This window comes from Camelus dromedarius, chromosome 5 (genome assembly GCF_036321535.1).
Source record: "Camelus dromedarius isolate mCamDro1 chromosome 5, mCamDro1.pat, whole genome shotgun sequence".
Taxonomy (NCBI): domain Eukaryota; kingdom Metazoa; phylum Chordata; class Mammalia; order Artiodactyla; family Camelidae; genus Camelus; species Camelus dromedarius.
Window position 1 is genome coordinate 55,691,936 of NC_087440.1, and position 576,716 is coordinate 56,268,651.

Below are 576,716 nucleotides of genomic sequence, written 5' to 3' on the forward strand. Positions count from 1 at the left end.
AACCACGTCAGGCAGGAGGCCAGAGGCTTCCTGACCAAACAAGTATGAGCTTTGTTTCCTTTTGCAGTGAACCACTTCCTCCCCATCCTGGTTTATTTACGGAGCCCCTGGAACAGGTCACATCCTTCTCGGCCTATCATTTGCTCAGTGGAAGTCCGTGAATTATTGACCAGTCCTGGAGCCTTCAAACTCTGGACCGGAGGTTCTTGACTTTCTTTGGTCCATGGATGTATTTGTCAGCCTGCTGAAGCCCATAAGACAATGGGCTTCCTTGATGTTTTAAAATGCTTCTTATAAAATACGTGGGATGACAAACTGAACACGTCATATTGAAACAGTTATTAAAATTATTAAAAAGAAATGTTATAGAATGTGTACATTTTTGTTAACATTAAATACTTTTTGTGGCATGTTTAATACCTACTATCATTTTGAAGATGTAAGTGTAAACAATATTTCAAGAAGTCTGCAATCACTGAAAAATGATATGAATAGATCTGTGATCTCTCTGGGTGACAAAGGCAGAGGTACTGCTGGTGCCACTGTGGTTTGTTGCCTAGACCCTTAAAGGAGATACAAGATTTCAGCTAGAGGTTAGTGGAAATAAAGATGTGATTTTTTTTTCCTACTCAAGTTTACAGAGCCTAAACTCTGGTGTAAGAACCCTTGCTCTAGACCCATGGGTCCTCTTGCCAGCTGGACCTCTTACCCTGGTGTCCCACAGGCAACGGTATTTCAGAAAGTGACCGAACTGGTCCTCTTCCTCTCCATCCCCACCGCTCCCTCTCTCCACAGAGGAACCCCCTACCCAAGCCTGAAACCTGAGAGGACCCCGAGGCTGCTTCCTCCTCACTCTCACCTCACCTTCCTTGGCAGTCCCCACACGCTGCTCCTCTTTTCCCCTCTGTCCCTCTTTCCTTAGTTGGGTCTCCCTGGGGTGGACCTGCCTCCGCCTCCTGCCCTCCAGTCTGGCCTCCCCACAGCTGAGGGACAGACTGTTCCAGAACACCAGTGTGTGTTCACAGTCTGAATATGCATTAGCCCTTCTGTGACTGCAGGACAGACTCCAACCTTCCTTAGTGCAGCATGGAAGACCCTCTGCAATCTGGCCCCTGCCACAAGTTCATCCCTGTCACTCAAGTCCCTCACCAATACTCCAGCCCCACCTTAAGGAAAGGCTCACACCCCTCTCTCTCTCTCTCTCACCTCCCGGGTTGCTTTGCACCTCCAGGCACCCCTCCTTGAAATGCCCTTCTCCACCCTGGCCTCCTGGTCTGTGCCAACTAATCTGGGCTCATCGACCTGCAACACCCGCCACCCGGGCCTAGGTACACACACACACACACACACACACACACACACACACACACACACACACACACACACTTGACTGACTGACTATTTTCTCCTTGGTTTCTTCACCACTTCCAGCAAATACTCCCCTTAACAGCAACTGTAAGATCTTATTTAGCTCTTCTTTTTTTCATTTATCTTTTTCTGCTAGACACAGAGTACTCTAAGGGCTGGTATCATATTTTTGTTTCCTCTTTGATTCTTTAACGTTGAACATAGTATGTAGCATGTAGAATATACTTAACAAATTAAGGACTTTTAAAAAGGATAAATAACCAAAGAACAAATGAAAGAATTTGTGAAAAGAAAAAAATGCACCTGTAATTTCTTGCATTTAAATAAGTTGTCAGTTGTGGCACTGACTCCTAATAGAGAATACTGTGGGGCTGAAAACGCAGAGCCTCTGTCATCCCATCTATTCTTCAGACTTTCTATTGTGTATGTTCCTCAGAGATGAGGAACTAATGGATGGAGGCGGCCTGCTTTCTGCCTTGCGTCTGAGGTTTGGTAGAGAGAATCCAGGGCGCCGTCTTTGGTAGAACTGCCAACTTGCTATGAAATACGGAGAAGTACAGGCATTGTGGGTCCCAGGCACTCGTGTTTTTCTGCCAGTGAGCGGAAGTTCCAGTTCCCACTGGAAATAAATTCCAGGCTTGGAGGTCACTGAGTAAAAGACTCATGATATCTAACAGAACAAAACCATAATTTTGGCTTTCTGCTTTCTTAGGTCTGTGCTTTTCTGTCTTCTGGGACCAAATGCCTGACATTCTTCTTAATGACCTGGCTCTTCACTCTCAAAATCTGTATTTCTCCTTACAGCTATGTTGTTATTCCCCTTCTGCCCCATTAATTTGTAAGTAGCCATGAGACAGCACTCATCTACCCATGCAGTTACCTCCTGGGGCTGCAGAACTTCTTCCCAAATGGTGTGCAGTGGGGGTGGCATTGTGACAACTCTGGTTTTCTAGAATGGGGAAGCAAATTTGACCTTTTTGCTTTATTCAGGTCTGTGCTCATTATAGTATTATTCTATGGGTTAAAAAGAAAAGATGTTTGTGGGTTTTTATCATCGTTTTTTTTAAGGAACTGCTATCTTTGAAAACATTATTGCATTAATATCCTATGACTGGTGCCTCCGGCCAGCGGGATTCTCCTTGGCTGGAAACTGTATGTGAAATAGGTGGGCAGAAGCAGTGGCCTTCAGCTGACTCACTAAAGCATTTGACTTCCTTGTTAGGAAGACCCTCATTATCACTAACTCGAGAATCACTGCCAGCCATAGGACAAATGTGGCGGCGCTGCAGTCATTTATCACACGGAGGAAGACAGTGACCCCTGCCATCCATCAGGATGGGATGGCGAGCTTTGGCATCCGCTCAGTTAAAGTGGTGCACACGCCCACGCCAACCCCCGCAAGTCCAGACTCAGGGCACTGCTCGGAGTCAGTCTACTGAGCTTTCTGCTTCTGCACAGAGGAATCATGACATAATCCAGCCTCTAGTTCTGCAAGTCTGAAGCCCTTTGTTGTCACCTGGCATGTGAGAGACTTCTCATTCAGTGCTTTCCATACTTTTAAGGACAGGAGACAGCTTTTGCTAAATGCTGTTGGAATACACAGACGTTTAGTTGCAGCTTCTTTAAAAAAACAACAACAACAAAAAAATAACTCCCACCAGAGCTAGCTATCTTTAGCGAGGTCTTCCCTTTTTCTTTTTTTGGAAACACAAAGCACATATTTCTCCGGCTAATTAGTATTTCAAAAGAAAGCGCAGACACAAGGCGAGGAATCCAGAACATTTTTAATTTGTAGAAATGTTTTGTTTTTGATGCAGCCAAGGTGGCTTAAACAAATGCTTTATCAGAAGCAGGAAAGTAGTGGGGAAATAGATCTGGGGTCTCAAGAATTCCTGGGCAAGCAGCCTTCAAAGGGATCTATCCTGGGATGGACATGGTCTCAAGGGCTAAGGATGCTAATCCAGCAAGAGAAGTCACGGGAGGGAACCAGGTCCACCTGGCTTCCTGTACCCCCACCTTCACATTTGTCTACTTTGCTCCCCTTCTGCCAACATCCTCCCTAACACCACACAGGGCTGGTTGCCTTAGAGACAAAACTAGGACGACAAAAAGTAAATGTACCAACTGGGCCAGGGTGTTGTGTGCTCCCAAGGAAGAAAAAGGGGTGCTGGGCCAGAGCCCTGGGCTAGAGGGAGTCAGGGAGTGCCAGGTGGAGGAGGCAGAGCCCTGCATGGAGAGCTGTGCCCACAGATGCCAGGCCCAAGGAGAGAGGGAGAGAGGGGTCCCAAGTCACTAACTCCCAAGTCTGGGGATGCACAGCCTTATCCAAGAGTCTCAGAGCACAGCTCATGGGCTAAGATGAAACTGGGAGATCTTACTTTTTCTCAGCTGCACTTTGTATATGTTAAAGCAGTCAAGGGAATTCATGAGTAGAAACCAATCCTCTTCCCTGTAGCAGAAAGAAGCATCTCTCCAGTCTCCATTCAGAGCTAAGGCCTCCGTGGTATGCCAGTTCCCTGTCCCTCCATCTTCCCTTGAACCACGCTCTAAATTATTCTATCTCTGGAGTCCTCAATCTTTCTCCACTGGCTCTTTTATATCAATTTATCCGCCTATTCTAGTTTTTCCCACCCTGGGTAAAAAAAATGCTCCTCTAAATTCTGGCTTCCCCCTAAGTGACAAAGAAAGAATGAAGGGAAGGAAGGAAAAGAGGGAGAGAGGGAGGGAGGGGGAAGAGAGGGAGGGAAGAAAGAAGGAAGAAATGAAGGAAGGAAAGAAGGAAGGGAGACACCTGTGTGGTTAAGAATGCACACATTTTTTGTAAATCTGGTTTTTCAAATCCAGGAAATGATTACTACCAAGGTCAAGATGGCTTATGACCAAGATCAAGATGGAAAGGGCAAGGAAGAGAGCACACAGTAGCCTTCTGGGGAATTGATAATATTCCACGTCTTGACCTGGGCAGTGGTCATTCAGGTGTGTATTTTCTTATCATTTGTTAACTGAACACATATATTTTATGGAATTTTCTATAAGGATGTTACATTTAAAATTTTTAAGAAATTTTTAAAAATTGAAAACACAAGAGAGCAACACACTCTGTGCTTGGGGTGCTGTCCCTTCTTCATCTCTCATCCCTCCCTCCCTATGTTAGTTGATTTCCTTCTCAGACAGGTTCCACACACAGCAAGGCTGGCATGAGCACATCTCACGGTTTGCCATCCAGAATGAAAAAGGACACCCCTCCTCTGGCACCTGGATGTGGAATCTGTGGGACGGTGTTCGTTGTCCGTGTGGGTTGACACCCTCACCCAGCAGTGTGCTGGCAAGCTGACTGTGTGGGGGCAGAGGGTGGGGGCTGATTGGTAGTGTTTGCCAACTTCTGTGGTGTAAATACCTCCACCATGGCTGGCGTTAAGCTACCAAGGTGATGCCACTTGTGAGCTGGCTCATTGGTAGCGCCACATCACTGCACGATGCTGACCAAATCACTGTGGCCGGGGTGATGAGAGTCACGTCTGCTCATCTTGGGGCAGACGGCAAGCACAGTGTGGGCCGGACTCCAGGAAGTCTGCTTCATCAGAACTGCATGGAGTGGGGAAGGGTGGCTGGCTAAAGAGTACGTGAGGAACTAGCATCAGAAAAAAAGAATGAATGTTCACACTTAAAAACAGCACATGCCATGGAAGGCTGGCTTTTTCCTCTCTCCTTTCCCCTTTCCTCTTCTCTTTCTGTATATTTCCTCTGCGTGGTCTTCTCCATCCCCAGGGCATCGATGCTGCTGAAATAATGATTTCCAAAATCCACTCCTTCAGCCCTGACTTGACTTCTGAGCTCCAGCCTCAGGTTTCCTCTGCCAATTGGAAATCTCCATCCAGAAGGCCTAGCAACTGCAGACTGGGCATACCCGTAGCTGAATTCATTCTCTCTCTGGTTCACTAGTTACAAACTTCCAGATCACCTCTGACTCCCACCCACCCCTACCCCACACACAGCTGGTTGGCAAGCCCACGCCCCCTTGATTTGTGCCTCTGAAATCTCTATCAGATGGCTCCCTCCTCCCTTCCAGCATCACTGCCCTAAATCCAACCCACATTGTCTCTTAACCTTGACTTTCACAGTGACCTCCCTCTTGGTTCCAAGCCTCCTCCCATCCACCCAAATTTCAAACACCATAACCTTCTAAAAATACAAATGTGATTATGCCCTTTCTCTGGTCAAACTCATTTAAAAGCTCCCCATCCCCCTAGGACAAAGCCCAGGCTCCTTAGGGTGGGCCTTAAACCATCCGCCCAGTCTCCATCCCCTGATCACATCAGGACTTCTCACACTTCTGGGCCTTCACATACTCTTCTTTCTGCCTGGAATTCCTTCCTCACCCACCCATCTGACTGGTAAGCTCTTAATCATCTTTTAATGCCTGACATAAGCGTGTCTTCCTTCATTACCTACCCTGGCTCTGTAAGTAATACCACTTTATCTGTGCTCCCATAACCTAGGGTCCAAACCTTAATGATAATACTGTTTTATAGTTAGCTGTTTATTCATAAATGTTTTTGAGTGAATGAATGAATTCTAGGTGTATAGTGACTAGGAAAGGCATATGATCCTACCCACCATGCTCTGCAGTCCTGGTCTTTTTTTTCAGTCATCCAAACCCCTGTTCTGCCTTTAAGACAGAAAAAGTTTCATTTCAGTGTTAAAAATAATAATAATAAATCATCTAGGCAGAGTCTTGACAGTTAGGGCCATAAGCTCATCTAACAATTGGCTGAAAGATGCTGACAGTTCAAGAACATATTCTCTTTAAGAAAAGAGATCTATATTTACATCTCATGTCCAGATGAATACATTTCCTTTTATTCCATTTATAGCCACATATATTTTAATGTTAAAGAATAATTTTTGAGGCTACCTTCTGTGAGCCACATGTGTGCTGGAAGGCACAGTGCTGTATGATGTAACAATGAAGTCATCCTGTAGTAAAGCTGGGATCACCATGAATTCGGCGGCACCGGCAGCTTTTTGTGTGACTCAGTCTATTAAAGTGGAGAGGCATTAACTCTCATTATTTCTTATTTTGCCAAAAGACAAATTTAATCACAAAAAAAAGTCAAGTTTGCCTTAAAGGAAAAGAACTTGATCAGTGCATTCCTATTCCATGCTCCAGTTTCTAGGACACACTTGCCCTCTTAAAGAGGATTAAATAATTTCAAGTGGGAAATTAAGAGAACTGATTGTTAAATAAATAAGGATCTTGTTGTTATATAAGTGGGAAGACTTCAGGAGAAAAAAAACACAAAAGCAAGGCCAGACTGTGGAGCAAAAATTGAATCCACCTGGAATGCTTTTTCAAACTATCATCTGCCAGTTGTAAGTTCTTTAGGGCAATATAGTTTTAAAGTTTAAAATGTTATCATACTTACACATAATCCCCTTGCTTGATATTGGCATCCACATTTGAGTATCTGCAACATGGAAATGGAAACCATCAATAAACCTCAACTAAAGTATAAAATCAAAGACTTGAGCCTAGAATGAAGTTACTCATGGCCCAGCGTCTACTCACTGTGATAAAGATCTATGGCAGGAATAGGAAACATATGGAATTTTTGCTGGTTTCCCCCTTCCTCCCAATGTCCCATGCCCAAGGTCAATAACAACAAAGAATGACAGCACTTGTTATTGTCATCTGTCTGCCAGTCTTTGGACCACATCACTGGAGGAAGCCAACAGTCATCACTGTTGACCCACATACCGTTCAGGGACCCAGCAGGAAGTGGATGGTATACTCAGACTGGGTAACTCTAGGAGGGTTTAATATGGGGATGCTTGCTAACCTTTGCTACTTCCAGGCCTGAAGGGAAAAAGTGGTTTGAAGAATCCAGAAGGAGTGGCTGTATGGAGAGGGTATTTGACAGGAGCTGTGGCCTTTGGTGGTAAAGCAGCCAAGCCTTTGCAATCTGGCAGAGAGTGAGGACTGGAGAAATAAATACCCCTGCCTCCCTCTTCTCTCACCCACCAGTCTCCTCCCAGTGTGTTTCATCGATCAGGCCCCGTTGGTACTGCCTGTGCTGGTCGGCCCTTATTGCATGGAGTGGAACAGAGCAAGTGGGGAGTAGATCTGGATGGGATGATGGAATAGATCTGAGAACAGGCTGCAGACATGTCGCCGTTATAGTTACCTGGTTTTAGTGCCTTCCACGTGGGGGTGCAAAGACCAAACAAAACAGGGTAGCGGCTGATGCTAACATACCACTGAGCTTTCATGCCTTCCTCTTCCCGCTAGGTAGGCAGGGGTAGCCTGTAGACTTCTGAGATAGATGATGCAATCCTCCAAGTTTAACACTCTAAACCAATCGAGTCTTTGGCAAGAGAGCACCAGCTGATGTTGTTAGAAAGATGTGATAGACTACTTTGTTTCTAACATGTCTCAAGCCAAGCACCCAAAGAAAATTTCCTCCTCCTCATCTGTCTGCAGATGGGATCCTTGTTTCTCTGGAGTCATCTGCAAGTGTTACTGATCTCCCATCTGAATCCCCAGCCAGTAGAGAAGCGTGAGCTTTCAGGAGGGTTTATTCATGTTCAGTCTATATATTTTTGATTGAAACCTGATAGCTTGACTCCAGAGCCAAGTGTCTTGTGATCTGTCATCACCCAAATGCGTTTTTAAGGCGTCATCCCAATGGTGTTTTCTCCTGCTGCAAATAGGATGTTTTTGGTTTCTTTTCTGCCATGGAAAATGTTTTGTATGCCAGCTTTCAAAAATAAAATTCTAAAACTATACATGGAACATTCTAGGAGGGCTCTCAAGAGTGGAGAAGTTCTTGTCCAAGTAGTGTCTGTCTTAGCATCTGGCCTGTGTTTAAATGATCACATTAGGAAAGCAGCCTGTGGGATTTCAGCTTAATTAACTAGAACACATACTGTTAATGCAAAGGGGAACAGGGGAGAGCATGGAAAACTCATATTAAAAATGAATGTAATGTAATGTTTTGCTCCCCAGCACCTGTCTTTTGGTATAAGGGTTAAGTAAAGCAAAGAGGTTCAAATATGTATCTATATATAATTTATCACTGTTTCTCATATGGTCATTTAAAAATTTATTCAATAGACGTTTATAGTCAATGTGGACAGTGTATCTCAGTTACAAGGTTTCATCAGGAAGACTAAAGGAAAGTCTTAGGGCATATTTTCTAGCTGCATTTAAAGACATTTGTCTCACTTTAATATTTAAAGACTCCGTATGAAACAACAATATCTCTTTCTTATACTTCATGTTTGAAGACCTTCCAAATCCTTATAAATAATAAGCTTCCAAGTACTGTTGTGAAAGTTGGTTTTATTCTCCCTGGGCCATGGAAATTGCATGAGAGAAATAAAGGCCCAAAGCCGTGGGGTGGGAGCTTGGACTGCCCTCCTGTCTGCTACCTGCAGCCCTGCTTCTGGCTGACTCTCCTCGCTCCCTGTCTCCCTAAGCTCTCCTGGCCTCTCCTGGCTCAGTCTTCTCCCAGGTCCTATAACCCCCGTGTCTCCCTGGCACGTAGTTCACTTTTGTGCTTTCCTCCTTTTGATTTCTCTTTAACTTAAACTCATGATTCCTGCCTTTCCTGAGCCATCATATAACTTGGAGTCAAGTTTGGGAGGTACTTAAGGCTCTGAATATTCACCAGACCCCACTTGCCCTTCCTGTCACTTCAAATGGGTTCAGCCTACTGTGAGAAATACACTACATTCAGCGCGTCAGGGTTACAAGGAGGGTTAAAATATGGTTCCTACCCTACGGAGCTTACAGTCTACTGAGGGAGCTAGAAATATACATAGCCAACCGTAGTCCAAAGTAATAATGCATATAATAATAAGTGCAGAAATGGGAATCTTTATAAAAGAGAAGTGCCCCAAGGAAAAGCTGAATTCTGACCAAGGATGGATGAGACTGGAAGGCTTCGTGAAGGAAGTGGCATAAAGGATGGACCTTCACTAGAGGAGGGGGTGCAGGGAGACCTCCAGCCAATCAGAACAGGCATGGCCAGGGCTAGAGATTCACACGTCACCCAGGGGAGAGGGCACTGTGAGAGTGAGTCGGATCTCTGAGGCCAAGAACACAGTGGGAACAGGAAAAAGTGAAAGGCAGAAGTTTGGAGACTGCCTGTATTTAAGGAAGAGACATGGATAAGGGGGCTTAGAGAAATCCATCAGAGACTGGAGAACTGAGAGTTCAGTGGCCCAGAAGCCAAGGGATGAAAGAATTTCTAAAAGAAGGGGTGGCTAATAATAGTTATGAGGAAAATAACAACTGACGTTAGTGAACTACTCACCATGTGCCGGGAATTGTATAAAAGTTCTTGACAAAGCTAAGAAGTGACCGAGTCAGGGCTGGTACCCAGGCCTGACTGATGCCAACACCCATAACTCTACTGATGCTAAACAGAATGAAGACATAGACGGCATTAACCTGGTGACCTGGAGCCTGCTGATGATGTCCCAGTGTGAGAGATTTCAGTAGAACAGTCAGGACAGGATGCAATAAAAGGAAGTAAAGGTGTCAAGTTTAGCATTTCTTTCCAAAAGTTTAGCAGTGAAACTTTAGAAATGGGGCAGTAGCTTAAGAAAATAGAGAGAATTTTTTTTTAATGGGAGTTATTTAGACATTAGCTTGAGTACAAACTTGAAAATGTGAGAGGAGGTTCCTCAGGAGATGGGAGGAAGCGGGATCAAGGACACATCTAAAGAGATGATGGTGGAGACGATGAGGGACAGTGCTTCCTGCCTCTGAGATGTAATAAAGGACACAGTGAGCAGCAAACAGACCCTCTGCACAGGGTGGAGGAGTTGAGGATGTTGGCTGAGGATGGCCTCCATCCTCTCACGACAGATTGCTGATGGAAGGGGCTGGAAACTCTGAGAATAGAAAGTGCAGTGGCCGCTGTAGATCATGTGCTTGAAAAAGCTGGTCTGTAAAAAGTCGTAAACGTCCACTTGGAATGCCTAAGAAGTATATTTGGGACGGAGAATGCAGAGCAGGCAAACAACCCCACCATCGGGTAAGATGGAAGTTGTTTTTGAAAGTAAGGAATCCCAAAGACAAAAAAGAAAAAAAGAAAAAACAGATTCACATTCCAGTTGAGTGCCTCGACATCTTCCCCTACTGGGTTTTTGGCTAAGAAAACAGTCACCAAATAGTTTGGGCATTTATCTTCCAGAAGGACCTCTGATAAATTAAAAGTCATCTTGGCAGAAAGCAATGTTCTGAATGCCAGTGGTGAGACAAAGTGTCCTTTGTAGCATAAATGCCACAGAATGAGGGCTTGAAACAGGAGTTTCTGAATTGTCTGAAGAGCCAGCGCAGGGACAGGGCAGGAAGATCCTTTCTCAGGTACCCACAAAGCATTTACCTTTCCTAATTAATTGACTGTGGAGCAAATTATAGTGAGAAGTGCTTGGTTCTGAGCTCTGAGAGCCCGGGGCTCAAGTCTGGCTTCTCTACTTACTAGTAGTATGTGGCTTTGGGCAAGTTTCTTACTGTCTCCAAACCCCATCTATTCAACGCAGATCATAATACCTTCCACACAGAGCTGTCAGAGGGGGATGAGGTCCCCAATCCTGCTTCTGCTCCTTTCCCTACCTGCCTGGACATTGAAAATCTCACACTCCAAGTTATGGAAAAGGATGTATTTATTGCATCCGTCATAGTTCCATAGAGTCCTCTCTCAGAGATTTAAGCAGATCTTTCTTTAAAAGTGACAGAAAATATCTTATTTTTGTTCAGCAGAGAAAGAATTGATCAGGGCTAAGTCCAGTATAAACCTGGGAAAACCACAACATGCAGGCACCTGCCTAGAATTTCCCTTAGAAATAGGAGCTTCTGAATTGTCTGCGGTCTCTTTTTGGTCCACTGGCCACTACTGCTGCCTCCAAAGCGTGCTCCCCTGAACATTTGAAGAGAGGTTGGACAGAGAGGGGGAGCCTCATGGAAAAGAGACAAGGCAGGCACTCATGAAATCAAGGTAATGGAAGGTTTGGTGTCTTTTCCCCACTGGAGTGACAGAATCAGGTGTGTGAGACGCCCTTAGAACCATCTAATCTGCTTGTCAGGAATTTGTTTCTAGAAAGACAGGCCCGGACCTAGCAGAGCAGAGCCATTTTCTTCAGAGTGTGGTAAGTTCGGCACAAAACTGATCACAGCAGCACAACCCTTGTTAGGTTTCCCAGCCACAAAATTCTCGACATCGAGACCCCTGAGCTCCACAAAATCATTGAGAAGTAACCTCTTTGCTAGAAGTGCACACATTCCAGCAAGAAAATGGAAGCGGTCAGAGAAGAACTGTCACAGCTACTACCTCATACCTACCAACCCACCTGCCTTCTCTCCTGTGGCTGTGATGACGTGTCCTCATTCCTGCCGGTGACCAACGTCTCCACCTGGGCACTATCCTGTCCCTCAGTCCTACCCAAGGACTCCAGCAGTTCCCATCCCACCCCCGTCTCCTGCACCATCAGGTCTCCCATCTCTACAAGATCACTCCCGCCAGTATACAAACGGGCTGTTATGCCTGGTATCTTAAAAATAACCTCTCTGACCCCACTTCCTTTTCTAGCTCTACCCTACTTTCCTCCTTCCCTTTAGAGAAAAGCCCCCTGTAACAGACCTCTGTTCTTTCAGCCTCCCATTGCTTCTCTCTCCCTGTCCCCTGAACCCACTCAAGGCTGGTTTGAGACCCCTCTGCTCCCCAGTCATTGCTCAAGGTCACCAATGAGCTCCAGGATTGCTAAATCTAATGTAACTTCTCAGACCTCTTCTTGATTGACCTATAATCAGCCTTTGACCAAGTCAATGCTCCTTCCCTTCTGGAATCACTTTCTACTCCTAGCTTCCGGGTTCCCCTGGTGTTCCTTCTACCTCGCTGGTCAGGGTCTTCTTCATCTTTCCAAACCCCAAATGTTGGACTTCCCCAGAGCTCAGCCCTTGGGTGTTTCACTTTTTAATTACATTTACTCTCTTGGTAAATGTTTCCAATCTTATGGCTGTAAGTACCACCTCTGTGCTGATGGCTCCCCAAATTGTATCTGCACTCTAGACCTTTCCCTTAAATTCGTAAAACTGCCCACTTGATGCCTTCAGTTGGATGTCTAACTGGCATCTCCAACTTAACGTGTCCCAAACTGAGCTCCTAGCATTCCTGCTGAAACCAGCTTCTCCTGTGGTCAGTTTGTGGCTACTCCACTCTTCTGGTTGCTTCAGCCAAAAGATCTTCAGGGAATCCTTGACTCTCTCCTCTTTCTCATGCCCTGTATATGATCTGGCAGCAAATGCTGTTGGCTCTACTTTCAAAATATATATAGCATCCACAGTCTTCACATTAACCTCCTTCTGCTTTCCTGGTCCAACTCTCCACCATCTCATTATTGCAATAATCTCTATGCTTCTATCCAGGGCCCTCTGCAGCTTCTTCTTAATCCAGCCGCCAGAGATATCCTGTTAGAATATAAAATCCAATCTTGACACTTTCTGCTCAAAGCCTTCCAAGGGTTCCCCATCTCATCCAGAATAAAGGCCCAATCTACACAATGATGCTCTGTTCTCTCTTGACCCCGTTCCCTACTGACCTCTCCCTCAGTTATTCCAGTGAAGCCACAGTGGTCTCCTGGCTGTTCCTCAAACACACTTAAGACATGTTTCTACCCTAGGGCCTTTGCATTTGCTGTGCCTTCCCCCTGGATTGCTCCTCTCCTAGATATCCTTATGGACATATCCCTCACTTCCTTATTTACTCAAATATAGCCATTTTAGGAAAACCTATCCTACTTTTTCTGCTTCATTTTTCCCCTCCTTAACACTTATTTCTATATAACTATATATTTTATTTACCCTGCTTATTATTGTCTTCCCCACTGGAATGCATGTCCCACAGGATCAAAGATTTTTTCTGCTTTTTCACAACTTTTTCCCAGCACCTAGAGCATAGTGCCTGGCTCGTAGTATCTGTTAAAGGGTTGAATGGATGGATTTTATTCATTGAATGTATTTCAATAGCCAAAGAGATTGTCATCCAGTCTTTTAAAAGGTGTTTGGGGGAAAAGGTGGCAGAAATCTAGTGATCTGCAGAATTTAAATTCATGCCAGAGATATTACCCAGTAAGAACCTCACCCATCGTAATCAAGAGTGAGATTTTCAGGGGCAGCATTTTCTTAGTTACATGCTGATGTCAGGCCTGAAGCCAGAGAGCTTCCTGCTGCCAATGAAGTACCAGCTTTATGGCTCTAACATTAAGAATAAAACTATGACAGTCACGTTTACCAAGCAAGGAACCCTGGGCAGAGTGGCGTAACTCCTGAATGATTTATGATTTCAAAGCGATGGATTAGCATCTCGAGGCAGTGAGGAAAGGCGCCATGTTATGGTCTTGGTTATGGTTATGGATGTGGATGGGGAAATTTGTTCTGTCAAGAAGTGTGACCCAGTCCCATTTCTGGGGCTCAGAAACATGAATTGAATTAGATTCAATGTTTGTTTTGTATGAGTGAAACATGGCCTCTTTTTTTTTGAGGAAGGAAACTGTACTCCAAGCACCAGTACAAGAGATTTATGGATAATAAATATGATGTAGCAGCTGAAGTGAGAAAGAAATGCAAAGTTTTTTCTTCAAAATATTCATTAAATGACTAGCTGTGTGATGTTAGGTAAGTTTCTTGGCTTTTTGGAACTATAGTATCTGCATCCACAATACAGTATGATCACTAAGGTCAATTTCTACTCCTACATACTTTTGACATGACATCGTCTAACCCTTTTTCCTATAAAGTAAGACAAAATTCGTCCTATATAGTTCATAGTTTGCTTGTGAGGATCAAATGAGATAATGTTTCTGAAAGCTCCTGGTAAACTAAAACACTTCGGCCATGCAAAGCTTTTATTATTACTATTCCCTATTAGTTTGGTAAGATGTCTTTAGAATGTTATTGTCCCCAAAATATTTTCAGGAAAAGATAAAACTCTAGTGAAGAGCAAATTTGGCTATGCTAATACATGAAGTACTTGGATAATTGTCCTTTGAATTCTTTTAAAGGAAAGTAATTTTTAAAAGCTGTATCAGTTATAATTATTTTGTTTGTATGTGACAGATGACAACTCAAATCAGCCATGTGAAAATTTGAGTGAAAACTGAAGAGTCCAAGAAGACTCAGCTTCAGGTGTGGCTTGTTCAGGCTTACATGATGTCACTATAGATCGATTACTCTCCTTTTTTCACATCAGCTTCTTCCACACTAGGTCTCATCCCAAACCTTATGTAGTCATAAAGTGTCTTCCAGCAATTCCCAGGGCTCCATCCTTCTGAATGATGTTATTCAACAGGATATGATGATATTGAATTGAACAGGAAATAGCAAAGCCTTTGTATATCCAGTATTAGCATGCCTCCAGTGATTCACATACAAATGTCCTGGGCCAATTTCTATGAGCAGGAGAAGTACAGTATGTTGATTGACTTAGACTTTATAAACTCTAAGTCCAGGAGAGGAGTCCTATTTAGCCCTTCTGGACTACAAGTGAGTAGAAGTGGATCCCCCAACCAAAACTGGCCCACTGACCCAGGAAGAGAGAGCCATTGCTGAGGAGGCAAGCTGTGTGTAGATATTTCATAAGACAAAAACAGGCATCAGGTCTCACCAGTGCTGCTGTACACTCTCTCCAGCTGCCAAGAGAGCAGCGCGTCCTTTCACTGAGCCAACAAGCAGGCTGTTGGGAGACCGAGTTAACTTTTGTTAATAGAAAGCTCTGTTTGAAGAGTGAGCCAGATCTCCTAAGAGCCTGTGCGGGTCAGCTGTGTTTATCTCGTCCTTGCTTTCAGGTAAAGCTGCCTGGAATAGATCACGGGCCACTTAACAGCAACGAAAAGAGCTGTCTCTTTCACAAGCTTCGGTGTGGACACTTTCCGGGGCTCCGTAGTTAGGTGTCACCCTTCCACAGTTCAAGGGGGGAGAATTTAGTCTATCTTCCAAGAGCAAATTAAACTCAACTTTGTAGGCTTGGTGGTTAGATGCCAATGAGAAGACTGATCCCTAAATTAATAGTTCATGACAGGATGACTCCGGAGTTCTTGGCAGAAAGCAGTATTTCCAATACTAATGCTCCTTATGGCAAGAAAAGGCATCTATGCTAAGTGGCCCATGTAGTATTCGCTGGTAGTATTTGCATAAAGGATCAGCTCTATTATTCTTTTTGACACCAAGACTCCAAGTTGAAGGAGATGGTAGATACTCAAGTGTGTGGTAATAGAGCCGTGCCACTACAAGCCCTGTAAACAGCTTAACTGTGGAGGATGGACCATCAACGTGACAGGTTTTCACATGAGATTACGCTCTCCTATGAATATGAATTTCCCTCGGTGGCATAGGAGAACGGAATCTTATAATGGAAGCCCTGCTACAAGGAGATTTGGTTAAGCTGTCAGTTAAATAAAAGGTCTCTTACAATTTGTTTATACCTCTACTGAGCACATTTCAATACAGAAGAAAAATTTCGACTGCCTGAAGGGAGATAGGAAAGAAATTTCTGAGTCTGTGTTGGTGGCTGGCCTTTATCTCATTTCAGGAACTTTAGTTTTTGGAATATTGGGGAGAAAACAGTAAGAAAGCTGTCTCTAAAGGTTCTGTGGGGGGAGGGGGACTCCACATCTGTTAAAATAACTAAGTAAGCTCTTGTTAGCCAAATTAGGGTCTCACAATAATTGATACTGGAAATAGAAATCAAAGTCTGTAGTGTCAAAAAACATCTTTGTCCTTTTCCTATCTTCATTGTGCTGTCTCTTGATTTAACATAACACTAAACCATCCCCCATGTTAAGAGTATAGAACAGAAAAGGGTGAGAAATCCCAAGGTTTGATGTTCACATTATTTTCCTTGCAAACTGTTTGCCTGCCTAAAAATTTTGCTGTTTTGGGTTTGTGAGACTGCTACATTTTGTCCCAGGGTATCTGTCACCAGAACCACTAACTGGAAAGTTTGGCTAACAGTGAAGTCCTAAAAGCAACTGCTTTGGCTAATTCTGATGTTTTCAACAGTCAGAACCAGTTGCTCTCCTTAAGAGACTCATCCCTGGCCATGTCTCCAATCCTGTATACAAAACTCATGGGATGGGATTGGCTGAGGCATCCCAGTGTGGTGCTTTATTTATTTATAATGGGATTGGCAGGCACATTCAAAGAAAGCTTTTCTTTGAAAAGTTCTAGACAGTTATTCACCATTTGTCAAAGACAGGCAGTGAGTATTGTGGTTAAGTATTCAGATGCTGGAATCAGATGGATTTACCTAAGCTGTGTGATTTTATGCAAGTTACTAAATCTCTCTGATCTCCAGTTTTATCATGTCTAACTTGAGGGCAATACTAGTATCTAATATAGCATTGTCTTGAGAATTAAAGAAGGTAATAGGCATAAAGAGTTATTTATTTCTGAAATAAGGTTTTAGTTTCAGACTCATATTAAGTGCTCACTAAATGTTAACTATTATCACCCAATTTATCCTAAATATTTGCTTTTGCTCTTAAAAGTTGAAAACTATAAAGAAAGGTTTGAAGTTCGCATCATAGAATAACATTGGAAAATGCTTCTCTCCATGTTTTCAGAGATGAAGATAACCAATCTGTTCTTCTCTAAAATATAAAACATTGCGGGGGGGTTGGTATAACTCAGTGGTAGAGTGTATGCTTAGCATGCACGAGGTCCTGGGTTCAATCCCCAGTACCTCCATTAACAAAAAAAAAAATACAAAAAATAATTCAAAAATTTAAAAAAATATATAAAATATTTAACTCCAAGATGTAGTGAGGGATTTTAATTTAGGAGAAAAGACTTAGTCTAGGATTACCCTAGTGGAACACAATAGTTATTTACTTTTACTTTGAATATACTATTGCAGAAAAAACTTGAAAAGCGTTGGACACTGCTGTGAAGATAAAGCATAAAGTAAAAGTAAAAATTTCCCAATCATCACACACACACACACACACACACACACACACACACACAATATGAAGGAAAATTGGATTTTCTCTCCAGCCGGAATTACCTCTTTGTGCAACTTCTAGATTTGTTGAAATGGCCCTCTTGATGCTGGTTCATTTGAAAGGGGTTTTAAAAACATACAATTTTGTCTTCATGGACTTGACAGAGCCAGTCATATCCTGGGAATAGAGGGAGAGGCCAGGGGCCTCTGTGGCTGAGGTGACCCCTGAAGGCTCCAGTTCCTGGGGATCCATGGGGCAGTGTCTGCAGCCAATGGAGAAAGAGCAGCAGGCAGCCACGGACAGTCATATATGCACTTTTTGCTTGGCAAAGGGGTTGACCAGAAATTTTCTCCCTCAAATACTGTAAAAGAAATTACAAATACATGCACACACTCTTGAAAATTATCATGTGGGCACAGAAAAAAAAACAATGACTCCCCTTGCCCTAATGTTAAGAGAAAGATGTACTTCCTTTTTGTAAGGAAGATACATCAGTAATATTAAGTAGGGAAAACAGGTGTTGAGACAAAAAATGCTTTTATTTCTTTGGCCAATGACCTTTGAGAAATTGGAAATTGGGTGGAAGAGTTAAAATGGAAAAACAATTTAAAAACTAAAGCCCCCTCTGGCTTCCTTTGTTCCATGCGCAGCAGTTGACAGGGTGGCCAGGGCAGGATGAGATTGATAGGCGGTGATGTCTGAGTCCTGGTCTCAGGTGGTACATAGCAGGTCACCGGGGCTGTGGCCTGCAAATGGAAGGAGAAGGCCATTGAACAGTGTGGCGCGCTGCTAATTAGTGGCGAATTTGGCTGGTGTCTGCACATGAGGAAGCTTAGCTGCCTCTGGCCCCATCTGCTGTGAAAATAATGATGAACAAATTTTACGCAAAGGCTTTTCTTTCACAGTGAACTCCTATTTCTTTGGTCTTACACAGGAAAACGAACTCCGAAGATTTTTATTCTCATTGTAATTATTTTTTTGGTTTTGTTTTGATGTACAAGGGATTCCTCCATGATACTTTTATCTTGGGGCTGGTTAAAAAGCCCCCCAATTTGAGAAGAGTTCTCTGTTTTCCTTTGTTAAGCTGATTCTCCCTCAAACCCTGAACTCTGCAAAAAATATTTTAGAGAAGGAGGGTGAAGTAGCTTCCCTGTGTTCCATCCACCTCTGTTCGTCTCTTATTGCTGTTCAGAAGCCATGCCTCCAAAAGCTGATTTATGAGGGACTGACTGCTTTTGTAGAAAATGTCAGGAGACCCTCCCTCTTCTTATAGCAGTTTCTGACCTGGGAAACTCATTTCCTTTTGTTTCTATGTGTGTGTGTGTGTTTATTTTTTTCAGTCAGGCAGCAGTTGCCCATGTTTTCCTGTTCAATCACATTTACCTGCGATTAAAAAACAGAAAAAATTAAATAAACAGAAAAACAGATACAAAAGACCAAAAACAGCATGCAGCTTTTCTCAGAACCGTGTGTGGATTCCAAAAAATGAGTAAGCAAAGGTACAGATCTTTTTCTTTTTCCTTCCTTTTTCCTAAAGGACTAACTAAGCAAAGAAGTATCCAGTCCCTTTTATTTATTTGTTTATTTATGTATTTATTTATTTATTTTTGAGTGTTCTTGTGTCACCAAATCTCTTTCTGGCTTTTCTTGGAACCTTCATATAGAACCCTCATTAGCTGAATGCTCTTACTAACCCCCAGCAACTCATTTTCAGCAATATTACCAAAAAAAAAATCCAGTATGAATGCAAGAGTGTTGTACCACTTGCTGCAGATAACTATTTCTGTTAATTACGTTGTTATGATCTTATTGCCATGAGAAGGTCTTGCTTGCATATCCATCCACTCTGTGGCCCAGCATAATGAAAACTGCAAGAACCTTTGCTGATGGGGGCACCTTTGAGTTTACAAAGATGAATGAGTTTAAAATTGACTCTACAGACCACTAGTAATGAAACTGACCGTATCCAATTTTGAAAGCCCTAAGACCCAAGAGAAACTGCAGATTAACAGTGAAAAGGTAGTATGTTCCTGGAGATGTGAAGCCTGGGCTGATATTGGTCCAATGAAGTGTTGCAGATTGCGGCAAGTTAGGTTAATATTGTAGCACTAGGTCAGAGGTCACCCCGGACATGAAATACACGGGCAGCCTTAGGAGACACTCATTAGCATTTCCTAAAGCAGTGACAGGACAGTGACCATATGATCAGACTAGTTACAGTTCTTAGTTATTTCATCCTACTGGCATGAGATATGAATGGAAAGAAGGAAGTAGTTGAGGCTATTGTCTTGCTTCTCTTGAAGTAATCATAATGGTAGCCACAATGCTAGCTATTGTTTATTGAGCATTTGCTATGTTCCAGACACGAGGTTCAGCATTTAGCACACATTATTTTATTTAGTTCTCACGAGAACCTAGGGGTACATGCTGTTATTATTGTCCACTTTTTACAATTGAAGGAACTAAAATGCAGGAAGGCTAAATAACTTTCTTGGCTTCATCAGCTGTCAAGCAGTGGACAGGAGAGGTGAACCGCCACCTCTCCGATTCCACAGTAAAAGCACGTAGCTGCTGTCTCTCACTGCCTCTTGATAGGACACTGCTGCTCTGTTGTGTAGAATCCCGTGACTGGAAAGGGGTAGCCCAAGATGGCTGCTATGGCCAAAGCTTTGGTCATTTGAAGGTCTTCTAAATAACATCTCCAGCTTCTTATGAGAAACGTTCTCTTTGTTTAACAACCAACTGAAATTCCTTATGCTGCCCTTTCAAACTCTTGGCTGTCATTTCCTTCCTTCCTATGCAATTAGAAGCTCAAACAATGTGATCCTCTTCCTTCTTCGCAGAAAATAGAAGCAAAGGTAAGTTTCATAGTCTCTAGACTTCCTCAGTTGACATCTCCATGCTCCCATCCAATGGGAATGGCACCCTCTTCACTGTAGCATTTGGGCACCTTCCTGCTGAGGTGTGTAACCTGTGGTGCTCAAAAGCCCGAACTCTCAACCAAGTGACTATAAATGCTCGAGTGCAAATCCTTGGGAGCCAATGTATGTAAGAAGCAAGAAGTAAATCCCTGACTCTTCTCAGGTAAATCAATGTCCCCTTCAAATATTGCAGCATGGGATTTGTAATTCAACTTGTAATTCAAGTGTTTTCTCAAGTACAGGTTTTCCTAGTCATCATGAGTTAAAGGCAAAATGCTACGTTAAAGACTTACTTTTATGAGATCTAAACTTTTTATGCTCTCCTGTTTCTCTTCTTTTCTCTCCCTACTCTCCATCCCGTTTAGTATTTCTCAATGGCTTTATTCTCAGCAATACCACTTTTAAATTGGACGTGTGCTTTACAGTAACAAAAGCTAAAGGGTGCTGTGTGTACTGGATTGATTTTCAATTTCTTTCCAAGAAAAACTTGGCTCAAAATAAGAGTAATCAGAATAGAGCGTTCTGCCTTTTTCTCTCTCACCCCTCGGTGCTTGGTTTCAGTGCCTTATTTTTTTCCTCTTTGACTCTTAGTACCCATTTTGGACTCCAGCCTCACCTGTACTACCCTTTGGACTTAGCAGTCTTATTCTTGTCCAGTCTCCAAGTGAATTCTACTTATGCAATATAACATTAGAAAAACGAAAGTCGTTTGTCATCTCAAGCACTAGAAAATTGTGCCATGTCACTCTACTCTAACCCTCCCTCTTCAGTATTTCTCCCCCACTCCATTAAGTCTCAGGGCAGCTGGAATACTCAAGACTCAGTGGTCACTATAAATGAAGCTCCCTCAAGTCCAGAGAAAATTAAATGGAACAGACAAATGAGTTCTTTGGTCCTTACCTGACAGCTTGATCAGTTACAAGAGCCAAATGAAACTGCAGGTTCTCATTTCCATCTCATGGAAGACGGCATAATTTTTTGTATAGCCCCGTCACAGTTCATCTAAATTTGAATATGTGAGACATAAGAATCCAGAGTTAGATTTTCTGCCTTATTTCTATAGCAACTGGAGTGCAGTGCTATATACAGGGGAGCAACTCTTTAAATATGTGCCAACTTCAGCACCTCTCAGCCTCACAAAGATGCTGGAACGTTTAAGAAGTTCCAAAGAGAGGTAGGTGAGAATGATGAGCAAAAGAAGGCAAAAGTGATGGCGTGTTGCTGATATCTGAGCTGCCCGGAGCTGATGTCAGCTACTGATTGCTATGGAAAATTGAGGAGGATCTCAGTGAATCCACCGGAAAGAAAACATTTCTGAGACATACTGAAATATATAGCTGGAAGCATCATTGCCATTGAAAATTCAAGGATGAGGAACTGTGACCAAAACTTGATGATATCATTTAATTTAAAAATATGCTTAGGCACAGATGAAAATGATGGAATTAATAGCACTGCTGAAGTGTTCGTTCACAAATTAAAGAAGGGCCAGGAGGGGCTATCGTTTGAGCCCAGAAAAAGGAACATGGAAAGGGAAGTAGCAAAACCACAAAAAGTTTTGTTTTTGTATTTTATGGTACTTGAGGCGGCCTTGCTGCCTTCCTTCTTGCCTCTGAGTCAGTCACGGTGTGAAAGCTGGGACTGAAGGGTCTTGAGCTCTGGAGACAAATGGCAGAGGGAAGAAGTAGAAGGAACTAGCCAAAAGGCTTCACCAAAGATGCATCGGGACCATAGGTTCCTCTTTAAAAAGAAAACCGATGACAATCATGCCTTAGGGAAAGTGGCAGAGACAGGGAAGTAACTGAGTCCTGGCTCTGTGACCAGGGCAAGGAAGTGAAATTTTCTGAACTCCAGGTTCTTCATCTGCCAAGGTGAGATCAGACATCTACTCTGCCCTTCTTGGGAAGTCACTGAAATAAGGTACGGAAGGTTCTCCATGCTCAGCAGGCCCCTGGAACTGTGGTGGTTGGGGTGACTGTGTTGGCTCATTTCCTGGACCTGCCGTAAGACATGACCACAAACTGGGTTGCTTCAAACAACAGAAATTTATTCTCTCACAGTTCTGGAGGCTAGATACCCAAAATCAAGATGTCAGCAGGCCACAGTCCCTCTGAAGGCTCTAGGGGAGAATCCTTCCTGGCCTCTTCCAGTTTCTGGTGGCTCAGGGCATGAGGTTTGGTTGCATTGTTCCAATCTCTGCCTCTGTCCTCCCATGTCATGCTCTTTTGTGCCCCTGTCTTATTCGCTTCTTTTTTTCAAAATTTTATTTCTTTATTTAAAAAAAATTTTTTTCTTATTGAAGCGTAGTTGATTTACAATGTTATTTTCAGGTGTCCAGCAAAGCGATTCAGTTATATATACACATACATATATATTTTTTCTTTTTACATTCTTTTCCATTATATGTTATTGCAAGAAATTGAATATAGTTCTTTGTGCTATACAGTAGATCCTTGTTGTTTATCTATTTTATATATAGTGTGTATCTGTTAATCCCAAACTCCTAATTCATTCCTTCTCCCCTTCACCTTTAGTAACCATAGTTTGTTTTCTGTGTCCGTGAGTCTGTTTTTGGTTTGTAAATAAACTTTGTATCCTTTTTTTTAGATTCCACATGCAAGTGATATCATATGATATTTGTCTTTCTCTGTCTGACTTACTTCACTTAATATGATGATCTCTAGGTCTATTCATGTTGCTGCAAATGGTATTATTTCATTCTTTTTTATGGCTGAGTTGTATTCCATTATATATATATCTGTGTGTGTGTATATATATATATGGAAGTGGTATATATATATCTTCTTTATCCAATTATTTGTCAATGGACATTTAGGTTGTTTTCATGTCTTGGCTATTGTAAATTATACTGCTGTGTACATTGGGTTGCATGTGTCTTTTTGAATTAGAATTTACTCTGGATATATGCCCAGGAGTAGGATTGCTGGATCACAAAGTAAGTCTACTTTTAGTTTTTTAAAGAACCTCCATACTGTCCTCCATAGTGGCTGCACCAATTTACATTTTCACCAACAGTGTAGGAGGGTTCCTTTTTCTCCACACCCTCTCCAGCATTTACTATTTGTAGATTTTTTAATGATGGCCATTCTGACTGGTGTGAAGTGATACCTCATTTAGTTTTGACCTGCATTTCTCTAATAATTAGAGATATTGAGCATCTTTTAATGTGGCTGTTGGCTATCTGGATGTCCTCTTCTTAAAAGCACAATTATCATTTGGTTCAGGGCCCACTCAGTTAATCCAGGATGGTTCCATCCAAAGATCCTTCACTTAATTACATCTGCAAAGACCTTTTTTCCAAATAAGTTCACATGCACAGGTACTGGGGGTTAGGACTTGGGCATATCTTTTGGGGAGGCCACAATTCAAGGCACGACACTGAATTTCTAAGTCCCAAGACTTGTAGGTTGTTCATAGCTTATTGTGAACTGTCAAACCAAATAACAACTGTATATAAAGAGTGATGAGAGTGTTCAGAACTGAAGGAGAGCTGTCTTGGAGCCTGGGACATTTTGGAAGAGGAAAGACAAGAGTGGAGTTCCACCGGCGGCACTGGTAGTAGAGGTGAGACAGCTTGTCCTGGCATTGAGGGAGAGGGCACAGGAGAAGAAAGGGAGGTGGGAAGTTAAAGACAAATGTCACCCTCCTTACATTCCTTCCCAAGGCCTTTGTGTGTAGAACAGAAAGTCACATCATTGCTGCTTTGGGACAGTTGTGCCACTTGGATCGTAGGTCTAGCCTGTTGCAGAAATGTGAAGTGAAATACACTGGTCTCCCTGAAGAACAAGTGTACTTTGAATCAGATAGCCAATCCCTATGCCAGCTGGGACTGCATGTGCGCGTACATTAGTAAAAGGGCAGGAGAGTTCCTCCTTATGATGACTACTAGAAAGCAAGTGTGGCTCTGGATTCTTGAGCCTGTGGGATGATGCTCTCTGTTAGATTCCTCCGTACCTTGCCATTCTCACTGCCTAATCCTGCCGGAAGCTGCAGCTAACACGTAGCATCTCTTAAACCAGTCGTTCCTGACGCTATTCAGGGGCCTGACCTTGGCAAATTCTGTTTAGTAGGGCCTTACGTGATCTCTGGGGGTATTTTTATTGACTTTGACAGCTCTGCCTATTCCTAGCACTCCTGGAATAACTTTGAATTCCAAAGGGCAGCTTAGGAAGAGGGATCTGAACCCTAAAGCCCCTCCTTGCACTAATATCAGTATACATTTATTTATTCTAAATCATAGATAATGAGTAGTGAACATTCGGTTATATCGTAAGCAGTGTTCTAGGTGCTTATGGTGCATTATTTTTCTTTGGTTCTTACAAGAATCTTGCAAGGTAGATGTATTATTGTCTCCACTTTTAAGGTTAAGAAACTGATGACCAGAGAATTTAATTAACTTGCCTAAAGTCATATAGCTGGTAGGTGGGGGATCCAGAAATCAAGTCCAGATGTCTCTAATGGCAAAGCTCTTGCAGTAAGCCCCACAGCCCTGGGGGGTTCCTGGGGCAGCAGTTTGCACAGTACAAGGAACTGGGGAGGGGTCTAGGCAAAAAGAAATTTCTTACAAGGAGAAGGGCTCAAAGACCTAAGAAGTGAAAACAGAGAATTTTCAGACTATGTGGCAGGTTCAGTTCTGTCACTGCTCAGCACCCTGGCCTCCTGCGTCCTCCTCTGTCAGCACCAGCTGCTCGCAAACGCTGAGGGGACAGGATGGTGCCGCCTGCGAGAAGGTGATGGAAGCTGACAGTACGGAAATGTTTCAGGTCAGCTCTTAGTAGAACTTCTGGTTGCAAATCAGGATAGCCTGGAAAAAAAACAAAAACAAAACAAACAACCAAAAAAAAAAAAAAAAAACAAAAAAAAAAAACCAGGGCAGAGGACAGATGGTTTTTCTCAGGAAAACTTCCTTTGAGAAATGGGATTCCACGTCCTGATTTAACACAGTGCAAACCCCATCTCTGGGTGCCTTGGATCTCTCCCTAGCTACAAGTATTACAGCTTTTAAAATGTAAAACTGGACTCTCCACTGTAATGCTGTGAAGAATGTGGCACAGACAGCTAAGAGGAATTCAAATACAGGTATAAATGCTCGTTGACAGAGACCCTTTCACCACTTTAACAAGTCGCTGTGAATAATTCTGAATCTGAGAATACTAGCTATTTAAAATGTGCAGTGATAATTGAATACAGCTGTTTGAACATTTCTAAATAATTTCTATTTCAGAGTTAGGAAACACTAGTGAGGCTTTTGCTGCTCCAGTTACAAAAGAAAAATTCTTCTTAGGAACTCTAGTTATAGAAAAATAATTGTACACGTGTTGGAGGAGGAAAACCGTGCAAACTTTTTTGACATGGAATCTATAAACACCAGTCCCATGACCTGCCCATTACCTCATAAAAGAAAAATATAATTTAAAATGTCAATTTTTCAAGTTACTCACATAGATTATTATAAAAATGGCCATATTCTCTGTTTTTCAAAAATAATTTTTTTCACATGTTAAGTCCAGAAGAGTTTAACATAATGGACGTTTCTCCTTGAATGAAAGTGTTCCAGTGACTATTGCTGCATAATACACTATCTCAAAATATAGCAGCTTCAAATAACAGCCATTTCTCATATACTTATGGATTCTGTGGGTCAGGAATTTGAATAGGACACAAAAGGGATGCATTGATTCTGCTCCACAATGTTGGAGAGCTCAGCTAGGAAGGATTAAGACTTGAGGATGATTCCAAGGCCAAGGGCTGGAATCCTCTGGAGGCTGCATCACTCCCATAGCTGGCACATGAGCTAGGATGACTTGAAGATCAGGAATTCCAACCAGAGCACCTACAGGTAGCCAGTCCATGTGGTTTGGCTTCCTCACAACATGGCGGCCCCAGGGCTCTAAATGCAAGTGTTCCAGGAAACAAGGCAGACTGTGAATCACCTGTTATAACGCAGAGTGTCACTGCCCTCATACTCCATTGGCTAAAGCAATCCAAAGCCCGCCCACATGCAAGAGGAGGGGGACCCCGCCTGTTGATGGAGAAGGGGCAGGTCACTTTGTAGAGGAACCTGTGAGATGACAGTTATTGTTGAAGTTGTCTTTGGAAAAATACAATTTGCCACAAGAATAAAAAATGCAACATGATTCAAAATATACATTGTCCAAGACATTTGCTGAGAACCGGAGGGAAACTGAAATAAGCTCCTTAGTCGGGGAGGGTATAGCCCAAGTGGTAGAGTGCATGCTTAGCATGCATGAGGTCCTGGGATCAATCCCCAGTACTTCCTCTAAGTATAAATACATAAGTAAACCTAATTACCTCCCCCAACCAAAAAAAAAAAAAAAAAAAAAAAGCTCCTTGAAGGGATATATATTTTCTCCAGGTTGCAGATAGCAATAGTGATAATGATAGTAACTAAATTGTACAGTGTTCACTATGCACCAGACACTTTTCCAAGTGTCTATGTTAATTCAGTTCATTCTCAGTGGAAACTGGGTTATGAGGAGGTTAAGTAATGAGGTCAAAGTTACACAGCTAGCAATCAGTTAAAACAAGCTTTGAACCCTGGCAATTCAATTCCACTCGCTGTGTGCTTTAACCACTGCACTGTCTTACCTCTCCAGTCCAATGGGAGAACGGGTAAGATATAATGAAAAGCAAACTATGAGTTGGCATTTATTTCTAGGCTATACTAGGGAATGGAGACTGATCTGTATTGCTTACCCACCGCATGCCAGGTAATATGCTCTACGTGTTCCCTCTCTTAATTCTTACAATCAGCCTGTGAGGTAGGTGCCATCTCTCAAAACAGAGAATCATAGTTCAGAGGTGTTAAGGAGCTTGCTCAAAGTCACAGAGCTGGCAAATGGTGGCCCTGGGATTCAAAACCAGATTTCTCAGTTTATTTGTTCAACTTACTTGTTCTTTTCATCTTTCCATAGCTACAGTCTACCTACTCTTGAGTAAGGGCCCATTCAAAATAGTTTACTGTGGAGTCTTTTGCTCCTCAGTAGCATGGCATTCGGGGAACAGCTGAATGAGGCAGAGCAGCTAAAACCCCTTGGTTTGCTTATGGAGCTTGGGGGACTCATATTGCAACATTTGTGTTTGTCTTGGTAAATTCCTGCTGGACATGACCCGTGACTTTTATCTTAGGTAATAAGCCTGAATTCTGGCAGGATTTTTTTTCTCTCTTTCCCTAAGAAAATGACTTATTGAATACCTGACATTTTCAAGAATATATCCTTTGCCCTATCAGACCATTAAGCGAACAGTAACTTCTCTGAAAAGGTCTGTGTTTTGCTTGGTCTTCAGCTCTAATTTGATAGGCACTCAACCGTAGCATTATGATTATGGAGCACTTAGGGAGGATGATATCTGCAGGATGCTTTCTAAATATTTTCTCATCTTGTGCTTCTCTCTCTAAGTCTCCAGTTCCAGCCCTGCTGGGACCCTTAGTTGATGCTAAGAGTTCCTTCAGCTGTCATGGGAGAAAGAGGCCATTTGATTTTGGAATCCAGCGGTATCTGTACACTCTTCTTTATTCCATGAATGTGACTGACAGTGTCAGCCCTTGTGCCAGATTGCTCTTTTGACTTGTTTCCTGAGCTGACAACTGCTGTTTTTATTGGCTCACTCATGATCTGTGGATTCAGAGGGTTATACTGTTTGCCCTTTTCTTCAACAACAAAAATGGCACCAAATATATCATCGCTTAAAGACTGGCAGCCTGCTTTCCAAGGCTAGGATTCAGTGGACTTCCCTAGGCTTAATTCACAAAGCAGGTTGAGGGTTTTCAATTATTAACGCTCTTATCAAGTTGTAACAACATTATTTGGAGTCACATCTGTTCTTAATGGGATGGAATTTAAACTAATGACAGGAGATCAAGGAGAAGTCACAAAGGTCTTAAACAATTACAGAACCCACCCACATGACACTCAGGCATCAATACAAAGCGGAATCTAGTGCGTGAATGATATTTCTTATCAGGATATAAAAGCCATTTGGATGTGTTTATCTTAGTTCACTTTCCAGTACAAAAGCTCCTTGACAAAGAGCCAAGCTCTTTTCATCTTAGTGTCGGTTTGGTGCCTCGCACATGGTACATTTGAAATAGATGTTTGTTGACTTGCTGAGAATTATCTCCGAAACTTGCTCCCAGGACTTTGTTTAAACTTGGAATCCCTTGTCAGAGCAAGCAATCCCTCAAGCAAGTAAGGGCTGAATTCTGGGGGGAGGGTGGGGAGGAGGTAATTAGGGGTTATTTGTTTATTTTTTAATGGAGGTACTGAGGATTGAACTGAGGACCTTGTGCGTGCTGAGCATGCCCTCTACCACTGAGCTATACCCTCCCCTCAAGGGCTGAATTTTTAATGTGTGACCCAAATCCCCTAACTTTCCAGCCCATTGCTCTCTATTTGAAATCACCCTCGGCATTCAGTAGATGAAGGTGCATCATATAATAACTGTGATTTACTCATAGTCCCACCGGAAGCTTTATTTATAGCTCACCTAATCTCCTTGAGGGCTCCAGGGCTATTCACAGCACTTAGCACATAGAGTGGACACTCTGTAAAATTTGCTGAAGGATTGCAATGACTGACTCATCCATCTTATTAGGAAAAGCTTTTCTGTTAAGTTCCATCTCGGTCACAGACGTTACTCATCAAGGCTCATTCTGGATGAAATGGCTGTTCTTTGCAAATCCTTAAGATATGCATGCTTTACTGTGTGCCTTCAATTTTCTTCAGAGAGCACTGGATAGAGCAGAGGCCCTTCTGTCTTGTGAGGTATTCTAAATGCAGTTCATCCAGATTAAAAATATGCACACAAGAAACAGTTATCTTAATCTCATTATAAGAAAAAGAAACATACTCAAACTAGCTGAAATAAAGACGAATTTATTATAAGGGTCTGAAGAAATCCTATGAATCTAATGATACAGCTGGCGGCTTCTGGGAACTCAAACATCTTCAGGCAGATCATTTCTCTCCATCTTTCTCAGAACATTGTCTTTTCTTTTTGCATAACAGCTTCATCTTTCCTGTGGAAATCAGCTGCTTCTACAGGACTTTTAGTGTCTGCTTCCCCATAACTTCAGCTGTATCTAACTTTGCATTTAGCGTTGTTTTAAATTTGGCCATAAAGCCAATTCTATTACTAATTCTAAACACCTTATGTCTCTGGAGCCCAAAGTGTCAATTGATTCAGTCTCTATCTTTCAATTTCTAAAATTTCTAGGAGAATTTGAATGGCTAGCTTGAGTCACTTGCCCATTCTTGGTCTAATCACCAAAGGGAGCAGTCAGATGCCTTTAGGACTGTTTAGCAAAAATGTTCTCCACAAAGGTGGCATGGGCAAGAGGAAGTCATGGATATACATAGAAAAGAAGCTTAAAAAAATCTGGTTTTGGAAGAAGGGGATACTTTTGATTAGATTAATTGTCATGAGAACATATAAAATAAAAATGATGAAATTTTATTCTCAGTCTTTGTACCTAATACTACTTCATTTTTTTAATTGCTGAAGTACATCTTCATCTCTGAATCTGCTGTTTCTCTCCCACAAATTATCTTCAGAGGATAATTTTGTGAACCCTGGCCTTGTAGGCCCTAAGTGAGAAGCCAAATAACCAGGATAAATTCTTCAAACATGTCTTGTTGCTTCTGGCAGTTTCGTTTGTAATGATCAGTTGGCCTAAATTAAAGTGTGGTTGAAGATAGTGGAAATCAAACTCCAGGGAAAAGACTGAAAAAGCTGGGGATAGTTTTTTTGAAGCTTAAGAAGATGAAAGAGATTGTAAGTAGTCTTGAACCTTTCTTTGATTATTTACTCTTTTAAAAATCTGCTTTTTTCAAAAAACACATGATTTTATTGAAGAATTAACTTTGGATGATATGGATAATCTTACATCTTAAAGATGAAAACAAAGACTGACTAGAAATGAAGGTATATTTGAACATTTAAAACATCTTTAAATGGTGTTATTTTAATTTAATTTAATTATATAAAACTGATAATGTTAATACCCTGTTACCAAGAGCTTGCTTCAATTCAGGCCCAAATAGCCCATCTAGCTAGAGATGTTTACAGTACCAGCCAGCCCACGGAAGTTTCTGTGAGGCAATCTCTACTTCAAAGAGAAAGAGCCACTGGCAGCCATGTTTCTGACCGTTTGACTGGTTCTCACTCCAGCTGACTGGACCAGGAGAGACAGCCCTGCCTGAAGCTGACCCGTGACCGCCAATCTGATATTCAAAAAAAACCATGTCGAGCCAATCATAGCCCCTTTCTCAGGAATGTGAACTAAGAAACGCCAAGTGAAGGAACTCAGGAAGTATTAGGAGCAGAGGTGGAATCAGTGTAACACAGAGAGACCTGATTTCGAAGGTGCTCTGCAAAGTCAGAGGGAAGGAAATATGACTCAGCAGAGGAAACCCACCAAGAGAGAGAAAGAGAAAACAGAAACCCGTCAGGGATCCGTCATCTTCTGAGGGATGGACAGCCCCCTGGTCCCTAGAGCTGCCCCAGGTCCATTTTTAATCCACAAAAAGACTTAATGAAAAACCTCCCCTTTCTTAAAGTATCACAAGTGGCTCCTGGCTTCTTATAACTCAGATGGCCTCACTTTCACACCATCTTATCCTGGGTTCATATAAAAAGGCCAAGGACTGCCCACTTACCTTAGACAATGAGACTTGATAATGATGTTCATGAGACTGGCATTGATCCTTTCAATAATGAAATTTGAGAAGATTTGGAATTAGCAGCAAAGTAAAGGCTTTGAATGTTGGCTTGCTTTCCCAGAGCAATGAGCCTGGACCTCTTCCTCGCCCCGGCTGATGTAGGCAAACAGAGTAGCTGGCTTAGGACTCAGCCTCAGATGACACACCCACTGACAGAACGATGGCAAACTTGTGTTGCTCAGAGGTGACTGGACCATTCCGTTCCAGGGTCTATTGAGTGCAGACTGGAGGAGGAACGGATGCCTTTTCAGTCCCTGACAAGCAGGGCAGTTCTTTGGCAAGGCCATGAACTCCCGTCCTCAGTGTGAGGAGTCAGCAGGGCACTGAAGATGAAGCAAGCTTTTAAGTCACCCTATGCACAGGAGTCATGCTGGTAGCCAGGCTAGAAGTGATGGGGGTTGGCAAGGGGGCAACTGGATGTGTTAGTCCCTCCTTAAGAATGAAGAGACCCTGAGTGATGTGTGTGCATGTGTGGTGCCAAGGCAGTAGAGCAGTAAGCAAGAATGAGCCTTTAACCCCTGGCATCCCCGAGGGAAGATAGGGCCCTCTGTGTGCTCAGGGAGAACGCTGGGGGACTTGAATGGCTTCAAGAGCTCCCAGCTCTCACTGGAGGGCTGACCAGGACATGTCATTATGATTCCTCCTCATGTAGATTGTGAATAGGCATCTCTGGCCCTGTGCTTTTAGTCACTGTGGGACAAGAAGTACACCCAGTTAAATGGTCCTACATGTCAGATGTGTATCAATGTCAAAAACTGCTGCTGCTGGTAGACATGCTAAAGGACAGTCAATATTGCCATAGGTATAAGTTACAGTTTTAAACGTTTAAGAAGTTACTAAGAGGTATCATAGCATATATATGGATTCTGGACTCAGCTATTTTGGGTCTAAAGCCCAGTTCCACTGCTTACTACCTGTTTAACCTTGGTCAAAGCACTTAAATTCTCTATACCACAATTTCTTCATCTCTATAGTAGGGATGATGGTCATCGTACTCACCTCATTTGGGCATTGTGAGGATGAAATACGTTCATTTGTAGAAAGCCTGTCCGTCAGTGCCTGGCACATAATAAATGTTCAGTCAGTGTTATTGACTATTATCTACTGTGCTTCCAGGATAAGGCAGAGAGGGATAGAGACTTTATTTTATTGAAGTATAGTCAGTTACAATGTGTCAATTTCTGGTGTACAGCATAATGTTTCAGTCATACATATATATACATATATTTGTTTTCAAATTCTTTTTCATTAAAGGTTACTACAAGACATTAAATACAGTTCCCTGTGCTATACAGAAGAAATTTGTTTTCTCTTTATTTTTATATATAGTAGTTAATATTTTTCAAAGAGAGATTAGAGACAAAATATTTTAAAATTCTTTTTGAAAGACCTTAAACCATCTTAATCACAGTAATGGGTAAATTAAATACTCTAAGACTCACAAAATCAAAACTGTTAATTCATAAAACATCCACCTGCCTGATAAATTTAAGCTCCTATCAACCTTTCTCTGTGCTTATTGAAAACCACATGGTGATCAAAACAAAGTTCCTGTTTGACACTCGTTCTTTTTTATCACTAAAATAAAACCCAACTTTGCATCTCTCATGCCTCCGTGAAGGAGGTATAACATTATACATACTTCATCCTCAACTATAGGTGAAGAAAACTAAAGAATGAAAGGTGACATTTTATACTCAAGGTGATGTCCCTCTCTCATTTGCCCTTTTTTTGAAAAAAAAAAAATGTGGCTGAGCTGTTTTGATTTTGCTGTCATTCTCTCCATCATAACATGCAGGCATGGAATCCCTTGGCAGCCCTCCAGCAGCGTCTGCCCTTCAGATGCTCTAGAACCACATGGTTCAAACAATCCCCAGGCTCAGCACAGGGTCTGGCACAGAGCAGACACTCATCGTCTATTCACTTTATGTGACTGAACTTCAGTTTCTCTCCTGCTGCCATTTTGACTTCACCACCTCCCACCTCAAAATCTTCAGTAAGACTCCTCTTTTTCAAGTTTAAGTTATCCATCCTCTATTTTAAACCTTTCAGGGGTCTCACCTCTTCTGTCTCTCCTTTTATCCAGTTGGCCCCTTTCACTGTTCCCTGCTTACTTCAGTTAGTGTGTCTTCTGTGGCTCTGCTCTTCTTACTCATTTTTATGCCATGTGTAGTCCTGAGTAGAAATCCTTCTATACTTAAACATTTTGTTTACACTCAAGTTTGGCTGCTTTCTCCCCATCAGGATTATAGTTGTAGCAGACAGTTTGGAGGTGTTTTCCCAGCCCACATCCTGGCTTCTCCAAACCTTGCTCCCATAGCAACTGTGTTTGAACTTCCTGACACTGACCTGTAACCCTTAATCGCCCAAGGGTGGTTTTTGGCTTCTGTTCTAAGTCACTAAGTTCTGGGGTGTTTTGTAGTAATAGATAGCTGATACAATCGTCCTCCTCCAAAGTTGCTTAATAAAATCTCTAGTTGTGAGTTAAAAATATGCTTAGAGTTATAGTCATTTCAACTTCATAGCCATACGATTTTGTTAGAAATTGATTATAGAGTACAAGAAACTTCTCCATCGAGTGTGATGTATAGTACAAACATATGGTACATCTGTGATAAATACCAAAGAGATTATGATTTTTAAAATGCCTAGAGGAGGAGGGCGAGAGCAAGGGATTTGATTTTTCAAGATTTTTTTTTTTTTTTCTAGCTTTCAGCATCTGTTGGTCTGGTCATAGAAGAGGACACAGTTAATACAATGCTTAACATTTAATAAAATGTTTTATAATTTCAGAGAAGAAATACATTTGGTTTGCTCAGTTGAGATTCTTTACATCCCTGTCGTGTATTTATGGCTGGTTTTGGTCATCTGTCCATCTTTCTGTCTTATTGACTGCAGTCAATCACAATGCAGGGATTGAGCACAATAAGAGGGGAAAGATGCCTCATATAATTGACTGGTGAGCCAAGCACAGAGAAAGGTTGATAGGAACTTAAATTTATCAGGCAGGTGGATGTTTTATGAATTAACAATTTTGATTTTTTGAGTCTTAGAGTGTTTAATTTACCCATTACTGTGATTAAGCTGGTTTAAGATCTTTCAAAAAGAATTTTAAAATATTGTCTTATTAATTAGCTTAGGAGAGTGGCTGTAACTTCTATCTCTTATCTGGTGCTCATTCGAACTTTAATTGTTGACTGTGGGAGTCGATTCCATCTGTGCTGAGCTGTGTGTATCAGTGTGCCCTTGGATTTTTTGTATGAACTGGCACATAGTAGTAGAGATTAGGTCACTCTGCTTCGTGTGTTGGTTTTGCCGCTAAATACTCCCACTCACTGCATGTGTGCCCTTGTAATGACTGTATTTAAGAGATCATGAAAAGATAAGAATAAAACAAACGCATTCAGAATAACTTAAGGTCAAATGGACATTCATCAGCAAGTTGGAGATGGGTGAAACATTAGATCAAAATTTTAGATTTAGCTTTCTGACACCAGCTGATCTTTTAGCACTCCCTCACAATCATGCTATTGTACAGCACCTGACAGTTTAGAAAGCATTCTCATTTGGGTTCATTTCCTATTTAGATTCCAATTTTCTAGCTGCTACAACTGGAACATTTCACAACCAGCAGGAAAGCTGCAGATTGTGGGGCCTCTGCCCACCGGAGTCCTCCCCTTTCCCTCACAGCCCTCATCCTGAGGTCCGGATTTTACCTCCCCAGTGTGAGCCCGTGGGACTCTTGGCTTCCGTCTGTCTCCCCTGCTGTATCTATCATGGTGCCTTAACAGAACAGGTCCTGAGTAAATATTTATCAAGTTAACTTGGTACAGGGCTGCACGAAGCAAGTACAGGAAGCTTCCAACACATGTTTATTGATCCATTATTATTTAATATTTCCACCCCATCCCATAATACTCTTCCTGTAGTTGTATTTACAAATGACAAGACTATATATGTTTTAACATTTTGCAGTATATAACTTACTGTCACGTGTGTTATCTCGTTTGATCTTCTCAAAAACCTTGTGAGCTCCAGAGGCAGGAAATCATTATTCCTATTTCACAGATGGGATAACTAAGGAAGGCATGAAGAGATCAAGTGATGTTGCCTGTATTTGAGTATGCCTTTCTCCTGCCTCAGTTCAACCTCTTTCCTGGAGTCCCTGTCTCAGTGGTGAATGAGAGCAGGAAGGCCTTCTTCTAGGACAAGTTACAAATACCCTTCATTGTTTGCAGTAACTCTGACCTTGGGCTAAGAACATAACAATGAATTCTTTATTCCAAAATCATTAATCATGTAGTTTCTAAAATGTGTATCTTGATTTTGCATTTTGTGGTCTCATGATGTAGGTAAAATTATTAGAAGATGCTATTATTTATTGTTTCAACAACCATCCCCAGCTCTCCAGTATCAAACAGATGCAGTCATTAACTCTGATGCCCTGTACTATCTGGCTCCTACCTACCTCTCCAACTTTCTCTTATGCCCCTTTCCTGCTTATGCAGTAAGCGTCGGCAACCTGAAGTTCTTTCTGTTCCTAACATATACCAAGCTCAGTCCTACTTTAGGGCATTTGCAATTGCTGTACCTTCTGGATGGAATAGTGGTCCTTCAGATCTTGCACAGGTGACTCTGTTTTATCATTCACTCAACTGTGCAAAGGTCTCCTTGAAGAGGCCTGACCCCATCTCCTTGTTAAGCGAAAAAAGTTAGGCATTGAATAGTATGCATGGTGTGTTGCTACTTCTGTGTATGGGTTTTCTTTTTTTTTTTAATTATTCACACAAACATATGCAAAGAGTAATACTGGGAAAAGATACAGAAAAAATTGATAGCTGGTTCTACCAGGGAGGAGAACTACAGATTGACAGTGGGATTTAAACATTTTTAACTCTTTTCTATTATATGAATTGTTTACTATCTGTAGCTATTACTTTTTGAAATAATTAGAGCCTTTTTAAAAAGAATGAGAAAAAAGAACCCATTGAATTGTCTAAACCTAACGAGTTGGAAACAAATCAGGAATAAATATTTAATATTTCACCTAGATTCAGTAATTCAATTCAACAGGTCCTGGTGAGATAGAGGCTGCTTAAAAGCAGTTTATCTGACAAAAACATAAGGTTTTATTGACCACAAGCTCAATAGGACCCAACCACATGGCTATTAAAAGACTGAATGCCACCACCTCACAGCAGCAGAATACACATGCTTCTCAAGTGCACATGGAACATTCTCCATTATAGATTACATGTTAAAAAACCAAACAAGTTATAATAAATTTAAGGTGATTGAAATTATACCTAGTATCTTTTCTGACCACAGTGGACTGAAACTGGAAATCAATAGCAAAGAAAATTGGAAAGTTCACAAATATTTGGAAATGAAACAACATACTCTTGAGCATCAGTGGGTGAAAGGAATCAAGAGGGAAATTTGAAAATATCTTGAGACAAATGAAAAAAAATACAACATACCAAAACTTATGAGATGCAGCAAAAGCAGGAATAACAGGGAACTTTATGCTGATAAATGTCAACATTAAAAAAAAAAAAGAAGAAGTAGAATCTCAAATATGAAACCTATTTATATGCTTCCAGGAACTAGGAAAAGAAGACCATAAGCCCAAAGTTAGCAGAAGGAAGGCAATAAAGATTAGAGCAGAAATAAGCAAAATAGAAAATAGAAAAACAATAGAAAAAAAATCAATTAAGCTGAGTTGGTTTTTTGAAAAGACAGACAAAATTGACAAGTGTTTAACTAGACTAATTTTAAAAAAAAGAGAAAGACTCAAATAAATAAAATAAGAAGTGAAAGGGGACATTATTACCAATTCCACAGAAATAAAAAAGAAATGGAGAGTACTATGGATAATTCTACACCAACAAATTGGATAACCTAAAAGAAATGGATAAATTCCAAGAAACATATAACTTAACAAGATTGAATCATGAAGAAATAGAAAATCGGAACAGACCAATTACCAGTAAGGAGATTATATCAGTAATCAAAAAACTTCCCAACAAGGAAAATTCCAGGACAGATGTCTTCACTGGTGAATTCTACTAAACATTTAAAGATTTAATACCAGTCTTTTTCAGACTCTTTCAAAGAATCGAAGAAGAGAAAACACTTCCAAACTCATTTTATGAAGCTAGTATTACCTTGATTCCAAAGCTGGAAGAATACATACTAAGAAAAGAAAACTATAGGCCCAAACTGAAGAATATAGATGAAAAAATCCTCAACAAAATAGTAGCAAACTAAATCCAGCAGCACATTAAAAGCCTCTTATTCCATGACCAAGTGGGATTTATCCCTGGGATACAAAACAAAGGTGGTTCAACATATGAAAATCAACCAATGTGAGATAGCATATTAACAGAACAAAGGATAAAACAAACTTGTGATAATCTCAATAGATGCAGGAAAAGTTTTTGACAAACCCCAACACTCTTTCTTGATTAAAAACAACAACAACAACAACAAACTAGAATAAAAGAAAATTATCTCAAAATAATAAATGCTGTATATGAAAACCCCACAGCAAACATCATACTCAATAGTGAAAAACTGAAACAATTTCCTCTACGATCAGGAACAAGACATGGATACTCACTCTTGCCACTTCTATTCAACATAGTACTGGATGTTCAAGCCTGAGCTATTAGGCAAGAAAAAGAAATAAAATGCATTCAAATCAGAAAAGAAGTGAAATATCTGTACATTGATGACAAGATCTTATATGTTGAAAATCCTAAAAATTCTACAAAAACACCATTAGAACTAATAAATGAATTCAGTTGAAGGATACAAAATCAATATGTTTAGGAGTTTGAGATTTGCAAACATTAGCCACTATATATAAAAATAGATTAAAAAAACAAATTTCTTCTGTGTAGCACAGGGAACTATATTCAAAATCTTGGAATAACCTTTAATGAAAAAGAATTTGAAAACAAATACGTGTATGTATATGCATGCCTGGGACATTGTGCTGTAAACCAGAAACTGACACATTGTAACTGACTATACTTCAATAAGAACAAACAAAAAAATCAATATATAAAAATTGTTGTATTTCTACACACTAACAATGAACTACGAGAAAAAGAAATTAAGAAAACAGAACCATTTACAATAGCATCAAAAAGAATAAAATACTAAGGAATAAACTTAACCAAGGAGGCAAAAAGACTTGTACACTGAAAACTATAAAATATTAATAAGAGACATGAGAGAGGACACAAATAAATGGAAAGACATCCTGTGTTCATAGATTAAAGGAATTAATATTGTTAAAATGTCCATACTACCCAAAGCAATCTATAGATTCAATGCAACCTCTATCACATGCAAAAGAATGAAATTGGACCCTTATCTTACACCATACACAAAAATCAACTCAAAATGGATTAAAGACTTAAACATAAGACCTGAAACTGTAAAATTCTTAGAAGAAAGCCAAGGGGAAAGCTTTGTAATATTGATCTTGGCAATGATTTCTTGGATATGATACCAAAAAGCACCAGCAACAAAAGCAAAAATAGATGAATGGGACTACATTAAGCTAAAAAAGCTTCTCCACAATAAAGGAAGCAGGCAACCTACAGAATGGGAGAAAATATTTGCTAACCATATATCTGATAAGGGGTTATTATCCAAAATATATAAAAAGCTCATATAACTCAATAGCAAAAAACCAAATAACCCTACTTAAAAATGGGCAAGGGAACTGAACAGACATTTCCCCAAAGAAGATAAACATACAACAGATATGTGAAAAGATGCTGAACATCACTATCATCAGGGAAATGCAAAATAAAACCACAATGAGATATCACCTCATGCCTTTAGGATGTTCAATATCAAAAAACCCCAAAAAATGGCAAATGTTGACAAGAATATAGATACATTGGAACCTCTGTGCCCAGTTGATGGGGATGTAAAATGATGATGGTAAAATAGTATGGAGCTTCCTCAAAAAATTAAAAATAGAACTACCATATGATCCAGCAGTCCCACATCTGGGACTCAAAAGAATTTACTCAAAAGAATTGAAATCAGGTTCTCAAAGAGATATGCACTCCTATGTTCATTGAAGCATTATTCACAATAGTCAAGAGGTGAAAACAATGTAAATGTCTATCAATGGATGACTTGATAAAAAAAAAAAGTAGTGTATACATATGATGGGATATTATTCAGCCATAAAAAGAAGGAAATCCTGTCCTATGCTGTGTCATGGATGAAACTTGTGGACAGTTTGTTAAAAAATAAGTCAGTCACAGAAGGACAAATACTGTATGATTCTACTGATAAGAAGTATCTTAGGTTGTCAAACTCACGGCAGTAGACAGTACAACGGTGGTTGCTAGGGGCAGTGGGAAAGGAGAAATGAGTTACTGTTCAGTGGGTATACTGTTCACTAGTCTTGCAAGATGAAAAAGTTCTAGAGATCTGCTCTACAGATCTACAACATTGTGCTTATGGTAAACAATCCTGTACTGTACTCTAAACATTTTGTTGAGGGTAGATCTCACGTTACGTGTTTTCTACCACAATTTAAAAAAAAAAGTGAGTGCACCTCACAATTGTAATAAAAACATGCAAATAAAAATTATCACCTGTCACATTAGTGAGGGATTAAAAATGCTGGTGAGAGTTCCCTGAGGCAGGCTCTCTCATTATTACTAGTTGTAGTATAACTTGGCAGGCACAGTCATTTTGAAAAACGCTTAGGAAATATGCATCAAAGTGTACTGAATTTTTTATACCCCTTGATGTAATCATTTTACTTGTAGGAAACTCTTCTCATGCAGTAATGACTACTGTAAATATGTTTCTTATTTAGAAGACCCCAAATTAGGAATCTTCCCAATGTTTCATAAGAGGAGGATGGTTAGTAGATGTTGATATACATGATGAAACAACAAAAATAATTATGATGTTTTAGTGACAAGAGAGAACTGCTCACAATGTATTATTAAGAGAAAAAAGGGAGGATAACACTGTGTGAAGGGTGATTATATCACAATATGTAAAAAAATTAAAAATTAAAAAGACAAAGGAAATACATAAAAATGTTGTATAGGGTTGTTTCTGGGTAACGAGACCATGAGTGATTTAAATAAGATTTTAAAAAATCCTTTTTTTCATGTTTTCCAAACTTCTGAGAAGGAGCTCGTATTACTTTTGCAATCAAGAAAAAAATCTATATATAATTTAAAAATCAAATGTGATCTAAAGTTTCATGAAAAAAAAAAGATGTTTGTCCAAACTTTTATTTTTGAAAGTATCTTCTTACTCTTTAGTCTTTGCAAACATAAATATGTAAGGTAGAATGGAGAGTGACTGAAAATTATACTGTTTATTCTAGGGATACTGGAAGGCATTTGATTGATTTTATTTAAGGTATGGTTAAGACAAACATAAACTTCTTCATGAAATCTTTTCATTCCAGCTTAGAAGGGATAGACCTAACCTGGGGGAGATACCAAGAGAAAGCCTGACATTATTTATTGGTGAAGTTAACATATGGCCATATGTAGTCCAAGAAGCAGCATCAGCTCCCTCTGGGATGCTGTGAGTGGGTCTTCAGGAGGGTGGTTTAGGAGAGACACAAATGGAGTGGCAAGCAGGGAAGGTAGAAGGGGTCTGCCCTGGCAGCCGGGTCAGTCAAACTCACCCTGGCTTTCAGTGGGTTGGCAGATGGCATAGCCAGATTGTCCCACCAGCCTGCAGCTACTAACTAAAACAATTACATTCAAGAAGAGATAAATTCATGCTACAATCAGATTCCTAATATCAGCAGGGGACGGTGGGGGTAATGTTGTAATTGGCTTAAGTTGTGAACAGAAATCTCTAATGAGGGCTGGACAGAGAAAGGTGCAAGCTGGCTTCTACGGGAACAGCAGCCACCAACTGTCTGAGAAAATCATCTATCTATCCCCACCACTCTTCCCCCCCCCCCCAGCCCTGCCATTTGATTCCACTTGAGAAATGTTTTTGTTTTTGTTTTTTTACTTTCACTCATATATTTCCTTGAACTCAGACAAAGCAAATTGGGGGATCTTGGGCCCAATCTAGAAAACAGATATGGTTTTGGTGGGCCCACGCTGTGCTTAAAACAAAGAAAAATCTGAATGAGTTGCCTACAATTAAAAGTTGGGAGATTTGGCATAAAACTCAGGATTTGGGCTTTTTAAAAATGTTAAATTTAGCAACAGTAAGATGTTATTGTCACCTGGCAACAGTTAGCTGGAGAGGAGTGGCCAATGCCTCTCTGAGATGGCATAATCTCACCAATTTGCCACAGTCCTCACTCAGCCCTTTTGCTCATTTAGATTTCTATTCCTGACCGCTGTCTGCATTCCTGAGGCTTTCAGGTGTCAAGGTGATTCACAAAACTGGTTTGCAGCCCTGATTGCCTAGGATAAAAAAGCTTTCAATGCTACAAAAACTCATTCAAAGCAAAGCTTCCTGTAAGTAACTCTGTCTGATAAAGACAGAACTGATAAAGGACTTAAAACAAGCTCAAAGACATGCAGGGAGAGCAGAGAGAGATGGCCCTCTGGGAATCAGGGGAATCATGTGCAGACAGCTAGAATGGAGGTCCTGCGAAGATTGGGACATCCTATGGGAAACCCTCAGCCTAGAGTTTGGAACTTAGTAGGAGGTTAATAAATGTTTGTTTCCATCTTGCTAAGAGCAGATGCAGAGCACAGCAAGGAGGAAATGGAGCCAGAATAGTGTAATGCAATGCACAAAAGCACAGCATGCCAGGAGAGAAGGAGGGAGGAGGTAATTGTAGCCTAGAGAGCAATAGCAGCAACCGTATGAGCCTAGAGAAGTTAGAAGGACAGAGCCAGGTACTATAATAACTGGAGGCGTCATAACTGCGGCATGATTCTGGTAGTTCTCTGCTAGTCACACAGCTATGTGGTAAGTAGGAGCATAGAGTAGGTAGATGAAGACAACATTAAGCAAGCAGAAATTCAGACAGAAATTCATACCAAGACACTGGTGATGAGAAGGTAGTCAACCCTTTAGTGAAGGATTCTTGGTTAAAACTGTAACATATATATGTATATATACATATATTACAGAGAATATGTAAAATATGCAGAATAGCTGTGTTCAGTTGAAGTATAGAATTTTTATACTTAGGTGAAGTAAGTTAATTCTTTAAAATTCTTTTCCCTGCTTGGCTTACCAATGCTATGGCTTTAATTACTTTGAAATAATTTATTTCTAAGGCCCCAATTTAAGAAAATCAGTTACTAACAAGTAAAATTTCTTGCAGCATCATGTCACTACAGTAATAACCTGCCAGAGAATGTTAGACAAAGGGTGCTGAACAGCGATGGAAGGTTATTGATGCAATTATTTTTTCCCCTAGCCCTTTACTTAGAGTCATAGCCGATCAGCCACTGTTTATGCATAGGGTAGTTTTAGCAGTATTTATTTCTTTAAATATTTAACAGTCTTGAGAGGCTGTGACTGACAATAACATGTAGCATTTCCAGCATATTCTGAGTGCTTCATAAATGGTAAAACAATAAAATCCTGCATGATGAAAAACAGCAGTCAGTAAATCTATTATGCTGTAAAATATTTTAAAGCCATAGTAGTAACTATTTAGAAAAGCATAAGAAACAAACATAATGCATTGGCTAAACTATGATAAGAAAGGAACATTTATAGTCACTAAAAAGTTCACCTAAATAATTTCTTCTTAAGTTCCTTAGGGAATTGAGAGATGGTATGGGAAAAGTGGATAGACTATGGATTAAAAAAAACCTTTTTTTTGAACCGCGTGGAGCTCTGCTGACGACAAAGCAGGTTTCTAAATTCTGCACAATGGCAGGGTGCTCCAACTGCCTTCAAAACTCTCTAATGCAGTGCCAATTGGCAAAGCCCACCAAGTTTCTGGACGTCTTCAAGCTTTGAAGGACTTGGTTTTGTAAGAGGAGGTACCCAGGTGCGCGTGTGCGACACCTCCGGGTGTGTCCTGCGACACACTGACACCGGGAAAGCAAATGCTCTTATACCCCGAGAGCGTTTTTTATTTACAGATAACTAAAGCCGGGAAAACTAAGCTAGGCTTGGAAACCTTGACTGCTGTGCTTCCGGAATCCTGCGCAGCCTTCAGCCGCTAGGGAACTCGGCGGCCAGGGCTGAGGACCCCGCGCTGTTAAGTTTGGGGAAGGAAGCGAGGAAAAAAAATAGAGCTGCTCCTTTAAGAACTTCCTTTCCCTTTTACTCTATGTTTACATAACACGGGGGCGATCCACGGCGGGCCCGAGGCGGGCGGGGAGTGGACGCGGGCGGCCCCACGCGCCGGGGGAGGGGGCGCCGGGAGGCGAGGGGCTAGCGGCGTCTCGCGGAGGGCGGGGCGGCTCCCACCTGCCCGCACGCCGGCAGGGCAGCTCCGCGGTCCCCGCCCCTCCCCCGCTGCCCCCGCTCCTCCCTCGCTGGCTCGCTCCCTCCCTTCCTCCCTCCCCCAGGGCTTCGGCGGCAGCGGCGTCGTCGTCGGCGGCGGCGGCGGCGGCGGCGCTCGGCGCGGGTAGGTCCCCCTGCTGCCCGGTCCCATTTGTTGCGGAGTCTGGCTCGGGGCGGCCGCGGCACTCGGAGCTCCAGAAGAGCCCGACAGGGCAGCCGCGCAGCCACGACGGAGCAGCCGCGGGACTGGCCTCCCCGAGCCCCCTTCGCCGCCGTGCCCTTCCCCGGCGCGCTCACTCCCTTCTCAGGATGGGATTGTAGCGGCGGCGCGGACTCGGCGGGGATCGCGGCGGAGGCGGCGGCGGCGGCGGCCGAGCGGGGCTCCATGTTTTCCCCCGGCCAGGAGGAGCACTGCGCCCCCAATAAGGAGCCGGTGAAATACGGGGAGCTGGTGGTGCTGGGGTAAGTCCGCGGGATCCCCGACCCGGGAAGCTTGGGGGCAGGCGGCGAGCGCTTCGGTCCGCGCGCCCGCATCCCGGAGCAGGGCCAGCAGGGTGGCTCGGGGGCTCTGGGAATCTCCAGGTTGCTTTGGCCAGCGGGAGCGGCTGGGAGGGCTGGGACGGCTGGGACGGCGGGCGCGGGGTCAGGATGCCCCCATCGGCACGCGCGGGGCGCTGCGGCGGGTATCGGGATGCGCTATCCGCGCCAGGGACGGCGGCGGAGCAAGTCGCGGATCGGAGCCGAACTGCGGCGACCCCTCGCCCCGCGGGGCGTAGCGCTCGGGGACCAAGTCCTCGGCAGTACCGTGGGGACAGGGACTTGACTCCCCAGCGCGCCCCCATTGGGGGAGAGGGGATGGGGGTCGGGGCTGAGGTGCTACCGTCACAGACGCCTCTTGGTGTCGAAGGAGACCTCCGGACTTGACGAAGCTGAGAGGCCCCTGGGGGCCCTCTGTCCCCGTTTACTGGGAGCCCCCGGCCCGGAACTCCGAGCGCGGCACTGCAGCAGCTCGGGCCGCCGAGGGCAGTGGGATCCGCGCGGGGGGCGACCGCGGGCAGCGTTTTGCATATTGTTATGGTGACCGCCTAGGCAGCCTCAGCCGGAGGGCATTGAACTGGCTGTGACCCGGGCGGGCAGGCAGGCCCCTGGCTCTCCCCGCCCGGAGCGCCCAGTAGTGAGCCGGAGCGCCGCTCGCTGCGCCGGACCGGGCTCCAGGGCGCCGGACCGCATCCCCTCCATCCCTCTGTCCCGCGCTGCGGCCTCGCAGACGTCCTCCCAGCGGCGGGGAGCTCGCCAGCCGCCAGCCTCGCCTCCCTCGCCTGCCTCGGCTCCCTCTCCGCTTGTGAAAACCACATTTGGAAGACAGTAATTATCTACAATCGTTAAGCGGCAGCAATTAGAGATTTCATCTACTTCCTGAGTTTCCTTGTGACATTTCTATTGTTTACCCTTAATAAGCCAGGAGAAAGGCTTCGCTGGATTAAACAGGATAAAGTGGGCAGTGAAAGGGGAGTGGAATGGGGAGGGGGTAGTGAGGGAAACTCGGGAGGAGCAACTTGGGTTTAGTTTTGGAGGAGAAAGGCTTAGCTTTTCCTATGGATTTGTCACTCCCGGAAACCCGCGCTTTTGTCCCTCTCTGTTGCAAGACCTGTATTCTCAGCATCATGGGTGCTGAAAGGTAGGCTTAGCGCATGGAAGACGTGTGAAGAGACATGGGTATGGGAAAACTCAGGACACTCTGAAAAATGTGTTTTGATAACTGAATACCTTGAAGTAAGTGCCGACTTAAAAATAATTTTAAAGGGAAGAAATTTTTAAGACAAGCTTCCAGACACAGTACAGCTCAAAGCTGTCTGGTACTCTTTACTTTGTTGCTGCAGTGTTAGGTGGAGTATCATTGGAAATCTCATTACCTGTTGAAGCTGTTTGCCGATAAGCGTTTCTCTCACTTGCATCTAATTGCACTTAAAAGGCAGATGTCAGGGTTCACCGGAGGGAGAGTGGAATGGCAGAAAAAAAAAAGCCGGAGTTTAGCTTGTCTTATGTAATATCAGCCCAGCCTAATATTGTGCAGTTTAGTTTTGTTTGCGTGGCTGGCTTCAAAGTATGTTTAACATTGTGAACCTGACACGAAAGATTAACTGAGGCCAGAACTTTATTTCATTATTTCCTTTTGAGGAAATCAACGTTGAGATGTTTCATGAAAGCCCTGTGTGAGCGGGCCTGGAGAGGGTTTTGTGCTCAGAGCTAAAAGTGCAGGGCATTCCAAAGCCCCGAAAAGGATTTATCCCTTGGATTGTCCTCCTGTCACAGGCTTACTCTGAAGTAGGCTATGTAAATGCGTTGCCCGTTGCGTGTGCTCTGTCCTTCATGAATGCTTTTCCAGGAGACGCTTAGTATGACGTACTTGGCACTTACTTTAATATTTCGGACTGCTCAGCAGTTATTTGTGCACCTACTATGTGCCAGTGCTGTTTAGGCGTGGAGGATCCAGCATTGAACACGGAGCCCTCATTTTAGTGTGGAGTGACGGTTATAAACAAGGAGACATGTAAACAAATGAATAATAAATGGCAGTCTCAGGTGTTGTCAAGTTCTCAACAGAGGTGGGTGAATTTAGGAAATGTCTGCTTTAGGCATGTCTTGCTTTCTTTAGCTAGGAGGTCAGGGAAGGTCTCTCTGAGGAAGTGAAAGGTGAGTTGAGACTGGAACCTGAGAAGATGCTAATCTGGTTTTGGAATACTTGAGGAGAACTGTGGCCTTTTTCTATTTTCTAGAGTAGGTTTCAGACTCTAGCAATATGGGACACATTGAAGAACGCAGGGGAAATAGTGAGAAGGGTGGTAGACTTTAAAGAGACCCTTATTAATCATTATTCCACTCTCAGGACTTGAGACAGTGCCCTCCCTCTTAAAACAACAATGATGAACAAATAAAAATTGTTATCAACTTTCCATGTCTAATCCTCTAGGACATAAATAATGGTGGAGAATTTCTAGTAGATTTTCTTGCTGATAAAATTAATTTTGAGATCTAAAGATGTTCAGTATTGATATTGATAGAAGCTTTGGCCTATAAAATACAGTGCATTCTTCATTAAAAAAACTTGCATAATTGTCTTTTTGTTCTCTTCTAAACTCATAGTAAAATGTTGCTAAGAAATCCTGGAAAGCATGCTGAGGAGCAATATATGTGTATGTCAACTTCCATATACAAATACTGTGTCTTTTTATCTGTTATACAATATTAAGGGAATTGCCAGCTAGTGAGGATTTTAGTAGGGTCATCATTTTCTTGGCAGATTGGTGGAATTTAATTATTTCATGATTCCAATCCACGAATGTAGCATAGCCACAACTCTTTGTTGTGTCCATTATGTAATTGAAGGCAGAGAAAATGACTGGTCTACCTGTCAGGTCTTATTTGTTGTGAATTCTAGACCTGGCTCAAATGTTCAAGTTCAGGACGTGTGTCAGGATTTGAGAGGCAGTGCGGCATAGTTTGTGGGGAGAGGATGAACCAGCAGCCAGGAGACCCGGATTGAATTCCTGCTTTCTTGCCCACTGGCTTCATGAGAGTGGCTTAGTCCATCACCCTCTCTCTGTTTCTGTGGCAGTAATGAAACATGACTGGATTAGATAGTTACCAAGGGTCTTTCTGGACTGCACCCTGTAATATTGTTCATTGACTCAGATGTGGACAATGTATAGTTAACATCTTCCAGGTAGCCCAGCATGTGTAGATTTTGTATATTCCTAAGGTGATGGTGCTAGGATTTGAATGGGTACTGTGTTTCAACAGCAGAAAAGACTGATGTTGTGATTACTTTTTTTGAAGTGGATATGTGCAAACTAGGTGTTTTTTGAAGTTGTAATGGTGTACATATATTTGGCACATTGGTGTTAAGTTGTACATGAGGGTGTTTAAAATTTGGTAAAACTTTATGTTCCAAGTTTAAGGAAGGAAGTGATGTTTTGAAATAAAGTTTAGTCGGCTGAAATAACCAGCATAAGTAACAGATGATCCAGTGATGAAGTTTGAGAACCAAAAAGGCCCTAAAAGATACTGGTACATGTTCAGCCCTTTTATTTTACTGATGAAGAAACTGAGGCTCTGGGAAGGAAGGAGATTTGTTCAAGTTCAGAGTTGAGATGGGTCACTGCACTGCCGGGTCACTATTTTCCCCATGTCGGGGCAGATTCCAGCAAATGTTCAGTTTTGTTTGTTTTTTTTTTTTGGAACTTGCATGAGGGGAGCTGAATCTCTTTCTGGATTCAATTTGAAACATGCAGCTCTCTTGCTGACTAATGGCCCATCATGGTTTTTGGAAAAAAAATAGTGCTTACTCCTCACAGTTGAATGGATCATGCATTTCTTTTTCATTTGATGCTTCACAAAATGTATTTTTATTGGCTATCTCAACCGAAGATTTTTAACCTAGGGTCCACAGATAGAATCCAGGGAGTCCTTGAACTTGGATGGGCGGAAAATACACCTTTATTTTTACTCTACTCAAACTAAAATTTAGCATTTCATGCCATTATGCATATTGGTAACAAATAGACCTGCTGCTGGATTTGTTACTTAGTTGGTAATCCAGAAATATATCTATTATTGCATCATAACTTAGAACTATCTTGATAACTAAGTATAATTGATGTCATTTTTAATCCTTTGTGTTGTATTTTATGCATTTAAAAATATTTTTCTGAAAAAGGCTTGATAGGGTTTATCAGACTGCCAAGGGGATCCTTGGCACAAACAAAGGTTAAGAACTTCTGCAGATATGACTCAAAAAGTGAAGTATTATAGTCAAAACTGATGAAGGGCTAGAAAAGGTACCTCAGGAGGTAGCTGCCTTTTCCCCTTTGGCCTGTGCAGCATTTTATCAGGTAAGACGAAGAAGACTGTTGCTGAAAGTTGCTGGTCTTTATTTTTTTTTAAACAATCAGCCCTGGAATTTTAGATGCCCGTTTTTGTCTTAACCTTGGCACTTTGCCTTGACCCCTCCCCTTGGTAGTAATAAGAAACCTTAAAATACCCCCTAACACTTTTTCTTTTCTCATCCTCGTCTAATTTGGGCCCAAAGACATCAAACACTAGTATCCTTTATAGACTAAAAGGTCTTTGAACTTTTTTCTTTTTAAATAAAACAAAATCTTGGCTGTCACTCAGCATGTGGGGTGATCTGAAGAGCCCAGATCTGTTTGTGTGGACGGACTGTCTAATTCTGTAGGCTGTTAAGGGTCACGATGTGACTGGCTTTGGGTTGCTATATTTTCCTTTACTAACTTTAGCCTTGTTTGGAGTATGTGGCTGTCTGTGTGGTTTCTTGTCTGGCTCTCTCAGATTTATTTGTTTCTCTCTTTGACACCCCAAGCCTGAAACCTTCATTAGGACTTTTCATTTTTGGTTGTATTTCATCATGTGACCAATATTTGGGGATGCTTTGGGTAAACAAAAATAAAACCAGTGGATTCAGGTTCCAGCAACTTTACCAAAACATATTTTAGCAAAAAGATGAAACGTGTACACAGAAAAGACCAAAAAGCCAAAAACATGCCAGTTGCTATATCTGAGGGAGACCGATATTGTCACACTGAGGCAGTGGTTTTGTGTCTGCTGTACAGGGATCAGCGACGTGGCGTCCCTGGAGTAAGCATGTGGGCCACAGATTGACTTTTGAATGGAGACAGCAGCCCTTGATGGACCTCATTGGTATGGAAGAAAAGGAACTGAGAAGGAATTTCTGATATCTTCTGATTTAATTACAGGTTGCTCCTGGGGTGGGCAGAATCTATTTTATAAAAAGAAAATTGAGGGTAAGAATGATTCTGTTATTAGTTCTTACTGAGCCTATTGTCACCTGCATCTTCTGGAAGATAAAATAACAGAAGGGAAAGTGCTTCTTAGTTCTTAGCTTGGTCTAAATCAGCTGTTCTCAAGCTCTGTCTCAGCCTCCTCATATGTGATGATCAGTTTTGAGGTATGTGGCCAGTAATTTATGACCTGTAATAAAGTGTGGATCTTTCAAATGATTCCAAGATGTCCCGTTAATAATGTCATTTTACCCACTTGCATTCTGCTGTGTTTTCCCAAGTGGGAGAGAAAGAGGTGGAGTTATATCAGGCAAGCCAGGAGTTTTTTCATTCAACAAATATTTATTGGGATGGTACTCTTCCAGGCACGGGGATGCAGCAAGACAAGGCAGACTCTTGAATTGCCGTCTTCGTCTTGTTACGGCCTCTTAGGGAACAGCTCTTACACATATACAGTTTATTTATTTATTCCACAAGTATTTGTGCATCTACTCCACGTTGGGTGCTGTCCTCAGCACTAAGGGATGCAGTGGTGAACCAGACAGGTATCATCTCTGCTGCTCTAATCCTCCATAGAAAGCAATTTAGAGCATAAGCTGTGATGGGGGACACATTAGCAGGATCACCTCACCCTGTGCCAGCTGAGACAGGGACAGTCAGGCAGAGGCTGAGGGGAAAGAGTGCTCTGGGAAGAGGATCCACAGGATTTTAAGACCCAGAAGTGAGCACATATACTCCTTTGAGGAATGCAGAAAAGCCCTGAATGGCTGGAAGAGAGTGGGTGGATGAAATAATGTGAGGGATGAGGGTGGGGGGGCAGGTCCAGAAGGATTTTGGACTTTATCCTAAGGGTATGGGAGACTGTAGCAGGTTTTCAGCTCTGAAACAGGAGAGGAGAGGGCACTTCTGTGAAGAGGGCTGCAGCAGCCGGGGGTGGAGGGAGAAGCTCAGACACACAGGGAATGAACCAAAGGGGCTGAGTGTGAGCCAGCAGCTGTCTGGGCTCCAGTTTCTGGTTCCTGTCCCAGATGCACCCACTGCCCAGGAGTCCGAGTTACCGGCCATTCATTAAGTGACCCAGGCACTGGGCTGTATACAGTAGGACTGAGATAGACAGCCCTGCCTGCACAGAGCTTACCTTTCAGTGGGAGAGGTGGGCGGTGCAGGTGAACCACAGGCTGGGGGAGACAGTGTTAATTCCAGAGAGTGCCAGGAGCGGGGACGAAGTGGAGTACGGGGGAGAGAGTGCTTGGGTGGAAGGGATGGGGGACTAGCCAGATAAAGTGCTGGGGATAAGGTAGTGGGAGCCCTTGTGGACAGGGACATCAGGGAAGATTTGTCTGAGACAGTAGTCCTGTGTCCTCTGAGAGCCCCTACCTTTTTCAGTTTTTGTTTAATTTCTTCCTAAATAAGCCACCCTGAGTGGGTTCCACTCTTACAGCCAAAAGATTTCAAGTATTCTGTTAGTTAAGGAGGCGAAGTATATAAACAATTTACCAAAGGGGAAACAAGTGTAAACAAAACAAGGACATACATTTAACATCCCTAGTCACAAACAAAGTTCATTGCGCTGTGCTGCTTGCCACGTGCCCGGAGTGGAAATTGCATTCTTCTGGAGCTCATTGAAAAGCTCTGCTCTTCCCTCCAAGAAGAGGTTTGCCCCCTGGGCTCATGGACCCCCAACTCCCACCCCCTGGGAAGTGCGAGGTACACCCTCTCAGGTGCATAGTAGTTCCGAGTGTCTTGAAGGAATGGATTTCTCTGGCACACTCCAGCGCCCTGCTCAGCTCAAAGGTGTCTCTGGGGCTCCATGAGTGTCCCTCGATTTGGAAGGAGCACTGATTCTGGAGCACAGCTGCAGTTTTGTAAACAGTCCTCCCAACCTGAAGGGCCCAAGTTAAAGGCTCCCTGTGATCCTAAACATGTACTTTCCTGACATCAGATATTCCAGTTTCAACTTTTGTTTTTCTTTTTGTCAGTCACCTAACAGCCATTTTGTCACCTGCAGAAAGTCCTGCCTTGAATGGAAGCAGGCCATCTGTTCCCATTCCACCAGCTGCTCTGAGCTGCAGTGCAGCAGCCCTGGCCGTGCTGAAAGGCCGTGGTTGTTAGTGCCTGCTAACCACGGCTAGGGAGACTGGAGGACCAGGCTCTTGGATGATAAACCTAAGAAATATGCTTCAGGGGTATTTTCAGCAGAAGGTTTAGGACGATTGCAAATCATTCTTGATTGAGGTTTTATTTCCAGCCATCCACATAATGCTTCTCACTTGCATACACTTAACTTTGTTCATACCCTGCTGTTTTGCTCATGCGGAGTCTGTGTTTAGGGTAAGAATCATTATTTCAAGCTTTGTGCTTCCATTCTAATTAGCACTGGGCTAACAGAATCCAATCCAAGCAGGCAGTCGTGTGTTTGGCTTCTAGGCTGTTGGTGTAAAACAGCTGTTTACTATTACCAGGCACCTTCCAGAAGCATCTGAGGCCCTTCCTCCTTCCCAGTCCATACCTGGCCTTCTCGTGCTTCCTGCTACGTGGTTATAGAACGTTCTAATTATAATCAGAACTTGTGATGGTTGAGCAAGGAGATTTTTCTGGAGCACTTGATTGCTGGATTGATTACCTTGAGAAGAAAGGCCCTTTCTGCATGGGGACCATGGACGCAAAGTGTGCTTCTCGCCAGATCCCAGAAAATTAGAGGCTGGGTACCTGAGAATGCATTAGCGTTTGGGTGATTTTGTTATTACACTTTCTCGGGTAGAATTCAGAGTGGAATCTGTGTTTTTGCTCTATAGCTACGTATATAAGGTGTGCAGGAGAGGTACTGGAGAGTACAGATAACTGTATTGTGTTAGCAGTGTTTGCTTCTCAACATCGTTTTTACATTCTTGAGCTATTTTCATGTAATAAGCATTCAGTTGTTTGACCCTTTAAACTGCTCAATGAAAGAGTTCTATCTAAAGGCCAGGTTACTGAGGTGGACATCACCCAGCTTCCCAGTCAGACTTGCAGCCAGTTGGAGATAGGATGGGAGACCTCCGGGTTTTAACTTAGTCTTCAAGTATAGCCAGCGTGCTGGCCCTCCCCCAGCTCCGGAGCCGAATTCCCTCCCATTGAATCTGGGCTAGTTTTGCGATTTGCTTTGACCAGTCCTTGTGATGGAAGTTGCCTGAAGGGGTGCCATAGCTTCCGTTTGTGTCCTTTGTGCTAGTCTGCTGGGGCTGCTGTAACAAAACACCACCAGCTGGGCGGCTTAAACAGCAGAAGTCTATTTTCTCACCATTCTAGAGGCTGCAAGTCCCAGATCAAGGTGTCGGCAGGTTGGGTTTCCCCTGAGGCCTCTCTCCTTGGCCGGCAGGTGGACACAGTCTGTCACGGTGTCCTCGCATGGCTTTTCCTGTGCGCCCCCATCCCCGCTGGCCCTTCCTTTTCTTATAAGGACACTGGTCATATTGGATTAGGGCCCACTTATATGACCTAGTTTCACCTTAATTACCTCTTAAGACCCTGTCTCCAAATACATTCACATTCTGAAGTGTCCTGGGGGTTAGGATGTATAAATTCAGTCCTCATCTTCCTACGAGGCAGCTGCCACCTAAAGAAATCTGGCTGCCCTGCTGGAGGTGGTGGCCCTGGCAGGTGAGCGATTACAGAGGGAGAGAAGTCCTGGCCAGCCTGCAGCCATTCCAGCTGGAGCAGCCGGCCTGTGAGTGAAGCCATCTTGGGTCCCATCCTGGGGCCCATCATGCTGGCCCAGGCCACACCGCATGGAGCAGAGCTGAGCCGGATCCATGGAGCATCACCCAAGTTAAAGAATTGCGAATGCCAGTTGTCCTTTGAGGCCATTATGCTTTGGGGTGGCTTGTTACACAGCAGTGGACAACTCCAACATCACAGTGTGACATCTGCATGTGGTTCAGTTGTCAGGTCTGACAGGCTCATAGGAAATAATTCACTGAGTTTTTGTTCCCTTCAGGTTATTGATTATTGTAATAGGCATAATTTCAGCCTTTTAGATGAGTTACTCCAATCATTAAGTACTGTATGGCCTGAAAATCTTAGCTAGTGAAAGCATTTACGGAAAAATTTTTTCATGTATAAGTCATCTGTGAGTGTCTCTGCGTTCATTAATCTCCATAATCAATATTATCTCCCGAAATTCATTGAGAGCAGGCGTTGAAGAATGGCCCAGATGAGCTGAGAACCTTGCTTCTGGTAGACTCAAATGTAAGCAGCTTTAACCCAGGACAGCTAGTTCATGGCACAGATTTTCAGGCTTTTAAATGGCCACCTGAAATGAAATAGTAGCACTAACTGAGATTTGAGTAGGAGAGGTCATCTGCAGTAGCATCCTGTGAGCACAGGGTGATGAAAAGCTGACTTGTGTCGGTTGTACTGGCCTGTAAGTGTCAGCGGTAAGGAGGGAAGCACAGCTCCTGAAATACTTCCCGGGTCTTATTTACCCCAGAGAGCCAGGTTCGTGCTGGGCAGGAAGCAAGCAAAGGCAGAAAGTGGCTCTGGTGTGTCGCGGGCTGGGCCGGGCCAGTCTGCTCCCTCTAGGAGGGGACAGCGTGACCGCAGCCCAGCTGCTGACCACGTGCATGGTGCTTGGGGGGGACAGACAAAACCACAGGCGCAGACTCTCCCAGGGACTGCCTTCAGAGTGAGCACCTCTCCAGAAAAGAAGAGAAAGGAGGACTCCTGTAGTAGCTGAAGAAAATGCAATGTCTTAAAATTTTCCCTAGTTCTGGTGGAAAATTTTAGGATTTGCCATTTTTAATCAGAAGGACTGAAACATGTAAAATTAAAACTTTTGCACTCAAAATTTGTAAACTAACTGTACAAGAAACTGAAATAAGCTTCCAAATGGTGTATTTTGCAAGTTTGTAGCTTTTATAATTTTGTAGTTTTTATAACTTAAAATGACACTTAAAACCTTTGGGATACCACATATATAGGTGATACATTTTATTGCACATGTATTCTGTATGGATGTATGTGATTAAAGGTGGGATCTGCTGTACACACTAGAAATTGAGCAGTATCTAAACATAAGCACCAAACATTACCCACTCGATGAATGTGAGGTGATGTTGTAAGGATTGCAGTTTTGGTGATGCTGATGAGCTCATATTTAGGAACCTGCAGAAGGAAATGCCCTCCAGGGGCTTACGACCTAAGGGCACGACAAATAACTTAGCAACAAACCGTGCATGGTGTCGGGAGAGGGTGGATGGAGGGAGCTGTTCCTTCAGGTGTGCCGTGTACCAGATTCTTTTGTGTTTTTCTTAATTGGTCCCAGGAGTTAGATTTCATTATTTGGGAAACGAGGCTTCAGTTTTCAGGTAACCTGCCTTGTCAGTGGCAGGGCCTGATTGGAAGGTGGGTTTGTACTGCTCTGAAGCCCGAGTCTTTCCAGCAGGGTGAAGGCCAAAGGCATGTGAATTCCTGGGAGATGGGGAGGGATACCCTGGAGACACCTTCGTCTTTAAGACCAGTTTTGAAAGGTGGCTTGAATTTTTGTAGAGCAGTAATAGTAAAAGTGTGGAGTTTTAGGGACCTTGAGGGATTTGGCTGGAGGTGGAAGTGCTTGAGGAAGGAGATGAAGTTGGAGTGTCATCAGCTGGTCAGCATCCTCCTGTGCTGGGGACAGCGGGGGTGATAACAGAGTGGTCCCTGCCTTCGTGGAGTTTATCATCTATCAGGAGAGAGGGACTTGAAACAGATTAAACCTGCCAAGAGATACAGGGTTTTATGAGGCTGTCCTTAGGGGACAAACTTGTTTTTGTAAAGAGGGAAGGATGGCATTTAAGCTGAGATGGAAAGGGTGAGGAGGAATTAGCTAAGGGTCACTAGGGAGAGAGCAGTGTGTGCAGAAGCTGAGTTTCTGGGAGACATCCAGGGAGTTTGGAAACTACAGGGTTGGAGGGCCAGTGTAATGAGAGAATTGAAGGAAGGGTGGCCGGGGCCCTGTGAAGACTGGGGCCTCTGGGTTTGGGAAGTATTGACCACATTTCTTGGAGTTACTCTGTACAGAGATGGCAGGCACAGTTTTAGATCTCTGAGTAGGTGAGTTAACTAATCCACAGGATGGGTCTTCTTGGAAATCTCCAAACAGGTCTATGTTTTATCTTTTGTAGTCCATTTCCCCCTTCTCTGTCTCCCTTCCCTGCCAAGGGACAGAGGCTCATGCTGGGAGGAGCCCTCTCCTGGGACATGGCCACCGCGTGGTAAAGCGATCATTCCTGTTCTCAGTAGCATATTTTGGAAACTTGTGCTGGAACCACTGAAGGGTTTGTGGGGGTGTCAACACTCACCCAGCAGAGCAGTCAGGGATCAGAAAATCTTTCCACACTCAGCCAGCTTCCTCTAGAGCCTTGCTTTGCGCAAATGCCCAAGTGATGGCATCCCGCATGCATTGTCCACCAGGCAGGGAGGACCTGCAGCCCCCACGGCCCTCCTTTCTCTGCCTCGGAGGAGGCGGAGCGTGCAGACCATCCAGGGAATTGCCCTTAGGGAGGAGTACAGGGCATGTCTCCTCTTGGCTGTTAGTGAAGCCCTGGGTCTTGGCTGTCTCTGGCTGAGCTGGACCAGCAGCAGAAGTGTGAGGACGGACTGGCATCGCACATAGAACAGCCCCTCTGCTTGCCGGGAGGGCAGAGCAGAACAGACTTACATTCTTCCACGATGTTTGCAGTAGGTACGGGGTATCTGAACACTGGCCTGCTCCCCGCTCCCTCCCATCTCAACTTCTGCCTCATCTTCAGGGCATTCCCTCCTTTTGAATTGGAGTGGAGGTCCTTGGTCAGAGTTTACAGTTTAACGTTAAGGAGGGAGCATCAGGATCTGAGCATTTTAACCTTTTTTTTTTTCTCCTGCAAAGATGAGGAAATGCCAACTAGGCTGTTGCCCCATAGCAGCAGCTGGATTCTTTCTTTAGGGGAGGCACACAGAGGACGGGGCATCTGTGGTGGTGATGGTGGTGGTGTCTCTGTATCCGGCACTGAGTGCTTACTCTTAGCCGGGTGCTGTGCAGAGTGCTGCTCATGCATGGCCTCTTTAAGTTCTAACCAAGGGGAGCTGATTCCCATCACTCATCATTTTATAGACAAGGAGCTTGAGCCACGCAGAGGGGTTAAGAAACTCTTCCAGGATCACTGGACTATTGTGTGACAGAGCTGATTCGAACCCAGGCCTTTCTGACTCCAACACCCTTGTTCTTAGGTCCTGCCTCTACTGTGTGTGTGCAGTTTTATACTTTCAAATTTATTTTCAAACCAAACCCTTTCCATACTGGGTATTCTCATTAAACATATGATACTAAACTTCACTCATTTAGGTATTTACCAGTGAGGTTGAATTTTTTTTTTAATATTTACAACTTGTATGAACTTTTTTTGGAAATTGCCTACATATGTGGTTTGTCCACTTGTGTATTGTGTTCCTAGTGTATTTTAAAAAAAATCAAATATATGATCTCTAGGGAATAAAAACACAGCCTCCTCATAATCTGCCTTCTTATTTACCTGAATATATTACAGTTAAATTAATGCTTCAAGGAAAATCTGCTTTTCTAATCCAAAATAATTCAAAGTTCATTTCTCTAGTTTCTCGTTTAAGTTATTCTTCCTCAACTCGTTAGTTGTGGCCTGCACCCCTGAAATCTTTCTTTGTTCTTTTGCCATCGTCTGAGATGACCGAGGCTCACATTTGTATTGTGTTTATAGCTTGGAAAAGGGGCTGCAGGCCCTTCTCTTCAGTGAAGGTCTGCCTCTGCCTGGATACTCAGGTCCTTGCAAGGTGATTTTTCCTTTCCTGTCTCTTGGTCTTCCTGTTAGTACTAATTCAGGGAGAAGACCTTCCCTGGTCCCTCCATGTTCTCCCTGACGGTCCTTATTACAACCTGTGTCAGCTGTGGCGCTGGTATAGCTAATCCGAAAAGCACAGGCCAACAGCAGGCCAGGAAAAGGGCCTTTTATTTGCTTATCCTGAGTGTTAACTTAGACCAGATGCCAACTATAAGGCTTTGATGAAACTGTTGACTTAGACCCTTCTGGAAGCTGGTGTAGCTTTCTGCTGTGTGGCTTTGACCTTCCTGGGAGGGCAGTTTAAGCCTTTTTGGTTACAGATGTGGTGAGGTGCACACCACCCAGGGTTTCCAAAAAACAAAAAAAGTCCTTAACAAACAGGCACCCTAAGAGATCAGACGGTAAAATGCCAAAGGACAAATACAGCCCCTTGATAAGCGATGTTAGATATTGTGTGGGGGAAGCAGAGACTTGGAAGCTCTGCAGGGAAGTAATTCAATCAGGAGATTCTGATAATGTAATAAACCACACCAGGGTGGAACTTGAGTGGTTTACACACTAGAACGCCCTTCAGTTGAATTACTGTCTTATAGCAGTTGTCAGCTCATGTACTACTGTTTTAAATATTAAAAAATAGCAGAACTCATTTTTACCCCAGATGGGAAAGAAAAGACACAAATCTTCATCACCTTAATAATTTGTGTGCCCTCCTCCTACCCGCCACCCCCATCCCCCGTGACTGTCAGAGCTCGTGTTCTGGATTTATTGGAAATCCTGTCCCGGATAATTAAGCGTACAGACTGTTGGTTAAGAAATACCACTGCCCCTCGCCTGTGCCGAGGTGGTGAGCCTGCAGGCTTCTTTTCTCCGAGGGGACCCCTTCGCCCGGCCCTCAGGGGCAGCCAGTGGTGTTGCTTCTCCTTCTCTAGGGACCTGGGGGTCTGGTCTGGTCTGTTCAGGGGCTTCTCCTTCCTGCCTTCTCCTGGCTGCTGTACTGCAGGAGGCAGTAAGAACCCGGGGTCCCTTGCCTGGTGTGAGAAGCCTGCAAGGGGGACCATGCCACATGCCAGGTGCTTGGTTTCCTCTTGCCTCAGAGGAGGTGGTGCCACCACTGCTGGAGAAGTGGGGAAGCGGAGATGCCCTGAGACTGAGTGACGCCGATGAGCCTGCTCAGTTGGTGAAGGATTTGGAAGCTCAGGAATTTGAATCCAGGTCTCAGATTCTAAGACTTATGCATATTCAACTTCTCAACGCCTATCCATCTTGTATCAGCATCAGTAGTAACTTTTGATAACCATCCGGAGTGGGGAACTCTGAATGTTTGGCATTAGGTTCTGAAGTTGTAATTATAACAATAGAAAGGCTATAGATGTTTCCCCGCTGGGCCGGCTGGGCTGGGCTACACAATGGGCCCACGGGAGCCGGCCCCTCCTCGCCACTTGATGGCTTGGCCTCTTATGCTTCCCTTTCTGTTCCTCTCCTTCAGGGCCGAGGAAAGGGTCAAAGGATGCCTGCCCCTGTTTTTCCTGTTGCCTCCATTCAGATGAGATTCAGACAATAGAACTGCACTTTCTCAGGAGAAGAGCGCTCCATGGCCCTTTACGCTCAGCTGAAATGAATCTCTCTGTGATCTAATTGGATTTTTAAATTCACCTGAATACTCACCATGTTAGTTACCATAAATCACATACTCTTCGATTTTGCTTGTGTAATTATTTCACCCCAATTTCTCCTAGGGTTAAGCCAGTTTTAAGTTGTGTGTCATAGATTCTTGTAACTTTTAGAGGTTAGCATTGATCATTAACGCTAATCACTTAGCTTTCCTCCGCTGATAAATTTGTAAGTGGAATTTTTTTTAAGGCAGACCATTTATATTTAAGTAATATGGAATTAATTTAAAAAGCTGTATGCTGAAAAGATGATAGAGAATATTAATGAAAATTTTGGAAGAAGGAAGAAAAATAACCCATGATGCTAATGTTATTTTCATTTTTTGCACACTCAATTCTAGTATTGTCAGTGCACAAAAATATTTTATATACTTCATTTTATACATCGTGTATGTGCCGCTTTTTAAAGTATTGGCTTACTGACCTTCATTTTAAGAGAATTTAATTAATGTTAGACATTTAAAATAAGCCAAATATATATTTTTCTTGATCAGAGCAGGTATGTGTTAATAGGTTATGCAACACAAGGTCTGCTTTTTTTTTTTTTGAGGTGGGTTTTCTGTATCAGAATTGCCATGTGATTTGTAGGGTCTCCATCTGTTCTAACAGGATGTGTGGGAGGAGGAGAAATACAGGGTTATTCTACTCAGTGTTTGAGAGTTTGAAAAGATCTCTGAAAGACTAGTATATACGCTAAGGTCATGACTTCAGAAAATACATTTCTTAGGTACTTAGAGAAAAAGACACCTTGAAGGATAGTAATAGTAAATTCTACACTTGGAACGCCCAGTCAAGCCCAGGATAACTTACTTCCTTGTCCTTGGGGCCTTTTTCTGGGCCCCCCAGTATGTGTCCATAGAACTTTCTCCACTTTTCTCATTTGCTCTCACATGGGTGGTCCCCTCTGCCTGCTCCATCCTGCTCACCTGATTAGATTAGCCCAGGTGTCTTCTCCAGCCTGATGCCCTTCCTGACTCCTCCCTTTCCCTCCAGCCAGGACCAATGATTTCTAGTGAGCTCCCTCTGCGTTATAAATATCCCCTCCTTAAGGCCCGCCCTCAGGGCAGGGCCTGGGCCTTCCTCCCCTGCACTCTGTTCCCTCACTTGGCTCCGACCTCCTACCGGCACTTGGTGGACCGTCAAGGACACGGGTGAGGAATAGGAGCATTCTGATTTGGGTGCCCTCTTCTCCCTTTTCTTTGCTCCTTGCTCCCGTTTTTAAGAATGGATTATTTACTCTTCAGTGAGTATTTAGTGCATTTATATTTCTCCAGTTAGCTCCCCAAAAGTATTGTTTGCATCTCCCAAGGGAGACTGCACAGTTCTTCAGTACATAAATGTGGTGAGCACTCATTGACAATTGACTGTTTGTCCCTGAAATGAGATGGGGGTGAATTAAAAACTTTCCTTTTAAAACGTAAAGAGGTTACACTGGAAGAGTACAGGGATGTAGTCCGAAGCTGACAGTAATTTCAGCTTTCAGTTTTAAATGCAGTATTAAACATCTCCCTAGAAAAGTCAACAAACCCAAACACATTTTGACAGTGATAAATCTTTATTTTTACTCAAAATTGGTTGCTCCGGTTTCTTATCTTTCCACTCTGAAGTCACAGATAAATATTCTTTCCATTATTTTTTTTTACTGATGTTTATCACGGCTGACTTGTGTGTTTTACGCTGGCTGAGTTTGTGTGTTTTCTCACTCTGCATCTTCTACTTCCCAACTCCTTTCCTTTGATTTTGAGGGAGCTTTATACTTATAATGTGTATATGATGCTTGCTGTTCAGCCAATTTCGCTGTGTTCTTTTTTCATGTCCCTACAAACATCTTTGCTGTTTGTTGACTTTCCCTCCACTCTACCATGTTGAGTACAGCTCATTAAGCATTTGATGCAAGACGGCTGGGGCGCTCTGGAAGCCAACTTGAGTTTATTTTTTCATTCCTTTCTTTATTTTTTTAAAAATTCATTATCACGAGGAACCAGAAATCTTGTCATGAAACTTTTTTTTTTTTTTTTTTTTTTTTATGGAGAGAGTTGTGGACTGCAGGAGAATATAAGCCATTTTTCTTCCCTGGTTTTCTTTTATTCTGCATTCCCCCTCCTCCCAATCCAATTTCCCACCCTGCCTTCAGTTTAGAAGTTAGAATTCTCCCATTAATATTTGTCTCCTTTCTCCGTTCCATCTCCAGTTCTTACAGGCACCATAATAGATAATGAAGTGTCTACAATTCAGGTTATTTATGGGATTTATAACAAATAGAAAGGGAAATGTGGTATTTAAAAAAAATTACCGCATATTGGAGAGCAGTGTGGCGGTATCCATTATTCTGAATTAAGGTCCTTGTTCTTTGTGGCATCTCCGCAACCCCAAAGCTGTATTCTAAGGATCAAACATACACAAACTTGGTCTTGTGAACACATGTGCTGACTTGGGACTTGCCCACAAGGAGAAAGGGAATGGTCTGCTTCTCAGAGTGTGCATGAATCTTTGGGAGTAAGCTGAAGTCCATATGACTTGTGAATTGTGGTCTTATAAACTGGATTATAATAAGAGTCTGTATTGTATATAGCCGATTATTTTTGCCTTGTAACTTTTCTTTTTGGTGTATTATTGGGCACCTGCTCTCAATAAAAAAAAATCTAGAATTTGCAGATATTTTCTAAAAATGAGAAATAATATTTGTGGATGGTAGCCCAGAGATTTTGCTGGAATATTGGTGGTTGATAAGTCAATTTATTACTGAAGATCTGTCTAAAGTGAGATTTCTCCAAAAGCTGACATTTTTGGCTTTCTGTTATAAATGTATTCACTACACATGGTGACTATTGAAAACAGCATTAATTTTTTTGATGTACTGTATTTCAAAAGCTGGAACTCTTGTCTCTTCTGTACCAGAGGTAACTGGGTAAAAAAAAAAAAAAAAGACTGATATGCTCCATTTTCTGCTTATTAAGAAAATTTAGCCACTAAGTTAACAACCCCAGCTTTTTACAGTATAGAGCTCAGTGAAACAGAATGCTTCTGGAGTCGCATACTTATGGACCATTGAAGTTTTAGGTTAACTGATGATTAAGCAGAAATCTCTGTAGAGGACTTTTTAAAAGTGAGATATAATTGACATAACATTAGTTTCAGCTGTACAACACAATGATTTGATATTTGTGTATATTGAGAAATGATCGTTGGAGTATATATCTAGTTAACATACATCATTATACATAGTTACATTTTTTTTCCCTTGTGGTGAGGACTTTGAAGATTTGTAGAGGATTTCCTCCAAAAGACTAAAAATAGACTCACCATATGATCCAGCAATCTCACTCCTGGGCATATATCCAAAGGGAGCTTTAATTCAAAGAGATATATGCACCCCAATGTCTATAGCAGCACTATTTACAATAGCCAAGACATGGAAGCAACCTAAATGTCCATTGGCAGATGACTGGATAAAGAAGTTGTGGTGTTTATATACAATGGAATACAACTCAGCCATAAGAAAGAATAAAATAATGCCATTTGCAGCAACATGGATGGACCTGGAGATTGTCATTCTAAGTAAGCCAGAAAGAGAAAGAAAAATACCATATGATACACTTATATGGGGAATCTAAAAAAAAAAAAAAAAAAGCCAAATGAACTTATTTACAAAACAGAAAGAGACTCACAGACATAGAAAACAAACTTATGGTTACCAGGGAGGGAAGGGGGAAGGAAGAGATAAATTGGGAGTTCGAGATTTGCAGTTACTAACTACTATATATACAATAGATAAGCAATAAGTTTATACTGTACAGCACAGGGAACTATATTCAATATCTTGTAGTAACCTATAATGAAAAAGAACATGAAAACAAATATATGTGTGTATATGTATGACTGAAACATTGTGCTGTACACCATAAATTGACACATTGTAAACTGACTATACTTCAGTTTAAAAAAAGATTTATAGAGGATTAAAAAAAATCACAGTTCATGATGATGCTTTTCCAAATACAGTATATGGGTGGGGTCTGCTTGAGCCTTTCTTTGGTGGGTTAGGCTTGCCTATTGATCCTTCTTAACATTAGCGATCATTGAATAACGCTGTCAATTTAAAAGGTTGGAAACTGGAACTCCAAGAAATCCTCGGCAACTCCTCAAAATTTTATTCCTGTAAGATTTTTAAAATAAAAATGTTAAAGGTAACTGAGCTCTAAGGGTGGATGGTAAGGAGGGCGTTTCTGTTGGTCGAGGGCTCCCTTGGTGACCTTAAATTCTGCACATGGGGGTTTTTCGGTATACCCCAGGAGGCGTGGTGGGGTGTGGAGGTCTGCAGCTTCTCCAGTCACGCCCTGAGGCTCTGCATTTAGATAGTGTGGCAACACAATAAACATATTTGCTTCTGTGGAGCATATAATTTGGAAGCATCACTGCTAACTGCCAGATTATATTTTTAACCTTTTAAACTGGTGGTTTCTGTTAGTGTGTTGGGCTGTTGAAAAGGAGATTAAATCAGGGTTTTGGCTGAGGAGGCCTGAGCCCAGAAAGGAAAGCGAGAGATGCCATGTGTGATACATCATTCTCCAGGGCTGTTCAGTTAGAGGGATGCCTTTTGTTTAAGTAAGAATAAAAATAATAATTGAGTACTCCAGCTCACTGACCTTGGTAATTGTGACATCCTGTGGTGTAATTTACTGAGTGCCAAGTGTTTTTAATCGATGGATGAAACATGGAATTTATATGGGATGCCTGCCAGTGGTCTCACTCTGAAGCTGAATGTGTGTCTTCTCTTTTTCTCCCCCCTACCTTCTCCCTCCTCTCCTCCTCCCCTGTTCTTGTAGGTGTGCAGTCTGAGATCATTCCTTTCCAGGGAGACCCTGGCAGTTTGCCTTTGGTAGCTTTCTCTGGGAGTCTTCCGCGAGGAGCCCACCAGTGTAGTTAGTCTGTGTTCCAGCTCCCCCTTGAAAAGCTGCTTCACTCTTCCCTGCCCTCCGGATGGAGGTGATGGTTTTCCGGGACTGGTCCTACGTCAGCTGGGGAGGTTTCACTGGGTAATAGCATAACAAAGTGAATTTCCCTCACCCAGTGGAAAGTAGTTTTCCTCTACCACTCAGAGCAGTAGAGGTGAGGGCGTCATGTTTACAGCCAGGAGCCTAAGATGAGGTGTGTAACATCTTCCAAAAAGTGGTTTACGGCTTTCATTCACATAAGAATCCCGCGGCGACTTTTCTTTCCTTGGGAGAGGCTGTTGGCTGTGCATAGTAAGATGATTCTCTCAGGTGAAATTTGAGAAATTTCTTTCCATCATTGGACTGGGTAATAAGAGAAAAAAGCCGTTTGAGCCATGTGACAAATAATTACTTCGTATCTGGATTAAAATGGAGGAAAAGAATGAAAACCTAAGCTGCCTAGAGCCCAGGGGGCCTTGGACCCTGTTCTCTGGCCAAGACAGCAAACTTTTTCCGGGGTCCCCTCTCAGGTCCCCCCCTCCGGTCCCTGACCCTGGTTCCTTGTTACCTCCAGAATGTTGTGCTCTGAATGTGTTGAGTTTGATTCTTTTGCTGAAGATGAGGCACATGCGTAGAGAAGGTGGTTTTGTGCTTGCCTCCCACCCTAGGGTATTTAGGACATGGTTAGTGTATGGAAAACTACCACTCATGGTCCTAACTTTATCATCAGTTGTTTAGAAAACAAGATGGTGCGATCACATTTGAAGCTGGTGACTTGAATGTAAGATCTTAAACTGTTCTGAGTTTAAGCTGCCATGGTGCTTTATTCAGGGAGTTAAACACGGATTCGTCTTTGCAGAGGAGCTCAGGAACCTGTGACAGCGATGCTTGGATGGCTCTCACATAAACGTTAAACGATTCCAGACATTCCAGTTTGAAGCGGGGACAGTGAGCTGGTCTGCTCTGGGCTGCAGTTCCTTGCCCGCCACCACTTCCTTACGTCTGCGGTTTCTGGGAGGCCCGGGGTGCGTGTTTCCGCAGGCAGACATCCGCTCTGGGAAGCTGCTGCATGTGCTCTGCTCTTGGGTTCACGTGCCCCCCGCCCCTGGGCTCCCCCTCCCCACTCCCCCACCCCCGTGTCTGTTCCGTGCTCACTAGAGCATTACAATGCTCAGAAAATTGCTTTCTCCTTGAACTGCCTGTTTTTGTTTAGAGTAGTCATTTTTCATGAGGAGGTAAAAGTAACTTCAGGAGGATTCTTTGAAAATTGCGCGTGTGGTTAGCACAGAGTGCTGAGTCCCAAAACAGATGGTGTAGTTTTTACATAGGCTTTGACACAAAGCACCTTATTATGTGCAGAGTTTTAGTCCTACCGTGGAATTAGCAAAGCATTTTTCAGGATTGGAGCATTTCCTCTCTTTGGAATCCCCCTATGACTTTTTAATCAAATCAAAGTGCAGGTGGTTCTGTGGGTTTTTGGGTTTTTTTTTTTTTTTCCTGTCTTTCAAAGACTGAAATATTCATGAATTATTCTGTAATTTCTGTATGGGAAAAACTACGAAATGGCAAGTGCTTAACAGGTATATTGTATAATAGAGTATTTATAAATTTGAATTGGTAAAGCTCTAACCTTGGAAAATTGATATAATGATCTATTTGGCACATTTAAGAAAAAGTTGGGTCTTATTGTTAGAGATGTATGAATAATGACGGAGTACTAAAATGGGAAAGATTTGATCCACCAGGTTAATAATGGCATTCATTTTGTTTCCAGCTGTACTTGATTTGTGGCACAACTAAAGATACGGTGAGCAAATTGTTTTCAGTATCTTGTCAGTCTAGTAATGTCTATTGTTCATTCATCCAACTTGTTTGAAGTCTCAATAGCGTGATTATGGGAATACTCAGTTCATGTTGAAACAGTGATTTCTCTTGTGCTGTTGGTGCTTGTTTTCTCAGGTGCCTTTTCCCAGTCTGGCTTTCACTCCTTTCCTGCTGACAAAGTTGGTGAACATGTACGGAGGCGGTGGGAAAGAATGGGGGTTAAAGTGATTCAAGCTGGTTGGGCCAATGGGAGCTGAAGGGATTTTCCTGATGTAGGCGACACAGTTGCAGGGACAGCTGGGTGGAGGGGGACTCGGTGGATAAGCTACAGAATCCTTAATTATCTGACTGCAGGCCTTGCTTCTCAGATACCCTAAATGATAGGGCATTACATACCCAATCCTTTTCGTTGGTTTAGGGCTGACGGGGGTTGGGGGTGGGGGAGTGGGGGGGTGGAGCGGAGGGAGGAAGGAGGAAGGAAAGGGAGACAGATGGGCAGGGAAGGTGGAATGAGAGGGGAGAGGCTTGTGGGGCTGCCGCACAAGTGCGATAGAAACATCCCGAGTTTTGTCTGTGTTTGGTAGTTTCAGGATTTAATTGTCTTAGACTGGTTGTGAAACTCTAATGAAAATCAGTACACCCGTATTTTGTATGCAATTCCTTACTTACTAAGCAGAGTATGGATACCCTGCAGTGTTTTGTTTATTGCTGAATTAAAGTTCATCTCCTATTGAACTTTTCTCCCTTTCCCCCCTCTCTGTTTCTCCTCTTCCCGTTTTTTACCTTTCCTTCTTTCCTCCTCGTTGGGCATCTTTATATTTTGGTTTATTTTTTAAATTTTAGATTTACTTTTGAGCCAAGGGCCTGAGGGCCTCTCTTTTTTTAAATGCTCACTGCCTTTCATGTTTCCTCTTGCCTTTCTGTTGTTGTTGTTCCGTGCTGCAAATTTTTTTTTAAGTTAAGTTTCTAAAAATATAATTCTGAGGGCTGGGGAGACTCCGCTAGCACTGATGAAAATCAGAAAAGCTCGGGTCAGAAGTCCTGACGATAATCATATCACACACACTTCCCCTGTAGCAAGCTTTCTAGTTGGTAAAAATCAGGCTCCTTTCTTTGGAAAGGGTAGTGCCAACCAACTTCCTTATTAAAAAGGTGGGGGGAGGGAGGAATAAATTAGGAGTTTAGGATTAGCAGATACCACTACTATATCTAAAATACGTGAACAAAAAGGACGTACTGTATGGCACAGGGAACTATATACAATAGCTTGTAATAACCTGTAACAGAAAAGGATTTGAAAAATAGTATGTTTGTGTGTGTATAAATAAATCACTTTGCTGTACACATGAAACTAATACAACATTATAAATCAACTATACTTCAGTTTAAAAAAAGGGCAAGGGGTTTTAGTATTTGAGGCTTGTCCTTGGTGGCCATGTCACTGCTTCTTAAATTGGCTTTCATTGGAAATAATGTTTAAAGGGGCTTTCCTCCTTTTCCTCCCTCGTGAACATCTCAGCACACAACTGAATGAAATGAAGATGCTACGCTGTTGATCTTGGCTAAATCATGCATTGTGCTCCAGTGTGTACTTCAGAGCAGGGTGTCCCCGACAACTTCAGATACAAGTTGAGTGTACTTATATTGGAGCTTGTGATTTTACAGAACTGACACATCTTTCCCGTTAATGTCCTTTAGGACTCATAAAGAATAGTTAATAACCCTTCCCCTCCAAAATGCCAACAAAAGCCTTCTTTCCATCCCATATATATATTTTAAATGATTTTAAATGGTACCAATAATTGCTTTAACTGCATTATCTGAATATATTTTTGTTAGGTACAAATTAATCTAATTTTTCAAAAATAGCAAAATCAAGAGTAAAATACAACAGTAATGTATCCTTAATTTGTATTTTACCTTTACAGTGACGTCTGAAAAGAAAAGGACATTAAGTTTAAGCAAGTTTTTGAAAATGACTCCTTTGGAAAGAAGTTACTTTTGAAAGCTTCTAGGGAAAGACTTACTGTAGAGGGTTCTGTGCAGGTGCAGCACGGTCTTCAGCAAGATACTAAGCCTTTCTAGGAGGGTCTTGGTCCACCCCTCCTTATAGAATGAGCAGGAAAAGAGAATGTTCAAGGCTTAAAACTATTTTTAGTTTTTAGCTTGATGTCATGGTCTGAGTCGTGTTTTCAGTTTGAAATTTTGGTTCAAACATGAGATGGAAAAATGGGTGGTGCAAGAACTAGAGTCAGTGGGGTCTAGTGGACAAGTGGGGGGTTGGCTTGTCATCAGGAGATGGCAGGTCTTCAGCAGGCATGGGAGGGAAGGCTGAGAGAAGGGGCCAGTGCATGGGACTTGGAAGGCTGCTGGCTAGATCATGTGGAAGTCAGCACGGCAGCTGCGTGTTTATTTATGTCCTGTTCCCCTTGTACTTTGTTTAGTTGTCCTATCACCTTTATTACTGTTAGTTCAGAAATGAAAGAATGGTCATCTTGGCTGGTTTGCTTGGAACCCAAGAGGCTGGTGGTAAAGCTTGGACCATCAGGCTGTGATGGCCGATGCACAGTCCTGAACTGTTTCCTTTTAAATGTGGAATTCCCATGAATGACATAGAAGTACAACTTGCTTTTCGTTTGTTTGGTTTTCTTTTAGTTTTACTGAAGTAGAGTTGACATGTAACAAACTTTGTATGCTTAAGGGGTACAGCAGAATCACTGGACTTACATGTATTGCAAAGTGGTTACCACAGTAAGTGTAGTGACCATCCAGCATCTCCTATAGAAGTATAACTTGTTTTAATCAGTTTAAGACAGGGCAATAATATGATTCAAAAAATTGAAATGTTGAACACTTTTCAGGTCTTATTATGTCTGCTGTGTGTATAGATCTGGAAAATTGAATGTAGAGTAGATGTCCTTAGACCAGGATCTTGCGTGAGCCTGCTGTGCCCTTGCTTAAGGGGTGAGGGTAGAGGGCTGCTGGTGTGTGAACGGCCAGTTAGGCAAATAAACACCTGTTCCTCTTTTGACTGTCCAGATTTTTCTGAGGTGGAATTTGCCTTACAGTTCCCAGGAGGTAGTTTGTTTCATGGACCGTATTCATGGATTTGAAGTATTTCATTACAAGAAAAGTGCCTTGTAGCAATTGTACAAAGGCATTGGCTTAAACAGATGCGAGGTGTATTGTGTGCAGCCATTCAGGGCAGCATCAGCGTGTTCTGATCTTTTCCAGTTCTAGAGCGTTCTTCCATGAACAGTGATCTCTAATTTACTGTGACCTGAATGTGCCCACTCCTCTTTGGTGGCCTTTGAAATCAGAGGTCACCATGGGCTCATGAGCAGAACTTCACATATTGGCTGTGGTCTCTGTTCTACCTTTAAAAATTTTTGCTTACCTTTAAACTTAAACTTTCTTCAAGTAAATACGCAGTACACAGTACTTATATTATCCATTTATAAATCCTTGGGGCAAAATTGGGCCATGCGTCATCCTGAATGCGATCAGCTCTGACAGGGACTTTGTCCTGCCCACTGCATTGAGACTCCGTGGGGCAAAGCCAGGAATCGGCTCCCTTTTACCAGTGATTGTCCTCACATGTCTCTCAGTCAGAGTTTCAGAGAGATAGGAATTTAATGCTTAGTAGTAATAGCCTCTCCACTAACTCTGAGTTTCTTGGCCAAGAGATGCTAGACTTCAGAAACTTCTGGAGTATGTTCACAAGGAGGCATTTCTTCCCAAACATGAGAGTGGAATCGTTTTCTGTTCTATCATTTCTCTGAACACCATTCTTGGAAAAAATTGTTATAATAGGAAAACTCAAAGTTACTAGAAACCTACAGACACAGCAGTGGCAAACTGGGGTACCTTCTATTTCCTTTTCACAAATAACTGCCTTTTCTTAAGGAAGCTGTAGTGCGTTTGTTGTTGAAGATGTGGAAAATATGGAAATGAACGAAGGAGGGAATAAAGCACTCACAGGTCCCAGCATGTGGAGGAGGGGCTGCTGCTCCTGCCGTGTTCCCTGACCGTCCGCAGTTGGACATGTCACGTGCCTGCTTCACCTGTTCAGTGGCTTCCGAGGACCTGGTGACCTGGCATGTGCATACATGTTCTGTTCTTTTCCCCACTCAGTCTCGGTCACTTAATAGACCATGTTTATAGACCAGTTCCTAGCTTGTTTGTATTTGATACTTGTTTACTTGTTTTTTGTCTGCCTCTCACACTGGAGCGTGAGCTCTGCGAAGCACGAGGGCCATGTCACTGTGGTATCCCTAGAGCTGCCACGTGCCTGCAGTATTGCAGGGGCTTAGAAGTTGGTAAAGCAGTGATTGAACGAATGAATCTTCCAGGCCCTTTTCTTTGGACACTTATGTACACGTAATTACATATACACTTGTCCCTTACAAAGTTCTCAGTTTGATTTTTTCCAGATTACTGTCGTTTCTTTTCATTTTAAATGAAGAGGATGAGATTATAATGGCACATTTAAAAAAAAAAGCACTGAAGATTGGTATTTATGATATTTTTAGTAAAAATAGAAGTATACAATCTTTTTATTTTAAATTAAAAAGGTTCAGGCTACTGCACTGTATTTAGAACTTCTAAAAAATTTAGGCTGGATCTAGATCTTTTTTGAGCTATCGCTCTTTGGTTTTCTTTTTCTTTTGAATAGTTTTAGTCTTAGATAAACTTTGTAAAAGTAGTACAGAGAGTTCACGCACACTCTTCACCCCACTTCCTGTAATGTCATCTTTCACAACCATAGAACAATGATCAAAACCAGAAAATAACAATGGTACAGTCCTGGAACCTAAACTACAGACCTTACTTATGTGCATGTCACCAGACTCCCCCCCTCATGTCTATTTTCTGTTCCAGGGTCCAGTTCAGGACCTCACGTTGCATTAGCTGTCATATCTCCTTCATCTCCTCCAATCTGTGATAGTTCCTTGATGTTTCACGACCATGACCGTTTGGGTGAGTGGTAGTCAGTTGTTTGCAGGTTGTCTCTCAATTTGAGTTGGTCTGTGTTCTTATGAGAGGATTGAGGCTGTTTCGCCAAGAGATCCACAGAAGAAACGTGCTCTCTCCTCAGTGTAGCCTGTCGGGAGCAGGTGAAGATGAAATATCTCGCTTGGGCCACTTGGCTAAGGTGATATCTGTGTAACTTCTGCTCTGCGCGGTTACTGTTTTCCCTTTGTAACTGATAATATCTTGGGGGAGACACTTGGAGACTAATTTTCATGTTTCTCCATAAACATCCCACGTCCACCTTGCCTGCAGCAATATTGTGATGTCTGCCTGATGGTGATTTTGTATTTTCTTTGTTCTGTCTACATTTATTAGTCAAAATTTTTCTGTGAAGAAGAGTTGTCCCTTCTCCATTTATGCATTTATTATTCATCTCAAAATGAAGTTATGGATATTTATATATTTTGTGGGTTATAATCCAGAAGTCTTGCTGTTAATTTTATTGCTCAAACTGGTCCAGCTCTGGCCACTGGAAGCTCCTTCAGGTTGTCTTCTGTGTCCTTTTGTCAGACCCCAGTGTCTGCCAAGCACTCCTTATTGTCTGGCACCACAAGACGTTTCAGACTTGTACTTTTTCTGCCCCAGCCCTTGAATCAGCCACTTTTCCAAGGATCCTCAGTTCCTTTTATTGAAGAATAAAATTTGAAACCAAAATGTTAGTGTTAAGTGAGCTCATCACTCCTGGGGTATCACTGATCCTTTGCCCTCTCAGTGGACAGGGCTGGGAAAAACACGTGTGTATACTAACCTACGCTTGCATATACGTCTATGTTTATCTCTGTATCTATCTGTATAAATATATATATTAAAAACCATCAGTCCATACTGGTCCCTCTGATTCCAGTCCAGCACTATGCAGTTTATTCTAGCCTTCCCACTTTCCTTATTCCTGACTTCTTTCTTAGGCAGTGAGAAACCTGGTTCTCATTATCTACGGTATATTTAGTTTTTTGTTCAGTCCTGTTGTATCATTGAGGTTTCAGCTAGAGAAACAGAACTAGAAGATACATTAAAAAGATTTATTGCAAGGAATTGTCTTGTGATTGTGGGGCTGCCTTGGCAAGTCCAAAATCCATGGATCAGGCTGTCAGGAAGGGCAGGCTGGCACTCTTGGGTATGAGTGAAAGCTGCTGTCCACAGGTGAAATTTCTTCTGTAGCCTTAGCTTTGCCCTTAAGTTCTTTCAACTAATTGAATGAGCCCCATGCGGATTATCTGGGATAACCTCCCTGATTATGGGCTGTAATCACATCTTGTAGATCCCACAGCAGCACTGGGATTAGTGTTTCATTGAGTAGGAGGCGACTGTTGTCTAGCCGGGTTGACACATAAAACTGACCATCACACCTTATGTATGAATGAAGGTAGGTGGAAGATTGCTACCCCATACGTCTGTGACAAGCAGGTGTGGTACTGCTGTTTGGTTTTTAAGCATTCTGCTTTCTGTGTAAAAATCATAGATACCATGTGACTATAAATAGCCCTTATCCAGTTATTCCTGTTATTTATAATCTTGTTCAGTGCTTGTCTTCCTCACTGGACCCCTGTTCATTCTTGTGCTGTATCCCCAGCACTGGGTTCAGTGCCTGGCACAGCGACTGGCTTTTGAGTGAACAAAATGAATTAGATGGTCCATCCAAATATTTCTCTATTACCGACTCTCCCCTTTCCCAGTGTTTGAGAAGGGTGAAGAGGAGGGCCCAGTTTGGAAGATGGGCTAGAAAGAGACCAAAAGCTGGTTTTGGGTAAATAAATCCTGGATTCCAAGGAAGTGTTTTACAGATGTTCTCTTTACATTGGCTTGATACTGGAATGGTTCACAGAAAGACACACATCCATTCTGTCCCTCACTCCTCTGCCCGTTCCTTCTACAATTGCTTGGTAAGTTTCTCTACCTTAGAGAAAAGAATAACTTCCGTAGTCTTAAGCTTCAAAATGGATTAGTTGAGGGCATCACCCAGCGATGGCAATTCACATTTTTGCTGTTTAGGAGGGGTCCCATTGTGCAGACTGTCATCTATACAGCCTTATGAGTGTTTCCCTTATGCCGTGCATTTGGGCAGCAGAGAGAAAAAGATATGGTCTCTGCTGTTAACACATACGTATTCTAGTGCACCGGGTTTCTAACTTCAGTAATACGTGGTTCTATTTCACAGGGAAAAAAGAATTATCAGGCAGCCCCGGTATTGACTTGCATTACGTTCATAACAGTGATACTTAGGTACGTACAACCACACAACTAGGGGTAAACACAGTATGTTTATATCTCTTTTACCGCTGTAAACCAAAGCTAATTTGCAGTGAAATATAAAACTACAGGTTCACTTAAATCCAAGTTAATTGTATTAAATTAACATGACAGATGATGTTTTGCTAAAACAAAAGCACCATTTGTGATAAAAAAAAAAATACATGGGTCAAGGTTTTTGAGTTCCGTGTGCTTCTCCTTCCTGCCAGCAGTTCCCTTTTGGAATTCCTGACGTCTTTGCTCTTGTCCAGTGCAGTGTGATTTCGTTTGGCGTCCTATTGACCCAGATGCATCATCTGCATAGTAGGCCTGCCTCTGTTGGTTTCTTGTTAGTGCTAGACAGTGAAAATGGGAATAGTTCGCACCAGCTTGATTCTAAATGCAGAACAAACTGGGACACTGAAAAAGAAGATAGAAAATACACTTCTTGATATATTATGGACCCCCAAGGATAAGTCCATGAATGCCCCTTGAAGAAACATGGTTCAGCAGAGAGAGATGGGCAAACACAGCTCCCATATGAACACAGTGCTGTACTGGCGTTAGGTATGTGGTGCACTGGGATCAGAGGAGGAGGTGTTAGTGTTGCAGGGGAAACTTGAAGGATGAGAAGGAGTTGGAGAACTGATAGAGTGCAGAAGGTCGTGGGGGCCGGGGTCACCTGGGTAGTTCAGTACTCTTGGAGTGGATGTATTGCAAAGGAGAACTTTGAAAGTGGATGGAAGCATTTTAACACACTCCTTATTTTGGAATTCTGGTGTTTACATGCTGAGAGAGAAATTTTGCTTGTGTTATAACACTCTGAGGTTATTAAAGTCTTCATTTTTTAATATATATATGTATTGAAGTGTAGTCAGTTTACAGTGTTGTCAATTTTTCTGGTGTACAGCATAATGCTTCAGTCATACATGAACATGTATTCATTTTCGTATTCCTTTTCACCATAAGTTGCTACAAGATATTGAATATAGTTCCCTGTGCTATACAATATACTCTTGTTGTTTATCAATTTTATATATATTAGTATCTGCAAATCTTGAGCTCCCAATTTATCCCTTCCCACCCCTTTTCCCCCCCAGTAATTTTAAGTTTGTTTTCTATTTCATTTTTTTCTGTTGATGAATAGTCTCTTTTTCTTTTTTACAGCTTTATTGAGTTGTAATTGATATACTATTCCATTTACCTATTTCAGCGTGCAGTTCAGTGGTTCAGTAGATTTATGTATTCATTTATAAAGTCATCACCTCAACCCAGTGTTAGAACGCTTCCGTCACCCCACAGTGCTCCCTCATGCCGCTTTGTAGTGGATTCCTGCTCCCACCCCTGGCTGTAAAGCAACACCTGATCTACTTTCTGTCCCTATAATTTTGCCTTTTCTAGGCATTTCATTGGATCATACCATATGTAGTCTTTTGAATCTGGCTTATTTCATTTAACGTAATGTTTTTGAGCTTCATCCACGTTGTAGCATGTGTCAGTACTTCAGTCCTTTTTATGACCAAATGATATTCCTTTGTCTGGATGTACCACATGTTGTTTGTCCACTCACCAGTTGATGGACGGACACTTGAATTATTTCCACATTTTGGCTGTTATGAATAATGCTGTTGAGGACATTGCTGGCAAGCCTTCATGTAGACACGTGTCTTAGTTTTTCTTTCGTAAATACTTAGGTGTGGAATTACTGGGTCTTATGATGAGTGTATGTTTAACTTTTTAAGAAACTGTCAAACTGCCTTCCCAAGGTGCTGTGCCATCTTACTGAATGTAAAGTCTTACCGGTGACACATCGTTGTGTCTCGGAAGCAGAGGTGGGGAGAAGGTGTGACAGTCACTGTGGTGGGCTGGGCTGCTGCTTCGTCTCCCACCTGATGTCCTGAATTCCCGCACCGGCACCGGATTGTGCAGGATGGCGTTCTGAGGATACTGCTTTCTTTCTGTCTGGTAGAAATAAGTTTTTCTCTTGATGAGCTCTGGTTTTATGTGAACTATTTGTCAGACACTGGAATCTGGAAAAATACCCCTGTAGTCATCTCCAGCTGGGTCACTACAACACCCCGACAACTGTCTGTATGTCGATGGAATACCCTGGCCCGGCTTTTAGGAAGTTAGGGAAGAGCCAGAAATGCGTAGGCGGGTGAGTGGATATTTTTAAGCTTGCGGTTTGGGTGAGTGTTGAGAAGGAAGGTTAATGTATGGTTATGTCATTGCCCGTGTGGGATGTTGCCCACAGCATTATTAGTGTAGCACGCTGTCTTGGAATCAGATTTGGTCCAAGACTGGATGTTCTATGTGTAAATAGCCCAGGGACAGACAGGTGGAGGTCGAAAGTTTTAAGAGCATTAGATGGAAAGTACAGATGACTTCATACCTTTGCGTTACAGTACGAAGTTCAGCACCAAGATCACTCTCTCTTCTCCCTTAAGTCGGCCTCCTTCTCCTGGATTCTCTCTCTGGGTCATTGGCACTATAAGCTATGCAGGTGAGAACGTGGGAGTCCGCCTAGGTCCTTCCCTCATCTCCCACAGCGGGTGGGTCACTAAGTTTTTAACATTTCTCTTCCTTAGATCCAGCCTGACTCCTTTTTTCTCTCCTTGTCTGTTGCCTCCTAAATTACTTCTCATCTTTTCTTCATTTCAGTTCATCCTTTACTGTGGTACTGGAGAGAACTGGAGAGATCTGTAAGCCATGGAAAGTAATTTATGTGGCCCTGTTTATTTATGTGTGGTTGATACAGGACAAAGGGTAAACTTTCACAGCCCACAGCCTCATGTTGCTGCTTGGATGTTCCTGTCTGTCTGAGGCTTCCAGCCTTTGCAGACCCTGCTCCGATGTCTGGGAGACTCTGTCCTTCCCCACCCGTGTCTCCTCTGAACACTCAAGTCCATCCTTCCAAGATTTATTGTAGGTGCCCAGGTTCCTGAAACATTCCCTCTCTTCCTCTTGACTCACAGCACGTTCACAGACCTCTCTGTGGGTGACATTGTCCCAGAGTGCAGTAACCCTGTGCTGCTCTGTCTCCCAGCGGGCTGCATGCTCCTTGGTAGCAGGGCTTTTCTTATGTTTGTGACCTTGGCATCTTGTGCAGTGCGTAGCACCAAGCGTGCACCCAGTAAGGCTTTGCAGACGTAAGAGCTGAGTAGTCTGGGCTCAGGGGTGGGTGGGAGCAGAGCTACCTGTGGGGAGTGAGAGGAGGCGGCGTCTTCGGGCCGGTTGAGACCCGCACCACCCACTGGCTGACAGAGCTTCATGAGAGATGATCCCTCCTTATATTGTTTCAGTAATCGAAGCCCTCATGCTCAGAAAAGGTAAACTTCTATTTAACCCAAGTCCTTTATACTAGGGTTTATTTATTTATTTTATTGGGGTATAGTCAGTTTACAGTGTTGTGTCAGTTTCTGATGTACAACACAGTGCTTCAGGCATACATGAATATACATATATTTGCTTTCATATTCTTTTTCACTGAAAGATACTACAGGACATTGAATATAGTTCCCTGTGCTATACAGTGTGAACTTGTTTATCTGTTTTATATATACCAGTTAGTATCTGCAAATCTCAAGCTCCCAATTTATCCCTTCCCACAAGCCTTTTTTTTTTTCCACTCTTAGTAAATATGAATACTTCTGTGAAGGTAAACAAAATGTTTAAACCAGAGTTGTAAAAAAAAAAAAAAGCAACAATAGGTGTGAAGTTAGATGCCAAATGCGTGAGCCTATTAGAGAAGCTTTAAACCATATACATTGATGAGTACTGCAAAGTGAGGTCTTTGCACACAATGTACTTTTTGCTGTTTAACTTTCCCTTTATGCACAGTTCTGCTTTATTCTGGCGAGGTGTTCTGGATGCAGCAGTGCGTTCTTTATCCTTTTTCTCCCCTACAACTTGCCCAGCATAATCACATGTGGAATTAAGCTTTATAAAGTTGTGCCTGTCTGGAGGAGCGCGGAGTCTGTGAGGACGGTGCTCTGAGGGAAGAAATGTGAGAAGAATCTCGTCACTAAGTATTTCTCTATTTGGTTCCAGTAGTTCCGGTGTCCTTGGAGACTGGAGCCCACCTTTTACTTTTTTTTTTTTTTAAACCACATCACAGTTATGAAGAACCTTTTTGTCATTCTGCTAGATTAGATTGTACCTGACTTTCAGGAGTTGTATTGCCTCAGTTCACTTCCAGATTGTATCATGTCTCATAACTTTACAGCATCTGTGAATAAGGTATTCAGATCCCTGTTTAAAATACTGTATGCTTTATATTTTTGTCCTTGGTTTCAGAGTGCAAGTATCTTTCAGGGGATAATGCAAATATTGTGTGTTTTACTTTCATCATTTTTAAAGGAAATTTAATGTCTTTCATGTACAGAACATACATTTTTCCTGCCTTCTTCCTTTTTTGGTGATGGTGGGAGACTTAGTAGCTCCTGCTTCCCTATAACTTTCTGTGCTGGCCCCAGCTACGCTGTGGACAAGATTGATGGCTTTTCTAGAAATCGACAGCACAGACATTACCAATATTGTTGAGAGGAAACTTTAATAATGTAGACCTCTATAATTATGCTTGCTGCCTTCCTTCTTAAGGCAGGTGTAAGAATAAATAAGGTTAAGTGCTTTGATCTCCTCAAAAGCAAAACAGTTTAAGAAGGAATTATTATGGGGATTATGTCCCTGGGAAAAAAGCACCATGTAACTGTCAAGTGTGTCTGGTGGTTAACATTAAGATCCAGCGTTCACTGCCAAAATGCCAACTTGAGGGAAACCATTTCCCCATGCATAGCCAAAGGAAAGAAATGCATTTTAACAGAGTTTAAGAATGAAGATGTATTTTAATGAATATCAGGCATGTGGATCGATCCAATATAATCTTATAATTGATTGCATTATCTATTACCCTTCTGTTTGTCTTTTTTTTTTTTTAACTTTTACCATTTTGGGTAAATACATTGAATAGTCACAAAGTAATTTTTTCAGGTTAGTCTGTAGATCTGACAATACTCAGTGGTGGAATATTTATTAATTAGTGAATTTTGGAAATAGGTACTTTCCATAAATAAGAATGCTTAAGTATCTGTTTACATATATTTTGAAGTATTTATGATACTTAGAAAATATCTTGCGATCTTTTATTTCTACAATTCTAAATATTTGGAAGACTGTCAGAGAAGGGAGCAGACTCGATTGTATTGCTTGAATAGATTTGACACAAACACTGGATAACATGACGAAGAAGCCAGATTTAACTTAGGGAAGACTTTTATGGGCCTCCCACAAGCTGGCCCCCAGTGGCCCTTTTCCAGCAGTGGACGGCTGGATGGCCCTCTGTCCCAGACACAGCAGACTGGGCTGTGGGTGGCAGTGGAGAGGCTGGACCACGTGATGCCCAAGGTTCCTTAAACCCCAGATCCTGAGAAGTCTGGTAGAGCTTTACAGATACGAAGACTGAAGTCTAAGGACATTACATGATTTTGCCTTTGGATGTTAAGAACTTAAGGAAATGAGAGGTTCCAGCACCTTTGTCGTGTTTACAGCTGGAGCTTAGAAAAGGTGAAATGAGATTGAGGGTTAATTGGGTGCCCACACCTACCTGTGGTGCCCTGTATCACCTTTGATTCATCTCTGGTAGCTCTGGGAGCAGTTGCAGGGCTCTAATGCCACATGGCTTTTGCTTAGAGAGTCCCTTCTGTTTTTTTCTGCCCCCTGGTGCATTTTTACTTCCCATCCAGTGCATTGCTCTGCCGCTTTCTCCTCTGTGACTTTTCTCTTGACCCCTGTGTCTCTTCAGCCCATACCTGACTGGCCTCAGATGCTCCAGCCTCATCCTTCCCTTTGTACTTTACCCAGACCCAGTTTATTTTTATTAATTTTTTTATTGAAGTATAGTCAGCTTACAATGTTGTCAATTTCTGGTGTACAGTGTAATGTTTCAGTCATATATACACATATATTCGTTTTCATATTCTTTTTCACCATAAGTTACTATAAGATATTAGCTTCCCGTGCTATACAGAAGAAACTTGTTGTTTATCTATTTTATATATAGTAGTTAGTATCTGCAAATCTCCAACTCCAGTTTACCCTTCCCACACCCCAGACCCATTTTAGAACAACACTCTGCATTACAAGTGTTGTACGTTTCTCAGGGGGCTGAGCTTGCTAACCATGTTGTGCGAACTTGATAATACCTCAGCTGCTGGCACATACCTGTTCTGCTGGGACTTAGTGTTTCAGTGTTCACCCCAGCTCCGTGGTGATGGCCAGGTGGCTTACCAGTGCCTGTTTCTCATCTATTGGATGAGGATATTAACAGCCCCGCCCCCTGCCATAGGTTTGTTAAGATTATACAAGTTCATGCATGTATTTAGAACTGTGTCAAGGAAACATTTAGTAAGTTATCGTTATTATCTGGACCAATGCTGAGAACCAAGTTATTAGGAAACAAATTACTAATAGTTTATTTAAGAAAACAAAGCAAGTTTTGGGCTAAAACAAAATGAGGTTAAGTTTCTCTTAATAAAGATACTCCAAAATATACCTACACAATATAGCTGAATAGAGACATTTCTTATCTCACGAGAAAGCCTGACATGGAGCAGTCCATGGTGGCCGTAGTGCACAGGCTCGTTCAGAAACCCTGTTTCGTTCATGCTGTCACTCTTGGGGAGCTGGTCTTGCAGAGCACACACTGTACTGTCTCCCGTCTATGTTCCAGCCCTCAGTTAAGGGAAAGGTCAGGGAAAGTGGTTTCAACTTTAAGGAGAGAAACCATAAGTTGTAGACATCATTTACGGTCCTATTCCATTGTCCCAGACAGTTGCAGGACCACACCTAGCTCCAAGGGAAACTGAGGGGGTTTCACAGAGCTGGGATGAAAACCCAGACATTCTGATGAAGTCCCAGCAGAACAGGTATGTGCCAGTGGCTGATTAGAGTCCCAGCTCTGCCACTGGATGGCTGTGAGACTTTGGAGAAGTGGCTCAACTGCTCTGTGCCTATTTTCTTGTCTTTAAAATGGGGATAATGGAAGCACCTACCTCATACATATGGTGAGGATTCCATTAAGTTAATACATGGAAAGCATCCAGGACAGTGCCAGGCACAAAGGAAGCATTATATCCGTGTCAGTGCCTGTGATTATTTTACTAAAAGGTAGAAGGGAAGATGAGTCTTGGGGGACAATGAACAGCCTCTTCCCTGGGAAGAAAACTGGAGACTGGGACTCCTGCCTGCCTCATTAGCCGAGGTTATTGGTGGCACAGCTGTGCTGTGGTCACTGTGGGTCCCAGGAACTTTCAGGCTCCTGTCTGGTGCAGGTTTTGTTGAGGCCTCACTTGGGTCAGTGTGGGGAAGGTTTGTGAGCTGTGTTGGTGGCTTTGACCTCTCAATTCTAATGTCTAGTTCCTCCTTCACTGTGGTTTGTCATTAATATACTGAGGAAGTAAATTACAGGGAACATTCTGTTTGTAACTAAATTAATTTATAATTTTAGCATACATTCTTCCTTACAGTAGATATAGTAGTCAAAAGATGACTGTAGAGTGAAGTCCATTTCCAGTTGATGTTAGTTAGAAAATATGCATAAATGGGAAAGGCAATATGCAATCCAATTGTTTCTAACTCCTGCTGTTTCCCCAAGACATTATCCCGTGTGTTTGCAGTACCAGTGGGCTGCGTGCTATATATGCACACCTACCTTGGCAGTTCCCAAACTTTACTGCTCAGAGCACTGTTCCAGGAAATGGTTGGTTCCGCGTGTGCTGTGGTCATGGGGTATTAGGCCAAGTAAAAGGGAAATATTGCATGTTTCCTCCTCCACTTGGAGAGTCACAGGGCATGTGAGCATAGTAAAAGCTGCAAGAAGGCCTGCGCAGAAAACCTGCTGTCTTTAATTCACTTGACAAACTAATTTGAAATGATACTTTTTTAAGTTTAGTGATTTGATGCTTTATTGGGAAAAATAGGGTTCCACGTGTACTGGTTCTGGCAGTATGAAAAATCCTAATCTACCTCAAAGTTTAATAGAGAGCAGGCGGCTGATTCTATGAGTTGCCTGCAGTTCCTGCTCTTCATTGTCATCAGAGTCAAGGTGTAAATATAAGGCCTAATAACCCTGTTCATCTGGAGAGAAACTTCAGAAAGACACAGAAGTTTGACATTGTCTGATGAGTGGTACTGTGAATTCTCTTCTTTTCGGAATTAATCCAGCAACAGATGTTTCAGATTTAAAATTTTCAAAAGTCTTATGTCTTTAGTCCCTAGAAACCATTTTTGTCCTCTAATGATAAATTACGTTAGAAGTTCGACTAAGATTCTCTGTAAAACAATTAAGTGTATCTGTGCCAAGAATAGCTGTAGTAGAAGTAGGAAACTCAGGGATTTATACAGATTTAAAAAGTATAAGAATGATAGATGTGAAGAGTTTTTGGTAAAGTAACAGCTTACCCAGCTGTGAAAAACCAAGTTCTCCTTGTGCGCCAGAGATAGATAATCTGTGCATAGATGGTGTTTGTGAGTTTGGTCATTTAACAGTTTATACTCAACCGAAGCCCACGGTGTGTCTATAAATTTAAGTCCTCTTCCCATCTTCAGGGTTGATTTCATTTCTGGGTCTTGTTTCAGATCTAAATTGATTTAATACTGTACTATTAGAAATTAAGACAATGAGTCCACCTTATTCAATGAAATATATGCTTTTTAAAATGTTTAATTTTGATTTTAAAAAGATACTCAACATAGATATTAGAAGATACAGGAAAAATATAAATAATTGAATCACACAATGATACTTTCTAGGAGTAATCACTGTTAATATTTTGGTGTATTTATTTGAGTTTTTCCTGTGAATATTAAATATTTAAACATATTAGAGGTGATACCATATATACATTTTGTATTCTAGGATATTCATAATTTTTCATTGCTGTGAAGAATTCATGGTAAATACAATTTCATCATGTAGAATTACATGACCTACTTAATCCTTTATTATTGAACATTTAGATTTTGGCAGTTTTTTTGCCATTATAATGACATAGTTAACATCTTTGTGCATAAAACTACTTGTATTTCAAAATTATGTCCTACAGATAGATTCTCCCAAATTAGGTCAAAGAACATGAGTTCTTTTATAAGGGTGTTGATACATGTTGCTAAATTATTTTACAGAGAGATTGTACCAGTTAACGTTCTCACCGGTGGTATGTGACTGTACTGCGTCATTTCAGCAGTTTGGTAATTTTATTGGGAAATAATGAAATCTTGCTTTAATTTGTGTTTGTTGATTACTGATAAGATTGAACACTTAAAAAATGTTCATTAGCCATTGTTTTGTCTCTGAGAACTTTCTATTCATGTTCTTTGCTTATTTTTCTATTGCATATCTATGGGGATATCTGTGTTTTTTCCTTGTGAAAACATTTACCTTTTAAAGATATTAAGCTTTTGTCATATTGTTGCAAATATTTTTCTCGTTGTGTTGAACATGAAATTTCACAATTTTTGATATGGAGAAGTTTCAGATTTTTACATATTTATGTGTACCAATCTTTTTGTAATTTTTTTAAACTACGTTTATGTTTAGAACATTATTACTGACTCAGGATACAAAAAATAACTTTGTTTTCTTCTCTAATTTTATGACTATTTTTCACATTCATCTTTGAGCATTTTAGAATTTGTTTTGTGATAGAATGTAACATGGAACTTTTCTAAGCAATTCTTTTTTTCTTTCAAAGTAGCTAGCTGGTTTCTGTACACAGTTGATTGAATCATCCAGTCTCCCATTGACTGTTGGTCCTTTCTTCATCTTATATTACTTTCTTATGTAGTTACAGGTTAATCTCTGGGGTATCTCTTCTCCATTGGTTTGTGATTTTTGTTCTCAAGTGATAACACTGTCTTAATTATTATAGCAATAATACTAGTTTTATATCTTCTTTTACCATAGTTAATAACCTTATTTCTAATACAGTGGTTTTGGTTAGACTAGGATTTTTAGAAGAATGTTTAGTAAAAATGGTAATAGTGAGCATCTTTGTTTTGTTCCTGGTTTTTAATACAGATGTGTTTATTTTACCCTTTTACCCTTTAAATAATTATGGGAAGGAAATGTTCTGTTATTCTCAGCTCTTAAAAACATTAATCTGGAATGGATGACGGCTTCTATCAAATGCCTTTTCAGTATCTGTATTAGGTCTGAGTTTAGAAATTGTTTATAAAGTGAATTTTTATAAGTGAATCACACTTTGCCAGAACTTACGTTGCAAATTCCAAAATGTATCCCTGGAGATAATGCTTCAGCCTCAAGGAACATACGTTTTTCGATAGCAGAATGTTTTTTCCCCCTCAAAAGGCAGTAGGCCCTTTTCTTAATTACCAGATAGAAAAACATCTTCAAGCAGAGAAGTGGAGTTTGAGAATGTCTTCTAGACCCTGGCAATATTCCAAGGAACTCTTTTAGAAACAGTGTCCAAAATGGGCCAAGTTCTAGAAATACTGAAGACAGAATTGAACGAGAATTCAGGCCTGTGTTCCTGACTGGCTGAGTGATCTTGAAGATGCTCTTAATTTGACTTGCTTGAAATCTATACCTGCACTATCCGGTCAAACCTTTTGTAATGCTGGAAATGTTCTATAGCTCTGCCATCCAGTATGATAGCTTCTGGCCACATGTGGCTGTTAGGCACTTGAAATGTGGCTAGTGTGAAGAACTGAATATTTGATTTTATTTAATTGTAATTAAAATTTAAATAGGCACATGTAGCTAGTAGCTACTATATTGGAAAGTGCAGATCTGTATAATGAATCAGTATGTATATCTTAAATTAAGTTCATTTGTAAGTTTCAAACTGCTTCTCTGAATATGGCTAGAAATTTCCTAAGAAACTTATTATAATTCAAGAATTTGTAAATTGGAAAAATTTGGGGGAAAACCTCTGTGTTCTGATTCTTGAATTCTTGATCAGATACTCCCTGTATTCAGATTATGTACATGGCTATTGACTGACTGCTAATATTCATTAAAAATAATGTATTATTTTTGGTAATCAACAAGTTAATGTATTTCATAGTGAATGTGAAGGTTGTTTGTGTTTTTCCTTTTGTAGGTTAATGCTCCAAACCAAAATTAACTTCTAGATGATAAGCTTCTGTAGCACTGAGCACTGATTGTTGCAAAAATCATTTACTACAGAGAGACTCAGAAGCCCTTTTGTGTAATTGACCTGATTTACCTACTACTTTGCTGTTACAAAATGAAGTTTTAGGGGGAGGGTACTAGCTCGAGGTAGAGCACATGGTTAGCATGCATGAGGTCCTGGGTTCAGTCCCCAGTACCTCCACTTAAAAAATGTAAGTAAATAAATAAACCAAATTACCCCTGCCCCAAAATAAATAAATAAAATGAAATTTTAGAGAATGCTTCCATTTTTAAAAAATTAAAGTGTAGTCAGTTATAATGTATCAATTTCTGGTATACAGCATAATGTCCCAGTCATATAAATACATACATACATTTGTTTTCATATTCTTTTTAACTGAAGGTTATTACAAGATATTGAATATAGATCCCCGTGCTATCATTTCTTGAAATAAACTTGATTTTGTACACATTTTTATTTCTAATATTTTCTAATCTTGTGTTTCAACTGTTAGTTATGTATAAGTAAGTGTTCTAGAAATAAAGCTGTCTTTAGAAAAATTATATGAAAGGGAATGAATCCATGTAGCATCAGTGTGCATGATGTAAAGCCACAAGTGGCTCTACGCTTTGTAGCTCATTAAAAAGTATTTACAGTTTATATAAAATCACCCCCCCCAATTCTGCCATGTATAATTGAATAAAGCTAATGTGTTTTATAAGAAAATTGTCTTGGAAACTCACTTGTTGCATACAATACCAATTATATATCTCCTTAGTAAGTAATTTGTGAGGGCATCGCCCAGTAATGTTCAGAAGTGGGATTTGCTTGCTCTGGCATGTCTATATGTCTAGGAATGTCTAAAAAATTCCTATGCATACTCTTTAAGTTTAAAGTAAACAAGTAAGACGTACATTAGTGTGATTCTTTTTAGGAATAGTAAAAGAGGCATGCCATGAAATTTTAAAAAAGGAGAGATTGGAAGTAATTATTTTGGTAGTTAGGAATAATTACAAGTTATGATATACTATGTATGTATGTAAGTTATGAAGAAATCCTAGTGCTAGTTTCACAAATGCTAGTGCTAGTACACAAGTATTAAAATGAGAAATTGAATTTCTTTGTGCCATCAAGTTCTTTATTTGAAATGTCCATAGCTTAGTACATGTTAAATGATAGGCCCATTAAATGCTAGTTTGAGATGCTTCTTTTTTGGGCAACCTTTGAGATGCTTACTATAATGGAAATTGTGTCTAAACAGTTTGAGAAGAATCAGTGTTTTTCCAAATAATTAGTAATTTTATCCTAATCCTTTTATGTCTAAATTTGATTTTTAGAGATTAAGACCTTTATAAATACACACTCTATAGCTTACTTGAGGCACCACAGATTTTGGTTGACATAATGCTTTACTGGAGAAAAAAGAACATACAACTTGATATTTTGCCTCTTTTGGGAGGTATACAGTTTTTTTTTTTAAACCCATTTTTATAGCCTATTTAAAAAGGAACAAACTTGGAATTGTCTCTAATTTTAGACTTTTTCCTCCAGAATAAAAAAGTATTCTTTATATTTAAAACTTTCAATGGGTATATATTTTGTATTTTATGTGTTTTTAGCTCAAAGTCTTTAGGTACTAAGGAAGCTACTTAAGTGAATTTGCTTTTGCAATTCAGAGTATCACTTAATTTTTGCTGTATAATGCTGTGTAACAAATCATCCCCACACTCACTGACTTAAAACAATCGTTAGTTCTCATGAATGTGGGTTGGTTGAAGTGGCCCTGCTTTAGGCTGTGATGGAGTGGCTTTGCTTCACACTGCATTTATGTGCTCTGGATCTCCTCCAAGTGTCACTTGTCCTCCTTGGTAGGCTGGCTGGGACATACTCTTCCTCTGGCCATGGCAGAGGTGACAGAGGGTAATGTCAACTGCCAAGCTCAGTTCATGCCCCTGCTTGTGTCCCATTTGTTAACATCTTGTTGGCTAAAGCAGGTCACATGGTCCAACCTAAAGTCCAGGGCAAGGAAGTTGACTGGAGCTATGAAGTCATGTCGAGGGCATATCTTCAGGGAGTGTGGACTGGAACCAATATTTCAGTCTGCCACATGCAATTTATGTACCTGACTGTCTCAGTTTAGGTGATGAGAGGCTAAAATAAGCAAATGTTAGAGTGATGAAAAAAGGAGTATGTGGGATTTAATTTGTTTTTCAAGATTATTAATTGGTGAACTGTGGAAAGCAGAGTGGAGTATAAGATGGTACTGATTCAAGAATAAGGTAAAAAGATGTAAGTCTTTACCTCATTGTTCTTGAATTGTACAAATCTCATACTATATCAAATCCATTTCTTGCTATGCTTTAGTTTTTTTCCTCTTTGTGTGATACTTTCTCTTTTAGGAATCAAAAATTACTGCAGGGTAATACTTAAAAAATAATTTTAACCCATAGGGTAAAAAATAGATTCTTTGACATAAAGCATGAATATTATATTAATACGTACTTAATTGGAGATATTTTGGACTGTTGGAGCCAACAGCAGAATAAAAGACGTAGTCATCAGTGTTTTAGGGGTGGCATGAATAGCCTTCCCTGTTCCTGACACTTTGCATACCTTCAGGTATCCAGTGAAAAATGGTCTGCTGCTGGCCCTCTAGCAATGCTCAAAAATCAAAGATTCAATTCGGTAAAAACTTTATCTTGTGTGATTTAGTGACAGTACCAATTTGAAATGACTTTGAAGAAGCAAATTGTTAAGTATTAGTTAATAAATACTGTTCTTGCCTTAGACATTGCTTTGTTCTTTCCTTTCCTGTGACCTGGTTGGAAGCAGCAGCAAGTAGGGGAGTGTGACCCTCCAGAGCCTTAGGGATTGAATGAATGCAGGAGAGAACAGGGTGACTGCCCTGGGGTTGGCGTAGGTGTGGGCTAGAGGCCGGGGTCAGGGCCTCAGCTGTGCAGGAGACCTGTGCCCTCATCTCCCATCACACACCGCTCCAGGGTCCAGGCTGTGGCATGTTAGGTCTTCTTTCTGTTTAATGGGGCGGGGAAGGGGGTTCTGAGTGGTGCAGGGGCTTGTGCAGATGTGGGATTACACACAGCCAGGATGCCTTCTCTGTCTCTCTCTCCCTCTCTGTGTCTCTCTCCTGCCTTCACGCTGTACCTTTCACTTCAGGGGGCTGGATGAGCATGTGGGTGTATAAATCCTGGAAGAATGGCTTAAAATCTGCTGGGGGTGGGGCAGTACTGTGTTCCTGATATAAAGAATGTTTTAATGTTTCACTTTGGGAAATAGTTTGGTACAGGGAAGACAGAAAACCTCAAGATAAGGGAAAGGCAACCAGGAAGTGTCATTTTCACACCTCACTGGCCATAAAGATTAGAGGGGCCTTTGGAACTGCAGCAGCAGATCAGAGCCAGTCCTTGAAATAACAGCATGACCTTCACCCTCCTTAGACAGGATCCTGGGATTTTAGTTGTATGAAATGCCTTCTCTGTCCATATTGGGTTGAAAGGTCTGAAAGAATTTTGGGAATCTTTTTATTTTTAATTAATTAATTGAAGTACAGTCAGTTAAAATGTGTCAATCTCTGCAGTGTCCGGGTCATACATATATATATGTGTATATTGGTTTTAATATTCTCTTTTATTAAAGGTTATTATGAGATACTGAATATAGGTCCCTGTGCTATACAGAAGAAATTTGTTTTTTGGGGGAGTCTCTTTTTAAACTTGTAACTTTGTGTTGCTATCTTTGTAGCTGAGGAACCGGACCCATCTTAGGTGAGTTCACAGCACCAGCTAGGAAAAGTGTTGGAGCTAGAGTTCCTCTGACCCCTTACGCCACTGTCATCAATGCACTAATGTGGTGGCTGTTTCATTGAGCTCCTCCCCTTTTTAAAGTACCGTGTAGAGGTGAAGAGGGGCTACACAAAGAAATAGGAAACGTCTCAAAGAGCATCCGGTCCAGACGATTTAAGATAAATGGAAGATTGTCTAGTGTCACACAGGGCTGGCGTAGAAGACTGTTAAGGTTCCGTGACTTGAATCACGCAAGACAAGACTTGTCACTGTGTTCAAAAGTTACTGTTCTGATTTTTTTCCATTGTGTTTGCTCACTCACTCTCATTAGCATGTAACAGCATTGTTTTGTATCTATCTGTTACCTGGCCTCTCTTCTCCACCTGCCTGAGTCTGGTAAGAGACACGATGCCTTTTTGTCTCCTTAGCCCCTCAGCACACAGCCCTGGGGCCTGACTCACCCCATGTACCTCACTTGATGCATTCTTGAATGATTGTATGTATTTTCATATTCAGTAGATTTAAGTAGCTACTTGGAACAAAGACCATTTCCAACGAGAAGTGGGGCATTGAGAATTTTCATTTTTAGACCACCTACGCCCAGGAAGGTTTTCTGAATGAAGTTTAAAAAGCTGCAGCAGATTATCACCAGTGGAGCGTGATGGTGCTGCCGTAGTTAGTTCTCTGGCTGGAGATGAAAGTCTCCTGTTGATTTGAAGAGACCCTACAACCTGCAGCATTTGTTGTTGTGTCCCTGGGCCGTATATATAACGTTCATTCTGGAAGCGCAGATCCAGATGCAAATGATAGCTTAAATAGCGAGGAGCTGGGACTGTCATGCTATAAAGCCGGTGTCAGACACTTACTGGTTTTCGTGTACACAACTGCAGCAGTGCGTTAGTGCGTCTCTATCGTGGTGAATTGATGTGCGCTGCCTTGAGACAGGTGCCCTGCCTTCACGTCTCTTGTCTCTGGTGTCACGGCCTATTTGTCTGCTGTGTTCAGTCTGTCTTGGCTACAGTAGTTGCTTGTGGTTTATAAGTGCAGGTGACGGAGGTGTTGCTTTCGAGGGAGCGCAGAGCCTTCAGTCTGTAATGAGAGTCTGGCTGCCTCGGGCACGTGGTCATTTGATGCTGATGCCGCCTCCCCTTCTGTAGTCCGTGCTCTCGGGCCCCCTCCCCAGGGATGCTGCTCTGTGTGTTCAGGCGACTGAAGATCAAATGTGTTGCCTCTGAAGTGTGAGTGGGGCACCTAGCATGCCCTTTCTTGCTCTTGTCTCCTATAGAAAATTCTTTCTGACAGCATTTTCAGGTGGCAGGCATCTTCTCAAGAATGTGTCTTTGTGTTGTCTACCAAGAAATGCCTTGAATTTAAAAATTGTCAGTGTTGGCTACTGGAAAGAGTATGAAATTTGGAGTTAGACAAAACCCGATGTGGTTTTGGGTCCTGTCTGTCCCTTCCTAGCTGTGTGGGTTTATGTGTGTTCCAGTCATTCCAGCCTTCTGTCTGTCTACTAGGAGACTATCTCTCAAAGTTTCTTGGCACATAGCGCACAGCAAATGCTATTTAAAAACATTAATGCATGACAAGTTTCTTCTGTATAGCACAAGGAACTATGTTCGATATCTTGTAGTGACCTATAGTGAGAAAGAGTGTGAAGACGAATATATGTATGTATATGCATGACTGAACTATTATGCTGTACACCAGAAATTGACACATTGTAAACTGACTATACTACAATAAAAACATATGAAAAAAACCGTTAATGCATGAACTCTGAATTTTAAACTAAGAAAATCCCTTTATTCTCTAGTAAGGTTTCTTACACGGGTTTTTCATTGCCCTTTGCAGCTTCTAAATACTATTAAGACAGGCTATTTACCCTGAATATATGAAGAGCTAAATTTTCATCACACATTTAGTAAATAAGTGGATTTCTTAAGTCTCCAGATTTTTTTTTTTAATGTGAAGTTTGAAAGGCAACTTGTGGGTTTGAATCACAGTACCCTTGTTCAGCAGTTGAAACAGATGTGCCAGCAGTACGTGGGAATCTTATTTCTACCAACTAGTTGGCTGCAAAGCTTGCCGGGCCAGGGAGCATCCTGTCCTTCTTTAACGGAATGGCACTTTCCGGCCTGCGTAGGCAGTGGCTCATCTGTATGTCTGGGCTCTTTGCTGTGCAGAAGGTAGGCTCTCGGTCATGTGGTGGGCTTGGCAGGTTTCAGTGCCTGCGATGTCCACACACTAAGCCAGATGCTGGAGGTGGACTTCATGTTCCCCAGGAGAAGGGACCAGAGCGGGAGGCAAGGGGAAGGTTTGGTGGCAGTGCTTGACTTGAATTAGATCAGGGGTCAAAGGAGAGGCTATGAAGCGGGGAGAGGGAGACCGTGCCAGAGGTTTGTGGCTTGTCCGGAGCGTCAGTTGTGTAACCATCTACACCAAACTTAGTGGTTTATCCACCATCTTACTTATGGCATGATTCTGTGGGCCAGGAATCTGGGCAGTGCTCAGCCAGGTAGTTCTTCTGTCCCATGTGGAATCGACTGAGGTCACTTGGTGGTGGTCAGCTGATGGACTGGTCTGGAGAGTCCATGACAGCCATAGTAGGGGGTGGGAAGGCTGGGCTCAGCTGAGACTGTTGACTGGAGTGCCTCCGGTGGCCTCCCCAGCGTGGTGGCCCCAGGTTTCTTACGTGGTAGCTCAGGACTCACAAGAGACCTGGGCAGAAGCTGCGAGGCTTTTTCAGACTTGGCTCTGGAGGTCTCAGCACGTCACTTCCTTCCCATCCTGTTGGCAAACAAGTTACGAAGGCCAGCCCAGGTGTAGGGAGAGGTTAGACTCACTCTCCCAGGGGAAGTGATGGGAATCTGTGCCGTTGTTAATGGACCACACTCACTGTGCTCCTCGATGGGAGAGCCACTGAGAGACGTGTGGGGGAGGGCGCAGAGGTTGGGTGAGGTGGTGGTAAATGACATGACCAAATGGACTTTTAAAATTGGAGGCCAAGTCAGATGATAGTGGGCTGGAGAGTCGGCAGGTGTTGGAGGTGGGACGGTGGGTGTGGAGCCTTCTTTCAAGGTTCTTGGCGGTGAGGAGATGGGAGTGGGAGAAGGGGCTCGGAGGAGGCTTAGCATTGGAGGGTTTGCTTGTTTTTATTTGCTTGTCTGCTTTGAAGATGGGTGAAGTCACTAGTGACCCGTTCTTTTCCAAAGCATGGTTGAGCGTTTCTAGTGACTGGCCTCTTAACTGATTAAACACTGCTGAAATTCTCTCCTCTCCTGTCTTTGGTGATACGACCTTGTCCTGGTCTTTCCGCCTGTGACTAAGAGGGTTTATTTCTTTAAACTGTTGTCTTTCCCAGGATCTGCCCTTGCCTTCTTTACTTCTTAATTCTGTACATTTTCTTGAGGAATCTCATTTACTCATGATTTTAACTTCCACACTCGTATGGTGAAGGCACCCAAGTTTATAACTTCTCTTGCCTTGTGCACGTCTTCCCCAGATGTCCCTAAAATTCCTATTTCTAATAGTGCCATCACCTTGGCCTTGGCCAGAAGGCTGTATGACATTGCCTTTCTCTGTCCCTAACTTCATGCAGCCAAATAGGGCACCAAGTACTATTGGTTTTTGCCTTTGAAATCAAGGTTCTCAACTGGGGCTGCAAGTAAACATCGCCCGTGGAACTTTTCAGAACTCTGTCCCCGAACTACAGAATCAGCGTCTCTTGAGATTTCAGCATGCATATTCTTACAAAGCTCTCCTTTCACAGTCCTGAACCGGCTCCTCCTTGCCTTTGTACACGTGATTGCCTTGCATTCCCCATTTAGTCGTCTTGTTCTGATTTCAGGACACTTCACTCACTGTCTTCTCCATGAAGGCTTCGCCCGTGCCTCTTCCCATGTGCCCTGTGCAACGAGTGATCTTGTCGCCTGAGTGTTTTATCACACTTGTTTTTGTGCCTTTCTCTGCTTCTAAGTGGAGAGCTCTGAGCACAGGGGGGCTGATACTCATCATTGCAGCTCTGGAACGTGGCCTTGTTCGTATTGAATGAATAAGCACGAAGCTTAGCCTAATGAGAAACTTGTCTCATCGTGACGCTTTTTCCCCACTCTTACCTTAATTATTTCTGATAGGAGAGACTGAGATTGGCATATTATTTGCTTAACCTGCAATATCTGCGCATCTCTGCTCAGGCAATATAAATGAAAATGTTTCGGCATATGTTAAGGTTGACATTTCTGGTTTTTGTGTTTCCACCTTTCTATTCGATATGGCTTTGGGGTTGCAAGTAGCAGAAACCAACCTGAGTTCACCGAAACTAAAAAGAATTTCATGAACAAGGGTCAGAGCACATCTGGGCCGGTAGAAGCCCTAGGGGGCCTCTTCTTATCTCTCTTTGTTACTTGTCTCTGTTCATCTGCTTCATTCCTCCCTCCTCTGCTGCTTCGTCACATAACAGATTGTGACACCCCCTCAGCTCCTGCCTTTCAGTTGGCAGCTCTCACCAGCTGTCCACAGACACTGGTTGTCTCTCAGTCCTGGCTTTGCGTTTTCTGGGATGAGAATGTCATTGGCCAGCTTGGGCCAGATGTCCACGTCTAGCCTTTCAGCCCTGAGGTGGCGGGGAGGGTGCTGGCCTGGCCCTTTTCATCCAGACGTGGCACAGGGACTCACCTTAGGGAGTTCAGGGCTGGATTCCCGAGAAAGGATGTCATTGTGAGCAGATCTCTTACAGAGCATCTGCCTGCCACACTCTTGACTGGGTGTGATCCCGCTGACCAGTGGTGTATGGCGTATAGATGAGGGCAGGACGCTGCAGAGCTGGGAAACCTTGCCAGGATGTGTGCCTGTTGCCTCCAGGCCACAGTGATGAAAATGTTCCTCTCACTTGTTTAGAGTCCTGGCTTTAGTTGATTCACATATGTTTCTCTTAATACAGGATGTTCATCTTGGTTTAAGTGATGTGGAAATATATTAAGACAAAGTGGGTTTGTAATGGCTGTTTACTCAGGGATGTGTTCATTATAAGAGTGATCACAAAGATGTGTAAGAAAATAATGCGCATTGTTCTGATCTTGCCTTAGAAAAAGGAGAGGAATAAGACTTGAAATCAATTATTTCTGTATTCTGGAGACATTTTTATGTAGCTGACATTCCTTTGTGATGGAAATGAAGACATTAAAAACAGCAGGAATAACTTCTGGTGATAACTTAAATCCATTGTAGATACTGAATTGTAAAACAAACACCCAACGCCCCTGGTTCCAGCTTTTGCTGTTCTTGGTGGGTCCCGCTTGCAGTGCGGGCCACCGCCCTCTTCTGGGTGTGATGGGACAGGTGGCAAAGGCAGGACTTTGAGGAGAGGGTTGTGCCACCTGATGTTCTGGCCCTGACTTCGGTGGTCAGAGGGAGCCTGGGGGCTGTCACGTTTATCCATGTAAATTTGAAACAGTTCCCTTCCCTCTTTCGGTTTTTTTTCTTAAAAAGTTGGAAAATAGTCATGGCAGTGTGACAGTGTGAGACAGCGCTCAGAACACACAGGAACCGTCGATCCAGAGTTAGAAAATACAGGTGAAAATGGGAACACTCCTGCCATCCAGCACTCGTTTTAAACACTAGTCTTAGCTTAAAGTATTAGTTCAGGAAATCTGCTTAAGGACAGTAATGTTTTCCAGGTGACTCTTAAGTTATTTGATAGTTTGTGAACGAAAGATTTTTTTTTTTTTTTTTACTTTTTATGGGCAACCTTCTTGTGGAGTCATATTTTATGTTTAATTTTTGCAGGCCAGTATAGGATTCAAACCTGATAGTATAGGATTCAAACAGAAATGGGAATGAGTGTAGAGAATTGAGAACTTTTAAGAATGCAAGTAACTAAATTTGGTCCTCTTACAAATAAAGATCCTGTAGAAAATAACATGATTTGAGAGTGAGGGATGAGGTTTAATTAGTGTGCTATTTTCTAACTAGTTCATTTAAAAATATTTCTTGAGTGTTTCTCCAGGGTCCATTAGGAGGCCCCTTGCTGAATTGAGCCAGCACTAATACGGCCTCTGCAGAATTCTCATTTGCTTGTTTATACTCTGACTCTTTCCAAAAAGATTTGAAGAGTCTGACTTTATAGAATAGGAAATCTATAATTACTTTGTACATCACTCTTAAATTAAGTTTCTGGAAGTGATTTGAATTTCATTACAGCCGAAGTCTACTTTGCAGCCCATTCCTTTTGTGGGGTGTTTAGTGGGCAATTCTTTGAACATTCCTGTCTTTCCCTTATTCCATTGAACTTTTATTCTCAGTGCATTTAAAATGTACAAGCAAATGAGCTCTTTCATCTCTGTTTATAGGTACAATGGTGCTTTACCTAATGGAGACAGAGGCCGGAGGAAAAGCAGATTTGCTCTCTACAAGCGGCCGAAGGCTAACGGAGTCAAGCCCAGCACGGTCCACGTGATATCCACACCGCAGGCGAGCAAGGTAGGTGCCTCCTTGGGAACAGGGAGGCCCGTGGTGACTCATGGTTATTCCTTGTCAGCTGCTCCTTCCTTTCAGTCTCATTTCTCTGTGGGACAGTTTCTCAACTCTTTGAGGTGGGACAGTCTTTGTTGGGAAGGGCTGTCCTGTGCATTGTATGTTTCACAGCATCGCTGGCCTCTTAGCCACTAGCTGCCATTGGTACACCAACCCCACCCCCCACCCCCTACTGCCACCACCATTAGGACAACCAAACAAGTCTCCACATTGCCACAGGCCCCCTGGGGAGTGAGGGTGAGTGGGCAAACTGCCCTCCCCTGGAAATGGACCACTGCTTTAGAATGTAGTGGAGTCAGCACGTATCAATGTAGAATAGTTGTGGCTACGAGATAGATGATGTTCTTTATCCTGAAGAGAGTTTTTGTATTAAATCTTGGTATAAACCTCGTTAAGATTTGCTGTTTTCCTTCTGTTAATTGAGTAGTGGGTGTTTTCACATAATCTGCATGTGCAGTGTGGAATTGAATTTGTGTAATTATTAGAAAGATTGGAAGTAAACAGAGGTAAGTTCTGTAAGAAGTCTATTATATGTATGTTCTTTTTGTAAGTTTGAAGTATATAAAATGTGAATTTTTAATGATTATTTCACTTGTTTTCTGATACATAAGTGGAGGGGAAACCTGAATTTCAAGTCTGGTTGATACATGTGACCTATTAGATTTATGACAGTTTTTCTTTTAATTAAGTCAATTACTTAATGTGTAATATAGTTTCCTTTCCTATAAAATAATTATATTTATCTGAAGTATTTCATATGGGGCACTGGCTGTGCACTGACAGTATATGTTTATTTTTCATAATGGGTTTGGACCATCTGGAATAAATAAGAGACTTGATTTCCAGTTTTTACTGAAAACCCATGGTTCAAAGAAAAATGACTAGCTTTGTGGAAGCACATGTGTCATTTATACTCAGTCCTGGAAACAGATCACTTCTGTTAACATTTTTATGTTGAAAGTTCCTGTTGTATCTGAGGCAGTGCCATGGAAGAAGTTTGCTAGAATATGCCAGTGAAGGTTGTCTTGTATTACTGTGGGAATGGTTAGATCAGAAAATATCAAACACCAGGCAAGCAGGCATTTTAAGCGGGCAAGCTTTTAGCTAGAAAAGGGAAAATAAAGGGAAAGTTTTCAGAAGGGAAGGACACTTGATAGGGAAAAACAAGGGAAATCAGCCTTACAAAAATTCTGAGAAGAAAAAGAAGTGAAGTAACAACAGAATCTTAGAAGGTCAATGAAGTGTGAGAAACATTTATGGTGCAAAAATATTTAGAGAAGGGTACCAAGGCAGATGTTTTTAAGCACGTGATGAGTGCCAAAAATACTCTGATATTACAGACATGGTCCTTGTCTGTGTGTTGGCATTTATCTTTCCTTTTCTGGCTCTGTACCTTTTTACATTTACTTTTTTAAAAAACTTCAGACTTTATACTAATACAGTGGCTTCAGGTATTTAAAAATTTTATAGACATCTTTGATTACTCAGGCTTGCTGTCGTGATGGAACATGAAATGTATCTTCCAGTAGCTACTATTGGAAGATCAGTGGCTCTTCCAATACCCACTGCCCACCTCCATCTGCTCCCGTTTTAGCTTTTTATGCTTTACCTTTATACCTAGATTTTACCTGAAGTTACTTAGATTATAAATATTTTGGAAGCTGTCTGTCTAAATCTGTGTTTAAAAATATCACCGTTTAAAAAATATCACTGACAGTACCGGTAGTAGGGAAAATTGGGTTTTGGTCTTACAGCCTGGGAAAAGTACATTGTCAGGGCCTTCGTTTCCTCATTTATGAAATGAATGAGTTTGCTGTGGGCAGGAGCCATGTTGAGTCAGGTGAGATACTTTGGTTATAAGCAACAGAAATGCTTCTGGATTGAAAAAAAAAAAAAGACAAACATGGAGAAATTGTTAAAGGTTAAGAATGGTTCTCAGAATTGGGGGAGGAAAGGCTGAGTAACCAGGTTGTGTGAGAGAGGAGAACCAGAGTATCAGCAGGAGGTGATGGAGATGTCCTTTCAAGGGTGTTACAAGGTGACTTGGCTCCAACTACCTTCTATCACTTTTAAAGGTTTTAAATTTTCAGGAAAGAGAATCTGATTAGGCCTACTCAGGGTCATTCAGCCATGACCAAGGGAGATGAGTAGACCAGACGTCTTTATTGTGGGCTGATCAGCTCCACCATTGCCTTGCCATTATTCATCTTGGTACCTCTGTGTGGTGGGCCTTGTACATAGTATTTCATCCTCCCTGAACCCACCACCTTAGTCACCAATCCCTCATCCTTCTGTTCCCTCTCAAACGCCAGCCCTGCTGCCACTGATCTGTGGCCCCCTAGCCCAAGTCTCTTATATATTTAACTTTTTCTTCAGATGCTCCTCCTGCTCCCTTACCTTAGCTGAATCCTGGTTTTTCATCGATACACTCTTTTTTCCATCTTTTGCAGTTCATGGAACTAGAAATGATTTCATTTTGTTTCTGTTTGGGTCTCTTCTTTTGTAATCCTGCATTATTCATTTACGCGGCCTTTTCCCCTACTTCTCCTGACCTCACTGACCTGCAGTTCAGTCTTGTGCGTATTTCGGTGACTCCGTACCTAGCTCACTCTCTGTTACTCCCCAGGCCGTGTTACACTAGCATCTGTGGAGCACAGTGCTATAACTCTCTGTATTTCACACTGTGAGTCACTTCTGCTCTACTTGTCCCACTGCCTGGTAGACCTTACCACCTGTTGTCACTTGTAAGTGACCATAGTCTCCACTTCATTCTTCTTGGGTACACACACAGTTTTGTCCCTGATTTCACCAAGGCATCCAGCCCTTTAGCTGCTCTTATTTGCCACGGTTGTCAGCCCCCGCGGCTTGTCCAGTTATAGGTTAACTTCACCCCAGATTCCTTTTCTCACCCCTCTTCCTGCGTCCCTGGCTCTGGGACCTTCCCAGGCCCTGCTGCATTATTTTTCTTGTCTCCTTTCTCGCTCACCGCCAGTTCCCATCAGAATGCCAGGGTATGTGGTGACACTTGGCAAAGGCTGTTTGACCTGAATCAGCAGTACTTTGTTCTAAAGTTTCCGATCCTGCAGTATTAGTGACAAAAAGGTCATCTCTGATTGGAGTTGTACAAGTGAGCCCTAGAAGGGCAGTAGAATTTGAGTGCTTGGCCTTTTGACTGTGTTCTCTTCCCTCTGCCCCACAGTTGGGGGCAGACCGGGGAGTACCCCTTTGCCGATGGCAGTGGCCTGCTGGAAAATGGGACCTCTTAGTCTTCCATGCATCCCGGTGTCCAAGTCAGATGAGGGTGGCCAGTATGTGCTACTGCTGTGTGTTGCTGCTTGTACAGTCACTGTTTGTGTACTCTTCACTTGTGTACATATTTGCTCTTGGAATTGTAATACTCAAAGATAATTCTCCTGTTATATAATGTATTGGTTTTTTTTTTTTTTTAATTTAAGTCCTCTTTTACTGTTGGCGGGTTTGTCACATAGACATAGGGCATTCAGCAGTTTATTCACCCACTGATACTCAGCAAATACTCATCTAGCACTTCCTGTGGCAAGGCATCAGGCTAGGTACTGCACGTACTACAGAGAATAAAACATGTCTACTTGGAGCTCTCATGAGTAGGCAAACAATGAGTAATCACATAGATACATATTTAACTACACATTTTGAAAAACATGGTAAAGAAAGAGACTGAGGTGGTGTGAAAAATGAAGGCACAGAGTTAGATGGGATAGATGGGGAGGGGTCTCTCAGGAAGTGGCCTTGAGCCTTGAGCTGAAGCATAAAGGGGAATTAGCCGGGAGAGTAGAGAGGTCTGGAGGTCCTGGTGGGAGAATTTGGATTTTTTTCCAAGGGGAAACAGTGAAGGGTGTTAAGCAGAGGGAGTGGCATAATAATGACTGAGAATTCAAGTCAGTGTATGCTTGTTCATTTACTTTTTAATGATGTGGGGCAACAACTTGGCTCTTACTTAACCTGTAAATACCAGGGTGGTGGTGATGGTGGTGGTAGTAATGGGGCCTGATAGGTACGTATTTTGCTGGCCACATGGTTTAAATTTAGCAGCATGACTGTAGAAAACTCATCAAGGTTTTTCCTTCTTAGATTGTGCTTTATTGAAATCTCCTTGTTGGGGTATTTTTACTTTTAAAAAGCAATCGAGTATCACTCTGTTCCAGTTGGCATTATTTCAGAATAAATGGAAAATATCAGTGGTCTTGGAGTGACAGTTGGGAGAAAAATTAAGGCTATTTAATGTGATTGTTACAACCAGGACGGCTCTTCAGCTGTGAGCACTGGAATGGCTCTACTGGTTGATAAGATATTAAAACTCTTCCTTATCGGTCAGTGAGCAATATAATAATAACTGTGAGAAGTGGTAAAACTAGTAATGTAAATTTCAGTGTGAACTCATTAGTTCAGGCTGATTTTCCAGGCATTAGAAGGGGGTTTAGTGGTGAGTGCTTTTTGAAGCACTACCTGTCTGTCCAGCCTGGGTCTTAGCGGCCATAGGTGGCGTATCTCCACTGCACATTCTTTGTGAAGCTGGTGCCTTCTGTGCTTCAAGAGAATCATCTGTGTGTCATGATCCTCAGGTTTTTACATTGCTACAGCTTTTAAATAGTTGAGTTTTAAGTAGTTTTTATTTTGGTTTCTTTCATTATTACTGCATTCTAATTCTTGAGTTAGGAATGTCTGATATTTTGATATAAGTTCAAAAATGAATTTTACTGTATTATAAATGAAGAGGCCAGCAAAGTTTTTTTTTAGACATCATTAACATGAATATCCTGAATCTGTCAGAGAAGGTAAAAAAGAAATAGTAGTAGTAAACTGCAGTCCAGAATATCCCTTGATACTGTACAGGAATACAAACCTAAAATGAATAATTTGTATTTCTAAGATGAAACACAACTTGATTATTTTAACTAAAAATATAAACATGAACAACCTATCTTTATTCCTCAAGGAACTATAAAAAGAACAAATTAAGCCCAAAGTTAGTAGAAGAAAGAAAATAACAAAGATAAGAGCAGAAACAAATGAAATAGAGACAAAAAAAGACAATAGAAAAGATTATGGAAAGTAAAATCTGTATTTTAAAAATATAAACAAATAGACAAATCTTTAGCTAGACCGAACAAAAAAAAAAGATGACTCAAAATTAGAAATAAATGTGACAACTGATGCCACAGAAGTAAAAGGATCACAGGGGACAACTGTGAACAATTATATACCAACAAATTGGTCAACCTAGAAGAAATAGATAAATTCCTAAAAAAAAAAAAATCAATCTACCAAGACTCAATGATGGAGTTATAAAAAATCTGAACAGACCAGTTACTAGCAAGGAGATTGAATCAGACCTCCCAACGAACAAAAGTCTAGGACCAGATGACTTCTGGTGAATTCTACCAAATGTTTAAAGAAGAATTTACACCAATATTTCACAAAGTGTTCTAAAAAATTGAAAAGGAGGGAACACTATAAAACTCATTTTATAAAGCTGACATTACCCAGCCAATATTCCTGATGAACATAATAGTAAAAATCCTCAACAGAATTTTGAGAAACCAAATTTAACAGTACATTAAAAGGATCATAAACCATGACCAAGAGAGATTTGTTCCAGGGATGCAAGGATGGTTCAACATCTGCAGATCAATTAGTATGATATACCACATTAACAATATGAAGGATAAAACCACACGTTCATCTCGGTAAGTACAAAAATAGCATTTTACCAAAAATTCAACATCCATTTGATTAAAAAAAAATAAACCTCAAAAAACTGAGTGTAGAGGAAATGTACCTCAACATAATAAAGGCCATATATGATAAGCCCACAGCTAACATCATAATCAGCAGTGCAAAACCAAAAGCTTTTTCTCTAAGATCAGGGACAAGACAAGGATGCTCACTCTGGCCACTTTTATTCAACATAGTACTGAAAGTCCTAGCCAGAGCAATTAGACAAAAAAAAAAAAAAAAAAAAAAAGTCATCCAAATTGGAAAGGAAGAAGTAAAACTGTCTTTCTCTATTTGCAGATGACATGAAATTGCATGTAGAAAACCCTAAAGACTCCACCAAAAAACTGTTAGAATAATGAATCCAATAAAGTTGTAGGGTACAAAAATCAGTATATAAAAATCAGTAATGAATTATCAGAGTAATGAAGAAAATAATCCCATTTACAGTCACATCAAAAAGAATAAAATACCTCATAGTAAATTTAACTAAGGAGGTGAAAGATCTGTACACTGAAGACAAGTCATTGATGAAAGAATTTCAAAACAGACACAAATAAAATGAAAAGATACTCTGTGCTCATGGGTTGGAAGAATTAATTCTGTTAAAATGTTCATACTGCCCAAAGCAATCTACAGATTCAGTGCAATTTCTATCAAAATTCCAATAGCATTTTTCACAGAAATAGAAAAAACTGTCATAAAATTTGTATGGAACTGCACAAGACCCGAAATAACCAAACCAACCACAAGAAAGAAGAACAAAGGTGGGGGAATCCTGCTCCCTGATTTCAGACTATATTACAAAGCTGTAGTAATCAAAACAGTATTGGTTGTAAAAATAGATACATAGATCGTGGAATGGAATAAATCCACACATATATGGTCAATTTAAAACAAAGGAGCCAAGAATACTCTGGGGTGGGGGGGGGAAGATGGCCTTGTCAATAGATGGTGTTGGAAAAATTGGACATCACATGCCAAAGAATGAAACTGGACCACATATGCAAAAATCAACTTAAAATGGATTAAAGATTTGGCTATAAGACCTGAAACCATAAAAACATCAAACTCGAAGAGGCAACTACTAGAAGGAAACATAGCTTTTTGACATTCGTCTTAGTAATGATTTCTTGGATTTGACACCAAAAGCAAAAATAAACAAGTGGATCTACATCAAACTAAAAGGCTTCTTCACAGCAAAGGAAACCATCAACCAGATGAAGAGGCAGCCTACTGAATGGAAGAAGATATTTGCAAGTCATGTATCTGATAAGGGGTTAATATCCAAAATATATAAAGAACTCATACAATTCAAGAGCAAAAGAAAAAAAAAAAAAAAGCCTGAAACAATGATTAAAAAATGGATACAGGATCTTAAAAGACATTTTTCCAAAGAAGACATCCATATGGCCAACAGGTACATGAAAAAGTGCTCAGCATCACTAATCATCAGTGAAATGCAAATCAAAACCACAGTACCCCCTTGTGCATATTAGAATGGATTTTATCATAAAGACAAGAAATAACAAGCGTTGGGGAGAGTGCAGAGAAAGGGAACCCTTGTGCACTGTTGCTGGTATTGCAAACTGGTGCAGCCACCATGGAAAACAGTATGGAGATTTCTCAAATAGCTAAAAATACAATTTCTGTATGATCCAGTAATCCAACTCTTGCATATATATCCAAAGGAAAATGAAAACAGAATCTCAAACATCTGCATTCCCATGTTCATTGCTGCATTATTCACATTTTCCAAGTTGAGGAAACAACCTAAGTGTTCCTCAACAGTTGAATGGATAAAGATGTGATTTATATGTATATACAATGGAATGTTGTTTATCCATGAAAAAGAAAGACATCTTGCCATTTGTGACAACATGGATGGACCTTGAGGACATTATGCTAAATGAAGTAAGTCAGAGAAAGACAGATTCTATATATTACCTACATGTGAAATCTAAAAAGCTGAACTAACAGAAACAGACTACAGTGGTAGTTACCAAGGGATGGGGGAAGTGGGGAGATGTTAATCAGAGTGAACAGACCTCACACTTATAATTTGAATAAGTTCTGAGCACCTATTGGATAGCATGGTGATTATAGTTAATTATACTGTTTTATATACTTGAAAACTACTAAGGGAGTGGATCTCAAATGTTCTCACTATAAAAGAGAAATGGTAGTTTTGTGACATGATGGAAATGTGCTTTAAGGATGTGGTGGTTATCATTTTACAATACATAAGTGTATCAAATCAACATGTCATATACCTTAAACTTACACTGTGTCATACATCAGATATATCTCATTAAAGCTGGAAAAAAAACAAATCAGTTGACAAAAAAATTGAGATAATAATGTCTAAAAACATTTTATCAGAGAGTCTTGCTAAAGCAAAGGAAAAAGTATTTATGAAATCCAACACAATATACTGTATAGTTTAAAGTAACTTTGTGACTTGAAGTATTTATTAAGACTTCAAAAAAATAGTTTTTATACGAATGTATCATGGCAGTTAGAGCTATGGTCCTGATTGTTGCAAAACACATCTATTGAGATGAGTGAACAACTTTTTGGAAAACTTGTAAATCAGGGCAGTAAAATTTCAGTCATTGACAAAGCTCTAGCCATTTCACATAGAAGTGGTTTAATAATTCACTTAAAATGCAGTGTTCAGGACTTTGAAGATAGGTGATGGTTTTTGTTGATTTCATGGAGCTGAAAGGAACAACATCTGAAATATATTAAACTTTATTGTCCTACTCAAGAAAAATGGCCTCAATGAGAAATATTTACATGAAAACTTTATGTATTTTGTACAGATGGTGCAAGTATGGTGCTAGGGAGAAAAAAGTCTGAAATTTTTGAAACAACTTTTGGATATTTTTATTTGATGCAGTCTTATTTGTTATTTCAGTTACCTCTGGATTGTGGCATAAAAAGATAAAGACCAAATAAACCACTTAACATTTTTTCTTGGTATTTTTGTATTTATCTTATGTTATTTAGCTCTCTGGCATTTATCTGATCTATCTAAGAGCTTGGAATTGAAATAGTGAAGTACAGTTGACCCTTGAACAAGACAGGTTTGAACTGTGCGGGTCCACTTATATACATACATTTTTTAAAGAACAATAAATACTATTTTTTTTTTTTTACTATTTTAAAAAATAATAAAAACTACGGTACTGCACAGTTCATGGTCGGTTGAACCCCCAGATACGGAGGAACCGTGTACATGGAGGGCTGACTGTAAGTTATGCTCAGATTTTCGAAGGACTGCACGAAGGACCAGTGCCCCTAACCCCTGGGTTGTTTGAGGGTCCAGTTGTATTTGCCTTTGGATGGACAGCCTGGGTGTTACTGCTACAAATTTAGTTTGGAAATCATATAAAGACTTGAATATTGACTTTAATAGAAATTGTGAGATAGCACTTGGACAATTAAATTTTTTAGAGATTTAGCTTTATTACACACTATTCTAACCATTCTAATTTCTTTAGTTTTAGAAGAAGTTTTCCAATTATTAAAATGGATAGATTTCTTTGACAAATAATAGGTGATAGAACATATAAAACCAAATACAGGAAACCGTGATAGAGAAGCGGAGATTATGAAAGAAACAAACTTGAAATAAAGTAAAATATTCCAAGAGAAAGACAATTAAATTATCTAACATATTACATGAAAACATGCTTATTCAATGACAAATTTGAAGAATATAATTAACTTTTTCACAGAGAAGAAAATGTGACAATGAATATATGTATGTTCATGTATAACTGAAAAATTATGCTCTACACTGGAATTTGATACATCATAAAATGACTATAACTCAATAGAAAAAGTTTTAAAAAAATATCATTAACTTTTAATAATATCTTTTTAAATTTATTGGTTCATAGAATTTGGCCATTTGATGTTCTCAAAGCATCATAGTTTGAAAGTGAATAAAAATTTTGTAAAATTAAGCTGGATAATTGAATATGACAGTCCAGTAAGTGATTTTCCTAGTGGTGATAGAAATAGTGACTATTATTAAGGCTAGAAAAAAACAATTTAATTGACATTAGTTCAGCAGAAGGTAATAGATTTGCCAAGAACAAGACTATGTTATGGGGAAAGTCTGTATATCAGGATCAAATTCATGCCTTGTCTTTCAGTTAAATAGGGAATGTTGTTGGAAGAGTTTGGTTTGTTATATTAAATCATAGCTCAGACATTGCTTAGCTGTAACAGATACATTAAATAAAGGATCACAGCAGTATTTTCTAACAGTTAACAAATGACTTGGAGATTATTAGCATGATTTGATGAATGTCTGCTGCTCTAACTTGCAGTTTTATACTATGTGTAGTTCATACTTGGAGAATAAATGAGAATGTTTAAAAACTTTTGGTTTATATACTTAATTTTTATCATAATTCTGATTGTTAAATATTGTCACTCCTGACATGAATAATTTTTTAATATATCTGTAACTAGGTGATTGTCTCATTTTATGTTTTACATAGTGTGAGTTTTAACATCAAGAACTGGTTATTATTAACCATCTGCTACATTTCTGTAAATTTTGGCTTAGTACTTTCATTGATGTTTTTCTAAAGTTTTTGAGTTTTGTTATTGTAAACAGTGCTAAGTGTAGCAATCTGTGAGTTGGTCTCTTCCCTTCTTATTTTTTGGTTTAGCTTTGAGTTCTGTCCACAAAGTAAGCAACAGTAGGCTTTCTTGTTTAAGTATACTTTATTTCAAACCACCTAAATAAAATGTTGAGATTTTGTACTGCTATGTTTGAGACAGCTTGACTTGTGCTGGAACTTTTACTTCACTTGTACTGAGACAGCTTAATTATCACCATTTTTCCATTCAGATTTGTGTAAGTGTCTTTAAGATAGGTTTTAAGATATTTTATTGTACTTTTAAAATTAAAGTATGAAGTGTGATTCACTGCCTACTAAGAATAATTCCATAAAGTTGAAGGGTTGATTCAGTTTATTACATTTTTCTTAGTTTCTGCAATTAATACAGTTTGACACTAACATTTTTGTTTTCTCTAACCCTTCTTCTAGCATATATAGTTCCATCATTTCAAGCCCTAATGACTGATGGGGTTTTGTGTGTATGTACAGAATAATTATGAGGTCATTACTGCCTTCTGTTCATTGATACTTAATCTAAATTGCTTTGCTGTGTGATGTGGGCAGAATTATTCATAGCTTTCTAGCAAAAGAGGCATTCTGGTCTTCTGTATTTACAATGTGGTTGGCAGAACAGCGCCCCCTCCAAAGGTGCCCACCCCTTGGTCTCTGGGACCCATGAATAAGATGCATGGCTGAAGGGACTTTGCAGATGGAATTCAGGTCATGGAATTTAAAGTAGGGAGGTTATCTTGGATTATCAGGGTGGGCCCTGTGTAGTCACAGGGGTCCTTCAAAGCTGCGGAGGGAGTTAGAAGACTCAGAGGTGAGGGGAGGAGGAGTGGGAGACTTTGAAGCCCAAGCAGGACTCAGCTTGCTGGTTCTGGATTTGAAGGTGGAGGAGAGGGGCTGTGAGTCAGGGAATGTGGGCAGCCTAGACGTGGAGAACAACCGTGGCCGGCAGCAGCCAGGAACCGGGGGTGGGGGTGGGGACTCAGTCCTGCAGTCACGTGGAACTAAGTTCTGCCAACACTCTGAATGTCCCTGGAAACAGATTTCTCCCTGGAGCCTCATGAAGGATTGCGGCCCTGCCAACCTCTTGATTCTGACCTCGTAAGACTTGGGCAGAGAAACCAGCCAAGCCTCCAGCCCGGCACATCTGTGAGATAATAAATTTGTGGTGTGTGTAGCTGCTAAGTTTTGTGGTAATTTTTTACAGCAGCAAGAGAAAACATATATGCTATTTTATGGAAAGTGAAACACAAAGTACTTAATTACTGTGCAGCTCCTACCCTTGCGTTGTGGGAAACAGAAGGATATGGGCTCCATCAGAGAATGGGGAGGCAGGGAAGGAGGTTTTTGGTTCTTTCAGATCCAGAGTGTTGGAGCAGGAAGGCTTGACTCGAGCACGCAGTAACTTAATTATCAGTGTAATTCTCTGCATTACTGTTATATAATAATTATACTATTGACGTGATTTATGTATTAGTTGGAAAAATCATACTTAATTTGCATTGTCCTTAAAGCACAATTTTATTAGAGTTGCTTTGAAAACATCAGCGTGGGAGAACACTTGTGTTTATACTTAAAATTCTGGCTTTGCTTAAACTTATTTGAATTATGACTTTGATTCGGGGACTTACACCCATCCTATCTTCTCATGGAGGAAGAGAATCTTTTACTGTAACTTTTCCTGTGTAGAAATAAAGGACATGAAAATTGGAACTGTATTCAGACTGACTCCTCATTTTACTCACGAGGGACTTAAGTTCAGAGAAGCACAGTAAGCAAGCTTAGGTTCCTCGGCTGGGTGTGTTGCCCAGGACCTGGAGTGTTGGGTTGTAGCTGCAGGTGGCGGATGGAAAGTGCTGGGACAAGCTAGGTTCTGCTCCTGAGTCTCCCACCTCCCGGGAGTGTGACCTGGAAAACCCATTTGTTTCCAAACTAGGACTGCTGTAATGATAAAATAAATGAACATGATGTTAGTCGAAATGAAAGTTACTTTGCCAGCTTAAGGATTATTAGCGCTATTAGGGTAAGCTGTCCAGTTGGAAATTGGGTGCTTTGCAGAGAGAGCTTTTTCTACAAAAGGAACATTGATGGAGACTTGAATTCAAGCAGCTGGTTTGTTTGCATGGGTAGTTAATGCACCAAGTAGTAAAACATATATCAAAATGAAATCTGTGCAGCTGAGTAGATTTTATAGCCTTCGAGGGAGGGTCACAGAGGTACCCCTGACTGACTTGAACTTGCTGCAGCCTGTTGTATTATTCTTTTGCCTTTGACATTGAAGTGCATGGTTGACCTTACCTTTTGTGAGCAAGTACTTCAGCCTCTTTCAAGTCCGGTGCTGCTGACTGATTCACAGGGATGCCTGCTTACAAGCTCTTTATTGATCACACCTATGTCATGGGCAGGGCATCGATGAGTGGCTTCAGGAACCTTTGGTTTTGTCCTACCGGAGTTAGAGTTGAGGGGAGCGCAGTGGATCCCAGGTGCAGGAGCTCTTAGGTGACTAGCTCAGGCTCCTTCTTGCTTTGCTGTTTGTCCTTATTCTGCTGTCAGATGAGCCCTGCAGGACCATCCATCCCTGTATTTGCATTTCAGCCTGATGTTCAAGTTAAATTCCCCAGGTGGCCATGTTTTCCCTCTACTCTGCACCTTCCACCTTCTCATTTCTTAAATGTGCTCCAGCCTTGTACGCCTATACTCCTACCAGCCTTTTTTTTTTTTTTAAATTAAAGTACAGTCAGTTACAGTGTGTCAATTTCTGGTGTACAGCACAATGTCCCAGTCGTGTGTGTGTGTGTGTGTGTGTGTGTGTGTGTGTGCGTGTGTGTGTATATGTAATTTGTTTCCATATTCTTTTTCATTAAAGGTTATTACAAGACATTGAACATAGTTCCCTGTGCTATACACCACCATCCTTTAAAACACAGCCCAGAGATCACTTCCCCCTAGAAACTCTCCCTGACGCTCCATACCCCAGGCTTCGTGAAAGGTTCTGTGAACTCCTGAAGGACAGACAGCGTGTGTACGTCTCCACAGACGCCCTGATGCTGCAGTAGTGTTGTCGGCTTGCAGTCCTGTTGTGCTGGGCAGCAAGCCCCTTGAAGACAGGGACTGTCTGTCCTGCCTGAGTTCCCGCTGCCCAGCCCGGTTTGTGGAGTAAGTCACCAGATGGCGTGACCTGCCTTGGGCATGTGCCGGGACAGCTGGTTGTTCTAATGGGTCAGTGACTAATGTGTTGAGACTGTGCAGACCCACGGGCAGATGCACGGGTCAGTTGATACTTAAGGCACATTTGGTAAATTAAAATCATCCTTTTCCTATTGTTTCTAAGTTTTCTCTAACAGAAACAACACTGTGATAACCAGCTTTGTATAAAAACTTGTGTGCCTCTTTTGTTCTTCTGATCTCAGGAATCACATATTTGTTATTGAGAGTTTTAAGAAGAAATAGTTAAGTTTTGTAAAATAACTGAAAATGAGAGTTGCATCCAAGTGTGGTCTTTGGAGTTCTGACTTCTGAGTTCTTAGTTCCCTCCATTTACCAGCTGTAGTCTCGTGGGCAGAAAACTTTTCTGTGCTTCACTTTCCACTTTTACAAAGCAGATTTGTTCAGTATAGGCCAGGTTATCTTGCAGTAACAGACAACTCCCAAACCTTAGAGGGTTTATAACAATATAAACAGACCCTTCATGTCCGTCATGGGGTGGGGAACATAGCATGGGGGCTGTGTTCATCATGGAAACTCAGGGACCCAGATAGAAGGTGCATTTTGACTTCTATTTCAGAGATTATGGAGGGAGATAAGAGAGAGAATATAGCTCTAAAGCTTCTACCTAGAAGTGACATAGTTGAATTTCACTGACTAAAGCAAGTGTCATGGCTAAACTGAGTTCAAAAGTTGGGGGTGCATAATCCTTTTGTAGGGAGAAACACCCACTATTTGCATATATTGCAACTATTTCAAAACTGTTTGCAGTCTGCCTCCAGATAGTGACTCCTGAAGGAAATACTTGGAACATGTCATGTGCCTAGTACACTGTAGTGATCAATTAGTAGGAGCTAATATTAGTGATTGGTTTCTCTTGAAAGTATTATCTGTTATAAGAAGTTATAAATGGGCTCAGGAAACAATGAAAACTAGTGTCCATACTTAATTATTGGCAGTTTGATTATGTAAAAAAAAACCTTTTATTTAAAATGCACTGACAGATTAAAAATTAAAACTGCAGCTTCATGATTCGAAGATAGATCTCCTCTGTCCACGTTACAATTTCAATTGATCATTTTCTTTAGGTCACAGTGGTGAAGGTTTAATAATGAATGATTTCTGAATTGTTGAACCCACTAAATTAGAATATCAGTGTATTTCCTCATTGGAGAATGTACTTACTAGTTAGAACATTTTGGTGAGACATTCTTATGTGAAAAAGCTTCTGGCCTAAATTGTTTTGGTTCCTCATGTGTTCTTCAGATTGCCAACGTTACTTTCATTCCTTGCTTTTCAAAGGAGTAGTTCTGTATTTTTTCAACATAGAGTTAAACCTCTGTTTCACATGAATAATTAGATTAAAATAACACTTTGTCTTTCCATAGTGCCTGGTTGAAACTGTTAACATGAATATCACCCCCTAGCATTTTAAGAAGTAATTTTTATTATATTACTCTGCAGTGTAGTATCAATAATCCAATAATGTAAGTTTTTAAACTTGTAAATACCACTGGTAACACAAGTTTTATGAGCTAGATAGAACTAATGTTATAAAAGATGATTCCCTTAAAATGCAGAAGAATGGGAATTCTGGTAAATTCTAGATCTTACCTAGCATTTATTTTTAAGAAGACGCTCTTTAAAGTGTACATATCAAAAGTGTAGAGTTTGATGGATTTTCATAAAGTGAAGACACCCATTTAAAAAGTACCTAGATCAAGAAACCACGTTGCCAGCACCGGAAAGACCCCTGTGCTCTCCCTGTCACCATCCCCCTACCCCAAGCAGGAACCAGGTAACCATCATCGTGACATAACACCTTAGACTTGTTGTCTCTCTTTTTGCACTTTATATAAATTGGATCTATAGAGTATGCACATTTTTATTTGATTTCTTTCATGCAGCATTATGTTTGTGAGGGCAATATCCCATGTTGGATATAATAACAGTTTGATCATTGCTATGTAGTATTCATTGTGTGAACATTCATTTTGTTATCCAATATGCTTTAAAGTTTTAATCCCACTAAAATTGCAGTTAAGTTTTTGTAAATTATTGAAGATACTATTTACAGTTAGCAGTTTTACTTTAGGGTGTGAAATCAGGTTAAACGGAAGTCAGGGACAGCTCCCAGCATTCCCACGCAGAGCCTGCAGCAATTTGAAACCTCGCTAGCTACCTGTTGCACGAGTGAGAAACGTAGTCTCACTTAGAAAACTGGTTAGCTTGCTAAAACAGTAATGATTCCACAGAATTGAATATCTGGGGGGAAAAACTCTAATTTTATACAAAACTTTGAATTTTATGTTATTTTTTTTTTCCTCTCTGAAAACTTACTACCCGCATTACAGCTGGGGGCCTGCATACCCAGTTGTCCTCACTTTTCACATTTGTGAAGTAGGGAGGCAGGAAGAACACAGACTCTGATGTAAGACGGACTTACCTGAAATCTTGGCTCTTCCTTTGCTAGCCCTGCGGCCGGGGCAGGCCACACAGTGCTCTGGGCAGAGCAGCCGCCTTCAGAGTTGCTGTGAGGGTTACACAGAATGGCCAGCACACACACCTCCCAGCTGGGCAGACTCTCGGGAATTAGTAAGTGTTCTTTTAGTTACCGAGCATGGATGTTGTAAAGCTGTGGTGGAATCATATGGTCCTTTGAAAGCCCCTCTGTACCCCTCCAGGGTGGCAATTTTTGCTCAGCATCAGCTGAACCACCAGCTTAATGTAATCAGTGGCTTGAAAAGACTTAAGAGTGATTCCCTTTTCAAGTACCATAGACGCTCATTTTCATTGTATTGTTGGATTTGACTATTTAAAAATAAAAGCTTATCTTTAATATTTAATTCCTCACTTAATTGCATACCCCCAAAATAGCATCTTCAAAACTTTATTCTGAAATTTGAATGACCATCCCCAGACTCTCCCTCCCTGTGAAATTTGTGTCCTAGAGTTGCTTCCCCACCTGGCATTAGACCTGTCCCGGGGGTTCCCTGTAGAGTGTAAGCTCTCTGAGATCAGGCCCTCCCTTTACAGGCAGAGGCCCTGGGGACAGTGTTCAGGTGCTGCTGAAATGAATGATAGTTGTCCATGATTTTTAGAATCCATAGCTTCTCATTTAATTTATGTTATTTCATTAAAGTGCCGAGGAGTTTGGTAACTTTTGCCCAGAGACAGATGAAAGCATCTCTCAGAAAATACATACGAATTTTTAGCATTCCTCATGGTCGGATTGGTTAAAGTGTTTTCTTATTTGTGGAAATTAATAGTTATCTGACACCCAAATGGAATCCTCACATGGGAAAATGAAATATGACTGTTGGTAGCAATGAGTCACGTGATGGGGTGGGGGAGCATAACAAAGGCAGGAGACCTGTTGACTGGGGTGGGCAGCGTGGAGGGGAAGGCAGCAGAAGTCCTCAGATGATGACGTCTCAGATAGGTTGTCTGCAGCCAGCTGGCAGAAGGACCTTACCTGAGGGGTGCCACTGGTACCCATGAGAAGCCCTCCTTGGCCTTGTCCCCCTTCTGTGCCTGTGAGATTAGACAGAGACAACATGAATTCCTTTAGTGGAGTCAGGACTCCATTGTAACCCTCAGAATTTGGCACCCCAAACTGTAACTTTGAGAACTCTTCTCTTTGAGCTGTGATACAGAATCAGATTTTCAAAGACGTTTTGACTCTGGTTACTACCTTTGTTTTCTTTTTTAGAATATAACCCTTTTTATTTTTTTTAATGGGAAGCTATTTTGGTTTTTTTTTTTTTTTAAATTGAACAAAGCTTTTAGCTCCAATTTACTTTCTTCTACTTAGTCTTTAAATACACTGATGAATTTGTAGTACTGTTTGCTTCTGGTTCTTCCTGATTCCCTACACTAGTGGTAAAGGAAAGAAAGATTATTAAGAAGTTGCTGAATGTTCAGTCAGGATTTCTCAGCCTCGGCACTCCTAACAGCTGGACTGGGTCGTTCTTCGTCGTGGGCTGTGCTGTACGTTGTACGGTGTTCAGTGGCATCCTTGGCCTCTAGCCCCTCGATGCCAGTAGCACCCCTTCTCCCAGTTGTGACAACCCAAGCTGTCTCCAGACATTGATGAATGTCCCCTGTGGGGCAGAATGACCCTAATTGAGGACCACTGATGAGACTGGTCTGTGTGAAATCTGGCTCAGAGTGTAGATTCTGGGGTCAGATGCCCCGGTTGAAACCCCAACTCTTCTTCAGCCAAGTGATAACCACTCTGAACCTCAGTTGGCTCATCTCTCAAGTGACAGAAAATACTAATATTACTCAACTCATAGGTTAGAATGAGTGGGTTAATACACATAAAGTTCTTAGCTTTTTGAATGGTGTCTGGCACATTAGAAATGCTCGATAAATGTTAACCAGGATGATTCTCTTTGCTTCTAAGAATATTGCATATAGTATTACCTCTTTCCTTCCTTTCGTTGATGCTTATTTTTTTCCACCATGTCACAGATTGGAGACCTAAGGCGAAGATCGTAATTGAGAAAGTGTTTCAACAAGTTAATTTTCATTTTTAGAAGCTGTGTTGCGGTGTGCTCCGGCAGATGGTGTGGCTGAGTGAATTGGTATCAGATTCTTCTTCAGTGATTGTGGGCTGCTTGGCGGAACCATTGCTCGGAATCAGGCTTTGTAGAGGGGGGTGCTTTACAAACTGGCTTTCGATATGGGGTTAATCTGTCTTTTGCCTGGATTAAGAGGGGCTTCCGGAAGGGAGTATGGGCTGGAAGGAACACTGTTTTCACTGTTATCCCAGTCAGCTGAAGCTCCCTCTTTCTTGAATTTCGCCCATTATCTGCTGTGACAAGGACAAATTCATTTTGCCAGAGCCTTAGTTATGGTACTGGTTGCTAATTTCATAAAATAAAAAAAGCAGTATTGGGGAGGGGTTGGGTGGGGCCAGGGCTTGGATGGGGGCTTGGACACCATGTATTTTATGTATAGTAGTGTGTATATGCAAATCCCAAACTCCTAATTTATCCCTCCCCCCATCCCTTTCCCCTTTGGTCACAAGTTTGTTTTCTGTGTGAATCTGTTTCTGGTTTGAATAAGTTCATATGTATCAGGTTTCTTTTTCTTTTTTTTTTAGATTCCACGTATAAGCGATATCACGCGATATTTATCTTTCTCTGTCTGACTTACTTCACTTAATATGATAATCTCTAGGTCCATCCATGTTGCTGCAAATGACATTATTTCATTCTGTTTTAAGGCTGAATATTAGTCCATTGTATATATATATATATGCCACATCTTTACCCAGTCATCTCTTGACGGACATTTAGGTTGCTTCCATGTCTTGTTATTGTAAATAGTGCTGCTATGAACATTGGGGTGTGTGTATCTTTTTAAATTAGAGTTTTTGTCTTTTCCAGATACATTCCTAGGAGTGGAATTGCTGGATCATATGGCAACTCTATTTTTAGTTTCTTAAGAAACTTCTATACTGTTTTCCATAGAAGCTACACCAATTTACATTCCCACCAACAGTGTAGGAGGGTTCCTTTTTCTCCACACCCTCTCCAGCATTTATCGTTTGTGGACTTTTTAAAGATGGCCATTCTGATTGGTGTGCGGTGATACCTCATTGTGGTTTTGATTTGCATGTCTCTCATAATTAGTGACGTTGAGTATCTTTTCATGTGCCTGTTGGCCATCTGTATGTCTTCTTATGAGAAATGTGTACTTAGGGCTTCTGCTAAGATATTTTTTATTGCACGAAATATGGAACACAGACAGTGAGTGTTCCAGTGTAATGGTGGCTCCCATATGTCTCTGCCTCCCTTCCTGCAGTACCTGGAGCAGTATCTCTGTTTTTGTTCTCGCATCTACTCCTAACCCCACCTCTCCCTTCGACTCTTCTGAACTTCCTGTCAGTGGTTATAGTCCCATCACCACCTACCTCATAGTCTAAGTGATAAGCTTGGTATCATGCTTCACCTTTCCTTTCCCCTCATAACCCAAGCACCACCCCCAACCAGTGAGCCCACTGATCCTGCAGAACCGATGTCTCCACCAACCCCAAGCTCCCCTCCTCCACATCTCCATCGCCCATCCTTGGGGTTGACATCTGCAGTGGTTTTTGAGTAGATGGATGGATGAAGCCCTAATAGTTTTCCCTTCTGCTCAAGCCCTAGTCCCTTCATGCCTACTAGGTGCTACTGAGGTGCTAATATGCTTTTAAGGTCACATGAGGCTCTCTCTTCTTCAGACCACTGTCTGCTCAGTGACATCACTTCACCCAGTTAAACCTTGAACCCTTCTCTGTCATACACAAGATAAAGCCCCACGTTCAGAGAATGGCAGGTGAAGTCTTTCACAGAATGGCCTCCTTTTCTCTCTCTCAATTCAGTCAGTGGGGAATCGTAAGGGTTTATTTCATCTAAGATCTTGCCCTTTGCATATGTGAAAATAAGAACGGAATGTTGGTCCTGTTTATTCGAGTTCCAGGCCCAGCTGTGTAAGGTCAGATCTCCCTGCACTCACTGTACAGTGATGGTGGTAGTGAATGCAGGACCATCCACTTCCCACTGATGAGAATGAAATCTAAAGCTGTAAACTGGGTGCTTATTAATTTAACATTTTTCCTTGACACACATTCCTACAGCTTTTCATAAAAGCATTTTCAGGCATTCCTGCTCATGGAAGGGTACACGTAAGCCAGAGGTAAATAGTTTAGAAAAAATATGTTTCCTCTTTGGTATTCCTTACAATCTTTCCTGTAAAAGCCTCCCCGCCTCTTCAAAAAAAGAAAAAAAAAACCCACCCATATTTCTAAAAATCTCTTGTGGCTCAGTGTTCACAGTGTTTACTTGTAGTGTTGTGTCTTTATGTTTGCTTGTTACCATCGCACCATTGCCGGGTTTTCTAGTAGAGACGTGGAGACAAACACTGCCCGTACCACCGGGGCAAAGCTGGATGTCGCCCTCCCACATGCGGCCCCTCCTGAGGTGCCCATTCTCTTTTTCAGAGGATGCTCCCGTGGCATCTTCCATTCTCACCTCGCAGCTGGTTTGAGGCTGAAGCCATTTTTGACAGCATCTGTTCACTAAGGCAGTTTTGAAGCTAGTCAGGCATTTTAATGGCCATAAAACAGAATTACTGTGTGAAAGACCTTTCAGCAATTTAGCTAAAGGCTTCAGAGGCAGTGGAGATATTTTCACTTATGAAAATTGGCACTAATGAAACATATGGGGATACCTTTCCACTAAATGCCACCACCTTCTATATTAAAATCCTGCAGACCACCCACCAGAAAAAATCTCCCTCCTTTGCTGTTTTAGTTTTTATTATTTCACCACTTCTTAAATTTTGGAGCAGTGCCACAGAGATATTTTGGTTATTTAAATGTGAATGAGACCCAAAGCAATCTACAGGTTCAGTGTAATCCCTATCAAAATTCCAATGGCATTCTCCACCGAAATAGGAAAAAAGCAGTCCTAAAATGTGGTTGGAACCACAAAAGACCCCAATAGACAAGGCAGTCTTGAGAAGGAAAAGCAAAGCTGTAGGTATCACGCTTCCTGATTTCAAACTATATTAAAAGCTATAGTAGTGAAAACAGTGTGGTGTTGGCATAAAAACAGGCGCATAGACCAATAGAACAGAATGGAGAGCCCCTACATAAACCCAGGTATGTATATGGTTAGTTAATTTACAACAGAGGAGCCAAAAATATAGGAAAGGATAGTCTCTTCAGTAAATGGTGTTGGGAAAACTGAACAGCTGCATACAAAAGAATGAAACTGGTCCCCTACCTTACACTATAACAGTGATCAACTCACAGTGTGGATTAAAGACTTGAGTGTAAGACCAGAAACTGTAAAACTCTTAGAAGAATACGTAGTGGGCGAGCTTCTTGACATCGGTCTTGACAATTTCTTGGATTTGACACCAAAAAGCCAAGGCAACAAGAGCAGAAACAAGTGGGATTGCATCAGACTACAAAGCTTCTGCACAGCCCAGGAAACCACCAATAAAATGAAGAGGCAGCCTATGGCATGGGAGAAAATACTTACAAATCATATATATTCTAAGGGATTAATGTTCAGAATATGTAAGGAACTCATACACCTCAAAAGCAAAAAAACAATTTGACTAAGAAATGGGTGGAGGAACTGCAGACATTTTTCCAAAGATGTCCAGATGGCCAACAGGTACATGAAAAAATGCTTGACATCACTAATCTTTTGGGAAATGCAAGTCAAAACCACATGATGTGTCACCTCACACCTGCTGGAATGGGTATCGTCAAAAACACAAGGGATAAATGTTGGCAAGGATGTGGGAGAAAAGGGAATTGTTATGCACTGTTGATGGAAGTGTAAACTGGTACAACCGCTGTGGAAGACGGTGTAGAGTTTTCTCAAAAACCTAAAACTAGAACTACCACATGACTCAGCAATCCCACTTCCGGGTGTATATCCACAGGAAATGAAAACATGATCTCAAAGAGGTATCTGCACTCTCATGTTCATTGTAGTAGTATTTATAATAGCCAAGACATGGAAACAACTGAAGTGTTCATCAGTGGATGAGTCAATAAAGAAGATCTGTTTGTGTGTATGTACATGAGTATTATTCAGCTAGAGAAGGATATCCTGCCATTTGCCACAACATGGATGGACCTTGAGGGCATTGTGCTAGTTGAAATAAATCGGATATATAAAGAAAGATACTGTGTATCACTTACATGGAATCTAAAAAATCTGAACTCATAGAAAAACATATAGGCATACCTTGTTTTACTGCACTTCGTTGTGCTTTGCAGGCAGTGTGGTTTTTTTAATATATAACAAATTGAAGGTTTGCAGCAACCCAGTGTCCAGCAAGTTTGTTGGCACCACTTTCCCAACAGCATTTGCTCACTTCAGATCTCTGTGTCACATTTTTATAATTCTTACAGTATTTCAAAAATTTTCATTATTACTTTATTTGTTATGGTGATCTGTGATCAGTGGTCTTTGATGTTACTACTATGACTCCCTAAAGGCTCAGATGATGGTTAGCATTTTTTAATAGTAAAGTATTTTTAAACTAAGGTATATGCATTATTTTTTTAGATGTAATACTATTTATACACTTAATAGACTATAGTGTAGTGTATACATAATTTTTATCTCCACTGGGAAACCAAGAAATTTGCGTGCCTTGCTCTATTGTGGTTCTCGCTTTATGTGGAGATCTGAAACTGAACCTGCAGTATTTCCTAGGTATGTCTGTGCTAAGAAGGGTAGTCACCAAGGGCTGGGGAGTGGGGAAAACGGGGAGGTGTTGGTCAGATGTACACGTTTTCAGTTATACATTCTGGAATCTAGTGTACACCATGGTGTTCATAGGAAATAATACTGTTTATATATATATATATATATATACACATATATATATATATTTTTTTTTACTTGAAAGTTGCTAAGAGTAAATCTTAAATTCTCTCACCACAAAAAAGAAATATAATGGCAGTGACAGTTACAGCTATGGTAATAATCATTTTTTAATGTATGTGTATCAAATCAATAGGTTGTACACCTTAAATTTATACAATGTTATATGTTAGTCCTCTCAATAATGCTGGGGAAAAAAGGTGAATCAGATGTCAAAAAGCTTAATCTGTCCAGTGGGCAGTTTTGGACACCATTCTTAGAGGCTGAGGACCATTACAAGCTGCAGTTTGCGGGTGCAGTTGTCGGGCAGAGTATAAATGGTGCTGGGACAGGAGAGCGCCGCTCCTGAGAGTATACTGCCAGTCAGCAGAATAGATCTTCTGCTTAACTCCAAAATGCCAACTTAGGGTTCCCAGGGCGGGGTAGGGGGAGATCCTGATAGAATTAGGCATTTACTCATCTTAAGAGTATCTTAAGAGATGAGTAAATTAGGATACAGAACTGCTTAAAATTTTAAGTAACTATAATTTTTAAATGTAATTTCCAATATTGTGGAGGTTATTATGAACATATAATTGATGGATACCAAGTGAATCTAAAAACTAGAGAGAAGCAAGAGATTTCTTAGTTATTTCCCTCCTTAAAATAACTTTATCTGTTTCTTTCTAAAGCCTTTTTTGGAGGGAAGGGTGCACATTGTGAATCCTGAAACTAATGTGTTTGGCTTTTATTTCTGAAGAAGGTACTTGTCAGTCTGTGTTTACTGAGGAATTCAAGCCACAGAAAAAAAAGTCAGTTCTTGATATTTTTGCTGTCTGGTGATGAGACTGTAATTATGTCACTGTCTCTGGGTTGGTAATCTTTGCTTTGGAAAATGTGTAATCTACTTCAAACAAACTCCATGTGGATTCATCACAGATGTGGCTGTAAGGAAAAAACCTACCCCCTCCCCCTGGCTTTCCCGCATTCCTTCTCTCGGAAGCTGTCTGGCCTGCTGCACTGGGACTGCACGCTCCACTTGAAAAGTGACCAGTAGAACCATTTTTAAATCATTGTGTTCAATCTTTAAAAAATATTTTCTATTTTTATTTTTTAAATGTTAATTAATTTTGCCCATCTGCTGGGTTAAGATTGGAATGTCTGCTAATTTCCTGGCATTTTTTAAATATCTGATGTTTAAATTCCTTGCCTATTTTTGAATTGCATTGTTTGACTTTTTTAAATTTTAAGACTTTTTTGATACATATGTTGTGTATATTTTAGTTGTCTTTTAACTTTGTTCATGGCATCTAATCACATATTTGAGGTTTTTTAACCTTGATATAATCATATCTGGATTATTTTTTTTTTCCAGTTAAGATTTGTAACTTTCCTGTTTTGCTTAGGAAATACTCCATCTCAAGGTTTACATACCTTCTTTTTTCAAAATACTCAACTTTTGTTTTTTATATTTAGATTTTTCTTGTTTGAACTTTTAAATTTTTAAGTGAATATTGATTGAGCATCTCCTCTGCACCAGGCTCTGGGGCCCTGCACTAATGGGGTTTAGAGCGGCAGAGGTGCACAGTAAGTAAGTAACTGCACAAGTAAATAGGTAACTTTCATCTGTGTTGTCAAGGAAACGGTGACAGAGATGACTGTGTGGTCCAGGGACACAACCTTTAGTTATGCTGAGTTATGAAGGGACACATAGACATTAGCTTTGCACATAGAGAAGGGGACGGATTCCAAGACCCTGAGGCAGATTTGAGGGTTGTTAGTGGAGAGTGGAGCTGGGTGTGAGATGAGGGTCCAGAAGTAATGGACCCTTCAGGGCTTGGTCAGGGGCCTTGGTTGAATCTGGGTGCAGTAGGAAGCTGTTGGGGGGTTAGGGAGAGATTTATAAAGGAAGAGATTTACAAAGGAAGAAAGATTTACAAAGGGAGAGATTTTCTTTGGCTTTAATATGGAGAGTAAGGATGGAAGCAAAAACAAGTTGTGAGGCTATTGTAATACATTGGACCAGAGAGGAGGTGGCTTAGACCAGAGTGATGGTCAATTGTACTTGTTAGCTTGGCTATGGGGCCCAGATATGTGGTGACACATTATTCTGGATGTTTCTTTGAGGGTGTTTTTGGATGAGATTAAAATTTAATCAGTGGACTCTTGAGGAACAGATTGCCCTCCATAATGCAGAGGGGAGCTCATCTAAATAGACTGACGGCCAGAACAGAGAAAAAAAGACTGACTCTCCAAGTAAGAGGGAACTCTGCAGCAGGCAGCCTCAGACCTGAACCATGGCATCAGCCCACCCTGCAGATACTGGACTCGCCAGTCTCTGTGATCATATGAGCCAGTTCCTTTAAAAAACAAAGAAAAAACCTCTTTACACACACACACACACACACACACACACATGTTCTGTTTCTCTGGACAGTTCTGGCTGATAACAGCAGAGGTAGTAACAGTGGAAATATAGAGAAGTGAACATATTTCGTGAGGAAGAAACAATAGGACTTGCCTTTTTTTTTTTTCTTTCTGCTTCAAATGAATGGTTTATTTCTACCTGTAACATAACAGGAGTCCAAAAACAGACTGACATACATGGATATAGTTTAAATGTAACAAAGAAAATTTTGAACTGTGTACACAGAGGAAGGGAAAGGGATTTTTCACATCAGTTTTTTTCCCCCTATTTTGCGATTTCTGAATGGTAGAAACTAAACATTTTCCCCCAATTTAAAATAGTATGAAGGAATGCAACTTGTAGGATCAACCATTTGTCCTTAGGCGTAAAATGTAAGAGATTTGGCTGCATGGTTGTCATGGCTCCTGAAGTCTGGGTATTGTTAGAACACGACAAAAGAGTTCCATGAAGCCCAGAGGAACTTAATGGCAGTGATGTCCAATCGAAGGGCAGGACACACTACACATCACGCGGATGAGAACTGATGTAATTAAATGGATGACGGTGCCATTCACTGAAGTGAAGGCAATAGAGAGGAGGCAGTATAGGGGGAAATTCAAGAGCTTGATTTTGGGACCTGTTTAGTTTGAGGTGCCAATGAGATATGAGTGGAAGGGTTGAGGGTACAAATTGGAAATGTGATTCCGGAATTCAGCAGTATAAAGACGGGTGGAAGATTTTGGACTGAGCACTGGACAACCCAGCCTTTAGTGAAAGACTGACAAGGAGTTGCCAGAAAACTAGAAAGAGAACCAAGAGAGCTTGGTGTCCTGGAAGATGAGAGAGGAGTGTCTCCAGAGCAGAAGGGAGTCGCTGACAACATCAGATGCTTCTGAGTGGTACAAGAAGATGAAGATTAAAGGAAAGCGGCTGTTAGATTTGACAGTTTGCGGGTTGGAGGTGATGCTGGCTGAAGCACAGTTGAAGGAGCGCTGGGAGCAAAGTGGAGAATGGAGTGGACTGTGGAGGGAAGATGAGAAATGAAAAGTACACCTGTGGCTGCTTGTTGGAGAAGATGTGCAGTTATGGAGAACAGCAAAACCAGGAGGCGGGTAGTTGAGGGTTTGAGGGTTGAGAGGTTTTTTTTTTTTTTTTTTTTTTTTTTTTGCTTTTTAATGATGGATGGTAGGAGGGCATGCTCATTTGCTGATGGAGTAGACGATTGATGAGGAGGGAGAGGGTGCATAACTGAAGGAACAGGTCCTTGGGAAAAGGAGAGCTGTGTCTCAGAGCACATGACCTGCCTATGGAGAGAAAGGGAGGGAAGGAAAGGGCCCTGGTGCACATAGGCATGCATGTAGGGGTGGGGATGAAGGAGCTCCCATGATGGACTTTGTCCCCACCCTTAGGAAAGGGAATAGGGTAGTGGGAAGGGAGTTTGAAAAGGCGAGAGGTATAGTGGGGACAAAAGTTAATTCAAGAAGCAGAGTTGCTAGGTGGTGTTGAGAGCCTGCCCGAGAGTTGAGGGTGATTTAAAGTGACACTAGTCTGTCTCTGTTTTTCCAGTGTAAATATTTTGCAGCTTGGCTGCAGCTGTGAAAAAGAAAGAAAACTGAGTTAGAGTCTGACAAGCAGGACGGAGAGGGAAGGGTTTTTACAGGAGAGATTAAAGTGGTGGATGGAATTTCAGTTTGTTGAAAGGGGACTAATGGATAATTGGAAATATCCAAGAACCATGGTGAAGGGATTTGATGAGAGGTTTGCTATGATATGGTGTGAGGTAAGGAGTCCCACTGTATTATTTTCAGGAGAAGCAATGGTGTCTCAGTCCTTTATTGAACAGTCCATCCTTTCTTTGCTGACTTTGCTTGCCACTGTCAGCAAACATTAAATTTCCATATACTGGCTCAAGCCCTCTTTGCCGCTGTTCTGTTTCCTGGATCTTTTTGCCTCTTGCTCTGTGGGCACACACTCTTTTACTGAAGAGAAGAGAGTTTCCTCCAGGCACATGTGTAGTAGTTTCTCCAGACCCACCATCTGGAATGGAGTTCCTTGGTAAGAGGTAAGTTCATCCTCTGTCATTAACAATTGCTAAATTGTCTGCAAGATGTTTGTAGCACTTTGCACTCCTACCAGCAATACGTAAGTTTCTGTTTCTCCACGTTCTGGCAAATATCAGACTTGCATTTTGGTGAGAGGATTTTGTTGACCTCCTCAGTCCATCCTGCTGGAAGCAGAAGTTGTAAGATTTTAGATATTAACATAGTCAGATAAATCTTTCTCCTCCCCATCTTTTTGTGGCTTGTGCTTTTGTGTGCCTTATTTAAATAATCTTTCCCAGTGCTAATGCCACAGACATGGTTTCTGATATTGTCTTTGAATATGTTTTAAAGTTTTGCTTTTCATAGTCAGGACTTTAAACCATCTGGAATTTATCTTCTGTAAGTTGTAGGCTAAGTGAAGATCCAATTTTGTTTTTCCATGTCAATAACCAATTTTCTGTGCACTTCCCCCCATTGATTTTCTCAGTCATACACTAAATTCCTTCATAAACATGTGGACCCATGGTTATAGCTCTCTGTTCTCTTCCATTGGTCTGTTTATCCCTGTACAGGCACACCTTGGCGATACTGTGCGTTCAGTTCCAGACCACCACAGTAAAGCGAATATCGAAATAAAGCGAGTCATACAATTTTTTTGGTTTCCTAGTGCCTATAAAAGTTGAGCTTACACTACACTGTAGTCTGTTAAGCATGCAGCAGCATTATGTAAAAAAAAAAACTATGTCATTTTAAAATTGTTTTATAATTTTTTATTGTTTGTAAAATGGGGTGGTGTTGATTTTTCTATATCTGTTCATATAGTTTTTGGCTCCTGTTTTCTAATTCTGTAATGAATTTTAGTAATTTTTAATTTTTGCATATCTTCCCTTCGCTCTGGATTTACTAAGTTATCCATAATATACCCGTATTTTTTTTAGTCATTCATATCTGTAATTATATCCCTTTCTATTCCTAATATTATATATTTTTATTTCATTTTTCCTCTTTTTTTTTGCTCAAGTATCTTTTATTCATATTTTCAAAGAGTTCGATTTCTACTTCACTTATATTTTCTGATACTTATTTTCTTAAATTTCATTAATTTTAGGTCATACCTTTCTCTTCTCTTCTCACAGTAATTCTATAAACAAAAACAGTTTTATTACTGTCATGTTTGAGCCAATGTTTCGGCCTTGCTATTCAAGTCCTTTCTCATGAGAATGGTCACATGGTGTTTCTGAATCATCTTTAGTGACTGTCCTGAATGTCTCCACATTCCCTTGTTTGGAAACTAAATGTCTCAGTTCTGTGTGGGCTCCAGTGGAAGCCATTTACTTCCGTTGCATTTTTGTGTTTATACTGTGTTTAGTCTGGGTCATTTCTTCTCGTATGTTGCTGCTGAGGTGGAATCCAGTTAAAGAACGAAGAACTTTCAAAACGACAGGGTTCCACTAATCATCTCATCTAAGATGGCAGATTCTCAAACTTAGTTAAAAGGCCATTTTTTATTATCAGGAATATTAAAATGGAAGATTATATTTAAAATAATACTGTAAATCCTATTGATTTCTCAGGGTGTGGTTAGCGCTGAACCAAGGTTTATAACTGGTGTGACCCATTATAAACAGTTAAGCTTAATGGTCAGTTTGACGTATTTATTCTAATTAAACCCAAATCCTACTAGCTCCATAGACAGATACATTTGTTTGCATAAATTAAAATATGTGAACATATCAGGGAAACCAAACTCTCAGCTATTTCTCCGAAGTCTGTTTGTGTGTGTACTTTGGATATACAGTGCAGCCCTGGTGTTCTGCAGGCTCTGTGCGTGGTGGTGCCACGTGTGCGGCGGTGCTCTGTCCGCCATGGTGACTTGGCATTGAAGGAGCGTACCTGCGGCTGCCTTCCCTAGAGAGCCTCCCCCAACGTGTGGCAGATCGGTATCAAGTTGAGGCGTCTTGGCAGTCAGCATTTGAGGTGATTAGTGAAGAGTTTGTACAAAGCAAGGAGCAGTGACTTAGAGCTGGACTTCAAGACCTTAAAATAAATGTTTATATTCTTTGCAATCTAGTTTATAATTCATTTCCCAAATACTTGTTGTCGTTTTTTGGTACTTGAGGAAAACAGGACATACTTCTGTTTTCTTTGCTTCCTCCATACTGCCCCACTGCAATCATACTGAGAGCTCAACAGTAGACTGCTGACTGTGTGCCTGATGCTGCTCTGTGGGCTTTTCATATATGTCCCTCTCGATGGTCGTACAAGGTAGGACCTCGTCCTCCATTTTTCAGATGAGGCGTCTGAGGCACAGAGTGCTTAAGTAACCTCCCGAGACCACACAGCTGGTGAGAAATGGAGTGGATACTCACACCTGCACTGTCATCTGATGCCCAAGGCTGCCTTCATGACCACAGCACTCTGCACTGGTACTGTAGCAGGGTACAACCCAGAGCTGGAAGTGATGGCTAGGAAGGAAGAAATCTTATTAAAAGATGGCAAAATAACCAGTATTACCACCATCCAACCAAAAATACAGTCCTATATGTTGAAATCTTGGATATTAGATTTTGGGAATGTTGATGATTGTGAGGGTACAGCCTCCAGTTCTGGCAGGGATGATGCTTAAAAAGAAAAAGTAACTGAGTTCCTGACTCAGCTTTCCTTATTAAAGTTCCTGTTGTGGATGAGTTTGTAACATCGAAGCAGGGTTTAGCAGAAGAGCTAATGGCAATTTTATTAATTATCTTAGATTTGCATTTCAAACATTCTGATTGTTCGGCTCACAGATTTCGTCCGGGCTCAAGACCGTTAGTGATCGTTGTTAAATGAAACTGTCTAAGGATCTCACAAGTACGTTTGGATTTCACAGGCCTATTTTTACATCAAAAAGTCACACATAGTCATCTTTAATATTCAAATTGTCTGATCTAGGCATAAAACACCAAATGAAAGAACATTAAGCTTCAGTCTTTAAATGTAAACCTAAGGCAGAGCCCTAGCCCGTGAATTTGGAGTCCTGGAACTTGCTCCTGCTTGGGACTCCCCATAAATGATTCACTCTCTCTGAGCCCCAGTGAGGAAGCTGTAAAGTGAAACTGTAAACAAGTCCTGTTTGCTGCAGTTCCTCACATTTTGTTACCCTATCAAAGGATGATTCTGGATTTGTTGACTGTTTTTCCATGAGAAATATAGAAATGCAGAAAACAGGGAAATGTAGAAAAAATAGAGAAATACGGAAAATAGGGCAATGTAGAAAAATAGAGAAATGTAGAAAAGAGGGAAAGATGAGCTGGAACCTCTGACAGATGTTTCCATTTTTCTGTAAGTAGGCTTGCGGGTTGCCTCCTTCCTGCTTAATGTGAGATAGTCTTTCATCCTGGGTCTTGAACGGTGGTGTGCCCAGTGGTGACAGTCACCCAGGAACGGCCTAGGGACTTTAAAAAGTCTAACAGTGACACTTTGCTTTTGAAGTTCATGTTCCCGTGTATGGTGAATTTTACATGCATTCAACCAACACTTTCTCAGGGCCTGCCATACAGACAATATTTTTAAGAAAAATGTACTCCTCCCTTTGTAATTTGGTTGAATTGTATTGTTGGACTCCACCTGAAACCGTTCGGTTCTCATAGGCTCTCATCTGTTTAGATTGCAGGGTACTGTGACATGAAGTGATGCTTCAGAGCTGCTAAATGTCACTTTGCTCTGTTTGCGGGCGGCTCAGTTGCACTGGGTTTACTGAGATGCAGTTACGTGTGTTTAACCAAGAACATGGCTAGCTAATTATTTACAGTAATCTCATGAACCCATGGTCAATCAGTACGTATTCTTTTTCTATAAAAGCAGAATTCTACTTGCTGAGTCATTTCAAGTTAAAACAGGCTTCTTAATCTTGCACTACTATTAATATTTGCCACGATCGTGAGAACGTATTGAGCGTTTATTACGTGGTAGGCATTGTTGCACACACTTGACGTGTGTTAAATCAACCTGTTCTCACAACCCAGTGAGGTGAATTCTGCCTGTTATATAGATGAAGAAACTGAGGGACAGGCATACGTGAGATAGCTTGCCAATGTCACACAGCTGGTAGGTAGCAGCCCCCGGGCTCCAAAGCCCACACTCTTAACCAACTTAAAATTACCCAATGGGGCCATGTAAGGTGTTTGCTTTTTTTTTTTTTTTAATAAATACTCTTATTGTCACCAAATAAAAATGAGGATGATTGTAAAAATGGAAGGGAAAGTAGATAGGATAGTATCCCTTTAGCAAAAAAATTATTTTAGGAGAGTTTGCCTGAATTGTAAAAATAATTCTGTAGTTAGTAATTGCCTTTTTTTTTTTTTTTTTGGCTTAGTTTTTTTGTCTTTGGTTTTTCTAGAATGAATTCGTACCTCCTCTCTTCCATAGAAGTGTAAATCTCCCCTTAGCATCCTCTGACTCATCAGTTGTCTGTCAGTTCTGTTTTTCTTAGTGGGGACAGTCCTCCGGGAACCTCCGCTTGTTGACTTCCCACAGAATCTTTGCTCTCCAGGCCCGCTCACTCTCAGCCGGCGGCCAGCTTGCTGTCTCTGCCTCTCTCACCGGAGGCTTCCCTCGGTGTGTGCTGATACCTGGTGGTCTGCTCCTACGCGAGGCTGGGTCTGGGTATGGGGAGGGCTGGGGCTCCCGTCGTGCGGAGCTGCACTGTCCTGCCGTGGGCAGGGCCGTGGCTTCTGGAGGGTGTGTCTCCTGCTGGGACGCAATGAGAAGTGTGCAGCATAGCATCTGCGACGTATTCTTGACATCTTTCACGTGAATTTGATCATTAAGAAATAGCAGGCACGTCCAGATCAGGGGGCATTTTATAAGATACCTGGCCTGGACTCTTCAAAAATGTGTATTATGGAAGACCAAAAACTTTTTTAAAATGAAGGGCAGGGGAGCTGTTCTTTATTAAAGTAGATTAAACAGGCGGGACAACCAAGTACAGTGTGAGGTCATTCCTTGGATCCTGGATTTTTAAAAAATGCTATGAAAGTGCAATTTGTAAATACTTGGGGAAGTTTGAATATGAGATGAAGTAGGTAATCATTGTATGAAAGTTAATTGCTTGGGTGTGGTGATGGTATTATGACTATGTAGGAAATTGCTAAAATATAATGTCTGCATTGCTCTGAAGTAGTTCAGCTGAAAAAAAAGATATTTGTGCATATGGACCTTTTCCTCTCTCTTCACACAAAACATGCACACACTGTATCTCTATAATAGAGATACTACACTGTCTAGAGAGGATGTGTTAATGCGAGCAGATGTGGCAAAAAAAAAGTTAATAATTTTGAATCCAAATGAAGAATATAGGGGTGTTTATCTTATGACTGTAAACTTCTCTGTAGGTTGGAATATGTCAGAAGGAAGTTGGGGTGGAGAATCAGCCTAGCATTTTATGTTGAGTCATAAGGCTCTTCCCCTCAAGGTCAGTTCTGAGATTAAAACTTTCTCTAACTTTTTGGTAAAACACATTTATGAAGAAAATCAAATCACAACTTGCTGTTAAAAATGTAGAAGAGTTATTAGAGTTTGAGGTTGGAAGACCAGATTTTACTCAAAGAAATATTTTAATAACGGTAATTAGAGTATGATTTTACATCTTAGTATTGTGTTGCAGTTTCATTAGCAGCATTTCTTTTTAATTTGCATTTCAGTGGTACATTGAGTTGTCTTACAATAAACAGTGTGTCTTATAATAAACAGTGTTACTAGATTTGGAATAGAGTATTTAGGACAGTGAATCAGGAAGACCTGATTTCTGTACATGATGGGACTTGAGGATGGGAACTGTGTATGTTTTGCTCATCTTTTAATGCTGAGTCCTGAGAGCAGTGTCTCGTGCACAGAAGATGCTCAGCAAAAGTGTTGATGAGTAAGTAAGTGAATGGCATATATTGATTTCAGATGTGCTATTTGATTTTTGCAACTGTTTACTGTAAAAAGACTGACCTCTGTTGATTAATGATGATTTGATGAATATCAGACTTAGTCCAAATTTTGTTGTGAAAACTATCACTAAGCTAGAATTGTTCACTAGACTTCATTTCTTACATCCATTTGTAATTGTTAAATTGAAACCTTTGGTATCAATTTTTGAGGTACATTTCAGTAGTTCTGCCTGGGCTCTCTAGAGTTGTGGGTCATTACAGTGAATAGATCACCTCATTTTCTGGATAATGAAATAGGGGCTAGAGGGGGTCCTAGCAACAGACTGGGGATCCAAAGAAGGGTGAGACCCCATTTTTTTCCTAATTGAGAGAAAGCAGGCCTGCTGAGTGGGCTTCAGAGTGCTGATCTTTAATGTGTGTGTATGTTTCATGTATATGTATATCTCCACATATTTATATTTGTATTTATGTCTAATGTGCATGATGTATATATGTAGATATTCTCTATGTCTGTAAACTTCTTTCTGAGAATCATTTGATTTATTATAAGAACATAAATGTTTACTTCTGAGTTGGACAACGAAGGACAAAGAAATGATTCAAAATTCAATGAAACAGTGAAAAAACGGTGTTTATGAGGTCACTTTCTTTATTATCTATTTAACAAAAATCTATTGGGCACCTGCTGAGGGAACCCGTACTGAGCCAGCTGCTTGTGGTAGGTCCAGTCCTCATCCTAGTTGACCTTGCAGTCTGGTGTAAGTGCCTCAGATTACTTCCCTTTACTTGATTTGAAACGGATTTGCTGGGATTTGTTACCAGAATTAATCAGAAAAACGGAAACAGAAAAACCATGGTTATATTGGAATGCGGGTTTGCACATCGCCCTTCGTTTCCCTTTCCAGGAAATTTTTTTTGAGAAAGTTATTCTTAGTTGACGGAAACAATTTCTCCTGCTTTGTCCTCATCTTACAACATTCTCCTCCACCAAATGGATTATCCTTCGTAAACCTTGTCGAGCTGGAAGGAAGCTCTTACGTCACTGTTCTGGTCACACCACATGCTCCAGTAAGTTGTCATCTCAGGGTTCAGTAAACGACTCCCTTCATGTGCTACGCCGGCGGGGATATTTCTGTCTCCAGAATTCCATCAAAGGCTGCTTGTTTTTCTGACTGTTCCACATTCCTAGAATACACAGAGTGGTTTCCCTTCAGATGTTTCAAAATAACACAAAAATCCTGGAATTTGCCACAAGCCCAGGCCAGAGTCTCTGCCTTTCCCATTCCTCCTTGAGTGCTTTCTTTGTTTCCTGCGGTTCACTGTTCTATTTACCTATCGAGCAGCACTTTCCCTCTCAGTGTAGGGCTCTGGTGCGCTGCCTGTTCACCTCTGATCTGGAGCTCTGTCAAGTGCTTCCTGAAATTCCAAAACCACTGCCACTCCTGTGATTACCGTAGTTGGCGCGCTCCTCTGCTGTGTGAGAGCGGCTGGCTGTGCCTGAAAGCGTGTTGCCTGTGCCTAATCACCATGTGCTCGGCTAGCTGTCACATAAGGGCCCTTGGTTCTCAATGATAACTTGGCTGTTGGATTGTGAGTCTGCAGTGAAACCCTGGGAAGACGGTGGAAATTAATAATGAGAACTACCACCCAAGACCATAGCAAACGTAGGATTTTAAGTTTCAAGAAGTGCCTCGTTCCTCATGGCCCTTAGACACATGCTAAGATGATAGGATCCTAATAAATAATATTCTTTGCACGTTGCCAGCGAGGCCAGTAGAACAAAAAGTGACTGAATGATATGAGTAAATCCTAATATTGTTGTCACTGTCACCATGTCAGAATCAGAACAGCTTCCACTGTTGGCTTCTGACCGTGTCCCAGTCACTGTGCTGAGAATTTTACATACATGATCACCTGTAATACCTCATTATATATTTTTGAGCACCTACTATATTCCAGGTACTATGGTAAATACTGGGGATTTTATACTTGCTAACCACCAGGAATTTATAGTTTAGTAAGAGGTCCTTGCAAGAAAATTAGGATGTCCCCATAGAACACAGTATGGCTGAGATGCATTAGGATCAGGGACCGATTTGCTAGCAGTTTCATTTTCCTTCACCAGACTGTATTCCATAGAAACAGTATCACACAATGTGGATAAGCTACAATCAAGCTTTAATGTCACCTGGACCCATGGGAGGAAAGGGGTGGTGGGACTGGTAGTGAAAGAGGACTGACAAGGGCCAGCATGGCATCTCTCCCGTGGGACAGCTGACAGCTGAAAAGGGGGCGCCTGTCAGGACAGTGAGGCCTTTCCAGTCTGGCCAGAGGTCCCCTAGTGCAGAGCGGCAGCCCGACCCGGAGCAGGCCGCATTGCCTTCAGGTTAGATGGCTGTCATGCTTTCTTTCTGGAAGGAGCCTGGATCCTTATCTTGATGGCAGGCACATTGGAATTGTCAGGAATTCAGGACTGGGACTCACATGGCAAACATCAAACTCTCATCTTTTTCAAACTTACAGGCTTTTCCTGCCTGACACTTCTTGGATGTCAGGCCTGGACTCAGTGCCTACATTCAAAGTGCTGTCTGTGTTATCAAGTTGCATCAGCCAGCTTTATAGGGAGAGCTTTAGTGGTTTAGGAGTCAAGTCTGGTGAGCACGGGAAGAATCACCCTTGAGTGCCTGCTGGGATGGGGGCAGGCACCAGTGGGGAGGGGATTCTCAGGGGCTCCTCCTGAGCTCCCTCACCATGGTGGGCCGGTGCTGTGAGATGCCGAGCAGGACAACCTAGCCTGTGCCAGAGGAGATGGCTCCCACGCCTGAAAAATAAACTGGGGGAGATGGGGAAGTGACTGTCATAGAGGTAGGCACAGCAAAATCTGCTCCAGGAATTAGTATTTCCATTCGACCAGAAGGTGCAGGAGACAGGAGGCTGTTAGGAAACTGTCGCATTTGCCTTTTCCTCCGTGTCGACATTTGTAGTTACAGTGCAAAGGCAGTGGTGGGTGAAACCGCTGGCACCTGAGCATGAATCAAGGCTCTGGCTCCCAACTGTAGTCATTTTCTTCATTGCCACAAAGCACCTGCAGTTTTTTTCAATGCAGCTTCACTTGTTGAAGCAGTGGGCATTATTTTTATTAAATCTCAACCCTTGAGTGCACACGTTGTCTTTGAATCATGCATGAGGAAACGAGAGGTGCAGATAAAGAACTCCTGTCACTTCTGTCACCTACCGCAGGGGAAGAGTCATCTCGGGAAGAGCACTGGTGCAGCATTGCTTTGCGTCCTGATCTAGCCACTCTAAGGGAACAGCATTTTTTACTTAAAAGAATGACATGTCCACATGGTTATTCAATTTGGGTATTTGGCACCTGTAATGTGAACAAAAGCTATTGTTGCCTATGTTAAAAATCCAAGCTTTCCATTACTGAAGAGAAAGAAAGAGGCTGGAGGAATAACTCTCTCAGACTTCAGACAATACTATAGAGCTACAGTCATCAAGACAGCATGGTATTGGTACAAAAACAGACATATAGACCAATGGAACAGAACAGAGAGCCCAGAAATGAACCCACAAACTTTTGGTCAACTAATCTTCGACAAAGGAGGCAAGAATATACAATGGAATAAAGACAGTCTCTTCAGCAAGTGGTGTTGGGAAAACTGGACAGCAGCATGTAAAACAGTGAAGCTAGAACACTCCCTTACACCATACACAAAAATAAACTCAAAATGGATCAAAGACTTAAACATAAGACAAGATACAATAAACCTCCTAGAAGAAAATATAGGCAAAACATTATCTGACATACATCTCAAAAATGTTCTCCTAGGGCAGTCTACTCAAGCAATAGATATAAAAGCAAGAATAAACAAATGGGCCCTAATGAAACTTACAAGCTTCTGCACAGCAAAGGAAACCATAAGTAAAACAAAAAGACAACCTATGGAACGGGAAAAAATTTTTGCTAATGAAACCGACAAAGGCTTGATCTCCAGAATATATAAGCAGCTCATATGACTTAAGAAACAACCAAACAACCCAATCCAAAAATGGGCAGAAAACCTAAACAAGCAATTCTCCAAGGAAGACATACAAATGATCAATAGGCACATGAAAAAATGTTCAGTATCACTAATTATCAGAGAAATGCAAGTCAAAACTACAATGAGGTATCACCAGTCAGAATGGCCATCATTCAAAAGTCCACAAATGACAAATGCTGGAGAGGCTGTGGAGAAAAGGGAACCCTCCTACACTGCTGGTGGGAATGCAGTTTGGTGCAGCCACTGTGGAAAACAGTATGGAGAGTCCTCAAAAGACTAGGAATAGACGTACCATATGACCCAAGAATCCTGCTCCTGGGCATATATCCAGAAGGAACCCTACTTCAGGATGACACCTGCACCCCAATGTTCATAGCAGCACTATTTACAATAGCCAAGACATAGAGACAGCCTAAATGTCCATCAGTGGATGACTGGATAAAGAAGAGGTGGTATATTTATACAATGGAATACTACTCAGCCATAAAAACCGACAGCATAACACCATTTGCAGCAACATGGATGCTCCTGGAGAATGTCATTCTAAGTGAAGTCAGCCAGAAAGAGAAAGAAAAATACCATATGAGATCGCTCATATGTGGAATCTAAAAAAAAAACAAACAAACAAACAAAAAAAACCAAAGCATAACTACAAAACAGAAACAGACGCATAGACATAGAATACAAACTTGTGGTTGCCAAGGGGGTGGAGGGTGGGAAGGGATAGACAGGATTTCAAAATTTTGAATAGATAAACAAGATTATACTGTATAGCACAGAGAAATATACACAAGATCTTAAGGGAGCTCACAGAGAAAAAAATGTGATAATATATATATGTTCATGTATAACTGAAAAATTGTGCTCTACACTGGAATTTGACACAATATTGTAAAATGATTATAAATCAGGAAAAAATGTTTTAAAAAATCCAAGCTTTCAAGCAAAAATTAAGATTTGAGAAAACTTGTATCTGCCACCAAGTCTTGATAGTAATCCTTAAGACTATTCTGATGAGCTTAGTGGTAATATTGATAAATGTGAATTTTTATATGTATAATGTAATGTGCCAGCATTTGAAAGATCTGCATAACTCAGTGAATGTTTCTGAAATGACCAAAGCTTGACATTACGTATGTAACTCATGTTACGTACATTACTCATATGTAGTTAAAAGATCTGTTCAGGTATAAGAGAGACTAATGGATTTTAATGTAGCCATGTAAGAAAAGCCCATTGATGTGATTTCAGATTCTGCATTGCAACAAATCTTTAAGAAATGACGAGTTGTCCAGTTTTGGTGTCGTATCACAAAAAGAGTGTGATAATAGTGTTGTGGTTATGTAGGGTCACTGTCCCTGTTTGTAAAAGCACTAGAGTAATTAGAGGTGAAATGTCACATTTCATATGGGAAGGCATAAAAAGAGACAGCACATGTGGTATAGTGGTAATCACTGGTAAATTTAGGTAAAGGGTATACATGTAGGGATACTCATTGTACTATTTTTTAAATCTTTGTTTTAAACATTGTACTGTTTTTTTTTTAAACTTTTTATGTAGTTTTGAAGTGTTTTCAGAATAAACTGTTCATGAAAAATACAATAGCCAGAATAAAATAAATCAATCAAAGGTTTGGAAAATAAAAATGTCTCCTAAAATGTAAAACAGAAAAATAAAAGTAATAGAAATTAAGGAGAAAAAAAAAAAAGAGGATCAGTCTAGTAAGTCTAATAGTCAATTAGTGTGAATCTTACAAAGCAAACTGGAAGAAAAGGAGTTATCAAAGGAATAACGGAATAAAATGGGATGAAATATCCCAGAACTGGTGACATGAATCCCCAGATTGAAAATGCACACAAAGTGCCCAACGCAGCAATGAAAGGAAAGAGCTACATCAGGTCATTCGTGGAGTCATAAGGTGATGGGGCTTTTTTGATTGGTAGGTGTGTTGAGGTGCCCCAGCATGATTGTGGTCTGTCACCTCCTGTGAAGCCTGCCCTCGAGTTGCCACGTCTCCTCCCCTGCCACCCACAGGGTTCCGTGCTCGCGTAGTACTGAGTGTGCACCTCTTACAGGGCTTCTCATGTTTGTGTTGTTTTCCAACCTAGTTAGGGGAGAGAATGCCTCTTACTGATATCTGTACCGTCAGCTCTCGTCAGCTCTAATCATAGTACTTGGCACCTGATGAAAAATACTTACTTTTTTTTGGCGGCTGGATGGGTGACTATAAATAAGATAGGCATTTGACTTATGTCAAAGTTTTAGACAAATTTCATTATAAAAGTATTAAACGTGTTATTTTTCTATTTGTTATTTCCAGCTGGTAGGGTTGCCAGATGGCTGAATTCCAAGTTGGAGGTAATGTGGGAATACTATTAAAAAGGCTCTTTAGTTTTTTTCCTTTTTGGTAGATCTAGCTAAGCCACTTCTTTTCCTTTTTTTTTAAGAGGAAAAATCCATGCTATCGAAGCTCAGAACTGATACAAATGCATACATGTCCCCTGGGAGTAGAAGTATCATTCTGTGGAACATTGAAATCAAAAATCCAAAGTCAAACAGCTGATTAGGACCTTCATTTAGTCATAGCAATGTATTAAGATTTTGCTATACACCTAAAACTAACATTATAAACCAACTACACATCAATTTAAAAAAAAAAAAGAAGAGCCTGTTGTTACATGCTAGGGGTAGCTCTGGTGGTCACTACTGGGGGCAAAAAAACCCCACAAACAAACAAAAAACCCTAACACCCAGAGAACCAGTTGTAGAGGTCGCCAAAAAAGGACATAGCAGTGAAATCAGCTGGAGGACAAACTAGGACAGAGACACAGTTTTTTTGGACATTAAACATGTGTCCAAAACAAATTGGGGGCCAGCATCTGAAATCCACAAAACAATCCACTATCTCTCATGTCTTCATGTCCTGAGCAGAACTGATTTCTCAAATGCTGCATTGCTTTGCTTTTCATATGTATTATTGCACTGTGGGTTTTTTTTTTTTTTTCCACTGAAAAAATTCCATTTCCCCAGAACTCTTGCCAGGACCGACCTTCAGTAGATCACAGACCCTGAGTCTCTGCTACTTAAGTAGCCCCCCGCCGCGTGTCCTGCGCAGGCCAGCCTGGCCCCAGGGTGTGGTTCTGTCTTGGGACCCTGACCCACACAGGCCGAGCTGAACTCCCGCAGGGGACCTGGAAGACATGATACACGAGGTGTGGAAGGTGTGCGGGTGACAGGTTTTCCTCCCTGCTGCCTTATTGATGTGCTTTTGGAGGAGGACTGACTTGTGGGGGAGGTAGGGGGGCTCTGACTTGTTAAGCAGGTGAGGTCTCCGAGGCCAGGCTCGGGCAGTCAGTGTCTGTGGCTGTTAGGAGAGCTGTAACTCTCACCATAACTCAGGCTTCCTTCAGCACCTCTTTTCTGGCAGGTGTCCAGGAGGCAGGAACAGGACAGTGACACTCACATGCCAGTGGCCAGTCTAGGCCTGTCCCCTGCAGGAGAGGGGAGGCATGAGCCCTGGCTAAGAAATCTAGCTGAGGCCAGTGGTCAGAGGCATGAGAGGTGCTGGTGGGGGAAGACGGGGGTCGGGAGGCAGAGTCAGGGGAAGAGTCTTGTCTGCATGTGCCACGTGTGACCCTTTCGGGAGCCTTGGCTCTGAAGTCAGTGTAGGGGCCTCTTCCCAGACCTGCCGCCTGCAGTCCTTGCCCTTCACAGTTCTTAGGGACTCCAAAACTAGGAAGTCACTATGCAGGCATAAAGTATTAGATGATAAAGTTCACGAGCTTTGGCCTTGGCGACATCCTTATCGCTTCTTCAGGAAGCAGAGAAACAACCTGGATATTGATATCTTTTCTCCTCCAATGTGTGCGGGTAAAGTTACAGTTTGTAGCATGAGTTCGTTCTGTATCTGTTTAGCATCCCACTTTTTCAGCCCAGGCAAAAGTTTTGCACAGTAGAGGTAGAAGGAGATCCAGAAAGGAATTAGCCTGTTGGAAATCCAGGGAGCAGCAGATTTCAAGGGCAGAAAGGGCAAGGTCAGATTTACTGGTTGGTTAGGGGAGGGCGGGGAGGGGGCCTGGGAGCTGGGAGCAGGCCCACTGGGCAGCCTAGTGCAGTTCCCAGAGAGAGGCGAAGGCAGGTTGCAGAGAGTTAGCGGGGAAAAGAGCCGGGATTGAAGCAGTGGGTGGACTTTTGTCACTGAGAGTCCAGCAGTTTGATGATGAAGGGAAGAATTGTGCTGGTGGTGGTGTTTTTAGGATGGAGGAGGCAAAAAATGAGTTTGTGGGTGGGCTTAACGAGCTAGTGGTCGGGGAGGGAGGCAGAAGTAGCAAGAGCAGGGCTCAGAATAAGCGTCGTTGATAATTGGTGGGAAGATGCCAACAAAAAGCTCAGCTTTATTTATTCTGGTGGTTTTCTCCTGAGGGATGTATCAATTTTCTGAACAACAAATATATGCCTCGTGCAGTGTTAATTTTTTTTCCTAATGAAGGTCCTGGGAAGTGAATGCAGTGGTAATTTTTAAGGGCTCATTTATCGGGCTTGTCCTAATGTCACTATGAGATAATTCAGTAAAACCCATACATCCCAAATTGGGATCCACAGGGAAGTAGAGTGTGAAATTAATTGGGATGCAGAGCCAGAAGGTTTGTCTTGCTTTCTCACCTGGGCTCAGGGTCTGGGGAAGCCAGCAGAGGCAGGTCTGCCACTGTGAGGCATGGAGCTTGGGGGTTGGGGAAGTTGGGGAGAGGGGCTGGGAGGCACTGAGCCCCTATGCTGTAACTTTGACAGGTGCTGGGGTAGGTTTGGGAAAGAAAATGATTCTAGTTTTTCCTTGAATTTGTTTTTGAATGTCAGTGGCACTTACCAGTTGGACTGTTTGGGTTTGGGAAGTATTTGCAATATCCACAGATTAACGTGCCCATGGTCATTGCTTTTGTAGAATATCCTCATTTTTTGCCTCTCTTCTGCTTCCCAGCCCTCCTCCAGAGTGTGTCCCGTGGGATGAATTTTGTCAAATGGTTTCTTCTTGGTTTCTCCTCTTGGTAGAAAGAGGATTCAGACCCACATGTCCTGGAGGGACCTGAACCTGGAGTCAGCTGCAGTTAGGCATCAGGGCTGTCCTTGGAGGAGGAGCTGGCGGACACAGCAGCTGCTGGAGTTTGGGAGATTGATGTCTACCTTTTTTTTTTTTTTTGGTGGAACATTTAGTATATATTTTGCATCTGCAAGGTGTTCAGATACTGAGGGACACAGAAACAGCATTTTGAAGTACTGTGTTTGATTAGCAGGAGAGAAGTTTGGTTGGAAGTGTAGACTTCAAGGGGAGACATTGAAAACATATTGAATGCCACACAGAGGGTGTCCTTTCGGACATCCACCCCCACCTGTGGGAGGCGGGGTTGTCAGGGGGTGGGGTGCAGTGCTGGTGGTGGATTGGCTATGACAGGTCATGCCCTCAGGGATTTCATAGCCTGCGGAGAAGTGTCCAGAGAGAGAAACAGGGCAGTGCTGTCCGGGTTCCCCACTTAGGTAGGGCAGCTCATGAATGGAATTGACTTCATGGGGTCTGTAGTCTACTTGGACAACTTTTTTTCTGATTTTGTTAAAATTTTTGAGATGCTGGAGATTTTAATTACTGTTTCTCTTAAAGCTGTATTTTGAAAAAATTGGAGTAATAATCCCACATAGTTGATCAGTAATTTGAGAAGAGGAGCTATCAGTAATTAATACCTGCCTTTTGCTTAACTTTAAGATGCCAACACATCTCATTCCTGCATCACAGCCTTGTGACCGTCTGTGGAATTGTCTCACTTGGTAATTTAGATGATGTCAAAGCAGAGCCTGATCAGTTTTATTTAAAATTCAGCAACTGAGATTGTTCTTTCTCATCCACAGAAGGGCATTTACTCAGTAGGAAATAGTTCTGTAGTGATAGACTTTCATGTGTCTTGCAGGCCAAACCTTTTTCATGGAGCCACCAAGGGGTTTCGGGAGAGGGCATTTGAGGATAGATCCCTCCCATGCTGTTGCTGTGAAAAACCAACTGAAGGGAAATGATGCTGATTGCATTGTTAGTGAGTATGCTTTAGTGTACTTTTCACACAATTTTGGGTTTCCTCAAATAGGCGGGTAGGAGGAAGCAATACTTGTTTTCTAGATTTAAGACTTATTTATAGCTTTTTAAAATCATTATTAACTCATGAATCAAGACTAAAATATTTGATCAGAAAGAAAATAAATCAGTTGTTGAAAGTTCATGTTGGGTGTTACAGTGTAATACTATTTTGAATGAAGTCTGCATTTTGGTAGCAGAACACGCGAGTTACAGAGCATTTTGTTTTAAAAATTAACTGAGTATTAAGAATCTGAGTCTTGAAATGTAGCCCAGTTTTGCAAATAAAATTTTTAACTGAATTCACAGCTGTTAATTACACCTGTCAGGTCTTGTCACTATCACCTGTGGTGTGGAACTTAGGTACCTAACGTTACTGAGCTTCAGTCAGTAGCTTAAAACATACATCGAGTGACTGCAGAGTAATGGCACTGCAGTGGTTTATAGAAATCATGCAGTTTTATTTTGTAGTCACATGTCATGTTGTTATGATGCTCTGGAATATATGTCACATTTGTGCTAATGTTATAATTTTACTTTTATATGGGAAACACATGTCAATGCTGCTCAGAAACTTCGTTAATTTGGCTTATGTTTTGCAAAGATGTCACCTCTAAACTTCCAAGGTAGCATTTAATTTTGCTTTGCTGTTTAATCGATATTATAGAATAATTAAAACAAATAAACAAAAAGAACTTGTATACAGTGGCTGATGCATTTGCATTTTATATACCCATGAAGTAATTCATCTTTTATTTGGTTCAGACTACATGCGTATGTATGGAATGGGGGTTCTTGACTGGGAGTGGGTTGGGGCTGTTGAAGGTCTTGGAGTCACACTCAGTTGCATTTGTTTGGTTGTGGTGTTATTTGTTAAGATTCTTTGCTCTTTTGTGTTCTGCTTTATAAGCCAGTTGTGGAGTTACCCTATGCTTAGTTTTCTCTCAGTTCATTTCCATGTTTATTATAACAGTATATTAAACTACTTGTTCAGCAGAGTATGAGCTAGCATAGTTGGATATTCAGGCAGGACTGTTATTTTGTAAAATACACATATGCATACCCAACAAGGCATAGGCTGTTTCATGCTGCAAAAACATAGTAGCTCCTGAAGGCAGATATTTCACATAATTTGTATCGCTTTTGTCAAATGTATAATCCTCTGTCTTGGTTGCAGTGTCTGAGTTTCCATACATTTGATGATAGTTTTTCAATGAATAATGCTAGGCAGTTATAAACCAATTGTAATTGGATTCATTTTAATCTAATTCAGAGGGAATAAAGGAACCAAACTCTGCAAGCAGGGGCCACGTTCAGAGCTCCACGGCTATCAGGATTCATGACATCAGGGCTCGGTTTTCTGGCTCCTGTGAATAAGCTAATTTAGTTTCTTGGGGCACCGACTTGCCCAGCAGACAGTTGGCTCTTTGCCATGAGCTGTTGACAGTTATTGCTTCTCCTGAGGCTGATTAGCATGCAGTGTTACAATGTCCTGAAGAATAATTTTGCTTACCTATATAATAATTTAAGGGTTTAATCATTTCCAAACATGCCCTAAGTTATTTAGTCCTTTGTCAGCATCTCATTTCAGCTCTAGAAGTTTTTTTTTTTTAAGCATCCGCTGTAGGCATAATAGCGTGTTAAATGCATTAAGAAAAGTGTTTCCGAATAGGTGGTTGTTTCTAATAATAGAATTCCTTACCTGCTTTTGCTGCTTGATAGTTTCACATACACCTCGCTTGATGTTAGTAACAGTCTGTGCAGCAGAAATGTTAGTGGTGTGTCTCCCTGTTTCACAGATGAGGAAACTGAGGCCTGGTGAGGGCAATGAGTCTGCCCAGATCCACGCAGCTTGTAGGTATTGCAGATCAGTCTGCGGTCCTTCTGTGCCCCTGAGCTGGACAGGTGAGGTGAGTGCTGAGTTGTTGTGGAGGGAGGTGGACTCCGGCTTTGAAGGGAGGGCGTCCAGCCTGGCCGGGGCTCTCCCGGCGGCTGCCACTTCTGGAGTGACAGCTGAGGCGGGGTCATTCCCTCCCTCCCTGCCTCAGGAAGCCTTACCCACATGACATTTCTGACGTTTGTATTAAAGAAAACACTTGATACTCTTTTATTCTGCTCCACACCGAAAGCTAAAGATAAATTTCTTTAAGGGGAAACAAAACAAAACAACAAGCATGTACTGGAAAAAGGCAGTTTACTTGTTTTACCACTGTGTCACCTCTGAGACTCGAACATCCCGCCCACTGACTCTCTGTTCTCCTTTGGGGTCGCTGTGTGGTCCACGGTGCAGCATTCCTCCTGGGTAGGCTCGCCTCTCCCTTTGGCTTGCCCTCGACCGGTGTGGTTCCCATTCCCACCTCCCGGTCTTTTAGGGAACCCTGGGGGCTGTTCTCAAGCCCATGATCAGCCAGCTGATAAAGAGCTCCGACATATTAAGGGCCATTTACAGGCAGGGGCTTTGCTGAGCATGTTTCACACATTGTCTCCTGTAATGCCTCCCAGCCACCCCGGTCTAGCCATCCTGCTTTTGTAGATGAACAGAGTCGGTGTAGTAAAGAAACCTGCTCAGTACCACACAGCTAATAAGTGACAAAGCTGGGATTCACCTGCTCTGTCTGATGCTGTAGCCAGTGGTCTAGTCTAATATGTGAACAGACTTGAGGCTTTCCCTGACTTTGGCAGGTTAGGTAACCGTGCTCCCTCATTATTTTCTGGGATATCTCCTTTCACAGAACATAATCTGGTGCTTTTGTTTGTTTGTTTTAATAGCTAGCTGAGTTTGTTTGCATTTTGGGGTTTTTGGTGTTGTTTTAATGGCTAGCTGATTTTGCAGTGAGAGTTTTTGTTTTTCTATTCTGAGGTCGAGTCATGCAAAATTAGTCTATCGTTTAGAAATACAAGCCAAGAATTTCATTTTCGTCTTATATATACCTTTACGGTTGTAGAGCAGAGAAGTTAACAGGTGGATCTTGTGGTAATAAAAATGCTTGGTGTTGAAACCCACACTGCTACTTCTGTAATTGTTGCCAATTTGGACATATTTGAGGACTGTGTGGAAACCTTCTGTTGTATAGAAGTTAATGTTTTGTGCCAGATTTTAAGGCTAATTTATTGCTGCCTACTCTTCTACCTCCCAGAAGTTTTCCTTTATTTTTCCCCAGAGATGGAAATGTTATTCTGCTTTGTCTCTGTGGGTAAAATGTTTAGAAAATCAGATCCAGGACTGTGTGTGTGTGTGTGTGTGTGTGTGTGTGTGTGTGTGTGTGTGTGTGTGTATGAGTGAGTGTGTGTGTGAGAAAGAGAGGAGGGGGCAGGGACAGCAAAGAAGAACAAGAGAAGACGAGGAGGGGGAGGAAGAAGGGAGGGCAAGGGTCGAGGCAGACGGAGAAGATTTGATTTTCTGAGATCACAGACTCAGCTACAAAAAGCTGTTGGTCTGAAGTTGTGTCTGTAGTGTGCAGTATGATTCATACACAGAAAATTTTGTCAAAATTAAATGTGAGTTCAGTTCTCAAAGATGATAAATAGGAAGAAGGAGGTCGTGTGAGACGGTGTGCATGTTAAAGGCAACATTCTTGTGCTGCTTTCGCCTGGGCTTTGTAAGATGCGGGGTCCTTACACTTCCTTAGACACGACCAGGTTGATTGCTCCTTCTTTCCCTTCACTTTCTTTTCTAATAGTAAACAGATGTCTTCAAACACAAGCCATTTGGGGTATCCTTGTCTCTTAATTCTTCGTAGAGTTTTTTTTTTTTTTTTTTTTTTGCATTAATGTTGACTTTGCCTAAAGTTAAAAACTGTTTTCAACTCTAGTTCAACATGCTAGTTGTTTTGAATTGTCAGGCTTCTACTCTTTTACTATCCTTTCCTCTCCCAGTAACTGCAGGATGGTTTGTTTTACCCCTTGGCACTCAGCTATGACAGCCACATCTCACCTTCCGCAGGCACCTGTCCATCAATCTGGAACAGACTGGGATAGTCAGGATCAGCAAGGAGTCACTCAGGGGGCTCTGAGCTGCCACATGCTCACAAGAGGCTCCTCAGTCCTACTCCCAGTACTTAACTTGTTGTTTTTAGGCTGTTATTCCATTTCCATTTCTGTTACTGATTTAAAAGCAGAGCGCTAGATGGGGAAAATTATACTTAGGTTGGTAAACTAAAATACTTTCATTTTATTCAGCGGGATTCACTTGTTTATTTCTGCATGTTTACACCTCGCTCCGTTCCGCAATGGGTGTGAGGCCGCTGCCGCCCCTACGGAAAACATCCTTTGTTGTGTCTTTAATGGATACAGCTTCTTAAAGAAGCTCAGGTTGAAAAACTCATGCCACAGAACAGATAACTTAAGTGTTCTGCTAACACGTTTTACTGCTCTGTTAATGCCTGTCGCGGGAATCCTATCACAAGCAGTCCAGGTAAACAGTAACACAGGCACCAAACTTTCCTATTGCACCAAACATGCTTCTTATCTGCAGGCTGCAGACATTCAGCTGTCGCGTGTTCCTTGCATCCTCTGTCTTGAGGCACTGGACGAGAGGCGCCCTTCAGACGTGTCCCAGCTGCCGCCTCCCTGTGACGCAGCACCGTCAGCAGCGCCAGGGTGACTGCAGTGGGCCGCGCCATGGGGGTGATGGTTTTACTTTCTGCAGCTGGAAAATCAGATGAATTTCATTTGTGCACAGGCCACACGGGCAGGGGAGTGTTTGAGTATTTGACACACAGATGACAGTCTGGCTGGAAGCTAGCATTTGGGGGGAAAATGGCTGAAACAAAATGATAGTTTTGAAGCAACGTAGTTATAAGACACAGCATGTATCTATCGTTTTCTCCTGAAAAAAGTGAAAATTTTCACCACAAGGAAAAAACACCCAGAAATCAAGCAGTACCCTCCCTGTGCTTTGGCATTTATGTAACAGTCTGTGCCGAAGGACAGCGCTGTATGAAGTGATTCCATACTGCTTGTTACTTTTGCCAAAATCGTGAGATGAAACTGTTAGTATGTTTGTTCTTTTGGTTTCGAAATTTTAAGAGGATGACAGTGTAAAGGAAAAAGTGGGGAGAGAGGGCAAAACCTGCCCTATGATTGAAGATGACGGCCCTTGCTCGGTGGGAGCACAGCTTGAAAATCTAGCTCTCAACACGAATAATTGGTAGAGAGCCACCACCAAGGTGAGGGGGAGCTAATGGAGGGGCATGAAGTTGGGGTAGAGGGGAAACATCCCCCAACAGTACCAGCCTCTGTGACTGAAATCCAGAATCCTGTAAGGGCTTCTGGAAAATATTTACAGCTGCATAGTTCAACTCACTCACAGTTTTCAGAAGCACATGTTCCTGTCCTTGTTAAGTGTGCAGTGACAAGGCACATGCCACCTACCTGGTGGATTAGATGGACAGTTGGGCCCTGTGTGGCTCTGCTGCACAGACAGTGGACGCAGACCCAGACAAAGGCCACCCTCACTGCTGGCCGTGCTTTCCGGGAGCTGAAGTTGTGGTTGATAGACTCCACCAGAGACTAGTGGCGTCTGTTCCTAAAAAGAACATGCACAGTGTGGGAGACTTCACTTAGGCAGCTGAAGAGGAGAGGAAAGCCTGCTTAAGGAGAATCCTGGCCCAGGCAGCGTCACTCAGCCCTGAGATTCTGAAAAGAGTGGCTCAGGTGACCAGGTTAAGGAGTGAGGAGCAGGGGGAGGTCAGGCGACCGGAGAGAGTAGCGTGGAGAATGTGGAGAGGTGGGTTCCCGGCCCTGGTTCGCCCCGGCCCCCCCGTGTTGGCAACAGTCCCTAAGGGTTTGCCTGCTAATAGTTGAAACAAAAATCAGAAACAAGCACTCTGTTTTCCAGTGTCCCAGTCTCCCACCTACCCACAATATTCAGGAATAATCATTTCATTTTATGAAACAGACTTCAGAAGACTCCTGTTGGCCAGCTTCTAAGCTGAAATTGGCACTTTCTCTAAAATGTCTCTGACTGCCAGAATTGCAAGACCTTACAGCCTTCAGTGAGACTGAAACACAAACCCAGGGGTGCCAGCAGTACTGTCGTGAAGAGTTCTTCCTCCTCTTCCTTTGTGTAGATGAGCAAAGGAAAATGTGACTAAAGAACACCTTCGGTTATTGAAACCATCAGTGATGAGTGATTCCGCATAGTTGAGTTTTATAAGTACTTGGTGGTGGAAGCACTCAATTTTATTTTAATCTTCTTTTGGGTGATTATGTTCTCCCTAAAGACATCGTTCTTATCTCCCTTTCTATGAAAGAGGGGTAACAGTGCTCAGTGAACAGAATTGTAATGCGCTCAACATGCACATTCTGCTACTGTATGGCGGCCGCAGGAGGAACTCAGTGGAGTTTAGCTCCCACCCCGTCCCTCCCGCGGAGAGCAGGCAGAGCCTGGGTGACTGCATAGCAGTTCTGGGTAACAGTTCTTTGGTGTTAGGCTGTGCTTCCTCTATGCACAACGGTCCTATGCTGCTGACTTTTTTTAGTTTTATGCTGCTTTTGAATTTTTCTGCCTCCTTTAACTCTGTAAAAAAGTTAACTGAGCTCCTGCGGCATTATGCCAGCAGCCTTTACCTTGTCACCTCGTTTAATTTTCATAGCAAGATGTCCTTTTCAGTGGTCTGCTTATGTGTGGCTTAATTAAACACATTTTGCAGCTCTGATACATTTTTCCAATTCCAGCCATCCTTTGGCCTGATACAGAGCAGAAGCAAGAGAGACTTCGTTCTCTTAATTCAGCTAAGTAGATCTCTTACATCAGTATGAGAAGTATGTGAGTTGCTAGGTAAAGCCGGCATTGAATGGCATTCTAAAAGGTGAGAGTAACCACATCTAATCTACTTAGTTGGAGCTTACCATGTGACTGTGTGCCAGGCACTGTTCAAAACCCTTTATTCATTTGTTTCAGTTAAAACAGCTCTATTTGACTCAAAGAGGAACTCTTTGTCCACGGGAAAAGACTTACTAATGAAATGTTATGCTGTAACATGAAAAATATTTTTATCAAAGATCTTCACTCAAATTCTTTTCAAATTATCTTTTTAGTTCACAGTGACGGCACAAAGGGACAGGGAGCAGAGCTAGCCTTCATCCTACAAAGGAGAAAATGGTGTCCTCTCTGGGCAGATCCTGCCCCTTGGCCACAAGGCTTGGTGAATAGATGGTGCTTTTGTGCAAAGTAGAAAAAGGCTTCCCTTTCTCAGGTGGATGCAGTCCATCACCAGGGTATGTGCCCAGGGAACTGAGCGCAGACTGGCTGCCAGCCCCATGTGCATTACATGGCTCAGCCTAACTACATGGCAGCCCTCTGTGTGTGTGTGTGTGTGTGTTTGGTGGGCAGGTTGTGGAAGAGACAGCAAAGATGTTGATGGAGAAAAGGCAGAGTGAATGTAGGAGAAGAGAAAAGGTACAGGGCAAAGTGGTACGTTGCTTATTGATTCCCAATCAAAGGACTTCCTTCAGAGTGGGGCAGGGGTGACTGGCTCAGCCCACCTCTGCTCAAGGCAGGTAAGGCAGTTTGGTCCTTGAAGTGACCTCCGATGCCATGGCCTCATTCATCTCCAGAACCTGTGGCCAAAACCCAGAGGAGGACTCTGCAAACCCCAGGGAAGTCCTGGTGCTCTTACCAACCCCTACCACAAGGGCAGTCTTTCTTTCCTCAGCCTTAACCCCTTTCCTGGGCTTAATTTCTCTAACTGCAGAGTTTAAGCACAGAGCTTTCTCCTAAGGGGGGGGCACTTATTCTTAGGCTCCCAAGGCTTTCAGCGGGCCAAGGAATTAGAGACACCGGAGGGATGGTGTAAAATGTGTGGCTCTTTGACATTCTCCCTCTTGGTCATAAGTGGGGCTCTCCAGAACACACTGATGTCCTGATACTGAATTTTCCTCAGCCCAGAGGTGGTGAGAGCTGGCCCTTGGCCTCTGAAGAACAGCCTGGTCTCTCCCCCGCATATTATCCTGTTCCCTGTGGATTGCAGCTGTTCAGAGAAAGGCCAAAATTGTGGGTTGGATGCAGTCCTAATAATAGGAAAGAAAAATACGGAAGAAGATGTGGATTGGATGCGGAGAAAGGAGAATCCAGTTGTAAAAGAGCCTGTTTATAAGAGGATACACATTTTGATTATTGGCCTTCTTTTCATACTAGAAAATATTTGAACACTTATTTTTAGCTTCATTAAGGGCCAGATGTAGATTTCAGTACCTTGTGTAGTAACTTTCTAAAGTTGCGGAAGAGTGTAGGAAATCTCAGTAGGGTTTTTATTCATCCTTCATGTTTGGAAATCATTTACTCCAATTTCACAAGAATTAATGCTGTTTGCTACAAGTCCAGAAGAAGATTAGTTTGCCAGTTTGTATCACATTATACCTGTTTTCCTCCTCCCAGCCCCCATTTTGGCAAATGGAAATGCATGAGGATGATGAGATCAACCTACTTTACAGGGTATCTTTTTCTCTTTTCTTTTTTTTATTGAGTGACAGATTTTTAAAATTCTATAATGCTTTACAATTTTCAAAAGTTTCACACACATGTGATTTCATGTAATTCCATAATAACCTTTTCCCCCACTACCCCTGTCTTGCCCTCCCCCTTCCCTCTTCCCACGGGTGCCCGCTAGTGTGTTCTTTGTATCAGTGACTCTGCTTCTTTTTTTTGTTTTATGCACTAGTTTGTTGTAATTTTTAGATTCCACATATAAGTGATATCATACAGTAGTTGTCTTTCTCTGACTTATTTCGCTTAACATAATGCCCTCCAAGTACATTCGTGTTGCTACAAATGGTAAGATTTTTTATGGCTGAGTAGTATTCCATTGTGTGTGTGTGTCTGTACACACCGCACCTTCTTTATCCATTCATTCTTTACAATGTATTTCTGAGAAAAAAATGATTTCATAGTCTGCAAAATAATGGGGCAGTATATAAATTGGTCTTATGTGAGAATATGGATGAACATGGCTTTTAAAAGGAGGAAAGAAAGAGGACTGAGGAACTGAGAAAACTGCACGTTAGAAGTTCTGGTTTAGAACTCATGACAGGTTCAGACGTATCCAGAATAATACCTGAATGGTTTAAACATTCATTTGAATGGGCTGGTTTCATGCAAAGGGCTCTGTGTTCAGTTACAGGAATGGTTCTTGCCTCCCATAAAGTGATTTAACTGCTTTCAAGTGTGGAAACTTGTGATTTAGACTCAGGGAAAAGCGGATTCTCTGCTCTGGCATCCATATACTTAATCTGTCCCAAATTCCATCTCCCACCAAGGGGTGACTATGACTTGGTGTGCTCTGCAGTTTTTATTAAGTTGGGATTTCCTGACTCGGGAAGTCCGCCACTATCTTGCCCTCTAGTGGCTTTGTAAAAACTCATTAATAGTTCACTCTGAAACTGAGCTGGTAAAATTCTTGCTCTTGAGAAAAGGGTCCTCTGTTCCAAGTTTGGTAAGGATAGAATTCCTACATAACGTGCTTAATATCCTTCTTTCCCTCTAGAAACTGAGCTCACAGTTTCACAGCTCACTAGTCCACTCACTCCAGTTTGTCAGAGTTTTGTTTTCATTATTAACCTGCTGAAGCAACTCAGAATTTCCATAATATATTTTATGTGTAATAGTTTAATTTCTATATAAGTGGAATGAGAGGGTTTTGCTCCATTTGTGCAGGGCTTGTTGTATTATATTTTAAGAAGGTAACCGTTTCTTCATTGGCCTCTGGGGACTCATGAAAATGTCAACATGTAAGGAAGGTGTCGTTGGTCCAGAATGTGAAGATGCACACCCTTGCGCTGTCTCCCTCCGCTGCCTTCCCTGGGTCCCCGTGCTCTGTACACAGTCCTGTCCCAGCAGCAGCCGCATCGGCAGTCTGCTGGAGGGGTTTCCCTCGTGTTCTGCCTGATTTGGGGGTCTCAGGACGTGCAGATACCTGTGTGTCTTCAGAGCCAACTGTAATGAGGGGTGCTTAGTACACAGGAAGTGAATAAACAGGTGTGAACACGTGTGTGATCAGCGTTTGGTAAAGATGACCAAGAGGATGGAGGCCTGGCCCTGGGCAGCGGGGAAGGGACGAGACCTGTCTGAGAACACTGAGCAGCTGTATGAACTGGGCTCTGCAGATCCAGGCTGAGTCGGGCGCTGGGCTGCTGTTTCGAAGAGAACAGTTTTGAAGCAAGGCAGAGGCACCAGCTTCTCCAGAAACCTGAGTGTCTGAGAGTGCAGCTGAGCACAGTGTGTGGAAGGAGGTAAAACGACAGGAAATGATAGTGACCCCAAGGCTATAAGGGCTAGAAGAGCAACTGGAGATGAGAAGGAGACCCTGGGTGAGGCCTGCACCATGCTGAGCCCTTCCTGGGACTCCCTGTGCGACGTGGGAGGGGGCCTGTCATTGCCGTGAACTGGCAGACTTTTTTTTCTTTTTCTGTTTTTTAAAACTTTTTAATATTTTTCTTTCTTTTTTTTTTAATTGAAGTATAGTTGATTTACAATGTTAGTTTCAGGTGTACAGCAAAGTGATTCACTTACACATATATATGTTCTTTTTCATTAGAAGTTATTAGAAGATGTGGAATATTGTTCCCTGTGCTATGCAGTACGACTTTGTTGTTTATCTGTTTTAAATGTAGTAGTGTGTACATGCTAAATAACCCCAAACTCCCAATTTATCCCTCCTCCTCCTTCCCCTCTGGTAACTAATTAAAGTTTGTTTTCTATGTCTGTGAGTCTCCTTCTGTTTTGTAAAAAAGTTCATTTGTGTCATTTTTTTAGATTCCACATATAAGTGATACCATGTGATATTTGTCTTTCTCTGTCTGGCTTGCTTTACTTAGTACGGTAATCTCTAGGTCCATCCGTGTTGCCACAAATGTTATTATTTCCTTCTGTTTTATCACGGAGTAATCATCCATTGTATATATACCACACCTTCTTTATCCGGTCAATCTGGTCATCTGTTGGTGGACATCCAGGTTGCTTCCATGTCTTGGCTGTTGTAAATACTGCAGACATACCTTTGAGTGAGGTGCTAGTTGTGGGAAATGCAGAGGCCTGGGGTGTGCCCCCACAGACACAGCAGGAGAACCATAGTGAGGGAGGAGGGGAGGGTGCTCTGGGCCCAGCTAGCAGCACGCCCTTCTCAGGAGAGCTCTGGCCAGCTTCGGGTCTTCTCTGCTCCATTTCCCTTGTCCTAGAGGAGGCAGAAGTTACCAAAGGGGAGCACTAGGGGAAACCTGGCCAGTGAAGCCTTCTGACTTGGGGCCAGCCCGAAAACCACTTCCCCAGAGCTACCTTTCCCGGTCCCCCATCTCCCCAGGGTAGGGAGGGGACTCCTTGCTCCGCTAGTCCCCATTCTGGTGTTGAGGATCCGTATGTCATGTGGAAACTGAGGCCCAGAGAGGTGATGAACCTTGCCCAAGGTCGTTTGGCAAATACATTGTGAAGCCAGGATTTGAACTCAGTCTGGCTTCAGGGTCTGTGTTCTTAATGCTGATCTTCACTCCCTCCGCCAGTGTAGGAACTGGCTGCCCTGGCCAGGGTTGCCGGGGCAGTGCCAGCACACAAGTTGAAAAGGCTGCCTCTGGCTGCAGAAGTGAGGTCAGGTGAGTGGAATTAACTCCTTCAGCCTCCAGTCCCCCCAGTTCCTCTGCAGCAGGTCTGGTGTGGTTTGACCCGCCTGTCTCATTCTTCCCTGGCCTCTCTGCCCGCGGCCTTCCTGGCCCCCGCGGACCTAGCCGGGTTCTGGCCCAGGCACGCGCTCCTGAGGCTTGTTCTCCGCTCCCTTTCTTCCCATCCTCGCTCACTTACTGCGCGGCAGCCTGGCCCGCAGCCCGTGGTGGCCGCCCTCCACCTGTGCGACTGCCCACCAGGCTCCGACTCCAGCATCGTCGGGGCAGAGAGGTGCTCTGTTCTTTCCAGATGCTGCTTTTGCTTTTTTCTAACCCACTTGGATGGATTTCAGACCAAATTTCTAAATAAATATACAGATAATGAAATAGCCCTAAAATTCTGTTGACGGCATATGTTCGCACCAAAATTACTTTATGAATTCCTCCTTTAACTCTCCCTTCCAGACGTAGAGGCACAGATCCTCAGGTTAAGATGACAGCTGTCTGTGAGCTACTATAAACTTCCTGAATGGGCCCTTTAATTCATTTTGCTGGGGGAAAAAATAGTGTATACTGGGGCTCCTGTGTTACAGTGGAATGGTGTTCTGTTTTGTTGGTTTGGACGTTAAGTTGTGAGATTCTAAGGTACATTGACTAGTGTTTAGTGAACTTTATGTCATACTTCAAGTACCAGCACTTTAAAAGACCATGCTTGGTGAAAATCGGCTTTTGTCAAAGAGACACACTAGGAGGGATTGCTCACACTGCAGAATGACTTCTTGCTGTATGAAATAATTCGCCACAGTGTTCTTTTAAGTAGAAGGCCTCTGGGGCTCTAAAGCGTGTTTCCTGAATAAAAACTTAAATATCTGTGGAAATTTTCAGGACTGTGACTATTCTACAAAATGAAAATGTACCACCTGTCATTAGATATATTTTATTTTTTAATTTTCCTGCAAAGATTTCAGACATGTATCAATCTGGCATTTTTCTTACACCAGTTCTCTTTTATATTATTACCAAGTTCTTCCTCAGCAGTTCAGCCCAGAAGCCACTAGGTGGGACCAGGCAAGGTAGCTGTGCAGGGTAGAGGGGGTGTGGACCGTGGCAGTCCACCTGGGGTGAGGAGGATGTCATCTTAGGAGGGCAGCCCAGCACAGCTGTCAGAGCCCGAGGAACTCTGTGGGTAGGGGTGGGGGGGGAGCATGGCTGTGGCCTGGTTTGGGGTGAGGAGGGCAGCCTGGTGTTGGGTATCTGGTCCCGAGGGGTGAGATGGGACCTGGGTGGTGTGGGGTGTAGCAGTATTAGCTGGACTCACGGTACTCAAGCCCAAGGAGAATGAGGAGGTACCCCACTGGGATTGGAGGCTCAGTGTCCGCAATGAGAGATGAGGTGCATATAAGGAGATTGACTGGATATGTCAGTGTATCAAGGAAAATGGGAGCCAGATTGCTCACTTCTGAGAAGGGAGTTACAATTTTGAAAAGGGAGAAAACTAGAATGAATGCCGTGGTGTCAGGTTGAAATTGGAGATACCAGTGTGAATTCATGAATTTCAGTAAATTTAGACATAAAAAACACATTGAGCTATCTCTCTCTACTAAGGTACAGTCCCCAGCTATGTTCACAGACAGTCTGGGAGCAGGAACACTCCAGTGGCAATGAGCACACCCAACAAGCAGATCTTAGCTGCTAAATGCTGTTCTTTTCTGAAAGGAACAAGGGCTCCTTGGAATGACCTAGTCCAGGGTATGGGGAGGGAAGGTCCAAGTTGAGCTTGAACGTGACGTTGTGTGAAAAATTAGGGACGTATGTGCTCAAAAATGAGAGAGACATGACAGAGGAACTCAGAAGCCAGATTGGCAGATCTGGACAGTGTGAGCATCAAATTAAGTAAGTTCCCCCAGAGGACTGCAGATGCAAACTGTGAAGTGAATCTGCCATGGCTCCGAACATAACTGAAAACTGGGGTGTTTCTCATTATTGCTTCCAGGGGTCCAAAATCATTTACCACTCCTAGTAACTATATGCAGCGTTTGAATGATTCGACCTGAATTTGAAGCCTCCCCTGTTTCTCTATCATTTAAGAAATGATAAAATGATAGAGAAAACAATAGTGTGTAATGTAGAACATTTTTTATTTCAAGTTGGTGTCTAATTTTTCTAGTTTGTGGCAGGAATAGTGTTTCATGCTTGTGAGTCATAGTGACTGATCTCAGTGTGGTCCACACTCTCCCTGTGTCAGCATCATGTAGCCTTTGTTAACTCCATTGTCGGAATCTCTGAGTAGATACACACACACGTGTGAGGACAAAGACTAATTTAAAAAAAAAAATGAAAAGTTAGGCTTCTCTTCTTTATAATCTATAAAAATCCTAGTTTTTTTTCACAAGCATGCCTAAATTCAAAATCCCTTAGTCATTTTTATTTCATTTACAGCTAATCCTGCTTTTGTAATTAAGTGACTAAAATACTCGATAACTTTATGTATTATAGGAAAATACAGAATTAAAAACTTTTGAAAAACTGAATTTAAAAATTTTAGTTTGCTAAGAGTACACTGAGTTCAGATTTAAAAAGTAAGACCTGGTCAGGCCTGGAAGCATGCTTTCCTCCAGCCGGGGAAATTGGACGGGGCGGAGAGGAAGGCACTGGAGGATGGACCTGGTTTGGGGTGTGCAGAGCATGTGAATTGAACGGGCGCCCGTCTCAGGGGACTGGTTGCGTATTGTTTGCAGAGGCCTTTCATTGCCCAGATTTGACAGTGAGGACCAGGAAAGGTGATTTTCCCAACAGAGATTAGAACATGAGTGTTTTCCTTCCCATCACTTCACTTCCTTTCCTGAGGGTGTCTTGTTTATTTCACATCTAAGAAAGTTAAGACAAGGCTTAGAGAAGCATGTCAGGAAAAAAGTGATAGTCTCTGCCTCAGTGTTGGGTTGTTAATATTCCTTTCCTGTAACCTCCTGAAGGAAAGCTGATGTGGTGATTGACATGTTACCTGCTCCAGAATTGGTTAAACAAGACCAAGACCTTAAGAAAAACTGTCATTATGTTATAGTGTCTGAGTATATCTGCCAAATATTTGGGTACTTTCATAGAGATCTTCCTTACTGCTTTCGGATTTTTTCATACAGTCATCTCCTGGGTTCTCAGAGGCCTTTTCCCAAAATAAACTATCCTATCTTAGCTGAAAGATAACATGAATATTTGCTTTCATTTCCCAGCAGTTGATAATTTTCTGCATTCACTGAATGAAATATTAGAGGGTTCTTGCAATGTTTATTCTGACCCTTCTCTCTCCTTCCTTGAATAGAACCTTCCGTATGTCACCAGTGTATCAGTCGATGATGATCTTGGTCTTTGTGATGGCCCAAAAACAGGTCAAGATTCCAAGGACAGTTGCTGTGTTGTGGTTAGGATTCTTTTGATGCCGAGAGAGACTCACTAGAGCCAGGTCAGGTGGCGTTGGCCGGGGACGCGGAGGGGTAACGTCACCACTAGGAGTTCTTGGGAGAGTTCCAGTGCAGCTGGGCCTCTCTCTCTAGTTCTTGCTGATTCTCTGTGAATCCACTTACGTCTTCTTCGTCCCTCTGTCTCTCTGCGTACGTGGGTTCTCCACTCTTGTGGCCCGTCTAGTTTTCTGGAACCCCAGTTCACCTTGTCAGCTTTCATCTTCTCTTGATGCTGAGGGGTGACTTGTTTGTGGGTCACTTCAGTGACTTTTTAGAGCTTGGCCTCGACCCCACTGGTCAGCCTGTGGACTGACTGCCCTAGACTCAGACTGCCAGCCCTGCTGTGGTCACCGTGTCCTGGGCCTGACCCTGCCAGAGTTGTGCAGCCTAAGTTTGGCCACTCAGGCAGTAGTGCTGTAAGAGGGACCTGTTCTTGGAGCGTCCTGTTCATGGCAGGTCTAAGTCCTGCAGTTTTATGAAAGGGGGGAAGATGAATGTTCTCACTTTGTTATGGCGTTTCTAATACATGAGCATCCCCCTGCGGAAGAGCGCTGTCTGCCCAGTTCTCTTGTTGGGTCATTCCCTGTCTCCTTTTAAACCTCAGAAGACACTGAAGGGATGGGCATTTCTGCATACTTTGAGGTACAAAGGCATATCCTGTCCTGGATGCTGGGGTTAGGTCTGCACTGTATGTGGTGGTGGTGGTGGTGGTGGTGGTGGTGTTGTTGTTTTAATTCAGTTTCATTAGCTTTATGATTACAGGAATCCAAATGCAGGAAATGATTTAACTCTTAGTCCTTGGAGTTTGCTTTTGCTTCTATTTTTGTGCTCTTTTCCTGCATTTTCTAGATAGTTAGTGGGATATTGGAAGAGATTGCATTAGGAGCTCTAGCTGGATAACCTTCTTAAAGCTGACTGAACAGTTTGATAGGCTTGAAGCACCAGCTTAACATTTGTTCTCAGGTGTGTTGCATCAGACAGATAGTCTAATCATCCTGCTGTATTTATCCCTCTGATTCATCACCATCAACTTGGAGTGTTGGACCATGACAAACCTTTCCAGAGGAGGAAACATATGAGGCAGTCTGAGGGTCCTGAATTTCTTGCAGCATCAGAAATCTTTTTATGAGATCGTTGAAACCAGTGGAATGAGAATGCTGCTGTCCTCGGATGATTTTGCCTAACACATGCTGTATAAAATGTGCATTAGCACCAACGTGTGGGGCTAAGGAAGGGGCATTGGATAATGGAGAGTCCACTTTAAACCTTGCCTAACCTCTCCATTTTGTAGTGAAATGTCCGTGTTTAATTCTGTTTTAGTCCCACATTCACTTAGCTGAAGACTCGGACTTGGAACCCATGTGAATAGAACCATCTCCCACCTTTTCCTCAATAGCTTTTGGCAGTGAACGTGGCAGATGGGCTTAGGGAGAGGATTACAGTTTCCAAATGGCAACATCTGCTGCAGAATTCAGGTATCACTCTAACACATTTTGTGTTGTAATTTTTTTAAATCAACTCTTTTGTGAGTTTGATAGAATTAAATTGTTAGTTTATCAATTTGACCACTTTTACCTATGCTAGTATGTTTCAGAATAAGCATACTTGGTGTTGATTTAAAACATGTGTACGCTGGCGTGTACAGACAAGAGCTTACATAGCGTTGCCCTAGCTACAGCTCTTTGTACAGAAATAAGCTGTAGTCTAGCGAATACCAGCAAGAAGTTTTAATGCTCAGATTTTAATTATGCTTTTTGTGTTGACTTTTACAGCAGCTCTAATAGTAAGATGCTTTTGAAGAGTAAATGGGATTTCAGCCTATGCAGAATCCTAGCCAACTCTTGAGTATCATGTCTGTGATGCATGTTTATACATGCCTTCTGTCTCCATTCTGTCTTTGATAAATGCAATAGCTAAAGCTTTTGTAATTCTGATTCTGTTTTTGCTGGCTGTTACTCATGGTACCTTGCTTTTGTGTGGTTTTGTTTTTGTTTTTGTTTTTGTTTTTGTTTTTGTTTTTTAGTATTTACTGTGAATTTATATTCCTTAGATTTTTATCTGTGGGATTTTTCTGCCACCAGAGTTGAGGGTGGGTTTCCCCAGAGGGGAATTGCCTTTGCTTCTCACGGATGAATGGAGTCACTCCCAGCCCCCAGAACCACTGGAAACTCACCTCTTAACTTGAGATTTTTTTGGACCTCAAGTTATTTCTGGCCACCAGCTTGTGTAAGGTCTTCCTTGTGGCTCTGAATTCTTAGAGGTGCAGGAATACCCCTCCTTCACTTAGCACCAAAGTTTGAGGCAGGCAGTTGTCTTTGCAGTCCTGAGGCGTCAGTTTAATTCTAATTCTCCAAACACTGAGGGTGTGGTCCTCTGGTAAGTCCTAATAGATGCTCCACTTTGGGAGTTCATTTTTTTTCCCTGCCTCTAGCACCACTGTGAGGCTGTGAAAACAAGTGCTGTGTAGTCCACCCAGACCAGCCAGTGCCCCCAAGGCAGAAACCACTTTGAGTCCCCTGTTTACCTCTTTCGATTTCCTGCTGTCTCTTAATCTTGGGCTTAGCCCTCCTTAACCAGCCAGGTCCGTCTAGCTGTCTATTTTTAATGCTTTATCCAACATATTTAGGTTTCACTGTGAGGATCAGTCAGAGTACCTACTTGGACAGACCCCCAGAAATTAATAGACGTTCTCAGTTCATTCTTTGTTTTTGGTTTTTTTGGGGGGTGGTAATTAGGTTTATTTATTTATTTTAATGGAGGTACTGGGGATTGAACCCTGGACCTCGTGCATGCTAAGCATACTCTCTGTCACTGAGCTGTACCCTCCCTCCCTCAGTTCATTCGTAAGACTGCTTTGAACCTTTCTCTGTTTAGCCTGTCTTCTTCCCACTGCAGGGCCTGACAACCCTGCTGCAGAATTCGTGTCAGACAGGCATCCAGACCCCACTTCAATATCCAGTGCTCGGGGGGAGGGCATAGCTCAGTGGCAAAGTGTATGCCTAGCATACGTGAGGTCCTGGGTTCAATCCCTGGTAACTCCATCAAGAAAAATGAGTAAGTAAACATAACTACACCCCATAATTTTTTTAAAAAAAATGCAGTGCTCAGTACTTGTCCAGAATCCCACTCCATTCAGACACCTGATTTTTAGATCCTCTTTTCTTACATGGAACTAAATTCTAGCTCCCTTCAATTTCTCCTGGTTGTTTAATACTGTGCTCTTTGAAGCAACACAAAAATAAATGTCTCCCTTTTCCCTGAGGCCTGATTTGAGACCTCCATCCCCAGACATCAGGATTGTTGATGACTTCTCTCTATTTGGTATCTAGTTTGTCAGCTCCTCGGGCATCACATATTCAGAACGGCATCAAATATTCCAGATATGGCCCGACCACGTCGTAGTGTGCGGACTACCTTGAAACTTACATCCGTGCTCTCCGTGGCTTTCCCTAGTAGCTGTCATGTGGTTCAGTACAGTTCACTGAGCTGATCATCGTTTTTCCCTCCTCACTCTCTACTCCTCCTGCCCCTCACCCTCATCTTTTTCCTATAAACTGTTTTAAGCCTGATCTTACTCACCCTGAAATTACTAATGATAATGAACATTTTAAGAATGTAGATGTTAGGCTGTTGCCTGGATTCCTCTTGGAATGGGCATATGAAGCCCTGATATGATTTTATTTATCTTTGCTTAAGAATAATTTCCTTGAATATAAAATAATTGAGGATCTCAAAAACTCCTCAATTGTTGGTTTAAAAGCCTAGCGCTTTGACTTGATATGTTGCCAGTCAATTCTGTCTGCAGCAGTTGATAGTTAATAATAACTACATCTATTGAGTTAATAATGTGCCTCTTGCAGTTATAGTGACTCTTAAAAGATATTTTACAGAGGAGTTTCGTTTACTGTCTTTAAGGGAAGGGATTAAAGTCCTTCAATTTCATTTTATCCAACATTTGATGTCAATTGCTATTTTATATGGACTGCATTAATTAGATTTCCTGCTGATTTCAGTCTTCTAGTACATAATATATCAAAAAACCTATTAGTTATAATTTAGACTCATGTCATAAGTATTTTTAGTAGGCTGTCCCAGCAGCGGTAGTTAGCGGGTAAAGGCGTTTTAGTGTTCTTCATCCACCTCTGCAATTATTTTGCTCATCTCAAGATAAAACCTTGGTCCCTCTTTTTCCTGTTGTGATTTCTTGACTTATGATTATGAGGCTCACTAGTTTTGTGTGGATTTACTGTGATTACATTTCTGACATGTTCTAAATTTCAGACAGTGAATTTGGTGTCTAATTAATTTATCAGTTACTAAGATGATTTATGAGGCTAATTATACAGGGACATAAAGCATGTGTCTGAAAGCCAATGAATGGCAGTTTCAGTGTCTGTGAGCATATTTGGCCTAGATGTTAACCAGGAGGATTTGTGGGTTAAAGTTATTTTAAGGTTCACATGAAAGGATTCAGTGAACTAGGGGAAAAAAATCCTTGCCTAGATATAAGATATTAGAAAAGTAACCAGTTAGAAAAGGTAGCTGAGAACTTCCTTGAAGTAATTAAAGCAACTCAAGCAATAAATTAAAAATGCCTTATTGTTAATGGTGAAAAATGTTTTTTCATTGATTTTGATTGGAAGCATAAATCTTATCACCTATTTCTCAAAGAGGACTTACACATAAACACACACACACACACACACACACACGTTGTGTCTCCATTTAACAAATGAAGAAACCAGGACTCCGCCAAGTGAAAGGCCTGACTGAGGCTGCACGCTTAGCAGGGGGCCAGACTAGAGCCCAGGGCTTCCAGCTGAGTTTCAGTGCTTCGTGTCACTCCCCACCCCAACTCTGTACCCATGGAGCGAAGCTGCCCTCCTCAGCACCTGCGATTTGGGAAGCTCTCTAGAAAAACATTAGAGCACAGCGCGCAGGGTGAGTGAGGCTGGGCGCCTGAGTAACTGGGTGATTTCGGCAAGTTCCCCAGCTCCACATTTCTTCACCTGTAGTCAACTCTTGGTCCTGTTTCTTAGTAGAAATGACAAGGAGGATGGATCATGTAGAATAGACCATAAAAGAAGTAATTCGTCAGTACAGAAAAAGGTGGGATTTAGAGATGAGGACCTGGGTTCAGACTCCGCTCCCAGTGCTGGTGAGCTGACAGTGGCGGCACGTCTCCTGACCCCTCTGCACTACCAATTTCTTACCCGTTAAGACCTTCGGGTCAGATCGTGTGGGTCTTATAAACTATATTAAGGATTTGGAAAGTAATTTCAAGGGCAGTGAGATGCCAAAGAAGTAGTTTAAGCAGGGATGTAACATGGTCAGGTTTGTGTTTTAGGAACGTCATTCAGGGTGCCGTGTGGAGGGCAAGACTGGAGTTCAGGAGATCTGTTAGAGTAATCCAGCGTGAAATGATGGAGAGAAGTGGGTGGATTCCAGAGATGGGAAGGAGGTGACACTGACCAGCTCAGTAAATGGCCAGATGTGGGGAGCCAGGGAGAGGGAAGAGACAGAGATGATGCTGAAAGTGTGGACAGGCTTGTTAGTGATGTTGGAGTTATGGGAGTGGGTGCCACATGTTAGAGAACTGATGAGTGAGAAGAGTCACGAAGCGGAGAGAGTGCAAGAAGACTGCTCTTTATGTTTGGCTTTCAAGATGTTAGGCAGTACAGAGTGAGCAGTGGAGGGAGATATGAGGAAGTCAAGAGGAAGTCTTCAGGACAGTCAATGCCAACCTAAGACGGCAGTAAAGAAGCAGAGAAGCAGCAGAAGAAGGAGTTAGAGAATAAGAGATTTTGACTTTCAGGAAAGGGAGGGTCCAGAGTTCAAGTGGAATGGCTGGCCTTGGAGAGGCTTGCATCTCTATGGCCAGTGCTTGTGGGTGGAAGCACAAGTTCTAAAATCTGGCTTCTTGGATTTGAATCCCACTCCCACCTCATTAGACCCAGTTTCCTTCTCTGTGAAATGGATTACTAACAACAGTAAGACATTTATTATTAGTAGTATTATAAATAATAATAATTTCTCATTCTTCCCTGTATTCTCCTGTTACTCAGAGGTGTAAATCAATATATATTTCTTAAAAATAACAAGAAAACAGAAACAAATGAGGATTTTTCAAAGTCACTACTAATTTAAATAAATATTTTTCAAGTCACCAATCTACGTTGTGGGACGCCACGCACATTTTCATTATTGCCCCTCGTGGTGGGGAACAGTGCCCTGAGACATCTTGTGGATGGTAATCTCACCGTGTATAACCTTGCAGCTGTCCTATGAGAGTCTTCTCAAGATTCTAACATCTTCCACTCATTAGATGGCTTTGCAGTTATTTTTTTTAAAAAACGTATAAATATACTTTAAAAAATTTTTAAAGTAATACAAAACCTATGCGTATTCTGTACCAGCAGAGAGGCCAGTGTTAAATCTTTTTTCAGGGAGGAAGCACTGATATTTGGGAGTTGAAGGTTACTGGAGAACGGTTGTTTTTAGAGTCTGGAGGGCCCTGGGGAGAAGAGGGACTAAGTCCATCCCTCGCTAGTGACCACGGCCCACTGTCAGGGTGCACTTGGGTGGTGACCAAGGCCCATAATCATGGGGCAGAGAAATAAGTCTGGCTCGAGGGCAGGCCCACATTCTCTTTCAGGAATGTTTGCTGAGAGCGGGGAAATGGTACATTATTGATGATCGGGGATCACATGAACACCCATGTGCTGAATAGTGAGATCTTCAGCTGTCTTCCCTCACTCGGCCCCTGGAACATGGGACGTGCATCAGTAACATCAGCCAGGAGATGGAGGATTCTATGAGAAACCGGCCAGGCCTAGGGAAAAAGACCTTACGGATGCCAGAGTTTGGGAATTCTGTCCCCTTCAGTGAAACCAGTGGGATTCTTGACTCTTGCAGGCCTTGAAAGAACTAAAAACTAAGTGTTTGGTAACCAGAGGTTAAAGCAGCTTTCAGTGTTAGAAAGATAAAAGTGAAAGAAGTCTCCAGAAGGTAGAGCAATGGTGAGAGTGGGGGGATATTTGAGAATCAACTCAAGAAAATAACATCTAACTGATGTGAGTTCTAGAAAAAGTGGTGGGGAGAAAAATTGCAAAGAAGGAATTCAGGAAAATGCATGTGTTTCTGTATGAAAGGGGCCCAGCAAGTGCAGGCAAGTCTTGTCCTTTCCCTCTGCCTGGACTTACTGAGCACCTGCTCTGTGACAGGCACCATGCAGTGCACCCAGGGTACGGGGAAGGCGATGGGCAGGTGGAATCTGTGCCATCACAGAGTTTGCCTTCTGTTGGAATTGCATTGAAAATTTAAAAAATGATTCCCACCAAAGCACTTCACACGGTGAAATTTCAGAACAGCAGGGGTAAAGGGGAGATAGTAAAAGTTTCCAGAGAGGAGAAAACCAGGTTATATTTAAAAGATGAGGACTAAATGAGCAATGAACTTCTCCATAACAAAGCAGCGTGCTGCTTAGGAGGGCAAGTGGGTTCTGGCTCACGGTTCTGAACCCAGCCAAACCATCAGGTGGGGGAGAAAAACTAAGACGTTTTTAGATACAAAAGGACTGAAAAATTTACCTGCTGGGGATGTGCTCCGCAGAAATGAGGGAGGAGAATTAGGAAGGAGGGCCTGTGATCCAGAAAACAAGGTCTCCAACACAAGAAGAAAGCAGAGGGAATGGGCAGGGTGGGGAGAGGGCGCACGGTCGTGTGATGGTCCCGGAGGTCAGCCTGCCCAGGTGGGTGGGTGCCTCTGGAAGCAGTGGCCCTGTGTGAGGAGGAGTGGGGTCAGGCGGAACCGCTGAGGAGTGACCTGATGGCTTTCTGTAGGGAGGAGTTCATTAGTCATGTCAACCGGTTTGGGGAAGAATTAGTGATAGGAAAATAGAAAAGGAAGCAAACACAGACCAAGTTATAATTAATTCCAGGGGACACAAAGTTACTAAGAAAGGAAATATATTCATGGTATACTGTGGACTCGGCACTAAATATTATGTAGATAGTCACAACCATGACAACAGTGAGTCTCTCTTTAATTCAAAGTGATTTTATATTAGCAAGTTTGGGGAGGGGAGTCTGCGTGAGAAAGCTCAAGTCTCCCCTTGCAAAATAGGAAATCAAAACTAACGTGTAACTCAAAGCCTAGAAAGAATAACTTGGTAGGTCATGTAACACTGAACCACCTTGCCAAGAATGTCCGTGTGATTTCCACCCCGGTGTGAGCTTTAGCCTTTGACTCCTGTAGGCGGATTCTGCCTGTGAGGGAGGTGGGCTGGCTTTACTGCAGGACGTCCCCGAAGGAGCTCTGCAGACTTCTGAGGGCGGGCTTGTGTTAGCCTCCCCTTGCTAGGAGTACCGCTGGGTTACCCAGACCGCAGCAGTGCATTTTTACCTAACATGCCCTGATCTCTGCAAGTACGTTTTCTCCTATTTGAGATGGAGCATGATGTGGGGAGAATACTGGCTCCTGAGCTGGGCTGCCTGCTCCCAAACCCTGGTTCTTTGCAACCTTGGGCAAATGAAGTCACAGCTCAGTTTCCCCACCTATCAATTGGGATAATAATACTACCTCCTTCCTAAGGTGGCTGTGAAGAGTGAATCAGTTAATGTGCACAGAATCTTTCAACCAGTGCACGGCGCAGAGTAAGCATACAGTTGCACATTATTTTATATTTTTTTATTTTGTTAACTTTTTTCATTTTTTTGCTTTTACATTTGTTGCTTTCTTTATTCAGTTCACAAAAATGGATCAGTAATTCAGAAGTGGTTCACTGAAGTGTAAAAGGAGTGACAAAAATAGGAATAAGATACTACAGCTCAAAATAACATGAACATCAGCAGAGAACAGAAGCCCAGTGTAAGTTATAGAATGTGAATCTTCATGTCCAGAGACCAGTGAATCTGCCAGGTTGATAATTTCACTCAAGTAACAGGAAAAGAAAAATTGTAAATAGAAAACACCACAATGACTGTCTGAAAATTGGATTTTGCTTGGCAGGTGATTTATTTGTCCATAGTCTCCAGTGTTTTCCCTGTTATGAAACCTTGTCAAATAGAGACATGAAACCCCCAACACGTTCGAGTCATTTGCAGGCAAAGTGCAGTGGCCTTTCTAGTAAACCAGTTGTGTCTTCCCAGATCAAGCACAAAATAATGTTTTCCAGGGTGAAACTGATGAATTCTGTCGCTCAGGGCCCGGAATAGAGCAGAACCTCCGAGGCATGGTTCAGAGTTACATTCATCCTAGCAGAGACAGGTTTTGCTGAGAAGTTTGCAACATCAGCCACAGAGCCGATAACAAACTCACTCAGAGGGGAAGAGGAACAAGCATTTGGTGAAATCCTTTTATCCAGCGCTGCTGTCGCCTGTCTGGTGGTAACGGTGGCATGCGGAATAGGAGAGCAGTCACGTGTGCAGGAGTGAATATTTTACTTTATAGTTTGTCTAAATCCCCAGTGTGCAGGGTATGAGTCAGCCCTTAGCACATGTCTGATAAGAGATATCAGGGAGAAGGGTTCTGTGACTTTTCAGTGAAAACCTTTGCTTTCAGATGGAGAAATTCTTTTTAGATGCTTATTTTGTGAGGTTTTATGTTAGCAGAAAGGTTCCTTGACGTTCCTAGTGGCAGGGCACCCACTGAGTGAGCAGCCGGGAAGGTGTCACTCTGCAAATGCTTGTCCTCACTCCACTGTCCCACCAAGGGGGTGATGAAAGCTCCATCGTTAAGTGTGTGTTTCCCACTGGGCTCGATGAAGGAATGTGCAGCAAGTAAATGACTCAGCTCTGCTCTGCTGAGTTTTGCTAGCTGTTGAGGAGCTCTTCTATGAAATAAAGCATCTGTTCCTGGTCTTGTTGTGAGTAAAAACCATTTCTGTGATGTCACTTGGCTGAGGTGGCGTATCATCTAAGTATTTTTTCTTTTCTAATTTAATCTCTCTCTTCCTGGTCAAATGACAGAAATAAGATAGAGGCTTTTTTTTTAATATGGAGGATGGTGCTGACACCTTGATCGTGAAGAATTTGACTGTTTACTCTCATAAGCTGATTTTCATCAAAAAGCAAGGATACCTTGGGCATATGTAGAAATCTGAAACAAACGAATGAAGAATCCATTCACCACCTCCTCCCAGGTTGAAGCACTCTGTCTCCCAGCTTGTAGGGCTGGCTTAGGTTCTAGTAGATGCCAAGTAATACCTGGGCTCATCCTTAACACAAGTGGCTGTGCTACCTGTTAGGACAGGACGCTGCAGCCACGCCCAGCTGTCTGTATAGCACGAGTTAGGATTTTTCTCACTTATTTAACCAAAATATATTAATCAGCTGAGTTCTGGCTCCAGACTATTGCTCAAGACTAAATACCTCATTGAACCCGGATATAAGAATGTGCTGACATGGAATGGTTATTACTAATTTTAAAACATTATGTTTCAATTGATATTCAGAAGTTATAGTGAACAAATAAAAATTTTTGATCACAGTTCACCCTCTGCATGTGTACCACTGAGTGAACTCATAGCTGGCAAAATCTGAAATATTCTGCCCTGGAGGTTGGAGAGTTATTACTCTGGCCCAGTGTCCAGTCTGTATTTTTCTATCTCTCCAGGCAGATTTTCTTTCTTTGGGAACTATTTCTTCATCTGCAAAAATGAGACTGATCAGACAGTTCCACTTCTTATATCAGCATTTCCTGAACTTTTCGAACTGAATAGCTCCTTTGAATGTCATAGATCCTATGAGTCTTAACGTAACAGGAGACTTTAAGAACATCTAGTCCGTCATTCCTTACAGACGCTCCTCTCCATTGCATCACACCTGACGCATTCTCTCTGTGAACTTTCCCACCTGGGGTGAGAAGAGGATGTGGCACTTGCTGTGACCTGAAAGGATGGCAGGTCCCGTGCTGTGCGACTCAGTTCCATTTGCAACAGCCGTTAACTCTTAGAAGGTTTATCTTTTTGTGCCTGAATCTGATTCTTCTTTTTTGTAACTTTCATATACTGGTTTTGGTTCTGTCCCTTTAAGCCAGACAGAAAAAAATCAAATTTTTCTTTTAAATTATTTAAAGTCAGCTCTTGATCCTCCACTAAGACATCAGTTCTAGGGCACATTGACCCGGTTCTTTTCCTGTCTGTTTCCCGTCTCCTTCTCCGTTTTACAGCCCTTCCATGTCTCTGCATTCAGGTGCTCTTCAGGACAGTTGTGGTCCACCTGCATTGGTTAGAATGGTTTTTGTGTTACATAAGAAGCAGTGTTTACCAAGGCAGGCCAACCATGTGCCAGGGAGTATGGGCTTGGCACCATCCCGTGTTACTTAACTCCTGTAACTTTGCAAGTAGGCTTGCTTATCAGCAGCACATTGATAAAAGACGAAGACTCAGAAGTTAGGTAAACTGCTCAGGGTAACTTACCCAGGCAGTAGCAGGAATGTGTCTCCTGTTCCCTTTGCTTATTTCACTGCACTGTGGACTCCTGTTACACAACCTTTCTCACACTTAACTGCCTCAGCCACATGCCGTTTGTTGAATTAAAGAAGTATTACATGCTTTCTGAAAACTTTATACAATAATGTATGAAGAAAATCTTCCCCACTCCAGTGAGTCTGCTGGTAGTATGAAATGTGATTATTGCCTTTTCACATTCTTGCTCTACCACTTACCTTTTGTACCTAAATAAAATGGAGATATGACTAGGTACTGTTCCATTACAGGGATAGAATGAGTTAATATATATAAAGGACATGTAGAATGGTGTCTGGAACATAGCAAGAGCTCCAGTGTTAGTTGCCCGTATATCTACAAAGATACAAACACATGCAAATTCTTGTATATGAAAATAAACACCTATAAGGTCAACTAATATTTGACAAAGTAGGCAAGAATACTTAATGGGGAAAAGATAGTCTTTTCACTAAATGGTGTTGGGAAAACTGGATAGCCATATGCAAGAAAGGAAGGAAGGAAGGAAGGAAGGAAGGAAGGAAGGAAGGAAGGAAACTGGACCCCTGTCATACACCACTCACAAAGATCAAGTCAAAATTAATTAAAGACTTAAATGTAAGACCTGAAACCAAAAACTCCTAGGAGAAAACATAGGGGAAAGAAAACTCATTGATGTTATCTTGACAAAGATATTTTTAATATGACACCAAGAGCACAAGCAACAAAAGCAAACAGGTAGGACTACATCAAACTTAAAAGCGAAAGAAACAGTCAACAAAATGAAGAGGCAACCTACAGAATGAGAGAAAATATCTGCAGACCATGTATCAGAGAAGGGGTTAATCTCTAAAATACATGAGGAACTCATACAACTCAAAAGCATGAAGACTAATCTAATTTGAAAATGGGCAGAGGACTGAACAGACGTTTTTCCGAAGAAGACATACAAATGGCTAACAGATACATGAAAAGATGCTCAGTGTCCCTAATCATCAGAAAAATGCAGATCAAAACCACAGTGAGATCACACCTCACACCTGTTTGAGTGGCTGTCATCAAAAAGACAAGAGGTAACAAATGTTGGCAAGGTTGTGGAGAAAAGGACTCTTAGGTACTGTTGATGGAAGTGTAAATTGGTTCAGCCACTATGGAAAACAGTATGGAAGTTCTTTAAAAAATTAAAAATAGAAGTACCATATGACCCAGCAGTCCCAGCTGGGTATAAATCCAAAAGTAATGAAATCACTTTCCCAAAGAGAAATCTACACCCCCATGTTCACTGCAGCGTACTTTCTGTATTGGAAACAGCCTAGGTGTCCATCAGTGGAGAATGGGTAAAGAAGATATGATTGATATGTATATAATACATATATACACGTGTATGTATGTGTGTGTGTGTGTGTGTGTGTGCAAGGGAAAGTTATTCATTCATAAAAAAGAAGTAGAAACAATATGGATGGACCTCAAAAGTGTTATGCATGAAATAAGTCAGAGAAAGACAAATACTATGATAGCACTTGTGTGTGCAATCCAAAAAAAAAAAAAAAAAAAAAAAGCCAAACTCAGAAGCAGTACGGTGGTGGTTTCTTGGAGTTGGGGAAATCAGGAGTTGTTGGTCAAGGGGTACAACTTCCAGCTGGAAGAGGAATTGTTCTGGAGATCTAATATAGATCTGTGACTACAGTTAATAGTACTATACTTGGAAGTTGCTAAGAGAGTAGATCCTAAATGTTCTAACTAAAACAAAAAATAGTAGGTGATGAATATAACTAACCTTATTGTGGTCATCACTTCACAGTATACTGTATGTGTGTATCAAATCAACATGTTGTATACCTTAAACTTACACAATGTTATATATCAATTATACCTCAGTAAAACTGAGGGGGAAAAAGAGGATGGTCTTCCCAGCATCAAACTAATAAAATTTTTCCTTTTTTTTTTAAACTCACAAAACTCAGTGGATGAGTGTAACAGTAGTTTAGAGACAGGTGAGAGAGAATCAGCATGATTTAAAAATGAATCAGAATAAAATATTCAAAATAAAAAGAAATGATGGAATATTAAAAAAAAAAGCTGCTTAATTCAAAATGAAGCTTTACAACAGGGGTATACCACAGGCAGGACAAAAGGAAAACAAATAGTAAGAAGGTAAATGAAGCACAACTATATTTAAGTAACTGCAGGGCATTAAATTCAATGGTTTAGATGTTCCACATAAAAAAAGAAAAGAAAACATACGTGAAATTCTTTAGAAAACAAAACAAACAAGAATGGGGGAAGACGGACAGATGAGGAATTTGGGATTAACAGGTACACATTACTATGTATAAAACAGATAAACAACAAGCACAGGGAACTATATTCAGTTTCTTATAATGAGCCATAATGGAAAAGAAACTGAATAAAATATATGTATGTATGTATGAAAATGTATAACTGAATTGCTTTGCTGTATACCTGAAACTAATGTTGTAAACTGACTATGCTTCAATAAAAAAATAAGTATTTTTTTTAAAAAAAGAATGAGGACAGTCAATATATAATATCCTCAACCTGCTTTTATCACCCCAAATTTATCATACACATAATTTCCATATCCCACCTTTATGTTTCAATCTACTGTAGTTTTTTTTTCCCTTTTTATAGCTGCAGAGTATACTATATTCAGTTAATCTGTTTAGCTATTCCCTTGTTGATGGATATTTAGATTGTCTTCTTGCTGTTACAAATAATGGTGTAGGGAGCAGTTGGTACTCATGTCTTTATTCATGAGACTTGATTGTCTGAACCTACACATAGAAATTTACATTTGGCTCTTTCATAATATTTTATCTTGTTAGATTTGGCCTGTTTTGTAACGTTTTGTCATTGGATAAATTTTGACCCTGTCATCCACTGATTCCCTGTCTTTGGTTTTACTTCACTTTTGTTACTGTGATCAACCTACTCTCCTTGACATCTTGAAAATCTTGGATTAAAAAGGGTTGAATGTAACAGAGTTTAGGACAGAATTCTGGAGTTGCCACAGAACGGCTCCTTTTAGGTAGAAACTGATCTTTTAAGCATGAGTATCCACCCAGGTATAAATTATTTTCTAACTTATTTCTCCATTGTTTGCACAAAAATGTCATTACAGACCTTGTCAGACACCGTTACGGAATCTTGTTAAGAAAGTAGTCCTTTAGTGAGTTGTCTTTGCTCCCCAGTCTGGAAGGATGATACTTTACTATTTGGGGAAACTTGAAATATAAACAACAGATGTCTGTAGTTTGGGAAATGTCTGAAAAATGTCTAAAAATGCCCACAGTTTTATTGCACACACACAGAAAGTATGAATGCTATTTTGATTCAGTCAGACTAGCTGCCACATAACTGACATCAGTGTTAATGCTCCATTTGGAAATTTTTTAGCAAGATCAAATTTACTATAATTGGTTAAGATGTATTTTCAGATTATTGGGTTGATTTAAACCATTAAAAGCGGTTGCATGAATGTGGAATAGAGTACAAAAATAATTTTCAGTCTCTTCTGTGCTATTAGTATGCAGCAGACATGTCATAGGAGCCAACTAAACAGGAGGCTGCCCTGAACATAGTAAACAATGAGAACATTAAGTTCTGTGCACATTTTTATTCATCCTTCAACTCTAAGATTTTAGAGTTTAGCACCACACACATCACCTCATTTAAACTTCTCAAAAACTTGGAAGTGACAGAATACAAATCATTATTCCCATTCATTTAAACTTCTCAAAAATTTGGAAGTGACAGAATACAAATCATTATTCCCAAAGGAATTGGAACACAGAGAAATAAAATAACTGCCCAGGAGAAGGAGTGATTCATTCTGGTATCTGGAGAGTCGTGGAAACCTTCACACAAGAGGCGGCATTTAACCAGGGCTTACCATTGTGTTAAAGGGTGATTGCGCAAAGGGGCGTCCGGGCTGAGCCCCGGGCTGAGGTGAGAGGCGTGGCAGAACCACAAAGGAGGGTTGGGAAATAGAGGGGAGGCAGGTGGCTGGCACTCACTGGGAGACCTGCCCACAAGGGTGATGTGCTGCCAAGTCCTAGGGAGTCCTGAATGCCAGGCTCAGGGGTGTGGACGTGTTCCCGTTGCGGTGGGAAGCCAGCGGGGAGGAGGTGGGGCCGGGGGCAGAGCAGAGACCCGAGAGGGTCAATGCTGCTACTTACTACTCTGAGGCTTAGTTGTTTGACACCCACGACTATTCGGTAGGCGCCGCGGGAGGGACAGTCACGTGCTGGTTGTCCGTGCTCACCCCTCCGCTTTGTGAGAGGATTCTCTCCTCTGAGCGAATGCCTCCTAAGCACAGTTTGCGCAGTCATTGCCCTGACTTCGGTATTTGTGCTCTATTGGGCCTTTCACAGGAGGCTTTGAGTACTTGTATCAGTTCATCCCTGCGGCAGTTCTGTGGCCTGGCCATGGGCAATGGATGATTTGATGCTCAGAAGTGTTTATTAGTTTCAAAAGATTGATTTGGGTCTCTTTTACTTTCCAGAAATTCATACAAGAGTTCTAAGCTTAAGGAATTAATGTCTACTGAAATTCAAAAAATATTGAGTGTTTACTCTGTTCCATTTCAGGGTGGGAGGTTGGGAGGGGGGAAGAAAAGTAGGACCAAGTTCCCCGAGCAGCTAATTGTTCCCGTTTGTTTGGCATCATTTAGTTACATCATTATACATTTGTCTGTCAGTCCTCATCACAGTGCTTGGTTTTTCTTACTTACAAGTCTTGTCTCTTTCACTGTGCCTTTGCCTCCCACAGGGTACCTGTTCTCCACGTTCTGTCTAAATCCTGCTACCTCAGCATCCTGCTCAAGGACCACTTCCTCCTAGAATCCTTATCCTACTCTTCCCAGCCACGGTCAGCTTAATTCAGCACATCCTTCTGAGCAGTCTATAGGCACAAGGTTATGTGTGAGTAACTCAGGGACAAGAACTCTGCCTGACTCAGTCTGTAACCTCAGTACCGAGCACAGTGCTAGACACGTAGCTGGGGCTCCAAGTACATCTCGTAAGGAAGTAAGGGGTTCAGGTTCCCTTGAGAAGGCGCGATACGTAGACACGTGCCAAAAACACACAGCAGCATTTGGGGCAGCATACGTGGCCTGTGTGTTCAGTTCTGTGGGGATTTGGGTGGGTAGGGACTGGAAATGTTGGCACGGAGCGTGTCCCCACTGTCTGCCCCCATTAGAATGTGTGCTGTGACTCATTGGGCCGGAGGCTGTCGAGGGCCTGCTGTGGTCAGCTGCTGCTCTGGGCCCTGTGGTTGTGTGAACCTTGATGTCATTCAGATGCTTTTGAGGCAGGGAAAGCATTTCTGGGAAACTGCTTTGACTTCTGTGAACAGACTGGACTAGAGGGATGTTTCACACAGGGAGTGTTGAGGGTTCTCTCATTCTCCGAGGGACAGAAGTCCCCTTCACCTGTAGGTTTTGGGAAAATGCTGTCTTCCTTTCTGAGAATGGTCTAAGCAGAGTTTATCCCATCTTAGCTGTAATACGATGTGCACTGCCCAAACTTTGGCTTCTGGCTTACTTCCAGTAGTCACTAGCATTGGCTGGACTTGGGAACCCTTAAGGAAAGCCTGGGCCATCCTGGAAACATTGCTGAAACACTGTCAGGCAAGTCAATACTGGGAGATATTCTTGGCTTCTTAGATTAGGTTCCTTATGATACAGGAAAAAATATGGGGCGAGAGTATGGCCATGTCCCAGATCGTGGTTGAGTCCCTGCAACCTGCCTCACCAAGTGTGGGTCCTTGGCTTCATGCAGGAAAGAATTCAAGAGTGAGCCACAGTTGAGTGAAGGTAGATTTATTCAGAGAAATGCGTACTCCCTAGACAGAGGGCGGGCTGTTTCAGAAGGCAAGAGAAAGGCCACAGGGTGTTGGGGTTGGGTGCTCAGTTTAAACGCAGTTACACACTTTCATAGACAGAGTGTGGTCCATCTCAGAAGGTGAGAGAGTGAAAGGACGTGAGGCATGAGGGTGGGTATTTAGGCGAAAGTAAAAGCATACACACACTCCACACACAGAGTGCAGGCCGTCTCACTCAGAAGGGAGTGTGGCCACGAGGCCCGGTGTTGCTAGTTTTTATGGGCTTGGTAACGTCCCATGCTAACGAGTGGGAGAATTATTCCAACTACGTTGGGGAAGGGGCTGGGAGTCCCGGGAATTGGGCCATTACAGACCCTTTGGCCTTTTATGGTCAGCCTTAAATCTGTCCTGGCACCTGTGGGAGTGCCATTTGGCACGCTGTTGTATTTCAGTGCAGCTCAAGGTCTACTGGGAGCTGAGCCTTCCACCATCTTGGTGCTAACTGCTGTGGCGTTCTTTTAATGGCTGTGCCCTGCCCCCTTCCCTCCTATCTCACTTAGAGGGAAACGCCAGCCAGGTAAGTGGCGGGGTGAGGAATTGCTGTCAGAAGAAAACAGCAAGTGAGGGGAGCAGGAGAGGGGAAGCTGAGAACACGTGCTGCTAGCCGCCGTTCAGCCTCAGCCCGGTCCCCGGGAGCCTGACACAGGGGCCCCAGCGCGGCCCCGCCTTCTGTGTGAGTTCCAGGCTGCAGGCCGCCCCGGGGAGGCGCATCGTCTCCCCGGCATCTGTGACCTCAGTAGTCCAAGGACCGTCCCCAGAGAGGGGTCCAGCTGTGAACCAGCAGGAGCCCAGCCCCAGCCGCCCACGGTGCTCCCAGTGCAGGGTGACGAGAGGCAGGCGCACCGGCCTGTGGAGAGTGACCCATGGGCCCTCTTCATAAACAGCCGTGCAGTTGGCATTTGCATTAATCTTCGTGTACCTCTTTCCATTCACACATGGAAGGACACTCTGAGGAAAATAGTGGCAGGATGTTTGTGTGGTGCTTTGAACTTAAGTAGTCATGTTGATTTTCACCATTTTGTCCCTGTTAGGTAAGGAGGGGAGTGATTGATGCTTCACAGTTGAGAACATGGTAATATGTGAGCGACCTAAGGTCACCTAGCTCTGTTTCCGAGGGGCACTGTGTTGAACGCTTGCGGCAGCTGTCTGAGGCGGGCGTTGTCCCCAGCAGCTGTGGCACAAGGAGGGGCTGTGTTCTCAGAGCTGGTGCGGTGGACACGTCACTAACCGACCTATTGGGCTCCACACGCTGCGGTAGCCTCCCGACACCCTGCAGCCTCTACGATTCAGGCAAAACCAAGTCCCAGACCCAAGTCTTTGACACCTGCAGGTCTTGTAAAGAGTCCTCTGAGCATAAATGATGGGGACTCTTGGATGTGAACTCTTAAATGTTGGCTGTTTACAGCTAGCCTGGAGCACCAGGACGAGCTGTCCTCGGCCTAGGTTGCCGCGTTAGGATTGGCCGCATATGTGGTACTTGAGTTGTTGGGTTTGTATTCATCTTGGGTTCCTGTCGAGATGGCGTGATGGCTTGAGACTCCACACAGAGTGTAGCCTAATTCTCTTGGTTTTGCTCTTAGTGAGGCATAAGTGGATGATGAAGTAAAACGTTCAGAATTTTTAATTAACTTAATTTGAGAATAACACAGGGTAATAATGTCTCAGGCATCTAGAATGCTTGAGCAGACAGGGTATTCTGGTTCAAGAACTGACTCATTTGGCAGACACAGAGTGCTCTCTGTGCCAGACATCGTGAAGCTAGACAGCAAGGAGCTGACAGTTTATAGACAAGCAAATAGTCGCCAGAGCACAGGGCACGTCAAGCAGCCAGATTTGAAAAAAAAGGATGTTTAGGCCTTTATGAGTGTCATCGTTAATGGTCTCATTGCCCCATTTTAAAGTAGGATTCCCCAAAGCATTCTCCTGCACTGTGTTCGTTCATATAGCAGAGTCTTTATTGGAACATCTGTTGTGCCCGAAGTACCGTAACCTGGCCCCATCACTTGCCGAGTCAACAAACTTTGAAAGAAGTCTTAGAAAATACGGTGGTAACATTGTTCGTGTGAAAAGTAATCTAACCTGTAACATGTTATGTGCACTGGTGGGCATGGGGGAGTCAGTTTGGGCTATTAAGACAAAAAGTATCATTCACCTCGGATTAGAAAGTCATCATTTTGAGTTTATTTTTGTGTGTGGTGTTCTGACTTCATTGATTTACATGCAGCTGTCTAGCTTTCCCAACACCACTTGTGGAAGAGACTGTCTTTTCTCCATTGTATATTCTTGTCTCCTTTGTCGAAGATTGAGCATAGGTGTGTAGGTTTATTTCTGGGCTCTCTATTCTGTTCCATTGATCCACATGTCTTATTTTTGTGCCAGTAAGACACCGTAAACTGCCTAGAAGAAAACATAGGCAAAACATTCTCTGATATAAATCATAGCAATGTTCTTCTAGGTCAATATAGCAAGGCAATAGAAATAAAAGCAAAAATAGATAAATGGGACTTAATTGAACTTACAAGCTTTTGCACAGCAAAGGAAACCATAAATAAAACAAAAAGACAACCTATGGAATGGGAGAAAATATTTGCAAATGATGCAACTGACGAGGGCTTAATTTCCAGAATATATAAACAGTGCATACAACTCAATAACAACAACCACCCAATCCAAAAATGGGCAGAAGACCTAAACAGACATTTCTCTAATGAAGACTTACAAATGGCCAATATGCACATGCAAAATGCTCAGTATCGTTAATTAGCAGAGAAATTTAAATCAAAACTACAATGAGGTATCACCTATCACCTCACACCAGTCAGAATGACCATTCATTAAAAAGTCCATAAATAATAAATGCTAGAGAGGGTGTGGAGAAAAGGGAACCCTCTGACACTGTTGGGAATGTTGTTTGGTGCGGCCACTGTGGAGGACAGTATGGAGAATCCTTAGAAAACTGAAAATGGACTTACCGTGTGATCCAGCAATCCCACTCTTGGGCATATATCTGGAGGAAGATCTAATTCTAAAAGACACATGCACCCCAGTGTTCATAGCAGCACTATATACAATAGCCAAGACATGGAAACAACCTAAATGTCCATTGAGAGATGACTGGATAAAGAAATTGTGGGGGATACACACACTATGGAATACTACTCAGCCATAAGAAAGAGTAAAATAATGCCACTTGCAGCAACATGGATGGACCTGGAGATTGTCATACTAAGTGAAGTAAGTCAGAAAGAAAAAGGAAAATACCATATGATATCACTTATATGTGGAATTTTAAACAGATGACACAAACTTATTTACAAAACAGACAGACTCACAGACATAGAAACAAACTTAAACGGTTAGCAGGGGGTAAAGGGAGTGGGGAGGGATAAATCGGGAGTTTGGGATTTGTAGATACTAACTACTGTATATAAAACCGATGAACAACAAGGTCCTACCGTAAAGCACAAAGAACTATATTAAATACCTTTTAATGGCCGATAATGAAAAATAATATGAAAAGGAATATATATATATATGTATGTATAAGTGAATCACTATACTGTACACCAGAAATTAACCCAATATTGCAAATCAACTATACTTCAATTTAAAAAATAATCAGAAATGTCAGAAGCCAGGTGTGATTCTGGAGAAAGGAGTATCCAGAAAGCACTTACTGATATCTGATCAAAATATATATAAACTTTAATTTGTCCCTGGATCTTTTAGCAAAGATTTTCTGTTGAGGCTGACTCCTTTTTTCTTACTTAACACAAATTGTAGTTAGAAAACAAAAAAGTTCAGAACTTCTTGGAAAGTAACTAATATATAGAATGAATGAAATCACTAGTTAACCTAGCCTGTAACTTCTTAAATAACAAATTTTATCGCAGGTAGGTTTCAGGTAGGTCTCCCCTCCTTCACACTCAGCTCTAGCACTAGAAGGTGGTGCCAGAAGCCTGAATAGTTCCGCAGGGTGCTCTGCATTCTTACATATTATTGACCTTGACAAACATTAAGGTATATAGTGTTGTTTTACCTTTCAGAATATGGATTTGAGTATTTTTAAATATTTGCATATAAATAACATAAGGTGAACATCAATGGCAAATAGGATATGGATTAACCAAAATTAGCTCTATAACAAATATGTATGTTTTCTACTATGAGAGAAATACCAAGTCAAAGAATAGATGAACACGTTGTGTTATAAAGTAGTGTGCTGTGTGTGCCAGGAGCAGTTCTAGGTACTGGAGATAAAAAGCAATGAACAGCATAGAAAAAGTTCCTACCCTTTTAGAAATAACTTTGTAATGTGAGCTAGGAAGAAGGCAGTGAACAAATAATATTAACAAATATCAACCATTAAGCGCTCAGAAGGAAAAAATAAGATTAGCAAGAACTGGATTGGAGTACCACTGATGGTTAATGTTACTAGGAGTGTTATAACTCAAGAAGTTGAATTCTTTAAGTTTAAAATTTTCATCATTTCAAGTATACTTGAATACCATGCCCCCAAGATTTCCTAAATATATGTAAAAGAGTTCTGTTTCTACCCATCAAGAATTACCTGCTACAGAAATTTCCTTTCTCCCCTTGCTATAAACTACTGAAACACTGGACAAAATATATTAAATAACTGTTTGCAGGCATTGGCCAACAGGCAGCTCAGGGCTGTGATCCCTAAGAGAAGGAGAGTGAATGAGGCAGCTCCCCACCCCCTTCCTAACTGCCTGAAGGCTGTTTCCAGACCCAAGCACAGAGTCGAGGAACAAAACAGCTCTGAGACCTCACTGCGTTGAAGAGCCAGAGATGACAGTTGAGGCAGCTAGGACTTGTGGAGGAGAGTGCCAGAGATGGGGCTTCCTCAGGAGAAAGCGCTCCACCACCCCCAGAAAACGATGCCCTTGAGCCCTTGGGTACTGCTTAGCTCAGGTGTAGGGTAGAGCTCCACGAGGTAGGGAAACAACCACTGGAAAGCAGTGAGGTGACCCATTTCTGTAGCTTACCGAGGGCTGGAGATTAGTTATGTTCCCACCCGAAGAGTGGGAAGACTTCATAGTGCAAGGGAAATAGGACGGAGTCTACAAAAGAGTATCAACTAAGTAATGAGGCTAAATTATCCCTAGACCAAAGTCTGCACTGGACTTGCCCTAACAAAGCTTAAAAGCAAGCCTAGAGAGGGAAAACGGATGCAAAATCACTTAACTGCCTGCCGGAGCAAGTTCAACACTTTTATCAAAATTCAGCACCCCAAAACATAAAAATAACAGTGTCCAGCACCCAATGCAAAATCACCAGAAATGCAGAAAATCAGCAAGATCTGACCTATAGTGAGGCAAGAGTGGGGAGGTTCAACCAACAGAGACTAACCCGGAAATCAGAGATGAAGTTAATGGACTAGAAAGTTAAAACACCTGCTAGTTATACTCCTTGTGATCAAGAGTGTAGAGAAAAACACGAACATACTGAGGAGAGGAACAGAAGTACCAAAAGGACCCAGCTGGAGCTCCCAAAGTGAAAGATGAAATGTCTGAAGTGAAAAATACAATGGTTGAGGTAACAGCATTTTAGGAACTGCAGAAGAAAAGACTGGCGAATTGGAGAACATAACAATTCAGTGTAAGGCAGAGAGAGGAAAATGACTGCAGGGAATGGGGCACAATCAAATGCGGGAAAATACCAAGTGGATGCAGATATGTCTCGCTGGTATTTCAGAAAAATGAGGGTAAGGGAGGAAAGAAAAGAATTGGCCATATTTTCCAAATTCGATGAAAATGATAAATCCAAGATATGAAATGCTCAATGAGCCCCAAAGAGAAGAAGCATAAGCACTGCTACAGTAAGACCGAACAAAATAACATTGCTGAAAGCTGATAATAAAAAGAAAACCTTCAAGGCACTCAGAGAAAGAAGAGGAAATACGTACAGGGGAACAAAAATAAGAATGAAAAAAACAAAAAAGCTTGCCAGAAACACTGCGAACTGAAAGAAAATGGATCGACATCCTTAAAAGTACTGGAAGGTGGGGAAGGAGGAGGGAGGGCAAAAAGGGAGACTGTCAACCTAGAATTCTATGTATATCGGAAGTATCTTCACGAATGAAAGGAAAGACCTATTTCAAACAAACAAAACTGAAAATAGTTACTGACAGCAAGCAACCCAACAAGAAATGTTAGTTTTTTTAGGGAGAAGAAAAAAGTACCAGAGGGAAATTTTGATTTACACAGAGTACTCTGGACATGGTAAAAGTGAGGGTAAATAAAAGAGACATTTCTTTTTCCGCCTCTTTAAAAGATAATTAACTGGTGAAAGCAAAATTAATCATGTGTGGTGTTTGTAAGGTACACAGAAGTCAGATATCTGACAGTTACATTAAGGGGAGGAGAGAGGCATTGTAAGATTTTTGTTTTGTATTGTTTATCCCAGGATGGTTGGTTCATTATTCAAAAACCAAGTCAACGTACTTCTCCACGTCTGCTGACATATTCATGGACTGGAAGACTTGATATTACTGAGATGTCAGTTTTCCCAAAAATTTATCTATAGATTCAACGTAAGTTCAATCAAAATCCCAGATTCCTTTTTTTGTGGGAAAAAATTTAAATGTAAACTTGCCATATGTGAAATAATAAGAAATACATATTCATTTCTGCCCCCGGTTCCTGCTAATACTTTATCTCTGACCTGTTTCTGGTTCAGAGCTCCTGAAACGTGTGAATTGCTGAGTGATAAGAGTGTCTGCCGCCGAGCTGTTAGTATGTATCCCTTGGAAGGTCCTGGGTGATCGGAGTGTCTTCTGTTCTAACAAAGCGAAGGCAACTCTTGATGGGCTCCCGGGTGGAGGCTGGTCACCAGAAAGACCAAGCCATGATTAGAGTTTGGAACTTTGAGGCCCAACCCCCATTTCCAGAGAGGTGAGGGAGCTGGAGACAGTTAATAATCAGTCATGCCCACGTGGTGAAACCTCCATAAAAATTTTGACATTTGGAGAGCTTCTGGGTTGGTGGACACAACCATGTGACCAGAGGGTGGCATCCCCCAACTCCACGGGGACAGAAGCTCCTGCGTGCGTGACCCTTCCAGACCTTTCCCTGTGTGTTCTCCATCTGGCTGCTCATTTGTATCCTTTAAAATACCCTTTGTAATAAGTCAGCAGTAGTGAGTAAACTGTTTACCTGTGTTCTGTGAGCCACTCTAGCAAATTATCAAATCCAAGATGGGGGTCATGGAAACCCTCAATTTGTAGCCAAATTGGACAGAAGTTATGAGTAACCTAGGGGGCCTGTGACTTGAAATTGATGTTTAAAGTGAGGAACAGTCTTACAGAACTGAGCCCTTAACCTGCGGGGTCTGCTGACTCCAGGTAGTTGGTGTCATAATTGCGTGAATGTAGGAAACTCATGCTTGGTATCAGACATACTGTGAGAATGAATAAAGAAATAACAGGAAAGAGTTTTTCCCCTGCTCACCCTATGATCCAGCAGTCCTCTCCTGGGGATTGACCCGGGAAAAATGTAAACAACATTCTCAGCCTTATTCATGATAGCCCAAAACTGGAAATAATGTGCATACCGATCACCTGATGAGTGGATAAGCGTACCCTCGTTTATCCATACAGTGGAACAACGCTAAGAAAGAAAAAGGAACAGACGGCTTATACACGCAACGTAGATAAATCTCAAACGGGTTTGGTAATTTAAAGAAGCCAAATACAAAGGACTGCATATTCAGTTTACGTGTATACGTTTTAGAAAAGACGTAACTGTAGTAAGAGATCAGCAGTTGCTGGGAACGAGGAGAGAACTGGCTGCAGAGAGGAATGAGGGGACTGTTCGGGTGATGGAGCTGTTCTATATCTTGACTGAAGAGAGGGTTACGTGACCGTATTCATTTGTCAAAACTCATCAAATTGTGCACTTAAAATTAGTGAACTTTATTAAATTATACTCAAAGTTGGTTTTTAAAGTATGCAAAACAGATTTTCATAAGCTAAATTGGAGGCTTTGAGGGGATAATCCTAGTGTGAGTAAATAGTATGATGAATACCTCAAGAAGCTAACAGTCTTGTGCTAACGTGATACAAGCAGAATAGTTTGTTTGTTCTAATCAGCCCCCATGCAGATTGTGATGTTCTGCTGTGGAAACTTCACAGTGAATGTAAGTGGACAGGTCTGTGGGATAACCAGGAGAGGCAAGGCTTTTGAAGCCACGTGTTTTGAAGAAAAATGGAAGGAATGAGAGATGTTTCCTCCGTGAAGGGAATCCTGGAGGTGAGATGTAAATTGGCTGTCTCTAGATATTTGAGTCTCTCGTATGGGGGATTGGAGTATTTTTTTTTTAACTTGAATGTTCTCACTACAGGGAAATAGGTTTTTGCACGCCACAAAGCTTCCCAGTTTACTCAAGTTTGGCCATTATTTGGGACTGGATGATATTGGCAAGGAATGCTGTCAAGGAGACTCTAGCAACTTGTGAACAATATTCCTGAATTTCAATTTATGTTCATAATTATACTGTGATTACACAGAAGACTTACTTTCATTGTCCTCTTGTGTTTTCTTTTCCCCTGCTAACCTCTCTGCCCCAGTTTTGATCACTTCTTGGTTTTGTAACTCGTTCTTGAAATTTACTTGCTTGATGCCATCCACACCTTTTGGGTCCTCCTCTCATGTGTCCTGTGGGTCTTCCTGTCTAAGATGGACAGAGGATTTGATAGGTGACTGAACTACATTGCTTTCAGAGTGATTCACCAAACTGTGATCTCATGCATTGTAAATGACTATCAAAGTTTATATTATAAATTCCCTCCCCTAGAGTTGGAAATTGTTTTGTTAAAAAAAAAAAAAAGCAATGAAGTGTAATGAAGAGAGTTTGCAGTGCATTGTAGACTCAGCCCTTCACCAAGGCAATCACTTGTCCTCTCCAAGTCTGTTTCCTTACTTTATAAAGCGGGGATAATGATATCCACATCATGGTGGTGGTGTGCACCAGCGATTAAGTGAAATGCTACACATGAAAATACTCTACCTTGAAAAAGCACTATGTGTGCAGAAATCATTACTTATTTGGTTATTAAGGTGCAGATGTTTATCTTATTTTATAAATCTGTTTTGAGTTCCTTATTTTTAGAGTTGTATCCAAGCAGAGGATGTTACGCATATTGATTACCAACCTAATTAAACTTAACACATAATATATGACTGAAGAGTGCTGACTTTCCTAGTGCCATAAATAAGATTTGCCTGCTCTGGTCACATAGTCTTATTCTTGAGAAGTTGCTTTGATAGCTGGTGTCTTTAGGGTTTATCATTCAGCACAAACTTCATCCACTAGATAGCAACACATTTATTTGTTGAATTTATTTATGTTCTCTCTCCTCCCCCAAAATATTAGTGGCAGGGCTGGTTTATTTTAAGCAACAAGCTACAGGCAGAGTCCTAAGTCAGATCTGTCCTTTCATTTGTCTTCCTTTAGCTAGATAGCAAGTATAAAAACACAGCATTGGCCCTGGTCATTTTTAGCTGCAGTTCTCACAGTTTTCTTCCACAGCGTCACTCAAGGAATAAGCATCATGTTATCTACTGCACGGGTAGATCTTTTCATCAGTAGTCACATCTTATCGACTTGAGAACCAGATCAGATCTGCATCCCCACTGCACTCAATGTCAAGCCACCCTGCTTTCCCGTTGATTTTTTGATGATGTGTAAGTGGATCGTCTGCAGATTTTTCACGTCAGACTGTTTTCTCTGAGATGTCTCTTATCACCTGTTCTTGTCTTACAGCCGTTAATTTCTCAAGGAATGTAAACCAATTTTAATACCAGCCGGGGGTGGGTAGGGGGTGATAACAGTGCTGCTTCTCAATACATGGAATGTATTTGTACAGTGGAAAATGGCATGGAAGTCTGTGCCACTGCTTTCCTCTGTGCCAGATTCGTAAAGTTTCAGTAACGTGCCTGAGGACGTGGTTCGTTGGTGTGGGGGCTGAGCCGCAGGCTAAGATCTGACATTCTGTCCACTGTCACATTATGTCCTAGTGCGGTCGTTGTCCCCACTTGATTCTTGTGTTATTTAATATCGCCGGTTTCTTCAGATGATATTCTCACCAAATATAGCCAGATAGTCAAAGTCTTAAGATGGAATGTGCACAGAGGAAAGTATTTTGTGTGTAAGACCTTTTGTCCTGTTTCTCAGTGACTCATTTCGTCGGGGGTTCAGGAGGTTGCTGCACTGTGCTGGATGCTTTTTCTTTTTTTTTTTTCCCCAAGGATTTCATGAACTAGTGACCCATGATTTCTTTACTTACCCCAAATTTCTTTTACACACACAGCTAACAGACAAATATTGATAAACATGCAAGCACTCAGGATATAGAATTTTTATGGTCCCTTTCTGACGAAATTACCAGAAGACAAACTTCAGCCAAATAGGAAGTAAATGGAGAATTGTTCGCAGAAAGACTGGCATCTAAATGTTGAATTAAACACTTTCTGTAGGACTCAAATGAAAGTGATTGTCACAGAACAGAATGTAAATGTTATAAACTCTGGCAATGTAGAAATAATAAATGAGAAAAGGTGAGAGATAGTGTATGCATGTTAATATCCTAGATTTTACAGCCAGGAGGTAAAAACTATCATTTAAAACAGAAAGATATAAGAATACTTAGTGGTTTTTAGAAAAGCAAACAGCAGTACACATTGTAAAATCAATTAGAAGTGTGTGGGGGAGGATGGTAGAGAGGAGATGAAAATATTCTCGTTTATCATTGCCCTTATTAGAGAGGTAATGAGTGCAACCATATTTGTATAGTCGTTTACATAAAAGTAACCACAAGGCTAGAAATATAACCCTTTTCAGTAATTGTATAAAATACAGAGTATAAGGCAAAGAAAGCACAGACCATAATGTGAAAGATTTTTTAAAAGACACTACAGAAGCTCACAAATTAAAATTTAAAAAAATATATATACCACTTATAATTGCATCAAAAATGTGAAATACAGTTTATCTTCATTATTTGTAGATTCCGTATTTGCGCATTCAACTACTCACTAAAATTTACTTGTAACCCCAAAATCAATACTTGAGGCACGTTCACAGTCATTTGTGGGCCTGAGCAGCTTGGTGAAAAATTTGAGTTGCCACCTGAGGTTGAACAAGGTGACACTCTGCCTGTTTGACAATTAACTATTTGTAAGAAGTGTATATTAAACAAGATGATTTAAACTGAAACACTTATAAAACAAGGTTATGTATTGATTAGTTGACAAAAATGTGACCCAAGACTCACAGGAGCCTAACCCTGTATTTCTCTCAGGTATTCATGAATTCAGTGTTTGCCGCAACATTATAGAACACAACTATGGTGAATAACAAGAACCAACTGTACTGAAGGATGAATCTAACAAAAGATGTGCAAGGCTTAGCCACTGAACACTACAAAACACTGCGGAGAAATGTACCACATCTCCAGATATACGAAGAGATGGTCCATATTTGTAGATCAGAAAACAGCGTTGGTGTCAATTCTTCCCAAATTGATTTGTAAATTCAATACACTCCCCATCAAAATTCCAGCATGCTGGGTTGTTTTTTTTTTTAATAAATTAACATTTACTTGTAAATGCAAAAACCTAAAAAAGCCAAAACAGTTTTGAAAAAGAACAAAATTGGAATACTCACACTAACCAACTTCAAGATTTTTTTTTTAAGCTATCATAGTTAAGACGTGTGGTATTTATGTAAAGAAACATAAGTAGATCTACAGAATAGGGCCTGCATGTATATTAACAACTGATTTTCAGCAAAGGTGCAAAGGCAGTTTAGTTGAAAATGGATAGCCTTTTAAACAGGTGGTGCTGGATATCCGTATGCAGAAATATGAACTTGATCCATTTCTTTTACCATGTATAAAAGTTAGCTTAGAATGGATCATAGACCTAAATATTAAACTTTTAAAAGGAAATAGGAGAAAAATCTTTGTGATTTTGGATTGTACACAGATTTCTTAGATACAAAACCAAACAACTATTTGTAAAAGAAGAAATAGATAAATATAAAAATTAAGGACTTCTGTCCCTTGAAAGAAGTTGTTCCGAGAATGAAAAGCTAAGATACAGACTGTGAGAAAAACTTGCAGATCATATATATGATAAAGGATTTGTATTCAGACTATATTGAATTCTCAAAACTCAATAATAAGAAAATAATCTAATTTTTTCAAATGGGCAAAAGATTTGAGCAGATACTTCACCAAAGAAGATATAGATGGCAAATTAGCACATGAAAATATTCTTAATGTCATTATTCATTAGAGAAATACAAATTAAAACCACAGTGAGATACCACTACATACTCATAAGGATGACTGAAATGGAAAGATGACAGTACCAAGGGTTGGCAGGATATGGAGCATGTGGAACTCACATTCACTGCTGATGAGAATGCAAAATGGTACAACCAATTTGGAAAACAATTTGGCAGTTAACATACACCTACCATATGTCCAGCTACTCCACTTCTAGGTATTTGCCCAGGAGAAATGAAAGCATATGTTTATATAAACACTACATAAATATGTACAGAAATGTTCGTAACAGCTTTATTTGTGGTAGCCAAAAACCAGTAACCTGATATCCATTAAGAGATGAATGGATGAACAAAGAGTGGTATATTCCTGCACGGGAATGCTCCTCAGCAGCAAAAGTAATGATCTGTTGAGATATGCGACAGCATGGATCTGTCTTAAAATAATGATGCTAAAGAAAAAGCCAGACTTAAAAAATAGTACCAAGTGTAAGATTTCATTTCTATAAAATTGCAGAAAATGCAACGTAGTCTATAGTGACAGAAAACAAATCATTGGCTCCCTGGGCTTGAGGAAACAGTTGGAAGGGAAGGGTGAATTACAAAGGGGCGTGGTGAGGAGACCTCTAGGTTATAGATACATGCCTATTCTGATTATGGTGATGATTTTGTGGGCATGTAACTTACATGTCCAAACTTACTAAATCGTACATTTTAAATAGATGCAGTTTATTGTGTCTCAATTGTACCTTCATAATACTATTTCTATAACAAACGGCAATCATAGCAATAGAAGCAGAGAGTATAGCCTATATCTTGTACCTATCAATAAATGTTAATGTTCTAAAGTTATATATTCAAAGAATTGGATCACATAGGAAAATACAATTATAGGCTGTATATAAGACACAGCTAAAGCAGAATGATTTAGATGGAGGGTGAAATTACGGAGCACACCAAAGAAATGCAAACAAACAGAAGAGAGTCACAGTTGCAATCTTAACTTCTAAGAAGACTGAATTCAGGGTACAAAAAGTATTAAGTCAAAGAAAGTCTCTGTATGATGAAAAGGAACCCAGTGAAGGCCTGAGAGTTGTGATCATTATGGATCAAATAACATCATCACTTTCTCTAAACAAAATGTACAAGAGATACAAGGAAAAAGAGAAACAAATTTTGTGTGGCATGCATGCAAGATGACTTTTATATGCTGAAAATAGAAACTATCTTTACAAGCACTCATGACTATTCAGATAAGTATTCAAGTAATATTTTAAACATAAAAAGTAAAATCATAAATATACTAAAGAAGAATGGAAAATTGTTTGCTTTATTTGGATTATTATTATTTGGGGTTGAGAAAAGCCTTACTGATTATGAGGTAGAATCTGGAAACCATTAAAAAAAAAATGGATGCTTCATTTTATAAACTTCTAAAAAAAATTTTTATATAGCCAAAAAACACCTCAAGTAAAGTCAAACTTCAAAGGAAGGGGAGTAATTTACAACTCATGTTACAAACAATGGGGGTAATCTCTCTATTATGTAAAGAATTACTACAGATCAATTGAGAAAGGATCAGTAACCCAAAAGAGTAAAGGACAAAGGATATAAACAGTTCATAAAGAAAAAGAGATGACTTCTAAGCATTTTAATATATATTCAACTTCAGTAATGATAACAGAAATGCTTAAAGGCACAGTGACATCATTTTTCACATAGCAGACAGTACAGTCCATAGCACTTAGTAATTCTCTGTGTTGGTGAATGTGGGAGAAACACTCATATATGTCTGGTAAGAATTTAAATTGGTGTAACTTCTATGAAAAGTAGTTTGACAACTATTAAAAGTGCACATACTGTTTAAGTGCAATACTATTAAAAGTGCATGTATCATTTGATACAGCAATTTTATCTTTAGGAATTTATCCTATAGATATACTCCCCTGTGTGCAAAATGAATACATGGATATTCATTGCAGCACTGCTTGTAAAATAGAAAAAAATTTTTTAACATTTTTTGATTTATAATCATTTTACAATGTTGTGTCAAATTCCAGTGTAGAGCACAATTTTTCAGTTATACATGAACATGTATATATTCATTGTCACATTTTTTTCTCTGTGATCTACCATAAGATCTTGTGTATATTTCCCTGTGCTATACAGTATAATCTTGTTTATCTATTCTACAATTTTGAAATCCCGTCTATCCCTTCCCACCCTCTGCCCCCTTGGCAACCACAAGTTTGTATTCTATGTCTATGCGTCTGTTTCTGTTTTGTATTTATGCTTTGTTTGTTTGTTTTTGACTTTTTTTTTTTTTTAGATTCCACATATGAGCAATCTCATATGGTGTTTTTCTTTCTCTTTATGGCTTACTTTGTACTCTAGGTCCTTTGCAGACATCATCTGAGTTTTTCCCACAGCTTTGCAAGGCAGCTGTAGGACTTTACAGGTTAAGAAGTAGATTCAGAATATGGCACAAGGACATACAGATAAAAAGGGCCCTTTTAAGAAGTGTCTTGGGGAGTAACATCCAAATATATATCCAAGCTTCTACCAAAAGCACTTATGAAGGGCTTGTGTGGGAGCAGGTTCACATGTTAGGTGCATGTATGTTTCCTCATACTTCAAGGAAAGATAGCTATTGTCTCATTTAAAATTTTGTGTATTAGAATTGGGACCTGCATGATTCCAGCAGGCTCAACATTTTGAAAATACCAACTCCCAAGATAAATGTTATTTTTGGGGGGTAAATATTTTCCTCTACGTGACTATGATGTGGCCTTATTCAACTGGTTTTATTCCACAAAGAAAATGAGATACTTCAGCAGATGGATAAATTTTAAATCTATGCCAAACCTTAAAAATAAAAATCCAAATAAAATGAGGGAAAAAATTGAACCCCACCTTTTTTTTAATATCTTTTAAATGAGGAAATGATGGTGTTTGCTTTTATCACTATATAAGTAATCAATAGGGTTTTGTATTTTGTTTTATTTTGAGCAAGGGTAAGTTTTAGTCTTTTTATTCTTCAGTACTCAGGGATCATTTTGACAGCTGATAAACTGGCCTGTATATTAAAATAATTATGTGGTGGGTCTTTGAGTATCTTAGTATAAAATCAATTTATGTCAGTAAATTTCTAACATCTGGAAGTTTGCCTGCTCATGGCAACAAATTAGGACTTGCATTTACCACTGACTCGCTGTATCATGTAGCTTATGGTAGATTCCTGTGCATTTCCTATCCAGTGCTCTTTAGAAACAAGACATACCTTGTTTTACCTGATACTTGCATTATTTCTGAAAAGTATAAAAATGGAATTATTGAACAATGAATTTTACTTTATCAACTAATTCATTTTGCAAGATGCTCTATTTTTACTTACAATTCATATTTATTAGGGTTCAGTCTCAGTTGGCTTTGTCTCCTGTGGCAGGTAGCTCATATGTATGCAAATACTTAAGTATTCAGATAAGTAAATGCTAAATGTTGCAGCAGACAGATTCACACACAGCCTTTAAAGCATTGTTCATTGACTGACTAAATATCTCCGTATAGTTTACCAACTCTTAGTCTCATGGGAGACTGCAGTTAGGTTTCTGTCTGTCTCTTTCCTGGTCTTAAGGTATATGACAAAGAGGTACCTCATCACTACTTTAATTTTCACTGAAATACTTGGTGTCTCAGAAATTTATCGCATCTTCCTTTCTTCCCATACCCCTTCTTGCTCACATCTCGAACCATAAAATGGTTCCAAGGCAGATGCACTGCTGTTTTGAAGAATGACTTTGTTGGAGGTCAGTTTCTCTACCTCCTACCGGACAGGCGTGACCCCCTCACCCTTCTCCAGGTGATCGTGGCGGTCCTTGCCGCAGGGTTAGACCCCGAGGGAGGTGGCGTTCTGACATCTGTGTGTGCATGGAGGTGGATGAAGTTCCAGAGGGCTGGCTTGCACCATCAGGCCTGCACCCCTTCCTTGTCGTCTCCTGCTCTGTGGGAGCTGCCATGTAGTCATTGTGGGGAGATGTCTTTGAAAAGTGTGCATTCTCAAAGTCACCATTAGAAATAGACCACCGTTAGCTGTAATGGAAAAGAATCTGAAAAATATCTGTATATATATGTATAACTGAATCACTTTGCTGTACACATGAAACTAACATTGTAAATAGACTACGCTTAAGTAAAAAATAAGAATTAACATTTTTAAAAAAGAAATAGACCATCATTGATGGTGACTAGTTCACAACATGTGATTAGTAATGTAACCTGCTTATGTGCCCAGACGTGTGTCCTAGTCACAGCGTTCCTGTGTGGGAAAACTGCACGTTATCTCTTATTTTTCCAAAAGACCTGAGACAAATAAGGTAACTGAAAGAGGAGACTGCACTTTAGTTAGCTCAATGGGTTTTTAAAGCACAATGACATAATCTACGTAGACTTGAATCTGAACCTTTCACTTGTTCAGCACTTTGTGATAAACTGGGTGGCACAGAAATACCTGGGGCATTTTTGCCCTCAGACAGCAGTGACCTTCCTGGACCTAGCACCAGCTCTTAAAGGATGACAAAACTGAAGCACAGAGCATTTAAGTAACTTGCCCAGAGCCCCACAGCCCATCATCAGTAGAGTGGGAATCCGGCCTGATCTGTACGGTTAGCTGATTGACAAACTGCCTGAATCCAAGGTTGCTTCAAAAAGACAGCATTCCTGCCCTCAAGGAGCTCTCCATCCCATTGATGTAAGTGGTAAGAGTTCCTTAGGACAGATCTCTGCAAGGCACGTGAGTGTGTCCTGCCCAACCCTCCATTGCAGCCCTGCGTCATATTCTCCGGCTTCAGAGTAATTGGGAGAGACTCCAAGTTAGAAGCATGCTCTCCTCAAACGTCCTTACCCTCTGTGCTTGCTGGATTGACTGGCCGCGTCTGCCCCAGCCCCGTGCCTGCACTAGGTTCTCTGCCAAGGTTTGTGGAATAGCTCGGTGAGTGGCTCGCAGACGGGAGGGCATGGCCCAATGCCAAGTGCAGAGCCACTGCCGCTAACGGAGAGGCCTATCATTTTGACTTATTTGTTGTGCGAGCACTGTTAATTTTGATGAAATCCAAGTTAGCACTTTGTGACTTTCTAATCATAGCCGTGGTTCAGGCACTCATATGAAATACGGATCCTTGAAAAGACAGAGTATCTTAAGGAGTATGTTTATGCAAAATAAATGATGAATTCCTTTAGCCACCTCCTCTCTTTAGAAATAGCGCTCATGCATATTTTATACATAAATTGACAGGGATGGCAGAGATCTCATCTTCCCTGTAGCAATTTGAACCAGACTGATGGAGGATTTATTGCCTAATTATACTTGTCAGCCTGACATAAAAGTCATTAGTTCTGGAAAAACATGCTTTTCATACCAGGATTATCTCTAATTAATACAGTCAATATCTAATATATATTTAAAGCTAAACAGAATAGTAATCTCTAAAACCCGTGTTATGGACTACGAGGACCTGAGGAACTGACGGTGACTCCCTTGGGTCAGGAAGCAGTGCTCGTTCAGGTTAGTCTTTGAGGAGAGACAGTGCTGCGTTATGTACGTTGTTCCCTCTGCTCTGCCTACAGTAAAACCAGTGCTAGCGACACTGACTCATTCTGAGATGAATTATAAAGATAATAGCCAAAGGCTCCTGTGACACGGTTATAGTGGGTGAGTGACTGAGAGTCCAAACCTGGTGTCCAGTGTGTGGTTTTCTCGGCATCAGAATCCACTGGCCACTGACCTCAGCAGTGTCCACATGCGGTCTTCCTCTCCTTTGCTAAAGTACACGTAAAGCGAAGCTCAGCAGGATAAACGCAGACATCGTATTGAGACAACCAGCTGGCGTGAATATTTTCTTGTGCCCACTGTTCAGGCATGTGATGGATTATCAGTGGATGTTGCAGTGAGGCAGAGCCAAGCCAGAGAGCTCAGGGGGCAGCTGTCGTGTGCCCACATGTGCTGCTACCCCCTAGTCCCACCCCACCCCTGCACTGCCCCGACACCACAGTGGGCACAGTGCTCCGGGCGGTGAAACCATTCCCATGTGCTACAGAGGTCACAGCAGGCGCATTCATTGCTCATAAATATGCACATTTCTGCTACAGACATAAATACCAGAAGTTGTTTTGAACAAAGAAGGTTCCCATTCATTGGCCCCATTCAGCTCTACCCCAGCACAGATTCCAGTATTAAGTTTTTCCATACCAATAAAAATGTTGTTTCTCTAGCAGGACACCCTGTCACAGAAGGCTTGTATTTATAACCAGAAAGGCTGTGAGAGGTCAGTGTAGTTATTTTCCATTTCATCAGGTCCTTTCTACTGGTAGTTCTGCACAGTTACTTATTTAAGTTTATTTTGCATAGTAAATTGATTTGTATGATGGACTGAAATGTTAACGTCCATATTAGAATTAACAGTTAAAGTAGCTGAAAATAAACTTGCCTAAAACATGCAAAATAGTTGGCTGGGGAGCCTACTCTTACCCTACTCTGCCTCATTAAAGAGGGCCGAGTTGTGGACATGGTTTTAGAAGGCTGTTGAGAACACAAGGTCGTATGATGTTTCTTGATGGAACCCCAAAGACAAAGGGGTCACTAGCTCCGTGTTAGAGTGTACAGGACATTTCCTAGGACTGTCTCCATCTGGTGAGCTGTTGGGGCATCTCTGCTCTTCTGAGATGTCTTCTGAGATGTCTCTTTAGAAACTGCGAGACGGTGCAGTGAACAGCATCCCAGAATGCCACCAGATCCCGACACATGATGTGAAGCTCTTCAGAGCAGCTCTGTGAAAACTTGAGATTTCCCTGGAAAAGTTTCCTTCAACGTGTAAACCACATCAGGTGTCTGGCCCTCTCTTTTGAGAGGCAGAAACAACACCAATTCTGTCTGCTCACATGGAGAGAAAGTATACAGGATGCTGCCGATTTCAGAAACACATTCGTTGGATTTGCTCCCACGCTGTGTAGTGCGGGAGCAGTAACAGTAACAGTGGTCGGCACCCAGGATGTCGAGACAAGAGGGATTGTTCAACTCTTGAGTCGTTCAGTGCTAAGATATAGTACGATATAGCGAGAAAAAAGATATAGTAAGTGCATGTGAAGAAAAAGAATTTCATTTCACTTGAAACTCAGACTCACACACAAATGTTACGTCCTCTTAAGCGACATAAGCTCTAGTTAATAAAGCAAGCCCTGCTGGTCTGCGTAATACAGGCGGTTTGCCAGAGTTGGACAGCACAGCTTCCAACATGTCTGGTTGTTTTCTTCTCCTGTTTTTCTTCCTAGTATCTCTTCTATTCTTGCTCCAAGTTTGTAAGGACAAACAGTTGTCCATGTGACATACTTGGTCACATTTTTGCCTCCTCTGAAAAGGCTTTGAATGCTTCACAGATTCCTTTTAGATGTTCACCTATAAATACTAGTTTTAAATACTAATATAAAATTTTCTTCTCAGTTGTCCAACAACTGAAGATGGTCACAGTAAAAATACGTATTTGCTCTAACCACAGACAACCTCTTAACGTGCAGTCAGGAGCTCATGAAACTGCCACCAGAAACCCATCTCCTGTAAAAAGTCCCTTTACAAGGTCTGTGTAAAGGGACCCTGCTCCCTACACCAGTCTCGTGTCCTGGGGCATAAGTAAGGTGAACACAGACCACTGTGACGTCTTAGTGATAAGTCACATATGACAGAAAGGATGCTCGGGTACCAATAGGTCATGAAAACTGATTGGTCCAGGTGTTTGCTTGTGTAGCTAACTACTGCATTGGTGGTTTAGCAAAAATCATTTGTCTTTGTTCATAATTTTGTGGATCAGCTGTTTGGGAAGGGCTCACGTGAGCAGTGTCTCCGACCCACGGGGTACGTGCTGGGGCAGCTGGAACTGGAGGTTCCACGTCCAGGGTGGCTCCTTCGCTCACATGTCTGGGTCTTGCTTCTCTGTGGCCTCCCTCTGCCCACGTGGCATTTCAGCCTCCAGGGCCCTCCTCGTCACTTGGGCTCCCCGTAGTGTGGTGGCCTCCGAGTAGTTAGGTGTCCTGTGTGGCAGCTCAGGACTCCACGAGCGAGTGAGGGCAGCCCGGGGGAAGCTGCCAGCCTCCAGGTCCCGTCTGTCACTTCTGCTGCATTCTGTTGGTCACACAAGTCACCAAGGGCAGCCCAGACTCAAGGGAAGATGAATTAGACTGTACCTGATAATCTCCAAAGCAGAAGTTATGGGCTGTAACGGAGCTGGTTGTAAAACTTCTTTGGGCAATAAACCCATTGTGTAATTACTGGTTTCCCCATAACTACTTTGTATTTGAGGAGAAAAAGTGGAAATCTGTGCATTATGTGTTCTACTATGTGTTTGATTTTTTGCCTTAATGCAGTAAAATCTGTGAGCGTGGCTTTGACTCACAATCAGAGTTCAGGTGTGTTGGTAATAATTAACTGTGTGTGGACAACGACAGCAAGAGTGGGCTGAGGGATGACACAGAGGTTCTAAGTACGAGTGATTGGGATATGGCTGTGCTATTAACTGAAAGAGGAGACCCAGGAGGAGAAAAAGTTTGGGCTAAGCAGTAAACGATGCTTTAGGCTGCAAGTAACAAAATACCCAACCGAACGCTGCCTAAAAGCCCGCATTTTTCTCACAGAAGTCTGGGGCAGATAATTCCAGATTTGGTTCAACTCAGAGATGTCAGGGCCCAGTTTGCTTCCCTGAGAGTCTTTTGACCTTCCTTTCATGTTGCCTGATGGCCACCTCCGCTCCAAACATCACTTCATCATCATTCATTTCTGTTATTAACAGAGAAAGGAAAGAATCATGTCTTGATGTCTCCCATGCCAGGAGCTCCAGACCCGATTTCCCCTCGGCCTCACTACTCATGGGCTCACCTTTCTATGTGCTAACTTAAGAGGAGGCTGGGAGAACTAGTATTTTCATTTCCAGTTTTCACAGGACGCCAGCTCAGCTAGCATGGTGAAAGGCATTAGGTAGTTAACCGTCGGTGCCTGCCACGGTGGTGAATTCCACTTTCTCTCCCTATGCGGTGATGAAGGCTCACTTAGCAGCCTTATAGAGCTTGAATTAAATGGGCTAAGTCATAACTCTCATAAATGAGTATTTTTCTAGAAACCAGTTTCTCATTGGGCTTTTTCCCTTTTACTTTGTGATTGAACACTAACCCCACTTCTTCTTAATAAATGATTAGATTCTTTTTTCTTAGACTTCGAAAAATTGATTAAAAGCTCTTTGGCTTCCGTGACTACCTGTATCCATCTCATTGTACATCTTGCAGGATTGCCTTTCTGGTGTCATTACATAGCATATATCCTTCTAAGTGCCTTTATGTATGTTTATATGGGTTTATAAGAGAAAGAAGATTCTGTAGACACTGTGAACCATGTTTGTTTTAGGGTCTGGAAGCTCAGAGGACTCTCTATCATTTAGCTGAAGTTGAACCAGGACACCCAGTTCTAGCTGTCCCACCTGAATGGCGGGGAGTGGCCCCGCTGGGCTGAGCCTGCAGCACAAGTAGAGAAAACCTAAGAGAATCTAGATCTTCAGCTGGGAAGAAGCTATCCCTGCTCAGAAAGGGCCTGGTTTGGCCATCTGGGATTGCAGAATAGTGCTTAACTTCCAGGGGATAAAGTTGGAATCCTTCATTCTCTGGATCTGTAATTGTAATTGTCTAAACGGTAATTGTCCAATAGTGATATTTTTAGCCTGATAAAACCCACACATAATCAGTTTGAGCTGAGAGTGTGACTGTTGGTACCTTGGCTGGTGAAAGGGGAGGCGGGGAGGACCTGAGGAAAGATGCTCTAAGTCTTTCATATCTGTAGCAGCTTATTCACTCCTCTGAGTTTCCTGGACCGCCTGCCACGCCCTCGGTCCTGGGGGTGGAGACGGAAGACTAGACCTGCCTGTGAGGCCCTGGCAGTGCTGTGAGAGGGAGCCAGGAACCCTGCCTTCTCATCGCTCTAGAAAAGTGAATGTGGCAAATCAGTGTTGTCTTCCAGGCAAGCTGGTTGGGCTGGTTTTCCTGACCATTTCCAAGCACTTGGTCTCCAAGTCTGAGTTAGTGTTGTGAAATCATGTTACATTACAGTCACTGTGTTTGTACCGAATTCTAGCGAGTGCCAAGAGAAGGCCTTAGTCTCCTTTCTGATATTTCAGAAATAGATTTCAAAGCAACTTGGTGCCTTAGAGAAATGTTTATTTCCAAAATACCTGAAACGATCGACTCAAGTCAGTGAATCTGTAATTTACTAGAAGCTGTATTTCCAAGAGCCATATTTTAAATATTAAAATTATTGCTGAAAAATTGATACTTCTAACCCCCAAAAAGCTCACTGCCTCATATACTTGCCAAAAAGAAAGCAAAAATGGATGCCAAGCTTTAAAATCTCTTGTCTTCCCCGCGCCCCCCAATCTGGCCCCACTCTAGACTTTAATTTGCAAACAAGATCACATGATCCCTAGTTCATGTCATCAGAGGGAAGCAGAGAAATGGGCATCTCTTTATTGATTGATTTATTAAAGGAGGTTCCAGGGATTGAACCCAGGACCTCATGCATGCTGAGCATGTGCTCTACCACTGAGCTATACCCACCTCCCGAACCCCCTACTTACTTCTAAGGAGTCTGGTGGTGGCCATGGGTGGCCTGGTTTGACTGCCACCTTTTGCTCCAATTCCCAGACCTGGCTTCAATCCCAGTTTTCTGGGGCAAGCTGGTCTCCATGATTCTCCTCCCTGAGGGTGCAGCCTGTTTGGGCTCCTTACGGGATGGCCTCCTCTCCCGGCTCCGTGTTCACAGACGGAAGCCACTGCCAGGCCAGAAGCAACCTAGAGGTGGATCACTCAGATTCTGAAGCTCCTCAGCCATCCCTGCCCCTGGAGCATCCATTCCCGGCTGGCTTAGAGCCACCACCACCTCCTGGGACTTGTTTCTCCCTGTGGAATCTGTTTTCCCACTTCTCCATCTTCCCCAAATCCAGAGGCTTCCAAAACGTAGCCCTCAGTTAAGACCTGCTTAATCAAAAAGTCTCTGAAAATGTGTTTTCCTATCCCCAAAGCATTCACCTTTCCTAACCCTGGTAACCCACATTTAACCACATTTTGAAAACTGGCAGAAGTTTGAAACTAAGTTTTCTTTAAAGGAGCACAACATTCAAGGTGTCCTGGATCTGACATTCAAGGCCTCAGGGTCCCCACGCTTTCTTCCGTTTAGGGTGACTGGGCAGGGGCTGGCCAACATCTTTGTGCTCCCTGTGCTCTGGGTGGCTCCCAGGTGTGGCCCTGGGCTTGCTCTCCCTATAAATAGTCTTTCTCATGCTTACAACAGTCTGGGTCTAGAAAACACTCTATAACAATTGGGCCCGGGAACAACTTGGGGCCTGTAAAACGGCTATTTCCGGGGCTTCCCAGAGTGGCAGGGAAGTACATGGGACCCTGGCCCAGGGCTGTGCTAGGTCGTGGGGGGAGCACAGTGTCTTTCTGGGGCATTGATTTCCCAGGAAACTTGGAAGAAATGTTCAAATGTTAAAACTACCAGCATGTTAAGGAGTAGAATACAAAATTTATAGTAATTTCAAGGTAAGCTGTTTTAAGCATGAGAAACACCACTTCAGGGCTGCTTTCCCAGACGCCTGTCTCGAGGGGTTCAGGTAACTCTTCTAAGCTAAGGCAACTTTGGTGGAAATTTGAGAAACATTTTACTTAAAGTATCATCCTACAAAAATGTGTAACTCTTTTAAAGGTGTTCTGCTATGGCATTTGTTAACTCCTTTTTTTGCATATAATTGGCAAACTACAGGCATTTATTTTTAATTGAAGTATAATTGATTTACAATGATGTCTTAGTTTCTGGTGTACAGCATAGTGACTCAGACATTCTCATATTATGTGTTGTGTGTGCCAAGAAAGTTGTGTTTGAGTTGATGTACTTGTAAATGGAAACCTTTTAAATGCAATAGATACTTTTTAAGGATCCCTAAAATAAGTTATTGGTTTTAAGTCTGAGTTTAATAAAATTATTTTTAAGTGGACTTTTTCTGTAACTATAAGGATAAATAAACATCCACTCAGCTTAAATTGGAAATAGTTTTTATTAATTTGACTTGAAAAAAAAAAAGTCACATCAATACCAGTGATGTGATGTAGTGAATTTATGTCACTCAGACCAATTTAATATTTAAGATTATATTTGTTACTGGAGTTGAGTAGTCTAAGAAGTATTTTTTTTAAAGATTCCTTATCACATTAAATATATAAACTATTATTAAGGCATGTATAATAGAACATCAGTTCAATCATGAAGTTCCTGAGGACACATGGTTAAATATCCATGAAATTAACTTTAAACTTTAAAGTTGATTTGGAATGTACTATTTATTACTCTAAGCAATGACACTAGTCAAATGTAAATATTCAGAGTACATGTTCATTAACTTGCTGTATATGTCCAGCTACTTTCTTCAGCTTCATCTGGTGTGATCACTCAATAAATGTTTAATAGATAGGCATATTAAAGTTTTATTTATTATATTTAATGTAAAAAAGTGGAAGTGAAGATAATTTAAGATAAAGTAGAATGGAGAAAATGCAATTGAAATACTTTGGAGTATAATTTAAATAAACTTCCTTGTTAATTTGGAAATTTAACAGTATGTGACCACAACTTACGATGTGTTCAAATACATCATTATGGTGGAAATAACATTTATAGTATTTTCCCTACGTGATAGAGAATATAATCAGAGTAAAGGAATCATTGGGAAAAAAGTAAATATTCTGCAAAAACTTTTATATAATATGATATTTTAGAATATCATATTATCAGCTTCTGGGTTCTTTGAAAAAGAGTAGTACCTTTAGTCTAAAAATAGAGAAGATAAAACTAACCTAGATACCTTAATAATTCAATAAATATCCAGGTTAAGCAACTGCTTATACAAGATTTAAATAAGATGTAGAAAAAAGTATAAGTGATTATCACTGACTAAAATAGTACTTTATTATATAGACATTTTTTGTAGAATGTTTACTTTTTTCCCAATGATTACTTTATTCTGATTATAATCGTTATCAGATAGGAAAAAATACTATAAATGTTATTGACTTACGTGTTTCGTTGTGAAATAAATGAAGAAATTTTAAATCATATTGGTCTGAAAATTCTATCACTGAGTTAAGGTAACATGGAGAAAGTAGTTTTTTCTAGGTCAAGCCTTGCAAACTAGTAAATTACCTTTGAATTGACTCAAGTGAAATACTGTTCATATTAAGGATGAGTATTTAGTAATCCCAGTATTGTGACTGTTGGCTCCTCTGTAATTCAGGGCATAAAGCAGGGACAGGTTCTGACCATTAGAAACTGCTGGCTTGTGTTGGGTTTTGCTGGTAGAGTGATGTCTCTTAACTACAAATAGAATTGTGGTTAGTTGTTGAAATGAAGTTCTAATGGGTTTTTATCTTTTTATTGCATTATTAGGCTATCAGCTGCAAAGGTCAACACAGCATATCGTACACTCTGTCGAGGAATCAGACTGTGGTGGTCGAGTACACACATGATAAAGATACAGATATGTTTCAGGTAACAGCTTTCTTTTCTTCATGGAAATTTTTAGCATGTTTTTCCTTCAGTTCTCTATTTTGATATGTAGTCAGAACTTCTAACATAGTAATGTTTGGTGATGTCCAAGGGGAAAGAGGTGAAGATAATATAAAAATTATTCCTGTTTGGTTCTTGAAAGACTAAGAAAACAATTCTAAAATTGCACAAAGAAATTATAAAGGCTTCATTTCAGATCTCCGTGCAATAAAAAGACTTTAAGAACGAGAATAAAAATTTTTTCTAGCCAGCCACATTTAAAAGCCAACATGTTCAAAATATTTCCTAAATAACACCTGAACAGAGGACATCAAAACCACAATTACAGGCCTTTAAAAAATAACTGTGGGGACATTGAAGAGCATAACTCACGAGATGTGACTGATGTCGAACTAGAAGAAAATATAAAAACTTAAGGGCTTTTTTTTTATTTGAAAGGAAGGAAGAAACTCACAGAACTAGACACTTACCTCAAAAGGCTCTTTTTAAAAAATGACAATTAGAAAATAGAGGAGAGGCTCAGGAAGAGTGTTAGTGGGATGTAATGAAAAGTTGAGAAAAACATCAAAATAAAGCAGAAAGAAGGAAATGATAAAAGGAAAAAAGTCATCAGTTAATTTAAAAAGAAAATTAATACTATACCCAACATTTGGTACTTTAAAACAACAGAAAATTAAAATTAAGGCTAATAAGGAAAAAAGCAAACACAGACTGAACCAAGAGGCTTTGCATTTCTGCATGGAGAGTTAAATTTATTAAATAAATGATGTTTAAGCAAGTATCAAAAAAGTATCATAGATACTAACATCTGAAAGGGGGTATAAATAGTTCTTAAAAAGAAGAAAATATGCTCAGCGTCACTTATAAGAACAAAAATGTGAACTCACATCCCACAGAGATACCATTTTTCACTTACTGGCAAAAATCCAAAAGGTTTTGTCAGAGGTGTGGCGAGGCAGACTCTCCTCCCTCCTATAAACTAGTCTGACCTCTGTGGGGCAGTGATTTGGAAATACCTGTGAAAAAATACACAGTGCTTACGCTCTTTGACTCAGCTCTTTTCTTTCTAAAGCTTTTCTCTTCATAAGAGACTTTGCTCAGAGAGACCCCCACAGACATGCACAATGGCATTTTTACCAAGTTATTACTCGAAGCATGGTTCAGTAGCAAAAGATTGCAAACAACCTAAATGTCCTTTAGGAGGGAATTAGTTAAGCAAACTTCTGGTACAGCCACATAGTGGAGGCCTCCAAGGCTGTACAGTGAAACAAGAGAAAGCTCTATGGCAGTCAGGAACAGCGCTCCAAACATATTTAATGAATTAAAATTAATATGATCAAATATATTGAGCCATTGACAGCATTATATTCAGTTAAGTTTACTTAATGTTAATAAACTAAATAATGTTATTAAACATATTAGTTTTTTTTTAACATTTTTTATTGATTTATAATCATTTTACAATGTGACTGATGTATATAATATATTTAATATGTTTTTATATTTTATTATTGTATGTTAAATTCATATAGTTTTATTATATGTTAAATTAGTATAGTTCAGTGATTCAAATAATGCTTATATTAATTAAAAGTCTCCAGGAGGGTAAACAAGACATTATTAATAAAGCAGTTGTTTTTGTGGGGAAGAGAACTGCGCAGGGTGATGTCCAGAGAAGTATTTCAGGCTTTTTGATTTTTGAATCTTGTGAATGTGTTAGCCATTTAACAAAACAAAATGAAGCAATTCTAGATAGGTATGTACCTAGATACACAGAGAGACAAATAGAGGGGTTAGGTGAGTCACAGTCAGATACAGACGTCGTCACTCAAGTGCCAGTTTGAGTTAAGACATAGCATATTTAGACAATTTATTAACACTGATTTTACTCTTCATGCCATTCCATTTTCCAGCATTCTAAATATTTTTTCTCATTCTTCCAAAGAAAATCTCTTCCTACATAAGTATCTGTGTATACTTCCCTGTTGGTATTTTTATGGAATTTTATAATAATTGTTTTTAATACTTTCAATGTTATACATCTTGAACATATAAGATTTCTTACTAATGTTTTACACAGATGGGAGAGTCTCAGTACTAACACATGAACTGAGAAAGTTTTACAGTTGTCGGTAGGACCTTTTTCTTTAACCGCTTACAATTACTGCACAAGTAGTTTCATTACTAGCCTTCAGTGCCATGTTGTGACAGAAGTGGTGTATCTTCTCTGTTGCAATCACCTTCTACGCACATCGTTCACTTTCTTCTCATCTCAGCACAGGCAGAATGAATTAAAGATTTAGCTGGATTTTTTTCAGCTTCCCAGTAGTTAGGTTTTTTTTTTAACTTACTGTGTTAAGGACACTTGGCATGAGATCTGTCCTCATGACAGATTTCTACGGGAGCAACATAGTATTTTAACTATAGGTACAATGTTGTACAGCAGCTCTCTAGGACTTACTCATCTTGCGTAACTGAAATTTTATACCTGTTGAATGACATGTCCCATGTCCCCTCCCCTCAGCCCCTGGCAACCACGATTCTACTCTGTTTCTGTGAGTCTGGCTGTTTTAGATACCTCATATAGTTGGATTTGTCCTTCTGTGACTGGCTTATTTCACTTGGCACAACGTCCTGCTATTCATCCATGCTGTTCGGTGTCTTGGCTGTTGTGGTGAATAATGCTGCAGTGACCGTGGGCGGCAGAGACCTCTTCAGGATCCTGATTTCGGTTCTTTTGGATAAATACCCTGAAGTAGTTTTGCTGGGTCACATGGTAGTTGTGTTTTTCAATTTTTGAGTACCCTCCATACTGTCAGGAACTTCTGAGTGCTTTATGCATGCTTCCCATTTCATCACACAGATTATTAAAAGACTCGAGATTTAATAAAATTAATAAATTTTTACTGCTTCATCAAAAGCATATTTAAGTGAAATTGGCATCCTTTTTTTTTTTTAACTGCAAGTGCAGAGCAGTGAGGAATACAATGACCGTAAGTATGGTTTGGTGCCACTGCTTTGATTCCTGCTAAAGCACATCATTGCTTTATGACCATCAGAGCAAATGTCAGCACAGTGGAAAAGGCATATGGCATCCTCATATCGTGAAGCCAATTTCGGTTTTTATGGTCCTGGCCCCTTAAATAGGTCTCAAGGACCCTCAGAGGTTCATGGACCACACTGAGAAATACTGATTTTCACTAAACTAACCTCTTCATTTTATAACTGAGAAATTTGAGTCCTCTTTAAATAAGGCATGGTAATTCAACAAGAGTTTATAGATTTATTAAGAAAACATAACCTATTTGTTATTTTTACTAAAATAATTGGAGTCCTTTTGCAGATTAACTGCACATATTGGAGGATTAATGTCACATCACTCAAAGCAGAGTAAACTCTTAGAAGGCCCTGAAAAATCAAGCTTTTTTAATTTGTTTTCCTCCTTTTAACAAGTTGATATGTCTAAAACCTACAACTGACACAGAATCACTGAGCAGAAAGCACGGGAGCGTTCGTGTTTCTCGAATGTGGGCCTTGGTGTTGAGGGCTGTTCCTTTTAGCTGTCACCCATTAACGTGGTTCCTGGGTTAGCTGAGCACTTAGAAGCAGGATGCCAAAATGTACCCAAAAAGGGCCTGTGTTGCGTTTCCCACGGTGAAATTAGATAATATGCTCAGAACTGAAAAATATTATTTGAGAAAAGTCAAAACTAGATCTGAATTTAAGAGATGGATTAAGAGTGACAGAGTTTGAGTTAACAGAATACTATCTCAGTAATTAATTATTTTCTAGAATAGGGGTACATAAAGAAAGGAACAAGGAAAAAGCATAGGTATTGAGAAAGTAAAATGTAAAAAGAAAACAGTTTAGGAAAGGCATCAGATGTCTCACAGAGCCCCTATGGGGAAGTGCGATGCCAGAGACAGTCTGATCACAGGGGTGAGGAAAGTGGCCAGGTCTCGAAGCTAGTACGCATGGTCATTTCCCTGCCCTGCTTTCTCAGTTTCATGTTCTTCAAACCTAGGTGCTGCAAGCCTCATGTTTTTTTTTTTTTTTCTTTTTTTCTTTGGTTGGTTGGTTTATAGCCATTTTAGATGGTAACATTTAATTAGCATCTACTTAGTTGAGAAAAATGTAGACTGTCTAGATTTTTTTCAATAGTTATTAACACATTGTACTGTGTGTGTGTGTGTGTGTGTGTGTGTGTGTGTGTAGCTACCAGGATTCAAGCTCACTGTCATAACCCTCAATTCATCAGTTTCATTTCTTGAGCACCTACTCTGTGTCAGATACTCACCTATTTACTGGAGGCAGACAGCTAGGGCTTTCCTTTCACAGAGCCTACGTTCTAGAGGAGGCAAGGACACCACATATAATAGGCAAGCATCACAGGAGTGCCAAGGCCCCAAGGCGGGAGCAGAGCGCAGGTGGAGGGACGTGAAACAAGATGAACTGAGAGTCCGGCAGAGGCCAGGACAGTAAGGGGCCTTCAGGCCAAGTAAAGAATTTGAGTTTTATTCTAGGAGTCTTGGGGATACTATTGGAGGATTTTAAGCAAGGGAGAGAGATAATCCAATTTATATTTTGTTACATCTCCAACTGCAGTCTAGAGAATAATGTAGGAGCAAGTGTGGAATCAGTGAGACTAGTTTGGAGGCCAAGGCAATGCAATCCAAGCAGGAGCTGATGGTAACCGGAACTAAGGGGGGGAAACGTGGACGGACTGAAGATGTTTTGAAGGTAGAGTTGACAGAATTTACGCCAGGTTCAACATGGTGTGGAAAAAAGTAAAGAATCGAGGATGATTCTTGGGTATTGATTTTTAGCTCAAACTGGATGCCAGTCACTGACATAGGGAACCTAGGAGATGAAGAAGGATCCAGGTTCTGAGACATGTTACATTTGAGATGCTACTAAGTATGGATGGATGTCTGGTAAGACACCCATGTGGGGATTAGGTGTGTTGGTCTGAAGCTGAGGGAGAGATCAGGGCTTGGGGGCTAGTAAGTGGGATTTGATGAGATTCTCTAGGGAGAGAACAGCAAGAGAAGGGAGGGGGGCTGTTTACCGTCTAGCTGGGAAGGGTTCCATTATTTTAATGCCAGGTGCAGAGGTACCAGGATATGCGGGTTGATAAGCCCTGAGGACCTCAGCAAGAGTGGGTCCAGGAGAGCCCTGCTGAGAGCAGCTGTGTCGAGTGGGTTAGGAGTGGTTAAGGGGATGGGGTAGGGAAGCAGGGTGGTAACTAGTGACAGGTTTTTCAAGCAGTATTGCCACTAAATGAATCAGAGAAATGGGGCTATAATTTGAGGGTTGCCTTCAGGTAAAGAAAAACACTTTCAAAGCTGAGAGACTCATCTACAACAGTGCTGTTCAAACTGCCCAGCAGAGGAGTGAAGTGTCTGCTCCCAGTGCAGGATGAGAGGAGTACGGAACTTGAGAAGAAGGCACTTGGAAGCTTGCGTGGCAGTTTGGCATTCCTGAAACATCCGAGCAGATGATTTTTCTAATACTTTTTTTATTATATTTTTAAAAGATATTAATGACAAGTTGAAGTTTACAGAACAAACCAAAAAACTGGTCCTTTACCCTGCACAGAATTTGAGAAGCTCCAGGATGTTTGATAGCCGATGACATGATCCAGGATGGAGAAAAATTGATGATTCAGGAGAGAGGGGGGCCAGTATCAGGAGCACACTCCTTGGGAAGGGGGCGGTGTTGAGACCTCAAGCACCCGAAGGGAGACTGGGCCTGCGTGGAGCAGCAGTGTTTCGTCCTTGTTGTAGGAGGGAAGTCAGAAGGTAAGGTAACAGATGCGGGGATATGGGCAGGATTGGTCCAGGAAAGGTGACAGGGGCCCTTCCAGATGCTTCTGTGCCATGTTACCTGTGCTGACTTTGACAACCAGGTAATCCCGAACTTGTCTCATGTATGTGCCCAGTTGAAAGTGCTGAATGATGCTGTACATGTGCATATCCATCAGTAGTAGGGAGCAGAATTCTCCCTATGGCTACTGTGTGACTATCAGCACCATATGAGCATCGGATGAAATTCAGATAAATTTGGATGGTTTACATGACTGTCCTTAAAATAACGCAGAGTTGATCCAATAGTCAAAAGAAAGGACAGACTCTGAGTCTTGTCACATCAGGTGTTTTTCCTTCAGGAAAGTTGCTTCTCTTTGGCAAAAGCAGCATGAGGTTCGTGTCCTGAAGTACAGAAATATACCAGCACTCTACAGGTTAGATTAAGTGGAAGTGAATTGATAAACAAATCTTATATGACCAGTCAGGTAAGTATCATGACTTGACACAATTGATCCTAACAGTATGTTCCAGTTGGAATAAAATGCCATGTTTTACAGGCAGTTTCAGTTAATGCATCACGACATTAATTTAATACATTTGTATGCAATCAAAATGGCCTTTCTTGGAGTAATCCCTGTAGACAAGGAGCAGTTGTGTGGCGTTCTACTGGAGCGTGGTTTTCACTTTGAGGTTTTTACAGAACTTGAAAAGTCTTTGCTCTCTTCCACGGTGGTGACAGAAATTAGATCAGAGATTGTGTCTTTGTGGGAGCACTGGGCTTTGTGTGGTGACTGGGCAACTTTAGAACTTTTCACATTTTACTACTGAGCTTCATTGGAATAGAGGTTCGGGACAGATTTGGTCCTGAGTTTGGAGTCTTGTATGTTTTCCTGTATTTGTGGAATATTTTGCAGTGTATTTGTTACTTTGTAATTGAAAAAAATGTTTTAAAGTGAAGTCAGTCAAACAGAGAAAGACATATGCTGTGTAATCTCACTTACATGTAGAATCTTTTAAAAGAAAATTCAAGATCATGAAAACAGAGACTAGAATGGTAGTTACCAGGGGCAGGGGGAATGGGGAGCTGTTGATCAAACAGTACAAACGTCCAGCTGTAAGACAAATGAGTTCTGGGGTTGCAATGCCCAGCATGGTGACTGTAGTTAATAATACTGTAACATATACTTGAAAGTAGCTGAGAGAGTAGCTTTAAAAAAAGGCTTAAAAAAATATTAGAGCAGTCCAACTCAGTACAGCTTCTGAGCTACACGCCAAGCTTTTAAATGAATCTAGCAGAGGGAAGATTCTGCAACTTTAGAAATATGAACCGCATGGTATGATTTTATAATATCTCTAATTTAGATTTTATGTTGCATTTTTAACAAGTTTTCTAAACCTGAAATGCATATATGTTCAGGCAATACGCAACTATTCAAGGTGATAAGTTTCACTGAACTCAGTGGTTTAGTTTACTCCAGGTACATTTCATTAGGACAAAAACTTAAGGGTTGTAAAAAATAAGAGAAAATAGATGTCTGTTAGTTTAACAGAACTAATCTATGCATGGAATGTGTATGTGAGATTTACAAAAGAAATTTAGTAATACTGTTCCAGGAAGCAGGCAGACCTAAACAATACAAGATATATATGTATTTATATATTTATATTTATTATACCTTTATTCATTTGGATAAAAATACTATTACATTGCTTATGTTTAAGATAGACTTTTGAGATTAGGGTAAAGATACCTGGGAAATTGAGTTTCGGGGCCTTTTATGACACATCTAGGGGCTCTGTGTGTTCCTTCCACTGACAGCTTCAGAACCAAAGTCGCTGTTGTTAGGACATTAAATCATATTTAACAAGAAATGATTAATTTACGTATAAATTAATTTAAGAAGTCTCTTTGGCATATATAACATTTACCACTGTTTTCCAATTAGAGATTAGACGTTTTAATGTTTTGTCTTGAGGATTTCCTTATTTGCAAACTCTTGAGGATTTCCTTATTTGCAAACAAATACTTCCCAGTCCACAGGACACGGCAGTACCTATCTTATTTAGATTTATTGACTATGATTATTTAGATTTATTGACTATGAAAAGCCTTGTTAGAACTCTAAGGTCATGCTCATGAAATATATTTTTTCTGGCAGCATTTAAACTTACCAAGGAAAGAAAACCAATAAAGTATTACTAACAGCTTTTTAGACTTTCCCAAAAGTTTTTTAAAAATCCAAAATTGAAATGTTAAGCCCAGCTTTTTAAACCTTTGGGCTGACTTGTGTAGCCTTTTACACCACTGTCATGTGCACTGGGTCGCTCTGTCTGGGCTGGGGCTGTCCTTGTTCCGTGCTGTGAGGCTGGTGGAGTCACTTAGTAGGGAAAACCAGTCCCTGGTGCTGGGTAAGAATGGGGGAAATAATTCTTTTGTTTGCTGGCTTCCTTTAAAATCTCGCTTTTTTTCTACCTAAAAATACAAAAAACAAAACAAAACAAAAAAAGTGATTTGCTGTGGAAGTAGTTAAGTAATGTTTCTACTTGATCCAAGATACACCTCTTTGGGATGAGATCTATTTTTTTCCAGAAAAGAAAATTGAGCTTTTCTCTTAATATTTAAAATCTGATGGTTGGTTACCATAATATTTCCCTTAAACAAGAAAGGAACAGAACTGAAGATTTTTCCATTAAATTCTGACCTTCATAATGGAGATAATGAATGTTAAAAGGATCCTGAACACTTGTTTTATGTGAACAAAATATATTTTTCAAGTGAATCATGAGTATAATTTGGTTTATTTAGGTGGGCAGATCGACAGAAAGCCCTATTGACTTCGTCGTTACAGACACAATTTCTGGCAGTCAGAACAATGACGAAGCCCAAATTACACAAAGCACCATATCCAGGTTTGCCTGCAGGATAGTCTGTGACAGGAATGAACCTTACACAGCACGAATATTTGCAGCCGGATTTGACTCTTCCAAAAACATATTTCTCGGAGTAAGTACTATTAATAAGTATGTTATTTCTAGAAAAACACCTGTTATCATATATAACATTTAACTGTGGCCAAAAAAATTTGCTCTGCACAGTACTTCTGGCTAGATTTTGAGATTTTAGTTTTCAGATGGACAGCTTGAAAAGCTGTTACTAAAATCTGAAAGGAATTATCTATCATTATTTGTTCTTTGTTATAGCTGCTATATTAATTATAATGTATAATATTACTTTTAAAAGTATATATATTAACATATATAATGTATTTATGGTAGATTTAAAGGGGTTTATTTCAGAAGGGAAAAAAACAGATCTAGATAATTGAGGTTCAGAAGAAAATGTTCATTCATTTGTTCAAAAAACTTAGTGTTTGCTCTTTTCCATTTTGGGTGTTATAAATGTGACATCACAGAGAACAAAACAGATTAAAAGTCTCTGCCTTCATAGGATTTCCATGTAAATAAAACCCCAAAGTTTTAGTGAATATCCAGTTTAGTCCCTATTTGAGTCAGGATATTTTTGCAGGGGGAAAAAAAACCCACAACTCGAAATGGTCTAAACGGTAATAAAAACATACCATCCTGTGTTACAGGAAGTGCCAAGGAAGGCCAGCAGCAGGGTGGCTGGTGTGGTGGTTCACGACATCTAGGAAGCCAGGTTCACTCTGTCTTGCCCTCTGCTTCTGGGCACATCACCTGCCTCAGACAAGGTCTTGGTGTGGGTGAGCTGGTTCCTGCGTTTAGCGTGACCACTTCAGCTGAAAAGGAGGCAGCAAAGGCAGTTTATTCTCCTTTTAAAGAGCAGAACAAAGAACCCTTTCCATGAAGCCTCCCCGGAGCCTTGCTCAGGGCTCATTGGCCAGAACTCAGTCACATGCCCACCCCTGAACCAGTCATTGGCAAGGGGTCTAGGATGCTCATCACTGGCTTATCCTAATCAGATTTACCCCTGAGTCATGGGAACAATATCTGGCTCTGTCCCCAGGGAAGAAATCTCTGTGGCCAGGTGTCCGAGAGGCTCTTTCCTGCCATCACGTCCTGCTGCTTGTGCCCGCCACCCTTGATGACACAAACACTGATTCGTATGAAAACAAAACAGTGGCCACAACTTGTTGGCTTAAACATATAAAATTTCCAAATATATTAAGAAAATTTTTTTCCTCTTCCTACTAGTACTTCCCTGCTGAGTTCACATAAAGCATTTTTAGATAATAGGATGAAAGCCCTGCACAGACAGAACTGAAGAATACATACTAGACTCCTGAAAGCACCTGGGGCAGGGTGGGGTTAAAAAAAAGAACCTCTGAGTGAGAGGCCCAGGCCTCAGGTTTTGTTTTTTAAGTGCCCGAGATAAATACGTATATCCAGCAATAAATCACTTACCCATTTTTGCCTTTCTTTCATTGTCAGATTCATTGCATATTTTACCCATCTGATATTATTAGCTTTAAGTAGGAAATGAAAATTCCTCACTTGCCTCTTCTCTGCCCCTATCCAATATTTTAAAGAGATTCCAGAATCCCTTCGTGTTGAACATAATAACCTTGCACGATTTTTCTCTCCAGGAAAAGGCAGCAAAATGGAAAAACCCCGATGGCCACATGGATGGGCTCACGACAAATGGCGTCCTGGTGATGCATCCCAGAGGGGGCTTCACAGAGGAGTCCCAGCCCGGCATCTGGCGCGAGATCTCCGTCTGTGGGGACGTGTACACCTTGCGAGAGACCAGGTCTGCGCAGCAGAGGGGAAAGCTGGTGAGTGGACTTCACTCTACAAAAAGCTGTCATTTTCCTCCCCTGAAATTCAGAACCTGTGCACTGGTCCAGGGGCTGCTGGGAATGGGAGTTCTCTGAGAGGGAAAGGGGCTTATTTCCTATCATGGTTATTTTCTTCCACCACGGGCAAAGCTTAGTCTTTTGCTCCTAACTTCCTTAAGTGCATGATCTTATATACTCCCCCACAGAATTCTGCTGAAGTTCACTTCAGGAAGAATTAAGCTTATTTTTAGTGTAAAACTTCACTCATTTAGTCTTGGATTGCTTAGGATTTTTCTAATTAGTGAAAATTATGAATTACAGAATTATTTACTAGACTTCCTGGAACTAAAAGATAATTAAGTTAGCCTTTTTTTTTTTTTCTTGAGATCGTATTTAGAAATTAATTCATAATCCCCTATGTAATTCACCAAAGTCATAGTTACAGCTTTTTACTTGAAATAGTTCATACAGTACATTGGACCTGGCATGTTAATATTTTTTCTATAAACATTACTGCTTCTCCCAAATGCCCTAAAACTGTTGTGTTTTTAACCTTTCTTCTAAGGACAATAATTATAATACCTTAAATGGGAAGCTTTGGCTTTTGATCTTGCTGTAGCTGTGGGGCACAGCACTAAAAGGTTCCTAATAAAATTTCCACTCCAGTACTTTTAATTAATTGTTAGGTAGAAGCTAGAACAAGAGAGAACAATTTTTTTTTCCCCAAACCACCATAGGAAAAAATATAAGGAATAGAGGATGTGGGCTAGTGTTTTTCGGAGAGAAGGATGATAACCAGGTATTTCTCAGCTGGAAAAGGAAGATGGGGAACTGTCTTACTAACCTGGTTTGCTCTTCTCTGCTGGATGTTTGCTTTTAGGGAATTGTTATTTTTATGTCTAGTTGGCACCGTCGTTCAGCTCCAGGCACAGCATCTGCATTTTAGGATAAAGCCCAGTCTTGAAGCATCAGGGCTGAGTCAATATGAGACGTATTTTCTAAGAAAGGCCAAGCAAATTCAGTAAGTTTTGTTAAAACAGTTTTCAAGAGATTGTGAATAGGGAAGAGAATAACTTTTTGGTTTTGATCATAGGGTAATTTTTCCACAAAACCGACCTAGGTTGGGCCTCATAACTAATCTTTATAACAGTAAAACGTCAACATACGTTTTGCTGGGCGCAGGTGCTGTATTCACATTTTAGAGACATTAGCTCATTTAATCTGCACAGCGGCCTCATCGGGGAAGTGGAATTTTCTCCGTTTTGTGGATGAGGAAGGTATGGCACGGAGACGTTGAGTATGTCCAGTCACAGAATCAGAAAGCAGCTGCAGGTGGGATTGCAACTCACGTGCTCCTGTCTGAGGGTCTGAATGTGGTACCATTTTGTTGGGAGTCACGCCTGGCTCTCGCCATCACCAGAGCGTTGCCTCCGTGGGCAGGGAGGTCTGTCCAGGAGGGCACATCACAGGATGAGTTTCTTGCCAACTCTGGTTCACATCTTTTGCTCCCAGATAGAGAAGCACATAGAAATGACAGTAAGAGGGAAAACGGGTTAGAGCTACTGTTTGAACACCGCTTACCAGCTCTGTGGGAGAACTGACCTCTGTGCCTGGCTTCACACCCATGTAACTAATAATGCTAGTCCGTATCCTTTGGGACTATTGTAAGAAATAAGTCAGGACTGGAGCATGTTGTACACAGAACAGTCCATAATTGGTTGCCATGACTAAGCAGGAGCTAGGAGCTGGGAATCCAGCAGTGAACAGGATGCCCAAAGCTCTGCCCTTGGATTGTGAAGTCTGGAAAAGGTCAAAGGTGAGGCAACAAATCATTAGGATAAGACTGTTTACTGAGAACTGCCCTATAGGAAAGATAAAAAGGTTGTTCAACAGCGTGACCACCACCAGTTTCTTCCCACACCAGAATTCTTCTTTAGACATAGCTACCTGTGGGGATGAGACCTCCTCTGAGGATCACCTGTGGTCAGGAAGGGAAGGGAGCCTCTGGACACCTGACGGAAGGGGAGACCAGGAGGTGCTTGGTGTGGCCGAGGGGCAGGGAGGGAGCTGCAGCAGACTTAAAAGGCTATTCAAAAGGGGTCACCATGTTTTTCCTGTACAGTATTACAGTTTATCAGTTTGCTAGGTTTTTAACTTTTCTACTGGGAAAGGACTGCTTTTGTCATTAAAGGACAACTTCCAGGTGGAATACCATCCAAGAGAGCCCTGAGTGATGAGTGGGAGTTGGTCAGGCCCGAGGGGCAGACTAGGGGCAGGTGAGCCATGGCAGAGAATTCTAGGCGGAGGTCACTCACGCGCATGCCCATGGGCAGTTCAGATGGTGCACGTAGAGCAAGGAGCACAGTGGTCAGGTTCCTTCGGGCCATGTCTAATTGTGCTTCTCGTCAGCTGTTAATCAGTCTTGAAAGCACTTGGTGCATAGCACAGCCACCCTTTTAAATGATGTTCCGAAGCTAGCAGTGAATGCTTCTGCTCCTGCTCCAGACCTTAGGAATGCCAGATAAATAGTGGAGTAAGTGAAGATCAGGGACCCCAGGAGATGCTGGGGCCACTGCAGTATTTCATGCAGGTCCCATGAGGGTCTTCTGGATCGGCTCTGGTTGAAATGAGTACTAGTTTTCACCAGATGGACTGGCACGCCATCTCCTGTCCCTTATGAGGTCAAGGAGTAATTGTGTTGTTGACTCAAGGAATAGGAGATTTAGAATAACCACTATATCAACTGAACCTGTAAAGTAGATGTCTGTGCTTAGGGCTTTGTGTGTGTATAGCATCTAGGATTTCTACCCAGTGTTCAGCTGAGGAAAGGGAGGCTCAGTTACCCACCCCCCAGTCCTGTCTTTCAGGGAGGCAGTGGGATAAACTGTGCCCCTGTTTATTTCCCTAACAGTGATCTTTGGTTATTTTGAGAGGAAGTGATGTTAGCGTGATTGGCCGAATTTTGCTGTTCAAAGGCCTGTCCAACTTGCCATAGGTGGAAAGTGAGACCAACGTCCTGCAGGACGGCTCCCTCATCGACCTGTGCGGGGCCACACTCCTCTGGAGAACAGCCGACGGCCTCTTTCACACCCCAACGCAGAAGCACATTGAGGCCCTCCGACAAGAGATCAACGCTGCGCGGCCGCAGTGTCCGGTGGGGCTCAACACCTTGGCCTTCCCCAGCATCAACAGGAAGGAGGTGGTGGAGGAGAAGCAGCCCTGGGCCTACCTCAGCTGCGGCCACGTGCACGGCTACCACGACTGGGGCCATCGGAGCGACACAGAGGCCAATGAGCGGGAGTGTCCCATGTGCAGGACTGTGGGCCCCTATGTGCCGCTCTGGCTGGGCTGCGAGGCGGGCTTTTATGTGGACGCGGGGCCGCCCACTCACGCTTTCACCCCTTGTGGACACGTGTGCTCAGAGAAGTCTGCCAAATATTGGTCTCAGATCCCGCTGCCTCACGGAACGCACGCATTTCATGCCGCCTGCCCTTTCTGCGCCACACAGCTGGTTGGGGAGCAGAACTGCATCAAATTAATTTTCCAGGGTCCCGTTGACTGATAACCTCAACAGCCATCTGCGACTTTATTAACAAGTTACTGTGAAGATTTTGCCACTAACTCTAGATTTTACCTTTTTTATAATGCCATTTATTAAGGGGAGGGGGTGTCCTGAGGCTGGGAGAAAAAAGGGGCACAGTGATGAGACATGCCAGGAGTTGGAGAACAGTGGTGTGTTGCATGCTCAGAACAGCAGCATCGTCATTGAAGTCTGCTTGATTAAAACCATGATACCTTTGTAACATTTGGATTTAAAATGCCATGCTTTAATTTTAACCTTGGGTTTTTTAAACAGGTTTTCCTAGTTAAACTTGGACAGGACTTTAAATCCTATCTTACAAACGTAGAAGAAATTTATTCAAAAGTTGTTGGCTTTTAATTGCGACCTTCAGTGCTGCGTGGCATAGGTGTGAGACTTGCTGTGCCTGGAAAATACTTGATACAGGTTAGACTCTGACCAGATACCAAAGGGGCGGCTCTGTAAGATGTTGGGGGACAGGAGACCTTAGGCACAGGTGTCTGTTTTGAATCTGGGGCTTTTTTCTAATTTTTGTTTTGAGGGAAGGGAATATCCATATATGTTTTTTTTTTTAAACTTCAGTGGGATTCAATTACGTTATACAGACATTCATCAAATACCTTGGCATTTCAAATGAAGAATTTTCCGTAACTTTGTAGTCTGCCTTTTGTTATTTTGGTCTAGTATGGTCTGTCCCCGAGACTCATCTTGCATGGCCAGAACTGTTTGGTTGATTAAAATGTGGTAACTCTTAAAAAACCATTAACTGAGGGTGATTATTGCAGCAGTAAACCTGGCCCAGGTAAGATAATATGAAGCTTATTTGCTTACTGAATTATTTAAGAGTGATTAAAAATAAGAGTTTACTTTTTAAAACCACTTGTTGGGATTTCCTAAGTTTTCTTTTTTCTTCCTTAAGAAAGCCAAAATTCTGTGAGCCTAAAAGCAGCAAATCACGATACAGCCACTTTTGTTCACTCCCTTTCTGCCATCTGTCACCTTCCCTTGCAGCTTATGGAGCCCTCTGAGTTTTGAAAATGTTTGCAAATCAAACTAAATTTAAATGTGATCATTAGATATACACAACACCAAGTGGTACATCTGCAGAGATCATTTGAAATTCCTGATTTCAAGAGAGTAAATGAGTGTTTATTGAGGAATAGTTAAATCAGAATTTCATATGAGCATCACCATCCCTCCCTGTTAGTTTCATTTCATTTTGAGTAATAACTCAATAACTCTTGGGTGTTCATTCTCTGTGCTGGGTACCGGTGTATCACTGTTCCCAGGATGTAAAGATCCTTTAGGACATGTGACCACCAGAGCTGGCTGGGATGAAATCAATTCCTGCCACATGGAGAGAATATTTATTTAAATTAACATGCTCTTAAATTGACCGTTGCAGATTTGTGCTCCATTTTTTAACCTTTGTAAAGATGTGTGATTTATATGATCCTAAAATACTGTATTCCTATTTGGTTTTTCCATGGTTTGCCTATGCAAATATTTTGCCTGTTTTCAATTGTTCTAATCCATTTTGAAAGTCCTGTTCCATAACGTGACAATACCTATCAATCAGTCTTCATTGCTGCTGCTTAAGTTGACTTAATATATAAAAAGTTCAGCTTTCAAATAGCTTTACTTTTCAGTGGAGATTACTGTTTATGAAGAGGCATTTTGTTTTGCGAATTTTTAAGTGATGTGAGAAATCCAACAGCAGTCCTCTTATTGGACTCTATTCTGTATAGCTTGCTCGACCTGCAAAGAAAACAATGAATTTGCCTAGAATATATCAAATGCCTTTTGATGTAGCCAGTCTCCAGTGATCAGCCTTCATGGACAGTGTCTTTTCAGTCTGTGCCGCTCCAGGCTCCACAAAATGATGGAGAGAGCACGTGGTCCCTCTTCTTGCTCTATGGCTTGAAGGTAAGGTTTGAGGAGTCTTGATACCCTAAAAGCATCTTGTAAATAAACAGTCTTGCATCTAGAAAGGCTGGATTTTACCTATCAGAAACGTTTTTCTCCAGAAAGTTACCATCTGATATAAATTTCCTATTTCAAGGACTATAGTATTTCAAGATCTAGTAGTTCTACGTGCAACATACGCCCCCAAATAAAGTTACCTTCCAACCTGAAAAGTTTGACGTTTAGTGAACTTGGGTACTAAATTCCAAGCTCTGGGAACAGGTAACCGTGACCTGCCCTGTTAGCGCCACACCTTTTCCTCTGACTTCCAGGTGAGGCCCCTCCCGAGGCTGCAGAAGGAAGCCAGGCTCATCTCGGCCACTTCCAGTAAGATCTTCCTATTACTTGGGCTAATGAGATTTTTCCAGAGTTGAGAGCAATTTCATTTGTGAGAATAAAGAACCGCAGCTCACCAGAGTAGAGTAATACAGTTCAGGAAAGGTAACTTCTTAGAGGTCACACCCGTTCTTACGTCTTCAAGGGCGGTCCCACTCCCCAGGTGTAAACATAGGAAATCGCAGACCAGTCATCCTGATCTCGGCCTGATTGAAACGCCTTTTGTGAATAAGTTTCCAGAAAAGCCCCAGTGATGTATTCCCACAGGTTTTTTTTTTTTTAAGTTGTTTATGTCCGTTTGCTATTTAAAAAAAAAAAAAATTCAGAGTGAATGGGATACAACTCTGAATATTTTTCTAGTCTGGAATTTTTTTTATTATTACTAATCGGTGCTGCCAGGCCATGCATGCTGCAACTCAACATTCCCTTATTTGGTTTCGCTTTTTGCAAAAAGGGCTACAGTTCACACTGCAGAGTAAGTATTAAGCTTTCTGGGGTTTTTTTCCCTTCCTGCTGTAGCCCAAAAGAATTAAAATCTTTTAATATAAGTAGAGAGCATATTTATCATTCCTCGATAGTTAATTATAGAGTTTGGTACCTTTGTGCCTCAGGGAAGCCACGTGATATAACTGGTTATAGAATTTCAGGGTTAGGGTTTAAAGAAAGGAGAAAGCCATTGGAAAAATGATGGACTCCATTAAGGAGACTAATGAATCTGGATGCAGAAATATGCCAGGAACTGGCATACACATGATTGTAGTAGAATTTATTTCCAGCATCAATAGGGAAATTATTTTAAGTTATTACAGCTATTATAGTAGCAAAGTTGAAAACTTTTTTCTTCATAAAACTTCAATGCTTTATTTTTGCTTACATAAAAAAATTTCAAACCCCTGTCGTTTGAGAGCTCCATGTTATTTGGGCACTTTTGGGGAGTTTAAAAAGGAGCATGTTTTCTCCTTCTCAAGTGTAACACAGGTTACAGAACTGTGACCTACCCACAGATCATTTTGATTAATTTATCTTTTTAAAGCCATTATGCTCGTTGGATTTGCATGAGAGAATATACGATCACAACGTTGTTAATGCTGGCTAAGAAACTAGTTCTCTTCATGCAGTTCTGCCTTGTAAGAGTGGAATTTGTGATAGACAAACCACAGAACCTTGATTTTAAGCTCAAGCCAGCTCTGTTCCCTTGGCTGTAAATCTCACAGCCCCGCAGTTTAGCCTTGGTGGGCTGAGGGTATGAAGTTCCTCCTCCAGCGCTGCAAGTAGAGCACAGCTCTGTTATCTCCTCTTTATGACCAGTCAGAGGCCAGTGAGACGACGCCAGGATCTTTGTAAAAGAATGTAAGCATCATTGAAGCAGTAAAACAAGTTTCAGTATTTCTATTTAGTAAATCTCATATCCCTCTCAAATAAGTTTTCACCCTCATGAAGATTCCCTAGAAGATAAGGAAAAGCAAACACTTTTCCCGTCCTACTTAACTGTTTCTAAACAAACAAAACTGAACTCGATGAAAGGGAAGTTGTTTTTTCAGCTAAGATGACAGATTGTTTCTCTGTATTAAGTAGCCTAGAAGCTAAGAGGGTGGTCATATTCACCATGTATAGTGTTATGAGCAGTTAAATTTTATGGGTATATTTGTAAAACTGTTCTTTTATATTTCATGTCAAATTGAAAAGATTATTTCTTCACTATTGTATCTGTGGAAATACAAGCCATTTTACAGGGAAAATCTTCAAAAACTATTAAACAGATCTTAGTATGTTTGTGAGTTGGTGTCTTCAGACTCTGTGGCTGTCACTGGGTTCCTCAGAACGTTCAGTAGGAAGCTGATACAAAAGTAGACTTGATTTTTCAAACTTCCAAGTTGATCCCAAACAGTTGTGCTGATCATTGTTTTATATTCTGCACAATACATATTTAAATCTGGATTCTGAAAATCTTAAGTTTTTTTATTTAAAAAACTCCATTGGCGTTTATATTTCTTGTGACACTACTGTCAAATAAATCTAACTTCCAGGAGAATTTAACCTGGTTTGTAGAATTAATGGGTGTTCTTCATTATCATTATAGTTATATTGCTACCTTGGTGACAATCTTCATTTACTTTTAACAATATGAGCATTAAATGTAAGCCTCCCAGCCTTAAAGTAGTATGTCTTTCATAAGAAAGGGCATTTGACAATATATTTCTCATCACATTGATATTTAAGAGTCTTAGTATTGTTGAGGCAAACTGATTTTTTTGTTCTCCCCACCAAAAAGTGCACATTTATATTGGCTTTTATTTCACAGTTAACTGTTCTAATACTTTAGCAAATCTAACATGCCATGAATTCCAAGATGCGTTACTATAGAAGAACACAGCCACTGAGAATTGTGAGATACATCCCGTTTTAAAAAGGTGCCAGGACTATTCAGTGGGGAAAGAAGTGTTTACTACCAAATGGAGCTAGAATAACCAGGTATCCACATGCAAAATAATGAAGTCACACAATATACTCAAAACAGATCAGAGAGCTAAAAGTATAGAACAGAGTAAACCTCTGTGAACTTAGATTAGTCAGTGATTTCTTATACACCAAAAAACACAAGCAACAAAAGAAAAAGGTAAATTGGACTTAAAAATTAAAATGTTTTGTGTATCAAAGGATGCTATCAAGAAAGTAAAAAGACAACCCACAAAAGGGAAGATATTTAGAAGTCATATATCTAATAAGGTAATTGTATCCAGAATATGTAGAGAACTCATAACTCATTGAGAAAAGGACAGATAACCCAGTTAAAAAAATGGTCAGAAGACTTGGATACTTTTCCAGAGAAGATATACAAATGACCAGTAAGCATGGAAAGATTCCCCATTAGGCATCAGAGAAATTCAAGTTAAAACCAATGATATACCACTTTTTACCCACTGTGATGGCTAAAATCAAAGACAGTAATAAGTGTTGATAATATGTTGAAAAACTGGAACCCTCATACAATGTTGGTGGAATTGTAAAATGGCGCAACCACTTTGGAACAATCAGTTTACAGTTCCTCAAAAGGTAAAATATATAGTTACCATGTGACCCAGCATTTTCACTAAGTATGTACCAAAGAGGTCTGTGAAATGGAGCAGGATCCCGCCTGGCCCTCCCAGGGACAAATCCTTTCTGTGTCCCGTTTTCTTGTTTGTAGGAAATAGGCATCATTCAGCCTCCTAAGACCTTCCCTGGGTTCCCAAAGGCAGATTCAAACAGTTGCTAATCAGGGAAGAGAGGGAATGCAGAAACAAAGGAGCAATCAAGAAACAATAGTGCAGTCATGGGGCAGGATCTAGGTTTCTCCTCAAGGATGTATGTAACAATATTATCTTTAAGTTCTGCAGGAACCAAGAGCCCCACCTGGGTGAGGGTGGTAACTTCAAGTTGAGCACAAGAGTCCTGGAACACCCTGTGACCTCACCACCAACCAATCAGAAGAAAGTCACACATCCTGTAGCCGTCACCCCAAATTCTGCTTGTAAAAGCTCAAAAACCATAGGGGAGTTAGGGTTTTTTGAACATAAGCCTCTCACTTTCCTTGCTCGGCCCTGCAATAAACCTCCCTCTCCTCCAAACAGCAACATTCCAGTTTGGCCTCACTGTGCACTGGGCATACAAATGCATTCAGTAACGGCAATGGCTTCACAACTCTGAATATACTAAAAGCAACTAAATTTTACACTTCAAAGGGATGACTTTTATGGTATGTGAATTACACCTCAAAACTAATTTTAAAAAGATAAATAATAAATTCAGAGATGTTAGGTTGTGAAATATGTGCATCCTAGAACTGAAATACTGTATCATACTGTCGTTCAGATAAAAATATTTAGGATCCTCCAATTTTAGCCTACCTTGAGTTTGTTTTCCAGAGTCTTACAACATAGGTCATTCCTATCACACTTCCACTTGCCATTAGATAAACAGACACATAAGCTACTAGAAAGATTACAAGACAACATATCCTTAAGGATCAACTGCCTTTTTTGCTATTAGGATGAAAAAATAGAAATAGAATACTATTTCTGAGAGAAAAGAGTAGAATGCTACTTTAAAGAATAGAACACTATTCTGAGGCCTCGAAAATCTACTTTCTTTAAAAAGTATTCTTGAAAACAAAAAAAAATTTATGACCAAGGTAAAAGCCAATAGAGGTCTGTTGTAAAAAATGTAAAACCTGGTTAAGTGTGAAAGTCATAATCCCACCACCCAGAGAGAAACAGCTAATATTTGGACATATATCTTTTCTAAACTTAAATGAATTTTTAATCATGACTTCATTTGCATTCTTATTTTGAGTTATTTAATTACAAAGACTTTTTAGTGTAAATTAGGAAATGTGGCTTTAATGCGTTTCTCAGTAAACAGCTGCAGAAGGAAGTTCTCTCTCCCAGAGAAACAAAATGTGTCCAAGGCTGGCAAAATGAGGCCATAGCGGTTATGGCTGACAAAGCTGTAAGCCTGAGAAAGCTGTTTTCAAACTGTTGTGTCCTACTTAACACCAATGGGACATGCATTGGAATGCCCAAAGAGATTGTTCGGAAGCATCACTTCCTTATCTTCTAAACAGGTTCTAGCTGAAGAATATCAAGGCTATTCTTACTGGAATAAGAGGTATAATGGACTCTTTTTGGCCTAATTCCAGGTTCAAGTTGAGCTTACATCACAGTGCCCTAAGGTGTTTGCTTAAATGCAGATTCCTTAGTCCCCTCAACAGAGGCTGATGTTCTAGTTCAAGGTCTTTCCAGGAATTTACACTTGACAACCTTGATGACTCTGCAGGTGATCCATGTTCCATGCTTTGAGAAATTCTTCAACTAAATGACTGTATTAATTCTATGCCTCTGTGGTACAGTAACTAATACCCCATTGTGCTCATTGGTTTTGGCTGACCCAACATGGTTTCCTGGGAACTTGAGGTATATGGCCCCACATGGAGATGGGAGTGGATAGCCTAACCAGTCACGTGTTCTTCCTGCCCTGTGATTCTAGCTTCCATTTTCTCTCATGTGAATGGACTTGACTCAACTCCACTGTCTCTTTTCTAAACTTCCATTCCATATCCTTTAGGCTTGATTTCTTAACTTCATACTTTTAACTATTTCCACTTTACAGGGGAAAAAAAATCTCCAAAAATTCTCAAATTAGTTTGAGGAAGTTGAGGGTTAAAGATGAGATTCATATATAATTCTAGGAGCTTGCTGAGTTCTCAGAATTGTTATTTCACATGATGGAAACTTTCAGTGGATCAGTAAACTGGGTGTCATCACAGCACATTTTACAGAATTTGGGTTCCTACCATCTAGTGATGTATTTCTAATAAAACTTGGAAAGGAATCCTTTTTTAATGTCAGAGTTTGCTTCCTGCATACATTCTGGAAGCATTCTGTTTAGATTCACTGGGTTAAATGGATGGACAGCTATTTCCTCATCTACAGTATAGAAGCGGTAATCATAGTTCAGCTCCTTAGAAATGTGGGAGTAACATAATACATGCACTATGGTACATAATAAATACTCAGTAAACAATAGTGGTTTGTATTGTTCCCCTATGGAGCCCTCCCAGGTACAAATCCTTTCTGTGTCCCATTTCTTGTTTGTAGGAAATAGACTTCATTCAGCCTCCTTGACCTTCCCTGAGTTCCAAAGGGCAGATTCAAACAGTTGCTAATCAGGGAAGTGAGGGAAATAAAGAAGGAACAATCAAGAAACAACAGTGCCATGACAGAGCAGGGTCCTGGTTCCTCTTCAAGGGATATACATAATATCTGAGTTATTCTGCAAGAACTAAGGGTTCCACGTGGGTGGAAGGTGGTAACTTAAGGCAATCACAAGATTCCTGGAACACCTCACCACCAACCAATCAGAAGAAAGTATGCACACAGTGGATGATAACGAAGACTGGCCCCTCCCCAAATGATTCTCCCTTTAAAACCTTCATGGTCAAGAAGAATCTTCAAAGATGGTTTTTAGACATGAGTCCATCTTCTTCCCAGGTTGCCAACCTCTTGAATAAAGCAAACTTTCCTTTTCTACCATCTTGGAAAGTTTTCCTTTACAAGTTTTATTAGAAATACATCACTAGATACTAGGAACCCAAAGTGATCAGCAGACTTCCTAAGCCACAAATGCCTCTAGACATGGCCCTACCCATCAGAGGTCCAGGACCAAACTTCACTCAGCAGTAGGTAGGGACCAACTCCTTCTGCCAGGAAACCTGCATAAGCCTCTAGTGCAGCCTCATCCCCCAGGGGGCAAATACCAGAAATAAGAAAACAACAATCCCAAGGCCTGTGGAAGGAATGCACGAACACAAGCCAGACTCTACACTGGGACTGGCTGGATCCTGGACCCTGGGTGACAAGAGAGGAGTGTACTGCTGGGAAACACAGGACGTCTCCCACAGAGGGCCACTTCTCCAAGGTCAAAACATATTTAACTAACCTACCTAAAAATACAAATAGAAAAATAGACAATATGAGGCAGCAGAGGAATATCTTCTAGGCCAAAGCACAAGATAAAATCCTAGAAGAAGAAATAAGTGATGAGGTGATAGGCAATTTATCCAAGAAAGAGTTTAGAGTAATGATGGCAAAGATGTTCAAAGAACTTGAAGAGTATAGATGTGCACAGTATGTTTTTAGCAAAAAGTTGGAAAACATAATACCCAAATAGAGTTGAAGAATAGAATTACTAAAATGAATAACACATTAGAAGGAACCAAGAAGAGACTAAATGAGGCAGACGAATGGATCAGTAAGCTAGAAATCACTACTACAGAACAGAACAAAGAAAAAAGAATGAAAAGAAATGAGGATAGTTTAAGAGAACTTTGGGACAACATGAAACGCTCTAATATTCACATCATAGGGATCCCAGGAAGAGAAGAGAGACAGAAAGGACCTGAGAAAAATTCTGGAGAGATAATAACCAAAAACTTTCCTAACTTGGGAAAGCAAACAGACATCTAAATTCAGGAAGTGCAGAGAGTTCCACGCGTGATCAACCCGAAGAGGAACACACCAAGTCACATAGTAATCAAATGGACAAAAATTAAAGATAAGGGGAAAATATTAACATCAGCAAGAGAAAAGCAATAAATAACATACAGGGGAACTGCCATAAGGTTATCAGCTGATTTTTTAGCAGAAACTCTACAGGCCAGAAGGAAGTGATGAAAGGGAAAAATCTACAACCAATAATACTCTATCCAGCAAGGCTCTTGTTCAGATTTGATGGAGAAGACAAAAGCTTCACAGATAAACAAAAGCTCAAAGAATTCAGCACCACCAAATCAGCTTTACAACAAATGTTAAAGGACCTTCTCTAGTCATCAAACCACAAGAAAAGAGAACAAAAAGAAGAGGGGGGGGGGGAAGACCTACAAAAACAAACCCTAAAGAGTTAACAAAATGGCAATAAAAATATATGTATCGATAATTACCTTAAATATAAATAGATTAAATGCCCCAACCAAAAGACAGACTGGTTGAATGGATACAAAAACAAGACCCATTTATATGCTATAAGAGACCCACTTCAGAGCTAGAGACACATGCAGGCTGAAAGTAAGGGATGGAAAAAGATATTCCATGCAAACAGAGGCCAAAAGAAAGCTGGAATAGCAATACTTAAGCAAAACAGATTTTAAAATAAAGACTGTTATCAGAGACAAAGAAGGATACTACATAATGCTCAAGGGATCAATCCAAGAAGACGATATAACAACTGTAAATATATATGCATCCAACATAGGAGTACCTCAATATATAAGGCAATTGTTAACAGACATAAAAGGAGAAATCAACAGTAACACAACAATAGTGGGGGAATATAACACCCCACTCACATCAATGGACAGATCATCCAGACAGAAAATCAATAAGGAAATACAGGCCCTAAATAACACATTAGACCAGATGGACTTAATATCTATAGAGCATTCCATAGGAAAACAAACAGAATACACATTCTTCTCAAGTACATGTGGAGCATTCTCCAGAATCAACCACATGTGGGCTGACAAAGCTAGCCTCAGTACATTTTTAAAAAATTGAAATTATACCAAGCATCATTTCTGACCACAATGCTATAAAGTTAGAAATCAACTACAAGAAAAAAAAAACTGCAAACACATGGAGATTAAACCATCTGCTACTAAACAACCAATGGATCACTAAAGAAATTGAAGAGGAAATCAAAAAATACTTTGAGACAAAGAAAATGAAAACACAATGATCCAAGACCTCTGGGACGCAGCAAAGCAGTTCTCAGGAAAATTTATACCGATACAAGCCTACCTCAGGAAACAAGAAAAATCTCAAGTAGACAACCTAACCTTACACATAAAGCAGCTAGAGGAAGAACAAACGAACCCAAAAGTTAGCAGAAGAAAAGAAATCATACAGATTAGAGCAGAAATAAATGAGAGACTAAAAAAAAAAAAATAGAAATATCAATGAAACTAAAAGTTGGTTCTTTGAAAAGATAAAAAAAATTGATAAACCTTTAGTCAGACTCATCAAGAAAAAGGGGGGGGGGGCAGAGGAACCAAGTTAATAAAATCAGAAATGGAAAAGAACTTACATTAATGTCTTAAATGTAAGACAAGACACTATAAACCTCCTAGAAGAAAACATAGGCAAAACATTCTCTGACATAAATCTTAGCAATGTTCTCCTAGGGCAGCCTACCCAGGCAACAGAAATATGAGCAAAAATAAATAAATGGAACCTAATTAAACTTACAAGCTTTTGCACAGCAAAGGAAACCATAAGCAAAACAAAATGATAACCTACAAAATGGGAGAAAATATTTGCAAATCATGTGACTGACAAAGGCTTAATTTCCAGAATATGCAAACAGCTCATACAACTTAATAACAACAAAACTCCACAAATAACCCAATCCAAAAATGGGAAAAGGACCTAAACAAGCAATTCTCCAGTGAAGACATACAAATGGCCAATAAGGACATGAAAAAATGCTCAATAGCACTAATTATCAGAGAAATGCAAATCAAAACTACAATGAAGTATCACCTCACACCTGTAGAATGGCCATCATTCAAAAGTCCATGAACAATAAATGCTGGAGAGTGTGTGGAGAAAAGGGAACCCTCCTACACTGCTGGTGGGAATGTAGTTTGGTGCAGCCATTATGGAAAACAGTATGCAGATTCCTTAAAAAACTAAAAATAAACCTACCATTTGATCCAGCAATCCCACTTCTGGGAATATATCTGGAGGGTACTTTAATTCAAAAAGATACATGCACCCCAATGTTCACAGCAGCATTATTTACAATAGCCAAGACATGGAAGCAACCTAAATGTCCATCGGCAAATGACTGCATAAAGAAGCAGTGGTATGTTTATACAATGGAATACTACTCAGCCATAAAAAATAAAATAATGCCATTTGCAGCAACATGGATGGACCCAGAGATCATCATGCTAAGTGAAGTAAGCCAGAAAGAGAAAGAAAATACCATATGATATTATTCATATGTGCAATCCAAAAAAAAAAAAAGACACTATGAACTCATCAACAAAACAGAAACAGACTCACAGACATAGTAAACAATCTTATGGTTACCAGGGAAAGGGATGGGAAGGAATAAATTTGGGAGTTTGAGATTTACAAATGTTAGCCACCATATATAAAAATAGATTTTTAAAAAAGTTTCTTCAGTGTATCACAGAGAACTATGTTCAGTATCTTATAATAACCTTTAAAAAAAGTTTCTTCCATATAGCACAGGTAACTATGTTCAATATCTTGCAATAACTTTTAATGAAAAAGAATATGAAAATCAATGTAGGTATGTATATGCATGACTGGGACATTGTGCTGTACACCAGAAATTGACACATCGTAATTCACTGTACTTCAATAAAAAATAATAAAATAAAAAATTAAATAAAATAAAAGTGAAGTTATAACCAATACCACAGAAAAACAAAGGATCATAAGAGGATATGAGCAACTATACACCAACAAAAAGGACAATGTAGAAGAAGTGGACAATTGCTGAGAAAGGTACAATTTGCCAACACTGAACCAGGAAGAAATAAGACAGTATGAATAGACCAATTACCAGTACTGAAATTGAATCAGTAATTTAAAAACTGCCAACAAATGAAAGTCCAGGACCAGATGGCTTCACAAGTGAATTCTACCAAACATTTAGAGAAGAGTTTACACCTATCCTTCTCAAACTATTCCAAAAAATTGCAGAGGAAGACTTCCAAACTCATTATATGAGGACATCATCACCCTGATACCAAAACTAGACAAAGATATCATAAAAAAAGAAAATTACAGGCTGATATCACTTATGAATATAATTGCAAAAATCATCAACAAAATACTAGCAAATCGACTTCAACAATGCATTAGAAGGATCATACACCATGGTCAAATGGGATTTATCCCAGGGATGCAGGGATTTTTCAATATCCACAAATCAATTGATGTGATACACCAGATTAACAAACTGAAGAATAAAAACCATATATTGTCTCAATAGATGCAGAAAAAGCTTTTGATAAAATTCAACATCCATTTATGATAAAAAACTCCAGAAAGTGGGCACAGACAGAACATACCTCAACATAATAAAGGTCATATATGACACATCCACAGCTAACATCATACTTAATGGGGCAAAGCTGAAAGTATTTCCTCTAAGATCAAGAACAAGACAAGGATGCCCACTCTCACCACTTTTATTCAACATAGTTTTGGAAGTCCTAGCCATAGCTATCAGAGAAGAAAAAGAAGTAAAAGGAATCTAAATTGGAAATGAAGAAGTAAAACTGTCACTGTTTGCAAATGACATGATACTATACACAGAAAACCCTAAAGAAGCGACCAGAAAACTACAAGAACTCATCAATGAATCTGGTAAAGTTGCAGGATACAAAATTAATATACAGAAATCAGTTGCATTTCTATACACTAACAGTGAAATAGTAGAAAAAAATTAAGGAAACAATACCATTTACTATCACACCAAAAAGAACAGAATACCTAGGAATGAATCTACCCAAGAAGGCAAAAGACCTTTACTCTGAGGGTTGTGGGACACTGATGAGAGAGGTTGAGGACGACATACACAGATGGGGGAATGTACCATGGGGGACTTGGTATTGTTAGGGTGGCCATACTACCCAAGGCAATGTACAAGTTCAGTGCAATCCCTACCAAATTACCAATGACATTTTTCACAGAACTGGAACAAACAATGTTAAGATTTGTATGGAAACAAAGAAGACCCCAAATAGCCAAAACAATCTTGAAAAAGAACAGAGCTGGGGAAATCATGATCCCTGACTTCAGACTATATTACAAAGCAACAGTTATCAAAACAGTATGGTACTGGCACAAAAACAGACATATAGATCAATGGAACAGGATAGAAAGTCCAGAAATAAACCCATGCACTTATGGTCAATTAATCTATGACAAAGGAGGCAAGGATACACAATAGAGAAAAGACAGTTTCTTCAATAAGTCATGCTGGGAAAACCAGACAGCTACTGTAAAAGACTGAAATTAGCACATTCTCTAACACCATATACAAAAATAAAACTTAAACTTAAAATGGATTAAAGACTTAAATGTAAGACCAGGTACTATAAAACTCCTAGAGGAAAACACAGGTTGAAAACTCTTATACATAAATCACAGCAACATATATTTTTGAACCAGCTCCTGGAGTAATGGAAATAAAAGCAAAAATAAACAAATGGGATCTAATTTAACTTAAAAGCTTTTTCACAGCTAAGGATACCATCAACAAAAGAAAAAGACAGCCTGCAGAATGGAAGAAAATACTTGCAAATGATGTGACTGACAAGGGACTAATTTCCAAAATATACAAACAGCTCATACACCTTAAAATCAAAGAAATAAACAACCCAATCAAAAAATGGGCAGAAGGCCTAAACAGACATCTCTCCAAAGAAGACAAACAGATGGCCAACAAGCACATGAAAAGATGCTCAATATCATTAATTGTTAAAGAAATGAAAATCAAAACTGTGAGATATCACCTCACACGAGCCAGAGTGGCTATCATTAAAAAGTCTACAAATGATAAATGCTGGAAATGGTGTGGAGAAAACAGAACCCTACTACACTATTGGTGGGAATGTGGATTGGTGCAGCCACAGTGTAGGACAGTATTGAGATTCCTTAAAAAAATAAAAATAGACTTACTATATGATCCAGCAATCCCACTCTTGGGCATATACCCAGAGAAAATCATAATTTAAAAAGACACATGCACCCCAGTGTTCATAGCAGCACTATTTACAATAGCCAAGACATGGAAACAACCCAAATATCCATCAACAGGTGACTGGATAAAGAACATGTGGGGTGTGTGTATACATACACACACACACACACACACACACACACACACACTGAAATACTACTCAGCCATAAAAAAGAATAAAATAATGCCATTTGCAGCAACATGGATGGAACTGGAGATTGTCATTCTAAGTGAAGTAAGCCAAAAAGAGAAAGAAAAATGCCATATCATTTATATGTGGAACCTAAAAAAAAAGACACTAATGAACTACTTATTACTTATAACTTAGATGACTGATTTCTTGAATATGTATAAGCACACTTGACTGTCCTTTATGATTGGATTACTGCAGTCTGTTGATTCTTATTTTGTGGTTTGCTTTATTCCTTTGATAACTATGTAAGTTTAAAAAGCTAAAGCTCTAAACTGTTCTTAGAAACAATGAACAGTACATATAAGTAAATTTAAAGAAAATATGTGCAGTATATTGTATATATGTATTTGCATGCAATATATTGTATATATGAAATCAAATTGTATCAATTTTACCTAATAAAACTGAAAACAAAAATACAATGGGTACTGCCACACACCTATTGGAAGAGCTATAATTTAAAACATTGACCATATTAAGTGTTGACAAAAATGTAGAGGAACTGGCATCTCATATAGTGCTGATGATAATGTAAGATGGTACAACCATGTTAGAAAAGAAATTTCTTAAAAAGTTAAACATATATTTACCACATGACCCAGCTATTCCATTCCTAAGTATTTACCCAATAGATATTAAAGCATCTATTCCTAAAGACTACATGAATTCTCATAATAGTTTTAATATGAAACAGTAAATGACCCAAATGTCCACCAATAGGTAAATAGGTAACAAACTGATATATTCATATAATGGGATGAATAAAAAGGAATGAACTATTAATACATGCTATATGTTATTGATATAATAAGATTATCCATGTTATATCTCAATATAATTATGCTTAGTATAAGAAGTCAGGCAAAAATATATATACTATGTAATACCATTATGTAAGATTTAGGGGGTGCAAAGTAATCTATATTGACAAAAACTATCAGTGGTTGCCTGTAGATATGGGAAAGGAGGGAAGTACAGGAGAAAGGGATTACAAAGGAGAATGAAAAAACACTTGGAGGTGGTGGAGATGTTCATTATCTTGATTATGATGGTTGTTTCACAGGTGTGCACATATATCAAAACCGACCAGATTGTACACTTTTAATATGTGCAGTTACCTCAATAATTTGTTTTAAAATTTAAAAAACGAACTTAAGTCTCAGAAAATGTTCTGCAAAAAAGGCCACATAACCTTATAATCTTGAAAAATATTCTAGTACATTCCAGATTTGACTATAGACCGCCACCTTTTTTCTCATATATTTTAAGTTCTTGAGGAGAGCTTTAATAGGTAGTCTTTAGCCATTATGGACCTATTAGCACACATTCTCAAGATTACTTTTATTTTAAATGAAATAAATGAGCATGAGCCCAATTTGGCTATTGTTATTCATGTAGTTCTAAACCCTAATCTTTAAGTATATATACTTTTGTTGATATGCACAGCTCCGTATCACAGTCTTTATGACTTTCTTCTAGGAACTTCACGGTGTCTTATTGGCACAAAAACAGACATATAGATCAATAGAACGGAATAGAGAGTCCAAAAATAAACTCACAGACCTATAGTCAATTGATCTTCAACAAGGGAGGCAGAAAATAAAATGGAGGAAAGACAATCTCCTCATCAAGTGGTGTTGGGAAAGCTAGACAACCATATGTAAAGCAATGAAGTTAGAACACTCCCTCACACCATATACAAAAATAAACTTAAAATGGCTTAAACATAAGACACTATAAACCTCCTAGAAGAAAACAGGCAAAACATTCTCTGACATATATCTTAGCAATGTTCTCCTAGGGCAGTCTCCCCAAGCAATAGAAATAAAGCAAAAATTAACAACTGGGACCTAATTAAAATTATAAGCTTTTGCACAGCAAAGGAAACCATAAGCAAACAAGATGACAACCTAGGGAATGGAAGAAAATATTTGCAAATGATGTGACTGACAAAGGCTTAATTTCCAGAATATGCAAACAGCTCATACAACTTAATAACAAACAAAAATGAACAAATTCAAAAATGGGCAGAGGACCTAAACAAGCAGTTCTCCAGTGAAGACATACAAATGGCCAAAAGGCATATGAAAAAATGCTCAATAGCACTAATTATCAGAGAAATGCAAATCAAAACTACAATGAAGTACCACCTCACACCTGTCAGAATGGCCATCATTCAAAAGTCCATGAACGATAAATGCTGGAGAGTATGTGGAGAAAAGGGAACCCTCCTACACTGCTGGTGGGAATGTAGTTTGGGGCAGCCATTATGGAAAACAGTATGCAGATTCCTTAAAAAACAAAAAATAGACTTACCATATGATCCAGCAATCCCACTCCTGGGTATATATCCAGAGGGAACTCTAATTTGAAATGATACATGCACCCCAATGTTCACAGCATTATTTACAATAGCCAAGACATGGAAATAACCTAAATGTACATTGACAGATGACTGGATAAAGATGTGGTATATATATAAATAAATGAATATTATTCCACCATAAAAAAGAATAAAATAATGCCATTTGCAGCAACACAGAATGACAATCTCAAGGTCCACCTAAGTGAAATAAGCTAGAAAGAGAAAGAAAGATACCATATAATATCACTTATATGTGGGATGTTTAAAAAAAAGTCACAAACTTATTTACAAAACAGAAACAGACTTACAGACATAGCAAACTTATGGTACCAGGGAAGAAAGGGAGTGGGGAGGGATAAATTGGGAGTTCGAGATTTGCAAATGTTAGCCACTATATATAAAAGTAGATTTTAAAAAGTTTCTTCTGTATATTACAGGGAACTATATATTCAATATCTTGTAATAACATTTAATGAAAAAGAATATGAAAGCAAATATACGTATGTATATGCATGACTGGGACATTGTACTGTACCCCAGAAGTTGACACGTTGTAACTGACTACTTCAATAGATAAATTTTTAAAAGCCAGTGTGGTCAGTGGGAAGAGCACTCAGTTAGGTATATTTCTGATAATTGTGTGATCTCTAATTACTTGTGCGATTTCAGGCAAGTTGCTTAATCTCACTGTTTTTCCCATGGGAGATGACAAAATTGGACTAAAATTGATCATATGTCAGGTCATGAAAGAAGTCTCAACAAATTTAAGAGATTGATATTATGCTAAGTGTCTTTTCCTACTGTAATGGAATAAAACTAGGAAATAATAACATAAGGGAAAGTGGAAACCTCACAAAAATGTGGAAACTCAATAGCACACTCTTGGGTAATGCCTGAGGCAAAGAGGAAATTAGACAATACCTCAGGACAAAAGAAAATGAAATTACAACGTATCAAAATTTATAGACTAAGATATTCATGGCATATATTTTTAAAAGAAGAAAGATCTCAAATAAACAACCTAACTTTACACCTCAAGGAACTAGAAAAAGAACAAACTGAGCCCAAAATTAGGAGAAGGAAGGAAGTAGAGAGCAGAAATAAAACAAAAATTTTTAAACTAGGAAAACAAAGAGTTGGTTTTTTGAAAGATGAAACAGTTGACAAACCCTTAAGCTAGACTAAGAGGGAAAAAAGAAAACTCAAAGTGAGAAATGAAAGAAGAGACATTACAACTGATGACAAAAATAAAAAGGATCACAAGATACTACTATGAACCATTATCCACCAACAAACTGGAACACCTAGAAGAAATGGATAAATTCCTGATTATATAGGACCTAGCAAAACTAAATCATGAATAGAAAGCATAAACAGACCCATAACTACCATGAATGTTGACTCAGTAATCATCAGTAATCAAAAATCTCTCAACAATAGCAGATACAAACTACTACATACAGTATAAAGAACAATGTCCTACTGTACAGCACAGGGAATTATATTCAATGGATTGTAGTAACCTGTAATGAAAAAGAATATGTGTGTGTGTGTATATATATATATATAACTGAATCACTATGCTATACATGAAAAACTAATACAACATTGTAAATCAAGTATACGTCAATTAAAAAATGGGGATAAAAAAGAAAATGAGAGCCAGGGTTTAAGGAAAAATCTCCCAACAAAGAAAAGCCCAGGATCAAATGGCCTCCCTGGTGAATTCTACCAAACATGTAAAGAAGAATTAGTGCCAATCATCTTAAACTCTTCCCAAATACTGGTAAGGAGGGAACCCTTCCAAATTTATTTTATAAGGCCAGCATTACTCTTATACCAAAGCTAGATGAAGACCCTACAAGAAAAGAAAACTACAGGCCAATATCTCTGATGAATATAGATACAAAAGTCCTCAACAAAATGCTAGCAAACTTAATCCAACAGCACATTAAAAGGGTATGCACCACAACCAACTGGAATGCATACCTGCAATACAAAGATGATTTGATATATGAAAGTCAATTACTGTGATATATTACATCATAAGAATAAAGATAAAAATTGCATGATTGTCTCAACTGATGCAAAAAACATCAAATTCAACTTCATAATGAATTCATAATAAAAACTCTCAATAAACTAGGAATAGAAGGGAAATACCTCAAAATTATAAAGGCTGTAAATGAAAAGCTCACAGCTAACATATTCAGTGGTGAAAAACAAGGTTTTTTCTCTAAAAATCAGGAACAAGTCAAGGATGACCACTCTCACCAGTTCTATTTAACATAATACTGGACCTATGTCCAGCTGGAGTAATTGGGTAAGAAATAAAAAGCATCCAAATTAGAAAGGAAGTAATAAAATTACCCCTGTTTTCACAAAGCATGGTATTATATATAGACAACTCCAAGACTCCATTTAAAAAATTATAATAAATAAATTCAGTAAAGTTGCAGGGTACAAAAGTCAACATACAAAAATTAATTGCATTCCTATACACTAACAATGAACTATCTGAGAAGGAAATTAGGAAAACAATCCCATTCACAATAGTACCAAAAAGAATAAAATACCTAGGAATAAACTAAGGAAGTGAAAGATTTATATACTGAAAACTAAAAACATCAATGAAAGAAATTAAGCAAGAAACAAATGGGAAAACATCCCATGTTCATGAATTGGAAGATTTAATATTGTTAATATGTTCATACTACCCAAAGCAACCTACTGATTCAATGCAATCCCTATCAAAATTACAAAGGTTTTTTTTTTAATAGAAATAGAAAAAGCAATTCCACAATTCATATGAAAACACAAAAGACAACAAATATCCAAATCAATTCTGAGAGAACAAAAAACTAGGAGGTATCACACTTTCTGATTTTAAAACATATTAGAAAGATACAATTATCAAAAAGTATGGTACTCTCAACGATACTGCAATTTAAAAAACAAGTGTTGTACTGCCATAAAAAGACATGCAAACCAATGGAACAGAATAGAGCACCCACAGATAAACCCATGCATCAATGGTCAACTAATTTTCAACAAGGATATCAAGAATATACAATAGGGAAAGTCTTTTCAGCTACTTGTTGCTAGGAAAACTGGATAGCCACATGTAACACAATGAAGTTGGAACTGTATCTTGCACTGCACACAAAAATCAACTGCAAATAGGTTAAAAACTTGAGCAAGAGACCTGAAAATGTACAAGCCCTAGATGAAAACATAGGGGGAAAGCTTTACGACATTGGTATTGGTAATGATTTCATGGATATGACACCAAAAGAACAGGGAACAAAAACAAAAATAAAGTAGGACTTACATCAAACTAAAAAGCTTCTGAACAGGAAAAGAAACAAGTCAGAAGGGAGATCAAGACAGGAGAATAGAAGAATGTGATGCTTACCTCCTCCAACAAATACATCAAAAATAATCTACATACAGAACAGTAGACAGAATATCTACTGAACTCTGACATATGATCTTATACAATCAAAACTATAAGAAAGTTCACATGTAACCAAGGACAGAAAAAAAAAGAATCAGGATGGGATCAGTGCCCCTGGGAGGGAGCTGTGAAAGACAAAAGGTTCCCTCACCCTATAAACCCCCTTCACCAACCCAGAGATCAGCTGAGACAGAAAGGGACCTTCAGAAGCTCAGAAGAGAGCACAGCAGCTGCTTTGTGGCTGGCAGAACAGAGAGAGACCAGCACAGAGGATCTGTGCCACCTCATTCCACTCCCCAGCCCTAGATGCTTGCCTGCTGGTACACAAGGGGCATGACACTGAAACTCAGGCTTCAGAGGACAGACCCAGAGACAGGACTGGGTTGGCTGTGTGGAAACAGCCTAAAGGGGCTGGAGTGTGGCACAAGCCACAACTGGGAGTGTGTGCAATGGATCCCAGGTCCTCCATAAAAAAATCCCATTGTTAAAGCATGCAAGTGAAGAGAGGTGGAACCCCACCATAGCAGCTTCCTTCTTGGCATGCTCACAGCCAGTGTGGCTCCACCTCTACATGCTCAGGAGTGCACAAGCACTAGCAGGACTGAAATCTGAATCCAGTCTGAGGGGCCATGGACTTCGGGAGCAGGGCTGAAATCGGAGCCTTGTCCCAAGTGGCTTTGGTGGATTTACACTACTGGTGCCTTTGTAACCTCAGCCCCTGCAAGACATCCAAGCAGAATACTGGCGCAGAGCTGAGGCAGGTCCAGCATTAGCAGCTGTTTGCTTTGTGGGCACATGCATGCAGAGGTGGGGTTGGGATCTGGGTTGACTGTATCTCCCAGGATGGGTCCAGGTGTGTGATTACAGCAGGTTTTGGTGCCTGACTTCAATGGACTTGCCCTGATGATTTTGTGAGCACAGTGCCTATAGGATACCCAAACAGACTGCCTGCATTCTCACAGCTGAGGCGGGGCAAAGGGCATTGCCAAACACAGTGTCATTTGTGAGCCTACAAAATGGGCTCACAAACAGGCAACACCACACAGGGCACTTCCCAGTGGACAGCTCCTATGGAAGAATACTCAATGGCTCCTCTTCCAACAGAAGCACTCCAGTATCGTCTCCTCATACTACAGGTCAGAAATGGATCTGGGAGCTTCTATTCCAACAGCTGGGAAGCAGACCAGGCCCCCAACAGGGCTGTGACAACCACAGAGCAAAGAAGAGGCCTCACTCAACATCCAGAGCAGGTGCTGGTCACCACTACATCAATCATATCCACTATCAAGGAGATAACAGCCAGCACACATGGAGGAAAAGGGTGGCTGCCACCCATACTAGAAACAGCCCTCACAACAAAAACATTAGATGCACACAGGCTACACAGGGATGGTCCCACATAAAAACAGCCCTTCAGGAACACAGTAGATAACTGTCACTCCTAAATCTATAGAGTCAAAGAAATATAAAATCAAGAAGCAGAGGAACCATTCTCAATTAAAAGAACAAGAGAAATCCCCTGAAAGAACAATAAAACAGACATCTCCAGTCTACCAGATCCCAGATTCAAAAAGGAGATAATAAAATACTGAAGGAATTAAGAAAGGTTATTGGTGGAAATGCAGATCACTGTAATAAGGAACCAGAAACTATGAGGAGACAAAATTAGAAAACTCATTTTCCAAGATGAAAGCTGAGCTAAAAGCAATAACCAGCAAACTAAATTATGCAGAAGAATAAATAAGTGATCCAGAAGATAGAATAATGGAAGTCACCCAATCAAAACAGCAGACAAATGAAAAACAAAGTGAAAGCAATAAATAACCTATGGGATAAAATAAAGCATGCCAATCTACACATAATAGGGATCCCAGAAGGAAAAGAAAGAGAAAAAGAGATTGAAAATGTATTGGAAGAAATTATGAAACTTCTCAAACATAAAGAAGGACACATATCTAGGTGCAGGAAGACTCAAACAAGATGAACCTAAACAGACCTACACCAGGACATTATAATTAAATGACAAAAGATAAAGAGAAAATTCTAAAGGCAGCAAGAGAAAACAAAGAATTAGTTACAAGAGAACTCCCATAAGGCTGTCAACTAATTTCTCTACAGAAAAGTTGCAGGCCAGAAGGGAGTGGCAGGATATATCTGAAGTCCTGAAAGAGAAAAACCTGCAACCTAAGGTACTCTACCTAGCAAGATTATCATTTAGAATAGAAGGAGAGAGAAAGAATTTATCAAACAAAAACTAAAGAATATAGCAATACTAAAACCTATCCTAAAAGAAATACTGAAAAGTCTCCTCTAAATAGGAAAGAGAAAAATCACAATAGGAAAGTAAACCACTTAAATAAGCCAGTACATAGGTTTTTTTTAAAAAATTAAAAAGATTTTTGTGAAAGCTATAACTAGAAAAAACAGCAAAAAGGATAAACATGAAGATGTAAAAGAGGACATCAAAATCATAAAATGTGGAAGAAGAGAGTAAGGAAATGTAGTTTTTTTCTTCAGAATGTGTTTGAGCCTATATGACTACCAATCTAAAGCAAGTAGATTTAGTAATGGGTTAACATACTTGAAAAACAGTTTATACATACAATAGAGTCACAAAAAAAAATAACTCAAGCATAATACAAAAGAAAATCATCAAACCACAGAAGGAAAAACAAAAAGAAAAAAGGAGCAAAGAAGAAATACAAAATCAACTGGAAAACAAGGTTTGAAATGGAAATAAAAACACATCCATCAATGATTACCTTAAATGTTAATGAACTAAGTGCTCCAATGAAAAGACAAAGTGGCAGATTCAATAATAAAACAAGAGCCTACAATATGTTGCCTACAACAGATCCACTTTAGGGCAAAGGACTCATATAGCTTGAAAGTGAGGGGATGGGAAAAGATATTTCATGCAAATGGAAACGACAAGAAAGCAGGGATAAAAATATTCATATTAGGCAAAATAGACTTTAAAACAAAAGCCACAAAGAAAGATAAAGAAAGCCACTATATAATGATAAAAGTTCAATACAAGAAGAGGATATTACACTTGTTAACACAGATGCACCCAATATAGGAGTACCTAAATATGTAAAACAAATACTAACAGATATAAAGGGAGGAACTGATGGGAATACAATAATAGTAGGAGACTTTAACACTCTACTTACATCAATGTACACACCTTTCAGGCAGAAAATCAATAAGGCAACAGAGACCCTAAATAGCACAATAGGACAGTTACACTTAATTGACATTTTCAGGACATTACATCCAAAAAAACAAGAATACACATTCTTTTTCAAGTGCATATGGAAAATTGACTAGTATAGACCACACACAAGGTCACAAAACAAGCCTCAGCAAATTTAAAAGGATAGAAATCTCAAGCATCTTTTCTTACCACAGTGGCATGAACCTAGAAATCAACCACAGAAAGAGAAACAAGAAAAATACAATTACATGGAGACTAAACAACACATTACTAAATAAATAAATAAACAAAATTTTTAAAAAACCAGTGGGTCAACAATGAAATCAAAGTGAAAATTAAAGAATACCTTGAGAATAATGATGATGAAAACACAACCACACAAAATCTATTAGGATGCAGTAAAAGCAGTCCTAAGAGGGAAGTTCATGGTGATACAGGCCTTCCCTATAAAAACAAGAAAAATCTCGAACCCCCGGCCTGACCTACCACCTAAAAGAATTAGAAAAAGGAGAACAAACAAAAAGTTAGGAGAAGGATGGGGGAGAGGGTATAGCTCAAGCAGTAGAGTGCATGCTTAGCAAGCATGAGGTCTTGGGTTCAATCCCCTGTACCTCCTCTAAAATAAATAAATAAATAAATAAATAAATAAATAAATAAATAAATAAATAAATAAATAAATAAATAAATAAATAAATTAAGGAAAAAAACCCTAATTACCTCCTCCCACCAAAAAAAAAAAAAAGATAAAACAATTATTAAAAAAAAAGTCAGGAGAAGGAAAGAAGTAATAAAGATCAGAGAGGAAATAAATATAGATTAAATAACAACAGAAAAAATTAATAAGACCAAGAGCTGGTTTTTCAAAAGAGTAAATAAAATTGACAAACCTCTGGCCAGGCTCACTAAGTAGACAAGACAGAAGACCTGAATAAACAAAATAAGAAATGAAAGAGGGAAAAAAAATGACACCACAGATATACACAAAACCATAAGAGAATACTAGGAACAATTATATGGCAACAAATTGGACAACCCAGAAGAAATGGACAAGTTTCTGGAAACATACAGTCCACCAAAACTGAATCAAGAAGAAATAGATCATTTGAACAGACTGATCACTAGAAGTTAAATAGAATCTGTAATTTAAAAAGTCTCCCTACACACTAAAGTCCAGGACCAGATGGCTTTGCTGGGGAATTCTACCAAACATGCAAAGAATTTATACCAATCCTTCTCAACCTCTTCCAAAAGACTGGAGAGAAGGGAACATTCCCAAACTCATTCTATGAAGTCATCATTACCTTGATACCAAAACCAGACAAAGACACTACCAAAAGAGAAGATTATAGGCTAATACCTTTGATGAATATAGATGCAAAGATTCTCAACAAAATATTGGCAAATCGAATCCAACAACACATACAAAAGATTATCCGCTACAATCAAGTTGGATTCATCCCAGGGTCACAAGGTTTGCTCAACATTCACAGATCAATCAATGCGATACCTCATATCAACAAAAGAGCAAAACCCACATGATCATCTCAACAGATGCAGAAAAAGCATCTGATAAAATTCCACATTCATTCACGATACAAATTTACCAAAGTGAGTATAGAGGGAACAGATCTCAACATAATAAAACCTATTTATGACAAACCCACTGCCAACATAAAACTCAACAGTGAAAAGTTGAAAGCTTTCCCACTAAAATCTGGAACAAGAAAACAAGGATGCCCACTCTCACCACTTCTGTTAAACACAGTATTGGAAGTCCTAGCTATAGCAATCAGGCAAAAAACAGGAAATTAAAGGAATCCAAATTTGAAAGGAAGCAGTAAAACTGTCACTATATGCAGATGACATATTACTATATATAGAAAATCCTGAAAGACTCCACACAAAAACTACTAGAACTGATACATTCAGCAGGGTAGCAAGATACAAGAATAACATACAGAAATCTGTTGCATTTCTTTATACTAATAATGAAAGATCAGAAAAAGAAAGTTAAAAAATCTCTTTTAAAATCACATGAAAAAAATATTTAGGAATAAACCTGACCAAGGAGATGAAAGAAATATGCTGAGAACTATAAAACACTGATAAAGGAAACTGAAGATGATTTAAAGAAATGGAAAGATATACCATGCTTGGATTGGAAGAATGAACATTGTTAAAATGGCCACACTACCCAAAGCAACCTACAGATTTAATGTGATCCTTATCAAATACTCATGACATTTTTCACAGAACTAGAATAATTCTAAAATTTATATTGAATCACAAAAGACACAGAATTGCCAAATCAACATTGATGAAAAAGAACAAAATCAAAGGCATAACCCTCCCAGACTTCAGACAACACTACAAAGCAACAGTAATCAAAACAGTGCAGTATTGGCCCAAAAACAGTTACACGGATCAATGGAACAGAATAAACCCCACACCTACAGTCAATTAATCTTTGACAAAGGAGGCAAGAATATAAAATGAAGGAAAGACAGTCTCCTCAGCAAATGGTGTTAGGAAAGCTGGACAACCATATGTAAATTAATGAAGTTAGAACACTCTGTCACACCATACACAAAAATAAACTCAAAATGGCTTAAAACCTTAAAGACAGGGCATCATAAATCTCCTAGAAGAAAACATAGGCAAAACATTCTTTGATATAAATTGTAACAATGATTTCATAGGTCAATCTCCCAAGGCAATAGAAATAAAAGCAAAAAACAAATGGGACCTCATCAAACTTATAAGCTAATGCACAATAAAGAAAACCCTAAAGTGAAAAGAATATCTGTGGACTCGGAGAAAACATTTGCAAACAATGTGACAAGGCAATTAAGTTATTCTAGAAATTAAGAATACAAACAGTCACACAACTCAATTTTTAAAAATTCAATTAAAAAATTGGCAGAAGACCTAAATAGACATTTCTCCAAAGAAGACATACAGATGGCCAGCAGGCACATGAAACAATGCTCAGGATCACTATCAGAGAAATTCAAATCAAAACTGCAATGAGGTATCACCTCACATCAGTCAGAATGACTATCATTAAAAAGTCCACAAATGATAAACACTGGAGAGGGCGTGGAGAAAAGGGAACTGTTGGTGGGAATGTTGTTTGGTGCAGCCATTATAGAAAACAGGATGGAGATTCCTTAAAAAACTGAAAATAGACTTACCTCATGATCCAGCAATCCCACTCCTAGGCATATATCTGTAGAAAACTCTAATTCTAAAAGATACATGCACCCCAGTGTTAACAGCAGCACTATTTATAATAGCCAAGACTTGGAAATAACCTAAATGTCCATTGACAGATGACTGGATAAAGTTGTGTGTGTGTGTGTATACACACACATACTATTCAGCCATAAAAAAGAAGGAAATAATGCCATTCGCCACTGCATGGATGGACCTGGAGATTGTCACTCAAAGTAAGCCAGAAAGAGAAAGAAAAATACCATATAATATCACTTATATGTGAAATCTAAAAAAATGAGACAAATTAATTTATTTACAAGACAGAAACAGACTTACAGACATAGGAAACAAACTTATGGTTACTAAGTGGGTAAAGGGTGATAGAGGGATAAACAAGGAGTTTGGGATTTGCAGATACTGACTACTATACATAAATTAGATAAACAACAAGGTCCTGCTGTATAGCACAGGGAACTACATTCAGTATCTTGTAATAATCTATAGTGAAAAGAATATGAAAAGGAATATATGTATACCTGAAACATTATGCTGTACACTAGAAATTAACACTATAAAACAACTGTACTTAAATAAAACGAATAAATAGAAAAAGGTCACAAAACAAATGCTGGAGAGGGTGTGGAGAAAATGGAATCCTCCTACACTATTGGTGGGAATGTAGTTTGGTGCAGTCACTATGGAAAACAGTATGGAGATTCCACAAAAAACTAAAAATAGAGTTACCATATGATCCAGAGTTACTATACGATCCAGCAATCCCACTCCTGGGCATATATCCAGAGAAAACTCCATAATTTGAGAAGATACACACACCACAATGTTCACAGCAGCACTATTTACAATAACCAAGACATGGAAGCAACCTAAATGTCCATCAACAGATGACTGGATAAAGAAGTTGTGTGTGTGTGTGTATGTATGTATGTGTGTGTGTGTGTATATATATACACACACACACACATACATACACACAATGTACTACTCAGTCATAAAAAATAATAACATAATGCCATTTGCAGCAGTGTGGATGGACCTAGAGACTATCATACTAAATGAAGTCAGACACAGAAAGACAAATATCACTTGATCTACTTATATGTGGAAGCTAAAAAATAATTCAAATGAACTTATTTACAAAACAAAGATTCACAGACATAGAAAACAAACTTATAGTTATCCCAAGGGGGTGATAGATTAGGAGTTTGGGATTAGCAGATACAAACTACTATATATAAAACAGATAAATAACAAGGTCCTACTACATAGCAGTATACAGGGTACTACACGCAATATCTTGTAATAACCTATAATGAAAAAGAATATATATATTTGTAGCTCAATTACTATATTGTACACCAGAAATTAACACAACACTGTAAATCAACTATACTTCAATAAAAATAAAATAATAAAGAAACAATCAACAGAGAGAAAAGGCAACCTACATAATAAGAGAAAATATTGGCAAACCATATATCCAAGAAGGTGTTAATCTCCAAAATATATAAGTAACTCATACGACTCAGTAACAAAAATCCTAATAACCCAATTTAAAAAATGGAATGAGGCCTTAAATAGATACATCTCCAAAGACACACAAATGATCAATAAGTATATGAAAAAATGTTCTTCATCACTAATCATCAGGGAAATTCAAATCAAAACCACAACAAAACATCATCTCACAGCTGTTAGGATGGTTAGTATAAAAAAACAAAGAGAAGTGTTGGCATGGATGTGGAGAAATCGGAGCCCTTGCACACTGCTGGTGGGAATGAAAAATAGTGCAACCTCTATAGAAAGCAGTATGAAACTTGCTCCAAAAAGTTAAAAATAAAACTACTACAGGATCCAGCAATCCCACGTCTGCATATATATCCAATCGGAAAGTCGAGATCTTGGAGAGGTATCAGCCCTCCCATCCTCACTGCAGCACTATTCACAGGGAATAACCCAAATGTCTGCGGACAGACGCATGGATAAAGTGAACATAGTATCTTCATATAATGAAATACGACTCAGACTTAAAACAGAAGGAAATTCTGCAGTACAACAAGGATGGCCCTTGAGGACCTGAGGCTAAGTAAAATCAGCCCAACACAGAACGACAAGCACTGCATGGTTCCACTTATATGAAGTATCTAAAATGGTCAAATTCATAAAATCAAAGACAAGAATGGTGGGGAGAGAAGGGGGGACGTGGAGTTATTAATCAACAGACATGATATTTCAGTTAAATACGATGAATAAGCTCTCGAGATCTGCACAACATTGTACCGACAGTCAACAATAAGTATTGTGCACTTAAATCTGTCAAGAGGATAAATCTCATGTTAAGTGTTCTTATCTCATTAAAAAAAAAAAAGTTAGACAGTTTGAAAACCATTGAATTAGTCTACGGATACAACACTTCAAAAAACATCGAATAAAATCTCACACAGATTCCCAATATGCAAGCAGATAAAAGCAATATTTTAGTGGTATACATTTTGTTAGCTTAAATTGGTAAAATTACACAAATAAAAAATTTGAAACCTAGGATTATCAAAAATAGCTATAATCTTCTATCAGCCTTATCAATTGTTTTGTGTTTGGTTGGGGAGGGTGGGGAAGAAAACACTTAACAGCTCATCTTCAATCTTAATACTAGTACATACAAACCAGAAGCAGGAAAGAGAAATGAGAGAAAATCTTTTCAAAGTGAAATCACTAACAATATCTAACAATGATTTCCATTCTTATAAATATTCATCTCAGACAAAAACCACCTAACAAATACAAAAACATTCATATTACGGTATCTTGCATTAACATGTAAATGTAGGCAGACCCTAAGTGGAAAGGCCTGAGTTGGATTCTTGTTACAGGTTTGAATTAATTTTCTTCTTTTTGTTTTTTCCAGGGGAGGTAATTAGGTTTATTTATTTATTTTTATTTTAGTGGAGGTACTGGGGACTGAACCCAGGACCCTGTGCATTAAGCATGCGCTCTACCACTCAGCTATACCGTCCCCTCAAGGCCTGAATTTAAAAGGCAAAACAAACAAAAAGCATATTCATGAGAACTAATGTTGGTGGTATCCTGTGTACATCACACGCACAGAGTTATTAGCTCTATTCCTCAGGAACCTGAAGTCTAAAAGTGCCCTAACATGCCACAGACTACAACACAATTCATAATCCATTAATTTGTAGCTTCTCATAATCCAAACAGATAAGATTCTGCCTATCAAACACTTTCTTTACCTCCTAAACTGATGAAACGAAGATAGTAAAGAAAAACTTTAAATTTCAAAAAGACTGTTTTGAGCATGGTAGAAATATGTTAGATATATTAATTAAAAAGGAATTAGGACTATGTATCTATTATTATATATAAACAGGTATTGGTGATACATATATTACATTGCTTTTCATTCTTTACAATAAAAATTTTAATCAGTACCTTAAGATAGTTGTTACCAGACCAGATGCGTTTTGCCCGACGCACAGTAAGCTGAAATCCTGAGACTCAGGTTTGCAGCAAAGAGAGGATTTTGATTTGCAAGGGAGCGAAACAGGAAGACAAAAGAACAAGCTCCCAACCTGCCTCTCTGAAGGCAGGACCCGAAGTATTTTCCCGTTCAAGCAGCACGGCAGCGTCTGAAGCGTGGGGGACGTGGCGAGCGTGGGGAGCGTGGGGGACGTGGGGGGCGTGGCGAGCGAGGGGGCGTGGCGAGCGAGGGGGCGTGGCGAGCGTGGGGAAAGGCGACTGGAAAAGGGTGCGGTAATCATCATTTGCGCAAGGGTGACTAGCCACAGGCCTCTGTGCGTGGCAAGGTGGAGGAGCTTAGCACGACCTTGGGGTGGAGTTTTCGGCCCTCTGACGTCAAAAGGTCGCTGAGTGGACATCGCGCATGCCCAGTTGGAGGGTCAGTGGTCCCATCCAGTCTTAATCAGCTCAGCTCCAACTAGACACAGCTGACTCCAAGTTCCTGGACAAAACTCAGGCAAACATCTTGTTTAGGCTAGGCCCTGTTTGGAGGACTTGCAAGTAAAGCAACCATAATTAGTGAAGGCAGGTGAAATGGATTTCACTAATGATTACCCAGGGTTTCACCAGTTGAACTTGTCTAGTTATTAAAGCATCACTATTTCAATACTCTGGAATACTCTCCCTTTGCTAATGAGCTGTTCCTTATCCTGCAGATTTTTCTGGAGAAGCTCGCTTACCTGACCTTCATCCAGGATTGACCACCAGTCTCCATTCCTTCTATGAAACATAAACGGATGTCCGTAGCATTCTCATGCTCCCAGCTAGTCACTTGCTATATTCTATTAACATTGTCTCGAACCCTATAAAACTGTCAAGAGCTTGGCTGGTTTCTCCACCTCCAGAAGCAGTCCTCTGTCCAAAGACCAGATCCTCAGGCTCTTACTCTACATCCAGAATTTGCAGATGTCTCAGATGAACAGGAGCTACTGATTAACAGCTCTCTGTCTCTGTGTGTGATTCTACCCTCTTCAAAATATAGACCTGTCTAGTCGTGAGGCAAGGCATCAGCAGCACTCTCAGGCCTTTTAAAAGAATGTTAACATTTATTTTATTTTATGTGGCCTTTCTAGTCATTCTCAGTGGGAGTACTGGTCTGCTGCATGATACCCTACACGGGGGCACAAGTCCTACGCCTGGATTTGAAACCACAGGGCAGGAGCTGTGCTCAAGCATGTAGCTTCTGTTTATCCAATTTCTATTTCAGGGCTCTATAAAATTCTCCTCTGTTTAGAAAGTTAGTGCTCCTCAAGATTTGACAAACACATACCAAATTAATCTTTTTCCTCCTTTTGCTTTCAAATAATTTCTTACAAAAATGTGAAATCAGAGCATTTAATGATCCTACTTTAAATGTGCCATTCCGTAGTGATTTGTTAAATCAACTTTATTTTAATGGGGTGAGTAGACTCACTTGGCATTGACCAAAATTCATGTTGGTGGGGAGATGCATCCTCTCCCTCCATCTTCTGAAGGAGCCATGGTGCATAGAAACAGGTGGTCCAGTCTTTGTAGCTCAGGGCAGGAGAAAGCAGTTTCATGCTGAGGTGCTTCAGCTGGTAACTCTGGTCACTTGTGCATAGCGAACCAGCAAGCCCAACTGTGGGGCAATGTCAAGATCTCCAACATTTGACTCTGCAGTACGTGTGTTATTGTCTTTAGTGAACCCTCTCAGCCATTTTCCTTCCTCTGAGGCCATGGCAACATGAGGTTAGGCAAAGCCAAACCAATGTGGAAAATAGCTTTCCCCAAATCAAAGCCCAAATAGAACGGAGGACTTGTAAAGGTGCCTAACAGGCTTGCTCCTTGGCTAAAGTCAATTTGATCTAGACCTTGAGGAAACCAGAGGGTATGCTGATTTCCATTAAGAAAGAGAAATGCTTACAGTAACAGTACCACCTCCCTCCACATCCCACTGCCTCCCTCCCTGCCCTTCATCTACTCTGTTCACCTGGCAATCATCCGAAAGGAAGAGCCTCCTGAGCTGACAGCGTCCTTGAGAGAGAAGATAATTGTTTTCTCTCCATAGATTACCCCTCTATTTCATCACTGTCACCCCACTGAAGAGTCACGCCACTATGTTTAGTGTGTGTCCTTGTGATTCTGCAAGATGAGTCAAGATTCTCTTTTTCAAAATACTTGGCATTCCTCCGAAGAAAGATACACACATTTAATGTGGCTACCATTCCAATCACCAAGTAAAGAGCTGCTCCTTTTCTTAGCTGCCCTCAGCTCCACAGAACTGTTTGGGCTGCATTCCCCCACCCCCTTCCCGTGCTACTGCTCATTTCAAAAGCAACAGGCAAAGCAGATGAAAGGGAGACACACTGGTGCTCATAAATTCAAGGAGCTAAAATAGCAACAGCTGTGGCAATTGCAGGATTTCAGCAGGTAATCAAGTAGCTAAGAGCCAAAAGAGGGATTTGACAATTCTACTGGGGACTGGGACTGAGGGCAGCGAGAATTTCAGCTTCAAGGAGAATCTTCCCTAGTTATCAGCGAAAATGTAAACACGTGACTTTACCCACGTAAGCACAGCAGATTTTTCTGCTTTCTATTCCAATCCCTGGGCAGTAGGAACAGCCTTTCTGATCTCGTAGCATCTGGCTTTCTTAGGTATGTTTATCTTATATAATGCATTTCACCTACGTGTTTTGAGTTAAAGTCATCATTGGTTTAATAACACCTTTCAATAGACTTACATATTTACAAAAAGATGGGCATTTTCAGGGAGAAGTATTGGGCCAATTTAGGCTGGAGTTCATGAGTAGCATTTCTTCTGAAAAGTTCTTCCCAAGCCTAACAGGCAGTGATGCTCAGATTCTCACATAAGGGGTAACTAGGCTTTCTTGCTCACCTTTGTAGGTTAGAACAGCACCCAGGGGCCAAGGAGGCATATGAGTCATAGAAAGGAGAAGGGATACTGTGCCCTGTTCTCTTCTGTTATCAGACATAATTATGAAAAGCCTTCCCACTGAGAGGAAAGAACCAGGCTCTAAGTATCAGATTTTAAAGATTTTCTTGGAAGATGTCTGAGAAGATCTCCCTGTATTAGCATGTTTCTTATTTTCTGTATTTTTTGATGTTTTGTCATCTAGAGGCCCTTGCGAACCTGGGGAGAGACTGCCCTCCCAGAGCTAGCTAATTCTTAGAGATAACAAACAGCTTGTCTGTGAACACAACTTTCATATACAAACCAACAAATCCAAAGTCCACATCCCCAAACACCTTTATCAAATGCTCTCGCAACAAGCCAACATGCCCTGCCCTGAATCACCCCCGGGCCAGGGACTTGAACAACTAGAGACCACCCTCAAAGCCAAGAGCCTGCCAAAATTATACAAACCATCCAATCCTAAGATTGCTCAAACTTGCCTGCCCCACCTCTCCAACTCCCTACCGCAGAAACCACAATGGAGCCCCGGGGCACCCTTTCCCATCACTCCGGCTTCCTGAATGACCTGGGTGCTCCCCCATGTGGACCTGCATGACACAGCATGCCCCTTCCTCTTGGGAACTGTAGTAATAAACTCTTCTTTCAAAGTCATTGTCTCTGTGTCTATCATCTGACTAGATCTGACTAAAACAAATCCCAGTTATATTTTAAGACACTCCCATCAGCACAAACAATAGAGTTGAAGAATAATATGGGAAGAAAAAATATTTTCAAAATTGAAGTGGAAGTAAAAATATAGAAGAGGAAAACCTTTGAAGACAATATGTTGATATCATTTATTATTTACTTTCTTCCTCCAGTTGTGTTTGAAAAGAAATTACCTAAATCTAAGTATATACATATTGGAACTACTGAATTTCTATAGACAAAAATATCCATTTGCTGTAGGGTAATTGCCAGAGTTTTAACAAAATTATGGACAGAATCAATTTTAGCAGAAATAATCTCCCAGATTATCTTTAGCAATACAACAGGTTTAATTTAATCTCATCAAATCACATTCAAACTTGGACCCAAAAAAATTTTTTTGCAATTTATTTTATTTCCAAGAATCTTGAAGTGACTTTTCTTGATTTTACTGCCAAATTTTAAAACACCAAACCCTTGGGTTAGATATAGCATGCCCATGTGTAAAATTAAGCATCAAAAGAAAAGCCAAATTATAATGCCTTTTTGGAATAATGAACGAAGAGGGCAGACATGGTGAGGAAAAGGTGGGCGTGTAAATAACTGCAGTGCACACCCACAAGGCAGCAGCATCGCAGTGACCATTACAAGGACAAGACAGAAAGCATGGCCACCGGCGTACACTCTGCACAGAGATGCTGTGTATCCAAAGGAGGGGAAACAGTTTATAGACCAAGAAAGACCTGCACAGAATGATCCATTTTTGGAGGACTCATCTGTTCTGAAGCAACAAAGACTTTCCAGAGAGCTTTTTGAGCAGGCAGATGTTTAGATAATATATTGCTACTCTGCATTTCTGTAACACCTTTCATCGAAGAGCTGCAGAGAGTAACACAAACATTAACTAATAAATTAAGCTTCATGGCACCTCTGCATGATTGATAGACACAACAGCCACTTTTACAGTGTGGGGAAGGCAGCTCCCTGCTCAAAGGTGCTGAAGTCATTTACCCAAGGTCACGAAGGGAGAAAGTAGCCAAATCTTTCCCAGTGATAGTCAGTTCTCCCCACACTCATGCAAGCTGCTTTTTCTCACCTGGCAGGTCAGCAACCTCAAGAGTGAGTTTTCTTCTTTAGGACACTTAGCGGTAATGAAGGGGATACAATGTATACCTAGGTTTCCAGTGATCCACTTGAGGAGATATCTCTTTAATTTAACTGGGGGATGATTTGAAAATCATGAATTTGAATCAAAGCCTTAACTCCTTTCTCTCTGGTTTACCCAGGAATTAATTTGTGTGCTAATGCTGGTCTCTTTCCTGGAATGACAGTGGCCTTTAGCCCTGCAGTTACGTGTTCATGTGGCTTAATCCGATTATGCAAAGGACTTAAAATATTACAAGAATATCAAACACCCCTGACTCGTCTGGGTAGGCATTCATATAATTCTTTTTACTGCTATTTTAATTTCTGAAAAGCCTATAAAATTGTCATTGAAAATAAAGTGTGACATCTTGACAAAAGACAGTGCCACTCCTTAGCAGAATTTAACTGGTTTGTCAGTAAAATCTTTTTCACTTTGGTCAGACAGCACTGTCTATCTTCCTAAATGCTGGTCCTCTTCATTACCAGAGGTTTGGCTTACCAACAACCTATTCCATAGAGGTATTGTCTTTTCTTCTTTTTCTTTGATAACCCACATAATTTCTCCAGCACAATAATCAAGCAGAAAGAAAACAAAGCAAGGAAACAAACTCTAAAACCCTAGTGCTCATAATCCTTTCTGGAAAGAAAATGCAAAGTGTTCATTGACAGATAACTGGATAAAGAAGTTGTGGTATATTTATACAATGGAATACTACTCAGCCATAAAAAAATAAAATAATGCCATTTGCAGCAACATGGATGAACCTGGAGATGGTCATTCTAAGTGAAGTAAGCCAGAAAGAGAAAGAAAAATACCATATGATGTCACTTTTATGTGGAATCTAAAAACAAAAAAAACAAAAAAAATGAACTTATTTACAAAGCAGAAACAGATTCACAGACACAGAAAACAAACTTACGGTTATCAGAGGGGGAAGAGGGTGGGAAGGTATAAATTGGGATTTCTAGATTTGCAGATAATAACTAATACATGTAAAATAGATAAACAAGTTTATACTATATAGCACAGAGAACCATATTCAATATCTTGTAGTAACCTATGGTGAAGAAGAATATGAGAATGAATGTATGTATGTTCCTATGTGACTGAATTATTGTGCTGTACACCAGAAATTGACACAACATTGTAAACTGACTGTACTCAAATAAAAATATATTTTTAAAAAAACAGAAAGAAAATGGTCACCTCTGTTACACAAAGTTAGGATGATTTCCACCTCGGGACACAATTTCAAACTTCTCAGAGAGTAACAGGCTTATTTTTAAGTCACCTCATGTTCCTCATTTCCATTTGGTTTCTCTTTTCCATAACAAGAAATAGAAGCTTTTTTTTTTTTAGATGAAGCAAGGCATGATTCGCTTGTCACTAGCTAACAGTCAGCTTGCTTGCTTTTCCAGAGCCTGTCCTGCACCAGCATTAGTGCTCACATCTGATAAGACTATTATTCATCATGTTAACAAATCACATTTAGTCAACCCTGTGCAATGCCCAACACGCCCTACCCTGTTTTCTCCCTGATCGTCACAACACCCCAAATGCAGGCATGGACTCAGGTGTGCAGTGCAGTGACCTGGCCCTGGGATGACAGAACCAGGATGGATGTGGTCTCCTGGTTCCCTGAACCTATGTGCTGGGAGCATGGGAAACCAGGGACATGGAGGCAGGCATCCTGGATGCACGTCCCAGCCCTGGAATGAGTCATCCCAAAGAATGCTGTCACTCATGACCCTGGTCACTTCAGCAAGGATTGGGTGCTTATCCACATGGGCACGAGTGTATTTGGGGAAGGAATCAGTGAACACCCATAGTTTAGGAGGAAAAGCTCCCTCAGTGATTCTTATCCAGCCTTCTAGGAAGCTGGCTGAAATCATTCTTAGAGACTACATATCATTTTAAAAGCATACCTTGCTGCCCAAGGCAATCTACAGATTTAATGCAATCCTTATCAAATTACCCAGGACATATTTCACAGAACTAGAACAAACCATAATAAAATTTATATGGAACCACAAAAGACTTAGAACTGCCAAAACATTACTGAAGAAAAAGAAAGAGGCTGGAGGAATAACTCTCCCAGACTTCAGACAATACTATAGAGCTACAGTCATCAAGACAGGATGGTATTGGTACAAAAACAGACATATGGACCAATGGCACAGAATAGAGAGCCAAGAAATTAACCCACAAACTCTTGGTCAACTAGTCTTCGACAAAGGAGGCAAGAACATACAATGGAATAAAGACAGTGTCTTCAGCAAATGGTGTTGGGAAAAGTGGACATCAGCATATAAAGCAATGAAGCTAGAACACTCCCTTACACCATACACAAAAATAAACTCAAAATGGATCAAAGACTTAAACATAAGACAAGATAATAATAAACCTCCTAGAGGAAAATATAGGCAAAACATTATCTCACATACATCTCAAAAGTGTTCTCCTAGGGCAGTCTACCCAAGCAATAGGAATAAAAGCAAGAATAAACAAATGGGCCCTAATGAAACTTACAAGCTTCTGCACAGCAAAGGAAACCATAAGTAAAACAAAAAGACAACCTATGGAATGGGAGAACATTTTTGCAAATGAAACCGACAAAGGCTTGATCTCCAGAATATATAAGCAGCTTATATGACTTAATAAGAAACAACTAAACAACCCAATCCAAAAATGGGCAGAGGACCTAAACAAGCAATTCTCCAAGGAAGAAATACAAATGATCAACAGGCACATGAAAAAAGGCTCAATATCACTAATTATCAGAGAAATGCAAATCAAAACTACGATGAGGTATCACCAGTCAGAATGGCCATCATTCAAAAGTCCACAAATGACAAATGCTGGAGAGGCTGTGGAGAAAAGGGAACCCTCCTACACTGCTGGTGGGAATGCAGTCTGGTGCAGCCACTGTGGAAAACAGTATGGAGATTCCTCAAAAGACTAGGAATAGATTTACCATATGACCCAGGAATCCCGCTCCTGGGCATATATCCAGAAGGAACCCTACTTCAAAATGACACCTGCACCCCAGTGTTCACAGCAGCACTATTTACAATAGCCAAGACATAGAGACAGCATAAATGTCCATCAGCAGATGACTGAATAAAAAAGAGGTGGTATATTTCTACAATGGAATACTATTCAGCCATAAAAACTGACAACGTAATGCCATTTGCAGCAATATGGATGTCCCTGGAGAATGTCATTCTAAGTGAAGTAAGCCAGAAAGAGAAAGAAAAATACCATATGATATCGCTCACATGTGGAATCAAAAAAAAAAAAAAGAACATAAATACAAAACAGAAACAGACTCATAGACATAGAATACAAATTTGTGGTTGCCAAGGGGGAGGTGGGTGGGAAGGGATAGACTGGGAGTGCAAAATTTGTAGATACTGACATGCATATGTAGAACAGATAAACAAGATTATACTGTATAGCACAGGGAAATATATACAAGATCTTGTGGTAGCTCACAGTGAAAAAAAATGTGACAATGAATATATGTATGTTCATGTATAACTGAAAAATTGTACTCTACACTGGAATTTGACACAACATTGTAAAATGAATATAACTCAATAAAAATGTTAAAAAACATAAAATAGCTGAATTCATTAAATACATACATACATACATAAAAGCATAGCTTGTCTTAGAATTAGGGTGTAAATAAGCTTTGGTGGACCGTTATTTCTGACCCATGTGGACAGATTGCCAGGGTCCAGGGAGAGGCGGTGAAGAAGGACCAGGCAGGGAAACAGCACTTGGGCACCGGCAGCCTCAGCCCACTCATGATCTCCACCGCTTCCTCAGAACCCTCTTGTGTATCAAGATTGATAAACGCAGGGGGAGGGTAGAGCACATGTTTAATATGCCCAAGGTCCTGGGTTCAATCCCCAGTATCTCCTCCAAAAGAAGTAAACCTAATTACCTCCACCCCATCCCAAAATAAAATAAAACTAAGATTGATAAAGGAAGAACTAAGATCTTGTGATAGGGTAGAAACTTGTCCAAAGTCCCCTGGAGTGAGATCATTTCTCAGCACTGGGCTCTGTGGTTTGTCCTTTGGAGCCTCCTTCCTAGTCAGTTCGAGGCTCATTTATTTCACTCCAAGAATAAGCCCAGGGTCGCTATAATGGCATGCATATCGCTCCTTTTAAAAGAAAACTTGATGATCACATTTTTATTGTCGTAAAATATATATAACGAAGTTTACCACTTCAGCCATTTTTAAGTGTAAAATTCAGTGGCATTAATCACATTCACAGTATTGTGTAACCATCACCCTTATCAACATCAAACTAATTTCAGTCAAGTGTTTTCCTCTGGTGAGTGGGGTCAGAGGGGACTAGAGGTAATTTTGTGGAAACCAGGATGGAAAGAGATCTCTTACAAGCAAAAATGCCATTTATGCAACAGCACAGCTTTCATTACCACTGTGACTTATTAGCACATAGCTGCTGGTTTGTTGTTGAAAAGTAGACTGTCCCAAACCCCTGGGTTTAAGTGTGGCCAGCTAACCTAGCATTGAGGTCCCTCCCCAGCTCCCATTAGTTGTTTCATAAACAATGTCTCAGGACAAAGATTAGAAGTTGAATAAATTCCTCTTGTGAATTAACTTCTAATAAATTGTCTCCAGTGTAACCCCAATAAAAGCCAGAATTGTCTCAGAAACCAAGAAATCATTTACTTTACTTGCCAATATGTTGTCTATGACTTCATTCTAGACACATCCAACACACTTAGCATCATCTAAAAAGAAAACCCTCTCTAGCCCCAACTCTTATCCCAATTCTAATGTCACTGATTTTGGATACGAACCCCTCCCTGTTCCAAAGCAGGGGAGAAATTGCCTCCAACTACAAATAATGCAGGATCAGCACTATTGACGACACAGCCAGTCAATTGATTCCATTGTTGCTAACCTTTTGGAATTTTCAAAGCGAAGTAATTTACATCCCTGCCATTAATAATGGCCTCGAGGCTACTATGATTGTTGTTCACATTTCTGGACCACATTGGGCAAGTTATCTGCCCAGTAAATCGATCTTAAAATCCATCAGTTTTCATACAAGTATTTTAAACAGAGAAATTGAGACTGATGTGGTGGGGGTTGGAGGGTGGGAGGAGACTGTCTCAGGGAACCCTGATTCAGTGAAGTTTGAATAATGTGAGGGAGAAAGTGAAAAATTACACAAAAAGGCTAAAAAGTTCTCATCGATCGTGCCCTGCTTTACAAAAGGCGGGGAAATGAGACTTGATGGTCAGCCCTACAATCTCCAATATATGATCAGCCACCCGGAAGCTTGTAAGAACCCAGTGTCTGATAAATTCCAATCCTGAATGTACAGAGGTCCTGGGGGAAGAGAGTGCCTGAAGGTTGTGAGTCTGGGGTCGTGCCTTCTGTATTGTTCCAGGCTGGTAATTAGCTTGTAACACTGAGTTGAGGGTGGTTTCTAATCTAAGGATCAGGCAGAATCCTTCCCTAGGGGAAGCACCTACTTCCTGCCATTCACAAGCAATGATTCCACTTTGTCCTTCAAGCTCACCGTTTTATGACAGCATCAGCGCTCTGCATTCTCTTCCCACTCCTTATCTGCTGAGAGTCAAGGATAGAGTGCTACTGGCAACTTTAGGGAGCTTTTGAAATGAGATCTTTTATGCCTTCTTACTATCTGTTTTTTCCTCCACATGGTGAATAGCTGGCAAACAAAATTACAGAGGGCTTAAGCCCCACATTAACTTGATTTCTGGTGCTGGTATCTCCCCTAAATTGTTGGTCCTTTCCTCTCTGCCCTTGCCCAGGAAGGTACAGAATTACAACTTGATGAGTTACCATGCCAACCCTTATACATTATCTGTAAAAGTTTCCAGACCCACAGCACCTAACTTGATTGCAGGGCTTTTAATTAATGATTTCTATGTTTTGTAGAATAACACATTTTTAAATTAATAAATTATAACCAGAAAAAGGTAGTTAAATTCATTTTGATTAAAATATAGTTCGCTTATTTAGATAATGCTGCTTCAATTTATGTTGCTCAAATGACTGGGTCTTATTTCAACCCAAATCTTTACCACAAAGACTGGTGCCCACTTCTGTAACAGGTTGCAATACTAGGGACCTCTGATGGGAAACTCACCAGTAGGAAAATCTAGTGGAGTCGGCCTTGCCGCTTTGGTGTCCGCTTGCTTGTTGTCCAAGGATGCTATCCATGATTTGTGAATGATGAACTGTATCAAAGAAGAAGAGCATTTGAATTTTTAGTCTTTTGAGGGAAATCTTAGAGATTTTTCTTTTTCTGTTTGCACTTGATTGGCAAACAAGCACCTACTTTTTACAAAATATATTCAATCTATGTCTCAATAGTTATCAGAAAGTGTTTATTCATCGTGCCTGATTTTGGCCCTTTGAAATGTGCCAAAGAGAAACTTACCCCAAACTCCACACTTCTTGGATCCTGTGAGCAAAGCTGACAGTATTGGCTGTGTTGTGTCCTGTACGGAATTAGTACTACATGCAAATCATGCAGGTGAATAAAGCAAGACAACTGCAAGGGAGCTCAAAATGCCACCCTAGCTCTGCCTCTCTGTTCAGCCCTGCCCACTCTTGTTAATGGATTGCTTTTACAGGCCCATCCTGGTCCTTACCCCTAACCTGAGCCGCGTCCACATGGGGGAAGGCAGCCTTGTGGCACCCCCATCCCAAGCCTACGTGTGACGGAGAATTAGCCAGAAGAGAAACTGCAACTCAGCCTCTCAGAACTTCGTCTCCAAGATCTGCTCCACGTGGGAACCAACGGGGGCCAGCCACCAGGAATCAGCTTCCTAGCTTCATACCAACTCAGAGCCAAGCAGAAAAAGGCCTGGTAGCCCAGCCGCGGGAATGGTGTGCAGGTGAGCCATTTTGTCCCTTAATTAACATAACAGCTGCAAGCAATCTCTCCCCATCCCCATAAACTTAGCAACAACACTGCTGGGTTCTATGTGTTTGTTGGCTATGTGTACTGTGGGTTTCAAATAATTAATAACATACAGGATTTTTGTCCCCAGATGTAAAGTGTGCTTTATTTTTCATATTTATTAAATGAGACTTTTTAAAACTTTGTATATGTTTGATGCTCTGCAGATGCACAATCACCTTCTGGTATTGAGCTATTTCCAAGAATTTTTATTTATCTTTGTCACGTCATGATAATAAAGAGTCATGGAAAGTCTTGGGCATGGTAACTTAGAATTTTTCTGCTTTCTCCTAATTTGTTTACTTTTAAAAAGCAAGCTGTAAATATTAGTGGTGATGATGTACTGAATGGAACTACATTCTTCCATCCACCTCAGAAGAATTATACTAATCCGAAGGCCAGAAGTCAATTGAATTTCAAACTATGCTATTCTTGGTTGACGTTTTGAAGGAAAGTTTTTAAGGGTCATTTGTGATTTAAACTGCATATGTCCTCTGAAGTTTTATTCTATTTGAACATACAGGAATGCAAGTGTGGTATGTGTAACATCATCAGTTACGTCATACATAACATACAGAATGCAGATAACTATATGAGACAGTTCTCCAAATTGTACCTGGCATGTAACAGGTACTGAATACACACCTGATAAATGAATAAACTAAAGAAAATATGCTGAACGTAACAGGGTCGTATCCGATTCCTGTGATCAGGAAGCACAGGGGTCTGTGGACATAACACAAAATGTGGCCAGATACGGCCCAGGGATGCAAGATTACCAAAATGGGGGGCACTCTGCAATGTGTGGCAAATGGTGAAAGCATGCTTTATTCGTTTGGAAAATTCTTATAAACCAAGTGAATCAGCCAGCTAAGTATTTCTTATACGAGTTTTAGCTTTTCTTTTATAATTTCTAAGTGGGCCAGGACACAGGTCACTCAGAGCATTCCCATGACTACTGGGTACAGCCAGAGAGGTCGCCTGGCTATTGTTGAATTTGGTCCAAAGAGCTTCTTCAGCATCCTCCTCCAGCCTAAATGTCAAGAAACAGGCACAAGGAGTCCCGTGGCCAAAGAGCATTCAGCCTGAAGCTTGGAGGCCACTGCAGAAGGTGCCAAGATCAAAGAGGGGTTTGTGACTGCTGGCGGGGTCTCCAAACATGTAAAGATGAGGGGAGGGGATAGGAGCTTTTGGGGAGGTGGACCCCAAAGTAATCTCCCCTGCAAGGAACCATGGAAGGCAATTAAAGGACTATTTATAACAATAACAGTCATCCAAGGAGCTCTTGCCAAGGGCCAAGCCCTGGATGACCTCATACCCCTCATAAGAAAGGGACAGGCAGACAGTACTAACACCTCCATTCTGCCCTCGTTTCACGCAGAATGATAGAATAACTTGCCCGGGATACGCCACTAGTGAGGTTTCCAACCCAGATGGTTGAATGCCAAAACTGAGCTATTAATATTTTGGTAAAGTGTCTTTGCTTGAATGAGATGATAAGAAAGTAGCTCCGAAGATCTTCCCATGACTGTATCTCTTCACCACCCAGGCATTTCTGAGCTGTAACCTATTGCAGGGTCCACTGCAATTGACTGTACTGCTTTAAGAAAACCCTGGACCCTCAAAAATGCAGGGCAGCCCCTTCATGATACCTACCCTCCCCACATGAACCACTGCGTCTTCAGACTGTGTCCCTCTCTGCCCCCTTATGTTTATCTGCCTCATGCCCCTGCACAAGCCACAGTGCCCCTTCCTTCTGGGACTGCCTCTTCCTTGCTCTTCACGTCGGATCTCCCCCTCCTTTATGACCCATGACGTTTTCGTTGGCCAGTCCAAAGCCAAGGATGACTTCAGGTTTTTCACTGGTGTACACATCTGCCACTCAGTCAACAGACAGTTTTTGGTATGCTTTCAGCATCGAGTTACATCTCAAATGGGATTTAGCAACAATGAAATAGCTGGTCACATTCCTGTAAGTCCACCAGGAGGGCCAACACTTGGGCTGCTTAGTCTAGAAGCTCTGGCTTGATTCCGACCTCCTCTTTCCATTGGCTTCATCCTTATTCTTGCAGAAAGATGGAACAGAGAGAGTCAGTTCTGGAAGCAGCAGAGAGAACTTTTGCAGAAGCCTCTAGAAAACTTCTCATTGATCTGATTTGAGTGGCATGCCTAGCCTGAACCACTCACCAGCAAGGACAGAACTCCCTTTAGTCACAGAAGGTGTGAACGAGGCGGCACTTAATGTTGTATCTCCTCTGTTCACATCACTTTCCACCATCCCATCAGTAAGACATTACTTACAAATCACAAGTTCAAAGATAAAATGATTACGAATTTCAGGATGGTGATAGCAGTGCAGGTAACCAAGCATGGAGCCATCTGAGCACGAGGCCCTGCATGAGCGCACGGGTCACATGTCCTTGAAGCCGGCCCTGGGCAGGGAGTTACCTAAACAAAGTCAGAGAGTGGATGGAGATTGAATTCCCAGTCCACACTGTCCACCACTGGCATTGCCTTCACTCTGTAGATGAGGAGTCGGGTGCCCCAAACTGTCATCTTGTAGTTGCAAAGCTGATACACCCAGACCAGCCTACAAAACCAGCACACTCCCACACAGCCTCTCCTCTCCCCTTACTGCTAACCTGTAACTGGGGGCTGCCATCTGCCTCCTGAGACTTGTGTTCCAGTGGATCGTCACTGACTAGAAACCAGCGCTCCTGGATCCTCCACAGAGAGTAATCGGAATTCTGCATAAACACAGACACTTCCTAATGGTTTCCAGGGAGAACCATTTAGTGTGGGTTTATTTATTCAATTTGTTATCACTGCTCCTACTGCCGGGAGGCGTGCATAAAACAAAGAGAGATTCAAATAGTACATTAAGGGAAGCCAGTAAAAGCCCCACTAAAGGAGAGCCGGGTACCCACTGTTCCAATCGCTTAGTTTCATTTTTAAAACCTGCTCACATTTTACATGCCTGGGTCATACCGCTGCTTCCCCTCCTCTGCGCTCACCTGTTTCACAGGGCACTGCTGTGGGGATGTGACTCCCGGGATGACACCCAGGGACTGGGAAGTAAATGATGAACGAGCAGACATTATTTGGGCAATGCGGTTTTTCAGACAAGGGCTGCAAGAGAATATATTTTCGGGTGCTTCTGTTGGTATTTAACTTGGAGACTGTATATACAGTAAATCAGCGAGGCCGATAAAAAGCGCAGAGGGGCATGTTTTATGTATGGTTCTGACAGCCTCCAGCGGCTGCCTCGGTGGGAGGGGTGTGGATTTACGGTCCCACACTTGCAGGTGGTGGCAGATCGTAGGTAGCGTGGCTCTCTGTCTATACCTGAGACTATTTATTTTTTGGTTCATCCTGAGGTAAAGGAAAAGTATAAGGCGAACTATGGACTTTTTGACACAAGAAATGCAATGTGGGCAGCAATTGCATAACTTTAAAGGAGAGAGAAATTGCTTAGATGCAACCCCCTTGTCCACAGCTCTCTCCAAGATTCGTTTCTTGGTGGCACTACCACCCAGTGGAGGGAGATTTTTAAATTCCCCAGTGGCTCATTCATTTTAGCCATGGGGCAGGGCTGACTTAGCCAACAGGGACCAAGTGTCGGGGGCCCACAGTGCTTTTAGGGGCTCCCAGAAATGTCTTCATTTTAATTTCTTTTAAAATATGAAGAAAAAATAAACATACTTTTAACGAATAGAGAATGATGGATTTAGCATAGATGATACTTGTCTTTACACCATTGAAGTTGTCAAATATTTTTAACTTTTTTTTTTAAATGGGGGAAGGAACTCACAAAGACCAGGGTACCTAAGGCCCATGAAAGTCATAACATGTCCCTACAGTGGAGGTAACTCTAGGCTTCAAACCTAACTTCTTCCATCTCATCAGGCAGGCACCAAAGACGGCCTGTGCCATCAGGCATTCGGCGAGGGTGAGTTGTTCCTCAACTAGAACTGTCTCCAGAGAGGCCCAGGGAAGGACTAGGGGCTGTCTGGAGGCAACCAGGAGGCACCCGCACGCCGGCCTGACCCGAGAACAGACTTGCAGTAGCTCTCAAATGACCCACTTGGGGATCTCTCCATCTCAGCAGTTTCCGAGGGCTGCCGTAACAGAGCACCATGCACTGGGGGGCTTCCACAACTGAAACTGATTGCCTTGCCATCCTGGAGGCTAGAAGTCCAAGCTACGCAGTCAGCAGGGCTGGTTCCTTCTGAGGCTGTGAGGAAGACTCCGTCCTCAGCTCTGCTGGTTTGCTGGCCACCTTAGGCATTTCTTAGCATGTGGAAGCATCACCCTTATCTCTGCCTTCATCTTCACATGGCGTTCTCCCTGTGAGCACACCTGTGTCCACATCTTCCCTTTTCATAAGGACACCAGTCATTGAATTAGGCCACTCCAGTATGACCTCATCTTAACTATGTCAACACTGACCCTGTTTCCAAATAAGGTCACCTTCTAAGGTATTGGGAGTTCGGACTTCAACATACGGATTCTGAGAGGACACAATTCAGCCCATAACGGCAATGCACACTGCCCCTGTGATCTTAGTCTGGGACTTGAGTGAGAGCCTTTTATGCCTGAAGTTCCAGAAAGCAGCTCAGTGGGAGTCATCTGCAGATCTCTCATTTCACCTTCTCCCAGCTGCCACTCGAAGGCTGGTGTGTGTACTCACCCTTGCAGGAGTCTAATCAGGGATTCGTGTGCCCCATGCCAGCTGGGGAATAAGGGCGGATGAGGGGGGCCTCCATCATGTTCCTTTGCAATCCCAACGCCTGCTCTTCAGCAGAAAGAAGAGGAAGAGAGTGGGCTGTGGAGATAAGGTGAGACAGAAGGTCACCAGACATGAGAACACAGTGGGGAGGTGATAGGTAGGACCAGAGCCAGCAGGCTTGATCTGCTTGTCTCTATGTCAACCGCATGACTCTTTTCATTAGCAGAGAGGAAGCCCCAGTGCAGGCCAGGGTGAGGAGCAGAGATGCTAAGTCTGAAATGCAAGTGTGGGTGTGGGGAGGAAGAGGGGGTTTGGAGGGCTGGCATTGAGCCCGGGGTGCGTGGGAAGCACTGAACAGTTCAGCAAAGCATCTGTGGGCATTAACCAGTTTACTTAATCAGCAATGCCAGCCCCTGGGATTCAAGTCATCTTTGTGCATATATCACAATGCCCAGGAGTGGGTGCAGTGGAAAAAGAATGCACTTGGGAATAACACAGAACTGAATTTAAATTCCAAATTCTGAGTCCATTGGCTTTAGGCAAATTACTTTATCTTTCTGGTCACAAGTTCCAACATCTGTAAAATGGGAATTAGTAATAATAATAATAACACTATCCCATAAGATTGTTGGGAACGTTAGATATAGTGATATGAAGTGCCTGATAGAGTCCTGGCATGGAGTAGGCGATGAGTAAATGGTAGCTAGTAATGGGGTTGGGAGAGTCATGGACTAACTCAATGCCACCTTCATTCAGAACGGCTATGTGTGTGAAATTGAAACCAGGCTTAAACTTCCAGGAATTGTTCTTTAGTTCTGGGCTTAAAATGCACACACAAAGTCTCAGGTACCAGCTCAGGTAAAACAAGTGGAAACAGAGAAAAGGGGCCAGGATTATACTGGATAGTTTGCCCTCAGCTATTACAGATGGGGCAACACCTTGACCTCTGCTCTGCTCGGTGCTCCTTCAAAAGTGAGTGGAAGAGTAATGATGATCATGAACACTTATACAGTGTTTACCACATGCCAAGTCCTGTTCTTTATATAATCCCCACAACAACCCTAGGGAGTGAGTGTTATTATTATATCCTCATTTTTATGGTCAAGTCCAAGAGCACAAGGGTGAAGTCTGGCTCCAGGTACTTGCTCACAGTCACTACACGCTACTGCCTCGTATACTCTATTCCCTCTGCACTGTGACTCTCCTGAAGTCGGGGTGTGTGTGTGTGTGTGTGTGTATGCATGTGCTGAGGTGTCAGAGGGCACCTAGCCCTCAGCTCCCAGCCACTGTGCAGAAGGCGGGGGTGAGTTGCTTCATTTCCACTGTTTGCTCTGCTTTATGCAGAACTCGTTGCCCCTTGAAGGATATTAATACAGAAAATGAATAAAGAGGGGTTTCAAAACAAAATTGACAACAAGACAGCTCTCATCTTCTGCGTCTCTGATAAATAAGCCCTCACAGTAATAAGCTCTTTGGTACCAGACCTCTCTCCCTGGAATATTAATGCTCCAGCATGCCGTAAATAACAGTGGTGCCACTCACTTGACAAACTGTGTTGTGGTCATCTGCTCAAATAGCTCCCTTCTTTTTCCTGTGTCATAATGACACATCAATTCTATGGACTATTATGCAGCCATTAAAAGTGGTGACTTTTAAACTTTTAAAGTTAAATGTATAACAATGTAGAAAAATGTTTACAATAGAATATTGAGTGAAACAATTGCATACTAAATGTGCATGCATGTAAAATACGTACACAGGAGGACAAGACCCTGAAAGGACTTGGAAAAGAAACATCATTTCCCAAAATTGCAGACTTCTTTCTTTGAAGTATGGTTGATTTACAATGTTGTGTTAATTTCTGGTGTACAGCATAGTGATTCAGTTATGTGTGTGTGTGTGTGTGTGTGTGTGTATACACACACATACATATTCCTTTTCATATCTTTTTCATTAGAGGCCATTACAAGGTATTGAATATAGTTCCCTGTGCTACACAGTAGGACCTTGTTGTTTATCTGTTTTATATCTAGTAGTTACAGACTTCTTTTTTTAAAGTTTTGCAGTTACTTTTAAAAAATGGAAATAAAGATGTTTACCTGTGCCATCAATTACAAACATAATACATACCTATAAATTCATCTTTTTTTGGAGCTGGGAAGGCCTCTAAGATTGATTTTTAAAATTAGCTATTAAAATGGTGGAGATTATACTGGATGTCAGAAAACTTATTATAAGATAAGTAATAAGTACTTTCCTGATCCTGTTTGAAATTCCTAAGTAGTTGGAGAACCTGAGAGGAAGGAAGAGATGAAGATGAGGGATGATCTTTTCCTTTACAGGGCGATCTCACACCAGGTAAAGAGGACAAAGGGGCAGCCCAAATCCTTTGGGGAAGAAAGCAGGACATAAATAACAAACAAAATACGGACTAAATGAAATACTACTTAAGAAATCGCCCTAGACACATTTTTCAATGAACCTGAAACCTATCAGGTATTTTTTTAGCTCTTCATTTTCTTCACTAACTTAAAATCTTATTTGCCCTTGTTGCTTTGTTCCACCTTTAGTTTACTCAGAGTCACCTGTCGTCAGTTTTGGACACTTGAGGTTTGCTGGAGTGAAATGAACTTTTTATATTTCAGCTCTGCTTATTAACACATATTTCTAAAGGTAGATATTGCACATAAAAAGAGTCTTTTTAAAAAAAAAGTGCAATGGCATCGTGCATCTGTGCTTCATTTGCTCTGTTGGTCTCGGTCAGCTAAGATGCCAATACATCTTTTGTATTGATGCACCAAAGGACTTAGAGAAATTAATCAACTGCATTCCAGAATGGAGCCTTCATTCTGCGGGAAGTGTGGGTCATTAATAAAAGCTAATTTCCCCCATTTCAAAATGCTATAACACAGAAATGAAAATGAAAATGAAATGACTTGGAGTAAGTCCAGTCCAAAACTAATTTCCATTCAAGGTAAACCCTTAAGTTAAGTTGGAACTAGACAAATAAATTGTCTTCTGACCCTTGAAGTTCAAATCCAGACATATGTGTGATCATTTCTGTTGCCCAAGTCCCTAGAACAGTTACATGTTTCCTGATTCTCCTTAAAGGCTTTGATACTAAGGAGATCTCTTGAGAAACCAGTACAAATGATGCATGATACTGGAATGAAAAAGCAACAAACAGAGCAAACTTGCTGGGGAGACCTGAAAGGACTCACTGTTCCTGAATAAAAAGATTCTAGAAGATTATGAACAAGGAGTAGATCCCAGTAGAGAAGAAGAAGGATCAGAGTTTGGAAATGTGTTAAATTTCCATCAGTATGGCCACTGGTGTGGCAGAGACAAGATTTGTCGCTAGCTGGCATGTGCTGCCGCTCTAGGCCTCCACGTGTGGCCTTTGGGAGAGTGGCTGTCAATCTTGGCATCACCTGGAGGCCCACTACAAATGCAGATAGACCGTGAGTGGATTTTAGACTGTTCACTTGCTTTCCCCTTGTGTCTTTAACAGTGTCCAGCACACATAATTGCTGGATAAATCAATTTCTTCAGCCCAATGCAAAAATCACTGAATTTCAAACTCTGGAGGCAGGTCCCAAGAATCTGCATTTTAACAGGATCTCCAGGTGGTTCTTAGGCACAGTTAAGTGTGAGAAACACTCCCTTACTGGGCATGGATGCTGACCAATACACTATTAGGCTTGAATGGTTCCCCTGAACACAGCACAAAATCCAGAAGTCGGAAGATGAAGGAACAGCCCTACCTCGGTTTCCACTGGGGCAACAACGACTGTCCCAACGGTGTGTAAAACATTCATATCCATTGTCTCTGGGTGTTAGGTTAGGTAGTTAACCTTATCCTTATTTTACAGGTGGAGAACCTTGGACACATGCAAAGCCAACTAATTAACAAAACAGAAATCAAAACCTACTGCACTAGACAGAGGCCAGGAAGTTCTTTTTGTTCCTTGGACAAAAGCCACCACATAAATCCCCGGCATTACTATTCCCATCACTTGCACAGTATTAGATCACTTTCCTATAATCACTCCATTCTCTTTTATGAGACCTGAGGTTTAATTGCAGGTTCCAATAAGAGATTTTATGTGTTTAATGGATTTTGGAGTAATAATCAGAGCCTGAAATGCTAGTCAGAAGGCCAGCTGACTTCTAATGAAGTTACACTTGGGGGAGGAGGTTTTTAAAAAGATATTGCAAGTCTATACTGCAGAAGTAGATGTGCAGATATTTAGGGGGAAAATACGTAAGGTGTATGGTTACTTCTAAAACCGTGGCTACGGATGTGTATATTCCAGCACCCACTGTCAGAATAGTGTAACTCATGATAGAAATTTAAACTGTGAATCAGCCAGCACAGCTCTTAGGAAGGACCCTGTGGGAATAGCACGGGGTCACTTGGACACTTTCTCCCACGAGCTACCCCTGGCAACCTCTGGAACGGGCTCACCTTCCTGACTCCTCACCCACGTCTCTTCCTCCCACACTCTCTGCAGAATGGAAGGCAGACTTGCCAGCTCTAACTGTCCCCCTTCCTTGCTGTTCCCAACACATGTACTCACTCACTTCTTTTTAATTACTTAAGGAATTTTTCAGCAGGGCACCACAAGGAAAATGGGATTAACAAAAAAGAACAAGGAATGAGGAAATTAAGTATTATGGGAAATCTTGCCTTTATAGCTATATCAGAGCAATTTCCCCAGGAAATTTTACAGCATATTGCTGGCTAGGCATTTTCTTCTATCCCCAGCACTCTTGGGAATCTTTTACATACCAGACAAGCACTCTTACCACAGAGGTATATTAAGTTGAATACACCTAGAATACTGTGTACTATACATCTCAGACTTGAAGTGCTTGGCCTACATATGGAAGCCAGCCATTCTAAGTGACCTCACCCACAACCAATGACCCTTTGCACTTTCCATGATGAGAATTTGAAACAAGGATCCTCTTTGCTACTCCATCCAGGCCACATAGCTTTGGGTCCTAGAACTTTACAGATTCTCCCTGCCATTTACTAAAATGTAAATGATGCTAACCAGCCTTTTTATACCCATTTTTCTGGACTTAGTGATCAGTGTTTCTCATACTTGAATATGCACGAGAGACACCTAAAGTACTCATTAAGGATTTAGATAATTTAGATTCTTGGTCTCCAATTCCACAGATCAATTCCACAGGTTTGAATGGGGCCCAGGAATCTGAATCTGCACTTGTAACAAGCTCCAAGATGATTCTGAGGATGACTCTTTGAGCAAATGAATTCTGGATCCTGCCTAGAGAGGCAGTGTCTTGTCCCATTTGGATGCAGCACTTGGACCACAGCTGGTCTGCTGCCCTGAGAAACATGAATGTGTCTCTGGGTCACTCCCAGGGGCCCATTCATTCCACAGCTACTGGAGTTCTCTTAGGTGGAGCTTTGGGCTTGTGGATAAAGAATTCTTCCCCATGTATGATCACCATAGCTTCTGTCCCATGGGGTGCAGGACATCATCTATTAATAAAGAACATGCATTATGCTCACCTAACCCAGAAGGCCTCAATTGTTTCAATAATTTGTTTAATTTGCCAGCAACACTGGCTAGTAATTTCAGGCTATAGGACTCAGCTTCTTCCTGAGAATCACTAGTACCACACTGACTAGCCTGTTGTGCTAGTGGTTCTCAAACCTGGATGGGCATCCAACCATCTGCACAGCTTGTTAAACACAGAGTGCCAGGCTCAACCCAGACCCACATTGTCAAGTTTCTGGTGTCTGTGCCAGGGATTCTGTACTTGACAAGCTCTACTGGGGATTCAGGTGCCACCAAACATTGAGACTCACTGCATAAGGAGTTATTTTCCAATGTCAGGGATATTGGGTTCACCCAGAAGACCCTTTTAACCAAACCACTGGGCCCTACCTCCCAAGTGTCTGATTCAGTAGATCAGGGTGGGGCCTGAGCACTGTGATTCCTATCAAGTTCCCTAGTGATTCTGATGTTTCTGGCCCAGGGTCCACACTTAAGAGAGAACCACTAAACAAATATCTGAACTTAGGGCCATGTGGCACCATCAAACCAAATATCTGGTGGCCTTACAACAGCTTCTTATCAAGACAAACATTTCCATTCAAACTTGTGAAATTTTGCTTCCAGCCTGAGAAGGACTACTGGCAGGATAGCAGGGGTGGCTGAGAGATGCCATTTCTCCAGGATCTTTGTGGTGTCTCTCCATGACATATCTGGAGAGCATTCTTGCCAACTGAAAACTACCTTGGCCATTGGCCATCGGCCATTGTAACAATGAACCCAAGTAGAGTGCTATCCCTCACTCTTCGCTAATTGTATTATGCCTTCCAGTTCAGGTTTAGCTCGTTAGGTGGTCCTGGATCACTCATGGGCACCTCCTCAAAGACTGAGCCCTTCTGCATAGTCCATTCTTCCTCCGTCAACAGAACTGTAAAGGCATTATTTGGCAATGTTGATTTTTACAGGTGTTTCATGGGAAGATGAAGAAGAGGTTACATCACACACCGCACAGCAAGACTTCATCACAGTATCCTCCTTAGTCATCTCCTTCTCTCCTCTATCCTCCCCACCCCCCACCAGTTTTTTCCTAGTCTCTTCCTTCCTATTACTGTATAGAATAACTTAGCAGCCCTCCCCCACCAATTAGCACCCTTCTGCAGAATCAATAAATCAGGAGGGAACTATACAAATATATCCCTTCCCTAAACCCTACCCCACCCTGACATAAACTCTGATAGAGAGTCTCTTCAAGGGAGAATGTTTGCCTTTGGGGAGAGTGTGGTCCATCCCTTCATGAGCTCCTTCCTTCTCCATGCAAAGCCAGCCCAGGCACAGGTGTGAGATAGAGAATGATCTTCTTCTCTTTCTGAGCTCTATGAGGTTGATCACAGGTGGACTCTGGTGCTGCCATTGCCACTTTGATGCAACATGGACACCTGGAGCTTTGCAGGGAGGTAGGGAAGGAGATGCACTTGGAGATGAGCTATGGACACCTGGAGACTTTCTTGACTGGGAGAGGGCAGGGGATGTATTTGAGTTCTCAAACACTTTGAGAAGCTGAGGTCTACCCTTACCTATGTAGCCTTCAGGTTTGAACTACCCCTGTGAACTGACAACAGATCTCTACCACTCCCACTGTGGTTGGTAAGCATGACAGCCTGCTCCTAGATGAGTTAACCCGGCAGTCAGCCATAAAGGGTTTAACAGAGCTTTTTTTGAGTCTCCTGCTGCAGCACAGAGTTCCTTGACACAGCATGAAATGACTCAGCAAAGTCAAGGGAGGGCAGAGAAAACAATCAAAGGGAATTAGAATATTTTGGTGAGAGCAATGAAAAAAGGTCATCATTAGAGAGCACCCACAAAGCTCAAATTGCCAAGGATTGCAATGCCACCTGCCGCCTGGGGGCCCTTTAGTATTATTCCTACATTGGCCCCATTCTATAAGTTATTCTATGGGCCCAAGGCATGGCCAGGATCTCTATGACAGGTTGGAGACCAAACAAACGAAGCTGTTCAGGGAGGCTGTCTCCTTGAACTAGACATCAGAAGAGGTCGTTTGTGAGTCTCTCTCATACCTTTATGGAACCTCTCTGTCCTTGAGGAACCTCAGTGACCTAAACCGAGCAGCTAAAATATATCCCTTCGATGTCTGGCATGTGCTTAAAATTCTTCAAGCCACCGTAAAATGATTACCAAACAATTAATATGATTGTGTAAATAGCCACTGTCCTTCCCTTAGACCCCTAGTTGTTAACGGCTTCCAGCTGCAGTCCACCTCCTCAGTGGGCCAGTATAACTGTGGACTTGGAATTACATCTCCTCTGTTTGCTCTGCCATGTGTTTATAGACACAAGTAGTCTTTAAATTTGCTAATGAAGATGGACCCCCATTTCAGTAAGATCACCATTGCCAGCTGATTATTTATCAATGTGTTTCCAGCAGGGATTGATTCCAGGACCATAAAGGAAGCAGAACTACAGACATTTGTTTGAAATTTGTCTTTAAGGTCTAATACCTGTGACTAAAAACTTCACTGCTATGTCCATTTCTCTGCTGGGTGAGTGAAATACTTAGAGGGCACTTAGATTAACTTTCTTCTTTCTCATTTCCTGGAAGTGTTAGCCAGCTGGACCTCTGTTTAACAACCTCTGTGAAACATGCTCAGACAGCTTGCTTGATGGATGGATCTGTCAGCATATCCTCAAACCAGAGATGAAGCAGACATTGGCTTGCCTATCAACTCTGTAAATCAGACAAAAATTAGCAACAAACCAAACCCAGGGATCCTTTCTCATTTTGGTATTCGTCATAGATCATAATCTTTGGAATGTGCTCTAGGAAAAAAAAACTGACTTTAATGTTGCTTTGCTTTAAAGAATTAGCCTTGATTTACTCTACAAAAGAACTGCTAATGAGCAAGACATCTGGAAAAATCTGTATTATAGGCACAAACCTGTCCTCTGTGGCCTGGAATAGTATCTTTAAGGGATGTTGGAGGTCTGATCTGAAGTGCAGTGGCGAGACATAAGAGGAAATAACAATACCAAAGGGAACCTGGGCAGAGTGGCCAGGGTGAAGGGGAGAGGTCGAAGTGAGACAACCAAGGATGCCCAAGAGAGAGGCAAGCTCTCCTTGCCCAGAGTTCCCAGGGTGTTTCCTTTCAGATCTACCTTCTTGTCTGCATGTCCGTTTCCCCCTTAGAGACTCTGAACCCCTTGATGGCAGGAACTCCAACTCATTCATCTCTGTGCCCTCAGGTTCCAGCTCTGTGCCCTGTAGCAGGGACTCAGTAGAAGTTCAATGAATGAATGAATTCAGCTACTTGGGCAAAATAATTAAGGGAATTCTGGATAGGGGATAAAAACCTCCATGTACTAGAAGAAATATGTAAAAAAAAATTACCCAGATTATGAATATGTAAAAAAGAATTATGGGGAGTAAACTGCACCAATAATTATGGACGCTCACACTTTATTTTCAGCATAGAAAACAAAATCCTTACACAGCAAACAGATGACGCAGTAAGCGTTATGTATCAAGTTCCGCACTGGAGAAGAAAGCAGCAATTAGGCTCTACACTCTCCTAGGTCACCACATTTACCACTTTGCCCTGCACCAAGTTGGCATTCATTGAACTGGTATGCTTTCCCATTTCCCTGTTGACACTGTCCCTCCCCTGGGATTTGGAGTGGGTTTTAAGCCAACCATGATGCATCTTCTGGCTCTGTCTGGCTCTATCATGTTACTTAAGCCTCAGGGTCTCAGTTTCCCCACCTGTAAAATGTAAATGACAAGACTTATACCTTGGTGGCAAAGCAAGGCTTGGATAAAACGTAAGATGCTGTTGGGGAAGTCTGGAAGGCGTTGGCATGGCACAGGGGTAAAAATAGCCAAAAGGCAGATAAATGCAGTCAAATATTTTGTCATTTGCTTTGCCTTAACATTTTCATTACTCTTCATGAAAATGGAAAGATGTCCTTTTGCAGGGTGACAGCTGCTGTTGGTTGTGGGAAGCTGCTGTCTGCTACTGATAAACAAATGACAGCTTCTCTTGAATGGGCCCATATATTTATTGCTTGAAGCAGATTTGTGATTAATTTTTTGCTGGCTTTTTTTTTTTCTTTTTTTGTTTTGACCACTGAAAAAGATTTGGCTGGAGTGGGTCTATTTCCCTCTCGACCTAATCCTTTTGGTGTTTTGAAAACTTTCCAAGTGAGAAAATGAACCCTTCTACCCAGCTTGAGTCAGATGCTGGAAACACAAAATAAAAATAGCTGCTTGGGAAGCTGCCTCACTGTTTGCTCTGCCCCCAGGGCGATTAACCCCTGAGAGGGCATTCAGCACAATGAGCCACCTCCCCTGGCTTGTGCTAGAGTTGATCTTTCTAAATTTTGATTTGGAATGTCCTTGTTATGACCTCTGCAAAGCCGCTGTGCTTATGGAGAGGAAAGTTGGGTGCGATCCAAATGACAAAGGGCTCTTTCCAAACCATCTGCGTTGAGGTGCTTTCCTCATTGAAGGGATCAATTTTTGGACTTAACTCCCCCTATTTCTAATGGTAGCTTATGCATTCACTTCTCTCTCCTGGGTGATTTAGTAAATCTGATTAATCAGTATGTCGCTTGTAATAACAACAAAAATAACATCGTTGGCATTAAAACCTGGAATTCAGTGAATATAAGCCAGCCCCTTTATACACATATAGAAACATCATTCCACTTAATCTGCATAACAAATATATGACATAGATGGTATTAATGTCTCCGTTTTACAGACAAGGAAAATGAGGCTCAGGGAGGCTGTGTGACTCACTCCAAGTCTCACAGCTTGAAAATGGCAAGCAAGAATTTAAACTCAGGGCTGGCTGTTGGCCCAGAGTCTAAGTCCTTAGCCAGTGAGCCACGATAAGCAAGTGGTGTTGGGCGTGGCATCCTTCCGGCTGTCAGTACTACAATGCTGGATCTCAGTCTCTCCCAATGCAACCCTTTACATTTTGATTTCAAACAGATTATTCAAGGCTGAGGCTTGAATGAACGGAGGCCTTAACTGCAGGTGGCAGTAAGTATGAGGTTCAGGCAGCCAAAAAGCTAGCACCCAGGCTTCCTGAAATGCTCCTCACTGGCCTTGAAAAGTGATAGCAATTAAGAAGAACGTGGGTCCAGGAGTCAGCATTGCGTGGCTGGCTTTATTTTTATTCATTTGGAAATTTGCTATGCATTTTAGATACTCATCCAACATCTCTGGGGCTTAATTTATTCCTCTTGAAGTTAGGGGTTGGGAGTGAGGGTTAATCAAGCAACCCTGTTGGCAGGAAATTTACAATTCAGCAGAGGGATTAAAGTGCCTGAGTCCTGTGATAGAACAGAGGTTCATAATTAACAGGGATGCAGGGTGCTTTTTCTCTCAGTCTAATCGCTGCAGTACTTCTTTGAGGGACACAGCAAAGCCAGAAGGACAAGACCACCTTTGGAAGATCTACAAAAGACCAGGAATCAGTTACAAGTCAGGCCACCCAAGGTTGAAGGCAAGAGCTGGTTTTACTTGGATGGAGGTAGATGGGTGGACATGTAAAGGGGGTCTTTCTTCCAACTAGGGAAACAAGTGAACAGTGGAGCAGACACAGGTGACTGGTGTGCAAACTGTGGAGGCAGCAAGGTGACATCAGCCCTCGGGAGCCATCCTTTCAGTCAATGGAATCTCTGAGAAAAGTAGGTGATTTTCGGGGTCCCAGCAATAAAATTCATACCGTTGGATTTATCTAAATCGTCATGTTTAAAAGTAAAAATATAAAACATGTATTTAACTAGTTATCACAGAAATAATAGCATTATAAAATAAATTCACAAGGTACTGAAAGTTACAATACGGGAGACTGACAACCTTCAGTTCATCCTCTGTCTCTGCCAGTCCAAGCTGGCAGTGTTTCTGATAGTATAAAATTCGCCAAAACCTTCAACTCTGGGAAATGTTCTTGTATTATTTTAAAAAAACAATTACCCCCTAATTTTCTGTTACATCGTTCTTAAACTCTTACTAGTGGATGTTGGGGTTCCTAGGTTAGACAGCCATGTTCATTGTTTTCTCTCATATTTTACATTCTTCGTGTATTTAGAAGGTGATATCTTTCCAAACAATCTAATAAACTATTTTATTTTAGTAAAAATATTTTTAATTTCTAAGAATATTTCTTGTTCTATCACTGCTCCTTTTTCATAGTAGCATGTTCTTATTTAGTGTCTGTTTTCTCCAGAATAGGTCTTCATCTCCTTCCCCTCTCCCTCCGTCTCCATTTCCTTCCCCTCCTGCTCCTTTTTCTTTATGTCTTAATCCTAATATTTCCTCTTAATCCATGCAGCTGGTTCTCCTCATCTATCTGATGGCCTTTGAAGGGCCATGTTAGTATGTAGGGATCCTCTGTTTGTCTGCTTTCTGGCTTCTCACCCACATGTGGGGCTGACTATGGGTTCTATGGAATTGGAGAGGTCACGTCAACAAATCACCTCCATTTAGGAAGCACGGGTAGAGAAACCAAAACCAACAAAACCAGCAACCTTCTCTGCCAGAAAAGCAGCTCTCCTCCCTGGCAAGCCTTCTTCTATACAAATTCCAGATTTCTTCTCTCTTGCTCCAGGTTATCCATCCATACAACCCCCATTTACTTTCTCTTCAGGAAATCTGTTTTAAAAATCTCTGCTCTGCTAATGATATTTTTACTGTTTTTGGTACTACCATACTTTTTTGAGGTTTTTTTTTTCTGTTCACTTTTGCCTTTCCAGTCAAATCTTGAGAGAACAAGAAGGAAATCATATATGGTGAATTTACCATCTTGAATTGGGAGATACATCACCTGATCACCTGAACTCTTCATGACCTCAGGGCTTTATAATCTTAGGAGAGAAAAACATGGTCAAAATCCTGATTTTGAAACCTTAGAAGTACTTAAGTATTTGAGATTTGACTATAACTACTTGGCAGGATGTGACCTTTCAGCCTTCCTCAATTTCAATAAGTGACTATTTTATTTTTCTCCCTCTTCTTTCCTATCGTAGGCAGATGGAAGGTAAATAGTTCCCCCTTGCATTGGGAATGTTTGAAGATTAAGCTCTCTCTGCCTGGAAGAAAGGAGGATCACCTTTTGTTTGTTTCTTTGGTTGGTTGGATGCTAATAATTTGGACCAATTGGTAAAGAACAATTGAATATATTTTCAGGTGAGGGTATGTTGAGGGAAAAAGATAGAGTAAAACTGGGAATTGAGAAAAACCTGGGGAAGTTTGGGGCTAGAAGAGAATGAGATGACTTTGAGACAGAGCCTTGGACATCTAGGAAGTAAGTTGGAAAAGTTGTCTAAGAAAGGAGAGATCCTACTGGTAGGGAAGAACTTTGCAGGAAGGGGCATTTAATGCTCAGCAGATACCTTAATTTTAATAATATGATGACCATATAAATATTGTGTACTTTCTATGTTCCAGACACTGTGCTAAGTGCTTTATCCATAGGTGCTGGATGTGATTGTTGCCATTTAGCATCATTCACGTTGCTTTCTAGGTACCTTCCTTATTGCCCATTTGGGAAACCTAAAAACTACATTTCCCAGAATCCCCTGAAGCTAGGGTTCTGTATGCAAGAATCTGTGAGAGGCAATGACCCCAGATTTGGAAGGTGAAAGCGAGATGGTGGCTATTTGCCTGCAATTGTTAGTGCTAGCAAGTAAGGCTGGCCACAGAGAATTCCACATCTCAGTGTCTGGTCGCCAGTTTTGTGGGGTGAGAAGCAGTGGTGACCCCAGCAACAGCAACTTCGTGGCCTCTGGAACCCAGCAATGGTGGCTTGCTCTTGAAGTCTTTGGCCCCCTTAATGGCCCCCCTGACTTCCTCTGCTCCAGGCCATCCTATAATTTTGTAAGCACTAGTTCCCTGTATTAGATTCATTTCTTCTTGAAATACCTGGAGTGTTTTTTCTGCATTAAACTCATGTATACTATTTACCACCTCCATTTTACAGGTGAAGCAAATGATGCTCAAAGAGGTTAAGTACCACACCAAAGGTCACCCAACATTAAGTGATGGAGCTGGATTTGAGCCTAGGTGTATCAGACTCCAAGGCACTTAACCACTACACTTAATTGTCTCTTGTTTTCTATCTGAAATTGGCTCATACTAATGTAGACTGTTCAGTCCTTAACAGTCAAGGGTAGTCCTAAGACTGATCCACCAGCAGTAGAATATATGCTTTCAGGATGAGTGGGTCAGGGCCATGGCTGTGGTTTCTATGAGGTCAAACTTCTGTCTTGATTTCATTAACCCAGGTGCTCTGAAGGAGGTAACTCAAATCCCCCAACTCACTCTACCAGCCCTGAGTTTTCTATAGATCTTAAAAAGTAAACTCAGCTAACTTTGTATGATGCACGCAGACAGATAAATGGGACCCTACAAATTCTTTTTGAAGTTGAAATAATTAAAATATTCCTGAACCTGAAAACAGGACGCTTTGACAATTTTCATATTCCCATAACCTGCCCCCACTGATATTTTATTAAAACGTGAGTTAAAGCAGAATATCCCAGAGGCAAGCAAATGATGCAGAAGATACGTTTTGAGAATTCCTGTTTTCCCAGGTCAGAAGCAGTTTGTTGCTCTGAAGATGTTTGTCCTTTTAAGAAAAAGAGCTTGTGAGTGGTGGCTGTTATACATTTGACTCAAGGACTAACAGCAGCCAGATTATTCACCATAATTAACAGGGACTCGTCTCATCAAAATCAGCTGAGCTTCCTCCTGTGATTTTTTTTTCCCCAGTCTTGTGGAGAGGAACAAGGGCTACGAGGATGTGCTAATGGACGTCTCCTTTTGGATGGAAAAGCTTTGTTTCTGCAGTAATGCACTCATGATTCTGTGTGCATTTGAGCTGCTGAGATCAGAAAAGCCTAGGGATTACCTCGCCCGCGCTCTTAAGCCATACATCCATTGCCCTGTGCACACGCTAAAATCACAGACGCTCCACTGCAGATTGCAAGGAGCCAGGGAGGGCCGCTGTAACTGGGATGAGCACTGAAGCCTGATGTGGTGGATTTGTGGAGAGGACCTGAAGAATTCTGGTAGTTACTTCCAAGCACTTAAACTATGTATCTAGTCTGGATGAACTGAGGGCACCCAAGATCTAACTGAAAGTGTTTGGCATTGGGGACATTATATGGTATCTTATTGGGGACCTGTGTTGATTTGTACATTGGAGGAGGCAGAGAGTGAGAGAGTGAGATTCATACAGGGCGAGAGGGCTAGAATAACACACTTCAACTAGGTGCTTCATAAAAATCAATTTCACAGGCCTACCCTCCCTGTATCTGAGCATCAGGCCAACTGGGCCCAGAAAATTCTCTTTAATCAGAAAATCATTCAAGAGTATTAAATGCTCGTATGACTGCCAGGCATTTGTATGTGAAGGAGTCTTAAACAGAGTCACTGTAAACTTCCATTTGTCAGGGGTCTTGGTGTGTCCAATGAATTTATTAAGATCTGAGGAAGACAGATCTGTTTTTGCTTTAAAAGAGTAATTTGTAATCTGAGTTTGGGGGTCTCAGCATAATGGTGTTATAGAGAGGTTCATTGTGAATTTAAGAAAAGCAATATTCACTTTTCCAGGGGAATAAGTCTTATTTTTCCTAAAAGGAGTTAATGGAAACCTTCAACTCAAGCACACTCCAAGGATACCCTTTTGTCTTGTGTTTCTGAACAGTCACTTTTTTGGGCAGATTCTTTCACTTATGTGAAACAGAGCTAAGAAATTGATAGGCAACAACAACAAAAAAGACCTCTTAGTAGAGTAATGTTCACAAAGTCTAGTTACTCAAGGTCATAAACTTTAGCTACAAGAGAATCTGTTAGGTGCTCAGCACAAATCAGTGCACTTGGTTATCTGGTTATAAAACAGATTGGAAGCAGCAATTAGAAGGGATTAGAAGGTAGGTACCACAGACAAGCTATTCCTGTGTCTCAGGCTACCTTGAACACAGGAATAGAAATAAATGCTATAAAATCTAGAAATAAGGATTCAAAGAGCCCAGTGGGCTGAGGTCACTTTACATATTGGAAAACAGCCAGTACCTCAAATTCCTCAAATAAGTTTCAAGGGCATATATTATTTCCTACTATAATTATGCTCCTGATGACAGCTCTAAGGAACCAAGGAGGTATTTGGAATTCCCTTTTCAAGATGCAAGGAAAAGCGAACCACATTTTAGAAAGGTTACTGTTCAGAAAGACAAAAACTAAAATTGGCAGCTGAAGAGATAGAATCTTGATTTACTTGGGACTCCTCATGTATCCAGATGAATTTATTTCCCAGGAGTGTCCCATAGCCTGTGTTTTACTATGTGATATTTTACCTGGGAAAGAGAAAAATGAAAAGGTTTGTTATCTATTCGCTGCTACAAGGTATGTGTATATATGAACATATGTTAGTAAATTTTGTCGCCATATGTGTGTACATTCATAAGCATATAACATTGTCATACTGTTTAAAGTGAGTACATATGGGTATGTATATGTGCTCAAGCCAAATCTTTCTGTGACCAGAAGGCTTTTAAAAAGTGTGGGTAGGTTTAGAGCTTACAATCTGATGAGACATTCAGTTTTGCCACTGCTAATGGTTCAGGCTGGGTATTACATCACCTGTGTGTCACAGTTTCCCTTTGCCCATTAGGAAATTATATTTTCCTTGTCTGTCTAAGGTTCTTTAAGTATTCTGGACACAAGCTTTGGAAAATAAAGCATATAGTTTCTGAGGTTTATTTTAATAATGGATTTCCCAGACGTAAGGATCTGGAACTGAGGGGTGGGGCAACAGTCACAGTATTAATATCTGATGTTCAACAGCTTGGTCACTTACAGAGCACTTCGTCCGTGTGCTGCACTCGGTTGATGTGGTTTAAGTAATTTTAAATCTGTAAAAGTTCAAATCTATAAAGTTAACTTTTTTTTTCCCCTAAGAAACTGGGTCATTCACCCTGCAGCGGAATGCCATGGATCATTCACCCTGCAGTGGAATGCCACAGTCTAGATTTGGCTGATAAGCCCACTTGGTATCATTTAACATATTCCTCTATTTGCCAGAATTTTGTAGACTAGTATTTACATCAAAAGGCTTGATTAGATTCAGATTCACTTTTGTTAAAGGATACCTCATAGGTGGGGCTATGAAAAGGGATGTTGGAGGTCTGATCTGAAAAAGGCACAGAGTGTCATAGTGTCTGGCTGTCTTCCCATGAATGCCTTCAAGACTGATCAGTCAAAGCAGATGTTGGCAACTTAATTCATCCATTATAAAACTCCCTATCAAAATTTTACTGAATGTTTTGAGCAGTCATTGATCATTGTCTAGAATAGGCCCCCTGTCTCACTGGGTGTTCCAAATGGTACTTTTCTAATTCCACTGTTCCTTATCATTTATTAGCTGCGACTCTATACAGAAAAACTTGCCCTTGTCAACTAGTTGGTGGCTCTAAAATACATTTAATACAAGAAAGGCAGGATAGCTGTAAAGCCCACACTTTTACTGCCGTGCTATCCTGGGAAGATACTGCTTTCCTATGGGTGTGATCCAATAGATCAGGTGGCATCAGAAGGCTCTAGCAGTGGAGGTCCTCATCCTTAGACTCCAGGATAGTCTACCCAGATGGAACAGGATTCCTGTTGGAAGATGGAATGAGAAGATCGGGTCCAGCTCCAGAGAGAGAAGGCTAGTGAAATTCAGGGAGATTTTCAGGCCCCAACCCAAAAAGCGAATGCAGGCACAGAGCTGGAGTACGATGGGGAAATAGAACGGAGACCCAGGAATGTGGACCAGACACACTGGATGTGGTTGAAAGAGGGAGGAAGAAGAACATCAATAGCCTGAGAGGGTCTGGAGTCCGGACGCCAGAAGGAAACTGAGCCCAAGTGTGGCTGGGCTTCTTGAAGGAAACAGGGAATTAAGAGTGAATGTGGGATGGAGCCCTGGAGTGGGTGCTCTAAAAGGTGTTTGTGAAAGGTCTGGGTTTGGATGGCTGAAGAATTGTGCTGTCCCCCCTGGGTCTGGAGATGACTATGTCTTGGTTGGTTTGACACCAGCCACTCTACATGGACCCACATTGGAAACTCCATAACCTTCTGGGACAGAACCAAAAGGGCCTGATTTCCAGAGGGACATACTCAGAGAAAATGGGGCCAATACTGGCTTCATCTAGCCAGTACATTCACCACTAGTTCAAATAGTGGTACCCAGTCAGTGAATTGTCTTTCACCTTTTGCCCACGTCTGATCCTACTCCTATCACAGTCACGTAAATTCTCAAAAAAAAAAAAAAAAAAAAAAGGAGTTCGAGCACTTGAGGGTACAGAGCTATGCTCTCTGAGCCAGAATGACTGAGACGTGTGAACGCAAAGAACCACGGAGGCCTCCGCTCATCCTCTTGGCACCTGACCCTCCCTCCACTGGGGGGGGGGGGGGGCTGTCAGAGAACCATACTCACTATTCTACTTAGGAACTGACTGCTAAAAACTGAACAGCTCTAAGCAATTAAACTAAAATTTCTTTTCTTCCTGCTGCATTACTTACACATAGGAGCACCCAGAATTATTTTTAGACTTACAAAATAGCAGTTTGCTGGTGCTTGCCATCCAATTTGTAACAGATTTCCAGAGATTAACAGTTGCAGGGGTTTTGGCCACATTTAATCACAAAAGTAATTCTGTATTCTGTCAATACAGATAAAAATAGCAGTGCAGTCTGGTTGGGTGAGTCTCGGTCGCGGGGCTTTGCTCCCAGTTGCTGTTTTCCTGCTGTTATGGAATTGCCGTCCTCCTTTAAGGGCATGTGTCTGCAAGCCAGCACACGAAGGTGGTAGAGTATCTGATGTGCTGTTAGGCTCAGCAAGACCCTCCGCATGCTGGAAGTGAGATCTTTCCCCAGAGCAAATGAAGAGAGTAATTCTGTCTGATTATCTGGCCAGATTTTACAACTGAGAAAACTATATAGTACATGCTTTAAAAAAAATATTACTTTTGATAAGAAGTTATTTCAGTAAGTGAAAATGACAGCCACCCAGGACCTAGCTTATCTTTTCTTGTGGTGTGACCTCTAATCAACCCCTAAGAAGGGAAAGAATCACCAGTAGGGAGTGCATCAAGCAGCACATGTCAACTTCCACCCTGATGTGGTTTTGTTTTCTTGTATAACTCCAGTTCTTTTGATCTGCCAACATGAAGCTGCAGTGTCCCACAGGAAATAAATGTCACAACAATCCACTTACGTTGGTCATCCTGTGAAGGTTTGACGCTGGACCTAGAAATTCTGAGGTTCCTGCATCTCCCTATCCCTGCAGTGAATTTTCAAAGAATAAAGAAAAAGCCCACAGTTGCCTACAGAGAGAAAGTGTGGAAATTCAAGTCTCTTTCTTTTCTTTCTTTTCTCTCCTTCCTTCCTTCCTTCCTTCCTTCCTTCCTTCCTTCCTTCCTTCCTTCCTTCCTTCCTTCCTTCCTTCCTTTCCTTTCCTTTCCTTTTCTTTCTTTCCTTTCTTTCAAACTTTCAACCCTCTGTGCTGCTTCTGTAGCATCTTAAATGATGTCTTACTCTTTGCTTCCCTGTGGATGAAGGTCTCGGTGGCAGAATTTCTAATACACAGTCCTTATTTACCTGACAGCCACCACCCCAGGAAGACATACAGGCCCCTGGCGCTCACAACTAGGATTTTAAAAAAAAGAAAGAAAGAAAAAAAAGCATACGAACATTCTGGCCACTCCAAAGGCAAGTGAATTCAACATCTCTGGGAGAATGGTTGACTCCCGCCAGAGTCCTCTGTAGCCCTCTCTGCCTCCCTTTCCTTCCAGGCCCCCTTTTCTGCCATCTTCTTCATGAAGTCTAATTACCAAGTCAGGCAACACCAATCCATAACTTTTGCGACTTCTCAGGAAATATATTTTCTTAATGGATCAATTACATGATGTCTTACATCAATTGCCATTATTTTTCATTAAATCATGGCATTTTAGAGCAGGGGGAAAAATCTTAAAGAACACCTAGTTCAGCATTTACCCAAAGTATAACCTAAGAAACCTTGTTCAGAAGAGAGATGTTATGGAGAAAGGATTTCACAGCTCTATTCCGTTTCCAGGGCTGCTGTAACGAAGTATCACAGACTGGGTGGCTTGAACAATAAAAATCTACTTTCTTGCAGTGCTAGAGACTAGAAGTTCAAGACGAAGGTGTCAGCAGGGTGGGTTTCTGGTGTCAAGGAAGTCTTTCTCCTTGACTTGCAGATGCCCGTCTTCTCCCTATGTCTTCACATCGCCTTCTCTCTACACATGTGTCTGTGTCCTTATTGCCTCTTCTTTTTTTGTTGTTGTTTTGTTTTGTTTTATTGAGGTGTAATTGACACACAGCACTGTACAAGTTTAAGGTGTACAGCATAATGATCTGACTTACATACATCATGAAATGATTAACACTACATTTAGTGAATATCCATCATCTCACACAGATAAAAAAAATTAAAGAATAAAATTGTTTCCTTGCGATGGGAACTCTTAAGGATTTACTCTCTTAAAAACTTTCACGTATAACATACAGCAGTGTTAATTATATTTATCATGTTGTACATTACACCCCAGGACTTAGTTATCTTACAGCTGGAAGTTTGTACCTTTTGACCACTTTCATCCAATTCCCCCTCCCCCAACCCCTGCCTCTGGTAACCACAAATCCGATCTCTTTTTCTATGAGTTTGTATCTGAAGTATAACTGACCTACAACACTATGTTGGTTCCTGTTACACAACATAGTGATTTGATATTTCTATACTTTCAAAATGATCACCCAGATAAGTCTAGTTACAATTTGTCACCACATAAAGATATTATGTAATTATTGACTATATTTTCCACACTGTACATTTCATACCCATGACATTTATTTTTCTACTAAGTTTGTATATCTCTTAATCTCCCCCACTTATTTCTTTCTTCCCCCCAACTCCCTCCCCTCTTGTAATCACCTGTTTGTTCTCTGTGTCTATAGCTCTGTTTCTAGTTTGTTATGTTTGTTCATTTGTTTTGTTTTTTGAATTCCGCATGTAAGCAAAATCATACAGAGAAAGACAAATACTAATTGCCTCTTCTTTTAAAGATACCAGACAAATTGGATTAGGACTCACCCTAATGACCTCATTTTAACTTAAACTCTTTAAAGACCTTATCTCTAAATACAGTCACATTCTGAGGTACTGAGGGTTAGGATTTCAACATATGAATTTGAGGAAGGACTCCATTTAGCCCAGAATAACAATCACACAAATTCGGGGAACATTCATGTGAATTCCCAAGTCACAAATGTTAAATTTCAAAGGCTCTCAAAAGCCCTTGAGATAACAAGCTTATCTGTTTAACCCATTATTCCCAAAACATATTTGATTTAGGATACTTTTTTTCCCAAATAATTTTTATTTATTAAGTTTCTGCAGTATATAATTTAGAAACTCTGATCCTATCTATTCTCTCCATTTTACTGATGAGAAAACCGAGGCCCAGAAATTCAAGTAGCATGGCTAAGATCAGTTCTGATCCAACATCACAAATGCCAGAACTTGTCTGGCAAAGATAAATGCTCCTCAGGGGCAAGGGTGGAAAGAGGGAAATTGAAATAGCAATGGCAGTCTTCTTTTTGGGAGATTGAAGAAGATAGGAAGTCAAGAATCACTTTCAAGGTGATAAAGCCTTTCCTCATAGCCTCCCAGCCTTTCTTCCTTTCTCTGTATGTGTCCCTTAACCCTGTGTGTTGTCAGTGCTAATTTTTAACAGATTCCATGGGGATAACAATACTGGGGGGCTCCCTCTGACCTCTACCCTTTGAGGAATGGCCCTGGCTCTCAAATTGCACCCGTGGCAATTCCATTCACCTCATAGCCAATGACACAGAAGGAATGCAGTCATTTATGGTAATATCTTTCTGAAGCAGAAATGTCAAAAATGTCACTGATGGGGACAATTTACCTAGGCAAGAGTTGACAGGATACTTTTTCAACTCAGGCCCTAAATGTTCTGTTCACTGCTCTCTTCTGATACCCAAGCTCATTTACCTGAACGTTTTTATATCAGAGCTATATCAGGGAGACTGAAAGTATAAGGATAGATACGACAATTCTGGATGAGAGTAGCCATTTCAGTCTTCTCTGGAACATAGTCTGTGCTGAGTACCCGGTCCATGGCCCTTTGTAAATGGTTTTAAAGGTCTCCTCGCAGAATATGGGGTTTTAAACCAGTGGGACTCAGTCCCACTCCTTATAAGATGGCTCATGATAAGAAAGAGCTTTGGAGAAGCTCATCCTGAACGCTTGGGATTCATTCTCCCCTTTCCCATCTCTCCTGCTCCATCACTGAGATTACCCAGTGACTCGACCTTCAGGCGCATCTCCTGTCCCTGGACCTAAACGTGCCCCTTGGATCTGAAGGCAGACCTGGCCTCCCCTTTTCTACTTTGACAAGTTCCTCCAACCTGGTTTTCCCTTATTCTCTGCATCTATCTGCTTCCAGCTCTTCTGGTCACTACCTTGCCTCAACAAATAAAGAATATATCTAGAATTCAGAGCCCAGAAATCATCTCACTTTCCTAAGTGCCAAAGAATTCTCCTTTGGACTTACAGGAGGGAGCCCCAGACCTGTTGTGCTGCTTCTCATGATGTCTGGGTTGATAATTCTAAAGGACTTTGGAGAGAAAGTGCTCTCAAGCAAAGGACTCAGGTTATTAGGGTGGCATTCTGCCTGCTCACGACTGACTGAGGGAATCTGCACAGACGTATCATGTAAGGATGTCCCAGGGGATGATTTTGCTGCAAAAAATTTCTTCTCTTCCCATTTTTATATGCATTGCTAGATAATGAAACATCAGACATACTAAACAGACCTGAGAATATTAAACAAAAGAGAAAATCTGCTTTTAAAAACCTCAGCATAAAAAAAAAAAAACAGTACACATTTTTCCCTCCAAAAGAGCCAGTCTTTGCATGATTCTTAACTTCAGCGATTTTTATTGAAGACATTTCTGATTTGTTATTTTAATGGGCCTTCTGAAATCAGATGCGATGCTCATTATTCTCACGTGGTTGTTTTATTCTTGCATTTCTCAAACAAACAAGGGAACCAAGGGACCCGGGGATGCTAATCTTTCCATGACCCTCACACCGTGACAGCAGGGCTTTCAAAACCAACGGAAGTGGCAGCAAAAATAAGTCATTGAGACCCGATTGAGGGTCCTCTTGGTCATCAGATAAATGCTGAAACAAAGCTTGTCTACAATTAGATCAATTCTGCAGCAACAGACTGTGTCTTTGGCCAACGTGCATAACGGTGTTCCAGCATAAATGTGGGTTAGCAGAGATCTCGAGCACAGATGTGAAAAATAACAGAAACAGATTCCAGAGAATTGTCTTTCCTTTTTTTCCCTCCTTAATTCAACATTTTCCATAATTCAATAACGTATTAGTTGTAAGTATGCCCCCAGCTTGGGGCTGGGAGTATGGTTCTAAGGGAAATAAAATGTGTGATCTCCAAAGTATTGGTTCCCCATCCCCATCTTTCACAGATTTATCAGTCACGACTTTTATCCCTAGGGTCACACGTGCACCATCCCCTCCTGATCTGGCCAGCCAAGGAAGGAGAAATTTCTGATTAGCACATGAATTAGATGAGGATCCAACATCTAGAGAAGCATCTGGGGCCTGATAGAGGCTCTTGGTGAACTGGTGTGGACCACCCATGAAAGAAGGCCTGTGCACTGCATGGGGCACTTGGAGAACAATTTCAGTTAAAAAGGAAATCAAAGAATTCTGGTTGGTTTGGTAAACAATCACTTCCTGGTTCTCAGTACAGTCCTTCCAGTTACCTCTCCTTCCTCCTGGTCCTGCTTTCCTATCTGTCTACCTGTCCCCAAGTCCCCCAGTTTCCCATTGTCCTTATTCTATTCCATGTCACTGAGTATTTGCATGTTTATCTGCACCTCTGAAGCATGGCTTCATGAATATCTCATCCATCCACAGTGGAGAAGGGAGAACAGAAAAAAGGGGAAAGAAAAAGAATTACCTCTAAAATGCAAGGGCACGGTTCAGAGAGACCTAGACTCAAAGCTCTGTCCTGCTTTTTTGCTAGCTGGATGATTCTGGGAAACCTGTGAACATCTCTGAGCCTTGGTTGCCTTGGTTGCCTTGGTTGTCAAATGGGCATAAAGACACTTACATCTCAGGGTGGTTGTAAGGATTAGAGATGGTGTGTAGGTTCCTAACTCACTGTAGACGTTGAGGAGGTAGTTGCTATTAATATTTTACATAGACAGTTGTATTATGTATATAATCTGAATATGCTTTTCCCATTTAACACTATGAGCATCTTCCCATGTTCTTCAAAACTTTTTGTAAACGTCATTTTTAAATACTAGACAGGAGCTCATCATGTGGATGTACTGTAATTACGTAACTGTTTCTTTATTTTTGGACCCTTAAGTTGGGTTTTGCTGTTGTTCTTTCTTTTCTCTATTATAAGGGGTGCTGCAGTGAACATCTTTATGCATACTTTATCTATATTTTGGTACACTTTCCACGGGCTTTGTTCCTAGAAGTGAAATTACTATGTCAAAGTGTAAGGACATTTTTAAGAGTCTTGGTTTATGTGCCAAACTTCTTTCCACAATGCCTGCGAGCCATGTGTGTGGCCTGTCTCACTGAACCCTTGGGAGCCAAAGCAAACACCACAGGTTGCCTGCCCGAGAACCATTACTGTCCCTTCTTCCCTGTTGATGGAGCCTTGGTTGGTCCAGGTGTCCAAGCTTTCTCTGAGAGTAAATCTGGGTTAGTCTAAACCAGTCTTGGTCATCTCATTTCTCTTGCCAGTGATTGGGCTAGAAGTAGGCATACGACCCAGTCCTGGCTAAGATGAGATGTGAGGTTTACTGGGTAACTGTTTTTCATTCTTATTTGCAGTGACATTTATGGACCTAGAGATGATCATACTAAGTGAAGTTAAGTCAGACAGAGAAGGACAAATGTTGTAGGATTTCACTTATATGTGGAATCTTAAAAAAAAAAAAAAGATACAAATAAACTTATTTACAAAACAGAAACAGATTCATGGACATGGAAAATAAACTTATGGTTACCAAAGGGGAAATGTAAGGGAGAGGGGATAAATTAGGAATCTGGGATTAGCAGATACACACACTATATATAAAATAGGCAAACAACAAGGACCTACTGTATTGCACAGGGAACAACATTCAGTATCTTGTAATAACCTATAATGGAAAAGAATCTGGAAAAGAATATATATACATATATATTCAGATATACATATATCTGAATCCCTTTGCTATACTCCTGAAACTAACACAACATTGTAAATCAACTATACTTCAATAATTCTTTTAATAGTGAAAAAATTTATGGTTACCAGGGGAAAAGGTGTGGGAAGGGATAAGTTGGGAGTTCGAGATGTGCAAATACTAACTACTATATATGAAATAAATAAGAAACAAATTTCTTCTGTATAGCACAGGGAATTATATTCAATATCTTGTAATAACCTATTATGAAAAAGAATTTGAAAACAAATATATGTATGTATATGTGTATGACTGAAACATGCTGTACATCAGAAATTGACACATTATAACTGACTATACCTCAATTAAAAAAAAAAAGCATAGTGTCCTTAGATACACAGGTTTCCCAAGAAATAATTCATCTTCACTATTTCTTCTTAAATAAAATTCATTATCAAAAAACAAGGTAAAAACAGTCTTTGTTCTTTCACTGGACATTGTCATGTCTGCATGTAACAACTTGAACCATGCCAGCCTAGGGACAAAACCAGTGAAGGACGGGCATTTGATGATGCTATGGAAACCATGAATTAATCAACCCAGGAGCCACTCTTCCTTAGAACTTATTTTCACTTGAAATCATATATTTTACATGTTATTTAAGAAGTTTGATTTGGTTGTTTTGTTACTGTAGCCTAAAAGCATTTTAATGGAAACACCAGCATTATAATTACTAAACAACCTTTCACAAATTAATTCACACATAAAAATAGCATCTTAATGTTGTTTGAATTTACTGTTCTTTAATTACTGATGTGATCACATGCTTATTATTCATAAGCTTGTTAATAATTTGTGTGGGTTTTTTTTTCTAAATTATCTAGAAAGATTTTTCAAAGATCAGCAGTCCACAGAAGAGGATAATTTGCAGGCTGGACTGAGCAGGGGGTGGCATTGAGGGAACAGTTAAGGTCACGTTGGGAAGGAATCCTGCAGCTCCTGTTCATATAAATATTCCGCAGACCTGTGAAGTGTCTTGAGTCCAATGGGATGGGCTTCTATCCAAAATATGGTAATGACAGAAGCTGATCTTTCAGGACTGTTTGTATATAGAAAACAAGACCTTGGGGAGGACTATCTCTCAACATGGAGACAGGAAGTCTGGTAAGTGAAAGGAAAATAAGACTTTTGAAAGTGAAGGAAAGGCTGAGAGGGAGCAGACATGCACTACGGACCTGCCGGACAGGAGCACATATAACATCCCTCCCTGCTTGCTCCTACTTTCCCAGTTTCAGCCGCTGTGGTCCCCCACCCTCTGCCGCATTAAGTTTACCCATGTGTCTGCTCTAGCATAAGAACATTTTCATTCGGTCTTCCATATAGAGAAATGTTTTCAGTTACTTCGGGTTTGAAATAAACTTTGAACATAAACATTAGAGCAAGAGTCTCTGATTCATCTCCCTGAAAAGGGAGCATATGAAAATAATTCACACTCTCTTTTTATTAGCACATTAGAGAGTCACAGAGTACTGAGTCATCAGTATTAAGGTAATATATAATGGTCAGATAATTAGAAATTTAAATAGCCTGGGTTTAACAGGAGATTTTCAATATTATGAATAGTTGGTGAATCCAAATCCGACTGAGAAATACCCCTGATGAAATCTTGCCAATGAGTACATGTATAATACATGGGTCATGTTGTTTTATAAAAGACTTACTGATTTCCTAGTCAAGGCTCTAGTCGCTTCCATCAAAGTCTTGTTCTCAACCATCATAAATTAACAGATCAATAGTTAATGGTACTGTTAGCCAAGTTTAAAGCCAAATAACTCAGATCCCAAGACAACTCGCTCTTACTCACTTGTAACGCAGAGGCACTTTGGTAGACAAATTGATGTTCATTTAGCCAATCTGTACATCCCAAGGTCTTGGGCCTGAACCCCACTTCAGTTAGCCCGCAGAGACATCAGCAGGTGTGGCTCACTCACCCGCAACTCGCTTCTCTTTTGTTTGTGTTGAGACCGAGTTCCTGCACTGAGTGGCATCTCACAGGATTGGATCTGACCATCTGGGGTTGGTAGGCTCCTTAGGATCCCGACCAAATCAAAAAGTGGACTCCAGACCAAAGTCAGCAGCTAGAGAACAGGAGAATGTGTGTGAGGGAAGACAACAACAACAACAACAACAACAACAACAACAAAATAGTGTATTTTTAAAAGCAACTTAGGCTAGTTTGAGGGTGTGTGGTGTGATGTGTTCGTGCCATGGCCCATGCATGTGTTGGTGGAGTGTTTCTGCCACTTCACCCTGCCCGATAGTTGTGCCCAGTACTTGGTGATTTTAATATTGCTCTAGCTTTCATATGAATTCTGTTGCAAGGAAGACAATAGATAAAAAGTAGACCATTTGTGTTTCTAGTGGCCTACTCTTTATATGCAAAGTTATAAAATAAACAGGATCCAAAAATAGTACTTTCTTTGCTCACCCAAAGAGCTCTTCCACTCAGCTCTGAATTATAAAAGCCTCTGGTTTAAAGGAAATATAAATTGGGCTCACGTGGGAAAGATACAGGAGGAGGCAAGACAAACCAGAATGAAGGGCTCAGATTCAGCTGAGTTTGCTGATGTTTGTCAGGGGACGCTGATTTCTCAGTTCTGGGGTGATGTCTGGAAATGCAGACCCCACACTTGTGATCATGAGCTTTTCTTTTCCTTCCCCTGACACAACTCTGGGTGGACAATATCACTGCCACTGCCCACTTAGCTACAAAAACAGTTCATTCTTTTTCTTTTTAAAAAATATATAGTTAGCTATTTCTTTTTTTTTTTTTTTTAAATTGAGGTACAGTTGATTTACAATATTATAAAAGCTGCAGGTATACAACATAGTGACTCACAATTTTTAAAGGTTACACTCCATTTATAGTTATTATAAAATATTGGCTATGTTCCCTGTGCTGCACAATATAACCTTGTAGCTTATTTATTTTACACACAGTAGTCTGTACCTCTTAATCCCCTACCCCTGTTTCTCCCCTCCCCGCTTTCCTCCTTTCCTCTCCATGCTGATAACCGCAGGTTTGTTCTCTGTACCTGGGAGTCTTTCTTTTTCTTTGTTTGTTTGTTTGTTTTCTTCCAGATAGACAATGTTGCCAAAGCCCTGATCAAAGCCTAGTTGCCTGGGTGGGCAGAACCATGGCAGTATTGGCTTATGAGTCCTGAGGTTTCAACAGCCTCTTCTCTCCCCTCCAGCCTGAACCACAGGAGTTTGCATTTGGCATCCAGTCCACAGCTGGCGTAGCACCTGCATCAGACCCAGATTCTCAGGGCCTACTGCAGATCCACTGAATCAGACGCTTTGAAAACAGGGAGCAGGAATGTGCATGTTTACAAGGGCTCTGGTGAGTCTTATGCTCACCCAGGTTTTTATGCTCAAAATTTAGAACTACAGTCTCATGGTTTCTTTCTCTTTTCTTTTCCATTTCTAGCTAGGATTGTCTTTGTGTGTGTGTGTGTGTGTGTGTGTGTGTGTGTGTGTGTGTGTGTGTGTGTGTGTGTGTGTTTAAAGCTTTATAAAAGGAAGAGTATCTTGACCAGGTTCTAGAAGCACTGATTATTTGAAGATGTATATGCTCTACTTGGCCATCTGACTATGGCTCAACTTGGGTCTTGGCTAATCCAAACTGGATCCCCCACCAAAGCCTCACTGATCATTTCCACAGTGATTGCAGGTAGTGGGCTGCCTGTACCAAGGAAGCTTCATTCTGTTCTTTAAAAGATGTGTCACTGGGCCAAGAGAAGAAATGATGACACAAGATAAAACAAGCTCCCTAGATACTGATCAAGTCTCTGCTTTCAATAAAATTATGAAAATTTCTTCAGCAGCTTTTAATATTAGTAATTTTTTTGTGTATTCTATGTAGAGCCCTTAATCTGAAGGATAATGATCTTAATACATGGAAAATTCCTGATTATTCACTTTGTAGATAGTCTAAATTTTTGATTCCAAGCTCAAAGTCTCTTGTGCTCGGAGACCTGCCAGATTGTCATCTCCCAATTAGTTCAGCTAAACATGACTGGAAAGGTACATCTGCTATGTAAGTAAGGATTCCAGATTTTACTGTAATTTCAGTTCAAATCTCTGGTTTTCAATTAAGGGCGATTGACTGTAATCATTATTCACAAGTGTTCAATGAAAGATCCAGTTTTTTAATACATATTTCTGTTTTTGTTACGATTTTAGTACATGTGCTGCTGAAGCAAGCATGTGTTTTTGTTGTTATTCTCCCTCTTTCATAAAAATAACTGAGATGATTATGAGTAGAGAGTGGTCCTTAATCCAAGAATTATTTAAGCCAGATAAAGGATTCTTGTTTTTGCAGAAGACCACTTCTTAAAGTTTACCCAACACAGAAGAGGGGATCCTTTAAGAGCAGGGCAAAGTCTGATTTAAATCTCTGTCAACTGGGAAGACACAGCTTTTTGGCCAGCGTCTCTCTTAAGCTCACTGTTTCTGCTCCAGCTGCCAATTGTCAAGGCTCCAGACTGGAAGACACTCCAACATTCTGTTCTTCTCCTGCCCCCACCCCAACTCCACACCCCAAACTCCCAGTCACACCCCTGTGCCTCAGAGCGGGACTCCAAGTCCACGCCTGCTGACAGCTGACCCTCCCACCTCAGCGTGGTAATCAAGGTTTCCCAGCTCTGACTTAACCTTATAAACCCTATTGGGTTTCACCCAGGCTTCCCCTTGACCATTTCATTCTATGTATTATTAGTTCCATGGTGACTCTTTGACACACCCTAAATTGTATATTTGTATTTGTTTAAATCCTCATCACATTTAAACAGTTCTCAGCTGGGGTCAAATGTTTTTGAAAGTGAGCTAGTCTCTAATGACTAGTGTCACCATGTAATTCATCATTCACATCTGAACGTGATTGAAGGTGAAGGGAGGTGCCATCTGGATGGGATGCTGGGGCCACAGATTTAAGCAAGACACACAGTGGCTTTAGTAATGAGGTAGACAATCGTCTCCTGCAAGGATTCTGGAATCACGTCCTTTGGACTTGCTGTTGGGGAGGGAGGGTCATCTGAGCAGAGTGGACTAAGAAAAGCGGAGAGGTGGCAAGAGGGAAAGCAGAAGAAGCAAGGTGGGAGGAGACAAGAGAAAGACTGAACTCATTTTCGTATGACCTCTGATTCATAGAGTCATCGTCTCTAAATACACTAACCGGAGCCTCTGTGAGAAAAAGACCAGAGAATGAACCAAAGCATCTAAGGAAGATGACCTGAGCCGACCCGTCAGTTAATCCAGCTGCTAAGTCCTTACACATGTCGTTTGATGTCTTCCCAGCATGCATCATAGGCTGTGACTACTCTTAGACAGGACTGGGCTGGGGAAACAGCATAGTACTTATGTGGCTGGAACACAGAACTGCAGAGGGCCCTCCCTATCTGTGGGTTCTGCATATGTGCGCTCAACCACCCGGGGATCGAAAATATTTGAAAAAAATCCCAGAAAGTTCCAAAAAGCAAAATTTGAATTTTCTGCATGATGGTGACCATTCACATAGCATTCACATTGTATTAGGTGTTATAAGTTTCCCAGAGATGACAAAGTATACGGGAAGACGTGTGTAGTTATGTGCAGGTACTATATAAGGGCCATTTTATATGATGGACTTCAGCACCATAGATTTTGGTATCTGCGGGGGTCCTAGAACCAGTCCCCCTCAGATAGCAAGGGATGCTATGCACAGGTTTCCACCTCTCCTTTAACCTTGTCATCCTTCTTCCAATGAATCAGTCAGCATCACTGCTTCTGGGAAGATATGACTCTTCAGAAAGCAAATAACACAAAAGAGGTCAATTATTAACTTTTTAGTTTTTAACACCTTGGCATCAAGAGAACAGAAAACAAGTGAAGCATGTACAATAGGTGGGGGAGAGAAAGTGATGAGTAATAACAAAGAAACCTCCCCAATCCACACTGCTCCCCCTCTAGGCTAAAGTGTCCCACACCTCCTTCCACCAACCAGGAAAACACTCGAAGTTATGAGAGAAAAGGTTAGACGGTGATAAGTCCTTGATGAAAAAGGTCTGCACTCCGATCCTTTCCCGGGATGAAGCAGAGAGAATGTTCCAAAGCAGAAACTCTGGATACATTTGGGAACAGCAATATAAAGGAAACCTGTGTTACTTTCCCAGGGAGACTCTTGGAAGAAGGCAAGAACCCAGAGAAGTGTAGTGGTCTACTCTGTCCTGGCAGGTGAGTTTGAAGGAACCTCAGAGTAGACCTGTGAATGGAAGGGGTCGGGGGAGTGCTGGGGAAGTGGAATGATTCTTTTGTACTCAAGGGTTCCATGGAAGTGATGGATGGCTGTGGATGGCCCTCCCAAGTGCCCTGTCATCCCAGAATGGCATGGAAGCATCAGGGTTATCCTGCGTGCCCCAGAGAGTCCTGAGAGTTATCTGACCCAGAGCCCAACCAACAATGCTGTGATATGGCCGGTAAGGGGTGACTTAGCAGTGCCCAGCAGGTGTCCACATCCCATCTAAGCACTTGTGTTAGTGAAGAATGATGCCAGCTCGTGTGACGTGCTCCCCATGCCCCTAACCGTCATTCATGGGCAAGATAGCCTCAGACTTAGAGGCAATCACAAAGAAAGGCCAGAAACTCTGGAAGAACTGAAGTTAACATTTCTACTGCCTGGAAGTTTATTTTAAGTATTTATTTTAAGGTTTATTTTAAGTATTAACTTCATTTACAGAAAAACAAACTTACTTTGTCCACAACTGTGTTTGTGAACTGAGATTTGTATGTACTGCTTACAGAATGATGCATCCCTGCACCCCATCCCACGTCCTTCCTCCTCCAAGTCCAAGCAGGAGGCCTCATCAGGGTGGCAGGTGTGCCTGGTTTTCACTAATGCTTTACAATTGTGCCAGTTCTGGAAACTGGGCACTCTGTGTTAATTTTCTAGCCATGACTGCCACGGAGAATTTCTCTCTCACGTCTTTCATTGTTTGTGTGTTTTATGCACCATTTCCCTCCAGAAAGCAGCCGTCTGCTTTGAAGTCACTATAATTACATTACTTCTACCTTCCTTTCATTTGAGGCTTGACCTGAGATGATGCGGACTTCTAAATATCTATACAAGGCTAAAAAAAAATGTTCTTATCTAATTATTCATGACCCAACATGTGGGAACAAACTAAATAAGATTAACTGAGGTGAGGGGTGGGGGGCCTTCTTGATTAGAAACATATACACAGAGTAAAAAGATAAGGTTCTACTGACCTTCAAGAGAGCTTGACTGCCTTTCATGCTCCAGAAGTCTGAATTGGGGGGAGGGGGCTGGTAATTAGGTTATTAACTTTAATGGAGGTACTGGGGATTGAACCCAGGGCTTTGTGCATTCTAATCACACACTCTACCACTGAGCTGTACTCTCCCCGACAAAGTCTGAATTTTGACACACAATTAACCTCATACGTGTAAGTTTAATATATTTGCATTAATTTAGCTTCGTAATTATGTAGCAGGTAAGGTTTTTAAAATCCAACTTATCAAGCGTGCTAAAACATAACTTACTTTATTTTTACAGACTGAGTGTATTGAGGTCCCTGTTTCCCCTTCTCCACAGACATTCTAAGGTGGGGGCAGGCTGGGGCCACTAGGCAGGGGGAAGGAGTGGCTTGGTGTTTGCTGAGATGTAGCTTGTACCATCTGGGCTTCTGACATCACACCAGATGGCCTCTGGTTATAGCCCAATGTCTTCGGTCCCTCTTTGGCATCAGGTTATCATGCCCACACACTCTTTAGCCTTCATCCCATCTGAAAGCCCCTTTGGATCCATTGCCCCCTCCACCCCATTTCCATCACTCCTTTGATACTCCGAGGAGTAAGACAAACTTCCTCCTGTGTGTGTGCAGGAGAGTCAGAGGCTGTGAAAAGCCTCTTTTGTTTCCATCTTTCCTCCTGTATCGTTCCTGCACCACACTGCCTGGACCTCTTTAAGTACTATATTCTTAAAAATCTATTCTCTGTGCCAGGAACTTGGCTCTGAATAAACGAGGCTGGGATCTCAAAGCAATGGTCTCCAGTATAAGTTTAGATATGTACTGAGGAATTCAAAAGCAGAGAGTCAACTTCCTTGTTTTTTCCCATTCTTTCCCTTCTCCGGGTCCAACGAATGGTGCTCCTGATCCAAATGAATGCAGCTGACTTAGGAGGCAGGGGAGAGGGGAAGTCACTGCAATAAGGAGCAGGATGAGGGGACTCTGGTTAGTCTGACAACATGTTATCCCACTCCAGTCTCTGGGGTGGGATGCTTCGTTGGCACACTTGAATCATCTCCTCTGCCCACCCCCGCCAGTCCCCCCGATTGCTGAGGTCTACTTTCTTCATAGGTCTCACATCTGTACTCCTGTTCTTTGGCATTTTCCTTGCTCTGCATTCTTCGACTTGCCCTTCCTTTATAGTCCTGCCTCTCCCCCTGATGCTGTGCTGGCTGGCGGCTGCTGCCTCCTGGACGGGAAACAGTCAATAGCTGCTGTCCTCAGAGCCTTCCTCCTCCCTGTCTTCTTCCCTCTCTTCCTATCTGTCTCAAGGTGTCAACTGTCACAGAGGTAGCTGCTACCAGAAGGGAGGCTGGCAAATCCAGGAGGAGTCCAGGACAGGAGGCTGGTAGAGGCCAGAATCCTTCATGCTGTCTTCTTGCCAAATATCGCAGAACTATATTTTATGTAGAGTAATTGCCTTACTGACTATTATCAATCTCTTCAAACAGAAGGGGGGGGTGAAATTTGATTTTTAAATGTTTTCTGCACTTGAAGCATAGCTTTTAATCATACTTTGAGGAGAAAGCTATCTCTGTAACAATACAACTCTAAAGAGGAAACATGATTGTCACAGAGTTCACTTCTATCGCAGCCTTTAGGAATGTTCTCATTCAAAAAGGGAAGGCATCCCGACCATGCTTTCAAAAGGTTTAGTGTAGTCCTAAAAGGTACTTTCCAAATGGGCTTTTGAAGATAGATCTTGTCTCCTCCATAAGGAGAATTCTTTTATTATTAAACCCATCAATATTAAATGTAGATCTGACTAGTATTCATTTTAAGAAGAGATTTACTCTATGGGCTCAAGAATTGTGTGTGTGTGTGTGTGTGTGTGTGTGTGTGTCTTTAATGCTCTTCTGCTGTGCTCTCAACCACGTGTGCTGCCTCACACATTAGGCTGAAGTAATTTGTCAGGCAGTGCAATTTCAACTGAAAAATTGTATGACTTCAAAGAAATTTATATATCCTTGCATTTTGCTTTTATTTATACAGAATACCAAAGCAAATTATAAATGATGCCTATATCAGTGTAGTTCTGAACTGAGCATCTCTCCTAGGTGAGGGGAACCATGTTAGGCACTGGGAAGGGATAAGGACAACTAAGGCCGTCCCTGTCCACAAGACGTTAGTAACCAAGTGAGCGAGACAAGCATTCAAACAAAGCACCAGCATCCAGGGCAGAATGGAATACGTGGAGAGGGGATACCAACCAACCTGGGCCAGGGATCCATGGAGGAAGAAGGGTAAATTCTGGGAGGGGATCAGGAAATACTTTCTGGAGAAGGAGGCTTTGAGAAGTAAGGAGGAATGGGTTGGAAAGGGTCCCTAGCACAAGGGGATGGCAGAGAGCAGCCCTTAATTTAGACTTTTATCACTTTACTTTTAAATATTCCATTGAATCAACTTACTGCATCTAGAAACTTCTCTTTGTAAGTCTTCCTGCTTATCTTCCCAAAATATATCTTTAAGCATGTCACATTTCTACTCAAAACCTGCCCACAGCACCTCAAAACCTGCCCATGGCATGTCCCATCACTGGATACATGAATTCCAAACTCTTCATTGGACATTCAGGAAATTTCTTACCCCGACTCCAACTTTTCTCTCCTGCTTTAAGCTAACCAAGCTTCTGCATCAGCTGTCACACAGTGAAAGACTATGGACCAAATACGCATCCACAATACAATGCTTTTTTAGATGTTTGAATTCATTTCCCACATTTTAAAGCCAAGATATTTAGTCTCCAATGAAAAAAAAAGGGGGTCCTTGAAGAAGAGGTTGATTCCAGGGCTGGGGCAAGAAAAATACAAGATAGGCCTGGAAGATCATATAGTATCAGAAGAGAAGGAAGTACTCAAAAAAGGATGGGGGCAAATCAAAGAGATACAGGAGCCCATGTGAAGGAGATCCCAATGGCCAAATATGAGCAATCTGAGCAACAAAATGATAATGGTAGTATTAGATTATACTATTACACCACAAGACAAAATGATATCCACCAGCCCATACTGACATAAATTTAATAATTAAATAAATAAGTAAATGGGGGGAAAGGAACAGCTTGTCTTTACAGAATAATTCTAACTAATAAAAGTAGAATGAGTGAGGGATACAAAAATCATCATTAGGCAAACATCACAGGAATAATCACTGTGGGCATGATCCACTAATGGTTGTTAAAATCAGTGGACAAAAGTTTGAGAAGAAACAGGGCACTTGCATAGCCCCAGAGTGTCTCTCCCAAACATTTATCACCTATAGAAGAAAAGATGGTAATTTTCCAATGGAAAAACACAGCAGACACCACCTTTACTAAATGATCAAAGTGGACATCACCAGCAATAAGACATACTGACATCGTGCACCCTTAATATGAGGCAATGAAAAAAGGCACAACATCACTTCTGCGGTATTTTGGCCAAAGATGCATCATCTCACCTTAACCAAGAGAAAACATCAAACAAAAATTGACAGAAGGTCTACAAAACAACTGACCAGTAACCGCCGAACCTGTCAAGATCGTGAATGACAAGGAAAGACTGAGGAACTGTCACAGATTAGAAGAGACCAAGAAACCTAATCACTAGAAGCAATGTTGGATCTTGGAATAGAAAAGAAGGGCGTTAGGAGAAAAACTGATAAAATTTGAATATGCAATAAGCACCACAGTTTAATTAATACTCTGATAGCAGTCTTAATTTTGTAGTAGTTATCATTACACTTGTTAGTCTGTAAGTCATTAATATCAGGGAAAGCTGGGTGAAGGGTATACATGAACTCTCTGTACTATTTTTCAGCTTTTCTGTAAGTCTAAAATTATTTAAAAATAAAAAGCAAAAAAAAATCCTCAAGATATTTCATAAACACACACACATACAATCCGAATTTCCACATTTTCTGGGAAAACTGAAAGGTCCACACACAACTGTTTGGCATGGAAGAGCAGCCACTGCCTTTTAAACAGGCATGTTTTCCAGTTTGCCACAGTCCCTCCCCCTCCCTATTGTGCTATGTGGGACCATGTTTCATTTGTTTATTATGCTACAAGCCTGGTTCCAAGAAACATTTGAATTTGGGATTTATTACTCAATAAAAATTTCAAGTTCCAGGCCAAAAGGTCTACCTGCTGTTCTCTAGATGAACTTTGTTTAAACCTTTCTGTATTTCCACTTTTGCTCAAGCTATTCCTTCTGTCTAGACCAATTTCCTGCCTCTATCTCTAATCCTACTTATTTCAGTCTTCCCCATCCTTCAAGACCTGACATGCAGATGGCCTCCTCCATGAAGGCTCTGTCCATCAGTTGAGTTCATCTCTCTCTCTCCTTTGAACAAATAGAGCATTTGGTGTCCCCTGGAAAACAGCACTTACTGAACAGCAGTTATATGTCAGACACATTTTCCTAAGTGCTGGGGACACCCAGATGAGCAATATGCCATCTTTGTCCATCAAAGATCTTTCAGGTCTGGAGAAAGGCAGACAAGAACACCAGCAACTAGAATTTATATGAGAAGCGCTATGCACAAGCTACTAAGAGTGCTCAGAGGAGGAGGCTTCTTGAAGGATGAGGCACTTCAGCTGAGTCTTAAAGGTAAATAAGGAATTAGGTAAGGAGTGATGAAAACTGCAAAGTAGGGAAGAGCCTTCAGATAAGGGAAAACTTAAAGACCTGGAAACCTGAGAAGGCAACTACAAGCAGCTTAGGGGCATGTATTTAGTGGGTAAGGTTGGGCACATGGCCTTGTGCAGTTGCCAGGTAGCCAGGTTTATATGTACTTTATCACCCACACTCCATTATTAAGTCCTTGGAACTCGGGGACCAGAGGGAAAGAACATTAAATTTCAAGTTAAAAGACCTCACTTCCACTAGAGTCTCTGCCTTTACTAAAGCTTTGCTGTTAATAATTACAAGTCGTGGGGACTTGGGCAGTGTCCTCCATATGTCTGTGCCTCAGTTTCCTCATTTGTAAACAAACCTGATCACAAAGAGCATTCAGAGCAATGGTGATGATAACCACTGTGAGCCCAGACACCAACCAACCAGAATGGATGCTGGACCAATGGGAATAGACACCGGCTTTAAAAACCTGTAAGGGCAAACCCGCATGTGCTGGCTGATTATCAGCCGTGGCTGTGAGAAGTAGCTGATTTTTGAAAACTATTTGGCACAGGGCCTGGCTCAGAGTAAGCAATTAGTAAGCGTTAATTATTAGAACCATGTCCCAGGCACTAGCATGTTTTCCATCTCATTTAATTCTTATATAACAATTTTGTGAGAAAGACATGATTCTTCCTATCTTTAATAACTGAGGAAAACGAAATTGAGAGAGATTAAGAAATGCACCCAAGGTCACAAAGCTAATAAAGATCAAAGCTGAGATCTGAAATCCCAAGTATTGTGTTCTGTACCAGCTACATAATTTGCAGGGTCAAGTGCAAGATGAAATTGTGGTCCCTTGTTCAAAAATTATTAGGAATTTCAAGATGATGTCAGAAGAACATTAAACCAAGTGTGGGGCCCTTCCAAGTGTGGGGTCCTTCTAAGTGTGGGGTCTTTCTAAGCGCAGAGCCCTGTGTGACAGCACAAGCGATACTCCTGTGAAGCTGGCCCTGATTGTGTTTCCAAAATACCAAAATGTTCTGGAAAGAGAACCAGCATGAAGGAAGACCTGAGCATTAGCCTTAGGAATGAGAGAGTAAATATGGGACACATCTATATCCCCTTGATACTTCATAAACGCCCTGTAATGTGCCAACAGCTAATGAGTACAGAGGTCATTAGTAAAATAAAAAATTCAAGAAGCAGAGAAAAGAAAAGCCCACCCAGGCATGGATCTGCTGGAATATGGAATGCCAGTGGACTTTACACTGCAGCGTGAGTTTATTGAATTGTTCTGGTTTTTCTATATCCCAGGGAGTCTCATTATGGTCTGGGTTAAAGATCACTAAAGACCTTTATATATCACACTTACTTTAGTTTGAAAACTCAACCACTTCTTGAATTCGTGAGTTTTAACATGGACTAATGTATCCCAATTACTGACCGTGTTACCTAATACTTTGGAAAAACCTGCTTAGCAAGGAAACTGAACTTTAATGTTGCTCGAGTAAGGGGAGAGAGAAAGTACATAGGGAGAAGGATGTCTGTTGTGTCATGAACTGGTCTCTCTCTTGGTTTCCCTTCTCTGCGCTCTTCCCCTGAGCTTGCTGACAAACAGCCTCCCCTGTGCTGTAGAGAAGTCTCCATAAGGAGGAAAAACTCTTCTGTCAGCTCCTGCCACTTTCAGATACTCAGGTGCTGAACCCGTTTCCCCATGTATTAGCATTTATGTGAAGATGCTCAAACCCTTCAAAAATAACATCATCATTTAACAAATGGGAAAGCTGAGGTACTCTGTTGATACTCCCTAAACTACCCTGTAGGGTAGAATTTAAGCACAATTTCACTTCTTCTTAGACTCAATTTTCATCAGTTCTATGATGAGGATGAATCAATAGGTTACAAGCATTTATTTGACCCCTACTAAATTTCCTTCTATAAGAGTACCAAGGATTACAGAAGGACCCACTGTTGGAAATAAGGGATTTCAGGTCTTCCTGAAATAAGAACTCTTAGGCCCCAGAGATGATGTGATGGTGAAGGCCCCTGACATACTGATTAAGCCAGAGGCCCTCCCAATGGGATACTAAAGAATACTAAAGAACTCACCTTCAGGTGAAAGGTCATTGAAGATGTGGAGTGTGGGATGGTGAGAAATGGAGAGTTTTACACCAGATAGTTATCCATAGGCATCCGGCTAAAGCCCTTAGAAACTTGGAGTAATTTTGTATAGGCCAGGATGCTGGTTGTAGGCTAAAGGAGATGTCACACTAGATTTGGTCGTGTCCTTTCCATTTTAAATAAAAAGAAGTCTACCTCAGAAAAGTGGGTAAACTCAGTGGTGGGTGAGTTGCAGTAGAGTGGGCAAGGGCCTTTTGGGAAATGGTCACATTGGCTAACAGGATAGCATAGTTCCCCGGTCCTGAAAAAGGATGTCTTGGAGGACTTCTGCCCTGTTCTGCACACATGAAGGCTGTCAGAGAGCACAGTATGGTGGGGATGGAAAACATGGCAGAGTCTGATAATTGTTCACAAATATCCATCTTGCTGTCTTCCTTTAGTACTAGAACTAGGAATATGGCAGTCTAGTTGGAGACATTTCCCATCTTCACTTTTTTTCCTTCATCCTATCAGGATGGTTTTTTTTTTTCTTTTTTTAAGTAACAGCTTTACTAAGTATAATTAACATACCATGTAAGTCGCCCATTTATAGTATACAATTCAAAGGCATTTAGATATTCATAAAGTGGTACAACCACTTTTAGAACATTTTTATCACCAGAAAAAGAAACCCTGTACCCATTATCAGTCACTTCCTAGTCCCCTCCAAACCTGGAAACCACACATTTACATTCTGACTCTATAGATTGGCTTCTTCTGGTCATTTCATATAAATGGAATCATACAATAAGTGGTCTTTTGCAACTGATGTTTCTCAGTTCGCTTAACGTTTTCAAGGTTCATCCATGTAGTATAAGTCACTACTTCATTCTTTATTATGGCTGACTAATACTCCATTGTATGGATATACTATATTAAAATTTTATCCATTCATTAATTGATGGACACTTGAGTTGTTTCCAATTTGGGGCTATTATGAATAATGCTGCTATGCAAATTCATCTATGAAATTTTGTATGACAAATGTTTTCATTTCTCTTGGATATATACATATACTTAGGAGTATATATATACATGTAACTCTAGGTTTAATCTTTTAAGCAATTGCAAATCTGTTTTCCAAAGTACCTACAACTCCTTTATACTCCAAATTTCTCCACACCCTTATCAACACTTATTATCTGTCTTTTTGATTATAGCCATCCTAGTGGGTGTGAATATATCTTTTCACTGCTTTCTGGACTCCACAGTTTCTAACAGTTAACTGTTAATCTTGAGGATCCCTTGAGTCATTTTTCTCTTGCTGCTTTCAAATTTTTTGTCTTTAACTTTCGATAGTTTGACATATCTGTTTTGTCAGTCTCTTCGTGCTTGTCCTTCTTGAAGTTCATTGAGTTTCTTGGATGTATAGATTAATGTTTTTCATTAAATTTGAATTTTAAGACATTAGTTCTTTGAATATTTTTCTGCTTCATCTTCTCTCTCCTCTCCTTCTGGGACTCTCATTATGCATGTGTTGGTAGGCCTGGTGCCACCCACAGGTCTCTTAGACTCTGTTCATTTTTCTTAATTCTTTAAATTTTGTTCCACAAACTGGATAATCTCAGTTGACCTATCTTCATGTTTACAGATTCTTCCTTCAGGCAGTTTTACTCTTCCTTTGAGTTCTTTCAGTGAATTTTTCATTTCAGTTATTGTACTCTGCAAGTCCAGAATTTCTGTTTGATTCTGTTTTATCATTTCTGCCTCTTTGTTGATATTCTCTATTTGCTGAGATATTTTTCATACTTTCCTTTAATTCTTTAGAAATAATTTTCTTAGTCCTCTGAATATATTTAAAATAGCTGATTTAAAGATTTTTATACAGTAAGTCCAACATCCTATTAGAGACAGGGATAGTTACAATTGACTGCTATTTTTCTACATATAGCCCATTTTTCCCGATTCTTTGCATACCTTGTAATTTCTTCTTCTTTGTTAAGAACTAGACACCTTAACTGACATAACGTGGCAACTCTGGAAATCAGATTCCTGTTCCCAGCCACCACCACCACCCCTGCCGCCCACTCCAGAGTTTGTTGTTTGTTGTTGTTGCTGCTACTACTGTTTGTTTAGTGACTTTCCTGGACTAAGTTTATAAAGTCTGTGTTTTTTGTTGTCTGCAGCCAATGATATCTCTGCCCAGTTAGCTTAATAACCAACTAATGATTAGACAGAGATTTTCTTAAATGTCTTGAACCAATAAATCTCTCAACTTCGCTGATGTGTGTGCACTGGGGTACACGACCCGTTTACCTCTCTGCCTTAGCCTTTACGTCCTCCTTATGCAAAACTTCAAGGTCAGCCAGAGTTGCTGTTAGAACTTTCTCATGTCTTTCTTAGGTGTGTGCACAGCCCTGCACATACATGTAGGCTTCCCGGTCTCTAGGAATATGTTGAAGCTTTTCCAAGCCCATTATGGACATCTCATCCCCTAGTTTCTTTTTCAATTTTTTTTTTTTTTTGGTCAGTTCCTTGTTTTCCCAAATTGGTATTGCTACCTAAGGCAGCTGAATTTTAAACAATTGCTTCTGATTATTTCCCATAAATACCCTGGGGATAGGGCTTTTGGCACCAAGCATGCTCTGAGTCAGGTCAAATAAATACAAGCCCTGAAAATGAGCCTTTTCCAGGGAGCTGCCAGACAGGTTTAATAGTGGGACTTTTGGGGGGCTTCAAATCCATTCTAATAGCTACTGGGCTGCTGGTTTTTCACAGCTACTATGGTAGTAAGGCTGTTCATTTTCCAGACTGCTGTGGAACTGGGGAGAGAATGGGATAAAGGTAAGCTAAAACACTATAAAACTCACTGTTCTTACAAAGATTCAGCTGTTTTTCTTGAATAAATGCTCCTCAGATTTTTGCATACCTTTCATTAATTTCCAGATTTCTGAAAGAGTTGATTTTTGATCATTTTTACCAGTGTTTTCACTGTTTTTATGGGGGAGTCTATTTTTGGAGGTCTCTACCATTCCAGAAATGTTTCCCTAGAATCTGCATTTTCACAAGATCCCCAGGTACTTGTAGGCACATAAAAGTTTGAGAAACCCTGGTTTACAGGACATCATTGGTCCCTAAACTTTCCAGATACCCTCATTTGAAGTTGCCAGGTGGCTGTGGAATTTTCCAGCTGGCTTATATGCTAATCAGATGTTGATTATACCTATTATGAAAAGTTTAAATGGACAGATCCTATGATGATCAAAAATTCCTACAATCGCTTTCTGACTTAGTGCTTACATCTGGAAATGTTTGTATGAGTTTTGATGGTCATGTTTGCTTGTCACTCATTAATCAGCATGAAAGTTCACACTTGCTACAATATTTTGGAAACTTCTTGCAAAATGTGAGTATTGCTTGCTGTTCTAAATGAACTGAAACTATAATGTCTGCTGACCTAAAGGCAGTCTGTTTTTGGTGAGAAGATGAGCAGAAGAGTATCTCTCCTGGCTTTTCTTTGTCTTCTGAAAGAACTGCTGTGTTCCTAGGGGGAGAGCAAGAAGGGAAGAGGGTTTATATCCTTGAGGCCCTATTGTCCTCTGGTTGATTTGGAGGTGTGATGTGAGGGAAGGTCGTGCACTGAAGAGAAACTGGCCCCCACCATTTCTAACCATCTTATTTCCTACTTTTTCTTTCTGTGTCCTTCTTTCTTCCTATGCCCTCCCCATTTGCCTTCTTCAGTAAAAACTCATTCATTAACCAGCTTGCAGTATTTTCTGCTTTTCAGAGAAATTTTGGACATAAATTTAGTTCCCTTTCTTGATTGTGTTGCCCTATGTCCTTTCTGGCCCATCCCTCCTTTCCCAACCAGAGCCATCTCCCTTCAGCCTCACCTTATTGCCCCAACATCTCTAAATCAAAGATTATGACGTTGAAAGTACCGCTCTCCCCCTTAGGACATGGATGTACAATTCACCAAAGTAATTGCTCATGTCCATCTTTAATGCCCTAAAACCTGGCCATTTTGCCATTAGGGAGAAGCAACTTTTTTCATTGGATATGAGGAAGAAATTATGCTTCAACAGAGAAAAATGCTTTACTACCTCAACTGTTCATTTTGCTGACTTCTTCAATAAAAACAAAATAAAATGTAAATGAGTATCTGTGTAAAGAGGTAAAGAAGCTAGAACCAAGCTGTCCTGGACAAGAAGGCTGGTGGATATTGGTGGTTGGAGCTGCAATGCATTGGCTTGGATTTGACATATCGATTAAGCACAGCTCAGTGCCTTCAGCTGATAAGAATCAAAGTGTGAGGCTAAACACTAAATTAGCTGTGTGCTGTGCCTCACAGCAAAGCCAAAATGAAGCAGCATTTTTTTTCTAAATCCCTGCACCTCCCGTTGCCTGCCAAAAAGAACTCAAAGCAACGAAAAATATGCCTCCTGCTGTTTGGGGGAGGTACAAGGTACATTTAAAAATTGATTTATGCTTTAATCGCTCTTGAAGCTTCATTATTCCAAGTATCAGTATGGAAGGCTGTCTGATCCAGCAGACTTATTTGTTAATGCACCGACGGTAGCAACAGATGTGCTGTTTTTCATCTATGACCTGATCCACTGGCTGATTCATCTGCTTCCGTTTTCATTTTCCTGTCATTGATTTATTAATGATGTCTTACTTATCTGTGCTTCTTTGATGGGGTGGGCTTCTGCTGGCAGAGTCTCAAGAGAGACGTTCTATACCTTCCCCAAGCATCAAAAACCCAGCCCCCTTCTCTGGTGTTCTTTATCACTGCTCCAGAGATTAGAGACTTTAATCATTTAGTAACTGAAATAACCTCCGTGGCTTGCAGACTTTATGGCCAATTTGTCTTCAGCGCACAGAATCCAACTGCTTTTCCTTGCTAAGGGATGGGCCATGCTTGTTACCTACTTCTTTGCAACAGGGTGGGAGTCGGGTGGCAGTTAGTGCGCTGTCTGCCGACACAATACAAAAAGTGCATGGCTCTGGGCAGCTCAGGACGACAAGGCATGGCCCAGCATGGCCTGGGGAACACATGTGTGTAGCCATGAGGCTGTTAACCTTTTGAGTTGCTTAGAGAGTTGGTGTGGCTTTTAGGTCTAAGCAGAAAAGAAAGAGGGTAGACAAGAGGATTGAAATTCTAGGACCAGTGGCAGAACCATCAATGGGGTGGTCTACTCCAAACGCCAAACGGACTCCTTTTGTTGGCTAGGTTAAAAAAAAAGAAAAAAAGGTCTTGGTTTGTTTTGAAACTTGAGACCCCTGGAAAACCTAAGTGCTGTGTAACTGAGGCTCACAAAGGCATATTTCACCACTAAGCTTCACCCGAGGACCTGAAAGTAATTCCTTGTTGTGCAGTTAAGGTTTCTGAAACTTTATATATGTGAGTAGGTAGGTTGGTGTCGTGGCTGTCGTGATGCTCACCCAGATTCCCCGGAGGACACGTTCTCCCCTCTCCCCTCCAAGCCAGAGGCCAACAGCTCTCAGCTAAGTGCTTTTCTGGGACTTGCTCTGGGCTAAAGACCTTGTTCAAGATCACCTTGGTTTCTTCCAAGCAGCAGCCCTTACTGGGTGACTGTTTGATGCAGGGTATAAAGGCCTGGCCCATCACCCCAATTTGGGACCACCCTGTAGAGCCATCCCAGGGCCACAGCTTCCTGCGGGATCAGCTGAGGCATTTGTTTGTGACCTCATCCCTGTGTATCTTCTCCCTCTGCCCAGTTCTGCTTCCCTTCCTCCCCCATGAGTGCCAACCCTGAGAGCACTTCCACATCCTCATAAGCTCTCTGTGGGCATATCTCTGTCTAGGACTTTGCTTCCGTTGCAAAGTTGGTTCTCAGAGTGATAAATCATGAACTAAAGGCTAAGTGTGAAAGTCAGAGGGCCTCTGTGACAGCATCAGAAGAGACTCCTCTGAAGCTGGGAGGCAGAAGAAAAGCTGAGGACCAGACCCAGGGCTTCGTTATAAATGAAGCAGAGCTTCAGACAAGGCTGGGTTCTTGGCCCCAAAAGTTCTGCTGTGCAAGGCCTTGAGACATAGGATAGGTATATCCAAAAAATGTGAATTCCCAGATTCTTCCGAATCCTCTGGGTTCACAGATGTGGCCATTCCTCTGTCCTCTGTTGCCTGAAGATGGTTCAGAGGTCTCTGCTTTGCAGGACAACACACTCCTTCTCCTCAAACTCCACTCACAGCCCTCCTCTTGACCAACAGACAAATGATGAGTGTCGAGTCACACCATAATTTAGCTGAGAAATTGCTGGGTCTCCTAACAAAGAAAAGCGCTGTACTCTGGAGTTGCTGCAGGACCGAGCCAACGTGGACTGGAGCAGAGCCAAGACACCACTGAAAGGACTGGATCCTGAAAGTGCTGGATCAATGGGGGCAGGAAGTAAAGTTGGACAAGGGAGAGGTTACGGAGGTGGGAACACTGGCCATGGATAGAGAATTCACATGATACCTTGACAAGGTATTCCCATTCATTAACCAGTCTGTCTCCTACAAAAGCCAGACAGATCTTGAATGAAAGTGAACTGAAGAGAGTGAATTGAAGAATGAGAGTCAACTGCTGCAAACTTAAGCCAATAGTAGCCCCAACTGCAGATGTTGTGCTGCAGGTAGCATCCTAGCTGCCACAAATTCACACGGCCTTGGTACATGGTCTGTGGCTATTAATACGGACATGTGTGTTTTCTTTCTGATCAGAAAGGAAGATCAGAAAGAGTTCACAGTCACTCTGGAAAGACAAGAAAATGCATTTATGGTCTTTTCCCAGAACGATATTAAGTCTTCCACTCTCTGCCATAAATGAGATGGAAGCTGTGCATCTGGAAATGGACACAAACCCCGCAGGGTCAGGGGGCATAAGTAAGTTGCATGGAAACAGCTCAGACCCCCGAGTCATCCACTAGTACACTGGTGCCTCTCCCTCAGCTAGATGACCACCTGACAACAGAGACTAAAGGTCAAGTTTGCTTCGTGGGTTGGTCCGCTCCGTATGCAGGCTTAAGCTGGAACTGCTCACAATGGGCAGAGCTTTGTGTGATTCACCTGCTTATCCACTTTGGGAAGAAAGAAAAGTGGTCTGAGGTTAGAATACAGATGGATTCCTAGACAGTGGTGAATGTTTGGCTGAGCAGGAGCTGGAAGGAGAAAGATAAGAAGGCTGAGGACAAGGAAGTCTGAGAGGAGCCAGCTGGGGGAAATGACACCCAGTGAGGTTGGGGTGCCACCCCTCAGGATGCAGGGCACCCTCTGACTCAACAACCACTCAATGGCAATGCAGAAATGGAAAAGCCTGGCCCTCTCACCCCAATTCAGGACAACTCTGCAGCCCCAAGCTCACAGCGGGGTTAGCTGAGGCCTTTCGACGACTGCATCACAGGGCCACTTCTTCCATGGCCCAGTCCTGCCCCGTCACCCTCCACGGACAGCACTCCGCAATGAATCGCCTGCATTCAGTCTCCACCTCAAATTCTGTTTCCTGGGGGCCCCACCTGAGACAATCACCACATGCATTTTCATAACTAGCTTTTCATTTACAAAGCTCCATACCACGTTTAGTCTGACCAGCAGCCGAGTCTGAGCTCAGCCAGCAGGGAACCTGAAACCCAGAAAGGAGCTATTATTCAGCCCATCACCTAATAATTCAGTAGCCAAGTCTCACATGAGCCACGGGCCCTGTCTACCCTTGAAGTTCAAGATCAGTGTTTGCTCTAGGGCACCCCAAGGGCCACTCGCAGTCAGACAACGGGATCATCATGTCTTCTCCGCACCCACCTCCCCCTTTCTCCTGCCCCACTCCCTACCCCTGGTGGGTCAGGTCTGTATTAAGGATCGGTGAGAAGAACAAAAGAGAGAATTGAAGAATCAGCAGGAATCCAAGGTTAACAAGAAGACTGCTTATCAGCTGTATCAGCTATGAAGTCCAGCTCAATGCAAATTCTCCTTCCCTCCTTCCAGGAGCCCACACAGAATGGGAAACGATGAGGAAATCCTCACGCTGGCTTCTGCTCCACCAAAGTGTACACTTCGCCACTATTGTGTTTAGGAACATATCAGATCTGAAATCTAAAAGGTCTTTCCTGTGAACCAAAACCTCTTCTCTCTACCCTAAGGACACTAAGCATTGATTGCTTGGCTCTCAGCATGCTCTCCTGCCTCCCTGTCTGCAGACACATGTACTGTTCCTGGGAGCTCGGCTGCTTGAGGTCTCAGAAGAGCTCAGGAATTTAATGGCCTCATGTTTGTGTCTCTATTGGCCCTCTCTGCAGTGCTGGGTTTCCTTTCGGAGTCTTCAGAGAGCCCTGAACAGTGCACTTCTTCCTCTCTGTTGGACCTTTTGTCCTCCTGCACTTTTGTTTAACTCATTTGCTCTGATTTAGCTCGAAGAGTTCACTTGGCGCCCTCCAATCCTTGCTCTCATATCCTCAGATTCATCTCTCTTGAGCTGCCTGTCTCCACTTTTGAGCTCAGCAAATGCAAGGCCAAACCTGGGGATTCAATGGGACAGTGACTTGTTTTAACTTTTTCCATTTTGAATTTCAGGCTCACTTAAGTGAATGGCCCAGGGAAATGGCCATGTGACAGGAACTCAGGGGCTTTAAGATCAAAGACAGGATGTGAAATTCAAATTCTTGCAGCTTCTTATTGAACAAATGAAATGAGCTCCTTGGGTGAAGCCAGCACTGTTGGAAACCCCTCCTACCCCTATGCCAGCTCTGCCCAGCTGCAAGGTTTGATGATTTCCAACTGGAAGGTCCATCCAGAACCAGTTCCTAAGCTAGTATGAATGAGCAAAGAAGTTTATTCAGAGTCCCACACCCATCAAGCCTGAGATTTAGAATCATGTTAAGTTTGGTAGGAGCTGCAGTTTCCTTAAGTAACTCCCTTTGTGTGTGTTCCATGTCAGGAAGCCTTTGTTCTGTTTTGTGAACTTCTCTTTCCTCCGTGCCTGGAGCTGCCATGAACCCCAGCCCCTTAGTTCAACTCTGTCTGCTGAATGCTTTCTCCCTGCAGAGCTGCATACTGTTTTTGTAAACACCAACTTCCCTTTCACCCCAGCCTGAAGCTGTTCTGCTTCAATCCACATGGACTCCTTCACTTCTTAGAAGGCACTGCTATTATCCACGGGCCAAGGGATGGTCTCTCCATCCAGAGCCATCATCAACACTCATTAGAATACTTGAATAGTAACACCATCCTGGGGGGGAAATCCAAGCTTCCCATGTTCCCAGCTCCTTACGTTTAGGGGGCTGGTTCTCCTCCTGAGAGGCCAGCGCTATAGCTGGATCATTCCTCAGGTCCTGATCTCTATCAATTCCAGCTTATTTTCACTTCTCCAACCATTGCAGGGCCCCACTGGGGGCCTGGGATTACATGATGACTCAGGATCGTATCTTCCATCTAAGCACCAGATTGGGTTGTTATGTTATGACATGAGGCCAGTGATAGGTGCATTGTTTTCCCACCACAAAACCTTTTGAAATCAGAGATCACTTCACATGACTAGCACACCTGGCCCCCAAAAAGGCCACTGAAATGCACCTTGGGACACAGCAGCTTAACCTGAATGATTCAAGTAGGAGGAGTCTATATTCCTTTTCTTCTTGTGAAAGCTTCAACTTCAGAGACATTTCATGTCTTCATTTTCTGCCAGCAAAATTCTGGATCTTAACTGATGTACTAACCACTTCTGAAGTCTAAATCTCAATGTATTTCAAAACCTAGGGGCGAGGAAAATAACAAAGCTTTATCCAGACGTTTGCTTATTCCCAGAACTAGTGAGACACAGGAGTTGAGTTCTGAAGGCGGTGACTCATGTGGGACTTAATGGTTTGTTTCTGCCTGTTATCTATTTTTTGTGTGCCTTAAGTTATGTAAAAACCACTTGTTCCGTATTTACACAACTATAGAATGTAATTAGAGCTTGATACCTCCTGTTGAGAACTAAGAAAATAGCATCTTATGAAGCTTGAGGTATTTCATATATATACTTGTTTAATAACTAAATATTGCCAGAGTATTCTAAGTGGGGTAGACTATCTTTCATTCTAAATGAAATACAGAACTTCTTAGCTACTCTCTAACATTGTTTGTGATTGTATTAGTTTCTTATTGCTTATAACAAATGACCACAAGATTAGTGGCTTAAAATAACACACATTTAAAAAAACATATTATTATTTGTAACACACTTATTATCTTTCACTCTCATTGGGCTAAAGTCAAGGTGTCAGTAAAGCTGTGCTCCTTCCTGGAGACCCTAGAAGAGAATCTGTTTTCTTGTCTTTTCCAGCTTCTAGAAATTGCCTGCATTCCATGGCTTATGACCCCCTTCCGCGTTCAAAGCCAGCAATGACCAATCCAGTCTTTCCCACATTTCATCACTGACACTGACCTGTCCTCCTTTTGCTTTTATGAGCGCCCTTATTATATCAGGCTCACCCCGATAATTCAGGATCTTCTCTCCATCTTGAGACTCCTAATCACAAAGGCCCTTTGCCAAGTAAGGCAACTTTTCACAAGTGCTGGGGAGTACAATGTGGACATTTTTTTTTCCAGATTGGTAGTATTTATTTAGTTACTTATTTATTTTTTTATTGAAGTATAGTTGATTTACAATATGTTAGTTTCTGGTGTACAGTATAGTAATTCATTTATACATATATACATTCTTTTTCATTATGGTTACTACAAGAAATTGAATAGAGTTCCTGTGCTATACAGTAGGATCTTGTTGCTAATTTATTTTATATATAGTAGTTTGTATCTGAAAATCCCAAACTCCTAATTTATCCCTCCCCTTTGGTAACCATAAGTTTGTTTTCTATGTCTGCCATTTGCAGCAATGTGGATGGACCTAGAGATTATCATACTAAGTGAAGTCAGTCAAAGACAAGTATCATATGATATCACTTACATGTGGATTCTTAAAAAATGACACAAATTAACTTATTTATAAGGCAGGATGTAAACATTTTGGTGGTGGTAGTGCATTATTCTGCCTGCCACAAGGGTATGAAGCATAAACAATTTTACATATTCTTTGTTAAATATTTTCATCCATTTTATGCCAGAAATTAACTCCTGAGGAAGTTCTAAAGATTGGCTAAGGTTATTCTGGAAGCCCCTCCACTACTCTATCACTTAGTCACGACTCATCTAATTTCTTGAGGAAAGAGTAATGCTTTTTGGATCTGAGACTCAGAGATGACTATATACATTTGTCGCCTTCACTTTGCCAATTCTCCATTTTATTTAGTTCTGTAGACACCTGGCATATTGCCCTTGGAAACTGGCCACTCCCTAAAATACTGACAATTTGGGCTTAGATGAGGAAGATTATAAGATGGTTGTTTGAAATACGGCGGCTTGACTGAAGATGGATTGCAACATCATCAGTAAACAATAAGAAAAAGGAGATTTTTTTAAAAAGTCATTTGTGTGTGGGTTTTGTTTAGAACAAGGTCTACCCCTCCCTGCATTGCTCTAGTATGGTGATTCTTTCCATTTTGGTCCCTGTTGCAGTGCTTTTATCTATCTGCAGCGCTGCGCTGGTACCACCTGATGCGACGTGGCCAGCAGCTGCCCCCATGTGTTAGAAACGTCCCGCAGATCACCACAGAGAATCAGGACTTAACTCATTTACCCTGGCTCCTCCATGCCTTTCTCTGCCAACACAGCTGCAGCTCAGCTCCTCCATCTAGAAACCTGGCAGCTGTCCCAGCTTGGTGCTACCTGCCAACACTTTTCTGAAGACCAGCCAGAGAGGGTGGGGGGCTGAGGAGGGAGGGAAGAGAAGATGCAAATCTAATTGCAATTGGCCTGCAGCCCCCTTAGAGCTCACTGCTCTCAGAGGTGATGACATACTTGTATTCAGCAGCCATCACTGATTTTGCTTGTAAAAGTCCTATTTAGATGTGGGCACGCTTTCCTCGGGCTTGAATCCCTGGAATTATCCTAACCTTTCTCTTGATTTTGAAGTTATGGAGAACGAGGAACACCTCGCTGGCTGGAATGGTGGCCTCCCATGCAGAAAAGTGGTGAGCTGGCGTTCTTATGTCTTCACTGATAGGCTCATCATTAACTTCTGTGCCCTCTTCTCACCCCCATAATGAACTACAATAACACTGTTCAACTTTTTGAGAAAGAGAACCTTTTGTTAATGCCAAATTTTACAGCCTTTCCAGATGAGAGTGCTGTAGTTGTACTTTTAGTATTAGTTGCTTTTTAATATATGTAACCAAAAGCATCTAAGTGCAGTAAGTTTGGGGTAAACATGCGTTTTATTAATCACAACAGTATCTTAAGTAATCACTTAAAACCAGCAAGGCCAGAGACCACTGCAGTACCTGGTACAAAGTGTGTGCTCTATTAGTATTAATGGAAAGACTAAAGACAGTGCTTGTTGTGAATATAGATTCATGGGCTCTTGACAATAACTCGACATCCTACAGAGAGGGTGGCGCCCAGGAGGGCCCCCCTGGAGAGAAACGGGACCAGACTCGCCCAGTCCGTGTGTGAGTGCCTGGGCGGGGGTCTGCGAGCAGCCCTGTCAGCTCTCTCCAAGGATGTATGCGCCCTCGGGGCAGAAAGATCGCTGTTCTGAGCAGGCCCACCTGCAGGAAACCACATTGTTGTGATCCCTCTTTTCATGGTTCAGAATCTTTCAAAACAATCAAAGCTACCCTGCAGGCTAGGACTTCAGTTACACCCTTTTGGTTTATATTAGAAATCTTCCAAGGAAAAGTAACCCCCACAGCAGCTGGAGCTAAGAGGAGAAACTATCCAAGTGGACGAGGCAACAGTCAGGACAGCCAGCTGTAGTCCACAAAAGGGACCTCCCCAGGGGAGAGGGATTGCAAGTTCCCTGCTGTCCTGCAAATAGGCTGGGAACCAAAGAAGAGGCGCCTGAAGGAACCAGAGTAATAAAGTACTTAGAGATCAGTAGGGCCTGGTGACACATTCCAAGGTATCAGAATCAACACCTACCTGGAGCTCTTAAGAACTTTCTGAATCACCCTTCTCAGCTCCCACCTTAATAAGTAGGTATTAACCCTCTGGTTGCTGGATCAAGGGAAGGTGAGAGATCCCAACGTGGTTGGGATGGTTGTGCAGGGCAAGTCAGCGACTGGTGAAAAAGCATTTCAATATTTAAAAACTGGTGAAGTTCTACCCTTGCCTACGGTTGTTTAAGTCAGTAATCCACAATTCTCATGAAGGGCTTTGGAGCCATGGAGAGAAATGATTGATAGAATCCCACTCCTTCATTTTCTCTCTGTCGTTATAGTGAATTCAAACCTAGACTCATCCTTCTAGATAAAAGTATCTCTTCCTGTGGTGGAAAGGGAAATTACTATGTGTTGAGTACCTACTGTGTGCCAGCCCCTGCGTTCGGAGTTTTATAGCCATGGTTTCACTTTCCCTCACGACCACCACCCAGGTGGGGATTTTTTTATTCTCATTTACACATGAGGAGCTTGGCACCTATGGTCACACATCTAGTAAAAAGTAGATCCAAATTCCAACCAAATTAACCTAACTCCTGAGTTGGTGCCCCCTTCCCACCATATCCCACTACAGTTTTGAAGGGTTTCTCGTAAACCTGTTAGGGATACAGTTCTCCAGGTGGGTGTAAGGGCTATATACTTTATCAGACAGGTCCATTGCATTCTTTTTAACCCCACAAATCAACGCTTCTTATATATCGATATTCATTTTCTTTCCATTGATTAACCGAACTAGGAACTCTTTAATAACCTAATCACAAGGAAGTTAGTACTTTTCATGGCGCAGTGAACGAAGCCACGTTTAACTTATTAGAAATACATGTTTACTGTATATAACAAAGCCTTTTCTACTTTGGCCTCCTTATTATCAGAAGCAAGAAACAGCTTAATTAAAAACACATCCATATGCATATGTGCACAGACATTCTCTAAAAGATAACGATTGCAGTAATTCTGAAAGAATTCCTTGGGTTTTCATCTAAAGTATTTTCCCTGGAAATCAATTTCATGAACTTGTTAATGTGAGCAAGTGCCTCATGATAGAGATTACGTCTTTTCCTAAAACCTTTCCAACTCCATTACTCCCCAGCCTTTTTATCTTCCACTGTTTGTTGATAATGCAGTGTTATAAACACCCATCAGATACAAGTCAATAATGATAAAGGTCTATTCCCAAATAATGTTACCTGACATCTGATGCACTCTAGACTGCTAAATGGTGGGGCAAGAGTAAAGCCTTTGAGCCTGACTGAGGGTTTATGGAGCAAAATGCCTTTGTTTCTGAGCCCAGCCCTCCAGCTCCTTCCCAGGGTGTGCTCAGCCTCCCCGTGTGATGTGTCTGAATTTCCTCCTCCATAGTGAAAAGGCAAAAGGCCATCATCTGCTTTCTGGGGCAGTGTGTGGGAAACAGCCAAATAAAAATGACCTTTGTAAGGATGAAATGCACTCTACATGTAAAAAGATGGACATCATCACTTTTCTATTCTCTTGGGTCCAAACAAGGAGTGTTACTGAACTCAGGTTCAGCTGCTTGCTGCTCAAAAGGCAATAATCGGGAGTCAAGCATCAATAACAAGAAAGGTGCTTTAATCAGAAAAGCCAGCAATCTGGGGCTTATGGAGATGGACTTATGTCCAGATACCATTCCCAAGATTATGCTCACCCATCACAGTTTTTAAAGTGAGAAATGCGGGGAAGAACCTCAGTGAATCATCGAGGCAGGAGGTGGGGTTCTGAATTACTCTCCACTGTGTGCCCACTGACTGACTCTCTCTTCAGATGTTCCCTCACCCCTGTGATCTGCCTGCAACACTGCTAAGTGGGCTGTGGGAGGTAGAGAGCTAATCATTCTTTAACTGCTTAATTCTCTATTCTTTTTATCCAGGAAAAGAATCAACAGGTTAGGCAAGACGTGGTGTGCATTCAGGACAGCAGAAGTCAGGAGTTAGTTTCAACTGCTTAGTGATCTCATTCCTCTAATTAGGTTCTTTTAAGGTTAGATGGGGACAGGAATGGGCAAACAGGAGAGGGGCAAAAGAGCTGCTTTCAGGAGCAGAATGGTCTATGGCTAATATTTTAGGATTTAACTCAATAGCTGATGGGTTCTATTTCTTTAACCCTGGGCACAGATTTAAAACATGGTTGGCCCTGAATGGGATGTATCTTATCTGGACTTCTTACAAAACATGTAATTCTTCAGTTCCCCCTCCAATTCATCCAGCAAATTGAGTTTCAAAAGATATTCCCACCTCTTGCCTCAATGCCTTCTTTACTTAATGTAATTTTAACTTTAAGACATAAAAAAAAAGATGAGGGAAAATATGAGGTACCCATGTATCCACTGCTCAGCTCAAGAAATAAAACACTGGGAACACAGTTAGACCCAATTTCTGCTCCACTGCTTCTCAACAGAGCCTGTTATTTCCTAAGAGCTTCTTTTCTGAGGGACCAGGGGCCTGGAAGCTTAACTCTGCCCACTTTTCCAAGGCCCTGGAAATGGTCCTTATATCTCTGGCCTTTGTGTCAGAATCAGAGATGACCATGTGATTTTGGAGGATGCAGGTTAGTCATGGAATGTCTGGACCTTGGCTATGACTTTTGGGCACTTTTCCTCTGGATTTGTTGTCAGATAAGAGTGCACACAGCTTCCCATGACTGCCCCTTCCAGAGTTTTCCATGAGAGGGCCCAGAGCCCTTGACCAGAGTTCTATATTATGAGTGGCCAGAGAGGCCAAGGGGAGCTGTCCAAGCTCTCAGAACTTGAGAAGGACAATGAGGTAGACTCGACTCATTGAAGGGGAAGGGGTGACACCGCCTCCTGGAGCCTCAGTGCTACAGTGACAACTTTGTGATAGCAGGATGGCCCCAGCTTGGGCTGGTCCTGGGGTTGGGGGCAGGTCTAGCTGTCCCTCCACTTGGTAACTTCTCTTTCAACCATGGGACTGTCCTGGCTGGAGAGCCGTGGGCCCATGCCTTTCCAGACCCTCATCATGCATCATTTTTGGTGCAGAGCAAACTCAAGAATATTAACTGTCTTTTATATTGTCCTGTGGATATTAGTCTTAGGTAAAAATGCTTTAAGGCCCAGTGGTTTTAAAAACAAGGTAAAAAATGCAGAAAGCTTGAGGAGTTATCTGCCCTGTTGCTCCTGTATATTGCAGACAAATAAACACATTCCCCTGGACTTATTTATATTGCAGACCAGTCATTTTTCCTTACACAGGAATCTTATTAAAACAATAAATCAATGCTAACCTGGGTTTTAAATTGGCCCAATATGTTTGGAGAATTTGCTGGTTTAATTTTCCTATTTTTCATTTTCAGTTAACTAATTTAGTTTCCCCAGTTGGGATATCACAACCTTAAGATGTGGATTTATCTTAAAACCAGCAAGCCTCAACATACGTTGTCACCAAAACAAAAGAAGAAAACCTAACACTCGTCCTGTAACGAGACAGCAGAGAAGCACAGGTCCAGAAGGTATCCACCCTCAGCGCTGCCAAGTGCCCGTCTGCTTGGACTGAAAGCCTCCAGCACATCTCTGTTACGGACCGAACGTTTTTGTCTTCCCCCTAGATTCATAGGTTGAAGCCCGAACCCCTAATGTGACTCTATTTGGAAATATTTTACATAATTAAGGTTAAATGAGGTCATAATGGTAGGGCTCTGATACAATAGGATGAGTGTCCTTCTAAGAGAATATACCATCAGAGAGCGCTCCCCCCAATTCCTCCAAACCCCTCACACCCCTGACATGTACGCACACCCCACCCCCCACACATGCAAGAAGAGATCACACGAGCACACAGTGAGATGGCACCGCCTGCAAGCCAAAACAGAGGCTTCAGGATGAAACCTACTTTGCCAGCACCTTGATCTTGGACTTCCCAGCCTCCAGAACAGTGATAAAATAAATAAATGTTGTTTAAGCCACGTGGTCGATGGTATTGTGTTATGGCAGTCCAAACAAATAGGGACAGTCTCCTGGCAATGTTTTCCCAGGAACACGGTGGCAGTTGCTGGTGCCCCCATCCCCCCAAAGTGCTTGGGGTCTCAGCAAGATCTCAGTCAGCAACTCTAAGGGACCCATACCACCACAGCTTGGGTCAGTTGCAACACAGCCCAAGGCCACAGAGTATGACTGGGGACAGATACCTAGCGAAGATTTTTCCAGCCACCAACCCCCAGGGGAAAATGTGCGTGTGAGTATGTGTCTGTTGGGGAGGGGTGACTTTGGCAATGGGCCAGCACTAGAAGTGTCCTCTAGCCCATGGCTGCACTGGGCTGTACTCCGCCCTGAAGAGTGCGGCTGGGTGTGCGTGTGGGCGTTAAGAAAATGCTGACTCAGCGAGTGCTGTCTTCCTGGGAAGATGCTCTGCGTAGTGGAAAGAGCACTGGCTTTGGAGTCAGTAAAAGCTGCGTGTAAATTCTAGCTCTTTACTGCATTCATCAAAATAGTATATGCAAGGGCTTCACTGGCTCACGTAACTGAACAAGCCCAGGAGATGTTTTGCTCTCAGGCATTTATGTTTGCAGGTAACGTTAAAAGTACTCAAAAGATGTCCTTGGAAATCTGTCTCCTCTCTCCCACTCTGATTATCTTTCTGCTGGCCTCACTCTGAGGAGAATCTTCCTCAGCAACTTCAGACTGACGTGATCCTTAGCACGAGGATGGGTGGAGGAAGGACAGAGTCTTTGCTAAGGGGTCCAACAAAGGTGTTGGTGAGGTTGCTGATTGGCCGGTTCTGAGTCCCATGTTCGCCCCCGGGTGGGAGGGTTGGAACCCAGGAGAGATGGTGCTGATGCTTAAGAAGGAGGAAGGGCTACAGGGCAGGCCAAAGGAGCAGATGCCCACATAGACACTAAAGGGCTCTGTGACTCAGGAAGGTGATTTAGCCTCTCTGATCCCTGAGTTTCCCTTCACAGAATGTCTACACTCCCTCTCTCCTTCCTTTTCCTGCCCCTGGCCCTCTCTCGGAAGCCCTGTGAAAGTTCGAGGAATTCGACTGGTATAGAAGATGCCACGCTGTTTCAGGCTGAGGGCTGTTTCAGCAGGGCTCCTATGCCAGGGTGTGGTTCTACTCAGGAATGGTGGCTTCCGGGGCTCCGTGGGACTCAGAGGATTCCCGGGTTGGGCTCAGACCTGGGCCGTCCAGGTGAGCCGGTGGAGGCCTTCCAAAAGGCAAGTGATGTCTGCAGTTTCCTGGATGGGAGAGCTCGGAGCAGGCAGCAGGTACCTTCCTGCTACTCTCTGGAATTGAAAACCTAGCTTCCCACTGTATGCATTACTTTCCAGAATGAATTAGGCCCTGTACCAGATACACAGTCCCCCTCACACCTGTGGAGCCTCTTGCACCCAAACAACCTTTCACGACTTGAACTGACCCTTGTGAAGAATCTAAAGAGTCCTAATGTAAGTTTACCTCTGAAAATGCCTATGAGAGCCCACTTCAACACACCGGAATCAAGTCCCTGCTCAGCTGGCAGCAGGGTTGAAACTACCAGATGTGTTCTTCCCACTGCCACCTGTTCTCCTTCCCCAACCATCCTCACAACACTACTATTCTTTTATCCCTCGGTTAAAGGAGCCTGGGCACCTGTCCCCTCAAGCGGGCAAGATCAAAGCATGTGACTGTCTGCCAACACGCCTGCTGGAAGGGGGTCTGGCATCTCCGTGGCCCACTCTTCCCCTGACTCTGCAGTTTTAAAGGTCACCCACAGATTCTGAGGAAATTAAAAAAAAAGAGAGAGAGAGAGAAAGAGAGAGAGAGAGAAAAGAAATCTCACTTAATGGATTTCTTTTAAGTTCTATTCTCTAGCTTCCTGGGATTCAACTTGATCTATCCTGGGACCTTGGCACAGCATCTTGTTTTCACTGCTGCTGGAGATGCTATCAAGACAGCCTCTCCTCGTATCTCTGCAAAGTTTCAGCCACCCCGTGAGAGGTGGTGGATATAAATGAGATAACATACACTTGAATATTATGAGCACTTTGGTGGAGAAGGTGACGTAATCTGAAGGCAGCATTATTATTAATGACAGTGAACGTGGTCATTTTCTCCGATGCACTCAGTGGCTCAGAGCAGGGGATGGAAAATGATTCTGGTAATAACTTGAGGGAGAGGGACAAACTCAAGCTTCAGAGTGGGAGAGTGTGCCAGAAAGTTGTTTCAGAGTGAGCACTTAGGTGTTGGGACCATCACCTCCTTCGGAGACAGTGATTTATGGGCAAAATTGCAGCATTAGTGTGGTTCCCAAAGATCTCAGGGCAAATGGAGACAAATAAGATCATTGTAAACAGAGATTCACATCAATGGACCGACTAGACCCCGTTGAGGGGTCCCGAGAGTTTCCAATTTGTGTAATCTGAATCTTTCATTTAGAAATCTGTTTCCTTGGGATGGTTTTATTCTGTGTAGTTTGTGGAATCGCTGATCTTTAAAGAGCTTCTTTTGAGGGAATGAAGAAAAGCCCCTCTACGTGCTGTTGGTGGGAGTGTGAAGCGGTAAGACTTCTTTGGAAAGTGATTTTGGACTATCTAGCCATGTTAGAAATGCAAAAATCCTATGACACGGCAATTCCATTCCAGGAGTAGATTCTGCATATCTATGAGCATATGTGCACAAAGGGCTGGGTGTATGAACCACATCCAAACCATGGATTCAACCTCAGTTCTCTTCAGCAGAGCACTGGTGAAATAAATAGTGGCAAAGGACACTGTGTAGATATTAAGAAGAATGAGGTATATCCTACATGAAGACTTGGAACAATCCACACAATACGTTAGCTGAGGGAAAAGCAAGGGACGCAACAGTGTGCATGGTATACTTCCGTTTATGTCAAAATTTGATATATGTGTGTACATGAAAAATCACTGGGAAGATATACCAGAAATGACTGGCAGGTGTAGCAAGACTGGAGGGCTGGACTGAGAAGCTTAGGTTCCATCTGGTCTCATACTGTTTGAATTTCCTTTTACCCCGTTTACGCACTTCTTTCTCAACTAGGGTGAAACCCTAGGAAACAAATAGGCTCCTTTCAAAGGGAACTCCCATTTCTAAGGCAAAAGTTGCTGCCAACCAGGATGGAGCAGCACTGGTTCTGCAGAGGAGAGACCATTTGCCCTCCTTGTCAATCACATTTTAAAGACGAGCCATGTCCACTGATGGAAAGAACAGACATTGACCTGGGGGTTCTGTTGAATTTGAAGGAAGGAATCATGGAGACAACTTCCCATCATGCTCCTGTTGAGACCTGCTGTTCGCCCCTTGCCCAGCCAGCCCCTCCAGGCGTGGTTCTACTGCTGCAGAGGGTATCAAGATGTGCGGGCTCCTGGGTATGAGTGTGTGTTGGGAAGGTGGCAGGACCCCGGGCACACCCTCAATTCTAAAACCTTCGAAGCCTGGGAAATTGAAGTGCGCTCATGCTCCTTCCAATATGTAAATGCCCCTTTAGCAATCTGCACTTTCATCTGATGATTTATTAATTAATGTACCTAAACTTAGAGAAAGCTGAGGAAACTTGAAGAAAGCTTAGGAAGGTACTGGAACTGAATTTTTTTCATTACTGCTTTATTTACAAGTTTATTATTTAGTGATTTATTATTAGTGATTTCTTATGTAATATCTTCTTATCTTATATAGCAATAAATTCAAATGTGAGAAATTTAAACATGTTCACTTATCAGATTGGTAAAGCCTTAAAAGTCTGGGAGCTGTTACTCAGTTTTCCTCGGTCTCTCGCCCATGTATACATGTAATTAAATTTGTTTGATTTTCTCCTGTTAATCTGTTTCATGTCAATTTAATTCTTAGGCTAGCCAGATAAAAGATGATAAACCTTCTTAGATTACATTATGTAGGTAAATGTTATTAATATGTGTTCTAAAAATTACATGAAATTCCTAAAATTTGATTATGTCCTAGTATGTTATTAGCCATATTCTGGGTATTATTTTGAAATGTGCCAACTAAATATTGGCACTTGCCATCTACCTCTGCTTCGATTAAATCACAAGCCACTGCAGCTGCTTTGGGTTCTGCTGAATTTGAAGGAAGGAACCTCCAACCCTCCCTGAAAGGAGTTCAGGGTGGAGATCAGGAATGAAGCACTCTGTGCTCTGAGAAAACTGGGGAAACAGGCTTTCAGATAGTTACATATTTTTAGAGAAGATTTTATGAGCCCAAATTCTTGCACCTCCTCATATCTAGAAAAGCACTAAAATCATTAACAGTGACATCTGCTCCTTGTGACTAGCAGCAAGCCTCTGCCTAAATGTGTGCTTGACTGCACGTGCCCCCTTCACTGAAATCATATATAATACTGAGTTTCCCCCTGACTCTTCGGAGCAGTTCCTCAGAGCTACCTGAGATGCAGTCTCCTGGGCTACAGACCTCATTTTGCTCCAAATAAAACTTAACCCGTAACTCTTACGTTGTGTGATTTTATTTTAGTCCGCAGTTGTCTGTGACAGAAATAATCATGTGTTCTTGTCAATTGCATTGTAGCCATATATCAACCATGCCATTTTAATTATTTTGTCATTTATAGGCAGTTATTGTTTTAATCAGATGCCTTTGCAAAAATGCTTAATCTTCAAGATTCATAGAAAGCACTTTTTGGCAAATATAGGTTTCTGATAACTTTCACATCATATCGCTGAACTGGTTAAGAAATTACAGAATTCTAATGGAAAACCTGATGGCTTCATAAAACTGCTAACAGAAACTCAAGATCAAGAATTAGTTATATAGGATGGAATGAACTGATAAAATGATTATAATTTTGTAACATTTTGTCTGAAATATTGCCGGCTTTTTAAAATCGTTGTTTTCTAGATAATAAGAAAATCTTTCCTCTTATACTAAGATTTATTAAGGCTTATAGCAATCTGGTAAACTATACCTTTGTAAGCAAAATTGAAACATTTAATTTTTTTCTCCCTATTTGGTCCCTCCAGAATTTGGAAAAATTTAGTAAGTATTCTAATTTTTATGCCCATAGAGTTATCTGCATAAGTTTACTAAGAATCTGTTCTCCTTGTGACAGGACACAGTTGGAAACATTAGCTATACACATTACCAATGCTTTGACTGGAATGACATGTTTGAGAATATGCATACAATCAGATGTGACCAGACAATTTTAAGGAACTAAGATTGACTTTGTGGAGCCATAAATTCAATCTGGAGATTCCTTGTGGAAAGTTCCAGCAAAGCAAATCCAAAAGAGCCTATAGGGTCAATTGCTCTTCTTGCTGGACTTCTTTAATTAATCAGGCCAAGTTTAATGAGACTAAACATATTTTGTAAATAAACTAGTCTTAATTTGGCTGTCTTTGGTAGAAATGAGGGTAACTCTAGAGAGAAAAAAATGTGCTTCAGCAGAAACTTAATACACAGTTGTGGATGCAGGCTCGTTTATGTAATGGTGGTGGTGGGTGTAAACTGGCTCAATGCTTTTAGAAGACAGTTGGTCAGTATCTGTTCAAAGAAAGATGTGCACAGTCCTGAACTAGAAATCCCACTTCTAGGATTTTTTTGCAGAAACACTTCCAGATGTGCACAAAGATTACTGTACAAGAATTTTATTCATGACTGTTCCTATTTAGGAAGACCGGAAACCACCCAAGTGCATATCAATAGCAGATTAAACAATCATGGTACTTCTGTATAACGGGATGCTGTGATGGCGTAAGGAGAAACAGCTCTATGTGTATTGACATCGAAAGATGTCCGCTATTGAGAGCGAAATTTTAAAAACAGAAGTGAGAAAGCATTACGTATGTCCTTATTTCAATTTATATATACTATAAAGATCTATAATAACATGCGCTAAAAAAATGTGAACAAGTATAAACCAAGCAGGGTTTATCTCTGGAGTTCTAGGGATTTTTACTGTTTAATGGCACATACTTTGTAATTTTTATTATAGCCATGTGTTACTTTTACTATCAGAGATAACAATAATGATATTTAAAATAAGAAAAAAATATTGATCAGAGAAAAAGCGCTGCACACTCATTCTTAAAGGCAACTGACACCAGGAAGATTGTGATGTTACTCTCAAATACTAGTATGCCCCTCTGATCAGATTTGCACACCAGTGACTACATTTGGAAAGAGAAGTGTCTTTGATGCTTCAAATTATATTCTAGTTGTGCAATGCATGTCCCCCCCCCCCCACTGATTTGAGAAGCAGTAGTTTAATAGTTTATTTCCTATGATTTTAGCTAGAAAAGTCGGCAGGTTGTTTCGAGATGCTTACATGAACACAATTTGGAAAGTGATAAGCCTCTCTAAATTCTCCATTAATGAGAAGAAGGACGAGGAGGAGGAGGAAGAGGGAAGGGAGAAAAAGAAAAGCATTTGGAAGTTCTATTCAGGAAATAACATCCCTCTTCACCTCCATCAGTGGAAATACACTCTGCAAGCCTTTAGCTGAAAGAAGGCGCTCGTAGATTTTTCCACACTCCCTCTTTTCTATTGAAGTTTTCAGGCACCAAGGTTTTTGTGAATCTGTACAACTTCTAAAACTCCTGGGTGACAGTGGAAACTAGTCTGCTCTCATAAAATGGTTAATGGTGCCCTCTCTTGGATTTCCTTTTAAAATCCCTAGTGTGTGGCCTTGGCTGTTCGGAAATGAACCTAGGAAATTTGGCAAGGACCGGGTTCCCACGCAGCGGATTGCCGGTTTGGTTTGGTTTGGGATAGGAGGGGCAGGGATTCCCATTCACACCCTTGTCCGGCTGTTCCAGGGTCCTGAAAGGGACTGAGTGGGTGATCTGTTCCAGCATTCCCGTTTGCAGTAGGGAGTTGAAGGCTGTGGCAAAATGACATTCACTGCAGGGTAAGACAGGCAGCAAAACTCAGGTCTCGTGACTGCTAAAACCCCACTTTGCTCTTTCCATGGCTTTACAATTAGAGTTGTTCAAATGAAGGTTTATCTCTTCATTTTGGTGGAATGTCTCAGGAGGTTGATTTGAATGATGAAATGCATAGTTGCGTTTCAGCTCATGCAGTCTAGCAGGTCTTCTCATTAGCCTTTTTGGCTCAGCCTCTGCCTATCAAGCCCTGGCCTCCTTCCTGAACGAGTCATGGCTTGAACTCCAGGGGCTGCCTGAGCCTCCTGCCCCACCACGCTGCTGCCAGCACAGCCAGCCTTGGCCTGAGTCGCACAGCCATCACTGTCAGTGCACTTCAGTCCTCCCTCAACCTGGGAGGTAAAACCTGATCTGCTCTTGGGGGAAGGATGCCAGTTTCCTGAAGAAACAGCAGACTCTGTCTCCTGGAACCGGTCTGCAACATCAGAGCTGTGACGTGAGGGCCATACTGGCCTGGGTGTTCAAGGTCAACGGCGTAAGGCCTTGGTCAGTGAGCTGAAGGGCTCCAGACTTTGGGTCCCTTTCCAGTCTCTGGTTTGTGAATGTCATTGAGTAGGCCAGACAGACACAACACAATAAAACTGGAAATGCCCTGAAATTGTCAGCTCATTATGAAAGATCTATATACTAGAGATTTCTTCAAATTGGACAATATCCTAAAATTCACATATTTCTAATAACAAGTCATAAAACCAAAGTAAAGTGCTAAACCATTTATATTAAAAACACATTTTTATCAATCATGGTAAAGCAAAGAATGAGTTTGCTTTCTAGGCTGTCTTTAGCAAATGATATTTAAAAAGAATGCTGATATAGGAAAAGGCACTCAAAGAGCAGGCAGCTAAAATAGGAAAACTCGAGGTATGTCAGACTGTGAATGAATATATGATGTGGTTTTGACAGATTGTAATGTTTGTGGTCTTGGTCACTCTTTTAGATGTCTGATTTTTTTTTACTCTAAATAAATTCATTTAGTAGCAATTTCACATTCTTTTTCTTAAAGAGGGACCTCCGAATTGCATACACATCATTCCCCCACAAAACCTAGATCAGCTTTTGTGCATCTTCTTGCTCTGATACCCAGCTGCACACATGTGCTCACTACTGGCCAGGCATCCTCAGTATTGTCATTATCTCCTTTGCAAATGTCTGTTTGCTCTAACTCTCAAAGAGCAGTTACATCTATTGCCTTGGATCTAGTGTAGAGACTGTGGATGACTGACAGCATCTCCTAGTTATGTAAACTCTGTGTTTTCGTTTCCTCATCTGTAAAATGGGGATAATCCTGGTACCTACTTTGTAGGATCACTGTGATGGGTAAACGAGTTAACATCTGTAACGTGCTTAGAACTGTGCCTGGCACAAAGCAGGCACTGTGTAAGAGATAGCTGTGATTTTATTTTCTGCTTTGCCACGCATCACAATATGCAGTACACCAGGACCTCAGACTTCCTTCACCATTGTCTTCCTCCTCCCCTCGATATTGGGAGTTTGGAGGAGAGAAGAGAGGTTAGTAGTGGTAAGACTCATGATAAAGGCAGCAAAATCTGTGTCATACAGGAAGTCAATAGATAAAGGAAAAATTCACAAATTCAGAAACCACAATGGAAGCATACCATCTAGAAGTACAAATACTAGAAGAAATAGCTAAAAGATTTGAAAGTTGTGGCCTCTGAGGAGGTAAGATGGGATGGAGCTAGAAATTACTGTTTTTTCATCATAAGCTTTGACTCTTTTAACCATGTGCATATGTAACTTAAATTTTTTAAATTTTAAATACTTTTTAAAATGTTATAAACACAAATATTTAACTAAAAATACCCTTTCAAAGCATTCTTTTGATTGGAAGAACTGTTTTTTTTTTTCTGATGTGAAAACAATGCTCTTGGATTATTAAGAAAAATTAATAAGCAGCAAATTGCAACAAAAAGGAAGAGGGTTTGTTTAGGTAAATTATAAGTAAGCTTTCCCTTGTGGAAGCCTTTGCTTAATTGGGCTGCAGCTGGTGCTAATTTATTCTCTTCACTGTATCTCATTTTGGTCTTGCGTGTGTATTCACGTTTGTGTTTTAAGCTTCACATAATTTGAGGCTTTCATTTGATGGCATGAATTGGGATCCAATTGGAATTGCTCATGAGAATCTTCTAAAGAAGAATTTAGCTCTGCATTACGGCCGTTTTGATGTACACCTGGGAGCTACTGATTGTAACTGGTCTACAGATGGGACGAACTAGGTTGGGGGTTACCTCGTGACCATTGTGCTCGCTTTTGCCCATTATACTGTTCTCTCAGTTCATACCCTCCCACCCCACCCCCCTGTTCAGTATTTAAAGCATGAAAGAAGATCTGATTGGCTGGTTAATATGTACACTGGTTCATTGGGCATGAAAATTAATGCTTGAGCCTCCATCTAGAAAAGGCAGCATTTTGGGCACTAAATGGACAGGCGATTGGCTTTTTTAGTTTGAAAAATGGAGAACACCATCTGGGCATATTTCTCTTGTGCCTAGGAGTATTTCTCCTGGGTCTGCTGGACACCAATTGCATTTCATTATCATCTAACAAGTGGCATCAGTCATGGTCCCATCTCTCCTTGGCTCACAGGAAGGAGCAGTGAACAGAACATACTGTTGCTGATTTTTTTCAGTCTAGGTACAAGGGAAGATTTCATTTTATTACTGAATTGCAAGTCACCCTTGCAGGCAAGATTAATCACTTGGCGAAAAGTCTTACTGCTCTTTTTTCCCTGTTCATATTTTACAGAGCCAATACCTGGCTTAAAAAAAAAAAAAAAGTAATCAGAGCCTAACTGCCGGCTGTTTTGTAAGGCAAAACTGGGGGGTTTGAGTTTGAGACATATTAAATCATATCACAAGATACTACATGCTAAGTTATTCTCTCTGTAAGAGACTCACCAATCAAGTATTGAAAGTAACTTTGTTTAAAAACAAAGCACTGTTGAATTCTGAAAATATTATGCTAAATGAAATAAACCCAACAAAAGGACAAATATTGTATGATTCCAACTTACATGAGGGACCTGGAATAGTCAAATTCATAGAGGCAGAAAGTAAATTATTGCCACGGGCTTGGGGGAGACGCAAACGAGGAGTTATTGTTTATTGGGCCAGACTTTCTGTTCCGGATGATGAAAACTTCTGGAAATGGATGGTGGTAATGTCTCCACATCACTGTGAATGTACCTAATGCCACTGAATTGTACCTCTAAAAATGCTTAAAATGGTAAATTTATATTATGTATATTTTACCACAACAAAAATGCAAAAAAGCCGTGTTTCTTATGTGATGCCAGTGCATTCCAAATTATGTAAATAAACACATTATGCAGTTTCGTAAAACTCAGAGATATTTGCTGCCCCCTCAACTGACCATGCCGCCAGTCATCCTTTGGCCTTTTTCCCCATATTGTTCTTCAACAAGAACAAACAAGGGAAATATAAGGAAAAGAAATGTAACCTTATAAATACTGCTGATTATTGGTCTAATCCATGGTCCTCTCGGAACATGGGGTTTATTACAGTCTAATCAATATTTAAGTTGAGAGATTTTCAGTAGAGCTCAAATGTTTCTCATCCTACTTCTCCGTGGTTGTGGACATTACATTTTGGATGTGCGGTAGCTCCGTGCTGTCATTGCTACTCTCCTCTGATTGTGACCGGCCTCCCCAACAGCTGCAGAAAGAATTTCTGCAATAGCTCAGCCAAAGGGGAGCAGTGAGAATTCTGCAGGATTAGAGCTGGAATTTGCAACTCTTGGCACAGAGGCTGGGATGCTGCAGATGGACACTTAGGCTATTTGTTAACGTAATGTTTCCACAGCACAGCTAACTCTTGCCTGTGCTTCCTTAGCTCTGAAAATCTCCTTCCTGTAATGCTAAGAGGCAGGAACTGCTACAAACATCCCTTCCATATCATTCGGAGGTGTCCTCCAGAGGTCTGTGGGGAAGCAACCGGGCAGTCCCTGAAGTGAGCACACCTCACATGCTCCAATACAGAAGTCATCTGCTGTCTCAAAACTGTACACTGGCTCTACAGTGATGCTGACCATTGGAAGATAAGCAGTTGGAAGATAAGTACATTTTACCCTTTCCTTCCTTTAATATATTTAAAATCATGCCTACCACCCAGAAGAATCTATTGTCTCATCTCTTCTTAAGGTTTTATAACTTTAATATGTCAAAGTTAATGAAGAGGAAATGAGTTGCTGTGTCTGTCTATCTCTGATGGAAGCACAGTACTGGTACCTTCAGCCCAACATCCAGTCATGCTGGGTGTCATGTTGCAGAACCCACAGCCAGTGCTGTTCAGTTTTCTGCATGCATATAAATATCTCATTCTAGAGGATGAGGTAAGTGCGCCAACCCATCCATAGATTACTCTAAATAAATAAGGTGTCATTGCAGGGGGAGAGGGGGAGGGAAGACTTAAAACTCAGAAGTGTATTAACTGTATTGTTTTCTCAAATGACAATCATAGAAGCCATTGTGGAACAAAGCATTTTTAAATGATTGGTATAACTTAGAGATGTTGAGAAAAATACACTTGTTTTCATATGTTAAGGAGATAAAAAAAATCTGGAACTTGGAAACAGCGGGAAAAGTGACTGCATATCTTTTCTGTGTTGCACTGGAGTGATGTGCAATGGCCCACACAAGGATTACCTGATCCTCGAGGGTATGATAGGTACCTTTGTTTGATTTATTATTTACTGTTGATTTGTGTATGCTAACCTGTAGCAAATTTAAGCAATGCAAATGGCCCTTGTCTGATAGTAATACAAATGAATTTTGCCCACAGAGAAATTGTTTCTGCCTGGTAAAAAAAGATTACAATCCAAAGGTCTAAGTTTTATTGCCTTGTATGACATTAACCAATTTTGTGTGTAATTTAGTCTTTTACTCCAGAGCAGTTTTTTCAGTGACTACAGACAGACAGTCTCTTTCTCCTGTATTCCTTTGAACCAGTTTTGGTCCTTCATGAATGAGATAGTAGATCTTTAGTGTGTACTCACTTTACTTCTATATGACAGTCATGTTTTTAGCCTTGTGAATAGTGACACTGCTGTAACTCTCAAAGCTGTAAAGTCTAGAAACTAATAGTCACTGATCATGCTGGGTAGAAGCCAGTTTTCTCAAAGATGAAAAAATGAATTTCTAGGAAACATCACTGTTGTTTTGCAACAAGCCCAAAGTCTAGATGGGTTTCCAATTGCCAGCAAGTTGCCTCAGCTTTGAACAGAGACTTTTCAAATTCTCCATCAGAGGGAAGGTGGATTGTATGGGCAGGAGAGGTGGGGAACAAAGTGAAAAATACCATTCTGTCCAGAATCACTAAGTTATCAGAATGTAAAGGACCAGAGTTATAAACACAAACCCAAAAAAGGTATGAGCTACTCTGTATAATCTTAAATACTGGATTCCTGTTAAAAATTCAACTTCAAATAGAATGGAAAGGGATTTTTCATTTTTAAAATGGGAGAGAATGACCAATACTCTTTTCCTCTTAAAGGGTTGTGATGAGACGCCTCAGTGATTGGCTTTCTGGACCTGAACTGGGAAGAGATGATTAAATGTGATTAATACGAAGAGAGGTAAATAGGTAGTAAAGTCAAAGAGGTTTCCCGAAGCTTCTTGAGAGAGAGGAAGCATGTGGTCCCTGAGGGACGTACAGAAATTGAGGAGGGGAGAGGAGAGAGAAGTTTCCATGAGAGCGGGTCCTAAGGATGCAGAGGCAGGGGAGAGGGGTGGGAAGGGATAGACTGGGAGTCTGAAATCCGTAGATACTGACAGGCATATGTAGAATAGATAAACAAGATTATACTGTATAGCACAGGGAAATATATACAAGATCTTGTGGTAGCTCACAGTGAAAAAAAGTGACAATGAATATATGTATGTTCATGTATAACTGAAAAATTGTGCTCTACACTGGAATTTGACACAAAATTGTAAAATGACTATAACTCAATAAAAAAAGTTAGAAAAAATAAAAGGATGCAGAGGCAGATCCTTCGACTGAGAGAAGACTCTTGTGCAAAAATCACGTGCAGTGTTCCACTGTGTATTTTTTCCTGCTGCTCTATAATTGCCCTCAGTCCCCTCAGCCTTTTAGTAGCAATCTGTTACCTGAAGCAGAGGCTTTGGGGCCTGAAGGAGGAAGGGGCTGAGTTCACGCATGAGCAGTATGGAGAGGACAGTAGCCACAAAAGCTGAGATGCCAGGAGGGGGCATTCAGCCTGAGAGCTCCCAGGAGAAAATCACCCCTCCTCTCTCTGCCCAGCTCCCGGGAAACCTTAGAAAAGGAGGAAGCATGCAAGATCCATTACGTTTATATGAAAGGGGGGCTCAATTCATTTTTCTTGATTAAAAGAAAGAATGATCCCAGAATCCTAGAGCACTTAAGAATCCAAGTTATGTAAGTATACCTTAAAAAGCCAGAATGAATTGGGCCATGAAGAGCAGACTGAAGCCATCAAGCCCAGACGGATTAATCTGGGTAATTCACCAAGTCTAGGTGTCATCTTGCTAGTTCAGAGTAGGGGCAAAGCAGATTTGGGGGAGCTGGCTCTTTAAGACAAAGAATACCAAATTACTAAAATAAGGTACAGGTCCCAAGAAGGGGCCAGTCAAAAAGCCCTGAAGTTGAAGATTTATTTGTGATGTGGTACAGCAACCCCTGAACTCAATGCACTTTTAAAACAGGATTTAAGGAAATGAGTGAGATGTGTAACCTCTCAAGTCAAGATTGTATTTAGAAAAGGAAAGCTTGAGTCCTTGTCAGAACAGGTGAAACACAAGGGTTTATGATAGAAGGTGCTGGAACCTGGTTCCTGTTCCAGGGCAGTGATCATTTTGGCGGATGTGGTACTGCTCTGGAGATAATTTGCTGCAAAAAAGAAAGGGCTTTGCCCCACCAGGACTGGCATCACAGCCACCACTCAGGAGAGGGCAGATTAAAAAGCCAGGCACCAGGGGGCCCTCCCAAGAAGAGGGTACCAAATGGCCCCCACGAGTAGGTAGGGTTTTTCTAGATGATGTTGGTTGAGGCCTCTGCCTTCTCAGCTTCTAGAGCAGATTGAGGATTCAGGGCTAATCCCTCTGTTTTCACTGTTTGGTCTGAAACCCATTAACTTGGGTGGTCCTGAATCTATTTTGTTAAACTTCTATATTTATCCTCTTTCTGGCATCAGTGATAGACTTGAGAGGTTCTCCCTTTGTTTGTTTTGGTTTTTATTTTTAGTTAGAAAAGAACATGGTGCTGGCAGCAAGCTAGGAAGGGATAAAAGGCCTTCACACAGCCTTTTAGGAATAAATGCCTGGAAACACTCCAAATTTAGAAATTATACACTTCTAATTTTATAAGATTAATTTAAAAAGTTCCTTCAGCCCTAAAGAAACATATGTGATGCAATATACTTTCGAAAGCGCGTTCAGATACTTGATTTCATGAGATCTTCTGTATGAACCCCATGAAGCATGCAGACTGAGCATTATTTTCCCCTTTCCCTTCTCTCTTCCCCCACCTACCTGCTCACCCACAATCTTCTCCCTTGAAATTTAATGACGGTAACACTGGAATCAAGCCTGGGGAGAGAGATCCCCACGCAGGCGTAGAAGCCAGTAGGGGAACTCGGATTGGATCTCTGGATTCCTGACCCTTAGTCCAGAGGTCTCTCCTTTTGAATCTGTAAATACGTTCTCCCATTAATTTCCTTCACTAATTAACAGGAGCTGCTGTCCATTGTGCCTTCCTCCTGCTGCCTTTACCTATGTTCTGGTGGCTCTAAAATGATTATTTTCCCAGGGCCTGGCTCTATCAGGGGCCAAGGACATTCGTGTTGGGGCTGGTAGGAGCCCCTGCTGCATGGATGGATGAATGGGTGAAAGAATGAACACACTGAAGGGAAGGATTGAGGTGGAGGACGGGGATACTGGCCTGCCTTTCTCAGGACACGGGGAAGGGTCTTCCTGCTTCTGGAGAGCTCTCTCCACTGTGTCTACACAGTCTTTTCTGGTTTTCCTCCTTTCTGCTCTAGCCCGTCCTTTTCCATCTGGCCACTAAATGTGGGTGCTCCTCTGGGCTCGTCAGAAACCCTATTTCTTTTCCTGTACTCACTCCCAAACTGGGTTCAACCATACCCTCTCCTTCAAAGGTCACCTACATGCCAATAACTCCCAAACCTCTTCTACCCCAGACCTCTCTGAGCTTTGACCTTTAAATCCAACCATGTACTTCGTATGTCTACCAGGATGTCTCAAATTCTCAACATGCCCCATACAGAACTCAGGAGCTTCCCTCTTTCCTCAAACTGGTTTTCTGTCAGGATTTCCTATCCATCACACATGCCACTGCAAAGTCCTGGGAACTCCTCCCTCCCTCCCTTTCTGGACTCTGTATTCCCAAGTCTTCTGGCTTTGCCTGCTGAGTATCTGGTGAGACTCTTGAGTATTCCCTCCACTCCACCAGTATCTGTCAAGTCTAAGCTACTATCATCTCTCATCTGGACTTGCAATAAATAGCCTCCACTTCTCCTTCTCAAATCGACTCCTGCTCCTCTCTTGAACATCTTCACACCCAAGGCTCGGCACATCACTCATCTGCAACCCCCTTCCCTCCCTGTGCTGCCGCCAAGCTGACTATCCTCGGTTCAGTACATCAAGCCACTATCCCCTGGCCCCCTCTTGCCCCCTTACCCCAACCACCACCATTGCAGGGCCTTCACCCATGGTATTCTCTGTGCCAGGGGACTCCCCACCCCTCAGCTCACATATATACACACGCGACCACCTAGTCCCCTCCCGCTCATCCTTCCAAGCATCATTTCCTCAACCCCAGGCCATGGTCCTCCATTCAACACTCACAAGAGCCATGCCCTGAGTATACATAACTCAGATTTATAAATATATTTCTTCAGTCTGTCGGCCACCCTTCTCTGGTACCTGGCACCTGCTACCTGCTGTATGCCAGGCACTGTTCTAGGCACTTGAGATCCATCATGGAACTAAACAGACAAAACTCCCTGCTCTAAATGAGCTTACATTCTACAGGTAGTTACAGGCTATGAATAATTATAAATTCAATTCTGTGCTTATCTTTCTAATATTTGTCCTGACTGGGCTCGAAGTCCAATGAGAGCTGGGATTGTGACCGTTTTTGGTGCCAAGTGTCAGCAGCGCTCAGCACAGTGCTGGCTCCCAGCGGGTACTCAAATCTTTGGGAAATTAATGGCTTTTTACATTTGTAAGTTAACAAATGAATGAATAAATGTAATTTTAATATTGTGACTTGGCTGACATTAAACTTGTGATATTTTTAATATTTAATAGGTATTGTGATAAATGATCAGAAAATAAAGTTCCAGGTGTAACCGCCAAGATAGTCTTTCCCCAACTTACCCATTAGTTTTATTAGGTTTTTTTTAATTCTTATTATTTATTGAAGTGAAGTCGATTTAATCTTAGTTTCAGGCGTACAGCAAGGACATTCAGTTATACATGTAGATACATACATATATATTTTTTCAGTTTCTTTTCCATTACGGCTCATTACAAGGAATTGTACACAGCCATTCCCTTCTCCTCTAGCGTTTGAGTGGCTTCTGAAGAACTAGCTGAACTCTGCTGCCATCTTGTGGCCAAAGTTAACACCACAGCTTTATCTCATCATATTTCAAGTTCTTGAGTTACTGATCTATCTTTGCCTAAAAATGCAAGGACATGTGGCCAGTGAAGAGGAAATACATGGCCACACCTAGTGCCTCCCTCGGTGATAGCTTTTTTGACTTATTTGTTTGCATAGCTCTCTCCTCCCCTCCCTCTGCCTTCCATAGCCCAGCACCATGGTACATGCTTATTAAATGTAGTGTTTTTTGTTTTTAATGTGAACACATATGTGAACAGTGAATGAGTAACTGTTTTTTATCAGAATTTATGGAGCACAGACATTCAACAGATATTAGCTATGACTGTTATTATTAACATTTTAATTATTATAAAAAGCCTTCCTTTGCAAAGCAAATGAGCTGGAGAAGACTTCTGCTGTGAGTTCTTCCATGTGCAAGAACACCTACCCCAAATTCAATATAAATCTTCTCTCTTTTCCTCTCTCCTATCCTCTCTCTATGGCTCTCTCTACTGGAAAGCCTATTAAGACTACTTTTTGTTGCTATCTCAACCCTTTAAACATATGTATGTATATATTTATACACATATAAATAGTGCTTTATCCTTTATATTATATTTACAAATAAAATTGTAAGTGTCTATTTACAAAGGAATTGTATTTTAAACTTAGGATCTCCCATAATACAGAATAAACTCTCATGGACTCTATTAAAAGCTCTTTTCTAAAATGAAAGATGTGGAGACATGTTTTATTTTGCTCAAATGTATTTTGTGTAAAGACTGTGTTAAGCAAGTTATGACAGATTCTCAGAAAGCTAGCTATGTATTTAAAATAAATATTTTAAAATTATATTCCTTTGGAAATTTCACAAATTTGAAATCTGTCTTCTTTGAAATAGCTGCAATGTTAGGGAGCCTTTGTATATCTGAAGCTTGAGAATAGAAAATAAGAACCAAGATTCAAAGCAAAGTTAACCTCTTTAAATGAAGCAAGCAAAAGAGATTAAAAAAAAACTGGAAAAGCCTGGAAGGAGTGCATGCATAGCTATTTGAGCAATACACAGACTCATTAAAAGAACAGATATCCCTTGGCATCTGAAGAATGTCTATGGCAGGATCGGTTTCAGATAAATGCAGTTATTGGATAATCCAAGGAAATAAAATCATGAAGCTAAGAGGGTCACCATCAGCTGGAGATTAGCCCTCTGAGCGTGACTGGGAGATGTTACAGCTGGAGGAGAAATCATTTCATTCCACGTGCATGCTTTGTATATACTAGGTCGTCCACAGAGATCTGAATTCAAGAGGACCTTGATTGGCCCGATTCTCATCTGTACTCTTCACTACAGTTCAGTTCACGCTGATTTAATGATTCTCAAAACCCAACTTTAATGCCCAGTTTTACACAATTGGTTTAAAATAGGGATGTCAAGAAAAGCTATGACTGGAAATGTAGGCTGCCATCTGACTGAGAAAACGAAATCAAGCCTGTGTATAGATTCGAATGACTGTGTACTGAGCGGCTGTATCACATGTGGTTTTTACTAATCTTATTTAAAACATTTCTCATTTTCATTTTAGCCCAAAAGCATTCTGAGATTTGGATGCTGTCTTTGGTCCTTAATGTGGGGCGACCTGGTTCATCAGAAATGGAACGGCTTTGTTTTGGGGCAAATTTTCTAGTCCCAACTGAACACAGTCAAAGCACTGAGCAGTATGACCTCTTTGTTTTCCCTGCCTCGTGCGTGAAAGAAGATACCTGCCAGCAATTTCCTGTGCTGACAGATTAGGAATGAAGCCTCCAAGCTGCAGGGGAAATGAGAGGACTGGCTGGATCAGGCTGGTCATTTGGGAAGACTAATGTAGGCTGCAAGGCACCTGCCCAGGACATCACCTTGTTATTTAAAAACCTTTGTGTAGTTCAATGGACTAAAGGGGAGTTCTATGCAGGAGACAAGGAACTATTCATTCCTCTCAGGTTTAGCTTTTCAGACGAGCCCTCAAAACAGAAGAGCCCTCTATTCTGAGAGCACTAAATCCTCTTGGTGACTTTGGTGAAAGAGACATGAAATAACTGATGAAGGCAAATGTGTTTCAGATGGAAAATAATGACTCTTGGAATGGAATGGCTGGTGCACATCTGGTGTCCCTTTATTCTGAATGAACATCTGTCTCCTTAGTTAATAGATCACACCTGTTGACCCAGCCAAGCCTCTCCCTACATCTCAATGAAGGTGAGAACCCTGATGTCGAGGTCCCACCCCAAGAGATCCTGACATGATTTCTTGGATTTGGCCTGGGCTTCAGGACTTTTTTTTTAAGTTCCCCAAGTGATTTTTAACATGCAGCCAAGATTGAGAACCCCAGTGTCAGCAGGAGACTTTGATGAATTTGGGAATATGATTTCTGAATGGACAAAAACTAAAACAAACGAGAGATAGGAATTGTTTATAGAATTTTTATCATGAATTTAAAACACTGTTAAATGATTTTGTTAATGTAAACATTTTTATCGTTTAACAGTTTTAGACAACTTTATATTGAATTTATTGAGCTCTTGTCAATATTATAAACAAACCCTGAAGTAGATGGTAGATGACATCTTGTCCACTGTGCCTCAGATGGACAAATACTAACAGGCAGAAAAATAAAACAAGTCTACATATTGTTCACATCCCTGTGCATGCAATTCCTTCAGACTTTTCCTCAGCAGACAAACTATAATAATTTACCTGTGATTGAAGACATGCTGGAGTGATCATTTGGTCCTTTGTTACTTTTCTTATTTTATAACTAGCTTAAGTAGTCAAATTTTGTCTTTTTTTTAAAAACCATTAAATAAATATGACTAGGTAACTGGATGAGAGTCTTTGTCTAGCGGGAGACAATTTCACTTATATTATTAGAAATATGGTTCTAGAAAAACCTATCAAGAAGTCTGCGCTAGTCACAGACTACCTGAATTCAAAAATGACTGAACTCCGGTGCCAATAAACCATCCTTGTGTAGACAGTGCCACGCCCTGATATCTTCAACTGTCTTTATGACTTTGGTTTAATGACTTTTAAGGCACAACCATGAAACAAGCAGGAAAAGGTAGTGCTGAGCTGCAATCCTAACCTACTGCAAACACTCAGATCTCCAACCACCTCCCACACATCAACTATAACTATAAAAATTCTCAAAAACTATAAAAGACGTGCCTGGCTGCCAGCGCTCTTGGTAGAATAGTTGAAAACTTGCCACTAGTTGCAGTTGCTTGGCTTGAAAGAATATTTTCATGCAGAGGGAACCACTGCCTGAGGAAAGGTATGGGGGCCCTGGGTGGAAGGATCTGCAGGTCCCGGGGCCAGGTCTTTGAAGGCAGGGCTGGCTCTCCAAAGCGGGCTCCTGGGACATTTTTAGTGGACACAGCTGGGGAGAGGGGCTGCTATTGACATGTAGGGGGTAGTGGCCAGGGATACTCTAAACATTCTACGATGTATTAGGACCCCCTTACCCCCAAACAAAAAATTATCTGGCTCCAAATGTAAATAATGCTCAGGCTGAGAAACTCTGCTCTGATCTATGGCAATACTCAGCTCAGTGCTTTAATAATAAAAAATATATAATAAATAATAACTAAGTTATAACAAATAAATAATAGGTGCTTGAAGAATAAAGACATGAATGACTTAAAAGTTCCGAACTAAAAAAAGTTCTGAACTAGAAAAAATGAAAATATATACATATTTTATAATCAGATAAAATGCCATCTAAAGTTAAATATATTAGTGAATTCACAGAAAGAAAAAAGAAAGAGGCAGGAAGGAGAGGAGAAAGGGAGAAACGGAGGAAGGTTATAAGGGTAAGATGACCTCTACCATTTCTCCTTGGTTTTACCGATGTTTCTACACTATGAATCTTATGACAGGCTGAGAATAGGCAAGATGGTCACCATGGAGAATTTTAGGTCGAGCTTCCAAAATTTTATGCCAAAAAAAAAAAAAAAAAAAATCTGAATTTGGAGAGAGGATGTGTTTCCTCTGGGCCAAGAAGAATGTTAATCAGCAAAAAATACTTGGCTGACACAGGGCTTGTGTCTGCCCACTGGCACTCAGTTTGGCCTTGGTATATCATCTAATGACAGCCCTAAAACACAATAAAAGAAGAAGCTAATTAAAATTAAAATAATAATAAAAACACTGGCTGCATTGGGAAGTTTATGGTCTGCTCTATTGCTTTTCCATTTGTTTTGCTTGTGGAGCCTGTGTGTGGTTATAAAATGCTTCCTCTGTTCTTAGACGTAGTTGTAAATAATGTCAGCCTCACACACTGAACTTTTTTGCTCTGTTTCTCCTTTGTTAGTTCTGTGCTTGGTCCCCTTCACTGATCTTAGGATTCCTTAAGGACTCAGAAGAGAGATGGAACCTTCATTTCCCCTGGATACACCAGCTTCTGGGGGACAGCAAACAAGGACATGGCTCCCAACTGGAATAGACACTGACCCCACTCGTCTTCCTGCTTCCAGTAAGATCACTAGGTCTCCAAATGGACCACAACCCCAACTGTTCTTCCATTCCTTTTCAGAGATCCAGGACCTCATGGGTTTGCCTGGGGACCAGTTTAAATTTTCTGGTTATTGCAATGTCCATTGGCACTGCTCTCTGACTTCTTCTGCCATGGCTATGCCCTAGCTGCTCCTTTCCAGGCCCAGGGGTGCCTTTCACACAGAATACAATGAATCCTGCAGCTTGTAGGTCCTTCGCTACTGGGATCCTGCTCTGACCTCCCTGGGCTTCCTGCTCTCACTAAAGGAAGGGTGGTATCTTACTCCTCTAAGTGGAGAGCCCAGGAAGAGTGCCTGAGCTCTTCCTGGACAGTCTTGGCTGCAGAGGAATTTGGTTGACGTCCTAGGGGCTCCACCTGCATCTTACTGAAAAGCATCCCTTTCTGCTGACAGTCTAACAGGTTCCCAAGTGAGAAACCAGGATCTGAGAATCTGTTCTGCCTCAGGTGAAAGTTCTCATAGAGCCCCCGAAGCCTTCACACACACACACACACACACACACACACACACACACACACGGCCATACACAGTATTAATTTCTGTTTAGGGGCCAACCAATAATTCCACTGCGTTTTCCAGGATGTCCAGGAACAAAACTCCTCAAAGGTGTCACTGCTGTTGCATCCTCCCTGTGGCAGGTAAGCATCAGAGCCTGGGGTTAGTTTGTTCCCGGTGACAGATGTGCAGGCAGGAGAGGCTGGCTGAATATGGGATGCTGCAAGCTGCGCCTGTCCTGACCATTAGAACACCTCCTTGTGGGCACTGTATCTGGATGATCGCCAATGAAAAGCTGGAATCATATTTTCTCTGAGTAGCTCCTGTCATTTCACAATGTGAAAACCCCATAAGTAAAGTTTCCAGGGGAAGGTGAGCCTTCAGGAGGGGGATTGAGGAAGGCAAGAATGAATGTGCTACCAGGGGAAAAGGAAGTGTTTCTTGGCCTTTGGATGGGGGTGGGCTGCATGGAGAGCCTTAGGACTCTGACTGCTAACTGGGGGAGAAGCATAGAAAGTAGCCAGGACAAACCTTCACTGTCTTCTTCCTCTTTCAGCTCTTTTGTGATGCACATCAAATACCTGCCCAGCAGGCCATCCTCCTGTAGGGGAATTGCTTTCTCCCTGCACACCATCCCCCAACACCTAGCCATGTAGGTGGTTCCAATGGGGGCTGTCAATCACTCTTCTCCTTTCCCTCAGTCGTGGAGTGTGAGTCAGGATATAGGCACATGACCCAAGCTGTGCCAATCAGAGTCCTTCTCTGGGATTCTTGAAACTGGGTCCTTTTCTTGAATGGCAAACTTGGGAAGTTATGAGCTCAGGAACTTTCAAACACAATGGTTCTAGCTCCAAAGAGAAAACTGAATGCAGGTGGAGCCCCTAGGTCATAGAAGGTCTCAAAGCCCTTGGCTTCTAGCCCCATGGTTAGGGCTGAATGAAGCTGTCACTCTGAGAGAAGCAGGGACAAAATATGAGGAAAGAGTACAGGTGGCATTAATTTCCTCATTGGAGTTGTTTCAAGCTATACCCTGTCTGTTTCCAGTCGCAGGAGCCAGTACGTTTTCTATCTGGGCTGAAGTTCTGGTAACATGTAACCCAAACATCTCAACACCTTACTTAGTCCTCTCACTTATTTCCTCTCTCTCTCCACCTCTTGAAAGTTGTTTAAAGGCATTTTCTCCACCACCTTGGAAGAAAGGAGCCAATTTCCTTGAAAACTGGTGACTTTCCAGAGTCAGTTAATCTCACATTTAACATAAAGAGATATGTAAACTGCTTAGAACAGTGCTGGGCATATAGTAAGCACTGTTTAAGTGTTTGCTATTATTATTATCCAGAAGTCCCATTTGCGCTGCTTTAGCTCCCTCTGCTGGCTCATGACTTTCACCAGGGGGAGCCGCGGGAGTCTTCCCTCAGCCTGTAGGAAACTCACTATCCAAGAGAAGGGCCTTTCCTGCAACTCACCAAGGGTCCTCAGAGCTTCCAGTTTCACAGACAGATCCTCTGTTGGCTCATATCTCCTTTTCTTTCCTCTTCTCCTTTGTGCCATAGGGTCATAATATACTGTTAGACAAGATTTTATACTTTGTGTGACACTCAGTGGTGGCCAAAGATTGCCCCATCAATGGTCCCATTCCCTGTATCCCCAAGCCCTGCAAATGAGGACGGGCCTATGTGGGCCACGACACTAGGACCCGAGAGAAGCTGTTACAAGGGGAACAGGGCTTACAGGGAAGACAGATTGGTGTCCACACCTGAGCTTGTTCACGGAGTACAGGAGCGATGCAACCTTGGGCAAATCACTTCTCTCTCTCTGTCTTTTAGTTTCATTTGTAAAATGGAGATAATAACAGATTGCAAATTTGTTGTGAGGATTACATAAGAAAATGTGCTTGAAACACTAACATGGAAAGTACGTAGTAAATGGCAACTACATCATCATCTTCATCAAAATCATCTTCACTCTCAAGTCCAGTTTTGCCTCAGTCAGGAGAATTTACCTGGCTGCTTTACAGAAACATCGCTATCTGGTTTGCCCCCACATGTTTGGGTAGAAAGATAGAACATTAAACTTTAAGAAGAGATACCCAAACTAGTTCAATTTTCCTCCTCAACTTGTCAAAAATCTATAGAACTGCATCACATGGGTTCCAGAGCACTGGAACTTGAGAGTTCTAGTTCCATTCCTGCTAGTAGCCATTTATAGGACCTTCATCTTCTTAGACCCTCAGTTTTCTTAGCTGGGAAATGGCAATATATACATACTTTGCAAGACTGTTCAAAGAATTGATGAGGTAAGGTATGTGAAGTTCTGCCTAGAGTGTCTGGTATATTTCAGGAGTGCCACAAATGCTGGTCATAGAAGGTCTCAAAGCCCTTGGCTCTTAGCCCCATGGCACTAAATTCTCCTTCCCTACCTGCTTGGGATGCCTCACACTGCAATCTGGGGGCTGTCCTTCCTAATTTCCTTTGATAAATTTTGTAGCTCTTCTGTACCTCTTGAAATCTTAATATTTATATGTATCGGTCACCATTGCATAACACATTCTTTAAACCATTGTACTGTATTTTGTATCCAAGCTATGAAGGCCACTGACCTGATTTGCTTCCCGGACTTAATCCTCAGGCCATCTTCCTCATCTTGGTATGTACAATTTCCTTCCACTCAGTAAATCAATTAAAAATCCAGGTGTCACTTCTAAGTCCTTGCTTTCCCTCACTACCTACATACAAGGCATTCAACAAATCCTGTTGATTCCACCTTTAAAACACATCCAAATACGTCAGCTCTCTCCATCTCTGCCACTGCTCTACTGGACAGGCCACCATCACTTCCGATGCAGGATCCCTACAGCAGCCTCCCAGCTGGTCTCTTGGCTTCCTCCTTTGCTTACCTACAATTTATTCTCAACACGTAACCGGAGTGAGCTTTTAAATAAAGACTGAGTCAAATTGTGTTATTCCCCTGCTTGATGCCCTTCAACTTTCTCCTTGATTTTTCAAGACCCTATGTGATTCGGCCATCACCTACCTTCCACTGTCATCTTACACCATTCTCTCCATCTGCCACACTCCAGCCACTCTGACCACCTTTCTGTTCCTTGAACACCCTAAACTGACTTCTGCCTTGAGATTCTTGCGCCAGCTCTTTCTTCTGCCTGGAATGCTCCTGACTTTCTCTCCTGAGTTGCACGTGGCTGGCTGTCTTGGCGTTCGGATCTAAAGGTATATGGCGCTTTCTTAGGGAGGATATTCTAGATATCACAATCTAAATTAACCACGCAATCACTGTGAACCCACGTCACCCTATTCTAATTCTCTGCAGAGCAAGTCTTTCCATTTAAGATTTTTCTTATTTAAACTTTAATTTTCTGTCTCCCCCATTAAAGTCTATGTTCGTTGAAGCTGGAATCCTGACCAATCTTTTTTTGCTGCTAACTGCAACATAATTCTAACCACAGAACCTAGAACTGTGCAAGGAACAGAGTAGCTGCTCAATCAGTAAGTTATCTCAAATTCACTGCCTTCCCTTTACATCAATATTTAGTATCTCATACCACTAGAGGGCAATAAATCACCTAATTGAAATGAGTTAATCGGTGTCCTTTTATATCACTTTACAAGTTGAACTTAATTGATTTTAATCATTAATGTAACAGACATTTATTTAAGAAAAACACTTCCCCCACCCCTCCAAAAAAAAGAGAGGAAAAAAGGTCTTGTTGATTTTCAAACCAGCCACCTGGTACAAACTCAGGAGAAAAAGTTTATTCCATGGTTACTTATAGTGAACTAATTTTAAATGTACTTTCTGTTTAAAGATGTTATCTGGGTAAAAATAAAATCTCATTATATAAAATGAGGAAGTTTTAACTTCAGTAATATGGAATTGTTTGGAAAGTCAGAGAGAAATTAGGCAAAACCATACTTTCTCCACCTTTTACACACACACACACACACACACACACACACACACACACACACACACATATTCTTGGTCCCTATTCTGATTTCTGCTTTTAAAAGCGAGTCCTGGTCAGCTCATGGGAGCCGATAGAGATTCTGAAAGGGATTTTCTTTTTTCTGTTTTTATAATTCCATTTCATTCTGAGCTTTTTCATGTCTAAGCTTTTCTTTAAAAAAAAAAAAAAGCAACCGAGTATATCCAGGATATGCCAGCAAGCAATAAGACATCAAACGTGCCATTGACAGGCCTGCCTCGTGGCCGGAACAGCCTGAGTGGCTAACGTGCAGCGATAAGACAAAGGTTCTGTCTTCCGAGTCTGCTGCAGCGCCTGGCGCTGGAGACAGAATGTGCAATCACACAGCTAGCTGTCCGTTCAGTGACAGGAGGGGGCTGCACTGTTCCCGGTGAACTCAAGGTGGCAGCATAGAAATACTTGAAATGAATTTACCTGCTGAGGAAACTATTCAGTGAAGGATTCCTGTAACGGCTGGTTGGTCTTAAGAACAGTTTCCCAAACCACATTGGGTCAGTCACCATGACCGCTGGATGGCTGTATTGGAATCCATGACTTTCTAGTTGTCCTTTCTCTAGAAGGGAGAAATGACTTATAGAAGAAAAGGCATCTGGATGGGAAAAACTTAATTTCTTGACATTGCTTGTGACCTGCTGTGGCAGGAAGGCTTCCCAAAGTGAGTGCTGACAGCTGTGGGAGTGCGGGTGGGTCAGGAAAGTCTGGGACCTTTGCATTTCCAGGGATGCACAAGAGGAAGGGAGTGGCCTAAACTTTTCTAGTCACTTAAGAACAATGAGATTGCTTTAGGGCACTCACCATGTGTGTTGTGGAAGGGAATAATCAAGATCAGCTTGCTTGCTTCTTTAAATTCTTTTGAGTAGGGCAGGTTCTAGTGAATCCTCAGATCTGTTACAATATTTGTCAGTAACTCAGCAAAAGGATCCCGAAAGCATGAGGAAGATCCCCCTGTGACCGCCTTCATGGAGGAGAGAGAACATTATCTTTTACCCCCATGTTCTAAATTTTCCACTACAAAAAATTCATTGATATATCCATATGGCAAACATTCATTTGCTGAGCACCTGCAAAACAATTACTATACTCAAGAAGTCAAGTGGAAATGGAGAATTAATTCATGAGAAGCATCAACAAGATGTTATTGAGAATTCAAAGGACAAACTCTGAAAGCTTTCAATAAGAGGAAATCAAGTAAAGTTCACAGAGCAATGATTTTGGCCTTAAACAATGAGTAGGATTTGCCGTTGATAGAATTGGGTGATGAAAGAAAGGTATCCCAAGCCAAAGGGATAGAATAAGCAAACGTATGAAGATGAGATCATTCAGAGCGTGCTGGATACACAGAGTACAGGCAAAATACAGAACCCAGCGAAGTAGTAGGTAGTAAGGCTTTTAAGCAGTGATTCTCAGCCCAAGGAGATTTTGCCACTCAGGACATTTGGCAACGTCTAGAGAGATTTTTGGTTGTCACAGTGAAGAGGAGGGGTGCTACTGGCTTCTAGTGGGTAGAAGCCGAGGATGCTGCTAAATATCTTACACTGCACAGGGCAGCTCCCACAACAAAACTTACTCCGCCCAAAATGTCCATAGTGCTAGTGCTGGGAAACCCTGTTTTTAGGGAAGGTTGGTTGTGGTCACAGGGGCCCTTAAATGTCAGGTGATGGGGATGGAACTCATTTGGTAGGCAAAGAGGGATGCAGATGGTTTTTCGGTGACAGAACAGATTTATCAGTGTAATGATTTATGGGAGTTACATGGATAAGAAATGTTATAGCCTTTCCCCTCCCTCATCTTTAAAAGAGAAATCCCGTTTGTGCTACTTGGCTAGCCAGCCTTTGTTGTCCTTGAGGGGAATAAGTGGAGAAGCAGAATTGGAGAAACCTAGATAAGCTAAATTCATCTCCATACATAAGGACATGGACCTCTAAGAAAAGAAACGATCCAGGAGGTGGTGTGAGAGAAGCAAGAGAAAAGAGTAAGAGTGTGAGGAAGAGTCAGCATAAACCGAATTACAGGACAGAGCATTGCATTACGCGGAGGTGCTAAAATAATGACCTTGAGTCTGCCCTTGATGAACTTACAATTTCCTAAAGAGCATAATCAAGTCTCTAGTAGTCACAGAAAAGTATATATGTATCTTCACATTTCTGTCATTGCTCAGAGCTTTCACTGATGGATAAAATCAAGGTGGCTTCAGTTCAGGGACAGAAGTCATTTGGAGCTGCTTTTGCTGTGGGTTTTTCTTCCTTTGAGCATGGAACAGAAAAAATGACCATCTATCCAAGTCTATGAACCTGAAGATTGTCATACTAAGTGAAGTAAGCCAGAAAGAGAAAGAAAAATACCACATTCCACATTTATGTGGAATCTAAAAAAATGACACAAATGAACTTATTTACAAAACAGAAACAGACTCACAGATATAGAAAACAAACTTGTGGTTACCGGGGGAAATGTGGGGAGTGGAGGGATAAATTTGGAATTCGGGATTAACATATACACACTAATATATATATAATAGATAAACAGCAAGATCCTAGGTATAGCACAGGGAACTATATTCCATATCTTGTAATAGCCTGTAATGAAAAAGACTGTGAAAAGGAATATACATATGTATAACTGAATCACTATGCTGTACACCAAAAATTAACACAACATTGTAAAATAAAATAAAATAAACTGCATGGCTAACAGAAAAAAAAAAAAAAGAATCCATCCAACTCCAGTATTCAATTATTTCTGTCTTTTGGGCTGGAGATGGATTTGACACAGATGAGTAAATATAGCCTGTTGCCCCTTGTTAGAGGTGGGTCATCACAAATTTGGCCAATGGGAAGATGCACTGAAGACACTGTGTGTGAAGCCTGCAAGAATATCGGTTCTTCATATCACAGTTGGTTGCTCTGGTCTGTGTGTCTCTGTCAACTTCCAGTGGCTAATAAGCTTTTGGCCCGGTGATGGAAGCAATAATGCCAATGACAAAGATAAACAGGGTCCTCTGCCAGGAGCAAAAGCTGACATCTTTCTAGTAATTGCAACCTGATATGTGCATGGTCCTAGGATCATGGGACATCTCTACCATAGTCATTTACTATCTGCAGTGGCTCCAAGGGCTTCATACTAGGTGATGGCTGCCACGGGGGCTGTATTATCATGACTACACCAAGGGAGAATGGCCATGTTCTTCTTGTAACTTCTCAGAGCAAATGGAGCTGGAAATGGACATTAGGAAGAACACCCACAGAGCTCAGCCTATCTTGGTGGTGGTTAATCAGAGATGAATTCCATGAATTCCATAATCAATTCTTAATTCCAAATTAAGAAAAGCTGTTTAGATTCACAGACTCATAGAAAACAAACTTACAGTTTCCAGGGCGGGGAAAGGGTGGGAGGGATAAATTGGGAGTTCAGATGTGCAAATAATAACTACTATATACGAAATAGATAAAAAACCAAATTTCTTCTGCATAGCACAGAGAACTATAGTCAGTATCTTTTGGTAGTCTATAATGAAAAAGAATATATGTATGTATATGTATGACTGAAACATTATGCTGTACACCAGAAGTTGACACATTATAAACTGACTATACTTCAATTTAAAATAATAAATTAAAAAAAGAAGAAAAAAGAAACGCTGTTTATAGTTGGATTTTAAAGAAAGAGTAGGGAGAAAACTTCACTTCTCTGTTTTTAGAAGTGCTCTGTATCACATAGAAATGCTTTTGATCACTACTTATAGCAAACCCAATGTTGATTGCTTATTATTTTATCGCATGACAAGAAGTCTTACCTGGATGGTTTTTCTCTTTTCTGTTCCTTACCCTTAGCATGCTGGCTTTTTAAGTTTTTGCCTATTCCTTCATATAGCACCAGCCATTTCTGCCTCTTCTCTCAGGAATGGAGAAGCTTTTCCCTCTACATATTATGGCCAGAACTGGGTCACATGGTTACCCCAAGCTCTAATGGAGACTGGGGAAATGAATGTCTGTCTAAGAGGAAGAGGGTTGTTATAACTGCTTTAAAGCAGGCAAAATTCATCTCCAAGACCCTAGTCACTTGTTATTACAAGCAAAATTGGAGTTCCAGTAACAAGAAAGGAGAGGCGTTATTAGGTAGACAACTAACAGTGTCTGTCACAGGCTTTGCCACATCAGACACAGAGGTCTTAGAGGGTGTGAGACGGAAATACAGTGGACTCCATCACTCTTTGCACACGTTCCCGCCACCTTGGATGCCTTCCTCTCCTTCCCTTCCCTCCCTCTTCTGAACAAACCTCTTCTCCTTACATACACAGGTAAATTGCAAGTGAATTCTTGCTCATCCTAAGAGCCTACTGAAATCATCTTCACGGGATCTTTCCTGGCCTCACATCCCAGTGTCAGGCATGCCCATGTCTGCTCCCACAACAAACTCTACCTGGGCGTGCATCACACCGAGTTGCAGCTCTCTCTTTTCTTATCTTTGTTTACTCCCAGATTGACTTCTTGAGGAGTCTTATTCAGATTCACATCCCCAAGACTGAGCACAAGCCTGACACATACTAACTGAATGAATGAGAACTCCAAAAAGAGTTTTGAAACATGCTGTAACTCCTTAAGAAGTGATGTTTCTGGATAAAGCATATACAGAAGTGTTTATTATTTGTGATTATAACACAGCACACTTTTCAAGGAAGAGGTGCTGTGTCTTATAAAGTCTTTTCTACCTTTGTCTGCTGGCTTCTAGCACCATCCCCTTACCTACGCTTACTTCCCAACTGTACGTGGTGGAGTGAGATTGCTTTCATCCACAGGCCATCATGGGGAAGGCAGTGTTTCACTGGGAAGAAAGCCTGGGCTTTGGAGGTTTGAATCTCAGCTCAGCAATTATCACCTTCTGCTAAAGAGCAACATGAGTCAGCCCGTTAACCAACCTCATTGAGCTTCAGTTTGCTTATTGGTGGAATGTGATAAATATGAGTAATAGCCTCATAGGGTTATTTTGAGTACTTAATGGCATAACATATGTAAAATGCTCAGCACATGGTAGACGCTCAAAAAATTATTATTGTTAGTGAAAGAATATTGGATCTTCAATATACTTTTTATCAGTTCAGAGTTCTCTTATTTGCAGATCATTTCACTGCCCTAGAGCCAAAAAGTTTTGTATCACACAATGAAGTTGAGAAATTTCTTAGCTCCATATCATGTATGTACCTAGACACCTCTATATATTAAAAAACAAAACCTGGTGATAATCACATCCTTAGTTTCAAGGCCAGGTCACAGAATATCCCCATGGGAACTGCTCTGTGTTTTACATATCAATATTATGAAAGCATGAAGACCTGTTTATAGTAAGGTTATATGTATTCTAAATACATTTAGAAGAATTTATAATTATTCCCCATTCATACTTTCATTGAGGTACAATACACATTCTGTAAAATTAGCCCTTTAAAGTGTACAATTCAATGGATTTTGGTATCTTTTGAGTTTTGCAGCCATTATAATCTAACTCCAGAAAATTTTCATCACTCTAAAAAGAAACCCCCATCTATGTTAGCTGTCACTGTCAATGGGCAGTAGTATTTTGAAAGGAATCTTTTTTTCTGAGCATGTTTCAGTATTTCATTCCTTTTTACAGCTGAATAATACTCCATTGTGTAGATATGCCACATTTCATTTATCTATTCATCATTTAATAAATATGTGTTGCTTCCACTTTTTGGTGATTATGAATACTGCTACTATGAACATTTGTGTGCAAGTTTTTGTGTGGACATATGCGTCTACTTCTCTTGGGTAGATACCTAGGAGTGGAATTGCTTGATTGTGTGCTAACTTTATGTTTAAACTTCTGAAGAACTGCCAGCTGTTTTCAAAGTGGCTGCTACATTTTACCTTTTCACCAGCAATGTCTAAGGGTTCCAATTTCTCCACATCCTCATCAGCACTTGCTATTGTCTGTTCTTTAATTTTAGCCATTCTAGCGGTGTGAAGTGGTAGTTCATTGAGGTTCTGACTTGTATTTCCCTGAAGACCAATAATACTGAGCATCTTTTTGTATGCTTCTTATCCATCTGAGTATCTCCTTTTCTGGAGAAATGTCTATTCAAATCATGTGCCCATTTTTAAATCTCTTTCTGGAGAAATGTCTATTCAAATCATTTGCCTATTTTTAAATTTCATTTATCTTTTTATTGTTGAGTTGCAATCATTCTTTATATATCCTGAGTACTAGACCTTTATTAGATGTATAATTTGCAAATGTTTCCTCCCATTCTATGGGTTGGCTTTTCACTTTCTTCATAGTGTCCTTTGAAATACAGAAGTTTTTCATTTTGATGAAGGCAAGTTTATCTATTTTTGTTGTTATTGTTGCTTGTGTTCTTGGTGTCGTATCTAAGAAACTATCGCCAAATCCAAGACCACAAAATTCATACCTGTGTTTCTTTCTAAGAGTTCTATAGCTTGAGCTCTTGGTATTTGGACCTCTTCCATGAATCATAAATATTCTTAATGGCATCTAGAATGGTGAATCCTTTCCAGAATATTTTCCATTTATTTTACCCAGATCCATCAGAGGAATCACTATGTACAGCAGCTACAACCTTATGAAATATATTTCTTAAATAATAAGACTTGAAGGTAGAAATTAGTTCTTGACCTATGGGCTGCAGAAGGAATGTTGTGTTATCAGGCATGAAAACAACAATCTCATTGTCCACCTCCATCAGAACTCTTGGTTGACCAGGTACATTGTCAATGGGCAGTAATATTTTGAAAGGAGTCTTTTTTTGGGGGAGGTAGGTCATGACAGTGGGCTTAAAATATTCAAGTAAGCCATGTTATAAACAGATATGCTGTCACGCAGGCTTTATTTTCCATTTATAGAGCATAAGCAAAGTATATCTAACATAATTCTCAAGGGCCCTAGGATTTTCAGAATGGTAAGTGAGAATTGGCTTCAACTTAATGTCATCAGCTGCACTAGTCCCTAACAAGAGAGTCAGCCTGTCCTTTAAAGCTTTGAAGCCAAGCATTGACTTCTCTTCTCTAGCTATGAAAGTTCTAAATGGCATTTTATTCCAGTGTAAGGTTTTTTCATCTACACTGAAAAATCCATTGTTTAGTGTAGACACTTTCACTAACTACCTTAGCTGCATCTTCTCGATAACTCGCTGCAGCTTCTTCATCAGCACTTGCTGCTCCACCTCGCACTTTCATGTTACAGAGATGGCTTTTCTCCTTAAACCTTGTGAACCAAGCTCTGCTAGCTTCAAACTTTTCTTCTGCAGCTTCCTCACCTCTCTCAGCCTTCATAAAATTGAAGAGAGTTGGGATCCTGTTCTGGATCAGGCTTTGGTTTAAGGGAATATGGTGGCTGGTTTGATCTATCCAGACCACTAAACTTTCCTCATATCAGCAATAAGGTTGTTTTGCTTTTTTATCACTCATGTGTTCACTGGAGTAGCACTTTTAATTTCCCTCAAGAACTTTTCCTTTGCATTCACAACTTAGCTGACTGTTTGGCACAAGAGGCTTGGTTTTCAGTCTGTCTTCATTTTCAACATATCTTCCTCACTAAGCTTAATCATTTCTAGCTTTTAATTAAAAGTGGGAGATGTGTGACTCTTCCATTCACTTGAACATGTAGAGGCCATTGTAAGGTTATTAACTGGCCTAATTTCAATATTGTCATGTTTCAGGGAATAGGAAGGCTCGAGGAGAGGGAGAGAGATGGGGAAACAACCAGTCAGTAGAGCATCAGAACACACACAACACTTCTCAACTAAGTTTGACGTCTTACACAGGCACTGTGCATGGCCTCCCAAAACAATTACAACAGTAACATTGAAGATCACAAATCACCAATTGTCATGAAGCAAAGTTCTCCTAAAATCGAGGTTCCTTGCCGAGTTTATGATTAACCTCTCTATCCAAAATTTTATTCCCTTTCTTTTCCTACCCCTGCTCCCCTCAGAATTGGGTAGTATCAAAGAAAAGGGGTGACTGAAACTGAGCAGGACTCTCCCAGGTACAAAAGCCTCTCCTTGTCCTGGTTCTTGTTTGTAGAAAAAGGCTTTAGTCTCCTAGGCCTTCCCTGAGTTCCAAAGAGCAGACTCAAGCAATTACTAGTTAGGGAAGTGAGGGAATGCAGAAACAAAGGAAAAGCAAGTATTTCAGTAACAAAACGAGAGTCCTAGTTCCCCCTCAAGGGATGTACCTAACAATCTGATGCGTATCTTTGAATTGTTCTGCAGAAACTAAGACCCTCACCCAGGTGAAAGATGATGACTACATGCTGACCACAAACACACAGATCCCAGACTGGTTTGATGATTAAGATTTCCAAAACTTCACCTTGTTAACCTCACCATCAACCAGTCAGAAGAAAGGCCATAAGCTACAACACTTGCCCAAATGTTGCCTTTAAAAACTCTTTCCTGAAAGCCATCAGAGAGTTTGAAATATTACAAGAATTACCAAGATGTGACAGAGACATGAAGTGATCAAATGCTGTTGGAAAGATGGCACTGGTAGACTTGCTCGACGTAGGGCTGCCACAGAAATTCAATTTGTAAAAAATGCAGTATCTGTGAAGTGTAGTAAAGCAAAGCCCAATAAAACAAGGTTTGCCTATATTTACATATTTACACACACATACATACATATGGAGAGAAAGAAAGAGAGAGAGAGATTTATTGCAAAGAGTTGGCTTATGCAATTGTGGCAATTCTAATATCCACAGGGCAGGCTGTCAGGAAGGGCAGGTTGGAGCCAGGACTCCAGGATGGCGTCAATCACACCACTAAAGGAGAAGAAGCTCCTGGATGTCACATTAGGGGAGCTGCCAAGCTGGATACAGATGCAGGATTTTACCCCTAAAGGCATTGCTGGAGCCTTTCAATGAGGTTACTACCCGTATTACAAGAAGTATGTCAATGTGAAGAAAGGGAGTACCACTGAGCTTTCTATGGTGCTGGCAGCTTACATGCTTTCCAATTACTGCTGTTCTTACAAGAACTCACACATGAGTGGCTACGCAAGTACCACTGAACAGGGTGCACTCTGCACTCCTGACCGTATCCTAATGGAGAATGAACGCCTAATAAAAGATGACTGGTACCTGGGGGTAAAAAAGAAAGGAAGGGGAGGCTGAACTTCTTAGGCAAAAGCGGAAGCTGCTGTGCACAGGCAGAATTTCTTCTTCAGGGAAGCCTCAGTTCCGCTCTTGAGGTCTTCCAGCTGATTGAATCAGCACCCCCCCCCCTTATCTCGGATAATCTTCCTTAAAGTAAACTGATTACAGACTTCAGTCACATTTACAAAATATCTTCACAGCAACACCTAGATTAGAGTTTGACTGAACAACAGGGGACCGTTAGCTCAGCAAAGCTGACAGACAGGACGGACATTACCATCTACAAGTCTCTCTTCACGCCAGCACTGCACAGTCCCAATGACTGTAGCTCTGTGATAAATTCTGGAATCAGGAAGTGGGAGTCTTCTAACTTTGTTCTTCCTTTTCAAGATTGTTTTGGCTATTCTGGGTCCTTAGCATTTCCAGATGAATTTTAGGATTAGCTTGTCAATTTCTGCACCCACATTCATTTTTATATTACGATAAATTGATAAATCATTAACTTTGAAGTCAAACCTATGTGACTTAAGATGCTCTGCTTTGTCTCTCAGGATCACTACCAGTATTTCCTATCTTGGGCAAGCAAAAGTGTATTCCACCTGCCAGTGTGAAGGACGGAGATGAAAAAAGCATCACAGGAATAAATGAATTAATGTGACACCCAGTAAGCAATTTCAATTCTCAAATACTATAACTTAAATAGTACTTCTCTCTCCTGACTATTAAAGAGAAAAGGATAGCATGTTCCACATGTTACTTGATATGGTTGTTGGTAACAAGTGTTATTTTCACCTTCCTCTGGAGAGGGCCCCCAATGTACTCTCAAAATCAATTCATTTCGTTGCCCATAAATCTCTCTGAGACTTCACAAAGCCGCAAGTCATGTGATGTGACTTGTGGCTGGAGAGATGAATGAGCACAGTTTCTGCCCTTGGGAAACCTGGGGTGACTGTCAGAGCCAACAGAACCAGCTAAAACGAAGAAACCAGGAGCCCACCTGCCTTGCCTTTGACCCAAGTATCAAATGGACATCTCCTGTCTCCCCTGACTGGGCCATTTTCTGGTCATTCCTACATGACATGATCCACTTTTTTGAGGACATACCACGTTGGTGAGAAGCAGTTGTGACGTCTCGGCCTCCTTCAAGACGAGAGGGAACAGGAAAGCCCCGCTGATAATTGCAGCCCGCCCCCTCGCCACCCCCCACCCCCACCCCGCTCTGCCTTTCGGTTTTCTGGAAAGGTTTCTTAGCACTCAGGCAACCTGAAGTGATTTGAGAGACAATGTGCATTTTTAAGAGCCAGTTAGTAGCCAATTGCCTAGAAAAATACCTAATCAGCAGTTGGCCCTTTTGAGATTTACTCTGAGGGCTCCTCACCTTTGCTTGTCACCAGCTTTGAGATGCTTGTAAGAAAAGGAGCTGAAAGCTTGTAAAGATTGAAAAAATCAGGCTGCATTCTATTAAGAGGCTTTCTTCTTTTCTTTTTCTTATCTTGTGAAAGAGACGACACGGAGGCTAGGGATCAAGACACTAAATGCCCCTATTGCTCAAAACTGTATCCACAGTTGATACAGGGACTGGGAAAGAAGGTGGTCCTCGAGTTCTGACTGAAGGCCTTACATTCTCTGTGATGAAATCAGTCTCTTATGCCCCACGTGAATAAGCGAGTATGTTTTCACAGGACCATTGAAAATACAGCATTCATAGAACACACCAAAATCTGTTCAACAATGCTCATTATGATTATGCATTTAACTCTAAGAGTGCACTTTGTCTTTCACAATAAAAGTGGTCTGGGCATAGATGTTGATTGTTTTGGAGATTCTAACACCAAGGAGCAGAACCTGGTGCCCCATCCCTGGTCAGGGTAAAATCAGCATGAATGCTGTGTAATCTAGCCAACAGGATTGATCCCGGTCAGGTATTAAGGGCTAAAATGGATTAAACAAAAGGCATTCCCCTTGTAACAAGAAGGAGAAACTTCAAAAGGTGGGATTTGTTCTTGTTATGACAAAGGAAGTGGATTTACAAACCGCCTTGAGGCACACCCCTCTGTGACTTTCAATTTGCTCTGCTCCGTACTGGGAGGGTTTTTTTTCTCCCCTTCTTTCCACCCCCACACCCCACACTCCCCGCGCCTCCCAGAGCCTACCCAGGGCAAGAAACTCAGGTTAAGAGAATCAGATTGAGAATGCTTTTTTCCATTTGTTTTTAAAGACCAGGCACCAGGCATCTCCCCGATCAAATGACACTCATGTTCAGGCACCTCCCAAAGCCCCTATCACTCAGACGTGTGACAGTGGCAAGGACAGGTGAAGCAGGGAGTGCTGTTTACATGCCTCCAGCAGAGCAGGCAGAACCCTCCATTCTGGTGCTTGTATTTGCGTGAAAATTCCGGAGACAGAAAGGCAAACAAGAAGCAGGGTATCCTAATGGATTAACAGAACTCCACTCCCTGAAAGGAATTAACACCTCACTGCATAGATTTATAGTCCTGGGTCAGGATTAGCCATGTTGGGCTTTATTTTCAATCCCTTGATTCAATGTTACAGTAATTTTTATCGTAATAGTACAAACGTGAACATAATTTATCTTCTGAGAGTTCAAAGCATTATGTAGTTTTTGGTAAGATCTATACATGTATACACTCACATACACCTGCATGTATAATCTATTTACTTATCAATTATTATGCTTTAATTACCCTTAAAATACTTAAATTCTCTGGGATGAAAATGGGAACAGTACTAGTATGTAAAATGTTGTATCAAAGTTTCTCAATTCAAGTACTGCACAAAGCCCTTTAAAAAAAGAAACCCCTACTGACGCCCAGATGTTGACTTCAATTATGTTTATAATAATATTACTTAAACATGTATGCACATAAAACTAGTGATGAGCTCCTTATACTGCAATTCTTATTCAATTATAAAACCAAAGTCTGTGCACTAATTACAAACAAATTGCAAACCAAACAAAATTCAAATTAACAACATTAAATTAATATGGCCGATACATAATGTTGTCTTGAAATTGAATTACCACTTACAGCACGGCTGTGGCACTGCCTGCCCCTCCCTCGTTCTGTTGAGTTGGGCATGTTCAATGCAACTATCTGAATTCCTGGAAAGCGTTTTTCAAACCAAATACCTTGACATCATTTGATCCTCATTACTTATTGATCAAAGTATTACTTCTCTGAGTAATTGTTATCATGGTGATCTTTTCAACTGTAATAAATATTCTGTTTCATTTTTCTGATGCAATTGTGAAAACCCAATATGTGATTTATGTACTGAGTTTGTGGTGTTCTCTACTCATTAGTCTGAAACAGTGAAAGTACTGCTGGGCTCCGATAATACTACAATCACAGACTTCGGTGCTGAAATTACATGGTAGGACTCTATTGTATGTCACCCAGAATATGATTATATTGTATTTTTAAAAGACTGTTTTCTTCATAAATCAACAACTTTTTATGGAGAATGCAATGTCCCCTGAGAATACATCCTTGGTCCTGGATTTAAGGATTCTAAATAAATTATACAAGCTCAGCAGTATCTTTGTCCCCAGAATTCATTCTCTTGCTACAGGATTGAGCATCTGAACCAAAGAACAACAACAACAACAAAAATCCCTCCTTTTTTATGAGGCAGGAGTTCAGGTCCTCATCAAGTGACTAGTCTTCATTACCGAGCCAACCAATATTCTCTGATTAATAAATATAAGACCAAGTGTTTCTCCTTAAGGAGCTTACAATCTACTTGAGGAGACAAGACACAAACATAAAAAAATGTTCTATTTAAATGTCTTCAAAGTTTGCTCCCGAGGAATCAACATTTCTTGATCAATCCATAAAGTTTAAATTAAGCTATGGAAACATTATTTGTCATTTACACTTGAATACTTCGTAAAACTTCAAATCATATTGTGACCTTCCCATGCAGTGAAAAATGCAGCATCTGGAAGATAACATCAGTGGTTTGAAATGAAGAAACCTGATAGCATTTGGACTTTGACTTTCTGAAAAACACCTGTGTCATTAAAATGACCTTGAAAGTTGTGACCAAAATAGTCAAACAAAGCCATGAGAAATTGCCACACAATCAAACTGGCTGTTATCTTATATATGAAAAAGCTGTGTGGTCATAAGAGATAAAAAGTATACGGAAAGAATGCAGGCTTTTGGTAGGTTTGAGTATCTCTAGAATTAGGGGAGAAAGAAATTCACATACAATAAAGAGTCAAAAATATGTCAAATACAATCTAGTGATTTTCCTGGATGGGGGGTGGGGTGTGATTACAGGAGAACTAGGTAATACATAACTCGAACCCAGGGCAAAGGTCTATCTGGGATCACCCATTTGGGAGTGGGAGGTTAAATATAACAACTAAAAGGCAGGAGCAGCATATTACATTAGGACTGACGACAAAAATCCAGTCTTGGTCCCAGCTGGAACCTCTGGTCATTAAACAATCTTAATCCTCAGCACGGCTTTGAGATCATTCAAATCTTTTAGAATGAATGTAAAAGTGTTAAGCGGCTCAAACTTGCATTTTCAGTATGTTTGAGTGAAAAGGAATCTGTGCATATTTGGCATATATTACTACTTGCCATATTTAAGAGAATCTGTCCTATTAGAGTAACTGCTCAGCCTTGTAATTCCAGTATTAAAATGTATGAGCCAGTATGAGCAATTTAGCCTTGTGATTTTAAGTTGAAATCTAAGGTTATAAATAGTACTGGACTGTCTCAGAGAGCTTAAGAATCACCATCTATGAGTTTCAATTATCGAACTTGTAAGAATAATTTGAGTACTTGGGAAGGTTGGTCAATCAAAGGACTCTAAAAGAAAATCAAGTACATACATTAATAAATGTAATTGAAAGTATTCTAGGATATTTAATTAAATGTATTAATTAGACGAGTTTATTCAAAGACCAACTTAAAAAGTAATTATTCAAATTTGTTAGGCTAATACACAGTATAATAAAAATTGTAAGCCAAACCTAAAAGCTTATGGAAGAGCTACGTTTTTGAATTTGTAATTTAGCATATCAAATATTATTGTTTTAAAACTAAAGTTATCTCCTGATCCATATATTCTGCCCATAAAAAAAAGAAACCCACAATTTATAAAGTAAAAATGCTTCTTCTTTCCCTGTATCATTTCAAATGCAAATATATGACCAATCATTATCTTAATCATCTCTGCAATTGCAATATAAACTATGTTTCAGTTTTTTGGATGCAACTGTAAACTAACTACCACTAACATAATCTCACTGGGGTTGTCAAGGAAGTCTAGTGTTTGTCTTGCCAAATAGTAGAAAATATGACTGACCTCTGGATGGGTGCTTATCATGGAGTAGGTAATGGGGAGTCTGAAGCCCCGCTCATAGGAACCAGCTCTCACAGGGATCCACCCCAATCTCTCTCCTTCCTACATTATTTACAGTGCCCTCCCAGTTCACCCCTCACCCATTTCCATTACAATCCACATCTCACTCTTAGCAATGGAGACACTGCTTTCACAGAGCTCCCTTACATACTGAAGAACCTGGGTCATAGCTATTGCAGTGGACTGAATTATGTCCTCCCACCCCAAATTCTAACCCCCAAAGTGAAGGTATTTGGAAATGGGGCCTTTGGGAGGTAATTAGGGTTAGTTGAGGTCATGAGGGTGGGGCCCTTATAATGGGATTAGTGTCCTTATAAGAAGAGACACCAGAAAGAAACTCTCTCTCCCCTTCCTCCCTTCTTATCTCTCCCTCCCTCCCATGTGAGGACACAGTGAGCAGGTGGCTCTCTGTAAGCCAGAAAACTCAATTGTCTGGCACCTTGATCTTGGACTTCCCAGCCTCTAGAACCATGAGGGCTAAATTCCTGATGTTTAAGCCACCCAGTCTACGGCATTTTATTATAAAAGCCTGAGCAGACTAAGGCAGTAATACCTAAGGAATAATGCTTCTAATTAATAAGGATAAAAAAGTTATCAATTGCAGCCAAGATTGTTCTTTCTAATTAGCAATTTCAATAACAACTAAAGGACTCACAGATAAGGGAGACACTACATGCTTTTTTCTACAATGTCCCATTTAATGGCTCATTTCTAAACCTACTCCAGGATTGAAGGTCATCTAACAGACAGTTTTTCCATGTTAAAAGAGCAATCACACAGTTGCTCATGGAACTGTGTGGTGCATAGCAATCATGGCCCCAGTTTTTCACTCCTTCCTGTCTCCATGCCCCTTGTCATGTCCCTTTGCCTTCCTCCGTGGGCAGGGTAGCCTGATGTTAGCATCTTGTACCTGACACCGAGCTCAGTTATGTGTTCTTCTTTGTTCACTGAGTCCTTAGAAGAGAGGCTGCAAGCAGAGGCTTGATATGGGCTCGTGCATTGGTTTGCTCTCCCCTGCACTCCAGCCGTCACCAGGGAACGTGCCAAGGCTGAGTCACCCCAGTCACACCAGCCTAGATCAACCCACAGCCAGCCTCACGCCAGACTTGTGAGCAAGCCCGACTAAGGTCAGCAGGTCCACCTCGCTGACCTCCAGATGCATGACCTAAAACACCAACTGACACAGATGGCAAATGTGGAAAACACATGCTCGGGGTGGCGGGGTGGGTATAGCTCAGTGGCAGAGTGTGTGCTTAGCATGCAAGAGGTCCTGGGTTCAATCCCCAGCACCTCCGTTAAAAATATAAGTATGTAAATAAATAAACCTACCTACTTCCTCCCCAAAACACGAGCAAAATGAATAATAAAGTTAGATGCAAGCAAAAAAAAACCTCATAAGATTAAAATTTAAAAAAATTTTTCAATTAAAAAAAGCCAAAAAGATACATGCACACCAATGGTCATAGCAGTCACAGTACCCAAGATACAGATGAAACCTAAATGTTCATCAACAGATGACTGGATTAAAAAAGGAACAAAAAGAAAAAGAAAACACATGCTCTAGCCGGTGGTTCCCACTAGTAGGGGCAATGAATGCTGTTTCTTTGCACACCCTAATTGAAAATCTTTCAGAGTTAAAGCTGTTTTAAGTTTAAACAACTACAAAAATAACTGGGCTCTGACCTACAAAAGTGGCTTCAATGTCTGTTATCAAACAAAACGATGAATGCCTTCAAATCCTACACAGAGTTATTATCAGAGTGACCTGAAGGTATCCCTCACACAGGGATATTCCTGTTTTAGTTTTGCCTAAAATCACTTTCGACATGAGGTAATTATTCTGTCAGGAACACTGCCACGTTATCACCCTGTACCTTGGCAAACAAGTGTGTCCTCAGATCCTCATTAAAGAATCTGTGAGGCAACAGAAGTGACATGTCTTTCAGAGGCTCAAGGAGGAACTCATCCCAACAATGTGTTACATCCAGAAATTGTTCTTTTCTTTTTTTTTTAAATCCACATTGGACCTAAGCAAACCCAGAAGAATAATGTCTCATAAACACACTTCCCCTGCCCCCTGGATAAGAGAGAAAAATGCCTCCTAGATCTCTCACGTCTCTAATTCCTGTGATTTGGGTCCCAGTAATGAAATGAGAAAGAAGCTCCCTGAATCATTTTTAATCTGAGCCTTTTCTCTGAAGAAAGGTCCCTGAGGAGTTAATGTCACGTCACTAAGTAATTAGATCTCCATTGCTTAGCAAGAATTCTACACCAAAGGCAGGGTAATTCTATTAGAAAATGAAACCACAACATTGTACAGTTCTGAAGCTCCTAAATTTGTATTTAATTATCCAGGTAATGTAATTACGCAATCAGTTCTAATCTGATATCAAGAGGAAAAGTTCTTGGTGTGTGTGTTTTTTTTTTGCAAGGTTTTGTGAAAGGGCCACACAATTAATATGACACACTTAATTACTGAAATGTAAAGACATCTTTGCAGGAATATATCCCCATCCAAACATGTACGCTATATTAACTGCATAGATCTTTGCCATTACTAATGTATTTGTGGCTTCTTATCTTATAATGACCTATGGTAATAACTATCCCCGTAATAAAACAGAGACCTTAGCCTTGTATTGCAAAGCTCAATTCTGCACATTATTCCCTAGAACAGCAGAGAAACAATAAGGAATCAGAAAAGACTTTCGATTCCCTTAAATGTTCATAAGAAATGTTTTAAAAATCTATCCAAATCATGAAAATCTACTGGAAGCACACATTTTCAAATATGTGTCTTACTAGAGAAAGAAAAAGAAAAGTCAAATACAGAAACAGACTCAAGAGACACAGTAAACAAACTTAGGGTTACTGGGGGAAAGGGGTTGGGAAGGGATAAATTTGGGAGTTTGAGATTTCTAAATATATAAAAATAGATTAAAAAAATTTCTTCTGTATAGCACAGGGAACTATATTCAATATCTTGTAGTAACCTATAATGAAAAAGCATATTAAAATATATGTATGTATATGTATAATTGAAACATTATGCTGTACACCAGCAACTGACACACTGTAACTGACTATACTTCAATTAAAAAAAAAGAAAAATCAAATATATTCAATTGATAATTAAGTGGATTGACATGTGTCAGCAAAGTAAGATTCTTCCCTTATAGCTTAGAATCTCTTATAAATACAAACTTCAAAAATTTCCTTCAACAGTAGACTTGGTTCTTACAGATAATACTGGCTTTGCTTTACTAAGACAGTTCTTTAAATTCCACTTTTCTTTTCTAGCACACCTCTACTACATAAACAAAGTTTCTTATATGCTTTATTTTACTTGATTATTTAAGATTTTAGGTGTTTGGGGTAGAGGGTATAGCTCAGTGATAGAGAGCATGCTTAGCATGCACGAGGTCATGGGTTCAATCCTCAGTACCTCCACTAACCAAAGGAAAAAAATACTTTAGATGTTTGCAATACGGCCCCCTTAAAAAGAGAGAGCATGGCAGCCTAAAGAAACAGGGATTGCAGACAGGAACTGAGGTGTCAGAATGTTCACCTTTTGGTTAAGTCTTCCACTTCCTATCCTGAACTGTGTAATTTTCCAGTTTTCCACTACCACTTTTTAAATTAAGTGAGCCTACCAAAAATGTCACTTGAAGTCAGAAACTAGTCTTCTGTGTTGTTTCTCCTCACCTGTTTATCCCTTTGGCCAATAGCTGTGCAGCCGATTTTGTTTCCCAGCACGGGTAGAAGCTGGATGTGTGGCCATTATTACTTGACGTTGTTTGAAATCTTTTTCCTGGAGGGTGAACATTCAAGGTAAGTGAGCTCAAAGTGGAGGAGAGCACGTGCATTTGCTGATGGAAAAGCCAAGAAACAGAGCAAAGCAGTGACTGGGTTGGGACCAGAAAGCATCTTCTTTATAGTCAGAAGAGAAACTGTTGACATACATAGAGGCTAGGAACGAGTTAGGTTTCTATTGTTGTGAAACAAGTGACTGCCATCTTGGTCTTCTCACCAGGTACTCACAAGGTCTTTTTCTGTGTGCACACACCTCTGATGTCTCTTTGTGCATCTAAATTTCCTCTTATAAGGACATCAGTCAGGTTGGTTAGGACCCTCCCTAAGGGCTTCAGTTTAACTTAATCACCTCTTTAAAGGCTCTATCTCCAATGCAATCACATTCTGAAGTTCTAGGAGTCAGGGTTTCAACATATGAATCTGGGAGAAGTGGACACAATTCAGCCCGTAACAATAATGTTGGCTTAAGAGACTAATTTCAAAGTAGCTAAAAGAAAATGGAAACAATAAGTAGGAATTGGAGAAGAAGGGGAAAGAAATGTTCAGTTTTTCTGCCCAAGAGGACACTTCAGAAGCATACATTGCTCTAGTGGACTCTCTCTGCCCGTGGGCAGTCTTCAAGAACCGGCGGGATAGGGGTGAGGGGGACATCACAGAGGAGGTCCCTAACAGGGAGGGGATGCTTATTTTATAATTTTACAGGTGATACACCACCTGCACCCCACAGTAATGCAGCACAAGAATTTCAACTAGATCTCCTAAAACAAGAATGCCTTCAGACATAGCATGAGCTCGGAAATCATTTAAATCAGATGATGTCAGACCCACTTGTGACAATATGGCAAAACAGAATCTCCTAAGGGAGAGATTGGGTTGGGCTTATTCAGAAACTGGTACATCAGAATCCGACATGGTACCTCTCTAAAAATTTTTAAGGGTGGGTTTTTGACTCTATGAGATTTTCTCCTCTAATACTGACTTGAGTGTTAATCCCTATGTAAGATATGATTCTATTAAATCGGTTTCATATACTCTGCAAAAAAAAGGGCATCCCTAAATTGATTTAAATGGAGTATTCTAAACCATTTTATTCCTTCAGTATTACATTAATATTACATCAACCAATGCCTAACATTTCTCAGGACTATAGGAACAAGGTGCAAATTCCCTGACCTCAGGGAGGTTACAGTCTAGTTGTGGGGATAGAGATCACCCAGCAAATAATAAGCAGGACGAGCTGTATACGAGGAGGTGGTAAGTCCTATGATTTAGGGAAGGAGACAACTCTTGAAGAGTGGCCTGAGGGGTGAGCGGTCAGGGAGGTCGAAGGAGAATGAGAAGGGAGTGGCCTCCTAGCAGCCACGTCCAGACGGTGTTCCAAAGAGGAAAGATCAACTGAATCAGATGCTCCTCACAGTCAAACAGAAGGAGGACAGGGAGTGTCCACTGGATTTGGCCCCACAAAGGTCAGGATGACCTGGACAAAGGCAGTTCTGAAGGAGCAGCGGGGTTAAGAGTCTGACTGAAGTGAGGTGGAGACCCTGAATATAGACAACTCTTCAGGGCACATCTGTGTTTTCAAAACGTCCTGTTTTCACTCAGGGTTGGGGCAAACCCCAAACATGAAATGACGTGTGAAGGCAAGAGGGCAGGTCAGTCTCCCACCTCTCAAGGACAGAGTCCACCCAGGCCCGGGTAGGCTGACTTGTGTCCCCCTTCTTTTCTAGTGCCTTTCCTGGAGCTGCTTCCCTTCGGGACCTAGAGATCCTCGCCCTCACATCCTGCTTGATCGCATCACCAGCACAAGCACCAGTTGATTCCATGCCTCTCTGCGGGGTATCGGCCTCATGTTTGCCAGCAGGGGGAGGAACCTGCCCCATGACTCCTCAAATCCAGTGGTGTCTGCAGCTGCACACTCGGCCTATTTTAACAAGTCTTAAGTGTTTCTGAAAAAGGAAAACCAAAAGGAACCCAAATTGAGAGAAACAACCTGAAGTATCTGGCCTGAGCCACAGGGAAGAGGAAGCAGGCCTCAACTCTCCTCCTCTGAGAGGCCATATGCTTTAGGGCCTCAAAGAATGCCCCAATTTATACAAATCGCCGCTGCAGCATTAAGCCTGAATGGCATTTGGCGGCAGATAAAGTCTCCCTGTGTCATGCAGCAGAGGGCTGTGCGGCCAGATCTTGTTTAGAATTACATTTAAAACCTGGAAATCAAATGATATGTCCAGATAACTTCTGTGGTAAACCTCAAACCAGTCATGCTTCAGGTTAAGCCTCTGCATTTCTAAACAACATGCCTTTATTCTCTCCAGGCCGATTCGCGGACCTTCCCGCCAGCGGTATCAAGTAGCAAGCAGCTGAATGTACCCTCTGTTGTGAGCATTAAGGGATGGACGGCGGAGGGAGGCAGCACCCCTCCGCTGAGAAATTCTCCATCTCTGATACGTCTCTGCAACACATACATCCAGTTTGCTCCCTCTTTGTTTCTTGGGTTATTTGCTAATTTATAAAATTCGAAAAACAAACAAAAAAACTCAACCAACCCCCAAAACATCCCATCACTTCAGAAAAATAGAGCGCTTAGCTTCCCAGACTTTTCTTCATCCCTCTCACTTGAACAAATCTCTCCTGGTCGTTGAGTGGCGTGGTCTTGCTGTATCTCGTCTCACAGGGTCAGAGTTTGAATACACCAGGAAAACTGACAGACCCTCCTAGGGCAAAAAAATTAGTCCAATCCTGGCCACAGAGATAGAAGAGGGACAACACTGGTTTGTGTTATTTAATCCTCATTTTATTGCTGAGGAAACCAAGACTTACAAGGGAATGCAATGCCGTGATCAAGCTTGGAGGGTGAGCCCATGGTGTTGACAGGGCCTGTGCTAATGGGCATCCTTGTGAAAGAACCCCATTTTCTCAGGAAATTGTTCTGGCCTTCCCTTCTGCTTCCTATAAAGGAATCGATCCTGTTAGACACATGTGCTCCTGGCCACACCAGGCACCAAGAGAAGCCTTGAAGCATCTATATTGGTTCTGGGCTGTGGGATCGGCTTCTATTTGAGATCAGAGCTCATAAATGAGTTGCTAAGATCTCCTACTGCACAGCTTCCCCCAAGCACTATCTGATGCAGGAGGGAGAAGTATAAACCCGGACACTGAGCACATTTCAGTGCACTGGGGCAGGAACATACCACCTGTAGAAGTCCACGAGGCATCGTTTTATTACTTTAGCAGTGAGAGAAGGATTTCCCCCCTGCCTTTGGGTAAAAAATGTTGCAGTAGATTCTTTTGCTAAAAGAGTCATTTAGATATTACTGGTCACGTCACATTGTAGTTGTTTGGAAATAATTATATCCATATCACAGACAGTAAATAATAGATGTGCGTTCACTAACGTTTTATTCATGTTCTGTTTTAATACGGCAAACTTAGAAGTAATTTAATCTCCCAGTAAATTGAAGTGGTGGGGGGTTCTTCACACAGAAGACTGCAAGTTATTAATTCCGGGCAGTCTTCATCTTGTACAATTAGTCACTGCTTGCAGCTGGAAATGTTTTATTAATTTTCCATAGCAGTTGATTTTCCACAGTTTTCTCAGTTTAAATTAAGCAGTAAGAGCTGCTGTTTCTCCTTAAATAAATTTTCTTTCCACAAAAATACATGCCTCTGGCTATGTCAATTTTCCCATTTGATTAAAGTGCCAGCAGGCAATTAATAACTTAATGCATTTTAAAGTACTTTTGGAAAAAGTAATTTGAATAGCCAAACTTGTGTATTTGAATTGATTGTTGCAGAAGATTTTTAACAGGCATTTGAAAATCCTAGAACCTTGGAAAGGACGAATAGAGCCCAGCAACCATGTCTGGGGGACTGTGGGGTGGTCTCTGTAAAAGGCCCACAGCTGGCACTCAAACTTTGCCAGCAGGGCAGGTGATCACCTCTTTGTAGGAGGCTGGAGGAGAGGCAACCTCAAAATGGTCTTCATAGGGGCATACAGAAGACTGGAGTGGGAAAACCATTTAAAAAGCAATGAGACAAGATGGATGAACCTTGAAGACATGATGCTAAGTGAAATAAGCCAGACACAAAAGACAACTTTTGTAGAGTTCACGTATATGAGGTCCCTAGAATAGTCTACTGCATAGAGACAGAAAGTAGAATGATGGTTGCCAGGGGTGGAGGGGAGGGGGGAGAGGGAAGTTAGCATTTATTGGGTACAGAGTTTCTTTTAATGGTGATGAAAAATTTCTGAAGTTAGTGGTGATGACTGCACAACATGAGACTGAACTTAATGCCACTGAATGATATACTTAAAAAAGAGTCAAAAGGGTAAATTTTATGTGATTTCTATTTTACCACACACACACAAAAAAGCCATGTGACCTTTTTTCACGCTCAAGATGTAGAAGCAAGAATGTGATGGCTCCCCCTGTGCAAAATTCCACATTTCCCTGGCTCTTCTGGTAGAAGCCATGATCAACTGGGCTGAGAACACAAGCGCCACAATTCTGTGTACGCTCTTTGTGAAGTGGGCCAAGAGACAGCTGAGCAGACTTCTGATGCTGGTGTAGGTGACACGGTGATGGCTAGTCAAGAAAGGCAAACCAGAGTTCAGAAGGAAGGTACATCAAGCTGGGGTAATTAAACAACAGGAAGTCATTCTGGAGAAAGACGCTGTGTTCCTTTATTTTGACCATCATGGGGATGTCACAGTAAACTATAAAGGTGAGATGAAAGGTCCTGTCATCATAGTTGCAAAGGTGTGTATAGACTTATGGTCTAGGATTGTGCCCCATGCCGGCAGCATTGCATGATTCTCCAGTGCCTTTGTTTAAAAAAACACCCCATTAAAAATTATTTGCTCCCTCCCCTCAAAAAATGTAATGAGGATATTCAAAGCTAATTGGTTTCCTTTTTAAAAGAACACACACACACACAAAGGAAAACATGCCCTAGTGTCATCTATAGTGAGAGTTCAGGCTTCTATTGGACTGTGAGTCTTTCACTGACCTCTGAGTATCCGACTCAGAGGATTGGCTGACACTGTCTACTGTTTCCTTAGAAATCTATTGACCAAGGCCCAGGAAAAGCTGATGCTCAGCCCCAGTGCGTACGCTCGTGAATTCTGCTCCCACTGGTTCACTGTATGCCTTCTGAGAGGCAGCTGGGATTCTTCCCAAACCTGTTTCCACCAGGTGATTTTAATTATGCAATTTCATTAAATATTATGTAAGTAGATGAAATGTGAGCTCACAAAGAGTTGTTTCTGTGAAAACCAGACTGAATATCTTAATAAAGCTTGATAAAGGTGAGCTCTAAAGAAATATGGCAGATGTACTGGGCATGGACAAAGTTAAGCTGGAGGATAACATTACAAAAATGAAAAGGAATTCTGAACTTAGGTTGCTTTACAGGTGTCTATAATGCTTCTACTTCCCTTGGAAGACACTAGAAACCATGGATGAGGCACCCAGGGCATGTTTTAAACCGAGATGACTAGAAATTCCAGATGACTCATATGCAACAGGAAGGCCCTGGCTCCCATCCAACTGCACTGAAAAAAATAAACTTTCACTAAACTTTCACCAAACTTTCAAGTATCCAGAGCAGGATGCCAATAATCATTTGTATGGCACAGCCAACGGATTGGTAGGAGCCGCTTAGCTGCTGAATTGAGAAGTATCCTGAAGTTAACTCTGAACTCCGTAAGCAGGAGTACAAAGAATCAACAGTGTTTTCCAGGAGTGTGAAAGGGAAACAGAGTGAAAAAGGCACCACACACTCACCACAAGTCATCTGGAAAAAGACAGATGAGTGCAAATTAAAAACCAGGCATTCTAACTGTTGGCTATTTTCTTTTCACTTGTTGCTAGATCTAAGCGCAAGTCTACTTTTATTCAAATAAAATGGCATGAGTAATCCAAAACACCCTTCTTGTTTCAATCCTAGAGATACCTCCTCATGATCAGAATGAGCTACCCCTTGCCTTGAAGAGGAGTAAACTAGGTCCCACAGACCCTGCTGACCGACCCCAGGGCTCTCTACTCCTGAACAGCCTATTTTGCTCAACATCTTTGTAAAGAAATGTCAGCAACATTGACAATTGTGTTGGATTTCTTTTGAAAAGCTCATTCTTGGAAGCTGGCCAACATATTACTTCAATCATCCACCTGCTTAAAGAAAGTGTAAAGTTCTTTCTAAAAATGTTTTGAAGAATGACTTCCTGTGTCTGGTAGATGGTGTTGGATTATTTCCCAACACTGAACTGGCATGTTCCTGACTGTCCTAATGTAGATACTGTATCGTCCCAGGAAAGAAAGAAGTGGTGATTTATGTTGCAGGTATCAGTTTTTCACATGTCTGAAAGTGTGATGTGCACCAGCTGAGGGCTTCAATTCACTTAGTGCAAAGGGAAATGGCAGCTGGGTTGCACTGATTTTAAAATGTCATGAAATAATAAGATTAATACTTTAACCACTACTGCTGAGAAGTGGAAGGTCAGTTTGATGTTTGCCATGTTTGTTATTAAGTATGAGGATATCAAAATGGGTTCTTCTTGTGGAGACCATCTGATGGAAGGAAGGTAAATTTAAAGCTGTCAAATCATTTTCCCCTGAGAAATTTTTTTTTTATTTAGCCGATTTTTAAATTTTTATGCCTATTTCTTTAGCCAAATATGTTGTGTTTTGTTGCTGTTTGTCAATTTTTATGCAACAGGGAGGCTATTAGATATACTTCAGTGTATCAGTAAATTTCTAGTTGTAGGTCTCCAAGAAAACCTGTCCCAGCTTTCTCCACCTAAAATGAACATATTTGTGTAAGTTATAGCTAACAGGACCATAAAGAAGTATAAAAAGCAGATATCTTTTCAGATTAGCTTTGGCTGCATTTAATAGCGTGACAAAAACAAACAAACAAAAAACCAAGTAGAGGCTTAAACAAGACAGAGGTGTCTTTCTTTCTTACACAAAAGAAGTCAAGGAAAGATAATCCAAGGCTGGCTTAGCAGCTCCATGGTCATCAGAGCCCAGGCCCTCTCTAGCTTGCTACTCTGCCATGATTTATGCACCATCTCATGTTCCAAAATAGCTGCTCAAGTTCCAGCCATCATGTCCACCTTCCAAGAAGAAGGAAAAATCAAAGAAGAGTATACCTCCTCCCTTTGAGGGCACTTCCCCCAAGTTATACTTTTTTTTTTTTACATGTAATTGGCTAAATTTCACTCATTTGGCCACACTCAGCTGTAAGGAAAACTACTTTAAAAAGTGAAAAAAGAAGTATAACTGACATGTTAAGAAAGTCATGGAATTATGTAAAATGCACAATTAAAACCACAAAAGAGAGAAAAAGAACAGAAGGCAAAAAAAAGAACAAAAGAACAAAGGTAATAAACAGAAAGTAGTAAAGAATATGATAGATATTAATCTAACTATATCAATAATCACTTTGAATCATTGTGCACCAATTAAAAGACAGACATTGTCAGAGTGGATCAAAAAAAAAGACCCAACTATATGCTGTCTGTAAGAAACCCACTTTAAATATAAAGACATGTATAGATCAAAAGTACATGGATGGAGAAACATATACCATGCTAACACTAATGAGAAGAAAGCATAAGAAACTATATTAAGACAGAGCAGACTGCAAAGTAAAGAAAGTTATCAGGGATAAAGAAGAGCATTATGGAATGCCCAGATGGGTTAACTGGTGAATTTAAGGAAGAAATTATACCAATTCTCTACAATCTCTTTCAGAAAACAGAAGCAGAGAGAATACTTCCTAACTCATTCTATGAAACCAGTATTATTATAATACCAAAACCAGACAAAGACATTATAGGCAAAGAAAACTACAGATTAATCTCTCTCATGAACATAGATACAACAATCTTCAACAAAATATTAGCATATTGAATTCAAAAAAGTATAAAATTAGTTATATATTTCTACCAAGGGAGATTTATCCCAGGTATGCAAGACTGACTCAATATTCAAAAGATCAACTAATGTAATCCATCACATCAACAGACTAAAAAACCACACAGTCATATCAATAGATGCAGAAAAGCATTTTATAAAATCCAACACTCATTCAGGATAAAAACTCAAAGTAAATTAGAAATAGAGGAGAATTTTCTCAACTTGTTAAAGACTATCTACAAAAACCTATAGCTAACATACACTTAAAGGTGAGAAACTTGAAGCTTTCCCACTAAGATCAGATACAAGGCAAGGATGTACCCTCTGAGCACTCCTTTTCAACATTGTACTAAAAGTCCTTGCAAATGCAATAAGGCAACATAAAGGAAATAAAAGTATACAGACTGGGAAGAAAGACATAAAACTGTCTTAGTATGCAGATGAGATGATCACCTATGTAAAAAATCCAAAAGAATTAACAACAAAAAAACCTCATGGAACTAGTAAGCAATTATAGTATAGTAGCAGGATACAAGGTTAACACATAAAAGTCAATTGCTTTCCTTAATACTTAATACCTAGTGAATACATTTACACCCCCAAATCAAATACTTAGGTATAAATCTAACCAAATATGTAGAAAACCTATATGGGGAAAACTACAAAACTCTGATGAACTAAATCAAAAAAGAACTAAATAAATGAAGAGATATTTCATGTTCATGGATAATAAGACTCAATATTGTCAAGATGTTAGTTCTTCCCAATTCTAATCTATTTATTCAATGCAATCCCAATCAAGATCTCAGAAAGTCATTTTATGAATATCAACAAACTGATGCTAACATTTATATGGATAGGCAAAATATCCAGAATACCCAATATAATATTGGAGTTTGGAGGAGAACAAACTCAGGTAGGAGGATGCTACTTGAATTCAAAATTAACTATAAGGCTATTGTATATCTTCTTATACTGTAATCAAAACAGTGTGATATTTGCAAAAGAATAGACATAGATCAATGGAACAGAATAGAGAGTTCAGAATTAGACTCCCATAAATATAGCCAACTGACCTCTGGAAAAACAGCAAAGACAATACAATGGAGCAAAGCCTTTTCTAAAAATTGTGCTGGAACAACTGGATATCTATATGCAAAAAGAAAAAAAAAAGAAAAAAAAAAGACGAATTTACACACAGACCTTACAAAAATTAACTGAAAATGGATCATAGACCTAAGTATAGGGTTTTTTCTGCTGAGTTGTGCCCCTGCTAGTTCTCCCTGAGCCCACTTGCATTTATTCCTGAAAATCATCAATATCCAAGCTTTTTTTCTTTATTTGACTTCTTGCAAATATTAAGCATGGGGTAACTTTTCTGAAAAGTTAAGCGGAAAAAGTGAATTCACAGGCTATTGGATGTATAATGCCCTTTACTCTTGGTTGAGGGAAAGAGAATTCTAAGCAATAATTTTAAATCCTTTTTAGTGACTACCTTGAAGCAATGAAAAGAGTAAAAGAAGCAAGCTCAGTGGAGAGCATGAGGCAATTATCACTGAAAATTATTTAAGCTTAAATAACTAAAATACATTCTATAAAATCAGACGACATACTGGAAAGGCTTCTACATGGTCAATTTGCTTTCTCATGGACCAGCTGAAGGGGTAAGCAAAAATGTTGAATTCTAAAAGTCTCAACTTAGTGAATTAATATAGATTTGGGGGTGGCATTAAATACCCGAAGATGATGATGAGTCATTGCCACAAACGGTTTAGCAAATGGGATTAAACAATTTCCAATGATATGAAAATGTAATAACATGAAAAACATTGAGTCCTGCACAAGTGATGACCTTCTCCCCCACTTCTGCCACAAAATGAACACTTTCCAGTATTTACAGAGAACCACTAGAGCACGGTGGTTAAACGGAGACTCTATAGAACCAGACTGCCCGAGTTTGAAACACAATTCTGCCACAGCAATCTATATGCCCTTGGACCAGTTAACTAAGCTCACTGCGCCTTGGTTTCCTCACCTGCTAAGTGGGGCCAACGTGTGAGTTAGCAGTGTAAGTGCTTAGAGGCGGGGCCAGCACACAGGCAGCACTGAGTGTTAGCTATTCCTATTTGTTACACAGGCATTCTTTGCTTGTTGGGTAGCTGTATTTGAAACTGTGGGCTCTGGAGGGACTGCATCCATTAGCACACTGGATGCAGTGGTCCTTAAAGTGGGATGCTCACATCCCATAGTCCTCACCATTCCTGGAACTGGGGGGATATTGTGTACATTTATGCTGGGGGGGGGGTATCTTCTCTTCTCATTCCCACTGCTCAGGATGTTCACTCCCATTGCTCAGGATGTTCACTCCCATTGTGTGGAGGGGCCCAGTGGTTGCCTGTTCCTGCCCTTGGGACTCCACTTAACAAAGATTTATTGAGCACCTGCCATGTGCCAGCCCCTGGTGAAGCGCTGGTAACACTGAGATTAACAGGCTCTGCATGTTCTGGAAGCCATGGTGAGACAGAGACAAACAGAGGCGCCATGAGAGCCAATGGGATGCCCCAACTGGGTTTTGGAGGGATCAGGAAAGGCTTTACTCAGACAGTGACTTATTTAACTGAACGCTGAAGAATTGGTGGGCTTCTCCAGAGAGACAAGGAGGGATGAGACAGAAGAAACCAAGCACCAAGGTGCCCAGAGTGTGACTAGTTCGGGGAATAGTGAGTGATGTTCTACGGATCTTACCCTGGTCTAACCCTCTGGCAAAGCTGCGGCTCATCCACATGGCACCTTCCTGGATGACAGGACAGAGCTCACATCTGGTGAGTTGAGCACGGGCTGGACCACCCCTACTGCTCCTGGACCATGAGCCCTATGCTGAGCTCTGGCTCCCACAGCTCTTGTCACAACATATTGCTGTCTTTCTCAAGGTGAAGGACTATATGCGACTCTTCTCTCTGTCTCTTCTGTGACAGCCTCTTACATTGGGTTTCTCAGACCACCGGCAGCAGAATCATACGGGAGCATGTATAGAAATGCAGAATTCCACCCTCTACCCAACTCTACTGAATCAAATGTACTGGGGTGAGTGCTGGAAATCTTCATTTTTAATAAGGAAAAGGGTTGAGGTAGAAACATACCTTTTTTTTTTAATCTCCCAGAATTTATTTTTTATTCTTATTCTTTATTGAAGTGTATTGATTTACAATGTTAGTTTCGGGTGTACAGTAGAGCAACTGAGTTATAGATATAAGAAATAATACTTTTTAAAACATACCCTCCCAGGTAATTCTGATGCACACTGTAGTAAGGAAACCACTGCCGTAGGGCCTAGTAGGAAGCCTGGCATATTATATATACTCAGTAAAAGTTCAATAAATGAAAGACTAAGAGGATATCTAGGAGGGGAATGTGGTGCATACCAAGTAGGGCAGAGGAACGGAAAGGTCCTGGGGTGGGAACATGGGCAGCTATTTCCATCAAAAGGAAGCTTGAGGTCCCAGGTCGGGGAGGAGCAGGGGTGATGTGGGCCATTCTGAGTCTTCTCTCCAAGGCAGCATCCAGGTGGAATCCCTGACTCAGAGCCCTCGTCTGTCCTTGGCCTCCTCTCCTTTCCCAGTCCTTGCTCTCCACAAGGCACCTTTTCCCTAATTGCTTCTCCAGGGCAGCTTTGTAGCCTCAGTGAACACAGAGCTGGCATCACTATAAGCACAAGGTTTGCTGTAGTTAGCTACATCCTGGTTTCTCAGCCTCCTCCCTACTCTTTTAAAGAGGGGAAAAATCTATTTCTTCATACCTCTGCAGACCAGCAGATGAATCAGACAAAAATTTCAACAGCTATTAACAATATGAATATGGTTGACCCTTGAATAACATGGGTTTGAACTTGCAGGGGCCCACTTACATGTGGATCTTTTTCCATAAATACTCGTTACAGTACAACACACTCCAAAACTGGTTGAATCTGCATATGTGGAACTGTGGATGTGGAGGACCACCTGTGAAGGTACACATGGATTTTGGACTGCAGGGAGGGTCAGCACCCCTAACTCCTGCATTGTTCAACGGTCACCTGTATATCACAAATTCCAGGTAAATATATCTAGATGAATATACTGCAAATTTCAGGCAAGAGCCTTATAAGAACAGACCTCCCAAAGCCTTGGTTTTCAACCTTGGCTGCAAATTGGAATCACTTGGGGAGCTTTAACAAGTACTTCTTCCAGGTCTCAAGCCCAGAGGTTCTGAGATACTGGTCTGGGGTTCAGCCTAGGCATCTGGGATGTTCCTGGGGGGATTCTGATGTGCTGTCAGGGTTAAGTATGACTGCTGTAGAGGCACTATCATCTGAGACATGTCAATGGTAGAGTCTTCAAGCACCCTGACAAGTCCGTCCATGGAAGGGTAGTTCAGAGTAGGAGGGCAAGAAACCCACATCACTGGGCTCCTAAATTAGATAAAGGACAACTCAGCAAAACAGGTGCTCACAACCATCTAAAGCATCTCTAGAAACAGAAAGAGGTGAAGAATTGCAACAAGTTGGAAGGAATCCTTTGATAAATAGCTTTGATGTATAAAATGATTAACGTCCCAAAGTGCATGCTATGAGGGGCAATCAATGGTTTCCAAACTGTCCTATAAGTAGCGTGAGCTCTGTTAACCACAGGAGTTTTGTTTTGCTGGGTAGGAATTATAATTTTGAGCCAGAGCTGAATTGTTGAGAGCAGAGGTGTTCTCCAACCTTCCCACTTTAAGCTTTCAGCCTTTCTACATATTGAACAAAAATATAAAGAATATCACTTTGAAAGGGATCCAAGTTATTAAGTCCTCTTGTCTTAGTCTGGACCTGCCCATCATTTCCTCTGCCTCCTTGTAAAAAAAAAAAGTCTCTGGTCCAGGTCCTGCCTCTGCCAAGACAGGAATGTTGAGCCCAGACTGACACTGATAATGAAGGGGGAAAGTACAAAAACATGCTTTCTTCTGAGACAGCATTTTGAGTACCATTATTGGAAACCCTCTAGCCAATTTAGATTACATTTTTAATTGTGCAGTTATAAAATATATTTCCCAACATGTTTCAGTATATGTTTTTTTTAAGTCTTTACTAATGCTGGTACCTAATAAGCATTAAAAAAAAATTTTTTCAGTCCATTCTTAATCAGACACATAAGTGAAGGGATGGGTTGCCTAAAAAGGAATCCTGAGTGGAAAGTGACATCTTTCTGGCAACTGGTTGGATGACAAGGCAATAAGCAGCTAGACTTCCCAGTGGAGGGCCATCAGGGAATGCCATCCGAAGTCAGCCAGGTGGCAACCACACAGCTAGTACATCTTCAGTGTCAAGACCCATTTGCCTGAGGTGTTGCCAAAGAGGTACCTTATCCTCACATATAAACTACCAAGTAACCTAATGTAACAGGCACTTATTTAAGAACAAACCCTGGTGTAAGTGTTTGGCAGGTGTCATCTCTCCCATCTAGGGCCTTATAATCTTTTTTGGGAGAGAGAAGTAATTTGGTTTATTTATTTAGTTTTTAATGGAGGTACTGGGGATTGAACCCAGGACTTTGTGCATGCTAAGCACACACTCTACCACTGAGATATATCCCCCTCCCCTGCCCTTAGGAGCTTAGAATCTTAATGGGGAGAGTAGGTACATTTTTCCATACCAAGCAGTTATAGAGCAAACTATCTCAGCATAGACAGATGATAGATCATGCACCTACATTTTAACTCAGTTATTTCATCTGCAAAATAATGGTACTTACACACTGGGTTATTACTAAGTGGAATAACTACGTATCGTTGAAATAAAATACTCAAATACCTGAGCATTAAGTAACAGTGCAAGAAATGTTACTTTTTTCCATCTATTAATCAAGGGGAGCAAACTTAAAGATCGTCTGGTCTAGTATCTTCATTTTACAGATAAGGAAACTGAGACCCAGAGAGGTAAAATGACTTGCCCAAAGTCACACAGTTAGGAAGAGCAGAGCTAATAACTAAAGTATTTTTCTTTGTATGTATTTTCTTTCTATGTATTTCTCTTTGGATTTCTCAGAAAGGGATTGCCAGAGCTCTTCAAAAATTCCACATTACCTTCTAAAATGAGGCCCCCAGAACAATGACCTGAGGTCCTTTAAAAGACAAAAGATATGTCCCCCATCAGGTAGAAAGTCACATTCACCTGTTTTCAGTTGAGAAAGCTGCTAATGGCTCTTATCAGGCCTCTCCCAGTTGAAGCACAGAACCAAAACATTTGCAGCCTAAGGATTCCCTCCCACTGTTTGTAGATCAAACACAAACAGAAACAGTGGGAGGCCGGGCCATCTCTAACTGAGAGAATCAATATCAATGAAACAGACAAAATCCCAAAATCTCAAAATAATGAAAACAAAGATATCCAAGTAATAAAATCTGCTAGAATCACAAAGACAACACAACTCCGATCTCAGCTGGCTCAAAGAAAGTGTCCATTAACAAGGGATTAACACAAGGGAAGTACACAAGCAGTCAATAGGAAATGAAAACATTTCACACGGTCTAGTCCCATTTGAGCCCACCCTAGGATTAGGGATGAGGCTGTGTTGAGATGGTGTGGTTCTGACTAGAGAAAGAGCGTCTCCAGAAACCATCAGCCATATGCCAACTTAAAGAAACATCCCAAACTGCTATTAGTTGGACTGAAAATCTGGAACTGATGAGTCAGGGGATGAGACAAAGCACTGATTAACTGCCCCTTTTAGTCTTGTCCATTGTAATTTTCAGCAGACCCCTGGAAGGAAAGCCTTGATCACTGTATACTTTAAAATAGGCATTTTAGTCAAAGTTTCTGAAAATTAGAGATTTGGAAGAGAGGGGAAGGGCAAAAAGAAAGAAAAGAAAAAACAAAAAACAAAAACTGTGTAATAAAATTATTAGCTTATCATAAAATAAGCAAAATGGCATTTCCCAGACCCCCAGTGAAGATAATGTCGGCATTTCTCACTATAAGACACCATAGTGTGAATGAAATCAGAAGCAAATCTCAAAAAATGAATATTAAAAAATAGTTAACCTATGAGCATAAATATAATTAAATTCTTTTAATGGTTGTAATACTCCTAGTTAATAGCCAAGCTGCCTACAAATGTTAATTCAATATATGCTATTTATATGATAAAACTGCAACATGTCTTCAAGGGTTAACACTTAAAAAATAAATCCTTTTATTTTTTTCTTATTTGGTTTGAGGCAAAAGCTGTAACTGCATCCATTTGATTAGCATATCTGTAACCAGGTACAATGATTTCAGAGAAAATGGATTTGTGAGCTTGTTTCATAATCATTAGCAACTCCAAGAAGATCCCCCACTTAAAAAGACTGCCTGGCACCGTGACCACAATCAGACTCTGGTGTGAACTACAGAGACTATCTTAACATTGTGCAACAAAATTGCAGCCAATGGTGCTGCGCTCACCATCACCAAAGGGAAATTATAAGAAAAGTGGGATTCCAAAACCTCTCTGGTGGGATTTCAACATGGTGCCTGAAGTCAACAAAACCCGTGTGACTACTTGGCCAGTCACTGGGAATTTGATAAATAAGATAGAATCCTCTGGAGGCTGCAAAGCACTTAAGGGATGAGCATGGGTTTTGGAATCAGATAAGCCTGGAATCCAACCCTGAAGTGACAGATGCTAAAATGACTTGTCTAATCAGTCTCTTCTTATTCCTTGCTAAAAGAATCCTGGCTTTAGGCTCACTTCTCAGAAAAAAATACTGCTTCCTGGCTTTCCCTGCAGATAGAGGTAGCCATGAGACACATTCCAGCCAATGCAGATAGAGGTAGCCATGAGACACATTCTAGCCAATGAGATGCTGGATATGATTCCGGGGAAACTTTTAATTAAGAAGGGCAGCCTCAGCAGGCAGGGTCCTTTTCCTCTCTGCCCTTCTTCCCTCTTCCTGCTAGAGGTCTAGCAACCACCAGGCAATGATGAATCCAAGGACGAAAGCCAACACTCTCTGAATAAAGACACAAAGAGCTTGGGCCTTTGAGCCGATGCAACAGCCCTAGACGGCCTCCCCGCCACATCTTGTTGCATCAGCCAAGTAAACTCCAACTTGCACAAACCACCAGTCCTAGGTGTTCTATTACTCACAGCCAAGCCATTTTGGAATGATAAACCAGTATCTCTGAGCTTCATTTCCTCATCTACAAAATGGGGATCTAATCTTTATCAACTTGGAAGATTTCCTGGTAAGCCTAGTTGGTGTATTATGTATAATTCTAAGCCCAATGTCTGACTCACAGTAATCATAGGAGGCTATTATTATTATTTATTAACAAGAGTCAAGGAGTATTTCTTTTTCTTTTGGGAAACTTAAAGGAGCAGAGCCCAGCTTTCCGGAGATGAGGACTATCTTCTGCGCAAGGTGCTGAGGTCATATTGGGGTGAAAACCAGCTGACTGAGCTCAGCTTTATAAGGACATTGACCTTAGTAGAATCTTCTATAAACAGTCGATATCCAAAAACTGCGTCCCTCTGTTCCTACTTAAGGAGATTTTTTTCTGACTTATTGCTAATGCGTACTAGCTGTTTCTTGCACTTGAAGAGTAAGCTGTTGCTTTGTTTATAGTGAAACCAAATTCCTTGGCTGCATTTCATTCCTGAGCAGTAATCACAGCAGCAAACTGCAAAATTAGCATCTAATAGAGCATTTCAATTAAAAACCAGAGAAATATTTGTTAGACCACATATTTTTGCCTCCAAAGATAGCCTTTTTTTTTCCCCTGAGTATGTGGAATTGCCCTAATTCTGATTTATTTAGTGTGATATGCATTTGGCCTCCTGGTTTCAATTTTGTGTACAAAATGATCAGTTGTTCCTTTTTAACCTGTTCAGTTTTAGGAGAAGGCTGTTGATATTTTTTCCAACACAGTCAATACAAGGGGCTTAAAAATAAATCACATATCCAGGAGTAGGGTTGCTAGATCATATGGTAACTCTATTTTCAGTTTTTTTCCAATGTTCGTAGCAGTGCTATTCACAATGGCCAAGACATGGAAACAACCTAAATGTCCATTGACAGATGACTGGGTAAGGAAGTTGTGGTGTATTTATACAATGGAATATTAATCTATAAAAAAGAATAAAATAATGCCATTTGCTGCAACATGGATATATCTGGAGATCATCATTCTAAGTGAAATAAGCCAGAAACAGAAAGAAAATTACTATATGCTATCACTCATATGTGGAATCTTAAAAAAAAAAAAAAAGACACTAATGAACTTATTTACAAAACAGGAACAGACTCACAGACACAGAAAACAAACTTATGGTTACCAGGGGGAAAGCGGGTAGGAAGGGATAAATTGGGAGTTCGAGATTTGCAGATACTAACTACTATGTATAAAATAGAAAAACAAGGTTCTACTGTACAGCACAGGAGCTATACTCAATATCTTTTAGTAAGCTATAATAAAAAAATATGAAAATGAATATGTATGTATATGCATGACTGAAACACTATGCTGTACATCAGAAATTGACAACATTGTAAACGGACTACACTTCAACAACAAAAATAAATAACTTTTAAAAATCATGTGTGATGATTTAGAGCATCCCTGGCCAGGCACATCACAGCAGCAAAGCACTGGGCATTCCTGCCCTACCCTAGGCCCTTTTGTTGCTCTGCTCCATCTCAGCTCAATAACATAACAGTAACACCTCTTTTTCTGAACTTCAGCTAAGCAAATTTGGAATGCTAGTCAATGAAGGCTGAGACTCTGCCTGGGTCAGGAAAAAAAGCACCTATCTGCTAGGGGGCCTGTTTGAGGAGTGATAGCTGCAGTAAATAGCCATGAGTCTCTCAGTTAGTAAAGTTTCCTAGAGGAAGGTGTATGCTAGCACTGTCCATCAGAATGTGAACCACAAATGCCAGTCACGTATGTAATTTTAAGTGTCTTACTTGTCACTTTTTTTTTAAGTAAAACTACACAGGTAAAATTTCAATAATACATTTTTCCTTAAGCCCAAAGTATGTCCAAAATATAATTCCCACATGTAATCAACAAAAATAGTTAGAGATATTTTTTCCCATTCTTTTTTTATATTAAATCCTGAAACTCTGGTGTGTGTTTAACACTTATAGGACATCTCAGTGCAGACTAGTCACATTTCAGGGGTTCAACAGCCACATGTGGCCAGTGGCTAACATATTAGAAAGCTGTATTGTAAGGCCTAAAATTTCACATGCTGCCTTGACATCTTTGAGCCTCACAGGGCCCCCAAATCTTAACTGAATTCCCCTGCTCTTGCCAGATATGCTCCCCCAACGCTCGTGGAAAAAGCTCCCTTACTTAGCTAATTCCCTGAGCAGCCAGACCAGCTGCTTCCCACCTGGTCCTCCACCTAATGAGTCTCACCTCTCTGCAAGCCTGTGGCATTATTCAAACAAGCCAATCACATCTTCCAGTGGGAACCAGACGTCATCTGACCCTTTTGTTACTACAAAGCCTGCCTCCCACAGCCCCTGCTGCTTCACTTTGCAACCTCTGTGTGGCTCTATGTGGTGTCCTCCCCCAGGCTGTGAGTGTATGGGACCAATATACTGCTGTCAGTCTCATCTCTTCTGTCCAGTGTCATGTCCTCCCTGGAGCCCTCGGGAAAGACTCTCCCACCTAGGAGCTTAAGAGAAGGTGAGCAAAACAGTAGCATGAATCTATACTTTAAGGGAATTTTACAGTCAATTTTTCAAAATATCTGGAAGAATTTGGACTCATCTCTTAGCTTTCCAACATTTACATTTACAGCACACTGTAATTTACATCTACATTGTCTGAAAAGGTTGAGTGATACCTTTGTAATGTATTTTCTTACTTTGTTAACATTTTGGTGTTGCCTGGTGCTGATCTTTTAGCTCAGCTTTGCACATGGTTGCGTGTTGGTTCTGTAATATCTTGTTGCATCTTCCGATTTTTAACATTCACGCTGAAGGTAATCAATGAAATCACCCTTATTAGACAAGATCTTGAATTTACTGCAAAAGACAAAGGCCTTCTCCATGGCCATGGAGTCTGGAAAGGATGACAAACACCTGGCAAGTGTGCTGCCACTGCTCTTCCTGAGCCTGTGGCAAGATCACTGAGCCAGCTCACCGCCTCAGAGTTCTCTCTGCATTCCAGAGGAAATCTGATTGTCATCTCTGGTCTAGAGACTCAGAGCTCTTCCTGCGCCTTCTTCAGGACCCCCAATCTATATACAGTAACCAGTGGCCTGCCTCCCCCTCTTCCACTTTTCTTCTTCTGAAACAGCCTTTGAACATGTATTTTTCCTTCTTCATGTGTGTTGCACAAGTTCTCATCCAGATCTTCAGCGTGTCTAAGGTGGCCCATCAGACTTACATTCCAGTGGGTCTTTCTGTCTCCAAGACCTCTAACTTCCCTCCACCCTCCACTCTGCTGCCCAGGTGGTCTAGAACTCAGAGTTTATTTATGACTTTTTGTCTTAAACACCTCCAACTGCTCTGCACCGCCATGGAGTAACACCCAAATCTCTTAGCCTGGTAATCAGGACCCTTAACAGTCATACCCAACCTGTCCTTCATCTTAGTCTTCAGCCACCTTTTCTCATGTATCCCCATTCCAAACTATTTTCCATCTACCCCAGGTTAATCTAGCACCTTCATGCCATGGTATCTTTATGGAACCTGCTCTCTATCTGGCTTGCCCTTAATTCCTAACTAAGAGAGATGATTGATTGAATTGAACCTATTAAAGGAAAACCTACACATTGCAATGTAGAACCTTGTACACGAGAAAGTGCCTGAGTTCTCTCTCCCAGGTCATGCATGGTCTCCTCCATCAGCTGCTCCCAGCAGATTCATTCATGTGATTTGTTTTATTGGTAAAAGCAGCTATCAGGAAAAAGTTCATCTATAAACACATGATGAAAAATTGGATTTCACTTCAGATAGTTTGTTGAGGCTCAGCTTTGTGAGAAGGACTCCTGGAACAGTATGAAGAATACCAGCCCGGTATTCATTCAGAAAGGACTGGAATCCTAGCTCTAACCATTAGTAGAGATACTTTGCCTCTCTGGCTTTACATTTCTCATCTGTAAAATGTAGATGATAAGTTACCTACCTCCTAGAACTTTTGAAGGACATGATGAGAAAATCCACATTATGTACTTAACAGAGCATATAAATGGCACTATTATTATATGTTGCATGCTTATTTTTAATTCTAACAACGATCACAGGAATTTGTCTTAAGAGAGAAAACTCTCTGATTTGAAAAATACCTTAATAAATGCCTGCTGTAGAATATGGGGCCCCAAAAAGCTTTTTTTTTTTTTTTGGCTTGTTTTTCTATATCAAAAGAACATACTACTTATGACAGCCTCACCAGTGATTAGAATCAGAGGGTAGAGGCATCTTGCTGTCTCCAGTGCGTGGCATCTCACAAGAGCAGAACGCTCCCCTGTCTATAGACTAGTGACTAAACTTCTCCCATTAGAGTTCTTTCCCCTTATCAGTTAGTTACCGGTATTTTTCAGCCTAGAGAAATTTCAGATTTTTTTCCCTGAAAATAGGTGCTTTCAACAGAAGACACAGGAGTGTAAAGAGAGGAGACTCACCAGGGAGGAAGAAGGGCACAAAAAAGAGAATGTGCCCCCAAAACAATTTCTCCCCCTTCACCACTCCCTATGGCTGGGGCTGAGAAAATTATCATCTTGAATAACAAGGAAGAAGGGAGTGAATATTTGAGTGTCTACCTCACACACGTACTTTGCTGGTACTTTATATAATAACAAAAACATTATCTATGATTTTTTAAAATAAGCGTTCGCTAGGCATTGTACTAATTGCTCATATCTATTTTTTTTCAGCTCGTTGTCATGACAATGTTCTAAGCAGTGAAGTAGTTATCTCCATTTTACAGAGGAGGAAACAGAAGCTCAGAAAGGCTAAGCAATTTATCCGAGGTCACATAGCTAGTTCTCCTATCTCCAGCACCTGGGATGAGATGCTGGAGCTGCCTGACTCCCCAGCACATTTTTATGCTCTTTTCCACGCACCACAGTACCTCTCAATAGGCAAAGATCTCCATGGGAAAGACTGCCATTTCTTATTAATCTTCACAGGCCCAGCTCTAGTAGAGTTCCTCACTCATGGTAGGTGCTCAGTAAATGTTTATAGAATGAATAATAGTAGACAAAAGACTGGGGAAAAGTAGGGATGGAGTGTTAATATATTGCAAAGGAGCCAGAGAGGGAAATGAGAAAAGGGACAAGTGGGTGTCCTTCATAATTCAGAGTGACACCATGTAACACACTGCACCGTACTTGGTCGGCTACATTTAATGACGCCCATATCTGATTTACACGGTCAGAAATAAAGTCAACTGCTGCGACCATCATTTTGTGAGCCTAGTTGGGCTCCTCATACCTGCTGATTTCCATTAAATGCTGTTTAGAAAAATAATTGTGTGACTCTGCCCTGTTGGCATTAAATATAAATCATTGGTTTGGCTGCTAAAATATAACATGCGAGGAGTGCGGACAGACAAGCAATTTTTTAAAAAGATGCTTTAGCTTAAGACAGGAGATGCTAGACAGTTTCCCACGGCAGTCGGCCACCCGTGCGCGGCTCGCTCTGCTGGAGGCGCTGTGCCGCCGGTGTCACAGGGCCATCAGTCACGGATTACGGCTGCAAGGGTGCCCGGCTTTAATCTCATTTCTGAATGAATTAATATTATTAGTTTTGACAAATTAATGGTATTAAATGCGCAAGGTTAGTATGAATTATGTCCACATCCACCTATTGCTAGATGTGCCTCATTCTTGGGTACGAAAGCTTATTGAATCGATTCAGTGGAATCCTCTCTCTTTTCTATTTTCTAAAATACCTTCTTAAAATCCTTAAAAATATGGGCTAGGATGCCTAAGGATAACAATTTACTGACATAAATCTGTACTTCAGTCCATGCTACACGGGACTGTAGAGTTGAGTCAGTCAGAGGAAGATAAGACTTTGTGGTAGTTTACAAATGTCCTTACAAAGGTAATCATAGGTATACTCCATGCAAGAAAATGCTATCCTCTAGAAAAACCTCGAGTCTTCCCTCCTGCCCTTTCCCCTTCCAATAGAAAAAAAAAGAAATCACTGCTAAGATATACCTATTTCCTGGCATGAAAGAGAGGAAAGGAGGAAGAAAGGCAGCCATATGCTTCTGGGTATCTTTTTAAGTTTGAAACAAAATATTTTTCTTAACCTAAGTCTAAATTAAATACATATTGTTGGAGTCCTGTGTCAGCAAAACTAAAATTAATGCCCATGGTTGAAGTTTTTGGAGAGAGGATGATGAAATGTGAATGAGCCCAAATAATTTTTTAATAATACTTTTAATTATTAATTTGAGGTATCATAATGTTGAATGCTGTGAACCTGCTCACTTTTTAACCAGGACACAGGTGCACACATTAATTGTGGCACACAGCAACCGTCACCTTTATTCTCTGCTTTAAAAATTCCAGACTTTAGTTATATAATAAGCAGAGATTCCTTGATTTCAAGAAAGGTAGACTCTTCCTCTAAGGTCTACAGTAATCTCATTATCCTTTATAGTGATTCTGGCCAATGAGATGTAAGAAGAAAGATAAATGTTTTACTCTTGCCTGTAGTTTGGGCTGTATCTGCAAATCTGGGTCAATGATTTCATGAACAAGCTGATCTGAGATGTGAGATTTCTGTTTGGCACATTCTCCTACCATACTGCGTTCAACCCAGAAGTATCAGAACCTTGAGAAGCTCAGGGGTCTGTGCGAAAAACCAGCAACACTGGGGTGAGCCGGAGGTCCCAGCAGAGGAGGCACACGGCTGCCGAGACAGCCTTTCTTTGCCAAGGTGGAGTGAGAGCAGCAAGAGCCAACATCTACTGAGTGCCATGGGCCAGGCCCTCCTAAGCCACCTTCTTCTCGAGTTAACTTACTTAACCCAACAGTCATTCTCTGAGGAGGGGCTGTCATTCTCCCCTGTTGACATATGGTGACACTGAGGTGCAGAGAGGTCAGGAAATGGTGGGTCTGGGATCTAGCTCAGGGGGTCTGGTTGAAGAGCCTGTGCCCTTACACATAAGTTCAGGCTCATTTCCTCAGAAAACTCTTAAGTTATATGTTCAATTCAAATATCTGTGCTGAGAAAGATTCTGACTGTCTACACACTACAGTGCTTCCTGGATGAGAGTGAGGAGACTTGAGTTGGTCTCAGCTCTGCCACTAATTAGCCACCTGACTTTTAGCCACTGTAGGCACCCGTTTCCTTATGAATGAGGCTAATTCTGACAATCACATCTAATAAGGAAGTTCTATGATTCTACTCACTCACTGAGATTTTCCTACTTTAAAATTAGTTTACCATTACATAGGTTCTTATTATAATCTTTTTCATTATAGGAAATACCTTTAGTAATACATAGGTGACAACCAAGTCGTGAGTAAAACTCTTCTGAGGGTATATATTTTATCCTTTGAATGATATTTCAACATAATGGCCCTTCGAATATTTTCAAATGGGAACAGAAAAAAAAAGGACTTCAGAAGGAATTTTTCTGGGAGACAAGGCTGAGCAAAGCATTAAGTTAAATTTTCTAAGTATACATGGAAACGTCATGAATGGGGAAATACACAATGCTTTGATTAATAGAGTCACTTGTGGGGAGTGGGGTATAGCTCAGTGACAAAGTGCATGCCTAGCGTCTGTGAGGTCCTGGGTTCAATTTCCAGGGCCTCCACTTAAAAAATAAATAAAAATTAAAAAGAAAAAATAGAGTCACTTGTGCCATAGTCTGTATCAGTCACTGTCACTGAAAAGAGCAAGGTCTAGGCAGACTTGAGACAGTAATTCCAGCCCCAGCTCTCGTACCATCTAGCCTGGTGATCCCAGGCGAGTCCCCTGACCTCCTAGTTCTCAGCATTTGAAGAGAGCTGTTTAGTACAGCCAAATTCCTTACCAGTATAATGGTAAAGACATGGGCAGGCCCTCCTGAAAGGGCTCATTTCAATGGGGCCACTCCCCCAGTGTGGGCCACCCAAGGTAATTATACTCTTGGCATCTTTTATAGGCTCTGGGATATATTGTTAAAGGTGGAAACTCCAAACTTGCATTGAAAATGTTGAGAAAAGGGCAGGAGGACATGGTGTCTTGTACGCTGTTCCCAACTCCAAGCACCAGATCCAGAAGAAGCTGCTCAGGGGCCATGCCCAGCAGACAGACTCTAAAGACTCATCCTTCAAAAGCTGATGTTTTTTGGAAGTGTAATGAAAGGTTACTGCCTCTGTGACTATTTCCCTCAGAAGCAGGGCTTTCAGAAACTTTTCCCAATTTTCCCTAAATTCCAGCAGAACCACCATTATCTGAACGCTTTAATTCATTTGGCCCTTTAGTAGGGAAGCTACTTTAGATTCCATCTGGTTCTTTCCCAGAAATTCAATTTAGTTTGGCTCTGTTCAGTTCAATGTAATCTGACTGAGTGCACCTTCTGAGGAGGTATGAGTCCCAGGCCCAGCTCTCCCCACTCTCTAGACCTGTGATCCTGAGGAAATCACATACCCTGTAATCTGTTCTAGCACTCTCCAGTAATGCTCAACCAGAATTCCTAAACTAACCTTTCCATTTTTTCCTGGTTGGAGAACTCATCAATTAACTACATAAAATGATGACTCTACAGGTAAGTAGAGAGAACTGTTCGTGTCTATGACCTTTGTGTATGCATGTCCCAAAGCTTCTTTCAAACTTAAATTTTGCCATTCTTAAAACACCTTTTAGGTGCTTCTCTCAAAATTCTAGGTGTTCTTTTTCTATCAGTGTATTTTGTACCACACCTATCAACCCCTAAGTAGGCACTAATCTCCCCCAGTGACTAGCTCTAACCAATATTTAAGTGCTTAATTTTTTTTCAAGTTTTGTCCATGACACCAATTTATGGATAAGTTATAACAATGGCTACCACAATCATTTTAATTGCTAGAAACCTTACATGGGGGAGAAAAATAACCCTAATGTGTTGTCTATTTTTATCATTTGTTTTAAAATTCTTCCAGGATTTTCTCTCCACACCTTACTTCATTCACGATACCTTACTTCATTCACGATATCTTAGGAATAACTAATAACATTGAACTTGTCTGAGTAAAATGGCCCTGGGCTATTCTTTAAGTTAATTATCACTTCTTTTGGTTCTGTGAATGGCTGTTCAATGACACTGTCAGCAAGTGGAATGAACCAAATTACTTTAATTATGGAGTAATTGCACAGAGTGATGGTAATTAAATCTTGATCAGTTTAAGTGAGTGAATTAATTGCTCTAACTTGGAATGCACACCACAGCAAGAGGAGTTGTTTTGTAGTTTAATTAACACCATCCACTAAAGTCTTATCATATCTAAAATGTAGACAATTAATGAGTTTGATATTATTCTCACCTTCACAAGAACTAGGACAGAATACATGCTGAGAAGGGTAGTGTACTAGGGGAATGACAGGAAACTTAATATTCTTGTCACTGGTATAGATATATTGGTTGCAATCTCTCCTTTGCCTTCTGGAGAAATGTGCAAATAGAAATATTTCCATATAATTAGCTTCTGGCCCCATTTCATTTCTGTATTCCCTGATCTGTGCAACAGTATACCTTTCCAAATTGTTAGTGTTTTAAATTTCTACTGCCTGAATTTCATCATGAATCTATACATCATTAACTTCCTTTTTGTTTGGAGGAGTCCTGCCCTTGTGAAGGTGTGCTCGGGGTCTTCATTAAAGTTGATCATTTATCAATCACTTATTGGACATAGATTTCCAAGCTTGTTTTAGCATCCATTCTCTAGTCCTGGGAAATGCTTTATGTTTGCAGAGTAACTCTCCTGCCCAGATCTAGACCAGTGATACTCAGCCTTGAGTATGAATTAGACCTATAAAACTTTAGAAGATCACTCATGTCCAGGTCCTGCTTCAGAATTTAGATGGGGTGGACCCAGACATGGGTATGTTTTAAAGCTCCTTAGGTGATCCTAATGTGCATCACAGGTTGAGAGCCGCTGATTTAGGACATTCATACAGCCCATCCCATTCCTCTTCAGAGAAAGATGGTATTATCACAAATTTTCGGACGGAGACTCTCTGGCTTGGTCAAGTGGTCAAGATCTGGGCCTAATCCTCAGACCCTCCACTGCCATCTCTTAAGAGCCAGTTCTTCATACATGTTTTACAACCACGCTCTAGGATGCATCAAATTGATAACTCCCAGTTTACAAACCAGAGCAGCAGAGAAGAAAAAGAACAGGATTTCTTTAGCAATCACGGGCATTGTCTTATTAAGCTCCAAATAAGAAAAAGATGCATTGTTCTCTGCCCCAGGACTGTTATTATGTGTTCAGTTGGTTTCAGGGTCATTTGTCAAGTGTCAATGAGGGTAATAATGATCAAAGAGAATTTGTTGGTGGCATGGCATTTGCCAGTTCAGCCCTGATTTGAGTAACAAGTAAGAGTCTCAAGGTCAGGCATTGCCAAAGCCAGAATTTGAACCTGGTCTTCTCTGATTTCAATATCCACAGGCTAAGCCTCGACAGCACAGGCTCTGGCTGAGAGTTAATCCAAGACGATGGGAAGTTGACCCAGGAAAGTGTGTAGGTTCTTGGAAGTGTTCACACGAGTCAACATGCGAGTTGGGTTTTGAAAAATAAGATACAGTTTTCTATGTGGAGAAAGGGAAGGAAAAGGTCCTGAAAGCCAAGAGAACTGCCTGGGCTAAAAAACACGTGTTTGAGAAACCACACATGGTCTTGCTATGACTAAAGCAGCCGTTGTGGAGGGGAGAGACGTGTTAAAGCCAATGGACCAAAACTATAAGGAACCTACACTTCAGAAAGAAAAGGCAAATTTATTTAGCTGTTGTAGCAACAGAGAATGATCAGGAAGGTAAAAGGAAGTTGAGAGGGGCTCATTACAGGATTCAGGCTTCTGCTGAGCGGTTCTAAGGAGGGTATAAGAAAGTGCAGGTCTGTTCTGGATTGAGTGCCATCCAGAACAGGTGCTATTCAGTTATTGGGTATTTAATCATTTTATCTAGGATGGAAGGATTAAAGCAGTATTACCACTGTCATGGTAAAGTCTCCCATGTTAGCTGGGGAGAGGGGACATTTGATCATTTTTTTGGTTGTTTCTGTTTCAGACATGGTCATGGAGGGATGTTGTCAGACAACTGTTCTTTGAGCACAATTTACGTTCCCTTGGGAACATCACAGGCTAGCTGCCTGAGATGCTTTTTACTTTCTCAAGAAACCACGCCCTTGATTGCCATTTTAAAGAGCTAGGACTTAAATGTTGAAGAGTTTTAAAAAGTGGATAAAGTTTCTGTTTAGGGAAGACCCCTCCGGCTATGCAGAGGATGGCTTTGAATGTGGCAACACTAGATACAGATGGTCCCATAGGAGCAGAGCAAAGAAAAAGCCCCGGGAATGGGGGTGGAGAGGAAGGGACTGCAAACAGATGCTTTAGGAACAGAAAAGAGAACACGTGCTACAGAACAATTCAGAGAGAAGTAACGATATGATGTTACTTGGACAAATCACAGGATGTCTCTCTGTCTCCCTGGTTTCAGAGGGAAGAACTACTTTAGGGAAATTTTTAAAGGGTTTGGTTTTCCTTGAAAACTAAAATTCAGTGTTTACTAAGTTCCTGCAGGGCAAATATAATTTCTCAGGCACCTGAAACTTGTTCCAGCTCTGGAAATGGCCCTACAGTAGCTTTTTCTTACTTCGGATGCAAAAAGTTTGTAATTTATTTATCCTAGTACAATTCAGCACATACATATCAGGCACAGAGACAGCCAGCCTCAGATTTTCTTGGGAGATGGACTCCCATCTGTTAGTCCAAGGCTGTGAGTCTTAAATCAGCTGCCAGGGGCCTGAGCAGCCGATAGGAAGGGTAGGTGGGGAAATAGAGTCAGATCACCTAGCCCCTGGTTCCCCAGGAAAAGGGTAAATGGACCATTTTGGAGAAACAAGAAATGAATAGAATGTGACAGAGCCTTGGAAATTAGGAGGGGGAAAAAAAGAGAGTAAAGAAAAAAATTTTCTTTAGTGTCAGGCAGGAGACTGGCAGTAACCGAGCATAAAGAGATGAGAGAAACAGTGCTAATGATATTGTCCTGTTTTTTTAATCCACAAAATTGTCACTACTTATGTCAAAACAGTGGCAGAGAGAAGACTCATGTGAGAGGGGAAAATGAAAAATAACAATGAAATCAGTGAAGTAAATCACACAGTATCACAGCTGCTAATGGCTGTAAAGCAGAAATTCTAGCTGTTTTGAAGGAAAAAAGGTATGGAAAAATCCAGTCTTTCCTTTTAGTCTTTTTTTGTTTTGTTTTGGGGAGATGGCCTCATGTCACTTAATCCTACTCTGTGACAGCACATTTATATAAATAGCTTTGAGCAGAATGCTTCTTAACTTTGACTTCAACTCCATTTAACATCAATGTTTTGAGGAGAAGACATTAATGTGAGAGCAACATTTCCTAAAACTCAGATGTCTTATTTGCCTAGTTTTTCTACAAGCCTATCCTGCAGATTAATCTTTTCTAAAACTATTCTTTAAAGCCAAATGAAACCCTCAGGAATTCAATACCTTATGTTTCAGTGGAGAAAAAGTGGCTTTGCAACCCAGAAAAATGTGTTAATGTGGGGATAGAAATCTTTATCCTTCCACTGATACTAGGTCCAATCAACAGAATGGATTAGGTCCTAAATAATCTGACATTAGTATTAAAATAAATATTTAAAAACATGTGTATCCATTACTGGTACATTATGTTTGGAGCTTTATTTCTTGGTATTAAGACATATCCTGACCCCAAAACGTTCAGTAGAAGTGATGATGACATTATGTGAAGTTGGGTAGGGAATACAGATTATGACTCACATCACTTTTCCAATTAGTAGCAGAGGAAAGATTTGTTGGCCATGTAAGAACTGATTAGTGAAAAGAGGGTAACACGTGACATATTTTGCTCCCCTGACTTTGAATGTGACTGATTGCAGTGTTAAAAGACGTTTGCCATGATGGACCAGAGTGTCAATGTTCAGCTTTCATGACTAAACAATGCTGTAAAGAGAACAAAAGGCACATCCAAGTATCCAAAAAGCATAAACTAGCTCTATTATCAACAAACTGGAAATGGCATTACAATAGCTATTTATATGGTTAATTTATTTTCTGAAAATGATTTTACATATTTCAAAACATATCTCATTTCCCATTCGACTGCAGAGGTTTTTCCAGCACCTAATTATTACCAGGTAACTCGTTTTTTTTAACATATTTTATTTTGAGCACCTGCCATTTGTTTTCATTTTGACACGCCCTATGAGGTACAGAGATACATAGCACATTGATCCTGCTCTTACGGAGCTTACAATCCACATGAAGAATCATTACAGGTTAAATGATGGCGTGTTAAGAAAATAAGATTGAGGAGGGTACAGCTCAGTGGTAGAGTGTGTGTTTAGCATACATGAGGTTCTGGGTTCAATCTCCAGTACCTCCATCAAAAAATAAAGTAAACCTAATTACTCCCCACCAATAAAAACCAAAAAGAAAAAAGAAACGGACACCAAAAACACTAAGCCACCACATATTGCTTAAGTGTCAAATAAGTAGAATGGACTGTACACATGACCTCAAGTTGGGGCCAGCAGGGGCTCACTGTTGGTTGGAGCTGAAGCTTTATGAGGAAATGAGTATTAAGCTGGTTCATGGAAGATGGAGAGGAGCAGGGGTGCTGGTGGGCTGGGGGAGCCTGATTTGTAGCCTCTGTGATTTCCATAAATAGTCCCACCATGACTGATTGAAAGCTACCAACCTGAGCTCATTAACCATGAAGGAGGAGAGAGATGTTCACAGGTGGCTCCTCTGAGCCAGTGCAAGCTGACTCTAACACCACAGAAGGGACAGACAAGTGATGAAGATTCATTCAGTTCAACAAGTTTTGAAGAAAGAAAGGATGGTATGGTTTGGGGTCTTCCTAAGAAGTAAAAATAGCACTTTGCCTTATCTCTCCCCCCCCCCCCCCATCAATCCCAAAGTCAAGCACAGTCCTAATTATAAATCGAATACCTTTGAAAACTACATAAGGATCTTTCCTATTAAAAGGTGGTGACGCTGACTGAGCTCCAGCAATGCCTTTGAGGTGCTTTTCCCAGGGGAGGTGGTCGTAGTCTTGCCCTGATCTATTTATCCTTTCATTCTCAGCATCTCCTATGAGCAGGACAGATATTTCCAAGACCACGGGCCCAGAAAAGAAGTGCAGGCTGTGTTCCTAAAACACATCAAAGTTACACATGAGCGCGGAATTAGACTGGATTTAAAACTTGGTAGAACTTGGTTGATTTGCTCTCTTGGTTGTCCGTTTGAAGTGTTTAGTGGCGACCCCGAGTCCTGATCTCATTGCTCAAGAAATGTTAAAATGCCTCTGGAGAATCTGACTTTAATTCACCATGACTGCTAAAACAGAGGCTTTGGAAACTAAAAGAGTAGCAGATCTCTTGTGTGAGATCAGAGACGGTAGGGGAATATTCTGCAGCAGCTGCTATGGAAATATACACAGATCCAAAAGAGTAAAATAACATAACAAATATTCCTAGCAGTCTTCCAAGTGCAAACGCATGGCTGAGGGAGTGAAAAGGCAGTTCATTCATTCAGCTCTAAAAGGATTAGAACAGACCTCATTTTCCTTGCTTTAAACTTTGCCTCCTTTTTCTTTTTAATTTTCTCCACCCCAGCCCTTTTTTTTTTTTTTTTGCTACCTCTGCCATCTATAACCTTGATGAACAGACAACCCCTGAGTTTACAAAAACAGCTCTTAAAAGAACTATTCTGATAGTTGCTGAGATGAGGTTGTTCCAGTGCTCTCCAGCAAGAGTCATGAACACCCAGAGTAATCTCCAAGCATTTGCTCCAAGGCAAATTTTGCAGCAGTTAGAGATAAAGAAAATTGTAACCCAGACTAGACTACAAGGTCACATACTCCTCTCAATCTACAAGATGCCAATACCGCTTCATCTTGGAGAGTTTCTGAGTCTTCAGAGCCAGATTTGCATCAGCTGAATAAAGCCTTTAACTTCTATTTGAATCACTCAAACTATTTCTTTTCCCCTCCAAATATTTATTGAGCATCTCCGCTGGCCAAGCCCTAGTCTTGATGCTTTGGTACAAGAGTGAACAGTCCAAGGAGAAGACCCCTTCCAGCTTACCCACAACACCATGGGCTGATTTTGGATGGGACAGCAGGTTTACACAGGGGAGTCAAAAGGAAAGGCTGAAGGCAAATTTCTAGAATGCTAGACCCACTGTCCATCCCCTGAATATTTATGTCTGTAATTCTCTCTGATGCCCCATTTTCATTCCAAATTGGAATAATGACCTTTTACCAAACACTGCACTTTCCAGAAAGGACCTCCAAAGTACCAGATTCTTAATGGTATGAGGTAGGAGATTAAAAACAGAAATCTTAACTTATGTGACAAAAGGAAGGGGGAGGTCATGAACTTAAGATGCAAAGACTGATTTCTCTGAGAGTAAATATAAAGCACCCAGCTGATAATGTTTTGTAAGAATTACTAGGGCAATCAAGGACTACTACCAGGATAGTCTTTTGTTGTCTAGAATTGCTGGCTCACAGTGACTTTTAAAAGTGGACTTTTAGTTGGTTTTACTGCTTTTAGATTCTCTCCAGAGAACACACCTTCCTCTTGCCTGCACCCCGGGGTGACCACTCTCGTACCCCTGCCCCCTCTCAGTCCACCACTGCTCTTCCTTCAAATGTTTTCTTAGGTTCATCTCATCTGTAACATCTTTTTGACCAGCCCTTATCAAGCTGACTCCTAGTATCTGTTTTTTCTGAGACCTTCTACAGCTATTATACTCTGTCCATCTTCATTAGCCCTTATTTAAATACAAACTTAAATGTGTTAATTACTCCTTCCTGTGCATCCTGTATCTTCCTCAAAAACAGAGTGAGGACAGGACCGGGTCCAGCATCCATCACCTACTGAATGACCTAACAGGTGCACAGCTCTTCATCAGTTGGTAGTGGAAGAGGCTGGGGACGGCTATGGGCAAACTGGTACCCCCCAAAGCTCCCGCTCCTCTCAGGGAGGGAAAGTGCATCAATGTCCCAGCCTGGCCCGAGCTGTGCTCCCTGAAAAGACACAGCTCTATGTGCCCAGCAGTGTCTAGTGACCCAATGCAGGTGAAGGAAAGAGGGAGTCAGGCCACTGAGCATGACCTGGTAGCAACACTTAAGGAAAAAGGGGCAGAAAATGCTTCTGAGTACAAGGTAGCGACTTATGCCTGGCTCAGAGGAAGAAAAGAAAGTAAAAGCTTGGTGCGATTTTGGAGCCCAAGCAGTGCTGCCCCAAGAACCCACGTAACAGAATTTGTCTCCCAAGAGGCAAGGACGCTGCTCGACTTTGCCAAGGTCCGTGTGCCATCTCCAGACGAGGGTAGAGGCATCCCAAGGAAGCGATCTGATGGGGAAAATACAGCAGCATCGGGAAGGGACAGCGGGGCCTAGTAAATGGCATGGTGCCTGGCAGGGGTGGCTGAGCCCATAGGTGTCACCTACTAACAGTAAAACACCCTAACATTTGCTGAAAACATGCTTTGTTCCAAACGCTAGGCTAACATACATTACGTACGTTATTTACTATTCACAATCCTTTGAGGTAGTTTGAGGTCTCGGATGCGATGCGACAGAACAAGGAAAGTAACAGACTGGATTTGTTCAAGAACACATCCCCCGACCGCCTGCCACAGCCCCAGGAAACATGAGACACTTGTGGGGTGAGATCTCCAGGGGCTAAATATCAGGTGAGTTTATGGGTTACTTTATTTAAATCAAACCCCACTGGATTTCACTGGTTGGAGAAACCTCAGAAAATGTGACAGTAATAAAATAATCATACTGGGTTAAGGAGAAGGAAGATAATCACAAATCACAAACATAGTCCTAGCTCAAATATTCAGAGAGCTGGAGCTATGCTGGGCTACTGTCCCCAGGGCAGATTCGTAACTAGGAAGAAACCTATTAGCCCTGAAGGCTGGCAGACTGCTGTTCTGGCAAGATCGGAAAGAAGACAGACGAGCCTTGGGGGTGTGCATGTGAGGTTGGGGGAAGCCTCTCACCCTCCCCGCTCCCTCCCCACCACTCCTGGGGGGGGGCTAACTAGCTGGTGCTTATTACTAGGCTCCTTAGCTACAGGTAGACTAGTGGTTCTCAATCTAGGCTGAACATTGGAACAACCTGAGGGCTTTAAAAATGGCCCTATTCACCTTCTCAGGGATTACCATTGGGGAATTGGAATTTTTCTAAACTCTTCCAGGTGATTCTACTGTGCAGCTGCCAAGGTACCAAGGTTGAAAAGCCATGGGCTAGAGCAAGCCCTGATGAAACAAAGTTAACTGCACCTCACATTTACTGAGCAACTACTATCCCAGGCCCTGTGCTGGGTGCTTACGTGGATCCTTTCTAATCCTTAAATTCAACTTGCTGGTAGGTGTGCCTTTCCCATGTTGAGAAGTGAGTAAACTAAGCATTCAGGCTAAGTCAAGGTCAAAGAGTCTATCACCTCTGCCCGCCCCCAGCCTAATCCTTTCCTGCTGTAACTGTTGCCTCTCGTGGAAGGACAGTACCAGCATTTCAAGCACTGATGAGAGGTAGAAAGAGATGGCAGATGCTCTTCTCAAACACTTCACGAGAGATCAGGACAGGCTCTCTGACACATTTTCTGCCAATATCCCATCACCGTCCTTGAACCTGTCTCCTTTCTCAGCTGTGCTGCCATTGCCTCTGGAAAGGTTTGCCTCTGAAATTGTTAGTGCTTCATCTGTCTTATTCTGATGATTCCTTGTTGAGTAGCAATTTCTTTTTTTAAATGAAGGTACTGGGGATTGAACCCAGGACCTCATGCATGCTAAGCACACGCTCTACCACTGAGCTGTACCCTCCCCACCTTGAATAGCAGTTCTTAAATGAAACTACTTTGAAAGCGTAATATAGAGTGGGAGATGTTATTTGAAAGGCCAATTTTTCTAGCTCCTAAATATTTAAAATGTGGTCTTCAGACCACCTGCACCAACATCCTGAGGGAGCTTGTCAGAAATGCAGTCTCAAGCCCTCCCCCAGACCTGCTTCAGAACCCGCAGAATCTTACACAATCCCCAGGTGACACATTTATGCATCAAAATTGGAAGCAGTGGGTCCTGAGCAGTACTGGCATCACTTCTGTCTCATTTTGTTGCTTTTGGAACATCTGTGTTATCCTTTTCCTAAGAATTTCTCTCATACACACACTTTTTCTTTTTTTCTTTTTTTAAGGGCATGGATGCAATTCTCCCTGCCCTTCTTAAAGTACATGAAGCCAAGATGAGCAGAGAACTGGGATCTTGTTCCTAAGTAAGTCTTTTGTCAGGTTTCCTTATGTGGCCCCAGGTGCCCTGGCACAGCTGCTGATATTCAGTTACGTTCTGCACCAGCAGTTCTAGTGTTTGGAAAGTGAAATTCATTTTTCTCTCTCTGGCTTATGAAAAGCTTGGGGCCAAGGAGGTGAAGAAAGGGGAGCTTGGAGGAAATCAGCATTGGAAGTATCGGGTGTAGCTGCAAGGTCAAACCATTTTCATTGTAGGTTCTGGCGTTTTATTTTGGCCTTGGCAATCTACCCCTTCAAATGGCGATGGGAGAATTTCTTTAATAAGGCCACAAACAAAGGTTTGTAGTTCTGAAGGGCTCAATGTTTGACTCACAAGTCCTTATATTGAGTTACACCCTAAAGAGGGGTCGTGTTCTGCTCTATTTGGAAAGATTACTCGAAAATATTCACTGACGTCCTTCCTCTCAAGCATGATCTTCAGATGCTTGTAATATTAATTGTTCCACTTAATAAGGGAACCGCAGCTCCACCTAAGCTTGCACGAATGTATGATTTTCATTTAGTCAAGTAATAAAGTGAATCACTTTCTTGTATCTCCTCTTTAATAAACCCATTCTGCTCCTTGTTTTAGCATTGAGAATAAAGGCCTACTTTTGCTACTGAACAGATTCAGAAGCAAACCTACTCAAAGAGAGGAATGAATTTGCACATATTGGGAAACTCTCTGGAGTTTAAGGCTGTGGGTGACTGAAACTAACTGTATTATTCCTGTAAAGTTGCAGAATTATGCTATATAATATTTGCATTTGTGAATTAATTATGAGCCTAAGTCATGGGTTAGAAATATAATTAAACTGATTAGTGTCATAGGATAAAAATGAAAAGCAAGGCCTGTGACAGCTTCCCACTCCCCAACCCCCCAATCCCCAGAAAGGCTCTTAAAGAAACATTTAAAACACAAGCTTTTGTTCCCTCAATCTATGGTGCTCAGGTCAGGTGGATCCTGCGGCGTGGCTGAAATATTTCAAACAGGCACTCACAAATGTGTCATTTGACCTGCTGTTCTTCCAAAGAGGTAGGCAAAATGTGTTTCTTGCTGAGATAACTTGAAATCAAATAAACATAATCTCTTTAATTCTTTCTAAATAGTTCCATATTTTAAGTCTAAACACAATAGCACACAAAGCTTCTGGCTTTTAAAAAGTTTTTTTTAAATGTGTGTTGTTAGATATTTTTTTCTTCCAGTTTGTGTTAGTTTGATTTTAAGAGTCTTATTTACCTTTCAAACCTAGTGAATCTATTTCCCTTGGTTGGGAGACACACAGAAGACAGTAATGTTGTTCCTTGGTTAAATGGATGTGGGTGCTTTCAGAAGAGTGCTATCTTTAAGCAAAGGCAGACGTCCTCATTTATGTTAACCATCACTTGACAGACCAGAGAAAAGTCTAAACCAAGTCCTGCAACCAATTGAATGATATTTCCTTATGTAAAATTGGTTCTGGTCCATTGTTTTTATTTATCTGCAATAATGGTAATCACTCAAGTTTGTAATAACACTGTCATGGCTGAAGGGAGTTTGTTTTAGGTATATCTATTATCGGCTTCCTCTCCTTTCTTTAAACAGAATCTCCAAGGACCAAGTCTGAATGTGGCTTGGATTTAAAGAGAAAAGAAAAAACAAAAGCTTCTCTAAAACCTCACTGGGTAGGATGTTATTTTAGATTGTTTTACGATTTTTAATAATTCTTGTTTGTTTGCCCTTGGCATAGAGCGTTGGATAAAACAGAATTTGCCATATTCATAGAGAATTACAAGGCTTGGAGGTGTCATAAATGTTCTATTAATTCCCTTCGCTGTTCTGAGGCAAGCCGATCTAACCCTTTGCCCAAACAAGGAATATGTAGCTACTAGGGCTCTCGCAGTGGATAAATTTAGCTGTTTGGAAGCGTTTGCTTGCTTCACCAACACTAGAGGGCGCTCTAGTGCCGTAAGATTCAGAATGTTTTCTTTAGGAAAGTGGCAAGGCAGACGGACGAAAAGCCTAGAAAAAAAATCTTCGCATCTAATTTCCCAAGTGTCTCTTTAAAGTGTCTTGGTAAGGACAGATTAGGGTCATAGATTTGATTAAAGTGGAACTGACAACTACATTCAATATAATGCGTACTATTTTGGGTGGGTTCATTTTTTGTATTTGAATTAGCGCCAATGCTAAGACGTATTTCCCTCTCCATCTAGACGCTGTATTTTCAGGCAATAACTTTTTCCGTTTCTAGAAGTAACCATCACTATGGCCCCAGTGCCCCGGTGTAGAGTGGTGTGACTTGGGAAGAATTCACTCTTTGAGGGTCTGCTGCCCTCCCCCAGTCTCCGAGGCCCAGTAGCCCAGTGTGCCAGGCTTCCTTTTCCCCTGGAGAGACCCCAAAAGGTGTCTAACTACCTGTGTGGGACTTGGTGCCCCCATCTTCTTATGAACTTCAGATCTGTAGCAGACAGCATTCCAGCCCACCCCGCCCCTTTCAGCTGGGAAGTGGTGGTAAATGCTCTTTAGTTCAAGGTTTCTCTTGTGCAGTGGAGCCACAAAGAGGTAGCTTAGAAGTTTTCAGGCCCTCCTCCCACTTGTAATAATTGTTCCCGAGCAAGGCTTGCTACCCGAAATGCACAGAAGCAAGGCAGCGCTAGCTTTTGAGAAAAAAGAGGATTGTAAGGTCGACTGACATAGAGACAGGCAGCAAGATTCTCAACCCTGTCTCCTCAATCCAAGGCCCAGGGTGAAATTTAAGGAGTTAGAGGAATTTCAAACTTGGAAGCTGACTGGGTAGTCTTGAATCAGTCTCCACAAGCTACTTGGGCTGCTGAAAACCAGCTTTTCCTTATTGAAAGACTTCTTGCTTCATAAAGAGCTCCGGTGGCAACATTTCTCTTCTTTGAGTTCTGAAGACTAAAGTCTTGGTTCTGTGGTCATTCTGGACGCATGGGTTCCCATCTGATGCATGTTTCATAACCTCCACCCAAGCCCTTCCAAAACCACTCCAAATAAAAGCAGAATTAAGTAAGAAGGCAGTGCCCTTGTGCTGCCAGCACAGCTTTAAGCCAAGTTCTGCCATGAGCAGCCTCTCCAGTTTCCAGGCAGAGTGCCATCCACAGGGACACCTGGGAGCCATATAACTGAGGGGTGGCTCTGGAACAGTCAGTCCTTCAGATTCCCATTCCAGAAACCCAAGGGAGCCAGCCCCTGTGGGCTCTTAAGTCTCCAGGGCCAAATGAGCACCCTCTGTCCTACTGCTGACCCCAAGAACCCATCAGGACCAGGAGCCCCTCAAACACCAGGGCTGCAGCACCTCGTTGGCTTCTGAGAACACCCAGGAGGGTGGTTTGTGTGACAGCAAAGCCCCCAAGCTGGCCCTGCCTTTCCTCTTGCTCTTGAAGTTCCTTCAGCCTCATGCTCGTGTGGCGCGCACTCTTTGGGCCAGAAAAACAAACACAGACCCAGCAGTGTGATGCTGTGTATGGAAGAGCACAGGCCCCAAATCCCTCAGCTTGTCAGTTGTGTGATCAAGGTTTCCTCAAACTTTCTGGGCCTCAGTTCCCTTCTCTGTAACAGAGAGGTCACATGGGAACCAGGCTGAGTGTGGCATACCGCTGCCAAAAGCGGAACTCAGTCCTGTGAACTCAGAATTCTTCACTCCACAGACGGTTACTCAATCCCATTTTTCAAACCTGCCTTCAACAAGGAAGAAGAGTATTACTCCTTCTTGGGTTTACGTTATTTACCAAACAAGCTGTAATTTCCAAAGCAACAAAGTTTTGACAGGCTTGAAAAACGAATTCTGAGATCAGTGCAAAAATGTTTTCTTACCACAATACTGTCTTTTCACCATTGAATATATGTTGGCTTTTTAAAAGTCATTGCAATGATTTAACATGGGAGAAATTAGAGACAGAAAAATAAAAAAAAAAAAAGAAAAACAAATGAGCCACTCATAGTCCACTTGGGGAGAGAACTACACACCCTGAAGTTGTAAAGAGAGATTGTTATGTAGAATTTATTGTGCATAATTATTACACTTTTTATTGTGCATAAAAATTATAGTTTATGAGGATGAATACAATTTGATAACTGCATACCAAAACACAAATGCACTTATATTTGGGAGTATCTCCACTTAAAGCATTTTTCCTATTCAATATAGAAGCAGGAATGTGAAATATTGTGTAAATATTGGACTTAATATTGCACGAAAGCCCTGTTCCAATTCTGCTGTCAACTAGCTGTGTGGCTCAGGTGAGATGCTTAACCTCCCTGATGTCTGCTTCCTTATCTGTAAAACAAAGGGTTATAGCTTTAGATCATGGACCTGTGACCAAGCCAATCATCAGGTTCACGGGGGAAGCTTTGAAAACGTGCAGATACCCAAGATCTACCAGGAACTACTAATTAAAATCTCCACAGGTGGGCCCAGGAATTCATATTTTTTAAAAGCTCTGCCAAATGTTCCCGATGATCAGCCACGTTTAAGAAACACCAGAAATGGACACATTGTAACTGACTATACTTCAGTTTAAAAAAATTTTTTTAAATGACCAAAAAAACACCACCTTAGAAAATGGGCCACTCTTGGTCCTTCCTTAACACACCTGTTTTCTCACCTCGATTAAAGAATTCTCTCAAAGTCCCCCCGTCTCTTCCATCACCTTCCCACTCCATGGAGAGGGATATCATGATGTGCTCCTCTGCATCTGTGGCCACAGACAGACATCTCTGCTCCTTCTGCGTCCTTAGGTCCCTCCTCCACTGGGAGCCCCTCATTCTTCCCACTACTTGGATTCCTGCCTCCACAGCTCACTAATCCCCACAGCTCATGAATCCTCACTTGTAGGATGAACCCAGTACCCCCACCACCCCTACATCCACATACTCAGGCTCTGGGGCCAAAACTAGCTCAAGACAAGGGTGCTTCCAACACTAACTCAAGGACTTAGTGTGAAAGCAAGGGGTCCCGACAACACAGCTGCCCACCATGGTTAATGTGTGGGCCCTGAGATGAAATCCGTGGGTCTGAACCGCTCCATCTAACTCTCCATAGCTCCCTTTCCTCACCAGTAAAATGGGAATAAAAATGGTTTCTGGTCCACAGGGTTGCTGGAATGTAAACTGAGACCACATGTAATGGCTGACTTTTTCGAGTGCTTACAGTGCAGCTGGCAGTGTTCTAAGCGTTGTTTGTGTGTTGACACGTGTCACTGCTGGAGGCAGGTCTCAGACCCAGGTGGGAAGGCTCAGAATCCATGGTCTCAGCCACGGCTCTACAGCTTATGTAACATGCTTGCTGAAGTGCCTGGCATACAGAAGGGGTTCAATATTAATTTTAAAAAATCTGCCCAGACAACTCCAGGACTGGCCTTTGTGACATCTGGACTCGTGGACGTTGGTTTGTCCTATAGCACAAGAGCTGAGGATTTAAGACTCAGAAGTAGCCAAACTACTAGACAGGTCAGAGAGATTTCCAGAGATGAGTCACCAGATTCTCAAAGGTTTTCAGGCAGGTGGAGCTCCAGGCTCACTTGTTAGCAACACTTGAGACTAAGGACTGATGGAGGATGCTGGGGGCCGGGGGTGGGGGTGGAATAGAGGGAACAAGGAAGGGGCTACTGACCCAAAGAGACCTCTCTTTGGTATCCGGGTGGAAGAATCTCTGCTGGCCCAAACTTGGCACTTCTGCCTTCAAGGGATCGTGTGAACTTGAACAGTGAGCCGATCAGCAGAGGCCACCGTGTAGACTGAGCCCAGAATGTTGTCACTGTGTGAGCCCCAAGACTCTCCTGTGACCCGGGTAGGGTGTAGAGGAGCCCCAATAATGACCAGGTGAATTTCCTGACAACCAATGGAGGGAGACTCCAAATAGACTAAAATAAAGTCAATCTGCCCTTATGGTGTGAATTTAAATTCCTCTCTGCTCCATATGGGTTATCTTCTCCATATGATGTCAGCCCTGTCAGGGTCTCCCCAGTCTGCACCCCAGGCCCACAGGCCTGTTTGCTGAGTGCGCCACATGCCTTCTTCAACTCCAGGTGTGCACCCCCTTCCCCACCATGCACTCTTTCCCCCAGCAGCTCTCATATGGCGAACTCTAAACTCCTGCTCTTAGCTTCTTTGAGGCCACCTTTGAGATCCCACGGCAGCCCGCATGTCCTCAGTCGTAGCCCTCATTACACAGCGTTGAAACTGCCAGACTACTTACTGTGTCCCCCACGATGAGGCCTGTAAGGTCTGGGGGGCCAGAAATAATGCCTGCCATACTTATAACTGTTTACCAATGCACAAAGCCTGACACACAGTAGATACAAACTTGGTATTTTGAAGTGATACTAATATAACAACAAACATTTGTTGAATGCTTACTCTGTGCCAGGCTGGCTGCTAAACATTTAACCTAGATTATTTTATTTATATCTCACAACCTCCCAATTTTATAAATGGGAAAAATTAGGTAAAAGAAGTTAGGGAACTTGCCTAGCTCGTAAATGATGGAGATAGGATTTGAACTCAGGCAGTGTGACTCCACAGCCCATGGACTTAACCACTGCCCTACAGTCCTGAAAGGTGCGTGGCTCCTGGAAGGCTAGGTACCACCATCTTCCTGGGCTCTAGCAAGACTACTGCTCTGCCAGGAGGCCTATCCCACAGTTCATGGCTGTGTCCCACAATCCGTGTGTGCTGTCTATTCACTCCACCTTCCCCACCTGCTGCCCTTGCAACCTTCCTCTGTTTCTCATATGTTTTATACGCTACTGTCATGTCTAGGACCTTGCCTTCTAAGGTGAAGACTCTAGAACTTACTAAACCCCATCTTCCTCCTTGTGCATAGGGGAGAAAGGTCTCGTTTGTCTCTCAGGTAGTCCATTTGAATCTTAATCATAACACTTGATGAATGGCCCCTCAGCTAATTCCACTGATTTACAGGCAGCCCACACTCATGATTGAACCAAATGATGCACTTAAAGTGGTGCATTCCCATAGGCAAGCACAGCCCTTTTTCTGGGTTTGCAGTGGGAAACCCCCACTAGGAATGGCATTAACTGCCCAGTCTGCCCTGCTTCTTCTCCTGACCCCTGATCAGAGTCTCATGTGTTCAGGCATTCTTCATTTTGGCTTATCTTTGGCTTCACCTGGGACTTGCAGTTAACGTCCTTCCAGGATAAGGACTCAACTGTCAGCGTTCTCGCCTTTTCCATCTGGGAGAGACAAGGAGTAGGGACAGTGTACCTCATGTAACAGGATGTAATGCCAGCCCCAGAAGCCATGGTGAATGCAGGGCTCAGACCCCCAGAAGGGCCCCCTCTCCTACTCAAAGAGAAAAGTCGGTTTCCCACTGGGCTCTGTCACTTGAGAATTAAGGGCTTCTCCCTCACTCCTAAGGCCCAGGCAGAAGAAAGATGACCCATCTTATCTTACTCAGGAAGACAAACCTAACACTCTCCTGATGGGTTGTGAGACACTCAGTTGTCCTTTGACTCTCAACATTTTGAGACAATATTTACCTTCTTCTAAACCCCAGTTAGTGTGTGGCTCTTTTCTAAAGAAGGAGAAAAGAGTCAGTATCAGCAAATCATGAAAATAGAGTCTGACACCTATTTTACTTTTCTTTCTCCCAACTTCCAAGATTAGATCATCCCAGGCAAACTGACACTTCTGGCGACAACGTTCCCAACCTTGTGATTAGTCCGCTGAAAGACTCATCACAGAATTTCAGGTCAGGCAGAAGTAAAGAACAGGATGACGGCCTGACTGGCCACGGGGGCCTGGGGTTACTGATCTTCAAGGAGCACCACCCAGAGACCACTGCATAGTCTACAGTAGGTAGACTTTAACTGTATATGGAACCACTACTTGTATCCACACATACAAAAATATTGAGTTCATCTCATCAAGTATGTTAAACTCATCAAGATGCTATACATCTGTCCTTTGATAGTTTTTTCTTCTGATGTTTAAAGCATCAGTGAAGGAAACCCGAGAGAGAAGAATGTATATGAGACTGGGAGTCAGGTACTAGGTCATTAACTGTTCCCGTGATTCAGAACTTGTAAATCCTGAAACCTGGAAGGTCTTTTATTTTACTAACTAAATGCCTCTGATGACTGTGGGCTTGCTAGTTTGGGCAAACTAACATGCTGTGCACAAGAGGGGGAAGGACTTCGAGTCTGCACAGGCGATTTTGAGAGGTAGGGGAATGAGGAGGAGAGTGAGCTGGAAGCTGCTGGCTGAACACTTCTCTCCATTCTACTAGAACTCAAGCTTGTTTGGCATGAGTGGGTTTCTATGGAAACTGGAGAAAGGCCTGAGTTTGGACTGAGGCAGCATGACTCAAGAGCTTGAGGCAGAGTGGAACATAGAGAGATTTCCCACCCCAGGCATATCAGGAAGAGGTTTGAGTTGGGGGTTTTAGCCAAGTTAGACTAAGTCTCTTGGGAGCAAGGAGCTTTCCAGATCACATCCAGGCTGCAAATGGATGGTCTGTTTCTCTCACATAGTCTCATTTCTAGTGAATTAACTTTGAAATGATCTAGAAAAGTATGAGTTTTACTTGTCCTATTTTAAAATCATATCCTGGAGTTTTTCTTCTAAAATTTTAGATAAGGATAGCAGATACTTATTGTGCCTCACAGTGAGCCAGGCTCATTGTATTATCTTATTTATTCTTCAGACCAGACTTAACAAGGACAGCACTACTATTAGTCTCATTTTTCAGGTGAGCAATCTGAGGGCCAGAGAAGTTAAGAAACTTGTTCAAGTTCACAAAGATGGTTAGTAGAGCCAGGATTTAACACAAGCTGCTTCCTGAACTATTATGAGAATGCTTAATACAAGTTCCATAATTACTTTCTAAACTACCCTGTATAGTTATATGCCTCTTACATTTCATTTGTCATTTAATTTATCTCAAAGCTGATGTAGGAGAGACTCTCCTTAGGGTGGTGGTTTAGATATAATCTTTTCTGAAAACAGTTGGCAAAGTTAGATATTCCCTGTACAACCTTTCTACTGTTAATCATCAAATACTTTTGAGTGCTTATTATGTTCTAAGCACTATGACAGGCACTGGGATAAATCCACAGTTCCAGTATTCAATATTCATTTTCAATCTGATTGATACTTTTAAATATTATCTTCTTTACTGAAGTAAAAAAGTCATTATTTGAATTAGAACAAAAAGATTCTGAATATAGCTCAAACCATAAAACACTCTAGTTGAATTATTCAGGCATAAGCTCACCAGATTTTGAAACAGTAGTACCATAGTATTTGTTATAAGACTCTTCTGTGTTGGGACCAGACATTTCTTTTCCTAAATGCATACTGTGTTAATGGTTTGAATTTTTCGGCCAACCTGCCGCAAATGTGTTTTCTTTGCTCAGGCAGAAAAAAATAATATTTGACCCATATATTTATTTTTGTATCAGGGGTCTTATTGGAGGACGCATTAAAGATGGCTGTAAATTCTTTCCTACTCCCTTTGATATTTGGAGTCTAATTCTCCTCCCCTTGAATCTGGGCTGGCTTTAGTAACTTGTCAGCCAATGGAATACAGCAGAAGGAAAATTCTCGGCTTTCTGAAGCCAAGTCATTAAAATAACAACAACAACAATAAAACAAACAAAAACCCTGCAGCTTCCACCCTTGCTTCTTATAAATCTCTGGTAACCTGAGCAGGTAATAAGTTCCAGTACCCTGAGACTGCAACATGTGACGACTCAGATCAAAGGTTTCAGCCATGCCCAGCATCCCAGCCATTCGCACCAAAGTATCATACATAAATGGACCTTACAGACCATCTGCCAGCTGAATGACTTCAGTCAATGCCAAATGAAGCAGAAGAATCTTCTAGCTGAGCCCTGTCCACATTTCTGACCCCAAAATTGTGAGATATAGTGAATGGCTGTTGTTATATGCCACTAAATTTTGGAGTAGTTTTAAACATGAAAACAGATAATTGGGACAAATATTATCAAAATACTTTATGAATTTCTCTAATATGGGTAAAATTCTATTTGCAAATTGAAATAGAATGGTTAAATCAGAGAATTTTTTAAATGTAAGTCATTAAGAGGTACAATCTTCTAGTTGCAAAATAGATGAGTCAAGGGTATGAAATGTACAATGTGAGGAATATAGTCCATAACTATGTAACATCTTCATATTGTGACATATTATTACCAGACTTATCTTGGAGATCAGTTTGAAATGTATAGAAATATTGAATCCCTATGCTGTATAACAGGAAATAACATAATGTTGTAGGCCAGTTATACTTCAGAAACAAACTCATAGGAAAAAAAGATCAGATTTGTGGTTACCAGATGTGGGGGAGGAATTGGAAGAAGGCAGTCAAAAGGTACTACAAACTTCCAGTTATAAGATAAATAAGTACCAGGGATGTAATGTACAACATGATAAATATAATTAACACTGTATGCTATATATGAAAGCTGTTAGAGTAAATCTGAGTTCTCATCACAAGAATAAATTTTTTTCTATTTCTTTAATTTTGTAGCTATATGAGATAACGGATGTTCACTAAACTTATTCTGATTATCACTTCATGATGTATGTAAATCAGATCATCTTACTGTACACCTTAAACTTATCCAGTGCTATCAGTTATATCTCAATGAAACTGGAAGGAAAACAAATACATAACATGTAATTCAAACAGGAAACAACTAATTCAGGGCAAATATTTCTATGGCTCCTGCTATGTTTCAGGCTCCTCACATATATTATAATCTCTAATTCAAAAAAGCTATGGTCTTGACTTCTTCTTCATTCTCATTCATTCCCTTACAAATATTTTCCTATTTTTTTATCAGAATAATACAATGCACATGGAGAAATATATTAGTTCATTGGGGAAGGTACAGCTCAGTAGTAGAGAACATGCTTGGCATGCATAAGGTCCTAGGTTCAATCCCCAGTACCTCCACTGAAAAACAAATAAATAAACCTAATTACCCCCCGCCCACAAAAAAACAAACAAACTAAATATATTAGTACAGAACAACTATAATGAAAGCCGTATCTCCCATCCGGCTTCTCCCCTCCCCTAGTCTCCCTTCTCCAAAGCAACTACTTTAAACTTTTTCTGATTTGGGTTCTTTTCATAATTACCTTCCTAAATAATAGGTCTCTAGAACGATCTATTGATTTATCACTGGATAGCCCCAGACACAATGAGGATTTGGCTCATTGCTACCATCCTCACCTCCACTTCTAACTTTGATAGTTGTTAGTTTACCTTTTCTAATTATTTACTTTTATGCCTTTGAACAATATTTCTTTTTTATGTGATACCCTAGAGTTTTGTTGAAAAAATTTGGCTTGTTAAAACCTTGAAGAATATTGACAGACTATGTCAGAATACTGACACCAGATTATGAAACCAAGTATTTATTTTTGCCAAAGATCTGGAGCACAATTCACAAAATTTATTTTAAGAAGTAAATTGGTTTCAGAAGAGAACTTAGTACTCTATTATATTAGATCAGTGGAAGGGATTTTGAAAGAAAATTTACTTTCATGCTGAAATGTATTTTCCTTAAGCTTAAAATACCTCCATATAATCACTTATATTACAGGGAACTAAAAAGACGCAGAAATACTCATGAGCTATCACATGCCAATTCAGGGTAATATTCTTGTTAGCATTCATTACAAAACTATCCATTAGATAACCATTCCAGAATCTTTCTTCCTTCCTCTCTATTTTTTCAATTGAGATACATCATATAGATAGAAGAGTGCCTAATACATTTATAAATAGTTTCAAGAATAATTATAAAGGCAATACCCATGTAACCACTGCCCAAGTCAAGAACAGAAACACTGACAGCCCATAAAGCCCACATGTACCGCTTCCCATCACAGCCCCCACTCGCCCTACAGGTAACTACTGCTGTCCCAGTAGTTAAAGAAAATCGATGATTTTCGATTTTCTTTACAGTTTAAAACTCTGTGAATATATCGCTAAACAATTTAGCTTACTTTTACTATCTTTCCACTTTAAATAACTAGAATCATTCTGTATGTATTATTTAATAACTTGCTCTTTTTGCTCAGTATTTTTTGTGGGAGTCACCCATATCATCCCATGGTAGCTAGCTGTAGTTTGTACATTCTCTTTGTTATGCAGTATTTCACTGTATGGATATTCCAGGATTTATTTCTCTATTCCAATGTTGATGGGTATCTGCTGATGGGGGTTGTTCCGATTTGGGGGCTCTTATGAACAATACTGCCATGAACATTTTGTGTCTGTCTCCTGGCTTCTCTAGGTACAAACCTGGAGTAGAATTTCTGGGTTGCAGGCTCTGCATAGCTTCGCCTTTACTAGAAAAATGTTTGTTTTCCAAAGTGATTATTAAATAAACACTTGCATGTTTAAGCCACAGTAGCAAGATCTTGTCACTAGGAGCAAAATGCAATCCCTAAGGGATACAGCAGTGATCTACCATTGTTCATTTATTCATTCATTACATAAATATTGGTTAAATACTATTTTGTGCCAGGCACCATTTTAAGCATGGGTACACAGTGGAATAAGACAGAAAAAGTCTGCCAGGTTTGAAATGTTGTTTAGATATACAAATGGAGAACTCACAGGACAGTTGTTACTAAAAAAAAAAAAAAAAAGCTGAAGCTTAAAGGAGAGGTTGGTGGTATGTAGTCTTCAGATTTATCAGCCTATAGTTATTATTTAAAGTTTCAATAAAGGGGGTGGGAAGGGATAAATTGGGAGTTCGTGATTTGCAGATACTAACTACTATTTGTAAAATAGATAAATAAGTTTGTACTGTTATAGCATAGGGAACTGTACTGATTATCTTGTAGTAACATATAATGGAAAGAATATGAAAATGAATATACACATATATATATATATGTATAGCTGAATCACTATGCTATACATCTGAAACTAATACAACATTGTAAAGCAACTGTACTTCAATTTAAAAAAAAATTCATAGCTCCTTCTGATGCCTGTACCTAATTTTGTATCTGCAGTTTTGTATTCTGCTTACACAATTCTCCAATTTGTATAAACTCAAGTCCCATAAATCTAGACGTGGCCTTCTTCATCGTCCTTCTCTCTGTGACACCCTGACCACATGTCCTTCACTGATATCATTTCTTCCTTAGCTTCCTGTGATACATCCCTCACACCCACTGTTCTCTCCCCTTCTCCTGCCATTCCCTAAATGAAGATATTGGCTGACATTTGACCTCAACCTTGTTCTTGCTACATTATGCCTCTGTGAGCTCACTCATTCATTTCATCCTTACATGACAACTCCCAAATTCAAACTTCCAGTGCTGATCTCTACCTCTCAAACATGGGCAAATAATTACCCTCTTTTGAAAGTAATTTGCCATGGTAAAAATTCATCTTTTTATAAAGCTCATGAGCAGAAGATGAAATGGATAAAAAGAGAAAAGCATATGCCTGGTTCCATCAGTATTATTCATTGGCATGCTTTCAGAAAAGAAATAGAAGGCAGCCTGTCTTAGTAACCTATTGCTGAGTAACAAATCACCCCAAATTTAGGGGACTAAAATAACAACAGTTATTATCTCACAGTTTTTGAAGGACAGGAATCTGGATGAGTCTTAGCTAGGTCCTCTGTGTCAGGGTCTCTCCCAGGTTGCAATCAAGGTCTTGGTGGAAGTTAGAGCCATCATCTCAAGGCCCACACCGGGAAGGATCTGCCCCCCGTAGTCCCCCATGCGGTACTAGTGGGATTCAGTTCCTCGCAGGTTGTCGGACTGAGGGCCTCAGCTCCTGGCTGGCTGTTTGGCTGGAGGTGACCTCAGTTCCATGCTATGTGGGCGTCTCCATAAAGCAGCTCACAACACATGGTAGGCGGCTTCCTCAGAGCGAGCAAGTGAGAGGGCAAGAGAGGTAGTGCCTACCAGGGGGAGGGCAATAAGATTAAAGTCAGTCTTTAAGAGCTCAATCTCCAAAGTGACATCCGTCACTTTTGCCCTATTTTATTGATAGACGTGAGTCATTAGATCCTGCCCACACACAAGCGGAGAGGATTGCACAAGGGACTGAATACTGAGCCAGGGATGATTGGGAGCCATTTTAGAGGTTGCCTACCTGCCCTTCGGGAACTCACAACATAGCGCAGACAGCAGGACGTAGTACATGAGAAAGACTAAGGTACGCGGCACGGTGACTGCCACATCTACACAGGTGTTTGTTAGTCACTCTGCACCTGAGCCGCTGTGCGCCTGTCAGGTTGCTTGAAACACGTTTACATTGTCACTGGTCTTCAGTGTATTTTGAGACGCATTCCAGGGAGAGTGCCCTTCTCCCCTCTTACCTCAGAATAATTGTTATAATAATGTAAAACGTAAGCTTAAAATCTTACCAAGAGCCGTGCTATTGGGCAGTCCCAGAGTCCCCGTTCTTCCCTGCGTTGCAGCTAACTGGGAAGTGCAGTGTCTCCGTTTCATTCTTGCTGTGTGGTCAAAGCTCCACCGAAATACCCCTCTTCATTAAAGTGGGGGACAACTTTATCACGGTATGAATTATATACAGAAACTCAAGTTTCTCAATTTGTCTCTCGAGTTTTCCTCATGCTACAAGAGAAAAAAATAGACCAACTAGCTTATTTTCATCTCTCTGAAAATAACTCAGAGAATTAACAATTAGCACACGGGCTTATAACTACTCGTAGTAAAGACTGAAGTGCGTCCTGGCTGCTTCAGCACCCACCGTGCGCTCACGTCCCCTCAGGCTCGCGGTCTGAGGCCCGCGTGCAGTTCCACCCCACACCGCAGGGGACGGTCGCGGCCCTTCCTCGCGCCCGCTTTGCGATCCCGCTCCCGTCTCTGTCAGACCCGACCAAGTCGCGGGGAAGCGGGTAGGGAAACCATAGAGACGGCGGGCCGGTGTCCAGGCTTGCATTCTTAAGAGAAGGCTGTCCCTTGTGCTGCGTCAGGGAAAGCACGTTAAGGTTCTGGAAACCCCGGCGCACCGCCACCAGAAGGCTGCCCGGACCTGGCTCCGGCGAGGCTGGACGCTTCCTCCCCCCCGCACCGGCGCAGACAGGCGTGGCCCCGCCCTCCCGGGCCCGACCCGGAAGCCTCCGCGGCCGCCTCGCGCCGCGCTCGCTTCTCGGCCCGGGATTCCGTGCCGCCCCGAGTCGTGGGGCCCGCCGCGTCCTCCTTCCTCTGCCCCCTCTGGCCCATGGGTCTCCATGGCGACGGCGGGGGCCCGGCCCGGAGGCAGGCAGCCCGAGTCGGGCCGCGGCGCTCCGGGGGCCTTCGCGGCGGCGTCGCCGTGTTCGCCGCTGTGGCCGCGGTGTTCACCCTCACGCTGCCCCCCTCGGTGCCGGGGGGCGACTCGGGTAAAGTACTTTCAGGTCGTCCTTTCTGCCCCGTCTGGTCCGCACTGTCTTCTCTAGGTCTGGTCAGTCGGCCCCCTCCATCCGCCCGCCGGCATGGTTTTTGCAGGCAGGGTTTGCAGTCACAGCCAACTTCTGTTTCCATCCCTGTAATTTTCCTTTAATTCTGGTCTCTTTAGCGCACAGGCTTTCGAGGCGGATCTGGTTGGTTTCACCTGTTGGGACATACCCACCTCTCCACTTCTCCAGATCATTTTTCTGAATTTGAGTTTTTGCTTTCCCTTCCTTTTTAGTCCACAGATGTAGCTTACTGAGTCCTTAAAGTCGTGTTCCAGCCAAAGGGATAACAGGAGTGGTGAACAAGGGTGGAGAGGGTTGTAATGCGGGCAGAGACAATACACAGACTGCTGAATAAACAACTACATGTTAAGTGGTGATAAGTTAGTGGAGGCAGAGGAAAATGTGATGGACAGTGGGGTAGGGAATGGCTCCATCGGAATGGCTAGTCGGGAAAGGCTTCTGAGGAAATGGTATTTTAGTTGAAACCCGAATTTCGAAAAGGAGACAGCCTTGCAGATTATTTTTCGGAGAACGCTTGAAAGAGTGGAAGCCGGTTGCGGCTTTAAACAAGCTGCTTCTGTTAAAAAGGAAAGCGTGACTCGGGGACCTTTTAAATCACATGAATAATCGTTATGTATTTGGGATGAGAGACAAGATTCAGGTTTTATTTTAGGATTTGTTTTGCTGCCAGATTTAGTGACCACCCAATAATGCCTACTAACTGATTTTGTCAGAATGGTGCTGTAACTTTGGGTAGTGAATCTGTAGACTGAAAAACACCGAGTGCACTAGTTACTGCATAACAAGATATCCCCAAATTTAGTGGCTTAAAACAACGAACATTTATTATCTCATGTTTTCTGTGGATCAGAGATCCTGATGCAGTGTAAGTGGGTGCCTTTAACTCATGACAAGGTTGCTGTCATGGTGTGAGCTGGGGCTTCAGTCCTCTCAAGGTTCAGCTTGGCAGGGATTAGCATCTAAGCCCCATCCACTTCTTGGCCAAATGGGTTTCCCTGTAAGCTGACTTCTGTCAAGAGAAAGAGATGGCACCCCTGCCTGACAACTCTGTCACTTTGTAACCTCATCTTGGAAATGACACACCACTGCCCTGTTTTATTCTTGGGAGTTAGTTTGTCCAGGCCACACTCAAGGGGAGAGGATTACACAGTGAGAATAGTAGGAGTTGGGATATGTTGAGGGCCATTTTCAAGGCTGCCTACCACATTGAGGATCCTTGATGTTCCTTTTACAGGTCATTACCTTTATTCTTTCAGGTCCTATTGCGCAAAAAGGAGCAATGTTTCATTAACATAGTGGGGAATAGAGTTACCATGTTGCCAAGGCTTATATTAAATGGTAGAAATAACTAGTGTGAGAGTTTTGACATTACTGAGATCATTACTCAGAACTGGGTAGTTCTGTACCTTTCAAAACAAAACAAAACAAAACATTGACGGTTATTTACCATGGTTGTTAGAGCCTGAAGGATGGGGTTGCAATGAATAACACTGAACACTTACTTTGTGCCAGGCACTGTTCCAAGTACTTTTTGTGAATTGTCATTTTAATTCTCCCAGCTACTACCTTGTGAGGTAGGTATTGTCAGTTTCTTTATTTTATAGATGACAAAACTAAGGTTAAGCTGTGTCCAGAATCACAGCTGGAAAGTAGGGGCAGTCAAGGAGAGAACCCAAGTAGGTTGACTTTAGAACATGCTCTATCAACTTGTGCTGTAAATTCTTTATTAAATCTGTCATCACATATTTAGTGATAAGGCCTACTTAAAATGTGTTGTTTTTGCCTTATTTTTATTAATGCTGTCTTCTATTTTTTCTCCCAAAATAAATATCTATTCACTTTGAGTTACCAGGCTTTTTGGGTGTTCTGACTTGTTTGGTTTGACACTAAATGGTGGTTGCTTCTAATATTTATATATTTTCCAAGTGTTGCCAGTAAAACTCGTATAATCACATCTTTGATAATTTTGTTTATATGTTGAATGTACTGTTCTCTTTGAATTTTGTGTTTATGGAATGTATTTTCTTACCAATAAATAGAACACATCTCAAAACCAACATAAAGCATGTATTCTTCTTCCTGATAAGTCTTAAATTATACTCCATAAATCTATCACATGTGGCCTTGCCAAAAATTATTTTGCGTTGCTTGATACACATAGTTGATTTATGGGCAGGAGTGCTACTGGTCCTTTAGAGGAAAGCGTAGGAATCTAGCCTTCACTTCTGTTTGGTATTTTGGGAAAAATAAATTTGCTTCTATGTGTTTATATATTTTTAAGATACTGTCTTGAACATACTTGATGTATGACAGTATAATTGTGTAATTAATATAAAAAGTGTAGTACAGAGGGAGCTGGGTTTTGTAAAGATGAAGCATCTGCTGACAGCTCTGAGCTTGCCACCCATTTGTGACCCAAATGGAAAAGCTGTGGTTCTCAAATTTGCATGTACTTGAGAGTTGCCTGGGGAGCTTAGGCCCGATGCCAGAGGGTTTAGCATAGGGAGGTTTGTGGTATGGTCAAGGAATCTTCTTTTTTTAAAGGCATCCAGGTAATTCTGATGCAGGTTGTAGTAGGACTTACATCGGAGGAATCCCTCTTATAAAGAGTTGGGGGAAAGCCAGGACCCAGGAGGCTCTTTTTTTTTTTTTTCAACTATTTTCTTTTTATCATACTCAATTTTAAGAGTAGTGTCTCCCTTTAGCTTTTTATCAAGGATACATTCATAGACTTTGAATAGTAGCATTTTTTCTATTTAGATTTTAGTTGAACATTTGACACATGTTGGTGATAGAGGTTTGTCACATTCAGATTCATCTTTCTGCCAACAGAACTCCAGCAAAGAATAGCAGCACATTGACTTTTCAATGGTAAAAAGAAGTTAGAGAAAATAGGATGTTTTTCGTAATGTTAAATGTAATTCTAAATACATTTTAAATGGAGGAGAATGAATAGTGACCTCGCAAATTTGAACTTAACTGCTTCATCGTATCTACAGAAATACAAGAACAAAAAACTGATTAAAACCGTTTGGGATGGAAGACGTGATAGCAAACCCATTCTAGAGTAAAACTATAAAACAGTTTTGGTAACAGTAGTTACAAAGGAAACAGTTATTTTAAACATTTTTAAACCATAAATAATTTATATAAGCTACAAAAAGTACCTTTGGCTTGTAAGATGTTCTTGAATATCTGCAGAAAACTTTAAAGATGTCCTTCAGTAAGTGACTTAACTAAGCAGCATCTGTCTTTGGTGCCTTTGCGGGATTTCCATGGAGCAAGCGGTCATTCATCCTGAGAAGGGGCCATCTAAGTAGCAAGGATGACAACGTGATGGGTCTTTTCATCAACCTCCATGTGCAGGTTTTGAATGAGATTCTCTGTGTGGCAAGAGGAGGGAGAGGCGCTGATGTCTTGACAGTACCCTGAAATGGGTAGGATAATATGTTCAACTTAGTAGAAAAGACAAATGAAAACAACTAACAGAATATAAGGCAACCTAAGTGCTAAATAGGTTCGAGCGGGTTCTATGGAGGAGGAAGAAGTGATTAATTCTGATGGGACAGGATGGGGATGGGTATGTGTAAGGAAAGGTGTCACTGAGAAGGTTAAATTGAACCAGGGCTTGAAGGACTTATGAGGAGATGCTTGGTGAGAAAATGAGAGATGAGAAGTGCAAAGAGGACTGTTTCAGAAGAACAGCGGGTAGTCAGGTGTGACTAAGCTGAGCATAGGTTTCACGGACAAAAACCTTGGAAAGGGACCTCGAAGCCATGGAGGGCTGGCATGTCATGCTGAGGAATCAACTTTGTTCAGTCCGCAGAGAGCAGCTGTGGAGGATTTTTCGACTAAGGAAACAGTCTGACCTTTGGCGGGTGGGGGTGGCAGTAGTAAGTGACTTCAGTAGGCAGACGGATTGAAGTAGAAGATTGGTCAAACTTGCTACAGCCCAGGCCAGGGAGGGGAAAGGTCTGAACTGTGGCCAGGGCAGTAGAGATAAAGAGTATTGATATCCACTGAAGGATAGAAAATGGACATTAATACATTTACCAATAGATAATAGTAAATTTCATAAATCATCAGTTAATATTGATTCTTACATTGTACTGCATTAAGTTGTATAGGGATGAGAGCACAAAGCCTGTGCTTTGTTTTAACAAATAGGCACTGAATTACTACATCACAGTTTTAGAAATAATCGCTAATGATGAGGAATTATAAAGAACTATGTAAATGATGTGATGACTTAATGGTTTGAAAAAATGTACTGTGGTAGTCAGAACTTACCAAAATCACTTGGAGTTAATAAGCATTTGGCAGTTGTTTAGAGATATCCAATATAATCAATGTAGGCAAAGTATCCAAATGCCAGTTTGGGGCAGAATGGCACATTTTATAGACTGTTCAAGTCTCTGATGTCTGCACCTTTTACATGTCACAAAGTTGCATCATTACGGACAGTTCTGTACTTAATTCTCAAGGGGTAATACAGTATTTTACACTAATGTTCTGTAAGGGTTTTTATGTATTTGCAAGTGTATACAACTTTCAAGAGGGAAGATAAGCATTTTTAAAAACTAGGATTCACCTATATTTCCACTGACCAGTTATTAAAAACTATCAGAGATAGTTTGTTCAAGAAGACCTAAGGGAGAAAATATTCTGAGACTATTTCATGCTGTTAAATCTCTACAGATTTATAGTTTTATCCAGTCAAATTAATGCAAAACCCCAATGCAAGCATTTGGATTTTGAAAACTTCGGAGGAGTGTCATTTTCTAATAGTAATTATTGGTTTTACATTATTTTTTCACAGGGGAACTGATCACAGCCGCACATGAGCTTGGAGTAAGTATTAGTTTTATTGTTTAATCAATGCTCTCATTAACAGTTTTAGGAATTAAGAAAGTTTAATTAAGCATGGAGTAAAGTAGATTAATTTATTTTCAAACCCCAGTTTTTAGTAACTTATAAGTACCGTACGTGACAATTTACTTTAAGTTTTAAATCCAATTAAACTAAATTATAAAGCAAAGCCTTTACTATATATACAGTAGCTGGCTTATTATCACCCCAAATTTTGTATAAGCTACGGAGAATGAAATAAATCGGGTTAACAGTTTTAATAAGTTTATTATTTAATAAACTTTATTATGGTGCATGATCGCTTTAGGCAAGACCTTAGGACTGTCAGCATGGTGGTAATCCGATAGCAGTGTGGTCTTTCAACTTTCTAACCAGTACGATATTTCAGAACCTGCCTTTTTTCAATAGCCTTTTAAATGACCCTAATGTACTGTGAACCCAGAGAACAAACTGCTTAAGAACTGACAATGAAATATGTCACCCTTTCTCTAGGTGACACACCATGTGATAGACGCTGTCAAATCCACTAAAGAAAATATTTATTTGTATTGGCACAAGAGGATTACAATAGAAAAACCACTATTCAAACATTTAGTCATTGTCTCTTAATCTTTATACTTGCCCGAGAAAAGGGCTACTTTTCAATTAAAGCCAGTGTGACTCTTCCTTTACCAGATGAAAATCTTCTAACTGTTGCTAATTTTCCCTTAGGTTGCCCATCCTCCTGGCTATCCTTTGTTCACTCTGGTGGCTAAACTGGCAATTATACTGTTTCCTTTTGGTTCAGTTGCCTACCGAGTCAATCTTCTGTGTGGCTTATTTGGAGCAGTAGCTGCATCACTCCTTTTTTTCACCGTTTTCAGGTAAAGTAGTTGATTAATTAAAATTAATTTTGACTAATTGGAGATGGAGTTTTCTTATGACTGAAGTACATACGTTAAAAAAAAAAGAATTTTGTTGCTTGAATGGTTTCCCTCATCACTCCTGTGATTTCACTTTCTTAATTTACAGTAATTTCATATGCATTTGACCCCTCAAATGATTACACAGTTGGTTCTGCTTCATACAATGGAGAGAGGGTGTCACCAGTTCATTATCACAATTCTCTGGTTAGGCAGAACTAATAAGGTTTGTCATTTTATGAAGATGCAGATGGGCCAGTTTAATTCAACATCATGAAGTTCATCTTTTAGTAAATGGTAAATATCATTTAATTACTCACAGTATTGCTGATGGGCAGCTGCCTGTCAGGTCCAGAGCTAATAACTAATTATATTGTATTCTAAATATGCACATGTTGTATATGTTTTGAAATGAGGCTATTAACTAAGGAAATCAGTTTGGGCTGTGGTTTTAGTAAGGTTTCAGTTTGTTCCTTTATAGCTATAGGGAAGATAGGCAAGTTAGACCCCACTTGCTTTATGATGGAAGGCTTTCCTAGTTTGGAAGCCTACCCTGCTTTTAAAAAAATGGGTCATTAGTTTGGGATATTGGTAAACTCATTTGTCTTTGTTTGGGTCCTTTAATATTAACTTAGCCTAACCTATGCCTAAACGGATTAGAGTGAAAAAATACAAATTATACTTCCTGCAAAGGGAAAACCAAGTTAAAACATTCCTTTCAAAAACTATTGCAGATTTTATTATAAAAACAAATAATTTTGTATGTAAATATCATATAATTTGAACAAACAATTTCAGATGTCATTTTTAGAGACTGATGTTTCTATTTACGCTTGTCAGATTACTGCCCTTCTACTAAATTCTTTCTAAATTGTCTTTTGATTATTTGTAGAAAGGTAAAAGTTAACATAATTATGACTAAAGCTTACTTTTAAATCTACTTGTGGAAAGCTTTCAAATTCAAATGTTTTAATTGTTGATCATTTACTGAATTTTTATCTATATCATTTAATCTGTTTTTATTTCAGTGTTACAGTTTTCAGTGATAGCCAAATCTTCAAGTACACAATGTTTAAAATAATATTTCTACTTGGACTGATTAGTATTATGAATGCTTTCTTTTCCTAAGTGATTAGAATAATCATTATTAGAATTGTTTCTTCCAATCCTTTATAATTAAGGCTCTGTTATTTCCGTTCAGAGAAAAACTCATCTTTTTTCATTTTCAAGTATCTAGGTTGAAATTTAGAACTTACCTGTTCTGTATTAAATGTATGAGTCACTAATTTTCACAAGGCATTTAAGACAAAGATATTTTAAAGAAAACTAATACTTGTATTTATTTTGCTAGTTCATCTGTATTTTAGATTATTTCTACAACGTATGCATATATTTAAATGCTGTAGTTCTTATACATAGCTCTTAAGTAAAGTGATTTGTTTTCTAAAACTTTTCCATGTTTTTCAGTATATTAATTGTTGGTGCCCTTCCACGTAAAAACCACTGTAAAAATCAAATATAAAAATCTTTATCTTTTCAGAATCCAAATAGTTTGCATCCAGCAATTTTCCTTTAAGTTGTCCGCATTTTAAAATAGCTTTTTATTAATTATGCTTGATTATAATGGGCTTTAGATTAGCACACAAGCCAGTGACTCTTTTCTTTTAACATACAGTCTTAGTGATAAATACATGTACTTGCTGACATATGTTTTAAATAAAAAACTCTTAATACGTCTAAACTGGATATTTGCGTGGTTTTAGGAATCTGGGACTCTGGAAAAGTTGCTTTCTTTCCAGAAAGGGACTTGATAGCATTATCTCTTACATGCATTTTAATATGGAAATACATCATTATTTTGAACACAAATAATTGACAAGGTACATGTCCTTTGGGAACAACCTAGTTCAAGTGGCAAATCTGTTTTGTCAAACAATAGCCACCCTTCAGGAAAGAGCAAGCCATCTCTATGGTAATAGGACTAACAGTAGCCTATTGATCGAGTGGAAGAAGACATTATACAATGTCAGCTGGCTTGTTACAATTTCATTTGTCGTATGACCTGAACTTAACCTTTAAAACCTTTCTTCTGTGAATATAAACCCAACAGCAGGATGCGGTTTTTGTGCAGCCATTACAGTGACAGCTTTTTCCCAGTCCCCGTGTACAGTAAATGTATTCCTTTACAGGTGGACTCCCTCACCAGAACTCGTTTAGGAGACATTTCACCATTTTATTCATTTACCAGCCAAGTCATCACTCCATTTTGTTGTTGAATATTGAAGGGTTTTTATCCAGGAAACAGTTGTATTCTTTCTTCCCTCCCATCACTTAAGAGAACATTACTGTACATCGAGGATTAGTGCTGACTGGTGTGCCGGAAATTAATTCTTTTAACGGGTTTAGGTTTTTTTCAGGTAATTGTTCACATGGCATTCACTATATTTAGCTCTTGGGGTGGACATAAAGACCTTCTGTACCTTTTAAACAAAGATTGTATTTCAAAAGCAAATTTCTGTTTAAATATGTTGATGTAAAAAGCTCCATTTTTTTCAGTAAACATGACTTAGATTGAAAGAACAATTTATTCGTTGCTTCCAATTACTATGTAATTTTTGCTTTTCTTGCATCTTTCTCCTGCTTTTAAAAGCCTTTAAGATGTCATTAACACTGTATTTTTTGTCAGTCTTTCCTAATGGTTGGCAAGAACTCTTTTCTGTTTGCTTTGCTCTGATGTAGAAAGCATATGAGTAAAACTGCACATTGAAAGCTGTGTCACTGTAGTTTATTAAATTAAAAATAGTAAGAATGTGGCAGTTGTTTCTACATGTATTTATTTGAGTATTGTCCCCTTCAGGGGTATTCTAAAGCATGCATTATGTTAAGGGAGTTTAATACATTTCGTTTATAGGAAACAGTGTTTGTTTTATTAATGTTGTACATCTGTGCATTTAAGACTGGAACTGAGATTTTCTCTTTTAAGGCCATTAAAGTAAATGATTTTGCAGTTTGATAGGATGATATTTAAAGTGTCTTATTTGAAATTCACAAATATTAATATAAAATTTTTAAAGTCATAGGTACTGTAAATCACTAATATGAACATCATTTCGCATTACTTAGTACTTGAATTTCAGACTTATTTTCTAGGAAACATCAAGCTAGGTCCTATATACTTAGTAAGGAAGGAGTACTGAAATCACTGCATTAACATCACTGTGCTTACATGGTGTCACTGAAAGGGAATGCAGTCTATTGATAGCATCATATAAAAATTCTTTACCTAGGGGAACATTTAAATCGCTTATGATCTCAGGTGAGGTTATATCTGTATCGTGTGTATGTCAGTAGTTATGGGGCAGGGAATATATTCACAACAGGCTTGAGAGTCAGCATAGGCTTTTCAAACTAAACTATTAAGGGCCAAATGGAACTAGAGAAGAATTCATTTAGCAATATTTGTTGCACACTCATGAATCAAAAGTAAAATTCTTATAATCAAAATTCAGTGCTTATTTTAAAGAAAGACAAAGTCACTAATTATTAAATAAGCAGTTTTTCAAGTATTTTTCCTAAACGGCACTGTTAGGAAACTTGCATTAAAAAACTTTCTAACACCATTAACATTGTACAATAAGTCAGATCTCAATGTCAAGCAGGTTCCCTGGAATATACGACTATTAATAATAATTAAAAGTATCTTGAAACTATGCCTGCTTACTGCAAAGAACTTACAGCCAATTTCAGTAAAATTTAAATATCTCCTGGTAGATTATTTTGTGCCAGTATTTTATTTATGGGGCATTTTATTTTTTATAAGTTATACATTTCTAAACATTCTGCCGCTGCTAAAGATTAATTTGATGAAACTTTTGGAACAGGAATACTTGAGTCTGAACACTGTGTCTGCTATTCTTAGAGCCTCAGCTAAGATTCCATTCAATAAAGAACTGAAAATTAAAATGCCATACCTTAGAGAATGTAGAATCTCCTGCTTAAGGGACATTTGGATTTTCCAGCTCAAAGAGTATTTTAGATTATTGCCAGAGAGAATAATGCGAAGCTCTCCCTAATTTCAGAGGTAACTATGCCTAAGTAACAAATAGTCACCAAGTTTTTGTAGTTGAAGAAGAATGGAAAGTACTGGAGCATTAATTTCCATTCAGGAGAATATCTGGCTTGATCCCTAGTTAATTGATCATATATTTCTCTCATACTTGTATTAAAATTGCATTGACTCAGACGGGTTAAGCATATTAAGAGCTCAGTTCATTTGCATTTTCTTATAAGCAGAGGGACATATTAGGCTCAAATAGTGGCACTTCATTTCGAAGGGGAAAAAAAAGCAGGGCAAAAACTCTTTTTTTAAGACTGTAGAGTCTTTTCTGACAGCTAGTCAGAGTTAGAATTAGTTCAAGGAAATGTTAATAATGCACTGCCTGGACTAATCCCTTTGATATCACCAGGTATCCTCCTGTTCATGGGTTAATTGCTTTAAAAGCGAAGGCAATATTCTGAGCGGTGGGCCGCTTCACCTTTTCACAGCTGTTACCATTGAGTGACAACTAAATCCCATGTGTAAGATGAGGAAGAGCTCAATCTCCAATTGGGAGAAAATTTATGTAAACCACAATCCCTTCAGAATGTGCGGAAGTCATAGACTTTCTTGATTTACTCTGCTTTTCCCAGAAAGCTCTATTGTTCACTTTCCTAAGTCCCATCAACCCTTTGTAGCAGAATATCACAGCGGCAGCAGATAGCTTGAAATATATAAATGCTATCATAGCTCTGATTAATAGCAGTGCTTATGAGTCAAGTCTGATAACAGTGCAGCTCTCCACTCAATTTCAGATACTGCTAATGGAATCTGTCTTCTCCAATTGTAATATGAGAAGGCCTAATTTGCCATGGAGCTTGGAGCTGTCACCAGTAGGGGATTGTGGGGTCAGATGGGAGCTGCCAGGTTTTTGCCCTGCAGCTTGTATCTCTCACTTTGAATAGAGCAGCCCCCTGCCTGCCAGTTAGCTGATAGGCCGCCGTGGGGTTTATGCCACTGTATACAATGGGAAAGGGCTACATAGGCTGACTTTATAATTGTGAAGCTAGCTCATATTTCCACAGCTACTGTGCTGCATAATTTCTAATAAGTGGTTTTAACAAATGTCAGATTATGAAAAGTTTCCTCAATTACAAAAACTTATAAAACATTTAAATTGCTAAATCTGTTTCCTGCGGAGATTTTGCCACTGGAACTAGTCATCAGTCATTATGGATATAATAATAAATGCATATATTTCTTAAAGTTACAAATAAAATTACAAATCATAACTCATACAGATTTGCTGCTTTAAAAAGCCATAAAAAATAGAAAACAGTCTTAACGAATTCAAATATTAAGATATACTCCATAATTTTGCATAATAAGACTACTTTATATTAAATCTCTATTGTTTAGTAAGTTGGTTAGTGTTACTGATGAAAGTAGTTTAATCCCCTCATTCTGTTGATTTTAGTTATTTGGATCTTTTAAGTTTACTTCATTACCTTTAGTATCTTAACATTTTAAAAATTAAGCAGCATCTTCTAAGTTTTCAGTTAAAAAGGACTTTGAGAATAATATGCTGGAATAGGCTTTGAACCAGTTTCAGTTTTGCTGTTGAAATACAAAATACACTATCGAGATTGAGTGATAAGCTAATCTTGAGGCCTTGTGTGTTTTTAAACATTTCAAGCAAAACTGACAAAAATCTGTAATTTGGGAGTTATTTTAAGCGAGGTTGTGCCTTAAGAAGATATTGCCTCCCGTTGTGCAAGTTATTTGGAAAACTATGGAAACTTGGTAAAATGTAAAGCAAATGATGGTGATTCCTTTAATGCTCCATTCAGCGTTTTTATTTTAGATATTCAGATATAAGTTGATGAGTTAAAATGAACTGTGCTAAGCCTTGAATAGCTTCGTCATCTATTGGTTAGTGCATACATTTAAATTCTAATGGAAATTGTGTGATTATATTTTATTTAGGAAATTATTCGTAATCTTACTCCCTTCATTTAACTTGTGCTTTTTTCCTTTTTGAAGGCTTTTCCATTTTCTCCCTAATTTTAGTTAGTGGCTTTAAATCAAGAATGATACTTTGTACTTTTCCTTTCAGTGTACTGTTAGTTGATATTTACGTAGCTGAAAATTCAGGGTAGAACGGTTTTTTTCTTTTTGGTAGAATCCCATGAAATAGAACAGGCCTTGGTAGGATTTTACCTGGAGTGAAAGTAAATTTTTATAAAATATGGGGAAAGGAGCTTATTTGCAAGTTTATTAAAGATGGAAATATTTCACATTGTTTTAGGTGCAGTGGTGGTGGCTTCGGAGATAGAACTTTAATATATTACTATGTCCTAAATTACTGATTTATGTTCATTAGATCTAAGCTTGAAAATGACAAGAAAAGATTTAGATTCTACTGCTTTCCGCATGCCCACTGACTATAATTTGCCCACAGAGTACTTGGCACATATTAGATGCTCAAGACATGTTTGTTGAGTATTGAGTGAACTGCCACTGGATGAGAGAGGTTTGACTGAAAACTGAAACTGAAAACCTTCTTCTCAGTGGCTCAGCTTCCCAGTTTGATCATCTCTGGGTACACTGAAGAGAGGAATATATGGGTGTTGACTTTGTGAATGGGAGCAAGAAGGTAACATTTATGTAATCTTCATGAACAAGACCCAAAAGATAAGAACTTGGGAGGATGGGGGTGGTAGATTTGCCATTCATGGTATCCTGCTTTGCCATATTTCGTCTTTGTGACCCATTGCCTTTTTTTAAGTCGTCAATATGGGTTGACACTAATAGTACTTTATTTCACAAACATGCTCAGATGCTGCATTTGGCCTTTCTACTTGATTCTACTTACTTCAAGTAGGAGTTTTCAATATAGAAGGAGGGTAGTGTTCCCTCCATGTTGGGTTCTTTGCATACAAGTAACACTGAAGACAAATACATTCATGAATTTTATGAGGCACGTCAAATGTGTGCTCTGAAAGAATTTCAGGTTTCTGTTATTTGCCTTTTGATTGAGGGTTAGACAAACATGTGACTACACATGAAAATCAAATACCGTGTAGCAGAAAGAAAAATATACCTTATCATCAATAGCAAACTTGTGTCAATGGTGCAAATTGTAACCTCCTGGTTTATCCATTGTGTCAACAGATGAATAGTATTCCATCAGTGAGAAAACTACTGCACAGTCAGTACCTTTCTTAGGAATCTTCTCTGGGTCTCATAGAAGTCTGAGCCTCACATTTTTAGGATGCTCTTAAAAGCATCACATATTCCTTACCCTAGCGGAAAATTTCCAGCACTTGCATTTTCTGGATGAAATTTTACATACTTGACTACCTTTCCCATACTCTCTCTTATACTCCTGGTATGTCTTTCTTCATTGACTGACCACTGTGCTCTCCTGGAATGTGAACTATGTGGTTTTAGTTTTAGCCTGAATAAAAAGCAATTAGGAGTTTATTTACTGCAAATGTACTGCAAAATATATTTTATATATAACATTTATATAATATATGTATTTATATAAAATAAAACATACTTCAATGACATTTAGATTATTAGCTATTTTGGATCATCTTATCATTACCTTGTTCTGTTAGTGTGAGACCTTGAAAATTAAGCATGACTCTAATAGTGTAAAAGCATGGTTTTGATTGTTAGTATCGACATGCGACTGTCTTTTGCAATACAGGGGTTGTGTTATTAAAATTTCATGGTGGTGGTGTATGAAGTGTGTGTGCTTCATGTAGCCTCACAAGATGTGATCTTTCCACCAGTCAGGTTAGATTCTAAAAATATGTATTTCACTTGAAGAAATGTCTCCCTTGACCTCCTTCTATGAGGCTCTTAAGAGAATTAGATTGAGAATAGAAACATTTTTTTCTGGTATTATATTTAAATCACATAAGGTGTTCTTAAGTTAAAGTAGAAATAGTTGAGAGTATTTTGCAATTTATAAGTGAGTTTTGGTGAAAACAATTGTCACTTTATTAACAACCTCATTTGAATTTATTTTTTTCTCCAGTTAACTATTAGTGTGGTTGAAGTTGGTTCATCAATTTCTGTAGAAAAAAATACATGTTTTAATTTTAATGAGCTAATTTTAAGATGTCACCTTGGCATGTTAAGTGTAAATAAATTTAATTCCTTCATTGCTTTTTTTAAAAAAATAAAAATTATGTAAGCATATTTATTCAAAAGAATGAAGTGAAAATGGAAAGTAGGACTCCTTGATTGCCAAAGAAAACATAACGATGTTTTTGATTATGTCATTTTTCTTTGAAAAAAAAATCATCGGACTTAGTCTCCAGGTAGATGACAACTGTTTCGTCTTATTTGAGAGGTACTTAACGTTTATACTCCATCTGTGCATTTCACTTTATGGATGATACCAAACGGCTTGTTTTGTGGGCTCAGGACAACAATTTCCTTTAAAACTCATGTTTAAATCACAATATCAAATTAGATATTCCTTCCATGTATTTTTAAAAGAAATATTGCTTAGCCAGAAATTTAGACTACCAATTCATTTACTAGTATTTATGCACAGTGTTTCACTCTACGTACAAAATCTAACTCTGCCAAAAAAAATTACAAATATATGTTGTATACTTCTCAAAAAAAAAAAAATTTGAGAGTGTAGAGTGTGAGGGAGGTTAGAATTATTCCCCAAAAGAGTTAGATTACAACTAACTTGTCTAATAACCCACTTTGGGGAGCCCTTCATTGAGGGGGATCATAATTAATCAAACTCATTAGGCAACAAAGGCCCCGGCAATCAAAACAGATGATGGATTATTCGGAGGCTTTAGGAATTCAGTAGATTCAGAGGATTCATAGAACTCATACCTTTTTTAAAAGCTGATAGACAGATAATAACAGTGCTTGCTACTCATCTCATTTGCTTAGCAAGTTTAAGACCAGTTTCACCTTCAGACATATTTGTCAGTGTGATTTTTGCAGCATCACTTAGATAAGTCTTTTGCACATCTGATGTCTTTTTCTATCTCAAATTCTCATTGGCTTATTGATATGAAAGGTTCATCTATATTTGGTTTGGAAAGATAGAAAATGGAAACTTTGAGGTATTTTGTTTGAAATTTCACAAAAGTTTGAGAAAATGTAATGGACTTCCCTTACACATCAGTGTGCTTTTGTTTTTGTCTTGGAAGGAGTTTATTAGGTTTACTTATTTAATTTATTTACTTTTTAATGGAGGTACTGGGGATTGAACCCAGGACCTCGTGCATGCTAAGCATGCACTTTGCCACTGAGCTATACCCTCCCCTCCTCTTTACACATCAGTGTGTTAAAGGCAGTATGAGTAACTGAACCTTCTGTATTTTATTTCCCTTTGAAATATTTATGTTATAGACAGGGAATAAATCAAGTAATATGAAAAAAAGCTTTTTAAATAAATTATTATTTCTATGCTCTTGCCAAAAGAATATGTTTAAACACTTGACCTAAAGAACGATGACGTAATTATTCCTTAGTTTCTGAAAGACACATCCATATGGACATTACTTTATTTCTAAAAATCAGTGTAACAAAATCAAAGTGAATCCTTTAATTTTTCCCTTAATCTCACTTGTTCCTAAAACATCACTTCTATAACAGTAAAGGACAGCAATGATAAAGGACACGGTTCTTAAATGAAAAAAATTTCCCCCGATACCAAAACATCTTTTCTTTCCATTTTTTGCAATGAAAAAAATGTCTAAATAATAGCATAAGTAATTTTATAAAGCATTATTTGGAAATGATTGTACTTAGGTTGAGGTAATTAGAAACCATTGCTATTTGGATATTTGAAGAGCATTAAAAGCTCATGATGAAGTATGTCTGAAATTAAGTTAGGTTTTGGAAACATTTAGTTTTCAAAAAATCAAATAGCTTTTCTAGGGACACACACATATATGTAAAGTGAAATATACTTTTAATTTTAAAAATGTGCTAATATGCTGACATGGCTGTCTAGTGGTATCAGTAGTCCAAAAATAATTCTATTGGCTTTGAAATACTTTATGTAGAGGGTTTTAAGTTCCTCAAATCTGGTTTCCTTACTATGTTTTAATTAGGGTACAATTAAAATATTCTATTCTTCAGAATTGTATTTACTTAGAAATACCAAAAAAAAAAAAAGAAACCCTACCTATTCAGTACTCATTTAATACATTTAATTTAATGAGAATCTGGAGAAGGGGCAACTATCCTCGTCTTAGTGAAAGTGCTTTAGGGAAAACTTCTTGGAAAAGTAATGCCTGTGCTGAGTTGTAAACCAGTAGGAGTGGCCAAGTGAAGGCGAAACAGTGTTCCAGATACAAGGAACCCAGAGGTGGAGGAGAAACAGCTTGTAAGCACAGAGACTGACAAGGCATTTAGTGTTGGTGGAACACAGTTCCAGGTGGGTTATATCAAAAATGAAGCAACAGATGGGCTGAGACCAGATCATGAAAATCTTTGTCATGATGGGGAGCTTGTAATATGTTTTACAATTAGAAAGGAATCACTGAAGGGTTGGAGGCAGGAAAGTACAAGATCAGATATGTTTTCAATCCCGCACTCTGGTGGTGGTGATGGAGCTGGGACTGGAGACAGGCAGCGCACAAGCTGTTGTACTGGTGTGAGCTGAAGTAGGGCGATGGTGGCCTGTATGGAGAGAGGAGCATGAGTTTTAAAGATGTTGATGAAGTAAAATCAGCATGACATGATACGTATGACAGGGAGAGGATTTCCGATGACTTTCTAGGTCTCTTAGGTAACTAGATGAGGTAGATAGTAGATCTCACTAAGACGGAGAAGACGGGAGCAGGAATTATTCTAGGGAAGAGGATGAGAAATTAACTTGCACAGCCTGAGTTCTGATGGGACATCCAGAGTTGGAGTGACTTTGTGGTAAGGGCACAACAGTAAGTTGGGGATAACACAGGTTGGAAACCAAGGGAGAGGCAGTGCTAGAGACGGGTTTGGTTTCTTTAGTTGGGAGCTGGCAGGTGAACAGTTGAGATTGTGAATAAAAGTCACCCAGGCAAAGCAGAGTGAGAACAGTTTCCTGAGAATGAAACCTTGGGAAACACTTTAAAGGAGTTGAGTGCAAGAAGAGGAGCCATTTGGAGAAAACACAGAAAGCAGAGCCAGAGCCATAGAAGGAAAACCAGAGGATGTGAGATCCAGACCTCAGGTCAGTAGAGCATGGCTGGGAGAGTGTCGGCACAGCAGAAAGGTCCCCGCAGCGTATCCTGTTTGGCAGTTAGATGGTCACTGGGGACCCAGCGAGAGCAGTTTCAGTCCAGTGCTAGAGTAAGAACAGAGGGCGGAGGCCGCAAGTGTGGACAGTGTGAGGCCAGTCCTGAGCCTCACCGGTACCCAGAAACTTGCCTTCATGAAAGCATCCTCAACATCAGCTTGCTCTTGAGTCATTTATCTCTGTCTCAGTCAGGAGAAAGGAAGCATGCTCAGATTACGCAATAGACCTTGAACAGTATGAGACTGCCTGCCTACAGAGTGTGAACTGGAGACCTTCTCCAGAGTCTTCAGAAACTCCTCATCTTCATTGGTGCTGACATCATCCTTTGACCTGTCAGCCGGTCCCAGACTCGGCTGCTTGTGTACCCTCATGGAGGGGTCACATCTCCTAGGTAGCCTGCACGTGATGTTGTGGCACTGGGCCACACATCTGTCTTCCTACATTGTGCTCACCCGGCAGGCTTAATGTATGGTGTACTGCTTGTCTTTCGGGACAAATGCTTAATTTTAATGACTCTCTTATGATTTTTGAGAACAGATTTTCCATCACAGGCTCCTTTCAACAGTAGGGTCCAGTTTTGCTTTCCTTCAGTAGTTTGCTGTTCCCTTTCCCAGCCCATTTCCCACTCCCTGCCTGACTTGAGCTTTCAGTTCGCACCTTTCCTCAATGCCCCCTCCACTTGTCTTCCTTCCATTTAATTGAGACCTCGATCCTTTAGCTTGTCCTTTCACCTCCTCCGTCAGCCCCCTGCTGACTATACTTCCTTCCCCATCCAGTGTAGACCCTGTGGTTCATTACTTAGTAACCTCTCCCTCTTGTCCTTCAGTCCTACCTACCTAACCCCAACCCCGGCCAGCCTTCCCAGACCCAGCTTACGCTGCGGCAGACCTTTCCACGGCCCCACAAACCGAGGCTGCCGCCCGGTGTCCACAACCCCTGCATCTTTAACAGAGCGTTTATTGCTGCCTACAAGGCCTTGTTCTGTATCCCTCCGCAGCTTGAGGAGTTTTCCCACAACAGATGTTTCAGATTATCTCTGCTTTTCTTAATCCACTGGTTGGTGCATGTGACATAGTCAGTAAATGTTGATTGATTCCGAATCTTAGCATAAAGCAAACTTTTAAAGACAGTGTGTTCAAACATGTGAGTTTTAAGGGACATTCACAGTTTGATTTCTAAAAGGCTGTTGGAATCAAAGTAATTCTTACAGGCTTAGCCTATATACATAATTTTATGGAAAACATAAATATTAAAACAATGAGACCTCCAAAATGTTTTATATACTTTGTATAGTTGTACACATAACTTTCTGTTCTTAGGCATGCTACTGTCTCTTCTGTGTTCCACAAAGCTCAGCATTTATTTTCAGAATTTCCTCACATGGTTTTTCTTGAAAATTTAATAGAAATAATAAAGAGGGAAGGCAGGTTGTTTTAGTCAGGATTCTTGGTTGCAAGCAATTGACTTTGGCTGTGTTTAGCAGGAAAGAAACATATTGAAAATAAGTTGGGCAGAACCCCACAACTCAATAATAAAGTGACAAATAACCCAATTTTTAAAAAATGGGTGAAGGATCTGAATAGACATTTCCCCAACAAAGATATACAAATGGCCAATAAGCACTTGAAAAGATGTTCAGCATCACCAGTCAGTAGGGAAATGCAAATCAAAATCTCAGTGAGAAACCAATTCACACCTACTAGGGTGGCTGGAATTAAAAAGTTAGATAACAGGTTGTTCACCAGGTTGTGGAGAAATTGGAGCCCTCATCCCCTGCTGGCAGGAGTGTAAAATTGTGAAGTCACTTTGGAAAACAGTCTAGGAGTTCCTCAAACAATTAAACAGGGTTGCCATAGGATTCAGCAGTTCCATTCGTAGGTATGTACCCAAGAGAAGTGAAAACACATGTCCACAAAAAAGCTTGTACACAAATATTTATAGAAGCACTATTCATAGTAGCCAAAAGGTGGACACAATCCAGATGTCCATCAGTGGAAGAATGAATAAGCAAAATGTGGTATATCCCTACAGTAGAGCATTACTTTAGCCATAAAAAGGAATGAAATACTGATGCATACTACCAGTTGGATGAACCTTGAAAACATTGTACTAAAAGAAGCCAGTCACAGAAGTCCACATATATGATTCCACTTATATGAAAGCCCAGAAGAGGGAAATTCACAGACAGAAAGTAGATTAGTGGTTGCTTAAACCTGGCCATGAGATTAGGGTTGGGGACAGCTAGGGAGACAGTTAAAGGGGATAGGGTTTCTTTTTTGAGGTGTTGAAAATGTTACAACATTGACTGTGGTGATGGTTGCATGTATCTGTAAATATACTAAAAACCTTTAATTATACACTTTAAATGGGTAAATTGTATACTATATGAATTATATCTCAATACAGCTATTATTTACAAAAGGAAACATTCAAATCTAGAACTGGAAAAAAAAAAAAGGAAAGGAAGTTGGAGAGCTAGCAGAATTTCTAGGAGGGCTGGATTACCAGGCTCTGAGCCTGAAATGTTCAGAGTCCTTGGCAGTGTGAGCTAGTGAAACCACCGCTGCTCCCATCTCTGGGCACCAGACCCTCCCGGCTGACACCACCCACACTGACCTGCATTCTGAACATTGCCCATGAAAAGGCTGCCTTCGTCGTCTGTGGAAATGATGCACAGATCCCAACAGCCATGTCTGAGTCTGTCTCCATCCCTGCTTCTTTGCCTCATGAATTTCTAGTTCAAAGAATGGAGCAGGTGATTCTGACAGGTCATATGTCCATGCTCTAGCTGCAAGGGAGGCCAGAAAAGTATCTCTTTATTTTCGGTGTGTATCGTAAGAGGGGGCTGTGCTCATAAACTGTGTATCTCTTAAGCAGAGGAAGGGATTTTAGATGTTGAGCAGCAAAACCAAAACGAAGAGAAAAAAGATCCACTACCCTTTTGTCTTCAGTTCATATTCCTGTAGACTGAGCTGATTTCTAAGCAAGTTCATTTGAGATGCTAAAAAGATCAAGATTATAGGTTTGATATCCATTACTGGTTTATAATCAGTTACCTTCTCTTCTATAACCTTACTCAGCAGTTTCACAAACTATTTCTCTGATACCAAGAAAAATCAGGTGAAAGAGTATATGGATTATTCATTGTAAAACCATCCTGACCTTGGCAGAGCGGTGGTTTGGGGCAGAAGTGAGGGTGGGGAAAATTCAGATTATAGACTTTACTGATGCAGGATTAGTCTTCAATAAAATGCTAATGTATATAACTATCTCTAATAGTTTAAGATGACTGGATAAATTTTATCATTAAAGTTGATCATTTTACCTTACTCTCTTCAATTTCCAAAACCTTATGAAATATTTGAAAAGGCAGTTAACATAGTGCATAATTCCAATAATTAATGTCAATAATGCAGACACTTCAGAATGTCTTCCTGAGCATAATAATGTGTTAAAAATCATTGTAGATTAGTGAATTTTGAGTTTTCTTCCTGAGGATTTGTACATTTCAGGACTTTTCTTCTCAGTTCTTTTTAATTAACTGTTTGGTGGTTTTAAACTTTGACTAATTGGCCCTTCAAAAAAAGAAGTTAAAACCAGCCTTGAGAGGTTTGAGTACAATTGAAGTTGGTAATGTGTTGTTTTGGTAAAACATAGAAATAAACACAATTCTAATAACTGACAATATTTTTGTTCTAGTCTTCACTGAAGGAGGTACATATTTAACTAAATAAAAGTACAACGTATCATTAATATGGAATAAATTATTTGATTTTAAACTAAAATAACCATCTTTTACCCCATAATGTTATGTCACTAAATAATTCCAATCCTATTTCTGCCACTTACTTACCATAGGACCTTGGAAAAATTACTTGGCCTCCCTGGGCCTCAGTTTCTTCACTTGAAAAAAGGAGACAAATCACATCAACTCATAGGGTTATTGTGAAAATTAAATGAATTAATATAAGGAAAGCACTTAGAACAATACCTGAAACACAGCTGGCAAAAAACTCAATAAATGTTAGGAAATTATCTCTGTAATATATTGATTTATTTTTTAATTTTTATTTTGACATAATTTCAGACTTATAGGAAAGTGGCAAGAGTAGTCCCCTCTTTATCCTTTACCCAGGTTCCCCAAATGTCAATACTTTACCACATTTGTTTTATTCTTGACTTGGTGTGTATGTACCTATTGTTTTGTTTTTTAACTATTTAAGAATAAGCTGCAGTCATGGTACCCTTTTACCCTTGAATGCCTCTATGTTTCTTAAAAACAAGAACATTGTTTACACATCCATATGCAGATCTCACAATCAGGAAATTATCAATGTTGCAACACTGTTATCTAATCTTCAGGCTTGATTCAATTTTTCCAATTTTCCCAAATAATATACTTTTGGTAGAAGAAAATCATAGATCATGTCTTTTATTCTATTGTAACATCCCTTTAGTCTCTTTAATCTGAAACAGCCCTCGTGAGCTCTTTTGTTTTGTTTTGTTTTGTTTTTGATACATACAGGCCAGTTATTTTGTAGACTATCCTTTAATTTGAGTTTGTCTTTCCTGTTGCTTAACTTCAACTAATGCATTTTTGGCAGGAATAACATAGAAATGATGCTGTATTCTTTTCATTGGAATGGATCAGGAAGCATTTGATGTTTGTCTGTCCCATTACTGGGCTGTTAACTTTGGTCATGTGGTTAAGATTATGTCTGACAGGTTTGCCACTGTAAACTTACCATTATTTTCCTTTGTAATTAATCTATTTTCAGGGTAGTACCTTTAGACTATTGTACATATTTTCTGTTGCCATAAATCTTTTACCCACTAGTTTGGTATCTATTGATTATTACTATAATGGTCACCAAATGGTGATTTCTAATTCCATCATTCCTTCTACAGTTATTAGTTGACTTTGTATGGACTTTCCCTTTTCATTCATTTATTTATATCATGAGATTCATAGATTGTTATATATTCGTTAGGTTACAGTCTATTACTATAATTATCTTGATGCTCAAGTGATCCCCAGTTTGGCTAGCTGGAGCCCTTTGAGCTGGCTCTCCTATGTCCTTTTACCATGTCCTTGTTTCAGCGTTTTCTTGCTTTCTGGCACAGGTTGCTTCAGATCCATTTTGTACTTGAGCTGCCCCAGCCCTGGAATCAGCCATTTCTCTCCAAGGATGCTAATTCATGTTTAAGGAGAGGAAGGAATCTTGTATCTTATGCTGACTTTCCAAAGTCATATTGACAGATGAAACTTAGAAGTTCTTTTAAAATGTTACTAATACTTTAAGATTAATTCATTTTCTCATTTGCTGAGTTCTATTCTGCTCTTGGGGCTAGATGCTTCCAATCTAAGTGGAGTTTAACTCCAGTTCGTATTTCCAAAGCAATGTCAAAATAATTCTTACAATTAAACGCTATAGATGTTCTGAGGTGGGCTGGAAACGGGAATTAAAGAGAAATTTGAGGAAAGGGTAGCATTTGAATGAATAGAAAGGAGCAGGGAGGACATTAATTCAGGGATATAGCATGAGCAGAGGTATGGAGCAAGGAATAGGCATGTCTCATTAGGGAGTTTTGAGGAGCTTTACTCGTGGGGGTGGGACTCATGTTGGTAATTAGTGGCGAGGAAGGGTCCAGTTTATTGGAAGCCTGGATTCCAGGCTGACTCATTCTGAATTTCTCCTACAGCCAATGAAGAGTTCATAAGTTTGGGGTCTAGGTAATTAAAGAGTATGTTTTAGAAGGTTTAATCTGATGTTTTATTGTAGAAGGATTGGAAAACAGAAGACAAGTTAGGAAGCTATTGAAACAATTGAGTCTAAGGCAGTAGGAATACAAATCAAAAGGAATCTGGAAAGGAATTTGGAAGGAAGAAATACTTCAGGGTGTTGAATTAGGACAACTGGGAGAATGGGGGACTCTGAAAGAAACAGGAAGCTGATGATTTTTATTAGAGAAAGAAAACAGAAAATTTGGAAAGAGAAACTCAAAAAAAAACAGATTTGGTAATACTGAGATTTTTATTTTAGCTTTTTTTATTCTATTAAGGTTGATTAAAAGCCATACAATTACTCCATAATTTTTATACAAAACAATACAGTTAAAATGTAATGACCTGGGCCATATAATATCATAATTATTAGATTCAGGAATGCTTGTTGAATTTTGTAACACTTTTTAGAAATAGATATTCAGTAATAGCTTTAATTTTTATAGTTTCAGATTTACAGTGAAATGGGAAGTTGTTTTGGTTTGACATGCCCTATCCACTTTACCAGTCTCAGGTCATATCTCTGAATTGAGATCCAGATTCCTGATTTGAAATATGTGGCTCTTGTTGGCATTTGAGGGCAAGGAATTTGTTTCTAAGTGTAGCATTTGATTCTTTTTGTGTTATTAAAATTCACATTCCCATCCTTCTCTTTTAAAAAATATATCATTTTTAACTTCTACTTTGTGTAAAGAAGAAACTAAGAACTCAGCTTACGAGATCTTAAAATCACAAGTATCGTGACCAAGACATACTTTGCCACGTGTTGGGTAGATAAATGTGGAAAGTGCCTAGATCCCACTGGAATTTGACACAACATTGTAAAATGACTATAACTCAATAAAAAAATGTTTTAAAAAAATTTTAAAAAATAGCTCTTTGCAGCTGAAAAAAAAAAAAGAAAGTACCTAGATCCAAACATTCCACAAGAAGTGAGAATGAGTGATCCTGAACAGATATACTGCCATTTCATTAATTTTTACAATTAAACATATTTCCATCTTAACCAGACCATCATTATCATCCTTCCTCATGGATATAATGAGAAAAATGACACAGGTTTGTTATCTCTCTAGCTAATGTCTCTTCAGGCTTTCTGAACTGGCTTGAATCCTAAAGGTTACGTCTGAGAACTAAACCTCATTCAATCCATAGGATACCAAGCAGGTTTGTTCATGTGTTTGTTAATAGGTTGATATATGGGCTTCGTAATTAAAATCTGTTGAGAGGAATTATTACATGAAGTGATGTATTAACCATCTAATGTATTGGGATGGTGCTGGGCGACTGTCATAATTTCTGCTGCTACAGTTTATAAAAAGGAAAATAAAGTCGGTTCTTTTTGTTGGGAAAGAAGATTTCATGTTATCTATATTTGCAGGCTTTCTGGCTCATGTGCTGGAGGAATCCTTGCTGCGGGGGTGTTTTCATTTTCTCGTCTAACATGGCAGTGGTCCATTGCAGCAGAGGTTTTTAGCTTAAACAATCTGTTTGTGGGTCTGCTTATGGCTCTTACTGTACATTTTGAGGAGGCAGCAACTGCACAAGAAAGATCAAAGGTAACCTATTTTGATCAAAGTGAAATCACTTTTTGTTTTAATTTTTAGGCAGATGCTGTATTTCTTTTTAACTTTGGTTTCGATACTGCTTATCTATTCTGATTACTGTCAAAGTAATCTAGGCGTGCTGAGGGAGAAAATATTCTCAGTTCTTTTACTCTGAACCATAAGATCCTTTATAAAACATGGGAATTTTTTTTCCCTCAGAGTTCAAAAGTGTTTTGGAAAAAGAGGGGATTCTGAAATCCCCTTTGAATCCTATGGGACACATAGGCTTCTTGGTTAATTCCACCATCATTTGTGCATGTGCGTGTGTGTGTGTGTGTGTATGTGTGTGTGTGTGTGTGTGATTACATGATGCCAAGCTCCAGATCAACCACCTTAAATTATTTACCATTATGGTAGGTACATTGACTTATTCCCTAATTGTAAAAGAGATCAAATTTGTACTTCTCTTCAAACGAGAAGGAGAGTATCAAATGTAAAATGAAGTGGTTCCAGAGAGATTACAGTGAATTCTAAAGCCAACGCTGTCATCAAAGTAATTTGAAGTGTGAAGGAACCCTGTCTTCTAAGGGCTTACAGTCTACACATTGAAGAGTGCCAGATCATCCTAGTAGACAGGCAGCCCTGTGTCATTAAAGAATTCAGAAACAAAAGAACATGAGAGTTTATCTGTGATTTCCATAAACAAACCTTTGGTGCTTTCAGAGTTTAGTTTTTGTTTAAAATAAACTTTTTTTCTGATTTTGAAAATAACATATGTTCAAAAAGAGCAAAAAGGCCTCCCATAGATAACCAGGTTTCTAAATAAAAGGTGTTATATTTGATTTATTTAATTTAATAGGAGAAGACGTGAAATGGAATCAATTGCTGAGCTTCAGTTATGGATTTCACTCGAATGAGAATTACACAACATCCTGTTACCCTTAGGACCTGTCATCATATAGGACTGTCTAAAACTTAGTTTGAAGACAGTAGTTTAAAGTCAGACTGCGATGACTTGATGAGAATGAAAAAATACTAATAAAAAATAATGATGATAGATATTAATGACTGTTAAAGCGTGACTGCATCGAAGAGGTTGATGCTAACCTGACCTATCATACAAATGCTTATTAGTTTTAACATAAAGAATAGCTTTTTACTGTTGTGCTTACTTACAGTTCTAGGTGAATTTTTAACTTGGATTTTTTTCTTTTATTTATTTCCAGGTATCTAAAATTGGTGCTTTCTGCTGTGGCCTTAGCTTATGTAATCAGCACACAATAGTGCTCTATGTTTTGTGCATAGTACCATGGATTCTCTTTCAACTTTTAAAAGAAAAGGTAGGTTTTTGAGTACAAATGAAAATTCATAATATTTTATTTAAGCTCAATATGACATTTATGGCATCAGAAAACATGGGGCTTTATTTTATTTATTTATTTATTTATTTTTCTTTTTGAGGGGGGTGGTAATTAGGTTTATTTATTTATTTTAAGGGAGGTAGTGGGGATTGAACCCAGGACCTTGTGCCTGCTAAGTGTGCATTGTACCACTAAGCTATACCCTCCCCCCTATTTATTTTAGTTTTATATAAAGCATAAATAACTGTTGGCCCTAACAACACTGACTGAAAAAAAAAGGATTTACAAAAATTATGCAGTATTGATTGCAGTGGCATCTGGCTTGTTTCCTAATTTTCTTCCTGATTCTGAACCACACCTTGATGAAAACGGGTTAACAGGACTTAAAACAACAATAGCAAACTTCCTTGTTTCATTATACATTCTAAGACAAAGGATAGGATATTAATTCTAGTTCACTCATCTACCTGTTTGTTGAGTGCCTGCCCTGTCCAGATGCTGCTCTGGGTGCTGGAGATTCAGCTCCCAGCAAAACAGACACCATCGCAGCCCCTGTGAAATAAATAACAAAATCTCTGGTGAGTAACAGCCCTGTTTTCTCAGAACAGATTTCCCTAGACTTAGAAATGATTTAGTTTCTTCTTTCCCTGAAAGGAAAAATGATTATACATTTCAATGGCCATATAGGGCAATATAGGGAAACTACTTGGTTAGGCAGTGGGAAATGTGGGCAGGCAGAAGAGCTGAGCCCCTGCAAAGACAGGAGCTCTGTCTTCTGTCAGGCTCTCCCCAGAGGTTACAACAGTCTGTACACAATACCTGTGCTCATGTCATTGTACTTATTTAATTTATTGTTTTTTTGTTTGTTTGCTAACTACACCTCAGCCACATTTATTTATCGTTTCATTATTTGTCACTTATACCAAGCTATCATCAGAATTATGTTAGAAAAAGCACACATAATACTATTAGTATCTAGAAATAGGAAAATAATTACACCAAAGCTTTAGTTAATTGTATTTACTATCTTTGAGTACATTTTCTTTCTTGGCTTCTTCGCAGCAAAGCAATAGGGTAATGTGGAGGTTATAAAATTCTTATTCTGTGATAAAAATAAATAAATAAAAAGGAAACAGTTGACAGGAAAGATAAACTATTTCATGGAACTGAATTCTGTTAAGTCAGTCATGTAAGACTTCATGTAAGGAATATGAAACTGCATAGTTGTCTTTAAAAATGGTTTTATAGAGTACCCAGAAAGTTCTTTATATTTTTTTTATTATATAAGCCCTGGATAAAACATGGAGATATAACTTTAATAAGCATAACTCACAACATTGTAAACTGACTATACTTCAAATATATATATATAAAACAAAACAAAACAAAGTATAACTCAGTGAAGATTTTTCTGTGGAATACAAATGTGAGGAGACCCAAATATTTCTCTTGTCAATTGATGGGTGAATGGACACCCTGATATCAGTCATCTTAGCCAGGCTCCTTTTTTTCCCAGTCTTCATTTCTCTTTTTCCCCCTAGCTTTATGGAGATCTAGTTGACATGTAAGATTGTGAAAGTTTAAAGTATACAACATGATAATTTGATATGTGTATGTATTGCAAAATAATTACCATGATAAAATTAGTTAACACCTCCACCATCTCACATAATTACATTTGTGTGTGTGTGTGTGTGTGTGTTGAGAACTTTTTAAGATCTACTGTCTTAGCATCTTTCAGCTATAAAATACAGTATTGTTAACTATAGTCACCATTCTGTACATCATATCCCCAGAACTTACTTATCTTATAACTGCCAGTTTGTACACTTTGACCACCTTCACCCATTTCCATCATCCACCCTCCTCCACCTCTGACAACCAGCACTCTACTCTCAGTTTCTATGAGTTCAGTTTTTTTAGATTCCATATATAAGTGAAATCATACAATATTTTTCTTTCTCTGACTGACTTATTTCACTTATCATAATGCCCTCAAAGGTTCATCCATGCAATGTTGTTGCAAATGGCAGGATTTCTTTCTTTTTTATGGCTGAATATATTCCATTGTGTATGCATACCATATTTTCTTTATCTATTCATCTATCAATGAACACTTAAGTTGTTTCCATTTATTGGCTATTATGAAAAATGTGGCAATGAACATGGGGATTCAGATAATCTCTTTGAGGTAGTGATTTCATTTCCTTTGAATATATACCCAGAAGTGGAATTGCTAGTATCATATGGTGTTCTGTTTTTAATTTTTTGAGGAACCTCCGTACCGTTTTCCATAGCAGCTGCACCAACTTACATTCCTACCAACAGTACACAAGTACTCCACATCTTTGTCAGCACTTCTTATGTCTTGTCTTTTTGGTAATAGCCATTTCAGCAGGTGTGAGGCAACGTATCATTGTGGTTTTGATTTGTATTTTCTTTTTTGTTTTTTAAACAACTTTATTGTGGTATAATTTCTGTACAGTAAACTATACATATTTCAGCTTGATTTGTGTTTTCTTGATGATTAGTGATATTGAGCACCTTTTCATGTATCTGTTAGCCATTTAAATATATTCTCAGAAAAATGTCTATTCAGGTCCCTAGCCCATTTTTCAATTAGATTACTTGTTTTATTGCTGTTGAGTTGAATGAGTTCCTTCTATATTTTAGACATTAACCCCTTATCAGATATATGGTTTGCAAATATTTTCTCTCATTCCATGGGTTGTCTTTTCATTTTATTTATCATTTCTTTTTCTATGCACAAGCTTTTTAGTTTGATATAGTCCCACTTCTTTATTTTTGCTTTTATGGCTTGTGGTTTTGGTGTCATATCCATGAAATTATTGCCACAACCAAAATCAAGGAGCCCTTTTCTTATACTTTCTTCTAGGAGTTTTATGTTTTCAGATCATACATTTAAGTCTTCACTCCATTTTGAGTTAACTTTTGTGAGTGATGTAAGATGGGGTCCAGTTTCATTTTTGTGCATAAGGTTGTCCAGCTTTCTCAAATCATTTATTGAAGAGACCATCCTTTTTTCATTTAATATTCTTGACTCCCATGTTATATATTAGTTGGTCATATATGCATGGGTTTATTTCTAGGCTTTCGATTCTGTTCCATTGGTCTACATGTCTGTTTTTATGCCAGTACCATACTGTTTTGATTACTAGAGCTTTGTAATGTAGTTTGAAATCAGCAAATGTGACACCTCCAGCTTTTGTTTTTTCTCAGGATTGCTTTGGCTATTCAGGGTCTTTTGTGGTTTCATACAAATTTTAAGATTTTAATAAAAAATACCATTGGAATCTTGATAGGGATATCATTGAATCTATAGATGGCATTGGAGAGTATGGACATTTTAACAATATCAGTTATTTCAATCCATGAACACAATCTATCTTTCTGTTTATTTGTGTCTTCAATTTTCTTTCAGCAATGTCTTACAGTTTTCAGTATACAGATATTTCACCTCCTTGGTTAAATTTATTCTTAAGTATTTTATTTTTTTGATGCTATTGTAAATGAGATAGTTTTCTTTATTTTTCTTAGGTAGTTCATTGTTAGTATATTTTGGTGTGTTGATTTTGTATTCTACAACTTTCCTGAGCTTGTTTATTAGTTCTAACAGTGTTTGATGTAATCTTCAGGATTTTCTACATAAGATCATGTCATGTGCAAACAGAGAAGTTTTACTTCTTCCTTACTAATTTGGATTCCTTTTATTTCTTTTTCTTGCCTAATTACTCTGACTAGGACTTCCAGTATTATGTTGAACATGAGTGGTGAGAATGGGCATCTTTGTCTTATTCCCGATCTTAGAAGAGAAGCTTTCAACCTGTCACCATTGACTATGATGTTAGCTGTGGACTCATCATATATGGCTTTTGTTATGTTAATGTATGCTGAGATAAATTAAATCAGAATTATTTTATGATGGGTGCATTCTCTGTGAAGAACTTAAAAAGCAAATATTTTGTGTTAATTGTTTGAAAGGAGAGCCAAGTGCTTGTATGAAACACCTGAGACTCAGAGTTGACAAGCTAGGAGCCTGGTGTGAGAAACTGGTCAACTACTGATGAATGATGAAATTTGGGGAAGTTTGACTCTTCACAGGAACTTTTATTTTCATTATTTAAAGAGCAGAGGCTCAAAAATATGATCTATCAGTGAAGTGACAGGGAGCTGGCTCTCACTGCTCAGGTGATCTCAGGCAGAGAAGGAGGTCCTGAGTCAGTTGGTTGCAACCCTGTCTGCTCACTTAAATTATCTGGGAAGCTTTAAGAAAGTAAGTGTGTGTGTGTGTGTGTGTGGATGTGTGTGTATATATATACATATATATATATATGCCTATGTATATATGATTCCACCCTAAAATAATTCAGATTTAATTGATCTGGGGTGAGGTCCAGATATTGATAGTTTTAAAAGCTCCCCATGGGATTCCAATGTGTGTGCAGCTAGAACTCAGAACCACTCTCCTGCACTCTCCGAAATTGCTCTCGTGAAATTGTTTCTCTCTTTATTTCTCTCACAAAAGGAAAATTCCTCAGCAACTGCATCTTACCATTCTAAATTGAACTGTATAATATGCAGAAACTGCCAAAATCTAAACATTTACTTTCCTTAAAGCTACTTTAAAGAGCAGCAAAGGCATATTGTTCAGTTAGTTATTTCTTACACTTTTTTCATGCCACCATTTTTCTGCATCTCATTACCACTTTAGAAATGTCAAATGAAGTCAGTGCTATAATAAAAACACTCCATTTTCAATTAAAAGTGTTTATTTGAAAGTGTTAATATAAGTGAACTGCTTTTCTGCTTCTGGTGAATGTGAACCTTGGTTCTCATATTCATTGTCACATATGAATTTTCCTTTTTTGTAAAGGAAAAATTGGCAATTTCCAATCATGATATTTGTAAGAGACCCCTTTCCCAATTACTAAAGTAACCACCACGTGAACCTTTCTAGTATATCAGAATTGTATTGGACATAATCTTTATAAAATTTTGGCAATATTGTCCTTGGTTTTAGAAATGTGCAGATGAGAAATATATTCTCATATGAGGCAACACTGTTACATACAACAACAAATTTTCTTTCTATATGTAAATTGAGAAAAAAGGAGCATTTGAATGTACTGAGAGGTTATTTAAAAGCTAGCTTCACTTGTGCCAAGTATGTCCATGAAATGTCCAAAAACCTTTGCAGAAAGAACATATTGTCAACGTACAGCCATAATAGAGTGTATAGTTGAAGTCTACTGGTGATGGTAATGAAGTGAACTGGTATTAGAACAGTATTTGGGGCATATTCAAAATCAGCCAAACACCGTAATCACTTCCAAGTGGGTTATCTCAGCTGTGCAATGCTGCATGTCATGACATGGTTTTAAATGTAAAAGATGCAATAAACATGATACTCATGAGTCTTTGCTAATATTTGCTTCACTCAGATTTCACCTGCCATACAAAGGAGTTCAGGCTGATGCAATTTTCTGGTAATCCACAGTAATCAGAAGGTTTAACATAGTATTGTGCAGTGACTTAATATAAATTGAGAGATCAGCTCTGAGTAAACATATTTGATGTTTTCCTTGATGTGTTCTTGAAGTTCCAGGATGAATCTGACTAAAATAAACACTGTGATACGTGTGACACCGTGTGCTCTGACGCAGGAACTCTCCCTGGGCGCCCTGTGGAAGCTGGGTCTGTACTTCTCCGCTGGTCTGCTGCCCTACACCTACCTCCCTGTCTCATCCTACCTCAACCAAGCCCGCTGGACCTGGGGAGACCAGACAACGCTGCTAGGATTTTTGACGCATTTTCTCAGGGAAGAATATGGAACGTTCAGTCTGGTAAATTTATATTTAAAGCCCTTTTAAGGAAATAAGTGGCAAAACTTCAGTATTCTGCCTGAACCTTGAATGAAATAAAAATCAATGTTTATCAATAATAGTGCGTGAGATTTTCATGTCATGTATATAACAGGCTTGCCCTTTGGAATATGGCCTTTCACGTATGTTAGGAAAAAACTGAATCCCCTGACATCATCCTTTGTATATCCTGAATATATTTTTCAGGATAACAAGCATTAAAAAAGCTCTGCTGCCAGTGATTGAAGCATTACAGCATTGTTAGCATTGGGTATCACTTTGGGCTCTTGGTTTGTGATTAAAAATATTTGGAAAAGATTAAAGAAAAACACCTCAAAATTTTTAATTTACCTTGACCAAAATAGTTCCTTTTTTTTTTTTTTTACATATTTGCTGAAGTATTCATGTTAGTATTTAGTGGAGGACCTAAATATGTAAATACATCATAAAAGATGAACTCTCTAAATGAAAACAGTGTGTTCTAAAGAATTTCAAAAGGCCTTGCTTTCCCTGAGACATAAATTAGGGGAAAACACTAAATGTGGTTGTAAGTAATGGTTATCTGAAAAACGAAAGGATAAACATATGGGATTTTATTTTAAGATAACAGTTGTGTCTGATTTTTCTTTCATGGTTTATGCTTTTTGTGTCTTACTTAAGAAGGCAAATCTCAGAAGACTACAATATTATATGATACCATTTATACAAAATTCTAAACTGTTCAAAAACTAAACAATCTCTTGCCCAAGGATACATACAGAAGTAGTAAAATTTACATTTTTAGAAAGTAGGGGGAAAACTAACACAAAATTCAAGGTAATAGTTGCCCCTGGGAGATGAGAGCCCTGTGAGGGCTTTGTGAGATACCTTGGGTGCATTCATGTGGTTCTGTTTCTTAAATGAGTGGTGGGTCTGTAGATTTTTTTTAAAACTCTTTATCCCCTAAATGTATATTACTTTTTTTTAATATGTAGGAGATATTTCATAATAAAATTATTTAATAAAAGGATAATTATTAATTTTTGCTTAGAAAGTTTGATATTTTAAATTTATACTCTGGTTTACTTACATTGGTTATTCCATTAAAATACTGCTTGAGGGCCATTCCAGATTTGAAATGTGTATAATTCACATATAACTGTGAAATTACAGGCAGGTGATAATGAGCTCTAATCAAGTGCCCAAAAAAGAGCTTAAAGAGACTCTGTAACGAAAGTGTAAAGTCTGTTAATTAATTATTGTGTTAATTATTCCTGATAGAATAGTTTAACTGATTTTTAGCCAATTATTATTTTTGAAATTATTCCTAAAGGATATCCATGTTTAGTTTTCACTGACTTTTCTTTAAAAAGTAAAACACTTTGAAGAGACACGTTGCATTGTATATTTAAAACTTGTGTCTTTTAAATCAAGGTAGTTAAAATACAATAGCCTACCAAAGCTTCTGCTTAATGCTTGTGCAAATAAAGATTTCTCTTTTCCGTTTAGGCTAAATCTGAAGTAGGATCCAGTATGTCTGAAATACTGCTGTGAGTATTTTAAATATTTTAAACTGTTTTTAAGTGAATTCTTTATTAGTTCCTTTAAATGATTTTAGGGATTTCTGAGTTTATCTCTTTGTGGAGCAGTACATCTGAGAAGTAGTTTTCACCTCTATAGTTAACAGTTGTGCATACTGTCAGATATTCTAGCATTTCCCTCAATAAGCTTAAAATGAACAATAAATGCAACAGTGATTAAGACTATTAGGAGACTAAATAGAATCTATAAAATGAAAATGTTTCAACTTTCAGTTGGATACAAAATTACTTAATGTATTGTTGCTCTATAAATAATTTATTCTTTGTTTACATCTTCTTTTCTTTTAGAGATACTTTATAACATTGTATTTAGCACAATTTGAACAATTATTTTCTTGTTTTTTGGGTTTGTGCTATGTTCATTTAATTCTTCAAATCTTAATTTATTTAATAGTTTTAAGACTTCCTCTAGGCTGTGCTTAAGCTGTATTTTTTACTTACATATTTTTAAACATCCAACCTTACTAAAAGTCAGCTTAAGTAAATATATTTTCTTCTATATTATCTACTAGTGTTCTTTGAAAACTGGATTAATATTTGCTTTTAAAACCTGCACAGATTAAGACAACTTAAAAAATACCCATACCAATTCTGTAATATTCTTATAATATTTTCAGTGTAAAATTGAGGGTGAGTAGGTTTCTCTATTCTCTGTACTATTAATCTCCTATTAATTTGGAATTCACAAGATTATTTGAAAACTATTTTTAAATATGGGTGAAATATTTCAATTCTATATGTGAGGTGGTTCATAGATTCTCAACTTCTATCTTGTTCTTTTGCTGGGTTGCTTGCTTCCTTTATACTTCCTTCTTTTCTTTTTAAATTACTCTTTTTCTACTCCAAAAATGATGCATAATTACTATAGAAAACTTAGAAAATATAGGTAAGCAAACCAAAGAAATTGAAATTACCTATAATTCCAACATGCAGTGATAACCACTACTATTAGTCCATTAACATTTTTGTCCCTATCCTAATATTTTTTACATTTTTGCTTGTTTTTAAAAATGGAATTATAGTATGCATTTTGTTTTGTTAACCAGCTGTCTTTCATTTAGTATTAAAAATATTTCCCTGCCACCAATTATTTTTATATAAGCTTTCGATGGTTCATAGAGTTGATTTGAAATATTTCTTTTTAAGTCTGACTGAGATTTTTGTGGCTCCTTTTTCTTTTCTGTCGGGGAGAAGGTTGGAAGAAGTTCAGTTTCCCCTTTAAAGATAAAGGCAGCTTTACCAGTGTCTCTGGGCTTTTCCTGTGTCCTGCTTTTCTTCACGCCAAAAGGCTGACTGCCTACTCTTTTCTATCTACCTTCCGAAGTTGGCATAACATGCAGGATCACGTATATTTTGCCTTAACAAATCCCACATGAACTCCAAAGAAGCTTCAGGAGTAATCCTAGATCATATATGTAACTTTCATTAGTTGCACATAAATGTCATCTTCTGGAGAATTTAAAGGCCTCCTTCCCATTGAAATAATAGCAGTTAGGTCATATACCCAGAAAAAGACTTGACAAAAGTGATGACCACTCATACCTGATGCTATCTGTTCGAACCAAGTCATAATATCAAATGGGGCATAATCCTAGCACTCTCTGAGTGAGAGAATTTCTAGTCTTTAATTGTTTCAGGTGGACAGGAGTGTTAAGAAAGTCAACTCATAATTAACTTATTAGAAAATCCCTCAACATGATGGAACTTAATCATCTACCCTTTTCCACTCAAGCAAATTGCATTCTTTTCCCACGCATATCTCTCAATTGCAATCCTGTTGGACTGCATACTGGAAATTATTGAATCTAACCCTAGGCAGTGACCATGTTTTAGAGCTTACATTTAGGGCGACAGATCTCCAAGAATTAATTTTGAGACTGACTTCATTCCTTTTGAAGAACGGTTTGAAATGAGCCTCATGCTGGAATCCGTTTTTCAAGTGTATTTGAAAATGAGTAAGGATATCCTCTCACAGCCGATGAGTCTCCATTAGTAAAATATATATTGTGTGGTTTCCATAATTATGGCATCACATTTTCTCCAGTAAAATTGCCAGTAGGAAGAAGAAAGTTCTTTGAGATAGTGTATAGAGTTATTTCTTTTTTAAAAATTGGAGACTGCTAGGGCTCTTTGAGAACTCAGCTAACATTTGGAAAATGCTTATTAGTTAATGAAAGGATTTAGATTAATTGTAGGGGGGAAAAAAGTACATTTCTTGGAGATTGCTTAAACAGTTTTTGAACCAAATAATATAGAAAATTAGGAAGCTTTTTAAGGAAGAAGATAATCCAGAAAAGGATGGTTGGAGATCACTTCTCATCCTTTTTTCTTTTTTTTTTTTTTTTTTTCCATGATTGGCTCTCCAGAAAACTACCTGAATTAGTTTTGTTTTCATTTGCTGTCACTGGAGGTCATGCCTGTCTGCACTGCCAACAGCAGAACGTTCAAAAACCTATTTCCCATGACTGGGCTACAAATTGGTTCATAAATCATTATACCAATATCAAAATACTGAAGAATTATTTGTTCTTATCTTATCCCAAATTGTATAAGTTGGTAACCAAATGTTACAGCTGGAAAACATCTTAGAACTGTTTAACCCTTTCTTGTGCTACTTTTTCTCCCAAATTTAAAAGAACACAAAATAACTTTAAAATCTGACTCTAGGACTTAAAATTATTCAGTGCACAATCAGGTGTATTCTACAAAGAGACTTTTATTTGGAACTCACAATTTTACTTTCTGCCAACAGTAAGTGAGATTGTCTTTTACAGTTCTCAAATGACAAATATGAGGACCGAACTCTCCTTCAACATTCAAGCCCTTGCAGTTTGGGCAAATATATGTTTAGCAAGAAAGTGAGTAGTGTAATTCCTCTTTCTGTTACTTTTCATATGTTCATTAATTAAATTAACATATTCAGTGTCATTGTAGAACATTGCCAGTAGTATTTTATACTCCAGATAAATAACACTAACCACTCCTGTTAAGGTAAACATGTCTTGCTTCTTTTGCTACTTTTTTTTCTGGTTATAAATTAATGACCTTAAAAAAATTGAGCAGTACATTGTAATCTAACTAGGTGAGCCATTTGATGTCTTAAACTTCTGGCTTGATCTCTTACTCTCCCCATAGCCAATCATTACTGTTGTTTTTGCAAAAAAAGCAAGCAATTATTTGAACTTCCCTGAAGATAAAAGTAGCCTCTAATGATAAAAGAAAACCTAAAAAATATAGCACTATTAACCTTCATTAATTTCTTATTCATTTACTTTTTAGTCTGTTGAGTGTATTTTTATGTAAATGTATATATTATATACATTTATAGTTTTCTTTAACACTTAACATTATATTGTGAGCATTTTCCCATACCTTAAAAAAATACTTAGAATCATTTAAATTCCTGTATAATATTCCATCCTACAACCTAGTAGAATTAACTTAAATGTTCTCCTATTTGAAGAGCTTAAATTGCTTCCACTTCTTCCACTATTACAAGTAATACCAAAGCATTTTTATGAAATAATTCTTATCCACATTTCTGGTTATTGCTTAAAGATTGATGCCCACATGTCAAATTATTGGGTCAATAAATGTGATTGTTTTTAAGGTTCTTGATACATATTATCAAATTAACTTTTCTTGAAGATTGTACTAATGCTAATTCTCATATAACTTCATTCTCACCAGCACTGAGATTTGTCATTTTTAAATCTTTATTGTTTTGATGCATGAAATTATTCTTTTGTCTTGCATATGTTTAATTACATCTTTAATTTAACAAGCTTAGTAAGTTATATTTCTGCAGATTTTAACTTCGTATCTTTTGCTGCATAGTTTCCAGTTAAGTTGTTCACAATATGTAGTGCAGTGTGTTGTTTATTACTATGCTTTGTTTATCTATTCCAACTAATATTTTAAAGCTTTCTTTCTTCATACTTAAAAGTGGAACATTTCATAGTTCCAAGTGTTTTTCCCATAGTTTAAACCTATGTAATATTATTATTGATATTCATGTCACATAAATAATTTTGGACATATTTTAATTTCTTATAGGGACAGACAGAATCCATCCTTAGTATGGCTTTTTACTGGAATGTTTTGCATTTATTCATTGTTCTTTGCTTGGAGGGCAAATTTAGATATTTCAAAACCACTTTTCATGGGTGTGGTAAGTTTTACTTAGATATATCCTTTGACCAGAAAGTTTGTGAAGAATGTACAAATTTGTCTTTCATGAATCTTGTAGAAGAGCAAGTTATCTCAGAAATAGTTAAAATTGTATATACATTATTATAAATCAGAGGTTAAATTATTGAACCAATAAGGCTAAGGGCTCTTTGAGGGGAAAGAAGCATTATATAGTTAACATGAGAGTTTAAAAGAAAAATAAATGTAGGGTAAATTTAAGTGAGTAATTTTATATATGTGCTTACAGATATAGGTACTACTGCATTTCTCCTGGAATTCTTTTAAAATATCAAAAAAGAAAATGGGTTGTAATTAGGTGCTTTACCAGTACATTCCCTTATTTCTTACCTCATCAGTACAAGCCTATGCAAAAGAGTGATTACATTTCTGTTTTTCCCTGACTACGATGTCTGAGATTACAGTTTTTCTTCTCCTTCTAATAGAAACTCTGTAAATGTAGATAGCAACTTTTTAATAGCTAAAACCAACTGGTTTTGTGTGTGTGTGTGTGTGTGTGTGTGTTCAGGAGACCTGATGAATAATACCTTACTTGATCACCTGAGTTCTGAATTAATTGCAAAACAAGATAAACAAGTATATTGGATGGGAGAATCACCTTTATTACCATTAACATTGAGATTGGAAAATGTCGTTAATATCTATGGGCAAGGGAGCTTCCTCATCCTGCGTCCCAGAATGGACATCCCTGCCCACTAGTCACAGGCAGTGCTGCACAGGCAGCCCACCTGCACCCCAGAGTCTGCCCCTGCACAAGTACTTCTGTGGGTGGGTCCCTTCCAGGAGGAAGAGAGAGGGATGAGCAGGGCTATCTCCAGCTCCCCAGTCAGCTCAGTCCCCACGTCCTTCCGGAGAAAGTAAGTGAGGGGCAGACAGAGGCCAGGAGTGTTATACCAGTGGAGCCTCTCCACACGGAAGGAAACATCAACCCCTTCCACTTTGCATGTTGGAATAAAGAGCTCAAGATGAAGTTCGTACTATAGAAAAGACTATGTGGATCCAAAAGGGAGATTCACACGTCAAACTGGGGAGAAGGAATGCTTGAAAAGTGAAAAATAAAGCGACATGGAGCGGGGTGGGGCAAGTCCATTAAGAAGACCTAAATGACACAGGCATAAACAACGAGGTGCATGCAGTATATTTTTAAAGTATGTAAGTACCTGACTGGTCGCATGAACCCGTCGCGTGGACGCTCTGTTCGCCTGCCTCTTCCACAGGTGGAACGATTCTGGATGCAGAGCAATGCGGTCGTGGCTGTCCTTGCCGGTGTTGGTTTGCCTGCACTTGTTTCTGAGAGTAACCGGGTGCTGAACACCAGCGGGCTTCAGTGTCTGGAATGGCTTTCAGCCACTCTTTTTGTGATTTACCAAATATATTCTAATTACAGGTAACATGGTTATTTTTATGAAAAGTAGCACTCAAGTCAGAGACATCTGGATATTTAGATTCTAGGGCTTTATTTTATCTTTCCCTAGTTTTCAAAGTGAGACAGCTTGGTCTGAATACAGTGGTTCTTAAACTTTTGAACAAGAATCTCAGCATGAGTGATGTGTAGTTTCAGGGCATTGCAAACAAGAGTTCAGGTGGTATATTTAAACTATCTGTGTATTTTCCTCTAAGGAATCCTAGACATACTTTGTAGAATCTGGATTATATGTAAAATCTCATGATCTAAAATACCACTTAGATGGAGAGTAAAGACATTTGGGCTGTTTTATATGCCCTAAAATAATTCACTTTATTCTTCAAAGATTTCACCTTTAGAGTGGTACTTGGCTCTTATCTAGGACATTCTGTAGTAGCGAATGTAATTTTAAATAATCAAAGTTCTAAGTTTCTTAACCCTTGTGCATTATTAGTATTATATATATATTTTTCAAAATCTGCTTAATAATCTTTACAATGAAAACCTCAGTCTAACATAAAAGAGGTAAAAGTTTAGATGATAATTCATTTATTTGCAGCAGTATTGAGTAGACATTAGAGAAATAGAAGTTATTGGAGTTTTGTTTTAGGGAGATCTGTTTAATATTTTAAAAGGTTACATTTTCCCTTTCAACTTAGCTTTAAAAACCGATGTTCTTTATAATACTGAGGAAGGAGCCAGTGTTAGGGAGGCTGTGTCACCAGGAGGCTTTGTGAGAAAAGGATGCTGATCCCAGACGCAACTTCACAGCTAGCTCAAGAAGGGTTTGCCAAGCCTGCAGGTCTTCTCCTAGCTTGGGTCTTTAGGGCATTCCAGTTTCCACACCAGTGATGCCTGCACATTTTTCTTTTTTTGCCCCAGGTGAATGAAAGATAGTAACTTTGCTGGGTGGCAAAGTGTGAGGCATCACCCTGCAAGGTAGGGAATCATAGTAGGAAACAGTTGCATCAGTTACAAAGGCAAGAATAGTATTTTGTTCCTGGAAGTGTTTATTTGCTTTGTGATGATAACCCAGTGATTCAACTTTAGGCTGTGTTTCTCAGCACCATTACATGTAATGGACCTGATAATAATAGGAACGACATTGCTTGTTCCATTTTTCGATGTTTTTACTCTCTTGGGGTCTTTTTCTTTTTTCATGGAAAGCTCTTAGAATGCATCCCAGTTTTTCTTTGAAGTTAGAAAGTCCACTTCATCCTTGAAAAGAGTTGTACTGCTGTTTTTGGCAATGGCAAATAATGCCTGGAGAGAAGTAAACATCTCAACAAATGATTCCTTCCCTTCCTTCTCACTGACCTCATTCCCTAGTGATTTCTCAGTCTAAAAGGGAGAGAGGAACACAGGGAGCCTCTGGTCCAGGGAAGGGGTAGAAGGGATCGATGTGCAGGAGAATCAGACAAATGTACAAGTTTAGACCAGAAACTGCCAGATTTCCTTTTGCATTTCTGAAAATTCCTTTGAAGTAAGTGGAATTTACATGAAATTACCTTAAATTCCAAGTGGAATCAGAAACCTTACTTCTTTTTAGTGAAATTGGATATGTTGTTAGGAAAAAGGGACTTATTCTTGAGCACTCACTGACTCCCTTTTTATGGAAATGATTATGAATTCCAGAAGTAAAGCAGTACACTGATGTTTTTTTCAATTGCAGTTCCCTCTTTTTTTTCCCCAGTTAATAGCATTCACTTTTCAAATATATGCATCCTCTTAGAAAATAAAAATCAGAATACTGTAAAACACTAAATGTAGATTGTGTGATGGGAAAGGAATGGAGTGGTAAATAAGCTCAGTCTTATTAAAGCTAAAGCAATGTGATGCTATTTTAATATTTTGTGATCCTTTTATTTAGGATTTGTGACCAGAGTACCAACTATGTGATCGATAAGTTTGCAAAGAACCTTCTAGCCTCTGTGCCGCATGATGCAATTATCTTACTCAGAGGAGATTTGCCAGGGAATTCTCTCCGTTACATGCATTATTGCGAGGGACTGAGGCCAGATATTTCATTAGTGGATCAGGAAGTAAGTATATGAAAAATATACTTAGAGTATAGTAATATAAATAATTTAAAATTTAAAAAAAAACTTTTTTTAACAGTGTGATGCGTATGGTTTTCATGATCACTCTTAGGTAAAATATATATCACATTCTTTTGTTTATTTTAACTAGTAGGAAAAGCCATGAGTTGCTTCTTTCTTTTTTAAACCGAATGTTTTAAGAATGAATGTGTTTCATATTAGATTCAGGTAACATTCCTAGGTCTCTAGTTCACATGACAGACTATGAAAATATTGTGTTGTAAATTTATTTTTAAATTGTTCTTTTACATCCAGCCAACTCAACCATTCAAATTAACACTGCCCACTGGTCCAGGGGTTAAAATAAATTAGGTTGACTATAAAATAAGTCATACTGCAGGTAAGTAAATAGTTCACTCAAAATAAAAATTATTAACCACAATTGTGTTATAGAACATGTGTGTAAATCTTGTTGATCTTATGACAAAAGTATGTTTAGAGAGGACTAGTGAAAATGTCAAGATCTATTAAAACAATCTTCTGGAACTGAAAAAATATATATTTAAACTACAGGATTTATTGTTTAAACCATAAATAGCTAACAAATCTATCTCTGGGGTTTTTAGAATGGTTATCAGGAGAAGAGAAATTCTTAACCTTGAAAAAAAATACTATGATTAGTCTGAGCAAAGTGTTAGGCACAATACTTATGTAATAAATGTCATTCAATTAATGAATAATTTTTTTGAGGAAACTATAAGCAGATTTGCAAATATGGGGAAATTTGAAAATTACACATATTTTTAGAAGCAGTTTGCACTGGTATCATGTATACAAATGATTAATTTGATCTTTGGTATAGCATCTGACAAAAGCTAGCTCATTTGTTGATAAGATGGTGTCATACTAAGGTTTTAAATATTATTTGGGATGACAGCTACTATGGTTGGGAAGCTTGGACTTCAAAGTTAAACCTAAATTCAAGTCCTCATCCTCTCACTTCCTGGATGTGACTTGGGGCTAATGATTTTTCCTCTCAGAGCTTGTTTCCTTGTCTATAAAATGGAAATAATCATTATGTAAGTATAGGATGCTTTTGAGCATGAGAAACAAAATTCTTGACCAAAAGTAGCTTAAACTATGGAATTTTTAATCTCACAAAACAAGTAGTCTGGAGATAGGAGGTTTTAGGATTGATAATACAAGCAGTTCACAGATAGTTTTCTGGGGCAGCTTTTCTGCAGGTCTCTTGAACTGATGGGTGCCTGGTTCCAAACATCACATGCAAAGTGCTCCTGGGGTGCCTCTCTCTCCCTCTCTCTCTCTCTCTCTCTCTCTCTCTCTCTCTCTCTCTCTCTCTCTCTCTCTCTCTCTCTCTCTATATATATATATATATATATATATAACATGTGTGTGTGTATATATATATTTCTATTTCTCTCTCTCTGTATTGGGAGTAGCATGTGCCCTACATGCCCCCAGCAGACTTTCGCTCAGGCCCCAGTAACCAGTATTGAGGTCATACAACCACTCGTAAACTACTCACTAGCAAAGGAGAATGACTGGAACTACCTGATTAAAACCAGGATTGTGTTAGTTGGAAAGAATGATTAGCTGTTGAGTGGGCAATCCACAGTATCTGATATAATTATCCTAGCATAATAAGCTCATCATGAGAATTAAATAAGAAACAGTAAGGTTATAGCACACAGTGGGTACTTAATTAATGTTACTGTCCCCAAGAACTGAAACTATTGGGTAATAAAATCTAATTCAGTAAGTATTTTTAAGTACTTATAATGTACACTTAGATTAAAATTAGTCATTTCCAGTTAAATGACTTATACAGACAAGTGAAATAAAAGCATAACTGCTCAAACAATATCCAAACTTTAATGAAGCTTTGAAGGTATAAATAGGAGTCTTTTCTTTAAAAAAAAAAAAAAAAAGAAATCTCTACATATAAAAGTGTAGAATGAAGTATATATTAAGTGTAGAATTAAGAAAAATTAATTTAAAATAATTTTTTCTGATACTAAGGGTTTATTTTAATCAAAAGAGTATGTAAGGATATATAATTAATTTGGAGATAGTAATAAATTCAGATAATTTGGCAAAAAGGTTTTTAACTTTGAGGCTTAGGTTGAGCTTCTCAGGGACACAGATTATGTCTTTTTCATCATAGGTAAGCGATATTTGTTTTTCAAATAACTGAGTGAAAGCAAAGAGTAATTACACATCTCTATATTTTGCCTAGGTTGTCTAGTCTGGCCATCAAAAAGACATTACAGCTCCAGCAGACGTAGTTTGGGAACTGTTCTATGCCAGGCCATGTGCTAGGTGCAGAGGCAATGACATGAAAAGATACTGTCCCTTTCCTGTAGAAGCTCACAGTCTAGTGAGGAATAGGCTAAGAGCTATGATCGAGGTAGGTACAAAGTGCTATAGGAGCATACTGTTCTGCTGCAGAGGCTGGGGAGGGCTTCACAGAGGAGGTGGTATTGAAGCCGGTTCCGCTCAGTGCTCACACTCCGGATATAAGAATGGGAGGTCATTCTGGGTAGTCTGACAACTGCATGGAGGTAAATGAAACGAGGTGCTGATTTTACTGATGGATGACAGTTGTAACTTAAGGCATGAAATCTAAGGGTTACGTCATTAGAAGAGTAGTCAGTGCCACATGCCTCAGTTGTGTTTGTACTTATTTTTCAGTTGTTTATATTTAATGATTACCTCTACATTTTAGAACTTTTTCATTGTCCTTGATAAACTTGATTCTTTTTAAAGAAACATATTAAAAGCATGATACCATTTGTTATCTTTCTACCCAGATGATGACTTATGAGTGGTATTTACCCAAGGTGGCAAAGCATTTACCAGGTGTCAAGTTTCCTGGGAACCAGTGGAATCCTGTGGAAGGAATATTACCTAGTGGAATGGTCACGTTTAATCTTTATCGTTTTCTTGAAATAAACAAGCAGTAAGCATTCTTTTTATATAATAGCTTTTCTAAAATCTTAAGCTTTTCTAAAATTGTTTATGTAGCAGCTGTGCTTCATCCAAAAGACCAATTTTCTATACCTATTTCCCTGTCACTGGTGAGATTATCTTTGTAATTAAATTGAATATCTGTGCATAAATGAGGCCAGGCAGAAATAAATGTTATTGTTCTGGGTAAAGGAAAAATAAAGACAGATTAGCAAGAATAGCAAATAAGATCTTAGTACAATTCAGGGAAATTGGAGATGTGCCTGCCTACTTGAAATCATTGCAGGTGGATTGCAAGCAATTATAGATTCCCCCTGATCAACACCATGGCCCCCTTTTAAGTGCAATGCAAATGTTTTCCAGGAATAATCACTACATAAAAATAGCTTAAGGATTTTTTTTCTAAAGGATAAGGCATTTTTATAAATAAGAAAAATACCTACAGTCATGCTGGCTGAGATGATATGAGAATTGTGAATTCTATACTTGAGAACATAAAATTATTCATAGTTAAGGTCAAGAATAAATAACTCCTTCAGTGGAATAGTGTTGAACATCTTTCCTGTCCGTGAAATGCTTGGGATTTTTCAGAGAGTGAAGAAAACTTATTTTGTAATTTCTATTCTCTTTGTAAATTCCGAAGTTAAACTATCCTTTACTAAGAATATAATGGTGTGGGACTTTTAATCTCAGAGCCTGAAGTTTACTGGGGCTTATGATATAGTATGAAGGTAATATGGGTATAAATATGCTGTGAGAGTAATATTTAATTGTTCTATTTTGGAATAAAATAATATCAACAATTGCCATCTCCAAATAGGCATTTTTTGGTCAATTTTATTTAATTCAACCTCATAAACATCAGTTGCATCTACTACATTCCTGCTTATATTAGGCAATAAAGTAAGACTCAGTGCCAAATTTAAGTAGACTACGATCTAATTGTATATTTACATAAACATGAATACAACTGGCCATAAGATGATGGAATAAGCTCTATACTAACAAAGCCTTGCAAAGTGTGAGACATAGTAAATGTGTTTTATAAACACACAGTTCAATGTGTGTTTATTGAATGGATGACTTAATTGACAGTATAAGCCAAGTGTTCTGGGAGCATGGATGAGGAAGCAGTTCTGCCTGGAGGCATCCATTCAGTATTTATTTAATAAATATTGGGTATTCAGAGTGTCCCAACACCTATACTAGCTGCAGATGCATGAGTGTGATTCCTGCTGTTGTAGTCTTTCAGAGAGGTGTTAGGTGGTGCCTTAAATATGAAACAGTTAAGTTATAGTATCAGCTGGCAAGCATGATAATACTGGTATGGATGAAATGTTGGAGACTTAGAAGGCTAAGTAGGAATTTGCCAAGTGGGTAAGAACAATCAAGATACAAAACAGAACCATGACCCCAGAACTCCCTTGTGCTGCTCCTATGTCATCATACTGTCCCTGAAGCCCTAACCCTCACAATCACTGATCTGTTCTCTGTTGCTGTAGTTTTACCTTTACCAGAATGTCATATAAATGGACTCATAAATGTCTCACAATGTCTATCTTTTGATACCAGCATATTTCTCTCAGCATAATGCCTTTGAGATCCATTCAAGTTGTTGTGTATCAGTTTATTCCTTTTCTTTACTGAGTAGTATTCCATTGCATGGACATAGTATAGTTTATCCATCCATCTGCTGGAGGACATTTGGGTTGTTTCCAGTTTGGGGCATTTGTGAATAGAGCTGCTATAAACATTCTTGTACAGATTTGTGGATGAATATGTTTTCATACATAGGAATGGGATTAGTGGATTGTTTTGTTTTCTTACTATTGAGTTTTGAGCATTCTTTGTATATTCTAGATACAAATCCTTGATTATGATTCATAAATATTTTTTCTCAGGCTGTACCTTGACTTTTTATTGTCTTCAAAGTGTCTTTTACAGATAAAAAAGTTTTTTATTTTGATGAAATCCAATTATCATTTGTTTTCTTTTATGGATTATACTTTCTGATCTTATAACTAAGAACTCTTTGGCTAAGGCCAGGTCACAGAGATTTTCTTACATTTTCTTCTAAGAGTTTTATAGTTTAATGTTTTACATTTCAGATCTATGATCCATTTTGAGTTAGTTTTTGCAAGGGGGATGCTTAGAACAAAAGTCTTTTTTGCATATGAATGTCATATTGTCCTAATATAATTCATTGAAAACATTATTCTTTCCTCCCTGAATTGCATTTGCACCTTTTTCTATATTTACAAAAAAATCCTTCTGGGATTTTTTATTGGTTTTAATCTGATTAGTGTTTTCATGGTATATCTTTTTTTATCTTTTTGCTTTTAACCACTATGGTTTCATGTTTAAAGTGGGTTTCTTGTACACAGCTCATATTTGGGTCTTGTTTTATAATCATTCTGACAATGTCTATCTTTTTCATTGTGTATTTAGACCACTTGTGTTTAATGTAAATACTGGTAAGTTTTAGGTGTATGTCTATTCCTTTTATTATTTGTTTTCTGTTTGTTCCTCTTGCTTTTCATTTCACTATTTCTCCTTTCCTGCTTCCTTTTGGATATTTTGATTTTTCTAGTATTCCATTTTAACTTATTTTTACGATGTCTCTTGGTAAATTTTTTTGGTGTTTGCTCTTGGAATTACAGTATACATACTTCACTTTTCACAATCTACTCCAAGTATAATGTAGAAAATGTAGTCGTATATAAGTCCCTTTAACCTCTGCACTATTAACAGTGTTATCACATATATCAGACATGTGATCACTTTTGTTTTCAACCATCGTACATATATCTTAAAATGTAAGAGAAAAAACAGGCTAAGCTGTTTGTCCAGATATTACCAGATCTGTTGCTCTTCCTTCAATCCTGATATTCCAAGTTTCCCCCTTGTATTATTTCCCTTCCATCTGAAGATATTCCTTTAGCATTACTTTTAAAGCAAGACTGTTAGCAGTGGATTCTCTTAGTTTTCCTTTATCTGAAATGCCTTTATTTCACCTTCATTTTTGAAGGATATTTCTAGATATGGAATTCTGGTTGATATTTATTTTTCCCCACCACTATAACAATGTTATTTTATGTCATTTTGACCTGTGTAACGGTTTCTGAAGAAAAAACTGCAGTTATCCAAAATTATTGTTTCCCTGTGTGAAACCTGTTGTTTTTCTCTTGCTGCTTTCAAGATTTTTTTATTTGTCTTTAGTTTTCAGCAGTTTGATTATGATGTATCTGGGCATGAATTTCTTTGAGTTTAACCTGTTTGGGAGTTACAGAGTTTCTTGGATCTGTAAGATTATGTCTTTTACAAAATTTGGAAGCTTCCTAACATTATTTCTTTAAATACTTTTTCTGCTTGACATTCTTTCTTTTCTTCTAGGATTCTGACGACACCAGTGGTAAACCTTTTGCTGCTGTCCCACAGGTCCCTAAGACTCCGTACATTTTTTTAATTTTGTTTAAATTATATAATTTCCTTTGATCTATCTTTAAGTTCATTGACATGTAACTCTCTCTTTCCAAAATTATATTAAGCCCCACCCAGTGAATTTTTTATTTCAAGTGTCATGTTTTTCAGGTCTTTGATTTCCATTTGGTTCCTATTTATATCTTCTTTTTCTTTGTTGAGATTTTTGTATCTTTCCATTCATATCAAGAGTGCTTGCTGTTCTTGGTGCCTGGTTGTAACAGCTATTTCGAAGTCTTTGACAATTCTAGCATCTGTGTCATCTTGGAATTGACATCCAATTGAGGTTGAAATTTTTCTGGTTCTTCATATGCTGAATAACTTTGATTTGTATCCTGACATTTTTAATATTTGGGTCTTATTAAATCCTAAGGAGAGTGTTGATTTTTATTTGTTTGCTCATTTAGTAGGCCATCAGCCAGTTTAACCTCAGGCTGCAAGTTCTGACCTGCCTTCTGTGAACTGTGGTTCCAATGTCAGTCCTATTTTCAAAGGATTTGCAGTGCTATCTGGATCAGTCCTTTGTGTGTGCTACTTGATACACAGTCTGGGTCCTGGGTGGTGGTCTGTCCTGTGGCTCATTTCTCAAATGCTCTTTAAGGTCATATCCATTCATGCTGAGCTCAGAGATAAGCCAGGCATTCATACACACCTTAATGGGACTGGCCTCTTCATCTCCCTCCATTCTGTCTTCACCCCTGTACTTTCTGGCACCCTAGAGCCTTCCTTTCTGGTTCTCTAGCCAGAAAGCTGGGCCTTTAAGTTCCCTCTTCTGCCATTCAGTTTCTGTGACTGAGTCCACATCTGCGGCCAAGCTGCAGGAGGACAGAGAGAGGCAAGGAGTGAGGGGGATTTGTGCCCAACTCTTGGAATCACAGCTCCTCTGATTAGCAAGAAGTGTTCCCCTTCCTCAGAGTTCTAGGAACCTGCCCTGCTCCCCTGCCATGACTGAGCTGCTGCCGCTGCTGCTGGCACAGTATTGCCTGTGTCCAGGGAAGGAGAGAAGAGAAAAAAATCCAGGGTTTTTTTTCTGCCCTCTCCAACCTTGTGAGTTCCTTTTCCTGCTCCTTGGACTAGGAGGAAAAGGTGGGGTGGGGCAAGCTTTTCTTGGAGCCCTTTTTGTCCTCCCCTGGTACATACTTCTGGGTTTCAGGCTTCCTTTGAGTCTAGGCCAGGTGATACTGGAAGGGGAAAACTGGCAAACTCACTATGGATTTTGTGGAACTCAGAATTCTGGTTTCTTCCCTCAGTCTTTCTACCATTTACTTTTCAGAGTCTTCAGATAGCCGCCTCACGTTTTCTGTTCAGAAGTTGTGGTTGTGTGCAGTGAGAGAGGCAGAGTGGAATCTGCCGACTCCACCTTCCCCGGAACCAGACTCTATTATGTTTTACTTTATATCAAATATCTAATCTTAAACAGCTCTGAAAGATATTTAATGCCAATTTCACTGGTGAGGAGACCAGACACAGGTAGTTAAGTAATATTCCCAAAATCATAGAGGCAATAAATGGTGGGGAAAATCTAAAATCTCAGCCAGAAGTATCTTGTTTCAAAGTTCATGAAGTTGTTTCGAGTAATCTCTCCTAATGTGCTCCTTTTTTTCCTAGTTGGTAATAGCTATTAAAGTATATACCACAAGTTGGAATAAAACTATTCAATTAGAATGTTTTTGAGCCGAACTTATTTAAACCATTTCTATTACTAACTTTTACAGTATTTGAAGCTCTTAATATTCAAATCTAATTAATTTTATTCAGCAAATACCATACATTAGCTATGCAGCATGCTATGTGGGGTTCAGGGTTAATTCAGAGATAGACAGCCTACCCTCAGGATGCTTCCGGACTACCCAGAAAGACTTATAAATGAAAATAATAAGTTCAGTAAAATAACATCAGAAAAGATTAAAAATAAAATGCAACGGGAATTTGAGGAAGGAGGGACTCCTGCTCGGTAGGGGCACAGATGAAGACTTAGGCTTCCGCCTGTAAAATTAGAAAGGTGCCAGATAATGTGTATGTTACACATGAGACAGGACCACAGAAGTCTTCCTTGTAACAGTGCTTATCCCCAAGTGATTTCTTATCATGTTACAGACAGGTAGGTTTTATCTTTTATGTCCGTGTGCTTCCCCTCAACCCCTTACACAGCCTTTTTACACTCATGAAATTTAAAACAATCTACTTGGGAGAGATTTAAATAAACCAAAGTGTTCACAAATGGTTTATTGGTAACCGAGGTTTAAAGAGTCAAAAATGGCCCTTCGTGAGTTATATTTATTTAACATTTAGAACCTTTAGTTAAACATACATATTTTTCTATTTTTGATAGAAAAGAAACATTTGTTTGCATAGGAATTCATGAAGGTGACCCAACCTGGAAAAAGAACTATTCGCTTTGGCCATGGGGTTCTTGTGACAAATTAGTTTCTTCGGAGATTGTATTCAACCCTGAAGAATGGATTAAACTCACGAGGAATATGTATAACTGGACTGAAGAGTATGGAAGGTATGAAGAGCATCAGTGGGAGCCGCTTTGTGTGCCTAAAACACTTGCAAAGCTTTGAGATGCCTTTTAATTTTTTTGATATTTTTTGTTTTTCATTAGTTGTTAATACTGTAAGTTGCTGCCCACAGAATATCATAGAGAAAGAGAACATGTATTTCTTGTCTTTATGTCTGAAGGACACTGGGGAGATGGAGGAAAGGGTGGACACCTTTTCTGGTTGAGCGGGCACTACAATAGTTAGTCGAGTGCCACCTTCCACTTCCAGCTCTCATAATGCCATGTGTTCCACCATCCTAGATCGCAGACCCTAAAAGTAGAGGACATTCATGGGCTGCAGTAGAGGTTTAAAAGGCACTCACTGTGTTGCCCATGATAACTTCTACATGCATAAACTTGTCACTTTTTTTTCTTCAAGAATGGCAGATGACAGGGAACTATATTCAGTTTCTTATAATAACATATAATAGAAAAGAATCTGAAAATAAAAAATATATATGTATGTATATGTATAACTGAATCACTTTGTTATACACCTGAAACTAACATTGTAAATCAACTATATGTCAATAAAAAGTGTTTAAAAAAGAAAAAAAAAGATTCACTGAAGAACAAAATAAGACACAACAGCAATCTGTCAGGTACAAGGAAAATTTTGTCAATCTAATAAAAATCTAATTAGACTGACAGGAAAAAAAGAGAATGGCACATGACAACTCTGTAGGGAAGACTGGGATTTGAGTAACATTTTCTTCCCAGTAGTTTGTCATCAGCCTCGTTATATTGTTTTGGACGTGATTTGTCTTCCTGGAAGCATTTCTACTTTGAGTTGACTCTCTCCCATTTGGAAAATGAGTCCCCATTGCCTATTTCTTAAATTATGAATTATTCAAAGATTAGATAATTATTGCTTATAATTCAGGCACAATAGTCAAGATCATATGGGCACACGCTACCAAAGTTTTCTGGGTCAATATGAGCAAACAGACCACATTGCTGTGCACTAGCCAGAGTTGGGTAAGTAGTTCTACATCAAAGCACACTGTGACCATCGCGAGGAAGAGTTAGAAAATCACCTGTTCTACAAACAGCTGATGACAGTACAGGTACACAGCATCACTCATAGTCTCCATTCTGTCTAAATAGATACATTATGAGGAATTTTAATTAAGAGAAAAAATCAGCAAATGGTTTAACCAGTGTTCTTTGAGCAGCACCTTAGCTCCAGCAATGATTTATCAAAGCCAGCAGTCCCCTCTCTTCACAGCTCGATGACTCTTAGCTGTGTCCATAGAGTGACCCAGGCCTCACCACTGTCCCACTGCCCACCTAACACATCTTAGGAACAGCTGGCTCGCCGCATGCTGCCAGCCTCTTCCTGCTAACCTTTTGTTTGCTCCCGTTGAGGCACTGGGGCTCATTCTGCAGATTAAGAACACATTTGCCAAAGCCTCAAATTCCTGAGAATCAAACTTTTCTAGGAGAATAAGTTTGTTATTTTGGTTCCCATCAGTACTTCAAGCCACAGCCTATTTTCTTTGCCTTGTAAGATTATAAAGCAAGAATTACATGTCCATAGCAACAAATGGAGTTGGCAGAAAAATGTCACCATTTTCTTGTAACTGCAGGTTTGATCCATCTTCTTGGGAATCTGTGGCCAATGAAGAGATGTGGCAAGCAAGGTAACCTACACTTTTTGCTGGCAGTCTGTTTTTAATATGGCAGGGAAGTAACCCATGACCCTTTTCGTTTGGGAAGTAGGGGTGAGTGGTGATAATAAAAATAACATTTATGAGCAGTTATTTTGTTTGAGGCATTGTGCTCATCATTACAATGCATAATCTCATTTCCTCCTCACAAAGCCCTGTGAAGAAGTTATTATTTGCTCCATTTTACAGAAGAACAAACTGGGGGTAAAGAGGTTACTTGTTTAAGGCCACGTAGCTGAAGCGATTGAGGCCAAAACTCACATCTCTCTGGCTTGGCAGCATTCGTAACTCTGATGCTCTCCTGCCTCAACTAAAACAAAGTGAGTGAAAGTGATTGAGGAGAAGTTGGTCATTGTAGCCCTGTCTCCATGTGTAACGTTCTTGTTAATTATTTAAGCACTTCCTGAACACTTCTAGAGGCCAGGCACTGTGTAGGCACGAAAGCTGCACGTATGAGTCTGACACGGTTCCTGCCCTCAAGGAGCTCAGGCTGATGGAACGGACAGACATGCTAGAGGAGTCTGACAATCAGCATGCTAGATGCTGTGCTTTCCTGTTGGCCCTGTAGGGAACACTTCGTGGTGAGGCTGTTGACTCTCTTGGTTCCTGTCATTATTTTAAAATACTCAGAACAGATGACACTACAGACTTTGGCCTAAATATTAACGTAAAAGTCCTAACAGATGCAGACAGGGGTACCAAGTACACGTGAAGTACTTCCTTCAGTAAAAATGTATTGATGGCCACTCCAGGCCAGGGACTGCGCTTTACTCCAAGATTCGAGCTCCAGCGTAAAAGGCTTACATACATTGAAAGAGGTTTTCAGAAAATACGGTTCTTGACAAAATAACAATTACAAAAAAGATAGTTTTGCAATAGTGTTTTTGAGAAAGTCAGAAAATGGCACATTTCAAGTTATCAGCCTAGTTATAGGAACAAATACTTTGAAGAACAAATCAAAGATATACTGAATGTTTGCACAGTTCTTCCCTGTGATTGAAGGTGGGAAAGCTGGGAGAGAAATCACATAAGAGAAGAAAGGAGGTCATTAGTCAGGCAAGTATTGATTTAATTGGTGTGCTGAATACAATTTGGATGAGTTCATGTGGTCAGAGAGTCCAGCCACCTTTGAAGAACTGGTCACACGTGGCATGAGCTGTCACGATGGGTACCTTCAGGGTCGTGCTGACAAACTCAGCAAGGCCTCCCCTCCCAGCTGCTTCTGCACAAGGAAAATGCGCATCTGGAGGGGAAATGATGCACAGTAGTGATGATGAGCATAAGCTGTTTTCTAAAAGATTCGGCAATCAGTGGATTCTAAATGCAGTGTCTGGGCAGGCGGGAGGAGGGGGAAAGGGTTACTGTTGGTTCTGAGTAAACGTCTATGAATATGAGAGAAGTGAAAATAAGACAGTAAAGGGTTTTATATAGTTCCTTATCCATGGAAAAGTCGGGCAGATTTAGCTTTGAATGTGAAACTGACAACATGATTTTAATGAAGGTTCCCACGCCTCCCACTCCCAGGATGAAAACACCGTTCTTCATCTTTAACCTGGCGGAGACTGCGAGTTTGCCTTCCAGTGTCAAAGCCCAACTCTACACTCATGCGTATAGTGTATGTTGTACTTTTATATGTATAAATATATTTGGTGGGAAGGTGGTGGTGATTGTTTGAGAGGGAGAGAGGGTGGAGATTTTACTTGTTTCCAGCTTTATTTGGCATTTTAAAGCAGTATAAATGTATCATGAATAATATCTAAAGTAAATGGCTGTGGTTGGAAAAACAATGCACCCCACACACACAAGAAGTTCATGTCCTGATCTCCAGAACCTGTGAATGCATGACCTTACATGGAAAAGGGCATTTTGCAGATGTGATTAAGGATCTTGAGGTGGGGAGATTAGCCTGGATTATCCAGGTGGGCCCAGTGTAATCATGAGAGTCCTGAGAGGGAGGCAGGAGGGTCAGAGTCAGAGAAGGAGATGTGGCATTGCAAGCAGAGATCAGAGAGAAAGATCTGAAGATGCTCCGGGTAGGTAGAGGAAGGGGCCACAAGTTAGGGAGTGCAGGCAGCCTCTGGAGCTGGAAAGAGCAAAGAAACAGATTCCAGAGCCTCCAGAAGGAACACAGCCCTGCCGATTTTACTGAAACCTTGATTTTACAACTCTTGACCTCCAGGAAAATAAGAAAAGACATTTATATTGTTTTAAGCCACTGTGTTTGTGGTGATTAGTTACAACAGCAATAGGAAGCTAATACAATGGCTTTATTTATTTATTTTTTTAATTGCTGATGGGTTGCCTTCTGTGTAAAAGTCACGCCCCTGGCTACACTTGAAACGATCGGGCCATGGCTGGTTGAGATTTCATGAGAGAGGCAAAGGGTTGTGGACAATGGCTCTGTCTTCTCACTCTGGCCCCCAGGAAGGCAAACAGCCTTCAGATCCAGCCACGCTGAGGCTCTTGCTCTGTCCTGATAGGGACGGGAGTATGGAGCGGAGGCTTACTGCAGCGCTGTGTTAGCACGTCCCTGCGTTTCTGTGATTTATAGGGCACTGGGAAATGCTCATTGAAGAGCTGGCCTCTATCTTGCACTCCAAAACCTTAGCAGGGTTTTGAAAACTTGGGAAAGTAAAGAAATAGAGCAGTCCTGTGCCAGGTGGTCTGCTGTGCACTGTACACACGTCCCTCGTCAGAGGGTGTCTCAGGAAGAGAAGCAACGGATGGAGAAAAAAGACTGTGAGAAAAGGTAGAGAAGCTTTGAATATTTCACCAAGAAAATAAAAGGGTAGGAGGCTGACTTCATAGCTTTGATGTCTATGAAACTGCAAGGTGACTCTCTCCTATCTTAGGGAGTGAAGGGAACTAAGGGGAAAATTGCTTTCAAAGGCAGCTTGAGGACTGAGGGTTATGAAATGTCAAAGTGACATATCAAATATGGATTGGGGGATTTTTTCATGGAGATGTTGTTTTGAAATAGGTTAGATATGCCTTTGTCAGCTCTAGAATAGGAGTTGGGGAAATAGTATAATTGGGTCCCTTTCAACTGAATGATGTCGTGAGTTCAGTTCTAATACAAAAAGCCCTTGTCCCTGGAGAAAGCATCCCTGCTTGTCCTGTGCTCTCATGGAGACGGCTGGTTAACTTAAGTGCCTGCGGATCTGACTCCAATTTGATAATCCCCAAGAAGGCTGTGAAATTCCCAAATAAGCAAGTATAATATTCCATTTTATAGATTTGCACCTACTTTTTGGTTTATTTGTTAAATTTTGATGTTTTTCCTCTGGAAAACTCAACAGTAAAGATTCTAACTCTATCCAAGTCATACTGTCTCTGATACTAAAAAGCTAAATTCCGAATTCCTGTGGGCAAAGTTTTAACTATGGAAATTGTAATTTTAGGACACTGAAGATTTTCAATATCTCAGTTTAAGGATGTCTCTTAAATCTGTTACGTTCAGTCTGTTCGATGCTGGATTTGTTTGAGTTTTATTGTTGCTATTGTTATTACTATTGTTTTTAATGCAGAAAGAAATTTATGTAAAAATGAGGGATAAAATTTAAATTTCTTCAAGTTCTTTACTAGGCAGTTTTCTAAAGAAAGCTATTTTTTTCCCTCCAACAGCTAAATTTAGAGTTTCAACCTTTCTGCCTGTTGAGTAAATAGCTTTCCATGAATTAGAACTAAATCCCTTTCCCAGAACATCTTTCTGGAGGAAGAGCATTTTGTCCTGACAGAGTGTGTCTTAGATTCCCTCTGCAACATCCGAAAAACCCCAGAAGCAGTTTTAGATGAAGCGCATTTGCCTCCTGCTACTGTAATCATTACAGTAGCATCCCTGCATTTTCTGCATGGCCTGGCAACGATTAGATTTTTACTGTAGGCTGCTTGGATTTTTTATTTCCTTGTGTTATTAATGCCTCTCTGTTTTCTCGGGTTTTTGAAAAAAAGTCAAGAGATAACAATGGAATACCAACATTTTTGCTGTCTTCCAGCTTTATAAGGAGATTGTCTATTTACAAAAGGAACACCCAGTGAACTGGCACAAGAACTACGCCATCGCCTGTGAGCGTATGCTGCGCCTTCGGGAAGGAGGTGCAGACCCTGAGGTCTTGTTATCTGAAACCATCAGACATTTCCGTCTCTACACTCAGAAGGCACGGAATGACCCACAGCTAGCCGATGTTTCAGTTGCTCTAAAGCACCTAAGAAAAGAACTGCAAAGCCTGAGAAATAGGAGAAATGTCTGAGACAGCAAACTGAGAAAAACCTTCTCGGCATTCGGCTTCCAAAATTCCAAAGTCCAAAAGTTTTCCTCCAAGAAAAGAAACAGCATAAAAAAGGAAGACTAAGTCACCTCCCAGACAGAAGTGACACGGTGCCGCAGTGCTGTTTCATGGGGCTTTAGCGACTGAGATGTGCTATTTATGCAAAGTCTATTTATCCCATGTTACTGAATTAGCATTTCAGCGAGAATATTTTGAAAAATCTTCCTACTTCCACAGTATTTCGTCAAATGACTTGCTTGATTAGATTCTAGAAGAGAATGAACTATTTTCATATACTTAAAATATCAACCATGAATCTTAAGGGCCCTGCTTCTTGGGACTGGGATTAAAATTGAATTCTTGAAACATTAATACCAGACCAAAAACAGTCTCTGTTTCCCAGAAGTGAAATCTTTTTTTTTTTAAGAATGAATCTTGTTACACTTCAAGTTTTTTTTTTTTTTTTTTTTTTTTTTTGAGTTTATGTGGTTGTTACATAATCTCAGACTTCAAACTAAATACCAACTGGGTGATATTTTGAAAAAAGTTGGGGATTTATTGTCTTAGATCATTCTCTGAAATCACTAAAAAAATTAAGCTAATTGTTTGCTTTTTTTTCAGTTCCTTAAACTGATCGGCAATTAAAAGATTTTTTCTCTCCTTAATTAATTTTATATTCATGTTTTACTTCTGTTTGGGCTCATAAATCTGAGCCCAATAATTAGTAGGCTCCTGCTGCCAAAATGCCAAAAAAAAAGGGGGGGGGGGCGGGGATTGGGGAGGGATGTGGGGAAGTAGTTCAATAAATTCATTTCTGTTACAAGCATCTTTTATACATATTACTAAAGAGAACATAGTAAGAAATGCAAATAATAGTTCTTTATTTTATTATGACAGTTAATTAATAGCAACCTGTTTTAATGAATAAAGTCACTCAGAGTCCTTCAGCACTTCCTAAGTAGAGACCTGAATCTGTGGGGATTCTTTTCCCCCCAATTGTATAGCTCCTAGACTCCAAGCACTATATAGGCCCCTGTATAGAAATGCTCACTAATGAAGAGGGAGGGCTAGAAGCTTGTCTGCATTCAAAGATCACTGGTGAGTCATTCAGCAAGAAAAGGCCCCTTACCAGGAATAGTCACAGTTCCGTGGCATTGTACTAGCGAAAGGGTCTGATCAAAGGTCTCCTGTGGAGCTTGCATGGTTCCCTTTCATACGACGACCATAATTAAAACCACTAATTCTCTTTTAAAATGCTGCAGGATGCCATGTAGGCATCTGTCTGGAGTGTCCTTTGTGATGTCATAAGCTGTTAAGGACCAGTGCCGAGGGCTTTTGAGTGAAATGCCAGTCATGAAGGTGCTTCAAGACAAGGGTGCCTCTAAAAGCTTGACAGGGCCTTGACTGCACAATTCGAGCTGAATTTGCCCCTTGTCAGCTGCCAGTAAATAAATCTCAAAGGGGGAAAAGCTGAAGTTTCATTACCTGATCCATGGGGCTTTGTTGGTTTTGGCATCACACAGGGGAAGCTCTTGCCCCTCCATTCTCCGGATTTGAAGATGTCCATTGGAGCCTGCAGTGCCTGGACAGGGTTCAGAGCGGAACCTTTTGAAGAGTGTCAATAGTTGTAACAGTTCAGCTGTTAGGAAGACAAATAAATGGAGGAGCTCATTAATCCGCTTTTGGCTCTCAGTGCCTTTTGCCCTTTTATCACAGCCTTATTAGGCTCCTACTCATCTTGAACCAGAAAAAAATGAATTGAAGTTGTTGAGTACTAATTGGCAAAGACTTTTAATCATGGGCCAAGAACTTTCACTGACTTGAAAGTAACTTCTCCACAGGGAAGAACTGAAAACCTGGTTTACTTTAAAACAAAAACCTGTTGGAGTTCAGTGTAGTGTAAAAATTTAAGGAAGCATTGATAAATTGTCTAAGTTGATCCAGTTGAAGGAAGTATGTAAGATTATGATTTCCACTTTTCTTTTTTAAGAAGTACAATAAAATTCAAATACACGTTCCCTGGAAATGCATTGTCTTTATTGGTTCAGAAAAGAGACTGCATGCATGTGTGAGATGATCATGTTGGCTTCTGAATGTCTGTATGCTGTAAATGGATTTGAATATTCATTTCAACATACATACCTGGTGTTAGAGGAATCTTATTAAAAGTAATACATCCTATTTATGGCCTTAAGAATGGCAAATGAGGGCCTCTTTTTGAAGGGATCTGCTTTTTAAGTGTGTGTCTACACTGTGATGCTACCTATATGCTTGCATATGCTTTGCACGTTGACCATTGTCAGATGGTGCACACATTACTGTGTGTTTGTGCAATAGTGGCTTTGGACCACTCTCTTGGAGAAAGCAATGCTACGATGGCCCACAGTAGATGGGGTCATAATTACTTAAATGTCTAAAAACCAGAAGTAAATGAAAAAAGAGCAAACTGAGCTGAGATTCTGGGATGTTGGGCTTCATTCCCAGATAACGACTTTAAAGAATTCTTTCCTCTCTGTTGTGTGAGGTTAAACAAGTTGCTTTCTTTTTCTTTCTCTTACTTGTCCCTTGGCTAGTGCACAAAGACCGTAAAATCTGACAGAAGGGGTTTCCTTGAGTCTGACCCCCGACGTGGAAGAGAATGTGAAGGAGGTGCCTTCTCATGCAGGATTTGGCCCGCGTTCTCCTAGCAGTGTCCCTGGAGTGCCGTGGATTGGCAGGATGACAGGAACCCCACAAGGCCAACTTCTGCCTGGACTTTGGCCTGAGGAGCAAGTGGGAGCCAGCAAAACTGTCTGCCTCTCCACACGCTGCAGTGCCCTCCTGCCCGGCACCAAGGCTGGCACACAGCAGAGGGCGAGTGGATAAGGGATTGTGGCTTCCGTGCTCCCTAACCAGCCTCCCCAGCCCTGTTCCCGCTGATGCTTGCTTCTTGGTATTGACTTTCCTCTCCTCTTTGTTTTTTCAAAGGACCCCTCCACCTTTTTAAAAATACTTTTTGCTCTATTGCTCAAAATGCAGCCAAAATAGAAGGGAATCAATTACTAGTGCCCTATTTTGAAATCTTCTAATGGAAATTATGAAATGTTATTTCTGACTGTATTCTTAGTACTTTCTAATGATAGAACCATGATGTTTAGCCTTTCTGATACTTAAATAAAGCCCCTTTTGAGTGCCAGGATTATTGTATGATACCCTGCTGATTTCTTTAAGTCATCAGACTAGGATGTGAAGAGTAGTTTTTTTTTAATTTCTATTTTAAATGTTAAATAATGTAGTTCTTTTCCATAGTTCTCACCAATATATCCCTCAGAATTTAGAAACGTTAACACGTTTAATATTCAGGAAAAAATTAATACCAAAGATTGAAAAAAAAATGGATTCTGTTACAGCAAATCCTTCTACTCCATTTAATTCTGGTATATTTTGTAAAAGCACCAATGTAGAGTTTTATTTAACATTCTGTTCATCTGACTGGCTCCAAGTCCTATGCTTCAGTAAAGAAAAAAATTCCAACCCAGTAAGAGATTCACACTGCTTTGTTCATCCTCATATTTTGTTGTGGATGCAAAATCATTCTGAGGCTTATATTCACAAACAAGTAAGTAATGTTTCCAGGGATTCTGGGAACATCTCAAGGCCAAGATCTTGGCACAGCATTATAGAGCAAACAAGGAACTAAGGCTTTAGCAGCGATCTTATTGAATGAAGACGTCATTGTCAGTACCCTCTAAAGGTCTGTTTGATTTGGATCAGTGTGGACAGTATTAAAAAAAAAAAAAACCTCAGGAATAGCACAATGCGCTTACCTGGATATCGGAAAGTAAACTAATAGGAATGTATCTTGAGAAAAGGATTTTTCCAACAAAAAAAAATTCTGATTGCTCTTCAGCAATGTAACATATATTTGTCTGTACTGGAAAGATTAGCTTATGTCATATTGCAAAAAGAGAAAGATAGGGGGAAAGACAGGTAGAGGTTCCAAAACTATAAACACGAAGCCCAAAATTACTGCCCTGTAAATGGAGTTATCTGGATCTTTCCCACAGATCCCAAGTGTTACTGGTTGGGTTAATTTTCAATAGCACAGATATTGTGATGATTTTAGAAAAGTTGATAAGGTTGAGAAAGTTTCAAGACATAGATCAAAACAGAGGCAAATAATTGGACCACATTCCTATCCAAGTGATCCAACCTCACAGAGCACCCAAGCAGCCTCAAATCATAGTTGCCATTACCTGAGGATAGTGTTAAATAAATTGTCTAATAAATGATAAATAGAAATAAGCCAAATCTAAGCTTTGACCCTGTCATAATGTTAATGGTTTAGAATTTGTTATAAATCTGTATAAGCAGCATGGAGGGGGTACAGTAGATGGAATATGATCTTTATATTGGTAAGTTCATTCTATATTATATATTGTAAGCTAATAAATGGAGGTTATGTCCTTTTTAAAAAATATGCAAATAAACCGTAACCATCTTCTATTTTAGAAGTGTTATCTGAAAAGGAGTTATTTTGTAATGTAACATTTTAAAGAAGATATTTTGAGATTTCTCTCATCTAAATATTCCCTAATGGTCAAACCTTTGGAAATACCCTTAATACCTATGGTTGTCGCTTATATGCAAAAGTATGTGTGATTAAAGCCACAAAGACAACACTGCTCAGGACGTCAGAGCCAATTTTCTCATCCTTGGATTTTGGTGTGATGGAACCTACGTGAATCACTTATTACCATATATCCCTGAGTATCATCTGAGATGCAAGAAATCCCCATAATACCCTTGCATGCCAAGACTAGAACTCAAAAACTGCAACAGAGGATTTGAGGACAAGGTAAAAGATGCAAAGATGAGAATCTTGTAGATACTGTAGTATCTTCCCCCCAAATAGGTTTTCAAAATGAAAGTGGGAGGAAAACATTATATAATTGCTTTGTTATTAACAGTGCTTTTAAAAGTTAATATTTAAAAAATCAAGGCCTCTTTTAAAATACTCCAGCAAAAGGTACAGAAATTTTAAAAGGGGTTGTTTATAAACAAAAGATGGTTCATTTTTCAAAACATAGATTCCTTTGATGGAAGAGTTAAAAGCCAATCTAACAGACGAGAGGAAGTTTCAAAAATAGTTTAGCTTCTAGAAGAATGAAAAACCAAAGTTCAGTTACGCAGAGATTAAAATGGGGAAATTCTCTGATGGGGAGTACTTGTACTTAGTGGCTGTTTTTATTTAGTGTGTCATAACTTTTCACTAAAACCAGAGCATACTCCTTCAATATGTGGGCTGGTATCTACACAGCTTTTCTGTTTTTCTTTGTTTTAACTGCTAATTTATGCAGTCATCTGCATTCACCTGGAGGCAATTTCTCAAAGTGCAGGACTGTGCCTAGTTATAGTGATCGTCAAACTGGGTTATAAAGTCAAGTTAGTGGAAATTTACCAGCTGCTTCTTAATGAAATAGAATTTTTAAAATATCATAATGCCTCAGAGGAAACAAGGGTAACGAGGGTTTCATGAAAGTTTGTTTCATTTCATATGTGTGTGTGTGGTTGTATGTATAGCATGTATATCATGGTAAGTGTGATCTATCTGGATACAGATAAAACATTTACATAGAAATCTGCAACTGCATATGAACTAGGTCATAATATAAGATGTACTTCTTATTGTGGATCACAGTAAAGAATACATTTGAAAGCCACTGGCCTGGGAGAATTTACCTAAATGTATTGAATGCCAAAATGGTCAGTTAAAGGATCATCTAGTGTAACTAGCACAACTCATCTAGTTTATGAATGAAGAAATGAGGCCTGCACTGAGTGAGTGATTCATGTCACACAGCTAGGTCGTGGCAGAGCTGGGGCCAGAACACAAGCTTCCTGGCTCAATCAGGTACACTTCCCCCTCTTCCATCACAGTTAAATGAAACCAGCTACATTCCACTGTCAATTCCATGTCACATTGAAGTCCCCAAATTATGCAGCCATTTTACAATTACGAAAAAACTTTTCTAGAAGTAAATGGTGTGTGAAATCAAGAACTATGTCAGAGGAAATTGTTTAAAAGCCATACACTGAACTTCTTTCTTGCCCTCCTCCAAACCTCTGGAATATAATTTCCTTTTTTTTTTTTCCCCTCTTCCCTTTTAGACAGGGCCAGTTGTACCCCTGGCTTTTGACAGAGAATTTTCCTACCCATTCTGGACTTAGGAATATATATCCAAATTAAAAGGTTTTAGTGTGATAAGAAAAAGTCACTTTGAAATCCAGGAACTTATTAGCATAAATTACATTCCAGCTGAATCAGCTACCAAAAGCTCCATTTGAAAAATGTTGCACTGGTTTATATATTCCTTCCCCTTCCTATGCAGAGTGCAAAACATAATAGTATTTCTATGTTTTGCAGAAAGAAATATGTTGCAGCTCCACTGGAATGTTCATTGAGTTGGGAATTAGACTTCCTCCCAGAAACCAAAACCGCCTCGATTGTTCTGTTTGGCTCAGCCACTCTATTAAAAATTTTTAACAGCATCTAGAAGGTCAGAGGCCTCTCTGAAGGTCTGGTTTCCTAACTAGGAGCCTTACTGATTCAGTGTTTAGATGATGATGATTTCTTCCAAATTTGGCTCTGAAGTCACATGTATGATTTGTAAAAATACAAAACCATAAATAGTATCATCAATTATTGTTACAATAACCAATTCCATTTAATATTCATTGAATGGCTTCAGTGATCTGAAATTACCTAAATTTCCTGTATTTACTGTCAGGGTTGGAAGCTGTTTGGCCTTTCCTCCTTGGGAGGCAAATAAATTTCATCTCGCTCATGAGACAAAAACTCCTGATGTGACCACACAAACCATGCTGCATGCATTTGTGTGACGGTACTTTTCTCCTTTTACAAGTCCCTTGTGAACAATTAAATGGTTGATCTACAGAGACTAAACGTTGAATTCCATGAACTCATTTGTACAAAGGAAGTGTGTGAGCCTATACAAAAATCAAGCAAAACTCGTACTTTATTTTAAAGCAATTCCATGAGATTTCATGATAATTGTGCTTATAATTGTCATGTGAAACATGTGACCTGTTTGAAATTTTGGTAAGATAGAGATTTTAAGTTCCTTTTTTAATTATAGTGCTGGTGAATTGAAGAAATACCTCAACAACACCTTCATCTCATCCTGAAAGCTCCCATGACTGCGTGCAGTCTCCTGCAGAAACTCACTATGACCTCCCCTGGGGGGAGGGACAACACTAGATCTCATGACCTGCATGAAGCCGCACGCCCACGGACATCACCTGATGGGGACATTGTGTCCCCGAGAGAGCAGAAACCTAGTCTGTCCCAACTCTTCCATTCACATTTCTAGGTGACAGGCTGTTCCAGAAAGCACAGACCTTTTCTAGACGGCACTAGAAGTGCTGTATCGTATCGTGGTTAAAGCTGGAGTCCCAGCTCTGCCACTTAGTAGCTGGATGACTTGGAGCAAGTGTCTGTGCCTTAACTTTCTTGTCTGTAGAAGGGGGATATAGTGGACTTACCTCATGGTGTGTCTGGAAGGACAAAGGGTGTTGAAGAGAGCCTGGCATGTGCCCACAGCTCACAGTGCTGGCTGCTTTCATGAATACGCCCAAACATCAGTGCTCAGCAACTCTGTGCACCTCTGAGTCTTCAAAGCCTCCTGCTGCTTTGCTTCTCTCTTGAATGTTTAAAGAGTCCTCACTAAATTTGCATCTGAAAAACAAATAATTCAACTTAGATTACAATGATAATTATAAATAATGTGTTATTTAAATTGTCTGGGAAACTGGTAATTATAAAAGCATAACCAAAAGCACTGAGCAGATGAAGAAATGAAGTCAGTCCTGTCAATAAGGGAAACATGTCTCAACCTGTGAATACACACACACACACACACACACACACACACACACACAAAGGTGAAATCTATTCCACACGACCCCATTACCACCACGGTCTTCCTCCTTCTACTGGCTTCCCCAAACCATGGTCCACCAGGAAGGAGGCTCAGACATTATTACAACTTGCCTCTCCCAAATTTAGATTTTGCCATCTACACATTTGATCTAATTCGCCCTTCCCCTAAACAATGTAGATTCCACTGTAGATTCTTGGGACCTCTCAAAGAACAGCCTCCTCCCAACACAGCTTCTCCAAGCACTTGGAGGGCTGACATGGGACAGAAAGCTTAGAGTTCTGAACTCAGGACCACTGTTGGGCTTCCAAAACCATCCTGGGGGCAGGGCCATAGATGAGTGGAGTGCCCATCAGTGTTTTGTAAATGAGTACCTCATCCATTCACTTTCTTTAAACTCATTTTGAAAAATTCATTTTATCAATAAATACTTTGTGAACTCCTACAGTGTTCCAGGCCTGGGGATCTAGGTTTTCAGAAGGGGAGGGGAACCAGAGAGTCAAGCGCCTGTCCTGTAGGGAGCTTCTAACCTAGAGAGGGAGAAAACCAAAATGCAAGTATTTAAAATCTACCTGGGGAGACTTTTGCGCCACCACTACATTTAATCCCACTGAGGAAATCAAACGTGCTTTCTCATTGTTACAAATGCTGATTGAGAAATGCCTACCACCGCTGCCTCAACACAGATTAACAAGACTCCCACCCATGGAGGTGTCCACAGCTCATTCTGAGGTCCTTGAGAGCCCTGGTGAATCCACAAATGGCTGCACTGGACCACAGAACAGTCCCTTTACCCACACTCCCATTCTGGTCCTCCTCTCCCCACACCCACCCTTCCCCCAACATTCATAATACTCTGCCTGCCTTGGCTACACCTGTCCTTCTGCGGGTCTCAGTAGCACCGATTAAAATAACACTCAGAGAAGAAACGTTCTCCCTTCTCCATTGCCACCAGAGGAACGTAGGAGGAAGGAGACAGGTAGAAGAGGCACGTGGAGTGCTCTTAGGCTCAGTGCCTGACTCTCTGAGACCCACCACCCAGGTTCCAGGAGGTGCACTGGCTCCCTTGGGCCCTCAGCACATGCCATTGCTTCACTCCACCGCTGGAAGAGAACAGGCCTCACCTCCAGCAAGAGACGAGAAGGGATCGGCACTTCTGTAGCCTTCTTGCCCAAAACAGAACCTCAATGTAATCACGAGAAAACAGCACCCAAACCCAAGGTGAGGGACCCTGCAAAATACCTGACCAGGACTCTTCAAAAGCGTCAGAGTTGTGAACGACAAGGAAAGACAAAGAGCACAGCACAGGTCAAAGGGGACTAAGAAGGTGCGACAACTAAATGCAGTGTGGGATCCGGGTTGGATTCTAGAATGCAGAAATATTAGTGGAAGCACTGGTGAATCCGAATCCAAGTCTGCTGTGCAGTTAATAATATTGCACTAACGTTAGTTCCCTGGTTTTGATCATTGTACTGTAGTCACATAAGATAATAAATTACGTGAAGTCGGGGGAAGGGTAGGCAGGGACTCTGAGCTATTTTTACAACTTTTCTATAATTCTAAGATGATTTCAAAATAAAATGGTTTAAAAAAAATTTTTAAGGCAAAGCACTCCTTTTCTCTCTTACTCATCATTGATCTTTATTGAAAGCTTTAAGCCTCAAGTTGAGCAATATCTAGAACAGTGGTCTCTACTCCTTGGGCGCACCAGTGATCAAAAAGCCAAGATCCCTAGGGCCAAAGGCCACAGCTCCGCCGTTCAGCTGGGTGGTCCTCACTGACCCTGGGTGTGAGCCCCCTCCCAGCGGCTATCCAGTGGGACCTGGGTGAGGACTGGGCATCTCCAGGGAGCCTGCAGCTCCGTTCCAGCATCCTGGGGAGGCTCAGGAGAGGTTTGTGGGATTAAAGTCCCCGAAAAGCCACCGGACTCACACCCAGTTTGAAGACAGCAGGATGGAGCCTCGGATTATTCTTGTGGCCCGGGTTTCTCTCTTCAGGCAGTCCTTCTGCAGGAGAGGAGGGAGTGAAGGCGAAGCACCCTTAATACCCTAATTCTTTCCAAAGATGATTCAGGTTTTTGTAGCTTCATTAGCATTTGCAGATAGAAATATGTTTTAAGTGGCATTATGCTAAGTAATTATTCTTACAGGATGTGAAATTAAACACATTTTACTCAGCATGAAATTATTCCTGCCACGTACTGAGTTTGGTGACAGTTTGAGAGTTGGGACAGTGGATTGCAGGAAGGGGAGAAGCAATCTATGTATTAAAAAAAATGCCAACCCAAAATATTCCACCAAAGGTAAGTCCTTGTAGCAAAATAGTTTTGGCTGGGTGGAATATTAAACCTGCTACTATAAATTTCACGCCTTGCATTCCTAAAGCAGATGCAGAGTGATGATGCCAAAAATTAATTGGAAATAATGCGACTTGCCTTGTGTACTCTATCCAGTAGAGGGCATAGCAGATAAGCGTTGTGTGCATTGGTGACTTACCGACTGATAAGGCTTGTTTGTAATTGCTTCTGTAAAGATATGTAGCAGCATGCTTGGATGCTTATTTACATTTAGGAATGTGGTTCGGAATAGGAGGTTTAGATTCATAACTCTGTTTTTGTCTGTCAATACATGGGAGACTTTGGGTTGTTGCAAGCATTGTATTTACCAATGCATAATGTTAAATTGTTGGATTTAATTGTTACAGTACAGTGAATTACTCTATTATTTCTTACTTTTTTATCCTAAAGAAAATTCAAACTTTCCAGGCTTTAGGGCAGGATAAAATGGCTCTGAGCGTGTCAACGTCTCAAGAGCACATTATTTTCTTATTGGATTGTATTAACTTTACAGATGGAAATTTGAAGGAGAATTAGAAGGCTTAGAGATGGGAAATTTGGAGAAGAAAAGAATAATGTCTCAAGATTTCTGGAGGGGTTAACTGGTAAGTCATTTTGAAAGCTGCTGATGCTAATTCTTATAGCAAGAGACATAGCCGGCCCTAAAATTATCAGGAACGAGGCACAGAATTGCTAAGAAAGAAGAGAATCTTGTGTCACACTCAGAATTGCCAAAGGATTATTCAGGTTTTCTGTCTCTGTCTCTCTGTCTCTGTCTCTCTGTCTCTGTCTCTCTCCCTCCCTCCATCTCAATACCTGCGATTGCCGGCACAGATTTTTCTTCTGTAAACTCCTAATAGGACAACTTTCCATGATCTAGGCAGAGGGTGTTTGGCAATTCTACTTAGTTTAAAAAACAAACAGTCTCCTGCCTCAGATGCATGTATTTGGACCCGAAAGGACAGCAACATGACACATACAAACAAACATTCAGCCGTAAGCACTCCAATTTGCAGCTGAAGGGAAAGCTGTGGGAATAAACCACAGCACAATAAAACCTAACAGACAATCACACTATAAACAAAAAGGCACAGGCCTGCCTCCTGCCAGGGAATCGGCTATTTTCAGAGGATCAAGTAGCAGGGAGGGGGCAACCACAGGTGTACTGTCCATGCTGTGGGACCAGGTCTCTGCCAGGCACCAGCCAGGTGGGTCTGGAAACCTGGTTGTCACTACCCCTGCCCCGACCAAGGACTCCTCTGTCCCCGGAGCTCTTCCCCACGATTTCGGAGGCTTCCGCACAACCCCGGATCAGAAGTACCGGATTGGGAGGATGAGCTGGGGAAGAAACTCACCACAGAGCTGGCCTCTGAATGGGGAACCAGGAGCATGGGTTCAAGGGTGGAAGTCTCGCTAGGTGCCTTCTTTTGCTTTGAATTTTGTACCGTGAGCAAGTATTGCCTAATCTTAAAATTGTAGAGAAATGGAACCTGAGCCTATAGCTAGCTGAAGAACAACTTGCCTGTTCCTAGACCTGTTCTTGTTGTTAACTCTCTCCTTGCCATGTCGCTTACTTTCTCCCATCGTGCTTCTCACGTAGGAATAATGATCCTTTCTCCCAGGGATGTACTCTCCGGCAGATCTTATCATTTCTCTTCGGAAGCTTTAATCTGTTGTTTATAACACACTGTCTCTTTACAAATGGACTCCTTCCGTGTGTGTGTGTGTGTGTGTGTGTGTGTGTGTGTGTGTGAGTTTGACTATGTGGAGGTGATGAAGGACTCCTGTAGGAGGCGAGGGAGGAAAGAGAGAGACAACAGGGAGAAGATGGGAAGGGGCCATTCAGCATCAGAAAGGTTGTGGCAGAAGAATTTGACCTGAAAGCTTATAAAGTTAGGGTTGAGTTTCAGGATGAGTTCAAATTAATGTGAAAGTTAGGGTCTCCAGAGCTCTGCCTCCCATCCATCCCTCAAAACCCTAGTAGCACAAAAAGTTAGGTACGCACCCAAAATGGCAAGAGGCCCAATTTGGTTCCTACATAGCTGCAGCTGCCAACAAAAACCCTGAATCTTGCCTTTCTTAGATCACTGGTTCTCTCGCCTTAAAATCTTTCTTATCAGAAGGCATATTTAATATTGCAAATAATTACTCACATGGGATGTCAGTGTCACGTTGCAGAGCCCAGAATCCATTCCAGCTAGTTTCAGCAGAAAGGGACTTAGTACATGGCATTGCATGGCTCACAAATTACTAGAGACAGGCCTAGGTTTATTCTTTCCAGGATGACCTCAATGCTGCTCTGCAGAGTTCAGTTACCAACAGAGCTGTGGCCTCCACAACTAGGAAGCTCTCTGACAAATCAGGAAGCTCGGCTCCTGCCCAGACTCCAGAACCATGACACCACTGCCGCCCTCGGGAGGGTACTAGGGTCAGGAAGTCCCTGCATCTGCTACAACCAGAACCATCCAAGTGTCTGTTAGAATCCATACCAGGAAACAGCTGACCCACCACAGCTTTCAACACACACAGGGCTAGCGATCAGACCCAGTGAAACTAAGTGTGCGTGATCGCGCTTGCCAGCGAAAACAACAGAAGCCAGGGCTGTGTCTCATTCCTGCCTTCCAAACCCCAGCTGCCAGGTTGGCGTCTGGGAGATACAGTTTTCATTTGCCAGCCCCTGCAGTACAGACGGCATCCTAGAAGGCAGCTGGAATAAATGTCAAACATCAATACACTGTGTCTGCTACACATCAGTTACAGACCTGAAAACATGCTTTTTTTGGGAAAAGCTCGTTTACAAATTGTACACGAGGGAAAAATAGTTTCTTTTGAACCCAGAATAAATGTGCATTATAAAACGGACAAATTCGTAAAGCAGAATTGTCCCAACAAGAATTTATAGTTATTGAGGTCAACACAAAAAAAGACGGGGCGTGGGGATGGGAATTCTTTTATTTCCTCTATCTTAACAATGGAGGAATCAGCAAAGAAAAAAACCCCACTGTATCTGTTCATGTGTTACCTGGAACATGGTAAACAGTACGTGATTAGAAGATAGAGGAGAAGGGTCAAAAGCAGCTGATTTTACCCACTAGTATGACATGGAGCTGGTGTGGACTCCCCTGCTGTGAAGTCTAGAACTGAGAAAGGAAACTACTACATCATCAGTGAAATGGGTTAAAGATGTAAAGCGGTCATGGTCGATCTGCAGGAATTGGGTCTGCCTGTAGGAGCAGTGGAATCAACACGCCTCCAACAAGATCAGAGGGCCTTCCAGTAGGAAAGAAACAAACCGGAAACCAGAGCATCTTCCACTTTTCCACTGACCCTTGAGAAGCCATCTGAGGACAACTTGGGTGTCAGTGGGAGTATATCCTTGGACCACTGCTGGAAGACAGAGCAGGAAGTACCACTCAAGAGTCGGAACTAGGACAAAGTTGTTTTTGCCACAGGAAAAAAGCAGCTTAAAGAAAGAATTTCTGAGAACTCAAATCCGGTGACCCAAGAGACTACAATATGCACACTGTCCCAAGGCTTTCAGAAGTTGGAAGACCACTTATAAAGAAAAGCAAACCTATAACCAAATAACAGACTGCAGATTGCGGAAGGAGGTAGAGAGAGCAGAAGGACACAGCAGAGATTATCCTGTGGGGAACCCTCAAAGCCTCACGCAATTTAGGATGGAAAGTCAGGAGTCCAACTGAGACCCAGAGCATGAAACAGGTAGCTGAGTCCCGATGGCCATGCAGAGTGCAGTTCCCTGAAGTCACTGGGGGAAAGTTCAATTGCATTGTGCCCTGAGGGGAAACAGAGTCCACCACTATAAAGCTTTGAGTTACTTATGACCTTCAGCGTAGACATTAACTTGTCTTAATCTTTTTTATTTATTTACTTTTTAAATAGACTTTCTTAAAGTATTTACTACGTGTCAGGTAATATGAAAAACATAGGTATGGTACTTCAAGGCATTTATTGTTTTATGAGGGCCAAATCAAAATAAAAAAGCAATTGCGTTGTAATGTGGTAGCTGCTATAATAAGGGAAGCATAGAGGGTTTTGCAGAAACCTCCCCAGACTCAGAGTGGGCGGATGTCAGAGGAAGCTGCCCAGGGAGGAGACCGCTGGGAGGCGGAAGAAGAAGAGAATTAGCCAGGCAGGCAAGGCAGAGGACTAGAGCAGGGGAGGAAAGAGAATTTCAGGAAGACAGACTATCAAGTGCAAAGTTTCAGAGTGGAGAGAGAGTGTAGCACATTCAACGAATTTGTAGTGATTCTGGGACAGTTGAAATGGGGAATTGGAAGTGGAAGTGACAAGAAATGAATGTGAAGCAAGCACAGACCAACCCATAAAGGACCTGAAGGCTCACATGAAAGAGTTTGGGTTGCATGTGAGGGTGATGGGAAACTACTGGAGGTGTATTCTATGCTGGGGCGCAAGGCCATGTGCACTTAGGATGCTCAGGGCGCCAGCAATGTAGAGCATAGACTGGAGTAGGGGCAAGGCGGGGCAAGAGAGGCCCATCGGTGGTGGCTGCAGTCACGTAGAGGTGGTAATGTGGCCTGTGCTGGGGGAAGTGACAGCGGAAAGGATGAAAATTGGGCATATTCTAGAGAATCTCAGACCTGGAAAGGGCCCTTAACTCTGCCTAGCAATTCTGATAAGTTTGATCTCTCTCTCTCCAAGACAACCATCACAAGTTTCTTGTCTCCTCCAAACTCCAGCTCCCTTTCCTCCACCTCTTAGCCACCTGCTATTTAGTTTAGAAAAAAGAAAAGATTTCTCTTTTCCTCAGACCTGCCTACTTCTGTGCCTGTCTTCCGCTTCCCCACTCCTGAACCCTCCTCCCCTCACAAACCAACCCCAGCCCACCCTGCCCTGTGCTGGCCTCCTCCTCTCTCCCCACCCCCTCCCCTCTGGCTTTGGCTCTCTCTGCACGCTCCCCTGGGTCTGTTCTACTCTTTACGCCTGCACTTCAGCCACACTGGCTCCCAAACACTCCAAGCTCTTTCCTACCTGGAGGGCCTATGTAAAAACTGCTCCATCTGCCTGAAAAAGATCTTGCCACTTGTACTGGGTTGAAAATGTGTCCCCAAAGTTCATATCCACCAAGAACCTCAGGATGTCACCTTATTTGGAAATAAGATCTTTGTAGATATCATTAAGATTAGGTCATACCGGGCAAAGGTGGGCCCTGAACCCAATGACTGGTATTCCTGTAAGCAGAGGAGAGGAAGTGTAAAGATACACAGAGGAAGGAAGGCGATGTGAAGATGGAGGCAGAAATTGGAGTGGTACGCCTACAAGCCAAGGACTGTGGGCAACCACAGCAGCTAGGAAGAGGCAAGGGAACATTCTTCCCTGGAGTCTTTGGAGGGAGCATGGTCCTGCTGACACCTGGGTTTCTGACCTCTGAACTCCAGAACTGAGAGAATAAAATTCTGTTGTTTTCAGCCTCCCAGTTAGTGGGCATTTGCTCCGGCCCCGTTCTCACATCACCCATCCCTTCTTACCACTGTGTTCCCCAGGGGGTTCTTCCCCATCCACCTTATCTAAGAGTTTCTCTCATATTTTCTTCCTCGTTGAAAAAGTTCATTTTCTTTATAGCCTTTATGATGACAGGAAGTCTTGTATGTATTGGCTTATTTTTGTTTTGATTATCTATTTCCCACACTAAACTCTAAGTTCCAAGAGGGCAGGGATCACATCTGATATTTGCCTCTCAGTAAACATCTGGTGAGTGAAATAATGAGTGAATGAATGAGGTACTTAGAAGCTAGAATGGACAGATCCGTGACTGGTTAGATGTGAGGGGAAGGGGCCTGGTGTGGTCAGGGATTCCAGGTTCCAGCTCAAGTCTTTTGTGGATTCAGCTCCCTTCATTGAGCTACAGAACGTGGGAGGAAGAGAAAGTTTGGGGAAAGATAATAAGTTTAGTTTTGGAGTTTTGAGTCTGAGGTGCCTGTGGGTCGTTCAAAAGTAGAGGTTAACTAACTGGTATCTCTGTTTCTGTCTCCCCTACTGTGCCCCACCCCTTGCCACAAGTCTGTTTGTAACCCAGCAGCCAGGAGGAGACTTTATAAACATGGGCAGATGACATGTAGCCTCTGCTCACCACTGTCCAGCAGCTGTCACATATTATTTATTTTACTGGTTTATTCATTATCTGATTCAAGTAAGATACATGCTCCATGAAGGCAGGGCTCTCTGTCTGTTTTGTGTGCTGTGTACATCCAGCACCTACGAGACTATCTGGCAGGTAAGAAGTGCTCAATAAAATGTTTGTTGGATAAAAGAATGAGATTCCATTAGGACTCTGGTTTATGGGTCTGGCACTCAAGAGTGAGTCATGGGCTGAAGATGAGATTTAGAAGCCACTGACAGATGAAGCTTCTGGGGTGATCTCCCATGGGCAGTACAGAGAGTGAGAGAGAAAGAGGGTCTAGGACAGAGCCCCAAGAAACATAAACCTTTAAGAGAATCGCAGAGAAAGTGGTGTCCTCGAGGGATACTAGATGGCAACAGCCCATGCAGTATCGAACAAACAAGGGGAGAGAGTGTTTTAGGGAGGGAGTGATCCACAGTCAAACACGGCTGAAAGGAAGCAGCCAAAGAACAGCAGCTTCACACGATGGAGGGGCAACCGTCCAACTTCATTGTGGAGGGATGAGTGGGAGAGGATATGCAGATAGGAAGTTTAGCAGCTGGTATGGACAAGTCTCCAAGAAATCAGATTGAAGACAGACAGGATGATTACTGGGGGAGGGAACTAAGGGGTCAATATGGAGGTATTCGTTCAATGATTGGTGAGAGTGGAGCCAGCTTCAGGGCTGATGAGAAGGAACAAGCGAAAAGAATGGTTTGTGGACACAGCTGAGAGTCTGAAGTGCCTGACACGGCTGTGAGAATGAACTGTAGGACAGGTAAAGAAAGGGATGAGTCTTTCTGTGGAGGAGAGGTCGAAGAAGGATGGGGCAGTAGCTTACAACAGCAGGAATAGATTGTAATTAGATTGGAGATTGGCTAATCTAGGTTGGGCACAGCTGGCCTTGGCTCCAGGCCCTTCAAAGTGTTCCTCATTTTCTGGAAGCAGCAGAGCATATTTGACTCATTGCAATGACAGAGGCCAACAGAGAAAACCCAACCATGTAAGCACATCTCTAGCTTCTGCTGACATTTCATGTGGTAGCATCCCATCAGTGAAAGCAAGTCACTTGGCCAAGCTCAAAGTCAAGAGGTGAGGAAAGTACACTCTGCCCGCATGAGGCTGTGGCAAGGCTGTGAATGTGTGATTCTATTATAGGGGTGGGGGCAGGTGAAGAATTGAGACAACAACATAACTAACCATAGGAAAATATTATCACCTCATCTAGGCTGTATGTGGTATAATTGCTGTAGCTCCCAACCAGCCTCCCTACTTCTGATTAATCCTACAAGGCATCAAACTCATCCTCCTTACACGCCATCATCATGGTGCCACTCCTCTTTCCAAACCCTGCCTATAAGATAAAGTCCAAAGACTTTGGCCAGGTATCCAAGGCCCCCAGACCCAACTTGTGCAGTGTATTCCCATCACTCTCCACTCAGGCCAGTTTAATTCTAATCGCCCTCCCCTAAACCCTTTTCTTAACCATGTCCTCACTTATCTAAAGTTTCCTTATCTAAGGTCAAGCTTTCATGAATTTATCCCAAACCCCTGAACTCTTATAATTAAATGTCAATTGAGTTTTTACTAAAACTTAATTATATAGGAAACTCTCTGAAGATGTCCCACAGGCTGAGCCAAGTGTTCCTGCTACAAAGTACAGCCAGCTCAGGAATACTCCCCATCTTTCTCTCCCTGCTTCGCTGGCCACTCCTCTTTCCCCTCACTTCTGCTTCCCTGGGATTGCACCCTCCACTCCAATAAAGGAGTCCCATGTAAGCCGTCACCTCTGGCTTGGGCCAAGACCTGCAGAAATTCCTTTCCTGAATCCTTGGCAGGCGGCCACGAATGTGAAGCGAGGACGTAGGAGTTCGGTGATGAAAAGACCATAGGGAGCTCACTGGGTCATGGCCGGCCTCTCCACCATGGGTTTGCAGTCTGGTGTAGGCACTCGTTTCTCTATAAACTCGTTTGTTTTCTTGTACCTTGATCCTGGTTTTGCTTCCTGGAACACATTGGGTGGATCCACTACTCTACTGATAGTACTTTCCAGAATTTATCAAACACATGGCCTTCCTCAGTCTTCTCCAGGTTGGATTTAGCTTATCTCTTCATTAAAAAAAAAAAAAAAAAAAAAAAAAAGGGTTCCAGGCTTGCACCTCCCATCACGTGCAGTCACCTCTGGGGCCATGGTGTGAAAGATTAATGTTCCTCTTGAAAGGAGGCTTCCAGGAAAAAGTGTCCAAAGTGGCAGGTGTAAGCTGACCAGCACAGAAGCTTGCGCCATGAATGGACTCATCTCTCTGCTGACTGTAGCATCAGATTATCAACTCTCAACTGACTCTACTTGAAGTTTAATCATTGCCTCATTCTTATTTGAATGGCAGCAGGGAGCCAGTTTCCATTCCAAAAACAGCAGACTTATTTCATAGAACCCTTTCAAAGTTTCCTAATTTAGAAAACTGGGAGGTATCTTGGCATCATACAAAGAAAATTCACGAGTTTTGGAGTCTAACGGAATTGAGTTTGAATCCAGATCTGGATTCACCTATTAACTTTGTGATCTTAAGAAAGTGATAACTTCAAGAGCCTCATTTTTCTCATTTGGAAAATGGAAATAATGATATCTACCCCCACAGGACTGTTGTGAATATTAAATTAGATCATATAATAGCAGGTGCTCAATAAATGTTAGCATCCTTCCCTTGACCTTCCCTACTCACTGAGTCTTTTCTTGTGCAAGGGTGGCTCTGAGACACAGGAGAAATGTTCTGCACTGGGCATGAGGAGACTTGGATTCTGGTCTTGACTCATTCATCAAAGCATGAGAGCCAAAAATTCTGTTCTGCACCATTCTTGGACTAATGTGCACATCAGAGACTGTGCAGGTGGAGATGCCTCAGAAGGAGTAAGTACTTGATAAATAAAAAGGACCTTTATTTTATTTTTACTTAGCAGATATTTAAAGGGCATCAGATGTGGGTCAGGTACTATACTAGGCAGAGGGGATATAGCATTGTTAAAATCAAACATCTTCCTCTGCCATGCTGAGGTTTTGAAGAGGCTATCTCCAGTGCCATCATTTATTCATGGGGTTGGAGGATCTCTTCAAACTTCTTCATGGACAGACCCCAAGACTTCAGCTTGGCTTTTTGGGCTGACCAGCTTCCAGCCTGGAATGAGCTCCCTTCTGGGGCTACTCTCTGGGCTATCTGGGATGAAGCCACCAGCAGTGATAGGGGTTCTGCTCTTCCAAAGGCCCGAGTTTGAATACCAACTCTGACATCTTCTAGTTGAACAACTGTACCCAAATTCCTGAACTTCCCTGAGCCTCTTTTGCTACCCTGTAGAATGGGCACACTATTTACGTGGGAATATACATTGGAAATGCACAGGGCAATTGACACTGAAATACCCATTTCATCCCTCTACCATTAGGTAGTGGCAACATTACCATCTGAAGAAATGGCAAAGCTTCCAGAAGCCATCCTATAACTATAAGAAGAATTCTGACACTGGACTACAATCAGCAAGACTGAATGAACCTGAATTCTTTAATAAAATAGTTAAATGGTTGTTTGAATTGTCACTCCAATACTTGGATTTCTCTATGATAGGGACTTTGATAGGTCTGGCATGTAGTAGGCAGGCAAGCAATGTTTATTTTAATGAATAGGAGTTTGTCAGTCAGTGAATAAAGAAAGCAGTATTCTTAGCAAAGTGCAATGGTATATATTCAAAAAAAATGGCATAGCATGCTCAAGAATGATTAGAAGTTCAAAAATCCAAAGGATGTATGGTCAGAAATTGTGGACCTAAGGCTGGGAAGGACGGTACTCCCCTAACAATGCAGGGTCTTTCATGTCATGCTAAAGATTTTTTTACATTAATAGACTTTATTTTTTAGAGTGATTTTAGGTTTACAGAAAAATTGGGCAGAAAGTACAGAGAGTTTCTACATACTGCCTTTTCCCCTCTCCCTGCAATCCACACCATTTCCTCTGTTAGTGAGGCACATTTGTTATAACTGATGAACCAATACTGATATGTTATTATTAACTAAATTCCATTAGTGTTCATTCTTGGTGTTGGACATTCTATGCGTTCTGACAAATGCATAATGTGATATATCCACCATCACAATATCATACAAAATAGTTTCATTGCCCTAAAAGTTCCTGTGCTCCACCTATTCATCCTTCCCCACTTCCCCTGGAACCTTTGGCAACCATTGACTTTGTTTGGGGCAAGAATAACAACCTTATTCAGAAAGCTGAGAGTCCAAGAAGATGGTGGTTCTTGTCCTAGAGAATCATCTTGCTAGGGCCTGGATGCCAACTTCTTTTTTAGAACAAAGAGGGGGGCAACTACTGATCTTTTAACTGTCTCGATAGTTTTGCCTGTTCCAGATGTCATATAGTTGGAATTATATCGTATGTAGCCTTTTTAGACTGGCTTCTTTCACTTAGTAATGTGTGTTTAAGAATCCTCCATGTCTTTTCATGGCTTGATATCCCAATTCTTTTCATTATAGAATATTATTCCATTGTATGAAGTACCTCAGTTTATCAATTCACCTATTGAAGGCTATTTTGATGTTTCCAAGTTTTTAGCAATTACAAACAAGGCAGGTTTTTGCATGACATGAATTTTCAACTAATTTAGGTAAAGTACCAAGGGGCGAAATCACTGGATCACATAGTAAGACTATGTTTAGCTTCATAAGAAACGGTCAAGCTCTCTTCCAAAGTGGCTATTTCATTTTTGCATTCTCACCAGTAATAAATGAGAATTCCTGTTGCTCCATATCTTTGCCAGCATTTGGTGTTATCAGTGTTCTGGATTTTGTCCATTTTATAGGTGTGTAGTGGTATCTCATTTTAAGTTACAATTTCCTAATGACATAAGATGTTGATGATCTTTTCATATACTTACTTGCCATCTGTATATCTTCTTTGGTGAGGTGTCTGTTCAGATCTTCTGTCCATTTTTTAAATCAGGTTGTTCTCTTATTGTTGAGTTTCAAGAGTTCATTGTGTATTTTGGATTCAAATCCTTTGTCGGGTAAGTGTTTTGCAAATATTTTCTCCCATTCTATGGCTGGCCTTCATTCTCTTAACAGTGTCTTTTGTAGAGCAGAAGTTTTTAATTTTAATAAAGGTCAAATTACCAATTTTTTCTTTCATAGATCATGATTTGGTGTTGTCTCTAAAAAGCTATCATCTAACCCAAGTTCACCTGGATTCTCTTTTTTTTATTATCTTCTAAAAATTTATAGGTTTGTGTTTACATTTAGGTCAATGATTCATTCTGAGTTAATTTTTGTGAATAGTGAAAGGCTGTGTCTAGATTCATTTTTTGCCTGTAGATGTCCACTTATTCCAGTACCATTTGTTGAAAAAGTGTCCTCTCTCTATTGAATTGTCCTTTTGCACCTTTGTCAAAGATCAGTTGACTACATTTATACGAGCCTATTTCTATATGTCTGTTTTGTCCCATTGATCTATTTGTCTATTCTTTCACTAATATCATACTGTCTTAATTTACTGTAGCTTCACATTAAGTCTAGAAGTCAGGGAGTACCAGTCCTCAACTTCATTCTTCTTCAATATCGTGTTGGCTCTTTCAGGTCGTTTGCCTTTCTATATAAAGTTTCTAATTCAACTTGTTAATATTCACAAAGTAACTTGCTGGGATTCTGACAGGAACTACATTAAATCTATATAGATCAAATTGCGAAGAAATGACAAATGAACAATATTGAGTCTTCCATCTGTGAGCACTAAATATCTCTCCATTTATTTAGATCTTCAATGATTTATTAGAGGTTTTTTTTAGTGTTCCTTATATAGATCTTGTATATATTTGTTAAATGTATACCTAAATATTTCATTTTTATGTGCTAGTGCAAAGATGGTTAATGTTATGCTGTAGGCAATAGGAAGTCAAAGAAGTTGCCAAACAGAGCAATACTATTGTACATTTATTTTTAAGATGATTTTTCTACTAACAGTGTGAAAGATGGATTATATTTAAGTAAAATTGAAGGTAAAAAGTCCAGTTAAGAGAATTTTTTTTTCAATATGTACAAGTGGAAGCAAAGACCTAATAAATGTAAGTAAAGGCAGAAGGTATGGGAAATGTTTAGTCTGACTCAAGAAATAAGGCAAATAGCAAGGGTATTCTTCTGAGAAAGCCAAGCAGACAGACATTCCAACAGCCTTGATGACTTTTCATCTACACCAATCTTAGCATCCCAGGCAGGTGGCATTTAAAGACCAAAATGGCAGTGTTGACTGTCTACTCCAGCATCCATTAATCCCCTGTCCTTTTTCCTGCCTAACACAATCCCAGTTTTGCTTAAGTATCCTCCTTCCTGACCTGGCCAAGTACTACATGGAAAGCTAGCTTCATCCCCAGCTCCAGGGGTGGCCTGCTTGGTCTATGGGTGGCCCTATCCTCCTTGCCAGGACTGGATCAGAAATGCATATGTGGGCCAATTCTAGCCAGTGAGATAACAGTGGAAGTCTGCTGAATGGGGTGGGGACAGCAGCAAAAAGGAAAAACATTTCCTCCATCCTAAGTGAAAGCCACAGGAAGAAATGGTCTCCTGTCTTGATCTGAAGGTTATCCTATCTTTGTGACTTCCAGAACTATAATAATGCCTCCATAATGCCATCAGCCTGAGGGTGGAGCCAATAGTGAAGGTAGTATAGCACAGGGAAAGCACTGTTGAGCTGCTGAATCAGAGAAACCACATTTTTTTTTTATTGTTTAAGCCATTATGAAGCAGTATTTCTTAGACTTACATCTGAAAGCATTCTATCTGTTACACCTGACCTTATTCAATGGCTAAGCTAAGAAAGCTCTCCTGCTATCCACTCAGCCTTCTGAGGATGCTAAGTTCTTTCCTAGTATCAGGTTAGATCATATCCCTAGAGTAGGGCTTTGCCTGCTTGTTTACTGCTCTATCCCCCACATCTAGAACCTGGCATTTAGTAGGCACTTAACAAATAGCTAATGTATCAGTGAATGAATGAAACACTGAAGAGCTAAAATTCAAATCACATTTGTCTAGCTGCACACCATCCCCGACTCTGTTTTCTCCCATTAAGATTTACCATTACTGAGTTGTGATTGATGTATGCCTTTAACAAGTGACAAAGATTATAGCAAGAAACAGCTTTTTCAGAATGGCCTCTGCATTTGCTATGTGAAAAGATTGTCAAACACACTGTATGATATTTTTAGGGTTTCTATACAAAATCTTCTACAAGAAACTTAATGCCAGAAAAAAAGCATACCTCTCTTGGAGAACTGTTCTACTTCATTTTGGTCGGTTGAATGGACTAATAGGATGTCCTTTTTTTTGCCCTGGCTGCCAGGAAGCCCATAGCCTAATCTGATGCTAAATCACAGTAACTCTATTACACTTCGCAGTCAATGCTTGCTTCTTCTTCCTTTCCATGGCTTTGTTTTTCTAATTTTAGTTGAATGACTTTACTGTGTTTGCCTCTATTGTAATTTGCTTCAAATTCTTTTCAGAAAGAGGTGTGTATTAAAAAAAAATTAACAGCTCAATTCTAAAAAGCCATGCAGTGCCCGAGTTGGCACCACTTGCTCTTTGTAATAGCCTGGGAGGGCCCCTAAAGTAGCCTAGTGCTTTATCTTTACAAACACATGTCAGCCAGAGCAGCAGTGCTCACCGGAGATCTCCTGAGACAAGGGCAAAAATCACCCGTCATTTTCTACTGAATGGGTGTCTGGAGGACCATTCAGGCTCCTAGTGGCTGGATTTGGTGAGGCGGATTAATATGGAGAGCCCTTGGAAAATCAGCATCACCCCTGCCTGCACCAGCTATTGTTCCAGAGGTAAGTGTTCTGTCTAGTTTTGAAGATAGAATCTCTTTCCTGCCTGGCCCCCAACCCTGCCAGCTTTGTATGCAGGGTCCCATGCCCTTTCCCTGGACCCTGGACCACAGGCCTCTCCAGCCAGCCCTCCGTGCCAACTGGCAGAGGGTGCTCTTGTATAGCAGATCTGACTCCCTCCCCACAAATGAGCTCCCAATGCCTTCCTGCTCCAGCCAGGCTGCCTCCATCAGCTAGAGGTCTTGGAACACTCACATGGGGGCAGTTTGTTGTTTTTTTTCCCAAAGGCTGGCCTAGGCCATGCTCCCAAACACTGCTGAGCTGGCCTCATTCCCATTCAAGTTTGTGTGCCCTCTTTGCCCCAGTTTCCCCACAGGTGGAACAGAATGAAGCTAAATATGGGCGGACATAGTTTGGTTTGTATTATCCCATGATGTGTTGGGAGAGAGAGACTGCCCCCTCCAAAGCTCTGCAATAATAGATTTCATGATTTAATTAGAAATTTAGTAAATCTGCTAAAACATTTAGTGGTTTAAATTTTTCCGGTTCTGCAAAGAAAACAAAGGCTTCTGGTTTACCCTGTGTCTTTCAACAACTTTAATTTCATTTGTAGATTACAGATGGAAGTAGCATTTCCACTCTATTGCATACTGGGCATTAAGAAGACAAAAACCTTCATTGTTTGCAGCCTTCAGAATTTTTTTTCAGACATTAAGCTGTAGGTGGCATTCTTTATACCTGACATCAGAGCACTTCTGTCAGGCGTTTAGTCAACAGGATTTACTGCAAGCCCATCCTAGGTGTGTGAAACAGGGAAAACAGGAAAATATTTCATTCAGGTGGGCAGAGAGAGGAGTGCACAGGCCGATCGCCCAATTGGGTAACCGCTGCTTTTCAAACTGTGTAATTAAAGATCTTTAGAGTTCTTCGAAGGGAATTAATTAGTAGAGAAAGGCTGTTTTGTTTACAGTCTTTATCATCAACATAATCAAAAGCCAGCCTTGATCTTGGTGGCAAATTGGACTGAATTCTCTCAAAGCCAAGAATGTTTCCTGCAGAGCTGTTCTTGTTTTTGGAGGTTTGTTCCACCTGTGAGTTAACCTGCCATGGGTGGAGGGGAGAGGACAGAGGGGAAGTGGTGCATCGCACATGGGGCAAGGGAGAGGCACTCTCAGTATTGTCAAAATACCCATGACCCCATGTGGAGTTCCCATAAATAATATCCACCTGTGGGTGGTGTGTTGGGAGGTTGGGATTAGTGTTGAGATTCACCTGTCTGGATGGTTTGTCCATGGGTGGCTGTGTTTTCAAGCCTGGACCACTGCACCTGGGAAGCCCTAATGAAATCATCTGGTAATGAGTCACAGTGTCTATCACTGTACTGGCCTCGTGGCATCAGAAATACCTGGAGTGTTTCATAATTAATGCTGATGTCTGGGTCCCACTCAAGACTTATAGAGGAATCTCCTGGGATAGGACTCACGAATCTGTTATTAACTCACTACCCAGGTGCTTCTGATATTCAGGCAGGTCTGATATGCAAAACTGCTGATCTTTTGGTGAAAGGACATGGGCACGATGTGGGGAGAAGGGCAGGGATACCAGGAAGATTACCTTGGAGAATTGTCCTACTTCAGAGAAGGCTGGTCACAAGGTATTAGACCCATGGCCTCTGAGTGCAGACTAAAGCTGCTGGGAGGCAGGGTCACTCTTTGCAAAGAGTAAACACTCACTCATTCTAAGAATCATCCTATAAACCTATCCTAAATAACAGGGGGCCGTTCAAACCAAATAAGACTTCAGGCAGCTGTGGCCTCATTTCTCCCCTTCCCCCAAGAATCTCATATCATGGTACCAGGAAATATTCTAAAGGACCAGCAGCTTAGGGAAGGGAGCCAAGTTGATCATATGATTATCCAACCTATGAGAAGTAGGTCTCAGTAGAATCTGGGTTTTATAGGCCCAACTTCACCTGATTATTTTAGTGATATTTCAGATCCTATCTCATCTTGGCCACAGCAAGGGCTCAAAGACTTTATTAGTTGCCCAGATTATATCTGTAACTGGCCAGCTCTGTAATCTGTACCCACCAACTTCTCTGGATCTTATAGAATATCTAGTCCTAGCCCTTTACTTTAGTTACATTTTCAAAGAAAATTTATCTCATAAAAATATAGGTGTGTTGTTAAAAGGAGTTTTCTTAAACAAGTAGAGGTGTTCAAAGTGGGGAGGGAAAGCTCTCCCCACACTCTCACACTTCAGAGGGAATCCTGTTAAAGGTGTCAACCACCCTATTTTCCAGATGTGGACACGAGGGTTCAGAGAGATGAAGTTCATGTATTCTGTGAGGGAGCAAGGATAGGGGCCCCTGACCTCTACACACAATGCTCTTTCCACCTACTCCTCTTTGAAGGAGGCCTCTTCCAGCCCTCCAAGCTATCAAAAACTTTTTGATGATATCAGCAAGGAGATGACTTACTCATTTCTCATCAATCAGTAAAAGTGATCAACACATTTCTCCAGAAGCCTGAGGCCACACCTCAAAACCAATTCTTCGAGATTACAGGAAACACACCCTGTGGCTAACTTCTCTCCCACCCTCTGGCTTTTATATCCATCAATTTCTTAGCACAAGGCTTCACTTTCCTGAACCAGGTTTCCACAGTTTACAGAGTTTCAACTAGGAAAGCAGAACTGAGCATGCTCCATAACCATGGGCCAGCTGGGTCCATAAGAAGAGCACCTGCAGCCATGTTGGAAGATGCCGTGGGGAAAGCAAAGAGGATATGGCAGGTGGAGTTAAGGTCCCCAGGCAGAGCCCACTGTGCTTTTCTAAGAGTTCTGCTATAGGAGTTTTCACTTTTCCCCAACATGCCTGGGGACTGAAGCCTGCCCATGGTTGTCATATCTTTATACAACATACAATCTAGTGAAGGGGTGGTGAATGAAGAATTAAATATTCTTGGTTTCCAAGTCATGGGTAGGGGGGCAGGCATCCAAGTGCAGTTCAGTTACAGTGAGAGGCTTCCAAGAACACTAGCAAAGTGGAGGTTTATGCTTCAGGATATGTTTTGTTCAACAGACCCAGTGAACAGTCACGCTCAGCCCAGTTCTCAGTACTTGCAGAGTCATAATACAGCAATGATAGGTTTCCTCATGTTGACTGTCATGTATTAAGCATCAAGCATGTGCCAGGCACTAGGCTAGCTGCTTCACATAAATTATCTCATGCAATCAACTCTAGCAGAGGGCGTTATTGTCATCTTCATTTATAGATGAAGAAATTGAGACTCAGAGAAGGTACCCAAGGTCACATAGCTAGTTGCCAGAAGAATCAAGTTTCCAGTCAAGGTTGATTTGATTGCAAAGCCAGGCAGTTTAAGAGTACAAATGCAGGCCTGGTGTCAGATCTCAGCATATACCTCCCACACCCTGAGACAAAGCTCATGGAGGAAGGCAAGGTCAGCTAAAGTGATGACTGGCTTGTGACCCTGCACCCCAAGTGGGTGCTGAGCCTTGTGCCCCTGGCACATTGAGAGGAACTTTATGGGACGCCATGTTACGTGAAATCATGACAATGGTTGACTCAGCTGGGGCTAGGAATTGGTTATTCTGCCTTGTTGATTTATTTATTTTATGTTTAATCCCCTTTTCCCCTAGAAAAATGATCCTCACTTCTCTTGAAGCCCTTTGCCAATAGTTCTGTTGACTGCAGTAATGTATACTGACCACAGCAATTGATAAAGAAAGAAAGGCTTCTGTCAGATTTTCAGGGTGGAGGGAAGCTGAGGGAGCACTAATCAGTGAAGGAGACCCAACCATCTCGGAAGTAATTTTCAGGCCAGCCGAAAGCTTGGAGTGGCTTTTTTTCTTTTACCATTTTAAAATCCATGTCAGCAGAGCCAGGCTCTTGGTGTGCCCCTCTGAGAAACCTCTTGCTTTTTCAGCTTAGTCTGAATCTCCTCTGTATTGGCCATGCCATTGTTGGAAGAGACCTTAATTTTAATTCTCTTCTCTTCTGTGGACCCCTCCTTCTCTCCCTCCTCCCCAAATGTTTTAGCATCTGTTAATCCCAGTTGGAAACCTTAGCAGATAAAAGTCGTGTTCTGTGTAGATTGCTTCCAGAACAAATACGGGGTGGTAGATAATTTAGCATTCGGTTTCAGGAGGGCTTAGGGTGGGGGCTGCAGAGGACAGCACCTCTTCCTCATAAGACATCCAGTAAAAGCAAAAGCAAAGTAATTCTCAAGCTCAGATGGAATGCATGTAGATCAGGTTCATTTCCAGGACGGCTGCTGCCTGCGTTTAGGTGATATTAGAAGCCACCATGACAGCAAAGTAGTTTTATGCACAGCGGCTTAGTGAGCACTCTGAGAACTAGTTTAGTGAAGCTATCAGGTTGAAAAATACCAAGTCACAAAGTTTTAATGAAACTAAGTGTGGATCAACGTATCATAAAGAGCATCCAGGATGACTTAAAAGATCCATGGGTGGAAATTAGAATGGATCTTCAGGATTTATTTGGCAAAGCCTGTCTATTTTGACCTTTTTTTCCGTTTCCTATTAAGGCTACTGAAAGTGTGTTTTGTTTGGCTGAGGCTGGAGGAGTTCAGCAGCTACTGGGGCTGTTACACTGATGCTGCCACTGAAGTTTAGCGGCATTAATTGACTGATAAGGGCCCAGGCATCAAATAGCAGAGAGAAAGGCCATCAGAGATTTTCTTGCTTTATTTCTCTCTGCACTTCATTTACATCTTAAGCCATATTGGTGATCCAGATTTGAATAAAGCCACAGCTTAAGCAGTGATTAGATCTCAATAGCTTGGATTTTCTATGAAATTGCTGCATTTTTACTAGATGTATTTAGAAATACTGGTGAAAACTGACACCTTGGGTAACTTTATCATTTAAAATGGAGCTTCGGGTGTATTAAAAAAAAAAAAAAACAGCTAAAATGGGGGTATTAGTTGCCAGGCCTTTGACTCAAGCAGTGTCAGAGGTTAGAATTAGACAAAAGCCAAGCTCAGCACGACTTGGGCAGGAAAGAATGCAGATAAGTCAACCCACCACCTTGCCCTCAGCCCACTCTCCCCCAAAATGTTAATCAAAGCAGTGATCCCATAACCTGAAGAAAAATAAGGGAGCCAAAGGAATATATAATGGAACAAGGAGCTTTTTTTTTCATTCTGAGATTTTTTTTTTTTTTAATCATGAAGCAATATTTTTAACTCTGAGGTTAACCTACTAATCCTTAAGCTGGTGATATGACAGTGTCAAATGTGATGGGATTTTGTGATTCTCATTATTGTTATGTATTGTTCTTTCCCTGGTATTCCATATTAATATTTATAAATGCCCTTTTTATAGAACCAAGAGGACCAAAACCCATTATTAAATTTTTAAAATGGACAAACCTCGCATCCAATATAGTTGATTACAATTTAGAACAAAAAGGATTTCGGTAGTAATCCACTTCTTGTTTCTGGTTGTTGTTGATTTGTGTAGACAGCAGAGCTCCTGACGTTATTTTTTTTTTTTAACTACTGTTTGCACAAAGTAACATCCAAATGACAGAGAAAAACAGGATATTGATTCTGCTCCACAAGAAGGAGGTGAAAGGCACCATGAGCAGGTAAGAGGGCATAATGGAGAAAAGGTGTGCATTTAAAGTGCTAAGTCACCCACCAAGAGCAAGGGCAAAATGAAAGAATCAATTAAAATTTTAAAAAGAGGGAGGTTGTTCATTCAGTGTTTTCAAGTGCCTCATTTTACTTGACAAGTGGCTTCTGAAGGGTTCGGGAGGCATCCACGTGTGTGAAAGAGGAACTCTCCGTAATAAAGAGAGGCAAATCAATCATGCCGTGGCCTAACCGTGGAGGAGAGTCAGAATTGACAACTAATCTATCCAGTCCCTTCTCCTTTCAGCACCAAGGGATGCAATCAAACATCCTTTAGAGTCGAGAAGGGAGAAAGAGTCTTTCCCCAGCTCAGAAGCCAAGAATAGTCTTCAGCCACAGAGAGGAATATTCATGGAAGGAAGATATTTTATGGCCAATTGGTCCCACCACTCCCCCTGCCTCCAAAAGGACCTAAATAACTCAGCATAATTAGCAGGAGTGTGTCCGACTAATTGGCTGTGGCTTGAGGGAGGGTGTGGGGGGTGGCCAGGCAGCCTGGTTTTGTAAAAGAACAATCAAGAAGAAGAAAGGGTAACATCTCTGCTCACCAGGCTAAGAACTCAGAGCAATTATGACAAATGATCAGAAACGACACAACCTTTCGGGCAGAAGGTGTTTTCATGGGAAATATTTTCATCCTTGTTTATAAAAATAATTTTTTCCTAATTCAATATCCAAAGCCTGGGCTTCCGAATGAGACCTAAGTGGGAGTCCTGCCTCTTCCCCTTCAAGCTGTGTCATCTTGGGCAAGTTACTTTAACAGGTATTCTTGATTATAAAATGGGGAGATGTAGGGACACCTACTTCATGCTGTTGTTGTGAGGATTAAGCAAGAAGATACATGTTGTATAGGGCTGGGCACAGAGTAAGCATGCAAGAAATAGCAGCTTTAATTAAAAAATCTATGACCGTGTAGATTTAAACTCTGTTTCTTTATTTGTGGATGATTTTCTCTCTTTTATCCTCTCCTGGTTTGGGAATCACAACCCACGAGTGTGGATCTGTAGGTCTGTATGTGTGAAAAATAAACCAAGTAGGGTGTGTGGGGGCCCAGGTTGCTTGAGGAATTCCAGGCTATATTTGGTCTTCTGGGATAAAACACTTGGGCATTTATTTTTAAACACCACTAAGGTATTTTCCAACACCAATAAGGAAAGAGGAGTCAGAACTGATGCCTAGTGGTTCTGACAGTTGTTCTATTATAGCACATAGCTCCAGCCACAGAGCCGGAGTGTTAGCTCCCAGCTGAGGAGTATTGTATGTTCAAAGCAGCAATGGTGTAACTCAATTCCAATGAAACCCAAGTTTGGTGAAGCAAAGAGAAGGCTGTTCATTGTGACCAATCTTTGAAGAAACTGGCCTCGCCTTCTGGGGAAACATGTCTTAAGTTTCAAGCATGTGCAAAGGTCTGGGTTTGCAATGTGGCCTTAGTTCAAAAAATATGCTAAGGGTGCAAATATCTCAGACCTCTCAAAAACTTGCCAGCCTACCCCTTCTTGAAGTCCTTAAGGCCCTCCTGTCTTCAAGCATCTTCATTTGAACTCCTCCCAGAGAGAATCCTGAGTAAAGTTGGAGAGATTTGCTCTGGGCCCTTTTCTCCTTCATCCATAAGGGAGCCCGCAGGCTCCTGCCCGCACTCTCCTCAGGCAGTTGCTGGGCTGAGCTGGCCTCCTGGGACTTCCGTCTCCAATACCACTCACTGCCCTTAAACTGTTTTCCTGCCACTGATTTATCACAATGTACCTGCCCTCTGCTCTGTTTCCTCGGGAGGACCCTGAACGAGCAAACTCGTACTCTTGATAGATGCCTGATCACAACTAATGTGTATATTCAGGAACTGGCACTAATCTAGTGCAACGGTACTCACTTCCCCTCAGATAACGTTTCCTTTACGCCAGACGGCTTTGGTTCTCTTTCTCACATGGACTCTGGCCACGTTTTAGCTCCAGCCCTTTATGTGGCCACACCTGTGCCCAGCTCGAGCCTGGCAGTCCCTCTCCTCAGCTGTGATTCCTTCCTCCCTCCTGCTTTCTGCCCAGGGCACCTCTCCCTCCACTGCTTGTGGGAGCCAGCGTGGCCACACTGGCGCAGCCATGCCCAGACCTGAAGGTGTGAGAGGGTCAGTACTCTCCAGCTCAGACTCTTACCAGTGGAGATCAGAGTCCATGGGTAAAACTCCTCTCTCCCATGTCCTTCACGTGGTTCCTCAGAAACTCCCCCTGGGGGACAGATCCCACTTGCCCACAGTGATAACCTGCTCCCTAATGCACCCCTGGATTGGCTTTCTCTTCTTCCTGTTTCATTCTTCCTGGTTCCCTAAGTTCATATCTCAAAATAAACTGCCTGCATGTAGGCCCTTATCTCAGAATCTCCTTTTTTGGGAAAACACAAGCTAAGTCATCCTTTCTGATAAGGGACTTCTTAAGAAGGTGCCCTTAACCTAAAACAGTACATCTCCACAGTGGAATTTCTGTGCTGGGATATGTGTTGGGGTAGTGCTCTTCCTCGGAGCCCCCATAGCTACCAAGGCATACTCTCCCATAGCTTTTGTCATGTTAGGTTCTCATGATCTTGTCTCCCTGATATACTGAACTCAGGGATAGTGTCTCTTCTTTCTGTATCCATGTGCCTAGCACAGTGACTGGCATGCAAGAGATACTTAGTAGACATATTTTGGATGGATGGATGGATGGATGGATGAGTGACGCAAGAGAACAATGACTGCCCCATATCACATGTCCTAGTTAACTATCTAAACCTTATCCACACCCCCTCTTACTAACATAATATGAAAACAATAGAACAGAATTAAGTTAAATTTTAGGAGAAGGAAAAAGAAACGAACTCTTATGGATAATCCCTCCCACATACAAAGAACACTTTTGTCATTGAACACACCCCTTCAATGGTGTCCCTCCCACTTCACTTCTTGCTCTTATGAGTAGCTGGCCCCATCTTGGTTCCTTTTATCTGCCTTCCCAGGTGATACTTTCGGTATAATTTGGATCTGCATCGACTTTCCTTTGGAGATTCCTCTAGGGGATCTGAAAGGGAGTCTTCTATCAAGAACATTAGGTCTTTTTATGAGGCTTTAGGACCACTCAGAACTGGAGTGAAAAAACACAGATTTTACCTGGACTCCCAACAATAAAAGCCATCTTGGGAAGTTGGTACCAAGAAGAGAAACTCATCTTACAAGGCATTCCAGGTGCCAAGAAGCTCTGTTCAGATTCCCTTACCCTCAGTCTGAAGCATCCCATGCAACTGTGAGATTGTTCTCTGAAACCCATACGTTCCATGTAGGGAGATGCTGAGCTCAGCAGGCCAGGAGGTAGGATCGCCATGAAGAATGTATCTCCATGACTGAGTACCCCTCTGTACCCAGGAATATTAAGCACCTCTGTGCCATCCCTGCAGCCAGTGGACAGATTCTCTCACTGGCTTAAGTGGAGTCTAAGGCTTATTCATGGTAAACCATTCGAAAAAATAGCAGGTCTGTACATTGTTTTATTTTAAACTTAAGTTTCCCATTAAATGAGAAATTGAGCTTTTAGCATTGTCTCTGCTACAAGAGTAGTAGTTGCAGCGAACTGAAGTATGTTTAATCTTGCCTGGCTAACAGCATGTTTTATCAAACCAGATGATTTTGGTGGCAAGTAACAGAAACTCCAAATCAAATCTGAACAATAAGGAGATTTACTATCTCACATAACAGGAGAAAAAAAAAAAAGTGGTACAGTGAGTTCCAGGACTGGGTGATTTAGCAACTCAAAGGTGTCATCAAGGACCTAAGTTCTCTCTATTCTGCCACCTTAAGTGTTAGCTTCACCCTTGGGCTGGGAGCAAGAGGACTGGAGCAGTCAGTCCCAGGCCTCACACCCAGACCCAAAATATAGAGGAAGAAGAGAAAGTACCTCTTCGTGTGTGTGTGTGTGTGTGTGTGTGTGTGTGTGTGTGTGTGTGTGTGTGTTTAGGAGAGAGGAAACATTTCCCAAAGGCCCCCCATCAGACTTTATCTCACATCTCATATCTAGAATAGGGTTATAGCTTAAGCTAAATTATGCTTTAGGAAGAAATAATCCCCAAATCTCTGTGGTCTCACACAGCAAAGGTTTACTTCCTGCTTTATGCAAAGTCTGCTGTGAGTCCAGAGACCTTCCAGGGTGGAGATCTCTGTGAGTTGGCTCAGAAGTCTTGCAGCACCTGCATGTCCAACTATTCTTCCACATTTAATATGGCAGAAGAAGAGAATCATGGAGGGGTCTTGTGCAACAATCCGATGCTGAATTCTGGAGTGGTACCTGTCAGTTTCATTTATGGCCCATTAATCATATGGCCCTATCCAGCTGCAAGTGGATGGGGAGTGTGATCTTCCTATGCCCTAGGGAAGGAGAGTAGAACCAGATATGGAGGGTGCTAGGAGGTCTCCAGCACTGCAGGTGGTGGGAGGAGAGCAGTGGAATAAGATTAGGCCCATATAAGGTTGGATGGAAGTTGGAGAGTAAACCGTAAATCTACTCCAGGTAGTTGGAAGATTAAAAAGACAACAGTATAAGTCTTTTAGACTCTTGGAAGATGACACAGAGATCAGAAAGTTCATTCTGGACTGCTCAATCTGATCATCAGAGAAAAGGAGACTGACCATTCTAGTTACATGGGTTAGAATCTTATCTAAACACACCACCACCTCCACCTGAGAACTCCCTTCTGCCTAAACAACTTGACTTTGGAGACAGAGATGTTTTCTACCTCAGGATTCATCTGTACATCCAATAGAATATTTGTGGGCCTGTAGCATGCTTTTTGACCTCAAAGAGCTATCTCTATTCAATTAAAACTCAATTAAATCTCCAGCAATCACACTCCATCCTGGATATGAGGAAGAAGCTGGTGGGCAACTTCGGGGAGCTTTTTTTTCTTATAAGACCAAACAGTGGACACTATAAAAGGGTTTTTCACGGCCTCTTAAGCTCTCAAAATGGGATTTGAACTCTTCTCTATCAGGTAGCACTTGCCACTTTTTAAAAAACTCCTTTCAGTCCTCTTGGCCTGCCAATGACCAGCTGCATCAAAATTCCCCAGAGAATTTTAAAACTATGCACAAACAGGTAAAGGTAAGTAAATAAATACAAACAGAAGTAGCTCAAATCTGGAGATTCAGCTTGAGTAGCTGTAGTATGTGGCTCGGGAATCTGCATTTTTAAAAAGACTCTCAAGTCATCAGGATGTGCTCCCCAGATTCACATCACAGCTGTCTGTCAACAGGTAAAGAACTGCCTATTGACAGTTTTTTCCACACCTGATGGTTAGTTTATTTAACAAATCATGGTTTTATTTACCTTATTAGGGCAACAAAGTAGTGTTTATTGAGCTTAATAGAATGATAAGCCCAGCTGGCTGTCACTTTATCATGTCAAAGTTTAGTTATTTTTGTTTCTTGATGCTTATCTGATGAGCCGGATGAGAATGTCTCTAAAGGAAACACACTTTGCAATTTGACTATTTATGGAGTAAATTTTAATGTAACTGAGCCCATCTTTAGTATAGCTTTCTCTCATATGCGGAAGTGTTTGAAAGGGTGCATTGCTTGCCCCATTTAGGAGCAAACAATAGGTGATAGAAACCTTGCTGCCACTTTCTGTACCTCAGGTTCTTCATCTATAAAGTGGAGGCAGCAATAGCATTTACTGCTAAGGGTTGTTAAAAATTAAACAAAACAGAACAGAGAACCCAGAAGTGGACTCACACAAATATACCCAACTGAGTTTTGACAAAGTTTCAAAAGAAATTCAGTAGAGGAAAACAGCCTTTCCACGTTACTGGTGCTACAGCAATAGGACATCCATGAGGAGTGACAGGGAGAAAAGATCTTGGTCTCACATCTTATACAAAAACTGAGTCAAAATGGATCATGGTCTTAAATATAAAATGGAAACTATAAAACTTTCAGAAACCAACATAGAAGAAAATCTTTAGTATCTAGGGCTAGGCAAGTTCTTATACTTGACACCAAAAGCATAATCTATAAAAGGAAAAATTAACAAGCTGGACTTCATCAAAATTTAAAAGTTTGCTCTGCAAAAGACCCTGCTAAAATGACCAAAAAAAAAAAAAAAAACCAAAAAAAAAAAAACAAGCTACAGAGTAGGAGAAGATATTGCAAATCATATATCCGATAAAGGACTAGTATCTAGAATGTATAAAACTCAAAAACCCAAAACTCAATGTTAAAAAAAAAAAAAACAGGAAATGAACAACAATCCAATAGAAAATGGGCAAAAGACACAAAGAAATATCTTATCAAATAAGATATACAAATGATAAATGAGCACATAAAGAGATTATCAACATCATTGTGGGAAAGCAAAATAAAACTACAATGAAATATCAGTACACACCTATCAGAAAGACTAAACTGAAAAACAGTGACAACACCAAATGCTGGTGAGGATGTAGAGAAACTGGATTGCTCATGGACTGCTAGTCAGAATATAAAAACAGCTTGGCAATAGCTTAAGAAACTAAATATGTAATTATTACACAACCCAGTAGTTTTGCAGCCCTGGGCATTTTCCCCAGAGAAATGAAGACTTATGTTCATACACACAGCTGTACACAATTTCTTCCCAATAGCCCAAAACTGGAAACAACCCAGATTGTCCTTCAACAGGTGAATGGTTAAACAAACTGGCACACTGTACCATGGAATACAACTCAGCAATAAAGAGGTATGAACTACTGATGCATGAGACAAGCTGGATGAATCTCCAAACAATTATGCTGAGTGGGAGAAAAAAACACAAAAGATTACATGCTGTATAATTCCATTTATGTAATATCCTTGAAACAACAAATTTATAGAAATGGAGAACAGATTAGTGGTTGCCAAGGGTTAAGGAGGGGTGGGGGTGAGATGGAAGAGGGCATATCTAAAAAAGGACATCATAAGGGATCCCGCGGTGATGGAAATATTGTATATCTTGTATAAATGTCAATATCCTGGTTCTGACATTGTTCTGTAGTTTTGCAAGACATCCCCACTGCTAGAGACTCTCTTATTTCCTACAATTGCATGTGTTATCTCTAAGTAAAAAGTTTCAGTAAAATAATTAAATGAGTTAATATCCATGACAGACACCTAGTAAGCCTAGTAATACATTTCAGCTATTACTGATTGCACTTTCCTGCAATCAATTAATACAACTTCTGTTTTATCCCCTGTCCTTTCTGAAATACTATGAGGCAATGTGGCACAGCAGAAAGGCAGTGCTAGCTGGGAGTCAAACTCAACTTCTAATCCTAATGCTGACACTTATGACTCAGCTGTGTGACGCTCGGCAAGATAAAATTTTTCTGGAGCCTTATTTCCTGCATCAGTAAAATGAGGATAATTCCCCTCTGTCCTCATTGCAGGGCTTCTGAGTTTGTTTGCTTGTTTAAGAAGCAAACACATGATGTATAGGGGATTAAAAAAAAAAAAAAAAGCTCTGAAAGCTGTTAAGTGCTATAGAAATGCTATACAGTCAACATACATTTACTATTCCTTACTCATCTACTACCACTATTACTAATAAATATGACCGTTTACTTGCTTGAAACCCTTGTTGGAATTTGGCATGCAAATTTCCAGAGTGCTGCTCATTTGCATTGGAAAAAGGGAAATAGGTGGGAGGCCTTTTGAAACCTTTTGAAAATTGAGCTCAGGGGGGATAAATTCTTATCACTGGGCCCAAGGTATAATTGATTTTCTACACAATGGCTCACAGGTGCTACATTTAACACCGTGAGCAGTAGGAGGATGGAAATGTATCCCAAGGTGCAGCTTTTACTTAAAATATCTACATAGTCAGCCCCTTCACTCTGGGGAAAGCTGAGAAGCCTTGGGGGCTGGGGTACCCACCTTTCCACCAATTGTCTGAATGTGTTGATGGAGACACCTGCTTCTTACTTCTCATCCCACCCGGAGAACTGGGCCTTGGGTTTCTTGTTTTCAGTGGCCAGATGCCCAAAGGCACCTCTTTTCAGACCTGGATCACAAGGTTAGGGAAGAACAGAGGGCAAGCCCACCACAAAATACATATTAATATTATAACAATCTTTTCAGAATTCACTGTTGCTATGTCAACAAAGCAGCTGGGGAAATTAGATCTTTGGGAAATTGGGAAATGAGGTCGGCTTTGGCAACACGGCAAATGTTTCCTTCTCTCAGAACAATTGCTCTGTGACACCAGCCAGCCTTTTCCTACATATCCTTTGTCCTGCTTATTTACAGGAAAATTGAGCAGCAGAACACTGGCCATTAAGGTTGTAGGTTAGGGTGTGTCTCTGTCATGGAAGAAGCAATAGAAACAAAATGTTCCCCTTTCCTCTACTTCAGTCATTTTTATCAGTTTCTCAGTCCCAATCTGGACTCCAATGGGCTGAAAATGGATTCTGTACCTAGCTCTGTGACTTTAACTGAATTACTGACTTCATCTCTGTCTCTATGACTACTTATTATGAAATTAAGATATACTTGCAGGACCAGATACATAATTTATGGGGCCCAGTACAAGATGAAAATGCAGGGCCCCTTACTAAAAAATTAAGAATATCAAGATGGCGACAGTAGAGCATAAAACCAAGTTTCTTGCCTTCCTAAGCATGGGGACCTGTGCGTATGTCCAGGTCTCACGTTCATGAAGCCAGCTCTGTGTGTTAGTTATGAGTCTAGGTTTACAAATGAAAGAAGCCAAGTCATATTCATTTCAAAGAAAGACTAATTTAGCGGACGGTAACTGTGATTCCGTGAAACCAAGAGAGAGTTGTGAACAACTGACGGGTCCAAGGGACACCTCCAGAGCTCTGTTCTCTCATCTGTGGTCTCCTCAGAGCAGCTGAGTTTTACGTTGTACAGTTTCAGCCACCAAGATGTGCTCTTGGTCTAAACGCGAAATCTCAGTTAGGGCCACCATGGCTCACTTCAGGTCAGGTGCCCAATCTACATCAATCAACCCTGGATGGAGAGCCAAGGTGAATTTCAAAACCCTGGTCGGGGTCCAACAGATAATCCCACAGCTGCCTGACAGGTTGTAAGAACAGAGATAACATTTTATCTCAACATGACTGGAGGTCTGTTGGTAGCAGCTGCCTGCAGGGAGGTATAGAAAAGATACCTGGGGCCATACTGGACTGTCACGAGGGCAGGCCATTATGCTGTCTGCCAAGAGAAGTGATGGCCAGGTGCCTGCATCTGCCATCCCTGGACTAGATTCTATGAGCTCCAAGTTTTCTTACAGCCCTGAAATTCTATGAATATTTCCTCTCTGTGCTCATGCTCATCTTCAAATTCAACTTTAAGGATGGCTTCACATGTAAGGATAATTTATTTCATTCAATAGATGTTGATGAAATGTGATTAAATCTTTTTTAAAAATAAATGGATATATTTGAAATACACAAGAGAAATGCTCAGGCTTAAGCAATTCTGAAGTGAATCCTTTGGTAAAGCAGATTCTTACTTAAACTGAATAGCCACTTAACTCCTTAGCAAATCCAAATTTTGATATAGAGTGCTATGTTTAAGACAGAGAGACTGAGGGTCTGACTTAAAAAGAAAACCACTGAGGAAGAAGGTGATGGGTCTGCAGCTTGTAGAAAAATGTACCAATGTGCTTCAATCTATTCTACTCCCACCTAAGCAATAAGGGTGGATTTTCCTTCATCTCTACATCCTTGGGTGGCCTTGCCCCTTTCAAGGATGCCTAAGTGTTTATTCTAGCATAAGTCCACTTGTAGAGCATTTTTTTCTTTTTGGGGGGTCTTGGGCGCAAATACCAGTAAAAGGGCTTTAGATTTGCACTGTCCAATATGGTAGCCACTAGCCGCTAGTGCTTGGGAGGTGGCTGGACTGAACTGGATTGAGCTGAATTGAACTGAAACAGACTGTATGTATAACATACACATTGGGTTTTGAAGATTCCATATGAAAAAAGACAATGTAAAATATCTTGATAATTTTATTGACTGATCAAAGGCATACCTCGGAAACATTGCGGGTTTGGTTCCAGAGCATGCAATAATAAAATGACTACTGCAACAAATAGAGTCACGTGGATTTTTTTTTGGTTTCTCAGTGTATATAAAAATTATGTTTACACTATAGTGTAGTCTATTAAGTGTGTAATTGCATTATATATTTTAAAACAATGTACATAACTTAATTAAAAATAGTTTATTACTGAAAAAGTGCTAACCATCATCTCAGCCTTCAATGAGTGTTAATAGTAAAAGGTCATCAAAGGTCACTGATCATAAAATACCATAACAAATACAATAATAGTAGTAAGTTTGAAATATGGCAAGAATTACCAAAATGTAATACACAGACACAAAGGGAGCCAGTGGTATTGGGAAGATGGCACCAATAGACTTTTCTCAACACAGGGTTGCCACTAACCTTCAATTTGTAAAAAACACACTATCTGCAAAACATAATAAAGCAAGGTATGCCCGTATATGTTGAAATGATCGTTTCTTCATGCACTGGGTCAAATAAAATGTATTTTTAATTTCACTTGTTTCTTTTTTACTTTTTAATGTAGCTACTAGAAGATTTAAATCATGTGGCTTGTGTTATATTTTTATTGGACAGAGTTGCTCTAGACCCCATTGTCCAGTGGTGTCCTGGGTGTGGCCATGATGTCTCATTGATTAAAGCTTTTCCAAAGCAGAAGGTGAGAGTTGCTCAGATTAAGGGAGACTAGACAGAGGACTGAGATGAAATAAGGGCATAAGTGAAATTTTTTTCTGCTTCAGGGCTATGCTGACAACACGGTATGAAAGAAATTTGTAAAATTGTAAAGGTGTAAGCCACATACTATTATACAATTAATCTATCCTGTGTGGCGGATTAGAGTCAGCTGCAAATAGTTAAGATCCTCCCATCGGGAAGTGGGTCTATGTCAAACACACACACACACACACACACACACACACACACACACACACACACACACACACCTGTGAGTTTGAGCAAGCTCTGTGACTGCTCCACCAGCTCTGGGTCCAGACTTTAAGAGGACTGGAAATCTCTGTTTCCTTCCTCGAGAGCCTTGAGCCAATGTGGGAAAAGTTCCACTCCCTCTGTGGACAGTGGACACTACCTGGAGGAAAGGGAGCCAGTTGAGCCCAGCCTGCCCACTGTCTGCACCGAGGTGGCAAGACATGCAAGGGAAGCCATCTTGGATCCTCCAGACCAGACCAGCCACCAGCTGATAACCACCAAGCACATCAGCTGATACTCCATGGAATAAAAGAATCTACCAGCAGAACCCTGCCCAAATTCCTGACCCAAGGATTTATAATAAAAATTAAATTGGTTGAGGCCACCAAGATTTAAGAGGTTTATGATTCAGCATTAGTCAACTGGACAACCTGTAAATCATCCACTGTTGGTTAGTGTTTGCAGGAAGACACCAACACTCTGGTCAAATATTCATTTAATCACTCACCATTCTTTGGGAACACAAGGATCTTGAAAAGGAAGCAGTAAACAGTAAGGGATATTAGGGCCAAGTTGTACAGTCTTGAGTTCAAGGCTAAGGAGTTAGATTTTATGACCCAGGCAGTAGAGAGCTACTCAATGTTTTGAACAGGGAGTAAGGTAATCAGAGCTGTGCTTTAGAAACATAATAGTTTTGTGAAAATGGACTGGAGAAAGGAAAGATTAGAAGTGAGAAGGTCAATTAGATCATCCAAAATCCAACATCCCAGATGCAAGTAAATTGCCAGAATCCAGGGCAATGACAGAAGACAAGTTCCTGTGTTTACTGGGGTGACACTGAGCCTGGGGGACATTTGGGAATGTCTAAAGCGGTTTCTGATTGTCACAGTGACTGGGGCATTATGTGCATTTGGTGGGCAGAGGTGAGAAATGTTAAATGATCTGCAATGCATAGGTCAGTCCCACAAAATGAAGAATTATTCTATGCACCATGCCCTGTTGAATAATACTAGTACATAGAAGACTACATGAGGTAGACTCAGTAGAACTCAACAAGTGATTGAATGGAGGTGGAACAAGGAGGGAAATAGGAGTCAATGGCCATGCTGAGGTTTCTAGAGTTGGCGACTAGTATCATAAACAGAGATAGGAATTCAGGGGGCTAGGGGTACAGCTTGGTTGGTAGAGCTCATGCTGAACATGCACGAGGTACTTGGTTCAGTTCCCAGTACTTCCATTTAAAAAACAAAAACAAAAACAAAAAACAAAAAACAAAATGAGAGATGGAAACTCAGAAAGAGGAACAGGCTTGAGTGGAAGCTATAGTGTTTGAGGTGCTCATGAGCCCGCCAGATGGAGGTATCTCACTGGCAGCAGGGTGGAAGTCAGGACACATTGAGAAGAGGGGTCATGGGGTTGAGGTGTTGCAAAGCCAGAAACTCACTGTACCGTTTATGGTTTCTGTCACTCTGAGGGTCTGCATACCCCCTGCTTTAGGTCTATATAAGGCTCATGGCTCCCTACCTTAGCAGATCCCCCCTCTGGCCTGGGGACAGCCATCAGCATTTAGAGATCATCTAGGCTAGAAAGGTGATTTGGGGCAGGGAGGATGCTGGACCAAGGAGCAGCAACCTTGGTCTGAAACAGGCTCTGCTCCTCACCCACCATGCAGACCCAGCCAGGCAGCTGACCTCCTATAAAACAGCAGTATTTGAGCCACTGGATGTGCCAGGAGGATCGAGCCAACTCTTATCTGGGGACTGGGGATCATGGCTCCAAGGTAGGACCCACATCACGAGGGTCCTTCTGCATGAGGGGAAAGGGTTCTCACAGAACCGCAGGGGGTTCTCCAAAATGACAACTGCTTCCTGAAAGGAAGGAAAACGGGGTTTCCATGAGCATTCAGGTTCAGATGACAGACAACATAAGCATCCCTCTCTCTCTCCTTCCCTGGACTCGATTCTAAGCTAAGGCCTATCTTCCCATGGGCTCATTTTGCGCCTGCTATTTTCTCAAGGACTGGTGAGAAGCTGCTCTCCCCCTTTCACTAGGTGCCCACCTCAGACCGGAGCCTGCCCGTTGCTTCAGAATCTTCCCTTCCGTCTCCCTCCAGGCAGGTGCAATAAGACTTGTTTCCTGTGTGAGGAACACAGCAGAATGTGGCAATGTATGCTCCATTGTCATCTCTGAGGCACATTACATAGCAAGGAGATTTGGGGACCCAGAGCAGCTAAGTGACACCTTTGCTCCCCGGAGCGGTATTTGAAAGTGACGTCACCCCCAATACCCAATTAAAATTCCCACCCTTTAACCTCCACAACCATCTGAGATCCATATCATTACGTTTGATTCCAGTAAGATGCCTCGATATCCTAAATTATTTGTCAGTCTGGCACAGCAAATAAACATTTGTGAAATTCATTTCAAAAGATGTTAACACTGGTGAAACCCATGTGCCCCCAGAGGGATTATACAAATTTCCATGTCAAATATTTGAGGCAAAGTACTTGTGGAGAAACAGTGTTTTTTTGTGTTTTGATGCCTTTCATTTCCATAAACTAGATTACTTTCTGAAATTACTTTCACACAGAGAACAGTTTCTATTGAATTCCAGTCAGTGAACTCCTCCGAGTGTGAGGTGAATAAAATATCTCGGGGCTGTGGGGCTTCCTTGATGCATATGCACCCGTGTTGTGTAAGGAGGACAAACTGAGTTGAGATGTTATCTTTAGAGAGCTCATATACCTTAGATCTGCTGTCTTACAGTAATTGCTAAACAACCAATTCATTTAGAGCCTAACAAGGAAGCTCTGGGGCTTTCTCATCCCCCCCATCTCTCCTACCTGGCTAACAATGACTCCAGCGCTGTTGTTAACTGGAGATTTGCTGGCAGGCAGCTGCCTGCTACAGCGAGGTTCTCCAACAGTCAAGTTTTATCTGCTGCTTGCAAACACTGATTCTGCCAAAAAAATTCCCACAAAAAATTTTGATCCGAGCAAACATTGTCCTATTGTCCTAGTTCTGTCAAGCCCATAAAATTAAAACAGACTTAGTTTTCTTAAAGGGAAGAAAAAAGAGGAAAAGTAGTCGAAGGCCCAAGTAGAAGAAAGCCGCTGGGTTAGACGTTGCTGGAAACAAAAGGGCATTTCCTGTGGGTGTGGGCTCTGAGCTGCCTTATGGTGACAGAATGGTGATCCCTATCTCGATGGGGACGAAGGGGACAAAGGGGACAAACTCTCCTTAGATAAAGCCACTAGAAGGTCTTATCATCCAGGGCTGGAAGGGAGAGTGCTCGGATCTGGGGAAGACACTTCTTAGCAAATCTAACCTTGACCAACTTTAAAATGACCAGCTGATTAGCACGTGAGGAAAACTGGGGTGTGGCCCTGAAAACATCCGCAGCCCTGGCGCTCCCACAGGAGAGGGAGGGAGAACAAAAGGGAGGTTGCCTAGAGCAGGCAGGGCTTGGTTTTTGTTTTTGTTTTTTCCAGAAAGCAGAGGTGAAGAGAGCAGTTTCCAGCTGGAACCCTCAGTGGGAGGAGGTGGGAGCCACTGGAGGGTGTAAACCAAGGAGCCAGATGATCTGATTTGCTTTTTTAACAAGATCACTCTGGTTGCTGAGTTAAGACTAGACCAAAGGAAGAAAGGGTTCGAAGGCTGTTGACATAGCCAAAGCAGGACATGATAGTGGCTTAGACAAGAGTGGTAGCAGAGGAAATAGTAAGAAAAGATTCTGAGTTTATTTGAAAGTGAACCAATCTGCTCAGGGTATTAGAATAAAGAAAAAGTAAAGGATGATCCCAAACTGGTTGTCCTGAGCAGTTGGGAAAACGAAGTTCCACTTACTTAGATAGAGAAGGCTGCAGATGGAAACCAGGATTTGGACATACAGACAGTCTTCATCTTGAGATGTACATTAGGCTTCCCAGTGGAGAAGTCAGACAGACAGAGAGGGTGATCTATATGGAATATAGATTTGAGTCATCTATTTATAGATGCATTTAAAAGCCTTGAAGCTGGATGAGATCACCAAAGAGGTGAATGTAAAGATAAGAAAAAGTTCTGGGACACTTAAGCCTAAGGCAAATTTGTAGCCTATCAAAATGTCATACAAATGCAAAATCAGCTAACTTTGAATATAGAAAAAACTAGCTATCTAGGTCACTTAATGGACCCTGGAGGGTTGAAACACAGGATGTGTATTATTAAGGAGACTAGGCAAAGTCACAAGGCAGTGGTGACATCCAAGGGGCTGGGAGGGACAATGGTGATATCTACCATCTTTAGAGCAGAATCGCCCAGGAAGGAGAGAATATAGCAAAGGTCACAGTGCAGGTGAGAAAGACTGGGCCAGCTGAGAGGTCATCAAAGCACTGAAAGTGAACCTAGGAGATGAACGGGCTGATGCCCAAGGAACAAGCCCTCTTTTTGCAAGATTTGCTTGGTCTCCTTGTTCCTTCTCTCTCTTCTTTGTTTCACTGCCCTCACTCCCAGCCTTCCATGCTGTGCAGGTGCTTGTGTGTGTGCTGACTGGCACCCCCACACATTCTCTTCTCATATAGGAAAGAGGTTGGTAACACGGTGCACTCTGCTAGAGAGATGCCTGACACTGAACCGACAGATGCTCAAGAGTGACAGAGCCACCCCCGCCCTTTCCTTCTCCAAGCCCTCACCCTGCTTCACTTTTCTTTCTTCACTTCTCTCCTCACCACCATTCAGCATCTCATCACATTTGTTTACTGCCATCTCAACCGTGGGGTTAGAGACTCCACGAGGAAGAGACTTTACTTTGTCACCACTGTATCCTTAATGCCTGGAACTGTGCCTAGCACATAGTAGGTGCTCAATAAAGTGCTGTATTGATTAAATGAATGATGTGCTGGAAGGCAGTGAGGGTTAGCAATGCCAGCACCTAGTTACTTGACTTCATACAAGTTCCATCATTCCCCCAGCCTCAGTTTTTTGAACTACAAAATGGAAATCTTACCTATCTGTGGGTTGTGAGAATTAAATGGGATTATTTTTGTGAAGCATCTGGTCTACAATGGGTATGCAGGCAAAGTGTTCTCCCTACATGCCCTCCACTTTCGTCCTAAAAGAGCCAAGGCTGAGTCCCAACTCTGATCTTAGTGATGGGAACCAGCTTCTAGCACTGTGTTCTCTCTAGCATCATAGCTTCCTATGAAGGAAAAAAAGTGTTGAGTGTCAGAGAATGAATTTTCACAGTAAGAACTGCATTTCAAAAATGCTTTAAAACAACATAAAATAAAAAGATTACCAAAGAGAACCTCAAAAAAGAAGCACATAACGTTTTCTAAATGAGAACTTGGCACATGGTAGACCTTCAGTAATATTCGATGAATGAATAAATGGACAGTGAGATCAATTAAAATTTAACCTAAAAGTAAAGACTATACTAAATCTTTCTCTAGATTATCAATAAATTTTATTTTAATGAAACTAACCTACACTGTATTTTCAAGAGCTCTCATTTTGTCAGTGGGCTTTCCTTTGATCAAATGTTAAAGTGCAGATTTTACATTTCTGCATTGAAAAAAAATTATATTTGATTCTAAATGTCTTTAATTTTTCCAGCAAAAATGCTAATTTCTTAGTAATTATGCATGAGGTTTAAGCACTTCAAACATCCCTCATCCTCCCTTGTCCTTTTTTGTGCATTCTATATTGTTCAGAAGGAGTTTCTTTCTATTTGCAAGATTCTACTACTGCCAAGAGAAATTCTGGGCACAGACCAAATAAAAGGAAATGATGCCAAGAGGAAGTTTGTGATATTTGCCCCAGACTGTTTCACTCTAGTGGAGTCAGCTAAGAACCTGAGAGGGACACAATTACGGGCCTTAAGGTCACCTGGCCCTTGCCGTTCTTAAGGGAAAACAAGGCTATTTGAGCTTTTTTCTCATGACCTTGTGAGTGGCTGCTTGGCTAATCTTGGTGGCCAGGGATTTTAACCTTATCTGGGTTATTAGTTATTAACAAGATTGACTTTCTCATTTCTAGGGTAACAAGGATGCTTCCAGTTGTTTTGTACTGATCTATGACCACCTATTAGAAGACAGACTGCCTGTACAGAGGAGCAAATGTACGGTCTTTTTCCTGTTATGCTAACATGAGCAGCTGGGGAAACCTTAGATCCCTATGATTTCTGATTTTTGTGGCCATATAGAAGGCTTTTTTGACAGAGCAGCAAAGAATAGCCTCCATCTCCTGGGTGAACAGACCACCTCATAAGTCCAAATAAAATCAGATCAGAGCAACTTAACAGTTAGTACTTTACTGACTCAAAATATCTTACAAAACACCTGGGATTTACTTGACACGAACTAAAGGTAGATCTCAGTTCATGGCTCAGTTGGCAGATACTTGTAGTTCCTTAAAGGTGGATAAAGATGGCAAACATGCGGCCCAATGCCGAGACCTGGCAAGGACAGGGAGACAGATCTGGCCGCTGGACCTGGATTGGAGCAGTCCCCCACTGAGCATTTTCTCCCTGGGTGGGGTTATGCCTTGCAGTATCTGCCCAATACCTCTCAGACTCTCTGCAGCCAGGTCAGCTCTGGAAGGACCCTCTCACCTCAATTCCTACCTCTGTTCCCTGTCCCCGCCTTGTCCTCATGGCCCCACCAGCATCCACATCCATCTTCGCCTCTGCCCTCTCTCTATGCTTCCTTACCTCCCTCCCTCACCTTTTCACCACACACCATCCTTAGTCTTAGGTTGGAACCAGGGATACTGATGAAGCTCTTTTCTTAGGAGAGGAAGTATTAGAGTTGTCTTAGGAGAAAAATATTTGAGAGTATCTTAATCAGACTCCTTACAAAAATCGTTAGGGAAATGTGAAGAGGAGCAAGAGGGCCCTCAATCCCACCCTGAATGTCTTAGCTCTCACCTGTGTTCCCACCACCCAGAGACAGAAACCCAGCTGGAGGTGGGGCTCCTGTCCCAGAAGCAGCCCTGGTTAATGAAGTCACTATCAAGGGGCTGCCTGCTACTTCCGGCATTCTAGCAAAGCCCTTTTCTCCAGGGCCTCCCGGCAGGGGTGACAGCAAGAGAATAGTGAGATGGCATCTATCTGTGCCCCTCTGGGGAGCAAGTTTGCTGCACCCCCACCTGCCTGTGTGGGGTTAAACGCACACCCCTCACAAACACAACGGCAGTCCTTTCCCGGGTAGCACGTGGCTGTCCTTTCCACACAGCGTCACATTTGGAAGCTTTGTTTATGTTTTATAGGTAATTAATTCATTGGGAAAACAAATACTTAGAGAAAGCAAACTTTTCTCAGGGATGCAAATAACCGTGGATGTTCTATGTTTTAGAAAGACGGCTGAACACTGCTGGTTTCATGAATGGCTTTATTACATGTGTGAACCATCAGAGATTTAGCTCACTCCCAATCAACATGAGTGATCTGTAATCACAAACTTTGTGACAGAAAGACAAATGAGGAAATCTCAGGACCAAATTAGGCATAATTAGTATCCATACAGGAAACTCGCCAGTAACCTGGCAATTTACAGCCGGGGGAGGACACATGCGGCATTGTCTTAACAACAAGTTCATCAAACGTGTAATTAGCCACCGGCCACCAGCCACCTTTGCAAGCTGAATCTGAGCTGCTGCCAGTCACAGACTAGGCTGTGGATGCCTCCTTAGCAGAAGCCCAGGTGGATGTGTAAATACAGTGCATACCAGAAGGGGCAAACAGCCATGCTTGTCTGGCTTTTTATTTGGTGGACTCACAATATCTTTCCTCATTTTAAAGAACTTGGATTTCAGGGGTCAATTTCACTCAAGTTACTTTCTGAAGCAGGAAGCCCAAGGCATCACTTTTTGTCAGAGTTTAATGGCAGCAATGAAGAGAGCTGGCCTGTAGAGGATGGCCTTGATTCAGATCATTATATTTTTCCATGGGAAGGAGTTGATTTCAAACACTTTCAATAAGAAGAAATAATCAGAACCCCAGTACTCATAGCTCCCTCCATCCAGTACAGTGATAAAGGCCTCAGGATCCCACCTTCCCATTCCAGCATTCCAGAAGGAATTAACTGAAAAATATTGTCTCTGCAAATAAAAAATAATAGTGCATCCAATTAAGCATGACCAATAAAGATTAAAGTCTGTGGCTTTTCTTTCTGGACATATCTGTCAATTCACTCTAGGACCAATACAGACTATTTCTCTCAGGAGGTAAGATTACAAAGGAAGAAAAATGTTCTCAGAGCTCAGTTGGTAATTAATCTTTGCATATGACTTCCTCATAGTTCCCATTAATTATCAATATTCAATCATGCATTAAAAAAGGATTTTTCTTTGACAGAATTTAGTTGTTTATAAGACTTACTATATCAGACTAACTTCTAATACAATCACAGAGCTTGGCCTTGCAAACCTTCATTACATTTTTACAAATCCTTTACTGGAAGGTTACACACAAATACATTAATAATAGCCAATTCAGCAGAATCAATGTGCAAAAATCAGTATCAAAATCGAATATAAGCATGTCAACCAACTGTAATGTGTGGACTTTATCTGTATTCTGATTCAAACTGAATTTTTAAAAAATTAATGACATTTTGAGATTGGAAGTTGAACACTGACTGGGTATTTTAAAGAAGTGCTTATTTTTAGGTGTGATAATTGTATTATGATTATATTTAAATATTTATGGAGATAATATGATATCTGACATTTGCTTGAAAATAATTCAGGAAGAAGTGAGTATAGTTAAAATAATACTGACTATTAGTTGATAAATGGGCATGACATTTCCATCTCATCAGCCAGATATTATAGTTTAAAAAAAAGTAAAGCACATGAAGTCAACACAAACATTGTCTCTCAAAAGATCATTTGTCAGGTAGCAATCGCTTAATAGAAAAGAAAGCCAATTCCTTTTCATAATGAAAACTAAGTCAGAGGCATCAAACCAAAGACCTACTGATTGAATCTGGCTTGCCCTTATGTTTTGCTTGGCTTGCATAGTGCTTTATCAAAAACTTGAATTTTTTACTAATGTAATAAAATTAGGATCTTTTGCCAGATTCCTGACTTCTCTTGAAAAGTCACAAGACTTGGCAAACCCAGGCCCAAGTGCCTACTTCGCAGCACTCAGCTAGAGCTAAGGAGAGGCTGCCCCCTTTGGATGGGGCAGGATTATTAGGTTGCCCGTCCTACCAGGCCCATTTAACTCATTGACATTATGGATGTATCTAGGCTTTGGACCCGTGCTCTTAGAACAACCATCCTGGGTTATTCAGGGACCCATCACCTGAGGGCAAACAACTTTAAATCAGCTTTTCAGCAATTGCAACCAGCCACTCACATTTTCAAACCAAAAGTCCTTTTTGTCAGAAAAGGGCACGATTCTCTCAGAGGTGGGGAGGAGACCTTGAAGATCTAGCCCAGTGGTTTTCAACCTTGGCTGCAAATTAGAATCACCCAGGGAGATTTTAAAAATTCCAAAGTGCAATCTTCCACTGAGGCCTTTAAATCAGACTCTCTATAGGTAACATGTAAATTCATTTGGCCCTTGCTCCAGCCTAGAAGTCTGCCTTCCATTGTGGGAATATCAGGGCCTTACTGTCCAGGCAACCTTGGCTGCTCAGGATCGCCTGAATGTGCCCCGATTTCTCATGCCCTTACACAGCCTTCTGCTGCTCACACCTTCAAATATGTCCTCTGCCTGATGAAATCCTTCCAAATCTTCAAATGCCACCTCCTACCAATGCCTTCCCTGACTGCATTCCTCAAGCAAGAAAATTTTCCCCCTTCTGACCTCCCACAGCAAGTAACTGATAGCTTTCATATAGTATTTACTCTATTTTACCTGTGCTACAGCTATTTTATAAACCTGCTTTTCTATACATCCTAGATTTTAGACTTCTGGAGGCCAGGGGTTGTGTCTTTGTTATTTTATCCCCACAGCATGTTTGGAAACAAGTATTCCAAGATGTCAATGAAATGAACTGAGTTGCATTAAATGACTGGGACCTCATTAGTTTTATAATCTTAAGTAATACCTACATATTTTTAGAGTTTGTTCTGTGTTTTGTGTTGTTTTTTTTTCTTTCTTTTCTTTTCTTTTTTCTTTTCTTTTTTTTTTTTTGATTTACCAAAAAGGGAAGTGAGAGCTTAGGTATTAATTTTATTTTAGAGATGGGTCCATTACAGTGACAGGAGGATTCTGCTTAAAGCCATTTGGAGTGAAAATTTGATGGTGGAAAAGGAGCCAGAAGTCCAGCTTGCTGGCTCCCACACCAGCCTTTCTTTTTCTCTCTGCCCTGTTCTGTGTACAAGAGTCGTTAAGCTTGGATGGGGTTATTTCAGTCAGGGGGCCAGGAACACCCGGTGGGAGAGGGCAGCATCCCATTAGAAATCTAAGCTGCCTGGACACTTTCTATGCTCAGCAGCTATTGGGCTCTCTGTTTTTATTACTACCAGGCCAGACCAAGGCTCTAAAAGGAATGCCACTACCCTTCCCCAACCCTGGCCCCAGCCATTCCAAACAATGAGAGCGCTCAGCAGAGCTGGCACATAGTAGGTCCCCAAGGAATGGTACTTGTCGATGCATTACTGTTATTCAAGTATCTGGCCAAGTCCAAGTGCTGAATGAAGAGCATGTATGTCAAATGCCCAGAAGCCCTCAGTCACTGGCCTTCATGGAAAGCTTAGGGCAGTAGTACTTATTATTTTTTAAATCATGCAGCCTTTTCAGAACTAAAGAAAGCTATGGACCCTCTCCTCAAAAAGGTGTACTTATATACACATTTTATATACCATTCCAAGACCTCGTGGCCTGGGTGAAGCTCACCATTCTTAACTCCTGGCTTGGAAGCTCTGTCCCACACTGGAGTGACCCTGTGCACTTAGACCTGAGAGAAACATGCAAAATGCCAGCACTGTAGGGCACATGGTTGTATGTACAGCAACCACTTATGGCTATGTGGCCTTGGACAAATTATACAACCTCTCTGCTTCTCATCATTCTTAGACATAAAATGGGGATTTTTACCCACAGGATTTTTGAAGGGCTTAAAAATGAGACACTGTTGGGTTTTCTTTTCTTTTTTCTTTTTGGCTTTTAATGCCTGGCACATTGTAGATGTTCAAAAAAGGTAATTTTCATCTCCCCAAGCAGAAAGGACTAGAACTCTAGCTCACTGATTACTAGGCCACAAGAACATGAACAGTCAACATGTTTGACCTGTCAGAGGTTTAATTAAATAAGAGGACTTATACCACATCCTGAAGGTCAAACTCTCAGGGTTTGTCAGCCTGGGGTGGAATGATCTGCTTTCAGAGGCCGATTTCTCTTTTTACGCCAGGACAGAGAGATGATTTGGCACATCTGAATTGCAGCTGAATGTCAACAGAGCTCTAGTGAATCACCGGAGAGTACAGCTGGGCACCTGGTGGATGTGTGAATCCCGTTCTTACGTTACCCTGTGATCCTGTTCTCCAATACCACACTCCAAACCAGGATATTAAATTAAGCGTTGCTTAAAATGCCTCAGACAATAATATAAATTTGTATTAAATGAATTTAGTGTCATTTTCTTGTTTGGAGTGGAAGGTGGGAAAACACTGGAGTGGTGGAAAGAGTAAATAGCTAACTTGATTAATCCTGTTGAAGGAGAGGATGGAGCCACACGAGTGACTTTTGTGTGTGTTTGGTTAATATTTTACTGAAAAATGCTATTAGCTCTAACTGATCTGAATCAAAATCCACTGTGTTATATTAGCCAACAACTTAATAGCTGAAGTATGGGATGTGAGGCTTGACAGGATACCACGCTACTCAGGGAAAGAGAAAGAACAACAGAAACATGAAGGGAGGGTGGGGGTGGGGGCCCTGGAGCTTGAGATTTAAAATCCAGTGAAGGGAAAATTCAAACCAAGTCAGGAGATGAGATGGTTGGGGGAGAGGAAGTTCAGGGCAGGAGGAGGGTGGAGGCCAGTACCAGGGCCTGCTCTGCTGGAAATCTGCTTTTGGAATTCACAAAGGACTAGGAGAGCATCTGGAGATGGGGGATAGAGGCCTCAAAGTGAAACCCAACCCTGCTCCCCAAGAGCCACAACTATAGTAACTCTTATCTTTCCCAGGACCCGGCAGGGCTGGAGAGACGAGATGGAGAACCCCCATGCTGGCCCCAGCCTGCAGGGTAATTGTCATCAGGGAGGTTTTTTAACCCTTAACCTGAAGAGGGAACAGTTGTTTTTCATTTCCTTTTGTAGGGACGTGGTAGGGGAAGGCCAAGCGTAGGGGTCCAGTGGAAGATGCCCTGTCAAGCCTTTGCCTTGGAGCCTGTGTCCCCTTGTCTACTCTGGCATGTCAGGCAGTGAGGTAGAGTCACTTGGGGGAAGGGGAAGATACTCTGCAGTGTCCAGCTGGGCCCAGAACCTGGGCCCTCCCTTCTTGAGTCAGTACAGCCAGGAAAACATGGCCGGGGCTTCTATCCCCTCTGTTGTCACATCCTAAGATACACAGGCTTCAGAATCTGCCAGTTTGCGATTAGAATCTTGAATTTGCTGAGAGCAGAAAATTACATGCAAAAAATTTTGGAAAATTGCAAGTTTAGCACTTTACTTCCCAGAGCCAGGGAGTGAACATTTACCATTATTACTACTTCCAGAGATTCTTAAATTACCCCCCAAGAAATGTGAGCCTAGACCAAAGGAACAGACCACGATACAGATTGTATCTCATATCTTCCAAAAAGGATTTCAGCTAACCTTCAAGGTGAAAATCATATTAAACAGGACAATTAAAGACAGAAACAGAACAGAGACCATCTGGGGAAGCAGGGAAGTGGGTCTTCCAGGAACTCACTAAGAGGAGTTAATTAGTGTTGCCAAAGATTGATTTTGGCTTTAAGTCTCTAGGTAACTAAGGCAAGGAGGAAAGTATGTTGTGTTACATGGTGCCCTTTCTCACCAAGAACACACACACACACACAAAACACACACACACACACAAAACACACACACACACACACACACACACATTCATGTGCACATTTGACTAAAGAGAAATTCTTTTCTGGGAACTAATTTCCAGGAGAAATTTATGATGTGGTTTCTTGAATACAGTGTGTTAGATAAAACAGGATACTGCTTTCTACTATGGCTTTCAGTATCCAAAGAGGACTCTTCCGCTCACCTCTACCTAATATGCAGTCATAAAGCTCATAGCTAAATTATGGCTTTGGGGGAAAGGAGCAGCAGCTGAGATAATGTAGTACTAAACATCAAATTCAACATGTCCAAATCCGATCCCCCGGTTTTCCTGCCCATCCCCTGCAACGAGCTCTCTACTGCTGTTTCCATCTCACTGAATGGCCTTGCCATTCTTCCATGAAGCCAGCAAGCCCTGGAGGGCACTCCAGCATAGCGGTCAAGAGTAAGGGCTTGGACCCCAAATGCATGGGTCCAACTTCCAGCTCTGCCATTTACTGGGTTACACCTATGCTTTCTCATATATAAGTTGGGAAAATACATTTACCACATAGGATTGCTGTGTGCATTAAATGACTCATGACCTGTAAAGCACTTAGAATAGTGCCAAGAACATAAAAATGTTCAATAAAAAAAAATGGTTCTTCCCAACTCCCTATAAAATCACCAAATCTTTTTCCATTTTACCTCCAAATATCCACCAAGTACACCCACTTCTTTTCCCCAACAGCACCATCTTAGTCCAAGCTACCATCATCTCCTCCTGGCTTAAAATCCTTCAATAGTTTCTCTTGCTCTTTGGATGAACACAAACTCTGCAAGCCAAGGTGCTGTGTGGTCACACTGACCGCTGCCACCTCATTTCACACAGTTCCCCTGGGCGTCCTCTGACCTTCCTGTCCCTCACACCCAGCTTCTCCCTCCTACCATAGAGCCTCTCCTGCCAACGGTCCCCATTGCTCCTTTACCCACTGCTCCTTTGGATCTCAGCTAAAGGGCCCCTTCCTTCAGGAAGCCTTCCCTGACCTCAACTGAGTCCAATCCCATTCTATATAGACCATCCTCCAACTGTGCCCTTCTCTGTAGCCCTTGCCCAGAGCTGTTTACATGTTTCTCTTCCTCCACCCGCAGGTCTCAGTCAACATGAGCACCATGCATGCCTCTTTCCACTGCTGTATCCACAGTGCTGGGGGCACTGTGCTGGTATAGATGTTCCATAAACACTCACTGAATAAATAATAGAATCCCAAAATAACTTCATGTCACCAAGGATGGCTGGATTGTCCTCCAAGGGCATAGTCCTCAACTAGGCACCATCAAGGTCTCCACATAAGCAAATGATACCATCTTTGCTTTTGAGGAACTTGAGTCTAGCTAGGGAGAAACAGTTGAACACTAGCAAACAACATATTGAGGGGACAGAACAGGGCTGTACAAAGAATAATTCAGGGGTCAGGAGTTGCAAAATCACTGTAGAAATAATGTCAAGTAAGGCTTTATGGGAGAAAGGAGTTTTGAAACAGGTTTTTTTGTTTAATTGATTGATTGATTTATGACACGTTTTAAAGGAAGTGTGGCTGAAAGGAGAGAGTGACCCAGTCTTATTAAATATTCTTGTTCAGTATTACTATTAAGTATAATTCAGTCTGGGGCACCATCTTTGGAGCCATGTAGCAGGATTTAAACCTAGCTCAGCCACTTACCAGCTCTGTTACTTACCCTCTTTAGGTCTCAATTTCCTCATCTATAAAATGAAGAAAATAAACAGGGTCTACCTTAAAGGGATATTGTGAAGACTAAACCAGTCATATGTGGAAATTGCCTAGAATGGTACCTGGCATGTAGTAACACTATATATGTACTTGCTGCCATTTTTGCAACTGTTGTTATATTATTATTGGTTGGAGGAATAGCCAGGATGGTGGCAAAGAAGTGTTAATTAAATGTTGCAAATGGGCTTTCCAGTGTCTTGCCAAGGATCACAGGTTTTTACTGGGAAGACCATGAGCCCAGGAGAACAGAGCACTCAATCTGTTACTCTGTCAACATTGATTTCACCTAGCACAGTCCCTGGCACCACAGGGTCCTTAGGTACTTATGGAATGAATTTTATTTTCACCACTTATCGACAACATACAACATTTTCAGCATTGAATTAAATACTTCACATGCATGATTATACTTAAGGCTCACAATGAACTAAGTACTATTACCACCTTTGCTTTTCAGTTGACACTTAAAAAAGTTAACTTACCCAAGGGCACACAGGCAGTAAGTGGTAGAGCTAAATTTGAACACCAACAGCCTGATTCCAGAGCTCTTTCCTGGAACTCTAGAAAGAAAGAATGGATAAAAGATCAATCGGTTAATTAAAGATTTGAGTGTTATCAACAGCAAGGATCAGAAATAATCAAGGGTGGGAAATACAAAGCTGGTACCTTGGCTTAAAAAAAACCAAAACAAAAAAGGTTCTTGATGGGCAAGATAATGAAGACAAAGGACTCACTTAGAAGCAAATACGGGAATACAGACACTAAGTGATAAGGGCCTGGAAGTCAGATAAAATAAGGTCTCCGTTGCTTCTGCCGGGAAGACCACACCTGGGTTTCTCAAGTGCTCCTTTGTGTGAGGAGATGAGCAGAGCACCACTTCTTGCTCTAAAAGTCATTGTTTTAATTTTGGGGGATTGTTGTGATAATCTGATTAAAACTATGATCCTTCTATTGAGAAGCACACACATACATGTGCATGCATGCACAGTGTTAACATTTCTCAGGGGTCTCAGGCCTTCTGAAGCCCACTACAGGCTCAAGTTAAGGGCACTCCTGGTCTAAATTCAATCTTCTGAAACCTTGCAGTACCCATCAAGCTCACTAGTTAATATCTGAGTGAAATAATGCCAAGGGGAGCCCTGCTGCCAAAGCACAGCCACTGAGAATGACTCCATCGCAGTGAGACAAGGTCCCAGAGTCACCGGGGGGACAGGAGGAAGAGTCCCCTCCTGTTGTCCTGACTTGAAAAATCACATTTTCTTCAGGCGCATTAGAACATGTTGTTCTTAAGCCCCAGGTTTTCATTAGGTGAAGAGAACTGAGTGTAAAGCCCTGCAGATCTGGAAACAAAAAGGGAAGTCCCCTCAGGGACAGCGTTCTTTGGTGGTGAGATGGTGATTTTTGTGACTTTGCAAGGCTGGTGATTAATTTGGCATTTAAAAAAGAGCATCATTTAATGATCTCTAAAACCAGCACCAAGGGAAGTGCCTGAGTTCACTCAGCTTACTGGTAAAACCTTCAACCCAATCACAATCATAGGGAAATTTTAAAACCAATTCCAGAAAATAGGAAAACATAGAAATGCCCAACTTTCAATTTTAAAAAAATCTATGCAGAGAAAAATTAGTGGAAAATTCTGGTTGAAAAAATTATAGTCTTCTACAGTCTTTGCTGCAAGGAATTAACTGTCCACACTAAATACTTCATACTCAAGTATTACTTGTCTTAACTTATATAAAAGGTAGAAACTTAACCTAAAAGATTAAGTTTAAGCCATAATGTTTCCAAACATGCATTCACCTGATGCTGAATATCGTGTATTTCTTCTAACCAGCTGCTCAAAGGCATTTTGGGCTCTTACTTAAAAGATAAAATAAGTCATCAACAATTAGGGATAAAATGTTCATTTTTAAAATTCAATATAACATCCTTTCCTCTAGCTCTGAAAAGAAATGAAGTGTATTTCAATAGAGAAAGCAGACAGGCTACAATTAAGGAATTTCTCTTTTACGGTAGAATTAAATTTTATTTTCAACAACCAAAAGAGACTTTAGGTAGTCACTGCCCACCACCCCCACCTTTTTTCTTTTAAGAGTGATATGAGCAAATTTTTCATTAATGAAGTAAAATTTTATGAAGTAAAAAAAAAAAAATAGTGAAAGAGAGTACACTCCTGAGAATGGGGAGCGGACCAATCCAAGAGAGGAAACATGCCTCTCCCTCTTTTTAACATTCTGGTGGAACCAGTTGGACGGTGGGAAATGGAAAATGTAAGCCATTAAGCAGCCATGTGTTTTACATGACCCTGAAAACTTGACTGGCTGTTTTTCCACTGAAATGTCTGGTTGGTCCACCCTGTCAAGCTGCTGGCGTGCTGTTGGTGTAGTGAGCCTCTGAGAGATCTGTTTACACGAGGAATGCTCTCTCTCTGAAACTCCCTCTCCAGTGAGCATTACCCGTCTCTTTCCTTGCAGTCACGCTCTGGACTTCTTTATACAGTTGAGTCTGGATAGCTGTTTGCCTGCTAACCTTCCCAAGATCCCTTGTCAGCCAGTGCTTCCAAGGTGAAAGAAGAAAAGATTCCTGGGAAATTCTAAGGTAGAAGGTGAATTGGAAAGATTGATGCCCTGGGGTGACACTGCTGCTTCAAACCATGCATCCCCTAGTGTGAGGGAGAAGCAGGGGTGTGTGGAGAGCAGGCCAGAACTTCCTTCTCCTCTGAATGGTTGACTATTCATAAAATAAATGTTTTGTTCTCTCTAGCAAACAATTGCTTCTATTGGACGCCTGCTTCCTGGTGAGCTTCTGGTCCCTGGTCCCTGGTCCCTGGATGATAACCCTAAAAAAACAGCCTCAAAAGTGTGATCCCTGGGAGACCAGTGTCCAGGAATCTGGCTAGCAACAGGAACACCATTTCAAAACGCCCTAGGCAGAGAGGGAACCGCTTATCTTGACCCACTTCAATGAAAATTGTCATGCTTTATATTGCCATGAAATAACAATCAGAAGCTGGGGGAAGGCACACAATTTCCCCTGCCCAATTGTCCCAAATGGCAGCCCTGCAGAAATCAATTATGCTAATAATATTTTCATACTAAAAAGGAAATATGTGATTGCTGGTTATTTTGTTTTGAACGGACGTCATTTTTTCTGTTGGGGAAAATTTAAATGCAATTTTGTTGTTTCCATTTCCTTAAAAAATGGATCTCAAATGGCAATAAGCCCCAGTTACATGACTCTTCCAACACATTTTGAGGACTAAAGTGTAGGTAACAGTTTTTGCCCCAAGAGGCTTTCAGCTTCTAGCAGGTTAGCATAAGTGCCAAGTGTTCGGCTGCCACCTTGTCCTGGTCCCGCCTCACCCAGCTCTTTGGTCTTTGTGAGTCGGTACCCAAACCTGCAAAGCAAATGCAGGTCTTCGTGACTAGCACTGCGTCCCACACATCAACTTCCTGTGGAATCGTCCAAGCTGAGGCTGGTTCTGGCTCACGCATCACCAGGGAGGCAGCTTTCTCCCCTGTCCAGGCCATACCACTTTAAAAGCAAAACAAACTCCCCAAGCCCAACACAAAACAATCTCAGCTCTCTCCCCACTTTGAGCCCATGCCCACCCCTGCAGCAGTGATGCCATCGAAAGCCCTTCCTTCTTCAGAGTGATTTCCAGTAACCTCCAGAGCCATTTTTCTAATTAAATAAACCTCTTCTTGTCTAGCTTCCTGGTCAGCATTTTGAACCCCCTACAGATGGGTCTGAAGGATTAACAGCAAATCCTCCTCGACCTAGCTCTGGCAGATGGGCGGCATGTGTCTGATAAATACTCGGACCAGGCTTGCTTCCTCCTGTTCCTCACAGATAGACAGAACTCCCAGCAAATTAATTTTAAAATGGTGCCCCTCGCAACCCTTAGCATGGCAAAGGAGGCCAAACACAAATGATATGAATTTCATATGTGGAACACATTATCACCTCCCAATAACTGAGAAAAATATCAACCTGTTGGGTAAACAGGACCTCTGGAGAAGGCTGGGTCAGCCAGCTCACCCCGAACCAGGAGGGCTGACCACAGACACACTCACACACTCCAGGACTCACCTCCTTGTCACACATTTATTTGCACATAGCCCTCTCCTGCTGTGAAAATGCCTCTCTGCTTTACATTTACTTTGTGGGAATCCAGGTGCCCTTGGAACTGAGGTAGCAATTAGGTAGAAATACCAGAAGATAGAACGTGCAGGGTTTTCATGTTTTAAAAAAGAGGCAAGCAGCAGACATAACAAAGGGAGACAAAAAACGTCTTCTCTGATTAGTAGAGATTTTTACATTTAAAGTTTGACGACTGTATCAGCCTGTTCTGATTTGGAAAGTTAAAGCAACCGTCAGCTCTGGGAGAAGGGGGTAAAACAAATGACTTCGTTTGAGAGATGTTCTTCACTCATGACAGTATTCTTCCAACTCTACTCCACATACTGCGTGGAGTGGTCGCCAGAGCCCCGCCCTGCCAACCCGTGGCGTGTGTACACCCTCTCTCACCCACGGGCTATGAATTTAGGCCTCTGACCTCATTTGTAAAACTCAAGGAATACTATTTTAACGCCTCCCCAATCTGGATCGTATATCTTGCAGGGTCCTTCAGTTTGAGGGGCTGTGATTTGCATCCCTAGTAAAGAGACAAGGCAGGTAGGGGAGGTCTTGTTATTCCCATCCTACACAAATGAGGAACAGTCCTGCTGACGGCACTTAGTAAATGCTGAATAAGAGGGTAAAGGATGGAAAGAAGAAAACTCAGTCACAGGGACATTGAGCTACTTTCTGGGAGAGAAAGGAGTGGAACCCAGGTTTCTAGACTGGGTGTCATCCCTCTACAGAGACAGTGTACGTTACAGCTAAAATTTCCTTGAATTCCCCTCCAATGACACAGGTGGCAGACCGCTGGTAACTATTTCATGGTTGGAGAAAACTGGCCCACAGACACTGAGGTGACTAACCAAAAGTAACATGGGAGTTCCAAGGACAATTTGGAACAAGAATCCAGGTCTCCCGGCTCTTGCTTATGTGTCACCGAGCTCTGTGACCTCATTAGCTTTGTTTTTCTTCATAGCTGGAGTGGCCAGATGAAGACCTCCCTTTTTCACACTCAAAAGGGGAGGGATTTGGAAAATAAAAATTACGTGATAAATCATCACCTGACACATTTTTTGTTTATTGTTTATCTCACTCACTAGAATGTCAGCTCTGGGACGGCAGGGACCTGTGTTTTGTTCTCTGCTGTATCATCAGTACCTTAACTGGCGCTGACACATAGTAGAAGTTAATAAATATTTATGGAATTAATTAATTACTATTTTTTAAATGCGTGAGATTTATGGCCTCAGAAGAGTATTAAGAGGCTAACATGATAAAATGGGTTTCAGTTTTAGTTTTAGCTCTGACTCTTTGTGTCTGTGTGTCCCTGAGGCAAGTCTCCTAATCTCCCTGAGCTTCAGGGTCCTCCTGGATGGAATGGAACTAACAGTAATACCAGCTCTGCATACAAGGGGGAGAAACCCACGTGCTAACGTATTTTGACATGTATGGAAATACCTTAGAAACTCTAATGCACCTTCCAAGTTGCTACTTGATTTTATTTCAGCAATTACAGAGCAGTGGCTTTGTTAGAAATCTGAGGGCAGTATAGATGAAAAGAGAGCTGGAAAAGCTCATATTCAGGCTTTTCTTTAAGGGTTGGGCACTGTAATTTTTTAGCACCTGTGCTAAAGCCCAGTAACCTCGTGGGCTTTGCAAAGAATATTTTACAGAGCTGTTTCGAAGGCAAGCTTTTCCAGATTCTTTTTTCAGGAAGGAGGAAGCCGGCCACACTGCTCTTACATTTACTGTTCCCAGGCCCGGCTGGCTCCCTACCTCTGCCTCTCCAGGCGTCAACAAGCAGCTAGGAGCCTGGCCGCTTGGAGCAGCTCCGTGGGTCCTGCTCTCAACGGGCCGTCGCACACACTTAGAGCCAGGCCACTGCAGGTCCCGGGCTTTCTACTGTCTCCCAGGGAGTTCCCTGAGCAATTAACCAAACAGAGGCCTAATTAGGAGCAATTGGGATTTACTGCCGACTTTAAAGTGATCCTGAGACCCTTTTGAAGGAAAGTGAGGTCTTTTCCCAGGATCCTCCAGCAGGAATTTGTCAAAGATTTGTCTAAGGGTGGCAGCCTGGCTGCTAATCCTCCAGCCTCTCCCAGTGGAACCTCTACTCTTTGAAGGGCTTTCCCCCAATCTACAAAAATCTAAGTAGCAAGGCAAGGAAACATAATTTTGACAACTTGAGGCCTCACCTTTTGCAAATTACTTTCTCTGTTGTTGATTTGTGTATGTTTCCCTCAGTGATTGATGAGTTTTGCTTTTCATTTTTTTCTCTCTTTTTTTTTTAAGGCCTGACAATTCAGACCACATTAGTATGCCTACATCACTCCCTCGATAATCCTTCAAACAATGTGCAATTAGTCATCCTGACTGTGTGCTTCACATCACGAGAGACACCAAGAAGAAATCAATGTAAATTGTCAGCTCTGGCTCAATATTACTCACAGGAAGAGAAATGCAAGTTAAAACTATACTGAGATACCTGTTTTCACCTATCTGATTAGCACAGATCAAAAATGCATTGTTGTGTTGGTGAGACAGTGAAGAAACAGGCACTGCTGTAGACTGCTGGGGGCATTCAAATTAGCACAGCCTCTTTGGAAGGCAATTTGGGGCTACCTATCAAGTTTGAAATGCACTTACACTCTGACCCAGCAATTCCACTTCTAGGAATTTTGCCTACAAACCAACTAGTCTGTATACAGAATCTTTCAGTATATCAATGGGAAAGAGGTTATGTGAATTATTAGTGCAGCCATAAAAAGAGGGAGCTTTTTATGTACCAATATAAAGTGATCTGCCAAATACATTAAGTCAGAAAAACAAAGAGAACAGTGTGTTCAGTATGCTACGTCATTTCTTAAATGGGGGCAATGGGTTGCACAAAGACAGACAAGTAAGTTTTAATATATATAAAATGTCCCTGGAGTGATAAACAAACAACAGTGAACAAATCTGCCTTTGGAGAAAGGAACTGGGCAGCTGGGGAACAAGTGCAGAAAGGATACATCTCTATATGCCTTTCTGATACCATTTGAGTTTTGCATTCTGTGCAATTAGCTTAAAATAAACAAACAAACAAAAATAGATAAAAGTGATTAAAATTGTCATTTTATACATTATAAATGCTTTCACTCCAGGCACCAAGATTTGGTTGGTCTACTTGCTATAATGCTCTTTCTTCACAATTTTTATAGTTTTAATGCAAAGAGATAGTGTATTGCATTTCTGAAGTGGTTTCAGGTAAAGGATTGACATAGGAGTTTAAAATTGGTGAAATGATGTCTCTTGATACAACAACATGGTCTAATTTCTTAATTCTTTACGAAAATTAAAAATAAGATGGACATAGAAATGAATTTAAGGTGCCTGGAATCAGACATACATTTTTAAAACCAGATCTTAACATTTGATCTAGTAGATGATAACCAAAATCCAAAAGATAGTATACATAAAGCAGAAATGAAGTTCACTTTCACATCGCTCTCTCTCCTTTAAAACCATTTCGTGAATCAACCTCTTCATCCTCTGTGTGACTTTTATGAATTAGTTCACACTGTATTAGGTAGCCCTACAGTACATGTTTACATTGAGCACGATTTCCTGTGGCAAGCATACGCGCTCTCAAACAAGACAGGCTAGGTTCAGATCCCAGGGCCACGATTACTCGTTACATTACCTCAGGAAAATTGCTTAATCTCTCTGAACCCCAATCCCTCATCTGTAGGATGGGATAGTCCTAACACATGCAAGTGTTGTGTGGATACAGTGAGATCACTCACACTGAAGACCTGGTGCAGTGCCTGGTATAGGGTGAGCTCTCCATAAATGGTGGCTACCGTCTCTGTCATCATTTAAGCTCCTTGTTTTGCCTCCTTAACTTAATTATAAGTGACAACAGGGCTGGCTCTTTTTAAAGTAGTCCTTTGCCCCTGGCATCTGTGCCTTACAAATGGAGAGCACTAAATGATAGTCATAGATCTCATAGTTTGGGGACCCAAAATGTCCGTTTGTTTAGGTCTTGCTTTTGTATAGACAAGACTCTAGCCCCATGTTATAAAAGGTAGGATGAGACCCCAGGGAGGGGTTAAATAACCTGAATTCTTACTTCTTTCTTTAAAGCATAGTTCTTTTGTTCTTAGAAAAGTACTAAAGAATATTCATTCTTTCTCATTGTGTTCAAATCTGCCCATTACATTTCTTATTAAACCTTGCATTAGAGTCTCCCCTTTTTCATGCTTATTTCTAAGACATGAAGGAAAAGTACCCTTATCATTTTCAGCTTTATTATACCCTTTTATGAAATGAGATCAGATGATCAGAATTGCTGAGGAGCAGAGGGCGCTATTTTTATCTTCCTGTGTGGGATCCCAGACCTCCCTCAAAGCAATGAGGACAGGGTTTCCTATCTGCGATCTTGGAAGCAAACAGCTTCTGAGAGGCCTTCTGGGTTGATGGCCGACCTACGGGGGAACCTAACAGATGGAAGTTAGAATGTCCTAGCCCTTGAGAAGCCCAGGATGAAAAAAGTCTGCAAGGCCACCACAGTAGCGGTCAGATGGTTACTACTGCTGCTGCTATGATCACTGTCATTATTACATTACCCTATTGTACTTAATTGAAGTCCAATAAGTCATATTTTGCTTAATTTATATCAAGTTACTCTTTCCTATATTTAGTGCAGACAAGTTGAAAAAGGGATTTAAAAAAAAAAACAAAAACAAATTCAGCCCCTACAAAGTGTATCCAAAGCCGCACAGGACTATTCTTCTCCATCTTTCTACACTAATGTTTATTTTCAGGTGCTCATGGCGGAAAGGGGCACTGCCTCTAAAACAACCTTCACAACTGGCCTCTGCTAACCTAGGCAGCATCATCTATCCTCGCTCTGCCATGCTCCAACCACACTGACCACTTCAGTTCTCCTGAAGCACCATGAGAATTCAGTACATCTTTCGTTATTAAATGTGGTGGCTCTGGAATAGAGGACTTGGATTTGAATCCTAGATCTTCCAATGACCTTGGGCAAGTTTCTTAAACTTTCTAAGGTTCAGTTCTCCCATTTATAAAATGAGAATACTATGCTCCACAGAGTAATTTTGAGAGGGAAAATATACGTGTATATATAGTGCTTAGAAGAGTGCCATACAAAGAGGAAGCACTCGATACATGCATGCTAGCTGTCATCATTATGTAAACACCAGGATTTTGCCCTCGCTGCTGTTCCCTATACCTACCGAGAACACTTACTTTCTACACGTGCCCTTTGCCCTCCCTTCACCCTTTAGATTCCGCTTAAAAGTCAACTTAGTCCAGGAAGTCTTCTCTGAACAGCCCCCCTCAGCCCAGCCAAGACTAGGTGGCTTAGTCTTCTTTCTCTCCGTTGGGGCTTCCCGAGTCCCTTGTCAACCCCAGTGCAGAGCATGCTACACAGTTACGAGTGTCTGTGTCCTTGTCTGGCAACCCACCATATTACAAGTTTCACGAGGATAGGTATTTGTCAGTTTATCATTGCATCCCCAGCACCTAGTCAAGTGCTTGGCAGTATTTTCCTAAGACTGAATGTGTAAGAACCTCCCCTGAGGCAGTGCTCACAGATGTTTTTGAAGAAAGTTTCCTATTGGGATGCCTCTTGATGTTAAAAATGTTGAGCCAATCAGAGAAAGACAGCTAGGATAGAACTTGACATGGATTTAAACCTTGGGGAAAAAAATGTGAATGTAGATTACATAGATAAACCACTATCAAAATACCCTAGGTAGTAAGTACTTAGTCCTCTGTGTATTTTGGATCATATTAGTTGTTCTTTTGACAGATATTAGCTAATTCCCATCCACAGAGGTGAATAAATACATTCATGGAGGTGAGAGGGGGTGGTGGCATTAGAACCTGATCCTCTGGGTTTCTGCAGGGCGAATTACTATCATGACCTTCCCTTCTTCCTTGACTGTCATCCAGTCCCTGCTCCTATCAGGAAGAACATGACCTCAGGAAGGGGCCTGGCGCGAGCACCCAATGGATCTAGCCAGGAGTTTCCTCACTGTGGTGAGGACTCAAGCTCCCTGACCCAGTATTTTTAAAAACTGACAAATAGTCCTCTTATTTGCTAGTAACATAGCAATACAGTTTTGCATCCTCAAACTTAAAAATATGTCTTTAAAAGCCTGATATGTATGTGTGTGTGTGTGTGTTTAAGAAGGTGACTTTCTAGGCAAATAGACAGATACCAGGTTATAATCTTGCCAGTGTGTTATTTCCCCACAGAACTTGCTTTCTGGTCTCAGTACTAAGAGTACCAGTATTTCTCCTAAGTTACTGGTTTGCTTTTCTCTCTCAATAATATAACTAAATGCCTTTCCCTTTTCAACCTGGCCACTAGAAAGTGAACAATCAGAACAGCTTTACCCAGTCAGAGCTGCTTTTCAGAACTATGAAATATAAATGAATCACAGACACAGAGAATCTTAGTCTCTTGGAGATGGTCTAGTCCACCCCACACATTTCAGATGAGAAAGCTGACCCAAGGTGAGGAAGTGTGAGGCCAGTACAAAGCCTGCAGTCTGTGCACCCACCTCCCTCCTAACTCCATCTCAATTCTTGCCTTCTTTACCTTACTTTTCTCACCTATTTTTAATTTATCTTGCTTACCTTGATGTATTTTTGTAAACTGCCCTAAATTATCTCTAGAAGTGGTGAAATGTAAAGGAATAGATTCAAAAACACCCAGTTGTCATTGGAACTTCTTGTTTCCACCATCCTTCTGTCTTACTATGTCCTTAAAGCAACATACTGATGTTTGTGGGAGCTCTGGTCAGCTGGCATTGAGTAGCTGGTGCTGCTGGTTTGGTGGAGCTCCTGCTGGGACATCTGAACCCCATGGCGAGCTGGTTATAGACTGAAGGAAGAGCTCCATCTGAATAGTAAATATCCCCCACAAGCCCTGTTTCATGGCACACTCAAAGACCCTGATCCAAGGTGAGTACACAAAGCTTATTGTTTTCTTTGGGGACCTTTTGCCACATTTCCCTCTCACTGTGCTTTGAAAACTAACCACCAGAGTCTGGTCATTATGGCTTCATTAACTATTCCTTGTAATTGCACCAGTCATAATTAATTCATTTGTTATTCACATGGGTGACATACGGACACTTTAATAGGTTTTCCTCAGGGAATTTCACATATTAAATGATATTGATGGTGCTTTTAGAAAAGATTTAAAGGGAAACCACAATATGATCCATCTGTATAAGTAGCAATGAGTTATTTTATTATAAAAAATGAAGTTAATTGTTTTAATCCCTCAGCCTTTTCAGATGAAAGTCAGAAGGTGTATAAAATAGTCCTTCCTCCTTGCACCATACATTGCTAACCTATCATTCAGAGTGCCAAAATAAAGTCATTCTTATAAAAATAGATGGTATATTTACACAAATGCATGCCAGAGTATTTAAGCAAATAATACTTGAATTAATTTCAGGTTAAAACCTTTCCTTTAAGCCTTTCTCATTTTCTTTTTTTCCAGAAACCATCTGTATTTTAACATCTTACTGTACAGCTGCATTCCTCATGTTTAATTTATGCTGGAGATCTTTTGTGACAAGACCAACTTATTTTTTAAATGAAATCAATTCACTTTAGGTAAAACATTTGTGACCCAAATATTACACACTTTCAAATTATGCATAATCCCTTCCCTACCTCTGGGCTACACACACACACACACACACACACACACCCAACCCCCTCAGCCCCCCCCCCCCTTTTTTTAGTAGGGCCGAATGAAAATTCCACACTGCTGAATATTTAACCAAATACTTTAATCATTGGTTATCTGGTAGAAGCATCAAGCCTATGCTGACAGACACACAATTAAGTGGCAGAACTAAGGCAATTATCTATATAATTCAGGTTAAAAACTAAACTCGACAACCAGTTTTGCTTGAAATACCCCAACCATGGAGAGGAAAAAAAGGTGTCCCTTCAGTTTGCATTATCCCCATAATTGCCTTAATTCCCTTTTGACTCAGTGTGAGTGGAACCACAGACACATAGAATTTTAGTCTCTTGGAGATTATCTAGTCCAACCCCCTTATTTTTCAGATGAGAAAATTGAGACCTACAGAGGTCAAGTGCCCTGCCCAGGTCATTAGTCGGTGGTGGCAGAGTCCAGTCATGAACTCACGTTTCCTGGTTCTCAGCTCAGCGTTCTTCCAATTGATATTGTTTTGCCCTGATTCCATTGCTTCTAAAATCAAGGAAATGATGCCAGCATCATAAACTTTAAGTGAAGACAGCTAAATGCCACTCAAGACTTGGAACTCAAATCAAAAACAACAATCTACCTCAGCTGCATGTCAAATATTTTGCTCTGCACATGTTCTATTTACACTAAAATGACCAGCTTTAAAAGCACACCTGAGGAGGGAGGGTATAGCTCAGTGGTAGAGCATGTGCTTAGCATACATGAGGTCCTGGGTTCAATCTCCAGTACTCCCATTAAAAACATAATAAAAATAAAATAAACCTAATTACCTCCCCCTGCCCAAAGAAAGAAATACAAAAAAATTAAAAATTCAAAAAAGCACACATGAGCATGACATCCAGTAGATTATATAGTTTGTAAGAGGGAAAGGGCTAGAAAGACTCTATTTTTTAAAAAAAGAAAATACACACAAGGTTTTACAAAATAACTGAAAAACATTTTCACATTCCTAATAGGTACCCAGTGAAAAACCTAAAGAAAACTTTAAGACCTCAGGAAAACTCAGGCCCAAGATGTTGTATGAGCTTCAGATCTGCCTCGGTTCAAAGCACACAAGCTGGGCTATCAGTTTGATGACCTTCAAGTAAAGCAAACACATTACATCAGACCATTATGAAAGAGCCCACACGAAGGTTCCAAGTTCTCTCCAGAACGCTCCCAGCCTGTCAGTGATGTGCTGGTTTTCAGTCTCCTAGGGCATTGCATTTGACAGACACGCATCCTTTGTTGTAGAAAGAAGAAAGTTTTGTAATTCTGCCGAAAGGGTGCTTTCAATTTTAAAGACAGCCCAGAAGCCCAACTGCTTGGTTCACCTGCATTTTCTGCCTGGAAGCCCAGCACACGATTTTTTGTTTCTTTTTTGCATTTTTTCTAGCAGGACTTCTCTGGTTTTCAGTCATGGAGTCCACCTATAGGCTGGGCTGTTAGTGTAAACCACCCAGGGAAGGTCATGCTTGTTCTGCATTCTACTGGCTAGAGTGGAGGCCCCAGACTAAGGTCAAAATTATTATGTGGAGATTAAACTGTAGAATTTAATTATGTGTTCTGTTACTCCTGGTACATTTATTAATTTAGCAGTACAAACTGACTGGAGCTAAACAAGCAGGACTGATTAATTTGCAAAGACATCTAGGTAACAGATTGTGATCAAAGTGGAGACCTGATCCTGTTAGATTGAAATGTGTTGTTTTGTGCTGCAGGAAGGACACGGAGCAGCATGGTTTATCTTTATCAATGCTTTCCTCTGAAGAAGGGGAACAAGCTTGCAGATACTAATCAGGGCTGAGGCCCTGCCACTCAATAATTACCCACTGTCTCATCATAATCCCGGAACTAAGCCCCTGCCCAATCCATCTGGGACCCTTTTCCATCTATTGCACAGCTCAAAAATATGTGTGTAAGCTATTACCTCTGGTCGTGCTATCTGTCCCCTGAGTATAGATTCATGGCAGTGACCAATTAGGTTGCCATGTTCTCTTTTCCCTTTGCTTCCAAAGCATCCTGTACTTCTCAGTGCTGGTAATGAAGCACAGATTCATCAGGGTGCAGAAATTCACTCACCTAAAAAAGCTGCCTCGTCACAGTCACTGATAAACATCATATGATGCTTAATTTCTTGGGATGCTTTGAAAAGAGGGGTGGTGGGACCATCACTCTGTGTCTTAAGGTTTCTTTATGCTACTTTATATACAGTGAGAAAAATATTTCTGACCTCAATCCAGAAATCAAAAGGCTAAGAAGTAAGGAGGGCAAATTTGGAGATAATTGAGTCCTGGATCCCTGAACAGAAATGCAGTACCGTGCCATGGTTAATTAAGAACACGGTACTAAGTCCTAAAGTCCAGGAGACTTAGGTTGAAATTCTAGGTCTGTTTTTCACCAATCGGTCACTTAAACTCTCAGAGATTCCACTTTCTCCTCCATAAAATAGCATCTACATCATAGGGTGGCTTTGGGAGTTAACTGCACGTACAACTTTACAAGTAATAAAACCTCAATGAATGTTAGCTAGTCCTACCACTTTCTGAAGCCCCATTACATTTATAGGCGGAACAAAAAAGCCTAGCTCTTAATCAAACTGTACCAACCATTTTCTGATAATTTTTTGTGTACAGATCTTCCTTGACTTACAATGGGGTTACATCCCGACAAGCCGAAATTAACATTGAAAATATTAAGTCGAAAATGCACTTAACACACCCAAACTACCAAACAACCTTGTCCACCTTAAATGTGCTCAGAACACTTAGCCTACAGTTGGGCAAAATCATCTAACACAAAGCCTATTTTATAATTCAGTGAACTACATGAATATCTCATGTAGTTCATTGAATACTGTACTGAAAGTGAAAAACAGAGTGGCTGCATAGGTCCAGAGAGGTGGTAAGAGTTGGGTTGTTTACCCTCGTGATCATGTGGCTGACTGGGTGCTTGCTGCCTCTGCCTCGCATCATGTGAAAAGATTGGACTGCACATCACTAGGCTGGGAAAAGATCGAAATTTGAATGATGGTTTCTACTAAATGTGTATCACTTTCACACCACCATAAAGTCGAAAAATCCTAAATCAAACCATCATATGTCGGGGACCATCTGCATAAACATTTTGTTCTCCCAGATAAATTATACATTTCTGAAGGGTAAAATCTGTATCTTTTTCTTTTGTCTATTACACAAGTGACAATAAATGCCTGCTGATTCTTTTACTTGAACTTAAGAACTCTTCATAAAATCCTTCATACACAGATTTGAAGCTGGGAGTGTAAAGCAGTTATAATTTTCAAATAAATAAATAGAGGCAACAGTGATGTTGAGCAAGTTGCTGTTATGACTGATAGAGATCTGTAAGGCACAATCAAGTTATGGCTGGTTGAAGAATTCACAGAGCAACTGCACTATGCCCATTGCATGCTTTTGGTCAGGGCAAAGCCCGTTTGAAAGGGCAGGGACTTTTTCAGAGTACTCTCTGTCCAGGCACAGCCCCAGCACCTCTTTAGCCTGGACCCCATTTCAGATCTTTGCTGATCCTGACTGTGTTTTAATTAGTTAAGTCTACAACTTGGCTCTTCTTGTTATTCTCTAGCAGTCAGAGAGGAAAATATGCTAAACTGTGAATGTTCCACACTTATACTTCCAAAACACCCCTTCCCCAAGGCCTCTGGGATATACTCTGATGAGAGACCACCCTTTGGAATTTATGCTAGCAGCTCTGACAGCTGTTCTGTATTTATTTCCACGGTTGGGCCATTTCAATTTGGGGCTCTTATTCATTATATAAGTAAATATTTGTTAAGGGATCAGGCACAGGATGAGGTATGTTTGTCAGGACTGTAATTAAGGTGGTGTGTGTACCAGAGTTAGAAGAGGACAGGATGAGTTAGATCCTCAACTCACTGTGGCTGTGTTACTTTGAAAGACTCAGCAACCTCTCTGGCCACATCTGGCCCATGTCATGTGTCCTCCTTGTTCTCCTGTCCCAAAGCATAGATAAGATTTCAGTAAAACACTGTAAGACTCTAATACATTACTTCCAGCAAATTGTTTGCCTGAAGCATATCCTTATGCCTTTTTATTTTTCAAAGTAAATTAAAATTTTTAGAAATTTTAAAAAATGCTTTGGTTCAGAAGCTTTTAATTATTTCTAATATGCTTATCAATATTTCAGCTCTTTCAAAATGATTGTAGCTATTACACCTACAGTACTTTGCAGATAACACAATTATTTTTCTGAACAGTTATGTGGCTTCGCCAATTGACCCTGCCTGGGTTAGAAGACCAGCCTCTGAAGTGTGACACTTACTTCCCCTCTGAGCATCCTTGTGTCCCCCAGGACTACCTGTGAACATTTCAAATCCTTGCAAAATGAGAGTGCATAGCATATTCAAATTTACAGTATAGGCTCGTTGTTTATAAGACACCCTCATTTCATTCAATGACTTACATCTTGGAATCTGTACAAATTCATTAGTTTAGATTCTGCTGGCTTCCAGGTCGGGCGTATCCAAGTTTTTAAGGTAGGTAAACTGAGGCTGTAAAGTTACAAGATTTTCTATGTGGCAGCCTTCTTACCTATCAGTAACTCAGAATCCCTGAACCATATCCAGACCCCTTCCCAAGAGAACCCCAGCTGCCATTTCCTCATCTTGCTTCACCTCTCTGTGGCTGGTGACATCGCAGACTTCTCTCCATTTCTATAGTATGACTTTCCCTGGCTCTTTCTCCTCCTGGCCCTCTGACTGAAGATATTCCTTGATCCTCTACTTGTATCTTTCTAAATTTAATCTTCTAGAACTTTAAAATTCTTATTTCCTTCATATCATCCTATACGAAACTTGGAAACCTACTTCTCCAGTCCTGAGCACTCACACTTGGATTCTGATTCCCAGGTGTCTGCACCTGGAAAAAAGCCTTGTCTCCTTAGATTCACTATGTCTTCATATAAATCCGTTAATATCACACACACAAACACACCCCCCAGGAAAGTATCTCCTCTGTTGAACAACAGTATTTTACTTCCAGCAGTGGCTCCGCACAACCTGGCACTTCCCTGTTCTCTACCTGCTTACTTTGTGTGTCTGTTTTGCCTCCTGATTCGATTGCAATATCTTGGAGGGAGGAGGTTCCGTGAAGCAGGAGGCCCCTGGAGAGCCCCTAATAAGTGCCATATGCAAAAAGGTTGAAGTCACCAATTGAGAAAATCCACACAAAATACACCTGAGCCTTTGGCCTGTATAAAATCAGCATGATGTTTTCTCCTGGGAGAGGTTCACAGCACATTATTTTTAGTTCCTATTCTCCCCAGTGCTCAAGTTACTCCAGGAAGCAATTTGGGGTGAGAGAAAGGCACAGGTCCAGCTGAACACATGGAAACAAAAATGCTCTAAAATATCTTCCATGAGAAACTTGGTTCCATCTTGACTGAATATTCTGGTGACACAGGTAGGCCACAGAAACCTCCCACGAACAACAGGCAAGGTACAAATACATACCTTGTTAAGGGAGCAGAGTGTGAGCTAGAATCAGACAGACCTGGGTTCAAATACGACATTAGCTGCTTACCATCTATGTGTCCCTGATGGGAGTCACCTAACTTTTCTGAGACTCATTTTCCTCACTGCAAAAAGGGCAATAAGATTATTTCATGGGATTTGTGTGAGGATTAGTAGTAATATATGTGAAGTACCTAATACAGTGCTTGGCACAGGTGGACGCTTAAGGAGAAATGACTGCTATTTACGATGAGGATGGGACAGGTTTTGAGGATGGCAATGAAAATCATGTCCAGAACAAACTCGCCCACAAGAGAGGTCCAGTTATATATTAGGCACATGACACACCTGCTCAGTTCACCATGGTTTGGGACCTAAGGATCTTAGTTATAAAAAGTGGCTTCTGTGTGTCCAGCTAAGAAGTCCTTTCTCTTAGGGAGGACACCTTCCTCCCAGTCAAGCCAGACATGCCTGGTGCAGTCCAATTTCAAAAGAGAGATACACAGAGTAGTCTCTGAGTTTCCAGTACAAGTGAAAAATATGACTCTCAGCTGTGCTTTTTTTTATTGTGAAGTTTTTTTCTCTCGACAGAAATGACCACTAGAGGATGAAATCTTTGGAAGGGCTGAGCTCACTTGGGGAGAGTAAGTTCCTGGAGCCATTGTTCCTGACTCAGATTTTTGTAATCCCATGATCACTTCAAGAACTTCTAAAAATTGCTTTAATTCACTTTAATTAAAAATAAAACTCCAAGTGACAGAATGGCATTGTGTCTTCACAAACCTTTGTAATCATGGCTCTGAGTCAGCAAGTTTGGTATCAGAGGAAACAGGATTGAATAATAATAACCCAATTAGCAGGTTTCCTTTCTTTCTTTTTTTTTAAGCCATAACTGTATAAACTACTTATTAACAGACAATGCCCACAAATTTATTTCTTCTTGGACACACCCATGTTGCAGCCACAATGGCCTGTGGTCTTGGTGTGCTGGCCTCGGACACGAAGTCCCCAGAAGTGGCACAGTCCGCTGTGGGCGTGAATCTTCTTCAGCCGCTCTAGGTCTTCACGGAGCTTGTTGTCCAGACCATCAGCCAGGACCTGGCTGTACTTCCCATTCTTCATGTCCCTCTGTTTAAGAACCATTCTGGGATCTTGTACTGGCGTGGATTCTGCATAACAGTGATCACATGTTCCACCTCACCCTCAGTGAGCTCTCCTGCCCTCTTGGTGAGTTTGATGCCTGCTTTCCTTAACACCACATGAGCATATCTTTGCCCTACACCCTTAAATGCAGTGATGGCAGAGGCAATTTTCTGCCACCCAACGATGTTGGCGTTGAGTACTCGCAAAATGTGCTGGAACGTCTTAGGGATTACTAGAGACATGGCAGCAGCCCCAGTGGCAGCGTGTAGGCCTCCCGCGGAAGAGCAGCAGGTTTCCATTCTTATTTTTTCCTCCCCTAGATCAGGAACCACTTGAGTAATGCAAATGCTTCAAAGCACACCACTGGCCCCACAGAATCTCCCCACCACCAGAGTTAATGAAGACTGGTACTCCCATTGAAGTAACACAGTTGGGCTATTTCAGACTCATACTGAATATTACATGGGCTGGTCTATAAAAATACAACTTTGAGATTCTAACACCAGCTCTTGGGGTGCACTGCTTGCTCAACATCCTGATACTACTCTACCCATTTTCCCAGGTACTTCCCTGCTCTGAAGAAACTTGCTGCTCATCTTCACCCTTAAGAAGTTGCCTATTCACATCCAGTCTCAGCACCAAAAGAGCAAGAGTCAGTCATTGGCATCTTCTTTTGGAAAGTCTCCAACCTAATGTATAGACATTGTTCTCTTTTATCCATCTATCCATGTACTTATATAATGAGTTCTCTGTTGATTGATACAATTTACCTATACTATGTGAATCTAGCCCTCTAACAGTACTTGAAGTCAATCATTCTGAAAAATACTTGTCCTATTTGGATGTTGCCTGGCTAAATGTTCTTTAGGGACAGACTCCAAAAGGCTTTTAATCCTATACAGTGTCACAGCCTCAGTCTATGTAAATTGGAGTTGTAACCTCTGAACTTCAGGGGCAAAACATTCTGTAGATTTAGCATACTATGAAATGACCATTGGATGGAAGCTGAGAGGTGTTTGATTTAATCATTGAGCTTTGTGCTTGAGGGATATTCTAAAATGGTTTATGATGATTTTTATCAGCCCACTTGAGTTAATGTTGAATTTTCTATTTGACAGGACCTGCCAATTTCCCATCTGCTGGATTTAAGTAATTTACAAAATGCCCAAGATGAATTGTAATCCCTTTACTATCATAATCAATGTACAGTGCATATGGTGTGCCTTGGCTCACAGACGATGGCTGGGGGTTCAGGCTGATAATTATCTTCATATACTTCCCAATTGCCCCATGCTTCCCTTTCTGGTTTCAGATTATGCTCTTCAACTTTGCTGTGATAGAGAATGTGCTTATTAGTGGGGATTTACTCAAGTCTGAGGCATTTGTTAGACTTTCAGATTCTGATCCAATAGCTGCCTTTGGCTTTTTGTGTCTCACACTGATGCTCTCTCACTGCCTTTGATAAGGATTGAAAGCTTCTAACCTCTCTCAGAAAGTGTGATGAGAAATCCTAATTCCATCAAAGTTGAGTTCCTTGATAACATTGCAGAGTCTGAGAAGGGAGCTTGCATAAAACTTAGAAAGGAAATGTATGGATTTGCCCCTTTGGGGAATGGAATGTAAATACTAAAATTTATAGTAGCTGATGTAAGAATGGATTCTGTAATCTTAAAACGCTTGCCTTTACAGACAGGAGGTGTCTACGTGACATCTCCCCAAGTCAAAATTCATTGGCTCATTGTCCTTTGTGGTAATTAAGGGTTCACATAAATTTCTTAACCATGAGTTGGTAAGATAAGCATCTTACTGATTCTGACAAAATTAAAACAAAGCTCTCCCTCCCCAAATGGCTAATTAATTCATGACAGTGGGTTAGGAATGAGCAGACTAGTGAGCCTTTCTGAGAAATATTTCTCCTCCAACAGACAATGTGAGTGGCCTTCATCTGTAGCTTGACCACAGAGAAAAAGGTGATTACATTCCATCTAGATGATAAAAAACCCAAAGGCAGAAAGAAGAATCAGGATGCTTAATGACTTTCTTATAACTGTCCCTCATTGCTACCCGAACTGGGGAGGCTTAACTTTAGTTCAGTGGCTTAATTTAGCATTTGAGATTCTCCATGGGGTGAGCCCTTCCATAAATGAAGCCCACCTCACAAATTAACAGACTCCGGAGGAACAGCCTTATTTTCATTGCTCCCAATGTCACTTAAATCCAGGGGCCTATGGAGGGAGGGATGTTACCTCTATAGAGGAAAAGCAGAATGGAAGACAATCCTAGCCCTCAATGTTTCCACCATCAGTTTGGTGGTACTTGGCATTCCCTTTGCCCTGGCTCATGCCCTTTATTCCACAGTAGAGGCCCAGATTGTATTAATTATGGTACTACAAGCCCCTGTCAAAAATAGGCACCAAATTTCTTTTTCTTGAAATACTCCAGGAATGTGTTAAGTCAGAGATAGAGCTATTCTACATGGCTATTCAGGGACCCAGGATGACAGAGGTTCTGCCATCTTCAACCCATGACTTCCAAAGTCAACTTGATCATTCTCCATCCCAGTCAGCCAGAATGGGGGAAAAGCATGGAGGTGCACAGATGTCACTCTGAACCATTCACATGGTCTAGAACTCAGTCACATTGTCACACATAACTGCAAGGAAATCTGGGAAATGTAGACTAACTAGGTACCCTAAAGGAAGAGGAAACAGATAATTAGTGAACAGTTGGCAGTCTCTGCCCCACCACTTATAAGGCAGAGATCCCTAGGGAAAGTAAAGTCTTGGTTATTAATGTTAGTGACTAGCATCAGAATTTGTGATGAAGGTAAGTACAAGGGGACTGAAATATGAGAAGGAAATGAAACAGCAACATCCTGGTGGTGGTGAGGAACAAGGCTATACCTGATCATCCATCATGTACTTTAAGATGACTTCCCAGCAGGATGAGTCACTCTGAGCCATTCACACGGTCTGATGAGGTCCTGCTTGTGGCCAAAGGTATGATGGCTGGCAGGAGAGAAGCCAAAATCTGTAGTCAGGGAACTATGAGCCTCAGCCATAGACATTGAAAAGATCGCAAAACTGACTTCCTTGCATAGTTAGCTCTGAAAGGAGGGATAAGAATGGTTGATTTCAGTTCAGGGTGCTATGCAAAGCCAAGGTCAGAAATAGCACCTAGAAAAACCCAGTGTCTTTACTCCCAAGCATTCATCTCACAAGCTAAAGGAGCCATTGCCCTTCTTAACTAAAGATGGCATCAGAAGGTTCTGGGTGTGGCCAATCAGATTAACAAATCAACACATATACCTTCTTTGCAGCAGACACTTTCAGACTGACTTGAAATTGGGCCCAAAATACTCAATAACTTTGGGCCAAAAATCCACTCTGTTACTTAAGATGAATAACAAGCTGCCCTCTTAGAAGGTGCAATCTCCCATTCATCTAACACAAGGCTCTGAAGTTTGAGTTGTAGTTTAGTGTGGCCTTACATTGTCTTCTTTTGTTGATCTGATTTTTGGCTACTTGACGTTAGGTAACTAGGCAGCACTTTCCTGATGGTTTTATTGCCCATTCTTTCAACATGTCAACTCCAGGATCAGGGTGACACAGAAAGCAGCATTTCAATGCTGGTAAACCACAATCCATGACACGGGTGGAGATTCATTATTGCCATGCTATATGCTGGGCTCCAAAATTTAGAGTAGTTTCCAAAATTACCCAGCTTACTTTTAGTGGCTGGCTTTGGGGTCTGATTCACTGCAGAATCAGTGTCATCAAGTCACATCTACTCAGATAACAGGATATCATTTGAGTAGTCTGATGTAATGGAAAAAGCATGGGATTTTTGAGTCAGGCTGCTCTGTGTGCCCCTTGACAGTTCTATGCATTTGGGAAAATTATTTAACCTCCCTGAGTCTGAAATATCCATTCTATAAAATGGTAATTATAATAGCTACTTTATATACCATTATAAAATAAAAGTCATAACTGCTTTATTGACTATCTACCATATGCTAGACATTTTATATATCTTGTTTAGCCCTTACAACTACTCCTTGAGTTAAACATTATTCCCACACCCTCTATTTTATATTTGGGAAAACTGAAGCTTTTAGATAAACTGGCCAAGGACCCAGAGCTAGTAAGAGGTAGAATTGTGATTTGAGCCAGAGCTTTTACCCTGCTAAGATAAAATGAGATAATTTAACGTAGGTAAATTTAGAGTATTTGGCCCACAGAAGTTACTCGGAAAATGTTAGTTTCTTCCTTTTTTCCTCTGTTTTGTTTTTAACGTCCAAAGTTACAGCTTTTCTTCCTGTGCTTGGATAATTCATACTGTACTTGTTGTTGGCTTCCTTTCATTCACATTCACTTACTCAATAAATATTTACTGAGTGTCTACTATGTGTCCTGCCATATGCCAGACACTGGGTATTTAGTCCTGAATACAAAAGACATGATCCTTCATCCTCAGTGCACTTGTAGGAATGCCAACTGCATCCTCCAGGAGTCTCTCAATGTAGACACTGAGCCACACTGCACTTCTTTAAGATGGATTAATACCAGAGCATTTGCAACTATAATACTATGTTACCTTGGACACCAGGCAATTAGCAAGTAATTAAATCTCCCTTGGTCTGAATACACCTGCAACCAAACTGTCTGCTGAAGTTCTGTTACACTCATTAATTAGCATGAGTTGAATGACAGGATAATCAGAAAGGAAATACTTCCTCTTGGAGACTATAAGTAAATGATAGAAAGTGGAATGTACTTCTGACACTTTTGGCTTGGGTTTATATTAATGCAGAGTGTATGGATTAGCCCACTGTTCATCAATATTAATGTCTCTGGCAATGAATGTGCCTAGGGAGAATTGACATATGCTGGTATGTATATTCATCCATCTGACATCATAAAAACTTCAAAAATAACTGTTGCTTAGTCACTGTCTGAATGCTTCCAACAGGACCAAGTAGCCATCTCTCAGGGCTAATAGTGAAGGCATGAACACCTGGTTAAGTATAGGAAGGAGTACTCATTCTTATTCAGGAAGCCATAATTTTATTTTTATGACCTTCTACTACAAAGGCACTATCAAAAATTAAGGACCCTCATCCAGCTTCTCTACTGTTTCAGTGAAGTCTGATGTCAGCCTAGATTAGCTGACATATCAGAATAAGTTGGCTTTTCAACTATTTTTTAATGAATAGAGAAAATTAATAGAGTAATATTTAATAAATAGGAAAAAGATATTCAATAGGTCTTTAGAAATAATGTTTCCCCCTTTTAGATCCTTTGACACTTGGATTAACAGGCTGCTTTAAAAACTCTGGTGAGAAGTATCATATTATCCTTATTCCCCACTAAGGGGCCTATGAACATCTCTCATCTGGGGACAAGAAGTCACGGTCTGAGCTGCATGGCTGATTCCATTGTACATGCTCTGCTGGACCTGCCACTGTTGAGTCGGTGGTTCTCACCCCTCCGCCCAGGGCCCAGGCAGGCTCCAGCCTTGCAGCCCTCAAGAAAGGCCATGAGCCAGGGCTACTGCAATAACAGTGAATTAGAAAGACTCCAGACAAAGACAGATGTTCCAGAGCCCATTCTGGGTTTTTAAATGTCTATTATTTAAGACATTTGCCGGCCCTTAAAATAAAGCTCAATGGACAAACTTCAGTGTTCCAAGCTCTAAAGGAATTTAGCTTAATTCTAACGCAGAAAAAATTCCCCAGCCACTCATGTAACTCTATTAGACAAAGTGGAGCATGCCTGCTCTTAAAGAAGAAGAAAAAAGACATTATTTTCTTTCTCAGAGATTGTGCTACCCTAAAGAGGGAACACATTTGAAGTAGCAATGTAGACGCTTCAGGCAAATGTGTACTTTGTCTTCAAATGAACAGCTTTCAAAATGATCTTGGTTAAGCTCCCTTTTATTTTTATCTTTTATTCCCCTACAATGCCAGCTGAGGTTACCCATCTCCCAACAGCTACCAAATGGACAAGTAATTGTAAGGCTCGGTGATTTAATTAGACTCATTCTAAACACTCACATTTTTATCAATTAGTTAATGGGCTAAAGAAGAGTCTCTTTGTTGCAGCCAGGTCATTTGGAAGCTAGAGGCTTCTTGAGGGCAAGAAGCTGAAGAACTGCAGCGTTAATATCTGTAATTAACCTCAGGAGTCCTAGGTTGTTCAATTAGGAATGACCTCCCTTCCCTTCCATATGCCTTTCATCAGATGGAGTTTGAATGTGAAATAATCACTGAAGAAAAATGAACCAAAAAAGAATGCTTCAAAAAAAAATTAGACCTGGATGAAAACAAATCAAAGCAAAAAGAAAAAGTTCCATGTCTTCAAGTGCTTCTCAGTTATTTAATTCAACTAAGGTTGTTAATTGGTGGCTTCCCTAAAAATAATAATTCTGGGTTTTTCAGATCAGCAGTGCTCCTGATAATAGATAATGGAGGAATCTTTTAAAATAGGGTTTTGTCTTATTACACAAGCCAATTCTAAAACAGAAATGATGTTCTGTGCTTCTGAAAAAGTTCAGTCATTGATTACTTTTTGTAAATTATTGCCTTCAACTTTCTTGGCTTAGAGAATTCTATTCATTGCTTCTCTATGAAAGAAACCTTCCATGAATGCCTACAGTTACAATAATATATAAAAAGACCATACTGAATGATCTACCAGGAAAAATCCACACCCTTACAGAATGCACACCATTTTTCATCTCTAACTAAATCTATAATTCATCATGTTTCAGCAATGTCAGTATTTTGAATTGAAAGGAAAAAGATATGTTTACTCTGAAGCCAAACACATCAAAATAGTAGCAGCTACAAAGATACCTTCTTCGTTTTCTGCTTGGTTAGAAACTATTCATAGATGAGAAAATTAAGGACTGAATTCGTAAGAATCATGCAAAACAAAGAGGAAATAACCCTTGTTCTGAGGACTTTAACAAGAAAGGGGCATGGACTATCATCTGAGAAAATCTGATTCTATGAGGAATTCACCACAAACCTTGAGTCCCTTCTATTGCCCCCAGTCATCAAAATTAAAGACACCAAAACAGCTGGTAAAAAGTAGCAATTCCCTGCTCCTACTGTAATTGCGTGCATCTACCAGCCGCTCTGACCAGTAGCAGTTTACGTTTATTGTTATGGTCAACAATTATATTGTGCATGCTCAGTAAATACTCTGCTCTGCTAAGCTTCATAAATGTGCCCTTTGTTTCCTTCGTCATTAGGCAGACAGTTCATTCTGTACAATGTCCAACTTCCAGACAGGTGGAATAAGGAGGTGGCATCTGTCTAAATATTGAATGCCACGCTTCCCCCATCTGCTGCAATAACAGTGCCGGGTCTGCTTGGCTTCAGTTATCCCCTTCTGCATACAACCAGTCAGCCATATGCCCTATATAGTGCACGTGCCACCAGAGCGACAGGGCCTGTTTTGCAGCCTCTGAGCTAGTAACGAAACAAGTGAGGAAAAGATGAGAGGTGGAGGTTGGAGGTCAGGCACGTGCAGGAATCAGCAGGTGATGGTCAATACGGCCACTGAGAGTGGCTCAAAGAACCAATTGAAAAGGCCTTCAAAAGTCAATGGCCAGCATAGAGCACACTGCCAATCAAATTTTACAGGGCATACCTTCCAGGCTAGGCAAATAAGAAGATTTAGAGCACATGGCAGTTCATCGTTTATAATCCTGTCTTAGCCCAGCATGGCTTAGTGATAGTTCAGTGACAGATGATGAGCACATGACAGCTGCAGGATCTTATACAAACGCATACAGTAAAATTAAAATTAAATTAGTGACACACGTGTACACATTGGTTGTGCAACAGTTATACAATCTGTTCGGGACCCCTCACAGACTCTACCACTGTGCCCTCAATTCAGGGTGCCCATAAGTACTTTCAAAAGGCACCCAGGAGTTGGTCCTAGCCAGGAAGGGCTCTTCCCTTGGGCAAAGGTGGACTCCAAAAGGCCTCTAAAGCAAATGAAGGTGCTGAGGTTCCCACACACACAAATGGCAAAGCTTAATGATGTTTCCAATTGGCCTAATTAAAATTGACTGAGGATTTTAAGTAGAAGGGAAGGGGTAAAAAGGCCAACACAACAGAAGGAAGTCAGTGTACTGGGCCTAGAATAAATCGTTAAATCGTCTATGCTCCTTCGATTTGTAATCTGTTGATTATATTACTGACAAATGTTATATGTTTTTATAAAAGCAAAAAACGTGAAAGCCTATACTTGAGAACCCTAATTTGAGTGTAACTTCTATTGTTTTAAATGTCTGAGTCCTCTGCCATAAATTACAAATGTTCTTTCAATCGTTTGTATGAATATTTATTTATTTAGGTATTATTTAGGTAACTTATCATGATAAAGGAGTTTCTCAAACTGTGTTTCTCTATGAAACTTTGTAAAGCTGTTACATATTTTTGGAAATCTAAATTTATATTTAAAATTTTTTTTACTCTCTTCCCTTGACCTAACCCATTTCAAAAGGATTTCCAGTGATTACATTTCATATTTACAACTGCCTCAACAAGTTTTAATAAAAACTACTGGGTTGGCAAGAAAAAAATGTTAGATGAAAAAAGAAAACAGTTTGGAGCTGCTTGTCACATCTCTGCAAAATACCATTTTCTTTTGAGTATATTGTTCTATATTCATGTTTTGCTGAATTTACAATTTGCAAAGTGCCGGGAAAAAAATGTTAGTATAGACCAAAAACATACTTACTGATTTTTAAATAGTTTTATAGTAGTCTAGGAAAAAGTTAACTTTCCTCTCAAGAAATCAACTCAAATATAATAAAAGTGTATCTTTCAAATGTCCAGGCCTATTAACACCTCATGAAATATAACCAAAAGATATACTGCCATAGCTCTGAGTGTTTATGATAACTTACTCTGTATACACTACTTTATAAATCATTCTATATTTTAACATATAAAATGACTCATAGTTTTAAGTTAAAGAGGTTTTTAAAAAGAACTATTTAAAATTATTCGGACATCATATCAAAATTATTTATGAATAATTATTGTTAACCCTCATAGCACCTCTTTGAACACCACAACAGACTAATGCAACAAAGCACTAACAGAGGTAAGCAATCTGATCAGTCATATGCAAAAAAAATCATCAGTGGATTTAAGATTCAAACAAAGAACTTCTTACTTTGCCTTTTAGACTATTATAATAGACCCCAAACTTCCTCACCTAATTTTAAATTCCTTTCTCTCTTTTTGGGTCTGATCCTTTGCTTTAAATCACCTGTATCTCCCATGTTACTAAACATGAAGGAAAGGCCGAAATGTGTTTAAGGTGAGTACAGAAGCCTGACTTCTGGATGCTTTGGGATCATCTCTAAACACCTGAAAAAATTGTATTTTCCTAAGAATGAAACCTTACCTATCAATGCTGATGGTGTTTTGGATATAAGATTTATCGGAGAATTTCAAATTCTCCTGAAGTAGTAATAAAATTACCTCCTGTTCCCAACTGAAGAATCCTTGAACACTTCCTCTTTGATTTCTGTATGATAGGCAGTTTCCCTTGATGTCAGGTTCTACTTAGTATGCATACAAATTATTATGTGCCTCAGTTAAAGAGATTTCCTGGAGTCATTCTTGAAACAACAACAACAAACAAGCAAACAATAAAACCTTCCATAAGCAACTGTTTTATTGTTTAGTTGTTACTGCCTTTTAACCAAAGTTCCTGCTGAATCCCATTTCTCTGTCCCATCCCCAGAAAAGCCACCAAACAAGTTTCCATTTTAGTCGTATGAGCTGTGTGGTGGTACAGTACAGAAAAATTACAGAAAACACAAATTCTAAGATATTCTACATTTAATGTAAGGCAGCAGAGGCCCTTGTTCAAAAAAAAGTGAAAAACCAAAAAGCAAATGACAATTTTGAATCTCTATGGATAAGCCTTTATTTGGTATATCCAAGCAACAGGCTGAAAATCTGCCAGCTCCAGGGCCAAGTATTCAAATTAGATTTCCTGATTCATCCAGATCACGCATGTGGTCTGCGTACCTGTGAGCAGAAAAACCTTGGAATCATAGTCCCACCTGTACAAGGCTTTTGGCTCTCCAGAAAGACAGCGATAAGGATGTACACACAAGGAAATGATGCTTTTCTGCCAAAGGTTGGAGGAAGTGGAAAATAAACACTGATAGAAACTAATATGTATGTCCTATTTTTAAAAAAAAGTACCTTTTTGATAAATAGGGTCATATAGAGAAAGCATCCAGAAGTGAAGGGTAGTCAGATTGTGGTAAAATTTGTCCAAAGGGATGAAACACCCTACCTACAACAGTCACTGCAAATGGTCTTAATTTTATTGAAAAATGATACAAATCATAACAATGCTAAATAAATCAAAAATACATCATTAGGTGGATTATTGGGTTGATGGAGTGGCCGTGCTTAGCACAACGGTGTCCTCTGAAGGGGGTTCTGTGTCTGAGTTCCTCTGCAGCCCACCCATGAGGATGAAGCTGAAATCTTAGTCGGGTGGGCAGCCGTAGGGGGAGAAGGTAGGGTAGAGGATGAGCTTCCAAAGTTACTAAACAAACCTTTTTTTTAAAAAAAATAAACTCCTCATTATGATTATTATTTCCAGCCCTGGTTCTTCATTAGAAATGAAAGAATTGTACTCAGGAGCCAAATCTGAAATGATGAAAATCCCTACAGGAAAAGAAGGGAGAAAGATTTAGCCGTTCACCCTTTTATTACTATTATGATGACTCTTTATTACTTAGCACTTACATGGCACTTTATTCTTTCCAAGTGCTTTACAATCCTTAATTACTTAATCTTGAAATATATTTAGAAAGGCACTTGACTTTATTTGACGCCTCTATTCAAAACCTATTTTGCCCCATTTTCAGCCCCCACTGGTGGAGGTACAGTATCTTCCCGCTGGGAAGTGGGGTGCCAAAAGGGTGGCTGATAGAAAGGAACTCGGGAAGAAAAACGGAGGGGAGGAAGGAGAGGAGAAACCAGCCTATGCTGAAATAACAATAATCAGCAGCGACTACTACTCTCTCCTTCTCCTTGGCATTCTTTGCCAATCCAGCGTCTTTCAAAATTTTAAATAATCAGTAATTTATAAAATGCAATAAATATATATTATGCATACCATACACACAACAGATTTTTCTGGCGGAATTATGTTACTTGTCATGCAAATAGGTAATCCTGAACCAATTAAAAAACAAAGGCATGTTGTAAGGTAGTAATGGAAGTTTCTGGATGCCAGCTCTTAGGCACAGGGTCCTTAAAGACAGAAAAGAAAAAGAAAAAGAAACACAGAGAACAATATCATCATTCTGTCAGCAGTTAACTTGAGTCTACTTATGCATGATCAAAGACTACAAATATAGTTTAAACAGCATGAAATAATAGCTGGGTTTACAATAAGAAATGATTTTTAAAAGCAAAACCAACAACAATCCCGGTGCCACTATGTTCGGCGACTAAAGACTAATTTTGTGATGCACAGCCAAGCTGAGGTGGTGGTAGGGAAATTAGGGTTAAGAGGCTAACCTCCCTCCCGGGTTCCCTTTGAAGATTTCTATATTCTGGGAGAGAGGGTAATGAAAATATTTTACCTCCCCTATTGCAATTAGGTCAGTGGGCCAAAGAAAAAACACTGCTCACACACACCAATGCAATTGCAATCCCAAAAGAGGCAAAAAGGACAGGATCCAGCAATATTGCCTTCACGGGAAAGGCCAGTCCAATGGCAGTGACTAGGTCTTCCTCTTTTAGCTACAGCAGTTTGACAAGGGAGAGAGAGATGGAAAGAAGCAAGTCCTCTTCCTGATTCTTAAGCTTCTTACACCTGACAATCATCCACACAAACAAGGAGCATGAAGAAACCACACAAAACCCCACCCAAAGCTTGGAGATGAGGGCCAGTACTCATAAAGAGGAGAATGGCCCCTGCATCTAGATTGCCTGACAGTCTTCAGTAAGAAAAGAAAGCCGTAAAGGGAAAGATCCATCTATCTGATTGCTTTGTGGTGGTGGTTTTTCTGTTTTCATTTCTGACACTGATGAGGCAAAGGAGTGGCATACAAAAATTGAGAGCCCAGAAACTTAATAAAACGGCTATGAACATGACAGCATTTATGAAAAAGATTAATTACTAGGAGTAAAGAGGCCTGATGCCAGGAATTTATAGGATTGATACAAATACGATGCCCTGCTGGGCTGCTAGGCCCATAAAATGCAACCCTAATCTTCAAGCCTATTGTTATTTTTGCAGAAACAACAGGCTTCAGCCATGACAACAAAAGGGTATATAATAGAGTTTCAGTAGGGGGAAAAATCACTACAGCCACAGAAAATAAACACCTTTAGAGAATCTGTTCGTGAACACCTAACCAGTCTTCCCTTCAAGCACCAGTGTCTGCAGAGTGAAGGTGCCATTGTTGTGTTTGTCTCAGAGACCAGCTGAAGGAAAGGAGAGGACCAATTAGTAAAGAAGAAATAGGGCCACCAACTGCATAGCCTGTGGTTCCTATCGGCAGTGGACAGATAGTTTGTTCTTTAATTGGAAAATAATCCAGACACCTTCTTAAATAAGAGAGTTGCCCTTGCAGACACACAGGAAGACCTTTGCCTACAGTCACTACTTTAGTTCCTTGTAAACATTTTTTAAGCACCCCTCCCCCTTAAGGTTCTCCTTATGCATCTTGCCCATCTCTTATAATTGATGTGTCTGACATTCAGAAACACTTTACAAAACCACAAATTAGTCATGGCAGGAACAAGAAAAGAAGCTCAACTCAGCAATTGGATTACACTAACCAATCGGACTGGTGTCTGCCTTTGTTTGTACTTGCTACATTGATGGTAAAGAGAAAGACAACTTTCATAACCAGTAATTTGAGGTCTGCATTACATTCATGTTTAAAATCATATACATTTTCTGGGCACCAACTGTAGGAAAAAGATGTTGTTCCACGTTTGTGTGTTGATAGCATCTTTGAAAAGTGTAAGGGGCATATATATGTAAAACCACCTACTCTAAGTGCAACCTGTGTTTACATATAAATTATCTTGCCATTCTCATCATGCAAAAGGTTCCTTTATAACATATGGTGTCTGTTTCACACACTAACAGTGACTTTTTAATTTGAAGTCAGCCACAATCAGTGGTCCTAAATCCTCACTGTCTCTGGGATTAATTATGGGCACTAGACAGCAATAGCAATCCTCTCTTCCTGATAAGCTGCATCGAGAAGTTGGCAAGAGGAGAAAATAGGCCTTTCAAGGTTAGAGAGTAACCAGAGCTGACATACACAGGTCTTTTGTGACACGCTTTTGAAATCGGAACATTAATGATAAAACAGCATCCGTTCTTCGGGCAGCTTATTAAAATATACAGGCAAGAAATGCCATTTCTAAATGCCTTCTACTTCTTCCTTGCAGTAGAACAATTGAAAGAGTCACATAACTCTGCCTTTGCAGTGCCTCAGCAATTGCTAAAAAAAAAAAAAAAAAAAAAAGCCAAAAAACAAATAAAACAACAGCAACTAAAACACACAGGCAGACTAATGAACCAAGCAGCAGCTGTAGTTCCATCAGTCAGCAGCTTCCCAGTTTCACAAACTGGAACTTCCAGGACACGGGCTGCACGTGTGCAAGACACCCTGCCTCACCGTGGATAAAAAGAACTAGTTTCTGCTCTCAGGCGAACAGAGCAGTCCCAGTGAAACTGACCACGCACCTACCTGTGCTCCCTGCAATTTGCAACCTAAAGTGAAGTTCCTGGTCACAATCAGTCATACAGACTTGCTCACGTAGTAAGATGCTCGAACCACCACATTGTTTCAGCAATGTAGTCTTCTACTTACTCAACACCTGCTTCTAAAGACTGGAAAAGGGGTCAAATGATTTCTTGGGATCTTTCCCAGTCCTATTTTTCAAAATCTAATTACATTTTACTGAAGTAGGCTGATTGTGTATTGGGTATCCTGTTTATGTGATCACTTGAGAACTTCTGGGATACCTACAAGGCACTGGGCACTGCACTGGAGCTGAGGGAATAGTGGTGTGCAAAAGCAGTGGCGTTCCTGCTTTTGGGGGGAGAGGTGCAAAAGAGAAAGGAGGCCAGATCATTGTGGGGATTCAGAAAAGCTTCCTTAAGGCAGTGACATTTGAAATCTTAAGGAGGAGTAGGAATTAGCTAGGTGAAGCCAAGGAGAAAAAGTGGAAGGCACAGCATGGGCAAAGATCCTGAAGCGTGTGAGGGCAGATTCTTTTTTACCCCCCATTATAGTTTATTAGAAGATACTGAATATAGCTACCTATGCTAGACAATAGGACCTTGCTGTTTATCTATTTTATATATAGTAGGTTGTATATGCTAATCCCAAACTCCTAATTTATCCCTCCCTCCCTCTTTCCCCTTTGGGAACCATAAGTTTGTTTTCTATGTCAGTGAGTCTGTTTCTGTTTTATAAATAAATTCATTTGTATCATTTTTTTAGATTCAACATATAAGTGATAGCATATGGTATTTGTCTTTGACTTACTTCACTTAGTATGATAATCTCTAGGTCCATCCATGTTGCTGCAAATGGCATTATTTCATTCTTTTTTATGACTGAGAAATATTCTATTATATATACCACACTTTCTTTATCCATTCATCTGTCAATGGACATTTAGGTTGTCTTAGCTATTTTAAATAATGCTTCTACGAACACTGGGGTGTGTATATCTTTTCTAATCAGAATTTTCTCAGGATATATGCCCAGAAATGGGATTGCCGGATCATATGGTAAGATTTTAAGGAATCTCCATCCTGTTTTCCATAATGGCTGCACCAAACTACATTCCCACCAACAGTGTAGGAGGGTTCCTTTCCTCCACACCCTCTCCAGCATTTATCATTTGTGGACTTTTTAATGATGGCCTTTTTGATCAGTGTGAGGTGATACCTCATTGTAGTTTTGATTTGCATTTCTCTAACAATTAGCAACGTTGAGCAACATTTCATTGCCTGTTGGCCATCAGTATGTCTTCTTTGGAGAAAAGTTTATTTAGGTCTTCTGTGATGGCAGATTCTTTTAAGGAACCAAGAGAAGGAAGGACACAGGAGTGAGGGGTGCCCGGTGCCAGAGGAAGTGACAGAGGCAGGCAGGGGTCAAACTACAGGGTGGTCTTGCATAATTACAGAAACCCAGAGGCTTCTTTTCTAACAAGTTTTTCAGTTGTACCGTGAACAAATAAAGAGTACAGGATCTCACTTTGGAAACTCTCGGAGATCTAACTACCTCCAAATACTCACAATTAATGTAGAACTAGGGCTTAGAATCTCAGCTGTTCAGACAGCCAACTCCAGTTTTGCAATTTACACCACACTTTAAAGGCTTAACCATCTAAGAAATTCAAAGTTGTAGCCAAAATGTTCTTCTTGTGTGCAGGTTAGTCTCTAAGTTAGGGACTTCACTAACATGCAGACGAATAAGCCCTTTTTATAACTGGCTTATATTCAACAGGAATTTAGACTTTTATGGATAAAACTTTGATGCTATCATAGCTCAGAATTTGTTTCCCAGTGTTTTCCTGTTAAACTACTCAAGGGACTTTTTTTTTTAAGTTAAATAATAGCACAGAGATACTGTCCTACTAAAAACAGCCAATTCCTAAAAAACAGGCAAACCCTCCAAATCAGCCAAACTCACTGTGAGATTGAATCCTTTTGCCAATGTGGACAAAAGGATTGAACTAGTTGTAGATACATAATTACGTAAGGAATTGTTTTATATATTATCAGAAAGTGGACTCCATCAAAGGCAATGTGGAGGGGCATCACAGATAAGGATGTGTTGACACCATAGATAGGGATGTGTTGACTACTACACTTGACTCTAACATCACTACAGAAAACATCTGTGTTTTTCTTAGCCTAATTAACTGTGGACATCACTGACGTACAGGACACCATTCAGCACTAAAGTCTGCCATTTCTCAAAACAGCCTCTCACACATTGGCTCTTCATACTTCAGTGATTCTTCCAGTTCTTTCTGAGGTCTGGGATATTAACTCCCATTGTTGATTATATCTTAGTAATGGATATATATTCAGAATTTTAAACTAATTCCCTTCTTACCCTATATTCTTTTACTCAGTCCCCTGCCCCATGTTTGAAACTTTTTTTTCTCTTCAGGCAAATACTGCTTTCGTATAAAGGCAGTGTTCTTTTCTTCATCTGTGGAATAGGGACCCCCTCCCCCTTTCTGTCCTCTCTTCACCACTGGCACCAGGAGCAGCAGATTAGTCCTCTGGGCTTTGTTTTGTTTTCTCAAGTTCATCAGTAATTCTTAGCACCCTTCCCCTCAAGAGTGGTATCTAATTTTCAGGAACAGAAACTCAAGTATCAGGAACATTGTTCCCCTTCAGTTGCTAAAGAGCACCTCTCAGTAAAACCCACTCAATCTATCCAGAAGCCATATCTGCAGCTTGTTAATTCCATAGGTCCACAGCAACCCTCCAGGCTGTGGGCTTCTTGGCCATTTCACTATTTTAGCACTTTCAGCAAAAAAAGAACGAGAACAATCAGAAGGTTAGAATTCCCATAAAGCAGCCTTGATTCCTCCCCTGTGTATTCAGAATCTCATAATTTGGATCACTTAGCCCATCCCAGATATGAGGAAACTGAGGCTCAGGATCCCATGCAACTCCCAAGGACAGAGTGTGACATGATGGCAGCGAGGAAATTAGAGCCAGACTGCTGATCCTGGGTCTGGTGCCTTTTATTTCATTAGAGATACTCTCTTCTGGAAAAGGAGGTAGAAATGTGACAATCTACTTCCCTCTTAACTTCCTCCTGATGCTGTAGTTTTAGGGAAGTCACAAAACTTTTCTGAAGCCCAGGATGATAATACCTGCCTTTCCTATCTCACAGAGTTACTATACAGAAAATTACTTTAAAATCTGTAAAGAGCTTTCTTGCTTTTTTTTTTTTTTTTTTTTTTGAGGGCAGAAGGAAATATATTTGAAATTTGTAGTGAAAGACATCTTGCTCCTGACAAAATGGTAGACAACTCATGATACTGGCTTCCAGTATTATACCACAAACCCTGGAGGTGCAACTGAAGTGTGAGGGGGACTGACGAATCCAGAATCTAAAAACCCTAGATCAGCACAGAAGGGGAGGGAAGGGGAAGCAGACATGATCAGGTATCCCAGACATAGGACAGCCTTAGAGGGAGCCCCTTTCTGAGGTGCACATTTTCTCCCGCATGGTGCCCCAGGAGACACTGTGTACAAGCCATTGCTCCCCAGGGCAGAAATATATCAGTGCCAGCCCAGCTGTAGAAAGAAGCATGGTAATGTCAGAACAGTTTTGATACCCAGTTGCTGTAAGGAAATGATAACATAATCCATATGTTTTTTGAAATTCCAATCAAAATTCCAAGATTTTTTGAAAATAAAAAAATGACAAATATATTCTAACTTGAATATGGAGAATAAAAAGACATGAATGGCTAAGATACTTTTTAAAAAGAAGAGTAAAGAGGGAGGAGCATGATTCACTGTACCAGAGGTCAGACGTGTAATAAAGCCTTGAAAATAATAATTTTTGTTTAAGAAAAATTATGTAGATACAGGAATAGACCAATGATTCAGAATAGAGTCTAAAAATGAATAAATATCTATGCAATATAATTATATATAAATATGTAACATATCTCTTATATACCAATAACTTTGTATATAAGGAAAGTATCATCAAAAATCAGCAAAGAAAATGCTCCCTGACTTCAGATTATACTACAAAGCTACAGTAATCAAAACAATATGGTAATGGCACAAAAACAGACACATAGATCGATAGAACAGAATAGAGAGCAAAGAAATAAACCCACACTTATGGTCAATTAATCTAGAACAGAGGAGACAAGAATATACAATGGAGAAAAGACAGTCTCTTCAGTAAGTGGTGCTGAGAAAACTGGACAGTTACATGTAAAAGAATGAAATTAGAACACTCTCTAACACCATATACAAAAATAAACTCAAAATGGACTAGAGACCTAAATGTAAGACCAGATACTATAAAACTCCTAGAGGAAAACATAGGCAAAACACTCTGACATAAATCTCAGCAATATTTTTTGGACCCATCTCCTGTAGTAATGGAAATAAAAGCAAAAAATAAACAAATAAGACCTAATTAAACACAAAGGTTTTGCATAGCAAAGGAAATCCTCAACAAATTGAAAAGACAACCTACTAAATGGGAGAAAAATATTTGCAAATGATATGACTAATAAGGAGTTAATGTCCAATATATAACAGCTCATACAACTCAACATAAAAAAAAAAAAAAAACAAAAACACCTGATTAAAAAATGGGCAAACAATCTGAATAGACATTTTTCCAAAGAGGAAATACAGATGGCCAACAGGCACATGAAAAGATGCTCAACATCACTAATCATCAGGGAAGTGCAAGTTAAAACCACAGTGAGATATCACCTCATCTGTCAGAACAGCTATCATCAAAAAGAACACAAATAACACAGGGGGACGGTATAGTTCGGTGGTAGAGTATGTTTAGCATACTCAGGGTCCTGGGTTCAATCCCCAGTACCTCCATTAAAAAAAAAAAAAAGAACACAAATAACAAATGTTGGTGAGGATGTGGAGAAAAGGGACCCCTCTTACACTGTGGGTGGGAATATAAATTGATGCAGCTACTGTGGGAAACAGTATGGAGGTTTCTCAAAAAACTAAAAATAGAACTACCATATGACCCAGCAATTCCACTCCTGGGTATATATCTGGAAAAAAACCCCCACTAATTCAAAAAGATACATGCACCCCAATATTCATAGCAGCATTATTTACAACTGCCAAGGTATGGAAGCAACCTAAGTGTTCACTGACAGATGAATGGATTAAGATGTGGTGTGTATATATATATGTATATATATATATACATATACACACACACACACACACACACACACACAATGGAATACTACTCATTCATAAAAAAGAATGCAATTTTGCCATCTGCAACAACATGGATGGACTTGGAAGGCGTTACGCTCAGTGAAAAAAGTCAGAGAAAGATAAATACTGTATGATATCATTTACATGTGGATTCAAAAAATAAATATTTGTGAATAAAACAAAAAAGAGGCAGACTCACAATTATAGAGAACAAACCAGTGGCCACCAGCGGGGAGAGGTAAAGTATGAGGGGCAGCATAGGGGTAGGGGAAAAAGGGTTATTATGGGATTATATGAAATCACATGTGTGAAATTTTGAAAGTTGTAAAGCACTATAGAATTTAAAGAATCTTTCATTCAATAATAAATAAAAGAGAAAATAAAGGCACATTTATCAATACATTTCAACAGCAAAAAAAAATCAGCAAAGAAAAGATAGATCATTCAGGCTATGAATCAGTGTTGGAAAACTGATTCAGTATATGAAGAAAAATAAACTTGATCTCTACCTAAAAAAACAAACTTCAGAAAGAATTAGAGATATCAACATGAAAGATAAAACTAAAAACCTAATATATGAAAAATGTTGGAGAATATCTTTGTGAATTTAGGGGGAGGAAGGGTTTATTTAAAAAAAAATTTAAGGCATAAACCAAAAGAGGAAAAATTATTGGACTTGCCAAAAAATAATAAAATTAGTAATTTTTATTTAACAAAGCACATCACAAAGTCAACAAATTAGTAACATATAAGGAAAAGATACTTGTCTTGAGTAAAACCAACAAGATAATAGACTACACAAAGAACTCCTGCAGATCAGTTTAAAACAAAAAAAGTGAACTGCAACAGAAGAACAATCCTAAGACATAAATATTCAATTCACAGCAAAGGAAATGAAAAGAGCTAACAAATACATGGGAAGATATGCAACAACATTAATGACCAGGGATACATAAATTAAAATAACAGTCAAATAACTTCTTATGTCCATTTGATTGGTTCAGAACTGAAAAGTCAGATAATGTCAAGTGCTGGAGACTATCTCGGGAATTATGAGCCCTCACACATGGCTGGTGGGAGTGCAGACCCAAGTACAGTTATGCAGTATTATCTGACACTATTTACAGTATGTACCTGAGAGAAATTCTCACACAAGTTCCAAAATGATCATGTACAAGGATATTCAGGCACTTTTTCATTACAATGGAGATTTCAAACCAGGTAGATGCATGTGACATCATACCATGTAGTGGTGAAAAGCAAAGAACTACATGTACATACAGCAACAAGGATAGATCTTAAAAATAGTGTGAAGGAGGAAATTAGCACTGGAATGAGATCTGTAGTACAACATCACTTATTTATATTAAATACATAAACAAACAAACAAAAAACCCCACACTGCGTATCTTCCAAGGGTACATATGTATCCAAGGAAAAATGTGATCTGCATTAGAGAAGGTACTTATGGAAACTGAAGGGCAAATGGGAAGGAGCTTGAGGGAGATGATGGTATGATGTGAACTGAAAAGTATGATTATCTCAACTGTCTGGACCTGAGGTTAAAAATGAAATCCCTCTAGTGGAAAAGTTTACAGAACATTATTTTTTAATCTGCTAAGACCAACAAGGAAAGGTGCCTTGTAAAAAGGGAAAAAAAAAAAAGGGTCACTGAACTTTATCTAGAAAGTAACTTTCTCAAGGATAGACAACCCCTACTCCCTCATAAATTCTGCCTCATCTAGGGAACAATTCTAAATGTTAAGTATTTCTTTAGAGGCTCTCTTGTAGAATGGGTATAGGGGAAATTTGCATCTCTAAAACAATGCATAAAACATATTATTAACAGCTGAAGAAAAACGTATGCCTGTTCTTCAGGGCTAGTTTCAGAGAAAAGCACTAGGACAGTGACATAACAGTCTGGAGAAGTGACTAAGTGCCATTCACTGTGCACATAGGCAGCACCCACTCTAGGAGATTCAAAATATTTGCACTGAGGACAATTCTAAAGGCTTAAATATTAGAATAAAAAACAAGTGCATCTATCTCTTTATTCACTTTATTTCTAATTTTGCTATTAGCATCCATACAATGTTTAAATGAAGGAGCATTTGAATAGTACCTTCTGTTTCAGTGATTTGCAGCTATTATCATAAAGCTGCTCAATATACAAATACACTATCTACAACTTCATTTCCAAAGGAATTTCCTGACACATGTAGTATGGCCCCTGGATCTACAGAAGGGACTGGAAATTAATTACAGGCCTGTGAGCTCTGCCCTCTTTAACTCTGAAGGCATTTGCATAGTGCTGGGGGGGTCGAACCAGAGGGTTGTAGATCCCTGAACAGCATTTGCTGCTTCTCTCCTTCCAGCCCTGTATGGACTGTCACCAATGCATTACTAATTGAACATGATGGGCACTAGGTTGATTAAAAAGAAAATTGCATTCTACTTATCAAATGCTGATTAGCATAAGTAGCACATGTGCTTCCTTTCTCTTGCCCTATTCAATAAACATTTCATTAGAAAAATGAATTCTGTCACTTGGGAGATGGGGCTTTAACTTATAAACTTCTTACTCGGCATGTAATATTCAGAGGAACCTGATATATAGTCCACAGGGTGTGTGGTGCTATATTTATGTGAAAAAATTCCCCGAGCAGATTCTGGTGAATATTTCCCCTTTTAAAATAGAGGAAGTAAAAAAGACAAAATATATGAGGTCCTGGCTCCAGGCTGTGAAGAGCAGCTGACCCAGGCCCCCTGGGCAATAGACCAGAACCCTCCTTGGGGAGGGACACCAGAGAGCAGGTTGCTCCTCTCCGAAGACAGTGGCACGGTGGGTGCCAGAGACCTAGACAATCCATTCCCTGCTGTGGCTGCCTGAGCACTGGGCCCAGTCTCCAACTGCAGCGGCAGCAACTTTCCAAATGCCAAATTTCCGTGAATGCCTCCCATGCCTCCCATGCCCTACCTTCCCCTCCTTCCAAAAAAAGTTGGAGGAATGGAAGTGTAAAGAAATTTGGTGAGTAAAGAATTGACTCTTTGCTCTCTGTTGTAACTGACACATTTTGACGTGTCTGCCTGGCTCGCCATGGTTCCCTTATTCCTGGAAACCGTTCTCCTATCCTGCCTATCAACATGGTAACATGGCCTGCACCTCCTGCGGCAGGATCTTTGTTGATTGGATGAGGGAGTCACCTGTCTCAAGCTATTTAATTCCTTCCTCAGATTTTGGAACTGGGTCAGAGAGGCAGCAAGCTAAATCCCACTGGTACTTGGAATAATAGCATATATACCATATTCCACCACATGGACACAGAGGTAGACAGAGCTGGTCAGAGAGAAAGCAAGTCAGAAAGAAATTAAGTAAAAAATACCTGGAAAAGAAACACAGAAGACCCAGGCGTTTTACACTTCAGGTTCAAGATGCCTCCTGCATCCATGCCCTTGAGTCTGAAAGAAAATCCTTGGATTCTGAAATAGCCATCCCACTTTTGCTTAAACCAGTTTGACTTTGTTTCTTTTCCATGAAACCACGGAGTCTTAGCTAACATTTTCCTTCCAAGCAGCTCAAAGTGACTGAAAGAGAGTCCCAGGAATCATCAATATCCATGAGAAGCTAGTGCCAAGATGTCCACGAGAGTTTGGAAGATGGAAAGCAGATGGCCAGGTAGCAAAGCGGAGAAATTACAACTGTCAGCAACTGCAGAGGGGAAAACCCAAAACCAAACCAAAACAAAAGCAAGTGGATTTGTGTCACAGAACCCAAGAAGAGGTCAGGACCCATCTCCTCTTAGCTGAACTTTAGTGATGCACTTCTAATTCATCTCCCTGCCTCTAGTCCTGCTCTTCTATAATCCACCACTTATTTACATTTAGAATGATGCAGGTGTTGGCTAATGCTAGGGTGGTAATCATTTCTCAATGTGTAAGTGTACCAAATCAACACCAGTTGTACACCTTGAACTTACAAAATGTTATACGTAAATTATACTTCAATAAAGCTGGAAAATAAAATAAATATGAAATAAAATGTTTCTCTTAAGGACACAAAATTCCCTCACATTGTGCATTAAATGTAAGAGTTAATTTGCAAGGTGGCATTTTTAAATTATAGGCAATATATAAGTGGATCTTCTGTATATAATCTTACTATAAACAGCTGTACTGCAGTCAAATCTATTAAAATTACTCACGAGAGATCAGAGCAACCATTTCCATCACAGTGATTTTCTAAGACATCACAAGAAACATAAAATCACGCACATAATGATGTACTGCTTTTGAACTTCTTCTAAGCCCAAAAGTTACCACAACTTGTTTACTTGACAGCTCAGCCATTAATTTCAGAAAGGCTAAAATGAATAACCAGGTTACTGTTGCCTTGCAGGAATCCCTCTGCTATAATCTCATAGTTTTTTCACCTAATTAATTTCCCCTTTCCTTGCACCAGAGTTTCATGAGTGTATCTTGTTTGGAGGAGATTAAGAGTCACACGCTTCATTAGCAAGGTGTAAATTATCAGCGAGGCCCTCTCCCTCCACCTGCTTAATCGGGTTAATGAAGCACCTCTGCAGGGCCTTCCTAGTGCCACCCTCGCCATGCTCTCTGCAGGTTTCACCTCCCTCAGCTGCTTGAAAAACAGGGAAGTGTTTAAAGGTGCTACTGACCTGCACTGTTTCCAATAAGGGAAACCTTAACTCTAGAGTTCGGTTTAGCTTTGGTCCTTTGAAAGACAAAAATGTTGCTTGGGGAAGATTACCAACAGGTGTCTTTGCTTTTTCCTTCCTGTCCTCTGCTGTTTTAGAGAATTTGCCACGGGTGGAGCTTGCGTCAACTCTTGAGATTAGGATTGTGACCATCTAGTGTAGAGTTCTAATCCCCTTCCAGGCCTCTTGAATATCAGCGTGAATGCCAGCAAAGTAACCTTCATCATCATCGTTCCTTCTGGTTATCTCTGCTTTGGGGATCATCAGGGTAACTTTTCTTTTTCATCACTTCTAAATTCTTGAGTGTTGACTTAAAACCTCTGCCAACAAATTTTTTAGATTATGATACTTCACAGTGAGCTATGCTTGAGCTGGTCATTTCTACAATATCCTTACTCATAAAGGATGTTCATGGTGGCTCTTTAAGCCCTCCGGCTGATCTGCAGTCTGACCTGGAGTGTGCTTATCTTAGACCTGTAGGACAAAGCAAGAAAGCTACAAGTGTCTAGCGAAAACACTTACTGGAACTCTTAAATGGGCTTCTGTCTACTCTCAACTGCACTCTTTCCTCATGGGTAAAGCCAGCAGCCTCAGTTTCCTCAGGTCCACGTGCAGCTGAGTGATAACCAACCTTTGGGGCCCCTCTCTGGCATTCCCTCAGGCCAAATTTTCAATGAACTTAAAATTAATTAGAGGCCAAACCTGGATGTCAATGATTGTCTTGGGAATTTTGTCTGAGAAAGAAGCCTACTGTGCTTTAATCTTTTGGCCTTATGAATTAAATCTTTTCTTACAATTCACCATTATCAGTTCACGAATTGCCCATACCGATAGCCAATAAGAAATTTTACCCCTGCTTTCTAAACTCCTTAAAGACAACATGCATGAAGGGAAAAAAAGTCCTTTACTAGATCGAGCTCTTCCTTTCACCATTATATACACTTTGATGCAAAGTAAATAGGATTGAGGATGAAGAGGGATAAAGATATGAGTGGAAGGGGGAGGGTATAGCCCAAGTGGTAGAATGTGTGCTTAGCATGCAAAAGGTCCTGGGTTCAATCCCCAGTACCTCCTCCAAAAACAAATAAACCTAATTACCTCCCCCCACCCCCACCAAAATAAAATAAATAATACAATAACAAATAAATAAAATGTATTTTTAAAAAGATATGAGTAGAAAGAGATTTTTAAGTATGTTCAACATGCACTTCTTGTTTTGGATATTCAGGTGGAAACTACTAAGTACAGGTGTGCTAAGTCTTTAGTTTCTACTACAGTATTGACATTCCAGTTTACCTAACCTTTAGCATACTGAAATTTGAGCTTTTAAGATGATGTCTCTTATGGTTAACAGCATCCCTCAAACATAAACACACACATAAACATGTACACACATACATGCACCACACACACAGAAGCACAGACACACATATATAGTCCTGTGTTTCACAGAAATCCTTTCTTCAATCTCTTATGATAGGGCAATTTAAGGTGAATTATAGGAATGAGCAGATTGGTCCATCTGTAATGTCAACACTGAGAATGCAAATATAGTAGGAGATTTTAGACACGTTAAGATTTTTCTTTTATTATTGATGAAAATCAAATGACAGCTGAATATGTTTCCATTCAGGCTGGTGAAACAGAGTTAATGTCAATGTCAGGATCTGTCTATCTTCACTCTCAGTCATGGTTACAACCATTATGTTAAAATAAGAAGTCTTTACATTTGCAGTAGGTACCTCATTTACTTCCTTTTATAACCACTCCCATTACAGTCACAACTACTCAACTCTGATGTAACAATTCTCTTTGCAGTCATGTAATCTCTAAGACAACACTTATTAATGTGCCCCACCCTGAACTGAGTGTGTGCTAGGCACCAGGAAGTGTCCAAAGCTTCTTGGTGGTCAGGGGGACAGCGGTAGTCTGCCACCCAACACTCCTCACCCCATCCAGAAGACTTTTGTTTCTCTTTCCTCTGTAAACAAACACAATATTTCATTGGCTCAAGCATAAATCTAAGAGAATGTAGCTTTATAAATTCCAAAGCCAGATGATGGCTGCACAGAGGACATATTCTAGGAGCTGATTTGCAGCTCTTACATAGTTTTGAAGGCAAACTAGCAAGAAGGAACATCTCCATGCACTCCAGGCACTAGCTGTGTTTAGACCACTCCCCACCTAATGAAACAATATATTTCACGTCAAATTAAGCAACAGTCTGCGTTAACACAGACTGACAACTGTTGGCATTATAGTCTGTGTGCAAATAATATCAAAGGCTAGGTGAGAAACTGGATCTTTTGGGATAACCATCTTTCATGTCAGATGATTCCCAAGAATGTGAGTGTGATCACATGATGCTCTCCTGTTCACAAGCTGTGTAAGCAGACTCTATACTGTTCTTTACCATATGCACCTTGATATGTTTCTAGCTATTGAACTTTTAATAGCCACTGGTGTTTTCATGCTTTTAAATTTTCATTAATTACATTAAAAATTAAGTGCAAGTTTGAATTCTCTTAATTTTCTGTTACTCTGAAAGCACGTTCTGACTTTTCAGATAAGATGATTTCATACCATTACGATCAAACTTGCTCAAGTTTCTGATAACTGAGTCTGCACTAGAGAATAAGAGGGAAAGAAATAATATGATTTATGAGAATGAGACTGTCCCATGAAGGTAACTTTGCAAACTGGAACCTCCCAGCTTTCCCTCTCTTTAACCTACATTTATAGCAGTCAAACCTAAATCCCCTCCATTCACTTATTTATTCATTGACAATCATTTACTGAATGCTAACACTCTGAACACTGCCCTAAACAACGGACATGTGTAGATAAAAGACAATCCCTAGCCTTAAAGACATGGCGGTCTGATGAGGAAGACAGACAAGCTATTTAGACAATGGGTGATACCAGTATGACAGGGGTAGCCCCAGGGTGCTTCATGAGCACAGAGAAGAGGGCTCACACCCACCAAGGAGGAGGAAACAAGAAAGGTTTCCTTGGAGAACAGAAGCTGAGGATTTTAGAGTAGCAAGATATCTTAAACATCCTGTAATTCAACCTCCCTTCCATAGGCTGTAGAAATTCTTTCTACAAAACATATAACCAAAGTTTCATCCTGTTTCTGCTTCACTAGTTCACAGATGAAGCGCTCACTGCTCTGCAGGAAAGTTCCTCCCACTATTTGGTGGCTCTCACTGTTATTAAATTATTTCTTTGGATGAGCCAAACTTTTTCTCCTTGTAACCCCATTTACCAGCACCCCACCACCTTTCACTTCAAAATGTAATTAATTCCCTCTTTACTTTTTCTTTGTCTCACATATTTGAAGACGGTGATTATATCCTCCCTATTTAGCTCTTCAGATTTAAATATTCCCAGTTTCTTCCAATGTTCTTCGAATGAGAGAACTTGCAAGTCACCATATTTATCAAAGTCTTTCACAAAGCGTGAACCCACCAGACCTGGTTACAATTCTGAAGTTATGACTGGGACATTGTATTTGTATTAATTCAGTCTACAGTTGGATCTAATGTTTAATCCTTGGCTGGAAGGCTCTCACTTTTCCTGTACCCCAAGAGCTTTTAGAACACAAACCATTCTTATCCTAAAACTACCCCCCAAATCCTTTGACTACATACTCTTTTTAAAAACATCATCATACTCCCAGGCACCTAGACATGAAATCTTGAAATCCTAAGTGGATATTTATTATATCTCACTTGGACAATTTAAATGGCTGCCAGCTGGTCTTTCTGCCTTAAATCTCTCCCTGCTCTAATCCATCCTTCAGCTGCCACCAAAGTAATCTTCATAAGGAGGGCTCCGATCATGTCATTCCAAACTGGTATATACTGTGTATCTTCTTAAACTTCCTCTCCACTTCTAATGGAAAGTTTTAAATCTCTTAACCAAAAATTTATATTTTTACTTGCAGCACTCTATTCATAATCCTATAATACCATTTGTGTAATGCCTGTACGATTATATTTAACTCTCAGTGAGTACTCCAAGTTCACATTATTACTCATGTTCTGTATCTTGATATAGAACTATCCAGGGCCCAAAACATTGTTTTTTACTCTCTATCTGCTTTCCCTCCCATAATTGGGCACTTTTCTGATTTTTTCTTCAAAGGTCACAACTGTTATCGTTTATAATAACAATGAAGCTATGTATCATAAAAGAAATATAAATAAAGTGCTACAGGAGTTCCAGAGAGAAAGAGATTGCTTCCAGTGTGACAGACAGAAGTAGTCCCAGGACAGTCTTCACAGAAGAGGCAGAATTTGAATTGAGCCTCAAAGAATGAATAGGCTTGCTGGAATTTGCAGAGGAGAATAAAGTGGGAGTGGGCAAAGAATTTTGATAGGTTCAATTGCCAAAAATATAAAGTACATGAGAAAAGGGAGAAAAAGTCCTAACAGGAAAAAAGGGATCAGATCTTAGTATACTTGAATGCCAAATGGAGGCATGTAATGCCATTGAAATGACAAATTTTCAGTTTAGAGTGCTCAAAATACCATCTGCGCCTCCAAACTTTGGCTTGCCTATCTCCTCAAAGTCAACAAAGACATATACTAGGTTTGGATTTACACTGTCATTTGAATCAAAGTAGGCGGAGGTTAGTGGACTTGATGGCCCTTGCCATTCATCAGTGTATGAAACAAGGAAGATGGGGACACCACTTCACCATCACATGTGCCTCCAGGCACAGGACCCTTTGTGCTCCTCAGTACAGGACCACCACAATGTGTCTGTCCTGAGGACAGCTACAGAATTCTCCCAATTTCTAACATATTCATGTGCACTTTAAGTTTTCCTGCAAGTATGCTTTCTGCATCCTCTTCTGAAATTCCTGGGTTCACCCCTCAAAGGAAGAGCTTCCTACCCTGTTGCTGGGATCAAACACTGCCAAGTTCCTCCTCCTTCCCCTCCCCTCTAGTATGTGCCTACATACCTCTTGGCACTGACTTTGTGGCATTTCTACGCACATGACAATTTTTTACACCGGACTGACTTCTATGTAAGAGCACCCCAACCTCTTCAAAAAGGTAGAACATCCCTTTTCCCTAGAACATGGGGTCTTAACCTGAAGTTCCCAGGACCGGTCCCCACACATACAAATCCAAGGTGTCTGTGCACAGAATTCTGGAGGTTCATAATGGGAAGGAAAAAATTACATCTTTAATTGCACTAACCTCTTACTGAAAATTAGCATTTTCTTCCATTGTATAGGCAACAAACTACAGTATCTGAAACAATACCTGTGATTTTGTCTTGAATAGACAGAGATCACAGATCTTTTCATCATATTTCAGTTGCAGATATCTCAAAATATTGTTTAGGCCCTATCGATACTTCAAAATTAAAGTCACTATTAGACCTATGGCTAGATGTTATTTAAGGCATTAACAAAACAGGCACATATTACTATATCACAGCTTTGGGTTTTTTAATTTTGATAACTGTACTTCAGTAAAATTGGTTTCCTTTGTAATTTTATGTATTTCTCATGCATTCAAAAATATTATTCAGAGGAGTCTATAAGCATCATGACTGCCAAAGGAGTCCAAAGTACAGAAAGGGATTAGGGTCCCTACCCTAGCGGGAGGCCCTGCTGCATTTAGAGTACATATAATTGGTGAATACCCTAGGCAGGAAAATACACTTAGCAGAGCCCTAGAGCAAGACTAGTCTACCAGCATCAGAAAAAATGGCTAAGAGCACAGGCTGGATCTGAGACTCAGGTCTCAAATCTGAACTCTTATCATTTCCTGGGGCTGCAGCATTGGACACAGCTGCTAACCTATGTGTCTATGCCCTTATCTAAAATACAGGTTGTGAAATTTAAATGAAATTTTACATGTAAGTGATTAGCACAATGCCTGGTACATAGTAAGCATTTAATAGATAAATAATAGCTATCATTAATAATAATTATAATTATCATAGCTGATAATATTATTTTACTATTATAGCGACAATGATCCTTTGTGACTTCCCCCACAATTCTGTCAAGATATATTTTTGTCTCAAAATTTTCATTATTAAAAGTCTTCTGAAAAAATGTGATAGTAAGAAATCCAGTTCAGTTTAATTCAACGAATATTTATTAGGGAACTACTGTGTGTGCTGTGTTGTATACTTGGTGCTGAGGCTGTAAGATAGTTAGGGCCTGGCCCCCTGCCCTGTGTAGTTCATGGTCTAGCTGGAGAGACAATCATGTTAACAAACAATTATGGTAACTTGTAAAAAGTGCTAAACATCAGTGCTAGCAAGGTGCTGTGAGAACTTGGTAGACGGAGGGATTAGCTGGCCAAGGAGGGGGGTGGCTGAGCTGGAAGGCCTCACAAAGATGGTGATATCTGAGCTCTCTAGAAGGATGAGTAATGGCTTAGCAGGTATGACATGAATCCAAGCACAAGTCAGAAAATTGCCAGGGAATGTCAAGAACAACAGTTTAGCTAGAATGCAGGGTACGGGTGGGGAGTGAACTGAGAGAAAGCTAAAAAACGCCTTTAGCACCTGGGCTGGGGTAAGTGTTGTAGAGACTTGCTACTCAAAACAAGGTCCCAGGATCAGCAACAACTGTATCACCTGGGAGATTATTTAAAAATGCACATTCTTAGGCCTCACTCCCAGACCTACCAGATCAGAATCTGCATTAGCAAAATCCCCAGGTGATTTGTATGCACACAAAAATCTGAAAAGCACTGCTGTAGAACCTTAAATGCCAAGCTAAGATGTTAAGCTTTTATCCCGTGGCCCGTATGTGTTATAGATCTGGTTTCTAGAAAGTAAGTCTAATAGCAACATGAACAAACAGATTGGAAGATGGGGAGCAGGAGGACTAGATAAGAGACCAAAGCAAGGGCTCTGTCAAGGGAGAGAGGGTACAAAGCAGACAGATAAATGCCCTCTGGCCTTGCTTTCAGTTGCTTAAATCATCACTACCTATCAGCAATTTCTTTGTATTAAGCACCTGCCATACTCCAAGTCCTATGCTAGGTACTGAGGGGATAAAAAAATAAGTTTAAAGTAAAATCTCCTGAAATTTTTATCCTACATAGTGAGATGACAGAGACACATGAAAAATTAACAAAAAAGGGTGTGTGTGTGTGTGTTATACATACACATACACATCCTTAGTTTCATGGCTGTGCTCTGTTAAGAGACAGGAGTGGACAGTTAACGTGGGCTAAGAGCACCATCGTATCAGCCATTCACTTGAGGAGCAGTTTTTTCCTGATATTGCAGTCACTTGCCCCATGCCCAGAATGTTTAAACATACATAATATTTTGTATATAGAAGAGCTATCTTTGTAGGAGAAAATAATAAAAGGTTCTTTAATACACTTACTTCTCTCTCCATTTATATTACAACTAGTTTGTTAGATGTCTGATATAAATTAAATGGCATAATAAATTTGTGGCACTTAATACTATTAAGTATTAGTGATTATTACAAATAAATTAACTATTTTATTTTTTAGTAGAATGCCTATCTGTTCCTGTAAAATGAAAGAGTATTATCTGCAGGAAAACTCCCCTTCTTGATCAATACTGCATCCTAATGTCCACCCGTAGTTCCTTCTTTACTGCTGATGTAGGCAACAGAATGATGTCTTGGGAGCATCTACAATTCCATCTGTTTTACAGCAGAAAAATATCAGAAGGAGCCCCATTCAGCCTGTGTGAATGTTATCTTTCTACCTGACCCAGGAAGAGTAGGAAAATGGGGAGAATTAGAGTTTAACTACAAACTTAACAATTTCTAAGTAAACCACCACCACCACTCACACACATACATAAACACATCTCCTTTCTTCAGGAATTTCTTCACTGGAGTCAACTGTGAAAAAGGCTAGCCCCATAGTGGAACACAGAAGAAATAAAGACTCGCGCATTAAAGAACGTGATGAAAATATAATCCCACTTGTTGTTAAAGACTACGAACGTGTGTGTAGAAAGCCATTTTGAAACTCCATAGGAACAATACATTTCATTGTCATATAAATGATGTGTTAGGTGTGTCGGGAGCATTGGCTGTTGATGAGGTTCAGGAACTGCAGATCGCACCACCCTGAGAAATTCTGGGAACAGACGGGGCACTCCCTCTCAGATAGAGCTGTGGGAGTCACACGTACTGTAGACAAAGCTTTCTAATGCCGGCAGTGTATCTGGTTTTTAACACATGCATGTTCACTTTATTTTTTCTTACTAGCATTATTACTACACCATGAAAAATAAATAAAAAACAAACAAAATTACCCTGGTACTATTTCACAATCAACAAGTTTCTAAGTTTAGCTGGCAAGTAAGACTTTGGCACTTGCCTGGTATAGGACTCATTACTTACAGGACCACATTTCCTTCTCGTTTTAAATTTAAAAAGATCACCACAGAGCTCAAACATCTCCAATATTTTACCAAGTCAGTTCACTTCCAATGAATCAGGACCTAACTGTGACCACTGAGGTTTAAATTGAGATCTAACAACACTACTTGTCCCAATTAACTTTTTCTAAATAGAAAAACACTGTCCACTACTCTGCTCCTGCCTCTACCCTCCCTGCCTTAGGAGCAGGGGGAACACTGGCCATCCTCTAGCCCTGACAAAGACAGAGGAAGAGAAAGGAAGTGAGCTGTGGATGGACTGCCAAGTTCATGCCAGATGTAAAAAGGGAAATATTAAAGCCACAGCAGTCCTTTTAAGAGCCCATTGATGCCAGGCACCACGAGAAGGAAATCTGCATTGGCAGGTTTTGTTATTTTTTAACTTGACCCTGACAATACCTGCTGGGCTACCTGTACTTACTGCCAAAGAAGTGTCAGATGCGGGAGGAAGTTTGCACACCTGGTGAATTCAACCTCACAATGCCATTTGGAGGGAGGAAAGAGAGAGAGAAAGGCAACTACAGAAAAGAACAGAGCCAAGAAATAGAAACTGAGGAGGAGGAGGAAGAGTAATGAAACAAACAATTTGGAGGAATTCTTGTGTGACATTTTCCAAGATCATATTACACTACAAGGACAGTAATAATTAAGTATTATGGTAGCCCCAGAGTGTGAGAATACACCACTTCGGATTTGAATTTTTGTACCTGGAACTCAAAAGGAAATTCTGCACCAGTCACTGTGCCTGTCTTAGATTTTGATGCCATTTGGCTGGGCTGCTACTTTGTGGCATTTCCAACCGCATGTAATTAGACATTAAGTGCTCTCTTAATGGACTGTCTTTTCCAAAAAGGCCTTTCTTTAATTTACAGTAAGTATGTCTATAGAAAACACTAAGTAATTGCCTTTGCCTATTCCAGTGACACTGTGGCCATTTCTTTAACAGCCCTGGTTTTTTAAGGAGTCGGTTTGATTGAGGCAATTGGAGGGGGTGAGGAAGGGGGAAGTTTCAAAGACGTTCAAGCCAAAGCCAAGCTTGTTAGCAGCAACTGTCACACAACAAGGCCAGGACACAGGACACCATATGGAGCTTCAGCAGCCACAGACCCTGGGACCCATGTATGTTCTCAGCGAGAAGCAGCTCAAGCACTCCAATCTCCCTCCACACGCCCAGGTCACCCAGAGGGACTTGAGAATGGAGCATCACAAACTGTACTTCCGCTCATTAGAACATCTGAATTCTATTAGAATGTTTTGGGGGAAAAAATGTATTTCCATTCAGGAGAGTGCTTACAAACACTAAGCTTCTAATGTCACTTTTAAGTTTCCATACATCTTTAAACCCACCCGTGTTTTCCTTTTGACTCGGAAGTTTCTGTCTCCTGCAATCACCACCTATCAGTGTGTTCTCCCATAAACATGAGTGTGAGCTCCATGGGAGCTGAAACCTTGTATGTCCCAAACTCAGGAGAATGTCTGGTACAGAGAAGACCCTCAAATAATCACTGAATGAATAGATACATCTTTATAATTGTTCTAGTTTTCCTAAATCCTAATGAAAGTTTAAGTGGAAACTTAATTTTGCGTAAGTTTGACACCTGAGAATCCTTTCCTATAGCCATTCTAACAGCCATTTTAATGTCTCTGAAACCATAAAAACATTACGATTTTATTATTCATGTAATTGTTAGTAATGCAGTTGGTGTCTGCTGTTTGGAGAAATTTATGGCAGGCATGAGAAGCCACAGTGGGCTTGGTTATTCTTTGAATCTCTTGAGGAGGCCGAAGCTTAAGTGTCTTCAAGGCAAATACTCATTAAATAATTACATTTCCCTGTGGAAAAAGTGAAAATCTATATGAACCTACAGAAGTCCCTTTGGCAATAATAATATTAGTGTCAGAATTGTCAAAAGAACTGAAAAATAAGATCAGTATTTAATAAGTACATAGCTAAGATACATCATAGATGAAAACACACCTAACCGGTCATTTAGCAGTGAATCCAGCCGTCCACTAATGCTGGACAGTTCCCAAGGCTTAAGTTCTTCCTTCTCTAGCTTTAAATGTTCCAAATTGGAGACTGTGCCACTTCCCTGGAAGAACTTTTCCATAGCTTGTGAGAGGTCATCATTGACAGATTTCTTGTTTCCATCTTTACTCCAAATTGGCCCGTTGGACAACCCTGGATAATTCCTTTGCCTGCCTGATGGGTGATGCCTTTTCAGACACTTGCAGGTGGTTGTCAGGTCCTTGCTCCACTGCAGACATCACAAAGGTCTTGCCTCCTTGTCTATGTCCTCGGAGACACGTTTTGATTTTACAACCTTAAACAAATTGCTTGCACAGATCTGTGTGCTGAAGCACTCTGGAAACTGATGACTAAAACTTCGCTCTTTGCAAATATGGTCCATTTTGCCTATTCAGGCTTTTTGACTTATCAGCCCCTCTAGCCACTTACTTGTTTTCCCTGTAATTCCTTAGAGAGCTAAACTGCCATCTTCAGTAAATTCATTTGAACAAATTCATTACCCTGTTCTCTTCTCCTTCTGCCATCAACCATACTAGTTGATTTGCATAAAGCCTTTTTCATTCCCAATTATTCTCTTACTTCTTTTTTTAACCAAGAGCCTAATTTACAAGGTCTTCATTACTTTATTACTAAATTACTTTACCTCATTCTTCTTGTTAAATGCCAATGTTTGGGATAGGGGAGAACGTTAAATGCACTGGCAGCCCTGTTTGAGCCACATTTAAAAGGAAATTAAAAACATGTTTTGACAGTGTTTTTAGAGATGGGGAGGGGGCAATAAATATCACCCACAGAATGAACTAGCTTACATTATGTGAGAATAAAGATGCCAGTATCATTCTTTTTTTTTTTTTTTGGCAAGGGGAGATAATCAGGTTTATTTGTTTATTTATTTTTGGAGGAGGTACTGGGGATTGAACCCAGGACATCTATGGATGCTAAGCATGCCCTCTACTGCTTGAGCTATATCCTCCCCCTCCAGTATGATCCTTAACTAAAGTGAGAGCAGGTTAGTATTCACAGTGCTTGGAGCTAGGAGAAAACTACTTGCAGTGATGGATAAATATTTTAACTCTTACATGGAGAGGACTAGAGGTATGATTTAAAGATAGTAGGGTGGTTTGTCTTGTTACACCTTGACCCCTCCCTGTCAAATTTGTCTTTGTTCTTACTTCCTTTCCAAATATTTGCAGATTTCAAAATCCTTATTGTTTCTATAACTGTTGAACAAAAAAATACACTCTTTGTGACAAAGGCAAACACAATACAAAGTGAATTTAACCATGCAGTTATGCAACATGTGTAGTTTGATACATATTATACAATATTATATCATCACTCTTGTATTCTTCCTATTAACATCTGTATTCCTATCCTTTTAGTAGAATGAGTACAGTCAACATTAGTTCATCAAGGCTTTTGACTGACTCAGTTTTGCTGGACAGTAACTGACTACAGTGACAGTGACAATAATGTTGATTATAATAAAAGAGAACATGTATTGATTACTTACTAAGCTAAGTGCTTCAATATCCACAACAATTGGGGAAATAGAAACTACTATTTTTCCTGTTTTACAGATGATGACACTAAAGCAAAAAAGGGTTAAATACCCTTCATAAGGACAAATATCTACAAATATCATGATAAAGGAGCTTGGATTCAAACCCAAACAACCAACTCTAAAGCCTGAATGCTTCACTGCTATCCGTAACTACTCCCCTGGTGAAACTAGAGGCTAATTTCTCAAATAATGAAAAACATGTACTGACTTACATTTTCTAAGGCACCTGGAAATTATATCTCTTTATTAAATAACATTGTGTGAGGGTTTCCACAATGTTAGAAGAGCAAGAGATATAGGCAAAAACCAACACAATTTGTATATGAAGCTGGGGTAAAGTTAACCAGAGCTCAGGAAAAGCTCAGAATATTCAGAAAAGATAAGCAAGATAAGCACAAAGTGCATGTCCACAAGGGAAGACACAGATGTCCCTTGGGACCAAATCCACTCAAGTTATCAATGAAAGACACAAACTGTAAACGTTCAAGACCTGCAATAAAAACTGACCTCTGGAAAGTAGTAAATTTGTCAGTCTGGATAGATCTTTGAAAGGCTGAGTAAATCTCCTAGTCCAATGCTCTGCTTACTGGTTTAAGACATATACAAATCATTTCAATGTGGGGGACTGATTCCATTTTCACCATCATCATCCTGAAGAAGTGGCAACACTAATCAAGAAAACCAAGACCTAGTCTCTTCCCCTTTAAGGTTGTGGGCTCTATTTAGACCCTCTCATGGAGCTGACAAATACGAAAGAAAGATAGTCCTGAAATTGTAATCCCCTGCAAATACTCTAAACGTGAGGGTTTGCCTCTTGTCTGACCAGGCAAATACTGTGACTCTCTTTATGCTTTCTGAACATCATATCAGCAATACACTAAAGCCAAGGCCAATCTTAAAAGTAACAAGACTTCATGGTTTATCCCATGTCCTGTTGCCCCACAATCACTTAGACAATTGCCTGTTAGAAAATGCACCACTTTATCAATCAGTGACTTTTTATCATAAGGGTTGTCTCTTTGCCAATTGTATACAATGCACCCATCCTATGATTAGTAATTACAGCTTGGGTTTATTTAGCATATCGTTTGGGGAAGAAGATACCAAACAATAGAGTAGGGTTTGCAAATACTAGTTATTTAAAAAGCCAGGGTAGCAAACAGATAGTCTAGGAATGAAGTTATGGAACAACATAGTAAGATGTTTCTGTGACACTGTTTGCTGACAAATGAAATTCTGCATACGTCAAACTGATCTTTGATCCTGTCCAGAGGAACTTTTGGCTAAAAATACCTAAAACAATTTGGTTTTACTTTTACCATCAATGACCCAGTTCCAACACATGGACCTTAAAAAACATTATTAAAATAGCTGCAGTATTTTTGAAACCTCTCCACTTTTTTTTTAATTTGTCAATTCTCTCTAGAACCATCTAGCAAAATCAAATAGAATCATTACAACTTGGATATTGGAGTAGCAGAGGCAGAATAATTCCACCAAGTAGTAATGTCAGATTTCTATGACTTCAGGCTAGAGCTGAGTACGCTGGGATATGAGGCTAAAACTTTTCCCTCTACATATTTGAAAAATTAGAATAATAGTAGTTTCCCTGCAGGTCACTTAGCCTGGTTTCCCTCTGGACACCAATACACAGGACAGCTTTTATTTTTCAGTACACCACTTTCCTTTATTCTCCACTGTTCCCTGCCCAACCCCCACTTTCCTCTGTCCCTTCTAGGACTTAACTGATACCAAATGAGTATATGGTGAGCTGTACTCATCTTACAGGTGGCAAAGATAAAGCCATTTTCAAAACAATAAAACCAGTTCTAGATAGGATTTTGCCTTTTATTTAAGGTGCATTTTCCCTCTACTGTTTGGCAAAAACATTCATTTCCAAAGGCTTTTTCTAGTCATAGTTACAGTGATGTTCAAAGTTTATTGGGCAGGGAACACACAGTTACCTTTTCAACCTTTCTAATTTTTATTGGATTCTAAGCTCCCACATCTTGGCCCTTGGGCATTTTCCTTGATAAAGCCCTCCTACCTTCCAGTCCAACAAAGACCAAAGACTTTGGATATGAATTTTTTAAAGTAACCACTGGAGAAGAGGCTTCAATTGTATTGGCCCAACTGGCAATCTGTGGAAGGCCACACGAATTGCTCAGAGATAACGCCCTGCCTTTCACCTTGCGGTCACCAGTTTGAGTCAAGCAGAGATTAACGGTGTCCAGGGGTTGTTATCATTTGGTGATGGCTTGGGAGCTGATATGAAATAAATTGCTAGTATCTTGCGTCTACTTGCCTGAGGTCGCCCGGTTCAGGCTATTTGAGGGACCAGATCCAAATCTTAGCTGCAATGGTTACTCTAAATGGAAGCCTCTGTGCAAAGATCAAATGCTAAATAAACCATAGATTATACTTCTTCCTGCATTAATGGAAGATATCCTCTCAGACAAGGTTGGAAGTAAGCTGGGGAGTTGTGAGTGGGGGGAATGGGCAAGGTCTGCTATTCTAGACGAAAGGCCTCTAAATATTTAATTTAAATTCTATCCTGGGTCCCCTACAGGTGATTATTCCATCTGATCGTGAATTCCTCTCCTGGATGGCATAGTCATGCCCTCCTTGTGACTCAGTCAGAAGGTCCCACCTCCCTTATCTACTGTTTCATCCACTTTTGACAATCATCAAGCTCTAAGGATAATGAAAAACTTTTCAGCAGAAAAATTTGGGAATCTAGGCATGATGGGTATGTGCACACATATTTTTGTATGTGCAGAGAGAGAAAGAGACAGAACCAATTCATATTAAATGTTCTGAGATATTTAATTAGGGCCAGGTAATATTTTGTTTTTATTGTTATTATTATTTTGTTTTGATTAAAGAAGCTTTTGGATTTGAATCATTAAAATATTTGCTTAAATTTTCTACTTGACATTTCATGCATTTATACTATTAAGATAAATCTTGTCTACTGCATTTAACAACTTAGACTGTGTTATACATAAACAGACTCATAAGCAATAATTCAAATAGGCATAACCAGGTAAAATTTAGAAATAAAGGGGACTTGTAAGATTATTTTGTTTAAAGAAAATTCAAGGCTTCTAAAAGTTAAGGGTGGATTTAAATTTTACAGGGCTGCCATCTTGTCCAATTGTTACCAAGACCTACAAATAGAGTTTCCATCTCCATGTTCGCCCTTCATTCACAACCTATGCATCATAAAAACCAATGGCTCTTAACTTTGCTAATTTAGTGAAAGCTATGGATCTTCTGCCCAGAAAAAAATAACTTAATACACGGATCAAAGAAAATTCCCTATGACTGAGAAATTTCATCCATCTTCTAAAATCTATCCATGGACCACCCCCTCAAAAGGATACCTGAACCAGGGGTTAAGAATTTCTGAAAAAGATATCAACTGAGGCAACTTCTAGGAAAAGTATGTATTACATACTCCACATCTTTATCAGTGCATATGAAGAAAAGAAAAAAAAAGGACAGAAAGCAATACACCCTCTTAAAATGGGCAGAAATCAAGATTATTAGTTTAATCAAGCTAATTATTTGTCCTTGAAAATGGTGAATACATGTTTGTATCACGTTTTCCATTTCCTCTCCATCTCAGAGTCAGAGGGCCTTAGAGTGTGATTAATTTTAAGACCAAACAAGGCTGTGATTTTGGTTAAAGATAATTAACAAATAGAGTTGAACTCTTGGTAGTCTTCTAAAGCTTCAAGTGGCCAACTGAGACTAAAATTAAAAATAGAATCAATTTAATCAGCAAGAAGGAGT

General features: G+C 40.7%; 2 protein-coding genes, 1 long non-coding RNA gene and 3 pseudogenes across 7 annotated transcripts; 4 read left to right on the forward strand and 2 right to left on the reverse strand.

Moving 5' to 3' along the window:
• Positions 1-43,577: 43,577 nt before the first annotated feature.
• PELI2 (pellino E3 ubiquitin protein ligase family member 2) lies at positions 43,578-214,668 on the forward strand. 3 transcript variants are annotated; one of them, XM_031453772.2, is made up of 6 exons: positions 43,582-43,969; positions 94,126-94,255; positions 196,053-196,154; positions 204,786-204,983; positions 206,545-206,733; positions 209,732-214,668. In XM_031453772.2, exons 1-6 carry the CDS (start codon positions 43,893-43,895, stop codon positions 210,296-210,298), a joined length of 1,263 nt encoding a protein of 420 aa, XP_031309632.1. In that variant the 5' UTR covers positions 43,582-43,892; the 3' UTR covers positions 210,299-214,668. The 3 variants fall into 3 exon arrangements, with proteins under 3 accessions (XP_064342046.1, XP_031309632.1, XP_031309633.1); XM_031453773.2 differs by lacking the exon at positions 43,582-43,969 and adding an exon at positions 137,670-137,789 and having other exon boundaries at positions 94,125-94,255; XM_064485976.1 differs by lacking the exon at positions 196,053-196,154 and having other exon boundaries at positions 43,578-43,969.
• Positions 203,613-406,718, reverse strand: LOC105091449 (uncharacterized). Its single transcript, XR_010380976.1, has 10 exons — positions 406,416-406,718; positions 406,069-406,279; positions 284,108-284,381; positions 257,342-257,476; positions 251,833-251,923; positions 207,903-209,243; positions 207,581-207,734; positions 206,523-206,710; positions 205,558-205,737; positions 203,613-204,452 (listed from the first exon to the last, which is right to left on the reverse strand). It is a non-coding gene; the product is annotated as an uncharacterized LOC105091449 (long non-coding RNA).
• LOC105091451 (ATP synthase subunit f, mitochondrial-like) lies at positions 347,670-347,935 on the forward strand (annotated as a pseudogene).
• On the forward strand, positions 361,637-362,050 carry LOC116153551 (large ribosomal subunit protein uL14-like; annotated as a pseudogene).
• A 66-nt stretch (positions 406,719-406,784) lies between the features above and the next one.
• On the forward strand, positions 406,785-464,995 carry TMEM260 (transmembrane protein 260). Of its 3 annotated transcripts, XM_010982962.3 has the most exons (16): positions 406,785-407,049; positions 411,947-411,978; positions 412,708-412,859; positions 431,377-431,554; positions 432,769-432,882; positions 438,588-438,767; positions 440,274-440,314; positions 443,140-443,223; positions 444,422-444,536; positions 445,792-445,961; positions 447,850-448,021; positions 450,850-450,998; positions 456,819-456,995; positions 458,621-458,674; positions 460,226-460,316; positions 462,697-464,995. In XM_010982962.3, exons 1-16 carry the CDS (start codon positions 406,890-406,892, stop codon positions 462,949-462,951), a joined length of 2,124 nt encoding a protein of 707 aa, XP_010981264.2. In that variant the 5' UTR covers positions 406,785-406,889; the 3' UTR covers positions 462,952-464,995. The 3 variants fall into 3 exon arrangements, with proteins under 3 accessions (XP_010981264.2, XP_031309631.1, XP_031309630.1); XM_031453771.2 differs by lacking the exon at positions 462,697-464,995 and having other exon boundaries at positions 460,203-460,309; XM_031453770.2 differs by lacking the exons at positions 444,422-444,536; positions 445,792-445,961.
• A 71,974-nt stretch (positions 464,996-536,969) lies between these two features.
• Positions 536,970-537,424, reverse strand: LOC105091454 (small ribosomal subunit protein uS13-like; annotated as a pseudogene).
• Between the last annotated feature and the right edge of the window lie 39,292 nt (positions 537,425-576,716).

What these genes read in the sequence shown, in the direction of transcription:
- PELI2 (XM_031453772.2), top strand. Translation starts at nt 43,893, where the DNA reads ATGTTTTCCCCCGGCCAGGAGGAGCACTGCGCCCCCAATAAGGAGCCG. An exon ending in GGGGAGCTGGTGGTGCTGGG is followed by an intron (nt 43,970 to 94,125) that starts GTAAGTCCGCGG and finishes CTCTGTTTATAG; the next exon opens with GTACAATGGTGCTTTACCTA. An exon ending in CCACACCGCAGGCGAGCAAG is followed by an intron (nt 94,256 to 196,052) that starts GTAGGTGCCTCC and finishes TTGCATTATTAG; the next exon opens with GCTATCAGCTGCAAAGGTCA.
- TMEM260 (XM_010982962.3), top strand. Translation starts at nt 406,890, where the DNA reads ATGGGTCTCCATGGCGACGGCGGGGGCCCGGCCCGGAGGCAGGCAGCC. An exon ending in AATATATGTTTAGCAAGAAA is followed by an intron (nt 443,224 to 444,421) that starts GTGAGTAGTGTA and finishes AATTTCTTATAG; the next exon opens with GGACAGACAGAATCCATCCT. An exon ending in TTTCATTAGTGGATCAGGAA is followed by an intron (nt 448,022 to 450,849) that starts GTAAGTATATGA and finishes CTTTCTACCCAG; the next exon opens with ATGATGACTTATGAGTGGTA.